Source organism: Molothrus ater, chromosome 8 (assembly GCF_012460135.2).
Source record: "Molothrus ater isolate BHLD 08-10-18 breed brown headed cowbird chromosome 8, BPBGC_Mater_1.1, whole genome shotgun sequence".
Taxonomy (NCBI): Eukaryota; Metazoa; Chordata; class Aves; order Passeriformes; family Icteridae; genus Molothrus; species Molothrus ater.
In genome coordinates this window covers 24,996,373-25,573,088 of record NC_050485.2, presented here as the reverse complement: position 1 = coordinate 25,573,088, position 576,716 = coordinate 24,996,373, and the positions used below count along the sequence as shown (strand labels likewise).

The window sequence follows — 576,716 nt, the reverse complement described above, 5'->3', positions numbered from 1 at the left end:
TCAAGTTTTTTTGGAATGTAAGAATGGAGGAAACTTGGCTAATTCCAGAAAGGTAATGAGTGGAAGTTACAGAAAAAAGCCTTACAGACCATCAGAATCCCAGATATCCTTCTTCCAAACTGCTGTACACAATTTTTGTGCCTTTGGAAGCCATTCTGGCTTAAGGAGAAATCAGTCTTTCAGATGTACGTGACTTTTGAGTGTTCTTTTCTTTAGCTGTCATAAAGAGGCTGTGTAGCTCTTTGAAATGATATTAGAAATCATTTTGCCTAAGTGACAATGACATCACTTTCTGTCTCTTTTATCTTGCAGTTCTCTGAAAGGTCACAGTGCAATTTATGAAAATCATGATTTTGTCCTTTTTTCTGATTGATTTTCCTACTGTAGATTTTTTTCTCTATTAAATTATGTCACTTCTTTTATCTTTTGATTAATTTTCCTCCTTTTCACACCAAGTCTATTGTGGGAATTTAATTACAGCAGACTTGTAATTGCTGGTTTGTTTTTAACTAGAAGTGTGTAATTGCTGTATTATCAAATAATTCAGTCACACTATGTAAAACTCAACATATCAGATGCTAATCTGGCTTTGTTGGAGATGCCATTTTCCTTGTTTTGAAAGTGATTATTCCCTACCTCTTGAATGGTTTCCTTTTAATTCTTTCTTTATACAAGGTGTTGTTTTATCTATTTCTTTCTTTTGACTCAGATGATATAAAGCTCTTTCTCTTTCCATGGCCAGACCAATTGGGAATCATCTTTTTGTTCCATTGCTTGTATCAAATGGAGTTCTTGCCCACCAGATTGTGCTGATATATATTGTTAAAATTTCAGAGGATGCCAAAAATTCTTTAAGGTCTTAACTAAGATTTCCAAAGCAGCAATGATCATTCAGCTTATTTTATTATAAAAATCAAGCAGGCTAAACCAATGTAATGTGTTTAACTTCTTGAAATCAGTTTTATACAGTTTTTCTAGTTTATCATGTAAAAACCTTGTCCTTACAACCACCAGATACTTTAAAGTCTTCAGAAATGTTTTTTAGTTCTCCTGTGATGCTCTAACTATCCTTCCAGTCTACCACTCTTATCAACACTATTCAATATGTTCTGTGCCTGTGGACAGACCATAAATAGAACTGTGGCTAATCTCCAAACCAGAATTATATATTTTGTGCAGTCTTTCAGCAACTGCAATATAGGTTGTACACACCTGTCACTTAAGAGAAGATACATTGGAGCAGAAGTGATGCATGAGCAAAAGCTACTTAAAAAGACAGCACAGAAGCAAATGCCATGTGGTGAGGTTGTGGTTCAATGAAAAACCCTTTTAAATCAATCTCTGCTTCACTTTTGCCAGTTTCTAATCTCAACATTACTGCTGGCTTGCAACTTTATCATGTTAAATGGACATACCTTGATGCTATAAACTATGTGTAAATATGCATTAAGTAGTTACACATTTCCAAGTGCCTGAACCAAATGAGAGTTAATATAGATTTTTGTTTTCCATTCTGAATAGATTTGAACCTTCATTAGTTTCAAATGTAAGATTGGGGTAAAACCTATAACAATTACTAAGTGAAAAGCAGTTGTCGAGACGTGCTCTCGTGTGGAGATGGACACAGCTGGCAGAGCAGAGAGAGAGGAATGTGGGAATAAAGGGAGTGTGGGTGACCCTGGGGAATGGCCCTGCTGTGGCTGCTGGAAGGAGCAGACCTGGGCAGTGCTCAGGGCTGGCAGGGTGATCCATCACAGCTTGAGGTGATAAACCAAAGGGGGGGTGGCACAGGAAGTAGGTGAGGCACTGAGAGAGGGGAGGGCTGGATGCAGGTGCCTGCTGAGCCTCAATTCTTCCTCCTTGACAAATTCTTTACTCTTTCTGGGTGGGATTCATCTCATCTAACTCTAGTGATCAAAAACAACTGCTTAGCTACTCATAGATTTTCTGTTATGTGTATGCTGAAGGGAAATGTGCACCAAAAGAGGACAAGGGTGGCTAGGAGAAAGTTGTTCTGTCAGGCTACACTGCTGGAGATAGAAGCAATAGCTGAATTGAAGATCTCTGGCACCAGCAGGGGTGCTTTTCATTTATTTCCATATATTTTCTGGGCTAAGACTGGAGGTCTTCAGCCCTGGGCACTTTCCTGTGCTTGGGAAATGGATTTTTATCTATGGGGCAAATCTGTCCAGGCAGCCCTTTCTTTTAGTTACCTAAAATAGATTCTTAGGGATAATTCCTGGAATGGCTTGCCTATCCTCTGCACTGCCTTGGAGGCTCAAAAAGAAGAGCTGTACCTGAAGGTTTCTTTTTCTCAGGAAGAGACTGCTTTGGCAGTCAGCAAAGAATTTTCCCAGCCATCCTTTTGGGAAATTGCTTTCATTGCTGCCCAGCCCAGCAGGAGAGGTAGGGTGAACCACTGCCCAAAAGCATGATAGATGTGGGTCGAGCCAGACCTGAGAAGCCTCTCTCTAGACAAAGAGGTCCTTGGCTTGGTGACAGGTAGTGAAGAAAGCTGCCAAATTCAGCCACAGTTTGGAGTGTGATAATTAGTGCTGTGATACATTTGTCAAGTCCTATAGAAACCAATATTGATGTCAGAAATTAATCCCACCTGAAAGCCAGTGGCCAGGTATTGCTTTGTGTTACTGAAGATGTAGATGCATGTTCATATGTGCCTCTGTGGTTATTTTAATGTATATTTATAGACACACATCTGGGAAGTGACCTTTTACTCATGCAGTTTTGGCCCTGAGAATTAGGAGAAAATTTCCAAATAAGAGTATGAATTGCTAAGCCTTTTTTTCCTATTAAATAAATTGTTGTATTTCTAAAGGCATGTGAAACATTCTGTTCAATTTTATGGGAAAAAAGACCCACTGTATTTGTCAAGGCTGAAAAATTGCTTGGAAACCTTTTATCCAGGAGGGGATCTGCGTGTTGAGGGAAGTATGGAAGCAGTAAGAGAGAGCAAAATAAAACAGATGGAATTGCAATCTGAAGAGAAATGTTTTGACAAAGACCTTTGAAAGGTTTTACCTTCACTTCGGTACAGGATTAGAAAAGCTCTTAAACATGAAAAAAGTACTTCAAAATGGACTAGTTATCCTGTAAGGATGATAAAGATTTCAGTGGACTTTCAGGTAAAGCATTTTATTGCAAAATGCTCTGATAATCTTAATTGCTAGTCAGCAGTTCAAGTTGGTGGCAGATTAAATTTGCATGACACGAGATGGTGCTGGAAGATATGCACGTTTTGCACCAAGTGGAAAGATCATTGCCATGCCCAGCAATACTGTAGAAGCAGTTTGAGTTTACATGATTAATCTGGTCTTGGTGTTGGTTCTCACTTTTACAGCTACCTCAGGTTTCAGTTCACTGAATGGCATTTTGAGATCCTGACATACCTTCAGACCTGGAACAAGCATATTGTTAATTGCTCTGTGGTTTGGGTTTGTGCCTTGTTTTTGTTTGGTGGGGCTTTTTTTTTTGATGTTGTTGTTTTGAGGTGGAGTGGGTTTTTTTGTGCTTTTTTTGTTGTTGTTTTATGGTTGTTGTGGCTGTTGATTTTGTGAACCAATATAAATCAGAGTACGTGGAGTGCTGCAGTACGAGGAGCTCCTGTTGTTCTGCATTCATGAGAACACAAGGTGGTTGCCCCACATGGAGGGGTCTGAGGGTTAAAAGCCCATCAGTGGTTATGGGGTCATGTGGAGTGGGGTCACTGGATGTGGGGTGGGACATCTGGGAGACCTGGGATAGCATTAGGAGTGTGGTGAACCATTTGAAAAGCAAACAAAAGGCAATGCTAAACTGGCAACTTGCCTCACAGAATGGATGTGGCCTTATCTTTCTTATCCCTGCAGCGTTTCAGCAAAAGCTAAATTGAAAAAATTTACCTTCCGTGTTTATGACTTTCACCAAGGTTTCCTAAATATTAGTGTGGGAGGTAGAAAAGCTAATTTTTTACCAACATTTTGTAATGATAGTTATTCCCTCCAGTACTTCTAAAGAAAGAAACAATTTTTCATCTCTATGCCCTTCTCCAAATTATCATACCAGGGATGAGTATTAAAAAACCACCTCTCTTATTCATGAAAAACAAATAAGACATTTTTCTAGTTCAATATTTAAAAAAGAAAAAGAAAGTGTTGTAGTGAACTGAAATAACAAATGAGAAATTTATCAGAAAGGCAATAATGTTGGGCAAAAATATTGTATTTATGACCTATGTGGATGGATTTGTCTTACTAATAATGCAGCTGACATACTGAGTAGACCTTTTGGAAAAGGAATAATATTGGTTGCCACTGACAAATGCTTTGAACTTACTTGGAAGGGAAATGGAGAAGTATTCCAATTGCACACTGAAAGTATGTGGCCCCCTTCTGCCTTTGCTTGCAATTCCATCAAAGCTCTGGAAGTCAGGCAGAATGGAGCTGGTTCTCCACTTGGCTGGAGATCCTCTCTAGCGTCAGATACTCACAAAGCTAATATAATGGAGGACTCAAATTAGTGGACTTCTAAATGTGACACATAAATGGGCCAACAGGCTGGACCCCTTCACAGGATTCTTTGGGATGGTGGTTTCAAAAGATGCTTGTTCTTTAACATAAATGAATCATGAGCATTTACCACAGATTCCATGTACCCCCAATTAGACTCTGGTCTGGTTTTGGATTTTTTTCTTGATGTTTTTGGGAACAGGCTGTTGTATCTACATCTTAATTCTTTGGAAATGGTGGGGCGTACGGGATGGCAATACCCACCTAAACTACTAAATGTATTTAAATAGAGTTTCTTTTACCTTGTGACATGGGAAATTTGTTGTACTTAGAAGGTGCCAAAGCCAGAGAGCCTTTGTGAAGAAATGTCCAGCCCCTGGGAACTTCAGGCTGAGTAGGAAGGTCAGCTCTTGGGCACTTAAACTCAGAGAAATGGTCTAGAAAGCCTCCAATTCAGTGTGTGTATGATGTTATGGCCTGGTTTGTCAGAGGCCTTAAGGGAAATATCCTTGTCCCTCATCCCACTTTTTTCATTCCCTTTTCGTGTTCCCACTGAGACACTGCCAAAATACAGTACAGCAGTGAACACAGCTGCAGGTGAAGAATGCAGAGAGCTGCCTGTGCCACTTCCCCCACACTCATATGCTAAAATTAACAGTATTGACTCTGTTATACCTCATTTTAGGAAAAACATCCCACAATTATGGGCCTAATTTTGACTTGATACCAATCACAATAAGGGCAGCCAAGGTCAGGTCTTAATTTAGGCCAAGACTGGATATTCATCTGCAAAGTGTAGCAAAAGAAAGCCTGCTTGTCCTGGGGCAGAGGCTGATGTGGGGGGTAAGATCTGCTCTTGGGGAGAGCCGGCCGTTCCCTGCAGGTTTTGTGCTCTTTTTTTATCCTGCGGTGTCAACAGGTGCATGCAAGCCCAACTCTGAATTTCTCCTTTACACTTTTCATGGGAGCTGTGCCCTTCTCATGGCAGCTACAGCTCATCCATAGAGTGGTAAATTGAATTTTCATATGTTTCTGAGAAGTGTTGAGCCAGCTCTTGGGTGCATTAAGAGAGCTGGCCAAAATCCTATTGACATTACTGGGGATGCTTGATAACTTGTGCTGTGGTAAGTGCTTAAGCCCTGATGCTCTATAGATCTAGGCTTAAACTGATACCATTGCAAGACATTAATAACAAGGTTCTGTCTATTAAATCATTGATCAGCTCTTGGGCTGTCAAAGCCCACAGTATGGGAAAATTGCTGTCTGGCAAATGAAAAAAAGTAGAGAAAGAAGTTGAGCAACTCAACAGCTCTTGAAATCATGAGATACATGGCTCAGTTGATACCTGGTGAAGATACAGCTTTTTTTTTTTTTTTTTTAAGGACAAGAAAAGGTTTTGTTAAAAATCTGTCTTTCAGGTAGAGTTTTATGGAATGACTGGATGGAAAATAAAATCCTCATCCTAACAAAAGGAAGTGTTAGTTGGCAACATGATTATTATCTCCACCACAGATTACAGCTGTGGCTGAATTGCTGGAAGCCCACACCAGCTGTGTTTTCAGGCAGCTCTATCTCAATTGTTTGTCCCACCTCACAGTTCTGTCAATGACTTTTTTTTTCATATTTTGCTTGTGAGGACTCTGCATCTAGAGCCAAGGGCACAGGTGTGGGTTAGAGGGTTCCTGTGGCTAACAAGCCCACTGCTACTCCAACCAGTGTCTGGCGTGGCTTCCATCAAAGGTGACAGGACAATTCTTCCTTGCTGGCAGGCCAGCAGCCCTGGTAGCTGTCAAAGGCCAGCAATCTGTCTGTGAAAGACAGAGCAGGGGTGGCACCTGTTCTCTCTGCCTTTAAATTGCTACCTTCACAACTAGCCTGGACTGTGGAAATACTGGCCTTAAGTTTAACTTCAAAATCAGCAAAACCCAGCCCTTTTCTGTTTGCTGGGAGGCACAGTGAGGGATTTGAATACGTACAGAAATCACTCGTTGTTTTATGATGTGTGGATTAATGAACGTATTAAGCCATTCTAAATGATAGATAAGGAAATTATTTCCACTGTAGCTTGAAAGAAATAAAACTGCCTAGTCTAAAATTTAGGAGGTTTAAAACTTTGCAAGCTCATCAAAAGTACATGGGCAACAAAGAGGGACAAGTTTACAACCACCTACGGCTCACCCTAAAGTTTTAACATTCATCATTTTTCTGCTTCATTACTGTTAGTGTTTCCCATAAGCTTTGAGAAACAAGCTAATTCTTCCAGAAAAGAAGAGTAAATACAGGTCAGGCTAATATGCTTTTATGGGCAGTGCTGGGATTTTCCCATTTTATTGCCATTTTGCACTATTAATTTTATGTCATTGACATTGTTGTCTTCATTGCTCATGTATCACAGCGTTGAAAAGGATTTACTGTGTTGAGAAATTCAAGCGTGAACTGAAATGGGATGAAATTCAAGTGTGGTTCAGTTGGACAGTACAAGTCCTATGATGTGACTATTTCTGGCTTTGTAAAAGGAGCAGAGTGTAGCTTTTTTGGTGTTTTCATGTGCAGCTGTGACTGGTTTTGACCATGGCTTGTGTGTGAAAATGTTTACATCATAATATGTGCAGCCAGGTGTGTACCTGCAGGTGAGTGTGACTCTCTTGTGCAGCTGTCTGTAGTCACAGGCAAATATTGACTTGTGAATGTATGATCCTGACTCTTTCTGTATGCTTGCACCAGTGCTTTCATGGAAGTATGGTTTTATGTATTTGACATAAAGAAGTGTGGATTCAAAAGAGGGAATGATGCTCTGTGCAGAGTGCCTGCAGAACTATTCATGCACACCCTGTGCAATAAAGGGTTTGCTTGAGCATGGTAATTGCCAATAGAGGTTCACACAATATTAAGTAGAACCAGATCATTAATCATTTGATTCAATCTTGAACACCTGGAAAATGAAAGACACGGGTCTGCTTATTGGTACCTGGAGTTTTTCTTGTGGCCTCGAAAATCAGTCATAAATAGGTAATAGGCTGCCCTTAACCTGATGTGCTGGATAATGGCTAGTAGAATATGCTCATTTATGGCATTTATGTAGAAAATAGAGAGCAGCTGGTTTAAAAAGAGGCTGTCAGGTCACATATGAGGAAAGAAGTCATGGCTTCCGTGCACAAGTACAAGAATAGAACTTCAGGGCAAGGGAAGAGGAGCAAGAAGTCAAGGTTCTTTGTGTGAAAGTGATGAATACCTACCTCTGGTTTCCCAAGAAAAAGTTTGTTCCCACCTCAGCTACTTCCTGCCTTTCACAAAACCCTTGTGTAGTTTTCTGATGCTCTAATGAATCACTCCATCCTTTTCAAGCACCAGAAGCCTCTTGACCTCATAAATCCAAACTCAGAATTATAACTTTCTACTCTTCAAAGTACTAGTTATGTAAAGCTGAAGAGTCCTCTTCTGGACTGTGCAACCTCCTCGTGTTGCCTGCTCTTGTGAATTTCTGTAATTCAAGACATGACTAAAATCAAAGCAGAAAAAAAAATAACTTCAGTTTTCAATTTCTATGCCCTTCAGAACACACACCACAGAATTCCACTCAGCAAACCTGCAGTCATGTCAGCATAATTGGCAATTATGAGTGGAGCTGCAGTGGCGTCTTTCATACAACTAGAGCGACAAAAGGATTTCAAGTTGTGGCAAATCAAAGAATGGTCTGGGTTGGGAAGGACCTTACAGATCTTGTTCCAACCCCCCTGCCAAGGGCAGGGGCACCTTCCACTAGACCAGGTTTCTCAGAGCCCTGTTCGACCTGGTCTTGGACACTTCTACATTATCTCTGAGCAACCAGCTCCAGTTGCTCACCACCCTCACAGTAAAGAATTTCTTCCTAATATCCAGTCTAAACATACCCTCTTTCACCTCAAAGCCATCCCCCTGTGTCCTATCCCTACCTGCTCCTGCAAAAAGTCTCTCCCCAGACTTCCTTTAGGCGCCTTTTAGGTATTGGAAGGTGCCATAAAATCATTACAAAACCTCCTCTTCTCCAGGCTGAGCAGCCCCAACTCTCTGCTGTATCTCTGGGTATCAAGGATAGAGAAGATAAAAAAAAGAGGAATTAGACCTTTACAAACTGTGGTCAAGAAGAAAACTCTCCAGCTGTCTACTGCTTCCTGTAATATAAGGATTTATTGCTGTCACAATGGTAGAATCCTCACTACCCAGCAGCAGTAGCATTACCAGGCCTTGACATTCAGGTGCATCAGAACTACATCAGTTTAAATTAATATTATTAATTAATATTAAAATTAATACACTCAGATCATTTTTAGATGGTTGATAATATTCTATTTCTGATCAATAGTTCAGTTACCTTAATAGAATTTAATGTTTCTTGTTCTTTGCTGCATCTGTCTTAGCCCTACCTAGCACAGGGTAAAATCATTAGAATATTACATAATACTGATGTCTGAAAAATGCTGCAGTTATCACAATGGTAGAGTCCCAAATCATGACATGCATGCTCTCCTGCCCCTCATTAACCACAACTCACCAGCTGATCTGACCTCTCCATATGCTGGGTCCTGTCCTTCACCTTCTGCTTCCCATTGTGGAGATTTCAGTTGATTTTTGTTTTAATTAATTTTATCTAAGGCTTTTCAGAGTCTTATCAGTAATTAATTAATAGGGGTGCTCTGCTCAGATTGTCTATCACAAGGCAGGCAGATTCTTAGTCTGGCCTGCTCACCCAGTTATATCAGCCTTCATTATTTTAGTGATCAGAGATCTCTTGAAGAAACCACATAGAGCTCATTAAGCAGATTGTAGCATCCAGTCTGCAGTGCCTGTTGAATGACAGGGAAATAACTGAACGTGGTGTTGTCTTGATTAAATGATTATACATGAGATACTACTTGAATGTTTTAAAAAATATTTATTTTCTTTTTAATAATTTAGATTCTCAAATTACTTATGGCTCTTATCTTTGAAACCTGGTATGTTTAAAACTTTTCACAGGCAAATCTGATGTTAATTTAGAGGGTCCACTACTTATATGAAACATGAACTGAAGTGGGAAATGGGTGTGGTGTGAATTTCTGCAGGGTAATCTGTGTGGATCATGGCATCTCTGAGAGGGGCACAGCCGTGAGGCAGCAGCAAAGCAGAGGTAGAAGCAACAAGTGTCATATTAAACTGTGCAGAACAGTCATTGAGGAGCCATGATGAAGCTGCAGTTGCTTTTGGACTAAGAAAAAATACCTGCACTAAACCTCCTGCAAGAAAGGAAATATCAGTGACTTTATGGTAAAGCCCCTGTTGCAAAAAGATCTGAATACAAAACACCTTCTGTTCCATGCCAAATTCAAAATTAGGTAAAGTTGTTGTTTTTTTGGGTTTTTTTTGTAAAAACAAGTTTCAATGGATGTGGTAAAGTCATGAATATAAATGTCACTTATAACCAAAAATACTTCAGTTCTAACAAAACTGAAGTACTCCAGCTATCTCTTCAGCTTTTAGAAATAAAATGAAAAGAAATTTTAAAAAATGCCGCTCTGAATAAAAAAAAAAAAAGTGGTGTTTAAAAAAGTCAAACCACAGAAAATACCATTCAGAGTAATTCAGCAGGTACCTAGGGTGTTAACTAGATCATCACACACACTGTTTGGTTTTGTCAAACCTGGCATTGTGACCAAAAATAGTTTCAGTGTGATAACAACTTTGTCATCTCCAGTTTTCAGCAAAGCAAATATTTTTAGAAGCATAAGTTCAGCTGGCTTTGAGGCAGAAGACAGCCTGTGTTCCTTCACCTCATCCTAATTTGTAACTAAGGCTGAGAGAGCTGCAGCAATGGACATAAAGTAAATTCTTTTACCATCAAGCTGGGCTCAAATGGGCAGAAGTTTGTTTCCTGCTCACATCACACCAGAGAGTGGTGGGGAACTTTTTAAGTGCTGCAACAATCCCTGGTCTCTCTACTTAATGCAGAAAGCAATTTTATGTCCCTTTACATGATATCATGTGCTCAGAATCAGCCCAACCTAGCTATATTTTATGAAGATGCTCTTTCCTGCACATTGGTCAGTAATTTTTTCTCCTTGGCTTGCCATTTCTGACTGGTCATTTGTTATGGGTCTTGAGCAAAATTCCTTCTCTGCCTGGAACAGAGAGTGAGGTATATATCTGCAATCTGGCTGGGAAATGATGTAGTGTGAAATGAACCTATTATAAGGGGTATGCTGAGCCCAGGCTAAAATTATTTATGTGGCTGTTCTAGGTTCTTCCAAGTCCATTTGTTCTCTGACAGGGGTGTTCATACTTTCCCAGCTGTGGGTACACAGTGAGAGTTTTCCAGGCATCTTCAGTTTACATGGGTTATTGAGAAATAAGATCTGAAAGCAGCCAGCTTGTTTACTGAACCTGTGAGATGCCCCACAGGCAATGTCAGTTCTTGGTGTGTTTAGGAGTCCAGGGAAGGGCATAGGAGAACCTCCAGGTCATACAAACTACACTCACAGTGCCTCAATGGGCCTGATTCCCAAAATAAATGTCTTTGATGGATTTCTGGATACCAGTGGCTCACTATGGAGATCAAGGAAAACTAGAAAGAAACTAATGACATGTCTCAAGTTAACCATGCTCCAAGTCCCCAGGAGTGGTGCTTCCTAAGAGTACAAGACACCCCTAAGACTTATAGTTTGGATCAGGACTAAGCTCTGAAAAACACCAAATCATCTCTCTTAGATCAAGCTTCTAACCTTATCCTCTGTAATGTGGTGCTGTCTGCTCCTCACATTCTTTCTCCTCCATTGTCCATTCAGTAGCAGTACTGACATTTGACAAAGGGAAAGAATTCCATTTGGGATTCACTGGTCACTGCCACAGATCAGTGGCATTTACCCAGGGACATGTCAAGTGGTGTCATGGAGGTGGAAGAAGTGATTCTTAATTCATTGAGGTTAACTTGGGAAATTAGCTTAATTTGCAATTTATGGCCCTTGACCATCATGTATTGGCCTGTGTAAAAAAATTCTTGCTGCCAGCACGATAATTATAACTCTTCAATAATGTAAGAAGATTTTTTTTCTGCTTATTCCAGCATGCTATGGCTTTCTTCCCATGCCAAGTGAAATTTAACCCTTTTTAGAGCATTCTTTATTAAGAACGGCTTTCCTCAAATCCTCCAAGGATATTAACTCAGATTTAATATTGTCATGCTAGGACTTGATCTTACATGCCTATGATAGACACCTTTGCAACTCTGTACTGCAGATGTGGCTTAACAGCAAGCCTAGACAATTTCTGTAAGCTAAAATGAAACTAGGAGAAGTGCAGGTGCTAACTGGGGCTGTTGTTATGAGGGGGGAATTTAATTTCCAAACTAGATTCTTTGACACTTTGACAGGTCACTTAGTCACAGATGCAGATGAATGTAATTATACCCAGGAAGCGATTGCTGAAGTTCTTTTATTGATATGCATGCAGGAGCACCATTAAGATGGGTTCCTTTTTTCTTTTCCCTTAAAAAAATATTCCCTTAGGGATTTATATGCCTTGAGTCAACTTGTCAACGATTATAACAGGGATGCCATGGAATAACTAATGTGGAGGAGGTTTAGTTGAATGCAGGGAGATGTGGAGAATAATTTTGCTTATGAAAATAAGTCAGACAATGTTTCTTCTCTCTCTTTCATTCACGCCCTGAATGCCACCTTTGTGCAGAGTGGAGGTCACACGTGCTGTCCCATTGCTACAAGCAGCAGGCCAAGGTCAGCTGAGGTGCTGATGGGATCTGGCAGTAAATATGTGACAGCTTTTATCCTCAGCTCCTCCTACACCAGACCCACAGGCAGTGTGACTCAGAACAGACACAGCTAGAGATCTGTGTGTGACTAAGTATAGCAGCTCATCCCTTTGGCTCTGGGGCACTTTGCTGTCGTGTCGTGGCCAAAATAACTAAAGGCCACACAAGCCTTACTGGAATGGGGCATGGCTGCCTCTTTAAGAAGCATCACCAGATGTGTAGGAAGAAGAATGCATCAGAAGCATGAGACTGATGACCTGTAGGTCCAGAATGGGTGGGTGGCAGCTCAGAGAAGCCATAAGGAGGCTGGGAAAAGCACAGCTGAAATGGCAGACAGTAAGCTGGGTCTGGGGAAACACATAGGTGTGAAAATGGATTACTACAGCATTGCTGATAGGTGTCCCACAGCTGAATTTAGCCTCCCTTCATTAACCCTAAAGGAGGTTCTGTGGTACGGCACCATCTGCCTGTTCCTTATCCTTCAAAATCACTGCTGAGCCTAAAACACATGGTATTATCAAGGAAGCAAATTATAATAGTGCATTTTGTTTATGGATGTCTGTAATTGAATTCAGCATTACCAAAGATAATAGACTGGAGTAAATGGCCCATCTGCCAAGGACAATGGAATAAAAATCATTCTAATCCAAACTGAAATAGCCTTCATATCTTCATTGGCTGATATGAAGATGGCTGGTACATCTGCAAAGCTATAAGGTGTTAATAATATCTATTTTGTTATCACTGGAAAATGAATTCACATAATTTGGTCTTGAGTCTTATAATGAGGCGATTCCAGGTAAAAATAATAAATAAAAAGAAAATGTCTTCCCTTGTTCTAAGTCAGGGCTCTTTTAGAGTCCTGTAAGAGCAAATCAAGCAAAGTACTTGGTAGCTCTCATTAATGGTGCTAACCACTTCTTACTAAATCAGAAATTCAATTGGGCTTTTCCAGCAGTTGAGGTTGTTCTCTGCTTCTCTGCTTGTAATTGCTTTTATAAAGAAGAATCAGCATATTGAAATGTGTTCAAGCCCACTTGTCAGCCTGTGAAGCAAAATGCCAAGGCAGTAAATCTTGATTGAAACTCTGACTTGATGCTCAGCCCTGACCTCCTTAATGCTGATGAAAAGATTGATTGTTGTGGCAGGACATGATGCTCACTCTGCAGTGTGAGCACTGCAGGGTGACCCAGTTACTCTCAGCACAAGCCCCAGTCTGATGTGACCTGGTCAGATAACCTCAGCTGTGGACAGGTTTAATTCTTTGCAAGTATAGAATTAAAAACAAAACAAAAAAAATCCTCCAAAAATAACCCCAACAAATAAAAATAAATTAATATACTTTGCATGAGGATGAGACCTTGGTCAGTAATAGCTCTCAGAGGATGCTGAAAACAGAAGAGAAGCTTGGTTGCATGGTCTGAAGGAAGATGTAGAAGCTAAATTTGCAGTTTTTCAAAGAAATTATTTTGGAGCTTTGCCTCATCCTCTGTGCACTGAAGCTAAATGTGACTTTCCCTGCTCCCTGTGCTTGAAGGGTGTCCACTGGCACTTTTTTACTCACCTCTGTAGCTTCAATTCATTTATTTCCATTACTTTCTGGCTTCATTCTTTTCCCTTCTGGAAACCAGGGACTGGAAGGGAGGCAGTCACATGCATCCTTCATCCTAAAGCTCAGGCCAAGTAAAGATGTCAGAGGGGAATCAGGGGTAAGCCAAGGCCATGATATAAAATGTGTTGGCCTCCGGCAGTGCTGTCATTTAATTGGGACTGGAAAAACCCAATATAACATCTCAGGTAAATGGCTTTTTCATGTGCCTCCCCTTTGTGTCTACAGCTTATGTACTTGGCCTATAAAAATTATAAGCTTTGTGGAGATTTTAATGTGAATATTCATGGGTGAACACAACGGTTCTGTACAGTCCTTGCCTGATGTATGATGCTATTTGAAATGAGATAGAGCAAAATTTTTAATAGAAATGAAAGACAGTATGTCAAAGACTGTTGTGATTCATAATAATGGTGTGATTAATAGCAAAAGTGACAGCAATATCAATGACAGTAGTAGTGGAAAAAGATGAGGAATAAAGAGAAACCTCTCCCAGGATTCAAGTCCTCTCTGCTGTAATGCATAAATAATAGGAAGAGTCACACTAAGTGAAGCCAGTGCCTGCTTAGACCTTTATGTTGCTTTTGGCAGTAGTTTCTATCATATCTATCTCCACATATATATATATATATAAAATAAGACCTTAAGAGAAGAAAAAATTATGCTGTGCTTTTCTTGTAGATGTTCCCAGACCCAGAGACTTACTTGTGGTTTGGGAATTTCCTGAGATAGAGATGGCATCTGTGTTTAATAATTCTTTAAAGATTTTTTTTTCCCTCCAAATGTGAAGCAGTGTAACATTTTGGTGTGATCCATAGCCTGCAGAAAGGAGTTCCAAAGTTTAACTCAGAGTTATGTGATGAAGTTCTGGCTGCTCTGAACTCATTGCCTGGAAATTTCATGATTCCCTCTAACTCTTGCATTAGGAGAGGCAGAAACCAAGCATTCCTTATTTTGCTCTTTGGGTTTTTTGAAAGAATTTCCTTCACTCTGGCAATTCCAGAGCATCCATTTTTGAGGACTAACTGATGTTGACAAGTAATCACTAGGGGAATTATACGTAGAATAATATATATTTGCCATATCAACCAAGTAAGGCTCCTTCCTTCAAATGTTCAGTCTCAGAATTGGTGAATTATAACTAGGTCATGGTAACAAAAGTAAAAACAAATAAATAGATAAATAGATCAATAGCAATAAATCCTCCTACACCATCACCTTCCCCTCCTGTGCAGCACATCTAATGTTCCACAGCTGCTATTTTCTTTTGCTCTCTGAAATGAAATTGATGCATTCTGCTGTAATGTTGTACGTTTGTTGCTCTGGGTATTTTTGTCTATTAGGTTATTGGTGATTTGGTAAAATTAAAAAATTAAAAAACCAAAAAAGTGCTTTTAAGATCAACTTCTATTAAAGGATAGGTCCATTAAGTAAATCAGCACTGCAGTCTTGGTGATGCATAAGGTACTGATCATTCCATTTTGGAAAGGATAAGGATGACTTAAGAGGGCATTCAGAAAAGCAAAAGATTAAGCATGGGAAAAGACATTCATGAAGAACTGTGAGAAGGATGTGATAGTTTAGAAAAGAAATGAGTAAAGGCAGCCAATATAAAAGATCAAATACTGAAACATTGTGGTGTGTTGACCCTGGCTGGACAGCAGTGCCCACCACAGCTGGTGTGTGACTCCACTGCTCAGCTGGATGGAGAACTAAAGATATAATGAAAGGCTCATGGGCTGGGGCAAAGACGGGAGGGATCACACACCAGTGACTCTCGTGGGCAAAACAGATCCAATTCATGGCTGTCACATGGGAGACATGGAGCAGGAGATCTGATCTGGCCATCCAATCTACCATTTCAGGCTTGTTTCTATTGCAATGCCTGGGTTTCCAGTACAGAAAAGCTCTCAAATATGTTTAATAATGAGCCTGTGAGAAGTCTATGCAAATGAAGAAAATATTAAAGGATTAGCTTCATTTTTAGTGTATCTAAATCTAGTCCACTTCAGAATTGACAAATTTGTATTAAGCAAGCACTGATATAGGTCTCCAGCTTTAAGTACATGTTTATAATCCATTGAAGTGGATTGAGATCAATAGGTTTGAGGAATGTGCTTAAAATGAAGAGTATACTTGAGAGCTTGTAGAGTCAAGGCCCTGGTAAAGAGCTCATCAAAGGTTTTCCTAGATGCAAAGTTGCACTGATATAAATTTGAAAGTGATTTGGAATTGATTGGATTAAACTCGTCTGAAAGTTTGTTGAATGCATTTGAGAAGAGGGAAAGTATGAAGGTTGAGAGTCAAATATTATTAAATCTAGTCAGTTAACGGCACTGCCACTCTCCCACCTCTCTTTGCTCCTATCCTGAAGACCACTGCCCCCAGGACAGTACAGCAAACAGCCAGGGAGTCAGAGCATCTTCCTCTGCTCCCACTGTTTGAATCAGTGTGTTAAGGATGGTAAATAAATGGAAATGAATCACTCAGTCTTGAATGTCTTAATGCAAAAGTGTTGACACTTTTGTATCTAATCAATTTAACAGGATTAGAAGTCTGCAATGACCCAAACCTCCCAAAGTTTCACCTGCAAGGCTGTTCTGGGGATGGGAAGTCACTCCTTTAATATTCTTTATAGAATTAATATTTGTCAGTCAAACTGCAAAAATTGTGTGTGTGCTCACAGCTCATAGCAAGCACAGTGTAAATCGTGTTAGATTCACAGTTCATTGGAGAGCCATGTCTTTGAAGCATGCTCCCAGAGTTTAATAAAAACTCATAAAGCCTTTAACTCTCGGCCTTGCCTGCACACAGAGTATTAGCATACTTTATCATAGTTCTGAATAGGCATTGTAAGACATGGTGGATGTCAAAAGAGACCTCAGAAATTAGGATATGGTTCCAGAAATCCATGCCTGGGATGTTTGTGACTTCAGTGGCTTTCTATTCTTTTTCATGTGTTAGTATTTATCATTCACTGAATTTCAGTCCTTATTCCCATTCTCATGCATTTTGTTCTCTTGAAACTTTTTTGTAAATGAAAATAGTACCTTAGAAATCTCTCTGTGTTCATTTTCCCCCTCTGTAGCTCCTGGCAACACAGTCTAGCTCAAATTGAGTTATTTTTATTAAGCCTTTGATTCTGGGGGAAAATAAGAACTTTTTTTCCCCCAATATTACCGGTATGAGATCCTCACATGTTCGAGTTCAATTCATTTCCCAGGAAACTCTTACACAGATGGTCAATAGTTCATGCAAGGAGGCAGCAGACCATGTAAACGAGCCTCTGGATTCAGACATTTTTATTACCAGAGTAGCTTAGTATAAGGCCCAACCCTCTGAGAAATTGCTCATTGCTATTGCTAGCTTTCAAGCCCAGTCTAATTTAGGATTTTCACAAAATCTAGAATAAACTGGATTGCTGGAAATATTATTTCTGCTGAAATTTATATATGTATGTGTGTTTGTATATATATATTGTTGTAAAAGACAATCAGAATTAGTCTGATCTGAGTATATTTTAGTAATTTTCTAAATATTTTTTATGTCTCAGCTATTTTCAATAAGTTTTGAAGTAGGTGGGTTTTATTACTCCTAAAATATATGCATGCTATAAAGTGCAAGCAATAGGAGATAAATATGTAGTATGTAGACTCTAGGAGGAAAGACCAGACACAAGTAATAGACCCCCAGTTAATCATAAGGCAACTGCCCTTTCAGAAGAGGGATTATTTTATTTTTATTTTTGGCTCTGCCCACTTTTGATCCAGGATTTGAGCACAAGTTTCACTACTGGATTTTAAATCTCTCGGAGTGTTGTGCACTGCTCTTTAGTCCAGCACTGACAGCTTCACAGCTCTGCAGTCTCATTTCTCTAAAAACTTTCCTCTAGTGAGATCTCCCTGGAGTCCTAAGGAACAACAGCACTGCTCTTACCTTATACCAGCATCTGGCAGTCAAAGCTTCCTATTCATCATGATTTAGTTTATTGCCTCTACAGAGAAATGCAGCCACACTGCCTGCACAAGCCATTGAGGTTCAGAGCGGGAAGAAGACCATCAAACTTTGTCAAAAGAGAAGGCAGAAAAAATGCAATGGTGCTGGAAACCAACTTCATTCACTCTAAGTGGGTTTTGGTAATGGTCTTTGACAAGATAAGGAGTCATCTGGGTGAGTGAGTGGAAGTCACCTCAAGGTACATGTTGCTGCTCAGGCCTCTCAGAGAAGGTGCAGGGGTGAAGGGCTAATCCTGGTCCTTGGGGCAGAATCACTCTGTGAGGCAGAAAGTGGGGTGAAAAATGTGGCTCCAGTGCAGAGCATTTCTGCTCCCTTTTCCACTCTCCAGCTTGAGTTATCAAGAAAACAAAATACACCAAACTAATACCACTTTGAGAGAGAAATGTGGTTTTCTGCTCTGCTGTCTACTTAAAATTCTCTGTGTCGCTGATAAACTTGAGATGCCCTGCTGTGTACCTCTTTCTTTTATTGAGTTGTGATGTGAAGTAATGGGAAAAATGCTCAACTGCAAACACTCTTGGGCTCTCTAATGGTTTAGGAGATGTACTAGAAACTGTGGAGTTCCCCAAAAATCACATTGCACACTGTCTGAGGAGAGACCAACCACCAGACTGCACAAATGCATCTCTTAACAGACCTCAGCTTATGCACTGCCCACTGCAAGAGCATTGGAGGCAAGCTGTGAGCAGGTGAAGTTGGCTGACACATTCCCAGCAAACCAGAAATGGTCCTTCTGTGTATGCTGTGATATCAAACCCATTTCAGGAGTTTACAAATAGAATCTCTCTTCCAAGAGATTCAGAAATGCAAGGGGCTATTTATAAAACAAGAATCCATTATAGGAGATTAACCCCAAAGACCTCAATTCTTGCTCTGGGCAGCTCTGATCCACAGATTTCTGGATCTGGAGGACCATTTCTTGGGGATATAAATTCTGCTTGCCCTCTCACTTATGCATCTGCTGTGGGATGGAGCTAGGCACAGAACACCAAACTAAAAAGTCTCTTTTTTGATCCACCATGATTTTCTTAGAAACTAGCACTGATAAAAAGCAGAAGGGCTGTCTGTGTTCCTGGTGATCCACAGCTAGCATTGAGTAAATACTAAGCAGCCCCAGGTGAGAGCAAGTGTTGGTATGGATTAAATGTCCTACAGCTAAGGAATAGGTTGGAAGGTTTGTATTTCTTGTGCAAACAAAGGACAACCTCTGTCCTAAACCACTCTTTGTGTCTGCTGTGACATTTTGGCTCTGTGTTATTTGTGTGTGTCATGGTTCTGAAAGATGATGGGCTATAGGGATTGGGTAGGAAGGGGAGAAGTTGCATCTTTACCTTATCAATGATGATCAAATCAATAGTTATTTCTGTGCCTGAAAACACAGTTGTCTCATTAAAATTTGAGTTATGGCTTGCATGTTCTGCTTCTTCCGTTCCTTCCCTGGTTTTAGGACAATGTTCCCAAACTGTGTGCAGGAGGTTACTCCTTTCATTCAGGCAAAATATGCAAACCCCCCCCCCCCATTTTCCCCCTGCAATGTCTCCTTAAACACATAAGGATTTATATCTGTTAAAAATCTGTGTTTGGCAAGAAAAGAGAGAGCACTAACATTTAGAAAAGTGGGAGGATGAATCTTCACTGGAGATACTGCAAGTCTCTTTATCGACTGTGTGACCTGAACGTAGGTCAAGTTAACCTATGTGAGAATAGAGACACAAGAATGAAAGTAAAATAAGTTAGAGGAAAAGGCAGCAATAAAAATATGAGCTGCAACCATTAGTTGTGGTGCTCTCAGTTCCTAAAAGTCCTGGGCAATCCTTTCCTTGTGTCGTGTGCCAGGGTGTGAAGGCACAGGACAGATTCATCCTGTGCACTTGTCTTGCAGCAAACTGAATAGGTCTGTTTTCCTGAGCAGGGAAACTGAGTTGTGAATCAGGAAAATGTGCTCCACTGGGACATGAGCTAGAACATGTCTGGGGGTAGAAGAAAGATCTCAGGAGCCTGGGGCTCTGTTCGGTTGCTGACCATTATGATGCCATTTCTCTCAGTGACCATAACACTTTGGATGGAGACCCCGATTCATTGTTTTATCTCATTACAGAAGCTCTGCATACACATTTGTAAGGGAAGAGGCAGGGTTATAAAATAATCCAACTATTTATGTCCTTCATTACCCATCAGCCTTTGTAATTCTTGGCTTATGTATTCCAGGCTGGCACACTTCTTACTAGGGACCATACAAGAGAATTTGGATGAACTGGAAAGTAGATGCAAGAATATTATACTTCCTTAGTTTTTACATCTGTCATGTCCAAGATGTCAGGAGGTGGTGGAAGAAATTTCTTTGCATGTGATATGGGGATGCTCATGGGGATTTTTCTTGCTCTGCAGAGGTGGCAAGGTATCAGCGGTTAGGGATACATAGGAATGTCATACTCAATTAATTTTGTGAAATTGCACTCTGAGGTTGTGTTTAGAAAATGAATTAATATTGGTGAAAAGCACTGATATCCTTGGATAAAGGGCAACAGAAAAGAACACATTGTTATTATTAAATTGTTGTAGAAATCCTCTCTTTTGCTTTGACTGAATTATTGCAGTGAGTTTCCTTGGTGATGTGACGTAGAATTTACTGGAGTGTTTGTGTTGTATAATTGAAAATGACACTACCTTTATTAAACTGTCTGTGGGACCCTTAACTCTTCTCTGTGCTGTAAACCAGCTTTGCCAGTGATTTTTATCAAGGGTCTTGAGCCAGTAAAGGGGAGGCTATTCAGACAACCACAACAGAACACCTGAATTATGAGAAGATGAGTGAAAAAACACATGCCTTACTTGAGGCAAGTGAAATAATAGTAGATGGATAATGAATGAGGTGGAAGTCTCAATTAATCACTCTTTAAATTGTTGCTCACTGATAACAAAGAGAAGACTGCAATTGTTTGTCATCTCATTCTTTTCTCCCTCAAACTAAGAACTTTATGTTCAGAATGTAGAGACGTCCTCCTCAGTCACTGGTTTGGAGCCAGGTTTGTTGGCATTACCAACACTGGTGTCACAAATGGCTGCTCATTTACTGAATAAATACAGTCAATGCTTCTAGTTCAGTTTTTCTTACATAGATGTCTGCATAGCAAATTTCATCTCAATCAACCCTAATTGCTGCTTCTAGCAGCAGCCTCCCAAGAGGGTGTTTAGGGAGTGAGCATGCTGTGGAGGTTAGATCTGGTCAGATCACACACCTAGGGATCAGTGACAGGGCTTGCCTTTCAAAAGCTTGCATTAAACATGAGTATTGGAGACTAATACAGTGGTTTGAATTTTCCTCATGCCTGAGATGTTAGTGTGCTCAGAATAAAGGTGTCCAGCTTGTTAACTGTTAGTGCAAATCATTAAGCTCTCTTTTCAGCAGTGCTCTCTGTTCCTGTGCAGCAGGGTGGCAATGTGCTTCACAGCTGAACTCCATCCTGCAGCAGCACTGATTTTATCACCCAGGATGTAGTAGGACCCTTACATTTGAAGTGACTGCAATGCAGCAGTTTTTCTCTTTGGTAGTGGGGTTTACTGGTGTTGCACCACTGGTACACTGTGGGGTTTGTCAAAGGACTGAAAACCTAACTGTGTTTTCCAAGCATGCACTGATCTCAAAAAAAGAGATTACATCTTCATAAGAATATAATCACTCCCTTGTCAAATTAAATTGAGTAAATTTTCTCCTCTTAAATTAAGTTTGATTTTTGTAATGACTGCTTAGTCCTACCGATGTTGGTGTAAAGGCAATATAGATATACTTTGATTGAATATGATCCCCTCCTGAATACACCAACTTGATTATATATCTCAGTGAATCCTAACTAGGAAGCTCTTGTTTCCTTGAATCAAAATGGTTGCTTCATTGCCACATCATTAAAAAAAATCCAGGAGCCTGATTAATAGCTGGGCTTCAGGCTTCTTTCACAAAGACAAGAGAAACTCTGCAGAGGAATCAACAGGAACATTAAATATTGATATCTGTATGGCTCTGATGATTTGTAGGTTCTCATTCTGAGATGGGATAGAATAATAGATAATGGAAAGAATGAAAAATTATTGTACAATAAAAATATATATTTAATTAAAGAAATTTAAATTATTCCCCCATAAGAATCAGGAAATTGTGTTGCTATCAATCAGAGATGATCTCAGGTATTGGAAGTCTTAATTGTTTGATTAAACAAGAAGCAAATTTGTTCTGGATGTTCTTTCTGTGAGGTCTTAAAATGTGGCAGTTTTTTGTTTTATATTTCTCCATAAACTTCCCTTTGACACCCTGAAAATTAACAGCTTACTAGAATGCTTAACTTTACACAGGTACAGAGCAGGCCAAATGAAGCAATTCATTGAACCCCACATCTACAAACCCAACTGCATTTATTGTCAGTCTGTCTACCATGGGTGAGTCCCTCTGCCTTTGAGCTTCAGTTTGTGAAGTTACTGAGGTGTCAGATTCAAACTGGCACAATCCACACCAGCACAGATGAGGGCAGAGTGGGAGCCAAAACATGATATTTTGTTAGTGATTTGTTTATCATTTGCATCTTCCCAGCCTCTCAGGGAATGCAGGCCTTGTAGAATGGAAAGAAGAGCAGCTGGATGAGTTGAGGTCAAGGGAGAAACCAAGACACCTTAGATCAAATTCTACAAATCTTTTGTCACTGGAATGTGATATATCTGCAAAATTAGGCCTTGTATTGGTTTGTTGCTCAATCCAAGGAATTAATTTGTTTTATCTGCATAGCTGGAAGACTCAGGATGGGACAAATCTGAGTTAAATTACTCACCACTGGGCCTATTCCCTTTGTGTCATCCAAGAGAGAAATAATGTGAAAGGACAATAGGGAAAACAACTGAATAATAAAATAACTGGGAGAGGGGGGGAGGGCAGTGGTCCCATTAAACTCTTGCCTTGGATTATTTGGAGTTTTACCCTGCAATCAGTGCTTGGGAAGATTACAAATGCCAAGAACTGCACACACCTTGTGTATCTACTCCATCTAATTGCAAGCCATGTACAGTTTGAGAGTGGAGGTATAGCTGCTAATCCCTTCTGACTTCCAGATGAATTGAAATGTTCAATTGATACATAACAGGTCACAGGTTCCTCTCATTCACTGGGAAAAGTGAGTGCTTTCTGCAAACAGACCTGCTGCACAGTTGAGCCAGGACAGATTTGTTATTCCTTTTCTTCCGTTGAGTTGTGGTGAATTGTTTCAGAGCCCAGTGGACTCCATCCAAAGCCTGCCTTTAGTTTCTGAGGTCCAGGATCATTATGGGAATTATCCGTGGTTGCACCCAGGTGGCAGCTAAATGTCTTCTAGGAGCTGGATGAAAAATGTGTCAAGACTCATTGAAAATCTTTTGGTTTAATTTGGGTTAACCCTCGGTGTTAATTACACTTTCAGGTCAGACTCTGTCTCCTGTTAGCTCATGAAATTGGCTTTGTGACACCAGCATTGAAGGAGACATTACATCAGTTCAATGTGGCTGGACTGCACTGACTTGCTCCTTCACATCTGCATATTTGTGCATAATCCTGGAGTGTCCATTAAACATTTCTTTCCTCCTGGAAATGGCTCCAAAGCAATTCACCCTGTTCTATCACTTACCATCTATGGATGTGCACAGCCTGCTTACCATTGCTTGGAACTAATGATTTCACATCCCAGTGTACAGTGCATTTAAACTGTGAACATGTCTAAGAAGCTCTATTCCTTTTTGATGACTTATGCCCACAGGAAAGAATGAAAGGAAACATATGTGCATTTTTGAGAAGGAGCAAAAAAAAGGATTGCTCTCAGGAGACTTTCTCCTCAGATGCTGCGATGAGTAATGCTCCTGTCAATTATTGGGTTTTTCAGAAACAAGCTAAAAAAAATGCCTAATTTTAGCTTAATTTGCTTTCTTGGATTGATGTCATTCTTACTCCTGCAAAAATAGGTATTCCCTGTGGAAATGAACAGCTCTCAGCTGGACGAGAAATCAATGCCAATCAAGATCACAGACAAAATTAAGGACTTCCCATCCTGTGCCTTCAACTTGAAATTTTATTAAGAATTGTGGAGAGACATATTGAAGCAGTTGTGAAGTTTTCCCCCACAATATTAGCTTTGGAACATTTTGTATAAGTCACAAAGTACTAAAATAATTAATTTTCTTCCTTTTAGCTGTGGTTTCTTAGCATAGTACTAGGGACTATAATGACTTGATGGATTGATATCCATGATTAAGCATTTTTTCTTGGGAAAGGGAGAGTGTAGCATGCTTGTTGAGTGTTTACTGCTTTTAAAATTTATTTTAATTACTTGATAGTAATATGACTCTCTTTTTTTCAGTAAAATCCCTCTCACAGGATGAGAAGTCAGTGCAAGATGTAAAAAAATTGACAGTAATGCAGATTTATGTCTGTAATTTAAACAAACAAAAATATACGTCTCTAGAGCACATTCATTAGCTAGGACCCTTTACTGCCCTATGAAAATTACATGCCTGTTCCATCCACCTATTTTATGTCCCTGTTTTAGAAAGGAATTTTGATGCCAGGTTGGATGCATAATTTTTATATGGTTTTATAGAGCTTCAGTGATACATGAATCCTACCTTTGGCGTATTTAAGAAACCCATGTCTCTTCTCTAAAGAGCTGCAAGGGCTAGGAGTTAGCTACTCTGCTTTGGAGAACTTTGTCTTTTTGTCCTTAATTCCACTGCTTGACCCAATAGTGTTGGGTGGACTTTGCAGTGATTCACCACAGAGGCATCTGCATTATTATTGTGGAGCAACTTGTTTAGGTCAGATGTTTAACAGACAGGTGGTCACAGGACGTGGGGCTGTTCCATGTAAGAGGGTGGAATGCTACAAGTCTGCAGAAATTCATGCATGGCTATTACTTGCTCCTTTATTTGTTTTAAATTGCTGTTTTAATGCAAAGGCTCTGCTCCTGCAGCTGTACCTGGGTACAGCACAATGTCTTTCTTTGGGAGTAGGTGAAGCTTGCAAAAATTACAACAGACAGCTAATTTCCTTCCATGGTTGATGGGACTTATGCCCTTAAATCACCACAGACTTAGAGCAGATTCTCTTCTGTCAGTAAGGAGCTCTAGAGTCAAACAAAAACATTGCATTAAAGGTACTTGCTGTTTCTAGTAGCTAAAAAATATCTTGTGGGCAATGTAATATGGAAAACTAAAAAAAAAGCTGAAAAATAGGAAATTCTTCACAGAAGTACTGTAAGATTTTTTACGAACATGTCTTTACATCTCTGTTTTCTGAACCCTTGATAAAACTCAGTCACAGAGCAAACAGGAAAATGTTGGTGAGATTTAAGAAAAAAAAGAAATTGAAAAAAATAATTTACCTAGAGGGAAGGTTCGAGAAAATGAAACCTAGGAAGGGAAAAAACAACCAAACAACTCACTAAGCTAATTTCACCCTCTGATGTGTTTAGTATTCACATTATCCAGCGCAATCTGGTACGCAAGCTAAGGACATAATTCTACATTGTAAACTTATTTAAAATTAATGAGACTGCCAGTTTACATTCCTCTGACAATACTTTATATGCTTAATTTTATGGGTTGATCCCGTGTACTTTTTGGGTTTTTTAGTCCAAGTATCCTTGTGATCATAAAAGGAGGAAAAGAAACCTAAGTGTCAAGGTTTACAGTTGATCCCTTCTTGCCTTGTGTCCCCTGCACTTTTACTCTCCCATCACATAATTTCCAAAGTCTGTTTTCTTTCAGCTAATGCAGTAGGGCAATGGCTGGCCAAGAGATGTGAGAGCTGAGGCATGGATCTTCCTGTGCAGGCTAAAAGATTTTTTTAACCTGAGCACAGAAAAGTTGTTTCAACAAGTCAAATGTTGAGGAAAATAAAACAGAGAAGGTGGTTTCAGCCCTTGCCTGTATTGCAGATCTCTGAACAGCCACCATTTCTGCACTTATTGCAGAACCCCCAAGAGAACCCTGCCTTGTCAGAGAGAATAAATTACTTCCTCACTTGTAGAAGTGGCCCCTAAAGTGCAGCATTAAGGAGTGAATGGGGAGGCATCACAGGAGAGATTTTGCTGCCTCTGTCTATAATAAGGTTAAAAGGTAACCTCATCACATTCCTTAACTATCTCCAGTGGGGATATCTAGTATAAGTGCAGGGATGGAAAAGTGCTCATTAATTTTAGACAAAATCATAACAAGAAACAGTAGCTGGAAACAGACACTACATGAATTAAAAATGAAAATAAGATTTTTTCCTTAAATTTTGGATCCATTTATTTTCTTAACAGCAGAAGTAATTAACAACATTGGCTGACTGCTCAGAGGAAGAAGGTCTTCCATTGCCTGCAGTGTTTAAATTGCAAGGAGATTTCTTTCTAATTTCTTTCTTTTTAACCACTCCACAATTTACTGAGCTGAGTAGAGGAATTCCTAGGTGAAGTGTTGCCATTAATAATATCAAGACTTTGAGGCTGCAGGATCACCCTGGCTTTTTGACTTCCAGACTTTCCTTGCATTGTCCTCTCCCTGTAAATCTGCTATCTATTTCAATGGCTTTTTCCCCTCTCCACAGGCTCCTATCTCTGGCCTCAGTGCAATGAAGATGTAAGTTATCTCCTTCCACACAAATCAGCTATCTTTACTCCATAGTCTCTGCCAGTGAAGGTTCTGATGTGTAGAGCCTGGAGCTCTCTAGGGCAGGCAAAAGGAGATGAGGTAGAACAAGGGATCTATTTAGCACCCATATCAGGAATAAACACTCATTTTCATCATGAATTTGCCTGTGTTTGTCATCACTGCAGCCTTTCATTAGGAGGATGACAGCTGAGATTCCTGCATCTGCCATTTCCATGGTACCCCCTGCAGTAGGTTGCTCAAGGAACGCTCTCTCACTTTAATCACTGCTGTGAAGGATTGGGCTGTGGGTGGAACTGGGGCTGTTTGTGGCGAGAGAAGGAAAGGGAGAGAATTAAAAGCAGGTTTTCTGTGCTAATGCTTGTCAGCTTAGCACTAATATATGTGTTCCTGAACTCTTGACTCACTTCTATATTGATTTGTTTGTATATGTGGAAGTTTGTGACGAAGGAATATCGTCCACCCTTCCTCCTGAAATATGGCTGCCTGCGTGGAGAGCGTGACTGGTATTTAACACCAACCTGACAACATGCATTCCAGAAACAGAGAAGGGAAAAAGGACAGCTTTACCTGAACTAGAGGGGAAACTAAGGAAGCAAAATAATTCCTACACCATTTGGGAGCCCATCTAAACTGCGTATCAGCGTGGTTCCTTCATGCAGCCCAGCAGGTTGTTTTATACCTCTCTCTAGCTTGCAGAAGTAGCAATCTGGGCTTTTTAGCCACACACTTGAAGATTTTGATTTACAAGGAAGAATTCCTTCAGAAAGGTGATGGGAGAGCCCACTAGGCAAGGCTGCATTGGCAACCAGCTTGCCTGCTAGTGCTGTCCCTTGGCAGCAATGTGAAGGGACACAGAAGTGCAGCTGTATTCCATTTTGAGGAGGAGATTTTTCTGATGAGTCTTCTATCATCTGTTTTGTAGCACAAGGTGTTAAGAGTTGAAAAAAGTGTTGGTTAAATGTAGATAGAAGCCTCTAGCAGTGGCTTGCAGACAGTGTGGCTTGACTCGAGATAAAGAAGCACTGAGGCTCTGCTTTGCACATTTCAATTTTTCCTGCCTTTGCTGGCATAAGTACCAGGGGAGATCTCACATACGTTTGAGTCAGAGAAATGATTATCTGTTTATCTTGCTTTCCTTTCAGAGCAGCACAATGAAACCAGTAGACTCTTGTCCCTTCCCCTCCTCCTCTCTTCCTACCAGATAAAGCCTTGTTTGAGGAAAATTACAATGCATTGTGGATAAAGGAAGGTGACCCTAGGTCTTGGACCCGTTTCCTTCATTAGCAGTGAATCGGCATGTAGTGATTGCTGTTGCTGGTGTCAATGCTGGACCGTTAACCAGGCAGAAGAGTTTACAGATGCCAGAAGAGAAAGCCAGTGATGCACATAATATATCCATGGAATCATAAACAGCTCAGACAAGGGCTGGTTATTGCTTAGTTCAATATTGTTGTTTAATGGCAACTCTAAATATACTGTGCTGGGTTAAATATTGTACCATTAACTCCGGAGAGAATGATCTTCCCAGACTGAATGAGAGAAAATCATATTATTATGTGTTATGTTTCTTTGAGCTCCCCATATGTGAGCAGGGTAATTGAGGGGACTGGCAATTCTGTAAGCCATTTTGAGGGTCGGATCCTCTCATTGTACCTCCCTGCCCTTTCCTAGAGAGGGCAGAAGAACTTACTCTATGAATACAAAACATCAGATGAACCTGCTTTTTGCATATTTGTAAAGCACACATCAAACCATTGTCTCAGCCTGTGGATATTATCAATCTCATAATTATAAGATATCCATTCCACAGCAGTAGCTTCAAAGCTAACAATTCATCCAGGCCTTTCCCTCACCCTTTCTAATAAGTAACTGAAGGAAAAAATGAGTTTACTTCATGTTGATCTTTTTCTGTCCTGGCTCTCTGCACGAGAAGAAAAATGAAAAAGGACTCAGCAAAGAAAGGAACCCTGTTTCTGAAAGAACAGTAATGTCCCTGGAAAATGTCCCACCCTTAAACCCAGCTGAATAGTTCAATGAGAGCATAGATCACATAGACAGTTGGAGTGGAAGTTTTTATGACATTTTAAGAATACATCTTTAGCTGGCCAAACAAAAGCGAGATCTGGAGGATGAAAGAAATGCCTGCAGTTTACCTTAGCTTGCAGTGGCCTATTCACTTTACTTATATTGTGCTCTTGGTATCAGTGTCCCTCCTTTTCTATTTCTCATGTTCTCAGCTGCTATTTTGTCCAGTGCTGTATTTAAATGTTTCATTTAAAGGATTCAAAGTTATTGAGGAGAGGAAACAACACATTTATATGTGTAAATATATACATCTATACATGTGCATGTGTGTATGTATATACACATATGAAGTTTTAGTATCATAGCCAAATTTTAGGTAAACTTTTCTGTTCCCTTCTGAGATTACTCTTTAAATTCAAAACCTTTAGAGAACAGGCTGGCATTGTCTAAATTCACAAAGTCTAGCAAAGGCTGGCATCAGCAAACAGGAGGCACTTGCACATCAGTTCTATTATATCTCTTCAAATGGCCATTTTAATTTGCATGACAGACGCTTCAGCCATACAGAAACTCCACACAGGCATATTACAAGAGCACTGTGCTGATAAGTTACATGAACATTTTACAACATTCTGTTTTAAACCCTATAGCTTTATGAATCTCTCTACATAAGCTGTTTGGTGCTTTCTGGGGAAAAAATGGTACATCAGGAACTATCCAGCAAGGACTATAAACAGTTGTTTAAAGCTTAATTTATACTAATCTATCTGCGGAATTACCTCTGCAAGTCTTGCTTACTGGGGACATTCAGCACTTGCACTTATTCTCAGGTTTGGTTTCTTTTCACCCTTTGAAGGTCATCTTCGAGGCAGGTTATCTTTTAGGCCTCTTCCTTTGTGGAGATGAGGATTTATTTTTATTGCTTTTAGAAACAGGTTAGATGTCTCTGATTTGCTTGCTGGTATCTTTTTAATTTCATCATGGGAGCCTTGCCACTGGATTTGCTGTGGTTTTGAGTCCTAATTTTATTTTCTAGGTAAAACAAAGGACAAATCTGAAATGTTCTCTACTTGAAGTGCCAGGATACTTTCTATTCACAAGCCTGTTGCTACCAGTGAAACTACTTGAAAAATAATTTCTGCAAAGTTCTATTGAGCACGTGCAGATGTAGCTGTTTGGTCTGGAAATCTTCACATGATCATAAGCCATGGAATAATTCATGATACAATAGCAGAGACACACTAAAAGTGTAGGCTTGTTTATCTGATGAGAAGAGATTCCCTGTCCAAAAGAAGTTGCTTCTTTGTTACCTTTGCAATGACTTATGCATTTTTATTGAGCTTCCATTGTTCCTGTAATATAGTTTTTATATATTGTAGTTTTTTGATTTGTCTTAATTCTCAGATTGAAGAATATCCATTGATTTGGGATTTTTGTTTATTCTATTGGATAAATATTCTATTGAATATAAATATGCTTTTTTCCCCTATGGAAGCTCTAATGTAGAATAATAGAACATAAAATAATGGAAATAAAGCATGAAAAAAAACCTGCACTATTTTTTGATTACAATGTTTTTGAGAAAAAAATTAAAATACTCAGATCATTGCAGATTATATTCATTTGCACTAATTCAAGACTTTGTTATCTTTGTGTCTTCTTTGTTTTGATTTTTTTTCATTAGCAAATCTATCCTATTCTCCCAAAAGTAGAAAGAGATGAAAGTTCCACATGGCACTCTATTCCATTGCAGAAATCAGGGAAGTATACTCCAAGCCACTTCAATCCTCTTTCAAAGCAAGCAAGCAAACAAAAACCCCCAAACAACCAAACCCACCTTACTCTTTATTGAATTACCATAATGTAGTGTAAATACAAGATCATAACATGAAGAGGCATCAAACGTCCTCATAATGGATAAAATAGAAATTATCAGAAGTTACTGAAATTGGTGTGGAATAGATATTCCTTTTTATGAATGGCATAGCCATTGGCACTGAAAGAAATGTCTGGCTACCTGAACTGATCCACATTGTGTATAGAAGCTTGGAATATATTTAGAAGAAAAAACAAACAAATAAAGACCTGAATTTAAGTAGCAATTGGGAAAACACAAAACCTAGGTTTGCTAAAATTTGGTTCATACTATGCGAATATATTTTTTTATATAAACATGCCTCTATACAAACAAAAAGTAGATCTAATTTTTCTTCTTCATTAAAGCATTTGGTGTAGGACTACATGAGGACTTGTGTGTTAAAAAGACGATAGTGTTGAAAAATGAAATAACTGGATAAAAGAGAATATTAAATGGAGAAGGTTTGGACTGGAAATAGGCTCCTAGCCAAGTTACCTAAAGACTGGTTTTACACTCAGCTTTGTGTAATATTTACATCAGGTGCTTCGGTGCTGTAGGAATTTGATGATGGTACAAAATTTGGAGACAGCAGTAGAGAGAAGCACTGGTATATTGTTCAAATGAACCCAGTGACCTCCAGGGAGGTAATAGAAATGGAATGGAATTCAAGATGACAAACAGCAAGTTTTTACATTGTGGGACTAATCATAAGATTTTTCTCATTTATGTGGGAACCCTGCAGAGGAGATGAAAGAGGAGGAAAAGCAAACGGGTTAGTTGGGCATAGGATGACTCTGAGCCCTCACCTTGCAGAATCAGACAACACAAATAGGTTCCTTGAGCCTATCAAGATAAGTAATTTCCAATGAAGACAGAAAAAACTGAATTCTATGGCAGAAGGTAGTGACAATAAGCAAACCACTGCAGTGTACAAAGTTATGGTGAGATGTTATTTGGAATCCCATGGTGGAACCTAGTGGCTCCTTGAGGAGAAACACAGGGGCTTAAACAGCTGCAGGTAAGGTGTACCAGGAGGATAAGATAGGGCAAACTGACAGAGACTGGTTTGGCAGCCACAGTGAAGGCTGAGGAAAGAGGTCAGGGAAAGTCATTTATACAGAGAATTTTAGTATTCAGACCAATTAAAAAAATTGGAAGACATGACCAATAAACTGAGACTGGTGTATTCACTAAAAATTACATACAGCCCTGGCAAACTGGAATGATTTCACTGCTTTTCAAATGCAGTGGGATTCCCAAAGCCTGGCAGGGAGTCTGATCATGAGGGATTCTGTATTTTTTCTTCTCCTGAAAAACTTGTGTGTCCTTTCTGTCGTTCTTAGTGAACAGCTTGGTGGTCTAATGCATGAAACAAATATGCGGACAGAGATCAAGCATAAAAATCTATTTCGAAAGCTGGGGTGTATCTCACTGACTATCATGCACCATGTGATAGCTAAATTAGGATGAAATACAGCTGAAAATATTTCAGGAAGGATAATTCTCTGATGAAATGAACAGATGTTCCCACTGTAGGTAACTCTCTTTCCAATAACTTGGTCTTTCAGAGAGCAGTAAATCCTTGGCGAGAGTCAAGGAAATGAAAACGCTGTGCACAAGCAGTGTATGCCTTAGTAGTTCACTGAATCAAGCCTTAAAGCTACCACAAAAGAATCCATAATGTAAGGAAAATGCCACTGTTATGATTGCTTGCTTTATTCTTGGAAAGCTTTGTCTTCCCTAGAAATCTGTTACAATTTCATCATATCTGACTGCATATGGACAAAGATATAAACAAAGCATTTTTCTTCTACCAGGTGAAATTCCTTTTTAGCTTGGGAAAGACAAGTTAGCAGGTATGACAACTAACTGTGGACAAGGAATTCTGATGATGGTGTCTTCCTTATTGCAGAGCTTTTTTCTAATGGGCCTAGAAGATTTCTCATGATTAACTTGAGACAGTGACTAACTCCCGCAGGCTGCTTCCAATACATCCATCTGTTTTTCTAGGTGAGGATGCAAAGAATTTTTCTTCTTCCTGTTGCCTTTCTTCTGTATGGATGTATATTTGATATCTACAATGCTAAATTCACTTGGGAAATTTGTAGAGTTACTCCAATCACATCCCAGCTTACAAATGGGTAGCTTTGCTCTGGCAGAGCCAGATACACACACAGTGTCTGCTCCTCTGTGTACTGCAGCATGCAGTGGCACACAGAGCCAGAGGGTCTGACCACCTACAAATTAGGTTTTTTCCATTTTTCTGCAAGGAATGAGATGAAAGTGCCCACCAGTGTTCACACGAATGTTCAGAGAGGGTTGATATCAGCCTGTCAGGACACGTGGATCAGAGCAGGAGGGCAAAGGTGGTGCCTTGTGGAATGACTCCCAAACAAAACAACTGGGCATCAAGACCAGCTGGCAAATGCTGACAAATCCTGAAGTCAACCTGATGATTTTGGTTCAGAAAAGGGGCTGATGAATGATGGATTTGAATCTGGACCTTCTCTTTGTTTCCCAATTCATCTTTACTGAAGCTAAAGAATGGTAATGAGCAACCAGGCAAAAGCTTCCTCCAGCTGTCTGGGGATTGTGTCACTAAGTCAGATGGCAGTAATTTAACTTTTCCCTCTCATAAGGCCAGTGTATACTGGCACAAATTTATTGTTTCTTCATTACTAAGGGTTTACTAGATGTTTTGTTGTTCTTGGGGGGAAAGGCAGTATTTCTTGCTTCCTAAATGTGACCTTTTATTTCTGGGTATCTTTCAACCATCTATATTTTACTTGAATAAGATAAATGTGTGGAACATTACAGGGCAAAGTCTCAGTGGATGATTAAAAAGGATTGTCCAGCATGGTGAGGAATACTTAGCTGTGTTATTACCTAAATCTTCACATAGAATACATTCACAGAGCTGTGATACAGCACCATATGGCTGTGGAATATCACCAAATTCAACCGGGGGGAGGGATGGTTAGAAAGCAATGAATTTTTAGGAAAACATATACCAAATCCTTAATTATACAATTAGCGATGCTTGCTTAGAGATAATGACACTTATATCCACAGAAGTTCTCACCACAGGCACTGCATTCAGGGAGCCAGGGCTGTGAGAACACAGACCCCAGGATAACATGGAGCATGTACCAAGACCAGTTTGTTTGCAAGTGATGTGAGCACTTCTTGTTTTGCAAAAGGGAAAATCTGCTCTAGATTTGCTCTAATTAGTCTCCTGTCTCTATGGTTGCAACTGAATGATGTGGAGCTTTTTGTGCTGTAAATCTCTTTTTAGTCTGTGAAAAGTCTGTAATTTATTTTCAGAGCAGCTGTGTTTTTCTGATAGATAGAGAAACATCTGTTCTAGTTACTGTATCAGTACAACACATTCCTGATGGCTTTTCCACTACCTCACTATGCTCTGCTATCACATCTTTTCCTTGTGAGAGGAAGCAGGAGGGAAGGCACCTTTGATCTTTGGACCCTGTTAAGGTTAGGGATGCTACATGCATGGTGCCTATCTAATTAGGTGAAAACACAAATCACTCTTTTAAGAAACACTTTGAAATAATAGCTCTGCTCCCTGCAAACAAGCAGGCTCCTGATATATTTAAAAGAAGCAGGCTAGGAAAAATATTCCAAATGAAACTTATGCAAAGTGAATAAGTTACTTATTGGAAAATTGCTCTCATAGAGTACCTGCTAGGGTACTCTGGTACTCTTCAAATTGGAAGAATGTGTTACACTGGGTGCACAGGGAGCTACCTTAGGACTGGTAGTGCTCATTAGTTATCAGTAATTTATTAATAAATTAAAATAAATCATTATTTTATTAGTGTCTCTGTGACTTAGGCAGTATAGCTCACTTATACCAAACACAGAAAGTCTGCAGATGCCACAGACATTGAGAAGAATTCAAAATGAACTTCATGAATCATAGGAATTGTGTGCAAGAAAAAAGCCTGTGATTCAGCAAGAGCGAATGTAGCTGTGACATAGGAGATGAAGATTATGGTCTCTGGTGTTACCAAACAACAGGAAGGAGTAATAAAGCAGTTCAGAAACCACAGAGATCTTTTTCCTAAATGCAGAGAAACTAATGTGTGTATTAAAAACTCTCAGCTCCAATGCTTCCTTTGCTTGTAGGCTTCACATGTTGAGAAATATTAGGGAAAACTGAAAACAGTGTTAAGGGTGACCAAAGAAGTGATTCCAGCATGTAAAGAGACACAGACATATGAATTATTGAAACTTCACTGGAGTTTGCAAGGACAGGGTTAGATTAAGTCCAGTAATTTTCCAATATGATTGGGGAATAGACCAACTGATACCTCAAAGTCATGTCCAGTCACAATGCTTCCCTAATTTTGTTTCTTTTGTAAGCTGAATTCCCACCCCCCTAAGTGAGAATCAGGATAAATTTTTCATGCCTGAATTTAGAGTAACATTGTGACTTCCTGTAAATGAATATTAGGGAACAACCCTGAAAGCTATTTTGATCCAAAAACTGGAGGAGATCCTCAGAGTATTTTTGGAAGTAATAGAATTACACAGGATGAGAGTAATAGAATTACACAGGATGAGAGTGCCTGATATCCAAACTTAAGGAGTTAAAAAGTTAAAGTCAAACCACGTCCAATTTGCCCAATGATATTTGTAGCCCAATAATACCAAGAAAATGAAGAAGATTCATGTCACTAAAACAGAAGGTACTGTATGAAGTTTTGAGTGAAACCTCTTAGTTGGAGGATGAGGGAAGTGCAGAGTGAAGGAAGATGAGCCCTGATCCTTAGACCAGCAAGATCAGCGGTGCAGGATGTTGTTAGGTGGGCTGGCCTCCCATTGCTGGAGCTTTCATTTTTATTTTGTATTTAGAGCAACATCTGCAGGTGAAGCTGCAGTGGCACTGACTGCCAGTCACACCCCAAAGCTGCTGCAAGTGCTCAGCACTGTCTCAGCTTCTGGGCTTTCCTACTGTGCTCTTGGAAAATGATGACAGGAGAAATTAAATTCCAGCCTATTCCTTGAACATCCATATTTTCTTAAATAACCTTTTTTTCTGTCTGCAGCTGCTCTGCCTGCATCTACCTTTGGAAGCTTGTTATGGTTGTGATGCTGAGGCAATTTTGTGCCAGTCATCCCAGGAACTGCTTCACTCCTCTCATTACCAACAAAGCAGCATCTATTTTTCAGACGTGAAGCCAAAAGAGAAATGTATTCCTCTGCTTAGGTATCCTACAGCACCAAGATCAATTATACAAAATCCATGCTCTTGGGCTTTAACGACTGTAGATAGTGGGGATTTTGGAAATTAGATTGAAGTAGTTAAGTGTTGCAAATTTCCCCTCTTGAGCAGCTGTGGCTTGATACGGCTGCTTAAAGGATTCTTTGGCAAATAGATTGCATCTCCTAGTGGGATTTGTGCTGTGAATAAATAAATTTCTATAATCAACTACTGATACCTCTGCAGTCTTCGTAGCCTGCCTTTCAACTAAATAGACACATGTATAAAAATTTCTGTTCATTTGAAATTAAGTAAGGCATCAAACTGGAATGAAAACCCCATATCTAGCAAAAAAAATCATACAGCTTTTACTTTGCTTTGTAAATTCATGAATTTTGTCAGTGCCTTGGCCTATTTAATGCTGGCTAGGTGTCAATCAAATGCAAAGCTTGCTTGCCAGTGGGAGTGCCCTGGAAGTAAGAGGTAGCATCTTGGAACATCTTGCATTTAAAGAGTGATATGCCCTCAGCTTTCCAAAGATGTCTAATTTCCTTCTAAAGTGGTTCTGTCACAAGCCCAACAGCTCTCTTGTTTCAAACAGAAGCAGAATTAGGCAATGTTAGTTGGGAGAAAAGGGAGCCTGAGGGGAGAAATTCCCCAGGCTAGACAATGAGAGATCTTTAGTCATTATATTTATGTTTAAGTTGATAGTTGAGCTTCCAGAATACTGATAGATTTGGCTGCAGTTTTGGCAGGTCTCACAGGGTTGGTTTTCGTTTGGTTTTGTTTCTTTTTGTGTGTGTCTGTTTTACTTTCTCTGACCTTTGGAAGGCCTTGACTCTTTATATGCACCCAAATAAAAAGGTATTAAAATCTGGCCACTTATTTCCTGAAACAGAAAGAAAGCTCTTCTGAAAATATTGTTTTCATAGTAGCAGCTGGTATCAGGCACAGGGCCGGGGAACCTCTGCAGTTACAATTTTGAGTCTTAATAGCTTCTGACATAAATAGGACTGGCTGTGAGAAATACTTCCATGGTTTGCATGTTGAATGCTGTTGATGATGCACAACATTGTGACTGCACCACTGTTTTTCCTTAAATAACTTCCTCACTTCTCTTTGAGTCTTGGTGTAGTGATGCCAGTGCTTCTGTCAACTTGGGGAGCTCAGTGCCAGCCAGTGTGAGATTATCTGTGAACTCATTAGTGCTAGCTCCTGGAACATCCTGCTCTTCATCTGCCAGCTGTTATAGCATCTGATCTATTTTCCTGACATAGCTAGACTAAATAAATAAATACCTCATGCTCACACTTGATATCTACCATTTCCCACAGAAACTTTTGTTCTTTGATTGCTCGTTTTTCTTCTTCTCTATCCTCTCCCCATTCCCTCCAAGTATTAACCTAACCTAGAAATGGAGCTTTCTAGAAATGTTTTCCCAGGCTTGTCTCCACCTTGGAGAAGTGAATGGTATTCTCTTCTCCCTTCAGAAAAGAAAGCATCTCTTTTCAGTTGTGCCGCTGTGATGCTGAAACATCCAAGCTCGAAAGAAAACAAAGTAAGGGACACAGATGGGTCTGCCAGCTCAGAGCCCAGGAATAAGGCTGAAATTCGGTCCTAGTTCTGGCAAATAGACTGTTGCCATTTCTGATGGAAAAGAAAGTGTTTTAGTTTCATAGGAAAGCCATGTAATGGTGCAAAGAATAGAACTAAATTATCCTAAGTCATATCTCCAGTGAATCTGAATTAGTAGAGTAGCTTTGTCTTGCTCTTTGGTCTGTTTTGGCAGCAAGGATCTCATTCTAAGTCCCTCAATATAATCACAATACTTCTGTTTCCCCAAATGATCTATTACATTAGCTGAAGATAACTACTCCTTTTTCATTAACTCCCTTAATATTGTACTTGATTAAACACGAAGGGCCTGGAGCTTACACACCCATAAATGTATATATAATCAGTCTGAGAAATCAGATCTTCACACATTTTCTACTCGTTTGACTTTCATTGACTAGGACTGAGGCATTTTAAAAGGCAGGGAATTGTCAGCTGTCACTACTCTGTCACAGTAATTTGGAAGCCAGGCAGCAGAAATCAGGATTCCAATTGTGGTGATATGAAAGCTGTGTTACCAATTCCCAAGGTAAAATTTCAGTGGGGAAATGGTAGGAGAAGAGCCTCCTCTGCAGACAGGTTGCAACTAAGACAGAAGACTTTGAACAAGCAAAGGAATATCTCAGTTCACTCTCTGAATCTGCTGACAAAGGGAATTACTGCCTTCCTTTTACAACCCTTCTATTAATACAACTCCTTAATATCTCTTCTCTAGGGCTTTCCATGGTAAAGCTCAAAGCTTCTTCCTGCCTTTATTCGAGTTCTTGCTTACATCTTGGGATGGTTGTCATCTTTAATGGATCCAGCTCTCATGATACTATCACAAGCCTGTAAAATTTGGAGCTTGTCTTAAATCCTCAGCTGGAGTCTGAGGCTGTGGAATCAATTTAAATTGTATAAAATGAGTGTTTCTAGCCCTACTCACAGTCTGGAGTTTGTGCAAAGCGTGCTGAGCAAAGAACACATTACTTTCCAGTGTTCCAACAACGTGGCAGTGACATCCTTTGAAAGATGGGTATAAGGTAGCTTGTCAAAGACAAATTCAAAAGTAGATATCTGTCTTGAAAAGATAACTGAGGGGTCTGAGTCCCATGGAGTATGATGGAAGCTTTCTCTGTCCTGCATCTGCTTATGAGAATCTCCCATCAAGTGCCTGTAGCAGATGAATGGTGCTCCCCAGTAAGTAGCAGTGATCTGAAAGGTGAGTTTCACACACCTGAGACACCCTGTGCCCTGGTGTATACCCTGAGGAGTCACCAGATCACCTTTCCTTTGAATAACAAGAGGGTTTGGGGTGGGTGTTCAGCTAATGCTGCCTGCAGATGGATCCCTGAACCCCACTTTGCAAGCAAGGTGTGATTAACTTGAGTCTCTGCTGGCACACCCAGCCAGCACACCTGTTTAAATCCAGTGTGCTTTGGCAGCAGTGCCCCAGCTGCTGGTGCCAGTGAGGTGCTGAAAGAAGCCTTGAGACTCAGAAGGTTAGTGGTGGAAGAGCAGCAGGTGCCAGGAAAAATGAAAAAGAAAAAGAAGAAAGAAACAATAGCATCCATGAATTTTAGATGGCAGTACTTTGTGTTCAGCAACTAATGCAGCAAGTACTGCCCAGCTGGCATGGACAGGAATAAAGTCACAAATAACTCCCTTGACAAATTAAACTCAATTTTCTCTAGATATCTTTCCCCATTTACAGCCTCAGAAATTGTTCCCATGTGTGAGTAACATTTGTTTTTTAACAGTGTGGATTTGATCAGCATGTCTGCTCTTGAAGGATTGTTATTAGGGTTGGCTTTCCCATCCCAGTGAACCTGCAATTTCACAAATAACACCTATTGCAGCTTCATCTTCGGAGAGAAAAGAGAGAGAAAAAGCTGGAAAAGAGCAAGGGAGTAATTTCTATCAAACAAAGTTTGGGGCCAGATTTGTAGCTACTGAAGAACAGAGAAGCAGCCAAGGAATGGCACAATTCCCAGCTGTTTCTGTGTCTTTTTCCTCTATTCAGGCAACAGGTGCTATGATTTATCCAAACTGTAGACAATGACTCCAAAGTGGTGCTCAAGTGTTGGTCAGGAGTGCTTGAATTTGTCAGAAGAGATAATTCTTCATCCTTGGCTCATTTTGAGTTATTTAGCTATTTCTTCAGATAGAAAATTGAACTGCATTGTATATAATGAAGCATGTATTAATGCAAAGCTCTGTCTAGATGGTCATGAGGTGGAAAAATGAATGTCTAACAAATGAATTCTCCCCGGCTTCATCTAACTGGAAGGGGGATCTGCTCAGAAAGGCCTTGGAGTGAAAGATTTTTCCTTTCTTTTGTTCACAATGCTGTCAGAGGATCAGCAGCATCCAGCTGCCACAGACACAGGAGGAGCATCTCTGAACCCAATCTTGTCTGTACAAGCCAAGCTGGGATAAAACAGTACAGGCACTCTCTGCAGTGTTACATTTGCTCTTCACACCTGTTTTTACAGTAGTTTTTGATGAAATTGACTTTACACCCTCAGGTAGTAGGATTAGCTAATGCATAGTTGGGGTGGTTTTCTTTCTTTCCCTCCTCTTTATTGCCTCTGGGGTCTTACATACAGTATACACTCTATTTCTCAGTCATAATTTGAGCCTGTGTGTTGTTGTGACACTTCCCAGATGACTAAAGCTCATTAGAGTTGTAATATATGTTTATAATCACCTTAACTGGGTAAGAGGGATCTCAATATATCAATATATGTAATATATCCAGGCCCATTCCCTTGATATTTCTCTCAGCCTGATGGGCATATCCTGACCTCTTAGACAAATTCTTCTGAATCCCACTAAGTTTATAGAGAACAAAGTATTTCCATAGGAAGGTGTAAAACTAGGACCAGAAGAGACTTTTGGATTTCACGGGGATTCCACTTCCCTGGAATAACAAGCAGGCATATTGTTTAAATTCTTTCATAAACTTCTCAACATTTTTCATCTTGAAAGTAGCTTGGCCTTTCTGGGGAACCCAAAAGGGATTTGAAAGGGCAAAATATATCCAGAGCATTTGATGATGGTGACTGCACAGCTTTAGAATAGAAAGCTACATGCTGTATGATGTTTAGCTGTGCTTCTGCCTTGAATGCAGCTGGAAATCTTATAATTGGAAATTATAAAATAAGGACTTTACGGCGAAAACCCCCAACTTTTCAAAGGTATCATATCACTCCTTCCCTCTCCCAATGAATAGGGTATTTCTTCCCAATGAAAGGTAGGATCTCCAAAGTAGGATTTCTTTTTCTTTTCCATCTCCCACAAAGTTAAAATGTTATTTGTCAAAGAACAATGAGTCCCAGATGTTGCTCCATCTTTTATTCTATTTATGCTTGAAAGAAAGAGAGTGGGAAATGTTTACAAACTGTAATTCTGATTGATTTTAAATATCTTGGAAGCCTGGGCTTTGCCTATGATGGTGGGATGGATGGGGTAGTTGTATGTGGTGTATAAGAGTTTAAGAACACACAATCATCACTTAACAATCAGCATCCACCTCCTGTGCAGTCAGTCTAGCCACGGTATTGTACGGACACGAATTTGTGCTGAAGTCAGGCATGAACATTAAAAGAGGTCCCTCAGCTTGTTCTGTGAATGGGAGAGGTTTAGGTGGGTTAAAGGGATGCTTTTAGCTATTCCCTCTCCACTCTGTGCCTGCAGGAAGCAGCATATGGAAGATGTCTGCTGCGTCAGTGTTCAGCTGTTAGTGCACTTAGGAATTTTTGGTACCTTTTGCCTTTTTAATTCCCCAGATGACTATAGTGCCTAACTCTTTAATTTCTATAAGGAATCAAATCCCAGGAATCCTAAAGAGGGGATGACAGGGAAAAGGGACTCAGTCCTTTCATTTGCTGCCATACAATTTTGAGAGAGTAGCCAGAGAAAACTAAATTCTGGCTTACCTGAGGGGAGCCCTTGAACTAGTCTGCATGAAAATTTCCTGCTATAGTCAAAAATGCTCCTAAATGTTAGAATAGTAAAAAAAAAAAAAAAAAAAAAAAAAAAAAAAAGCAAAAAAAAGCAGGTGTTTATGAGAATAATTGGTTACATTCTGGTCACATCTGCTCCCTTGGCAGACCTCATGAGATACCCTCTGGCTGGGAAACTTTGCAATTCAGATCTCCTTTGGACAATGTGTAGTCGTAGCAGTGAGAAATCTAACTCTGAAGAAGTTGAGGCTATTAAAGATACTACTGTGATTGAAAGTATTTACAAGCAAGCTTTTGATATGGTGGTTCACAACACAATGGGTTATAAATGTCTCTTTTTCCTCTGTCCTCTTCTACCCACGAGCTGGCATCTGCTGCCAAGTCCCAGACAGTATAGTCCCATCAGTATATTTTAGACTTTCTTTCTTTATGAAAGGGAGTTTGCTTTTTTGTTGTTAGTATTTTTTTTTTCCAAGTGGAAAGACAACAAGCACTGGAACCTCTTCTGATAATAAGATCTTGGGAGCCAGTCCATCTGTTTCTGTTAATATGCTACCCCAAAAATGGTCAATTTTAACAACACTAACTACCAGCAAGGTCCAGAAGTCCTTTTCAGTAATTACATACTTTTGGTCTTTAGAAAACACATTTGATAGCCTGCTGACCCTAGAGAAATACCATTTTATAGAGGGGATCTTTACTAGCAGTAATTGGCCAGCTGGAAATTTCCCTTAGGCAAGTTTAAAACACATCTTCTTTATCTACAATGGAAAAGAAGTTTATCCTATTATCCTCCCAGACATAAAGATGTACTTTAGCCTCACAGATAACTTTAAAAACATTCCCATTATCGAGAGCTCTGCTTATGGATGGGAGGGCTCAATATGTTTAATAATTATCACACAGGGTGCATTTGCAGAAAAATGAGAATTTTGTGGCTTGGCAGTTCATGTATTTCTCAGCCAGATCTGCCATTTGCTGTCACATCTCTAGACTCTTTGCAGCATTTTAGTAAATAATTAAAATACCAGGTCTGACTCTCCACTCCATTACCAGCTTTTATAGCAATGGAACTTCTTTGAGCATCTCACTTATGGATATTATCTGTCAGCTCCTGGAGGAAGATGTAAAGCACAGAAAGGCCCTGACTGGCAAATCAAACACTGTTAAAGAAAGTTTCAGATAGGAATAATAATTTGAAGAGAAATACAGAGAAGAAGAAGGAAAAAATAATTTCCTCATCAGCTACAAGTCATCTCAAGGATAAATGATAATATCAGAAGAGAAACCAAGTTACTTGAATTTCAGCATAAGATTTTAATGAAAAGTGTATTCTTTCCCCTGGTATTATCACAATTAGTTTCTGGGAGGGTAATTGGAATCAAGCATGATTGATTTCATGCAGGAAAGCAAGCAGCAGGGATACATGAACTTCTGAGGCACAAAGCTCTTTTTTTTTTCCTTTCTATTGTCATCAAGAATAGTAATTAAAAGGAGGCACACCTCACCTGCCTTCAAGATATGATATTTCAGCAGAAGTGTCACTAAAATTAATGTTGTACAAGTTTTCTACCAAGTCTCAGCATCTATTTAACTTTTGATGTCTCTCTTTTGTGCTGGCAACCAAATGCACATTCCCTCCATTAACAGTAAGACCATTCATAAGAAGGATTGTCCACTGCCTGTGCTGATGAGTGCGGGGAAGTCTGCAAGGACAGAGAGCATCCCTGCTGAGCTGCTGGTTCACTCATGGTGCTCATCCAAACGCAGGTTTGGGGTCTGCCCTGATGCAGGGCTGGGATGGAGACACAGGTTTAACATGGAGAACCTGCCCCATAGGATTTTCTCATGTCCCTTGGCAGACATAACACAATATTTTAGTCAGGAAGCCATTGACCATTTAAACACCCATGGGATGAAGGCTGCTCTTCCACTTTTTCAAGAAGGAGTTTTCATCAGCCAACATAATTCCAGCATTTTCACCCAGACTAACATAACACCTGCAAGAAAGCCAACCCAATGTGTGCTTAGCTGCTGTGTGTTCAGAGCTGTTCTCTAGGCAGCTGAAACAAGGGTGGATCTGTAGAGTGAAATGTTGCTGAGAAGGTATGTAGAATTTGCAGAAATTTCAGGGAGCTTTACTTTGGATCAATTTAATGTTATCCCATAAGCTGAAAGCCTATTAGGAGCTGTAGTGGCTTGGTTTCATGCTAAAGGAATTGAATTCACATGTTCCAAGGCAATGCTGTGATGTAAATTAAAACTCTGGAAATGGGTTTGATCAAGCAATTAACTCTGTTTTAACAAGATGTTTTACAGCAGATGCAGTCTTAGATACTGCCTTCTAGCAGCAGACTTCTAATGTGGACACCTAGTCCTCTCTTCTCCTGTCTTAAAATATTCTACATTGAAAATTCTGACCTTCCAGTTATAAAGATCTTGGCAATAAACGGTGTCCTATCATGCTTTTATCATGGTCTTGCATTTGCCACATGAAAAGAAAAAATCCTTCCCTATTTATTGTTAATAGCAACTGTTGTTAGTGCAATGGCAATTGCTATGTGAATTACTACGAAAGAAGGAATATTCATTATTGTAATTGTTTAGAAAACTGCAACTTTTGTTAAATAAGTATGAAGGCAAGTTTGGAGAGTTTCATCTTGCTATTTTTTTATCTAAATAAGTGTAATTTTAAAATCCAAGAGACCAAAACCCCTATTATTAACTTCCAGAAACATAAATTGTTTTGTCAAGTTATTAGTGGAACTGACAATTTGACAGGTTTTTGTAAACGCTGACATGATGTATCCATACTTAAGTGGTTTTGCTCTGCAGGAAGTCGATTAATTCAGACTCCTTATTGCCCCACAAACTGTCATCTTAGGGAGATGGTTTATTAAATTTACCTGAACGTGAAATTAAAATGTGAGTAATGTCTTCTTATTTGATATGTATAATTTGTGATAATAGTGAGAGGTGTGTGTTTTGAACATTATGTACAATGAGAATTTGGCTGCAATTAAGGTAAATAGAGGAAGAGGAAGCAGTGGGTATGGAAGGCATTTCATGACAAATTAGCCCTTGTAGTCTCAGAAATGGTGAATAACCTGGGAGGATCTGAGATTTCTCTGGCTGTTGAAATTGAACTGTCCTTAGGGAAAGTAAGGAGGGGATTGTCCTTCAAGAGCAGTTTCTGAAGACATTGACTTTCTGCCATTTCTTCAGTGAAATCTCTTCCCATTTACAGTACTGACTTATGCTTTTATTGGCCTAAACGTGTACTAGAAGAAAATTTTGATTGGAGCCCACCAGATCCTTCTAATATTATGGAGGTATTAGCAGTACTAGCCTGGTAATGTCCAGAAGCAGGGCCAATGACAGGTAGTAAAATTCAGCTCTTCTGAACTAAAACTGATGATGCAGATTCATATCAGAATGAATCCTTGTACCAGTGCTTAAACACTTTAAGCACTGATGTCCCTTTCTTCTTGTATATAATGAAGCATGTCATTATGTCCCTTTCTTCTCCTTGATGGCTCAGAAGAGATTGTAAGTTACTACTCTGTTGTGTGGAAGACATTTAAAATCTTCTAGACAGAGCTTTAAGGAAAAGGATTTAAATTTTGATATAAATGATAGAAATGAATTAATGATTTGGAAAACTTCTTAAAAGAGTTAATGCAAAAAAATTCCTGTAATGCAGTGTTCTGGCTAAAAATTAACGTGCAGAAATCCAAGACAATTTAAAATTATAGTTCCCATAGCTACTGTAACTCATCTAGAACCTGGTTAGGCAGTCCTTGATAAAAGTGCATCTGTCTGTGTCTAATTTGGAGTTTTGGAGATGGACATGTTAACTCCTTAGTGGGAAAAAGGCAGATAAGAACTTGGGATTTTAGTTGTCCTCATACTCCTTCAGTAAGCATGACATGACTCAGCTAAATTTTACTTTAAAGGTTAAACTCTGTCATCACCTCGACACATTATTGCAGGAAGAAAAGGCTTCTCAATTCAAATGAAGGAATCAAATTGCCTGCAGGTGTCTTGTGGGGGGACAGCCCAGAGATGCCATGGGGATTTTCATGCTGCAAGTGGATGCATATTGTGAAGGAATTCTTGTCTGTCTGCTGCAAACCACAAACATCCTTTCTCTTGGGCAAGGTGATAACACAAGAATGAGTAAACACCAGTTAACATTTCCCTGCCTATGATCAGAGGGCCATCAATCAAAACCTAACCAGCTGCACCAAAAAAAAATAATTAACTGTTAGATGTGTGTTTTAAGCAAAAGCATCTTCTGTGCCTTTGGAGACAAAATAAATCTTAGTGTCCTGATGATAGTCTCTGAAAGTTGGTGGTCTAGATAGATCAGGGAAAATGGAATCTTCTATATTTGACAGCATAATTATTATGCTCTGTCAGATTTATACAGCTCTTTCATAAGGAACACTTAATACTTCATACGGATATTACTTTTCCCATCAAATATCACTTTAGAAAAAGTTAATAATTTAGGACCCTTTATATTAAAAAATGGCTAATTCAACAGATGCATATGATATCATAATCAGACATTGCATGAAGCCTCTAAAACTTTTCCCTTTTGCCTTGAAGCAAATCTGGTGTTTATACCAGACTCTCTCAAGCTTCCTGATCCTGAATTTAAGAATTTAAAGCTATCATACAGAGGATGGATGGTTTCTTCCTTCAGTATCATTTTGTCCTGAGATGGCCAGCTTACTCTCTTTACACTTTCTTTGCTCTGACGTATCCCTGCCCTCATTAGAAAAAATCCCAAACTATTATTCTCTTTAAGCCTTGATTTTCAGGTTTATCCAAATTTCATTGGCAGAAAAAAATCTCCTGTAATATGTACTATCAATATTACTTGGAATATTACTTTGAATATTACTACTCAATATTACTATACTCTAATATATTTCTTAAAAGCAGTGTTGGCGCCATGTGAACATAAGAACGTTTTTTAACTAGTTCAAGCAGTGAGTGTTTTCCTGTTTCGGAAAACAAATAATTCAGGATATCTAATAGAAGATTGTGGGAGGGGAAAAAATTAAAATCCATTAAGGTATAATTAATTCAATTTTTTAAAAATTCATAAATGCATCCTGAATAGAAGCCTGGATGGGATTCCACTGTTAGAAGCAAATATAAATTGAGATGCTTTTTTTTAAAACTCAGCATACATAAACACACATGTAATTACTTAATATTTATATAGATGTAAAAAGTATGTAAATGAGCTTCTTCTCTCCTAATTTGTCACCCTGAAGAAAACAAAGTGCTGTGAAGCCCTGTTGTTGGTAGAACCGATTTGGAAGGAATAAATATCCAATGAGAAGTGTTTTAGGACATCACTTAGGCTCAAATCTCAGTCTGGGAAGTCGGAGGGACATCTGGATAAGATTGAGTAAATAGAAGATTGTTTCTGAAGTGCCTTCCATGGGAGCTTAAATATTTCATCCTTGACATTACAAATGTTCTTGCTCCATCGGGGACACCATTGCCAAGTATCCTCATTGATTCTCATGTAAGAGAGCTGTAGCATCACTTCATTTTTCACTAATCTGTGGAAGAGTACAGCACATTAAATGGAATTAAGGGATGCATGTCTCATCTCCCCACAGCAGCTCCTGAGACACCCATCAGTCTGTGCCTCCTGCTCTGCACAGCCCATGACAGATGATGCAATCCAGAGGCTGTGCTGTTGTCTAGCTCAAGCTGAATGTCACCAAGAGCCAAATGGACACATCTGATCAGCCTGGGATGAGGGTTGTTGTTAATTGTTGTTGCTTTTGAAAAGCTAATTTGCTTTGTATCTCAGGAGGAGGCGAAGTAAGTCGCACACCACACAAAAGGTGGGTAGGTAAAGCAGTGGAAAGTAGGAGATTTTGGTAGACAAGACTTGCTCCAAGAGACTTTTGAAAGTGTTTCTCTCCATTTACCAGGCTGGGAGCTTAGGCACTTACTTTCACAGCATTACCTTGCTCAGTACTTAAATTATGAATGACTTGAATTTTGCTGTGCTTTTTTAGGATCTATGAGTTGTATCAATAATGGAGTACAATACCTGAAATTTGTAGGGTTATGAATCATCTCTCTGGAGATGGCTCACTTGATTTGATTCAGAACTAAGGAATAACTTAAAATAAGGATCATGACTGCCTGTGGTAAGTGAAGTGACTTTCCCACTTCTGTCCTGTTTGCTGCTAGGCCATAAACCAGCCTGGAAATTTGAATTATGGTAGAAGCTGATAGGCAAGCAGAGATCTACATTCTTGGGAAATCTGGTTCCAGGTGAAGGGAAACTCCAGGAAAGAGGCAGGTAGTCAGTTCATGGGGGCAGCATTTGCCATTACTGTGGGCACATTCTCTGCTCTAACCTCCCATCCCACCCCACAATCACCACTGCCAATTTATGCCCTTCCAGCCACGTGCTGGGTCTTTCAGCATATTTCACTACATTTTTCATTGCATTGCTTCACACCAATCAGAGAAATGACAATAGCTGTGTACAAGCAGAAGCAGCTGCAAACATGAAGTTCAACCCCCTAGAGAAAATTGCTCACTGGAGTTGCAGTTGAGGGAGATGGCACTGACCTTGGTCTCTGTCCCTTCAAAGATGTGGAGTCATCAGATCTATTGGTTCACTTCAGATACCAGCAGCAAAAAAAAAAAAAAAAGGCATTCTTCCAGAGCTATGAAACACATTTACTCAGAGACTAAGCAGCATATCAAGCCTTGAAATATGTGGTCTAGTGAGTTTCTTAAGGATATTTGGCCAGCACAGAAAACATTCAGTCATCCTAATCTTTAAGGATTGAGGAAAATGACTGTCAACATGTGGAGGAAAACTGCAGGGTGAATTGAGCCCATCCTTCTACCTCGTGCCTTAGCTGGACAGAAAACTGCTATTAAGAAGAGTCAGAGAGGCAACTGCTGATGCCAATAAGGGACCTTTGCCACTAAATCCATGCCTGGGATACATCTTTGCTAGGTGGTATTTTGCTTCACCAGGCCAAGGGTTAAACCCAAATCACTGATAATGAAAATGTTTCTGTAAATATGCAGTGGTTATTGCTATGCTGACAACTTTTTTAATATCCTGCTATGATTAATTGACGTGCTTATCTCACACTTGCTATATTCTCATCTAAACATGTCAGGCCTTCACTTTATGTCTTTTTCTTGATCCTGTGATGCATCTGAGACAAATATTAAGAAAATTCGTTTATTCTGGAAATCAAAATCTTTCCCCTCTTCTTTTCCCCCTCTCTACCAAACCACAGCCGCATATGTAAAGGTTCTGAATGTGGGTGAGGAGGACTGGAAACCTTTGTGTGTTACTCCATGGTTGAAGAGTCTGTGTATCTATCTTCTATATGGAAAAAGCATATGTTGTGCCAAAAAAAGAGAGCTCCTTGAGAGCATGGCTGAATCATCAGTGAGTTTCAGAAGAGGAACAGCAGTTTCCACAGCCAGCAGTACCACGTGTGTCACAGAGACAACATGCCATGGGAGTGCTTCTGTGGCCCACTGCTGACTGCCTGGGATTGCACTTCCCAGCAGGAAGAAAGGACAAAAGAAGTTACAGACAACAGTAGAAATGGAAAATTTGGGTTACAGGATTGACATTTTTGGAAATGAAGGGTGTAGTGTACCCTTTTTGCTATGAAGAAAGCAACTTTTTATTGGATGGCAATTCACTAGAATTCAGCTACACCAGTTCAAATACAAAAGAAATATTTATAACTTCTAGGAGAGGAAGAATAAGTGAGCTTTTGAGATATCGCAGTAAAATATTTTTCTCCATCTTGATTGGTATACCATTTGGAATTTATGCTACAACTTTTTATATTTTCATACTTTTATTATGATTTTCTTTATTGGGAGTATACAAGGAGACTCATAAGGGTTTGGATGTCTTTGAACATAGGATTCATACTATTTCTGAAGGGGAGCTGGTATTTTTGTTTGTCTTTTTCTAGCTTCTGAACATACAGAATACACTGTTGTATTTCAATACATTGCAGTGTTATCCTGATATAAGACAGGCTGTGGTTGTGTTGACCTGCTTACACATTGCCTTCAAGCAATGGAGCAAACTCAGTGTGTTATAGTTTTGTCAGGAAAAAAAAAACCATAGTTGCATTTAGAATAATACCATGCTCTTTTCTAATAGACATGCTCTTTTCTGCTGTGTATTGGATCTGTATCCAAAAGCCTTCACTGCTTTTTGAATGTGGAGTACCATGTTGCACAGATAGTCCCAATTAAATGCATGGATCAGATAGTTTTCCCTTGAGATATGGTTCTGGCTCCTGCCATGGGATTGTTTGTTAAGGCTTCTGTGGCACTGTCCATTGAGTGGGTTTGTGCATTTAAGGGTTGTTTCCTTTAGGCTAAAGCAAATATTTTAACAAAAGATGCCAGAGTGGTGGTGTAGTCTGAGCTGGACTGGTTTTCCTATAATTGCAAGTTACCAATTTGCTGCATCTGTGGATGTGAGCAGAGACACAGTAACAGCCCCCAAGGATGCTCTCAGCACAGCCCAACTCAGCAAGTCAGTTCAAGCTCAGCTGCAGCAGACCTGTTTCCTCTCATAGCCAGGGTGAACCAGAACTCAGCATCCCAATTACTGGGTGCCAGTGGGAGGTGGGAACTCAAAGTGCAATAGGTCACTTACAAAAGTGTGAATAGGTTCTGTGGCTCCTTGAATCAGCTCGCTGAGAGCTGATGCCATGGCATAAAGGAAAGCAATGTCAGTCTGATACTGGCTTAACCTTTTCCTGGCTGCAGAACCAGGGGGTGGTATGAAAACATCAAGAAAATAACCATGCATAGCTATTGATTTCCTCTTTTTGATGTTCACTTTTCTTTCCCCCCTCTGTTCAATAGCTTCTTTGAATCTTCTTGGGGGCAGTATGACTTCATGGAGAAAGGGAACATGCCAAAACAAAAGAAAACATGAAATGCTGCAGAGATCAGTGCAGACCTCCCTGGGGTTTTATTGACTGAGTAAATGACTTGAATGTCAGCAGCTAAAAGGTAAATTCTCAAGTCACAGATGATGAAAAAAAGAAAATAACAAACAAAAACCCTACCTCACATAGGAATGAATAATTGAAATCTTGCAACAGGCATATGAAAAACTGAATTCTAGATTAACTCCAATGGCTGCAGTTTGGAAAGCAGCTTAATATAGATAACAGCAGAATAAGAAGATGCAGCAATATGAAGGGAAAAACCAGGTACATTTCAGAAGAAAGGATGTTGAAAGCTGCATACTGAAAAGGGAAAGACTTGGGAGTTTAACTTAAGGGAAAAAGTAAAGTAAAAAAATAAAAATGCACCGTGTATTCAGGTGCATTTCAGGATACCATAAGTATTCTAAGCAATCTTGTAAGAGAAATGTTGTATAAATCAAAGAAGGTAGTGTTATTGCTAGAAGGGTGGGGAACGAGGGCCATGCTCACAGCAGTGTTCAGGTTTGAGGAATAAAATTGAGAAAACATGTAATCACTGTTGAAGGGAAAGCAGTGTTGAGCAATCACAGATTAGTCCTGATTTCCAAGATTCAACTACACTAAAAAGAGTAAGAAAAGTCAGACTTATTTCTCCCTGATAAAGATAAGAGCTCCATGGGGACCTACACATTTCTGATAGAATCACCAAAGAAGGCTGAGAAAATGTGATCCAATTATATTATTTAAATAACCAGCAAGTGGGAATGTTTGGCTGGATGTGTGTCGAAAGGGAATTTCAAGTGAAGCCTTGGATTTCAGAATTAAATTGGCAAAATCAGAATATTACTTTTTGATGGGGAGGGTCAGAGAGAGAAAGAGAACTATGGAGCTGAAGAGTAAGAATGAACGAGTCTTCCTCAATCTAACAAAATTGTCCTTGTTGATCATAACATTAAACAACAGTGACTCACAGGAAGTGTGAGTGTGGTTCATTGCACCTCTCCATTCACATCTTACTTTGAAATGTACTTTTTTTTCTTGGTGTGCCCAAATACACCATCTACCTAAATGCTTCCTAAGAATCACAGTGTCCTTTATGGTGGAAACGTAGAGAAATCAATGTTTTATTTTGCACATAACTTCAAAGATGTGTGCAAAAAAAATAATTGCTCTCTTTTGTTATTCCCTTTTGTTTTCCCCCTTTGTGTGTGTGTGAGAACAACTGCAGCTTGGTACAGGTGCAGAGGGAAAAGAGGATGGAAATGTAGTCTGGAAGAAGCTGTGAGGGCATGAAGGACCTGGTGAGAAGTGCCTGGTATCATCTGTTGTTGTTGTTCCAAGCAGCCATAGCATAAGTGACATGTGTTTCTTTTAAAAAAGTTTCTCCTATCCCATCTGTTGGCCATATGGGTGAAAAACGTGGTTTTCAGCATGCCCACACCTACTCACTGGCCAACAATCTGTCCTGGCCTAAACATGGCTGCTGACTGTGCCATAGCAAATTGTTCTTCTTAGAAACAACCGAGGGAATCTCTGCCTGTGAGATGGGCTTCAGGAAAAATTTGAGAAAAATGAACATATGCAGCAATCTATTTTGAGCCAGTGGGATTCTTTAGCTTGCCTCGCTGCTCTTTCAAGGGATAGAGAGAGAAATTTTTCCGGATTTTCAGTCAACTGGATTAATTGAGATAGTTTTTTGAAAAGGGCCTGTGCAGAGAGTTGGTGTAAAGCCGGTTGGCCCCATTCCTGATTAGAAGAAACGAAAAATGGTTCATATCTTTAAGTCCATCTCAGATTTTATGCTGGATATGCATTGATTTGTTGCACTGGAAAGGCTGCCCCAGTGGGAATTTGCCTTGCATTTTTATGCCTTTAATACACACTGGAGAGCAGTACTGGAGAGAGTGTTCCCAGAGCAGTATTCTTCTTGGTGGAGCCAGAGTGTGTGAAGAACACACTTGAGCACTGCCACAAGTCCCCACATTCCCGATGGATCCATGCCCTCCATCAGGCAGTTCTCTCCATATGCATGAAGTACATCTGGAAAAAGCAGCTGGCAAGAAATGTCCCTGCAATGAGCACAATGCAGACCTAGCTCCACAAATATAATGGGTTTTGTCAAAATAAACACTCCTCCTTCCCTCTTTCTGCTCCACCAGGTCATGGCATTTCTGCTGAGGCTGGGGCTTTCTGGACGGGGGTGCAGCCATTCACATGGCACAGAGACAACCAAAAAAGCCCTAATTGTGTGCCTAGCCAATGAATCTGGAGACCTGATCCAAAGGCTATTAATATACTGGAAAAAAACATTTAAAAACTCTGCTGATATGGTGGGGTTTTTTCTCTTGAGGTTTGAACCTTGACCTAATTTATCAACTAATTTTGATACTCCTAAGTATCAAATAGTGCTTTTCACAGTTAATATTCTTTATGAGTTCCTTTCAGTCTGGAGAAAGTATATTCCCATTTGCAGGGCAAAGGTTTGAGTTCATCTAATAGTGACTTTTTGTAATTGTCATCTGTGGATGTAATGTCTTTAGATAAGTCGTTCTCCCAGTATGAAAATGCTATTGTGGTTTTCAAAAACATTACAATTTCAAATTTGTGGCTCAATAAATTATTTCAGTCTTTACATGCTGCAAGTCACTGGGCAAGAGATCTCTAATGTCTTGTGCATTCAAAAGCAAAGAGAACTGAGAACAGAGTCTAAAATCTACAACTTGATTAGGTTTGGAACATGAACAGCACAGCTTAAGGGCCCAGCAAACCTTGACCATAATGCTCTGAAGCTTATCTTGCTTCAAAAGCTGTAGCAATCAGGAAAGACTTGCACAATGAAAAGCAGTTAACAAGGGAGAAGCTTCTTCAGCTGATGCCCAATTTGAGAGTCTGAATCTACTAATCCTCTGCCTGACTACTTTCAGCTGTTTCACGCTGTATTTCAGAGGGTGGTTTCTGGCTGTATCCATCAGGTGTGCCCCTGATTTTATTCAGGAGAAGGAGAGTATCAGTCAGACTTTGCAGAATGTTATGCTGTGAAGCTGTACATTTCCATATGCAGGATTGTGAAGCCTCTGGATAGTAAGTAGTCTGAATCACTCATTATTCTCTTAATCATAGATGCAAAGTACAGGTGCCTGAATTCAGCAAAAGATGCAATTGTGTGTGCTCTAAATACAGCTCTAAGTGGTTAGGAATTGTCAGTATTCCCTATCAAAGAAGCATGGAATAATATAAGAAATGAAATAACGCTTTGATGTTTCTACTTATTTCTGGTCTTCAAGTGATATTTTTTTTTCCAGGGTTACATGAAAATTATTGTGTGTTAGAAATATATTATTGCTGTTGGAAGCAATAATTGCAGTTGGAAGCAAATTATCTCTGAGCCTGTGCAAATGAAGTTGTTTTCCTCTCTGTTTTAAGGTGTGCAGAAGTCTGTTTTCCCAGAACAAAGGGTATGCTGGTTCTCTGCATTATTCCAAATAAATCCAGAGTCCCTGTTTTCTACCAGTCATCTTTCAGCACTATAGAGGTGTTACGATTCAGTTATTAAAATTATTAGAAATGCCTCTGCCCAATTCAAGGTGCAAATGAGACCATATGCCAAAGTTAATAGTATGGATTTTGTATAAAAGTAAATATGAGATGGAGAAAGAAATAGAAAAAGAGGTGTATGGAGAGAAAGAGAGTGACAGAGACAGATTAAATAGAAAATATCACCACTCTGAATCCCAGTGGTGTCCCATTGATCCTCTCTGTCTGGCCTTGGTGGTGAGGGTCCCCAAAAGCACAGAGTCAAAGGGTTAATATACATTTGGGTCAGATGGAAACACACGGGTACCTGTCCTGGTGGGGGACAAGTTTGGCACCATCTCTTGCAGCAGACTCTGCATCTGTTGCATCCCTTTGCATCATGTGCAATGCTCTGCTGTGAGCCCTCAGCAATGGGTCTGGGAGCACTTTGGGCTCTTTGATGGATTATGGCACCTCCTCAGCTGCCCCTGGTGGGAATGTCCTGTGGACGTGGCCTTCCCAGGGTGGGGGGGTGACAGCTGAGCCAGTTTGTGTGAGGGAGGATGGGTGCTCACTCCTCTGACCAGAGGTTATGCCATGCAACCAAAATTCTCCTCCTCCATTCTTGGCTGGCGAGGGGAAGCCTGTGCAAACCTGACCTCAGCAGAAAAACCTTTGGGCTATGGCCTCCCTGACCTCACACCCAGTCAGGGATGATTTTCAGCACAGCTGCTGGGTCTGGATTTCATTTGGATGCATTCTTCTCCCTGAGACTTATTTGCTTATTTCTAGACCTCAGGTTTGAACATTAGTGTCACCTTTGCCTTCTCTCGAGTTCCCTTAGGCAGCTGAACTCACAGTCCAAGGTTCCACTCTGGCTATTCAGGGTGGGGTGGCTTTTGGTGTCACAACTTCTTTATACAGTTTTGCCATAATGAGCAAAAGTCCTTCATAAAAACGTTTAAGCCAGGAATGGTAACATTGACAAGAGGTAGGTTGGTGCTTTGGATGTGCCTGATCTTCCTTTTAGACAACAAGATATCTTGAAAATCCCAACTATCTAAAGTGGCTGAAAGAGGAGTGTTCTCAGGTAGCAGATGTAATATTCCCCTGCTAATGACTTTTGGGAGCTGTATCTTGGGAGTGTTGCCTTGACCTTTTGTTATCTCCCCATAGAAGAGCAAATAAATTGCCCTTAAAGGTAAGCTTAGGAGGAAGCAAGGGAAGGGGTGAAATGGGCAGCACCACATCCTGTGTTCCTTCTTGGTCTGGATTTTTATATTCAAAATCAGCAGGATACATTTTCTAAGAGAAAAGCTATCAATGTCAGAATCCTAATGACCAAGAGGTCATAGCAAAAACTGGAATACAGATTTCAGTTTTGAAAAGGGATGAAACCAAAGGAAGGTTTGAAACAGATTAAACCTGTCAGGAAGCACAGGAGTTATTGCCAAGGGTCTCTTTCTTTTTTTTTTCCCCCCTGCCTCTGGTTACCTTGCAGACTGGGGCACCTGTCACAACATTTTTCCAGGTTGTTAACTAGCATTATGAACATATTTCCTTCTGGTGGAATGTGAGATTTTATTGCTGTTACTCCCTGATGCACAAACAAGACTGTGAAGGAAAAAGAAATCCCATCATAATAAAACAGATTTATTAAATTGGGGCTATTTGCTTACAGACTGAAGCTGAAATTAGAAAAGGCCTCATTCCCTTGGATAACCTGGTTCTGGGACGTGACTTTTATTAAAAACACTTACACAGTCCCCTCTTGCAGTAGAGTCAGTAAAAAATAAAAACAAACAAAAAAATCACCCAAAACAAAGAACCAAACAAGAAAAAAAAAAAGCCAGCCAAAGAAACTGTTCAGTGTGACAGGAACCATGCCTTGCACCCTAGCTAATCATACTGAGAGAAGGACTTTCATGGTTGAATAATCACTGATTAATGATCATCTTTTCTTACCTGTTCTTGTTGGCTCTTTGCAGTCCTGTTTCCTTGGGTGCTCTAATGTGTTTGTGATGTTCTGTGTGGTCATACTGAGATATATCCACTTAGGAAATATGTAGTCCTCAATTAAGAAAATACTAAAAGTCTGTAAGTTCTGTTCAAACACCTGGAAACCAGAGTTTTGGTATTGTTACCCCTGCCAGTAATGGCTGTTAAATAATAGGAAGACTACTAAATACTGTGAGACCTCCTCAGTTCTCTCCTTAGTCCTGCTACTTCTGCATGATCCTCAGCAAAGGTGTCTGCATTTAAAAAGGTTTTGCAAAGCACTTTTCTTGCTTTATTTAGCTCTTAGCTTATTTCATGCAATTTTTTTTCCTGGTGGTTACTTACCAAATTAGATATTTATTTTGATTTAGAAAGCTTTTGCACAATGAAAGATTGATCCTTGTGTTGTGGGTGCTTCCCCGTGGCAGAGATGCCCTATGGGTGTGTTTGGAGAAAGATTTGGGATTTGTGAGTCCACTTTCATTCTTTATAACTGAACAAGGTGGCATTTAGAATGGGCTGCACAGGTGACAGCTGATGTGGCCTCGGTCCAAAGGAAATTTGTGTCCTTCTTATGCCTTTCTGCCCCTAAAATTCCATCAAAGCTGGAGGCAACTGTTGTAATATACTTTGGAGGCTTTTCAAATCTCTACCCAAACCACCTAATGGAAACACAGGTTACTGTATGCTCTTGTCTTCCCAAATCCTGATGCTTTCTGCTTGGGTTGCATGTGATTAACTATTTGGGTTATTTCTTGAGTGAATGAGATGTTGCAGGGCCCTATAGGATGGCAAAGGTGTCACCCAGGGGTGTTAAAGTGGCGTCTGCAGAGTAAGAGGCTGAGGCTCAAAGCTGTTGTCCTGTTTGGGGAATGTCAGGAATAAAGAGTGCTATGATTTAGGAGGGGATAATGGCCACAGAATTTGGAGAGGTTTGTGGTGCAGGTCAGTGATGAGAGTCAGCCCAAATTTGTCCTCTGTGAGTGTGAAGAATACCCTCTGTATGACACTGAATTGCCATTCAGAGAGGCACAAATTTACCTGTGGTTTCCCTTTGCCCTCCTGTTCCTCAAGAGCTGCATCCTCATCCTCCAATCCTAGCTGCGTTTCATTTCTTCAGTTAGCTAAATGCTTTGGGTAACATATGTCTGAGTCAATGAAGGTTAACAGGATCAGATCCTCAGCTGGTGTCAAGAAGCATTGCTCCATTATCATTGAAGAAATGGCACCAATTTAGGTTTATTCTATTGTATTTCTCCTGAGGATTAGTATCAGTAATGGGTCTGTGCTCATTAAATGGTGTCTTCCTGACTCTGCTTTTCTCTGCTCCTGTGGAAATACATTTGTTTAAAAGTTCAGCTCCTGTAAAATAGAATGTGCAAGGCAGCTCTTTGAATGGAAAATGATCTGGTTTGTTATAGGAATGTATATGTAAATCACTGTTGGGGAACACTATGTTAAAACTTATTGTTACCAAATCCTCCACAGTCTGAATGGGAAACTTTGTTAACTGAGAAACTATTTTCCCTTGGCATTTTGGAAGAGGGTCCTAAAGACGTCAAGAGGAGGGAAGTGGGTGTTGATGAATTTTATAACAATGAGTCATTTTAGCTCTGGGATAGTTTTTGATAGGCATGGATGGTTCTTTGCCATTCCAGGAGGAATTCAGACTTCATCTGAATCGGTTTTACCAGTGGTCAGGACAGACAGTTCCCTGCTTGGAGATCTCAGGCTCTGGGTCCCTGTGGTGGGAGGTGATGGCAGCCAGTGTGGTACAGACTGGATGTGGGAGGTGAGAGCTCAGCAAAGGAAAATGCAGGAAGAGCCAGGATGGTTTGCTGCTGCTGCTGCCATCTCACTCTGAGTAGCCAAGTGGCCTGGGTTTGGCTCAGCTCACACAGTGTTTTCTCTTAAAGCCCCTTACAAAGAGTCCCCTCCTGTCCTGTCTGGCTCAGTGTTGCCCAGGGCATGAGCCACTCAGGAAGAGGTGACCTCTCCTAGGTCTCTCCTGGAGATCACATGGTATTAATCTATGTTGGTGCCATGGGGAAACATAAGTTTCTCTTAAGGGCTCTGTTAAAATTCAAGAATCCTTGATTTAAGAGAAGTTAGTGGGTTAACCACCAGCTCAGCCAATGCTGCTACATGATCAAAGTAGAATTTAAATAGCAGTTTGGTGTACCAAAACTAGGCCAAGATCAATGTATGGCATATATTAAACTCAGGGCAGAAATCACATTTTCTTTTCCTGCCCTTATCTTTGCACTTCTGACCACACTTTTCCAGACCTGGTAAAAGAAAGTTGTCCGCCCAGAAGATGAGAGCTCTCTCCAGGAGTAAATCTGAATTGTGCTGAGTGCCCTGCAGTGCTCTTGCACATATGTATCAACTCTGTGCCTCTCTTGTGCATAACAGGAAAACTCTGGAGTTTAAATTAGCTGAACTATTTTTGCTTTGCCATTTTAAATGTTTGATGGCATAGTGCTGCTTATTACATTTGTATCCTTTGCATTGTTGGGTTCCTGTGGCATTCAGATTTGTTTTTTAGTTTTCTAGGTTAATTTTTGGTTTGTGTTTTTCTCATGTGACTTCATCTCTCTGCCTGTGATGACATTTCAATTATTCACAATCACTGCTATAACACAGGGCATCTAATCAACCTGGATTCTTTTGACATTGTTTACACTATATATGCCTAAGTCTTTCTAGATGTTAATGTGGAACAAGATCTGATATCACAGATTTTTCAGAGGCACAGAGCCTTCCTTGTTCCCATGATCTATTCTAAATTCAGATAATTTTAGGAAATTATCTTTCACCTATTTTCACACTTAGTCACTGTGAACTCCTAAAATCTATTCTGGCTCACTTTCAAATTAAGAACTAAACACAATCATGATCTTCTAGGTGAAATCTCCTACTTGCCTTAAAGCAAAACCATGACAAACTTTGTCTTACTTTTAAGATGGGAACTGTGTCATAGTGCTCTTGACAGGTATTCACTCTCCACCTAAGAAAACAGACAACAAGCTTCTTCATAAATTCATGTGCTTTGCAATTCTAGTAGCACTTATCAGAAAACACTACACAGAAACCAGAAACAGGTGATGACAGCAGAAAAATCTCCCTGCTGACTTCAATACCTCCCCACCATCTGGAAAGGCACAGCAATAGCATGCCAATGATGAGTATGTGTTCCTGTGTGTTGTGCCATGGACACGGACATCAGGTGAGATTCTCTGCAGAAGTTCCCTAAATTTGAGGGAATTGTGCTCAGGTGAAAAAAGTCTGAGTACAGCACTGATGCAGGAATGTGCCAGCAGGCAGGATTTGTACTAAAAGCCTAACCCCAGAGCTGCTCCTCCTACCTGGATGGCCCTTTTTAATGACACTGACTGACTCTGCTGGTTTACACAGTAGGCAGCACCCATTATATTTATTTCTCTCCACTTGCATACTGTTGTACATCTGAGAAATAACAGTGACTTGGTGGATGCACCTCAGGGGAATGAAACATTGCCCCATCCTGCAGGAGCAGCTGAAAGGTGATCCCAGACTTCATGACAGGTTAGGAAGAAGAGACTTCCCCCTTAAGCATCTGCAGAGGCAGGAACACTGCTCAGCAGTGGGGACAGCTGGGCTTGGACACCCAGACAGAAGGGGAAATGTCCCAGGAAACAGGCAGGACTTCTATGAATTTATTGTGCCCCAAAGGGCCTCTGAGCTGACAGCAGCCAAACTGACAATAGGCTTTGTCCTTGTCCTCCACATCTGAAATGCTCCAGGCTGTAAAACTTCCTAACGCTCCTTTCTTATCAAATCACTCTAAGTTTTCCCTTCTTTATAAAATTATTTTATCTAGTAAACCCTGGCTTTTTGCTTTAAAGGCATGCACAAGAACTTGTGAAGGAAACAATGAGGCTGATGGATGGGATGTTCTGTGGCTCTGCTTGGTACTGAGGGGGATTTGGGTAAGGGCAGTGAGCAGGAAGGAGAACTCAACATTTCACTGGGGGCTGCAGCTCTGCGTGGGCAAACCTCGGGATGCTGCTGCAGTCACGCGGAACCACAAGAGTTATTCAAAAACTTTCTCACATGGATGACTCCTGGCTGCTTTTCTTAAAGTGTGACTCATAAAGCCCTTCTTGAGATAGGTACCAGTCATCATAAACATTGTCAAGAGGGAGCAGGGAAATACTGAGATCACTAGAAAGTGGCAAAGCTTGGCTGTGTAAATCATACAGTCCTGCCTGTTCTCAGACCCAGGTGATTTTTATACAGTTAGAGACAGGGGACGTGGGGAGAGAGCGCTAGGAAGATTTTGGCATGAATTTCCATCATCTGTCTCTAGTTTCCAGCAGTGTGTTGTCACAGATGTAACTTTATAGCACCTTTATAAGATGACACAAGGGCAGGTCTCCTTTCCTCCCTCTGTTCCCTTAAATTTCAGCGACAGTTGCTGTACTTAAATCCTGCTCCCATTTTTATAACAGTGAAACCTCCTTCCTCCTTCTGGCTAATTGGTGCTCTAGCAGCAGGAGATTGTGTGCCAAGGCAGCAGAATTCCCTGCCTGCTCAGCATCTGCAGGCTGCTCACACATGTAATGTCAATATGAAGTTTAAACATTATGAAAGTGAGCCTAGATAGTAATTGGTTGAAATACATACAGTGATATCAAAGCTTTTAGAGTTTCATGGTTTTGCTGAAAGTTGTCATCCTCTTAGAAACAATCACAAGATTATATTAAAACAATACATTATATTAAAATTTCAGAATTGGTAATTGTTGGTACATTTCTGAGACAAACACAATGTTCTGAGAGGATAGTTTTCCAAATGAAGCATCCTGTATTCCCACTTAAAAAAATACATGTATGTATTCACATTGTCCAGAAGCTTTCTTTTAGTGTAGGTTCAAGATTTATTTTTTGTCATCTTTTCTGGATGATGTGCTCTCAGAATCCTCTAGACATTTTGGACTAACTAGGCAGGCCATCATAGCAGCCAAGGAATCTATCTGCATTCTTCAGGCAACTGCTTCTCCCTGAGCCCCAGACTGTGAGTTGGATCCATGAGAAATCAGAGAATCCAGGGATTCAGTCTCAAACCATAGCTCACCTCTGATCTGTAACCCCTTAGCTACATCCCCAGTGCACTGAAATCCATCAGGAACATCCTGCAGTCCCCTGTCACCTTTCATCCTGTTTATGGGGAGGGAGCCATGACAGGGGACAAAGTGAATTTGAAAGCTTTGCTTGTGGGAATGGTTTATAGACAAGAAGATGGATGTCATCTAATCAACCCACAATAAGTCCCCGCCTGCTTCACGCTGTGTTGTTCTTTTGCTGTCCTCTCTCGTTCATTCCATTATCACCCAGGGCATCCCTTTCCTCTTCTGCACTCCCAGCTCCTGAAAACCCAATCTGCATTTAGTAAATAAGGGACAAAATGAGTTCTCATTCACATGACTGGCACTTTGGGTTTGAAATGAGAAAGCCTCTGTTGTTGATGCAGTGCCCAATTTAAAGCAATATCACCTGTCAGTTTGATAAAAGGCATGGAGAAAATATCCTGTCTCGGCCAAGGGGGGGAAAAAGTGTCATCTAAAATAAATTCAAGCCTCAGAAAAAAAAATATACACAAATAAATGGCTGGGGATTGTTTTTATGGTTCTATTTGCTGGGGTGAGTCGTCAAAACATAAATTACTGCTTATTTGTGACAAACAGAATGGCCAGGGATGAAGGTTGCAGGACAGAAAAGATACAAACTTGCTCGTGGAGTTTTTTTTTCCCATATCCATTGAAATGTGCTGTGTGAAAAGTCTGCTTTCAGAACTTTGGGCTTGGCTTTCTTGGTGCTCTGATCTTTATTTCTGTTAAAAAATAAGTCAGTGTATTATTCTTTCACCTTTGTCCTCCTGAGCTTTTGCTCATGTTTCAGCTTATAGAAATGCAGTGTCCTGCCTGTTTGTTTTTTAAATAAGCATCTTGCTTAATGCTTTGGCTCTTTGTGTCACTGCATGTCAGTGCTGCAGAGAGCTGCTGCACAGAGAAGGGAGATGACTCTGGAGCTGGTGCTGTTGGCTTATGAATACCCTTTTCACCTTCAGTTGCAGACTATGACACAAAAGGCTTTACTACTTCAAGACCCCATTTGAAATGCATCCAGTCACCACCATCCAGCAGTGATTGCTGCCCTATGCCTAAAGTTTGGAGAGTTTTTCACCCAGATGAAATGCAGCACTTTCTCTGGGCAGCAAGCTGCAAGAAACTTGTCTATAGGTGGCAGAAGGGGGGTAAATGCTGGGGAATTTGATGTTGTGTAGCAGAATGCTCATCACAGAGGTGAATCCCCTCGTCTGGGCCCAACTGATCTGTCCATTTAGCCAGAGTAATTGGCCAAGGCAGAAGAAGCACAAAACCCACAAAAAGCTGGAGTTGACAGATGGATCAGCCAGTTCTCCACTACTTGGCCAGGCTGTAATACAATGGAAGACAAAATCTCACTTAGATATAGAAACAGGTATGTGGTGTTCTGCAGTGTATGAAATCATCATCCAGGAAATCATCTCCCTTCAGCTGGACGGTAAGGAGGGGGGAAAATTTTCCTGTTAAAGAGATGTGGCAGCCTGAACACCTAAGAAACTGTTGCAGGAAAACACTGTAAAGACATCTGTGAGATGCTAGGCAGTATATCAAGCAGCAGTAAAGCCCATATTAAGCTCAGTAACACCTGTGAAGACAGTCTGAAAGCCATGCAGCTCATGGGAATAACTCACATCAGGAGTTGCCAGATGTGGGGAGGAACATGTGGAACCTGTGAATCAAAGGGAGGAGGTGTTAAATATAATCATGGCTCTCTCACCCTCAGGGTTTAAGTTTTGTTTCAAAGCCAGTTTGAATCTGATTTCGGAGGAAGGTTTTTACTCACTCTGTAATGCATTGCAATATCCAGCAGGTAGAACTCAGAACTCATTGAGGAAAATTGCTTCCCACAATGATATATAGGATCATTCAGTCACATCTCTGTGCTATTTTGGGGAAATTATCCATGGGATTGTGTCATTAGTTTAAAAGCTGCCTCGATTGTTTTTCTGTCAGGATAATTTTAAGCTGTTCAAGAGTATTAGTTGGAAAAACAAAAGGAGTCTAACTCCTTCCATATTGCTTAAATCTGGTTTTCAGTTAATATTTTCCTCTTCATTCCTAACAGCTCTGTTGAGGAGTGAAGAGTGAGTTGGCCAGTGCCTTTGTGAATACAGCTACCCTCTGTTGGTCAGGTGCTCAGCTTTCACAGGCTCGTACTTCAGCCACTGGCCTTGTCTGCCCTTGCTACATCAAAAGGAACACGGATTTGGAAACTTCTAACCACAGTTCTAACTAATGGCAAAATCCATGAAATAACAAAGTGTTGGCAAAGCAGAGACACTATTCACATTAATCAGTAATGTGAGCTGTTTCCAGGGGAATTTGTTTAATCTAAAGTCTCTAGAGAGGGTCAGAAAGGAAATGTAGAATAAATGATGGAACTATTCAAAACTAGAGGTACTTAATTACAAATAGAATTATTGGAGCATTGATGAGTTGAGAGCTGGTGGAAATCAACTTTCTCTTAGGGAAAAGTTCTGTACATCAAAGAGAAAAACTGAACTGATAATAATGGTAAATAGCAATGTAAGCTAAAGACTAAAAGAAGGACAATGAAGGCAGATATAAAGGCATGAAGGGAATTCCTGGGTGACCTTTGGCAAGTCACTTTAGCCTCTACTTACAGAATGAGGTATCACAGCCATGATGCTCAAATTTGGTGTGAGGGGAAAAACTGTGATGAGCTTGAAGGGTATGAGTACTCTGACAGTAAGTGCTCTCTGCTGCACCTCAGAATGCAGCCTCTGTCTTCAGCTCAAGCCTGCTTACTGAGCTTTTCATAACTGGTTTCTCCCTTGAAATTTGGATGCATACTAAGATAACACAGCCAAGCATTCTGCCCCAGGATGGGTGACCTGGACTGGCAGCCGCTGTAAGAGCAGGCAGGCTGGGATGACAAAATGTTTGTGCTTTATTAGTCACAGTGATCTTGAGGCACATGGCAGGACCAGCAGCCTTAGCAAAAATGCAATGTACTAAGTGCTGTAAGGGCAGATGTTGAAGAGGGATACCTCTATTTCAACCACAACAAAGTAGAATTGAACTTTACTTGTGATAGACCAGCTGTACTTGTTTGTTCTTTTATGAACAATGGTTCTTGACAAGCCTGAATGTCTCCAGATAAATAGACATAATTTAAACATTTCTAGTCCCAAAATTGCTTTTCCAGTTCAATTGTAAATTAGATTTTTCTGTTTGCAGCCATAAAAATTATCCAAAGCTGGTTGATGCATGTTCAGTTAGCAAAAAGATGTAGCTAGAGGTATCATAGCCCACATGTATCACTAAGAAAGGAGCAGAGCTTCTGAAGTTGCCTTGGGCTCACTTGCTTTCCACCTGACGGAGAATGTGACACTGTCATGCACTACCAGCATATGAATGCTTCTTGAATTAAGTCTGGGATAGAACAGCAGCACCAATGTATGGAGCTTGAAACACACACTAAGAGCAAGGAACTCTGATGGGAGGAGCATTTTCTTGTGTCTTTTTAATTTTTCAGCAAAAGATATTCAGTAGTTAGTAGAAAGGCTCCTCCTTTCTGTCCTCTAATGCTATCCCTCAGCATTCAGGAGGATCAAAAAGGTCCTAAAGGAAATGTCTCTCTGAAATGGATGTCATAAATCAGAGAAATATCCAATGACAAACCATTTAAAAGCATTAAATTTATATGACCGGAACAACACATTTATAGAACCACAGACAGAGTCAAATTTTCAGAGCTAACTCCAAGGTGTGCCTCAAACCACTGTGAGCTGCCAAACAAATATTTGGATGTAAATAATGCTGAAGAATAGTTGGAACCTGAAAAGATTCTGGCATCAGAGACTGTGACATCTATTTCATTAAAGGGCTTCTCCAAACTTTGGATTTTTTTGGATTTGGGTTAAATACAATTTTTGCAATGTAAGATGTTCTATTATTAGTAAAGATGGGATGTAAATTTTGTCTATTCAGAGTTTGGATTTTATGCAGCTGGAAATAAGGCAATCCAGGATTCTGTCTTCCCTAGACTTCACTCTCTAGCTGTTGCCAGTTACCATTACAGTAACCTTAAAAAGGATTAATTGCTCAAACAAGTGTACTGTGCTTTTTGAGATGTCCTAGAAAATTCTCTATCCATAAGAACACGTCTAACAGGTGAGAAACTCATACCTGGCAGCCCTTTGCATGCTCAACTCACCAGCATTTGTGTACCTGACTTGACTTATCTCTCTCTATGCACTGTTGAAATTAAATCCTGTTCCCCCATATTCTAAACCCACAGATCCTGAAAAAAGCATGAATCCCTGTCCCCACAGCTGGTGGTGGCAATCAGTAAATAGCAAGCTCTTACTAGGAAAGAAGTTCTGCCCAAGGACAGAGGCATTACATACACTAAATCCAAATGTCCCCTAAACAGAAGCTCTGAGTGAAAACAGCAAAAATTGTCAAGACATACCCAATTCTGTGTAAGCTGGATGTTACCAATTGCATCAGAGTTCAGTTCAGCTCATCTAGGCTTTTTGGCAGACGTGGGAAATTTCAACAGAATAGGAAAGCCCACAGAGAAGGCATCAAAGCAGAAAGCATATTTAGTGGAGCACACTTAAAAAAGAAATAGATGAACTTTATGCCTAGCTATAAGGGAAAAAAGAAAAGTCTTTGGAACAACAAAATTTTATCACGCTGATCAGAAACCATGTCTTATATTCCAGGATTTCATTGTATTCCCTGCAAATCAATCCTAGCTGTTTGTGTATGTGCTCCATCCTGGTCATGGTTATTGTAAAAAATTTCAATAGCAAATATCTATAGAAAGAACTATCCATGAGATAGCCATTTTTCAAGCCACTTATTGGGAGAGACTGGGAAAGGCTGACTTTAATGAATATACTGTCTGTGAGCTCATCAAAGAATAGATATTGGGACCCTGAATAATGTATATTTTATGCACTGCAGATAGCCATCCACTGTAGATTTTACCACAAAACCTAAAACCCCACCATATATTATTTCTGTGTTAATCTAAAAAAGCTCTTTTTCTGTCTAAGCACCGCTAAGTAGTGGATTGCCTAGTGATCTTGAATATAAGGACATTTGGCATCTGGATTTGATGGAAAACAAACCCCATCATCTGTCCATGCCTTGTAATTATCCTTTTTCAATGATTTTCCTGACTGCGTGACTGAAGAATTATCCACCTGCAGCTCAAAAAGACAATCTCCATTTCATCCTCCAGAGGTAAAACATTCCACAAAAGATCAGGACTGCATCCCAGGCAGGGTGCCTCTGCATTAGCAAAAGGTGTGTGTTTTACACATCTGCCTGCTTTGCTGTATCTCAAAAGACACAAACCTAAACTGTAATTACATGTATTCAGAGAGAAACAATATCCAGCATGAACGTGTTTATGAGAAAAGAAGACTCTCTGATTCAGAATTCACTGTAATATGAGCCTGACTAATTGAAATCCACGTGTTTCTAATGATCATGCATTCCCACTTCATGAAATCAGCATTGGAGTCTTTCATTCTTATTGTAAATCTAATTTGGCTCTTGTAAATAATGAAAGAGTTCATGTGATTCTTTTTAAGTGACACTTGCTCAATGATCAGTCATGGGGGCCCCTTGGAATGAGAGGACAGCTTCTAAAATATGGGGTAGCTCACATGGAAGGCATTACCATAGGAAAAGCACCTCTGAGGAGGGCTTGACAGAGTGCATGTGACTTATCTATTTGGAAGATGCAAGATGTATAGCAGCTGACTCGACGGGACCCAAGGAGAAATGTGATAAGTGAACACCAAATACCCAGAGATGCTACAAGTGCTGAGTGATAGCAACATTTCAGCATAATCCTTCTCGGGAATGGTGTCATATCCCCTGATATATACTGAGCTGGTGTCTGGCTTTGCTCTATAGCACAGAAAATATGCAGACAATAAGAGAAAATATTAGTGTGTGTGCATGCATGTGTGACACAGAATAAGGGAGGGAATACAAACCAGTGACCTTTAATGGAGGAGTCAGAAGCAATCAGCTTCACATCATAACATCAACTGAATGTCAGAAGCTTTTCAGAGTGGCAACACTGTTGGATATTCCCATTTAGCTTAAATTTTTGAGCTTCATAAGTAGGGTGGTTCCACCAATATATTTTGGAAGCTCCTGTGAAACAATGGCAAAGTTCCTAGACAATGGTGTCTTTGTACAGATGCCTGCATCTGGTAAATTTACAAGTATCACCCTCATTTTAACAAAATGCAGATAGATAACTTTTTTTTTTGGGGGGGTGCCTGGGGGGCATCACAATTCAAAGATCTTCCCCTCCCACCTTTGCAGGAACAAGTTGTTCATATGTCACACTTACTTACCCTGTATTACAGCTAGCCTTGAACAAATGTAGGGTGTTTTGTGTTATACACAACAGCAGTCTGTAAAACAAATGAAGATTTGTCTAGTCCTCTTTGTTTCATTTCAGTTTCTCCTGGGTTTTGAGGCTCTTGTGTTCCCAATGCTTCCAAGATATTTGCTCTGCAATGCATTTGCTTTTAAAGTCTCACTTTGTTTTTGTTAGTTTGTTTGGGGTTATTTTTCTCCATAGAAGTTGAACAAACTATTTGAAATTCTGGAGTAGGCAGTACCAAAGCAGAACAAAATGGTATCATCAGCTCTTCTCGCTCCAGGTTTTACAGGACTAAATATGCCTTTTTACCCTTTTCTCATCAAAATCATCTTCAGTTCCAGAAAAACTGCTGCTGTGGGACCAACCAGGTACTACTGAAATATTTTTCTAATGGAAAAGTTTTCTGTGAGGAAATGGGGATCTGACTAAGCTGCTGTATTTCACAGACAAGTCTTGATTACACAGGACTTTTCTGTGCTTCATTTCTGAGAAGATCAGGAGCAGTGCTTCAGTTTCACAATACAGTAATGTGCAATTCAGTTGGCTCAGTCTAATCCAATCCATTGCAAATGCTTTTAAAAAGCATTTTGGCATTATCAAGAAGTTTGTAACCTTTGGTTTCTGGAAAACCTCAAATCTTGAACCTTTTAGTCAACTCAGTTTGAAATTCTGAGTTTTAGTCAGTTGTAACATGGGTGGATAGATACTATGCTGAAGTTAAGTGAAATTGTGGTGCCTTTCCAGAAATTTTGAGTTTATTCGCAATCTGTTACTAATCCAGCACTGAATTTTAGAATCATAGAAATTGCCACTTAGATTGAAGGGAGCTATGCCCAGGTTTATGAGGAAAGTTTAAAAATTCGGAAAGAAAGTAATGAAAAACCACGGTTAAGCTGTAATGCACCACAGTCCATACAAACCTCTCCTATTTTGGTTGTCAGTTTCTTAGGTAATTTGCAGTTGAAGGAACCTGGGAGCTGTATCGATGTCTAGTAAATACTTAAGGAATCCCAGCAGCACTCTAAGCTCTCTTGCTACTTTCTTGCATTTGCCTCAATTGCTGCTAACAATTATTGCTTGCAATTGCTCCATGGAGGGAGGAGGAACCAGTGCAAAAAGAGGTCAGAGAGCTGAGAACAGAACTAATGTGCAAACAGGCTTGCACTGTTGTATGTGATGGTGTTGTGATCCTGTTAATATTTGTCAGCGCTGCAGTTCCTGTGCGTTGGTTTTGGTGATGCTATTGAAGCTGTAGAACAGTTTTGGAGGAAAAAAAAGGGCTTTTCCCTGTGTAAGTGTCTGCTCAGTGAATATCTTCTGGGGAACATAAAACCCCAGATGTCTGGAAGATTTGTTCCTCATTTGAGCTGCAGATTTAAGATAGATGAAGATATTCTGTGAGTTTTCCAAGAGCATGATTCTGATCTTCCAATATACCTTGTTCATCTGTATTTTTGGACTCAAGAAAGGTCTTGATTTCAATTGCTTCTATCCAAGCTGGGGTGTGCCCTGAACATGCACTGTCTCTCCAGACAATGCTTGTGCATGGCATGCCAGTTTCTATGGGAAAGAAGCTGGCACAAGGGACCAGAACTATCTTCCATCACCTCCCCATCCCGAAGCGTCAGGAAGCTACACTCCCAGTTTGTACCCAAGTTTACTTTTTATTTAGACACAGCTAGGATTTCTCAAAATTAATCCTTGAAAGTTTTGTTATAAACCATTAATTTTGAACAGAATCCAGTCACGATCACATGCACCAGTTTAATCATGCAATGGCTACATCTAAAATCTACAAAGACCTCAGCCTTCAAGTCTAAGTCTTCTATAAAGACATCAAAGTTGAGCACTATTTACATTGTACAACTTGCTCTTTCTCCACATTAGAGCTGGACTACTCCCTCCAGAAATGTGCTAAATGCTCTTTGCAATAAAAAGCAGCTTCTGGCCAGAACATGTTCCTTTTTAACACTCAGGTCATAAAGTGCCTATTAAAATGACATTAAAGCCTAAGAAAATCTATCCAAAGCACTGGATAAGGCCCACGCTGGAGAATATGCTATATAAGCATGTTCATAAATCATTAAAATTAAGATTGGATCTATCATTAATAAGTAAAGTTCAAGGACAGCCTTTATCTTGTTAAATTATCCAAATTTTGCTGTCTATTAGCGTACCATTTAGAATATAAGAATGGCTGCAGGGTTTTTTCACCCTTCTTGGTAATGACACATTATGCAGAATAAAAAGCCTTAGCAACTGTTCTAAGATGCAATAATAATGCTGGAATTATTCTTTGGGGGAGGTTGTTGTATTAAGCAGCAAGTAATTAATGGTAAATTGCACTGGAAATTCTTGGAGAAAAGACAAATTACACATGCTTTTGTACTCATACCCAGCAAGTCCCATGTAATTAACAATATTAAGATAAATACGAGCAGAATTATTAATGATGAGATTAACTTCACATTGTAGTGCAAACAGATGTATTTCATCTATGTATGTGGTAGGAATTGAGATTTAGTTGTAATTACTAAAAATATCTGACATTATTTCTTGGTGGAAATTCACCACAGAGCTATCGATTATTATTCAGTCCCTGACATTTGTGCTGTGACTTCCGTCCCCACAGATCAGCTTTGCTGAGTGGATTGAGGGGTATTTTGTTGGAGCTGAAACTGCCTGAGAATATGAAACACTCACTCTAGATGATGGGGGTCAGACCCTCAGTAAGCACCAAGCTGCAGGGACCAGGCAATATATCATAAATTACTGTCAGAGAAGGGGCTGACCCACTTAGCACTCTATTCATTTCAGGTTCATGAGTTAACTCACCATTAAAAAATAAGAACAAGCAGGGAATTGCCAGAAATGAAAAGGCAGCACATAACAACAGAAGGCAACTATTTCAGCCAGGAAGGGAAGGTTGGTGTACCCAGACAAAATTACAATGGCAAGAGGTGTAATTAGCTGAATAATTTCTCCTTTGGAATTACTCTTCAATAGTGGAAATAACTGTTCTGTGCATCCTGGATATTCTAGACATAGGAGGAAATCTAAAGACTACTTTGGGATTCAGAAAAAAGTTTTCCATTTCTTGCTTTAGTTCAGTGTCTTTGCACCTCAGTTTCCCCACCTATACCAACTTGCAATGGGTTCTCAGGCATTCTGAAGTATGTTGACTGTATGAACTAAGCGAGGGCAGTTTTACTCCCATTTCCAGAGAGAATCATGTCTGCTAATATCAGCTGAAGGGTCATTGCCTTGAGAGAAGGTCCACACATCTCAAACCACTAAGATCATTTCTTCTATGACTTCCCCAACCACTGATTTTCCTGCCTCCCTAGGAGCTCCTTGAATTCTGTTTAATTCTGGGATGTGACCAGCTATTACAATGGACTTTGCCAATGTTCATCTTGATGCAGGCCCTTCACATACTTGCTTTGAATTTGGGGATGAACAGAACATCACTTTGGTGCCAACTGTGAGCATTTTGCTTAATGAAACCACAACCAGGAAGAAAGAGAGTTGTGTTTACATGAGCACAAAGGCATAGGGACAACTTATAAACCCTGCCTCATTCAACATCACTGGCACAGAAGAGCAAACACTGGACCTTTGAAGTTAATTAATCAAGGCTCTCAGAAATGCGCATCCTTTTGGCTTCAGGTGCCTTTCACCTTTCTTGTAGGTCCTGGTCTGAACCCACCTCAAACTGGCAGGGTGGAGGGAAGTGAGTGACTTCTACCTGTTTTGTTCAGCAGTGACAAGACCTGGGGACCTCAGCTGAGCCTCTGTTGCATTAGACGCCTACAGGAGTCCTGTCAGAGCAGTAATTGGCCATCCCAGTGGGCAGGCTCAGGCTGAGTGTGTGTGGGAGCACAGATGTGGGCTAGAGTCTGGTCAGGGCATGCTGCCCCATGCTCAGCTGGACACTGCAGCGTCACAATGTGCTTGGTACCTGCTCTCATCCTCACAAATTCCCCTTTTGAGGGAAAGGTGAATTAAAGGATTTTGTTTTCCCTGCCAATCAAGTAGAGTGGTGGCTCTCATGAGTATCACTCAAAGTCATTCAGCTTTTTGCTAGTCATAGGAATAGTAGAAAAAATTTCTGCTCTTGAATTATTTTCCTTTTATTTATTTATTTATTTATTTTTAATATAAAGACACTTCTGTGGCTTTTTCAAGGTAAAATAATTATCTCCTGAATGTAGAGGTGGCAGACTGTGTGTCTCTTCAGGGACTTTTAAAGCTTTTCTGTGGAGTCTGTATTTTCTGATATATCTGTGCAGTGTCTGGCACAAAAGGATTCTACTTTTGGTTAGGGTCTGCAAATTGGTCCTTGAAGGGAACATGAGGGTACTGTATCATTATTAATACAATTTTATGTATTTTCATATGAGTGCACTGCAATTCTGACAAACTACATCCCTTTATTAGGATTTAAAAAATCTTTCTGCAGCCTGAGCCAAGGCAGACATAGAGATAGGGGACTGTTAGAAGAAACAGTGAAGGCCACTGGAGACAGGAGGAAGCAAAACTATTGCAGAAGAGAGGACCTCTGGGATACATTTTCTGTTATTCTTCTTTTACAGTACTGAATTAAGTTGTTTAAACCTATAATTTGAAGGGTGTGTTGAGGAAAGCATGCTTCCTGAGATTGTTTAATGCACTTTTTAACCTGTTTTTTGTGGTAACAAGATGATTTTTTAGCTGTCTCTGGTGGTTACATCTCACATTCTTTCTGCCAAGATGGTGCTTCATTTTTTGTTAAACTGTGGGATTTCCACAGGTCTTTTTAGTTTCTAATGTGCCTGACAACACAAAAATGAAAGTACTTGGGAACCTACACATAAATAATCTACCCTTTGCATTTTTTGAGGAACACAAAAGGTTTACACTTAAAAGCCCTCAGGAAAGGAAACATTACTCATGTATGACCTCCACGGTATGCTGCACTCTTGACTGAGCACATCCTCAAGCCTGGCCTCATGTCCTCAGCAGTAGTAATGACTAAGAAGACACCAAGACTAATGATTTTTTACTGTGTTCACAAAAGTGCTGCTTTAGCAACTGTAACTTCTGTTTTAAATGAGGATGTCATCAATGCAAAGGGCAGCTCTGTATTTTTCTGTGACTACAGCAGTACCATTACAGTTCAGAAAAATGACAGAGGAATGGATTTACTGTTTTAAGGGCTCCTCAATCAGTCACTGGATTCAGTGGAGAAGTGTTTGCCTAATTTATTGAGGAAGCAATCAGTCACCAGAAAATACATCCCATCCATTAAAGTAGGTCTTTGGGCCTCTGCCCAGTTCAACCAACTGACCTGACAGGTCTCTGTGAGGGTAGCCCAGACTGCTAGTCCCTGACATTTGGTGGTTTGGTTTTTTTTTTTTTTTGGCTAGTGGCATTGGAAGCAGTGTGGAAATGATAGCATGGGGAAGACACAAATCTTGAGAGCCATCTGGGAGATGCACAGAGAAAGGGGTCTGATCTTTCTCTGCTGTGGAGAGGATGAGGACTTGTGGGCTTACATTCCTGAGACAGAGATCCAAGTGAGGCTTTTGAAAAGAAATGCCTAACAGGAAGGATCCCTACAGGTTTTAAAGGTATTATCTAAGCATACTAACTACAGTTGAGTCAGTCAGTTTTCAGACCAGGCAGGATGTGATATTCTTCTAGGCCATTATGGTAGCTTGAGATGGATTTCACTGTGCCAAGATTTTTATGCACCTTGAAAGAAACATTCAGAAAGCAGGAGGATGTTGAGGTTTACAAGTCTCATAATCAGCTCATGCTGGAGCCATCCCAGCTTTTGTGGCTTCAGGCTACTTGCCCAGCTGGGGTGATAGAAGAGAAGGCAGCCCACAGCCAGAACCCCACATCCCTGGTCTCTACCAGTTGTCATCCCTCACAATTAAGGCCACACAGGGCATCCTGTGATCCCTGCAGGACTTGTTACTGAGGTTTAATTGCCTCTCACAACCACTTTGCAGATCCCTCTTCTGAGTGTCAGCATCTCTACATCCTTCATTTGCCATTAGGGGTCAGTTCCAGGAACCAGAAATGCTCTGTACCATTTCCAATCTCTTCTGGAGGCCAGGATTTGGCTGTAGGTAATAGACAGTGAATTTAACCACAGGAAATGAAAAAAGCCAATGCACACTGACCTGACCCTCCTCTGCTGTTCTTTCCCAGTGATACATCAGACCATCATAGAAATGTTCTCCTTGCCCATGGCTTGAGGGGAGAAAACCCAACAGCTCTTAGCAGTGTCTGGTGAAAAGCACTGACCTGCAATCCCACAGCATCTTCAGGAATAAATATATTTTACTGCAAAGTGATCTGCTCTACAGTGATCATTTTGTAGGTGACTGCTTTGCTTTGGAGAGTCATTTACTTCTCCTTCAGAAAAGGGCTAACAGCAGCAGAATAAATAATAGGTTAATAGCCATATAAGCTATAATAACAGTCTAATGAAAACAATTTCCAAGGTTGAACACTACTGTTTCATATGTGCCTTTTTGATTGAATGTCCTGAATTTGTACTCTCATGGACAATAGTAAAAGAGGAAAGAATGGAGCAATAGATATTTGGTATTGCAAACCTAACGTATTTCACTTCACTGATTTTGTTATTTTTCTTAAGTCATCCCTGAAATATTGTTATGTCTAACATCAACTTTCATTAGAAAGAGAAGTTGGTTTTGATCCCTCATAGTCATATAAAAAAGTGAACTTGTGAGATGTGAGCAAAAAGCTACAAGGATTATTCTTTTAAAAAAAAAAATAAAGAAACAAAACAAAAACCACCAATACCCAAAATGCGCCTGAAATGCCAAAGTGCAAAACAGATTTCTCTTCAACTTTTCTCCTTTTAAACTCATGTCATGATTTTGAGGCACAAGACTCTTGCTAGCTGAAATCATTAGATTAAAAATACCGTGGATGTCAGCAGGCAAAGAGATAGCACTTCTAACAGGCAGGCCCGTTCTGCAACGCTGTTGTCATACTATTGATTTCTTTTGAAGTCTGCATCTTTACTATTGACTTTCCCAGCAGTGGAGATATTTCCTGTATTTTTTTGTATCAGTCCTGCTGGGATCTAGAGCTGAAGCATAGTCCTTGTCCTTTTTATTTGTATTTCAAGTGTTCTATGGGACCCATATAGCTGATCAAAAGATTCCTGTAAAAACTGAAGAGAAAGGTCATTTTTAAACTAAATCCTCAGTTTTGAGTTAAATTCTACATTCGTGTCAGAAAATGTGTCTGTTGAGAATTTTTTTTTCCAAAACATTTCAAGTTCGAAATCATACATAGTTACACCAGGAAACTTTTGCCCTGAGTGTAGACCCTCCAGCCTTTTTCCTCTGGGGTACATCTCCAACACTTACTGCATCTCCAGAGATTGTTTCTAGTCTCATAAGCGCCAAACATATAATTTTCTTTTCCCAGAAGCACTGGAGGTGCGTCCTATAATGTGTTATTCTCAAGATGCTTCTTTTACAAAGGCATTTGAGGCATTTCAGCTACAGGTCCCATGAGGTACAGTGAAAGAGCTCAATATCCTCCCCAGTACTTTCTGTCATAGTTCCACTGTGTACACTAATCCTTCCAAGTAGGTGACTTCAGTCCTGGGATTTTATTTCTCATTCTATTGATCTGACAAAAGTTATTTTTTAAGCTCCTTGACATATTGTAAACCTTATCTACTCATTCAGGCTTTTGCTGGAGGCCAGGAGTTGGAGAGGGTTGAATTTGATTTTGCAGGTGTGAGGGAATTCATTCGAGCTGGTTCTTAGTCAAATTTGTGTCTTTTTAATTGATGCTTTATCAGTCTTATACATGAATCCAGAAGGAATCTGCACTGGGTCATTTTTTATGGTGTGAAAAATAAATAAAATTACATAGTTTCCCTTCATCCCATGCATACCTTTCACCTATGGAGTCTTTTGTAAAAAATAGTATGGATTATTCTGGGGTCACTAATTGTCCCAGAGGTGGAGATCCCAGAAGAGGGTTCACCTCCTTAGCTACATCAGGTGTTAGCCTGCCCCTGGGCACATCCCCTATGTATAGAGATGAACTTGCCATATTTGACATTTTCTGATGCCCTCTCTGGTGTGCAGATGCAGAACTGTGAGGGAGAGTCCAAAAACATTTTCCTTGAAAATGGAACGATGTCATTTCACATGATGGATTCTGTGGGACCTCTCTAAAGAAACTTATTGTTTTCCTTTAAAAAAACAAACTAGTGAAAGAGAGCATAAAGTTGGTTAAAGAGCATATGCTTAGCCATATTTGAAATTTCTGTTCATGAATGGTGGCAGTAGTGCTGTAAAGCTATAGGTTTGCTATAGCCAGATAGTTTAATTAGCAGGACTTTATTGTGAGCTGAATCTAGCAATCGTAAAAGAGACAGGGCTCCATAAAAAAGGTTTAAAAAACTAACCAACTTCCTGATAGAAGCAAGTATCTGCCAGACACAATCTCCATCCTCCATTCAGCTCATATCATGTAGGTAACTGTTGAGATACCTCTTGAGGATTTTAAGGGCAAAGAGACCATTACAATCAATGATTTATTGTGTCAGCAAGCATATGTATTTCAGTAGGCTCACCACATCCTTTCAGAAACATTTCAGATAATTGCTCCTTATTATGGGTTATTTTTTGCTGTTACTGAACCAGTTATAATGTGGGGGTGAGTAGGAACTTAGTACAGACCTTTTCCTTGAAAGCTTTTCTTAAGGTATCATTCTCAGCGTGTGCATACGGAATCATTTGGTAAAGGATCAGTTAAAGCTGATGTTAAACTCCAGGACTCTTTCTAAGTAGCTGGCTGAGAAAGAAGTTTTACATGAATTTTGCAGGTGTCTGGGATTTTTATTTCTGCTGAATGTTTTCTCCATTTTCAACTTTTTGTCTGGTTTATTTACCAAAACATATTGGTCTAGACAAATCCCAGACTGGGATGGAAGACTCTTGCTGAATTTCCAAAGAGCTGATTGGTGTGAGATGATGTTGTTTGAATAAGCACTATATGTAAAATCAAAAGTACAAAATTTGTACTTTTTCCTTTGTGATTCCAGTTCATATGACCAGCACAGCCTCATATTGTGCACATTGTGAATATTTCTGAGAATTTTTGCAAAAATACCCCAAATGTATCCAGGGCTCATCATTTTTTGATCTATTTCTCATTTTCCTCTAACTTGTTTCTGTCTTCTTATTTCATTCTTCAAGTTCTGTGCTTTCTCTTCCATGTTGATAAAGGCTCTTTATGAATTTCTATTTCTTTTACATTCCTTCCTTTCCCCTGAGTTCCTTTTTTCCTCTTTAGTTCTTTGATTGCTGCTGGGGGCTAAGGTTATAATTTAGTCAGCCTGTTCTGCTCTGCTGCATAAAAAAATCCTCTCTTTTCCTGGACAGTAAACAATCCTTGAGCCTGCCTGCCTGTCTTTTAGCTTACTCTTTATAAAAACTATTATTATTCTGGAGTCTTGTTCAGCTGCTTCAGTGTCCTCTCATCATGCAGTGGAAGTGTCCTCCCTTCTCTGACCTCCCTGCCTTCCCTGCTTCATGCCTTACACTGGTGGGCTGCATCTGACACAATAGAGTGGAAAGTGTATTGTTAGAGATTGTGAAGAGATGATCAACCCCTGGGCCATCTCTTCAACAGCTATACAGACAGGGATACCTTCTCCTCTTTCACTGTGCCTCTAGCTGGAATTTGAAAGTCTGAATTCTCAGTTGAAAACTCCAGCCCTTGCAGAAGGACAGCTGCAGTGGAGCAGATGTTGATTTGTTTCAGTGAAATGTGAATGAGAACCAGCAAACACGGGAGACAGAATGAGCATCAGCAGTGAAGGACCATCTGAGCAGGGGGCCTGGGCCACCTAAAACACTTTTGCAGTTACAGGTTGATTAAGCCTTCAGTCATGCACCTTAATGAACATTTTTATGGTGAATCACCACTCATTAAGTTTGTTTCCAGGATGGCCATTAAAGAGACATTTTGCACTTTTGCAACCAAGGGTAACAGATCAGTGATCAAATCCTGACTTGTTGATGCTCAGGAACTCATTTAAAATCTTTAGAACCTTAGTTCTGTAAAGTGGCAAGGGCAATAACCTTTTAGCAGTCCTTGCTAATTTAAGATTATGAAGTTTAGGACCTGTCTGACTGAACAGCACCCAGACAGGCACTAGACCTCATGATGCAGAACCCACACAAAAACTTGAATTCACAGTCCAATGATTCTCTAGGTTTGTGACATCGTAGGGTAATGTATCAAAGCCTCTAGTTCTACATTAGAGGTCTTCAAACTCTGTCGTTTAGCAGGAACTCAGATTAGGATTTTAGTCTTGAAATTGAGACTCATCTGAAGTCCTTATGGCAAAAGTAACTTCACTGATATATACAAGAAAAAGTTGTGGAACAAGTACAAGCAAATGTGAAAAATTAGTCCAGGATATGAAAACCAGGAAGCAATTTTGTATACTTACAATTCAAAGACACACTTACTATCCCCATTTGTGCCTGTATACCTTTGCTTACTGTCCTAAGCAGAGACACTGCTCCTACATTAATAAAAGTACCTTAGCCTGGAAGAAATAAAAAAACTAAAATGGAAAGAAAATATCAATGCACATCACAGGGAGCACATTAAGATTCAGCAACTCGGAAGTTACACGACTTGCAGAAAGAGCAGATATTAATTAGGAGGGGGCAGTGTTTCCCTCTTAGAAACAAGTTTGGGGGTCTCAGGAGCACTTTTAATATCAAGAGACTCATTTTTGCAGAAGGGTGCCTGGCACTAGATGGATGGCTGGTTGCCACAACTGTAAGAGCAAACTCCAAAAGTGTGAAGCACAAACACAGGCGTAGCCTGGGGAAACAGATTGACTTGAACAATGTAGACAGTCTGGTCCTCTCTCACATTTTACTTTATTTGACCTAATTACAGCTGCATTTCATTTAACAATGTGCAGCAGAAGTGCAAAGGGTTTTTTTCAACCAAGCTTACAGCAAAAAATCTGTACCCTCTCCAACTTCAGGGAATAAAAAACATTGTATAATTCCCAATTTTTAGTGAGGGTAAGTACTACCTCTAGCTATCACTCCTTATTCTTTATGCAGCTAAAAATTACCAATTCACTGTAGTTATCCCAACTTTATTAGGACATCAGCCTGACTCCTTGTCTACTGATATTTAGGAAAAACAATCTTACTCTTGCAAATCTCTGGGACAGAATTCTAGTATTTCCTAACTAACCTTCAAGCCTTTGTATGAGGAAATCTCAACTCATACAGAAATAAAATATCTTTCCCACATTTATGTAACCCACTGACAATGTGTATGAGATTTATCCTGGTATTACCTGTTCTTATAGTACTGAGTCCAGTGTCTGGTTTTTGCTATTGAGTACTGTGCTTCTGGACCTTGAAGGTGTTTGATTTTTTTTTTTCATCTGCATCAGATGGAGCCATCACAGATTTATGCACACACATTTCTATTTGCATGCATGTACATAACTTTTTCTCTTGCATAAGGTACACCAGTGAATAAAGAATATATTAAGGTGTATGCCCTCCTTTTGCATACATACTCAGTCACAGCCTCACACATGTACACTCTCCTATTGTTAATGTGTGTAAGAAAGCATCTTTGTGCTATTCATTATTATTTAGTATCTCTTGATAGTTTTTAGTCTTTAGAAAAATCTCAGATCCTCAAATACAAAAAAGATCTCACATGAAAAAGTGTAGAGATAAAAGTTTTTCTTTTAAGATGATAATAAAAAGCAGAAGGGACTGGAAAAATGTACCATTACTATTTCTCATTTCTTCATCTCATTTTATTTGCAAGATTCATTCAAAATTGAATAGTTGATGGGTAAGTTAACATGGGTAGAAATAGATTTTAAAATGGATTAAATACCAATTTGAAGTTAACAACCTAAGAATAGGCCAAATCCACAGAGAATACTGAAACAAACATCAAAAGACACATTTCAGGACAGACAGTGCTAGGAATTAAAAAGGAAATTTGCTATTGATTCTGGGCTGCCTTCTGTGGCAGTCCCATTATTGCTCAAGTCCAAGCATCTTGAAATTTTCCTCCCACTACTTTTCTTGTGTGTTGTGTCTTCATGGTCTCCTTACTGCTCCTGCCTACCTTTTAAAAAAAAAACTATTGCTGTTTTCCAGTGCTAGACTTGAGTGGAGAATTTCTATGAACCCTTCAGAGAAGGTCTAATCAACATAAACAGCCTAAATTTACCTACAAAAAATATAAATCCAAGTAAACAGTGTTTAGGAATTTTTCCTAGATGAGATAGGAAAGACTTCCACTTGATGGAGTATCGAAACCAAGGTGTTCATGATCTTGTCTTCAATGCAAACAGAATAAATTCAAAATAATTTGTATTTTTACCTCATGCTTTAAAAAGGTCAGATTTTCAGAGACAGAAAAAATTATGAGCTAAATTTGCAAAGATAAAACATTATAAATTGGAAAATGCAAAAGATATTTGGGACTTGTTTATGAACATTTCACTAATTGTGCCAAAATGTCACAATCACATACTTAAAGGAAAACACTATTCTGCTTAAAAAAAATCCAAATCTACTCTGAATGAAAAAGAAAGCAGCCAAATTTGAACTTATATATATATATAAATGCATATGCAAGTTAAATGGAAACAAAGAGACACATGCATAAATTTGTAGTCAGCAGACATAAAGTTAACACCAAAATTATTTTTAAAAATATGTCAAAATCATGAGAAACATAATAGCATATTAAATTACTGGGAATTCTGAAAATTACTGAAATAAAATTTTCTCCATATTACTAAAGCAAAGTTTTCTGTCCCAGATTTCAGAGTCCATGAATATTAACATCAGATGTGTGCTGGTTTTGGTCAGGGCTGAAGCAATTTTCTTCATAGTGGCTGGTATGGGGCTGGGTTTAGGCTGGGGTTAAACCATGATCATGATGAAGAAATCATTGCAAGTACAGCCTGGGATAGTGTCAAAGAGAACCTTTAAAATCAGCAGATTTTAAGAGAGCTTACAGCTAAGAAAAAGAAAAGTGACGATCAACAACAATCAATACTGATTGATTCTAGGAAGGCAGGGAATATCCCAGAGAACTTGAATAAAATCACAACAGTACCAATACTTCAAAAAAGACAACAGGCTGATTTAGGTAATTACAAGTTTGTCAGTCCACCATCAGTTCTGGGAAAGTAACAGCATGTTTGATATACAACTATAGAAATAAGAGTTAATGAGGGGGCAATAACAAATGCCAATCAACACATTTTTATGAAAAGGGTATTGTTTAATTGAATTTATGCTATTATTTAAAATGAAATTTTATATCTGTTTTATCACTGTAATATTGTTGCTGTAATAGACTTTCAGACATTTGGAATGATACATGGTGTATTTGTAAGCCAGAGTGATATAAAATCAATGGGGCACATATTGAATGCATTGAGACCTAGTTCTCAAAATCTAATTACAAAAAGAGAATTTTTTCAAATGTCTGTGTTTCCCACAAGAATCTGCTCAGAGAAACACTATTCAACAAATATATCCACAACTTGGAAATAAAAACCAGAATGTAATTATGGATTAAGTCTATAAATAACATGAGCTTGGGGGAGCATGGAAGGGAACAGATTGCAGAGTGATCTGGCTGTTTGAAGATATCAAGCAAATAGCATGTGCTTCAGCTGAGCCAAATCAAAGTTTATATGTCTGAAAAATAATAATATAGGTTATACACAGAGCATGGATGACTTTTGAAGGCAGTGTCAGGAAAGAAGTCATGGGGACCATAGTCTTCATGCTTACTGAGCATGGTTCAAAAAGCTCGTGTAACCTCTGAGCATTTAAATGTGAGAGAACTCAGCAGGGATAGTGAGGTTAAATTAAGTCTACATTTGGCACTGGTGAGATTGCTACTGGAATACTATTTGGTTCTGGTGTCTACACTTCAGATGGATATTGATGAATTGGAAGGGATTCAGAGAAGGACCGCATGAATGCTTACAGGCTTGGGAAATGTGCCTTGTTGTGAAATACTCAAGCAACTCTATTAGTTATCAAAGAAGGCTTAGAGAATGGCCTGATTGCAGTCTAAATATATCCACAAGGGGAAGGGAAGGGGCAGAAGGAATAAATTTGATAAGGCCCCACAGTGTAACAAACTAAGGTGAAACAATGACTGGTAGTTCAAACAAAATAAATTCCGACTAAAAACAAAGTGTGAATTTGCATAGTGAGCAAACTAACCTCTGGAACAACTTGCTAAAGGCTGCAGTAGATTTCCTACCATTGAAGTTTTAAATTCAACATTGGATTTATCTCTTCTGAAAGGAAAAAAAAAAGACAAGAAAAAACATTATGGTTCTTGGATATGGAATCAAAATGAGTAGTGTGAATGCCTTGTGTTAGACATGTCATGCTAGACAATCACTGGGGTCCTTTCTGCCCTTAAAAAACCCATGAATCTTTTTCTCCACACTGACTTCAGAGAATGAAATTGAGCCAAGAGAAATAGAGCCAGAATATAAAGTAACACCCTCTAGCAGTGACTTCTATTTATTTCTGGGACGATGTCCCAAGATGAGAAGGGGGGAGGACTTACTAGGTTATTTAAAAGAAAGGTAGCAACTATAAAGGGAGAAATATCTCAACACTGGGATGGCAACCAGGGAAAAAAGTCTCAGACACCTTTTGTTATCCTGGTTTTTCATACTGAGGATTTAATGGAGCCACAGTTGGAAGTCAAACAACACATCTTCAAAATATGGTTTATTCCCCAAAGCTGTCAGTCCCAGATATTTGCCTGCAAGGAAAAAGTTAATCCACCTTGCCAGTGGTGACCACTGTTCCCATCACTACTTTATAGATTAAACTGTGAACTGAAAGGTCGAGTTGGCCAAATACCTCCCCAGCAGATACATGGAAGAGACATGAGGGTACTAAGAGTGTTTCTCTGCCCTGTGTTGACTGGAGGTTTGTTTGAAACCTGTCCCTCTCATTATTCTCCCAGCAATTATTCATCTCCCACCCTGCTCCAGCCTGTTTCTTTAGCATCCTTTCACCATGAGCTGATATCTGCTTTCTGAGGGCACTCTGTCTTTTAGTGGGACATGAAAGCAATGTATCAAAAATCAAGGTTTACCCTTGATGAACGTCTGGAATGCATTGCTGTCAGTTTACATCTCAATGTGTAAACGTGGAGGAAGACAGGCTATTTCAGCTGAAAGTAAATATTCCCACAAAAAGAAATGGGTATATATTTTCTACAGCCAGCTTTCTGCAGTGTTCTAGGGAAAAGCCTAAATAGCTTAAAGACAGATTCTGATATTCTTACTGTGATTACCTGCAGCATCAAAGAACTGATGTGGCTGAGGTTCTTTCAGGTTGTGTTTCTGTGAGACAGACTTCCATTTCTAACTTTACATTACATATTCCTCTACTTTGGGAGGTCTCTGGTGGCTGTGTAGTTCTTATGCAGCATAGACCCATATGCCTAATGCAGTCTGTCGTATTTAGAAACTCACTGCTCCTGTATTCATGACATGCAAGCATCTGTCACTTAAACCTGCTCATAAATCTAAATTCACTAATAGGACTTCTACATGTCCCTATTTATCAAAGAGTAGAGTGGTGACCCTGGAATAAATGGCAGCAATGATGTAGTTGCACCTTATAAAGTGGCAAAAATTCTGTTGCACCAGAAAGCTGAAAAACCAAATTAATATAAAACTCCCCAAACTCTGCATGTTAGCAGTGAGAGGAAAATTAATTGAAAAAGGAAAAAAAAAATTAAGCAAATATATCACTTTTTCCAAACCCAGATTGTGACCATCAAGCCTGAAAACCTGTTCAGTTTTTATGATTCGCACAATATAAATTGCCAGACCTTTCAGTTTAAGTCTGCTTGATTTTCTCTTGGAGGAGAAAGAAAAAATAGAACAAAATTATGTGCGAGACTAAAATGTTATTTTTCTCTAAAAAACATAAAGTAAAAAATAGTGTTGTCATAATCCATATTAAGGCTGTGACAAGTCTCTGAATTTTAGGGATTCTGAGTGTTGCTGGCTCCCTTCAAAAGCAATGGGACACTGGTGAGCAGGGACTTGGGATTTTACCTGGGACGGAGATTTCCTAGAGGAGAGTATTTAAGGAAGTGCTGAGCAATATTCACAGATACTGGTATCCTTTAACCCTGCTCTCTTGAGCTCACTAAGCTCTGCTGGCTTGTGCTCCAGGCAAAGTTACAGAGGTTTTGGTTGTGCAGATAATTAACTGAGGCTACAGCATTAACTTGCTGTCGATGAGGTCTAATTGCAAGTGCAGAGTTTGCTGCATTAACATCATTTTCTGAGCGTAAGCTGAGTACTCACCACAGCTGACTGCACCGTGGGCTAATGCCAGCTCCTCTTCCATCCCAAGCTAAAATAACATGAAACTGCAAGAAAACTTTTGTCTTTGTGTGTGTGAATGATTTTTGTTCTTGCTTTCAGAGCATGTTGAAGACACTTCAGTGTGGCAGTTTGGTGGGTCACTTTGTCCAGTAGATCCCAGCATCAGGACTGAGTTTAACTCAGCTGGATTTAACTCCAGCTGAGCATCAGTGTAACTCAATACCCATCTGACACTGGTGGCACTTAGCTGTGGTCTTGAATATTTTCTCATATCTTTTCTGGGCAAGAGTGAGGATTTAGATGCCAACAAGTCTGTAACCATCAGCTCAGGTGCAGTGCTGGTGTCAAGCTCCCTGTGCAGGAATTCTGTTCTGTGGGCATGGCCTATGTTTCCTGCATGGTAGCTCAGGAGCTTTTTCCTATGGACTTAAAATGTATGTGGTTTACATCATTTCACTGAGGGCTGGGGCTCTTCAGGGAGTAGGATGTTGCAATGTGAAGTGCAGCAATTCCAAAATATTTTAGAAGTCTGAGCTTTAGCCAATAATTTTCAAGGACGGGGTATTCTCAACTTGATCCCAGTGTCTCTGCAGCAAGCACATCTCTGACTCATCAAAATCTTCCCAAAGCCAAATTGATTTCTTCTTTCTTGCTTTTTTTTTCCTTTCACTTTGGCTACCAAAGTCAACAGAACAACCATGATTTCCTGTCTCAGTAGAGAGTTTATGATGGCTCTGTGGCAGCACTATTGTTTGGGAGGGGAGCTTTCCTCTAAGGTGGATTTCTCCAAATGCCAGGGAGCAGCTTTGCAGAGCTTCCCCAGGGCACCAGGACAGGTAGAGCAGAACCAGGAAGGATTCCCCTTAATCTCTCACCTCAGGTGAGTGTTGCTAGGGTTGCACCACAAGAGTGTTGCTAAATTTTTTGTGCAATGCAAAATCCTCCTGAGTCTTGGCCCTTGTGTCCTGGCATCCCTGGTGATGTTTTGGGTGTGGATTTAAATGTTGCCCTCTCAGCCTTAATCCTCATGTTTTCTGGAGTGATACAGTGAAAAACTGACAGCTGCTGGTAAGCTGTACTCTATTTTTCCACTCTTCTTTACTGGAAAGAACAGGAAATTAAGGAGTTGTCACATCAGAATTCCCCAAAACTTGGGGAGAAATAGAGAGACATCCTTGAAGATAAGCAATGCTTGCAAAAAGTGTAGAAAACATTTGCTATTAGACTTGATATTTTGGAAGCTATTCTATGGCTCTGACTGAACCTTGAGCATGGTGAGAGCAGGATCCTATCACAAGCCTTAGAGCTGGAGTCTAAAGCTTGTACGTAAGAAAAATATGTCCCTGTATGAGCCCAGTTCCAAGGATGCAGGACACTTTCAAAGCCTGCACTACATTTTGATTCATATTTAAAATACCCCAAAAGGTTAGTTTACTAAATGCTTTCCTTTATACTTAGTCTCTATGCACTAAAAATAGTAAAAAGACTGATTAATATTTTACAATTCTATTTTTAGCTCAGGAAACCTTATGCTTCTATTTTCCTGATTATGCCAGCACTGATCACAAATCTGCTTAAAGTGAAACTGTGCTCCAGTTTCTGGACAGTAAGAAAATGCTTACAGCTTTAATGCTTCAGAGAGCAGAACGTGGGAAGGATTGTGAAGACAAAGATGGGAAAATAAGGACAAGGATAGGTAGAGTATAAAGTAAACATTTTTTATGGTAGTCCTAAAGAGTATGTCCTTCTAAACAAGAGGGAAGGAACCTGGTGGAACCTGTTCTCCCTTCTTCTGTTTGCCAGACAGATGATTGATAGAGATTTGCATTCTCCAGATGCAAATCTGAAGTCATGTCCTAGTGCATGCTCAGACAAAAATCACTTAAAAAGAAAATAATAATCCTATTTGCTGGATAATTAACAGTGAGCAGTATGATTCTGTGCTTTATATTTTCATTGAAATTCTTTACCTCATAGAAATACGGACAAAATATATTTCAATTATACAGCTATGCATGTCTTTATATTAGGTGGAAATGTTTTAATAGATGTTTCAGTTATCCATTTATTGATCTTAATGTATTTTTAATATGCAGGCACCAGTCTCTGCTAACTGAGCTATATCTGCTTCTCCCTAGTTGAGTTTCACAAATTAAAAATAATTCTTTCTGTCTTTCAATAAATAGTATATGGTGGGCTTCTGTCTTGTGGGCAATACGTGCTGTGAGCTGCCTTTCAATTTATGAGATTAATCTGTGCTCACAAGAGGAGATCTGAATGTGAGCAGCAAAAGTTGGCTACAGACTGCAAGAGAAACAATATCAGAGAGATATGTTGACCTAGGACTTTTTTTTCTCTTTCACACAACATTTGAGCCCTTCTTTTGGCAGAAAGAAGTCCAAAGCTGTAAACCATCTGTTTAAATAACTGTTTAAATAACAGTGTTGTTCCTTACTTCTGCCTCAAAAAGAGATTTCTTGGAAAATTTTAAGAATGAACAAACTAAAAAATACTAAATTCAGCTTTGAGAATCTGGGCACAAGAGAATCTCCTCTTATGTGACCTATATAAGAGGTCACTATTCTCTATAGGATCTCTAAGGCTGTACCTGAAGATTGTCACTTGGAATGGTGACATCCTATGCTTAGGCTATTGTGCATAAGATAACATTTTGCAGTGTTTGCAATTACACATATTTAGTTTAGGCAGATGAATGTGGGAGGATTTGTTTTCATCCATTCCAGCTGTGTTTTTGCCAGCCACGGGGCTCACTGGTTCCTGATTACAAGTGTTTTGCATCCCAGTAATTACACAGGGATGACCTCTGTACCAAATTACACTTGCTACAAAGCTGAGCAGGCTACAAGCATTTCTTGCTCCCTGTTTGAGTCAAAAGTTGAGTGAATTTCTAGTCCCTTGATTCAAAATCAGTGAGGAACTTTCTCTTAGCCTTTTGATGTGGGTGAAGGGTGACAAGCACTACATTCCAAACTGTTTTTCAATGCAGTTGTTCTGGTCATTTGAAGACAGGGATAACTGTGAACCTTTTTCCTGTGGTGATCTGGCTTACTCCAGCAGTGCCTTTGCATGTTTTGTCTCATTCTTTGTTGGTCAAAGAGAGTAATAATTCCTATTTTGTAGAAAAGGCTATGGATTGATTGTGGTTATTTCCAATGCTAGGGGTCTCAAAGGAAATATCCCTTGTCTTTGTGAAGCTGGGATCTGGTTGTGTTGAAATATCTTTGAAAATATAATCTCTTATAGTAAGGGTAAGGACATATTGCCAAGAGTCCCAACACAGGACATCAGCAATGAAAACAAAAATGTTATGAGATTTGATGTACAAAGGCAAAACACAACAAAAAAAGCACCCAGAAAAGGTATTAACTTATACATAAGGCAGGAATCCAAGGAAAAGTAGCAGTAGAGAAAAGTGAAAGGAAAACTGCTGTGTGTCTTCCAACTTGGCCGACAGTGAACAATGAGGAGAAAAAAGGAAGAAATTAAACTTGTAAGTGTAAATGACAAAGTCAGTATAGAAAAAATATTGGATATACTAGAAGTGCTGAGCATGAAGATGGGGGTGATAAAACCTGACCCTGAGATTAGCTCAGCTGGTTAAAACATGGTGTTAATAACACCAATACTGTGGGTTCAATGCCTGGATGGGCCATTTACTTAAGAATTGGACTCAATGATCCTTGCAGGTGCCTTCCAACTCAGAATGATGTGTGGCTCTGTGAAAAGACATGAAAAGTTAGTAGCAACCAGCTCAGTAGTAAATGTGACAGATTTTTTAGTGCAGTGAATTTGATTAGGTAGATGAAGATGCCATTTCTTGTTATTACTTTTCGACCCCTTCTCTTCACTTTCCAGAATAATGAGGAGAAAAAATTGGGACGAAAAAAAAACTTTTTGTCATGGAGAAAAGAATGTCCCTCGTGCAACATCTTTTACCTGCTCAGCTGTAGCCTGGAGGTTATGTCAAGTATTTTTGGTTTCTACTCATGCATCTTTAAACAGGTGATTCATCAGGGGAGCAGGGTGGCTGCACACCCTGTATCAGTCCAGTGGATTGCCACCCTGCCCCTGTCCATCATTAGGGGCAGCTGTCTCCCCAGAGGGGCTCTAGGGAAGTGAGGAACGTCTTCCACCTGCAACCCAAAGCAGAACTGCATGTTTTTCTCTCCCACCAACTCCGTTCTGTTGATTTGATACACCTGTCGTCTATCCTAGCAGGAATGTGCTGCAGCCAGCTTTTTCCTAAGCCTGTCCTGGTTTATTGCAGTTGTATGCTGAGAATTATGTAGGGCAAAGTTTATTCTTCCCCATGCTGAGGTAGCTCACAGAGCATTGCTGCCCACAAGACAGAAGCCCACCCTCAGCTATTTATTGTAAGGAGAGTATTTTATCCTATATTACAGAGCATTGATTTCCACCTCAGTGCAAGACTGGCTCATGAGGCAGGGAGCTAATATTTTCATTCATACTTGCATGAAGTTGAGGATACATTTCTCTTCACAGAAATATGCCAGCAGGCTGTAAAAAAGGTAGTTTTCCTACACAATATAAAAATGATCTTTCATTGGTCTGTGAACCCAGGATATTCCATGCAGAATGCATGAGTGTGTTCCTGAAAATTGAAAAAAACCCCAAACCCAGGCTCTCATCTCAAACTAGGAAGAATTAAGATCCTGTGCCCTTTTTATAATTAGTTGACCCATGCATGGAAGACAAAAGGTGGGAGACCAGAACATGCGTCTATAAAATATCCTGTTTTATTAGTGAACTTTCATAGGACGGGTCATAAAGATGCTTAAAGAAGGGAAACAGGATATTTCACTTGGTACTACACTAAATGAAAAACTGTGAAACATGAAATCCATTCCCAGCTTTTTCAATCTGTGTGTCTTTGGCAAATTTGCTTCCTTTTTTTTAACCTGTGTCCTTCTGCCTCGGCAAGTTCCTTTATAATCTCCAGGTTCACTAAACACATCACAAAAAAGATGCAATTCCATGGATGAACTCTACATTATGCTATGCTATATGTAAAAATGCAACTGAAAGGATAATTGTGCCTTTGTGTTAATCCACTTGTAAGAAAAACCTGTAATCTGCCAGAACAGAATGTATAGGTTATTAACTTGTGTCTACACCAGACTTTTGACAGCAGGCCATGAAGCATTAATAAATAGATATATTTCTCATGGGTTTGTAATTCATTTTCCCAAACTTATTAAAAAACATGTATCTGCAGGAGCAGAGGTAAAAGTTTGAAAACAATAAAACTTTCAGATCTATAAAAATGACATACTTATAATAGAATATTTCCCGGGCACTTCTCCTTTATTATGTAGGTATTATAAAGATGACATGACATAATGTCTGTAGATAGTGGGAGAAGCATTTGTGTGTGTGTCTGTGTGAGGGTGGCAACACTGGGCCATTAGCTCTCCAGCAATTAGCAAGGGAAGGAGCCCCTAAGACTATGGCAGTGATTCACACAGAGAAGCAAAATCAGGAGAATTTAGAATTTTTGTCATTTTTTATGAGCTGTTCAGGGAGAAAAGAAATAAATGCAAGTGAGAACACTTCACCTTCTGCAAAGTTATGGACTTGCTTTGTATTTTGACAAAACTATTAAAGTCATTCTCTGTGTTTTGACTATCAGCCATTCACTGTGAGTTCATCTTAACATCATTTCCACTTCTGCCAGCACCTCCTCACCATTGGGAGAGTTCTGGGAACCAAATTACTACTGTTAGCACTTCTTTCAGAAGACTAGACTCTTTCCCTTGAATAGGAAATAAGTGTCTGTATATCCCCTTCAAAGACAGATGTACGTCACACTGCAACCTAAGAAAGAAATCCATCAGATTCTTACCTAAACCCATGCCTTTGCAGCTAATGATGTTTGGGGGAATGTCACCTTGCTAGAATTGGTGCTGTGTTGACTTTTTCCTTTCTTTCAGGAATGGGCTGTATTCTAATATAAATCTCTATAATTTCCTAAGCTGTCTTCTCAAATGGTCTCTTTTAAATGCTACAATCAATGTGACCCTCCTATTTTCAATAAAGGATGCTCTGAGCTCAGGTATGCTGGCTGGAATGGATGAGGAGAAAATCATAAAGCACTGAAAAAAAACCCAAACGAGTACACAAAGCAAAAAGCAAAGGTAAAGCCCATGTTGTTATACAGCTGCAGTAATCCATGGCATGTGTGGTCTCTTCTAATTACTGAGAAGCTGGTTTATGGATGGACTGAAGGCAGCAATTGCTTGCTGTCAATGCCTTAGCAATTGTAAAACTAATTATAGCCCGCCTTAAATGCAAATAATTAACAACAAGTGTCTTTTCAGCCTTTTATTCTTCTGTTTATCATTTTGGAAATGCTTTATCTGGGAATGGGCACATCTGAGCAGGAAAACCAGGCAATAATTACAGAAATCACAGATGTTCCAGACAGTCTGCACCAGTGGAATTTCTCTCCAGAAGTCTGCAGAGGTTTTGCCCCTGTTTTTCACAGCATCTGTTAGAACAGTTGGATTAATGATGCCTATTTACAGGCATAATGCCCATTGTAACATCTCTGGAAGCATTATGCTCCTGGAGCAGGATTCAGTCAAAAATTCACTTATGTGTCTGCATTCAGTGTCACTGGGTGCCTCTGCAGCTGGGAGATGTGGTCACAGCAGTGAGTGGAGTCCAGAGAACCTCTCAGTTCTGTGGACACAGGGAGCTGAGCAGCTTTCCATGCTCACAGGAATTCACAGCTGCATATTCCTAGGGCAGGGGGAGGTTTGGGTGGTTGCACATGAGCAGTTTGCCATAGTGGGCAAAGTCCTTCAGTGATCTCAGCAATGTTTGAGCCACTAACCATTAACACCTCAGTCTCTGAGTACCAATTTCAACACTAGTCTGGAACTGAGCATCTCATCTAGGGTTTTACCACCATGGCCTTGGTGATGGTCCTTAGCTCAAAGCACTTTAAATAGTCATCCTAAATATGTACACTGTAGGTATATAGGCAGCCTTCTAAAGTGGATGCCCTCTGCTCCCTCTAGAGTCCAGGGACACAACACTTTGTGAACATGTGTTATACATCATATGGTGAAGAAATATTTTAAAATTAAATAGATCATAATCTGTAAGTACCTGCTTCACTCTAGGCATTATAAACAGCTTCAGTTTGAAACCCAAGATGGTTTTCATTGCACCAGCTTAACGAAGCATTGATAACTGCACCCAGAGTCTAGGCTGCCATCAAAGCAGAGTCACTCCTCTAAGACCAGTCAGTCATGTGTGATCCATCAATTCATCCACAAATTAAGAGAGGTAAGCACTCAGGATACAGCAAATAATTTCCCATACTCCAGGGGTGATAGGTTTCATTAGTTACAAAAGAAGGAGAAGGTTTCCCCTATTGTACAAATTGTGCTGAGTCTTACGAATTTTGTTATACAACATCCTCTTGAGCAATTAATTTAGTTTCAGGTAATAAGAAGCTTTAATGCTCTGGAGCAGGTGTTAGGGGCCTAAAATACTTCGTACTGTGGAGAGTTGAAGGGTGCTTCTCCAGTCTCTGTCCTTAGTCAACCCTTAATCTCAAGCCTTAAAATGCTAAGGTTTAGAGAATGAACCCCATAACTTAAATAAAACACTGGGGCTTATATTCAGTATGAGGAAAATGTTCAGGTCCCTATCTATTCAGTAAAAAATATATATGTTTTCTTTCCTTCCTTTATGTTTAGATTTTTACTTTTGGGTTTTCTGTTTGTGGGTTTTGCTTGTTTGTTTTCATTGTGGGGGTTTTTTGTGAGTTTGTTTGTTTGGTCTTTGGAGGAGTTTTGAATTTTTCAGATCAAATACTCTTTGGAATCAGAGGTTTCAGACAGGCACCAAATTGAAAAACCACAGTTCTTTAACCTTTTACTCAAGTCACCTAGATTGCAAGAGATTTCCACCATGCATTTTCTTGTGGAGGAACAAACAAACAAACATTTGTGGAAGCATTTTTTGTGCTTCATCAGGCTGAGCACTGTTAGATGATTAGGTTTGCATTTCAAGGAGTAATGCCTGCCTGAGTGGGTCATTACAAGCAGCTCATACAGGAGCATAGGGAGGATTTTTTAAAGAGGGAGGGCTGTCTGTGATTCTTATGAAGAAAAAGGGAAGGGTTGGATGAGAAGGTTCCGCTGGATCTCTCCTGTAGTTTTTGGATTGCATGGATGATTTTCCAGTTTGTTGAGAGGCAGCCCACACCTGACTGGGATCACCAAAGACAGAATCCTGCAGTGAGAAACTGCATAGGATGTCTCTGGAGTGGCTCTAAGGTGCTTGCAGCTGCAGGAGCTCTTGGAGAATCCTCTGAAGTCAGAGACTTTCTCTCCCTTTCTGTCCCCACACTGCTTTTGCCTACTGGAAACAAACAAGCCCAGCAGTATGGGCCAGGGAGCAGCAGGAATGTCACCATCTGCCATGCAGGGCCTCTGGGAAAGGGAGCAAGAATGGCTTGGAAATCTTTTCTAACAGGACACTGGGGACAGAGACAGCACAGTAAAAACCACTGGGTTTTAGGGGGAGTTTTGGGAGGGGAATGGAAAAATAACTGTTTTGGTTTTTTTTTTTTCTCAAGAGCTGACCATTTGTCCCATGAAAAGATCTGATCTTCATCTTCTAAACACATGCTCCAATTGGTGACATGTGCTTGGACAATTTGTTCTGAAAAGCAGGAAGTATCATGTGCAATAGTAAATTGCAATCATGATCCTTGCAAATTAAAGTGACTCAGAATTCATCAGGTGGCCCTCAGTGATAGGTACCAATTCCATCCAGTCCTGGAGACAGTGTTGTGTCATTTTTTTCTTGTGCTGTTAATTTAGATTAATGGCTTTTATTGTTGGTTGTCATATTTGACTGATTGAACAGTAAAGTTACATTTCATTTCCTCTCTTTCATTATGACACTCGATGAGGAAAAATACAAATGAATTCACATTTAATTGTAGCATAGAAATTTTTTTTCCTCTGGTTTCAAGAACAAGCACAAAGAGCTGTGCAAAAGCAATGTCTAGGTTGGTGATTGCATTAGTGTAAATTCTCTAAATGTTTGTTCTTTCTGTCTGTGGTGAGTACTTGAGACAGAAGTTGTTTTTCATTGCCAGTTAATCACTTTCTGTGATTCTGAAAATATCTACAGAAAGAACTGTCATAGCCCTGCAAAGAGATTTTTTTCACTGCTTCACTTCTCTCTGTGGATTAATTTCCTCCTTCTGTATAATCTTAATCTCACTTTCTCTGACCTACCCACAGAGAAGGGAAGGAAACCTTAGAAAGAGGGCAGGTGTTAGAAGTCAGTGCATGTACCAATTTAATTGGATACACAGAAAAATGTCAGTCCTAGAAGCTGATCAATCAATCAGTGCTAGTAAGTACCCTCATGGACTCTTACAAAAGATGAAAAATGGAAGGAACAGAAATGTCCTTACTGGGCTTTTTCTGAGCAGCAAAATGGTTTCATTCTTCTCTCCTGTATCTCAAAATATGTTTGCCAATGTTCCAGTGCTGGAGGACACCAGTGGTGTGGCTTTGAGCTGGTCAGTCACAGGCTCCTGGATGTTATGGGGAGCTGAGTTCTGTGGAAAAGCCACTTAAACTGCTTGAAGCAGAGAAGGAGCTTCCAACCCTGAAACCACCACCCATGGCATTGGGCTGTAGGTAAAGCAGAATAAGTTAATTGAAGTGTATGTTCTGCAGAGAAAGTGGAGGAGATATTTCAGATCTGCAGGCTGTAGGGCTTGGGAAAAGAGGGAAGCTAAGAGGAGGTCTAGTAAGGGGATAATAATAAGAAACTTGTGGGGTGAAATAAAACCATGAAGTGACAGAATTTCTGATTCCTGTCAGTGATTTTTGTCCAAGGACACTACTTATTTTGATTTATTGCTGCACTGCTCAGGAAAAACAGGGCCTTGGTATGTGAGTTTTAAACATAGAGGAGTATACACTGAAGGGATTACCAATCTCATATCACTGGTGATTTTATTTTTCTCACAGAGTACATGAACTTCCAGGACACTAGATAATGGATCGCAGTCCAAAACACAAGGAAAATAGATCTTCTAAGTTAAGTTAATTCTTTAAAAATAAAGCTATTTTTTCAAGATGTCAAACACTTTCAAAAGGAGCCAATTCCCTGATCTTGTGCTACTTAAGGCCAGGTTTTATATCTCTGCTGAACTAACCTAAGCAATCCTAAATCACTAAATCACATTTGTAAAAGTCTTCTTTGTTTAAAGAAAAATATATTTTGTGTATATATAATTTTCAAAAAAACTCACTGGACATTGTGTCCAACAGTAGTGCCTGACCATTTTTGGACACACTTCTGATCACTGTCTACTCTACACTCCTTGAAAGCCCTCAGGTTAGCAGCCACTTCCCCTGCCTGAAATGCTAAGTGATAAGACTCTCTCATTTCACGGTAATCTGCTTTCTCTTAAGTCCTTACATTTGTTTCATTTTTCCCTGGAATAAATTCAGTGCTGGTAAACATGGCTGTAACAGACCAAAAGACAAAATGCAGATGTTTTGTTGTGCCTATCCCAATGAGAGGTTCTGCTGTGCAGTGATTGTAGAAACAGGTGTAAGGGCAGGCTTAGAGGTTGTTGAGTGTGGAAACAAAGGAAGTGATGAGCCTGTGAGTGCTGTCCAACAGGGCAGGTAACAGGACATGTCATGTTGTGGGATATGCTCCTTCCTCTTCCAGGGTCTGAAGAGCTAAGGGTGATTCCAAAGAATTAAAATTTCTTCTTTTCTTGCTCTAAAAGTGCAGAAAAATCTATGGCAGCCCTTAAAGGAAAAGCAACATACTTGCATCTACTTCAACCAATGGATGAGGAGTAAGCAGGACAGAGAGGGATATGTCCAGGAGGAGTTAATAGTCCCAACTACTTTCTCCACTGCATTTTTAGAATGTCTTTAGAAGAAAGTTTCTTAGTTGCTCTGGAATGTTTTTCTGTGCAATCAGGTCATTTTTGTCCCTGGTCAATGAGTTTTGTCACTGGAATGTAAGCCATCAGACCTGTCTGGTCTCTTTTTTTCCATAAAAAGTGAGCCTGTGGTTTTCAAAGTGCAAACCATCAGCCTTAAATCAGTACTTTGCTAAAAAGCCCCTGGCAAGAGCATTCTGGAAAGTTTAGGGGTGAAAATAGCACTTACCTGTAAAGTTATTTTGTGAGCTCAAGTTGATATAAGGCAAATAATTCAGGAAAGGATTAGGCACTTACATGAATATGAATAACACCAGCAGTTGCACAGGGAAAGAGAAAATTTACAAGGGTTATCAATCCTTACACTTCAGAGCATGGGACCATTTCTGGGAAGAAATATTTTTCTGCCTATACAGCCCTTAATCCTCAGAGGCCTCAGTGTTGGACATCAGCCTTCAAAGCATCTCTGAATGACTTGGAATGAGGGTCACAACAAAACTCAGGGCAAGGTGTATGAGTTTCTTTAGGAGGTTAGAAAGGCAGAAGGGCTGGCAAATCCCATGGATCCCTGCTAGTCCTGACATAGGGGCTTAACAATTCAGATGTTTTTCTAGGAAACTATTTTTGTTGCCAACTGGAGGGCAATAATGCTTTAGGTATGTTGAGGGTCACTGACATGTTTCCCTCAGAGTTAAATGCAGTGCGACCTTCCCCACCTTTGGCCTGGCAAGAATTTTACTGAGTTACCACTAAATCATAAAGCATTGGGAGAAAAGATCTTCCTTGACTCCACAGTACACACTGCCACCTAAATTATGAGTTCCACATCCAGATGTGGAAAGCTCATGCTGTCCTCACTTTCCCCCTCAAATTTACACTCCCTGGGGACACAGAGAGTCACTAAGAGTTTGCCCAGCTGTGGTGTTAAATTGCTACAGCAAAATGTATGGAAAGACCAAGAGAAGTAAGTTTGTGCTGTAATGACACTCTAAATAGTCATTTTCTGTTGCCTTTCTCAGAAGGCAGAGAAGAGAGATTTATCATGAGTGTAACTCTGCCAAACTATGTAGAACTGCACGGGGGGCGTTGTCCCTTGTGACGTTGTCTTGACTGAGGGGAGAGGGTCTTACCTTGAATTGCTTCAAGTGCTTGTTCCCCAGCCCAGATGATAAAATGGAGCTTAAGGCTCTGGATGTCCTCCAGGGTTTCCAGTAGGAGTATTTCATTGCCAAAAATACACCACGACCTCATGCTTGCCAGCCCTCATTTGCCTTGATGTCTCGAATGCAATATCCTGGATGTCATCAGGAGATACCGATCCGATATAGGGAGACAGTGAAACCAAGGGAATTATTTTGAATTCAAACCCTCTTAAGCACAGCATCATGTCATGGTGAAACCACCAGCTGAAATGAAGACTGACAGTTTAATTTCTTGAAGTACTGGAAAAGAAAAGATATCTGCCATGATGGCTACTGGCTTCCACAAGTGGATAGTAATAGACTGTGAGGTCCTTTTCAGCTGAAGAAATTAATCCTTTTTTCCCTCTAATATACCTGTCATTTTCTATATGAGTAAGTATGTTTTTTAGAATCTACAGCATGGCTATTTTGTCTCCCTATTTCTTCTCTGTCTGCCTGTAACCTCTGCTCTGCCTGGACTTAACAAATTCACCAGTGTAGACTACCTTGTCATGAGACAGAAGTGAGTTTTGTTCTGGTTTGGTTTGGTTTTGTTTTAAATAACCATGTCTTAGTTGAAAATGAAGAGGAGACTTAAAAATAATAAAGTGTTAGTACTACTAGTAATATTAGTAAAACCCAAACAGTAATAGTCCTTCTCCACGTGGTGTGGCATTGCATTTAGTAAATGTCTATCTTCTTCCTTGAATCAACGAAAATTTCCAGTATCTTGAATCTATGAAAATTACTTCAAAGGAAAAAAATAAAATAAAATTTGAGATCAGGAAAATGAACTGTGAAATTCAAGCAGCAGAGCCAGAGCAGTCAGGCTGTGTGTGCACTTGTAGCTGTTGCCTCTCCCAGCAGAACAGCAGCAGCTCCCTCTACTCACCCCAGTCCTCTGTGTGCCTGTGGCTTCCTTGGATCCCTGCCCGTGCTGGTGTGCAGCAGCTGAGGCTCTGTGCCCCTCACTGATGGATCCAGCCCCTACTGGCTCACTCCTTTATCCTGGCAGTTCAGTGAGACTTGCAAGACGTCACTGTTCCTGGGACTTATCTCCCTTTCAAATGTGTTTGAAATTGGCAAGTGTGTTCAAAAGTAATTAAGGGAGGAATGACAGACAGTTTGACAAAGTATCCTATTTCCTTAGGAAATCAGGCTAAATAAAGGGGATTGTCATGCAAAATCATAAATTTTCCCCAAACAAAAACTTCTTTTGTTCCCTTGGGCATCAAAGATTAGCAAAACCCGGAAGAATTTTAAACTGCAATTTAAACTTCAGAGCTTGCACTAGCAGTTTACTATTGGATTGTCAATTATCTTGGTCTTTTTAATTAACTCTGCTTTTAGGCTCTGGTACAATATTTATTTATTCTGTTTTTAAAGCAAAAAAATGGAACATCAGACTTAATGGAAATAAAACTAGCTTTCCATGGAGGGAAAAAACCCATAAACATAATTTCATCCAACATTTGAAGTTTTTCTTTAAGGTTTTCCATTAGTGTGGTCTGGCAAATGATGAGAAAGTGATTATTTTCTAATATATGCTCTGGTTCCTTCCTGATCAATGCTTTGTTTGTAGGCTTTTCTACTGGGCTCATTTATATGGAGTTTTTACTTTTTGGTGGAGAACTGAAGGTGCTGTGAGACAGCCCATGGTGTGCGTGTGTGTGTGTGTGTGTGTAATTCCTCAGAGAGATGTAGCATTTGAAAGCAAAGTCACAATTGACCTCAAACCAAGGAAAATAAAAAGGACTTTTCTGCCTAAAGTTGTGACCACAGTCCAGAAGACGTCAGGATCACAGTGCATCAAGTGTAACAAACACAGAGGAATTCCCACATACTCTGTCCAAGTAATTGCAGAAGTTGGAGGCTGCAATTTGGTCGTGAAGATCAATTGAGAGCAAGAGAAACGGGATAAAGGAGATCTCTCCTTTGGCTTGAGCCTCAGTTTTCAGGATCATCCTTCCTGCAGCACTTCTGTAACTCAGACTGTGTTGGCACTTGCCTCCCATGCTGGGAATTGGTTGGAGAGCTCCAGGTCCACAGGCTGAGCTGAGGCAGAGCAGCCACATATTGAGGCTGTAACCTCTCGTGTTCTTTATGGTTTGAGAGATGAGAATTTTCATGAAGGCTTTTACTGCAGAATGCTTAAGCAGAGGCAGACTGAGACCAGTACTGCCTGCAATTTGCACAGATAAAACTGGACTTTATGTAGGAGCCTAAGTGTCTGAGATTTTCTTCCCCCATGCTAAAACAGGTGAGGTTTGCCTGAAGAAAGAAGATGTCTCTCAGGAATTCCTTGTGATCTTTCTGACACACTAAGATGGAATTTCCTAAAAACTAGTGCTGATATGAGATCTTTTCAGAATCAGAGCCAACAAAACCAACCTTTTTTTTTTTTTTTTTGGTGTTTGTGGCACAGGACCTTTGAGATGTTTTATTTAATAATTCAGTGAAACTGGATGTCTAAGATATATTTATTTTTCTCTCTCTTTGTATGAGTTTCAAAACTTTTGACCACTTCTTCATTTTAGGACTATTTTTTGAATATTGTTCATTTTAAAGTTCCCAGGGATGAAAAAAGAGCAAACAATAGCTTGAACTATTTTAATAATGTCTGACTGATGACTAGACACATAGATCATTTTGTAGCTCTTTAATAGAATTTTTTTTTAATTAGACCATGTCTTCGAACAAGATCCCAAATTACAGTTTTAATCTTTACCAAGAGACAATTTCCTCTCCTTGCACTGTGTTGGTGCCTCACTGTTACTAGCAATAAAGGAATAAATAGCAGCAACCTGATTTTTTATTATGTTGCAGTGGTACTCTGAAATCAGAACATTCTAGGAGCATGAAGATAACTGAGTTAATCAATGGACATTTGCAGAGGGCTGTCAGGTTCCAGCATTTTCTTCTGTGCTTCTTTCCTTCCATATGGAAATTTACTTATAATCAAGCTGACTCCAACATAGTTTTGTGAGGAAACAAGGTAAATCAAACCCATGTGTGCAGGATAGAAAATATGATGTGCCTGCTGGGACTCCTGTTTCAAAGAAGGAGGAAGGAGAAACTCTTATCTTTTTCTTTCATAATGAATCCTTATTGGATCAGAAGCAAAATTGAATTAAAGATCTTCAACTACAGAATTAGAGGAATCATTATTAAAGTGCCAACAACTGTACATTCACACATATGTCTTGTATAGAGTAATGTTTGGGAAGGTGAAATGCCTTGTATTCAAAAATACCCATTTTCACAACTCCTGAGTGCTGTTACCAGAAAAAATAGAGGTAACATTGAAAAATCAGAGAAGCAGGGGAGCCAATAACATATACTTTATATATCAACATGCACAGTGTGTGCGTACTTCCATCTATACATATCATAAATGTGTGGGGTTTATATGCATATATATATATATATCCATATATATATGCACACACAATACTCAAAAAAGTAATGTAGATGTTCTGCTATGGAAATGTAGGGTGCTGGGAGTGATTTATAACTTCACATGAACTTAAAGTATTTTCCTGTTCATTCTACGTCTGTAGAACTGGGCTGCTGCTGGATTGCATCAAAATGTGTTTTCTTATGAGCCAGTGAAAAATTGTGGCCTCTGTGGAAATGCTAACAGCACACATGTGATGCACAGCACTGGAGATAAAATCAGGGCAGAGAGGACCTTAAAAGCCAGGGTGGAATAGGGTGAGGGAGAGGAAGCACAATAGATTTCAGAGTTGAAATATCTTTGAAAGGTGAAACAGGGAGAGAGAACAGGGTCACCAGAGTGAACCATGAAAGGATCTGTGCTTTTCATTGCATCCACAGATGCTCCTTCAGTTTATACCTGAAATCTTCACCCACTCTGAACTGAGTGGTAAAACAAAGTTAATTGCTCAAGCCTCCTTGTAGAACAGTAAAAAGCCTGAGAGTGTTTCTGTCCTCAGAAAGCAAAGAGTAGAAATGTCTTAGAGTAAGAATTGCTTGCAGTCGTAGAGTTTGATGTTGAGCTGCAATAATTGCAAAAGCTTTCATGGGAACAGCTGGGTGTTAAATATTTGTCTGTGCTGCTCTCAGAGGTTCTTTTGACCATCTTTGGAACTAAATGCCTACATATTGGGTTCAAGTGCTTTGGTAGCTATTTGGGACTGGATCCAGCTACCCTGCTTCAGGATGACCAAACTCATCTTTTAAATAGAAAGAACATTTATTACAGTGATTTTCAACATTTTCCTTGAGAAAACTATTTTCTTGTCCATACTCAGAATTGCTGAGCTTCCAAGTCCCCCCATGTTCACCCCATCAAGCTGAGAGCAATATGAGATTGCTGCAGCTGTTTCTGGCCACTGTCAGTGAACCAAAGACCAAGCAAACTTCATCTTCCTTACAGCTGCTTTTACTGTCTCCATTTTCAGATAAATAGCAGTGATGGAAGGGACTGCAGTGGCAGGAGAAGGATGGTTTTGAGAAGCAGTTGACTAAGGGTTTAAATATTTGCCTGCTCCATGTCCCAGGATATGATCTGTACACTTTCTCCCTGTCCTTACTCAGATTTGCAATGTTCTTGTAGCAGGTGAAGTGCTGCTTTGTGGGCTGCCAGTCCCTGAAACGGCTAAATCAAAGTGCTCTGCTGCATTGAATTCTGGCATTATTATTCAGTAAATTGTGTCTCTTCTCCTCATCTGCTCCCTCTTGATACTTCTTATTATTTACCAGCCACTGCCTCTAACTCCAGAGGAATGCAGCCCCGATATCCAAACGGAGAGAAGCACGCTTGGGGGACAGAGGTGACCCCTGAGGCATCTCTCACCCAGCACATCTCCAGACACATTAACAATGCTGCATCCAGAGCTGTTTATCAAGTGCCACAAGCAGCTCCTCAAGTGCTGTTGGATGTACTTCTAACTCTGCTAGACTGTAAAGTAGAGAAGGAGCCAAATCCCAGCAGCTGTAGGGGGCTGGGAGAGCAAAGGCAGCACAGGCTAGAGATTAAATCCAGTAGCTATAAACCCAGCCAAAATCCCCTTAGCTTTCCAGTGAATAATCCTCTGGTCTGCAATATTAATTCACCAGTTTGGAGATATTTCCCAACCAACAAAGTTCATTCAATCTACTTACATGTTTCTCCAAAGCTTGGATCTGATTTGGGGTTGGGGCATTGCTAGCTTCCTGTAACAAATCGATGGTATTTATAGAATTATTCCATTTCAACTGGGTCAACCTCTGCTATGCCCTGAGAGGTCCTCTTACCTGGCAGAAGAAATACTTCATTCTTTAATATTTTTCAGAAAGGAAGGACCTAGTCTGAACCCAAAGGCTGGTCAGTCAGTTTGGGCCGTTTTACTCTATTTCTTTTGATAGTTAACTCAGTTCTGGAATGTCTTTTTGATCTGCAACCCAAAGGATTATTAGCTTAAGAGCTGTGGCTGTATTACCCTTTCAGGGCAAGCTATGATGCTTGTGAAAGCTTTTCAATCATGCTCCAAAGTCCTCTAGGACAGGTAACATGCGTTTATTTAACACTTTCTTGAGAATTACTTGATTTTTACACATTTGTGACTAGGAACACACTTTGATGAGACTGATACTGGCGTTACTAGGGAAAGGCCCGTACTCAGTGGCTGCATTCAGTGATTATCTGACAACACAGCTCTTTGAGAGCTATTAATTCTCTGTCAATATTTTTGACATTGCAACCTTCTGGCTGCCTTCCCTTTTAGCCTGGTCAGTCACCTCAGCCTAGCTGAGGTGATTTGGAAAACCCTTCCCCAGACAGAATAAAAGACTTAAATAAGGGAGGAGGGGAAAAAAGGGAGGAGGGGGAAAGAATGCAGACAAAAATGGACAAATATTTAACCTGAACTCAGGATTTTAAAATCACCTCCTTACTTTCCATCTTGGGATGCTGAGTACCAAGTGGACACCTACTGGCATATCCCTGTGAAGGGCTGAGGGTTAAGTGTCTGTATGGTCTGTTCCAGAGCTCAGAGAAAAGCCTGTGCAGAAACTCCCATTGACTTTTCTAAGCTAAGAATTATGCCTCTGCTGGGATAACTGTATTACAGCAATTTGCCTGTTGGCACTTGGGGAATGTGGAGCCAGGACAATTTGGCCAATTTTAAAAATAAAAAGTCTGTTTGTTGTTTTGTAATAGCTTCTGGCAAACGTGGACTAGTTGATGGGATTAGTGGGATGGTTTTGGCAAGGTAGCTTGTTTCTTCAGGTTCTCCCACCCCTCATCTGTCCATTTTAGAAAGTTTTGTTAAATTGGCAGCATCTAAAAAATAATTAAAATGAGGGGGGGGGAAATCACATATTTAGAGGCAGAGAAGCCAAAGGCTGAAATGCAGTGGCTTTTACTTTTTTTGTCAAATATAATATCTACTATCAAGAGTAAAAACTGCAAAAATGACTGCAACAAAAAAGGGAAGAAAAATAAATAGAAGAAGTTTTCCTCATCTTAAGTGTATCTGTGTCAGTCGTCTAACCTGCAAAACCAAAGGTTAAACTGTGACTTGGGAATAGAAAAACAGGCCATTGAAAGATAAATTATTTGAAAAACGTTTTGCATTGATTCAGAAGGATAAGGCATTGATTTGGAAAGATACAGGGGTATGGGAGATGCTGCTTTAAGGCATATGGGCAATTTCCTGGTCAGTGTCTCCAGGTGCTGTAAGGCTGAGTGGTCTATGGCCTCCCTTTGCCTCTCTAGTGTCTCTTGGAATAAAAGCAGGAAGCTTTTGCTCAGAAGCCTCGTGCTGTTTAACTGGTGTACAACCCTAAAAGGGATTTTGTGAGGTCTGCAGCCCACCCTCCCCTCCTGCAGGTGCAGCAGGCTGTGTTTGACACAGGTGCTGCTCTGGAGCAGTGAGATCTGATGGAATTGGTGCTGAAATAAGTGGTGGATCCTAGTCCTGTAGTCAAAGACAGTAATGCACAGTATGAGTATAACCCTAGCCCAAAAGTGGCTTTGGGTTCATATTCAGAAGAACCAACTTGCAGATAAACAGATGAGGGACATCATTCAGCCTGATGGTGCAGGTTCACAGGGTTACTGGGCGCCACCAGTATAAAACCTGGGCTTTAGTGTAAAACTCCAGCCTGATTTCACTGCCTCGCTTCTCGTTCCATCCTGATACCTGGCATATATTCAATTTCTTTACAATAATAGACAGTTTCTTCATCTGCTGCCCTTTCAGTGTGTGACGGCTATAAACCACTGGTTACAAAGCTTGAGTGTTTCAGAATCTACTGACATTTAAGGAAAAAGATTACCAAGCCCTTGAAAGGAGCACAGCACTGAAATACACAAAGAAGCAAGTGCAACTTCCTTGCTGTTAAAGCGATAAAGAAATTAATGGCACACCAGGTTCCAAAATCCCACTGCTGTTTGGAGATATCGCCTTTTTCCTCTCTTTTTTTTTTAAAAAAACCCTCTTTTCTCCCTCCACAGTGTATGAAGGCAGCTGCAGTTAAAGGGATGGCAAGGCACAGAAAAGATATTGCTTCCCGTGAGTTTTATGAAGCTGATATCAATCTTTTTTTTTTTTTTTCATAAACTTCAGTCCTGTTATTACCCTAAAAGCGTGTTCCACAGCATTTAATGTGACACTGATGAGAATACAAATAAGGGGAGGTGAGGGAGATGGAGGACAGAGAGAGAAGAATCAAATGATGTTAAATGCAAGGACCTGAACAGCACTTCCACACCCGTTGCCATTGAGGAGAGTTTAAAGGGACCAGGAAAGCGTGGAGCATCTGAATTGTGTTTGGGGCAGTAAATCAATTTGAGCTTCAACAGTGAGGTAAGAAATATCATCTGAGGAAGGTGAGAAAAGAAATTTAGGTTATGGAGGCATGAAGGCTTGCATGTGAGCTAATGAAGCATGCTTTAGCTAAGTGTTGTGTAGAAAGACAGGGTATAGATGTCCTTGAAATTGGGATGATATGGGGTGGAAAACAAATGCTGTGGATTTTCTAAACTTCCACCTGGAAGTGTATGAAATGCTGATTAATTTGATGCCACATTTAGCCAGTGCTTGGCTAGATTCTAGTAGATGTGAATAACTTTTCATAGAGAAATGTTCTTGTTCCTGAATAGTAAGACAAGGTTGGGCCATTTGTTCTGTCCCTTATATGTGAATAGTCAGAAACTGGCATGTCCAAGAGAAGAGGTAATTTTTCATACAGGATGTAGTTATGAAATTCCTTGCTTCATGACATTGGGGATATGTAGTTTGCAGATTCAAGCAGTGGCTGGACAAATTAATGGAGTAAAATCTACTCAGAATTACTGTACATCTATGAATAGTCCAGTAATGTTTTGTTTGGGCAGTCTGTGAGCTACAAAGCACTGGAGATTAGAGAGTGTTCTGAAGAATTACTGTGTGACTGTCCAAGGCTTATCTTCCTTCCTTGGCATCTGCAGTGCCACAGGGTGACTAACAAGGTCAGCATTCATCCAGCTCATCAAGTCCCTTCTTTGCCCAGCCCACATCCTCAAACTTTATTGCTGTGAGGAAGTGGACAGGACAGTAGAAAACAGAAGAAAGTAACAAATTCGATCTTGGAAATGAACCTGGAGGGGAAGTGGTGGAGTGTGAGCTGGACATGAACTTGAGTGCAGTCAGAGCAATGACACCTTTCTGTTCCTCACCTTTCTCCAGTGTGGTCCACTGTCGGCCCTTGAGACAGCAGCTGAGGAATGCAAGAAGGCAGACAGCAGAATTTTTGAGAATTCTGTGTTAGCACTTTCAAGGAGCATTGCTGTGAACAGGATGTAAATGAAATGGTGACAAATTACCTGATATGGTCATAGCAACAGGGCAGGCGTTCTCTTGACAGCTTTTTCAGGCTCTCTAAACTCTCCATAAATATATTAATATTTTGAATGACTTCTACCATATGAGACATATATTGTCAGTTCATAATTTCAGTTCAGGTGCTCTGTGCCTAATTTGCATACATGAGCAAATGAGGGAAATTTATCTCATTTTCAGGTTATTATTCCAACTGAGGATTCAGGTGTGCACATGAAGACTGTATGTAATTTTCTAAAAGCATGAAACTTTTCCTATAACTCAATATGCATTTTGAGTAAAGAAAAAAAACTATTTTAACATCTCAATGTTTGTCAAAACCACTATAATACTGTTAAGAAATAATAAAATAGTGAGACAGTTTGCAGCAGTCAGAGTATCTGTCCTTTGAGTTTTGATGAGATGTAAAATCGGTTGAAGTTATTTCAGATTTCTGCAAAAGAAGTCTGCTTTGAAATGTCACTATTTCATGAGAGTTTTCAATGTCTCTTCAAGTGACACAAAGTACTCGCATGTCACTGTTAGAAACCCTAAGCTATGCAGCTGTTCTTACATAAGAAATTTACTTTGCAAAGGTAATTCATAGCTGAGGACCAAAACAGTTCTTCAGGGCTCATGGAAAGAGAACCAAGCTCCAGGAGAGAGGTGTTGCTTTGAAGATTTGTACTTTCTCAGGTGTTTTACTGTCTAAATGCTCAGTGGAGGAAGAGGGGATATCTGTCGGCATGTTTTGAAGGCAACCAACACTAACAATGTAATCTGTATGCTTAATCTTGCAATTTTTTGGTGTGAAGTTTTGTTCCAGCCATGTAATTTGCACTGATTTAGTGTTGGACAGCTTTCAACTCCTCTGTGTACAAGCTAAATTCTCTTAAAACTTGGATAACTTGGACTGTAACTTTTTACAGGAAGGGACTGTGGTCTTTGTTCAATATTCTCTTTGGGGTTCCTTAATAATTTCAAGAAGCATGATAATAAATTGAAAAAAAATGGTACTTCGTGATGCTCAGGCACACTGTTAGTTTTATGGGGATCTATCCCTGAGAAGTAGAATAGTTGGTGCCAAAGTTCTATGTGGGCAGCAAATGAGTTTCTTACAGATGTGTGATTATTTGTGGCTTTAGTGCATCACACACAGAAGAAAAATCTTCCTATATATCTATGCACTCATATTTAATTCGGTTCTTAAAGTGTCATGATTTTGACAGCAAAAACCATCAATTCCTGAATAAAAAGAACCACCCCAACACCATCAAATTGTTTCCCAAATACCTCAGGTTTTTTGGGGTCTTTTTTTGTTTGGTTTTTTGGTTGTTTGGATTTTTGTTTTGTTTTTGTTTGTTTGTTTGTTTGTTGGTTTTGGTTTTTTTGTGGTTTTTTTTTTTGTTTGTTTGTTTGCTTTGGTTTTTGGTTTTTTTGCCTCCAGAAAAAGCACTCCAACAATGGAAAAGCACCAAAGAATTCCTTCTTTTTTTCCTCTTCAAAGTCAGGAAGAAATCATCCTGAAATCCTCTACAAAAGCAGGGTTTTTGTCCATTTCAAGTGAGGCAGGAGGATCACAGAATTGTCCTGGTTGTATAAAGAGAAGCTCTAATGCTGGTGTCACTAGGTCACTGCCTGTCTTTCTGCAATGGCCCCATGGGACCCTGGTGCCATGAAACCCCCCAGCCTTTGTCACAAGTCTTTTTTCCCAAGCTTCTTATGCCTATTTTCAGCACTTTATGAACAGAGGGAGTCTGTGCTCTGCTTCTCTCTCCTCTTGTGGATGATGTTTCCATTTGCCTGATGAATTTCCCCCTTTCCTTATCTAGACTTTGTCCCCATGTGTGGTAATGAGGACCAGACCTATTTTCCTTAGAGGTGATGATGAACTGCAAGCAGGACAGGAGGAAACAGACCAGGTCATGATGTGATTACACCTGTCCTCATAAGAGCAGGGGTTGATTATGCCTTCAAAGCTAATTAAAAAACCCCTACTTAGTTGTGGGATGATTCTGCTGGCACCCAAGAGGTGGAAAAGCAATTTCCACCCAATTGAAACTTTATGTTTAAAAAAGGTTTTTCAGGAAACAGAAACTACATTTTATTTTATTTTATTTTATTTTATTTTATTTTATTTTATTTTATTTTATTTTATTTTATTTTATTTTTTATCTCTTAAAACTTGATTCTGCTGAATATTAGGAGACCTATCTAATAGCAATGCATTTTTAAAGTAATTAAATATTTACAGCTGGAGCCTTCAACAGAGAAACAGTAGAGTGTGTTTATTTTGCAGCTCAGTAAATTATATATATACACCAAGAATCAAATGGATGCTTTCGGTTGATCATGCTAATCCAAACAAGCTTTCTTTATGGTTTTTAATCTGGAGAATTTGTTTTCCACTCCCATGCAAGTAATTATCAAAGCATCTATTAAACACTATAAATAAATCCAGGCCCTAAAATTTGTCTCCAGACTCTAAACACACAGTATGGCTGCGGGGCAAATCATCCCTCAGCAAAAGCTCGTGGTTTTGTCGCTCTCCCTGGGCACTTCCTACACCCTAAAAGGAAAACTACAGTGATAGCTAAATAAACATTTGCTAAATAAGAACATATATATTGAAATTTATGCAAAACTGTTCAGAAATATCTGGCAAAATTTCTGTCTCACTATAGTAGTAATGCATGCTTGTAGTTTCTCCAAATGCTTTGCCAAGTCCAAGCTGAATTCTGTTTTAGCACTTTTTTCCACAACCAGGTAAAGTCCCAGTATGAACTGTCTGCAGCCAGATTCCCTGGAGCATTTGGGAAAAAAGGAAAAAATTACATGGAAATACAGCATATGCTGTTGGCCAGACGACCTCTGCTGTTGCTTAAACTCAGTAGAATTCACCCCTGCAAAAGTTAATAATTTGAAAAGGGCAACCTGCAAGAGAGCAAGATAAAAATTCAGGAAGCATACAAAACTTGAAAACTCAGATAGAACCTCAGAAACCTGTTTAAAAAGCAAGGATCTCAATTTATGCAGATGTCTGTTGACCTGTGTTTGCACGTGTTTACACAGAAAGTGGTAATTTCCCTGCTTCCAGTCTGCTTCCCTGTTATCAGTGCTCCTTGCTTTGGGTGCATAACTTGAGTTACAGCATCCAGTGGAGAGCCAGTGGTGTGGCCCTGAGCTGCTGTTGGGTTTGTGGTGGAGGCTGCTCCTGGTCACAGCATTCAGCTGCACTCAGTGGCCACTAAAGGGGACTTAAGGGGCTGGATGTGATAATGTCATTTTTACTCATTGTTTACTATTGAATCTGGTGAGCCTTGAGTAGGCCAAGCCATAAGAAGGAAGAGCCATGCACACTATACCAGACAGAATAAAACAGAGAAGTGGAAATAAAGGGTGACTCAGCCAAAATCAGACTAGAACTCATCACCAGTCTCACCAGAAACCCAGATCTGCTCTGAGTTTCATAGAAAAGCTTCCTTATCATGAATACTGCATTCAGATGGTTTGTCTCACACTTTTCTCCAGTACTGGAGCAGGGTCAGCCTTTATTAGATGGACATGCCTTCTGATTCAGCAGGAACAGTTGGATTTGTACCATAGTTATTCCATAGCCATGCCACTGGAGCCCACAAAAAGTTAATCCCCATTAGCCAAAGAAGTGGCCTAAATTGTTATTAGGGTCTTTCTTTTTTAAGAAGTTAAATGAGAAAAATATCACTAGAAAAAGTGCAGAAAGCAAAAAACTTGGAATTGCTTAGCTGGTTCTTTCCAGCTGGATTGTTCTCTAATGCTGAACGTTAATTGGAAAATAACAGCATTCCTGCCTGCTTTTAGAAAATCAATATGCGTGGTTTTTTGTCCCCCCTCCCCCTGTTCAGGTTAATTCATTACCAGGATATTTTTAGATTACTGAATAAATAAAAAACAGCCCTTTTCCAGTCAAAAGCTAATAACCATAACCAGCCAGAAAGATCTCCTGAGTGGAGTCCTCTCCCTGCCTTCAGTGCTGCTCACTGATGTCTGTGCCAACCGCCTGCCCCAAATCACTTGTCAGCCCTTCCACAAAGCTGGATATGCATCCTATGCTCCTTTGAACTGGCACAAGCTGGAGGATCAATGGCTCTGTTTGGCAGGGGCTGAGCTGCTGGACATTTTCTAGCAGCAGCAGCTTGGCAGGGTTGGCTCAGTGTAAGGATGTTAATGCCAGTTCACCACTCCCTGTGAACCAAGGGAAAGAGCAAGGCAGGAGAAGAGAGGGCAGAACTGGAAATGCAAAGAGGCAACATCATATTTTACAGAGGATGCCTCACAACACAAAAAACAATTCTAGCAACGTTGTTTTGCATTTTTTTAATACATAGTCCTGCTTAAATCCCCCTGGATCTAATTAAAACTTTGTTGGCCACCCACCAATCACGATAATTATGTTGTCTGGCAAAAACAACAACAAAGACGCAGTAAGATTGTGCAGAATGATGCACCTACCTGACAAAACAAAACAAAAAAACAATCCAGGGCCCATGTCTTGTTTTTTAATTTTTTACCTCTTTTGGAATGTGAAAAAAGAACCAAACTATAAAAGATGCAGTTTGAACCTCAAAGAGTCAACAGATGCTGAAAACACTAAAACACCCAGTGTGTCAATGAGTATTTGAAATCATGAGAAGGAAATCTTGCAGAAGACAGAGGCTTCATAAAAAATACTAAAATGAGCTGACTACTGGGAGAGCCTGAGTGAGAAAAGAAGCTTTTATTGCAGTTAAAGGGCAGACACTCAAGATGTGTTATTTAGGGCAGTCACCACTAATAAAGCAGGACTTGCTTAGGTTCCTCCCAAGCAAGATCAGAGACTCTGAATTTATTCCTTGTTCTCTCAAGTTCCCTGGATGCTGCTGCCCTGAGATCTGGCTTATTCCATGACAGCAAACATATCTGTTATTCTGCAAATGAACTTGATCCCAATTCTATGGAAATCAATGATGAGACTCCCACTGATTGCAATCAGGCATAAGGGAACCAAAATGCACACGGAGACTTGGTCAGACTGGAAAATTGAAGCCATTTTAAAACAGAATATCCAGGAGTCTGGATAAAAATGTTCAAATCTAGTCTGGATTGAATGAAGACAAAAGAGAAGCACACTTCATATCTTTTGAACAAACATTGTTTCAAGCAGAGGGGAAAATCAGAGTGATTCAGACTTGGACTAATACACGCTGCAAACACTGGCAAGCACGGTTTTGGCATAAGAAAGGCACAAACCCTGAATTATTATTAATTACATGAAAGTAAATGCAAATGGAGATTTTCCCCTAAGCTTTCTCGATGTGAGAATAGATATTAAACACACAGAGCTTTCCAAGCAACAATACTCACAAAAATAAATGTAATCTCAGGGAATGCTTGCAATGAAATCAGCAGAAGCATCGCTTATGAGTTCCTTCCATTACTTGGGCTATTTATTGACCTTTGTGTGCGTATACATGTATTAAAGTGACAGAGTTATTGTTTTTTCATCATCCTTATTTAATAAATCTCATTTTTCTAGATGAAAGGGTTTTTTACTGATGAGGACGGGATTTCTTTCTCTTTTTTGTTCAAGGTTTTGATAAAAATCTGACATAATTTTTAACTATTTTGAAATTATTTTATAGAGTTATTTTATACCTAATATCAAGTTTAACCCTAAAATTACATTATCAGTGTCCTGTTTACCAGAAACAAATATTTGTATATGAGCTTTAATCTTTCAGGTGCTGCACCCACAGATGTCACAGATAAATTGCTAAGAGCTGTGAGCAAAAAAGAATCTAGTACCAAAATATGGAAATAAATTATTTTTACATTGCAAGGTGTTCTGGAACACATCTCAATTAATTTAAATCACACAAATAACTGATTTTTTTTTTTAATTCCATGCCAAATGGAGTTCAAAAAAGGGACCAAAGAGATTCAGAATACTAATATTAATTTCAAGGTGATTGTAACAGATTGTCCAGATACAAAAAAAAAAAAAAATTGTTTCCCTTTTATGTATCTACAGATAAACTTATTTGTTTTAAATATTTTTTAAAAATATACTTTGTGGCTGGCAAAAATAGCTCCAGGGACTATTTTTAAAGGGAAAAAAAAAAGAAAGAGGAACCCTTTTTTAAATGCTCGAGTGGAATATTTTAATTTTACTGCTTTGGCTTGTTTTTTGTGTTGGAACACTTCAGATTAGATTTAGAGCAAATAGAAGCTTTGTCTTCATACTGTTCTCCACAGTTAAGAAGACTAGTTATTTTTCCTTACTTTTAAAAAGAAATGAAAGAAAACAAAGGAAGAATATTTATAATCTACATAAACCCATGACATCAGGAGCCTGAAATTCACTACACGATTCTTGATGAAAAGATTGACAACAAAGAAATACATATTTTCTTTGCATTTTCTCCTGATTTTCCCCTACCCATTCCAACTCCTTCCTTCTGGAAATTCCTCACCAAAGGTAGGACTGACAGGCTGTCTCAGGACTGTTTCCTCTTCCCTCCTTAGAGGGTGTATCTCTCCCTGTCCCACCAAGCTACAAAATCAGAGCTGGATGCCACAGATCTGAGAAGCTGCTGAAGGAGCTGCCAGGCTGGAGGGAGACAAGGTGAGAGGAAGATTCCCTTTCTTCATCTGCCTTGGATTCTGGCCAGACAGATCCTCTTAACACTAACTCTCCAAACAGATGCCCCAGTTGGAGGTGGCTCTGACTGTGCGCTGTGCTGCTCAGATGTGGATGTCTGCCCTGGTTATCACCTAGCAGCAAAATTCATGTGAATATCCTCCACCTTGTTTTAGGCAGAAATGGCTGAATTAATGAGAACAGGTTTAACTGATGACCCGATCCTTCTCTCCTGATTGTGTACCATGTGTATGGAAAGCTCTGCTGGTTGACCTGTGAGTGATGTAACTGTCTCCAGAAAAGGATTTCTGACCATGACTTAAGAAACAATGCATCAGTGAAGCAGGACAGAGTTGCCTCACAGAAATTTTTTTCTGGTCATTTTTTCAGTTCTGAAATAAAGTACTGTCAATGGGCAAGCTCACATCTTCCATCAGCCTCAAGGGTTCTCATTTTTTTCTTATATTTTTTACTTTTCTTGCAGTAAAAAGGTAGTTTAAAGTAAACAGGTTTCTTTCTTCTATTAGGAATTTTATCTTTAGTTGTACTTTGAACTTCTACTTCATCAACACTTCTGGCTAAGAGAAATCAAGCAAGGTGCACAAGCAAGAAAACACCATCTGTAATGATGACAAACTATAAACACCATTCACAGGCCATTAAGTTTGTAATATTTTTCTCTTCATCATTATTCTCTTACCTCCATTAAATTCTTCCACAACCAAGTGCAGAAGCCAAGGGTGATGGCAGTAGAGTGATAGACAAGAATTTTTATTGTCCTGTCAATGCAGATAAACCCAGAGTTGAGAGAATGTCAGGTGAACTTCCCTAGTGACAACTGAAGTTCAGTATTCTCTGAAAAAGAAAGAACATACAAATGATTTTTATACCTTTTAGGCTTTTAAGATTTATGTTACAGAAGTATCCTGACTCTGTGGAAGGCTAGTCAGGCTCTGACTGATATTTATTGTTCACAGGAAACTATTATCTGCACTTGATCAGTCTGCTTCAAATTGCAGATTTGCATGGTTGCAAAGACAATCAGAGGCATCCAGCAGCCATGATTCTCCTGAGGAACTGGAAAGGAATAGAAGATGATGGAATGAAAATGACTCAGTGGACACAGGTAAGCCACTTGCAAATGATTGTGAATAGCTGCAAAGATCCTCTGTTGGTCAGGGAAAGAAAAGTTTGCAGTTTGTATCTCCACACAACAAAAAGAAGAGAAAGGAACTTGCTGAGAGTCAGATATAGAATAGATACACTCCCACAGGAACAACAGAGAGAGTCAGGTAATGGCCAGTTTTTCTAGTATGGCCAAATTTAGGATGGTATAGCACAACAGTCTCCAATTTTTGTTTGGAAGTGTGTGCCACCACTGGTAGCAGCATTACATTAGAATATGCAGTTTGCCTTATTTGCAAAGAGAAACCCCAATGCAAACCCCGATGTTTTCTAGGTCAGTTGATTCTCAGTTGCTGGCACTTGCAATGCAACCAAATTCCACAGCTCTGTCAATTGCTAAAACCTGTCATAAGCCTCAGTTTACCATGAGAATGTGCTGGAGCCAGTATTAAAATAGTCAGTGTTAAAATAGTCAGCTGTTTAGTAGCTGAAGACCTTCAGGTTGGTCAAGCATGACTTTCTAAATTCATTCTCATTTTTCCTGGTTGCATTCTCGCCTTTCATGTGGTTGGAAGTGTTCACACCATACATTTTAGTTATTGATGGCAAAAACCTTCTGGGTATTATGGGGTTGCTTTAAAACAGTCAGGATGAAATGCGACAATTGCTGGGTCATCCCTGTGGTTATCATTCATATTGGCAGTGGTGAATGAGTTGACTACAAGATACACCTCAGGCTTCCTCCTTTTGCCAATGTTTACTAGTTTCAAAGTTGTTATAATACAGCTCATTCTATCTGTGAGCTCCAGCTCAGTTTTCTTCTCAGCTGCAAGCTCAGAGCACCAGCTGAGTATGTGCAGTCCTGATGTAAGTGCAGTTCTTGCAATTCTACTTCACACTCAACCAACTATGAAACCCAGCAGAATCTAAGACCAGCTCTTCAGGGCAGCTTTCCAGGTTTCTTAGGCTGCAAAAGCTGATCAAGAGAGAATGTCAGCTGGGAATTTCAAGCAGCAGATTTTCTCATCCACTGTCTTCTGCGGCCTGTGGGGTTTTTTTCGCTCCTAAATCCATGGTAATTCCTGACAGGGGAGTAAAACTCAGGAGCACAGGGTGGCAATGGATTGATGCTTCCAGCTCACAAGGGGAGAGGATCACTGCAACAGTGAAATTCAAGACCAGCACAGAGGAGCAGATGTCACACAAGAAGAAACAGGATTCAGTCCCAGGATTCTGGCAAAGAGTGCTGGATTCAACACCAGCCCAGATATGGCAGTTGTGCAGCCACATGAGTATTGCTGCAGCACCTGACTGGGAGCAGGAGCTTCTCTGGAGAGGGTAACTCCCTTCCAATGCTCCCTTCCTCCTATGGCAAATCCACCCTTGGTTTATCACCCGGGCACAGCTGGCCCAGGGAATACCTGCAGCTGTAAAAGCAGGAAGGAGGTCTGAACCCAGAGAGTAAAAACAGACCCTGCACCATGAGCGTGGGGTTTGCTGTCCCATTTGTGGTTGGTTGGATGGTGTAAAAACACTCGGGATCCAGAAATGGAAGTGAAACAGAGGAATTACACAACACAACTTCCAGAGGAGAAAATACAGACAAGTCCTACTGTCCTCAGAGGGACCTGCTGGCTAATAAGCATGACTAGATATTTCAACATAAACAGGATTTGAGGAAAACTGCAACCAGGTATTGGTGCTGAGCACCTTCCTGTACTTGGAGGCAATCCCACTGACTGAATCTGCTCAGCCCCCAACCTCATTGCCAGATACATGAAAGTATGAACTCCCCATCTGAGGATTTAGCAAAGCAAAATGGCTTGAAGTTATAAAATATCAAATTCTTGCACTTTTCTTGAGATAACTTTAAACCTCAGTCTTTGCAACAGGCTGCAGCAAGAGGGAGTACAAGAACAAAAAGCCCTCGCTGTTAATATTTATGGCAACTGAAGCAAAATTGCAACACATTTGCAGATGAATAGGAGCCCTTGTTAAAGGCTGCACCAGCCTAATTTTAGGACAGCACTGGTTTGGCATTTGATTGTGTGGAATAAAAAAGGATAGATTTCGTGTTAATTAATTTAGAGGAATTATTAGTGTCAAAAATAAATAGTTCAATCACCTTTCCAAAAATAGTCTGAGGAAGGGAAATGAAACTCAGCGGAAAGAAGATAGAGGTTTTCTTTCAGTTACAGATTTTTTTCAAATATTTTGGTCACTTTTTGTCAAATGCATTGCCCCAATATAAGTAACAGGATTTATTTATAATAACACCTAGGTAACAATTGCTATTGCTATAAACTTATTGCTACAAAATAAGCCATATGGCTAAATAATTTCCATTTGTTCAGTAAAACAAGAAGCACTTGGAAGTAGTTGGTTTGATATATATATATACATATAATTACTCCCTGTTTTATTTAAAGAATGAAGCATCCAAACCCTATTTAGAAAACAAAACAAAACAAACACTCAACTTTTTGTGATCTTTACAGCTGAAAGTATTTTTCCCCCCCCCAAGGGAAACTGCAACAAGACCTGTTGTATCCTGATTTGTTTGTTTGTTTGTTTTTTAACAGAGATTCTGTTTGGGGGAATTATGTGTAATGTCAAACTACAGTATTCATCACTCACCATGGCTTGATAGGAATCAATGGAGCAGTGTTCTTCTTGGTCTCCCTTCATTACACAGTCTTCTCTGAGAAAAGTCATTATTTAAAATGAGTGTAGATTAAAAAAATCCTGATTATACAAATATTTACTAGGGAAAGATTATACTCCTTTGCCTAAAAGACATTCAGATTCACAAAAGGCCAGGCTATATTATCCCCCTGCTTTATACTAAAAACTCAGCTGGTTAAGCCCACCCCATTCTGTTTTCTTCTCTGTACCCTCTTACATTCCTTTTTCCCCTTCCTTCCATCACAGTACAGGCAGTGTTGGCATAGTCCCTGAGGTGTTTCCATCACACAGGGTGCATCGTCTAGCATGTTTCAGGAGACAGGAATGCTGTGGAGCCAGGAAGTCTCTCAGGAGCACATTTTTCACAAAAGTAGTCTGATTGCGAGTATGAAACACTCCAGGGGAAAGGATTCCTGCAGATGGCAGATTATTGCAATCACTGTCATAAGGATTTATGTCCTTGACCAAGCCCATCTTTCCACCTGTCTCAGAACCTGCCCAGTCCCAAGTGAAGATTTGTGTACTCATCCATGTTTCAAGCTGTTCCTGCTTCTCTTCTCAAGGCTATATAAATCCTCAGGAAAATGCTTGCTTCCACTGCAACATATACCTAGAAATGGCATCTGCTCCCTTCCCTAGATACCAGTTTATTCTTCCTGAACCCAGAAGCAAGAAACTCCCCCAGATGTGCAGATATCTGGCTTTGAGGTAGTTCCTCCTGGTGCAGATGAAAACCCACAGCCACTGCTCATCCTGGCAAAGGCAGAGGCTGAAGGGGCCAGCTAAAACCTGCAATTTTAATTTGCTCTCATGGTATCATGTTTTATACCTGCCTCCTGTTCCATGGCTCCCCTGGCTTGCTCATATCCCCTCTCCTCAGGCAATACTGGACACGTGAAACAGAACAGTCTCCTGACCAGGTAGTGTAGCAGCTCTCATGGAAAATATCACCAGATGCTGGAGCTGCACGGGTGGTACTGAAATATCAGATCAGGTGGTGCCTCAGGTCTGGGTACCAATGAAAGCAGCTTTTCCTTTCTCTGGGCACAGCCATGGAGTTCAGCCACATCACACCAGCTTCTTTTTGTCTGAGTAGAGGAACTCGGTGCCTGCTCCCAACTGAGAAAGCTATCCCTTACATCAAAGGACAGCAGATTATTCTTTTGTGCCAAAGACTCCGCTTTCTTATCTCTGACAGCTCAATCATCACATCATCTGTGGCAAAAGATGGCTGGCAGCAAGATTAGATTACAGCGATTTAAAATGTCTCTCTCAGATAAGAGCAGACCATGAGTATTCAAAAGTACACATAATCAGATTGTAAGATTGACTATCACAGCTTGCCTCAGACACCAAGAGTATAAATACAGATTAGACAAATTTTGGGAAGACAGGTCCAGTAAAAGTCCCACTACATTATTACCTATTAAAAGTAAGGGATCAAGTGCAGTTTCTGCTGTTGTTAGAATCTCCCAAACTGATAATTCCTGAAAACAGGGCTCAGGGGAAGGCTCATATTGTATGTGTCTGTCCTGTGTCCACCCACAACAAGGTCTATGCTGGAAAATGTGTCTGTGGTCCTTAGGATGGATCCAGTATTTTCTCTCCATGACTGATGTGTGCATTTGCCGAAGAGCTCTGCGGGTGTAGTGTGTTCACAGTGCAGAAGGTGTGCTCCATCCCTATCACTCGATGGCCACTCATCACAATGCAGAGATAATCACCTGCCTAAATGAGACAGCTATATTGTTTCTCTCCTTAGCCTTAGCCACTCATTGACATGCAAACCTCTATAACAATCCCAAGAGAAATTTCCTCTGACCTCTTAGTAATTTCCTTCTTCCAAGTTCTTTTTCTGTCTCACCTACTCATCCCTGAATTTCATTCCTTTAGATTAAAGCCTCCTTAAGAGACTTGTGCTGGGAAGGTGACACTTTTTAGTTGATCCTCTGGGATAGATCCACCTGCTCAATCTTTTGAACAGAAGATAAAGGATTGGGCTGACAACAATTGTTGTAGCTCCACCTTCAATCATTACTACTGTGCTGATCATGCTTTGACTCAGTTTCCTCCAAAAGTGGCCTTTGTGAGGAGTTTGGGGCTTAGTAAAGGAAAGGAGCTGTTTAAGCGTGAGTGTTAATTATTGTTATTACCCGACAGGCTGTAACTAATAGTAACCATTTAGCTGGGAGATGTGGAAACAGGTATGCAGTTAATTGCAAGATTTAGCTGAGGTCAGGTGGTTACACTGCAGACAATCCATCATTGTTGTAAGCAGCATGAAGTTATGCCCAGCCTGAATTACTGCGAGTCTCCCTTCACCTCTGGTCCTGTGCTAATATCCCAAGACGTGTCACTAGTGAGCATTTGAGTGAAATCTCTAGAAGAATGTGGAACAAATCTGTAAATCGTTTTCTGAAATGCCCTGCCAAAAAAAAAAAAAAAAAAGAAAAGAAAATCAATAAGGTCTTCTGTGTCAGGAAGGAAATGTTAAAAATATTAATTAAAAATAAACTCGCGTGTAAATCAAATGGGAATGAGTGGGAGCAGGCAGACGGGGATGGAATAAAATTCCAGTGGAACAGCTTTCAATTCCCTCCAGTTTTCATGGCTGTGGGCATTGGGAAGTGCCTGTCACAGCTCAGAGCCCTGTCCTGCTCTGTAGGCAGTAGCCAGCAGTGCTGTCTGTGGTCAGGACCAGCAGCTCCCGTGGCCAGCAGGCACCAGGCTCTGCAGGCAGCCCCTGCTGATCTCCTCCGGCCACCACTGTTACTGCTCCCCCTGCGGGCAGGACATCTACTGAGAGAGGAGCACAGCTCCTGCGGGGGAAATTGCTGGTCCTAAAAGCCTGAGAGACAGCTAAAGCCACCAGGGTTGTTTGTTTTTTTTATTTTCTGCTGATAAACCACTGGAGGGGAATCTCCCTCTCCACCAAGTGCTGTCATTTCATTTCCAAAAGCTTGTCCCTGTCTCCATCAGCATTTATGTGGGTACATCTCTGCCGTGCATGAGTGATTTATTTAAGCATCGGCAGCTACTGTGCACGACAGTACAGTGAAGCACAGGCGGGGGAGGGAACAGAGGGCAGAAATGCGACTTTCCCTCTGTAAAAGCAAGCACAGGTGCCTATTCTGAGCAACTCCAGTGCACTTACACCAATCACGGGAGGAGGGAGAAAGAAAGGGTTATTTCAGAGCCTGCTCAGACATTTAAGGCCACTTAATTATTCGAATTAAAACATTTCCTCTGGGAAGACTGTACACACACGCATGTACTGTTCCTTCACTTTGCACATCTGCTTCCAGTCGCTGTGCGGAGGTTTCAGCATGCTGCGGAGCAGGCTTTAGGGGTTTGAGCTGACAGGAAGCACAGGGGAGGAAGGGATCGGATGATACGAGTTTGAAAGTTGGGGTAAGTCCGTCGTCGGAGTGTGTGCGAGAGAGGGGGAGTGAGTAACCAGCCACTCACGGCACACGGGGCGGCCTGGCTGCGGGAGGAGTGTGATGAACAAGCGGCGAAGTGAGAGGGAGCGCAGAGAGAGCGAGCGGGAGAGGAGCGAGCTGAGACTTCCACAGAGGCAGCCGGGAGAAATCACCAGCCAGGATTCGCTCCTCTCACTCTCCCTCTCTCTCTGATTTCAAATCAGCTCCTCCCCCGTGTGGTTGTGGCTTTGCCTTCCATCACAAGCCTCATCAGCAACACCAGTCTTGGGAAAAAAAAAAAGAAAAGAAAAAGAAAAGGAAAGAAGAGAAGAGAAGGAGGGAAAAAGACACGAAAGGAAAAAGTGCAAAAGAAGATAAAGGATACAAGAGGGGGAAAAAGAGGTGGGAAGAAAGTAATCTCCTCTACCCCTCGGCTGCATCTAGCACAGAAGAGTCTGAAACTTTACGTGGAGTTCTCGCCGTGTTTACCCCGCGGCGGCTGAATCGGCAGCGCCCGGCTCCCTCGCTCCTGCGCTCTCCTTCTTGCTCTTTCACCCTCGCACTCATCAGCAGTCGGCAGCGATGGAAAAAGTTGCTGGCTGGTACCCAGCCTGGCACGTTGCTCTCCTGTACTGGACATGGCTTTTCCTCTTCACTTATGGCTTTACCGGTGCAGAAATAACTTGCAGATCCTGCCGTTCCCAGGTGCAGCCGCAGCAGCAGCCGCAGCAGGGATTACTGATGCACTTGAGGACCGACAGAGGAGAAAAGGAGCAAAGGAGGTTCCTCGGGGAGAAGGGAGGTGAGAGAGGGCAAGAGGCCGGCACGGAGGATGCCGGGCTGCAGGCGACCCTCGCCCCTGCTCCCGCGGGGATGCAATCCGGCGGCTGGGAGACACGGCGAGTGCCGAGGGAGCCAGAGAAAGTGGCCGGGGAGCGCCGTCCCCGAGCGGCAGCGGCGGCTCCGGCCGAGCACCGACCGCTCCAGGGCCCCCCCAGGCCGGGCGGCCCCGGGCCGGGCTCGGTGCGGCGGCGCTGGGGCCGCAGCCCGCGGGGCTCGGCGGGGCCGGGGCCGGGGCCGGGCGGCGCCGCGGGGCGGGAGCCGGGGGACGGCGGCGCCGCCCGCTTCGGGCTGGAGGAGCTGCGGCTGGCCAGCACCACCTTCGCCCTGGCCGGAGACTCGGCGCACAACCAGGCCATGGTGCACTGGTCCGGCCACAACAGCAGCGTGAGTACCGCGGGCGGGGGCGGCTCCTCCGTGCTTCCCTTATTTCTCCCCCTCTCCCCTTCTTTTTCTTCCCTCCCCGCTCCCCCGTGTGTGTGTAATCGGGGGTGGGGGGTGCTGGGTTTTTCTTCTTCGAAGGGGATTTTGCGCCTCCGGGCGCCGGGGATTGGCTTCGCTTAGCAGTGTGCAGTGGGGCAGAAGGGCTTCAAAAGGGCCATTCTTGTGGAGTAGAAAAAGTTTCCGCTCCCCGCCCGCCCGCTGAGCGCATCCCCCTCCCGGCCCCCGTGTCCCCCGCCCCGCAGCAGAGCGGCGTCCAGCGCTGCCCCCGCCCGCGGCGGACGGGAAGGGTCTCCTTAGGGGGATGCTCCTGGATGCATCCAGCCTTCTCCCCAGGATAACCCTCACGGGCAGCCTGGCAGGCTCAGCTGGAAGGATGCCCAGGGAAAGCCCCTCTGCTGCTGCTTCTCCTCCTGCCAGCTGTGGGGGCCCACGTCAGCCCAAGGGCTCATCCCCAGGCCCTGCTGATGCAGAGATGCTGGAGGGCTTCCGGACTTTGCCTACGAGGTGTCTCTGTGTAGTGGATAAAGCTGCTTTTTGCCTCTTGCCACCAAGGTGTTAAACAGGAGAGTTTTGTTTCTTCCTCATAACCTGCATGTGTCTCAGGAATAGCATCAGAACAGCTCTGACTTGAGCCAAGCAGAACAAAACTGGCCAGAGAAGTAGGGAACTGATTTCCAGGCTGGAGCCATAGTCATGACATCAAAGTTACCAGGTTAACTTGGGCACTGTATCCCTCCAGCGTCTGCTGCTGTCGTACCTGGAGCTGAGGGCTGAGGCTCAGGGAAGGCAAGGGTAAATTGCTTGGAGGGCTCTGTGCCTGCCCTTAACTCTGCTTGTGGACCAGCAGAAGTGGAGGGATCTGTCTGTCGGGATTCTCCAACTTTGCCTCTTAGAGACACCGAGCAGAATGCTAATGAGAGAGAAAGGGATGCCACCACTCCGTGACTGTTGCCCATGCAAGTTCCCAGGAGAAACAGGGACTCAGGCTCTCCTCTAAGGTGTCTGCAGCTGTAATGCCAGGAGGTTTCTGGCTGCTTGGCAGAAATCTTTGGCCTCCCTCTCAGCTTTCAGTACTAGGAGACTGATAACATTTTGAAATTATAGTCTAGTCATTATGAATTCCTTTTGGTATAGATTGTACTGAGCTACTCAATTTAAATTGCAGCGGATGTCGTAAGGACTTCACTGTGGGGTTCAGCCCTAGTTAATTGGGACATGGTTTTATGGTCTCATCAGGAAGTTTTTAATCAATTAATTGACAAGGGAATAGTTGTCATTCCCATTTTGAAGGACTTTCCCCTTTCTTCACAACTCAGCTAGACTATTCTTAAATAGTTGTGTGAACAGAAGCTGCCTTGTAGGAACTCAGGTCTGTTCATACAAATTGAATTGAGACTGACACTGGTTTCAAGTGACCCATTTGCTAAAGAAAAAAGATTCTGATATAAAAAGCCATCCAGCAGGCAGCAGTTTCTCTGCTCTATCACTGACATTATGTTTCACCTGAACATTTTTCAAGACACATCTACTATTATATATGTGTTTAGGTACACATATATTTGTTTATGTGTTTCTGCCCACTGTGGTAGTAGTGTGGACTGCTGTTGTCAGGGACTGATTTACTTTCTGCGTGTGTTGGTGTACAAATGTTTTCAGGGGGAAACATTTTGTGACTGTCCTTCCCAAAGAGCTGCAGGTTGCATCGTGTACAGGGATATTATGCTCCCCCCTTCACTGTGGGGGCTCTGGCAGTGCTGTTCTGTTTTGTGTTCTGCTTGCAGCTCTCTCTCAACACAGAGTGAAGCTGGGTCCCAGCAGGACTTGGATGCACAACAGGCTTGTCCAGGCTCAGCTGAAGCAATGGTGTGTTCAGAGGGAGCCCAAAGTGGCACCGACCCATTGTCACTGTGTGGAGGTTCTGGGTTCCCATCAGTGCTGGAGCTGGGGGTGGGATGGGCTTGGGGTGAAATGCTTCCTTTAGAGTACAGAATATGTAGTTTTGCCTGCATGCAAGTTGCAGAGGATCCCAGTGTGCTGCTTGTGAGGATGCTGTGTAACCCCAGTGCCCTGCACTCCAACAGCAGCAGCTGCTGGCTTCCTGCTGGAGTTTCCATGCTGTGGCACAGGGATGCAACACACCTCTGCTCGTTTTCATTCTTGTGTGCTCTAGAAGTGCTGCTGTCAAACAACTTTTGCCTTTGCCCAGGCAGAGGTACAGTGTGAAGAAGATCATAGTTTGCAGTATCTGTGTGAGGACGGGAAAAACAAAAATAAAGCTCAAAATATTTGAAATCCTGTTAAGTGGAAAAACTGGAAAATTAAAGCATTGTCATCATCAAGTTTTTTGTATTGCAGTGTACATTATCCTGTCGGCCTCACTGTGGTTTCTTGTATCCTTATTTTGGTAGTGGTGTGGATATAATTGCAATACTGCTGTGGAAGAGAAAGGACTCCTGAATTCTGTATGGGATTCTTCTGGGCATTTGCAGCTTCTCTCAGGCTAGGCTGTGATTTTATATTAAGTGTGTGCACCACTGAACTGATGGCATTTTGCTCTGAATTTGCTGTATGCTAAGCCACAAGTACAGTAAGAATAAGAAATAATAGTACAAGTTGTCCAAGTCTAACTCCATCAACATAAATTTTTTTAGATCAGTGCTTATTTTGGCTCATCAGTGATTTTAGGTACTCCCTGGACAGCTTGCTCTCCAGATCCACATTTACATCCAGCCACTTGGAGCATGCTCTGCTCATCTGTAGTGACACAGTTCACATATTCTCTAATCTCTCCTCTGTACCTTGTTTCACTGATGGAGTCAGCAGGAGTTGCCCAGAGGAGAGCATAGGTGTAGCAAGACTGGCTTCTCAAATGATTGATGTGGATGAAATCAGGAGTGTATCCAGTGTTATGTTAAAATACAGGTGGGCCTCAGGCTTTTTCTGACTCCAGTGCAGGTGAGTGAGGCCACACAAAGCTGTCCTGCATCTCCACAATCCTGAGCTCTCTCAGTCAGCAAGACAGAGAAGAGCGGCTGCAGCAAAAGTGGGTGAAAAGGGTCCCTGGTTGCATTGAGTGCTGGACTGGCTGGGATGATCCAAGGAGGTGTTAACTGGCCCAAGCCAGCACCTTGCCTGAAATCATTCTGACAATATAATAAGAGCCTAGACTATTGAGTCTGTAAATGGGTCCTGGCAGCACTTACCTGCATTGATGCATCCTGAGCATCTTTCCACTGGCCCCTATAAAACTGGAGTAAAAGTTCATATGACCTGAAATCTTTCTCAAATTTCTGCTGCAAGATACACAAGTGACATCTCCTCCTTATTGCACCACTGAGAAATGTCATCAGTGGTGTGGAAGTTGGCAGGTTCTCTAGCTCATGGAGATCCCAAGTGTGTTGCTGATGCAGTGTGTCCTGACACTGTAGGTTTGGAGTCTCTACAGCTCCCTTAATGCCATGCTATAGACTAGGGAAAAAGAGCTAGCAGAGATTTATGTGTGGAGCTAAAGAGAGACCTGGCTTTAATGGAGAGAAGCAAGACTCTAGGTGATGTCCATAATGAGCTTTTGGGATAGAGATGCTTTGCAGGGCTTACAAAAAATGAAGATTGCTTCTGTCCTAAGCTGGCTTGGAGCAAGATCAGTGCCTTATTTGTTAATTTGAAAGTATTCTGGAGAAAGAAAAAAAAATTGCAGGAGGTTGAAAGGTAAAGGAGATTGAGTGAGTGCCTTGGTGCTACAGCTGGTGCTATAATGAGGTGCTGTGAAAGAAAGCAACATGGGTTTCACAGTGTCAGTTATTATCATAGCAGTTTGCTGTTGCCTTGCACTGGACAAAGTGCTTTCCTGGGCTGGATGTTGGTGTAGATCTCAAATTGTGTGGCAGAGAATTTGAGCATGTACTTGGCCTTGTACCTGGGGATTGGCTTTTATGTGAGCACGATACCTTTAAACAGCTGGTCAAGCTTCTGTGATTTACATGGTGGGAAAGACAAAGCTGAGCTTCTCAGAGGTCCTCTACAGCAGCAGATCGTCATCAGACTGATGGAGACACAGAGGTGTCTCAAAACAGCCATGGCCAGACAGGTTTTATATTCCATCCACAGCAGAAATTGATACAGCCGAAGGGTCCAGTGCAGGATGAAGCCTGCAAGGTCATCATTGCTCTTGTCAGGTGATTACAACAGGGGAAGAGTTAGGTCTCATATGGGAGAGCTTTTAGGCAAGATGAAACTCTGCATTAGGTATTGCTTGCAAGATGTTACTTAATGTTACTGACAGGACAAAGTGGGCACAGGTAAGGCAGAATAATAGTGCACCTATGTATTTCCAATGCACTGTATTTCATCCTGGACAAAGCAATTGTGAAGAAACTCTTGTTGGATTTTCAGCTGAAGTGTTCAGACCTACTTTGTAAAAATGAGGAATTTCAAGAATGGCACATAGTACTGCATCCAACAGCTATGACTGATCAAACTAAAACATGTACATGTACATGTACATGTACATCCTTCCATTCTTCACCCTTCTATTTCCTCTTCCTTTTTGGGTAGCTGTTCCAAGCCTTTTTTCTGACTGTTGGAAACTACTCTGATTTCTCTTCTAATGTTGCCTTTGGGCAATTTAGATTAATTTTTTTTTCATTTGTGTGTGTTCCTTTTAATTGAAGTTATTTTCCCTCCCTGGTACTTACATTCCCTGGAATTATTTTACAGGCAGTGATGATACTCCCGTTCAGCCTCTGGTTTGCTAAATCAAGCAAGCACTCTTCTTTCTGTATCAGCTTGTACAACAGGTTTTGGACAGTGAACTCTGAAATTCTAGAGTCAGGTTCCCAAGAACTCAAATTTGAATCTGATTTTTTGCTTTTGATGAATGAAGATGATAACAAATATATTGTTTTTTTACAAGTAAGGCAGTAAAGGCATGGCCCTAAAGTATATTAAATTGCCAGTGTTCTGTTCAGTCTAGAATGGGGGACCATAATCAAAATGTTTTTTTTCACATCTCACTTGGAGACTTTGCCCAAATGTCATATTCATGCAAGAGGACATAGTTGATAGCCTCTGCCTTTTTCTTGTTGGCAGAGCTGTGGCTCCAAAGTAAAACTATCAGGGGGCCAGCATCATCCTATGAGTGACCAGCATTTTATTGTCTGATGCTGTGATACCCTGTGACAACTGAATCATTATAAAGGAGGAATTTTAAGGTAATGAGTGTGGATGTGGAGCCCAGAGCCAGATGCTCCGTGAGACCCACGGTGAGGAATGAAGGAATGACCCCAGTGTTAGTTTCTTCATATTGGGATTGATTCCTAGGGTGCTGAAAACAGCTGCCAGAAAAGATTCATGCAAGGAGGATGTTGGCATTAATATAATTCAGTGAGACGGAGTCTGTATTATGTGCAAATTACAAGAATATATAATAGTATTAAGAGTATAATGCACTGGATGCTGTGACTGTTTCAGGCTAATCTCTTGCTAGAGCTACCAAGAATATATTTTGGAAGGGCTGAATAAAACGTGAGGAAACAAAAATGGGAATTTAAACCAGAGAAAAAAATCAAATCAAATTAAAATATTGCTAAAAGTCCCTTGTTTCAAATTTTTGTCTTGATTATATTGAGTACTGTTGGATAATAAAATACTTCACATCCAATCTAGATATAAAACTTCCTCTAAATTTCCTGTAACTGTGTAGGACTTTATTCCTTTAACCAGAGGTCTTGAGGATTTTTCGTATTTATTTTCTTATGTGTGTGTGTGTTTGAATTTTCAAAAAAATGACTCAACAGGCATAGTATTTCTTTCTTCTGTGTTGCAATCCATCTCTAGATATATTTCTTGACTGGATAAAACACAGGCTTTTCATATACAGAATATGAAATAGGATACATGGGAAATTGTTAATAAGAAGAGCCGTGCTCTGAGAGAAAGCAGTAAGTGAAAGAGAATCTGTGAGGACTGGAAGAAAGGCTTGTCATTGTGTGATGCTGGTCTCTGTGAAAGAGTTTGGGAGATGGTGAGGAGCTTCTGCCACTGACAGGTGGGATATGCAAATCCCATCACAAGGGGAGATTAAGGAGAATAATGGAAGAGCTCTGACAGTTGCAACTGGCATTCATGCAATATAGAGAGGCTATAAACTGTGTAAAGCAATCGGGTTATAGCTTTCAATCTTCTTAATACACTACTTTATAATAGAAAATGGGTTTCTCCCTTTCCTCCTGGCTTCAGATAAGATGTTTGTATTTCCCTAACCTGGCGGCCACGGTGAAGTCAGTCCAGAGGGGGAAGGCAGGAGGTCAGAAGTCCTTAATTCATTCTGGAGGGGTTAGAGACCCAGTCAGCTGTGACACAGCTTTACATGTGAAGGGCTGCAGGGTCAGCACTGGCCTTGGACAATCTCACATCCTCTGGGCCTTTCATGCCACGTCAGAGTGAATACAGCCCTCACGTTGTGCAGAGCTCCAGCCAGGGGAACGAAACTGCCCCATTAAAGACTTCTTTCTCTGGAAAATGCTCTTGTAGCTTGGCCAGAGCATCTTGTAGGTTCACATTGATTTTCCTTTGATTCCAAGGCTCCTGAGAAATAGCCCTCAACAAGCCCAAGTTGTGAAAGTTTAAATGCAACATTTTTACATTTTTTTGTTTTGAATCAGGCAGCATTTTTGGAATGGATTTCCAAAAATGTTCTTTTATTCTACATTTTAAAATGATCCAGTGATACAAAAACCTTGACTCAGTGTGCTGGACACCTGAGATGGCATTACCCCTGACTGCTGCTTCACAGAGTAAGGGCATCCTGTGGGAACTGTGTCCCACCTGATGTCCAGGTATGGGAATGCACAGCATCTCAAACTGTTTTTGCCTATATTTAGGTAACTGCTGTTATCTTAAAAACTGTGTGTACTAGATCCTGTTCATCCAGATGTAAAGCTGCATTCAGGTTTACATTTCCAAGGAGGAAAAAAAATTAAGACTGACACAAGGTGCTTTTTTTCGTCAATTATTTTTTTATACCTGGCCAGCAAACCAAAAAATCAATGACTCCCAGAGCTCTAATTGACATTTCTGTGTTAAATGAAAATGGACCTTGATTCCAATTCAAATAGCAGCACTGGGTGATAAAGTAATTATTTTGGAATTTTAAATGCATATGAAAGTTGATGCAGTAAAATGATTTTTGTGCCACTTGGAGTTTTTTTTGGCTGTATCTTAAATCAAACAACAGTTAATGTAAGAGCCCTTAATCCCTAATTCTCAGTGCTGGTAACACAATAACACTTTTACTTAGTACTGTACTTTCTCTCCTTGGGGAACATAAAAGTACTTTCAGAAGGAACAGGATATTTTAGGATATGCCCTAAAATGTAATTCCTTCCTTTTAGAAGGCCTGTAAGAACTTAATTTAACCTCCCATCGTGTCCCTCAGTGGTGGAGTGTTCTCTTGTGACTGCACGCCGGCTGCTGGAGCTGCCTATGGCAGGCACAAGCCCAGGGCAGCTGTGCTGGGGTGTCCCTGATGTGGGGTGAGTGGGGAGCAGGAGATTGGGGAAACAGGTGGAGATTTAGGTGGAAGAAGGAGGGAAGTTGCAGCTCTTCCAGCAGCTCTGGGGGATGTCAATGCCAAGCATCTCCAACAGGAGCAGCCCAAGCCAGGACAGAGCCTCCCATGTGCTCTCCCTGTGCTGTGCTTGGGGCAGAACTGCTTCGGCAGGGGCAGGAAGGTCAAGAGAGTCAAGGACCTCGTGATTTTTCTTTTCCTGTTGGGAAAATTCTAGAGATAACCCCCTCATCTCATCTGGGCTTTTGGGGTGGAAGCTGTTTACCTACAAATGGGAAGCTTTTGATGACTTACACCACCAGATCCCAGGCCAGTGTCAATATTCACATCCCAATTGTATGAGGCTGAGGTCACCTTTGCTGGTGATTGTGTAAAGACAGCAGTGCCATGAGCTCTTGCAGATAATTTTCATGCACTTCTTCAGGAGGAAGTGAAAAGCTCCTTAGAAAAGTCTCAGGCTATATAGGTAACCCAACAGAGATATCCCATGTCATTTCTCAAATGTTTCTCTTTTTCCCCCCATTCTCACCTCCCCCACTAAATTTAAGGTGGGGGAAAAATAATTCAAGGGAAATATTTTATATAACAAATGTAGGCATGTTTTTATCCCCATAAATTTTCCCTGCTCAATATGTGATTTTCTCAGGTGCACTTTTTTTATAGGAGGGTTGAAGTAATCATAACATTCCTAATTTAGAGAACACTGAGAAATTCCTCAATAATGTGGAAAAGACCACAGTTTAATCATTTGGACTTTGCCTGGAAAACTTTTCTTTTAACTGCAAAGTATAATTTCAGTAGATGAAAGAGGTCATATGGTCCCTTTCTGTGTGTGTCACTGGGTCAGTTTAAATCCCTAGAAACAGCTTAATGTACCCTGTCTTGGTCAAATATGGTGCCAGTATCTTTCACTGAATATTCTCTGAAAACAAATGTAGGAAAAGTGAATTCCATTGACTATTCAAATGAGTATTTGAGGACCTTATTAAGTATTTACTTATAGGTAAGTGTAAATATATTTTTCTGATGTAAAAAGAATACTTGTGCTGAAAATCAAGCTCTGTATGCCAAAGAGCATTATATAGAAAATTAGTTTGCTTTCCATTGCTTTCAATTCAGTTTTCCAGGAAAAAAATACATTCCTGTAGATGAAAGATAAAATCTTTAAATGAATCATTATTGGAATCATATCAAATCAAATTTTGGAAATGGGTATCTGCAAATAAAAGTGAAATCTTACTTTGATTGAAACTTTAGAGTAGTTTGGTTTTGTTTTTTATAGGTCAGGCTAAACAGCTTATTAAGAGACACAGCAGCAAAGCAGGAGATACATTAAACCTAATTTCAAAATGCATACATCCTTGGTGAAATGCCACCATGTTAGAGAATTCTGGGGAGTGGTTATTCCCTGAGATGTTACTCTGGCTGAGGATTGAACCATGGGGAGGGACTGCACTGGACCTTCTCCACTTCATTTGTGTTCATGTTTCCACACATCCCCTCAATATATTGAGAGTGACAGAGCCTGGGCTAGAGATGAGATGAGATGAGAATAGATCTGGCCTACATAGATCTAGGACTTAGCCTGGATCCAGTGACCTCGTGTCACTACAGATGAGCTGATAAGTTCAGTAGTAAATATTTAGGCTATTGTAACTGAAGGATGCTTTGATGCAGATCTGTGTGTTTGTTTCAATAACAAATGACTGTTGTGTATCCTTGAAAACAACAAAAAAAAAATTAAACAAAAAAAAAAAAAAAGAAAAATAAAGAAAATATTCTCCAGCTCATCTTTTGGACAAAAAGCTTCCAGTTTGGTGTTGCCTTCCATTTTATTCTCAACTTTTGTAAGATGACACATGATCTTTCTTTTTTCTCCAGAAACTTGTCATCCACTCCAAAAGAACTCATTTTAAAGTTGTTAAAGGAGTGAATGTGGTTGATTCCAGCTGTCTGATATCCCAGTCTGTGCCCATGGCCATGGCCATGGCCAGGGCATGATGGCAGTGCCCTGCTATCCTGCCTGTGATGGAGGGAGTTGGACCATGGACCCCTACGAGAGCTGAGGACACCCAGCTCTGCACTCCTGTGCCATGCACCAGGCTCCTGGCATCTTTTTTTCCCTCCCAAACACTGGGTTCAGCAAAGGCTGGAATCCCTGTTACTTTCATGATGCTGCAGGCTGGGATCCCATGAGATAGAGACTCAGCAGCTCCCATAGTTCCCTCTCCCATGGGAACGTGAGTTCTTCCTCCCTGCCAATGTGTGCTGCATCCTCCTCCTCCTCCTCATCAGCCACCCACAGCCCTGTCTGTTGATGCTGTTGCCTGGCGACCGCCCTGTGATGGACAGCTTGGAGGGGAGCGATGATTAAACAACCTGAACTGGCTTCTGAAAGCAGAGATCTCATTGTAATGTGACAGGCAGTGACAGCTCAGACAGCAACACATTCTGAGTGTGATTCCTGAAAAAAAAAAAAGGATAAACAGTAAACACACGAGAAGAGAGCCACACACACCGGTGTGTAGGTGTGCGAGCACTGATGCTTTCCCTTGATGCAGAAGGGCTGGGAAGGCAAGTGTTTCTGTATTAATGGAGGGTGAACATAACCCTAATAAGTGTCATGATGAGCAGGTCAGCCCAGGCAGCCAGGGCAGCCTGCACTGATGCTGTCAAACATGAGCTCCTTGGGCAGCAATTAAATGGGATCCTGCAGGTGCTGGAAGCAGGGGCTGCACAGCCAGCAGGAATAATGCTCCTTCCAGAGGGGAGCACCTGGAGGCTTCAGCATGAAGGTGGTGCTCCTGCTATGGCCACCTGCCACATCCCTTCCTGCCTGCCAGCTGGACAGGACAAGTACAGGCACAAGGATAGAGCCTGTCATTACAGTGTAAAAGTTTGTCTGTACACAAGGTATAGATACACACAGAATGCAGTGAAGCAATTAACGTTCATAGTGATGGTTTGTCTGATCTGTGCATGGATTCAGAGAGAGAAAATGAATGTTTCTGTTGCTTCTCACTTGCTTCTCAAGCTCTCCTTTTAGTTTTGTCCCATGTAGAATTGCTTTGTGTTGCTGTTCTATCCTGTTTTGATGTTGGTCCCTTCCAGCCCTCCTCGGGAAGCAGCTCTGTCTTGGCAGTTCTATTGCACCTGTGTTTTCACCACGGCAAACAGGGGAGGTGAAATACTGCTGTAGTGCAAATGAACATCACATTTCTCTTAAAGCAGAGTTAACCAAAGACATTCTGATGTTTCCTAGAACTTCTAAGGTGATGTTAGTGTAACAAATATTTCCAGGAAATGTTTGTGCTCTGGATTATCTGCCTGTGTTTTGATGGCTGTGCATGTCCTTTTTAAATTGCTGTCAGTGTCTGTCCTGGGTACAGCAGGCACCAATTTTCTTCAGTGCTATTCAGTTCTTAAGGCAGGCTTATCAGTGAGGCATCTGAGGGGTGGCTTTGAAGTGAAATAAGAAAACAAACCCCAAACTACTTTCCAAAGGTCCTTCCAAAAAGAGTTAAGAGATCACCAGTGTTCCTGTCAGACTGAAAGAGAAATGCATACACAAAGAGAAGAAAATTTCATTGCCTGCCTTTCTCTATCCTTCCCATATCTCCTATCTCCATTGCATCTGGCACCCTCTCAGGATGAAGTAGTTGAGGAGAAATGTGGAGTCTGTGCCTTTTCCACTCACATAAATCAATATCCATCTAAGCCAAGAACTGCTTTGAGGCAAGCAGAAGAAGAATCCATCTCTATTCCTTTCTGACACTGAGGTATTGAAAGGCCAGGCAGAAAGAGTAATTTCTGAGAAATCTTACATTTGGCAAGGTGAATTTTGGTGTGAACAAACCTTTATGAGCAAGTAGGGGGAAAGAAATACTTTGAGAAATTTTATGAGGAGCAGAGAATATTGTACAAAAGAATCAGCATCTCATTAAAAAATGTTACTCAGGAAACCTGCACTTAATCCTTCATATAGAAATCATTTTGTTTAAATAAGGACATATGTGGAGATGGTTGCTGGAGAGAGTTCAAAGAAGAGAAAAGATGTCTGTAATTTTGGGCTTCTGCTTAAATATATGGCATTGTGTGGTTGATGTCTGAACTGGGATGACACAAGACAAATTAAATTTTAACTCATTAGTAAATTTTCCTCCTAACAAGCTACTCAGATGATCCAGAAATACATTATGCAGTAGCAGCTGCTAGGAGATGAAAATATTTCATTGTAGCAATACATGGTATAATGAAGGATGGGGAAATGAATGCAGTAGTGCAATAAGGACAGAAGAAGAAGGATGACACATAGTCTTAAATATTCACCCTCTGTGTTGAGTTTACATAGGACAGATGACGTCAGTAAATTGACAACACCACTGAGACACATAAGTCATTAAATATTAATATTAGAGCCACTTGGGGAAAGAAAGTTGTCAGGGGGAGGAAAATTGTCAGAAGAATTTTCAGTTAGAAAATACAGTTAGTCAAAATCAGAAAATTTCTTGGAGGTATGTCATTTTCAGTGACATTTTCTACACTAAAATATCAACCAAAATTGTCTGCATTCTGAAAGTGTCAAAGGCTGTGATGAGAGCCTTGCCAATTGACTTGCTTTGGCACCAAGACAATAACAACATGGTGGACACATATTCTACACCAAATATAAAAGAATAAGTGGAAAAGTTCCTTGTTCCTCTGTCCTCTTTGACCCTCACTTCTGGTAATGGGCCCTGTGTATTCTTGGGCCCTGTGTGTTCAAAACTGTATTTTTCTGTCCTGGAGAGATTGAGGTTCCATCTTTCTCCTCTTTGCTAAGTCTCCTCAGATGCATGGAGGGCATCACCATAGGATTTTTGCTGAAGTTCTTTGGGCATTGAAAGTGCTGCAGGGAGGCAAGTCAGAGGGTAGTCTCAAAGGCTCAAATATTTTCCTTTCAGAACCAGTTATGCGGATTTTATCACTGATAATCATTGAAGTGTCCAGAGCCACATTTCTATATGTGTTGGAAATTAATCTTTGATGTTCTGACATTATAGAGAGGAAACACTTTGGGGTTATTGATTAGCAGGTGAAAAATATTTACTGATACTCATGGGAAATTTAATGATCTTGCCTTTCCCTTTTGGGACTGAAACTAAGAATTAGCCTGTCTGAATTCCTGAGAACAGAAATGCTGGCTTCTGACACATTCAGATGGAGAATGTAGCTAGGATGGTGGTTTTAAAATTAATCTTGGCAATATTTTGCCATGAGATGATCTTTATTGGCTGCTATAAAGTTATGGTGTAGGGAACTTGAATATCAGATATTGCTTTTTGTTCCTGAAACCGTCTTACCTTTTACTGAGGACAGCTCTGTGGAAAATCAGAAGTGTGGCAGCTTCACCACTTGTTAACTAGAACGGAAACTCAGGGGGAGAATGAATTGCAAGAGAAACATTTCTGAAAGCCCAAATAGCTGTTTTTTCACCGTTCTGACCCCTTCCCCTGCTGAGCAGATTGACAGCCGAGATCCCAAGGTGCGCGATTTCCACTCAAGCAGGAGCCTCCTGAAGGTGTTAATCGCTGACAGCGTTTGTGTGGAACAAGGAGGTGTCTCCTCCCTGTTAATTGCCATTGATGTACGATGTTTCTCTTTCAAGCACTGAAGACAAATGTTTGATTCTTGGTTTAAAGAGCTGTTCCAGCCATGATCTGGGAGGCAGATGCAGATGCCTCAGTGCAGAAGGTGTCCCAAGGAATGCTCTGGAGTGCTTTAGGTAGGAGTCAGGTAACTCCACTGCAGTGGTCCCGCTCAGGGATAAGGTAGCGTGGATGTTTGCTGCTGCTTTAAGTGTTTGAACAGGCAATAAGGAGCAGCAGAAACCAGGGGGTTTACAGGTCCATTGATTATGCCATCACTCCATTCAGCCAAGTTTTTTGTGATTTAGACAATTAACTTCGGAAAGGGAAAAAAAAAAGAACGATGAAGAAGATACAGATGGGCACAAACACAGGAGATGAGCATTGATTTTAGGGTATGGGGAGAAGCAGAAGAAGGCAATTTGAAGGAAGATGAGGGAAGCTCTCAGGGTGTCAACAGGCCCTTGAAAGGGACCCATCTGTCTGCAATTTCCTGCCTTCTCAGGTGGAAGGAATGATTAATGACCAGGAAGAGATATGAGGGATAAATGTAGAAAGTTGAGGGTCTTTTGTAGAAGTTTGTGAAGCTATAAGTAGCCTGTTGAGGAAGAGTTTCTTCTAGCACAGAAACTGAGCCATGGTTGTTGGTAAGCTTTGAAAAGCTGATGTTGAGTTATCGCAATTGAAAGAAAACCCACTGTGGTCTGAAGTGTTTTCTACCACTGAAGAACCAGTGCTGGGTGAGAAATGTGTTCTGACCAGGTAGGAAACCTTTCTGTTTGTGAAGAATGACAGAAGACCAAGTAAAACTGGGGGAGGGTAAGGCTGGAAAATTGTGTGCTGAGATGTTGCTTGGAAAATACAGGGATGGGGCAGCAAATGGAAGATGCTTTTGGAGCAGAATAATGTGATTGTGTTAGAAAGCTAAGTTTTTGGGACGTGGCCTAGAGAAATGAAAGAGCAGGCAGGGGGAAATTAGGGAGATGGCAAGGTTTGTGCATTGAGATAATGCAATTAGAATAATAAGTTTTAACAGTGGTTTAAGCTCCAGAATTGGCTAAAAAGACACTCTAGAAGAAAAAGAACATTTCACTGTTTTAGATGCAGATTGCTGGATTGATTTCATACAAAGAGAAAAGCATGAGCTTTTTGAGAAAGAATAAGGGTTTTTTTTCTATTGGGGATTTTGGACTTCGGTGATGTAGAAGCACTGGCTGGTAACAAAAGACACAGACAGAGGATAAGAGCCATGATAAAAGTAAAAAAGCCTGATTATGTCTTGGTAAAAGAGCTTGGTGGAGGTGATAAGGGAACACACTGTCAGATATTAACATTGTTAGACAAAATTTTGTACTCCATGGGTAGAGATGCTGCTGGAGGGTGAGGTATAGATGAAAGCATTTACCTTTAGTTTTCCATGCTGTGACTTTCCCTGCATACACTGTACTATTTTTTCTCAGCGTGTCTGAATGAGAGTCACCTTTCTTAGCCACCACCTGTGGAGGTTTGACAGGAACCAGCCAGTCAGTTGTGTCTGATGCATCTGGTTTAATTGTATTTCAAGGCTTAGAGTCAGAGCTGTATGCACACGAGGCCCTCTTCAGAGATGTGGGCAATTACACAAATTGGTGTGGAGACATTTTGCCAGAAGAGATGTATTTTGTTTACCTTCTTGAATTTGGCAGGAAATTGCCTTGCTACTTGGAGAGGTACAAGCTCTTACAGCAAGAGAGATGCTGTCTCTGGGCTCAGAAAGAAGTGAAATACTTGAGGACAACAAAAGTCTGTAGACGTAGCTTTTGTTTTCAGAAGGATGATGTAGGGAAAACCAAAAGCCTTAAGGCCCTCCTGTATCTTTGTGATAGCAGTTAATATGAGTAAGGGATCACCCTGTGCAGAGTGGGGAAATCCAGTGGTGCATTTTTTTCCTTTTGAGCATGGAGACTTGGAAAGAGCTCTCCTGTGGCTGACAATGCAATCAGAGCAGAATGTTTCCAGCCTGGCTTGGGTTTGAGACTCAGAGGTGCACTGGGCTGTCACTGCTGAGCTAAGGAGGAGCAATGTCATAGCTACTCTTGGTTTGCAGAAGGTTACCTGGAGTACTTGTGGTTACCTTACCTTAGCTTATGCATTTGAAGTGTATTTTCTACTTCAGGATGAAGAGCACTCAAGTGGACAGTTACTATAGGTGGGCTAATGTTTGCTACTCTTTAAATTGGGTTAGTGTGAGATGGTTCACTTAAACTCTTCAGTTTTTTTTTTCCAGAAGAAGCTTTTGCATGCCTGCCCTGCAGAATCTTGCACAACGGCATTTGCTTCTTTGGTGGTTTTTGTTTTTTTTTTTTTTTTTTTTTTTTTTCTTTTTAAGCTAGGTGTTGGCAGCTGGTGGCAAAGGGATGATTTTAAATGGGCTGATGTGTTATAAAAGGCATAAAGAGGCAGCCTCTAGCATCTCATATCCTGCACTTATCATCTCAAGGGAGCTGGGAGTCTCTGGGATGACCAAGAATTACAACAGCACTTATCAGTGGCTGACTCTTGGCTTCTTTCAGAGGTGATTTCTCCCATCCCAATTGATTTTTTTTTTAATGTTCCTCCCCCTCCTTTCCCCCATTCATTCCAACTTCTTTAACTTGTGAAAGTGAAACACAGCTTGGCTTGCTTCTTGTGAAGATCTGCCAACACCCACATTAACCCACAAGTACCTTCTTTCTAGCCAGTATTTTGGCAGGAGACCTTCTGTCTTCATAGTGCATGCTTCCCTCTGTAGAGTAGAACTTGCACTGCTGTTCACAGTTCTACTTGAAAGGTTTTCAAATGTGTGCCTTGAGGTCAAAAGGGCTTTTTGGATTTTCTGCATGATTTGCTGTGAGATGTGAAAGGAAACCTGCCCTCAGAGCCACCACTCTTTCTGGCAGTTTCACTGAGGATGTGTTTGACTCACCCTGGTTATGAGTGAGATCCAGTCCTGGTGTGTGAGCAGTGCAGCAGTGAGGGTGGTCCTGCTGTTGGTGAATGATGGAGAGCATCCCAGCTGCCCCTTGCCCTCCTGTAGGTGCCACAGGACAAAGGATAACACCAACCTTTGTGCAAGGAAAGGCCAGACAGAGCCTTCCCAGAAGGTGAAGGTGCTGGAGCTGTCACTCTAGCAAGGTTAAAGCATAGCAGCTGCATGGGATGGCATCTTCTGCTGCATTCCTGCTGAGATACCAGCTTTCCTTGTGATTCTCCCCAGGCTGGTGCTGTCTTGTTCAAGACAGGGCTTGGAACTTGCCCTGCCTTTTAATCCTCTTCAGCATCCCCCTAACTTTCTAAATTAATTTGAAGTGTTCACTTTGGAATAGAAAAACAATATTTTAAGGTATGTGGGAGAACTGCTTATTCTCAGCTCAGCCTTATCAGAAACAAAATGTTCCATCATTCCCATCCATTATGTAAAGGGGAAACATGAGGGGAGCTACGTGGAAATCTTGACAAGAATTTTCCAGTTGATGGTATCCATTGCCCCTGAACAGTGTTTGCCTTGGTGTGTCCTTAAGCAGAATGTGGGTCTGTCCACACAGCCACAGCTACCTGCAACCTGCTTTTGACACCACTCCTGTTCCCTCACACAGAAGGTAAATTGTAGCCTGGATGAAATATTTTTGCTAATTATAAAACATTAAATGATCCTCATCTGCCTTCTCCCCAATGAACAATGCAATTGAATTATCATTAGAGCTTGTACAGAACCTTTGATAACAATGGAGCCATTTGTATTAAATTCAGGCTTAGTTTTCTTATTCCATGAAGTCCCATCATTGTGCTGATTGTACTTTGAAGTCATAGCAGGCTTCCCTCTCCTGCTATTCACCTAATTTATTTCAGCCCCAACACACAGCTCCTCAATTCTTGTTAAATTTGTTTTTGAACAAAAGGACTAAAACTCAGCGTGTCTTAAATGAAAGACATGAGGCAGTTATGGTTCCATTCATTTCTCATATCTGTTTGCTGTATCTAGAGAGCTATTGTCATGTGTGCTCTACTGGGAAATAATAATACTAATAAAAAATAATAATTCTCCTGGGATTTGCTGTCAATAGAAACAGTCCATAGAGAACGTAAACCTAGAGAGTGAGTGATTAAAGTTTAACAGCAGAACTGAGAAATACTTTTTGAATGCAGAAAGAAGCTAAAGAAGACGGGAGCTGGAGTTATCTGCTTGGTGTCTGAAGCCAGTGTGAGTTCAAAAGCTGCTGTGAAGGGGTGGGAGCTTATGTGAGAACTCTGCCTCCTCATGGCTCTCCTGCCTTTCTCCTCCTACCCCAGGAAACCTTTTCTGGCTTGGGGACATGCAACAGTTGAAATTTTGTCTCTTCCTTAAGCAGAGCTGGAGGAGCAATTTAGGAGCTTAGAGAGAAGCTTGGGTGAACTCATGTGTGTGAAAGGATTTATAAAGCTGCTTGCCTGTGACTCTGGGCACTGTGTGTGGATGATACTGAATGTACAGCAGGTTGTTACTGCTGCCTTTATTATTCCCAGATATCACAGATTTAACTGGCTTCTGAGAACTGACCTTCCTCAAAGAAAAAAAAAATTAAAAGTCTTGTAGGCACCCAATTTGAGACAGATCAGGGTAAGCACTGTACTTGGCCTTGTAGGAACTGTGCTTGTCTGGGTGAAGTGAGAAAATATTTTTCAACACAGATGAGTGAAAACCTACAGGTTCACCACTGAAGCCTGGTTATTTAAATAGTTCTGTCTTTGTTGGTCTCCTCTCAGAGTGCAAAAGAGCTGGTAAAGTGGGATTAGTTTCCTTTCTCTGATAAAAGCAGATTAATTTTAACACTGGCTAAAATTGCACCCATTTTCTCTTGGTAAATGAACCATAAGACACACTGTCAAAAGAGAGCCTTCCATAATGACTGTGGTTAATATTTCAGAGCTTAAACTCAAGCATGAGAGAATCAGCAATATATGCTGTACATTAGCTTGATTTCTATTCACTTGCAGCTCAAGAGTATTCTTCTCTTACCTCATGCTTATTTCAGAGTTCTATAGAGCAAGGGATTTGCATCTGATTTTGTACTGAGGTATTTCTTATTGGGAAAGCTGCACTGTAGGCAGAAGTGAGGCAGGATAGTTGATGTGCTTGTGGTTCTAAGTGGGTGCTCAGGAAACCTCAGTTACCTGCTCTCCTGCAGAGTTCCTGTGCTTAGCAGAGAATCCCTGAGCCTTGTGGCAATTCAGTTCCTTGAATCTTAGAGTGAACATGAAAATCCTTTCCTTGCTTCTCATGGAATCCATCAGTTCTTGGGTTCTGCAGAGGTTGTGGTGCACTAAAATACCCTCTTAAGATCCAAAGTTAGATTGGGAATATCTGGGACTCACAGGTTGAGCTGTGCAAATCCAGATTCCTGTGTTACGAGGAGTACCACATGTACCGAGGCACATGCCCTGTCTGGGTCTGCTGGTCTTCCTTTTTTCCCCTTACTGTATTTGTGCTCAGCACATTCATGTGGGGCAGTGAAGATCTGCTGCCTGTCAATCTCAAGACTGCTCCTTCCTGAGGTTTCAGGCAAAGGGGTGACTTTAGTCTCACCCTTTGCTCCCTTGCTGTCTGTTTTCTGCAGAGGCTCTCTGGCCAGGGTTCTTGGGTGCTGTCTGGGAGCGCTGCTTCCTCTGCAGGGAACATGCTGGGCTGGATGCAGCTTTCATTTGCTCTGTGTTCCACAGGGATGTTTTCTGCCTGATTCCTACTCTCACTTTCCTGGAAGAAAACATTAAATTTCAGACCATGGCACCTCTGCTGTTAAAACCACATCCATGCCCAACTGCCTGAGTCTCCCATTAATTTCTAGTCCTAATGCATAAACCAGTGCAGCCAAGTAAACTACATAGTGCTTAAAAATTACTTGACCTTGTCTTTCTTCCTTATCATCTGCTTTCAGCACTGCTTGGGATCTGGAATATCTGAGTGGCCCTTTTGGCTGACAAAGCCAGAAGTGAGAAAATACAGCAGGACTGTTACAGTTTTAGGACAGGCACTTGGGAATGTAGATTGAGGCAAATTATACAGAGAATGTAGGATAGTGGTCTAGCCTAGGATGAGAAGTTGTAGGACAAATGCAACAGCTCTGGTGTGCTAATAACAAAAATAAGATGGTTGTATGCAGCCAAGGTGATAGTTTTCCTAAGAGCTCTTGAAACAACTGAAATTGTTAACATTGCAAGTATTCTCAATAGTTTTATATAATAATAATTTTAATTATTCTCAGTAATTTTATTCTACTTACAAATTCTGTTTTCTTGCTTTTTATATTTTTTTGTGCCAATTACAGAAGTGAATTTCTTTCTCAGTTACCCAGTTCTCAAGCCCTGATGTAGATTTCTAACACTTTGAGGCATATTTAAGCAGATCTTTGTTTATGCATTTGGGGGAAAAACAAACAAGGGAATTTGGAAAGTGGTTTTAACATCAACAGTCCTTTGTGAAAACATGCTGTTGATTGATAACTGTAATTCTGAGCAACTGTTGTTTCTAGAACTTTGGTGTTGTATTCCTTCCAGAGGAGTGACAGAAGATGGAAGCTGCTATTCCCAGTGTTTTGCCTTGATAAGCCAAGTTCACTTTTCCTCAAAAGCCTTTACCAGTTTCACACTTTTCATCCTTACTCACACGAGGCAAAGGGTGCTGCAAAGACTCAGGAAAGGTTTCAGGAACTTAACACTTACAGGAAAGAGATTAGAAAGCAGGAGTAGCACGGCTGGGGTGAGCCAGGATTCTCATTTCACATCTTTATTATGGGAATCCCTAGGGGTCCTTCTGGGACTCTGTGCTTTGCTTTCTCTGCCCCATTTCACAGCTCTTACTGCAGCATTGCCGTGAAAGAAACTCACCTTTTTTATTTATGAATATCTGAGAGAGAAATTATTAGCACCATCTATTGGAGAAATAGAGATACTGGTTTCTTTGCAGGTCTGAATATGCAGTGAGAATGTGCCTAGGCAACCTGCTTGTCTTTTAACTTACAGCAGCCTGGAGTCTCTGCTTGCGAGACTGTGCCTCGTATCAAAATGTACCTTAAAGAAATGCAGTGAACCATTTAAAAGAGGGCAAGCAGACAAAGATTCAAATGTCAAAATGGTACCTTGGCTGTGGCAGGTTCTGTCACATTGATAGGACAAGGGCATTAGCTGAGAAACAATTTGCAGCTGAGGAGGTAGGCCTGTCTAGAGCCTAGAGTCAATCTGGGCTAGCATGTCTGAGAAATTTGGGTGAAAAATGGGATATTTGACCTTCTTGATCTTTATAGGACGAGGAAGACTCATATCACCTGAAGAAAAAGCAGAGAAAGTACTGTTATTAGCAGAAGACTGGCTTCAAGGCACGTCTCCAAGTTGGAGAGTATTCATGATCTGGAGTAGTTTCAGGACAAATGTGGTTTGATGACTGTGACTCCTGACCAGAGTAGTGTCCTCTGTCAAATGTTTCAGGTCATTTGCACATGTAGAGCCTATTGAACTCACTATGGACCTCTCTCTGTTTCTCGAGTGCTCTTCCCTGTTGAATTTTTGTGCTGTTCCTGTAGCTTTGGTCTTCCCTGGCTCCTCTTTCAGTAACAACTGATGTCTTGATGGGAGCACCATGCTGGCAGGCCAAGGCTCAAATCCCATTGTTGACAAGCGATGACACTGCAAGAACAGAACAGGTAATGTTCTCTTAAGTCAGAAAGGTCTGATGTGTGCTGCTGTGGGAAACATGTAGCCCTGCACTGATAGACCAAGACCTGGCATACTGCTGCTTCTAAATTGTTTGCCCTGCCATGTTTGTTGGAGAGTACTTGAAGTCTCTGATGTCTCCAGTTGAAGAATGTTTCCTTAATACTCAGTGTAATTATATTAAGATCTTGTTTATCCATTTGCTGTTCTCACAGCACAATCTTTTAATTTTCACTCTGTGGTATTTGCACAGTAGAAACAAAAGCCCTATTGTTTTGTATCCTCTGTTCTGCTTGGTAAACAAGCAAAGGTCTTTTATGTCATGTTCACATGATAACAGCTAATAATTTTGATGTTTTTAAGAAGCTGTGGTCTAGCAGGTAACTCAGTAAAAGTTTAGCTTTCAAAGACTTGGACAATTATTATTTCTGTCTCTCTGAATAGCTGTTGGAGGAGACCTCAGTACTTTCTATCAAAAATTCCTATTTCACTAGCTCGCTCTATCAGTGCTAGCTGATAAGGTAGCTAGATTTCAGATAATTAAGACCTTAAAATTCAATGACTTAGCGAGATGAATGCTATTCTGAGAGTATGGGAGGATTAAATACAAGAGAAGGTGAGAGAGAGCTCTGAAAGGGTTGTTCCATCTCGGGAGGTGGTGTAAGCTGGGCAGTTTCAGCCTTGATCCCATTGGCTACAGGGAATTGCACTGCTCCTGAAATGCATACTGCAGAATTGCTTATGCAGAGACAACCTCAGAGCTCCTTCACTCCAGTTTTAAGTGATCCTAGTGACAGTTTTCCCTGCATGCTTCCCTTGAGAGCTGTGTGCTTGGTCTAATTGATTGACCCATTAGCAAAGCAAATTTCTCTTGCTATTCAGCCAGAATTTTCCGTCTGCCTAATTTCAGCCCATCACTCCTAGTTATGCCCTTGCAAAACTTGCCTGAACTGCCTTTGCCACACTATAGCTTTATTGATCCTGGTTCTATGTAAGTAATTCTTAACTGACTGAACTTATTATTGGCAGTACCAGGGCAGTGAAGGCACTGATGAGAGCCTGTTTTCTTATCTGTGAGGCTGGAAGAGAGGAATGCAGGGAAGGAGTTTGGTGGTGTTCACTGAACTTTCTGAATGGCTGCCTGGAGTGGTGAGAAGTGGTTTCTGAGTTTTCCCCAAGTTTTCAAATATTTGAGTTTGCACTCTCTGTGTGTGTGATGTGTGTGGATATCCAGGCCACTGGATGTCACAGCAGGCAGTCCTGAAATGAGGAGTTAACTCATGGGTGTTTGGCCTCTGGGAGGTTTTTCAAGGGTAATTTTGGATTACTGGGTTCCTGTCAAGCAATGTGTGAATGTGTGTTGTGGGGACAGGAGACTGATAATGTCTGAGGGAAATTCTTTCCTGAACATGTTTGGCTGAGGAAACCTGTTGTGTGACAGGCATCATGAGAGCTGACTCCCAAACTTCATATCCTGTGATTGATTTCAATGTCTGTTCTAGGTTATATACTCCAGAAGCATTGTGCATGCTAAAATACCCACAAATTGAGGAGGATAATCACCCTGTGACTTACTCAAACGATGTTTAGAACTGCCTAGATAGACCTGCATCTCATAGTGAGGTTTGTGCTGTTGGGTTTATTCTGTCTCTAGGGTGTTGCTTATCTGAGTGGCCAAGCAGGAAAATTCTCCTTGATTCCCAAATTTCCATGCTCTTACCTCTTCTGTGCCCCAGTTTACTCCTGGATGCAGCAAGATCTCTTTCCCAAGTGTACTGAGTGGGAAGGGGAAGAATGGTATCTCGTCTGTTGGGATTTAACATGAAGACCATTTGCAAGACATTTTGGGCAGCCTGCTCGTGCTATTGTGGAAGCTATTGGTATGTGTTTCTCTGAGCTTCCAGATCAACAGGATAGTTAGAAGGGCACTTTAAAATAAGCATTTTAAAGCCACCTGTATAGGGGAAAGTAGAGAGGCATGTGTGGGGCAGCAGGTGGTGGGAACACAGGCTGTGGATAAAACAGCAAGTGCTCAACTGTACTGGTCCTGCTCCCGTAGAGTTCAAAACAAGCACAAAATTGTAGTTATCAAGCTTTAGGCACTACACAGTATTTACAAGCTGAGGTATCAAACTCCTTGTTTTAGGCTACTGGGCCCCTATTAGTGCAAGAAGAGCTAAGCACAGGAAATTGCTGCAGCCTGCTGCTGGGATGCCAGCGGACACTGAGCCTCCCACGTTCTGCTGTGTGTTCCTGGAGGCTGGTTCTGCAAAAGTGATTAATAAATGGGAGCTGTGCACCTTTCTGCTGTGGCTGCAGAAGCAAAGCCAAGCCAATTATTTGCCCATCAGAGCTGGGTTACGGTGTTCCTCCTCCCATCTTCTCTATCCACTCTCTTGTTTTTGTATTGTTTTGCTGAGAGTGTAAATGCAGAGATGATTAATTGCCTTGCTGACCTGATTCTGTTGCTACATGGGATCTGCTTATATCAAAATGTTTCAGCCCAAATGACTAGAGTATGCCAAAGTTAGGTGATTAAAGAATTATAAAATACTTTCTGAATGCCCCATTCTCAAGTCATTGGGACTTTGGACAGAAGCCCAGACAAGAGGGAGAGAGAAGGGTGAAAAGTAAATAATAAAAAAATAGAAAATAAAAATAGTAAATTCAGTGAGAGAGACTTCTGCAATATTTTGCTCTCATTTTATTGAGAAGATTGATAGCAAACATTAGTGAGGCAAAATTACAGTGATTTGTATAGATTCCCAGGTGAACAAGTTTAACATTAATAAAATATTATAGCCTTCTCTATCACAGAACTATTGTACTGATCATAAAATAAAAGGGCTTTATATATATATATATATATATGTATGTATGTAGGCAGGGGAGTGTGTGTGCTCTTACAGCATGGATGGAGGCATCTCATTTTCAACTAATAGACTAAAATCTGTGCTGGGCTGGAATAGTGAAGTGTTTAACTCTGCTAATGCTATGGGTGATTACTGCTCTGGGAGAGGATGCACCTGGCAAACTCCTACTTCAGATGGCAAAGCAAACCCAGTGGATCTTGCTGAAATGCCCCTTAAGCCACCAGTGCCTAAAGCCCAGCTAAAAGCCCAGCTCAGGTGCCCTGTTAGTTTCTGTTGAGGTTGGCAGCAAGCTGAGCACCCTGTGGCTCTCGTAGGTGTGAGTGTGGCACAGCACATCAGGGTTGACAGTTAAAGAGCTTTCTCCCTGCTGCTCTAGAGTTTGTGGCAGGAGCTGAGCAAATCTGAAAGACATCTCAATAGAAATAAACACTTCAGGATGAGAATTTTTTATGTGGTGTTTTTGAGATAAGTGGTTTTGGAGTTTCTCTGTTGCTTGGTTTTATTTTATTACAGAGGATGCTGAGGGATAGGTGGGGTAGCCCTGCCTTGTGCTGGCTTCTCACCAGCAGTCACTGATTTCAGCTGTGGTGGAGGAAGGAGCTGGTGTTCCCTCCCAGTCCTGGGGCATTTTTCTGGTGATTGCTCTGGCTTACAACAAATACCTCCTGGTTTTGTGGCCCTAAAATGGTAGGGAAATAGATGAATCTCACCATGATGCAACACCATCACCTGCCATTCTGAAGTGAATCTACTTCCATGCCCTCCTGTGTGCTCCTTAAATATACTAAATTGAGGAGATTAACTTACTACCAAGGTAAAAGAGGACACAAATTTGTGGTGATAATACTTATACAATAAATTCCTATTTGCTTCATGTTTCACTTTTCAATTTGATAAACTAATGTGGCATAGTGGACATCTGCTTTCCTTTAAACCATGCAGAACTGATGAACTGTTTTAATTATTTCTAGGGTTTTAAAGAAGATGGAATTATTTTTTTCTTCAGTATAAAATATTTCAAATATTTCAATATAATAGTCTTTGGCAGTGAAGATAACATCTACTGCAAAAATGTGTTTGCTTTTTCAGCATTGTTTGTTATAGCCAAATAAAATGAAGGAAATAGTGTTTAACTGTTTTTTTCATTTCACGTGACTAAAACTCCTGGTTCCAATAGGCTTTCCACCTATGCTTTAAATGTTGTTTGAAATGAAATGTAAATAAACCTTATTTTTACAAACAACGTCAAAACAAAACTCAGTCTCAAAAGCAAATCAAAATTCAATCCAGAAATTTCACTGTTTTCAGAGAGGATTCTTTTTCTCTGATGTGTTTTCTTGCAAAAGAAAACCATAGGTTTTCTGAACAACTCTTCTTACTAATAACAAAGGAATTATCAGAAAGATAACTTGTCCCTTAAACTAGACTTTACAGCTGACTGTGTTCTCTTATGCTTTAATATATGGGTGTCTTTTGCCATGTAACAAAGAAGGTCAGCTGAGAAAGGACATTGGAGGATTGTGTGTATGTGTACACTTGCAGCTTTTCCTGAGTGTGAGCTGTGGGTTGCAGTGTTTGCAGAGTGGAAAGGGATGTTCTGTCCTGCCCATGCCCAGGGTTAGACAGGGTCTAAGAAACTACTGAAGAAAACCTCAGTAGCAGGAGAAAATCTGCATGACATTCGGATTGAAAAAAATCTGAATTACACCTTTCAGTTTTTTTATCTACCAGGTAATTTATATTCTAGCAGATGAAGTGATTGTAGATTTCAGATGCCTGTATGCTGGGGAGCTGATCCATCTTGAATGGAAGCCAACCCCATCTTGAATTGGGGTACCTGCTTGGGTTCATGGTTTGCTAACCCTGATGGGCAGCCTTCATCAAATTGCTCCACTGGTGTCTATTTGCAATGCCAGTTCTTTGAGGCAGCAACTGTCCATGGGATGAGGTTTCTGTCAGAGTCTCTGAGTCAGTCTTCTGCATGCCCTGCTGATCAGTAGGTAAAAATGCAGAGCATGTAATACTCTGATTGGGTGAGTCTTTTCCTTCCTCCCAAGGAAGGCATGACAGCTTCATACACCCTTAGTCTAGTGTACCAGTCTCCAGGAACCAGAAGCTGGGTACCATTGCTTTAGATGCTGCTGTTAGACATCTGTCATCCCAATTTAGGACGACTATCCATGTACTTCCTTTAAGAAGAGGGGCTGTGCGGGGAGATGAGCTCTGTAAAATCATTATTTCCCCCTGGAAGTAAAGATGATTTTTTCTGCATAGCCTGTGTTATTATTTAGAAAGTTTTAGAACAGCTGTGCTAAAAGTGAAGCAATGGGTTGTCACTTCTAAACTGCTGGTGCTGTAAAGACAAGGACAGAAAGGAATGGCGGATGTTTATCTCCATGTTTATACCAAGTTTTAGTGCATCAATCACTCAGTGCTATCTAAGACTTGTTGAGGAGAGATAATAAGATTTATTGGTGGCTGTTGGGATAACCCACACAGTGCATAAATATGTTAGTAAAACTCCAGGGAGTCTTGGCCTATCAAAAGGAAATAGGCAGGGAGGAGCACGGGCCTCCCAGCTATGGAGCAGCTGAGCTCTTGGTGGGAGGTCAGTTCTTCACAATCAACATGAATTGCACAAAGCTTCTGATGGCTTTTTGTGCTTTGTTTTGGTTGTTTATTTATTTATTACCCCTCGCAACATTCAGTGGAAGACTGAGAAATGGGAATCAGGAAAGCAGACACTTGCAGTGGAGAAGGAGTAAGAGGCAAGGAAAAGGATAGTTTTCCATCCTCCTGTATGAAGTCATCAGTGTGACCATGATGGTTGGACTTGCCACAGATTGCGTGACACAGAAAAGACTCAAATGAAGAACTGTGTTAATTAATGAGCAGTTAAGTTGCAAGGAAAAAATGTGACTGTGATTATTTATTACTCTAATGCTTACTCCTGCCCTCTAGTATGTGTGGGGTACCTGCCCTAGTGCCAACTACACTGAAATGGGAAAAAGCCATAAATGGAATTACTTCCCCTCCTGCTGTGTGGGTACAAATGCATGCGTGACACATGTTCAGGCAAAGGAAACTGCATCCCAGAAATCCATGAGTTAAGCCACCAGTCTGCATGTACAGTCCTGAGAGAAACCCCTGGGGTTTTGTATTTGTGCTCATACATCTGAACGTGGACACCCTGAATGGGAGAGAACTCAGGGCATCTCTATTACAATCTCCTACTCAAAGCAGGATAGTTTGAGGTCCAGTCAGGTGGATAAGAGCTACTTGAGTTATTCCCTCTTGGATCTCCCAAGCTTGCTCAGGTGGAGGCTGTGTAACCTCTCTTTCCTTGCATCCACGCTGAGGCTCTTGTGTTTCAACTTGCACCTGTTCTCTCATCCCCCACTGTGACAAGCCTGCCTCTTCTTGATGGGCTTGTTGGCAGCTCTGGAGCCCCTCAAAGCCATCTCCTCTTGAGGCTGAGCAGAGCCTGCTGGTGCTGGCTTTCTGCAGAGGTGTTCCCCACTGTCCAGACACTGCTGCCCCGAGCAAGCTCCACTTTATTCAAGGCTCTCTGCACTGGGAGTGCAGGAAACTGTAGATGATGTCTTACAAGTGCTGAGGAGAGGGAATAATCCCTTCCCTTGGTCACTGGTTGGGCTCGTGTTCCTGCTGCCTGCAAGGCTGCCAGCGCCTTTGTTGCCAGGGTGCAGGGCTGGCTTGTGCTCTGCTCGCTGCCTGCCAGGAGCCCTGTGCCCCTCAGAGAGCTGCTCCCAGCCAGGCAGACCCCTGCCCCTGATGAGAATTTTGGCTCTTGTTACAAGGAGCAGAACATAAGCAGGGAATAGCTCCTGCACTTGCGTGTGTTACACTTGTTGGAAGATGAGTTTGCCTTCAGGCATCCTGATGAAGATGATTATTTTCTCTGAGCACTTAGCAGCTTGCCATTGTTTTGAAGTATAAGCATGGTTTAATAAAAAACAAAAAACACCCTTAAAACATTTTACTCAGGGCTGTTATGCTCAGAGTAAGTTCCAGTCTAGGGAGTTTTCTGTTTACCCCTTTTCCTTCCCTTGAACAGGATGCCTTGTAGAACATGTTTGATAATCCAGGAGATGTCTTAGAGTTCTAAACAGCAGCTGCACAATGTGGTTGTCTTTCCTTCAGCATAATAAGAAATTCTCCTTTGCATCCACCAGTTACTGACATTGCTTGGAAGTAACACAGTGTGTGCTTCCTTCCTTTTATCTGTTAGACTTTTACAGTCTTGGAGAAGTTACAAAACAATCTTCCATTTAACTTCTGAATGACTGAGCTAGATAAGGATTAGCTGCAGAGAAATCAGCATTCCTTCAGTTTAATTGAACTGGTGTGTCAGACTGAACAAATTCCACTTCAGTAATGTTAAAGTGTCATAGGTCTGTTAACTAGTGCTTATCCAACTGGGGTTTTATTACTTTGCAATTAAATATTAGTAATGCTTTAATTAAAATAAATTGCCATACAAAGCTGAGAATAGATTTAATGTGTTTTGGATTTTTTTAAACACTGGCACACTGCAGTTGCCCTGCTGCATCATTAGTGATGGGCTTTTCCCATCAGAAGAGTCCTGCAGACTGTCACAGGACCAGATAATGAATCTGTTGTGCTGTATCTTTGGGTGAGTGGGCACATCTCTAGCTCCAGGCCTGTGTGCAGGGTGGGAGCCCAGCAGTTAATTTCTCTGTGGGGTGTAGGGGCTGTATGGCCTCACAGAGCACAAATATGTAAATAGCTCAACAAGAGCCTGTTTTCTGCTGTCAGTCATCCCATAGTTTCCCTGGTCCAACTGTAGATGATTGTTTTTAGTGACAAATTTATGTGGCCTAATAGAATCAAAATATATTTTTCCACTTATCTTTTTTGTTCTGTTTAATCTTTATAATTTGTCATACTCAAATATTTTACTCCATTCACACAGAATCTTTCTTTTCTTTGATTTAATCCCTCTGCTATTTGTATCCCATGCTGTTTTATTTGCTAAAACCATATTTAGCAATAATGATATTACAATGGTAGTGTTTTAATGAATGATAGATTTCATAGCTGGAGTTTGTCATTCCATGGCTCTGATTTCTCACAGGAACTGAAATTATTCTATGCAAGATATCTCTGATGTCTTTAGTCACCAAAATACAGCTCTCCAGCTGCTGGAAGAAGCAGATTGTGATGAACATTTAATATGTTTTATAGCAATAAGAGATGTAAAGTTAGGAATGTGAGGATCTGTTTTATTTTTTCATAGTCTTATATTTTAATATTTGGTCTCAGAGGGGCTATCTGCCTACCTCTGAGCTGGGAAGCAGGGCTCTGGCTTTGGCTAAATCTCAGCTTTGAGTCCTTTGGCCCTCAAGAAAATCCAAGGTTAAAAGCTGGGGAAAAAAAACCAGCCCCCAGATTGGCAATAAATAGACCTCATATGATGGAATTACTTAAAGCAAAAATTAAATCTTAATTATTATGGACAGCTGATGGAAACATGGACAAGCTTTTATTACCACTGTCCTGGGCATCTGCAGGAGGAGCTCCATCTGCTCTGAGTTTTGGGAGTGCATCCAAGGCCAGGCTGGCCGCCCATGGGCACAGGGAGTGGAGAGGGCTGGGCCTGCAGGGAGGTTTCCAGAGCCTGTGCCCAGGATGGCTGGGGGATAGAACATAAGAAAATAAAGGTAGTGTAGAAAGTAATTGGCCCATCTGGAACTCCTTAGGGGTAAGATTATCAAAGATCAGGAACAGGCCTGACTTTACCAGGCTACAGCTGTAAGCAATGAGAAGAAGAGTGCCATAAAAGAGTGGGGTGGCTGGGTGAGAGGGAACTGGAGTCAGTTGGCTGCTTTGGGAAGAAGAAAGAGTCAGTGCTCTGAGGAGCTGCCCATGAGAAAAACCAAGCAGGTATGGAACTCCTGTGATAAGGAGATAACAGCATGGAACCCCTGCAATAAGATGACAACACCAGGCAAAGGTTTCACAGGCTCAGGTAGGAGCTGCTTGTTGCTGAGCATTCACAGCTGCTCTTGCACCAGCTCTGAGGCCTCTCCTAGACATGGCTGTGGTTCTTGGCGCAAATCAGAGCAGAGGTACAGCTGAGCAAATCTGCTGAGAGCCGTGGCAGTGTTTAGGCTGGGCTGAGTGGGAAGAGGCTCAGGAGAAGTCAGGATTTGCAGTTCATGGCAGTGTTCTGGCCTCCTGTGCAGGAGGGGCTGCCTGGGTCTTGTGTTGTGGGGCTGCTGCAAAGACCTGCAAATGTGAATCATGACGAGTGCCTTTATTAGTTAGAGAAAAAGACCAGAAGGGCAGGACTCGTGGGTTCCTGTGTGGTCAGGGGGAACTCAATTAACTGCTCTGTGCTTCAGTGCAAGCCATTGGTAACATAAGCATCATGACACTTACCTGCCTCTGAGGGCCATTTACTTAATTAAATTGCTGAGATCTTCAAATAAGAGGTGCTTTAAATAAGTAGTTCTGTGTGGGGTAGAAGTAATGGAGCTTGGTTTCCAATGGCTTTGTCTTGTGGTTCATTGCCAGCTCTGATTGAAACTTTCCCCTGGGCCAAGGCTTCATCAGGTTGGGTTTTTTCTTTTTTTTTTTTTTTTTCCCTAATTCACTCTCCAGGATTCACAGGTGTTCAGTGAGATGTAATCTTGGCCTTTCCTGTAGAATGAGCATTCCCAGGGGATGTTTCTTGGATGTCTCTTTTCTGCCCAGCTGCCTGGCTTGTTTCTAGGTTTTTCTGTGTCACAGCAGATGTAAACATTGGTCTAGGTCAGCCAGGAGTTTCAGGGAGTGCAGCTGGAGGTGAGACCTGCAGAGACATCCTCCTGCAGCACACAGGGCAGCTTGCAAAAGCCTGGCTTGCTCTGGAAATCGTGTGGAAACCAGAGCATGACAGTGTGAACCTGAGAAATGATGGAGGAACTGAAGGAGGAAGTGGGGTTCAAGTGTTTCACATGGGCACCGTAGGAAGAGGAGTTATGGTCAAGGCTCCTAAATCACTTGGACACTTTGCTTACCTGCTCCAGTGTGATGCTATCCTAAAGATGTCCACATCCCTTTCTTCTTTTTACTTGTTTCTTTTGCATCTGGGCATGTAAGGAAAGTGTGGTTTATGGATTTTCCTCAGTGCTTAAGGCCAAGGAGAGCCTGTCAAAATGAGTTAGCTGATCCCCAATCTCCTGTGTTGATAGCTCTGTGGCAGCTCCCCTTGCTGTAATTCATTCCTGCTGACAGGCTGTCCAGGGAATAGTTTTTTAGGATTTTTAGGAAAATCCTAAAAAAATCCTAAAATCCTAAAAATTTTGGGAAGAGTTTTTTAGGATTTTTCAGCTGTTCCAGTTTTTGTGCACCCTGCCTTCTGTGTCTCCCACAAACAGACCAGAGAAAGGGCAGGTACCCCTTGGCACCCCACTTTGAATTAGACTGGTGACTATATTGCAAGTTTAGGAGAGCAGATGTGGAATTGCTCATGACAAAGAAGGGTGCCAAAGAAATTGTTGATTTTGGGGTTCAGGGAATGGGGCCATGCAGCTGGTGACCTCTGTTGGAATGTGAATGTGTGTGAATAAATGCAATACATCTGCATCTCCTGGGCAGTGCTCCTGCTGGGGTTGTAACCAACTCAGCTCAGGAGTTCACACTTTCTCCCTGTTATTCTGGGTGAAGTACAGAGAGAAACTCTCTCCTCTGAGCTGCTTTTCTGCTTCCTTGTGTTCTGCTTGGCTGGAGCTGGGAATGAAGTGGCTGAATGAAGGGTCTAAATGCAGAGAAACATCACTCACTGGTGGAGGAATCTGTGGGTGCAGGAATTGCACTGCAGACAAAGGCTCTTGGGCCTGCAGCTGCAGAGAACATGAGCAGTGAATAGGCACTTAATTGAAAGCTAAAGTAGCTGTTTACTGACAGTATAGTCTTGCCTTTTCTCCTCTGTTTAATTTGTGTGAGATCACTCAAAATCAGTGTCTTTGACCCAACTTGTTTCCAGTATTTATTTGTTTTCCCTTTTCCAGCTGAATTTATATGCCAAGCTTTTTATGTTTTCTTCCTCTTTTTCTTTCTTTTTTTTTCTGTGTTGCCAGCATGTTGTATTGTTGATCCTCACTGTTAAACTGCTGCTATGCATCAGTTGGAAAACTGATTCTCTCACTGAGCCAGTTAAATTCTGCTGATCTTCACTCAGCAAGTAATTGGAACTTTGGAGAATAGGGATGCAAGAAGGACTCCTTGGATAAAGAAGGGTTTACGGGTCTGGGAAAAAGGAGTTTTAAGATTCTTTTGGGATACATAGAGTAAACGTTGAGTCAGGAAAAGTGGTAAATATTTGTGGGTTCTCATTGATTGAATGAGGCTGTTTAAGTCTGGCTTAAATTCTTTGCAGGGCTGAGGGATTCATTCCTTGAAAGAATAATGTGGTTAATAATAATGCTCCTACTGGGTGAGTTGCTGGCTGGTAGTTTGTACCTGCTCAGCTTTTTCCTGTTTAAATACACTGTCTTATGAATATGTAGTGTCAATACTTTAATTTAGAAAATCACATTGGTCAAAAGTGCAGAACAGTAAAGCATTTTACTGAGAAGATTAGGTTTTCTCATGTGGGAGATTATAGAAAATAGCACAATAACCCTTCTGTATTCTGATGTTATAGCTGCTGATGGTCTCTGACTCTAAGAGCTCCCTACAAGCTAATGTAAAATGTGGTTACCAAGCACAATCCCTGGCAATTGGTTGGTTTGTGGATACAGTAGTGACAATATTCTAAACAAAGACAAGATAGGAACTGCTTGGAATTAGAGCTGGCTGGCATTGTTTCATTAATATTAAAATAATTAGGAGTATGTGAAAACATTTGGGTTTTTGTTTTTTTCCAAAGGGTTTAAAAAACTTGTGGAGAACTGGAACGAAATACAGCTCTCTTGCTGCTTACTTAGATGCTTCATGCCCCATTCCCAATCTGTTCACAGACAGAAATGTGAGGCCAGGAAGAGCTTTCCAGCCCAGTTGCCAGAAATGGAGGCAGTCAGGGCCATCTCCACAGAGATCTATGAGTACACTTAAAAGTAAAGGAGATTGTATAGCTGAGAAGGAGAAATTGGGGCATTCTACTTCCATCAGTCTGCTTGGATGTCACTTGTCAGATTCAGTAGGCAGGTATTGGTTTGATTTTTTTTTTTTTCCCCCTCCCCTCTCCACTGGTTCAAAATCCCTTTTAGATGCAGAAGGGAGAGAAGAAAGAGGATCTGAAAATTATCTATAGAAAATTCATTTTAAGGATCTTTCTACCTGCAAATTATTCTGACAAAAATTTCCCACTTAGTCATTTTCTTCAAATATTTGAAGAGCAGTCAATCACAAAAAAGTGTCTTATGAAAGGATTTGGCTTTATTATATTTAATGAAGCTGAAAGTACACTACTTAATATCTGGGCACCATGCTAATGAACACTTAGAGATACCAAAAGTACAGCACAGACAGGCATTGGTATTTATATTGAAGAAGTGTCCAGGAGTTAGCCCAAAGGACTCAGTGTGGGAGGTGCTGGACAAGGGATTTTACTTGGAAGGTGCACCTGAGTAAAGCCATACAGGATGTGAAGGGAAGTGAGCTGGGGGCTGGTGTGGGCAGGATGATCAAGATGTGCTGGGAGCATGGAACTGGCTGGTGAGCCTCAGGAATCCTGAGTGACGCAGGGTAAAATCCCAAGGTAAGTGGAGAGGTGAGGCAGTGTTAAAATGCTCAAAATCAGTGGAAACCTGACAGCAAACCAAGACATAGATGGGCTATTTAGAGTAGTTCTAAAAGTGGATCCAGAGATTTTTATGGCATCAATTTCCTTGCTTGGAAACACTGGTTTTTAATACCTTAGCTTTGTGTAATATATGCAGTTACGTCTCCAGGGAATTAAAGCAGCAAGAATTATTTGAATTGTCTGCATATATTTGTATTGTTGCTCAGAAGCTGAATCTCCTTTTGTTTGTGTTTCCATTAGTTTCCTGGATTGAAGCTGCACATGGAAAAATGCTTCAAACCATTTAAGGTGCAGGATTTTATTTGGTTATGAGTATTTTGCAAGTGGTTATTAAATCCCTTTGCAGTCTTAGAACTGAGCCTCCCTTTGGCTCTGCAGGCTGAGCAGCTGGATTGGAGAGTGCCAGGTTGCCCATGAGTGTGGCCCATCAGATGTTCACCCACAGAGATGATCCTTGCAAGGAGGGCAGAAGGAAAAGGAGTTTCAGGAAGCATTGTATTGGACCATGAGGGCAGGAGCCAGAGACCTGACCCTGTGCAGAGCTCTGCTGGGAGGTGGCTGTGGGAAACATCACTGAGTGGGAAATGCTGCATCATCTGTGCCTCTCTCTGCGAAGCCATGCAAGGTTAATAGGCGTGCTGACCAGCCCTAGCCTAAAGAACTACAATTTGGGGGTTTGGCTTGAAAATCTGCCCATATCTTCTTCAGTTCCAGTTCTTCCAAATCAAAACCTTGCTTGTTCAAACTAAACCTTCCAATTGTAGATTGTCAGCTGCTACAAATTCCCCCTTTACTAGTGGGGGATCTGCCTCAGCTCTGGCAGGTTTGGCCTTAGTTTTGGATTGTGTTCACACATGTGCAGCATTAACAGCTCCAATCAATGGAGTAGCTGAGAGCAAAGATTACCATTTCATCTGCCTTGCAAATCCCATATCCAAAGCATGAAATGTGGTGTTACAGCAGCTTTTGTGCATGGTTGGATTTTTCACCTGGAAAGCGCAGCCTACTTCACAAAATGTTACCAACAAAACAGCTGCTTAGCAAATTGGCCTTTAAGTACCACCTACTGAGTGTGACAAGGGACATCTGGGTCCTGTCTGCCATATCTGCACTTCTCCTGCAAAGAATGGGACCTCAGCTGGCTGCAGGTGAGCTGCTGTAGTCCTTTAAGAGGGAGTCATGGCTGTGTTCCCACTGTACAGACAATTCCTGCTCTATTAACAATCTCCACTGGTTCAGCTGCTCACAGAGAGCCCCCAGAATAAAGTTTGGAGCTGAAGGGAGGAGACAAAGGATTGCCAAGGGGACATGTCCAGGGGGCAGTCAGAAGAGGGAAGAGGATATCTGGGCCAAGGTCTGGAAAAATGAGAAAAATGGGTGAAAGCTCAAATAAAATCAGGGATCCAAACCATGGAATTTCTATGGATTAATGTAAGATAGTTTGTACTATACTTCAAGGATTTGCTTTGAACTCCTTGGGGGGAGCCAGAGCAGACAACTGGAACAATTCCTTTAGGTGATAAAAATCCACAGACCAGACAATATGTCTCAGAGGGGTTATATCCAGCTGAGATCAAGAGCAGTGCAGTGTGGGGTGAGTGATGCACCCAGCTTACCAGCAGAGCTGAGAACAGTCCCTTCCTCCCTGGCTCTCTCATTCTGCACACAGTCCAGACAATTGCTTGAATTCACCACTTCACTGAATGCTCTTCCTGAACTTTGGCAAAACAAAGCTAAAAAAAAAGTTGTCTATTTTGCCATTTAAAAAGAAAATAACAATCATGCTTCTGAGTGTCTTCACATTTATTTTCCAAAATACCAGGGGCCTGTTTGAAAACAGAATGACACCCCCCCACCTCCCCCATTTTCTTCTTTTTTAAAGGCAAACCAAATAGCAGTGCAATACAAATCCAGGAGCAGTTCACAGTAAGGAAAGGCAGCTCAGCATGAGCTGCTGAATAACACTAAAGCTGCAAATAAGTGAACTGACAACAGTAAACCCAGAGAATGCATTGCATGTTGGACTCTCATACTGGAGAAGGAATGATTATGTGGGAAAATGTGCAAAAAAGATATTTGTGCCTATTTCAGAAGTGCCACTCAGGTCTGCTCAGTATTGGAACTGGAGGGAACTAAGTACAGTGATGAAGGGACCCTGAATGGATGTTTGACAAAGCAATTTTAAATGATGTTTTGTTCTTCTAGTATGTGTGAAAAGCACTAACTTTCCAAAGGAAAAATGTAGTGCTTAATGAAAGAATCCAAGAAAACAAAGGAGGGGGAAAGCCCCAAAACATAACTATGGATAAATGTTCTCAGCATTCTAATTTTTTAAAATTTTCTTTCAATTATATAGACCACCAATGTCTTGTGATATTTGTTCTTGTGCCTTAATGTCTCTTTATTTTGCCGTCCCCTGTGAGCTGGGCTGTGTCCATGTTGAATTCTACATAACTCCGCCACCTTCCATCCACCACTCTAACATGCCACTCCTCTCTATGGCACTTGACTACTCCACCCTATGGAGGGACCAGCATTTTTAAAGTCAGTTATTTCTTTTGCCACAATACTTACATCGAGTATTACATGCAGTTGTTTTTCCACAAGGTATCTGAAGTTGGACTGAGTAACAAACACCCTTTGAAATCCAGTACTCACTGAAGACCATGAGCCTTACTGTTGATGCTAATGGGCTTCAGACTTGCTAGTCTGGAAGTATGGCACAAAAAGAACTTACTGCTTTCTCAACCAGCCTGATACAAAGCTCTCAGACATTTTGGAACCATTCTTGTCTCCTAATGATCCTGTAGATTGGGCCTTCATTAGTTTAAGAGGGTGAAGGAAACATTGCTGAGTCTTCTTTTCAATTGAAACTCTGTTTTGAAATACAACAGAAAGTTCCTCAAATTCTATTTGTTAAAAAGATTAGACCCAATGCAGGCAACTTCCTGAAATTTATCACTGGCATTGCATACTAAGTTCTTGGTGGAATGGCTAAATTACCTTTGGTTACAGTAAGGTTTTTTTCAGATTTAATCAAATGTAAATGGAAGGTCTTTCTTTTGTAATTATTCCTGGGGAAAACTATTTTAGAGTAGATACATTTAATAAAAAATTTTTCTAACGAGTTCAGTCTTGGCAGAGACAGGAGGTATGGGAGCAAAGTGGGACAAAAAGTAATTTTATCACTTGATGATAAAAAATTGTGTGTAATTTTTAGAGTTAAGTTTACATTGTTACTATCTGCTGCTGAACTCAGTGTTGCTGAATGAAATATTCAAACAAAGGTCTTGGGTTTTGGAAGCTTCTTTGTAAATTCTACACAACTTTCTAGTTGGTATCACTGTGCAGTTATGTGCTGAAGTAAAAGTTTACCTTGTAAGAGAAGTTTTGTGCCAAAGTCAGTGGGAATTGGGAATTTTTCTTTAACTTAGCTTCTGTATGTTGACATTTCATTGGCACTATGCTTGCTGCAGTGTTGATATTGCTGACTTGTCCATGAGAAAGGCGAGAATCAAATCTAGCAGAGTTTGTTTTCTTGTCTTGTGCTGGTATCTTGCTCTTTCATGGGCTAAAAAAGTTTTATTGATCTTCAGGTTCTGTACTAGGCCAAGTTGTATATTTTAGCTGCTGTCTTCCTCTGCTGTGCATCTGGTTTTGAGTTTCAGTGAGTGTGGGTGATGCTGGCTGAAATTGTATTTCTACAATACAGAAACCTGTCAAGCGTTAACTATTAGGTTACATATCCAGCAATGGCTCTGCAATGCAAGAGAGCTAATGTTTTTTGGTCAGAAGTATTTCATTCCAGTCTGTGTTTAACTGTGGATGTCAGTTTTGGCTAGCAGCAGGTTGGACCTGCAGCCTGTTCCCAATCCTATGCCAGCAGACATGCAAGGTCCCCCTCTGGAGCTGCTCATCTTAAGCCAGGAATAACGAGGGTCTGTGAGCTCAGTCTGGACAATGAGCATTAGAAAACTAGAATGATCTCAAATTCTGTCTTAAGTAACAAGTAGCATCTACTGTGGACAATGAACAATGATTTCTATGCTCCAAGTGACCCAAGATTTCTTGGAGACTGTATCCACACCGATCTTCCTGAACTGCCAACACAGCCCTTGGTGACAGACCATCATGAGCGACTCTGTTAACCCTGAGTTTTTATATGCTCCTTTTTTAAACTTGTTCCTGAATTTAAAGGGTCAGGAAGGCTTCTTTCTTCAAATCTGCAGGTACAATTTCCCTCATGCAGATAGTATTTTTCTGTGCAGCAGTTTGATCTGGAAGCCGATGATAATGTTTTCATGCTTGCACAAAGAGCTCATGAACACTTAAAAGCCAGTGCAGTCTGCAGACCTTTTCTTGCCACATCTTTCTTGACAGGTGAGATGTACTTCCTTTTGGACTAACTGTTTCAAAGGCTTTTCTTCATGTGGTGGATAGCTGAGGAACATCAACTGCTTAAAAGACAGAGTTTGACTTCCCTCTTTGATCAGGAAGAGAAAGGGCCATTCCATCACCATCTTATCCAGATCTTAGGAGATCTTTCTGTATTACAGTCCAACTTAAATCACTCACTTGTGAGCATATTTGGAGAGAGGGGTCATCAAAGATCTACCACAGTACTGGGGTTTCGTGCTCTGACTCTCATTACTGAGGTTGAGAGCAGTCCAGAAGCAGGCTATACATCTTCAGGGTAAGGATGCTACTTTTCTATCATGTCACAATACTACCACATAAAGGTAAATATTAGGATGTTTAAAGTAGACCTGGTACTTGTTATGACTAAGCAGTTCAGCTATTTTTTTAAAAGCAAATCCATGTTTGACCTGACCTCTGATAGACTTATTTGATATTGCATAAAAAAATTCTCCCCCCTGATAAGCTAAAACTGTCCTGAACCTTGCCACAAGTGTCAAAGACTTAGAAGTCACAAACTTGCTGCAATAACCTTGCTGATTACGCTGATAATTGCTATCTGAAACATGTAAATGTATACTTGTAAAAATGAACTTATCAATGCCATCTTCTCTTTAAATACCTTTTTATTTAAATCAACCCTGCAGTTGCTGCCTGAAATAAAAATACCGTATCTGCTAATTAAGACTTACATGGTAAATTAAAACTGGCATTGAGTAAGAAACACCATCCTGGACTGGTAAATATTTCAAATTAATTTTCTTTATTTCTAAATAGAATAATAAGAAGGCATCTGTTCTAGTGTAGCATAGAGTAGAATGAGTTATACAAGTAAAAGATATCATTATGCTGAGTTGTAATGACATCCATGGGGAGTTTTGCTTTTGGGTTTATTGATAGACAAGCAGAATTATAATGAAATAAGTTGTGTAGAGGAGACTATGGAGTTGTTTCTGTAGCTCTGGACACATACCACAGGACACACCTGTCCAGTCAAAACAACTCTGGCTGATTATTTTATATAAATCACATGGCTGCAGTTTTCAGATGAAGGACACGTGCCCACTTGGTGAATGCATTGCAGACTCTCTGAAAAGCTAGTCAGCTGAAATCGTGGGTGGAGGTCACCTTGGGGAAGGCACATGGCAAGTGTTTTGCCTGGAAATACTTGATCTGCCAACTGGGTGCTCTTGTCTCCAGCATTGCTCTTTCTCCTCAGCTCCAAAGCAGAGAGATAAGTACCCTGGAAGAGCTTTCAGCACTGGCAGGGGAACTGTTTTAAGCAAAGCAGTATCTTTTTCCCTGCATGTCAGCCTCAATTCAGTTTGAGTACTTTGAAGAACGAATTAAATTCCCCCTCGCTAAATTCTCCTGTAGTAAGGGTCAGTAAGAGTTTGGGGGCTTCATGTGTTTGTGTTCATTGCCACAATGTATTTTGTGCAAGTCTGGCTGTGGGAGGTAGGGAAAAAGCGGAACAGGTGGTAATGTCTGTGTCAATTGAAGCCCACAGTGTCACTTGTACTGTCACAGCCAAAAGTTAAATGAAAAACTCATCATCACCTATGTGCTATTTCAACTTATTTTCTGAACCTTCAGATTTTCTCTGATACGTGGAACACTACCTCCCTTTCCCTGCTCCAGTGAAAACTTAATTGTGGCAAAACTAGACGTCTTTGCATTGTGCTCACAAATGTGTTTCTTTTCATATGACTGTTGAGAACTGATAGTTTTCCTGCTCTCCTTGGAGCCAGGACTAGCACAACTTTTCCTCCTCTATTGACCTCAGAGTAATTGCTTTGATTAAGAAATTCTCTTGAATGTGCAGAAGAGGGCTTGGAAAAAGGGGGCATTGTTTTGAGAAATTGTAGCTCTTCTTTTTCAAGGTATCACCAAAATAGGGAAGTTGATGTTTGTAATTCCTACTGAAAATTTTGCCTTCAGTTGCTAAGGTTTTTTTTTTTTCATATATGTTTTTAACAGACCTCTCTGAACCCTCTGCTGGTGGTTTAACCCCTGCTCCAAAGCCTTGTTTGCTGAGGTGGCAGGCCAATAGGAAATCACATGGATTATGTGAGGAGCGTTTCAGGGCATTCTCAGTTGGAGATAAGGAGGAAATATATCTGGAGTATGCTTCACATTTTCATTGATTCGTTTTGTTGGTCTCAGAGGCAGGTAGGAACAGGAAAGAATTGCTGTATATTAAAATGCCTGTGGCACTGTTGGACTTTTTGTCAGTAGTGAGGCACAACCTTTGTTTTGTAGGCTGGATTAGAATGTCTCTTTTGCAAAATGCCTTGTGCCAACAAAATGTTTACCAGCCACAGAAATGCTGGGGGAAAATACTTTTCCATTGTGATTTAAACTGTTTTAGCTGTAATTTAAATTTTTAAAGGCCAAGACTGGAAGCAGAGTAGCAATATCTTGAAGCCATGTGACTTTGAGCGAGTAAGAGCACCTGCCCTATGCAAGCCTAGCTCTTTTCAGGACTTAATGAGGTGGGTAACCAGAATCACTGACGAATCCTAAATCTGTGAGTCTTGAATTATGCTAATGTGGATCCTGTGGTACTGAGGAGCTTCGGTGACCACTCCAGCACCTGAGTTGGTGTTTTTTTGTTTTTAGTAAAAGTTAAAAGGTTCTGTTCATCTGAAATGAGGCAATGGTGCTAAAGACAGTTAAGAGAGTGCTCTCTTCTTGGAGTACAGGGTCTGAATTCCAGATAGCAGCAGTATCTTTTTGATTACATGAAGCTAGAACCTGGAGCTCTTGAGATTCCAAAGGTTTGACCAGAAGAGTTGAAGGGAGGAGGGATAATGTGTCTGATATACAAGGATTTGAATCAAAGTTCTTTATAATTAGAATTTCCAGCGTGAAACATAAAAAGGCTTTCATAAAAGTAATAGATCCCAATGTATTTGTTATGAGAGGCAAGCTACAATATATCACTCTTTTTGTGAGATCCTGTTAGTCTGATCTTAGTGTGTCTGTGTCTTTTTTTCCAATCATCTTTGTCTCTCCCTATTTTTTTTCTCAGCTGACAGTTCTGTCCACCAATTCAGTAATTACTGTCTATCATTTTAAGTGATGTGCTAAGGGCCAGTATTTAAGGTCAGGGCCATGAACATCTGACTTCCCTTGAGAGTAGAACTGGTTGAGTAGGAAGAATATTGATTCACTGAATAGATCAACTGAAAAGAAGGAAATTTTTCAAATGCTTTTGACCTAATAGCATTCAACCTTCTCTACTTGAGGCAAGTTAATGAAGGGGTAAATCAAATATTGTATGAATCATGCATCAAAATACAAAATGAGAAACAGTGGAAAAAAGCAGCCCAGAGGCTTGCTGCTGATAGCTGGGAATGTGTAATAGGCAGGGTTTGGAACAGAGTCCTAAATTTCTAGGTTTATAGAAAATGCAGAAATGGGTGAATCTGACCCCTAACTGAGGGTGCAAACTAATTTACCTCTGTGGCTACTTCAGTGGATTTGCATCTTAAATAGGAACATGGAAGCAAGAGCAGATTTCACTGTTTTACCTAAAAATGTATGAGGTAATTCACAGAGGGGGTGAACCCATAACTTACTGTTCCCTCAAATGGTGTCTTTTAATTTAGGAAGAAAGTTGTCCTAGTTCAATTCCATTTCTTTCTTTCCCCCATATGTGTAACCCTGAGCGATTATACTTTTTAATATTGGGTAATGGCATCAATTACAGAGCATTAAGAACTTCCCAGGCTACTCAATGAGCACTGCAGATGATGAAAGAACACCCCTAAAACACAAACCCAAAGACAGTTCCATCATGGCTTGTATGACTGGCATTGAAAGAAGGTTCTGAGTTCAGGTGCCCATTTCCCATTTGGCGCAAGTCATAGTTTGGAATCTATGGTGGTTGATAATCTGAAACCCCTGAATTCTGTATTTTGTGCTTCTGGTCTGAATTAATGATGTGGAAATATCAAAGAAGCTTTTTGTATGATGCACAGGAATAGGGAGAGAAGCAAAATAGTGATCCAAAAAGACCTTTAGATGCCTTGGCTGAGTTTAACTTTCTTGGCAAAATTGAGCTACAAATAACAGAAACAGCTTGTCCTGCAGAAGGAGAAAAGTGCCATGCAAGAAATGTCCTAATCTTCTGGGTTATCCACTCCAATACTTTTATCCTTGAACATGAATAATTTATGCTCAGGAAGTTGGTTTCACTGTGACAGACAAGCATTTGTTGAGAAATCTCAGTGTTGGTCTTTCAGAGCTATCCGTGTGCTTCCTGTTGCCCTTTTAGAGAAGGCATAGATGGAAAATGGAGAAAAGATCAGGCTTTTCTTGGAAGGGAGTCTAACACAAGTGCTCCTACTTTCTTTGTTTTTATTTTAAACTCTGTTAGGAAGCTCATGAAATGCTGCTGAGTAGCAGAATGTTATTGCTGTCCATGATTAACCATTGCAAGACCAGTGAGCAAAAAAGTGTTACTCCTGGAAGGGTTAGAAATAAACATTGGTCTTGTTAATTGCATAAACTGAGTGTTTTTATCACTTTCAGTTTTACCTCTTAGCAGCTCTTTATCTGTTTCTTACATTCACAGAACACCAACTTTTTAATGAGCTCATGTGGAGCAGGCAGAGGGGCCCAAGGCCAAACCTTAGACTTCATCTTGGTTGGAAGAGGGAATAATTAAATCCTGAAAGGGTGAAGCAGTCAGGTACACTGTAAATAAGGGCAAACGGCTAATGAATCAGAGTGAGGGCACTTTTGACAAACCTCCTCAGAAACTTGTGACAGTCAAAACCACTTTTCAATGTGGCACAGCCTGGCTGTGCTTTTACCCACCACAAACTGAGGGGAATGCTCAAAAAAATCTTCAGTGAGGCTACATCTAATTTTCTTTGTCAGCTCAGGTTGGATGGTGCATGGAGAGAAAGGGACCCTTAAAGGCAATGTATAAAATGCTGTTTTTCTGCCTCATGAAGGCAGAAGTGTTAATGAATTTTGTAGTTTATTTCACTCATGATCCTGGAGGATGTGAGTGACATATAATATTTGAACAGTGAATGGCTTCTTTTATATGGCCATACAGTGCAGGAAACCATGAGCAGGTGGAGTTTTCAGCAGCTGTGTGTAGGGGAAAACAGAAGTAGGATGTGACAAAAAAACTGTTGGAGATAACACTTCCCAAATGATACCAGATTTGGGGTCCTAGTCAGTAAATAGCACAAGGGCAGGGCTGCCATTCAGAAGGACCTAAACAGTTCTGGGCCTGGGGTGAAATAAGCCCCAGGGAACAGCCTGAGGGGGGAGCAGGTCTGCAGAGGGAGCACCTTGGTGGGCTGCAGGTAAGCTAAGCATGTGCATGAGGATGTGAGGATGGCTCACAGTATCCTGGGCTGTATTAACAGGAGCAGATCCAGGGAACTGGGTACCCTCCTCTATTCAGAAATCAGATACTGAAGTCAGATGGGCTCCTTGGAGGGAAGGACCCAGAGGAAGAGCTCACAAGTGATACATTTTTAAATATTCAGCCTTGATCTGCACGAAGAGCTATCTCAAAGTACTTTGCTAGTGGAAATGGAGATAAAGAATAGGTGTAAGATTGGATGCAGCTGGCAAAGAGCATCCTAGATCCTCAGGATGAAGGATAAACTGCTGGCTGTGATGTGAGCCATCAAGGGGAAGAGGAGCTGTAATAGGAGGGATCAGGCACTTGAATTAAGAGAATCAATCAGTGGTTGGTAACTGGCCATGGTAGACACCTGGCAGTGTGACTGTACAGCTGTGACCTTTGCATCTGGATATGCAGAGATGGACCCCTGCAGTATCCACACTGGAGACACTAACATGGGTTTGTGTCCAAAGCAGGAGTTCCAGCAGAAATCTGAATTCAAGTGCAAAGTCATTCCTCTCTGATTATGTGTGCACAGGGAGTCCAGGGTGCACTAGAGCAGAGCTACCCCCTTGCTGTCTGTTCTGGCAGTTTTGGGACCACACTGGCCAAGGGAGCAAGCCTGGGGATGCATCTGGCATGCTGGAGGTGGATTCGACTGTAGACCTGACACCTGTCCCCACTCCTTGGTGATGAGCAGTGACAAAGCCATGGCTTTGCCTGTGGACATTAGATTTGTGGCTTTCCAACCTTCCTTTTCCTGCCTTTAGAAGAAAGACATGAGATGATTCTTGTTCTAAAATTAAATAGCTTTGTTCCATTGCCAGTGAAGAAAAAAGCAAGACTTCATTTTTTTTTCATCTCCCTTAAAGGATGCCAAACATGGACTGAATTCCTCAGGGCATCTCTAGCATTGCCACTCTGTCTTCTTGTTACTTTGACCATCTTCACCACCACATTTGATGTGCAAATGTGGAGAGCAAGGCTTGGTTTGTAATGACTATTTGCTGACTCTTTTTAACTGCTCTGCTCTATTGGAAAGGGGAAAACATGTTGGTGAGTTGATTTTTTTTCCTTCCTGAGCTTCTCACAAAGTGGAGTCAGACAGACATCTCCTGGTCATACACCTCACAGAGATGATTGAGCAAATGTAAAAAGAGCTGTACATACTGACTAGGGCAAAGAAAATCAGCTTGAGCTGCTTCTTGGGCCTGTCCTTATTTGTTTGAGGGCTGTCTGGACTCCAGTATTAATGATGCACAATGTTTTGGGCAGCAGAGGGGATGCTGAGAAGAAAGGACACAATCATACACATGCTTGAAGGAGCTTGTATCTCTAGGGGAATTCAGGAGAGATGTTGAAGAGAGATGCCCAACTTCTGAAAAAATGGAAGAGTTTAGACCAGCTGGATTAAGACACGTCAGTGTTCCCAACCAAGCAAAGGACCCCAGTCTTGCAGGCACTTGCTAATCAGCTATTTCTGATTAAGTGAGACGAAAAAAAATCAGGTTATAGGGAAATCTATTGGTTAGCTTTTGTCATAACTAGTATTAAGTAAAATTAACCTCCTTTGATCAAAATAAAGATGCTATAACAACCCATTTTGTATCATAGTATACCCATTAACAACCATTTTGTGTCATCCATGTGAATGTAAGTGCTAGAAGAGAAACTAGCCAAAGCCCCAGTCACATAGGTCTTAAAAAAAATTAATCTTTAACAACAAAATGGAGAAGGAGCAGCAATAAGCATGGAAAATAATTTTTTGAGGAGGATTTGCAATTTGCCAGCATCAGTGTGTTCTAGACATGACTCTGGTAGAAGCACAGCTGTCCAGCTTCTGAGGTCTGCCCACTGCAGCACCAGGCAGAGGGACCTGCAGGTAATGTGCCCTTTGTAGCAAGGGACTCAAATTACACTAATTATTCCTGTTTCTTGAAAGGGCTAATTAGCTCAAGAGCAGAGTCCTGCAGAAGGGCCACCTGCCTTCCAGGGGCCTCCTCAGTCACCTTGGCTTCACCTGAGGCCATTTGGACATAATGGCTAATTCAAGCAGAGTGGATTCAGTATCATCATGCTTTGCCCTTAGCAATTGTCAACTTTCAGAAAAAGAACAAACAACAAGTAATTGGCTTTACTTTTTTACAGATTTATTTTACTGGCTGTTGTTCTAAGGGACATAAGCAAAATGATTTCTTTAAATTCAGGATGGGCAGCTGCATCTGCTGTTTAATTCTCACCTAGAAGTGTCCAGCAAGCACCTGTCTTTGCTCATATTGCATATTTCTTAGTAATTAATTTTGCATTAATTTTTTTGGTGGTTGTATTCTGCATACTGGTATATGTTTTCTTGGGAAAAGCAAAAACCATATTGCCCATTTAGGTGGTTAAATCAGAAAGTTTAACAGTATGGCTGAGGAAGAATTGCTGTGGTGGACTCCTCCTCGGGCGTAACTCTTCTTGAGTCTACTGCTGTTGCTGTCTACATCATTGTCATGATATTGCAGTTTGATAATGTGTGTGATTGTGGAAGTGGAAAAGTGTGACCTTGAGAAGGATGCAGTAAGATAGGGAAAGAAATATGGAGTTGAGGGGACGATAAAGAATTGTGAGTAAATCTGAATCTTCAAAATGATACATTCTCTGCCTTCAGATTCTATATGTACTTGCACTGTACATCTAGCTGGTCTGTTTTTGGGTTTTTTTTTGCTTGTTTGGTTTTTTTGGTTTTTTTTGCTGTCTTATGGGCCTCAGATAGTGATTCTCAAGAGAAATAACTAGTTGGAGCCAAATTGCTGGTCTTTGAGCTTCAGGACTGATAAATAGTGAATAGTTATTTCATTCCGTATTTTTGTTACATGGTTTTTAATCTCTTAAAACCTTACTTTGTGCTTTAAATGACAGGGGGAAAAATCCGTTATTTGGGCTGATGTTTTCCTGTAGCTTCTGATTTGGTGTATTAACCAGAGGCAAAAATGTTATGTTGTGCAAAACACTAAAAAACCAAAAAAGACGAACCTATTTGTTATGTATAGTTGAACTAGGACAAGTACAAATATTTTCATGAATGGAAACAGTGAAGAGCTCAGTCCTTTGAAAAAGATATGCTAATTTGAAACTTTTAAATTTCTGATATTAAAATTATTATTAAAATTTTTTAAAAGTGCAGTTGTAGAAAAGTAGAGCTGGAAGACATGAGAGCTCATATAGCTCATTCCTTCCCTGTGGCAAGAGCAACTCAACCTGAACTATTTTGGACAGAAATGTATCCAGCCTGTGCTTCAGAAGGTCTGGGCTACTGAGAATAGAAAATTTCACTAACCTGTTCTCATACACATCATTGCTGTCAGGAAATTTTCTCTTAATACCCAGTTTGCATTTTCTTTGTAGGTATTGCAAGGTTTTGATGCCTCTCCTGCCCACAACAAACCTGAAAAGAAATTTGTTCCCTTTATGAAACAGCCCTGCTCAAGCCTGTCCCAAATTAGTATAATATATTAGGATGATTTTAAGCATTTGAAACAATTTTAAATTCCTTTTTTTTTTTTGGTAATCTTTTTTTGAGGGCTGAATTCTCTTTACGAAGCCTTAAGAAGAATCAGTGTGGGAAAGGAAAGAGAAACACCAAGAACTGAGCAGGCTTATATAGCTCAGCAAAGCCAAAAGCAGAGAAGAGCCTTCTTAACTCCAGATTTGATTCCTGGTTTGTTACACAGACCATCTTCCTTACCTAAAAAGTACTGAGATTCACACAAGGGACGTCTGTCATTTAAAGCAGCATATTTTAGGGACATTGGTCAGTCTTGAATCCAGCTGCTATTGTGTGAGCTGGGTTCCGTGAGATTGGATCAAGGCTCTTTGCAGTGTCTCTGGTAGATGGGATATGCAAAAGGGGCACATGGTTTATATATGGTGAAGAGAAGCACTGAAAAGAGATGCTGCTAAAACCCTAAAAGCTGTCTCTGAAATTCCATCTTTTTTTACTGCATAATTAAGCACTATTGCTGACACATCCTCCCTTATCATTCCCTTTAAGTTGGAGCATCTGGCCGGGTGTTGCACAAGAGCCCTGTTTTCTTCTCCCTATACAACGGAGTTTTGATTAATTAATCATTGCTTCTGTTTGAATAATACATTAAAGATGCACTTGAATGTTCTAGGAAAAAAGTAAAATAAAAAAAATGCACACAAAGGGAAATACTGCTCTGGCTTGTGAAATGACATGTTGTCTTCAAATGGCAGGACTGTTCTAAATGTGTTACTGGTCTGTCTGTATTTCTTTTCCTGCTTGTTTATTTTCATGTCCATTTCACATGGTGATAGTCACTTGGCTTAGCAGGCTTTTAAGTCACAAAAATGTTGAATTTTAACATGATATGGAAGAATGATACAGTTACGATGAATATGCTTTTTTGAGCCAATGTTTTGCTATATTAAAAAACTAGGAATTATGAAGCTTTCATATTGTTGGCTGCTGTCCATTTTTATTTGTGACTTCACAGTAGCAGCTTCGTGCTCATATGACCAGAGCAAGTTGAGTAGCTGTATTTCTACACATTTTGCTATGGTTCCAAAAGTGCAGGGTATGTGTTTGCTCAGCACTGAACCTGCCACTTCACAGGAGCTATTGCTGCTCCTGGGTTTGTGTAAGAACCTTAATTCTACTTTGTGCATGTCCTCCACAGTCTGGAAGCAGTGAGACAAGATCCAAAACCACAGAGAACAATCTGTTTTGTATCCAAAGGCCAGGCTGTCCTGGTGCTGTGCTTTTCCTCAGTATCTCACTGTTGTCAGGATTTCCAAAGGAGGACATCACCCTGCACTTGCTCTCATTCTGAGTGCAGTCTTGAACATTGTGAATACTTATTTCCTGAAAACTGGATGCCAGCTTTTGGTCTGAGATTAGCCCAACCCTCAGTATTTTTTTTTAAGCTTGCCTTCATATAATTTGAGCTTTTTGGAGTTGCTCAGTGTTTCCTGTGCATGCTGATGAATTGACATGCTGATGTTGGATCATGCATGTTCAGTGTGTCTGGTAAATAGAACTCTTTGCAATCCTGTTCTATTGAAACTTTTAAAAAAGGTCTTATTAGCACTGACAGAAGAGATAACATGGTGCTGTGTGCTGAAATGAGAGTGCCTGGGTAATTTTTACTGCTGAAGAGCTGGGGTGTGAGAGGAGCTCACTGCTGAAATCTTGGCTATGCAAAGCTAAGGCAGCTTCTGTCCCTGGCCTGAAGATACAAAGTGCTGCCTTTTCCCTAAATAAACTATGGGCAAATCAAGATTTGATGCAAACTATTAATGCAATTGTTTCTGTGTCTCTCCATGGTGACAGCAGTAAGGTACAGGGTGCACCTGCAGCCTCCTTTGGGTCTGCCTTCCTAGGTGACTGAGCAGGAGAACTTGCTGCTCTTTGTAGGGACCCACTCCTGCTGTCACATGTGACACTTAGCCAAAAGCACCTACTCTGAAAACTTAAAAGTGAAGCCCAAATGACTGCTGAGATCTCACTAGATGGAGCAGGGAGGCACTGCTGAATTTTACCCATGGAGCCTCTTGTAAGAGAGCTTTTCTCCCCCTCTGCCCCCTTTAATCCATTTTCAAGCCTAGCAATGCCTCATGTTTACCCAGCAGGCCCACATGAAAAGGTCAGTTCTATTTCTTTGACCTTTTTCAGCTCAGTAAACATTGGCAGCTGGAAATCCTTTCTGTAGACATGTCAGCTGCAGTGAAATGGTGTTGCAGGTAATGACATGCATACAGAGCATCTCTGACCTCTGATGTTGTTTTTCCATCAACACAGAAGTCACAGAAGTCTAAAATTCCCAAAATCTTAGTCCTTGTGACACCATTTGCTCTCAGGGAACTTGGGGATGGATTTTCTTTCCCATTTCCCTTGGCATTGTTTGGGTGCTCCCCCTTATTTTGAATTGAGATAATAAATATTTGCAATCCTAAATTTGTAGATGTGCTGGTTATCACTAACGTGCGGTCTAGGGGTTTTATATCCCTCAGGTGTTAGTACCAGTTTGTTGGGATAGGAGGAAAATTTTTTCTGACAGTTTCTTTCCTAATTTTTTCTCTGAACTGGGAGACCATGTCCAAGACCTGGATGAACTAGTTTTGGTAAGGATGAGGGGATGATGGGCTGAATCTTGGATTGTGACCTTATACCAGATATCCACCACAACCAACTACTGAAATTAATGCTCCTGCTGTGGAAATACAGACACAGTGTGAGCAGCATCAGTATGTAGAGCTTTTTCCTGTTTTGGTTTAAGAAGTTAGGTTCTAGCATCTCTAGTCCAGCTTTGGACATTCTTTCTAAGACAGGAGTTAAACTACGACGTGGCTCTCCAATACCAACCTTAAGCCATGGCCAGGTGTTACCATCAGCCTCTGCTGCAAATCCTGTAGTTTCATCAGCCAGAAGGCTCATGGGAAGTGATGAAAAGCAAGTTGTCGTGTTGTGTTCAAATTATAAGTGCTTTTAGGGGAGTGATAGCTACACAATTCCCATTAGACAGGTGATGTTTTTCTGCACATCCTGTGCAAAGCTGAACCTCATTTCATACCTTTTATTTCTGATGAACATGACTGTCTTTACTGACTGAATTATACCCAGCATTCCATCTGCAGAGTGTTTTTCATCTTCTGGAATATAGTAAAGAATTTGTCTTCATAAATTTTGATAAAATTTTGACAAATTGTATAGCTAGATTAGTGCCACTCAAAAACTAGGACTGTTTTTGGGTGGAAGTTTCTGCTCTGTGTCAAATTAATGATCTGTTAAAAAACTTTCAAAAAGCACAATAACCGTAAAAATAATTTCTGGGTAATGATAGGAACACCACTGGGGACTCTGTTAGTCCTTTTGTCCCTTGCTAATACCTCATTTTGATTGTTGCATTTTTAATACTCGGATTAAGACAGTGACATGTTCTGATCATTTCTGTTGAATGCATGAACATCTGGTTTTTGTTGTGTTTTAGTGTTGTTTGCTGTTGGCTAGGGATGAAAGGAGAGATCAGACGGTTTGAAGTTGACTTTTTTGTTTTTCAAAGTTGCCTTTGTTCATAAGCAGCAATCCAGGAGCTGAGCAATGATTCTAATTGTGACTGACAAGCAATGATGGGAAGGAGCAAAATGGGAGTGATGATATATTGGCTGTGCTAGCTCAGCAGTGAGAGAAAAAAATCTGAGAATTGCTCCTTAAAATTGTCCATGCTTTGCCTGAAGGAGAGATGAGGTTGCAAAATGAAGGTACTTTATTATGCATTGAGGAGTCTTGAGTATGCCATGTGCAGATTCAAGACCTGCTGCTTGCCCAGAAAATAAAAAGTATTTGGCACCTGCAGCCTTGTGACCCAAGAAGGGAGGGCATGGGCTCTCTGACCTGTGCCAGCTTAAAGGGGGAAAGAGTGAACCCCTGGTGCCTATGGATTATTGGAACCTGAACAGAAGCCAACACCTCATTAATAGGTCACAGTTTATAGGTTTACCCCCTTGTCCCTTCCCTCTATTTTGAATATTTTGGGATTTCATACAGTAACTTGATGGCTATTACCTTGTGCCATTAAACAATAATGTCAAAGAAAGGATGTTCCATGATGTGTATTTAATGATGTATAATTCATGATAGGAATGAAGTATAATGATGGTAGGAATATTGTTTCATGCAGTGTGCTGCATGCAGCTGGCTACGGGTTTCTTTAAATAGTTCCCACATCTCTCATGTTTGTTGGAGGGACTGTGCTGTCAGCTCTGAAGAATGGAGAGATTAATTTCTGCTATGCTTGCTCTGGACAAATACCTTTTTAAATTAAAACACCTCTTCTGTGTTTAAAGTTGGGCAAGAAAAGAACTGCTCTACTGTAAAAACTAGTGCCTGAGCTCCTGCTAGGAGATGATGCAACTTGCAAAGGATGAGCCAGAAAATGTCTTTAATGTTTCTTTAAAGACTTTTCCCTCTAGGAGTGCCTCACCATTGTCCTGGTCATGTCAACATGACCAGGTTTAATCCCTGAAGTTTAACTTAATTTCCAAGAGGTGAAATCTACCTTTGTGAATAACAATCTTCCTGAACATGAAATAATTTCAATTAAAAATGAGGCTGAAGGAGGGGAGGTGTAAGTGCACCATCTCCTGAATCTTGAAGCTGGGGTTTGGTGCCAGAGTCCTGGATGCTGCAGTGTGGTGTCTGTGCACTCCAGTGCCACTCACTCCTCAGCAAGGATTTGTCTTCTGTGCTCTCTCTGGTAAAAGTCACATTGGTCTCAGGGTTGGGTTTTTTTCCTTCTTGTGCTTGGGGAGATTCTGACTTAACGTTGCATAATGTGTGTTTGCTTCGGCTTACTTAGGAGATTCTTAGCACTTGGAGGATATTCAGTCTAGTGTTGACAAAACCCCTCTTTCCACTCTGCATGTGGCATTACACCATCCCCTGCTGAAATGACACAGGATAGTGCTGCTGCTAAAAGAGACATGAGCACACCACGTTCCCAATAGAGCAAGCACAGAACCTGGGGGAAGAACAGGATAAACATGCTGCTGGTGTTACATAGGGGTGATTTTTGTCTGCTTAGGCCCTATTGAAACAAAGAGAGGAATTTGAAGAGGCAAATAGCAATTATCTCTGTGGGAATATGGTCAGGGCATCAGGATTAACATTAATGAAAAAATGCAGTAGGAGTGATCTTTAATGATTCTTGGGATTAGGGCATTGGCTTGACTTTACAGCTGATCTGAAAGGGAACAATTCCCAAAGCACAGCACAAGATGGCTTGGTTCAGTATTGGATGAAAAAAATGATGTCCTGTTATTTTGTAAATAAAAATTAAAAAAATTCTGCTGACTGTCCTTACACTGCAGAGTACTGGAAAAAAACACCAAGTGAACACACCAACACTGGTGTGCCTTTTTTGATGTGTTCCATCCAAGCTGGCAGCTGGACATGCACAGTGCCTTTGCTCTGTCCTGCTCTTGCAGTTGCACTGTGTTCTTATGGACATGTTTCTAAATACCACAACATGTCTGAAGCTGGTCACACTTGCCCAGTGGCTAGTGGTGACTTTCCTGTCATCTTTGTAAATACAAATTTGCTCCTCCCATCTGTGGGTTAGAGATGTACCTGTTATGTGACACTGGAGTATACTGGAATCACGCTACTCAAAGTTTGCAGCCCTCTCTGGGGAAAACCAAACTTGCTGAGCAGCTTATTTTCACACAGGGAAGTTCCCAGTTAACATCCTTAAGGTAATGTTTAGAAGAGCCTCAGCATCTCTAAGTATTGGGCTGCAAAACCTCAAACCTCATCCATTGAGAGCTTCCTTGGACTCGATCAATTCATTTGTAACCACTCTAAGCATGAATATAAATGTTGCTCACCTGATTAGCCTGTTTTATAGCACTTCAAAAGCCTTGATAAAACTGGTCAATATAATAAATACCTAATGAGTGCTGAGCCTCCTTCCTTGCAAATAAATAAATAAAGTATAGCACAAACTCTAGGTAATGCTTTCAATCAATCAGCATAAATCCGTCTTTGGCTGCAAAGATGAAGCCTAGGATGATAAAATGTAGTTGCTTTGGATGTGCTACACTGATTATATTATTTTTTTCTCCCTCACAGTAATAAGGACAAACACAAGTCTCTTTTCTCTTCCACCTTAAATGCAGTTTGCTGGTAGTTTCACATCCTCTTCTAGTCTTGTAGTACTTGCTATTTTAATATCTTAAAGGAGTGTGGCCTGCTGGTACTGAGTTTACTGGTGTATATTGCTTTTACAAGGTACAGTCAGTAGTGGGTATGTTGAGACTCCAGAATGGAAAGCTTTTGTTTCCAGGTGATCCTGTTGCCATTCTTTAACCCTCACACCCCCACAGCCTCTCACTCACAGGAATATCCTGTTGGTACTAGCAGGTTTGTTTCTGGAATGCATATTTAGAGCTATGATAAAACATGACAGCAGAGGATGCTGTCTTGATAATTGCTGTAGGAAAATACTTGGGAGAGTGCTGGAGTCATAAAGGACACTTTAATGTTCATCCCTCTGATCTCTTCTTATTATGGCTAAGAAAGACCATCAGGGTGCAGGTACTCTAAAAGCCAAAAAAGTGTTCTCAGCAGGGTTCGTGATGGCTGATGGTCCACACTGCCTTTGGCTCCTCGTTTTGACCTTTCTTGGGCGCTACACTGTGCATTGACACATTTTGTTCTTTCTTGGCAGCTCAGGTTTACAGATTATCTACTGAAATCCTGTGCATGTTCCAATTAAACCACACAAAAAGTGTCTGTGACCATTCCTGCTGGGGGTCTGAAAGATTTGCTGAATTGATCTAGGACTCTAACAGTGAGAATAAAATAAAAGCACTTGTTTTTAAGCAGAGTGATTTATATCCATGCTTGATTTGATTCTGTTTCTCTAAACTTTTATTTTAGGAGCACCGTAACAGGCTGGCTCGCTCCAGTTGTATCAATAACAAAATGGGGAAGATTTTGAACAAATCTCAGGTCAGAGTGCAGCCTCAGCCCGTTCCTCTATAGCCACCTGTACACCCAGAGTGGCACAAGCAGCACTAAAATCACTGCACTTGTACTGAATGTGATTGAATCAGATCTTTGTGAAATACCTGGATTTTTTGATGCCTAATAATGACTGTGAACTGCTAGTTTTTCATAAGCACAGAGTTTGGCCCTTTTCTCTCATCTTCAGATCTTACTGAAAATTTGCTTTCAACATCCTTCTTCCTTGGCTAGATTTAGCATAAATTAACAATATTTTTTCTCCTTTTTCAGGTATAGGAGCCTCTTAAAGATAGCAGGTATTGTCTTGAGTTTTACTCAGCTTCATAATATACGGGATATGAATGTCAGATTCTTCAAATCTTAGTACCTATGTGTAATTTCAGTAGTAAAATTGCAAGTCTTTTTATGACAGCTTTTAGGTGATTCCATGAGTAATCCAACCTTCTGCAATATGAGTAATTAAAAAATGAAGCAGCAGACTTCCAAGCTGGAAGAAAGTATTCATTTTTTCCTGGCTTTTTCTACCAAGAATAGTTTTTGTCTGGCAACTCCCATGGTTTCTCAAGTTAATTAAGGTTTCAACAAATTGTTATAAATCTCTCCACACCAGCAAAACAAAAAAGTTTTATCTTTAAAACTCCAAAAAAGAATTATCACTGCAATGCTGGCAGGGAAGTGAATTGTTTCAGATGGGCAAATTATTTTTTTTTTTCCGTGAACATTCTGCCTCAGTAAAATAGATTAAAAACATAGGAGGAATGTTAGCAGGGTTTGCATTGATTTAACAAGTCTTTTTTCACACACAACTATAGATTTATATAAATGTTTTTGCATGCATGCACACATGTGCACAAGTGTCTAGAAAAGTTAGCAATTTTGCAGGTCAAGAGTCAAGCATATTTGTCTCTAAGAAAATGATTTTTGCATGGGTTGGCTTGGGTTATTCATTGCACTGAAACTAGTAGTAGGAAATGTGTTCTTTTTTAAAGAAAAAAGTGTTTGTTTGTGTGTGTGCTTTGCCCTTTTCCTGGGAAACCATCCTGGTTAATAGCCTGCCTTTAGGTGGGATGAAACCTAAGCACAGAAATGTTCTTTGGCTAAGGGAGAATGTAAAGGGAAAATAAAACCCTGTCACATTGGTTGTGATCTAATGCTGAAGTTGATTCTATTTACAGTGCAACAGCTGCTCTCTCTTCTGGCAGAAGCTGTACCTTTAGGCAACCTTTCCTGTAACTGGGACAATCTGCTTGTCTGGGTGCAAAGACTGTCACTGTTTGTCCTGACTGTTCTCATGCTATCCTTAAAATGCTTTGAAATTACCATCCTGATCTTTAAGACAGCAGTAGAGACAGAAAACTTAGTTTTTAAAGAATTTCTTTTTATGCATTGGTGTCTTTTTGTTTAGTTTTTGTCCTGAAATGTTTTTTCTGAATCCTCTGGCATGGGTTCAGGGATGTTTACAGATATTTATTTCTAGTAAACAAGCAGGTCACCAGAAGATGTTGTGGTCTGCCCTTGCCAGCTGATACCCAGCAGCCCAGCATCAGCAAAGCAGGGCTGCTCCTACAGTAGTTAGGAACTAAAATGTTAGTTAACACATAGGGATAATTTGCATCAAAGGTTTGAAGAACTGAACTTCTTGGGGGCAGAATAAATAAGGAAAAAGCCAACCTGATGGAAGCCTCCCTGCTGGGGCTCAGTCTGATGTCTGACAGAAGGCAGTGAGGGTGTCTGCACTGTGACACCCACTGAAAGGGTTAATGAACTGCAGGAACTCTTGCTGGAGGGTGAGTTGATAACTTAAGGACTGGTGTACCTGTGATGTCCACACTAATAAATCAGGTTTGAGCTGCCATTGCAGTAGTCTGTGCTGTCCTTGGAAGAGGCTGTCATACAGATGCTTAGGAGGGAGTGTGATGTTTTGTGACTTCCACACCTGCAGTTCTCTCATGGAAGGAGTCCCCAGGAGATCCTAATCATACAAAGCTAATATTGCTTAGCCACTGATAATAGCAAGCTGCCAAGCTGAGTTACGTGGATGGCTGTGGCGAGTGCCTGGCTGAATAATTTTAATTTAATGTAAATAGAAATGGTGTCAAGGATATATTGTGTAAACAAGAGATGTCTTGACACACGAAGGCATTAGTGGTGGCCTGATGAGCTGAGATGGCGTGACCACCACATCCCTTGGTCACATCTGACACAATTGCTGAGGTAAGGAAATGGAAAGCAGTGATAAAAGGGTGTGAGGTGGGGTTCCTGAGGCTGATGGAAAAAGCTTGGTGGCAGAGTCAGCACTGCAGGCTCTGATTTCTAGTGAATCTGGAAAGCACTGTGGGCAGTTTTTATGCCATCCAACCCTATAAAAGAAAATTTTATGCCATCCAACCCTACTTTAACCCATGAGGGAGTTGAGACAAGCTGAAGGGAAGATGAGACTGTGAAGGGAGAAGGGTGGGAAGCATGGTATGGAAGAACTTTAAGGTCCCTTCCAAACCAACAATTCTTTGTGTTTATGGGAGTTAATTCTCCTACTGAATTAACCCATCAGCTAACTTACTTCCTTTAAGCCCAGGGTGCAGAGAGAAACAATTAGGTGCAGGTTAATATTGCTGATAAACTCAGCTAACAAAGCACTCCTATTGCTTTGGCAAGGAAACTGGGCTTATTTATGATGTACCCTGTCCCTCCCCCTGCCTCTCTGAAAAGCAAAAAATCCAAATATATATGTAAATTAGGTGAATCTCCTAAGCTCCTGTCAGGTTGCCAGTTCAAACCTACTTACTGCAGGCAGATCTCTCTTTATCATCAGAACCTGGTTGCTCTCTTTGGACCCAGTCCACAAACTTTGCTTTTTGCCTTTTAGGCTATGCATACACAGTTAATCACCTTACAGCCCATAAATGACTCCAAGTTGCAGTAGGTCATTAGATATATTTTTTTAAGTAGGTCGTTACTCTTTTCTTCTTTCTCCAGAGCATTCTGAGGGAAACTCTGGTGTGAATATTCATGAGAATACTAAAAGTAGGCAAGTGAGGAGATGGACATGTTATTTATGTTTGAGGGCTTTGCTTTCATCATATTGACTTCTGATAATTTGCATACTGAACTGAAAGAATTTAATTAGGTGGGTTATAGGAAGCAAAGGATGGCTTGCTGGCTAGAGTTATGAGTGCTCTGTTCTGTGCCATACACCTTGTTTGACCTGGGCAAATCAGTCTCCTTTAGTTTTCCCACTTGTGCTAAATGGGGGTGGTAATTACCCACTTCACTGAGGAGGGCATGTGGCTGAAATTAATTAATGTTTATAATGTACTTGGTTTTCCTGATGAGGTTTGTAGCTGTGTTGCTGAGTACAGTCATTTCTGGGTTTTGGCTTGTGTGTGTGCATGTGTGGCTCCAGCAGAAAGGGTAGTAAAATACAGTCTTGAGAATAAAATTTCTTGGCACTTATATAAATGCAATTAATTCCTAAAGATTTTAAAGCATGAATGCAGCTGGTACTGGCTTTCCTACTGAAGTGTGGAAAGCAAGAAGGTAAATAACAAGGCAGAAAGCTTATGGTGTTTTTTAATGGGAGCCATAAAAATACAGGACCTCAAGGATAGCCCTTGGAGAAAAGAATTCTTCAGGACACTGAACATAGCTCACCTGAGTTCTTGTGGGCTTGTGAAAAATCCAATCACTGCAACTTCCTGGGAAGAAACTGAAATCCTGATTGAGCCTGAAATGCTTATTTTACAGTATGGTAGTAAGTGGAAGATGCTATAAATCATATCAATAGATAGACAACACATATGTACTTAACACAATACTTAACACATATGTAATGGTCCCAGGATTTTTTTTTGTTTGATGGATTTCTGTATGATCTGTAATCTCTACCATGCTAGTTTCTATTGATTATATAAATCCAGTGGTACCAAATAAAATCTCCAGCCTTCCAAATGTTTGCTAGAAAGCAAATTTATGCAAATCTGTTCAAGTGAGAGATCTTGGTGAAGAACATATTGCAGTGAATGAGCTGCTCCACGATGTTAACAAAAATTCTCAGTTTGAGGTGCCCAATGACAAGCTGCAGATGCAGTTGGGCATTGAAGCCAGCAATACTGAGATTTAGCAGCAGGTCAGGTTAAGCAGAGGCATAATGCAAGGGAAATCATCCTTGGAATTAAGAATATTTTTATGCAGTTCTTTGGATTGGGATGATATCAAGGAGATGTTCATTGTAAAGGATGTGCTTAAGTGCTTTTCTGAATCCAGGCCATAATGGCCAAGCTCTTCACCTTTCTTTGATATGATGGGTAGCATCTAATGGGTGAATCACTCCTCTGCTTGAAACACAGCTTTTGAGCCAGCCTTAACTGTAGCAGAGATTTTCAGATGGATGCTACAGCCCTTTCCAGAGTCCCTTTGATGCTGTCAGTGAATCCTGAGTAATTCATCAACCCAAGGAGGGCTCCACAGAACCCTTGTTTTGTCATCCTGGAGTGGATCTTTATTTTGTAATAACTTCTATCTGCATTTTGACTCTGATTAGCAGTGTGCCTGCATTTTAATAAATTATCTCCGAGAGCTCCCTTCCGTCTTCCCCCAGCACTTAATTAGGATGTGTAAATATGCACACAGCCCCATTACTGGTGTTAATCCCAGCGCTGATAAAGCGAGTAGGAGCCAATAGAAATGAATTGGAATAGGGATAAGCACAGGTCTTTCATTAGCCCAACTAAAAGTAATCACAGATCTCTTGCTGGTAATATACATCTTCCAGATAGAGTACTAATTACTTCTGGCAGTGCTGTGCTCTATCTCAGAGATAGCTTTATTGTAATCCTGCAGTGATCTATGCTTTCACATACCAGTTACTGCTTTTCCCCTCTTTCTCTCCTTGATAAAGTGACCTTAGAGATTTTGAACATTCAAACTACACCTTGTAGTGTCAAGGCTGAATAAATCTGATTATTTTTTTTTGTTTTTTTGGGGAGGGGGAGTGTTTGATTTGTCTCTTTTTTTCTTTTTCCTTTCAAAGTTTTCCTCTAGTGCTTGCCATAAAGTACAGTTGTACAGAATTCAGGGAAATAAACTTGTACATTACATGTGCCCAGGGTAATGTTTTATGCAGCCTCCAGTGTGGTTGCAAATGTGTCACTGATAGATAAATCAACTGCTTCTTTCTGCTCCAGCAACCTGAAGTGCTTCCACATACGTTTTGTGTTATCTGTATATTATGGGCAGTCTTTCCAAACCTAAAACTAAGTTGTTCATTGTTAGGGTCAGACTTGCATCCTCTGAGTTCTTTTTAACAGATACTAAATTCCATAAATAAAACTTATTTATGTACTTCTAATTAGTACATTAAATTTCTGCTTGAAATGATTGAGAAGGTTTCTGGGACATGGGCCATACGAACATATGGAAGTTGTCTGGATTTTTTGGTGCATTGGTGTTGTTTTGGTGTTTTTTTGTTTGTTTGTTTTGTATGTGTGTTTGTTTTTGTATGTTGTTTTTTTTAAATCAGTGGGAGCTCTACTTAGAAGTGGAGCTGCATGGAAAACTGATGTTTTTGTTCAGTCACTTTAAAGGCAAACAGCAGGGAGAAGAGGTTTGTATGGGTTGACTGAAAAAGACTTTTAGGGACATTAAAAGTCTGTAATGTCCTTCCCTCAAAATGATTGCTATCCTGTCCAATTCTTTTGCTTGAATTGGACCACCAGATTCAGCATGAAGTCATCATTATTAACATGTTGATTAGCAAAACTAAAAGAGCTTTCAAGCTGAAGCAGTAATTTTTATTGCAAAACACCATTTAATTTATACCATTTACATGGAATCCCACCTGTGTTTTTGGTCCTTTATTGAATCCAAAATGAGCAAACAGTTCCACTGACAATGGATAAATTATATAACTTCTTGCCACTCCATATTTAGTCAAAAAACATTGCCAATGACAAGTTTACCAGCTTGTACTCATCCAGCTCAGAGTTCTTTAAAATGCATCTCTTGGGCAGCACTAGTTTAGAGATGCCAGAGGTGACCAGGTGAACAAGTGGAGCTGTGTGATGCTCTCATCCTGGCACTGTGTTGTGGTTGTCTCCATCCCCTTTCCCCCAGCTGCTCACCTTCACACCACACTAGTTTCTGACTAAGTGAGGAAGTATTTTGGAGAGTCTGAATGGTCCTTTTGGCTTTGAGCATGTTGTACTGTGTGATGTGCCAAATCCCGTCAGCTCAGTTTTGCCGCTTTCCTCCTGGGGAATACTTGAGATCATATCACTTATCCCTCTCAAGATGTTCGTTCCCACCTCTGCTGCTGCTGTGCTGTTGCTGAGGAATGCTGTCATTTAGAGGAACATATTTTTGCCTGCAGACTCAAGTCCTTTCTGTGATTTTGTGTGAATGATTTCTGTAAGTACTTGTGCGTGTGCAGATGAAGAAGGTTGCCAGAACAGGAGGCTGAAGAATCTGTGCTGAGATGTTGTGTATGAAAAATCTCCCAGAGATTGACATGTCTGGAGATATGGCCCCTCCATATTGACATACTTAGATGTTAATAAAAGACATTGAAATAAATGCTGATTGTGATTTGATGCCCCAGCTTGATGCTGTATTGGGAGAAAAACAATTTTATTTATAAACCAATTCATTTGTTTTTAAACATTTTTTTTTAAATGTCCATGACCTGTTTTGTATTTCTTCCTGGATGTTGTCTCATGTGCTTGCCTTTAGGCTCCTACTGTTTTGTAGACCTGTCTTCCTTTCCTGGCTGCAGCAAAAAAATCTTTCTTGGGATTTCCTGAAAGCACAGCAGGGCTTGGTTGTATGGCTGCTCCTTCAGCACAGCATCACACTGAGACTTGGCTGTTTGCTTTAAATAAAATAGCGCCAGATATTTCATTCTTGCTCCAAATAAATATTTTGAAGGAATTTGTGTTTAGTTTGTAAACAGTTTACTTCAATTACAGTTTATAACATGATTTACAAAACACGCACACTGGAATGCAATTTGCTGAATTATTAAAGACATCAGTCTTAATCTTTGATAAATTGAACCTGTAAGTATCAAGAATTGTAAATAAAATAAAAGAGGATGATTTGTGTTTTAAATAATACCAGAAATTTTGTCCATGCACTTGGGTTTGGTAGAGTGGTTGTAGACTCAGTCCAGAGGAAACATTTCTGAAATTGTATGAGATTTTGAACTAGCTTATTTACACAGCACTATATTAAAATTTCTGGAAATTGTCCATTTCAATTCTTATGCAATACTTCTGGACTTTTTGGATATACCACTTGAAAACTGTTGCTTCTTTTTGGCAAGGGCAGCAATAATAACATCAGTAGGGAAGGTGTGAGGTTGTGAAGAAACAGATGCGCAGAGAATAAAAACCTGGTTACTAAGATACACCTGTTCAACAGAGCTGTGCAATTACAGAAGTGTTTCTGCTGTGAGACCTGTGGATGATTTGTCTGTGATGCAGTGGGGGTTGGAACATCTGGTCTGAGATTTGCAGTTCACAGTGAAGCTTCTGATCTCCTTGTTATGGGCACGTCAGTTGTGCCCAGTGACTCAGGGTAGTTTGATGCTGGGCTGCCTTGCGCTGTGGGGTTTGAAATAAACCCAGGAGCAGATGGCAGATGCACATCTGTCTGGCAAGCACTGGGCTGGTTATGCAGCTCTGTGACATCCCATCCTGCATTTTTTCATGGTAGGCAGCACCCCAAACCAGCACAGCTTCCACACCCGTTTTACGTGAAATAGCTCAAGGTTGTAGGTTTCCTGCTGCTTAGTGGGGGTAAAACCACAGCTCAGGAAGCAGAGCCCAAGCTAAAGCATGTGAAAATGTCTGTATCAATGGTACAGACATGTCTGTCTGTCTTCAAGGCTGTTTAAGTACAAGGCCTCTTCTGAGAGCCATAGGCTTGGTTCTTAACCACTGCTGCATTTCAAACTAAGGATTCAGCAGAATCTCCCCCACGAGACTTGTAATGCTTTCCTGGCTAATGGAAATAATTCATCTTATCCAACTTAATGTGCAAATGATGGGGCTCAGGTAATGACAACATCCTATTAAGGGAGGATGATAGAAACTGGGGATTTGAAATGCAAGCTTATGGTGCTGGCAATTGATTTTGTATTGCTGATTTTTATTTCCATTGCTTGGATTTTCAGACTATATGGCTGGCTAAATTTGGCATTCTTGTGTTAATCTAACGATGAATGATTCTGCAAATCTGGAGATAACTTGCTTCCTACTGCATTCAGCTCCATTCTCAAAACTTGCCTTTGGGAAAAGAGGGGTTCTGGCACTGCTATATAGATTCTGAGGTGATTTGAGTCTAAACCACGGAGAAAAATTACTTTTGATATCTGATTTTAGAGCAGTGGTAAGTCTTGTGTTCGTTTTACAAGCCAAGAGCTAATAAATGTCAGTGTTCTAGCCAGTGAAAATATCATGGCATGAAACACAAAGAAACAGTCCACAAATACAGTTTAATTTTCTATTTGATCTTGCTGCCCCCTGTTTTCCTTGAACACCAGCATTCAGAAGCTCCTCGTCTTGCCTTATCTTTTGTATGAAGCTTGAAGAATTTGAAGTTACCTAGGGATTGTGATATGCTGAGTTCTTTATATTTTTACATGGGCATCTCCATCCTTTTCTTTACAGGTACCTAAACTATATTCCTTCAAAAAAGGGAGAGAGGAAAGACTGCTTGGCTAGATTATTTTTTTTCAAAAGAGATTTCTGGGATATCATTCTTTCATTCCCTGGGAAAGACAGAGAACAGCTGCCAATAGAAGGTGACTCATAAGTACAAATGGCAAGCTTGCAGAAGCTAGATTTGGACAGAAAAAAAATTACATGATCTTATACTCAGAATGAAAGGTGAATCTATTTTTTTTTTTCATGTAGCTCCCTTTATTTCTTTAGCACCCTGAGTAAAATGAGATGATTTGTTCCCTAAGTGGAAAGCAAAGGAGAATTGTGTCATTTCTGATTTAAAGTGTTAGGGAGAGGTGGAAAGCCTCAGTTCTTCAGTCACGAACGTTTTTAGTTGCCTAATTCACTCGTGAGAATGAGGGACTGAAATCCTGCCGAGGGACTGGATCTGTGTTGCTCTGGTGTCTGGAATAACTGGCACCACCTTGGAACAGATGACTGTTTGAAATGCTAAGAATTAGACATCTCACAGTAGAACTGATTGTGAGCCCCTTGCTGCAGGGGATTTTGCTGTGTGTTTTCATGTTTTGTTGGTTTGGGGTTTTATCTGGAGGCAGGGGAGGGAAGGATATAATAGTTCTAAAGAAAACAGATAAGTGGAGAAAACAGCTGTTTGGAGATTTTTTTTAAATCTATTGAATAATTCAATTTGATTTTCTTTGGGAATAGTGAACGAGACTGTGCTTTTAAAATATAAATATAGACAAGTTCAGTTGAGAATGAACAGTGCACTTGTAGGGTGTTTAGATTGCTTTTTTCTATTCTAGCTAAATCACCAGCATTTAAAAGCAATTTAAGAACCTGAAGTCATAATAGTCTATTTACATAAGAAGAAGAAAAATAAAAAAAGAAACAAAATATGACATTTTGTTTGGTAAGTAGAAAGTATTTTATTTAACTGCAGAGCAGTTGCCCTCAATCTAGAGACTACTGATAATGCACTCACATAACTGAGGCTGTAAGTCTGTGCTAAAAGTGCTTTGCATATGTAGTGATGTTTATGTATTGTGCTGGTAAGGTGCTCTCTAAACACATTTGGCTGTGTTGAGGTAACAGGGATTTGTACTGCTGTGCTGGAAGCAGCCTTGCTGTCCTTTGACCAGGTTTGACCACCACAAGCAGTGTAGCTGTTCAGTGCTTCCCTGGGGACATCTGTCCATGCAGGGTCACATCCCAGGTTAGTATGGGCAGCCAAGCAGAAAGATAAACATACCCGACACCCTGGGTTGGATCTTAAAATAAATGGAGAAAAATAATGTGGGTTTTTATACTACTGTTTTTTCTATCAAAATTCAAAAGATATAAGGCTTGATTTTTGAAAGCTTTTCTCCTGTCTTTTGTAGGCACTGGGCGGTAAGTGTTTTTTTATTCCATTTTATTCTGTCTTCTTTTCTACCAAGTAAGACAGGAAAGGGTTTTAGAATTACAAAGCATTGTGCATAGCATTTTTCTGTTACCTGTAAATGGTGAGATTCGTTTGATACCAAATAGAGATTTTGTTTCATTTCATCTTGACCTTCCCAACCCATCCCTTCCAAGAGAAAAAAAAAAAACCCTAAGACCCAAACAATCTTTACTGTGAATAGTTGGTTGTATATTATGGAAGGAGGGACTGAATTAGTCAGCTTTGCTACTCATCTAGAATTGAAGCAGTAATTTGCTCCTGTACTAATGCAAAGTGCTTGTCACCATAATGCTGTATCCCCTTTATCCCCTTGCTATATATACACTACTTTTTTTTTTTTTTTCCCAGATACTTAAAGGCATAAAGCATTATTTTGTTCCTCAGGAAGTGAAAAAGAAGAAAGTGAATTTGTTATTCAGCAAAACAGAAGTGTCTCTATGAAATGAATATACATCTCTAGAAAAAAAAATGTTGTCTACTACTCTTCCTGCTTACTAGTGTCTCAATATCAGCCACTAAAAGCTTTAGGGTCAATTTAGAAAAACAGTAATAATTGGAAATGCAGATTACTGCATAAACAATGTGTTCATGCAGTGCTGTGTCTAATTTGTGCAGGGAATTAGTGTAATTGCCAGTGCAAGCTGGGTAATTGGGTGTGGAAATGATGACCATGATTTCCGCATCCGCACAAGCTGCAGTTGTGCTTTATTTACCGAGTGGCCTTTTCCAAATTAGCTCATCTTTTGGTGAGGATGAACTTGGTGGAATGGATCACTCTTCCCTGTGGTAGTGTGCAATTTCAGAAATTTAAGGATAGGGAGCACAGTGGGTCTGGAAAAGACAACTGAGTAGAGGAGAGTTTTGTCCTAAACAGTCAGTGCTGTTTGACCAGGAGCTGCTCTATTCCCTCCTGAGTTTTGGCACACATCCTCACAATTGAGAGAAAGTAGCCCCAGCTTGTGTAACTTCTCACTTGTGAATGATGTTGGAATTTAAATCACAGAATCTGCTGAGTTGGAAGGGACCCACAGGGATCATTGAGTCCAACTCCTGGCCCTGCACTGGAGTTGGACTCACACCCTGTGCCTGAGAGCATTGTCCAAACACTTCCTGAACTCTGTCAGCCTTGGTGATGTGACCACTGCCCTGGGGAGCTGTTCCAGTGCCCAGCCACCCTCTGGGGGACAAACCTTTTTCTAATGTCCAACCTGAACCTCCCCTGACACAAATTCCTTCTTATTCCTTCAGGTCCTGTCACTGCCACCACAGAGCAGAGATCAGTGTCTGTCCCTTGCTCTTCCCCTCACAAGGAGGTTGTAACTGCAGTGAGGTCTCCCCTCTATCTCATCTTCAGGCTGAACAGACCAGGTGACCTCAGATGCTCCTCATAGGACTTCCCCTCAGGGCCCTTCATCATTTTTTTTGCCCTCCTTTGGACACTCAAGTGTTTCCCACTGAACAAAGATGAGGACAGGCATTGGTGTGGTGCAGCTCTTACCTCAGTTCTCACAGGAGCTGATCCTCTGGGCAGCACAGCAGTGGTTTGGATGGGCTCTGGGGGTGGTAGTGGGGGTTTCTGGGTGCAGCTCTACAGATGTACTTGAGACAACCTAAAATAAAAGTCAGCATCAGGCTTCTGCTCATGCCATCCTGTGTTTCAGTGCTGCTGCATCCAGCTGGGCTGAGCTGTGCTTTGTGCAGCTGATGGCAAGGATTGCATTCACTTTGTGCCTTTCTCTCTGCCAGGCACAGAGTTTCTTGTCACTGTACTGGTGTGACACGAGCAATCACTTTGCTTTCTGCATACAGAGGGAGGAAGGAATAGGAGAAGCTGGGAGGAAACAACAAAAAAACTCTTTAGCTCTGTCTCTGACTCCAAGTTGTCTGCCTTTCCCTAGCAAGATTGGTGTTGGTGAATCAGAATTACTGCCTCTTCATCTGTTTCTTTTCCAGCAAAATGTTCTGGTTCATTTTGTGCTGATATTTGCAGCACCTTTTAAATTTAACATGGAGATAACACTAAATAACATATTTTCTCTGTGTAGGAAATTAAAGCCAGAGGACCTGAGTTCTTTCTTTGGGAAACAACGTGACGTTTTTATTTTTCAGCCTGGTTTTGCTTTAATCATCTTCTAAAATGCTTAACATTCTTTTTCCTATTGAAGAAGAAACTGGCTTAAAAAGGAAAAGACAGTTTTTATGGAAAGATTTTACTGGTTTAATGACATGTCAGTGAGTTTCAGCTGAGTAGTGTTTAATCTTTAGATGCATTCGTACAGTGATAAACCTTTTAAAGTGATGGGAAGCTCATTACTCAGAACTGAATTTTGGTTTTGGTTGTCACAACTAAATCTGAAGAGCTGATACCTTTTCACACTGGTTGTAACTTACCCCATTAAAAAGAGAAACCACTGTCTGATAATGCTGTGTCTTGGTATTACATCTTCACTGTTGAAGAAAATCATAATGACAGGTTATGATGAAACTTTTTCCAGATGGAAGATGTACATGCTTTTCTTTTAATAGTTTCTGATTTTTTTTTTACAAAAATGGGAAAGCAAATTTTTTGTTATTTCATAAAATTGTACATAACCCCTCCCGTAGCGTCAGGTACCTCTCTAGTACAGCAGATGTTGCAAGGCCAGTGATAAAACTGAGGGAGCTTTTTCACAGTGAAGGGTAACGTGCAGCATTGCTGATCCAGTCACCCTCTGCTCTCAGGTGTGTGGTTTTTTTGTGAGCATGGTGCAAATAGCATCAGGTCCTTTTCAATTTGGGAAGTGGCTTTCATTAGTTTTCCTGAAAGGTTTAATTTTACTAAGTTCAGTACTAACAGAATGTGTTTCAGTTTAGGGGGTAGCCTTCAAATGTATGCATGAAAGTGTCTCTCTGCAGTAAAAAAAGAATAAGGCAAAGCCCTTGGAGAGCTGAGCTTCCTGCAGCTTATAAAGTTCTTTTTCAGGGCTCCTTAGCTTAGTGCAAATGGGAGAGAGTTGCAGCCCTTGCTTACTTACATCATTTTTGGTTTGGGTTTTCCCAGCTGTGTTTATTTCCTAGTGAAGCAAATCTTTCATTAGAGGAAGCTGGAGGCAATAATTCCTCATATTCTTCTGCTTTCCTCTGGCTGAAGAGCTGGTCCTTGGAGTGCACTATTCCCATTGTAAGAATTCCTGAGAATGTCTTGTCTTCCCTGAATGGTATCCCCCAACTGATTGAAATTACTTGGTGCTCCACTGGAAACATATTGAGTGATACCAGGTTATTTCTTCCCTCTTTAATCTTTTTGGGGACTATAAAGTGCTAGTGGTGCTCATGGTGCAACACTGAGCTGCTTGATTAATGGCAAGCCAAGGGTAAAGGCTAATAATCTACTTTCTTTACTGATCTGCATGGAACAAGCAGCTGAAGATAAAGGTGGTAGGTGAAATTATGAGAATATTTTTCTTATATAAGGCCTATTCATTCAGTTGCTTGTGTGGCTTAAAGGCAGAAATACAGAAATATCATTCTCCTTGAGGACAGGTGTTGAACAAGCAGAAGAGATGGTGGGGAAAAAATGGTATGTGCTCCCCTGGAGGCACATGTGTCAAATGTAAAATATAAGTCAAAAGGAATGGTATATAAAGCTTCATTTCATACCTGTCTTGATAAATGGCTGACTGTAAGTGTAAGACAAATTTGGATGGGTCAGTGAACTGGTGACAGGGCTGAAAGTTTCCTTTAGAAATAATTTAGGGGAAGTCTCTGCTATAACAAATGAATCCATGCTATTTCTCTAGTGTGTTGTGGGGGTAATGGCATGCAGGTGAGAGAGATATGGAAGCAACGTCCAGCTTTGGGGCAAAATTCAGGTCTTTAAAACCCTTCTTCATCAAGTGCAAGAGCAGATTAGTTTGCTGTTGGAGGAAGCTGAGTAGGGCTGAGTGAAAAGATCAGTGGACTAAAATTTGGGAATGCAATGCTGAAAGAGCAGAAATGTCTAAGTGGGAGAGGTGCTTATTTTGCTGCAGGTTTGCACTCAGAAATGAAGTGGATTTTTTTGAAGAAAAGGAGTACCTGAGAGTAGATATATAATATTCAAGCTGTTGAGCAGTTTTGAAATTAAGTTTCTAAGCCAATGCTCTCTAGTGCTCCCAGATTATCTGGGGCTTGCCAGAGCTTCAGGTGTTTGAATCCCTTGTTAGACTTTCAGGGATGACTCTTGCCTATGGAGTCTGGGAATCACTACTTCTGTATCTGTAGGATATTATTTGTGTAATGTTAACAAACTGTGGAAAAATACCCAGAAATCCTGAAACTCTAACGTTTTCAGTCTGAAAGGTTTTTTATTAGAGTTTAAAATTCTGAGAAGAGCTCAAAATATGTTTCCTCCAGCTCTCATTTTGCATTGATACAGCTGATAAAAGAATACATTTCTCTGCAGTGTGTTGAGAGGAATGGGCCATTTTTCAGTGCTACACACTTCAGGCAGGGTGGTTAGTTTTGTTGGTAGGCACTAATGGAAATTTTTCTCAAGTTATAGGAATTTTGAAAATGACAGTCAATGCATTGCTTTTCATTCTTAACAAGCTTAAATGAGGGGTATATGGCAAAACCATCAGGGAGATTGGGGCGTGTGTGGGTAAGTTCTGGGGTTGAGATGATACCTGATAAAGAAATCCCCTGCTCCCATGTGTTGGTATGCTTTTGTTTAATGTAAGAGAATTTGGAGTTTTTTAGATATCAAAGATACTCTCACTAGAGGAGATGACCAAACCATTGCTGTTTTCTTCCAGTGTCTGAAGTCTAAAGGACATCTGCTTCCACATTTTAATCATCACTGTTGAACGTGGATGATAACACTGGTCAAATATTATAAAAAATGGTCAGTGGTTTGGGTGTTGCAGTTTTGCTAATGGGCTTCTACCCAGTAGCCTTTTGTCCTTTGTTTTTTGCCCTGTGCTGAGAGAGGAAGTCAAAAATGACTTGGCTTTTTCATTCCCAAAACACCACATGAAAATCCCAAACTTAGGTAGTTTATATATAGAAAAATAAGAATATCTCCTCCTACATCTCATTTGACATTGAGTGAGGAGGAGGAAAAACGAAGTTCACCAGTCACTTGGGATGTGCCTTTCCTGTGTGTTCTGCCAAAGCCTTGAGGATATAGGCAGAAGGTAGCTTAATTTTTTTATCCTTCAGATAATAGGATCTTAGTCACACATCTTAGTGGGTTAATAAGACTTTTGTGTGTTGGCTTGTAATATCCTTTGACTTTCCCCTCCTTTTGAGGCAGTTTCTTGATAAAATATCTTTTTTCCAGGGGAAAAAAAGAGATGTGAGGTGCAAGTTACTGTCCTACCCCCTAACTTTTAAGAGATGAACCCTCTGCAGCAGACAGACATGTGCCTTTCTTTTTATTTTATAAGTAAAAGGCAGTGAACATGCTTAAAAACTATAGCAAAGGAAATATAAGACTCAAGTTTGAAGAGGAGGAGAAGATGTAGACAGCAATAAAGGACTGTGTATTATCTTATATATATTAATTATAAATAGTATGGCAGATTACAAGATGGAATAATTAACTTCTGTTGTACATTGTCATGATAGCCACAATTTCAGTTTTTCTGTGGGAGTGTGAACATGCAGCTTGAAGGTCTGTGTGATCTCCTTCTTGAAGAAGTTTGCATCAGTGCTGCAGGTCAGTAGATGTTCCCAGTTTCTCAAAGTGTTGTTTTGCCACAACAAATTCCATGGGATCCTAGGTGGGAATGCAGCAACAGATGGGTGCAGCTTTTCCAGGTGAAAACCTCTTGCATTGTTATATTGGTGGTGCTTGTGCTTGTTGGTAGCCCTGCCCTGGCTTGCTGTCAGAGTTGATGACATCTGTGGGAGTCATAAATAAATAACCTGTAATTCATGTTTTGATGACAGGATTTTGTGTGTCTGGTTGTTTTGTTTGTTTTTATCCCCCCAAAGAACTGGGGAATCTTACTTTGTATATATCTTCATTTAACAACTTGTTTTGACTAAATCCTCTTCTCTTCGCTAAAATGCAACAGTTTTCATTCTGACAGCATCAGCCTGTTTTACAGAATATAGAGTCCCAGTGAGAATAGACCTTTAACAGCAATTTATATCCCAAGTCTGAAATGTGCACTTTATGTCTGTTATGATCCCTGGGTGCCTGTTATGGGATTACTCACATCTTACCATTCTAAGTTTCTTTCCATAAACTAATGGAAACCCTTGAGTCTGAGGTTCAAGGAATACACTCAGATGAAGCATGGTTTAACAGCTCCTTGGGGAGAAAGAAATAAGGAGGGAAAGTGAAGAATTGATGATCTATTAACTGTTTAAATTTCCCACCTTGATTTATTGACAACATGTGACGTTACAGCTTTACAAATTACTGTCTATAAACAGCTTGGAAAATATGACCTTTGCCTTATAATTGGTCTCAAGATGCCTTCAAGCTTCGTATAAACAGCTGCTGATGGCATATTTTGTTGCAGCTGGAGTGGGTGGAAGAATGCAGGAAGAATTTTCTTGTCTAATCAGGCATATATTATAATTTGTCAAATGACAAAATGTACTCTGTGATGGTTGAAATGTCTCTGTTTGAGACTGGGCTCATTCCTCTGGAGTTTTGGAGTGATCTAATTTTCAGTAACAAACACATCTAATTAGTTAAGGTTAGCTGTCTTCTACCTTCTGCTCTGTCTCTTTCTAGAGCAAGGAGACGCTAGAAAGGCCTGTGTTACTCTAATTCCTCCTGTTTCCTGGCCTGTGGAGACCAGTGAGTCCAAGCTGAATGGATGGTTTGTCCTGTTTGTTCATGGCAAACCAAGTGCACTAAATTCTTGCTTTGTGGTGTTGTTCATGTGATTAACACACAAAGTAAGTATTGTGCTGAATTTGGCCCTGAGATTTCTGCTGATCTGGGAGAAGCTGAGAACACAAGGACTTGATTTTTCATCTTCTCTTATCACTATTTAGGAGTAACAAATCACCAGGTTAGTATTGGCAGACAGTTCATAGGACACTTTCTGAACCTCAGGCCTCAGCCAAATTAATTTCTATTTTAACTCCATTAATATGGGGTTGCCCTAAGATGAGACCTACCAAGTTTGTCAATGGACTGATGCATTTTATTTTAATTTGTTAGTGTAAGATGCATAGGGAATCACAGAGAGTGTTTTTGGATGAAAAGGTGATTGGAAGAATAGATGTCCCCAACACAGTGCAGCAAAAGACTGTGCAAAATAAAAATCATCTCTACACCAGACATGCTTGTTCTCCCAGTTTCTGGGAAACATACCTTGTGTCTTTTAAGGTAGTGTTGTTCATCACTGACTGAAGATCAGTCCAAAAAGTCTATGTTCCCATCTATGGGATGCAAAATTCTGTAGGATTGCAAAAAGGGGAGTAGAAAGCTTTGGCTCAGATCTTTTTAGAGCTAGACAAGGGTGGAAATTATGACTCAACAGAGCAGGTCAGGACCTTTTGAAGCCACCTCTTCCTCTGTTAGAGGACAGGGAAGAATGATTTCAAGAGTGAAGACCAAGGGGCTCATCAGGATAAATGTTCCCATCTTGCCTCCTGCAACAAATTCCCCTGAACTCTGCATGCTTGATGTTCGTAATAAAACCAACTTACATCACAGAGCTCTTGTAAGGAGTGATCAATTAATGTTTTCAGGGCACTTTTGGGACCTAAAGGCAAAAGGCACCTTATGGTCTTAAATTTCACTACCCCTGCTGCCCCAGGATGAGAGTTTTACCTTCAAGATCCAATTTCTTCCCTGGAGTGGGAGGGAGGCAGTCTATTATTCAAGGATATCATCCTTATCTTTGTTGTAGTTGCCTTGTGGCCATGCAACATCACTCAATAATACTGTCAAGTATTATCTTTTGCTTGTGCCAGAGTGCTAAGCAGTGATTTATTGCTTGAATACACATTGCTTTCATGAAAGTGATTTGTTGAAACAATAGCAAAGTGCTAAATAAATTATTCATTGCATGCTAATTTTTCACTTTTATATTCTGTAGTGAGCTCCAGAATAAACAATCTGGGTGTTGTTTATAAAGGTTTTTGATTGTGTGCATCCCCCACCCCCAGTCTTTCCCCCAGGACATGGTTGTTTTCCCAAGGATGAGGATCATCAGCCTTTCTCACCTTGGTTGCCCTTTGGGCTGCTTTTCCTCTACCTGCTTTCTTCAGGTAGAGTTGGGTGAATTATGTACAAGTAGAAGCTTGGATTACTGGTTTGGGAAAAGCTGTGTGACTGGAGTTCATGGGTATTTCTAAATCCTTTAGGAGCTTCTGGGTCTTAACCAGAAAGGCACCACCATAAACAGAGCTCACAAAGCAGGATCCTAGTGGCTGACTGGCACGTTTTCATAAGTCTTTTCTGGCATATTCCCTCTTTCTCTGAGTGTTGTGTGCTGAAGTATTTAGCTGCCACTGGCTATGCTGTAAGTCCTAGTTTGCACATGAGATCAGGTGTCTGAGAAACCCCTCAGAAGCAAATTTTTACTTGTAGATCTGATGGCTTCTCTACTTTCCTTCAGAAATGGTTTCTCAGCACTTGAAATCGTTGTCCCTTGGCAAAGCTGGGAGCCTCTGGAATGTGTCTGAGTGTTTCAGCAGCAAGCCAGGAGCAGGCCAGGCACAGAACAGCTAAGTGCTTTTCTCCACTTGACCCTTCCACCCTTTCTGGGTGTCCCCTCCAAATCACTGCCAGTGACTGCATGTTTAAGCACAAGCTGCTGACTGCCAGTGGATATAATGGGGTGTAAGAGACGAATTTTCTTTCCAAGTAGTTTAGGGCTTTTCCCTCATCTGGTCTTAATTCTGAAATAATCCCGAAAGTCCTATGTGGTGAAATGAATAAACAGAAGACTACATTTCCCTCTTGAAACATGCACAGAGCTCTCATGCTAATGGCTTTTAAGCATCAATGCAATTATAGTGTGTAATCGATTCTCTCTATACCAGCTTTTGTCTTCTGAAATGAAACCCTGTCTCTTTCATAATTATTTGCCTTTGTATTAAAACTTTTCAAGATGACAGGATGTCTATTCCATTGTTTTCGTCCTCCTTCCCATCTTTCCTGCCTGATTCTGCCACTGGAAGAAATTTGGTTATTATATTTTCTTAGAAACCTGAGTATCTCTGTTTTTTTTTTACTACAATAATTTACTTGCTAGATTTTCCTTTTACTCCCTTTAATTTATTGGGTTTGTGTTTGGTTCTTTGGTTTAGTTAAATCATGTTTGGAGCTGCTAAGAAATATTTCCATGAAGCAGATTCTTATTGAATAAAGAGGAATTAGTGAAAAGGGATTTCAGTGTGGGAAAAAAAGGACTCAGAGCAGGGAATTAATTCCACTTTAGAAGTTAATCAGCATGTCAGTGGCCAAGGTGTTTTTCTGGAATGTGATAGGCCTAGGTTTGGGTCCTTTTCAAAGCCAGGAAAAGCAGTAACTCAGTGTCTTGACCTTTGGGCTTTAGCTATTACAGTGTCCTTCTCTCTGCTTTGGTGGTAATATTTTAAATTCTTTTCAGACTATAACAAATTTCTTTTTCATCCTGATGACAAGCATGAAGACTGGGGCTATCTTTAAAAGGTTTGAGGGAGAAAGATGCTGCATTTAGCCTCTCTTTATAATAATTTGTGTTGCTGTCTATACTAAAAGCTGTCACCATGCCAGGGACCCCTGCAAGCTGAGTGTAATAGAAACTGCCAAACATCTTGCTCTACTGATTGAATTACACAAGATTAAGAAAGGAAATACTGGTATCTGTATTTGGCAAACATTGAATTTCTGGCCCACAGGTGGTTTTTGTAGGTGCCAAAAATAGGAATAGCTATGACAAATTTATATAAGTTCATGAGTCCTAAAGCTACCTATGATAGCTATAAGAACAAAAGAATTTGCCATGTTCTCTCTTTAAATGTGGCTAAAATTGTATACCTGGGAAAACTTGCACAAATATTGCTACATATAGTTTTATTTAATTGACCTCAATGCACATTTTTTTCCCTCAACTTCTGTCTCCCCTTGAGCTTATAGTAAATTTTTGGTATGCACAAAATACAGTGGGAAGGAACATCTGTACTTATATATATGTAATATTTTTAACCTTCTCAGTTTGCTTGGTCCTCTATGCTGAAAAGTATTGAATAATAAATTCAGTACACTTGTGACTTTACAGATGTCTTTCATATCTCCTTTGTCTCTTTCTTGGATTGATAGTTGGAGTAATTTCTCACTAAAAAAAGGTCATTCCACATCTTTGATCATCCTTGATTGCTCTCTCTGATCCTTTTATTATTAGGCACAATAGTCACAATAGTTTTTGAATTAGGAAGAGTTTAATCTGCTGACTTATGGAAGTTATTAAAGGGAAGAGCCACCCTCTACATGGACAATTTTTAATGCTTTCCCTCCAAACTTCAATCTCTTGTGCCACAGGTGGGATAGTGGGCAATATCAGGCCTTTTTTCTGTTCATTGATGGCTGCAGAAAAATGAAGGAATTTTACCTTATGGTTTCTTTGTAACAGAGGTTGGTGAAATGGAGATTTGGTAGTTTAGCTGTATAACTCTGTGGTTGTCCTCCTCTGTCATTGTACCCCTGTTGATCTGCAGTCCATGTGGAAAGCAAATCACAAAAGTCTTCATGACTCCATAGTTCTTGCTACTTGAGTGCTTGGTAGAGTCCCTGATACTGCTGGCTGGTATAAAATTGCTAAAAATAATATGAAGAACAAGATCGGTATAAGTAATTTGCCCCAAATAATGAGTTCTCTCAAATTTGATTTTTTTTTTTTTTTCATGAGCAGCCAGTAAAATTCTCAGTGAATTATTCAGGTTTATTTGTGAATTTATTTGGAAACATTTCCTCACATAGCTGTCTCACCAAACAGCTCATTGAGAATATTCTTGTGTTCTGGTTGTGTTATTTACAGTCCCAGGGTTCTGGGTGATATTGGGAAAGCAGAGATGAAGGGAACAGATAGGTGCCCAATTATTTCCAATTTTTGCATGTGCAAACTCTCAAACATGACAGCCTGAGAATGATGGTTTATTGACTCATAATGCATAGAAAAGCTTCAGGTCCTTTAGTTTCCCACTCAATTATAGCAGACCAGCAAGCTCGTGAAAACTTCATTTAGCTCTTCTTTGTTATTGACTTACGTTCCTGTTAAGCAGGCGATGGAAGGGATCTCTGGAGTTTAATAAGGGATTCATGGATCACTGCACATTGAGGTGTACTTAAACTGTCTTGATTGTGCCTGGATATTTGTTTCTCTCTTCCCCAATTAGAAGGCAGCGTGACTCTTTCATCAGGAGAGTCACGCAAATATAGTTACACCATTAAATCCAGCTGCCATTTTTTACACAGCTGTGTGTGAAATGTTACAATGCTTTATTAACCATTAGTCACACTGCAGGCTGCCTGTCTCTGTGTGAGGCAGTGCCTGTGACTGAATCTTTTCAGCTGGTACCAGCAGAGCAGCCAAGCTGCAGGTGGGCTGTGTTGGGGTCCAGCGGCTCTGCGTGTGTTGCCTGCTCCTGGGTGGAAAGCACCACAGGAGAAGAAAACTGGGGCAGCTGCTCTTTCCTCAAGCTGTGGCACATCCTGAGGATCAGCTCATAGTGCAGAGTGTGGAGCTGGCACATGACTGAGAGTAGGTGCTTTCTGCTGTGTTACAAGTTCTGGTACAGAACCAAAGCTGGAGTTCATGGAGACCCAGCTCAATTCTTTTATGCTGGAAACTAGTATGCTCTCAAGATAACAAAATATGGGTTTTCTGAAAATGTTCTTTTGGTCTGAAGAAAACCATGATGGTATCCAAGGTGTGAATGTCTTGTCTTTCCCAGAATAGCCACTGAGAACTGATTTCCTTCTAGAGATGGTGAGCCAGGTTTAAGCACCTCTTTTGTCACTCTGTCTTCCCAGGTGTCTGTTTCTTGCACTTTGTCTGAGTAACTAAACCCATTTTTAGTGCTCTATCTCTTGGTAGGTGCACTCACTTTGGGATGTAGTAAACCCAGGATCAGATATCTTTTGCTCTGAGCTGTCAGTGCAGAAGTGATAAAGTTTTGTTTCTCCTTCTCTTTCCCACCTGCTATGGCAGAATAATCCACTCCAAGTGCTGGTCCTAATGAATAACAGACTTTCTGAAGCCTTGTATTTCTATGCAAGAGGAAGGGTTATCTGTATTCACAGCAGAGCTGGAATAAAACTGGATTTTTAGTTCCTTTTCACTCTATTTCTAGTTTGCTTGCTTTTTTTTTTTCTTCTTGCTCTTGTTAGCTTGCATTGATTGGTAAGTGGTAAAAAAAGAAGAAAAACACACAGCCCCAGAAAGCAAAAACAAAGCAAAAAAACGAAGAAAAGGTGAGAGACCATTTTCATTTCATTACTGTGCTTCTTCACAGCCCCTATTCTGACATTTAGAACAACATAATACGCATGTCTCTGTTCATTAGGTTCCTCAGTACTACACAGTGACAGCCACAGAGGGTGGGGAAAAAAAGAAACAATCTTAAACATGAACTAACCTTTGCAGGCTAAATAACAAAGAAATGAGAACAGCAAAGAAGAAAAATGGTTTCTGAAAAAGTAAATATATCTGAAATCATGGCCTTGCATAGGTTACTCAACTATCATTACAAAGGGGGAAAAAGAATAGTGACCTCTAGGGCAGAAATAACTAATTTTCTGCCCAGTGATTTGTTTGCTTTGCACATATATGTTTCAACAGATCTATTACTGGTATTTGAACCACAGTAAATGACACAAGGAGACTGCTGAAACTGTGGATAAGCTTAAAGACATTTGGGAGCTGGTACAGATTCTCAAAAATTAAAAAGCTTCTAATAGAAAAAGCTCTTTTGTATTTTTGAAGTATTGTACCTATTCAAAGGATAATAGTTCCTGCACCAAGTGGAGATATCAAAGCTGTTAATCCAGAACCTGGTGCATGTGTCTGCCACAGCATGGTGTCAAATACAAATCTTGGGAATGTTAAATGCTAACATTTTCTCCTAAATATACTAGGAAGTCAGGATATAGCAATATTGCTTAGGGTTCTTGATGTAGCTAGTCAGGAGCTGCCATGCAGGTTTGGATGGGTCCAGGGATGCCTCTGCAGAAGGATTTTTAGAGCTCTATCAAAAAGAATTCTGATGGAATGCAGCTGGCTTTCTTCCTCCATCAGTTCCAACTGCAGAACTTTAAGATTGTGTGGGTTTTACTGAAATTTATTGAGGAAGAAAAAAGAACAAAAGAGACATTCCAGCCCTCTGGAGAGGAAATATTTTGATTTCTTCTAGTGGCACTTTTAATTTTTTTTTCATTTCATATTCTTTTTGGGTTGTCAATTACAATGTTTCTCCCCTCAAATGATGAGATTAAAATTCTCAATGGAGTTTTCTTTCATGGCTGTTTTAAGATTTGTAAATTTTCCTCACTTGGGAAAAAGGAAAAATCGGAGTATTTTATGAAAAATAATTCTCAGTCTATTTAGCACCAGTAATTACACACTCCTGATCTTAGTATTCCATAAAATTAGCCTGATTCTAATTCTGGGATTTTACAGTTTCTTGATTCTTGTATGATCTTCCCCAAGAGTACATCAGCCAGTGGCAAGGAACAGGGATAAAAAAAAAAAAATCACACTGCTTTTCCTGTTTCTTCTTCCAAATTTCTATGCCTGCTTTCTTCTGGTCTGCTTCTAAACTACCAGATGTCAAAATACTAATTGGGGGAAACATTCATTAGTCATTTATGTCTCTGGTTCCTCTGGCAAGCAGAGCAGGAGAGGGACAAGAGAAGAAAGCAGGACTTGGAAGGAGATATGAGGAGCTGTGCAGCTGCTTTGCAGGTCCCAGGGAGGCTCAAAGCTGAGGGTGTGTGCAGCTCCCACATGATGTCCCCAAACAGGAGCGGAGTTCACAGCTACCTTTCATTGGGTTGGGATTCAGAACGGCTTTAGGTGCACATCCCATCCCCTACTGTGGTCCTCTCCCCTTGGTTTTTATTCACTTGCTAAGGAGGGGATTTGCAGAGCCTGTCCAGAGGGTGCTGTGAGGGGTGGCAGTGACACAGCTCTGGATCTGGAGCTGACAGCTGCCCTGCTGTCATTGATAAGCATTCCTGGCAGGGTGGAGATGGAAATTCAGGATTTACAAAGCCCTGACTAGAGTTAGCCTTGGTGAAGAATTTGTGCCCACCCCAGCTCTGGCTTCTGCCTTGGCTGGGGCTTCCCACCTTGGCTCCCTTTGCAAAGAGGGACCTGCCAGGAGAGAGGGAAGCTCCTCCCTGCCAGCACTGGGGTCTTGGGGAGCACAGGGGATGTCCAAGTCAGGGTGCCCTGGGGAGCACAAGGGGATTGTGGCTGCTGTGTGAGTTTCCCCATGAGCTGCACTGTAGCCATGATATTTTCTGAAAAATCCTTTCCTTAGGATTTTTTCTCCTGAGAAGCTGAGAGGCCTCAGGAACAAAATATAAACAATGATTATCTGCTGCTGTGGAATGCAACAGGTGGATCTGTGATTGGCCTCATGCGGTTGTTTCTAATTAATGGCCAATCACAGTCTGGGCTGTCCGGACTGTCTCAGTCAGTCACAAGCCTTTGTTATCATTCTTTGCTATTCTATTCTTAGCTAGCCTTCTGATGAAATACTTTCTTCTATTCTTTTAGTATATTTTTAAAGTAATATATATCATAAAATAAATAATCAGCCTTCTGAAACATGGAGTCAGATCCTCATCTCTTCCCTCATCCTAAGATCCCTGTGAGCACTGTCACACTGCACATGACTTGTGTTCATACAGACAGGAAATGCTTTGGCCAGCCTTTCTCATGCTGGGAGTGATTGAGGAGTTGTGCTGTAGAAAGAGATGTCAGAGGTGTGTTCTCTGCCCCCTGTGCTGCTCTTTCTGCTATCTCCTGTGCTGCTGTGTGTATTGGAAGGAGATAATTACTATTGTGCAGTTTCAGGATGTGTGAGAGGTAGATGGGCTTTGCCTTTGGAAAAGGCAGTGGTGAGGTCTGTTCCTCCCCATGTGCAATTCTGTGCCATGCTGGTGCCAGCTGGCATTGGGCTGATGGGCTCTGAACTTCCTACAGTCCTTTGCTGCTCAGCCAAATGGGTTGAAGTTAACAATCTTATCAAGGGACCAGGGGGACTGTGTGTCTGTGAGCCTCATTTCTTAGGAACCCAGGCTGAAAATAAGAGGTATATAGATCAGAGGTTTTGTCAGATAAGAGTTGGGGCTCTAATTTACTGTGGTTTTAATGGGCTAAGGAGGAGGATAAGATATACGGTGAGCTGGCAGGGAGACATGCAAAATAAATTAGTAGCAATAATAATGGTCTGGTAGTTTGTCCCAAATGTAGATCTTGTTAAAGAAGCCCATCATCTTAAAAGTCAGAAATAAGTTCTTAAAGACACTAACAAAAGAGCAGGCTGAAATCTTTTGCTGCAAATTCTTTTTGCTAAAATTGCTTTCCTCTCCCTGGTAAGATAATTTTATTCTAGAAGTGCCTGCTTTGGCAGGAGGGAAAAACTCTTTATCAAAAGAGGTAATAAAAGTCATAAACTTGGAAACCCTTTGATTCTGGCTAAACCTAAAACTTTTCAGTGAAGTTATAGAAACATTGATTGTTAGAGATATTTGAAGGTCCTCAGTTCAACCTCTTACTCAAAGCAGTGTTATCACCAGCTATAGATCAGGTCAGCCGTGACTTTGTCTAGCCAGGTGTTCAAAAACTCCAAGGATGGACGTTTACAGATGTTCTGGGTAGTCTGCCCAGGTGTTGAACTAATACCCTTATTGAGATTTTTCCTGATGTCCAGCCAGTCCAGTGGTGATCATTTGCTTGTGTCAAATCATCTGGTGCAACCAGAAAGTGTTTGACTGCAGACAGGCCAGTGGGTTATCTGTGCACCACAGCTATGAAAAGGATCAGCAGGCTCAGTGTCTGTGAAACAGAGCAAAAAATAGTCACTATTTCTACTGCATGTAAGATCTCATCTTGTATCCTGAAACTCTGTCCAGAACTGAACTCATTCCTGCTGCATTCTGCCTCCTGGGGTTAAGGGAAAAACCTGTTGGTGATGTCATGCAGAGGAACTGAACAAACAAAAGGGCCAAAAAAAGGCTCAACAGATATCTCCGCAAATTCTTTCCGTGTCAGTTTAGGCAATTGCTTTTAACAATTCATTCCATTAGGTTAAGCACCCATTAAAGGAATCCTAAGCCCTCCCTGGGGTCATTTCAGTTCTGTGAGATTGTAATTGTTTGAGACTAACCATCATTTCTTCTTTTGCCTTTAGGTGATACTAATTCTGACAAAGCTGTATGACTACAACCTGGGAAGCATCACAGAGAGCTCTCTTTGGAGGTATGGAGATAAATTGAGTTAATAATTACCACCTTATATAAATAGGAAAAGCCTGATACAGTTCTTTTATTGAATTTAATTGGATTTCTTTAAAAGTACTGGAAGGTTTCTAGCTAAACTTTCTCTCACTCCTGTCCTTTCATACTCAAGGACAAAAAGGCTGAAGTCTCATTGTCTTGTTTCAGCCAGATAAGGTACTTCTCAGATATTCTGTCTTTTGATTTCACCTTTCCCATCTTATTCAGATTGAAATCAACCAATTGGTTTACTTTTGGGTCAACTGGAGAGCCAAACGTCTTTGTTTACAATGAAGGACCTCGAGGCTGGTCTGCCCAAATAATCCCTCTGAAAAGCCAGAGTTGCTGAGGCTGGGGGAACACCTATGAGCGAGTGTTCACATCTGTTGATTAGAACTGATGGGATTACTACTAGATAATTGATTTCCACTCGTGTGAGCTTGACTGCTGGACCAATTTATAGGGAGTCTTTTGAGATTTTCATGATTTAAAAGCATATCATGCACAGTGTGAACCAAAGGGAAGAGCTGGGCCGTGAACAATTTCTTATGGCAGTTATTCGGATTCAATGTGAGCACATGGTGCCTGGATTTCTTTCTCTGAAAAATTAACCCAGGAGCTGTTTCCTCTTTCCTGTGTCCCTGGTACTACTTCCATGAGCTGAAAGGGTGGTTTTCTCATAGTTTAATCTGTGAAACTCTGGTGGGAAGCTTAGGAGTCTGGTATGCAGGTCACTAATGAAGGTGGATAGGCTGCTGGCAGCATAGAAGAAAACTTTGGGTATTTAAAAGTAAAACCTCTTGTTAGAATGAACTTGTTTTAATAAACTTATATAGGTTTTCTTTTGTAAGGGAGAATTTTAGGACAGAAGTAGAACAAATAAACTTTTTGCTTGGAAGCTGAGTGGGTTTTAATAAAATGATAGAGGAGGGAATTGGCATGGAGTACATTCTGAACTTGGGCTATTGCTTCACCCACTGGCCTGAAAATCTAAAACTAAAACCAAGCAGACTAAAACCTAAAGAAACACGGAACTTGTAGGATTTATTCTGAGCAGTAATAGGAATGCTCAAAAGTGTGAGTAATTGGTGGGGTTTAAGAGATGGTTTTTCATACCATTATGGGGGGTTAATCAGTCTTTTCATACACCTTGCTGCCATGACTTTCTATTCCTTTGTCTTTAATATGGTATATGCACACCTAAAGGGTCTTTCAGGACTGTGGCTTTGGCAATGTTTTTCTACATGGAGTTTGTGCTAGATTGTTTAATTTTTCAATGGTTTTGAAAAAGAATATTCAAAAATACAAAAAACATTTTCATTTTCTCTGATTACCCTAAGTGATTTCACCATGAGAAGTACTCATGTCTCCTTTGTCAGTCACTGCAGAAGTTATGGCATTTCAGCATGCACAGGCACCTCCTTCCCCATTGCTGACAGTGCTGAAGATCTGCTTCTGTCACGCAGGATTGTGTTGAGGTACTATTTTCTGACTGAAACTAGGACAGCCACATCAGAGTGGAAGGCACAGTTCCTGATGAGATGTATGAATGCAGCACAAAACTGTGCTGATGGCCTTATGCTCTTTCCTGTTTCTGGTTTCTGTGGAGCATTCCACAATGGCACAAAATTTTGCCCTGATTAAGAAGGGAGGGGCTGTGTGGCTGTCACTGGAGGATGTAACAGATAGCTGGGACCCCAGCAGTGCTGCAGTCCTAGAGTGAGTGCAGGGCACTTTTCCTGACCTCAGTCCTAACCTCAGAATGTAATTAACAACATAAAAATAGCATGCTTGTTTCTCCTACTCTGGAATTCTGTTACTAAAAACTGTCTGATGAAAAGTAAAAAACTGAGTATTTTATAAAAAATAATTCTCAGTCTATTTAGCACCAGTAATTACACACTCCTGATCTTAGTATTCCATAAAATTTTTTTAGCCTGATTCTAATTCTGGGATTTTACAGTTTCTTGATTCTTGTATGATCTTCCCCAAGAGTACATCAGCCAGTGGCAGGGAACAGGGATAAAAAAAAAAATCACACTGCTTTTCCTGTTTCTTCTTCCAAATTTCTATGCCTGCTTTCTTCTATCTGCTTCTAAGACTACCAGATGTCAAATTATTAATTGGGGGGAACATTCATTAGTCATTTATGTCTCTGGTTCCTCTGGCAAGCAGAGCAGGAGAGGGACAAGAGAAGAAAGCAGGACTTGGAAGGAGATATGAGGAGCTGTGCAGCTGCTTTGCAGGTCCCAGGGAGGCTCAAAGCTGAGGGTGTGTGCAGCTCCCACATGATGTCCAAAGCTCGCACATGTGCCAAACAGGCTGGCACCAAGACCATATGAAATTGATTATCATGTCTGACCTTCCTTCTAGTATTGTACTAGCATTCTTTTTTAAGGTTTAGGTCACCCTCAGCCTTCAGGGTAAGGTGTATGAGGAGCTGAATAATTTTCTTTTTGTTTTAGTATATACCAGAAGATTAATATTCCATGAGCTGACCTTCTCAGTATCTTTTGGAGTGTGTTAAAATTTTTAGTACCTGTGACATCTTAGAACAAGGAATTCCATAAATTATTTGAGGAACCTCTTGTCTTACTTTGAACCCCTCAGCTTCACTTGGCACATGTCGCTTATCAGTACTTGATTGCATTTGTATGGCCAACCATCCAGAATCCCTGGGAAATGCTTTGAACTGGGAAGTGCTGGAGAACCACAATCAATCCACTGGTCTTTGCAATGCTCCATTATTTGTGATTGGCCCTTAAGTGCTCATGGCTGCTCTGGAAGCTGCCGGTTCATTTCCTTGGATTTTCCTCTCTCCTGTTACCTTAAGCAAGCCTGTGCTGGTTCATTGTGCTCTGTCCTGAGTCTGGCTCTGCTGTTAAAACCCCCCTCACCATGCAGCCATGCCTTCAGATCACTGGTAAATATGCCTGTGAAGATCCCAGGACAGCTTCTCTGTTCCTAATGTGATGGAAAGAAATGGCAAGGTGGGCAATTTATTTCATGCCCCTTAGTTTCATTCTGGGGAATGGAAGAGAGCATCATCTCATGTCTGTTTTGCTTTCTGATATCAGGAGTTCTGTTTCTGAAGGATAGAGGGGAAAGGTAGTTCTGCAGGTACCTACAACTGAAGAGGAATCTGTCTTGAATACATGGCAAAGAAATCCCACTTCTGCCTCCTGTGCTGAGTGCACTTTTCAAAGGTTGATGAGTGATGAGGGGCTGTAGAAGCATGTTACTGACACGAGTAATTTGTGCAATAGCTGGTTATAAGCACATCTGTCATTCCAAAGTGTATTTGGGTGATTTAAGCATTTTTACTGATGGGACTGTAACCACCTATAACCCAGCTATGCCATTGCCTATAGGATATGAATCCATCCTCTTTATAAACACATTGCTTCCTGCTAGGATTACGTTTCTTTATTTCTCAGCCAGCTTGCTATAGCTGGCTGCAGCACTAATGGATGGAGATCATCCTTCTAAAACTACTGACGAGTTAAAAGGCCACTGGTGACAGACATGAAGGGATGAAATACAGTAGGAGAAAAGAGACAGGAAGACTCTGTATAATCTTCTAGATTGTTAAGGCTCTGTGTGCACTGAGCTTTGGATGGCAGGTGAGCTTCTGCTACTGTACATGATAAATGAAATTTTGCATCAGGCTGGGCCTGATTTTAATTATACCGTTATCCTCTCAGCAGACTTTTTCCACAATTTTAGTTGAGAACTTTTTATTTACTTTTTGTTATTCTTTTTACAGAAGAGAAAGAAAATGGAGAAGGAAAGATTATCTGTCACTGAGCAATTAACTGAGTGTATTGGATTTATTTCTCTTCCTCCCATAGATATCTCTCAGATCAAAAACAGGATTAAGCTGTGAGAGTTAGGAGAAGATGTTTTTACCACTGGAGTGAGATAAGCTTGCATTTCAAATAAATAAAAATGTCGGAATTGTGTGCATGGTATCCATGAGCTGTAGACAGCTGTGGGAGGACTCATCTTTTCCTGTTTGTGTAAATATGATGCTCTGGAAAGATGTGCATGAGTGACACTTTCCCTCAGGATCTTGAGAGGCTCTCAAGCCACAAGTGCTGCCATTCACCTCTTTGCCTTCTTATTGCTCTGTATTTGGTCAGAAATGAGGCATTTCCTGGAACTTTGTATAAAAATAACAGTAATTAAACTTTCATTTTCAGCCAGGAATTAGGAAGATGTAGAGTTTGCTTAGTGTGAGAATATTTTAAATCATAATCTGTTGCTGTGTTAGTTCTGGAAGCTTCTGATGATAATCTTGGCACTTCAACATTTTGCCTGAGCTCTGAACTCCCCAGTTCAGGAGTGATTATCACTTCCAACCTGCCCTCCACTGCTTCTAGTTTCTGCATTAAGGAAGCTTCAGCACAAATGCCATAAAGAAATCTCAAGCATGCTGATAAATACTTATGTCTCATGTAGATCTAGATTTAATTTTCCATATGTAAAGTGGGGGTTGTTTATAGTTGCTATTTTTTTTTTATTCTTGGAAAGCTAAAAATTGATCTGTTTCTAGCTCAGTTTCTAGCTTTTACATGGCCTTTTTATTTAACCTTTAGCTGCTATTTTAACTCCTCCATCAATTTACTTATCCATTCCTTCCACTACCACCACTGCACATCATGCTGCGACTCTGTCCTTTCAAGAGGGGAATTTGGGTTGTAATCCAGAGAAGAGTCAGATTTGACCCCAGCCCTGTGACTAGAAATACTACAGGTGTTTTGAAGCCTCCCATGTTGCTGCTTCTGCATTCAGGCTCCTTTCCCTCTCTGCAGATGAAAACCATAGCCACCCAGAACTGTCGATGTGTTTGTGGAGATTTTTCTTTGACTGTTTGTGGAGATTTTTCTTCTGGTCTAGAGAGTTTTTGGAACAGGAGACTTGAAAGTTTGTCTGTGTTTGCTTTATGGGAATTTCTAGGTTATGTCTGTTATTGTATTCATCTCCTGGACCTTTTATGCAGGTTCTTTACTTCTGTTTTGCAGATTGACTGTTTTCAACTCACATTTATCTTCTACCTGCTAAGCCACACTAATAAGGTCACAATGTGTGGCTTAGTGACACAGTGTGCTCTGCAACAGCAGATTAGGGTCTTTTAGCTGAAGTAGGAGGTAGGAGAAGAAAATACATATGAGAGGAACTGAAAAAGTGAGGGGAAGGAAAGTCTCATTAAGCACATTTTAGCCAGCAGTTTTGTGGGAAAGAGGAACTTGAAAAGGACTATTTAAAAGGCTTTTATCTATAAATACGGTGTCCCAGCTGCCCAGTGTAAGTCACTTTTCTTAAATGAATATCAGAGCTTGATAAATGCTGCTACATTATCTCCCATGGGCCTTTAGTGACATTGTAACAATGACATTTCCTTGTGTCTTTGGTTTAATCCTTTTTTTCATTTTCTCCTCTGCAAATGTAGGAGCCTCTGGCTGGTCTATGTATAGATGCTGGAGGGTTTCTGGGAGAGGGAGGAATGGGTTTGCACACTCATCTATTCATGTAGGAAGCAGCAGCTTTTTATGGATTGATCACAGTGGGAGATCTGCCTGCGCTGCAAGTGGGCTGGGAACGTGGATCTTTGTGCCCTGAGTGTGGAGCTCAGTGCAGCCTTTCTCCTGTGTGTGGGGACACTGTTCAGCCATCAGGCCCCCACAGGACCCAACACTTTATAGAGCGACCAATTTTTGTACCTAAGAGGGCTCATTTAACCCTGGTGACTAACAGTAATAAAAACTTCTAGCACAGTCAACTCTTCTACTTGGCTGCCAAAGTTTCCTTGGGTGTTCTTTTTGTTATCAAAACCAGCTCCAATAAAGGTGAAGGGTGGGGAGGGGCAACTACCAACCAAACAAAGAAAAGTGCATCCTAAACTCCCCCAAATGACCAACCTAGGAAACAACCCACAGCAGAAGCTTAGTTTGGCGGGAAACTTAAGGTTTTTTTAAATTTTGCCAATTTTGTATTCCCTAAAGAATAAGGACCAGTAAAACCATTGCATTTTGTGGTGGCATATCATATGTTTGCCTAATCTATCTCATGTAAATTCTGCCTTGACTTATCTTGAAGAGTCATATCCTGATATTATGAAAGATCAGATTTGGTTGAGGATTTAGTGATGTGCTTCTCACTCCCTGGTTTGTGAGGATAAAATATTCAGCACTAATGATGATGTAAATTTATTAAGCCTATTAAAAATTTGTTCTCTGTTGCAGCCAGTCATGAAATGTAGGAGTGTTATCAAGTAAATCAGAGAGAATCCAAATCCATTTTATGCATGAAAGAAACATGTAAATCAAGATAATGAATATTAATGCTGACATATATTAGCAATTTACTGTAAATAACAAATGCACCACATTCATGCCTCTTAAAAGGCATACAGTATTTCCACATACTTTGTCATTCTTACTCTGCAAATTAGATGATGAACTTCCATATCTGTTTCTGAGGCTGTACCTGTTTGCTCAAATGATGTTGGTAAAACATAACAGAAATATCTCTGGTTCTGGTCCACAGGGTTCATCCGTCTGCTGTGGCTGTGTAATAACTGCAGACAAGCTAGACTGGAGCTGATGTCTAGGGGGAAAGACAAACCACACAGTGCTCACCAGTTCATAAACAGAAAGTAAAACACCCTTTGTGTTCTGGTATTTCCATTCCTGTCATAGCTCATGCATTCATTTTGCAGAGCTGAGTGGGTAAAATTGTACTCATCTTTTGAGAGGGGTATATCCACTTCTAATCCCCAAAAGGAAGGAGTACATTTGGGGCTGAGCTTGGGTTAACAGGGAGATACTTCAGTTGAAAGCATTATATAAGCTTGAGATCTGAACTCTAAGGTTTTCGGATCCAGGTCCAAATATTTTTGCATCTGAACCTCAGGAATTATCCAAACAAACAGTCAAAGCTTATTGTTACTGCAGAAAGAGCCAGGCATATGTCATTAGGTCTTTCTTGGAGGACTTAGTGAAGTATCTGGGAAAGATGTGCTGTAAAATTGTATATTTAAATATATATCAATGGTATGTTTGTTGTGCAGCATAAACTGACTGTCATTTACCCTGAAACATAGTGGCTTGCTTGGAACTATCCTTTTTTTTTCTGATTTCTCTAACCTACCAAATAAATAATTGGTCAAAATGGAAAAGGACAAATAAAGCTCACAATTAATCAATTAGTGCCTTCAATAATGGTAGCAAAGCTGGCTTTTGAGTGTGATCCTGCCAGTGGCTGCTGTGCTTACGGAGTGGGGTTTGTGTCAAAGGACATCAAGGCATGAGCTGTTTGGCAGGAAGGCACAGAGCCCTTGAGGAAGGCTGAAGCTGCTGCTTGGGACTCAGTTCTGTGTGTGCACAGAATTGTTGGTGGATATTGTGCAGGTCACTGGGCCAGCTAGGGCAAGGAAGGGTCACTTTGCCCTTGTCATTAGGATGTACCATTTGAGGGCCTGTGTGTACTCAGCACTGGGAAAGTTTGTCCTTGTGTGACAGGAACAACCTGGGGGAGACTCAGTTCCTGGTGAGCAAGGAATTAATTTGCAGCTCGAGTTCCCCTTATGTAGGAGGAGGCATGGGGGAATTCTGGAACTTTTCTCTCGTGGCTGGCAGCTCCCTGCTGCTGTTATGCCAAGTCATTTCACTGGTGAGATGCATTAATAGGCAGAGGAAGATGTATCCTCCTGATTATGAACATCACTTGAAATGTGCTCTGAACTGATACTGTTCTTTGCCAGTAGGAGGTAAAAAGCCATTTCTTTTCACCCATTTCCCCCTATCCCCCAAATGAGTTTGTTCTGCTAGGAAGTTGTGTGAATTTCCCTAGAATCCACTGTAGTGTGTGCTGTGTAGTTGGGTGTGAAGATAAAATCTTTTTTCAATGATTCTGCAATCTAGATAGGTGGGAGTATCTATGAGAGTTGTGAGTTGAAAAGGAATCGAAATTCAGAAACACCACATGTATTGTGCATTAAATGACTTCATGAGGAGATAGATCAGATATCAGTCTCTTTCTCCAAGGCAGATTTTTTGCAGAAAGAGTGTTGTTCATTCTACTAATGTACTTTTACTGCTGCATTTTATGGCTATGTATGTATCTATGTAGGTGTTCCATTAATTTTCTTCTGGTTTTCCTTCAAGCCTGAGCTGCTGGAGCTGGGTCGTTGCTCAGAATCTCAGCTTTTCTGTGGTAGGAGAAAGCCTCACTCCCTGCTCTTCACACAGTGAAGAGAGAATTGAATAGCTTCAATTGCTGTACAGATGGGAAAGCCCAAACACAGACTCTTCACACTTAGTTCCTTAGAGCTTTTTTCTTAATTGCTTGAAGTATCTTAGCTGTGAAGACAAATCAGGATAGGATGGAAGTGGAGTAAAAATGCAGTGGGTTCCTCAATGAACTGAGCATGTTGGTACCTCTGTCATACCAAAGGCTCTGGTCAGACCAAGCAGAACCTTGGACCTGCTTTCCTGAAAACCAGCTGAATGCTGGCCATTGGCTTTTATGATTACACTGTCCAGCATTAAAAAGAAACTCCAAACAGTTATTTTGGACTTCTGTTAGGCTTACTTTTGATAAAATTAGAGGGTTTTTCGTCTTTCATAGTTACAATGCTGCAAAGGTGCTCTCTCTTCTATGGTAGAAGAGGAACAAATGAGACACCACCTCAGAGTTAATGGGGAACTGTGTATTTCCTATATATTTAGGGGAAACAAAGCTGGGTGGAAGGGACACCGAGACTGAAGAGATGGCAGATTCCTTGTCACTTATTAATAGTCAGGCCCAGCAGGCCCTGACTGCCTGTCTTGAGCTGCTGAGAGATTTTTGTTAAGCTGCTGGCTTTATAATCTGCACAGCACTCAGCTGCCAGTCTGATGGGCCCTGTAACCTCAGGGGAAAAAGGGATGCAGTCAAAATCAGGCCAACATTGGCTTTTTGTATTTGAATAGGAAACCTTTTTCAAACAACCTGAAAGGGAAATAGGAGGCCAGAACAACTGTCTGTTTAATTACCCTTCTGTAATACAGCAAGATAAAAGGAATTTTTAGGCAGCTCTAAGCTCCCATTCTGCTTTACCAACAAGTCACTGTTTTCTTACTGATAGTTCAAGTGTTTACATTGTCAGCTCCAAAAGATCAATGTAGGAGGCTGAAAATGCCACATTTTTAGTCTCCTTTATTTCTCCAGTGTTTAGAGCTGTGAAATGAGAAGGACAGCTCTGGGTCCTGGCCTTCCTACATCCAGCTATAGGCAAGCTCCTTCACTGCTGCATGTGTGGGTAATAAGGTTACCTGCCCATCTACATGAGCTGAGGGTTTTGGATTAAACTGGTTAATAAAATCCAGTCTTGGAAGAGTGAGAGTGGAGAAACCTACATAAACCTACAGTCTCTATCCATGGCTGAAGCCTAACAGAGATTTGATCAATGCTTTACCAAGATGTCTGATATATTATCTTCCCCTGCCTAACAGAACCATGAGAAACTCTTGTATGTCTTTGCAGGCAGACTGGATTGTCATCTTTGGGTCAATGTGTGATATTGTTAGTTTGGATTTTGCCTGAACAGAGGCTAATGCCTGCAAAAGAATAAGAAATGAGAACCAAACCCATTCCTTTTAAACTCCTTCCAAGGGGTTTAAACACCACAGATGTTTTATGACCACAGACTGTATGCCAATGCTGGGAAAAACACTAGAGGTAGCAGCAACGTGAAATTTTATTTTCTTTATGAAGAGATGAAAACAGCTTTTTTTTTTTCCCTAATTGCGTTTGTAGCTTTTCAGTTCCTCTGTTCTTCTGTTTTCTGTGCGGTGAGGGAGGCAGAACTAGAGCCTTTCTTTTCCCCCTTGGTGGGGCTGCCTAAGTGAAAGCAATGGCATTCTGTGGAGCAGGTAAGAATGTGAAGGTTTTGCACAGTTCTTTCTCTAAATGAGCTTTCCTTGCTGGAGTTTTCAAGAGGGACTCTGATTTTTTTCCCTAGCCTGCCTCCAGCAGTGCCCAATAAATGACAGCTACTAGCAGTGTTAAACTTTCAATAAGAAACCTACTACCTTTGAGGTAACTTTTCTTTCTTGCCCTGCTGCAGCAATCAGCTTATGCCCCAAAACATGAGCTTTGATGACTAGCCATATGACATTATTATCTAGTTAAAAATGTAAGTTATCTCAATTATAGACTGTTGGCCCTTTCCAGTGAGCACATCTGTGGCTTGCAGGGACTCTGGCCTCCTTTGGCTGTGAGCAGTGTGCACTGACTACAGGCATTGTGGAAATATAATTTCTCTTCACTTCCCTGCCAATGCTCGATGTGCTCCCTTGTTATGAGGCAGCATAAAATTTAGAGGCTAGTCACGGGGAAGGTAGTAAGAAAGAAACCCAGAGACCTCAGTAAATTTTCCTTCTAAGTGTTCCCTTTTCAAAGGTAAATGGTCTTATTCTTTGTAATCTCTCCCTGTATGTTAACAGCTTTCACAATGCTAACTCTTTTGTAAGAAAAGCACATTACAATCCCAGACTTTATCTCTGGTAAGGGAGCCAAAGAAGGAAGAAGCCAATACTCTTTTTAAAAATTTTTTCTTTACACTCCACCAGCTACTCAGCACACATGTATTGTAAATTTAAGATGTGGATGTTACTCAAAGAAGCAACTGTGATGTCACGAGTGTTTTAATAGCCTATGATTTATTTCCCTAAGTGCTTTATTAAGATGATGCACAACAGCATTTGGAAGCCAAATGCTGCCTTAAGAGAGACTTGGAGGAGTTATTTTCAATCTCCTGACTTTTCTTCCTCGACACAGTAATTTGTTTGATTGGAGCAAAAGGGCCCTGGATTCAGAACAGGGATTCTACTTCTTATTTAGCGTTTCTTTGTGCGTTAATCAGCCCAGTTTGTGATCTGAGAGAGCAGGAGTATGAATGAACTTACTGTGATATGAGAGAGCTGCATGATTCAGGGAACAGGATACTGTCTGGGCTTTGGAGATTGGAGTTCTGTTGCTGTATGAGTTTGTGGCTGTTTGATAGTGAAATATTTGGCTAGGCATAATCAAGAATCAGCAAATTCATGAGAACCAGAAGTCATGTGCAAGGAATCCTCTCCTGGCAAGGTATTTCTAATGACATTCAGGAAGGTTAGCTGTAGGTGCAGTGATATAGGGCCTCTTTGCCATTAGTCTGGTGATAAATCTGGTATAATTTCCAAGTTTTGAGACAGGAAAGGTAGTGAATCAAAATGAGACCCAAGGTAGTCACAGTGGGCAAATGGATGGCTTAGTGAGCTGAGATCACTTGAAAAAATGTATTTCAGTTCAACAAAGAATAATAGTAGGACAGGGGCTGAAGGCTGAACTTTCAGGACTATGAAATATTTACTTAGATCATGGAGAAACACACTGTCCAGTCTAATAGGGAACAAACTGGACTTCATGTCTCACTGTGAAAAGACTGAAATGCATTGATCTGATCAATGGCTCTATAAGCTAAGGAGCCAGGAGCTGAATTTTTGAAGAAATTAGAACTTTGGAATGTTTAAGATACTGACTTGACATGTAAAGATTTTTAAGACAGCATACAAATTGCAATAAAACTCTTGCCAAAACGGGATTTCTGGGCAAAAATTAAAGTGACTAACTGAAATGTTGATTTGAATTAAAGAATAGGCATAAAATTAAAGAGACCAGAAACATTCTCCTAAGGTCATGGATACAGCAAAGGCATAAAATTGCAACTGAACCAAGTTTGTTGTCTGTTTATTAGAATAGTGACTTTGGAGGTATAACAAAGGGAAGAAGACATGAATGGTGGAATAAGGTGGCCAGGTGATTATGCAGGATAGGTAAAGGATGACAAATACCGATGAGAGATGGGGTGTAAAGCTGATTTTTGGAGCAAAGAGGATTAGACATGGTTAAGATGAGAAGGGTTGTGTGAGAACTCAGCCCTTCTGCTTGTAGAAGCTGGTGTTAATTCACTGAGCTGAGTCAAACAGCACCACTTCCCACAAGCTGCAGAAATTACTTCTGTCCTGTGATGTAAAAGCAGCATCAGCCTCCCTGTTAGGCTTTTCCCCTTACTATTGATGCTACTTTGATGGCTACTGTTACCACTTAGCTTTTTAACATCATTAAGATACAAAATAAACAGAAAAGGTGGGTAGAAATAGAGTTAATGTAGCTGTAAAATCTATTCAATCTATATCCCATTAGAAAATAATGGTCAGTATTGTAATAAGTATAAATTCATTCTTCAGGCCCTCTATTAGTATAATTATGAAAACACTGGGCTTGGCAGCTGGCTTCTCCTACATTCAGTTGCTATTTTTTGTTTCAAAAGAAACATGCTGAGTGAATTGGTTTAGAAAGAAGATGTAATAAAGCTCTGAGTAAACAGGGCTTGTTAATTTGCAGAATTTCTATTGAAATTGCATGAACAGAACATGTATAGAGATATAATAGCTTCATTTATATTTGTGGATTATCTCTAAGGCACAGTAACTCCTGAAATGCTGATCAGTGCTCTACAAAAAAGGGAAAAAAAGTGGTTTTCAGTTTAGTTTTGAAAAAAATGAAAGATCTAGAGTTTTTATGCAGAGAAGCTGTATATTGCAGTTTACCCCCAAACCAAATCCATAATCCAAGTGTGTCTCATTTAACTGAGGGAATGTGTGAGGCTATTCACTCCTGTTATAATAACTATCAGTCTAGCCTTTTTTATTATAAATAAATCCATCAAGTCATTAAGAATTGATCTCTGAACAAGGGAGATCCACTGCAGTTGTACTGAGGGCTGTTTTGGATTGAATCAAAGATCCACTTGATCCAGGATCTTCCCTGTGAACCTGCAGCAGGTAAAGATGACAAGGGTGTAAGAACAAGGCCCACCCATGTGTGTTACTTTTTTGATGTAGCCTTTCAGCTTATACTGACTCCTGCCTCCACCACTTTTTAAAACCCCAGAAGTGTTTAGTGGAGGTATTTAGTAGCCCTTGGTGGGTGCATCTGTGAGGTTTATTTGTTTTTCTCAGAATGTATCCACCATTTGAACTGATACAATCTTTTAGTGTCCAGGAGGATGGGCAGCTGAAAAGCACCCGGTGGTTGTTGGCCTCTGTCAGCTGCAGAGACCTGAATTAGTGCTTGAGAAGGTAGAGTTTTTTCTGTGCCTTTAGCCATCCAGTTTCTTTTTCCTACATCTCTTTATATTTTTGAAACCTTACTGTGTGAGGAAGGCAAACTCACCCAGCTCTTTTTAGTCTTCTAAATGAACTGGCCATTCAGCATGTTGGAGAGTGAAAGTGGCAAAGTAGTAAATGACATAAAATTTCACTTGTGTGTAGCCTTTAGGGCAAGGAGCTTCATATAGCAGCTGGAGAACAGAGTGTTCTTGAGTTCTATTGATTGCTCTTTAAACATTGCTTTATCCTTTCAATGAATAAAGAAAGTAAAAAGGGAAACTTCACAAAGCTCCAATCTGTAGTTAAGAAAAATTCTGGCCCCTCCATAAACTCGTCCTGTTGTATGTTTGTATCACGCTGCTTACTAGAGAATGGAAAAATGGAAGACTAAAGGAGTGATGGTTTTGGATGATCTTCACCTCTGTATTGCTTGCAGGCTGGACAGATTGTCTCTACCACCTCTGAAATATTTTTCTTTTCAGAGAAGTGGCAACAACCTTGACTCTTAAGACCCAGTTGCTTGGAACATGATGAAAAACATTAGTTACTTGTATTTAATTTGTGGGCCTGAACCTACAGTGGGGCATTATTAGCTTAGTTGAATTTTCTGAAAGAATTTGGTGGCTTCTCTACCTTCTTCTGGTTGAACATGATGTAGAGAATTGAATTTAGCTTCAAGATAGGATGAGCCACTCCAAAAGTACCTGTAGAAATCTTGGTCAGAAAGGAAAAATCAGAGGAGACTAAAATTCTAGTAAGCTGTGTCTCTCTTGTTGTGAGAATGAAATCTGAAAGGCAGCATCATCTTCTGTAAGGTCTGGAAGTTCACTATCTGATGGGATGAGTCAGCCTCTACTGGCTGCCAAATAGCTTTTCACTGCTGGAAAGCTGGGGGAAGGAAAATCGTGTGGTTATTGCCAGCATTGTTCTCAGTGGCTGCAGGTAATGCCTTGCATGGGATGGTACCAACACCCACCCTGTCCATCTGCCCTTCTGCAGAAATTCCCCTTCTCCCTTAAACACTAACCACTGACACCTGTGTTAGCAACTTTGGGGCTCTGAGTTTGGTGGTGGGCTTTTTCTTAATTTGGAAAACTTTACAAAGAGGCCATACCTCAGTTTGGCACATAGAGAAGGTACACATGGTCTAAATCTGCCTGCATAATTCCATTCATTTTGGCACCCAATTTATTTCTCATAGGAGCTGATCCCTTCCAGCTGCACCTAATGAGCTCAAATTCATCCAGGAAGGGGTAGAGGATGCTGAGTGAATCAGCAACATCTCAGATTGCTCAGACCCTTAATTTACATGTGTATTTGGCCTACACTTGACAGTGATCATGTGCATGCCTTAATATCCCACTGGGCATTGTCATCCTGTTCTCCCACATCCTGTCCCTTCCTTTCCTTTCTAAAATGTTACTTCTCTGGCCTCTCTGCTTCTGTTTTCTTTGTTAGTTTTAAGAAGCTTTAAAATGCTCTGAAAGCTAAGTAATATATTTATATTTTTTCTGGAACATCACATGACAGTCCAGAACTTTCCTGAATGCAGATGTTGTAAACATTTGTCTTCTCAATCACTAAAGCTCTAGCAGGCTTTTATGTAATTATATAGGGTAATTATACAGACTGTCCTGCAAACTATCATTAAGTCTGTGGAAAGGCTTGTGCAGATTTCAGTAAGCTTTAGGTCAGGCTCATTACATAGCCAAAAAGACAGAATTTTTGTTGTCTGGTTTGTTTTGTCTTTACTGTCCATAAGAACACAAAGTTCTTTTGAATCAGGATTTGTAAAATGGCTCCTTTCTGTTTCTTTGTGCACCAGCCAGTAAGGTACCACCCTTGAGCACAGCCCTTGCACTGTGGCTGCTCCAGCTGAGTATCCTGGATTTGGGTGGATACAGCACATGGGTGAGCCCAGGGCAGCAGGGAAGGAATTGTTGCTGGCACATTAGGCAGTGGCTCTCAGGTTGCTGCCCAAATTCTTGGAGGAATTTACACTTTCTGGTGTTGGCATCCTATTTCTAGGAGAGATTTGCAGTGTGAGTTGGTGCTAAAGTTAATAACAGAGATTACTGAACTTAGAGGGCTCTATGAAGAATCCAACTCAGTTGCCTCAACAGTATGAACAGGGTTATCATCCATGGAATCAGAGATGCTAAGGCAGAGATAAATTTTAAGGAAGAATTTGTCTGAGGATCAAATAGGTGGGGGTGGATAAGTTTGATCAATGACCAGCTAAGGCTGTTGTCCTTGTTATCTGTTATTGGGGTCACTGTGCTCTCTCTGGGAGACAAAACAGGAAAAAAAATTGTTAGGCACCCCACAGGAGCTGTTAGAGGTTCCTGGCCAAGCTCAGCTCCTGTTTCTCTGCAGCAGGGTGCCACAGCCTCTCCTGCTCTGTGGCTCTGTGGAGTGGGTGCAGGTGGTTGCCCTGTTTTGCAGGCACCAGCTGTGCCCAGTGTGTGCCTCTGACAGTGCTGTACAGCTGTGGCAGAGACCTGTGGCAGACAAATCTCATCTGCTCAGATCATGAGCTGGCAGTAGCCCTGCCAGAAGGCCCAAGCTTGCTGCTCCCGATTTACAGAGCTCACAGGACAGTCTGTTCAGAACCTCAGCTATATCTGAAAATATCACTCTCTAATCTCTAAATGCCAAAGGGGGAAAAAAAAAAAAAGATAAACTGCCAAGAGGCCTAGATTCTTTGAAGGAGCAGGGCTGGCAGCATAACTCTTCTACAGACAGAGTCCTGCAAAAATGAGGTGGTTGCACTCAAGGAGCTGAACTTACCAGCCTGTAAATAGGACAGGACTTGTCAGCACTATCAGCTGAGTTAATGCCCAGTGGTACAGTGAGGAAGATCCACTGTTACTGTTGCCTTTCTGTCAGAGCCATAGAGTAGACAAGTAATAATGTCTTCATTCAGTATAAAAAGACTGTTCCATTAATTGAAATAATAGACTAGGACTGGGTTTGTCTGGAGGTAGAGAACAGAGATCTAGACCCAGTCCTCAGGCAGGGGTAGATGTGATTTACTTACTGTTTGTGTTCCAGTGCTGTCATTTGCTGCACTCTGGGCTGACTGGCTGGGATTAATTTATGATGCTTTCTTACTAGTGCTTCCCCTAAAGTAGACTACTGCTCCCTTGCCCACCAGCACTGCAGATCAGATGATCTATCAATTGCCACAAGAATCACTTCTTGTGTGTTTTACCTGATTTCACTCCTGATTCTCTAAAGCAAACTTTACTTTTAGCTGCTGCTTCATCTCCTGCATCTTTTTTGCTCTGTCAGCCAAAGACTTCTCTTCCAGCACGTCCCAAAGGTGTGCTTTCTTAATTCCCTGGTAAATTTTGAAATGATTCCCAGCTGGTACCAATCACTGGGCTGAATGTAGGTGTGCTGATTAGCTGCTGTGACAACTCTGTCTAATTAGCTGAGTTGGTTTCTCCTTCTCAGAGTACCCAAAGGAGATATTTGGTTCAAGGTTTTATTAAGGTGAGCTAGGAGTTAATAATTATGCACAAGGGGTTGAAGACTGATCAGCCTCTGATCTAGCTCAACAGCCTTAATTAATGGAGGCAGTAGAGGCCTCATGTTTCAGGAGTGACAGTACAATCACTAGAGTTGTCCACTTGTCCCTCTCTATTTCCCTGTAGAATAAGATTCCTTTACCTGCTCACCTTTGCACAGCCCTCAGAAAATACATTTGAGCTTGATCAGTTCATGCTCAGAAAAAAAAGTGACAACAGGCATTTTATTTACCTTGGCTGTCCATTTTTTTCTTGTATAGTTGAGCAACATCATATTTGGGAATGAAGGCTTCAGTTAAATATCTCCTTCCTTGGGAAGAGAAACTTACTAAAGAACTGGGTTTTAATCCTCAGAAAATTCCCAAAGAACTGTAAATACCTGGAATATGAAAGTGGGACTACAAGTGTTTCACAGTGCTAAGATTAGCCTTATCTCCCCTTCCTGGCCAGTAAGAACTCCCAGCACTGGTGGTGGTTCCATCTGTTCTGCAGGATTTGGTTATGTTCCTGAGCCAGGGCCTGAATGCAGTTGCTGTTCTTCCATGCTTTTCAACAGGGCTGGAGAAATTTGGTAACATGTGCTCTTTTCTTTTGGTGTCTGTACACCACTAGGAAGAAAAGTGTCTCTGGCACATGCAAAGGCAGAAGAGTTCAGGGTGATTTTCTTCTTTTGGTAGCAAGGGGTTCAGTATCTGGTGTTGCCACAAGGAATTTTGGACTGTGCAGTTTCTCTCCCACCCTCAGCTTCCCTCTTCTGTCCTTGCATTCAAGCCAGTCTTGGAACACCAGTACCTTCTTTTCTGGCTACCTGTTTACAGGGTTTGGGATTGTTTGTCCCACTTGGATGCCTTACTGATGGATTTTCTGGGTGGTTTGAACTAGTTTGGGTTGTAACACATTTCTTCTGCAGACACAATTGCTTCCCCTCCTGCAGGTTAAAGCCCTTCCTCTGCCTCATTCTGTCAATGTCCCTTAATGGTCCCTAAGGGCCATTTAAGAGGCAACTTTTCCTGAGCCAAGTTTTCTTGTTTCCTCCATTCTCTTCAGGAGCAGCTTCTCCCATCTATCTCATCTTTTACACCATTTTGAAATGTCCTGTATCAAAACTGTCAGCAGCTCAGGAATCCAATAAAACATAGTTTTTTAACAGTTAATAACTTCAGGATTTTTCCCATTAAGTTTTAACATGAAGTAAGATGCTAAATAAAATCAAAGGAGTTTTATTTCATTCTCTTCAACAGTTCTGCTCTACTCTCATAAATAAAACATTCTCAAAAAAAAGACACTTATTTTAATATATTCACACACTGCCACCCAGGCTGAGTTCCTTGACTCTCAGCAACCTCACACAGTGTTGATAACTTCGTGGGACCACTGCTGTGCTGTGTGTGGATGAGTCAGCTTTCCATTTTCACTGTAGCTTTAGTTTTTCTTGCAAACAGACATTTCTCCTAAAAAACTCTGGCTTACTTTCTGAGGTTTGTCATGGTCCTCCCTCACAGTTGTCTCCATTGCTGTGAGGATCCCTGTCACATTCAAACACTGCTTACAATCACCTGAAATAAATGGTTCTAGGTGCAAGGGCTTTCCTTGCAGAACCTCCTTCTTTGCACATTTTCTTTGCTTATTGTCTATAATGAAATTAAAAGAGCCAATCCAGTCTCAGCTGCACCCTATACCTGATTATTCTTGCTGATAGTTGAGATTATCCAGGTTATTCCTTTTTCTTCCCTCTTTTGAACCAGTAAATTTTGCTACACTGGAAATGTGCAGAATTTCATTTTTGTTTTAATGAACTGCTGCTGGAAGAGTCTTTCCTTTTTTGAACCCAATCACTTTGTCAGCTTGATTAGTCAAATTGCTGGTGAATCTATTACTCTTCTCCATAATCATGAGTGTGGTTGTATTATTAAATATCTTTCTCTGTCCTACACACAAGCAGAGTTCAAAGGGGTGAAGGAGAGCACTACCCCATAATAATTAGTAGTACAGTGGCTGAGTGAGCTCTCTTCACATGGAGGATGCTCCTAAATTGAAATTTTGTATTATTTGAGAAAGGCTGCATCTCAGTGTTTGCCTTGCTGTAAAGGAGGATTTGCTTGGAAGTAATTTCAGTGTATTGGTGGTTGCTGCAGTAACAGCCCCAGCTGTTGTTCTAATGCTTAGACAGCTACAGATGCATCAGTGCTTTTGCTGACTGTTCTGCTGAGTGCTGTCCTCTCTTCTCAACAAAACCTGGACCTCTCACATCTCAGAACTAAAAAAAAATCTGCTCCTTCTGATGTTATGCAAGGAAATTCTATTCAGGAAAAGGTTTGCTTTGGCAGGTTGGCATTTTCTAAAGTGAAAACATGTCTGAAACATTTCCAGGTGAACCTGAAAATGACTGGCTTAAATTTCAGTTTTATCCCTGAATTTTCAAACACTGTGCTTGTGTGTATGTGGCTTTGTATTTTTGTTTTATTGTGGTTTTATTGGTTTTTGTTTGGTTTGTTGTTTGGTTTTTTTTTTCCCCAACCACTCTTTCTAGGCAGAAGCACAAATCTGTGAAGTAATGAAGATTGTTCAGGAAGTGTGACAGCACAAATGTCAAAAATACTCTTGGAGGCTTCTTCAGGATTCCTGAAGAACTTGAGAGTTGTCAGGGGAAATTTACACCAAGATGAACTTACTTAGCTGTCTGGACAAACTTACTTGGCTGTCTAGACAAACAGAATTTCTGTTTTATGAGGAATTTTGCATTTTTGAAACTAGTAAAACCTGATAGTAAAATAGACAGTGAAACCTGTCACTAAATGGATGATGTCATTCAGCCAGGTACTAGAAAGGCTGGACAGGTCCCTGGAGGATATTTTGATTTTATTCAGAAACTGTCACCTGATTGAGAACATCCTTAGGGAAAATTTATTTTCAATGGAAAAGATCTACTAGGACATGTTACATTCTTGTATGGGTGCCACAGGAACAGGAGGTCACAGGCTCTGCTTTGCTGTTGACAGTGAAAGGCTCATCAGCAATGTGGGGGTGCCACAAGATCTGATGTCCCTGTGCTCTCTAGAGGTTCTGGTTCAGGGATTCACATGCCACTAGCACAAGCTTATCTCTTGGCTTTTGTTTGTGATGGTTCCAGCTGTCACCAGCTGCAGTGTGCAGGGGATTTGGCTACTGCTGAGAGTGCCCCTGAGACAGCATGACAGGTATTGCCTCTCTGCTCATTGTGCTGCTCCCCTGGAAAGCCCAAATGTCCCTGGCAGGCACAGCACCAATAAGAGATCCTCGTGGGGTGCACACCCAATAACCCCTCTCTCACACTGAAAGCTGCTCCCACTGCATTCCTGTTGCTGCAGCAATTAGAAATAAGAAATCTGACTTGTCAGGGGCTCGGCCAAACTGTCCCAGCTCTGCTTTCCCTACTTTCTGTGGGATAGTCTGCCCCAGATCTTGAACAGTGGGGCAGGAATATTTCAGTTTTGCCCACGTGTCTGAGCAGTCCTTGGGCTGGCTGAACCTTCTCTCTTGGGTGCCTGACACTTTCCTCTTTTGCTTGACATGCCTCTCTTGAAGCCAGCCTGGAAAGTGTTTGCAGTTGAAGCAAGTGGAGCAAATTCTAATTTGTCTGGAATGGGCCCTCCTGTTAAATGTTAAACTGACCTTTTCAAGAGAAATTTACTTGATAGTTCTAAGTGAAGCCCTGCTTTAAGCTAAACCTGTCACTACAACGTGATTAAAATCACTTAAATGTACATCAGTTGCACATATTATTAATGGAAATTGAAATCAGCCTAAATGGTAGCCATAAATTTTAAAACAGGGGGAAGAGGATGGAGACAGAAAAACCCATACATGAAGTGAAGGTTAAGGTGCCTTATTCACCCAAAAATTAGATGAGCTGAACAGGAAACTTTATTCTGTAGCAGTGAAAAAATCACAGATGCTTTTTTCATGTATTTACAGTCCTCCAATTCTCATCTACTGAAAAGGGAAATTCAGTGCATTTTTGGCAGGAATTTGACCTGTGAAGACATAGAAGGATTGGTCACAGTTGTCTGGTCTTGTTTCACCTGCCACAGGACCTTTACCCAACAAATGATGAGATTTCTGGGGCTGTGACAGGTGATGAAAGGTGTGTGTAGATGGTGCTGGAAGGGGGCTTGGGGCACACCTGAGATCCATGAATGTCTGCTCCCACTTGAACTGCACATTTAAAATCTTGCACCTGTTCTTGCCTCCTTCCCTTCCCCTCCACCCAGGGGCACAGCTCCAGTGTTTGGCTACCACAGCAACTGTTCCATAAAGTGTCTGTTCTAATTGGACACAAATAAATCAAAAATGAATTGAAGACCTTCCACTTACAGTCATTTTTCAGTGACTTTCTATCACACAGCAGGATTGGACTTGGCAACCATCTCCCAGAGAAATGTCCAGGGCCTTATGAAGGTCCTTTTTGAGGGTATAATTGTTATGTAGCTGTGTGACCTTTGCCATTCCAAGTGCAAATTGAACCTTTTGTAATTAATAACTCTTTTCTACCAGCCTTGGCTTTCACACAGGTGAAATTAGCATGGCTTTTTCCAGCTGTTTTGGGACATTGGGGGTTTCTAGGGCTTTTGTGGTCAAGTGTGGAATTTGGTTAGCAAAGCTGTAATTTTTTGAGCATGTTAGAAGACACACCTTTATTAAGGGTGTTGGTGGTGGCTGAGGATGACAGCTCTGTTATAAGAAGGTGGAAAGAATTTTCAGGTACTTGGCTGAGCTCTGTTGCTAGCATGATTTTAATGACTAGATTGTATAATTAATGTCGTTATACACCCACATCTTTGGAAAAACCTTCCTTATAATTTTAATTCCAAATAAATTAGAAACAGATGGCTTTGGGATAAATAAGTCTTCTGGTCAATTTTTTTTTAGGATGTTTAGGAATGTGGGTTGTGAGTAGTGGATGAATATGGCCCATCAGGAAGGATTTTAGTGTCAGGGACTTTTTAAAGATGTTTCAATCTGCAGTCCTTATATTCTCACAAACAGAAAACTTTAAAATAAGATGTTTTTGCAATGCAGGGCAAAATAGTAACCTGATTTTGTGCTAAATGTTTCTTATGTGGAATTTACAGCCAAGCTTTAACTTACTTTTATCTTTTACCACTAACATAAAAGCAAATCCCATTTTATCTGTAGCTGGTGCTGACTTAAAGATGACTTTGAAAATCAAAGAACCCAAAGACCTGAGCTCATTTCTGGACTGTCAGCCTGCAATTCCTCTCTGCCCAGATGCCAGTGTATCAGTTTGCTAATAGACTGTTTGAACACCTCACCTTGACCACAGCTTGCTCTGTTCTTAACACACAGCACAAGCTCCTGACCATTTTTCCTGCAGAGTGATAGGGAGCATGCATTCTCTGCAGGCCTGGAAAACAGTATTAATCTTCTGCTGTGTACTTTCATTTCATTTCCTGTAAAAATCCATCTTCTGCTTCTGGAGTTGACCTAAGGTTAGATGTCAGAGGAACAAATTGCTGTCACCTGCTCCATACCCCAAGAGTGGCTATAAATAGCAAGCTTTATAACCCCACTGATCCTTGAGATACAGAGTGATAAATATTCTTCTACCAACCAAGAGGAAAAAAGTAAAGCTGCGTGGCTCTGGGTGTTGTCTATTATTTGCAGCTGACACAAGTGGTAGAGCTGCATCACTCAAATTGTTTTAAAATGAAAACCAGCAACATTCATTGTATTTGTCTGCTTAAAAGCATTAATTAGTGATTCTTGAGTAGAGTAGTCCAGGAGCACAGCTTTTACATGCAGCAACAACAAATTCTTTCTTAGGTGCTGTGGTGTGCTAAGAGTCGAGCTAGCAGCTCAGTGTGTTCACTGCTTGGACTCAGAGAATGAATTGAAAACCTTTCCAGTAGAACAATTTTCTTCAGGGAAATGCAGCATTATTCAGATAAATCTTCTGCAATATTTTAAAAATGAAATCTTGACAGAAAATGTGGGAATAATCTGAAACTGAAAGTGTGTTTCATTTGGATTTTTCTCCTTGTTTCATTGGAGCTTTTTTTCCTGTAGGGTGACAGCTGGACTGTGTTATAAAATATTCAATTGAATGGATAATGATAACGCTGGTACAAGTGAAATGAAACACTCTGAATTACTATTTTTTAAATTTAATCTCTTTCCCTCCTGTATTCTTACTCCATCCAGTTTTTTGGGAATAATGATATTTTAAAGCAAGGCAAAAAAAAAAAAATAGTGTTGGCTAAGGGATTGCATCTTCCCACTAACTTTAGTATGAATTAATGCATGAAGCACATTTTTAGCTGGTTTTAAAATGCTACTGGTCCTTGGGAGTTATTCCATTATAACAACTAAGGGGCTTGGACAGTGATTTTGACAATAATGTCTTGGGCTGTCTGGATCTTTTAAGCTTTCTAGCTGTTGATTTGCACTGGCAGGATAGAATGAAGATTGCATATTGTGTTGCAAATGCCTGGATGGTGCTAGCCAGAAAATCTTTTCTCTGGCTTTTAGTACATACCCTGCAGAAGACCTGCAATGCATTTATGGCACAGTAAAACTGCTCCTTACTCTTAATTGGAGGTGGGATAAAGTGGCTTTCTGGATGTATAATGTGGCTGTGGATGCTAAGGCAGCTCTGCTGAACAAGTGTATCAAACTTTCTAACTGAGCTCAGCCTGCTGAGAGGGTGTTTTAGGGAAGCTGCAATGACCTCAGTGTTATGATGGGGTGGGAAGTGTAGGACATGTATGGTTGTCTCATCTCCCTGATTAATGGAAAAGCTTCCTGTTGTTCTGCCCTCAAGCTACAAAATCCATTAACCACCCCTTGGGGTGCCTGAAATTTATTCTGGCCATTACCATCAATTAGAAAGTTAATAGCGTGATGATTGCTGGGCTCCAGTCCCTGCTATTTGTGTGATTTACACCAGACTGGGGTGAGAATGGGAAGAATCAACACTCAAGGAACCACTTTATGAGCAAGAATTTGGCATTAAGGGTGTGCTGATGTCAGTATGCCCCTGTAAACATATGGCAAGAAGAATCATAAGTCATTCTCAATCCTAATTTAAAAGGCAGCTTTTGATTTAAACATATGGAAGAATGACTTTAATATCCAGCACAGCTAGGCTGAGATTTGTTTTGTTGATGACCATAGGCCTTGAGAGAGACTGGGCCTGTGGGAATGGCTGCATTCTGAGTTGCAGTGTTGCAGAGTGTTCACGCCTCTGATGAAGGAAGGAAGGGCAGCAATTTGCATCCTACCCTGCTTGCTTGTTTTGGCAAATGAGTCAGGTGGACAAGGTTTTGCAGACTGGTGCTCTTCCACTTATATTCCACTGATCCCCCAAAATTCCCTTGAGGTGACAAGGAAAAAGCCTGGTGTCAGTAAACTTTCATTCCTTTCTTCAGGGGTCGCTCACTGAAAATAATGCTGTAATGGCAAATGGAAAAGTGTTGAAAACCACTACTATGGACTTAGGGACAGAGAAAATGCTTGGTTCATACACACCATCAGATGAGTGAGCATCAATAACCTGTCAGCTTTTGGTATGTTTGGTATTATATTTGTGGTATATATTAATTCGCTGCCAAAAATTAGTGGAGTTACTGGTCCTTCCCACGTGCACCCAGATGCTGTGGCACAAAATGACTCCTAAGAAGAGCAGGAGAGATGGCTCTGGTGTTTCAGCCAGAGCACCACTTGAGCCTTTCACTGAGAGGGTCAAGTGGAGGTCTTGCTTTGATGGCTGCTCCTTTGTTTCTCACTGCTGGGTGAAAGCCAGCGCCGGATTAGAGCAGCTAAAGGGGCTGTGGCTGCCAGCCTCCCTACCCTGCTCTTGACTTCTGCTGCTTCACTCACTGAGGGACTGGAGATGAGTCTCTGAGGCCACATGGAGGTGAGAAGCTGAAAGGGAATTTGAGGGGGAAAGTTCTGGAAAGTCACCCTCTTTTCTGCTCAGGCAATGGAGAGGGAACACCCAGCTCCTTCCCCTTACTCAGTGGCAAACACCAGCCTTGCTGGGAGTCTGGTAACCAGGCAAAATAGGTGGTAACTCCACAAAAATTTTATTTTCCACAAAAAAGTTATTTTTCCGAAGTCCTCTGCTCTTGACATCCCATCCCCTTTTCCAGAGCTAATCATGCAAGTAGTCACTTAGCACAGAGGGGTTCCAGAATGTAGCTGACCCCCAAAATGGGGTTGCCCATAGCAAATAGTGAATTTACAGTCCACTCCTGTGAAACAGTGCCTTGGAAACACTTCCAGAACAGAGTCCAGTCCAATCTCAGTGCATTATTTTTCCCACAAAAGCTCGGTAATTGTACACTTGAAATAAAAATCTCTGTGTCTTGCATTCTGACAGCAAAATCCTTCTGATTCCCTGGAAGCAACTGCTTCCAAGCAAGGGCAAATTGATCATTGAAGCTATCCAGTTCCATGTTTGTGATGGTGCACCTACACAGTAATTAGTTTGGATTTACATGAGAGTGTGATCAGGATCTGAACTCTGATCAGCAGGCAGAGGAGTGGGGAATCTGAATATGGATTTTATCAACTGCCAGAATCTTCTGTTCTTAGCCTGCTGACATGGGAAACCATTACACTGTGCAGTTAAAGGCTGGGGGGTTCACTGATCTAACAAGATGAGACGGACGTCTAAAATTAGAGAAGCTGTAAAAGGGAGGAGGGGAAAAGTGCATCATTCCCATCTAATCCAAATTTGATCTTTTTTTCAGGCTAAAATATTTGATGTTGCTCTTTTCTTTGGGTATCCAACCTTTATGCAGCAATGTCTCTGAAGCCTGAAGATAAAAAGCCCTTCTCCACAATAGAGTGGAATGTTACTTCTGCTATAAAAGGCAGTGGCATCAGAAACTGATGTTTAAAAAGTCGTTTAATGACATCTTACAAGCTTGGAACTCTCTGTATTATTTCACATGGAAGTTTGTTCTGAGTTATGCTGTTTGTTCTGAGTTATGCTATGGCTAGTTTGGTAAGATAGGAGGATTTGAAGAGGAATTAGGCAATGGAATACACATGTCACCAGAGTTAAAACAGATACAGCTACATTGGTGTTTTAGCCTTACCTCATTATATTTTTGATTCTGTACTATTGATTTTGTGTGCCATCGACTATTTCCTCTCTAGGTTTTATTTTCCAGTGAATTTACCAGGTGTCTCTGAGAAGAAGCTGAGTGAACAACATGGATTAGTTTGTTCTAAGGGTTGTTCACTATGGCTTGTACGGCTGTGATTGATCTCTGCAAAGAATGCTATGCTTTAGCAGAATAGATATCAGCCAGTCTTTAGCAGTTCAGAGAGACAAGGTTTGCATCACAGCAAGAGCAGTGCAGATCAATTCAGGTGGATAATTCTGATCTCAGGACAAGAGTACTTAAGCCTATTCAGCACCATTGTCCAAGCTTTCAGGTGATAAAAAAGCACTTACAAGACTTAGAGCCTCATGCTTGGGCAATTGCAGAGACTTTATGTCAACTTTCAGTCCTGCCAGCTAGGTGGTGTGGTTTAACCCCAGCTGCTCTCTCACTCTCCCCCACTCCAGTAGGATATGGAGGAGAATCAGAAATAAAACTCCCAAACTCATCCCTTGAGACAAGAAAAGTTATTGAAACAAGGTAAAATATAGCAATTAAAGGGGGGGAGAGAGAGAGAGGTAACCCCGAAGAAAAACAAATGATGCACAATACCATTGATCACCACCTGCTAACACACACCAAATTGTTCTCAAACTGAGATTGGCCTTTCTTCCAAGTAACTCCTCCAGTTTATATAAACCTGGCATGATGGTTAAAATATCCCTTCGGCCACTTTGGGTCAGCTGTCCTGGCTGTGCTTCCTCTTAGCTTTTTGTGCGCTTTCTCACTGACACTAACCAGTCCTTGACTTAGCATAGGCCCCACTCAGCAACAGCCAAAACATTTGTGTGTTCCTAACATTATTCTCATGCTGAATCCAAGGCAGAGCACTGGACCAGCTGCTAAGGAGAAATGAGCTCTGTCCCAGCCAACCCAGGATAATGGTTCTCATTGTGTGCTGCCCTGATTATTAGGAGAATTCTTCTTTTCCCTGTCCTTGCATTTAACAGTCATAAGTCTTGCTGCTGTCTAATGCTGTGCATTATGGGATGAGTGGATTTGCTCTTCTGTCTTGTCCAACTGGGAACTCTTACATGTACATCACTACTGACCATTTCTTTCACTTTTCATCTGACACAGATAAGAGTAAGAAATAACCTCACCCTGATTGCACAATTTCCTTTCATCCCATAGAAGCTGTCTTGTCTCCTGTTGGAATATTCCCACTGTCATCATCCCATGACTTCTGAAGCAATTGACCAAATTCTTGTTGACCTTGACAGAGGAACAAATATTCTCTGCTTCCCTGAGTTGGTAACCTGAGTTACTGACTCTCCACTGGAACAGCATGGAAGGCAAATTTGGCAAATTTATTTTTCTTGAACCGTTACTTGAAGGAGACAGGAAGCTCATCTGTGTCACCTCCAAATGACAGCTCAGGGTGCTCCAACTCCCCTATATTCTTTCTTTCTGAATTTGGTCGCATTTTGAAAAAATATCCAATGCAACAGTTAGAATGGGGATTGGATGATAAAATATGAGCTGCTTCTCCTGCTTGTCACATCTTTAAATTATTTATAGCAATAATCAGCTGAACTATATTAAGCCAAAAATTACAAGAAATTTGAGTGTGTAGGTTTCTGTTCATTTACATTACTCCAAATAAAAGTTGATTGAAAATGAAAAGAAGAAAATTGAATTACTTTAACTGATTATGCAGAGAAATGTCAATTTAATAGTTTGCTATTGTTTCTATGTAGTTTTTTTTGCTCCCTCTCCAAGTCCTTTTGGTGGCTTCTGCAGGTGGGAAATTTTATGATGAGAAAATTCTTCCTGTGAGTGGAAAAAAATACACATTTCATTAAACTCATACAAATTTATGACTTAATTTTGAGTAAAACCTACATCACAGCTCAGACTGGAAGAAAATATTTTCAAAATGGAGGCTTGAATCTGTTCTAAAATGCCTATTTATACTGTTCTTAATTTTGTACTTCTTCAGTTTGCCGTTGATAGCAAGGCTTCTTCCAGTCCTTATTTGCACTCACAAAACCCCAGAAAATTTTAAACTGTCAGGATGGAATGGGAAGATGGTGGAGCCTGAGGGGACTTGAATTTGGCTCTGTCACAGACTTCCTTCAAATGTAGGATTAGTTATCTAGTCTTTCCCTCTGTTTGCCCACCTAGGCAGGGGGAACAGTATTATTTGCCAGCCTGCTGAGAGCCTCATGAGAAAAAAGTAATCAGAAATGTGTTCACTTAGGGAGTGAGGCATGTGGGTCCCTTGAGTTTTGAAATACCTTATTTTTCTTTATGCTGGAGATGTCAAAAAATTTAATTTCAACCTGCCTGGATAAATTTGAAGTGTTTTAATGTTGTGACATGTGAAGTGCTGTTACAGATGTTTAAAGAAATGCTGACCAATTGTTTGGCTTGGCATTGCTGTCAGACCACTGCCCTCTTGAACCAGTCTTACAATACTCTTATGAAGCTCTTTTCTACATGGAAATTTTGTCCAAGGACAGAGGACTTACTGTGTTTATATCTTGCAATTGCTCTTCCAGGTGGAATTGTATAACTCAATTCAAAATGTGTCAGTCTCCATGAGCTAAGCAAACAGATCCCATTAGAAATGTGAAAAGCCTTGGGGAATTATTTATACAATGAATTAACATGACAGACAGTGGTGAGAAGTGTCTGGGTGAAGCAAGGTAATTTGCAAAGTACAAGTAACTTTCTATGAAAATAAATAATTTTACTGGTTAAAAAAAAAGTTTCACCCTGAGAAACTGAGATCAGGCATTATTACTTTCTGGAAAAAAATAGCAGGGTTGCACATGAAGGAGTTAAATCAAAAGAGGCATTAGACCAGAAATGGTATCTATCAATGCCTTGTGAAGGGCTTAACAGGAGGAACATGTGAACATAAATGGCCAGCTGTTGAAGAAGACTTTGACATTACTAGCTTTTGTGAAACATGGTGGTGTGGCAAAAATCAATGGGAAGCTTTACTACCTGGCTATGAAACCAAAGTAAAGAGTTTCAATTTAAGGGATGAAGGAATAGCACCTCAACCTCAAAGTCTCCCCAGAATAAAAGAGTGCAAAAGTCAACAACTCTACAGCAGAGAGTACAAACAGGCAAGCCTAAACCACTGCATACAGGAATATAGGAATTTGCTCCAGAATTACCAGTTCCAGTATTTTTTGCATTCAGACATGAAAGATAATTTTTAATGTCTTAATTATTCCTTTATTAAAAATGTGTTAATTTGAAAGCCTTTTATTAGTGCAGCCTGTGGCTCTGCAGTTCTGCCTTCTGCAATCTGAAAGGCTTCTTTCCAAAAATCTGCTCTTGCAGAGATTAATACGATAGCAACTGGCAAATCTTGAGCTCACCTGGCCATTCCCTTTGGAGGCAAACCAGGTGGCAAACTCAGTTATGTGTCAGGTTGGAACACAAGATCTAATAGGCATTGCTTAACTTAAAAATGCCTGGCCTGTGCCAGGGGTGAATTCATGTGCAGAAGGTGCAAAAGGCCAGAGCCCATCTCTGTCACTGCCCCTGGTCAGGACAGGCTGCCCTGCCCTGCCCTGCTGCTCACAGACCACACCACAGGTGCTGCTGGTCCTGGCTGCCACTTGGACCTCGGTTAGAACAGCAAATTAAACTGTGGAGGAAGGAGAGGGATAAGGACATGAAATGCAGGGTTCTCTTGGTGGAGCTGGGGAAGCTGTCAAGTTAATATGTGTAAACCAGGTGTAACTGGTGGGAAAAGAAAAAAAAAAGCAAATGGTGCCAATTAAAGTGATTGCTTCTTAATGATGTGTGTTATAACAAGTAACTTAATCTGTTAACATGGGAAGAAAGCTGTACTCAATAAGAAGGAGACATGAGACAGCTTAAAGTCTCCAAGTAATGGTTTTATTTTTTTCTCACAGAGTGTTCTGGGAAGATCTTGATGCAAAAAAAAAAAAAAAAAAAAGGCCTCCTGACCAAATAATCAACTGTTCAGTTCTTCAAGTCTTCAGCATCTAATGTGAAATAACTATGGGCAACCTTAAATTTCTAACAAAGGAGAAAACAACAACTTGCTAGGGAATTTATTTAATCTATACATTCAAACTGACAGTACTCTGAAGTCAGTCTGTGCTCCTTGACAAAGAAGGAAATTTCCATAGGGTTCATGTTGCTGGTTGATTCAGAATGCCTATTATAATTGTGAAATATTGGTAGGAATGGATTGAGATATATTCATGACAGTAGGTGGACTAATGGAATTCAGTGACTTTATTTAAAATGTGCAGGAGTTTATTATAATACTATAATAGAAATGTCATTTACCCTGACGGGAGGAGAGGGAAAAGCCCTGTCAATGAATAATAATGAAGTTATTAAATGTCAGCTTTCTTGCAAATAGTTTGCAAAACAGAAATTATTCTATATGTTTCTAGTTTTGTTTTAATTTATTACTGGGAAGGCCAGAGCTTCAATCCCACAATTCTGGTACATTTTTATACTGTGAAATGAGCTAGTAATCTTGAAAATGTTTATCTTCTTGCATTGTCTTCCGCTTTACTGGAAAAATAGGGAGTTGGATTTTAAACAGCTACTGGTAAAATTTGGGATTTAATGATAGCAATTACAACTAATATGGTGGGACAGGTGTGAAGTTCAGAATTGAATATAAATACTTTAATTTTCTGAATGTTATTCTTCTACTGTCATCTGCCTTTCAATGACATCCACAATGTACCACTCACATCCCCCTTCTCCCCCCAAACAATTTGAGACACCGTTGCAACACACATCTGCTCAAGACACAATAAAGTAAGGTTTACTGTTCACTCATTTACATATAGTTATTCCATTAGCTGTAGCTATTTAGAGGGCATAGTTTATTTTTGTGTTTTCAGCTCTGCAAGTCCTGGGTTTAGTGCTTTACAATGATTTCTCCAGGCATTTGCTTGTTCATGTTATACAGATGGACTAAAACTGATTTCTCTCTGTAGAACTTCAGAGGAGCAGCCTTCCACACAAAATGTGGAGATGTTGATTGCTGCATATCCTTTCCCCTTCAGATAACTGGGATTGAATTTGTTGATCCTACCCTGTCATTAATGCCTGCACCCTGCTGAGGTGCATCTGTTTTTTGCAGCTCTTCCAGGTTAGGCTGGCTTCCTGGGCCATCCAATGGCTGATGTGTTTTTATGGGTTAGGAGTCTCATGCTGCTTTATATACCCATTTAATAAGATAAAGAAAGCTCGTTATCTAGGCTGCTAATCAGTTCCTGCTTGTGTACATATATACATATATATATAATTTATATATATATATAAGAAATAAGACAAATGCAGGTTGGTGATATGCCTGGGTTAGATCCCAACAGAGACTTCCCATGTAGGCAGGGACTATTCCCATGTATGGTTCCTTTGATATAATTCTTTTTTCCCATTGCTCTGCAAATGTTTATATTACCATTTCTTTGTGTTAAAACACTTATGGATGCCTATCTGCTCTTGTATATATAACATTTTCTACCCCCCCTCCCCCCTTGCCCCTGTTAAAATTAAGGGTAATTGTAAAGTGGGACAAAAGAAAAAACTGGTAAATGGGAAGGTAGAAGGACTAGCTATTGTCAGTTTAGAACACAATAATGAGAGTAAGATCTAATAGTAGATCCTTTGATTGCTTGTGAATTCGTTCGTCTGGAAAAAAATTATGTTGTTCTAAGCTTTTAAATCTTTCGGTTTCTTTTATGGATGTTGACAGAAGCACACACTTCCATCTGTATAGAGTGTTACCTGTAAATAAAGCTGTGAATGCAAAACAATTGCCTAGAGACTTGAAGTAAGAAGTGGCTGGCAATTCTGAGATTACTATTTGCAATAGGCTGTTGACATAATTTTGCTGTGTTGTGGCAGGGGTACTGGCTGCCTTTCTTGAACAATTTCAAAACAAGCTTTATGTCTCAGATTGTCTTTGCTCCTATCCCCTTTTGAAGGATCCCATTTTGAAATCATTGTCACTGGTATAAGAAAAAGCAGCATTATTTCATTAATATATTTTTCCTAACTCAGCAGGTCAGATTTAGTCCTTACTCTCTTTGCATGTCTTTGTCAGCTGAAACCTCACCAAGGGTAGCTTTTGGGGTTTAGGCAGAGCAGCAGAAATATTCATTTCTGATAGGAGTGGGTGGTGAGGTGGGGTGAGGTAACAAAGGGAAGCTGCAGTCTTGGCCAGGCTGTGTTCAGCACCCTGCTGTGGATCCCCTCACCTGGGTTCTGGAGCATCTCTGAAATATTCAGTAAAAGAAACAACCAGCCCAGAATCCTGCTCCTCAATCCTCTGAGGAAATAGCTCAGTTAGTTTATATGTGCTCCTGAGAGAGATGACCTTATAAAGGGAAAGATCAGTCAGCAGCTGAGAATTTGACGTTAATGCTCTAAACACCAAAGGTCATACATGCACACAGGAGGGTGTGTGTTTATTGGAGGGAAGGAGAAATCTATAGACATAAATCATAGGGCAGTTGTTATATGAGCAGGCAGATATCTGCAAAGGCTTCTATAAAGTTCCTAAATAGAAAGACTCAACTTTAATGCAGATTCACGTTTTAGTGCAATTCATCTTTCATGGATAAAACCCTAAGCTGATGCTTTCTTGTTTTATTCATGTACTGATTACAAAATCTGAAATCCCAGAAGCTATAATATGAATGTAGGTATGGTACTTGATTCAGAAATGTTCCACCCTCCATATTCCACCAAAAAAAAGAAAAAGTAAGCATTAAAGGTCTTAAATGCCTTTGTGAATTTAGCCACTCTTGCCCTGATAGGAGAGAACCTGCAAATAATGAGTGCCAAGATTTTACTTCAGAATGTCTGGTTTTGGAGTGCTTAGCAAAAGGGAAAATTTGTGTTACTGCTTGCATGTGAAGTTCTACATAGGCTCACTCGTACATGTTACAGATGAGATACAGGAGTTTGTTATGCTTTTGAATGTCTGTTACCCAGATACATGTCCCTTTCTGCAATTTATGGATGCCAACTCTACTGGGCTGGGCTGATTATCTAAATCCCTGGGATACTGGGACAGAATTCAGGCAAGCATGAGCTGCATAATGAATAAAAGCTCTGCTGATGATTGATCTTGGTTCCAGTCACATGTTAAGAGTAACTCCTACAGGGATACTGGAGAGTCTTATTTGTTCACTGTCTTTGTTCTTCTCCAAGATATGTAGTCAGTGTTTTTCTGAGCAACTCTAATTTCAGAAATATTTTCTCTACTGAATGGTGGCTTTTAAAGCAAGAATAAAGCATATGTGTCCATCCTTTCTGCTAGTCAGTGTTAGAGAAGCTACTTTGGAATATGCTGAGATGAACCATCTTAACAAAATCAGTCCAAGCTTGGAGTATATGATGAATTGATAACCTGCTGTCTGCTATTTGGCATTTCTGACAATCATTATCTTCTGTATGCAGAATGTAGTGTTTCTTATTGGGCATGTTTAAGATGCTTTGGGAAGATGCTGGTTGAATTTTTCCTAATCTAATTTAAATGCAAATGATAAACATGCACATGATGCTGTGTGTATATAATTAAGTATCATTATATACTACATGAATCATTGAAAAAGCTCTGGAGAGCCATTCTGCTATTTAAAGCATGACTTATATTGAAAAGCTGCCAAGTGACTTGTGGTTTTGTGATTAAGTGTTTGTACTTACAAGAATCTCTCTTGAATTGTAGGTCAACAGATTATGGGACAACATATGAGAAACTGAATGATAAAGTTGGTCTCAAGACTATTTTGAGCTACTTGTATGTTTGCCCAACGAACAAGCGTAAGGTAGGTGACAATGTGTTGGCTCATTTTACCTTTATGATGCCATTTCTGCCCTGGAGGTCTCTCCTAATTTCCTCAATATCTGTTACTGTTTAAGTAGCAGGAATCTCTCTGTAGCTCTTCCCTTGGAAAAAATGTGTTACTTTATCAAAATATAACCCAAATTGTACCACCTATACCACTTACCAGTAATACTTGAGGGAAGCATGGCTGGCTATTAAATGGAGGTATCATGCATGTGATTGTTTGCTTACCTTCTGGATGGTGTTGATTTTGTTCTCTGGAAGAGAGAGAGACTTGTTAAAATGGCAGAAATGCATCTAACAGTGACCAGATTGTATGTAACATTATTTGTCTTCTAAGTGCTCCCAAAGGTGAACTGAACAGGATGTGACAAATTCCTGCAGAGGAAATGCCTTTGAAGCCCAGAAGGTTTTAATCATTCAGACACCCTAGTGACTAACACTTTACTATGAATTTATAATGCTGACATATTCATGAAAGGAATCTGGATGCCTTCTTTGAGATGTTTTTGACAAAATTTTTCATTTTCTACTCCTTGTTTCTTAGTCCTTGAGTCACTACAGGCAAAGCTGAATTGCACTGGCAGAAAATGTTAGTAGACTCACCTAGGTGTAGAGTCTGGGTGTATTTGGGCAGCTGAGGTCACTATAATGCTGTTCTCACTACACTGAAACAATTATGTGTTCTTTAAGACAAACTGTGAAAGGAAGAGGGAGCTGTCCTAACCAGAAAGGACAATGCTTAGCAGTTTAAATTGCAATTAATAGCTCCAAATTAGTGGAGAGATGTCATCTCATTGATACTGACCCTCAAGAAGATATGAAGCTCTTCTCTAGGAGCTGAAGAATGAAATGATCAGATCACTTAAATGTCCTTCAGCCAACGTGCAGGCTGGCATTGGAAAACCTTCATCACCTCTGGCTGCATCCTGCACCCTCCCACTCCCTGCCCTTCTCTGGCACCCTTGTTTGTGTGGCCATCTGGTGAGCTGGATCCAGGACTGACCTGCCTGAAAACTATTCCCTTTCCAGCTCAAAAACTAAGTAGATGGAAGAAAAAAGCTTCCAGGCAGAAGTGTGGAACTATCTTTTCTGGCAGAAGTCTGCTGTAAAGTTGGCCTGTAGTCAATATGATCCAGTGCCAGAGGAAAGCTGCAACACCTGGGATGAGAGGACCTAGGTAATGGTCTGGTGGAAAGATTGAATTTTTCAACGTTTATTTTAGCAGGAGCAGAGTTAGGCTTGCAGAGAGAATTTCTGAAGGCCCTCCTTATGCTGTTTCTGTAGAACATCAGGCCATTCTGTCAATAAACATTTAATTTTAGACACCCAAATAGTCCCCCGAGGCTAAGAGGGCATGGCATGTGTCCGCACTAAGAATACTTCTACAGGGAAAGCAAAAATACTGAAGCTTAAGGTCTTTATTACACCTGCTGTGGAATGAAAAGCTGAAGGAAACATTTAAAAAATTTGCCACCAAGGAAGAATCTGTGGCTTCTAAGACCTGATCCCCTCTCCTCCCCGAAACTCTGATAACACTTTCAGAAACTCTGATCACTTTGAAAGTTGCATCTTGTTTCACTGATGTTGGCTGGGTGGATAGCTGCAGAAATACTTTTAAAATTTAGGACTCAACTACTCTAAAGTCCATGAATTTTATAGAACTTGTACCCTTAAGGGTACCCTTGTACCCTTATACACTGCTGCAGTTAGCGTTGGGAAAATGCTAACAGCGTGTTTTCCCTAAATATTAGTTGTATGTGCTGATTTCTACCACTACAGCTGCAGCCTTCAATGTCCTTTGTTCCACAAGGCCTTCCTTGGCAGAGAGAAAAGGCTTCTTCAGTAGTGGAAAAGAAAATTTTTCATCTTGAAGTTATTAGATGAGAGACCTTGCTACAGCAGTGATCCGTAAGGGGGGTCAGCATGTACCTCACTTACTGAAGTTGCCTTGTTTTGGAAAGAAAAAATAATTCTTTTAGCACACATTTAACTTTTAGGAGTAGTTCCATTGAAACAGAAGGTAAATTTTGAACTTAGCTGACTCAGGACTGATTGCTTGTGATGAAAGAAAGCAAGTGTACCATTTATGTGTCTTGTCTCTTTGCAAAGCAGAGCACTTAGAACAGTGAACGGTAGAATGCATGTAATTGGATTTATTAAAATAATTGATAGATTTGTTCATGAATTTCTGATTATTTTCACATTCTGGAAATGAACAAACAACATCATGTTGAATAAATTGTTTGTTGTAATTTATTTGCTCTTCTCCATCTAGAAAAAAAATGGGTCTATAAATACCCAGTATTTGCAGAGCTTCCCACAGCCCATGCATGCCAATTTATTTCTAAAAGCTTTTGACTTCCAATTCATGTCTCTTTATTGAACAAAATTAAATCCTTTAACCAGACATCACAGGCAATGTCATATTCTAAAAGGATGCTTGGGAAAAAAAAATTAGAACAAAGTCAATCATTATTTACAATTTAAACTGACGACCTACTGCTGTTGCTTGGCATTTTTCTGAATTGCAATATTTTCCAAAGGAAATGACAGAAAGTGGTTACTAACATAGTGATGTATAAGTCCTGGCAAAGAGAAGTAGAAACATTTTTTAGTTTTCTTTTCTTTTACTGAATTACTGTGCTACCTGGTCATATGACAGATGACACAGATCAGGGGGTAAAAAATGTACCACATGGATCTTGCCAAAGACACAGAGCCTGTTTGAGTATTTGTCAACAAGTCTCCAGAAGAGACATGTGCAATGTGCAATAAATCCCTAGGCTTAGGTATGTCAACATTGGTTTATTTGTTAGGTTCATAGAGCCTTCTGTGATGAGAAAGAAAATTATTTGAATGCTTCTACATGAAGAAATAGTGTTTGGGAATAATGCTGATGGGTTACAAATTAAAATAAAATATAAATCCAAGTGGATACCTTGAAATTCTGTTTTCACAGAAGTGTGTCGTTCATTTTCCTAGAAAGTCACATGCACTAAGCTTTGCAGTCTTTCTTTATAAAAGCCTTTCAGACAGGTTGTTTTTACTCATTGCATGGAAAATCATAGACATACACACATAAAAAGTGAATGGGTCTTGGTGGGAACCCCAGAATTTACCTGGAGGTTTTCTCTGACTCAGGCAGTGCTGATTTAGATGCTGTATCCTTGTAGGAAGCACAGTGCTCTCTGCAAAGAGCCAGTTTGTGCAGCCCATTTGTTCTTTCCACTTTCAAGCCCCCTGTATCTGTGAATCTTCAGTTAATTAACAAATGCTGGGTGATAGTATCTGCCAGTGACTCTTATGCTATTAATAGGACTAGTGCATCAGATATTTCCTGTGGGTTTGCATTTTTGATTTTTGTTGTAGTGTTTGTTTGTTTGTTTCATTTTATTCTCTCCCTTTCCACCGGCCTGCCTTGATTTTTTTTTTTTTTTGCTTTATTCCTCCAACTGTTCAGATTTTAATTGCCGTGTGGAATAGTGTTACCTTTTTCTTTCTCTTTAAAGATGAATGGACTATAGATGCCTTCTTCTTCCTTGATATTCACTGCTTGTGTTTATCACCTTTATCACAGTGTGTTAAGCATTGTCCTGGTGAGTGTGTAGCACCAAGATAGCAGATATTTATTGTAAATAGAATTGCTTGGGTTTCAATGCTGGCTAGGTCCCCACTACTTCAAATTTATTTATAATAATGAGTTTTAAATGAAAGGAAATTAAAGGAATGGCAGCCTAGTCTTCTGTTCTTTCTAGCATTGGCTGGTGGTTCACACAGAATAATTGGCAGAAGTTTCTATTTGTCAAGACAGTAGAAAATTTACCCTTATTAGCTGAAATGGGAATGATTGATTGCCACTTTCTATCCTGTGGTATTGGGCCAGTTGATTTGCTTTAGGGAAGTTCTGTTTGTGAAATGTAAACTGCCCTTTTGTATAAAGGTTAAGACCTGGAGCTGTGTGCTTTACACTTGCCTGTGTACCCACTCTTCTAAGGGTTGTGGAAAATGTCCACAGAGGTGAACAGCTCCACCTGGCATTGTGGAACCTCTCAGGCGTCTGCTTATCTTCAGTTGCTAAAATCAGTTTGGGAACACTTCTAAAAATTCTATTTCTGACCTGCCTCGCTATGAAACTTTCAGAACTCTGATGTGAGGGCAGGTGTTGATTTTTTCAGTCAAGGAAAAACAGTTATTTCCAGCCGTGTCCTCCTTGTAGCCTCTGTAAATCTTGGTGTGAAGGCTTTCAGTTTGTGTTGGAGAGGTTAGAGCTCAGCAGAGCTCTGAGCACACCTCACTGTGGACTAAGTCAATCCTGTGGTGGTCAAGGGATGGCATCCTTAGCAAATTAGGCACAGTGGGAAACCAGCCTCTGTCAGTCATGCACATTGTGTGATTGCAGTCCACTCTTGCTGAGATAAAAGCAATTATTTTCTTGTTCTTCTCTTTTTATTTGGAAGGAAAGGTCCTTGTTAGCTGCAGGCTGTGAGTCAAGCTTTCAAAGAGACAGTCATAAGAGACCAAAAAGGCATATGTGAATGGTTGGAATTGTTTGGGGGTTTGGGTTGGTGTTTTTTTTGCATTTGGGTTTTTTGGGTTGTATTTTTGGGGGGGAAGGGGGTTGTCTTTTGCTCTTTTTTTTTTTTTTTTTTTTTGAAATGTTGCAGTGAACAGAAGATTTCAAGGAGATGTTCTCTGAGAATGTTTTTATACCTTTTTAAAGGGAGGAGCCACCTTGTCCTGTACTGTTTTGGAGATCAAAACATAAATTTATTCAAATGGAAACTTCTGTTTGGATTAAATGCTCTATAACAGAGGATGGTGAATGAAATGTCTCCTATGCTATGACCACAATTAATGATTCTTTATAGCCTCATAATTTGCTTCAGAGAATTTTTTCTCTAAATACAGTGGCCTAAATCTGTTTCATTCAGCAGTTTGAGCTAAAGATTCCACCCCATCTGAAAAGGGTTGAAAACCTACAAGGGATTATCTTGGGCTGCAGGGTGGTTCAATGGATAGCACAGTACACATGCAAACAGTTCCCTACCCATGGGAAGAGGGATGTGTCACACTGAGAATTAAGAGGTCTTTAATTTTCTGCAGTTCAGCAATAATGATGGATTAAGTCAACTGCTTTACAAGCCTCTGGTGGTAGTAACTGGAAAATCTGATAATCTTGAGATGTCCTTGGGTTAATGCAATTACAGTTTTCACTTTTGCTTGTAATACCTTTAGATTCAAGAGTAGTGCTAACTGTGAACCAGATAAACAAGTATAGACTGTCTTTTCTGCCTCCCATCTCACACACAAACAAGGATAGCTTTTTACTAGTTTAGAAAGGTGGATTGTTGCTCACATCTGTTGGATGTGATCTGGCAGTTGGGTAGTTTCTCTGGAGACAGTGAAGATGTGTCACTGTAAAGCTGGTGCTGTCTTTAATACCGAGTTTGTGGGAAAACAAATAATTAACAATAATTTGGTCCATATTAACAAACTGAAGGCAGAGCCTCATCTTTCAAAGTGAATATTTTTACTTTTGAAGTGTCGGCAGCATCTGCTACCAAACTTTCTGATTCATGGCTGCAGTACATGACAGCTCTCACAACAGCATTACACACAAAGCCCTTGCCATTACTCTACATCCATATCTCTTCTTGGATATGAAGTGAAATCAAAGCCCATTTATTCCACTTCTGCTCTTGTAAGCCTATCAAATATAGTGGCAGTTTTGACATTTCCTCACTCAGAGTAGCACCACAGTCTGCCTTTGTATCTCATGGAAGTCTCCAAGGGCACACTGGGTGTTGAAACCAATGATAGGGAGGTACAAGCCACGAAATCCAACTTTAGAGTTTCAAAAGTGTTCTTTCCCTTCTGAGTCTGTTCCCTGTTTTCTGCAAACTGGACAATTAAAATTTATGCAAGATAATCTCTTGTTGAATGTCCTTCAATTCTTTTATCCCTTTTTAATTCCTCTGTGATGTACCAAGTACTCTGGAACAGATGATACCCCTTTTGGCAAGGAAGGATACATGCCAGCAGCTTAGAGAGCACTGGAGCAATGTTAGTTGCAGGCCATAAACAGGCAGCTAGGATTGATGGCAGAGCAAGAACAGACCTGTCATAGCCTCAAACTTGTAGCTCCATCCATTTCCATAAGTAAGACAGGCTGTTCAAACCAGGAAGAAAGCCAGTTGCCATAATATTGATTTTTTTTTTCCCTATGAAAAACTGGTCCCAAGCAGTTGAAAATCAGTTTGTTCAGTGTCCCATAAAGTTGGGCTAAAAATATGTACAGTGGGGTTTTTTCAGTTACCTTCTGGGTTTAGAGGTATTAAAGATACATAACTAAATCTCTTTTATCTTCTTTCCCCGTTGTGCCATGGTAGGAACATACTTTTTGGTCGTGAAATTTGGAAGCTGTCTTCATACTATATATCTTTGGAAGTTCACCTTCAAGGGAAAAAGAACATGGTACTGTGACATAACCCAATAATGGCTGTTTTGTGGCACTTTGGAAATGATAATGTAAAAAACCCCGAAATGTTGTTTGAATATTGACCACTCAACCCTCTCTTGCTAGGCCTGCAGCAAATTCTATCTGTTCATTAGCAGATTGTGTAATCTGTAGGGCATGTTTGCCAGCCGATTGCAACTGCTCACTCCTTCTGCAGTCTAGATATGTTGCTATGCAGAAATGAATGATGAAATTAAAGGATACTCGAGGGTTTTGCCTTCTATCTAGCTGTGCTTGGAGTACAGGGAGAAGCAAGTGAGGAAAATAAAGAAGAAAAATATTCTTGATTATTAAACTTCTGATTGATAAGAGCTAGTAAATGCAGAGAGAGGGGAGTGATGGCAAAGATTAATGGATGCAATTAGAAAGCCATCTACTGCTAAGAAAATTTGGAATTTCACTTGTATGCAAATAGCATGAGAACTAGAGACCAACAAGTGATGACTCATATTTCAAATTGAGAATAAGAGGTCCTTGAGGAGGCAGCCAAGCTTTGTGGAGAAAATGGGAATAATTAAGTGTCTGGTCTGAAAAAGATATTGCAAAAACCATAAATGGCCTTTTCCTTTTGGTGCTACTAAGTGAAAGGCTTTGGCACTACTAAGTGAAAGGCTTAGGTTTCTTGTTGGAAGGACAAAGAGAGGTTTTCCAGAGCCAGAATAATAATGATAATAATAAAAAAAGAGTCAAATTTAACACCAAACAGAGAATTCAAGGATCAGAACTGACTGAAAATAAGGCACTGTAATCTGTATCTTTTCTATTGTGTTTTTTTGATTCCCATCTCTCCACCTCTTTCTCAATAGCAGTCAAAAAAGGAATTAAAACATCTAGGAAACGCATGTAGCTTGGGAAGCAAGGAAAATACAATGCTTATCACACAGCTGTGAGAGTAATGGCATAGGCAGGCTGTGGGTGGGAATAAACAGAATTAATTCTATTTCTGTCTGCCACGACGTGGCTTTCAGATGGGCATGGGTCTCCCACAAATTTGCACAAACTCAGTTTTTCTGTGGAGGAATCTCTTCCACCACATTCAGAAGGACTGAAACGTAGTCAGTGTTTCTGTAAAGGTAACTATTTTAGGGATAAGTGAGAGCAAAGGAGAGAAAGCTGTTGAGGAAGCAGAGCAATGGCAATAGCAATTGTTGGAGGCAGTGCTGAGGGTGGTGTTGAGGTTGACATTACCCAAAACACATTCACAAAGAACTATCAGAGGAGTTCTTGCCATGTATTCTATCTAAATCAATGGGTCAAACCCTAGACCACTGTTTCATAAACATTTTTTCATGGATAGGGGAGTGAAATCATACCATGGTGAATGCTTCAGGTCACACTTGTACCTTCACAGTGTTTCTGTGCACATTTGCTAAGAACATGTGAGGATTTGAGAGAAATACTTGGTAGTAAATTTTGAGTGTGGCCAACTGTTACCATAAATCTGTCAGCCAACACACTTTTGTTGCTTTTTCTTAAACTGACACTGCAGTTAAAAAGCTGGTGAAATATTTTCAAAAGATAATGTTTTACAGAAACATTTAAATTAACACAGTATTTGACGAGCAAAAATCAAATTTGCAGTTTTGTATTGCATATAGATGTTATGAATAATGGATTTTGTTATTTAGAGAAAGAAAAAAGATCACATTAATTGAAAGCACTTATTCCTAGTCAAAACAGTATTTTTTTTCTGCTGAGGTCATCTAAGACTTTTCTGTCTTGAAGAGATTGATGTTAGAATAACAATGTTTTGGGTGCAAAAAGCTAAAGCCATTTTGTTTTGAAATATTTCCTTTTAAAAATCTTTAGAGATTTACCAAGATAAATTCTACTGAAAACAGTAGAACATAATAATAATAATACCTAAATTACATTTTTAATCACTTTGCTGATTCTATTGTTGTTAAAAGTCTGCTCTGAACAGCTTCAATTCAAAATACTGAATTCTCCACTGCACATAAGCATTTGGGTATCTCTGCCTCTGTGTAAATATAAAATCTCTTCAGTCTCCAGTCCTATGTACCTAATTCCTTCATTAGAGGTAATAAGGAGAATTAGAAGGGAACTGGGATCTGGTCCTTGCATTACAAATTCTTTGTGTGCAGGCATTTCTCAGGGTTTTGTCTCTCTTGTGGAGTGATGAGACACTTATGTGTTTGCTCAGTATCTTCTTCCACACAGACCAAAGACAGACAGAAAGCTGTGGAATAAGTTCTCCATGCAACTGCACAGTTACCAACAAAACCTTAATTTATGATGCCTAATCACAATGCAGAATTAGAAGATCTATCTTCATCAGATATGGTTGAAAAAAAAATCACCTTTCCCTGGTTTAGGGCTCCTTTGCACACTACATTGCACAGAGTTTGAATATTATTTTTCTGTGGGTTTGGGGTTTTTTTTCAGACAGAAAATGTTTTAGAGGATTTAGCCTTGTGTTGCTGATCTCTCTTTGTTTCCTCATAGGCAATTTCTGTGAACTCTGCTCTTGAGCATGTTGTGTGCTCTGGATGTAGCTTTCTGGTGAGGACAATCCATTAGAAGTAATTCCTTGATAATAAGCATGGCAATGGCCTCACAGCTGTTCCTGGACATTATGCAGCCCTGAAAACACAAAATCATATTACTGTGACTCACCCTTCTGCATCAAGACCAAGATTCTTCTGTCCTATTTATAAGTTAAGAATTTATGGGAAGAGATTTTTTTTTTTCTCTGTGTTTGAACAGAATCTGTTCCTTTGGGTTCTGGTGTACAACTTGTCTTCCATTTATTACTAATGGTAAACAATCAGTGTAATAGCTTAGCAAATCTGAATGACAGCAGTTTGTGCTTAGCTTTTGGCATGAAGAGAGAAACACAAACACATCCATATGTCCTCCCGAATGCTCAGCTCCCAGAAAGTAAAGAACAATTGCAGATGAACCCAGTTAGTATCAACTGGGGAAGAAAGTGTGGCAGTTTCTCTGTTTCTCTGCTTCTACTTGAGTCCTTTGCTCATTCATGTTTTTTTTTTTTTTTTTTTTTTGTTAATAGGTAGTTCAGGAGAATTATTGTCAGTCCTATTTTATGAATGAGATAAAATCTATGTTTTTCTAAGGTCAAAAAATAATCAGCTGCTGAGAGAAACTGAACACAGGATTTTGGTTGAAATCCTAGCCACAAAATCATCTTTTCTCCTAATTCTTGTGATCTTGGAAGATCACAATCTTCCAGATCTCCTTTTATACCATTTCTTTCTGAGAGGGAATCACAAACTGCACAATTCACCTGTGCAAGTTTGTGCCCTTCATTTGTATTGCTTAAAAATATAAACAAACCCCTTCACAAAAAAAAAAAAAGGTGCAGAAAGAAAGACACCAATAGTTTGACCCTGTTTGGCAGAGTGGCACTAGGTTATAGAGGAATAGAGGAAGCTTAAGTCAGCATTCAATGGTTCAGTGTAGCAGTGGACAAATCATTGCTGCTCCAAACTGCTGGCATGGCAATATTCGTTTTTAAACTTAAATAAATTTCTCTAATGAAAATATGTCTTGCCATATCAAACCTTAGAGCTGAGAGCTGTCTCCCAGGTCACATTCCTTGTTCAAGTGTTTCACTGTTGTCTTTCTGTACTACCTCCACCAGCAAAACTTTTCCATGTGCTCCAGGATGCCAAACCTTTTCTGATGCTGCTGTTTCAAGTGTGTTGCTGCCATTTGCAAGCTCTCACAGGAGCATTCAGTCAATTACCACCAAAGGCTCCAATTGTTGCAGAGAGACTGACTTTCCCCCCTTGGGCACCAATTAAAATCTATTACTCTTCCCATCCTACTTGCTGTAATTGGAGCTCTGGCTCTTTGCCTGGTTGAACTTGTTGGGTTTTCCTCTCCTTTTCATTATTACTGAAACTTTTCTAAAGATGGCAGGAGTGAAAATTCCAAACCACATCTGTATATACCTTGGGGACAACAACATTTTAATGAGACTTTTAGTTTAATCTCTCTCTCAATTGTCATCAGGAATATAAGAAAAATCCAAGTGAAGAATAGATATGTTTTGTATGGTCATATGGCTTATTTCCTTCCTCTTTTTGTCCTCTTCCTTCAGCTAATGTGCCCCAATTATTTTACAGAAAAGGTTTTCCAGCAACTGTAGGAGAAACATGCTGTGGACCTTGCTAGTAAAAATCCTGTGCTCTGAAAGTTGAGGGGAGCAAGGGCTGTGTAGCTGACAACTCTCTTCAGCCTCAGATCCTGTCCTTTCTTGTATGCCAATACACTGGATAGGTATTCCTTTCTTCCTTGAGTATGCCTGCAGCTCGTCTCTAAATAAACAGTAGAATAATATTGATAAAAGAAATTTTTCTCTCCTGGTGGTTGATAATGATCAAGCAGTCTATCTTAACGGGCAAGCAGCAAGTGCTGTGCTTGTCACAGCATTCCTGTGACGTTGCAGCCACTGAAATCATGCTGTGTACAGCTGCTCTTATGTAAGTGTGGCTGCCACCTCAGTGTCTTTCAAGAGTGAATTTAAGCCTACCCTGAAGGTGAGATTTGCAAACATGCCAAGCCTGTGCTAAAAGGAAATTCAGGGAGGGAAAAAAACCCAAACCCTTGCTTCTTGGTGCTTTGGGATTCCCTTGCTTTCAGTGAGGATAATCTAAGCTAAAAGTATGTGATTGATACTCACCAAATGGTTGATGTGGATCAGAAAAGTCAGCCATGAAGTGGCTCTTTGAGGGTGTTTCTGGTGTTTGCAGCCAGGCAGGACCTGCAGGCAGTCTGAGTTTAGTTGGTTTTTCCACCATTTGGACAACAGATGTACCGTAACAAGTTTGCATGTTTAGCAATGTAGCCTTGTGGGGCTAAGTCAGGAGAAATTGAAGTTTAAATTCTTTCTTTAGCTAGGTCCCTGAAGGCACTGTAGACACAGCCAAATCTGTAACTAGTTTTATTTTGTTTGGGCACCTCCATGACAAAACCACCCCTGGGTTGATGAGGAGGATCCCAGAGTGACTAAACCTAGGCTGGCACAGCCCAGGGTATCCTTCAGCTAATTCAGCCACCACCAAAAGGGGCACAGACCTCAATGCAGGTCACAACACCTGTCAGGAACTTGGAGTGCTCCTTGTGTGACTACAACCTGTGTCACTGTGTCTCCACAGATGTCAGTACTCAAGTTAACTGAGTTATTTTCATATCTATGGGAGTGGAGAGGTGACTTTAACAAATGTAAAAAAACCAAAATCTATAACTTTTTATTTTTTTACCTGCTTTCTCATTTAACACATAACTTTGAAAAAGCTGCATTGAAGCTTTGCACTTGGAGGTGGTAGCTTCTGACTTCAGCAAAACAGAAATGTATTTCACTGAGAAAATCTCACTGAGTTTTTTGGGGTGAGGTGCTGTATAAGTGCAAACAGTTTTTATTAATAGTCAATTCATGTGCATAATAAAAAGTATGTTCCCACTATAAAGAAGGTTAATATTGTTCAATATATCTACATTACAGCCATACTAAAGCTGTGTGTATATGTTCTGTTTGGAATTACATGAATAGGCGCTACATTATACTATACGCATCTTTGTATTACTGCTGTGTGAGAGATATATGGTCTCTACCTCTTGAGATAGAAAAAACATGTCTTTCAGTAAAAAGATATTTCCTATGCTTGCTGCACCAATATTTAATCAAACTGTAAATAAGTGAAGCAGATTCATCAAAAGAAAACAACATTATTTTTGTTGGGGAGGGAGGAGAGAGTTTAAAAATAAAAACCCTCTCTCTCTCTCTCTCTCTCTCAGTTTGTCTGCTTTCAAAATCCGAGCAATGGAAATGCTGTTCTCTCCTTAAAATGCAAAACCTCAGAAGAAATAAATGCCTCATCCTTCTGAAAAATCCATCCCTAAATGTCATAAAATATTACTCGGTAATCTGTCGAATCATTCACACTGCAGGCTGCTGTGGTCCAGCTTGAGTTTAATCTAAAGTGAAATTAGTCCATGTTTCTCCCTCCTGGGTCAGGCTTTGATGGCAGGTGGGTTCTTTGCTGGGGCTCTCCAGGGGCAGGCTGGCTGTGACCACGGGCAGAGTTAATGGTGGTGGAAGGAGTGATTCTCACAGAGGGTCAGGCAGGTACCCAGCTCTCAGCCAGCACCTTCAGTGAATATTCTTCACATGAAAGTCTCCTCCTTAATGTGTTTCAATCCAGAAAAAAAATATTCCACCTCACTGATTTGTGGAGAGTAGGAAAAATAAGTTTTTCCCTTCTTTGAGTATGTGAAAGGGCTCTGCAAACAAGCACACACAAATGCAAAAACACCTGGTAGCCTGTCTCAGCTGGCATAAGCTAACATTTCTAAGAAGCAGTGAAATAAACAAAAATATCTCCATTTCCTTTCTCTATTGTACCTGAAATATCTCTTCTTCTGGGTCAGAATGTATTTGAACCTCTCTAACAGCAGGTATGGAAGCTGCAGAAAGTATTTGTGTGGAAAGGAAGAAGGAAACCATCTCTTTCCTAAGCTGCAGGGGAAATTTAGGCAGAGAGAATGTAATTAGCCAACCTAAAAAATGCCTGAGAGAACAGAAATTGGCAGCATTGTTCCTGCACAGAGTTTTGAGAACTTTAATAAATTCAAGTGATCAGCAAAGTAATTTTAAGTGTAGTCTGGAGGTCTGCAGTAAAAAAACACAACAAGCAGACCCAATAACTACAGCAAAATTAGAGGTATTTTTTTCAAGAGGATACTTAACTTAGTTATGTTAATATTTGTCATAAATGTGTAATCCCCAGCAAGGATATTTGGAAAGGGTAGTATATTTTATGGTCATTAAAAGGCAAATTCGCTTACACTTCAGTGTTCAGTTAGTAAAAGCATTTATTGACTCTTAAAAGCTGCATTTAGACAGGACTTTACATTTGAGAGAGAAACTACTTTCATGTGGCCACCAATGTTCTAATTCAAGGACATAAAGGAAGTGGAGGCTTCATCTCTGCTACCCCAGCACCCTGAGGTGACATTGCTTCTTGCAGTGTTGAGAATATGCCCATTTAAAACCTGTTGCATGTCTCTGAAATGTGCCTGTTCTGTGTAGTAGTATAAGTTAAAATAGCTACAATAAATGATAGTAAAGCAGAAACCCAGAAGTTTTCTATGCAATGAAATCTAATTATTAGTCTGTAGCCATGTTAAGCTGAGTAATAATCAGAATAATTAATATGTTTTGCTCTGATTTTAGTTGTGATTATAGCTGGAGTAATTTGAAAAATAAATGTTTAATTTTTATGTTAAACAAGATTTTTTTACCCTTCTTAAATCAGAGTTACTAATGTAGTGCATTATTGTAGTCTTTGGTGAAAATAAGAACAAGGTCCATTATAAATTGAAAATATGGATGCACAGAGAAGATTACTAAGTGAATTAGAAGGAAAACTTGGGAAAAAAGAATCCAAGCCTGTCTTGGGAATGGTTTACAAGCTTTTAAATGCAAATTTATCAAAGCTTTTTGTAAGTCATGGATCTCATTTTTAATCGGTATTCCACGGTTTGAAAATCAGCCACACAGGCTCTCACTTGGTTAACATTCATTTTACTAGTCTCAGATCTTGATCCCAAATCCACTGAAGTCAATAAAAAGACTCATTTTGAATGCAAAATTAAATTATTCTTCTTAGCATGTCAGAAAAGGTTCCTCTTGCAGTCTCCTGCCATTGCAGCACAGAAAACCAGAGTAAAATATTTCACAAGAAGGTAAAAGTTTCTTTCTGAGCTTGTGGATTGAGCCTGAGCTTATAGGCAACATACTGGACTTCAGATTCTAATGCATCATTTCAGTAAGTGTTAGGACCTCTATACCTTTGAGGTGTTACAGAGGTTACCCTGATAAATATAATTTTTTGTATTTCATACAGATTTTTACTCAAGCTCCATGTATAACCCCACATAATTAACATTTATTGGTTTCATATGCTACTCAGATGTCATTAGGTGTATGATGTCTTGTGTATGTTCTACTGTATTCAAGACAATTAAAAGAAATAGATACAAAATCTTGTAGTTTTGTACACAGCTATGTACACACATTGGCAAACTAATACTTCAAGACCAGACAACTGATGGGAAGACAAAAAAGGTCTAAAACCATTAAATAATTTGTCTAGATCTCTACAACCACTGGTAAAATGGGAATCCGAGTCCCAGTGTAAATCCTAACATTTTGTCCTGTGAATTTGACAATGCTTTTTCCTCAGAAGGTTCCAAACTTGGTTAAAATACTGCTGAGAACATGTGCACTTGCTAAATCAGTGGAAAGTCAGCAGAATATACAAGATTTATAGGGCCAAACAAAACAGAGAATCTCTTGTGATAAGGTTGAATCACATGTGACTCTGATTCCTGGTGCTTGATTTTTCAATCATTAAAAATGATAAATTATCCTTTATCAAACTCAGCTGGAGGGAGTATTTGTGAATGGTGTCTTTGAACAGTTATTGGCATGACTTGCAACAGTGGTAGCATGAGTTTTTAGCATAAATAATTTAGCCAGTGCATTCTAGAGATGTAAGTGCAGTGTGATACTGGTGGAATACACACACACGTGTGTAATCATACATATTACAGATAGAGCAAAGAGGGAAGGGTGGACTTGTAGAGACCAACTGTCCCACCCCCTGGAGTGTTCATCCCACACACATTGCACAGTAGGGGGACAGGGAAGCTGGGAGATGCTTTATCAGCTGGGAGTTTGGAGATGGCTCCCCGGCATTGCAAGATAGACCTGACAGGCTCTATAACAGCACAGATCTGTTTTTAGAGAAGTCTCTTCTTGCTTATTTCAGGGTTTGGGCTGCCCACTGGACCGTGAAGCAGTGTAACATCATTTTTGGATGCGTGCTGCAGGATTTCTTGCAGTTGAATTTTGTGTCACAGTTTGGGTATCATAGGTCTACTGGTGATATTCTGACCTGCAGATGAAGAGATCCAGCTGTTTGATCCTGCCCAATACTGCTTTACTTTATCATTGACTTCAGCTGGGCTTTTTCTGAAGTCCCTGATGACAGGATCTGTGAAGGTTTATATGTGTCTAGCTTCCCTGGCTTCTCAAGAGTTAAACAGAAGATGTGTTCCTTCTCTACTAAGTGAACCAAAGTCTGCTGGCCTAAGTTTCTGACAAGTGGGGAGACACAGATGGTGGATGCTCTGATGGTCTCCTCATTTCTTTTCCCTTGTCAGGGTCTGGGAACTGTAACTTTTCTCATCAGAGCTGTGTTGCTAAGTATAGCTACACACTACAGCTACAGCAGTTACTCAGGTACTGCTGTAATGAATAGATCCATTTATAGATCCTGTATTCTTTACTATAAATTTAGTAGGGGTTTGCCTGAACTCACCCACACTTGGGTATGCACTGGATCCTGCTCCCTTCGAGCTTTCCCTTCATTGCTGTGGAGTGAAACACATCCCTGATGGTCTGAACCAGCAAAACTCAGTGTCTGCCTTGCTCACTTCCAAATAACTCACTGCATGAGCCTGTCTGTGGGGACATTGAGTCCTTTTCTGTGAATCAGGATTTATTTGCTTTTGAAATGTTAATGCTAGAGAGAGGAGCAGGAGATGTCTTCCTGAGCTGCCTTAAAGATGCTATTTTAGTGTGTTGCTGTGGATTAAGAGGACTACTGAAGGGCAGCATGGCAACTCCTCTTTGATCCAGATGACTGGCTCTGTAGGTGGTGGCCATTAGGAAGGAGGAGCAGCTCCATCCATCCTATGGCTCCAGCTGTAGGGAGCCATAAAGCTGGTTTGTATCAGGCCAGGTTTTCTGTTCAAGTTGTGTCAAAGCCCAGTGACTTTTTTTTTTTTTTTTGCACTTCTGTTTCTAACATGCCACCTTTCCCAGCTGGCTGCAGGGCTAATGCTCCTGTCCAGGCCTTCAGCACCTCCTGTCTCAGCTGTTAAAGTGCCCTGACCCCACAAATGTGGCCATCTCTGATTCACACAGAATGCAGCTGCAGAAATCAGACACCTTGATCTCTGCTGCACCCACAGGACACAACTCTTTGGAATGCTCCACAGCTTTTACACTAAAAGTAAAGCTGCAGATCCTCACTTCCCAGACTTTGCTGTCTTTTTCATACCTCCCTGCTTGTTAGGAGGTCAGTTGCTGCCTGTGGCTCTAGTACCCACTTCTGCTTTCAGCCTTTTCAATTAAGTGTCTGTGTATGTTTCTCAGTGTGCCCATCGTGCATAGGAGGAGATGGTTTCTAAGGAACATCCACTGCTCCACTGCCACATGCCAATACTTAAATAATTCAAGGTTTTTTCCTCTTTTTTTCTTTCCCTGTCATTCATGACAGAAAAAACCTTGGGCATAGTTGGGTTTCAGCTTACTTTTGGCTGCCTTTAGTTTATGCCTTTGCAGATACTGTACTTTGTAGTTCTCTGCAGCAACTGCTTTATCAATATTTGTATGAATGGGAGCACCAGACTCCTGGACTATGATTGGACTTTTGTGATGCTGAGTTAACACAAGTAATAATTAAGTAGTTGGAAAGAGGTGTGAAAAATAATGAACCAGAGGAGGAGCAAGCAGTCATCTGCCTCTGGAATAGAAAGAAAGGAGAGAAAAAACAAAAGAGGGGGAATCAGAGATAAAAGAAAAGAAAGGATGGAGTCAAGGTGGGGAGGAATTGAGAGGATTAAGAGGAGGGACTTTACAGAATCACAGGTAGGGGGTTCAGTAATCAAGTTGGTTATTTTCTTTGTTTGATGGGTGCACAATGCATTAAAACATTTGCATGGGATTCCCAGGCCCTCCAGCTTAGATTTACAGTTCTGAATCATCCTTTGTTTGAGGGGGATTAAACTCTCTGAAGAATTCAGGGCCAAATCTACAAGGAGGTTAGTACCCATTCTTTTCCTCTTTTCACTATGCTTGGAGGTGCACACCTAATTAGGACTTAAATATTTAGCCTTCTGTATAATTAGGACTTTGTTATTTTTTATTTTATTTATGAAAAGTTGATATTTCATTTTCCTGAAATAAAAGAGACAGAGGAATGTTTCCTCCTGTTAACTTAGGGTCAAAAATTTGTTTGATTCCCTCCTATGTGTTACTTCTGTGGAGACTTAAATATTTGATCATCAATTTTTATTAAATTTCCAAAATTTGCAAAACAAAGCAATGTTTTGTGACACATCTTTAAACATGTTATTTTGAAGTAGATAAAACATTTAGGCTTTCCTCATGTTTTTCTTTTCTTTTTCCCTGAAGATATTTCAGATTAAACTGGTTTTTATGAGATTTCAAAGATATGTGACTTTACAGTGGTTCTCTGAAACACACAAAATAATTGCAACAAAAATACATATTTCTGCTTGTTAGAAACTGGAACTGTTTATCAGCCAGCAGAGTCATAAAATGTGGGCTTTTCCTTGGTTGTTCTGAACAAACTGTGCCCTGCATGTGACTTTTTAAGAATCTGTCACTTCACTTGTTTTCTTCCTGTTTTTGATTTAGATATGTGGCATTATCCCCGTTCTCTGAGCAATTTTTACAGTAAGAAAACAGGGAATTTACTATAAAACTAGTAAGTCAGGAGGCCAGTATGAATAAAATCTCTCTTACCACTGTAGTATTTAAATTTTTTTGTTTGTTTTCTAGCTGTCCTTGCTTGTATACCTGTTATTATCTGTAGGAGCAGTCAGGGCCTTGCTGTAGTTGAAGGCCCATGTCTGGTTCATCGTGTCAAGTGACACAGGAATTTTCTTGTCTCAGGAGGTTTGTGCACTCTCAGCTTCTCATCCCCTTTATATCCATGTTGGTTTCATCCACATCCAGCTGGTTTTTGTGTGAAAAGATAAGAAAAGCAAACACAAACAAAACTTGCAACTCCCTCAACTGTTCTTAAAAGGAACTCCAGGGAAAACCCAATGAAACATTATCTGCTAAGCCAAAGCAGCTCTAAATTCTGTCCGAGAGCTGATTATTGCTGGGTCTTTCAAATCCTGTCTGTGTAATCCTTCCTCTGCTCTGGATTCTCTGCTAATCCTGCACCTGCTCTTCCTAATTCCAGCCTATTTAGGGATATAGGCAATAAATTCTGTTTACTGGTTCATTAATATGTCTGGACATGGGCTTCCAAACCTGGACAGGGAGTGTAGGATTTCTCTGAGGATACAGATGAAATCTGCTGAAGTTGTATTGGAGGAAAAACAAATTAAAATCAACTTCTAAAATGCAGCTTCATCATTCAAAGGTCTGTATAGTGCTGGCCTTGCTCATTTTTAGGCAGTGTTGGAGGAATTTGTCAGAGGAATTTTATTTCATGTCTTTGAATATTACTTATAACGATTAACTGTTTCTTCAGTGGCTGAGTTCTCAGGGCAATGCCTTGGTGCTGCAAATAGTGCCTGCTTTTGGAGGGTTTCTTTTCATTAACACTGAAAATCATGTACTTTTCCCCTTAAAAAAAAAAAAAAGAAAAGAAAAAAGGATAGAGTGAACATGCCCTGAAGCCATTTATACTGATTGGAAATTTACTCAGGTGAATCAAGTAAGACCATCTGACATATTAAAATGTTGACCAATTTGTAAAACAAACCTTTCCTTCTTAAAATGCTGTGTTTGCACACAAATATCTATATGCGGATTTGCACACACACATAGTTCTAAATATGGGAATATCTATTATGTGAGACTTTTCCTAGTGTAACCAAGATCAAAACTTGGTGATTATTCTTAAAAATACCATGAAAATGTGACTAGATTTTGTGAGGTATTGATTTTTTTGTAACTAGTTATCCTTGAGAATGAACCACTAAAATGAGGTAGAGTATAAAATTTTACCGTTTCAGGATAGCAGAATTTGAGGATCTCGTATCTCATGATTTGTAGAGGATGGGGTGGAAACTGAAGCTGGATGAGAAATAGGAAGCAAGAGGCCTGAATATAATATTAAGAGTATGAAACAGAATATCTGACAGTTTCTCACTTCTGGAGTCTTGACTCTTGCATAGCGTCGTTGGTCTCTTTGTTGTCATCTCTTGTTGTAGAAATAATTTAAGATCTCTGGGACAAGTACTTCCCATTTTATTTGTAACTGCAGTGCCTCTGAGGCTCTATAAATAGTGCTCTGATTGGAAAGTAAGAGAATTCCATGCTTTCAAAGATACAAAATGTACTTGTGGGCTGGATGCCCTTTGAGGTATCAAGTCCCATATCTGCCACTAGCCCTTTGATCAGCTCTTCTTTTTTGGCACTGTTCAAGAGCTTAATTTCTGGGGCTTTCTGATATTAAAGACTCTCATCTTTGGTATCAAAAAAAGAGTTTGAGTGGAAAAAAAAAAGGTTAGATTGTAAAGCCCCTAATTCTGATCTGCAGAAGAGCTAATTCTTCTGGGTCTGAAAAAGAATTTGGGGAGATTAGGCAGTATTGATGCAACCTGGCATGATGATTTGCTTCCAAATAAAACCTTATTCTGACACAAATCCAGCCAGCCATTAACCTTCCAAGTAAGGGACAAAACAGTCTTACAAAGAGGGTTCACCTTGTCTTGTGTAGGCTTGTTATTAAGAGTGCAAAGCCATGAGCTTATCATTCTTGACCTGTTCTTGTCATCAACATCATGGACTTGTCAGGAGGAGAGCCCAGCAGTCAAACAAGAAACAAGTCAAACTTGTTCCACTGCAGCAGTCTGTGTCAGGATTGAGTCTCCCTTCACGCCCTACTCAGTGGTTGTGTTCCCCAGTTGATTTAAGGCTGTGTTCCCTGCAATGGTCAGGTCACTGAACCAGTTGGCAGATGGACTTGAATGAGTGCCAATGATAACACAAGAAGAAGGGCAAGAAAATCTGCAGCTAGAAGGGAAGGAGACAGGAGGATCTCAACACTTGTGACCTGGGATCCTAATTTCTGCTGTGGAACTTGATTTTCTGAAGCAGTATCTTTAAAAACCTGTTTTTCTCTGCTGGCCCAGAGGGTCCAGAGCCATGTGTATGACATGCCTGATGAGAGGCAATGTTCTCTTCTCTCATCATCTCCCATCTGAGAAACAGGTGATGAAGCTATAATAAACTCAGAACTCAAGATTCTTTATTCTTCCATACCTGTTTTGTCCTGTTAGTTGATGTCAGTGCTGTGAGGGGAAGCAGTGTGTCAATATGGACAGGATACACTGAGCTGTAGTTCCTTAATTAGCCTTCTGCCAGCTCCATGAAAGACCCTGGAGGGAAGAACATGTCTAGTGACTATGTTCACAGAGTCCAGTGCTGTTTTTCAGTGCCTCTTAGAAAATTCACAACTAATTGTGAAAACCGGCACCGTTCTCATGCTTGGATTTTGATCTGGCTTTTCTCAAAGTATGGAAGTATATACTACTCACAGTACAAGAAGGTTGTTTGCAGAGTATAAGAAGGTTGAAATCAGTGAATTTTCTGGAGCTCTGCCATTTTACTTGCTATGTAAATTGTTCCAGTGACTTTATTATGCAGGAGAACATGGACAAGGCAGATCTGAGCATAATAAAAAGGAGAAAGCTGTGCCAAATCAGCACCCGAATCAATGAATTTAGTCATCTGACATCTGTTTCGCTTGTCAGGTAAAGAAAATTTATGCAATTAGCTGAGATACATGCTTGCAAAAAAATGCAAATGTTTTAGTAGGATTGCAAAGCTGGAAATCTATAAGCTTTGTGTTTTTCTGTGCAAGTGCTCTGCAGCTAGGGGGGAATGTACATGCTCACAACTGCTGAACAAATGTTTATAACTTAAATATTTGTTTGAGAGAGGGTATGTAATCACATAGCAAACTTCCTAGAGAGCTGGTTAGCACACAAATTGGACTTTTTTTATAAAGGTTTTTAAAATTCATTTTAATGGGTGAGAAAAGCTGGCTGACGTTTCAGAACTGAGTGCTGATATAAAAACTCTCTCATTCACGGCCCATGGGAATGTGAACATTCACTGGAGTTTAAATCTCTGGTGAATTTTCTGCTATAGCTATCTAGCAGCCTAATATTCCTGTCAGAACAGATTTGCAAATGACCCATAAACCAAAGAAGAAACTAAAGCTGAAAGGATGCTCTGGGCAATATAATTTTCTTTACTAACTTTTTGTCTCAGTCTGAGTCATTGATAACAATTTCTGAATGCAACTTCTATTCAAGGTTAATAAAGAAATTGGGATATGTGGAGAAGAAAATGTTGGCTTATTAAAAAAAGCAGTTAATTGTTATCACATAGTAATGGGATTTCATTGGTTTCCATGACATTTGGTCTAGGATGTGGAGGGAATCTCACTAAAGAGGGATGTTCAGTGTACCAAGAATAGGACATACTCTGTGTTGCATCCTGGCTATGCAGAGTAAGCAGCCAGCTCTAGAGGGACAAATGTCATTATTCAAAAAAATTTACATGCATTGGTCAGTGGTCTTAGCTGAAAATTATAGAATCATCTTGGCTGGAAAAGACTTTAAGGTCCTTGAGTTCAACTGTTGACTAGTCCAAGTCAACAGAAGCCTTGTCCCTAAGGGCCACATCTGTGTTGTTTAGATATCTCCAGGGATGGTAGTTCAGCCACTTCCTCAGCCTCCTGTTCCAATGCTTGACAACCCTGCTGGTGGTGAAATTTTTCTGAATATTAGTCCTCTCTCCTGGGGAGGTGTGGCAGTCACAAAGGAGATTCATGTGCTGTGTGGAGTAGGAACTTGTCCCAGTTGCCCCTGTACCTTAACTGTCCCTCTGCACTCCCTTCAGGTTCCCCCAGTTTGGGAAACCTCCCTGTGCCTGATTGTGCCAGCACTGGAGCTGCTCGCTTCGGTGTCCAGGGGTTTCACTGGCTAAAAACTGCATGCATGGCTGAAATCCAGTCTGTCTGCATCCATACTTCAGGCACTTGAACTGAGGCAAGGGGATACCCATTTACTGCTTTGTGTTCTGTGAGTTAACAAAAAACTTCAGGCTTCCACTAGCTTGAATCCTCAGGAGAGGCTCCTCTTGACTCCAGGGAGCTTTGGAACAAACATCAGAGAAGGTGCAGCATTGTTTGGCAGTTTTTCATAAAGCAGTTGAGAAAGACTTTGTGCCAGTCAGTTTAGGAAGCTATTTCTCAGTGACAGTGTATGAAAAGTTGCAATAAACATCCCTCTTATTCAGGAACTTTGGAAGTTAACGAAAAAAGTATACAAAATATATTAAATATTCTTTAAAAACATAGCAGCGCAGCTGGTGACCTGGAAGGAACCCTTCCACCTCCAACTTCAGTAATGTAATCTCTGCCTCAGATATTTTCTCAGCCTGAGTCATTCAGCTGGATGGATTCTAACTTTATTTCTAAAAGGAGAGAATCACTGTATTCAAAGCTATTCAGAAACTGGGACTGAAATGTCACAAAGTTCGTGTTTGACAACAACACTTTTCTTTGTTGACAGTGTGTCTATAGCCTGATTGTCTCCCAGAGAGGAAGCTTGGCCCAGAAATATGTGATAGGAAGAAGGAAAGTCTTCTGTTTGAGATATTGCACTTGAGCATTTGAGCCTTGGCACAGGCTTTCTTAAGTCTTTTAATGAATGTGCTGTTTAATTGCTTTATGCCTCATCTTTCCATGATTAAAAGTGAAGGTGAGACTTTCTGCTATACTTTTGATATTCAAAGGATAACTCAATGAATACATGAGGGAATCAAATTTTCTGAGGATCATTTGCCCCACAGAGATCAATGTTAGATAAATGTAATTATCATTATGAGATTGATGTAAATTTGATACCAATTATTTCTAAAGTAAAAAACCCCTAAAATTCACAAATCGTTTATACAAATGTTAATAATTTCTCTGCTTTTGAATGTTAACAATTGAGTACATCATTATCCATTCGAATTTGGGAAAGTGAGGAAAAAGACATCTCTGACATTTTTTTGATGGAACAGGTACAATAGAATAATATAATGAGAACTTATTAAGGAAATACTTTCCAAATAATTTTTCAATAAAAAGTCCTAGCAAAGTCTGCTATTTGTCATGTTCCTAGCTCTAATTCAATGAATTCTGTTTTATAAAGTGACAGTTCAGCTGATGAGAATGGCAAATACCTTGAAAGACTCAAGAAGATTAAGTAATTATGTGAAAAAGGATGTCTTCACCACATGCAATAATTATTACAAAATCACACCACTTGTAATCCTGAGCACCATTTGATGACCCACTGTAGTCAGTAAGAACATATCTAAGTTTATTGACATGACAATATCAATCCATCCTCTCTTCCTTGGACCTGGGTGTTAAGCGTACACTACTGATCCTCAAGGATTTTATTCCCCTAGAACATATGTGGTCTCCAGAGGAGGATTCTCCTTTTGCTAGACTGAGGGAAGCAGAAAATCCAGCATGAACTCTGTCTCTCTGTGTGATTTGGTCTTATTCGCAGCCAAAGTATTCTTTTAGCAGGGTTAGTTCCTCATCTAGAGAAGGATACATTTTTGTTTTGAATGCTCCGTTTATCTGTAATGACTGGGCCTTAATGACATATTCATAAGGAGGGGTTGTGGTTAGAATTCATTGCCAAGACCATGAACACTCTTGATTTTTTTGCCTCTGTTTTTTCTGATTGCCAGTCCCTGATTGTTTTCTGCTTCTGGTTATGTCTCCGTAACAAATGACTGTCAAGCACCTTGGGCTGTCAATTTCCAACATGTTAACTACTGCCTACTAACTGTCCACATGCTCCCTCCAACAGTGTGATAAATTTGGTGGTGCTTAAGCCTTAGTGAGAGTGAGGGGCACCTAATGTACAATAAATAAGACAGTTATATTGCCTGTGGGAATTGACTTGTATAGCCATAGTTTTTTCTTTTCTAGCCTTCTCATTGCAGACAGTTTTTTAATTCACCCACACACATGCAGTGAAATTAAACCTGGTGTCTTTCACTGGTGTGATCCCTGTGTTTTGGGGTTGTTAATACTTACAGTACACAAACAAAATATAATTGACTCTTTTATGACTCCAGCTGACTATGACAGCAAAGATCCAGAAAAGTAGGGACTTCACAGTGTTCTTTGGCTTCACCTCTGTTCTCTCTGTTTTTCATACCAATCATATTTGTTGTGAAAGTTTTTTCACTTATCTAAACCCTTTCTGTAGTCACATTGTTAGAATCTATTTCCTCAGCTTTCCACTTTTTGTCATGCTAGTGTGATTTCTCTGCAATGTGTCTAGAGCGTGTTCTTTCAATCACTAGCTTACCAAATCATGCTTTCTTTATGAAATGAACTGCCACCTGAAATTATATGTTGGGGACACTGTTTAAACTTATGCACAAAAGAGCTTAGAGAAATCAGTTGCACTGTATTATACTGTTTCCCCCTACGGCAGTGGGGATAGTTTTTCCAGGGGTCAAAATGGTCTGTTATTTGGTTTTTGCTTGTGAGGTGAATGTGGCTGGAGAGAAAGCTTAAACCAGAGATGTTGAGTGTAGATGTAGAAATACTGCTGGGAGCATCCAATCAAACACCCTCATCTGTATCACTGAGCAGCTGACAGACCTGGACCTTAATATCTGTCTGTATATGGAGTCCACCCTCCAGGAGGTTGTGTGAGAAAATGCTGGTAATGGATGATCCTGTTTGACACTGCCTGAATGGTAAAAAATAGTAGCTTTGTTCTCACCTTGTATCCACTAGGCATTAATTGAAAAAACAAACCGTTAGTAGGTAACTCAGGAGTTCTACAGCATAGTAGCTATAAACACCTAGGCATTGTGATCTTTGGAGTCTTTTATGAGGAGTTGGATAATGCAGAAACAATTGGAATTTCATATTAAGCAGCATGTGGAATAGCAAGAAATAGGCAGCACTGGAATTTGCCGTGGCTGACAGTCTGATCATTCCTAACTTATTTTCCTTTTCATCAGAAGCAGCCCCATTACAGTCAGAATTGCATCATTAGAAATACTATTGATCAAGTTCTCATTAGCAGTCATTGACACTCAACGGCCATTGTGGTATGTGTTATCAGTGCTGATAACACTGAAGCTGATACTGATCACTGGCTCCTGATAAAGAAATACAACTCGGTCTTTGAAGCCAGCCAGTTGATTGAGTTAAATTGCTTCCATACTCTCCGTAATTAGGAGTGAGCTATCAAACGGTTTAACATCCAGCTCTGAGAAGCCATTAAAGCATTACAGGCTTAGTCCAAGTTTCCTTTGTCATCGCATGAGTAATAGCTCTGCTGGAAGTCGTTAGTGCCTCGGCCTCTCAAACATTCCTTGATGTTTGGTGAGCAGACACCCAAATACCTGACATGAAGTATGACACAGAAGGACAGTTCATGCTCTCACAGAACATTGCTAAGGGTAGAAGCAGATCTTTGACTCCATGGCATCAAGTCACTAAAAATACCATAGATTCTATAGTCTTAAAACTGCTGCTAAGTATGATTCCTCTCTTTCTTTGCTAGAGGATTGCTTCTATGCAGGTTTGGCAATTAGTCTAATAATGAGCAGGATTCTGATTTGGCAAGATCAGCTACACAGCTAGGAAGGTCACTTTAAAGTACCCAACATCTTTCATTCCTTTAAAAAATAAAACCTAAAATGAGTAGGTTTTAATGCTCCTTCTTTTATGCTCCATTTTAAGCAGAAAGATAAGTTATGTTATAGCAATATTCATTAAAAAATCCAGCAATGCTTTGTCCTGGTTTGGTTTTAATAACTAAAATGTCTATTGTGCAAGAAAGCCTTCTTGCAAGTTCTACCACTGTCTGACTGCTAAAAGCTTTAGTCACCTTATTAAAAAGCCAAAGAGGGTTATGGATTGAACTTTCCATCAGCATGTCACAGAGAGGTGGCATTCAGCCTTAAAGATGGCTCTGTTTGGAGATGATAACATGAAAACATACACCTTGCTGTAGTATTTTTGTAAAACCTGTGTTCTTGAAAAAAGTGGATTTCTCTTGGTGATTTAGGTGGTGAAATTATGCACTGGGTGATGGAGACAGAAAGGTGTAGCTTCAGTTGGCTCAACCGTTAATAATGCCATTAACTCCTAATTATGCTCTGTTAACTTCAATAGGCTTTTGTACCAACTGAAGTTCTAAAATTGTTTTAAAAATTGGTTTTCTGTGTGTATCGAACTAATTGATCATGCCTGCTGTGGTGGTATATGAAGACAAACCAAGAATGCTGATCCTTTGCTTTAGACATTGTAAAGGTAGATTAGATCATGAACTGAAGGTGGGGTAGTAACAAAATCTCAGCAGATTGATGTATCATTTTCTTTTTGTTACCCTTATTTTAAAATTTGGGGGAAATGACTGATTTTAGAAGGAGGAAAGTTGCGTGGAAAGAAAGGGAAGAATGGGAGGTCAAGGAGAAGAAGCATTGACAACTCTGAAATGGAGTAGTAAAAGGGGAAGAGCACTGAATTTTCTGCATTGTCATTCTCTTTGGATGTCTCGTGGTATGTGCAAGGAGGGAAATGAGGCATGGGGCATCAGTTCTTCATGAATATTTTAGCCCTCATGCTCTTGTAACATCTCAGTGTGGCCCAGAACAGCTTCCATATCCCTGTGTCTGAGTAGGCTCAGGAGGTCACCTCTGTGAAAATCAGCTGTGCTGGGTCTGAACAGCTCTGCCCTTGCTTCATGTGAGCTCAGTGCTCGCTTTGAGCTTGTCTGGATGCCAGGGGTGGTCTTTGACACTGTGGTTCCATTTGAGAGCCTGAATTGTGGCAACCACAGAATGGCAATAGAATTGAAAAATTCAGCACAGTAGCATCTAGGAGCAAAGACTGCAAAGACTGTCAGTGACTGTGACAGTGACTCTACATAGCAATCAACTGTTACACCAAAACTGATAAGGAAAAACACTGTTTTATTCTGTTGCATAACTGCACTGAATTCCCCTAACAAAAACCAATACAGAAAGTAAAGAGAATTATTTATTGTTGGAGGTGGAATTCTTTTCAGGCACGTTCAGTATGGATAATTTGAGTTCATCAACTGCAACAACAAAAATGAAAAGCCAAGCTAACAATTTGCAAGCAGATGCTAATTCCCCAATTGTTCATGCAACATGGAACATAATTTGAAGTGATTATGAAATTAATGCATTAATACAAAAAATGCTTTGGAGAGAAGCAAATCAGATAAATGTACATAAAAAGAATTAGCTGTAGACATAATTAGTGAAGCTCTGCTTTATTCACAATCAGAAGGAAAAATTAAAACTAAACTAAGTGGAAATTTTAGAGAACATTTGAGAATTAGCATGTAAGAAGCCAAAATGAAATAAAACATGGAGCTTCAGCAAAGCTAACACATAGACACATACTTTGGAATTAAAAGGTACAAAAAGTGTCATGTCATCTATTTGGGAAAGGCACAGTTACTTGTGTAAGGGAGAATTTCCAGCTGTATGAGCACGTATCCTGGTTACAGATGACTCAAAGCCTGGAAGCAGGTCAATGGTAGAACAGAGCTGTGTGCCATGAATCTAGAGACCTTATACTGTATGGTGAGAAGTGCAAAATTAACAGACCAGGCCAGAAGATTCTGTGCTGTGTTTGCTGCTTTCTCCTCTGAGTCCATGCTTGTTTTCATGACTATCATAGGGTAGGAAAATTGACCTGATTCACACCTGCAAGAAAGAGACTTCTGTCATGTTCTGTTCTGGTCCCTGAACTCATTTTTTTCCCATCTTCATGTCTAAAAAGCAAGAAGTAGCAGAACCAGGTGTACCATGACAAAGTTGATGTTAATCCAGTGATGTATGCTCAGCTGTTACCATCATCTGTTGTGTAGATGTGTGGTGGTAGATAATTACTTGAGAGTGATTCCATTTAAATCTAATAAGAAAATATCACTAAGAACTATTAGATTGCATAGACATCTCCCAAGAGAAAAGAATTGTAACTCAGTGCAGAAATTGTGGTGCCAACTCTGATGATTATGTTGGGTGTCTTATAATATGTAACTTTTCTAAAGTTGTCAGCTGGTAGAATCAGTTTTAATTGGATAGAATTTAAATCTTTGTTGAAATATTAAAATAAAGCTTCTAGACTTGAGATGTCCACAGAAAAGCTTTTAAAGGAGTAAACAGTAACTAATAATCTCCTTTCCTCATTCTAAAACCAGCAAAAAGGTAAACAAAAATCCTACATGAAATGTGGATCCTGCATTAATGACTCTTTGAAACCGGATCCTTATTTTTCAGGTAGTTAAATTTTAAAATACCAAGTCTTTAAAAAAATGTGAGCAAAGTAAATGGAAAAAATTCTTCCACTATGTGAAAAATAGCCTGTATTATTGCAGACAATTCAGTAAACTTCCTGCCCTTTTTTTTTTGCTGTGTGTAGGTGTTCATTGCTTTGTATAGGTGTTCATTTTCTTTTGCATAGATTCTATATAATTTCAAGAAAAAAAAGAAAAGTCTGGAATGTGAATTACTCTTTTTCCAAAACTTTGATAATTATCCTGAAAAACTGTACTTTTACTTTTTTCTCCCATTTCTACCTCCCAGAACATTTATTTTGGATAGCAACTGAATACTCTGATTTCTGTCTTGTTGTACTTTCAGTTAAGATTCTCACTTTCACAACACAAAGCAGCAGATGCCAAAGGATCTGATATTTGCCTCAGACAGGTACAGGGCCACCAGCTGCAATGAAGTCAGTCCCAGGCATTTTGCCAGTAAAGGGAAAACAGATGAAGGAAATTAGCAGCTTCTTACTAACCCTATCTGGTTTAAGCAGCTTCTATTCAAAGTTATTACTGGGTTCCAGGGGGTTGATGAGGACTCTTCTTGCTGGAAGCACCAGTCCCCCTCCTGAGAAGTGATGGACTAGTTTAAGCACTTTGGATAATGTCAGCCATGTTCATGGAACAGTTTCAGCTGCTGGGTTTTAGGTGAAGTAAGTTGAGAACATCTGTAAGACATGGAGGGATAAGATCATGGTGCAGAGAGATGGAAGTGAGCCGGTATGGATATTAATGTCCTTGGTACCAGCAGGACACCTCTGCCCAGTCTGAGGTGCATTTACTTTGTGATGTTCCCTCCCCTTTGTTTCTTCCCTTTGGGTGTGCTGTAAAACATAGGCAAGAGTAAGAACCCTGAAATATTAAACAGCACAGTGTCACACAGGTGCCAGGGCTGGCCAGAGGCAAGTGGCATGGCTTGAAACAGTTGGCTATGAAACCAAGTGTTCAGTGAATTGACCATCTGCCCAGGCATAGCTGTTGTACAGAATCACAGAACGGTTTGGGTTGGAAAGGACCTTAATGATCTTCTCATTCCAGCTCCCCTGCCATGACCAGGGACACCTTCCACCAGACCAGGTAGCTCAGCACCCATGCAGCCTGGACTGGAGCCCTGCCAGGGCTCAGCATGTGAATTGTGCATTTATCACTTACCCTCCAGGGAAAAATTGCTCCCTTGGTACCCCTGTTTTCCCTATCCCTTTTGTCACTCTGCTTGGGTTACCACACTTTTAGGCCACAAGTTTCCTCTTGCTTTCATCAGGATTAACAACCCTTAGGGCCCAGTATTTGGGGCTGGGAAATGCTATTGTTTATAATACGCTTACAGTGCAAGTGGCTTCTTTCTTTTTGTGCCATTGATTGATTAGTGGAGTTTGTCCAAGTAATTTTCCCTCTTGATATGTGCGCTTTACTTCTCTAGCACAAAGTTGGTGTGAAGATTAACTAATTAATCTCATGAGATTCTTTACTGAAAGGAATGCCTTACTGAGCAACAGAACAAAGTAGGGACAATATGGATGAACGCAGCTCATTCCAGATGTCTACAAAGCTGAGGATCTTTTTCTCCCCTAAGCAAGTAAGACTGTAAGAGTGTCTCGGCTTAATTTTTTTTTTCTTTGTTCAGTACAATGCAGAGCATCTGTTGCAAAAGAACGGATAATTAATAATTGAAACTAGATTGCACTGTCCAAAATAAAGTGCCTATAGTACTTGTAGATTTCCTGAGTTTTTTTGCCTTTGTCTTTATTTCTTCTCGAAGTATAATAATCAGTCATTGTTATGAATTAGATTTTATTTCAGAATGGAGGTTTCTGCTGTGTTTTACTTATGTTTTGAGTAATATATTTTCAAGTTGGTTGTGGTGATAAAGCTTTTTATGTCAAATGTAAAGGAAAAGAAGGCAGAGTGTGGTAATAAGGAAACAGAAAAAAGAAATTTTCATTTCATGTCAGCTTACTAAATTAGACCCATTCTGTGAAATGAAGAGATAAAAATCTAGAATTTGATTTGAGGGAGATTTGGAAAACCAAGAAGCTTAATCTTTTCATGTTCCTTCCCCCAGAACTGATTGCTCCAGAGCTCATGTTTATGCCTGTGATTAGGAGCTGAGCCTGACGAGTTCTATTTTCAGCACTGCTATGGGATCCCAGCGGTGAAACTAACCTTGGTGCTTTGGGCTCAAACAGGACTTCCAGCTTCCACAGCTCTTGATAAGTTAAGATAGACATCCAAGATAAAAAGAATGTAAAATTGAAGGTGTTTTCGCTTATTCTAGAACTGACAGAATATAATCCTAGGTATTTAAAATTAACACTGAATGAAAACTAAACAGCACCAGACTGGATAGGCCCAAAGAGTTTGTGGAATCTCCATCCTTGAAGGTATTTAAATATTGACAGGACAAGGTCCTGAGAACTTAACTGTACCTTTGAAGCTGGCTCAGTGTGAAGAAGGAGTTTGATATAAATGACCTCTAGAGGTGTCTTTATGTACCTGAATTAAATAATTTAAATTGTAAATCACTGTATAGTTCTAGATAAGGCAAAAGTAACTCAGAAACATCCTGCAGTAATCTATTGAGTTACATTAATGAGTAGATTTCTTTATTGTTTTTAGCATTACATTTCTATTTTTCGGTAAGGATGATGCAAAGATGATATTGTGCCCTTTTTTACAGTCCTCATTAAAACACTAGGTGCACTAAGGTAAGGACAAAATGTAGAATCTTTATTTTCATTTAATTCTGGCTTAACGGAAATGGAATCTGGACTTTAAAAACCTGAGATTTAAAAAGTGACACTAATCGTCAGTGACTCTTTTCTCCCCATCTCATCTTTTTTCATCCTCTGATTAATTATTACCTCAAAGCAGAAGTATATATTTTGGCAATTCGCCCTGGCTTCTGGGATTGCAGGTTACTCTTGAGCAGGTGAAGGTCGGTGCTTCTCTCTGTGCACAGCCCAGCCCACAAGCAGTGACTCAGCAGCTCTCAAAAACCCTGAGATGCTGCAACTTCTTCAGCTTTAATGGAAAAAAAAGAAGTATCTGAATCTATTCGTGTCCGGTCCAAGGTGAGGCACTTTTAAAAACGGGGCTCCTGCCAGAGCTCAGCTACCAAGAGAAGAGGCTGTGGGTGGGAACTTGTCCCCCGGATGGATGTCCCGATCTGAGTCAAGGAAGGGCTGGTGGGGGTGCACTGCCCTCTCTTGGATTTTGGTGGGAACAGGAGCAGTCCCATCCCGAGTGGTGCTTTCCGAGGTGTGCTCAGGTGACGTTCAGAGTAAGGAGGGATTGTTTTTGGATGCTGTTTTCTCTTAGGAAAACTCTTCTCCCTACACCTCTGGACTTTCTGTGTACCCCCATTCATATCAAGTAGGATTAACGGAGAGAAGAACTGAATCAAATCTGCACAGGTGTCTCAGCCTCATGTTTGCTTTTCTTGAGTCTTTATTGCACTGACCCAGCCTATACCTGGGACTTCAGTGATATACAGTGCACACCACCACATAAAATATTTGCAAGTTATTGTTCATACATACACTCACTCTTTCCATCTAGTAAAGCAACCACAGATGATTCCCACAGATAATAAAAAATACAGCTTTTATGGCTGCTTTATTCTGCAGTCACTTTTGTCCTGTTATGAACATCTTGAATTATACAGAACAGATAAATGGATTTTTTTTTCCATCCACTAGCCAGCTTTTTATATCAAACAACATTCATCAAGATGCCAAATGCAATTCTCAACAATTCTTTTATTAGGAATACTGTGCAATCTCAGCTTTCAAAAATATTGGCAGATGATAATTTTTCTCTCTTAAAAGATAGTCCTTTGTCATCTAGTATTCTGGTGACAAGAGATTGTCTTATCACTCAATGAGCACTGAATCTTTCATGGGTGCAAACAGAATGAATTCACTGTCTGAACCTTTTGCCACATCATTTCTCTTACATTTAAACATCCAAAAATTGAGGAAGATGATTGTATCCTACCAGCTATGGACCTCCTGTGGGTTCTTGGGGGAAGTGAGGATAGTTTCCACTCTCTGGATCTGGATTCAGTCTGAATCTGACTTACACTGTCTAGTCATCACGACTATGGTTTTCTTTCGGGGCAGTTTGAAGTGTGTTACCCTCCATGTCAGCAAAGTGCCAGCTGATTTAATCAGTTTGGGTTATGAGTCTTTGTATGAATAAGAACTTCTTTCTTCTTAAGTCACTGAATAACACTTGCAAAGCAACTCGTTCCAGGCCTTTTCCTTGCATTAAAGAGGTCATTTCCACTTACTTCTGATCCAGGTCATCATTCAAAGGCAATCTTCTTCTTTTTTTCTTCAATGTTAGAAGAGTAATTCTGTCACTGGAGTCTTTTCTTTCCTTACAAAATTGCTGCACTTTCTGAGTTAACAAGAACTTTTGGCAATGAAATACTCCACAGTGCCTCAATTGAATTATTGGTGTATTATTTTAATGGTGTCCTAATGAAATTGCTTAGCAACTAACCTTGTCTTTTAGCTGGCATTAGAGACAGCTTCAAAACTGTCAGCTCTAGCTCATTTCATGTTTTCATCTAGGTGCTCATACTGTTACCCAATTTATTTGAAGCAGAAATTTGGGCCAAATTTTTAGTGGCGTTACCCATGTGCACAGTTCTACAGCAGCTGATGTTACCTGATGTTCCCATGAGGAAAGATTTTTAAAATTTCATGGAGGCTTCAGTCTCCTCTTTTCCTATTAATATCCAACTAAATGCTTAATTTATTTCTTCTGTAGCTTTGTCTTTAATTTGTTTGCTCTTGCAAACATGTACTGCTTCCAGCACCTCAGTCCCGTAAAAGGAATAGATCTAATTTCCTTTACAGTAGCGTTGAATTTATTTCAAAATTTCACAACCAAAGCAGTTCCTTCCTTTAGATTGTTTCACTTTATATCTTATTCTAGGTCTTAAGAAAGTTTAAGCAATGAATGAGTTCAATTAATTAAAAGCAGAGCACATTTCTTTGAATGCATGTGTGGAGTGCTGAATCTGGAGGACCAGATTCTCTCTTTACTCACTCACACACACAGTTGTACAGACAAACTTTCACACTCACACTCTTACACACTCTTGCACGCATTTACACTGTGTAAACATCTCACAGTTAGCAATCTGACTTTCACTCATGCACACTCACTCTCACTTGAAAAAGGCAATCCAAATTCAGAAGTGATCTGTAAAGTGGCAGAAATGACATTTCACTATCTGGGGATTCCACAGCACTGATTCTCTTGCTATCAGTCACCATGTGAAAAAAAAAAAACAAACCCCACAACCCTCTAAAGTCATGCAAGTGACAAGCAGAGAAGCGAGAAAAAAATGAAGCTCTTTAGAGAATTTAAGTAGGGAATGCCCTGCTTTTGTTAGGAGTAGGACATTCCTGGTTTCTGTTGCTGATTCCTATTTTGCTGTGTCTTGTGAGAAATATTACTTGTTCTGTGTGGGTCACCAGGGTTGAGTCTATGCATGAAGATTGTGATAGGTAAGGAAAGTGAAGGATTTGACCTGGTTTGCATTTTATCTCTATTTCTGGTCAGTTGATACATCAGAAGTGAATGAAAAATGTGTGACTCCATGAAATAGATTTGTTGGTGTTTGTTTTCATGCTGCTCTATTTCACTTGTACTATGCTCTTTCCTAAGAAGTATTAGCAAAAAGCTGGTCCAAGGGGAGATATGAGTGGCCAAAATAAAAGCCTGAGAGCAATTCTGGACTTTCTTTACTAAGCCACTAAATCTAGCATTCACAGCAGGTTTATAGGGCTTGCAATTCCATCTCTAGAAGCATAACTAGAGTGCCCTTGCTAAGAATTCCTGGGTTTCTTTGTGATGACAGCAATAATACATGTAATTGTCAAAGGCAATGTCATCAGCAGAGTTGCCACTGAAAGAGGGGTGAAAAAAGTGTGGACTGTCTTAATGTCTATAAATTATGTTTGGTTTCCATTTGTCATTTCTATGGAAAGCAAATCACGTTTCTCCCTTTTTAGAGAGGGATGATTAATGAATGCCTTGCATTTGGTTGCAAAAGCTTGTGTCAACTGTATTGGCTTTTTTTTTTAACAGAGGAAAAAACCCCATCCATCTGGAGCAGTAGGAAGTGCAGTGTGTGCTTGCTCTGCCTGGTGTGAATAAGCAGATTCTAATCATTGCTAAACACTGATCTGAGCAGAGAGTAATTACTCTTGCTGGAGAGAAGTAGTCTTTGCTCCTACTCACTCTTCACTTTTGTTTAAGACAACAATAAACCAGACCAGAGGCACTCTGAGGTTGGTCTCCCACCTCAAAGGGCTTTTAGTGGAAGTGAGAGGCAGATGAAAATAGCTCTTCTTACTCCTGTGTTAATAACTTAATTTTGTAGTGGTGGAATCAGAGGTAGTTTAAAAACTGTCAACATGAAAATCATGGGCCCTAGTCTTCACATACAGCCCAAGCAAGCTGATAATGTTATTGTGCATGTAGGCTGGGGTTGGTAATTTCTGTCAGGTAACAAGCAATAGGATGAGGGAAAATGGCCTCAAGTTGCTCCACAGGAGGTTTAGATTATAAACTAGGAAAAATTTTTTCACTGAAAGGGTGGTCAAGCATTGGAACAGGTTGCCCAGGGAAGTGGTGGAGTTACCATCTCTGGAAGTGCTTGAAAAGTGTGTAGACTTAGGAGTGGACTTGGTAGTGTTAGACTAATGCTTGGACTTGATGATCTTAGAAGTATTTTCCAGCCTTTTATCCCACGGCAATTTCACATCCTTTGGCAAGGAAATGCTTCGAAAATCTTATTTGACTTCATGAGCTAGGCTCCCTTTCCCTACAGGCTCTAAGGACCTGGATAAATTTAAAGTGAGATTTTCATATGCAAAAGTCATGTTGATTTCTCTGTGATGTTTGGAATAAACTCATCCAAAAAACAGTGTTAGCTGGGAAAGCAGCAATCTGCTGTATTAGGCACTGTAAAAGCAGAGCAAGATGTTTGATGGAGTAGCTCACATTTCAGGAAATCCAGCATGCTTTCTACCGTGAAGCCCAAAATGATAAAAATAGTTTCTTTCTAATCTCTTTATTTTAGGTATTCTTAGCTATTAAAGTTTATGGCAGCTAAACTTATATTAATGTTTGTTATTGTTTCTGGTTTTAGTTTTCATGCTTTTCTTGTTCAACACATTTGTGTCCGGTTGTATTTTCTGTATAATCAGCTGCATAAAGTCAATGGGTAATAGACTACTTCAAAGCAGAAATTGGGTTAATTTATTTAAAAGGAAGTTCTAAAAAGTATTTACTCTGTATTTCATGTGCTGCAACAAAAAAAAAAAGCATTAAAATGAATTGTACTTTCCCTCCTTTTTCATTTATATTCCAGGCAACTTAGGCAATAAAACTAAACTAATGTGACTGAAACTATATTAACATGTAGTGCAGCTCGGTGAAAGTGTGTTTGTAGAATGAAATGGTTGATGTTGAGATGACATCTGCACTATGGGCATTTTGGAGGTAGAGAGTCTGACTTCAGAGTAGTGCTAAGGTGATAGTGTGATCTGAATGCCCAGAACAGTGGTTGGAAAACATTAGATGCACTCCTGAGGTGTATCACAGAATCATTGAATGGTTTGTGTTGGAAGGAACCCTAAAAATTATTTAGTTCCAGCCCCCTGCCATGGACAGGGGTTGTTCTGGTTTAGTTTCCTTGAAAAGGAATGCATTTCTTGTGCTCTGAGATCACTGTGGCCTGAGTCAGAACACAGGAACTTGTTACAGAGGTTTCCCCAAAATTTTGTAGGGCTAATTTCAGAAACACACTCCTGGTGTGCTCTGAAAGGTTTATATAAATTTGCACAGCCTTTTCCTCTTGTTTTGATTTACTTTTCATACAGGTATCAATTTATTCTACTTATCCAATAAGTGCTATCTTTTGGGCTTGTAACTCTGATTATTTACACACAGATATGTTGTAATGAAATTTGCTTTTCTAATCTTATAAAAAACCTGGTGCTGCAGCTGTGATGCAAGTAGTGACTGATAGTCGGCTCTAACTTGCTTTGCTTTATGACACCTGTGCAGAGTGATTAACAATACAAGGTACAACAGTGCAGCAGATAATGCTGAAAGCTGGTCTCATAGTTAGCAATCTGACTGGTGGATAGAGTCATCCATCAGCTCCCTGCTCTGTCTCCCACTCTCTGTGCCCTTGCATAAATTCACAGCAGTGGCACAGCTCTGCCACATCTGAGGTGCTGTTGGCATACAAACAAAACTGGTGTGTCCTGGGGCACTTTTACCTGCAGAATGGCTGGTTATCACAATGCAAAACCAAGGCTTTTGGAGAGCAGAGAAAACAAAGTGCTCATAGCCCAGGGTGGTAGTTAGCAGATTAAAACCAAAGTCAGCAGTGTCTGAAAATCTGTTTAGGCACTTAACTTTTATTGATTGGGTGAAGTATTAGGTGCTTCAGTGCCTCAACAGTTTTTCCCTTTTTAAGAAATGCAGATAAGAGCACTTTCACACTTCAGAGGAGTGGCCTAACACAAAATGTGTTAAGGCAGTGATATGCTTGGATGTGACAGTGATGAGGTCAGATGAGTTCCTTGCCCAGGTAGGAGGAAGTATGTAAGACTAGAGTGGGTCTTGATTAACAGCTTGCCTTAGAGGCACAATCCAAAGCCAGTGACAAGACTCTTATTAACTTCAGGGAGCTTGGATCAAGCCCATTGATTTGTGCTTATTTCTGCTCTAGTTGCTCTAGTCCAAATTAATGCTGTGCTGTGATATTTCCAAATAGCAACATAAACAAAATCCACTCAAGAAGGTAGTCATAAAAATAGGAAAATCATAATGCTTGAATCACAGTACTGAATCAATAAACATTAAACATAGGAACCTGGCCCCAGAAATTAGTGTGATAAGAAAAAGGAACCAACTGATAAACATCATGATTTTTGGCTTCGGAAGCTGGATAGACTCCTTAGTGAAAGTATCTTATATTTTTATATATTGATATTTTGATTATTAATCCTTTCTGTGTAACTTCTATCATCTCTCAATCTTTATTTTGGAAATCACATCAATTATATGCTTGGAATATTTGAAAGTGTTAAATGAAAACAAAAATGTTTAAAAATTCTCATTTTCATTACTAATTTCTAAAATAAACAGATATAATAGGAGATTCTACCTTTATGCTACAATGGAAACATTACCCTATTTTATGTTAGGGATACAGTGGGGCTGGGTAACTGGTCTGAGATTATTCAGGATCTGAAAGTTCAGGGGTTTTGCAGAACCCCAAACTTTTAAGTCAAAGTCCAAATAGTTATGCTACCAAGGAGCTTTCTAGAGACAGAAAAAAAGATTTTGCAGCTGCTTAATTATGAAAGACATATTCTGTGTAGATTATATGTGTATTTACACCTTCACATACAATAGCTCTTTAGCATCTGGTGTCTCACAGACACCAGATGCTATGCTTCCTTATAATTCCTAGGTAGCAAGTTAAGTTGTGTCTAACTCTCCCTGCCTAAATTAAAGAAGAGAAGGAAATGAAGTGTGCAGTGCTCAAATCCAGACAGGAATTTTTTCTGAGAAATGCCAGGTGTGGATATTTTCATTTCAGGCTTGTCTAAAAACAGATCAGTGTTTGCCATTTGCAAAGCAACTTAGGAAAAAATAAAATAAAAATGCTAATGATTCAAGCCTTTAATACCTTTCAAAGGCAAATATTCTTTAAAATTGTTCATGTTTTTCAGTCATTATGCTTTATTCCCATTCCTTAGGGTTATTACTCTGTTGCTTGCTGAAATACTGGAACAATGTCTATTTACTGCTCAGACCTGTATATTCCCTCATGCAGAGACACATGAAAGGAGTACCTCATTATTGCCACTGGTTCATCAGCAATGCAGACCAATTAATACCACAGCTAATGGGGTGAAGTAGCTACTACAACTCTCAGTCGTGTATCTTTTGTCACTCCTAAACTAGCACTCCTGGACAAAGCTAGAAAGCAAATTTACTATGCAGAGATTATTTTTGATACACTACCAAATCTATAATTCAAAGCACCGTAGAAACTGGAGGTGGAAAGAACCCAGCACGTTATCAAATGTGTTCTCATGCCAAAGCAAGACTGCTTGTTGCAGACAGCCAGGTAATATTTTAGGCAGTCAAGCTGCCTTCTCTGAAATTTCTGCCAGAATCTAACAAAACCCACCATTAGAGATCAGCCTCTCTCCTCTCTCTGTGTTTTGGGTTTCTTTTCTTAACACCTGACTTTTTGTTTGCCATTCCAATAGATCATTCTTGAAAACCCTAGCAGTCCACTGTGCCTGCCTGGTAATTTTTGTGCTCTAGTGTTAAAAATTTCAGGTTTAATTTTTCAAATAAGCTACAGCTTCATTTAGGTCTGGTTTAACTAGTGGTAAAGTCATTCTGCCTATTTGATCATATGTTATGTGTTTATATACATAGCTGAAACATGCTGTTTTCATTACTGAAAAATTTGCTATAGTAGTTTTGACATTACATTGAAGCATTTTGTAATGGTCAATATATATAATAAGCTTCTCTGAAGTTCCTAGCTGCTTGCTTCATTTTCCATCTGACTTCTCTTAACCACTGTATTTTCACTCTCCCTTCCATATAGATTATGCTGCTGACTGATCCAGAAGTTGAAAGCAGCTTATTAATCAGTTCTGATGAAGGAGCCACCTATCAAAAATACCGTCTGAACTTCTACATCCACAGTCTGCTCTTCCATCCCAAACAGGAGGATTGGATCTTAGCCTACAGCCAAGATCAGAAGGTAAGAGTCGTGGCTTGGTTTGCTTGGGGAGAACCCAGAGCTCCCCCATCTCTCTGTGCAACTGCTGCAGAGCATTCAGGACAGTCTTCGGGGTGACCCCAGGACAGTCTCTGGAAATTCCAGTTCGGTATTTCCAAGCAGGAAACATTGACCAAGCCTCAATGTAAAGGTCAAAGTAAAGGACGTGGGCATCTGCTGTGTTCCTGGGGCCTAGCCCTCTATTACTGATCTGGCAGTCTGTGTTTATTCATCCATCCTTTTGGCAATATTGTGTGACAGGCAATGGGCAGAGAAGACAGCTAGGATCCTTCACGAACCTCTAATGAGGTTTTTGGCCTCTTACTCGACAATTCTTTTGCTCCAGTTTAGTATCAGCTCCAAGAACAGTATAAGACACTCCTTGTTCCTCTCTGGTTGGCGTATTTTCAAGTCGTTTTTGATTTTCTAAGAGGAAAAGTAGCACTGAATCAATTTCCTTTGAAGTCCAGTTCCCTCAGTATGGGTAATCCATCAGCCAAATAAATATGCTGTGAGATTTGCCTTCATTTTTTGCTGCCCAACCTAACACAACAACACAGGACTTTTTTGTGGAGAACTCATTGTTGGAAGTTTTTGAGAATCAGACACATCAATACAAGTCAGTTTTCTTACGGCAAAGGATTTGATAGACCTCAATCTGTTTAGTTCAACAAAAAAGCAGATTGAAGGAAAACTATATTGTTGCACATAAATGTTTCTATGGGGGAAGACAAATCATAGGAGAAACCATTTTCAATTTAGTGATAAAAACTTCTAACAAAAATTGATGGTTAGGAGTCAGTGGCAGATAAACTCAGCTGTAAAGTAACTAGCCTTTGGAGCAAACTGCTCAGAGAAATTGCTGATTTCACATCCTGACGTTTTAAAGTTTTATGAATAAACCTGGAAAAAGACCAAAAGAGTTTGTTGAGCTCCCAGCAAGGGTAAAAGAGTGAAATACCTTGACATTTAGCATATAGGCCTTTACACAAAGTAATTTAGTGGTCTCCTTTTTGTTTTGTGTATGATATAAGAATAGAATCTGTGAATATAATTGATAAGCTAACTATTGGCTGAATTGTTCAGGTTACACATTAATGTAAGGATCAACATAAAAGTTTGAAATCTGTGATATTTTCTATCTGTGTAGTTAAATTAATTGTAAAATAATTAAACTACTAATTTTCATTTTGCATAAATTAGGCTTGGTATTACAGTAAGCCTGAGAAAACAAAGGCATAAGGAAACTGAGCAAGTAGGTAAGGTTGCAAAATGATCGTATTGAAATTTTTGGAATATTTTCTTCCTTCACTTTACACTCAAACCCAGAATCCTTCCAGGACTGTAGCTTAATACCCTTTGCAACTGAGAAATGCATCTTGCCTACTAATTCTTTCTGTACAGTCAGTTGCATGCATTACTTTTCACTCACCTCTCTCACAGCATTTTGTAGAGTGTGCTATAGTTATACTCATTTCAGAGGAATGTGCAGATTAAATTATTTCTCTGTGTTCAGTGTGTAATTAGACAAGGCCAAAATGTTTCTTTCCCTTGTAGCTGCTGAGTTCTCTGGACTGATATGAAACAGACAGAAGCTGGTCTCTGATGTCTTTTTAGGACCATTGGAATGAAACTTACAGTGTTTAATAACAGGAAATTTATTACATGAAAATCAATGAAACTTTCAGAGGGAGCTTTGTCAAATAAAAGTAGCATATAGTAGAAAATTCATTTCAATTGCTAGGGTATTCAGTCTGGTCAGGAAATAGTTCTGAATTAGAGACCATACAGCTAAGGCTTATTTAATTTATGATTGCTGGCTACCAAGCAGTATATCATCACTACTTCATAGGAAATGCCCACTCTTCCACAGAATCCTTAAAGACAATCTGGATATAAGAACACAGGGTCTGTTTGTGTGTTAACATGAATTTATGGGGGTGGTGTTGGAGTTGTGTGTATGGGATGTGTGTGAGGTGTTTGGGGAGAAAGGATGTAGGCTGTATTATAAAATTTTTTTGTTATGGAATTGATTAGCAAATTGAATAACTGTTGGTAATTCAATACTGTAGTTACAAGACAAAAATCAGGTAGCACAAAGTCTGTAGATCTGTACCAATTAAGTTCAAAATAGAATTTTAAAAGTACACTGAATGGGTATGAGTCACAGACCTGGTTTCTACTTTAAAGCCTAATGAACACATTTTCTGACTTCGACAAGCTTTGCCCAAGAACTGTAGAGGGTAACCAGCAGGCAGAGAGCATTAATCAGCTTGGACTAAATTAAATGTAACTCGAACTAAGGGTCAAGTTCAGCCTATGGCTAAGTGTAAATGACTCCCATTGGTTTCATGTTTGTGTATCCAAAGGCAGAATTTTCTCAGAGTAATTAAGAAGTCCTGCAGGTATTTAGATAATTGCAATGGGAGCTGAGGGGTGCTTTGCAACAAATGACACTGCTGTTAGCTGTTTCCTGATCCTGTGCTAAGGCTGTATTTAAGGGAAGAGAGTCCATTACTCCTTGGATTCCAGGCACTGTGTACATACTGACTTGAGAGTCACTCAAGGAGGCAAGGGAAACATATCTGCATGGTCAGGAATTTACATTTTGGTGCCACTAACTTGGATGCTGCTGACTGAAGAGGTTGTGAGGGTTTTCTTGATGACGACTTGGAAGAGTAAATTGTATTTTGACCAGTTAGGATTGGTGCAGTCATTTAATTTTGCTGTTGACAAGAGGGAGGTGATAATCAACTAGAAAACACTTTTACATCCTTCTAGGGAGCCATTTGATTGTTGTCATCCATTTGCATTGTGTCCTTGCAGCAAATCGGATGGGGAAAATGAGGTGGTGAATAGAGCAAGAGCTGGAGAGGCAGGAATCACATTGGATCTGGACTGTTTTGGTTCTCAGGAGTTGTCCATCCAATTAAGGATTGATGAGGGCAAAGCCAGCAGTGGAGGAGGCTTCTCATTACTAAGTTGTAATAAACAGTAAGTGGGTCACACAGAATCATCCCTCAATCTCTTCACAGCCCACTGAATCTATCACTATGATCAGACCTTTTCTTGTTTATTTGAATAGGGGTTTACTCAATGGCAGGGAAATCTGTTTTAGCTGAAGTAATTTTATGTCCCAGTTTCTTGGGTTTTGATTGTGAGTGAATGTGGTTAATTACTGGGGTTCAGCTGATGAACAATAACTCATTAAGCTTCAGTGGCCTAGCTGCTTTTGTTCACATATCTTTCTCCTGTCTCTGCCTTGGGCAGTGGACTTGAATTACCACTGCTGATAGACCAGTCCCTAATTCAGTCATGGCTTTTTCCTGCCAGTATTGAGAAAAAAAAAGAGCAGCAAACCATCTGCTGCCTGCACTAATTGCTTCATGATTGCATTAATTGTTCTGGCTGAAAGTACAGTTGTTACTTGGCTGATTCTTACCACATAATTGCAGAACTACTGCATGCTTTTCCATTTTCTGCATAAAGGAGTTACAAATCAGAAGGAAACTCCAGACACAGTAAAGCAGTGCTTGTGAGGCAAAGGCTTTTTGGAGGTCTTGTATATGTAAGCTCTCATGAGTTTAATCAGCTTGCTTGTAGAATGAAGGGCTGTATTTTATGGGAGTATTACTTATGTATTACTGTGTAATCTTCAAAAGTGGTTTGCTGTGTAATCAGACCGTGGAATATAAGAGCCTCTAGTTCTTGTGGAGACATCTTCTGCTATTCAGATGGGTCAGGCACACAGAGGAGTGGTTAGTAATCAGCCAGGAATAACATAGCTATTTGGAGAGATGAAATAAAGATGAAATTGGGAAACACAAGTCAGACAGGCAAAATGCAGAGTTGTAATTGCCCAGCTCGGGAATAAATGCACAAAGGCACTCAAGTACTGAAAGGCAGCAACAGAGGCTGAAAAGCAGGTTTAAAACTGAGTTATTGTTGTTGCTTCTTCACTCCCATTTTAAAGTAACTCTTGAAAAGCAAAGGCACCCCAAATTAAAGGAGCCCTGTTAGCATAGCACTAGTAAATGAAGAGGTTTATATTTTGGGGTTTTTTTCTTTCTTTATTCATTTTGGTCTTTTCCAAATGACTGGTTCCATCTGCCTACCTTTATTTACTGTGTGTATCATGCTGAAGATGAATATTAGGGACTGATACTTGTCTGTATTTCTAAAGTGTTGAAATTTGGCAAATCAGAATACTGATACTTTTGGGACAGCATGTCTTCTGACATCAAACCATATCATCTTCTTCATTTTTCTACATTAAAGGATGTCCACTCCTCATGCATGTAAGTGGAAAAGAAAGGTATTCTTATATCTGGGATGACAGGGAAACCACTTAGAGAAGAGATACAGATTCATATGGCCACAGGATGTCTGTGAGAGAGCAGGCCAACACTTAAAAGTACCTTCAGCCCCATCTATCCCTGTGTTTTGGTCTAATACTTGTGTCTGACAGTAGAGTATCTGCAATAGGTGCAGCCAGAATTCACTCTTCAAGATGTGATGGGCTACTCTGATTGCACTCTGTAATTTTAAAACCTTTCATTCCACTGCATTAGGATCTTTTTAGGGGGTATCTGCTTGGAAAAGGATCACACACAGAACCTCTAGGAGTTCCTTTCAACATAAATTATTCTTTTTCTATTTACACACTCTCCGTTTCAATGGTAACAGTAATTTCTTACTTAGAATCAAGAAGGGACAATGAAATCTAGATTAATTTTCTCAGAAATTGCATCATAGGTAAAAAAACAAAAGAAAAAAAAAAAACCAAACCAAACAAACCAAGTGAACCAACAAAACAACAACAAACAAAAACTACTGAAACAAACAAACAACCCCCCCCCCAAAAAAAAACCCAAAAAAACCAAAAAATCCCATCCCAAAACCCAACAAAAAACCCCAAAAACCTGTTACCATCGAGTGACCTCCTTTTGGTATGGTGTTTTGTTTTTTTCTTTTGCTACACTGCTGACAGCAGTAGTGACAACAATTCAGAGGACTATTCACTTGGGCTAATGTTAGCTGAGGGAGGCTAATCCCATCTAAAATTAATGGAGAGGAAAAAAAGCTTCTCTAGAGTGGTAAGCATTAGCCACTTTGAATCATCCTCTGGAAAAGTCTATCTCTTTTGACAGACTGTGGACACAACCAGGGAGCTAGTTTGCATAAAGCTAACATTAGCCTGTGTGAATAACTCCCCCTTTCCCTGTGGCACCACTCCTGCAACAGTCTGCACTTTTTGTGTTAATATTTGGGGCACCACCAATAATCCAAGCCAGTTTTTCAGCAGACCTGGTACTCTTTGATGCACATGGTTGAAGATGGAAAGAGTTACAAGTAATTTCCATATTAAAAGTTGTTTGCCCCAGCTTTTGCAGCGTTGCACTTCCTGCTTGATCTTAGATATCTCTTCTGGGTTATCAGCACTTGTGTCAGGGATGCATAGAGCTTTCCTCAGGAAAGAAAGCCTTGTGACTGCTGCTCCCTGTTTTTAAAGCATTCCATGTGGTTGTGTTTTTAAGCACGTGATGCACACAAATCCCCTCATGTGTAGCTAGGGCTGTGTGTGAGGACTGGAAGCACAGATACCTGTTAGGCATCATGGGTGACAACACATCTTGCACACAACCCTTTGCAAATATCCCTTGCTGTCTCTAAGCAAATTGAAAAGCCAGCATTCTGAAAATAAGCAAGAAAGGGACATCAAAAGAAGAATAATGATGCCAGGTGGTATCTTCTTTTTTTCCCCCTTTCCTTTTTAAATTGGCCATAAGCCAGTGTAGAAAGTGTACTGAAAAATATAGTTTCCTAGAGTACCCATCTGTCTTCTACAGACCTCACTAAGCATAACGTGCTGGGGTAACAATTTAAAATAAAGAATGGAATTAAAAGTGATAGGAATCTCTAATGTTGTTTCCTACACTAATAATAAAGACAAAAAAAAAAATAATATAATCAACTAGCAGAGCCCAGTGGAAGTTAGATTTCTGGGCCAGGAGTGTGATCAGTGAATCAGAAGGAAAGACTTTCAAGCAGTAATCACTGTGCTCTTCACCACTGACTCACTCATCTTTAGGCAAATCAATATATCCTTGCTTATCCATCTGTATAAACATCAGCCCTCTGTACCCTTAGAGGACTTGTTCTTTTTCTGGTTTTGGATCCTGGATACATACATACTTTAGTTAAGGGTAGATCTGTTACTTCTCTGCAAGATTTTCTGTGTTCTATATAACTCCACTTTTCCTACTTCTATGAAAAAAAAAGACTTTTTCCATTCCATCAGAGTTGGATGGTTCACTGGATTAGGAATAAAGACAAGTACTCCATTTTGCTGGGTGTGCTGCTGAACTCTGTGGTGTTAAGCAGCTTCTGTACATGAGTCACCTCTGTCTTCTCTTTCTCTGTCTCTGTCATTTGGTTGAGTGTAATCTCCAAAATGTCTCCAGTTTCTTATTATACAAAGTGCCTGTCAACACTACATTCACTCGAAGCCGTAGGTTTTAATCTAATGCAAATGATGAACAATAATTTATTTTTAAATTTAAAGCTGTGCATGTGTGCATGAAAATTCTGACACTTTGCCCTAAATTCTCCTGTAGTAAGCCTTTTCTCTTCTGTTCTCATTCAAATACGGTGCACTTTTTAAACAAAAATGTGCTTATTTATTGCAGTTATCTAAGCAATTATGAATCTACTTAGTAAATTTACAACACAGCAGAAAGCAACTGCTGGGTACCCTGTTGCCTGTAACAGAGATAGTATTTCTTAGTAGAGAAGGGATTTAACCTTGAGGACAACATATTAAGTGGAGCGGTAAATTCATCATCCCTTGGACTTGAGATTGGGTGTCTTTCCAAATGATACAATCTAGTTCAGCCATCAGTTGTTGGCCTGAATAATTCTCTCTACTGCTTGAGTTACTGGTAAAGATGGTGCAGCATCTGTTGGGAGGAGAACACACTGATGATGTTAGAGGCTCCTTCTGTCTTTAAAATATATATGCCAGTCGAGTCCTTTAAATACCTCCTGGTAAAAAATGTGTTTCCTGTTGCTTTTTTAGCATGTGAGCTGAATGAAATGGGGACATCATCCTAATGCAGTTGCTTGCAAACTGCCACAAAATCAGAATACTGGCTGATGTGGCTCATAGCTGACAGTCTGTGAGGAGTTATTGAGGGACAGGTGGGAAGAAAGCTGAGGGTCATCTTCAGGATGCTTTGATGTGCTGAAGATTCACAAAAGCAATTGTTGTGTTAGGACCAAACCAAACATCTCTGCATGGCAGTAGCATGTGGTTCATCAGCAAAAGCAGCTGCAGAGCTATAGCCATCACTGGTGTTTGAATGGGCTGTGAAGCAGGTATCTGACAGCTTTATCACTCTGATGTGTTTCCATCAGCATTCAATAAGCACCAATTATTGGGTAACCTTATTGATGGTTCTGCGTGTGTGATTAATGCATTGCCTGCAACTTAAAATGTTCAAAGTCTATGCAGCATCCTGTGAACTTTATTGCTTCAAGGATATTTAAGCTTCTTAACAGTGGAACTTAGAAATAGATCAGAGATCAGGGAAGTAAATGAGTATCAGCCCTGTAGCACATTTCTGTATGTTTTATTTTAGGAAAGAAATATCATGCATGATTTCAGGTTCTTTTTTATACAAAACATACTGTTCTTTTAAATGCAGTTTAGAAGAGAAGAACCCAGTCCATTGTCTGATTCAGGGAATAGCAGCATGCCTCCCAACCTTTGGCTGCTCTGAAGAAGAAATATCCTGTGCAGCAATTTCTTTAAATGCAGTGTACTTTGTTTGATACCCAAGTAAGCTTCACTGGATGCATGTGGGGAGCATGTGTCCATCCAAATCCCTGTTCATTCAATTTCATTCCTATTTTGAGATGTCTCTTTTGCCACTCCAGAAACTTCTCTCCCACTGTGATAATTTTTCACCCAACAGATAGAGTCAGGGGCAGAGGGGTGTAAAAGACCATGCCTATATAAACATGTTCAATCTGAAGTCCTTCTCTGATGCACTAACCCCTTTTCTTCTGCAGACTGTATAAAAAGCAAAAGAAATGCAAGAGAGATTTAAATTGGAGAAGTGCATCACCAAATTGCAGCAATCCACATGATGCCTTCCCTACTGCTCTTTGCTTTCCTGAAATTTTAGATCAGTTCAAAATATGGTGTTTCACAGTTTAATAATACTTGAAAAATGCTCTTATGAACAATGAGAATGATGACTGAAACCTTTTAGAAAACTAGAATTTCTTCAAATGCACCTGCATTTTTAGTAATAGTAAAAGTAGTAGTGGTACAGTACAATTTATCAGCAATATAAAATTTAATCTGCATAAATGAATGAGAAGAAGGACTTGCTGGCATGTATTTCAAATAGTGTTGTTGCATCTTCAGAAAAAAAATTATCTTTATCCAGTTGGACACTGTTATGTTTATAGTTAAAGCTAAACTGCTTTTGGGATGTTGCATTCCCTGGGGAATTTGAAATTTGAGGAAAAGAAAGATCTCTCAAAATATTTATATGGTTCACCAATGTGTGGCTAAGGTGCACTGGTGTTTGGAGGATTTTTGTATGTGAATAAATGGTGTGTGAAGGGGTAAGGGGGAAACAGCATGAATAACATTAATCATCTCATAGAAACACAAGGAAGTGTAAGAGTCAGGAAGTCAGCATAGGTGAAGAAAGTACCAGGAGCTGTGACTAGTAGAAACCTTCTCATGGAATTAGAGGTGAATTTGAATCAAACCCAGTGCTTTCAAAGCTGTTCTGAGCTAGTTTTCCATTTGCATCTGGGTTTTTTTCGGTCAATAATGTAGTGTAGATTGATATTTTTTGCTCTGATTTGTGTCCAGGGAGAATGAGTTGAGAGTGCACAGAAACTGGAGATGAGAGAAAGAGCCTTTTTGTTTTTGAACCTTAGACCAAAATTGGTAAACCCAGTCAACTCAGACTCCATGCTGTATTCCATTATAAAATGTTTAGGGGAAATCTCTAAAGTAAAAGAGAAATAATAGGAACTACTGATTTTCTCAAAGTATTTCCCTAATGTCACTTCCAACACACAATTTAAATCACCCTTTATTTAGCCAGGTTTTGAATTTCTATGTGCATATTTTTTCTTACATGAGATTAAATCATTGTCTAAAATTTAATATCCTCGTCAGCATAGGAAGCACATGGAACTGCCACATGATTCAAAATCTGTATGTGGAGGAGCATCAGAATCAAATATTTATTCCAATTATTTTAAATGCTGAATGATGAAACATCATGGACACTCAGGGTCAGTTGTATCTGCATCAATCTGTAAAGGCACTAAAGTGAAGATGGAGGCACAAGACATTTCTCACATAACAGCTTTGGCTAGGAAAAGTAATCTGTTGAAAACATTAAGGGTGGATGGTAGGTCTTGACTGGCATAATGACCCTTTAGATGGTGTTATATCAGAATGGGTGGGTCAAATAAAACTCAGTTATTCTTAATGGAAAATTTTGGAAACAAAACACGTTTTCTCCTTATATTTTATAGAATTTACTTGGGTTTTTTATACTGTGAAATGCAAAATAAAAAATTAGTCAAGTCTGAAGTTGGTGCTGGAAAGATTGGGAAATGAGAAGGGGAAAAGAATAATACATGGCAACTGTATGCTGCTGTTACCTGGATATCCCAGAGCATTTCAAGGTGAAGCTTACACTATCCCTATAAAATACATACCCAAGAGCAGCTCTTGGGCTTCTCATACAGGCTGGGAAACAAAAAAGAGGGAGGGGGAGTATCATATCATGCCTGGTGTAGATAAGGAAAGAAGTTCAGTTGTCAGATGTCAGCTTTCCCTACTCCCAGAGACAGTGGGGTCATGTTGTGAGAGGGCTGGGGAATTGTCTCACCATTCAAAGGGTTTATTTGAATCCCTGCTCAGCCTCAGAAGGTGTTTGTAACCTCAGAACAGCCTTTTCTTTTCTTTTCCTTTGCATTTCTTTTCTCTTATATAAATGAGGTGGTAGGTGGTAGGTTTCTACTTCACGGAATATTAAGATTTAAAAAAGCAAAACAAAGCAAACCCAGACTATTTAATGGTTGTTACACAATCTGCATATTACACAGAAAAATAAATGTAGAGGAGAAGAAGCAAGAAGAGAATTATTCCCTGATGAACAAGAGTCAAATCTGAGAGATCAATACAAGATTTGTACTTCATAACAGTTTTGTCTCCATGAAAACAGAAATGTCAGCTTGGCCCTCAGATGAAAACATACAATAAAATTGTAATAGGTTCGTTTTCTATCTGTGCTTGAAAAATAAGTGCAGCAAAAAACATTCTCTGACTTCATTCTAATAATGCAAATTGTCATCAGACAGCAGTGCTTGCCAAAGAAAACAAAATGTCATCTTTGAAGGGACTGCATGCACAAGGCTATCACAAGAAGTCCCAGGAGAGAGAGGGATTTTGTAACAAGAGCAAAATGCCATGCTGGGTTTAAAAAATATCCATTCAAACACTACAGTTGCTAAAAGGGGAAAAATAATCCCAGCTGGATCATAACCGATACTTGACAGAAACATAGCCTTCAAAGACTTCTTTTTTTCCAGTACAACTGAATTAACTAGGTTTAAAAATTAATGATACTTAGAATAAAATATCTAAAAAAATCCTTACTGTAATTTTTTTGGGGGGGAGGTGGGGTGGTCATCCATAAGGTGGGGAATTCCCTCTTTGCTAAAGATATATTAGTGCTTCTTGTGCTGCTGTGAGTCAGTAAAGGCCAAAGCTGGTGCTGAGATAATGGCAGAGGATGAAAACCCTTCTTATGTCTGGTTATAAAAGTGTCTTATCAAAGACAATGAGAGCTTTGGATATGGGCTCCCAGGGAGCTGATGTTTCCCTTTGAGAGCTGTTGCCTTTTCTCACATGCTGACTCCAGCTCACTGGGCACTGGCTTCTAATTTAAACAGTCCAGCCCTGACAGTAGAATTGCTGGATCCATTTCCTACCTTTGAAACAGACTTAGCAACTGTTGCATTTCTCCAAATTTTTGCCTGAATCATGTGCCCTGAATCTCAGGGCACAGATCAGGAGAAAGCAGGGCTGTCTGGGTGCTCTGCAGCATCACAGCCTCTGTTCTCGTGGGGGAGTTGAAGGATGCTCCAGGCAAAGACCCCTCTGGAGGAAGAGCTGTGCTAGAGGAGCCAGAGGCAAGCTGTGGCACCAGGGCTGTCAAGCAGTGGGACTGCAGGAGGGGAGGAAGGTTCTACACCAGCACAGAGAAAGAGGGAGGGGGAGTATCACATCAGGCTGTGATTAATTCATTCTGAGCACCGTTACTGTCACCAGCAAATTCAGAGAGGGAATAACCTGCTTATTAGGGAATAACAACTTACTAGTTGTGTTCAGGGAAACCAAAGAGGAGTAAGAGTGAGAGATAAAAAGTGGGAAAGCAAGATTCAATAAAATGACTTCAGCTGTGGGAACATCAGTGTCCCTGGAAAGCTTGCATCCTGTTTATCCCTGGTCTGGAAATACAGAGGTATTTGCTGAGTTTGGATTGTTCCCTGTTCTTAATTAAAGGATCAGATGAGCTTTATTGAAACTTAAATTACTGTATGTCAAAGACAGTACTTGGCACAGAAGAAACTACCATGAAAAGAAAAACTTTGACATCAGCGAGATAATAGATAATAGCAATTGTTGTCATGTTTATATTTGCTGCAATTATAAAAAAAGGTCTAGAAATGGATTTTGAGTATGAGGGAGGGAAAATGCTTCCTGTAGTGGTAAAGTTCTTGAATAGAGGACCTTAAATCACTCAAAAAGTGGTTGTTCAATGTTCTAAAAGATTTTATATAATTTCCAAAAAGAAAGGTGTTCCTTTGTTATAGTTAGTGTTTCCTAAAGTTTCAAATAAAAATGGATCTATAATCTTCTACTTAAGGAAAAATAAGACTCACTGAAATTTTAAAATTGGATGCTCTTCTAGCCACAGAACTAAACTGTTGTTCCTTCTTCTTACTCTTGTTATCTTCTGTCCCCTCCACCTTCTTCCCTCTCTCTTCTTTGACAGTGTTCAAGAGAAGGGGAGAGGAAAGAGGTGAATTTTTAGCTTTAATATTTCAAATAAATTTTAATATATGCCAGTCTACTCTTTACTTAAAAGCTATTTCAATTAGTTTCTCCATGTTCTTAAAAGTTTTTAACATAGGAAAGGTATGGATATTGGAATCAATATCCAAATAAGTAGATCTCAATTTTTTTTTATATCCCAGTCTCATAATTCTTAAAATACATTCAAATCATCTTTTTGATGAACACAAAGCTTTTAATTCATCATTTTTTCTTCGAGTAATCTCAAAGACATCTGTCTTTCCTACCAATCCACAGCCACTTCATGTTCCAAAAAAATTTGGCATAAAGATTCAGATCATCTGCATTTTATGCAAAATCCTTTAAGAGATGTCATGAAAAGAGAGATAATAGTTCAAAAAACAATGTCCAACATCTGCCTTGCCAGAAAAGGGGACTGACCAAGTCTACCAAGCAAAGAAAGGAAGGGAAACAGGATGAATCTGCAAGAAAAGTGTGGGGCTGACTGCCTCTCAGTCGTTCCACATGATAAACTTGAAGCTAAATTAAGTAAAAGAAATAACAGAACCCAAGTGATCCTTCCCTCTACTGGCCTTCTGAGAATTACTTAATGGCAGCACTTAGGGAGAGCAGCTGTTGGTAAGTGCTCTGTAATAGTAATATTTGTATATCATTCCACAAAGATATGACAGAGGATTTATAATACCTGTAACGTGCCTTTTTTGCTGACCTTTCTCAGGCTGGTTTGGTATTTCTCATTGGAAGATTTCCTGAAATGATTGATGTATTTGGATATTGTTTGCGTAACCACACAAGGAGAAGGTGTCACGTTGTTGGCAGGAGAAGGACAAGAGCAGAGGGAGGATCACACACTATTTCTTTGGAACAAATAACTTGTTCTGTTTCAACTCATCCAGTCCTGCAAGGGAGGTCCAGACATGTTAGAACATTTTTTGGTGCCAGATTGACAAAACTTCCTAAGGATGGCACTGAAAATGGAAAAACAATGTTCTTTGGAACGTAATATTGAGGAAGGCAACTGGATGATGAATTTTCATTCAGGGCAGGTTGCTGGGTTTACCTATAAAGTGATCCCTCAGGTAATACCAGTTGTGTCCCATATCACACATCCCAGTATTCTCTATGCCAATAAAAGGTACCACAGATATGTTTCAGCTCTCCCAGGTGTGTCTCTTCAACACTGAGACGAATAGAAGTCCAAGTCACTGTCTCAAAAGTGGTAAAGGGTTTTTCAGGTTAATTTCTCTGGCATCTTTGTGTTTCACTGTGATTCATGACTGTTTGTTTTGTCCACAGTTATTCAGTTCTGTGGAGTTTGGCAGAAGATGGCTGCTTCTTCATGAGGGAGTTACACCCAACAGGTTCTACTGGTAAGAGCAAAATCCTCTTCCTGATTCCCTTGACACAACTTCCCCACACACGCAGAGGTGCTGGAATGAAGTCTTGAAGGCAACGTGACTGAATACAGTCTGCACTGCTGATTTGTTGACATTAATTTAGAACTGGTATGAAAGGGGCATTATGTGTTTATACAACATTGGAATAGTGGGTCTTTGATCTAAGAGTCATGCAGAACTGAAATATGCTGAATAATAGTCTGAACAAAGCATTGATTTGGGTGGGAGAATGAGTTCAGTTCTCCCATCCCAAATCAGTTCAGTCTGGTCCTGCTACATTTAAGGGACAAAGCCTGAAGTCTTGGAGGACACCAGCATTTCTGCCACAGACAGACATGCTCTAGTGGCTGGTGTTGTGTTTTTAATTACTGTTAGACCTGCTTAGCCCTTGAAAGTGAGCATATATCCTCTAGACTGAAATCAGAGTAACTTTGACTCTCATGGAAAAGAAAGCTGAGAGATGAACTTTTTTTCCCCCTGCAAACATGTTTATATAGTCCAAATCAAATCTAAGGTTTTCTTGTGTTTTGGTGTAAATCTGTGGGACTTTTCATCAATTCCTTATGGAGGCATTAGTCTGCCTGTGAGCAGAAATGGCCTTGTGTCCTGTGAATATGCCTTTAGAAGAGAAGCTTTTGGTAAAATAGAGATCTTGAAATTGGGAGGAGCTGAACCAATGATTAAAATGAGATGGTCATGGTAGTTTCTAAACTATAAATTTATGTCAAACCCACAGGTTTTGAACATAGCAAGAGTCATGAGTGGTTCAGTCAAATATTTTCTTTTAATTTATAAAAGAAGGAAGAGCTCTAGGTCAAATTTACTTCTAAAGTTGAATTTATATTTGGACTGCAAAGGATAGACCAGAGATTTTGTTTGCTGCTTCTGCTTTTTAATCCTTTCTCAGAACCTGTATTAGCTGAAACTAATGCAAGCTAAATTCCATTTTTAACTTAAATTCATTGCTGTAGGAGTGTCTGTATAGATAGTCACAAGTGTGTTTATATCAATATTTCTTTCCTGCAGGACTCCTAACAGGGTCTCAAAATGTCAGATGCAAACACAGAGCTCTATAAATCTTCTGTTTTTTTCTGGGCTAATAAAAGCAGAAAGTCATAGAAATCTGGTTGCCTTGTCATTGAGACATCCAACAAAATTGTAATTGCTCAAGTGGCTCAGAGGAATGGACTGAAAGGACTGTCCCTGTTCCTGGACCCCCATGTCCTGTATAGTACTCCAAGCCTTTTGAGGTTTCCTGTCATTGCTTACAGTTCTGTTTTTTTGTGAAATGAGCTGATGGGTGCCTGCAATAAGAAAAATGAAGAAGTTATAATTTTCCCTTTCTGTGGAGCTCAAATTTGAGGGCCTCTTAGAACCTAACAAATAAGAGAACCTAGGCTTGGAGCTTCAAAGACAAACAGCAAGTTAAAAGATGAAAAAATGTTCCAACCACCTATCCAATTTCCCTACAGCCATTCACAAAGCATGAAAATGCAAGCCTGTATTTTCACCTTGAACAGAATGCCCCTTGCATAACACACCTCAGTGTAAGCTAGACTGTACTTTTGCTGTCAAAAGTGAGAATAATACAACTTGTGGAGACGCTGTTGCATCTCATTCTGGCGTAATAATGACAATCATAATGACCCTAGGACAAAAGAATAATTTCAGCTGCAATTCTATGGACAATGTCAGTCTTCAGACACATCCACAGCAGAAAGCAGCTGTGCCTGTGTGATTGAGAGCACCACAGAGAGCAGCACTGAGCTTTAATATGCGTTTCCATTCTGTGCAGCCAGGTATTGAGGATCCAGCAGCACTGAAATGCTGAATCAGAAGGGAAGCCCTTTGCACTCCAGGCTTGGTCACAGTTGGCAAAAGGGAACTGGGGCCTAAGAGAATGCCTGAAGCTCAGTTGAAATCCAGATTTCTGCAGCACCATCTCTGTAGCCAGTGCTGGTATACAAGTTGGGTAAAGCCTTGCTCAGTGCCCTGCGATTTGTTGTTGGCTGGGCTGTTTTAATTTATTATTGTGTATTTTGGCTTGTATGTAGAGTGTAATCAACCTGAAAAGTGAGAAGACTGACTTCACTTATTCTTACGAGCAGAAATAAATAGTGAAGTAAAATGTCCTGAAGTCACAACTTAAAGCAGAGTGTGGGGATACTCTCTCCTGTTCCTGGTGCTTTATTGAAATCAAATGGCTTTGAAGGGATCAACCAGGACACAGCTGTACTGGGCAGAGAATGAGGGAAATATTCTGATATCTGAGGAAGGCTGAGGAGTAACTTTTGTACAGATTATTTCCAGTACTCTCTAAACTAGGACTTCTCTAAAATTGGAAGACACAAAGCAAGGCCTCTGGCATCAGGCCTTCCTGAGGCTGCGTTTAGTTACGCTGCTTGTTTTCACAGGGAAGGTGCACCTGGAAGACTTTAAAGACTTTTATATGGGTTTGAATGGTTGATGAAAGGAAAAAAAATGCATTTTCCTCATTGCTCACTGATATTTTCATTGCCATTTTAGCTTGTCATGTTGTCTTGTAAATAGCTTTTGGGTCACTCAAAAGTCCTGTGAATAAACTCCACTGAGACTGCTAGTTTTAGTCTTGAGAAGGCTCTACCTGCAAACACTGCCAGAGAAGCTATAGTGTCTTTTACAGCTGCATTTCTTGTATCTGTTGCCAAGAGAATTTTCTTCTTTATTTGCTTATTTTTGGCTGCTTTGTGAAATACCTCTTCCTCCTACCACTCCAGAGAAATTTAAACCCCTGAAGAAAAACAGTCTGATGATGCTTACTACATAACTCTGAGCAAACACTCTGTAGACACAACTCAGTTCCTTATAGGCCACATGTACTTTTTATTCTTTCATCCTCTGTTTCATAAAGAGGAGACATTAATATGAAAATAGAATGTGTTTTATTCAAAGCTCTTCTGTTCCCCCTTTTCATTCTTCCACCTGGAGCTCCAAGTGATGCCCTGACATCCACATGTGTGATGAAAGAGGTGTAGTGCCACTCTGTGAAAGGAAATGTCAGGTGGGAGATGAGCAAATGAAGTCAAACCTTTAAAATGAGAGGTGACTGGAGACTTCTTGGCTTAAAAACGTCCATCAAAAACCAAAATAAAACAAATGTTGGAAAAAGAGATCTGTAATTTTCTACCTCATTAAAATGTTGTTAGGACACACTTGTGGCTGGGCAGGCTTTAGTGATGGGCTGCTCTGACTGACATCTCTAATAATTTCTGTAATTTGGGTATCTCACATATCTGTTTGCATAATCTAGGGATGTGGAAGTGGTGTACTGAAGAAAATGTACTCCCCTCAGAGAGTCAACCACATATGGTGTGTCAGGTGGAGACTTGGAAGAATCCACACTGCATACAGGCAGTGCATGCAGTGACACAGCAGTTCTGTACTCTATCAACAATTTTCATGTTTGTTATTATTTTTCCAATAGCTTCTTGAGATTTTGCTGTTCAATGTACTGTGACAGAAAAATGCATGGAAGTTATCAAAGTACTTTGTAATTCTGGAACTGTGTGCTCTGTGAAAATACCCTAATTACTAGGAAGGAGTATTCTAAGCAATATTAATTCAGCAGTGTAATACAGAAACAAGTTGATATACATGGATTATTGCTGATAGCACAGTGTTTACTAATGTAGTTGGCATTAGGGAAAGAGAATGCAGTAGATCCTGGTTAAAAGAGTTGGCTAAAAATGCTTTATTTAAATACTTCTGGGTTTATTTTTGTGATACTTGGTGATTTTTGGAAAATTTTGCTGGTGTAGATGCTGGTTTGTAGTGAATATAAATGTGAACACAAGTGGTGAACCAGTTGCACTGGGTTGCTTTTTTCTTCATTTTTTAGAGTGGTTCAGTCATCTAGTCAAAGTTCAGTAGTGATACTTTGTGACTTGCAAATCCAAACGTCCATGGCCAGTAGTTGCAGTAAAACTGCTCAAAGTGCATATAGTCCTGTATGGCCAAAATATAAATTTGTTGGTCATTAAAAGCCAGGTTTTTATTCTGGTCCTCAGATCAAGTCATGCCTTCCACCAGAAATTATTTCCCTAAAGTCAGTAAGTCATTAGAGCTGGGCCAAAAAAAAAAAAAAAAAAGTAAAAAAAAAAGTAAAAAAATCATTAAAATTTGTCAAAATGTAATAGTTTTTAACAAAATGAGATGTTTTTCTGAAAAGATTCTCATCTAATTATAATCAAAACTTAACCTTGAGAAACTTGGAGGGGGAGGAAAGAAATAAAATCAAATAATAAAAGTGTCCTAAAAACTAACATAAAATGAACAATAGAAAAGCCCAACCAGTAAATTAGGTCATCAGATTACAATCATTATCTCTACCAGTGGTATTGATTTTATTTTCTACTTGAGTGTTGCACCCAGACAAGCAAGTAGGAGAAATACAAAAATAATAGCACTCCTTACTTCAAGAAGATTGGAAGGCTGTAATAACAGGAGGGCTGGAGCACCTCTCCTGTGAGGCTGAGAGGCCTGGAGATGTTCAGTCTGGAGATGAGAAGGCTCTGGGGAGACCTTAGAGCACCTTCCAGTGCATGAAAAGGGCTACAAGAGAGCTGGAGAGGGTCTTTTGCCAAGGGCATGGAGTGATAAAACGGGGTAATGGCTTCAAGCTGAAAAAGAGCAGGTCTAGATTAAATATTGGGAGGAAATTCTTTATTTTTGGGGTGGTGGGGCATTGGCGCAGGTTGCCCAGAGACGCTGTGGAAGTTGGAAGTGTTGAGGGCCAAGTTGGATGGGGCTTTGAGCAGCCTGATTTGTGGAGGGTGTCCCTGCCTGCGGCAGGAGAACTGGAACTAGAGATGATCTTTAGGATCCACTCCAACCCACATGATTTATGATTTCCAGTAGCATCGCATGTCCACAATGTTAATGATTCCTTGAAGAAATGAAAGGAGATATGTCAGTTTGGTAAGAGGCGTTGCTAGGTCTCCTCTTATGTTTTTCTGAGTATGAGCAGAAGAAAATGGAGGCAAACACTGTAAAATAGTAAGCCAACCAAACCTTTCCATCAAATAATACAAAATATGCACACACACTGAAAGGGAGAAAAGCCTGTAAGCAGCTGGGAGGACAGATAAGTAGATAAGGCTATATTTGTGTTTCTTTTATGAGTACTAGCAAAGAAAGTTCATCTTCACAGTATAATTATAGAGTATATATATTTTCTTTTTCAGAGGAGGCTGGAGACTGTATTTTAAAGGCTCTGACTGTGTTCACTGGAGCAGCTGAAAGAGCTGAAAATCAAGGGGATGAGGTGTCAAAGCCCTGTTAAAAACTTCATTATATTCAAGCACTTGGAGCAAGCTGGGTGCACTGTCCCAGTGTTTCTGTCAGTGCTTGGCTTGGTGAGATTTGCACGCCCACCCAGGTGGGCTGAGGCAATTTAAATGCCTCAGTGCCTGGGCTGTTTACAAATGATGCTGTGTATGGCTGAACAAGACCTTTTAATCACTGCAGGGCAACTGCTGGAAGTGGATGGGAAAGATGCCAATCAAAGTGCATTGTGACAGCCTGTCCAGAAAATCATCCACTTGATCTAACACACAAGCCTTATTCAGTAGTTGAAGGGAAGAAATTTAATTTAAAATGTTTTTTCATAGCTTAAATATGGTGGTTATGGGAACATGCCAGAGAAACCCACGACAAGTTTTCAGCAGGTGTGAATGAAGTAAATGCTCATCTGATTAAGCCTTTTGGGACCCAGTCTGGTTGATGCATCTGGTTGGTGTGTTTTAGTTTTCCCAATTCAGCAGCTATTTCTTAAAAAATCATCTAGAGATACTTTATAAAGGAGTACAGACTCCCATGAGCTTCAGCTTTTCTACATCATCACTTTCCCTTATTAATGTTCTGCAGAAGCAGGCAGGCATCCATTCACCATGTTCAAAATCTCGATTTGGGGGCTGACCAGTGACAGGAGCCTGCAGTGCTGTGCAGGACCCTGGAACCTGCCAGTCTCCAGCAGGCATTGGAATAAGCAGCTGCTTTCTCTGTAAAGGACAGACCTTGAGAAGGTGAAGCAGTGCACAGGTAAATCAGGTGTGGATTTGTCTAGCTCTGTGTCAGGAAGGTTGCACTGCTGTGTTCTCTTGTATGTTTAATGAGCAGCACATTGTGTTACTTTCCCCTCCCGCTCTACATGACTTGCTGGCCTCCTCCAGAGCTGCCTGACTGGGCCACAGCACTATAAGGTGGGAGAGATATGGTCTTAACACAGTAGGAAATTGTGATCCTATTAGCTGTACCTGCAGAGAAGCTGTAAATCAGGTAGGTTCATGATATCAAGGAGGGGAGCTCAGAGGCTGTAACTAGAGGGTAGTTTCCTCCTCCTTTCATTTCAAACCAGCTTGAAGTCTTAAGTTTCCTGCAATATATGAAAAAGAGATAGAGGATTGAAGGGCTATGTTAAAATCAGGATCTAGTCCTGGTTAACTGAATTTTATCCACTTAGTTTAGATCCTCGTTTTAAGACATTCCTCCCACCCTATGTTACCAGCAATAGGCAGCTGCCTCCTGAGAATTTGCATCCATCTATCTCAGAGTTTTAGCTAAGTTTCCTCTCTGGAGCATCCCACAGAGAGCTGGCACAGCAGCAGGGGAGAAGGCTTCCTTTGGTGCTCCCCTCAAAGCTGTGGGGTATGTAGACAGCAGAGTGTGGAAGGGTGTGGGTCATTATGCACTAGGGCTCTAAAAAGTGGTGGATGGTGAGAGTAAAAGTGACTCCCCACAGCCTGAAAGTCTCACCACTACTCCCAGTTACCTACTCACCTATTTCAGTGCTAGCAGCAACAGCCACCTGCTTTTCTGGGTCAGGGCTGTGAGGTGGCACAATTAGGAGAAGTTGGGCTTTTCTCACTGCGCTGCTGTTTTCTATCGCTTCTGAAGAAAGGGTGACAAACTGACTAAAGCAAACCATAGCATGGATTCGGCCCAGTGGCTGCCAGTTGAATTGCACCAAATTGTATCATTTCATGTGATTGTACTATGTGGGAAAGAATAGAGATGTAGCAGGGAAAAACTAATTAAATTATGGTCAGGGGAGATTTATTAGCCAGATGTAAAGAAATGAATTGCTGATTTATGCCTATCTGGAATCTGTCCATGTTTCTAAAACATGTCAGGAGGATGTGGTTAGGAGATGTTAGAGCTGAAAAGCAGTCTTTAAAGTATGTTCCAGGAATAGTAAAATCTGTGAAATTTCACATAATAGGGACTGAACTAAAGAAACCACAAGAATTGCCTCCCACACTAAGCTCCCTGGGGCAGATTCACTGACCTCTGCAAGCAAAAAAAGGAACAGAGAGTATCTGCAAAGTCCTCGTGGAGTCAATATAGTAGTAAAAGAAAAAGGAGCCTGGAGGACTCTCAGGCTCTATTTTTGTCTCTGCCACATAGCAACTCTGTGATCTTGGTCAAATCAATGAGGCCCCTGTGCTCTTGACTAATCAGTGAAGTTTATCTATAAAGCTGAGAACAAAAATTTTCCTCAGCCCCTATTCCTAACTTGGTCTTCTTGTCTTGTACTTTTCCATAGGTCTTGAACAAATCAGTACCATGCAGGGAAGGTTACTTAAAGGTTGATTGTCAAGTGCTTTTGTATCTTTGGACAAAAAACTCCCTGTTCAGTGCTACATGTTACTATTTTTATGAATGACAATTAGAATTTAGTGTTATAGAAACATCAGTGGGACCAAAAAATTGATGCTGCCGTGGACAACATGAGAATCATCCACTGTTGTTGTTGTTTTCATTCTGTCCTTTAAAACAAAACCAAAAACCTGCCATTCACTGAGCTGGAGGAAGGTGTCAATTTTTTAACATGAAGTGACAGGATATGTCCAGAGGCAGTGGAGGAGCTGGTTTTGCATTGGCAAGATTTACGATAAGGGATTCGCATGAGTGCTGAGGCTAAAGGAAGATAAATCCCTAAAGGCAAATTCTACCAATAATTGAATTACAAAGCCATTATCATGTGCTGAACAAAGCAACTTTATGGCTTTATTGTGACAGGATAAAGCTTGTTAGAATATTTATGCTCATAGGACAACTTTGGCATAAGGATCTCTAGGAGTACATTCCCTCTTCCACATGACTGTTGCAGCTAGTTAGTCTTTCTGTGTAATGCAGTGTATGTGGAGATGGGGATTTGTTGAAATTGGGACTAGGAAGAGGAATTGCTGAGGGTCAGGAGGCATCTTAGATATACAGCCTGTTAAGAACAAAGCCATCTGTGGAATGCAGCTGAGGCACATGAGCATTTTTCATGCTGAGTAGTCAAACTGGATTTTCCAAGCAGTGCCACTTTTCTGTTTGGCATTGCACTGCAGCCACATCTGAGCTACTCCCACTCAGCACTGATAATCTCAAAATGGCCAGAACTGTTTGGATCTCATTCCATCCACCTCAGTGGAAACAGGCTGTTATGTCATTTGTCTGCCAGCCTTTCCTGCATGAACAAGTCATACCTGCTTACCCCCAAAGCAGGTGAGGTATGCTCACAGGAGTCCCAATTCTGCATTTGGTCACTTCCTCTGAGACATGGAAAAGCTGCATAAAGCCTCTGTGTCCATATAAAGAATGAGGGACATTCTCACTGGTTCTGTCTGTGAAAAGGACATGGTAGCATTTGGCATTCTGGGCCATTTGCATCAAAGATTCTGTAAAATAACAATGTCTGCTACTGCCTGTCTTAAAAGATGTTTGATCTTGGCTGCTGTGAGCATGTATGATACAAGAAATACATATGAAAAGATTGCCATTGAGTTTCTTGTGTATATAGTCCCAGATACAGTGTGTCTGTGTCTGAAGTCAAGCATCCAAAACCAAAGGCACCCAAAGCTGCTTTCCAGAATGCACAAATCCTTGAGATGCAGCCCTTATTGTCTGGTATTTTGAGTTCATTGTTTATGAAAAAATGGTAGTTTGAAATTAGGTGCAGCAAGTAGAAGCTTTTGCTTTCTTTACAATGATGCCTTTTTGCAGTTCTGAGTGGTCTGACTGCATTGCAAGCCTCATGAGTTCCCAGCATCCATAAACAATTGCTTTTGTCCCTAGAAGTGAAAAAAGATACAAGAGGTGGAAACCCCAGGATAACAGGGTCTCTATTGAATTTTCTTGGCTCAGAGGAGCTGACGGGCCAAGGAAGCCAAGGTTTTAGAAATGTTTCAGACAGAGAAGATGGCAAGGGGTTGGTCACTACAGAAATATGCCAACTAGCATTTACTGTGCAATGGGCAGTGCCAGGCTGCTTTGTTTAGTTCAGCCTAGTTCCAAACCAGGGGATGATTTGGGGTCTTTTCTCTATGCCGCTTCTCACGGTGGATGTAGAATCTGCATTCAGAGCAATTACTGTGCTGCAGCCAGTGGTATCGATTTGTGAGGCTCTCAAGTGCAGATAACTACTTAGCAGGCTTGATAGTGATTAAAATTTTAGGAAGCAACTTTGTAATAGGACCGTGGGGGTCCTAAATTTTTCAAAATGTAAGCATCTTCAGTGTAAAGGCAGTGGGGTTACTGCCTTGCACTCTCTTTGGCTTTTCTAAATCCTCCTTTTCCCAAAAGATTTTTTTTTTCTTTTCCTTTTTCTTTTTTCAAAACATCCAGACAATTATACCCACAAAACACTTAAAGTTAATCACAAAAATACAATAGACACCATTCAACAGAAAGCGTTGCAAGGATATCCCTGGTGTCCTTAGGTTTCTGGGAGTATTACAGAAAGCCTGAGATTAAAGGGACGGACAAAGGACATGCTGGCATTTTACCACAAAGTGAAAACATAGACTGAGGCAAGAAGAAAAGTTTGTGGGTATATGAGTGTTTGGTCTTTGAGAGTAGATGCTGAAAGGGAAGAATGGATTTGAGAAATATGAGAAGAAAGCACTGCCAGCATAGAGAACAGAAGTTGCTCAGAATAGGGAATGGTAAATTTGGGACTATTGTTTATTCTTAGAGAGATTTCTGAGAGAAGTCAGTAGCAGAGGGGGTGGGTCCCAGAATGTTGTTGATCTGTTCTTTGTAGGGTGCTTGGTTTATCAGCTGTTGAGCACACAGCACTGTTCCAAGTCTACCTTGGGAAGCAATGCATTGCCCATGTTGCTTTGACTATGTGCACACAAGATAATGAGTACAGTGGGCACTTGCATTAAGTTACAAACACTGAGTTGGAGGCTTTGGTGCTCTCTTGGGCCCATCCAGCATGTAGTTTCCTTCTTCCACATGTGAAGCTTGTTTTTTTTTTGATCATTCTAGCTTTGGTTTAAGAACCTTCCAGTCTGGTCAGAAGTGGAATTTCTTTGTAATCAGTTATTCATTCTTTTTCATATTGACACCATGGGTTTAAAACTGTTACTTAATTCTCAGTCTTGCAGAAGTACATTGACTTTCTCAGCTTCTAAGGATAATGCTTTTGGCTTTTTCCCCGGCCATGAAGGAGACAAGAAAACCCAGTGATAGAATAGCTGGATGTTTGTGTAGTGTTGTGATTGATTTGGTTGGCATACTAAACATTCAAGAATTCTGATATACATCCTACAGTTCCTAGCACCTTTTTTCCAGTAGATGCTTTAGGAACAGATTGTCCTACGGATGTGAAAGGATATGTCTGTCTTCCTAGAGAGAGCGTGTTCTCAGGGGCTGTACAACCAAAAGCACAATATTTATCTCCTGTACATGCTCACTGTGGTCAGTATTACATTTCTGAATGTCTCCTAGGCTTTTATATGTCCTAGAGTAAATAATAAGGCTGATGTAAGCTATATAAAACATTTCTCAGAAAGAGGACTGCTCAGGGCATTCAATTACCCCTTTAATTGCAATCCATATTTCATCTGTAATTTTTGTTTTTAAAATTAGATATTAAACATATTTCAGGTCTGTTGTGTTTCCTACTTTGGGACCTTTATGTGATCACATGTGGGTGTCTGTAGTGTGGGTGTCCAGACATGTTAAATTCAATGGAGAGAAACAGGCCTTTCTGGGATAAATTCTCACAAAGTCATATCTAACACTGTTCAGCTGATCCAGAGTGAAAACTGCCTGTTTCATCTCTCTGCCTGCAAAGAGAGCTGCGTGTGATTAGTTCAGAGTTAAGTATCTGTGAGGTACAGCTGGGTAAGATGAATATTACTTTATGTGGCTTTTCAGGTGGTATGGAGAGATGTATAAAGAAATATCCTAGGGCTACCATGGAACAAGATAGCTTGATCCAAAAAAATGTGGCATTACAAAAATGCTGGTCAGCAAGCTCTCAGCAGAATCCAGATGGAAGTGATATGTATCTGGCTGTCAGCTCTGTTCAGTTAATAATGATTTGAGCAGATGTGTATTTGTATTTTTCTTGTTCTTTACAACTGATTTTTCATGTTGGCATTTAATATTATGGGCCTGACCATGGCCTTGTGCTGTCACAAATAAAGTCAGTTGTATATCAAAGCAATGAAATGTGTGTTTACTAATGGAGGGAGAAAGATCTGACAGATAGGAAGTCATGGATATGGCTCTTGACTATACCTCAGATGTCCTATTTGATTTTAGGAATTTCCTCCTCTGGACCCTACTTTTCATTTTTGTCATCACATTTCTAAGTTGCAGGGGTTAGGAGACATCAGAAGAAGGAAGTCCTGGAGGTTTGTCACCAGCTGTGTTTCAGCTGGCCTTGTTCTGTACCCCCTTGGGACAATTGATGGCTTAATTCTACCTTGAATTGAAGCTCCTTCAGTCCCAATACTGGCTGAGACTAAGTAATATGCAGGTGAATACTTTCAGGGCTTGAGGGGTCCAGATCTTTATATGCTGCTCTTAAGGCACCTAAAAGTTTGATGTAAATTGTGGCTCATAAAATTGGCTGTCTTTGCCTGAGAAGATGCAAAAGGTGTTTCTCTCGGGGTTAGAATAACACTGTGAGGAGGAAATTCACAAAACACCTGAGTGTAGACTCAAGTGCTTTGCTGGATGAGCACCATTGTTGCACTCTTAAGAGACAAAATATTCAAATTTGTGGAATCTATTCCTTGTTTCTTTGGAGTGTTCACATCCCCATGGAGGTGTGTGAGATCAGGAGGAGGAATGGACTGACAGAGCTGTGCTATGTCTTCTGCAATAGCCCAGTTCCAGGTGGGCTATTCCAATATTCCAGTTCCAGTATTTAAATCCCACTTAAATAAACAAAAATAAAAAGGAGTTATGCTAGCTTTGTCCTTCTGCAGATTTTTTAGAGCTGTTTGTCACTGGCATCTGTCTCTCTTGAACTGAATTGTAATGAGCAGGCCCCACATTTTGGCCCTAAATTTGCTGATCATAGCAGGCCTAATAAAAATGCCCTAAGAGAGTGCTTCCTTCCCCCCTCACTTGGTGTCAATTATCAGGAAGCAGAGATTTTAAGTGGAAGTTGAATGTTTAAGGAAATAACACCTTGCCATAAACTTTATTAAAAATGGAGAAGAGGTAAAAGCAATGCTGGTTCAGAGTATTTTCTGAACTTCCGTCCCCAACAAAGGAGAACAAAACCTTTTCTAGCTAGTGAATTGCTATATATTTTGTCAAGCAAAGGTAAGGATTAATCAGGACACAGTCTTGTTAACATTTTTATAATAGTTATTAGTTAAATCACATGATGATTAAGTACTGGAGGTGCCTCTGATTGCAGTCAGTGGGAACTGAATTAAGGTCTAAATCACTGTTTGAATCTCTCTTCTGATTTCCTGAAAAATAATGAGGGTTTGAAGAGAACATCTAATTTTTCTATCACTGGAAATGAATGTGTGTCTTCCCTCATGCTTCTATTAACCAGGAGGTCAGGCAGCTGACAAGAAACTGGTTGTTTAACCCTCAGCTTAAATCCAGGATTGTGCCTTGGGTGATAGGATCAAGACCAGAAACAAGGCAGATTGTCAGAGATGCTGCTGAGGCAGCTCTGCAGTGGGATTGGCACATAGAGCAGTGGTGCATCATTCAGGCTGTCCATCAAACCTCTGCCCATTTGGAATCTTCCAGGGAATTGATGAGGCCACCAGTGCCAGTCCAGGGGAACCTCAACAATGGAAGTGAAGTTTAATTCCATAAACTCCTTATCTGCAGTGCTCAATGTCTTTACTTTGTTACTTGTTAATTCAGAGGGAACAAACAGTGATTTTCAATGTGACACTTTTATTAATGGAATACTGTTTTTATTAGATCAGAAGTGATAAAATGTCTCAGGATAAAATGAGGTTTTAAAACTTCTTAATTAATGAGGGAGCATTGATCATTAAGAGTGTCAATTAAGCAAATGTGCATAAAATGTCCAATATAAAGGAACAGCTATAATTAGTATGCTGGCAAATACTATTATCCCATCAATTAAAGTCTTCTGTATTCCACCCTGAACTGAAATGCATCCTTCTGACCAAACAAGGAGGAACATCAAAATTTCAAGTGCCAACGAGAACAGGAATGGGTCTCCAGGTGGAAAGAAGTGAAGGGGTTAGAAATAAAGGACTCATAAGTACATTGGCATTTATTAGATAAAATAGTAGAATTTCTTTAAAATATTCAGTTCTTTGGGGAAAACTCCAAAATTCTTTCAAAATTATCAGTTCTTATTTGTGAGTATGATTTTTACTCCTTTGAAAGCAATATCTCAGCCTTTCATTGTATATGTTGTTTTCAATGCCCTTGTCTCAATCTGCCTTTTACAGGTCTATGATGGGGAATGGAAGAGAGCCTGACCTCGTGCACCTGGAGGCAAGGACAGTGGATGGTCGTAAGTACATCAGCTTCTAAATATTGTGGTATTCTGGGCTCTCCTCATATTCTTGTAACCACACAATACAACAGTAGAAATCTCACTTCTTTTAGTGATTCACTTATGTAGTACAAGGAGTTTGGCTGTTCCAATTTAGGTCTGTCAGAAGAGAAGCCTTTCCAGCAAGGCAAAGATTTGGGTTAACCAGGCTGTGAAAGGAACTGAGGCCATGGTAAGGAGGAATAGGTGATAAGCAGTAGCTCGAGTTACTACACACAACACTTTTATTTCTTCTTACATGGTTTTTATTGATGGGAACATGACACTGAAGAGAAGTTCCTGGGTCATGAAGTCTAGCTGCTGTTTGTTCACACAGTACATAGCCTTACCTTGTTCATAGCTTCATAGTTTTAGCAGACCTGGGATACTCTGCCTTAGGTACTACCTTTGAAATGACCCAATTAGAAACCTTTCAATGACCAGTCTGAGTCTGCTCTTCACTGTTACTGCCTCTCCTGTCATTGTCCTTCACTTTCATCAGCTCCTTTCCCTCCCTGCTTTGCCTCTTGTGGTGTTTTTTGTTGTATTTTTTCTTTTTTTCGTATTCCAGGAGCCTCCTTTACCTGCAACTCCAAAATATTTTCCTAATTGCCTGTAAATTCTCTCAGGCACACTCAGCCCCCTGGTGGCCTTTTCTCCTCCCATCCAGGCTTTCTCAGGTTTATCTTTGAGCTCCACTGCCTTTGCAGATCTTTCTCCATGGATTTCTTTTCCACAACATTGAATTGCCTCAGGCAGGCATCACAGTGAATGCCCAGCTGCCAGAGATCCAGTCATTTTAATTCCATTTTGTTTCCTCAGTAAATAGCAGTTTTCCTGCAACATAACAGGAAGGTTTATACTATTTGCAGTACAGAAGTATTTATAATGCCTTCAATTACTTACTTTTTAAATTGATAAAGTTCCCCCTTGAATTGTACCCTCAAATGCAGTGGTGCTACTTAAAATGTGCATTTTGTCATTGGAAAATTAATTAAAAAATATCTGAAAATTTGATTGTAAGGTATTCTGGTTTTTAACTTAGGAAATTTAACTTGAAAGAGAACTTTTTGGAATATGAATTTTGATGGTTGCGATAGAAACCATAAAGTTTTAAAGGTCTTTTCATTTCAAGATATGTAGGATTAGTGACAGTGAAAGAATGTATTATCTCTATTTCTTATAATTTGTGATCTATGATTATTATTTCTCCTCTCAATTTCTCTTACTTGATGTGGCAGCAAGGCTGGGAACATGAGGCTTTCTATTTCTTGGGGCATGCTAAGAGGAAATATTCCAACAGGGCAGTGTCTATTTCAGCACAAAACACTGCTGTTAGAAGTCATTAAAAACTTGAGGTCATTGAGATGAAGCACTACACATGATGTTTAGGGAGTTGTATTCTGGTGATGTATTTGAGGGATATTCATCTCCAGTGGGCAGAGAACAACCTTAGTACAGGGCTCTCCTTGCTAGAGCACCAGGAACTCTCTGTCTGCTCTCTGATTATGATCTGTCCGTGCACTTAATTTATTGTGCTTATGTACATAATGTAAAATGTTTGCAAGGACCAAAACAAGAGTTCCTCAGCAGGCATAAACCAGTACAACTTCAGTGGCATTGATTTACAGCTGCTGAGGATCTGGCTAGCAATCTTGTTCTTGAGTGCGCCTTCTCCCTACTTTTTTCTTTTTTTGTTTTTCCTCTTGGGATCCAGAAAAAATGTGGACTCCTGAACACACTGTGTCTCATCAAAGTAGGGTGCAGGTAATGATGAGCAAGCTGAGTACAGCCTGCTCAATTTATTTCTATTTGTGGAGACAGATCTGCAGGGCTAATTGCTGCCTTTTATGGTTTTCATCCTGTTGTGTAAGTTTTGGAGAGCGCCATGCAAATTTTCATCTTGTGGAATGTGATGCTATTGTTTGTTTTTCAAAGGCTTCAGGCCCAATCCATATCAATCTGGGGCTGAAAGCATGGTGGTAAAACTGATTTTCTGGTTGGAAGAAGTTCATGTGAATGTTATCTCACATTTCCATTTGTACGCTTGGGTGTCCCTGGTGTTTTGCTTTGATTTTGGAACATGATCAAAGACAAGCCAGCAAAGTCAGCAGGAACTGTGATTTTTTTTTTCTTTCTTTTTTTTTGGTCTGGCTTCAGGGCAACACCCCAGTAAGACAATTAATCCCCTCTGGTTCTTAATCACACAATAAGCTTCTCTTTGTTACATTCACCACCACAACCAGCGGGCAGGGTGATGGTGGAAGTTAAATCTAGGTTTGCTCAAATGCAACCTAAAGTGCTTTCAGAAGGTATAAACTTAATGACACATAGGGGTTCAGGTTTGTGAAGAATACACAAGATCCTAAAATTAACAGGCTTATTTGAGCTTGGTAGGGTTATCCCAGTAAGGCCTGATTCAAGCTAATTAAATGGGAGGTAATTTTTATTCAGGTAGTGCCTACTGAGAAATCCAGACTGTTGGTGCAAATTAGAAAGATGGATTCCTACAAGGCATTTGGAGACTAACTGGGTACCCACTGGCCCTCCAGAGAATGGCAAAACTGACTCAGGGGATGTCTGAATGACAGTTTCTATAGACAGTAAAACAGTAAAACAACTATTACATTTATGAGGCATGCCTTTGCTTTTGTAGATAAGAGACCAATTTATTTAAAGTTTTTAATTTTTTTTTAATGTGTGGATGAAAGAAGCTAAGGGGTTTTCTAATGTGCTGGCAAAGATTTAGAGAGCTCCTGATATTTAAAAAGTAGTTTTGTTTCCTTTGCTTTTCTTCTGCTGTCCTGATTTACATAGCAGCTTTTCCTACTGAAAGATAATTTAGGTGCTGCTGTGATGCAGGTTAAGACCAAAGTCTCACCTGGGGCCAGCAGACGTGTTCTGCTTGCTGATCCACAGGAACTGAGCATCTGGCCAAAAGTGCCTGAATCACAAACTTGCACTAGTACTTTAATTTCTGTTTTCACAGGAAATTGCTGGGAAGAATAAAACAATCACTGTTGTGGAAAAAATGAGTAGGCAGCCTAGCCTGGCAGTCTTTTCCTAATGTAGCTACAGTGGTGAATTAATTCCTGTAGTGCCCTAAACCTGTACTGTGATTTTTTTTTTCCTTTCCTGGTTGTGATTAGTTTTTTTCCTGATCATGATTAGTATTTGTCCTGGAGAATGACATCTGTTAGTTTCTTTCATTATAGTTTTATGCCAGAAATGGTGGAGGATATACTTTCCTGTGTAAAGAAAGATTTCTGATGCTGACGTGCAATGAAGAAAGAGTAGCAGCAGGATAAAACCAGATTTGTGAGTAGTTAGTAAATGGGATGGTTTCGTTTCACTGATCTTCATTACTGGTTAATTGCTTTGCAGTTGCTGAGTCCTGGAGAGTTGTGAGCATATTCCCATACCATGCATGTTTCACAAATCAACATTCAGACCAGATGGAAATGGATAAAGAACAGTCATTTCTTGTGTTTCTCAAAAAAAAAAAAAAGATTAAAGTACAGGAGAACATATATTTAAACTGTGGAATTCATTGCCATGGAGGTGGTGAGTGCTGAAGATGTACCTGCACTGCTAAGGCAACCTAGGCTTGTTTTATTAGTCACTGAGGGAGAGGGGTTCCAGGCCTGGGTCTTTCAGTGACATATGTCACTACCATGTTCTTATGGGTCATTAGTTACTGGATGCCAGTCATGCTTCAAAAGCAGAAACTGTCCCTAATGTCTGAGTTGCTCAGTAATGAGCTGGGATGCTCCACAGAAAATCTGTGAGAAAAACACATCATTTACTACATTGTATAAAACTCCTGATTTGTCCCCAGTGGGTTAATTGATAGAGGAAAAGACACATTCCTCAGTGAACTAAAACCAAGAAAAATATAAATTATGCATTTGCAGAGTAGAGTGACCATTTTCTCTGACTCTCCCTGTGATCTGATAAGGTTTTGAGAAGACATAACTGCAAGCTTACACTAGGAAGCAGTGGATGTCAGGGTTTGATATTTAATCCAAAAAAAGCACTTGTCAACAAAATATCCTGAAGAAAGTCACACTGCTTTAGGAAGGGATCTAAAACTCTCCTGTTTACTTTTTCAGAGGCCAACCAGCCTCCAGTAACCACCAATAACCTTCCTTCTCCACCAGCTGAGTCGAGAAATGTCTCTGGGACTGGTTGGATCCGTTTACGTTGAGAACATACGCGCAGGGTGCTCAAGATAAATGGAAAAAACGAAAATATTTCATGACACAGGGTCCCCCTGGCTCTTAACATTTTCTGTGTTAGCTTTTGCAATTCTCTTTCACCACCGAAACAGATCAATTTTGTCAGAGATTTCCCTTACAAGATGTCTCTTCCGTTGTGTTCTGTGACTTTTCTTGCTTCCTCTTTAGAAATAGCTGCTGTTCCCTGAGAAGATTCCTACTCTGGGTGTCTAAACCTGTCAAAAACAAATGCATCTGGGGGTGTAAGAGCTGGGAGTTGCTATGTTCTTCTCTCCAGGCACAGTGTGACTTTGTTGTTGTATATTAAAAACAGCAGCTGTTGTTGGAGGTGAGGGTTCTGGAAATGAAAAGCATAATGTCCTAATTACCTATGGCAGGGAAAACATCTGTGCGAGAAAACTAATGAAATTAATTCCAGAGCTTAGCAACTGAATACATTAATTGACATTAATTAATGCTAAATTACAAACCTCTGCCAATGAAGTCACATGAAATGTCCGCGAGAATGAAATGGAAAAAATCCTTGAGTTAATGTGAACACAGAAAATCTTCCCCTAGGAAAAAAAGTGAGAACCAGGCACTGCAAAAAGCCTGCTTTTCCTTCTTTCTGTTTCCTGTAGCAAAAGGAGCTTTTCCTGTTGTGCACATCTCAGTGTTTGGCTGTTTGGGAGATTAGCTTAAGCAATTTCAGTGCTCTGCCCTTTAGTAGTTATTACTGGCATTTTAGAATTGAAGCCATGGAGAATTGCACTGTAAAAGTTCACAGGAATTGCCTTGGTAAATCTTCATCAATGATACAATCACTGCTGCACAGACTCCTGTGATCACAGCAGAAATAGGGATAGTCCCCATTCCTCCATTAAAGCACAATCCAAAAAACCTCAGTCTCCTCTAATGGATGTCAACCTGGCCTGCTCTTTAAAATCTCTTGTGGAGGAGATTCCTTAATCCCCCAGACTTTTTACAGCTCAGGTGGCAGTATAGGACCATTTCAACTGAGGCTGCTTTGCTGAAGCCCAGGATTGGCACATATTTCACCCAGGAACTTTGTTGTGGCAGAGTGGGAGACCCCTCCTGGAGTTCTGTGTGCAGCTCTGGAGCCCTCAGCACAGTAGAGCCATGGAACTGTTGGAGCAAGTCCAGAGGAGGCCACAAAGATGATCAAGGGCTGAAACATGTCTGCATGTGAAGGCTGACACAGCTGGGCTTGCTCAGCCTGGAGAAGAGAAGGGTCCAAGGAGACCTTATTGTGACCTTTCAGCACTGTTGGGACAAGGAGGGGACGTGCTGACCACTCAGCACTGTTGGGTGGTGGAGAGAGTGTGTCCCCCTATCCCCCTTTTCCTGGCTGCAGAGGAGCAGAGAGCTGAAAGGCTCTGAAAGGGAACTTTTCTGAGCTCACAAGAATGAGCAGGCTGAGAATTATGTCGTTCCCTGCCCTCTCGTGGCTAATGTGGAAAAAATCATGTCCCTCTGAAGGGAAATACATTTCGATCATGCTGCCCAGGCTGTGCTCATTAATGCTTTGCAGTGAGCTGCAACAGCATAAAATGTTATAAACAGCAGCAACTAATAATACATAGCACTTAGTATATTCCAAGAACCCTGCAAATGCCGGAGAAAAGAATCATCCTTCACTGAACTTTCCTGAAGGTTCGTTACCCTACGTGTCTGTTTCCAACAGAAGTCAACAGCCCTTAGAAGCAAGGAAAGAAATGTCAACTGATAGATTTTAATTAAAACCAAGATTAAATACAAGATGGTAAAATTCCAGCCATTTCTATTTCAGTGTAAAATGCTATTTCTCTGATCTCAAGGTGGTAATTATATCAAAGAAGGGGCTGTGTCTCTCCAAGGAAAATGATTAGAAGTACTTCTAACATTAAATGCAATGTAGTGTTTCTATCATGTAAGTACTAATGTTAAAAAGCCAAAATTGTTCCTTGTGTGGATCAGGTTTGTCATAAAACAAAGTGCAAATTCTTAATGAATCTGGAAGAGTCCAAACAGAGTACTGAGAATCTGGTTCTGTATTCTAGGGTAAATTGTCCCCATGAAGAAATTCAAATTGTTTTTCCTCAGGTGACAGATTATGAGATTGGCACCTTGCAGTGCTTCAGAAGAGGAGGTGGGGACATCCCACATAGTGACAGTGGATGAGATGGCTGGCATGGCTGTGAGATGGATGGCTGCATTTAGCCATGTAATTTGAAACTGCTAAGACTTCTAGTTACAAGAGAGTGTGGAATGATTGCCCAGGTCTGCCAGAGTGCATCTACCTATGCTGTCACCAGCAAAGTAGGTAAAAGCCCTGAACGGGAGTTGGTCTGAGGTATTTTTCAAGTTGATCTGAATTACTCTACAGAGTGTTAGTGCTGTAGGAAATACAGAGATGCATCATAGAAGGTTCTCCCTTGGTAAAAATGCATGGCTCTGACATCTGATCTAGGGCAGAATGAAAGAAATAATGGGAGGTTGAGGCAGGTAAAGAAGGAAGGCTATTAAAGGAAGAAAGTAATCAAGGATTTATGAAGGATGTAGGGGAAAGAAGGGTTGTGTGGTGTTGAATGGATGGTGTCAATTCACTTCACATGGATCTGGGAAGCAAAAGTGCCACCTCAGCAAACAGGTTTATGACAGTAGGAAGAATCTGCAATCAGGGTCTCAAGTGTATCATTTCTGTTCTTTTCCTTTCAGATGCTCAATACATCACCTGCAAGATGCAGAACTGCAGTGAAGCCACTCGCAGCAAACCCTTTCCAGGCTACATTGACCATAACTCCCTGATCGTCCAGGGTGATTATGTCTTTGTTCAGGTGCAGAACACCCTCCTCTCTTATGTATTCTACTACTTTATATTATATTATTCTGTCTTCTATTAGTTTTTCTTGCATTCCTTTGCATGTGTGTGCATGTGTGTTAGTTTGCAACTGCTCAGACAACACTGGATCCATAAAGGCCCTGAGTGGGTTGGAGTAGTTTGTTACAATGCTAACTGTGTTCCTTTAAGCTCTAGTTTCCTGTTGCTGTAGGGCTGCAGAGTTCCTGCCTGAAGTATGTTCTCTGTGTGCTGGAGTGCTCTGTGCCACTCCTTGCAATCTCATCAGCACTCTGGAATTACAGCTTTTACCCCCCAGCTGGAAGTGTGTGTCACTCACCTGCTATTACAGGGGAGTAGACCAAAGCTTTTTGAGTGTAAGAGGGAAATAAGAAAGAAGGGAGGGAGTCAGGGAAAGCACCAAAGGAGTAATCAGGCTTTATTGTTATGCCTCAGTTGTGACTATAGTGAAATGGCAGAAGATGGGATGTGCTCAGCCAGGCTGTGTTCCAGGTGAGAGATGGTGAATAGATTTGAACCACCGTGGGTTTCATTAGGCTGCTGCCAGTGTCCATTTAATATCAGCTGAAGAGGAGAAAAATAACAACAGAATTGTAGGGAATGTGGAGGTGAGCTGGAGATCACTAGCACTAAACTGGGCTTCCAGGCAGTTTGTATTTTAGCATGCTTGTGAGTGGAGGGAAGAGAGAGAATTTATATTTTACATTGGGTTAGTTGATTGCTAATTGGCTTCAGTTAATGAACTCAGTCTTAAACAACAGTCTAAATAATCCACAAATAAATCTGGCATGTATGCTTCAGAACAGCTTTTGTGCCTAGTGTGTCTGAGGCAAAAGGGAAATGTTTATGAGGCAGGGAAAACAGGGGTGTGTGTCACAGTTCAGCCACACTCTCTCACTACAGAGTGGCTCTGTGTTTGTGCCTCGACTGACACAGGAGCTGGAGTGTTTCTCTTTAGCCCTCCTGGCTGATGCTGGAGCTGGTGTTACCCTTCTGTTCTTCAAAGGAGGAATGACCCTATGCCAGGCTGTGTATGCTTGGAGGAATGGATGAACACCCTCCTTCTAGCCTTCCCTTCTTTCCTTGATCTCCATCTGGCTTTTCTGCAACTAAGCCATTTGGAATTAATTAGTAGGCTTAAAAGCAGTAGGATAAAGGAATGGGAGTTTATTTTCCCACTAAACTTGTTTTATTTACAAACTCACACTCTCGCATTAAAAAATATTTCTGGCCTTCCTTCCCCTAACTTTTGCCCAGTTCCCTTAAAAAGAATGTTGAGAGCTTTAAAATGAGAAATAGTGCTTATTTTACTTAATCTGGTATGAACCTGGCCTCTGTGTATCTTGCATTTTAAACTACTGCAGTGCATTTTAAAACACTTACTACTAAAGAAAAGTCTTGATAAGCTCAGGTATCAAGCAATTAAAGCAAAGTTCTGCACGGAGAATCCCTTGGAATATTTGTTCTTCAGTATCTTTCATCCAAGGATTTCAAAGTACTTTACAAACATTGATTATACTTCAGCAGCACTGGAAGCCAGAAAAAATTGACAGCTTTTTTCTTTCTTTTTTCCCTCATTTAATAGGTGGTAGAAAATGATATCTCACATTGCTCTAACCCAGCATTTTCAAGATCTGCCATCAGTATTTATGCACTTAAATATATGACCAGATTCACAAAAATACCAAATCGACCGAGCTTCTCCTGCCCTCCCTACCTGTGAATATTTAGCTGGTCTCGTAGCAGATACCTATGATGGCTTGTCCAGGGCCACACAGGAACCAAAGCTGGAAGCAGAAATAAAAATCAAGCCTCATGTCTGCCAATCTGCTGGTGTAATCAACAGCCTACAGATAGCAAAGAACAGACAGTGTTCTGTAAGGCACAGGAGAGCTGTGCTATCAGGAGGTGACACAATGGCCCAGCTGAAGTCAAGACTTCACTATTTACAAGTTTTCACACGAGATTCTAGCCTTGTTTCTCTTTGCTGAAAATGGGATTCCTCTTGCTTTCTTTTTCAGCCCCTGTCAGTTGGATCAATGTTTATTCCTCAGCTGTAACAGCGCTGCAGTTTAAGCTATTGCCACACACACTGTGGTATTTCTCTTAACAGCTTTTGTTTGATATTCTTTCTGGTAAAAAACAAAACAAAACAAACACAACAAACAAACAAAACCAAAAAAAAAAAAAAAACCAAAAACAAAAAAAACCCCAACCTGATGATAACTTTCCTGCTTCTCTCATAGCTGACATCAGGAGGAAGACCACATTATTACGTTTCTTATAGGAGAAGCCCATTTGCACAGATGAAGCTGCCAAAGTACTCCCTGCCCAAGGTAAGTTGCTGCTGCTAGAGTCCCCATATGAGCCTACAGATACTTGGGTTGCACAGAAGATCCTGAGTCCAACACAAGTAACTGCAAGATGGCATGCAGTGAGTGAAAACAGTATTCTTCCTTAAAAGAACTTTTGCAAGCAAGAAAGGATTAAAACCAAAAGTCATCACTTTGGCTAGTCAAGGACATGAGCATGAAATGTAGACAGATCCCACAGCCCACATCAATTACCATTTCTATATGTCTTTATGCTTAATTAATTAAGTTTTGGAGGGGATTCTCTCTCTCTCTTTTTGGTTTTTTTTTGGTCTTAAAATTCCCCTCTCCTGTCACTGTCTTGTATGGGTTGCTTTTTGTGCTTTGCCTCATTAGTAGATTTTAATGGGAACCAAGCAGAAAGATGTCTCTGTGTGCCTGCTCTGTCTCCGGCCTAATTAACAATGGTGAATTAGCATTGGAGATTGAAAGGATATTTCTGCCTTCTAAAGCTGAATTTTTTGAAAGACCTGTATAAAATGTTAGCTTCAATTTAAAGAAACCACCAATTTGCAGCTGGTATCCTAATGGGTTCTTAACAAAAACAGAGGACTTTTCTTTTTGGCCTTTTCATTCTTGATATAGTCTGTCTTAAATGAGATTTAAGCTGAAAGGTAGCAAATGATCTTGTGGATTCTATATGAGGTCTAACATCAGAAGACAAATGCATTCCCAGAAACTAAGCAGGGATTGTCAAAAGAAAAAAGAAAAGAAAAAGCAAGGTCAGATTTTGTGGTAGAAATGTTCAAAGGGATAACTTGGCTAATTTCATGACTGGCTGTCTTTGATTCCTCAACCCAACAGACTTGTTTATAGTGGATTGACTGGGTGGTCTTCATTTAAACAGACTGCAGTTCAAACCCAGCTCTTTGGTGCCTCAGCTTCCTTAGGCTGCTGTTGGAGCCTTTACTCCTGTTCAGAGCACTGGAAACCAGCTTGCAGGACAGTGAGGACCTCACCAGAAGCCATGAGCTCTTAGCTCTTGCACAGGAGATCTGTGGTCTGTCTCAAAATTTTCAGCCACATTTTAAGATACTTTGAAACTTCCTGCCCAAGCAAGTGAAAATACTCTGTAAATTCACATCAGATTTAAATAGGTGTCATTTGAAAGAGCTCTTAGCAACAGAGTTGCATTTTAGCATGATTATTGTAAAAGCCAAATAAAAATTTTTATTTACAGCCAATTCAGACCATCTGTAGAGACACTCTTTTCTTTAAACTTATTTTTTCCTTTAGCCCACACTTAATTTTTGTTCACCTTCTCAAAGACTTTACTGGAAACCCAGGGAAAATGTGCTAGAGTTAAATTACAATGTGTTCCAGAGAACAGGAATTGGAGCAATATATTCATGTTATTTGACCCAAAGAAAGATGCTTTGTCACAATCTCAGAATATCTTCAAAGTCTGGAGAGCTGTATTTGGCTTGGAAGGAGCTGCAGTGGAACTGTGGCTGTCTAGGAGGCTGCCATCAAAGCAAAATAGTCACTTCTATGAAAAATGCACAGAGAGTTATATTATTCAAGGAATTGGAACATAAAGCTTCTTTTATGCCCAAATTCTCTTTCATCTCCTTCAGCCTAAGAAAGAGGGGCCAAGTATGGTAAACAGTACTAAGTGACTTCTGGAATTGAAGATGGAAATATCAAGCTTTTTGCGTCTGTGTGTCACTCCTCCTGAGCTGGAGGCAGGCAGCCTTGGCAGGTGATGCTGCTGCTCAGGCAGGATGGCCTACAGCAAGTCAAACTAAAATATTATTCTTGTTGACATTAGCAGCCTTGTAGCTACTTTGATTAAAAGCCTAAATAAATAAAATTGAAAATCTGTTCCATTCAAGCAGATGCCTGCATATGTGCATACAGGTTGTGTTAATCCTGTAAATAGCCTTTATTGAGACTTCTTAATTCTTGCAGTGATGTTGATCTGTGATGCTGCCTCTTCTGTACCACAGCACTACAATATGGGCTGTGTCACACACTGTAGTGCACACAGGGTGCATTTACACCAGTTTAGACCAATGCACTGGGCAGACATTTGAGAATATTGAAGCAAGTCAAGCAGTTTCTCTTTTAAAACACCTGTCTTAACTGGTATTGGGTTGCATAGTGATGGAATGGGTGCATCTGGTACCTCTGTTTTAAATTCATCCCCTGCTTTCAACCTCAGGATGTATATCCTGATGGAAGAAGAAATAACAAAAATGAATAAATAAGAATACAGACCTTAAATACAGACCTTAAAAGAGCTGACAGCCCCAGTAATTTTACAGAAGGCAGAGGCAAGAGCCAGCATCTTCACAGACATTTCACAGAATATTCTGAGTTGGAGGGGACCCACAAGGATTATCAAGTCCAACTCTTAAGTAAAGGACCCATTGGGGAGTGATCCCACAACCTTGTTGTTATTATCATCCCTATGCTCTGACCAGCTGAGCTGGCAGAATAAAACTGGCATTACACATCCCTACTTACCATGCCAGGAAAAAAAGTTCCCTGACCAAGTGCAAAAGGGGCAATTGTTCAGTAATTCAAAAAGCCTTGGCTTTCAGTCATTTGAGGAGACACCTGATCAAACCCATGCACAGCATCATGTGTTACTTTTGTCTTTGAAAAGGCAAAAGGGACAGATGGTAGAACTGCATATTAATGTACTTCCAGTATGTTCTGGAACATAGAGAAAAAAGCTCAGGCTCCCAGTAGACAAATGCAAGGGGAGCCCCTAAAGGTGATGATGACTGTTTGAGACAGGTGTCTTGCTTCACATTCCTGTCCTCTTCCATCTCTGTAAGGAGCTTGTGCTATATCAAGATGAAGGCTGTCTTTTTGTATTATTCCTCGCCCCCAAGAAATTAATCCTCATCCTGAAAAAAAGACATACATAATACGATATGCTGATTAATTTTAATTTTCCCAGTGTGGAAATGAAGAAATTCCAGATGCTGGTCCAAGATCTGTTTGATGCCCATTTACTAATCCTTTTCTATCAAAGCTGTGCATCATTGCTGCATCTATTGGACAAGGCCATGTTAAGAGGAATAGTTAATTTATCCCCAAAGGCACACAGTTGGAATGCTATCTTTTTTGACTTTCTGCATTACGTATATTATGCCAATTCTATCTCAGTCTCTGCTTCCCTAGGCTTAAATTACTTAAGCCTTGCTGGAATCTTCTTTAGACTTCCATCTTACAGCATGCTCTGATCAAATGCAGGAAGCATCTATTGAATAAATTAACTCATTTGCTTCTTCAGCACTTGTAAAATTGTCTTTAGTTTTCTCTGGTGTTGATTAAAGTATCTTTTAACCCATCTCCCCCAGTTTTTACAAAACTATTGAATGAAGTGGTAAGGTAATGAAAAAGTACATTCACCAGGCAAAGCAAGTTTTAGTTTCTGTCTATGTTTAAATGCAGAAACCTGCCCATGTGTACCCATATGCAGAAATTAACACTTGTGATTAGAGCTGTGCTAGCCAATGTTGCCTGGAGCACACTGGGAACACCTGCTGGTGTAGATCTACCAGCAGATTGAACCAGGCTGACAGTCTGAAAAGAGGAGCCACAGACAAACAGCTGTGGCTGTAACTCCTCCTGGCACAGCTGGAGCTGAGAGGATGTCTGTTCACCACCAAAATTAGTAGGACTCAGTGGGACTTACATTACTTTTCCTATTGCCTCGGGAATTAAGCCAATCTGTTCCTTCACAAATCGAGCCCATCTTCTGGGACATGATTTTCTCCAGTGCAAAGAAGAAAGTAAATCAAGTGCATATTCATCCACTCTGTATTCAGATCTGGATCTGGATGAACAAGCAACTGTTCTGAATCATTACTCCATGGTGAATCCACTTTCAAATTTATAGATCAAATTTCTTCATTATATTACTTTTATATTTTTAAATTACAAGACTTCATCTGGAAGTATTAATCCTCCCTAAAAAGCCACCAGACACTCAATTTTCAAAGACTATTATTAGCAGAAGGGAGAAGTAGCATCTGCTTCCAAAGAGTATATTTTCTGATAAAGTTCTCAGTTTTGCATATAGAAAGTCCTGGCTGAGATTCATGGAAGCAGAATAACTTTGGGATATCTGCCCAAAACAGACTGAACAGCTGAGTCTTCTGGGAATCACCTGGTGCTCAGAAATCTTCATTTCTTTTCCTACCTCTACAGATTTTAATGGCACCAAAGAACTCAGGGTGCCTGTGCTGGGCAGATAGAGCCTGGGAATTTCATTATAACGATCTCTCTCTTGGTGGCCTTTACCGTTGTAATGGAAAATAAAATAAAATGGGTAATAATTTCTCCAGGCATTGAAAGATGAGATCAGGTTCAATAGTTCCTGTTTTTTCTTCACTTATGCAACCTTATCATTGCTTCCTGCCTGCTGTAACACAGAGAAGCAGAGTAGAACAAAACCTCACTCATAGTGCTAGTGATCTAACTACATATCTGTTCTTTATATCTAGTGAGGATTAAGGTTGTTTTTTTGTTTTATTTCTTGGGGTGTGCTGTTTAGTATAGTGGTCCAGGGCCTTGGCTCCAGCCCACATTGTCATTAGAAACAGTAGATAGCAGCAGATGTTCCCTCATTAGCTCCTACTTGTATCAGGTCCTGAGCATATTTGCCTTCTGAATGCTGGGCAAGAAACAGATGTTTCAGATGGTCTTTTTTTTTTCTTCTTCTTCTTTTTTTAAACTCCTACATTATTAATATCTGTGATTCCATAGTCATGAGTGGAATCACTCAGATGCTAAGCAGAAAAAAAACCCAACAAATAAACAACCCCTCCTATTCCCTAGACAAAATATTCATTAAAATGAAGGTGTTGGTAAGGGGAGTGAAAGTGCTGCTGTTTAATGCTGTAGTGCCAATGTAAATGTTCAATTAACACCTCGACTACTTTGAAAATTGGCAGAAGAGAGCTGGTGTAAAATATTCATGGATGGAATTACTTGCTTACAGTGGCTGTGGACAAGAAAACAGTAAAATGCCACAGTATTGTCTACTGAGTTCCCCATTAAACTCCAGCCTAAATATATCCCTTGCTCCTCCCCAATTTCTTTGGTGCCATTGGAAATGGCAGCACAGAGCTCCCCCAAGTAACCTGCCTCTCTTTCTTTCCCCAGGACATGCATGTTATCAGCACAGATGAGAATCAGGTGTTTGCAGCTGTTCAAGAGTGGAACCAGAATGACACGTACAATCTGTACATCTCCGACACCCGAGGGGTCTACTTCACCCTGGCCTTGGAAAATGTCAAGAGTAGTCAAGGGCTGGAGGGGAATGTGATGATTGACCTCTATGAGGTATGTCATAACTCCAAATATCTCACTGCTATCTCAGGAGCTCACAAGATGCCAATTCCCTCCTTGCACATCAGTATCATAAAATGCATATGAACAGCAAAGTCAACAAATTACTAAATATAGAGTTTTACCCCTCCTAGATTTACTGCTGTATTCACCAGTGGGTTCTCAGGTGAGGAACAGCTCATGGCTCTTTGATGCATAGGAAAAAGTTGTGGAATAGTTCATTCAGTTGCTAAGAGGAACTCTTTTTGTCAGCCAAAATCCTGCTTGGACCCATGTTGGCACTATGGCTCTGAAAGCTCCCAACAGTCTCAATAGTATCATTCTCCAATATTTGCTGCATTTCTGGCAACCTAATCTCTTGTTTTAGAAGAGACTGCTGTTTTCAGCTGTCCTGGTCACCCTTCTCAGCTTGGACTATCTGGGAACTTAAGTGGTTATAGATATGCCCTCTTGGGCTATCCCATGTGCATGGAAACTCTCATACCTCATTTGATCCCCTCTTTACCCTGAGCCTTTTTCTGAACAAGTGTGCTTTGCTTAAGCTCACAGTAAAAAGGCCAATTTGCATTGGCGTCTATGACTTCTAATGTGCCCTTGTCCATCTCTTGCTCTCCTGCCTGTTTTCCCTCTGGAACAAGCACTCAGCTGAGGAGAAATTCAATTCTCAGCTGCCTTTCTGAGGGTCAGGTTCTGTTTTCAGGTTTCCTCCAGGGTATTTTCTGACCATGTAGAATAAAGGTCATAAAGTGGATCTGAGTGCCTTTGAAGATGAAGATGCTTCTTGCACTTCCCCATCAGTGCCTCAGTATTACCTCAGCTCTGTAGCTTTCCTTCAGCTGCCCTCTACTTGGAAACCACCTTGAATTGTCCAGAGATCTCAAGAGTTAGTGCAGTGGACTGGAGGAGGATGGGCACTGCCATTTCAGTCATTTGGACATTTTTTACCATTAATCTCTCTGCAGTGCTGGCAGCCCATGGAAAAGCTGTTGCCTGTTATTACTGTCAGCTGGGGAAGCAGCTTTACTGCATTATGTAAAGGTGTCCTACATCCCAGGGGTAAAGAAAATATTTTGTTTTGTTTTATTCATCTGACACCACACAGCAACCTGGATTGAAATTGATGGAATCAGACTTACAGCATCATATCTGCTGAGTATCTAGATCGAGGGAATATTGGCTGACATGGAACCTGGCACAAACCTTCCTTTCAGTTTGATGTTCTTGCTGGAAGAGAACAGAGAGCCAGCCAGCATGGTTCTCTGAGTCAGATTGTTATAGTGATCTAGGGGAAAATGGAGAGGAAGGCAAGAGAAGGAGAAAAATCCATAGATAAATTAAAAGTGGAGAGATTGCCAAATGAATCCTTCTCTAGTGGCAGCAGTATATTTAAAAAAGCATCATCATTAGAGAAGATGACAGAGAAAGGCCTGTTTAATGTGCAGGTGTCTGTGTGCATGTTTGAAGTAAGTTCTGGTTGCAGTGTACATGTTTGTGTGTGTAATTCCCAAGTTGATTCTAAATCAAGAATAAATCTGCTCAATGCTGCGAAGCAGGGAATTGGACTGGGTACAAAGAAATAAAAATTCTTTCATAGTGTCTCCTTGAGTTTACAAAAAGGCTGTCCTAGTGACCACGTCCTAAAGTGAGGAAAGAGCTAAATCACTGACCACTGTGTCTGGGTGCCCTTTCTAGTTCCTGTGTCTGCCCAGGCTGTGTTGGAATGGTCCACAGACAGTCCTGCCTGTGACAATCCATGACTGAGGTGATAACAGACTGTGAGGAGGTGTGTCTATAGCTATGGTATATGTGCCTGTCACTCTGGAACTTACTTTTTCTAGCAGCGTGAATGTTGGCTGAGATGTTCAATGTATGAAGGTGGTAATGGGGAGTGAAAAATGTCTTAAGAGTTGTGTGCCCAAGTGTCTTGTATGGATCTTTCTGAAGCTGTAGAGCAGCATTAGAATCACAATGCATTCAGGGTGGTGAGGATTCTACAATTCCTGTGGGGGAGCTGATGGGGGAGTGCTTTTCTCTCTGTCCGCTGGTAGTCATGCACTTGCTTGCCTGGGTCTTTCTCTGCAATGACTGTGTGAGCAGCAGGGCTGAACAGCTCCCTGTGTGTGTCAGGGTTGTGTATGGGCAATTGATCTGTCTCTTCCTTCTGAGAGTACACAAGCATGTGTGTGCAGTCTTTTTTTTTAAGATAAAGCTGTCCAAGACTGACAGAATAACTTTGCTTTCTCAAGAAAGGATTTTGAGTCCCAGCCCATGACTAGAATCATAAAAAGATTAAAAAAAAAAATCAGGATTTCAGAGCACTTTTATTGCTCAATATATAAAGTGTTCTTTAATCATTTATGGCCAGCATTTCACAGGGACTATATAATAGAACAATTTTGGGACAGCAGCGAAGCAAAGTACAACTGCAACTATAGGCTTAGCCTCTGGTAGTAAAGGCAGAAATATGTTATTTTTCCATCCCTGTCTATTCATACAATGTCACAGTGAGACAGGAGTACCCTTGTCTTTTCAGGGTGCCTTTCTACTAAAACAAAGAAATCCTGAATACTTAGTTGGATGGGATCAAACAATCCAGCTGAGAAATTGAAAAGGTTATCTTTTTTCTGCTTATATCAACAATGAATTAGTTAACTATTTAATTTAAAGACTATTGCCCTTTATAGCCAGCCATATCAAAGTCTTTATGAACTTCAAATGAAATTCAGGAAGGTGCTATTTAAATGACTGAGTACATCACTGTGCTGTACCAAAGCACTGTACATAAGTAGTTTCACAGCATGTGATTTAAAGTGCAATAAGGTCCTGTTCACTGGTAGCTGTAGTATCCAAATCCAGCCACATAATTAAATGGGTTGAGCTGTAAAAAGCTCTGAATCTGCTGTGTAACTGTTTGCCATGCCATGTCATTTAATCTCTGTGAATAAAAACTCTCAATGAATGATTCTGTCTGCTAATTCTACATCATGAGCAGAGGTGAGGTGGATGACTGAACAGACTTGCTGGAAACCAAAAAGTTTCTCATTTATCCCCTCCTTCTCCTGATTTCACTTCCCTTTTTATTGCAGCACTCAGATTGCAGAATGACAGCCTAACAAATTCATTCTCAAGCTGCAGCAGCTATTGGGCTATTGATTTTCAGTGTGCTGAGAAGATGGGAACATTCTGCAGTGTGAGTTGTGGTTTGAGGTTGACTCTTTTTTCTCCTCACTAAGATACTTTTAGGCTTGGTTCCAATGTGAATCTGTTAGCATCATGTCTTTGCAAAATCCTCCTGCAGGTCTGTGGATTTAAACTGTTGGGTAAAACACCAGGAAAAAGTGAAAGGATGAAGACCTCATTGCCAGCTCTGTAACTGGCATTCTGTACGGCCTTGATTGAGTCCCCAGTGCTTTTGTTTCCTCAAAACACAAAATTGTAACAAAAATACCTCTGTGCCCCAAGTTATCCCATTGAAACACTGATAATTATTGTTTTGAAACACATTGAGATCCTTAGATGAAATGTCTGAAGAAGGCTGGATGAGAATAGAAACATTGAAATGCAAGTTTATGTGTGTGTGTTGCTGTTTTCTTCACAAGGCCAAAGTTGCTGCTGTTTCCTGCTGCTGCTGCTGTGCAAGAGAAAAATAATTGCCTGTGCACATTTCATCTTTCAGGGGGAAGGATGTCTACACAGTTGAGAGGTTGTGACTTTACAGATAATACTACTGACATCTTGCCATGTTCCCATGATGATTCTGAAATAGTATTTCTTTCCCATTTGTCATCTTTGCACCTATGAGGGCTCTGTCTCTTCCCCAGCACTCCAGCTTGCCTTTGATGTACACTGGCAATTCTGGCCCTGACACTGACCACACTGACAGAGCCATCAGAGCCCTGGTGGGTTTGACAGAGAAAAAAGGACATGCACAGAACCTGCATGGACTTGATCTATTTTTCAGCCATGTCAATTTTTCCTAGGTAGCAGGGATAAAGGGAATGTTCTTGGCTAACAAGAAGATTGACAACCAAGTGAAAACTTTCATCACCTACAATAAAGGGAGAGACTGGAGTTTGTTGCAGGCTCCGCACACGGATCTGAGGGGAAATCCCATTCACTGTCTCCTAGTAAGTACCTGATGGGGGAATTTGGGGGTTGGTAATACCCCAGAACAATCCTTTTTCTACCAGGTAACACAACACAGGGCAGCTCCCCTCTCTATGCAGTGTATCTCATGGAGTGCAGTGCTTCAGGCTTGGGCTGCCAGGGGTTGTAGCATTGTAATTTAGGTTAATTTAATTTAATTTCTGGAAGAAATTGTGGATCAGCTGCCTTCTGCAGAAGTGCTGTGTCCCTGGAAGAGCAGGGGAAGCTGGATGCTGTGTCTGGCAGTCAGTTCTCTGGACACTAGATGGGAGGCGAGAGCTGCTGTAGCTCAGAACTCTGAGGCACAGTAACTGGAAACAGGCTGAAAGGAAAAGAGAGCTGGGATTGCTTTCAGGCTGCTCGCTTGGCATTAATATTTATTAACATTCATCATTTTCTCTTTGAGCTCATAAGTGAGAATCGACACATTCATCCAAATATATGTACAGCTTTGTGTTGGTGTAAATTGTATCCATCTCTGTACTTACTGATATAGATCCACATATAGCTATGTCTTTAATCATCATTATATGCAAACAGTTTCCAAGAGGGAGAGTGAAATATGAATAATGTGAATAGAATTGGAGACCTCTATGAAGTTAGAGAGCCTAAACTGATCTTGACATATTTTTCAGCTGATGCAATCTATTCACAGTAGTGGGATAATACTCAGAACCCCTGTATTTGGGATTCTCAATAACTTTCATATTATACTAATTCTAATATGGTTCCAGGCAGAATCACGGACACTATTTAGATTGCTCTTACTGCTCCTGTCCTGTACTTGCATGTTGTTTTGCATCTAAAAAAAAAAATGTTTTCTCATTTTGAGGCATTAGAATCTGAATCAGCATTGTATTTTGTAGCTGAATGCTACACTAATCTCTTAACTGAATGTCATGCACTATTGAAAGAGCAAAGAATAAATATTTGAAGCTGCTCAAATAATTGATTTTTTTGATTCAGCCAAAATGAAAGTCCTTCATTTTCTGTCCAATTTGGAAAAAATGAATAGGAAAGACTGGGGGTAAGACAGAAGAGTTATTTCAGAGCATTGCTAAATTCTTTTGGGTTTGTTTTCTTCTTTCAAATTTTTAAATATTGTAACTAAGTGAATTTTTTATTAGATATTTCTATGTGGTGAAAACCAGAAAAGATGGCATCCAAAAAACTTTGCAGACATAAAGTAATTCAGTTCTTTGGAAGGGACTATGTAAAGAAGCCTTTGTGTTTCAAATAGATTGTATAATCTAGTTTTAACTGAAGTGAACATATTCTGTTAAAAAAGGTCAACATTTTGACCTCAAATTATAACCAATTTAATCAGAAACTAAGATTTTTATTATATGATGTGATAGTATAATATCCTCGGGGACTAGCACAGCAGAAGAACAAAAAAAACCAACACATAGGCAAGTAAAATAATAAAAGTAGACTTTATTTTTTTTTCCCATAAATTTGAAGTTAGAGTTCTGAAACTGCTTTTCTGGTATTTTTGTGCAGGGATCATGCAAAGTCTGACTTGCCACTCTGGTTATAAGCGAGCCTCTAAGTGCAGGAATTGGATATTTTATATACAAGGCTATACCTGCCATTGTAGTTGCCCATTTTATAATGGAAGGGGTCATATATCTGTGTGTGAAGTAGAAATGGATGGTTCTTATGGGGGGAGAGAGAGTTTTGGTCCATTTAAGCCTCCCCTTCCATACTGGATCTGCTACTATATCCATAGGCAGAAAATAAAATAAACTTCATTTAAAATTAGACCAGATATGCCTGAACAAGCTCGGTTCCTTTGAGGGAGATAAATTTGAACAAGCCAGGCAAAGGGTCAAGAGGAGGAGCAGAAGGTGTGGGCACTTGTAGGGACACAAATCAGTGAGAACTGACCTAGAGAAGCTCATGGTTCTCTGGGGATTGCATTTCCATCCTGGGAGCTCCACTGTGCACAAACCACTATTTAAACATTCGTTTGTTTTTATTTTGTACTCTATGCAACCATGTACTTGCTCTGAGAATTACTTCCACCTGGGTAAGCTCAGTAGATGTTTGTCATGCTGTTTACATTTCTTAAGTGCTCTGTGACTTGAGCTGGAGTGTAGGAATTGTTCTGTGATTTCAGGGTGCTGAGGGACAAATCCTCAATGCACTTTAACCTCGTATCTCAGTCGTTGTCCTTTCAGGAGAATGGAAAGTATTTTATCAGCACTGCCCTGTGATAAGGCCAGAATAATATTTAGCCATGTTGATTTTTCTTCTTCCCCTAACATTGGGTAAAACAGGCAAGAGGCCTCTTTCATTGTGTGAGCACTCCTCCATGGTTAGGTTTCACCAGCTTTTGGAATGGCAGAGGGGCAGGAAACTTTAGCTGAGCATGCAGAGTCTCTGGTGGTCAACTTGCAAATTTGAAAGAAAGCAAATAGCTGCAATCTGAATTAAACTTACTCCTTAGGTTTTACAGGAACAGACAGTCTGCCTGCCATAGAAAGGGATTGATAGAAGTACAGAAAATATACCAAACCACAAAGTGAAATAGCAATTCTGCAAGAGAGACGAGCTATTTAAAAATCCCATCAGAGGTTCATGCCTAATGGTGGGGAGGATGAAGGCAGAATATGGAATGAAAGAATTCTAGATATTTTAGAGAATAAACCACAGAAGTTTGGAGTGGTAGGAAAGTTTTTGAAGCACAAGCACTCTAAGTTTACATTCCTGGAAATGTCAGGGATCCATAAGGGTTTTCTGCTGAGGAAAAATGAGGAGAAAAGGAATTTTCCCCTGCTCTGAGGCAATTCTGTTCCTTGTCAGTGTGACACAGCTTAGCATTTAAAACACTTCACAAACTCCACTCACCTCTTCAGCCACTCCTGCATCACTAGTTTTACCTCCTTATGTCAATTGCTCCTTTTCCTTCTAGACATAACTGTTCCTGACACGATCCTGCATTTCCTTATGGCACAGATAAGTGAATTCTTCATAGTCCATTGTACATGTAGTGTAGCTCCCATCCTTGCTGCACAGCAGATACTAATGCTTTCCCACTGCTGCTTCTCAGCATAATTGTCTCCAGCAGTAGCTCAGGACTCAGCAATGATGTATGTTCCAGCTCATTGGCAAAATGGGATCTGCCATTTCCCAGAGTGACAGCACAGTCCCCAGCCTGTGAGTGCAGTGCTGTGTGCTCTGTGCATTGGGTCTTTAAACCTAAACTAAGTGAGAATTAATACAGAAGTACATAGCAGCTAAGTTGTTGGCTAAGGAGGTTAGGAAGGAATCTGGTTGAAGCACAGGGTGAGCCAGACAAAACCATCCCTCCACTGACAGTACACTCCAGGTGGTTTTTCAAAAGGACTCCAAATTTCTTTGCATTTTTTGTGAGGCAGCTGTAAATAATGAGGAGGGAGGAAAGCAATGAAATTCCATCTAATCCCAGGGTTTTGTTTTTCTTGTTTATACCACTTGCATTCTAAGATGAATATACTTAATCTTCGTGAAATAGCTGCCAAGGTATTTTATTCCAAAGTTGCTGGTTTAGTTCAGTACTTACCATATATTGTAGTTAACTGAGGAGTAGTTCTGTCTGGCAAGAGATGAGCCTGGGAGAGTTAATCAATTAGCTTTCAGGGATGGACTTGTGGTTCAAACACAGGGCTCAATCTCAGGAGAATCTTGATTCAATTTTTGGGTCTATCTCCAATTTCCTATGTGACTTGGGCAAGCCATGTATTTCCTCTGTGCCTTGCTTCCCCAGACATCTGTTTATTCCCTCCCACATTTTGGTTGCCTTTTCCATAGGAATTTATTAGGATTTCAGGACAAAGACCTTCTTCTCATAAAGGGGGACTCTATGCCACCTGCTACAGAGTATTTTAAGCATCTAAGTGAGGTGTTTTGAATATCTCTCTTGGAAGTGTTTATCTCTTTTTATTGTTCCTTGCTATTGCAGATGAGCAAATACTGCAACTACCCTTAGGTTTGTGAATGGTGGCCAGCATCATCTTTGTGTTATATTTTATACTTTCTCCCACTTCTGATGAGGGACAGCCACTAATAGCTGGTTTGTATTGTGTGCTGCCATTGGAGACAGTTCAGGTGGGCTTTGCAGAACAGCCAAAAGTGGATTTGTGGATGTTCATGAAAAATTTTACTAAGGACTGATGAGTTTCCTGAGGGGGGGCCATAAGAGTGTTGGCTTGAAAATATTAGGAAGCAAGTAATGAACTCCAGCATAACTGTAAAAACTGTGGCAGTGGGCAGAGAAAGGGGCTTTATCACCTGTGCTTTATCTTCTGTCTAGAGTTTAAATGCTCCATTATATTGTTGCCTGTCCCTTGGTGGCCGTGCAACAGTTAGCACAGATGGGAACAAGGCAATGACAAGGAAACCCAAACCTGTGATTCTGGTGATAATAATGATTTTAGTATCCTGTTGATAATAACAAAAAGGACAGAGAAAATTGATTAAAATTCTGAAAACCAGTGAGATGTCTGTATGTGCATTAAGCTCTGGGAGCTGGAGGAGGAACACAGAGGACCAGCAGAACACAAAACAGCTGGAAAAATATCTGTTGATGAACTGCATAAGGACAGAGATGGAGAAGGTGTACAGGGGAATGAGGAAAAGAATGCTAACGCAGTCAGGATGTGGGGTGGCCATGGGCAATAACTTCACGTGTTTGGCTAAGAGTGGAAAGGTTGGCTTTCACACCATAGCCAGATGTCAGTAGAGACTCTAAGCATTACTGCACTCCAACCAGGAAGAAGTCATGCCACTAAAAAGACCATCTGTCTGCTTAGACAGATGGCCTGGCTTTTAATATTGGAGAGATACATTCCATTTCTATATGCTATATCTGTGAAATGAGATAAATTTGAAAGGAAACCTCTGGTACCACAAAGATTGAATCTTAACAAGGTCTCATCTGAATTGGGAATTGGCTGAGTTGCCATTAAGTTCTGTCTTCAGAATGCTGAAGTGGGCTTGGAGTATGTTAGTTTTAAAAATATGTTTTCTATTTAGCCTTCTCGCAACCTACCAAAATGTAAAAGGAAAGAGTTCATGCTCTTGCAGTGCTTTTCCACTTCCTGCATTCATGTCAGCTCAATTTGTTTTCCACTCTCTCCCGGCGCCCCGGGCTGCTCCCGCGGCTGCCCTCGCAAGGCTGTCACTTGGAGTTAGGCTGCTCAGTACATTCCACTTGGCAGCTTGTGCTCCCTGCTGCACACCCACATACCCCGTTCCTGTCTCACATAAGTGAGAGCTCCCATCTCTCCTCAGCACCCTCATTTGCCTTTGCCAGAAGAACCCTGCCTTTCTCCACAGGGGAGTTGTCATTTCAGTCATATTCACCTGCTTTGAGATAAGATGGATAAGTGGCCCTCCTCCAGTGACCTATGGGACTAGGTCTTCTACAGAGGAGGCTTGCCAGGCTCTTGGGGCCACAGATCTAGCCTTTAGGCAGCTGGGGTATTCAGGAAAACCTGCCTCCTTTGAGCCTGAAGGTCCCTCTGCATAGCCCCTCTTTCTCTGACAGAGCTGGGCAAGCTGAAGCATGGGCTTTGCTCCACTTCTGTTCCTGTGTCATGTCCACCTTGATTGGGTCAGTTTGCTAGTTTGCTTCAGGTTTTCTTGCCAGTATTTTTCCCCTGCTCCTCCTCCCTTAGCCTGTTTCATGAAAGGCTCTTCATGAGGTCTGAAAGAAAAAAAATTCTGGAAAAAAAACCCGAGTGAAGGAAATAGCATTCAGAAATTTTCAGAAAATATCACATTACAGATTTGGAAGGAATTGTAATGGCAGCCTTGAAAATCTTCTCATCTGTCTTACTTTCTAGCTCAGCTGATTTATTCTGTACCACTTGTGTCTTACCTGAGTACCCAGCGTACGAAATCAATAGCAAGTAGGTAAGGTTTCCGTGGATGTATTTGTATTGAAAACTTAAAGGTCACATCCAGATGGGCAATGAAGCTTTGCTTTAAACTTGAAACTAACACTTTCTAGTTGTGGTACTTCTTTGTATTTATTGCAGTGCACTTCAGAACAGTCATATGTCAAAAAGAGTTAAGAAATGGTATGAAATAAGTTTTTTTTCTTGGCTAATTAGCGGTGATGCAGCACCACACCAGTAGGGTTAAATTGCTTCTTGTTTCAGAGATAGTTTGGGTAGTGCTGCTCAGAGTCATTTCATATCTACATCAATCTGCATGATTTCTTCTCACAGAGTAGGAGCCAGGAGCCTCAGGTAATCCTTACCATCATCTGCCTGTGCAAGCCTGGTCCTCTCCTTTCAGGTGCAGCCTCAAAGATGTGCTCCTTTGAAGAGGGTTTCAGCCTGCTTTCAGCCTGGTGCATCAGATTCCCACTGGGAATGGGTTGTGTCAGAAAATGATGGCAAAGTGGCTGTGCCTACCTAAGGGATTAGGAGGAAATACAGAAAGACACTGTATGTTTCTAGGCCTGTAGAAACAGGAGCATACATTGTTGTGTCTGCTTTTTACTTTTATTTCCCCTTTCTCCATAGCCCTATTGCTCCCTTCATCTTCACCTGAAGGTCTCAGATAACCCCTATACCTCAGGAAACATCGCCAGCCGAGACACTGCCCCCAGTATTATTGTAGCTTCAGGTATGAAACATTTAAAAATTCCCTGTGTTGGATGTGCAAACATGGATAAATTCTGGAGTTTGTGTTGGGTGGCTCTGGGGTGTCACACCACCACTGTTGGGAAAGGAGGCAGGCTGTCAAATGAAAATCCTTATGGGCCTTCAGCTTGTCATATGCTTTTATGGAAACTGGCTTCCCAGATAGAGGCGATCATGTCTAGCCCTCTACTCCTGTGAGCATAAGATCAAATCAGGGCATTTCCTTTGCATGTAGAGGTGTGTAGAGTTGTATATATTGGGTCTTTTATATATTTTTTTCAAACTGAAACGCCTTCCCTTTTTCCCCTTCCCTCTCATTTTCCTCCCAAACCCAGAAGTAATAAATAAATACGTTTACTCCCCTGATTTGCTTATTGTGCTGTTTCTGAGCGGGTTCCTTCACTAACCAGTGCTCATCTTACAGGTAATATAGGCACTGAGCTATCAGACAATGACATCAGCATGTTTGTGACTTCTGATGCTGGGAACACTTGGAGGCAGGTAAATGACACAGAATCACTGGTTTAAACACGAATCAGGAAATGTCATAAAAGTAGATTCAATCTGTCACTTACTTTTTGTTTCATTTGGTTCAGGGTAGCTTTTTGCAAACCTTTTATGAAAGAGTAAACTTCCTTCTCAAAGGTACAGAGATGTTCAAAGAGAAAGACTGAATATGCTGTTAGACTTCATATTACAGAAAATTATTTTTATTATTCTACTCAGTTTGACTTCAGTTTAACCCCATAGAAAATAGAACAGAATAAATTATGAACAATAAGGGGAGAGAAAGGGTTACCTTTTACTGTTGTAAATCCCTCATGCTAACCAAACTATCTTTCTTTTTGTCCATGACTATACTGACCCAAAAATCAGCAGTTTCACTGGTCTATTTTTTCTCACTTCAGCTGAGACTCGCTTCACCTAAGCTTGAGTTGTCCAGGGTTTGTTGTCCATATAAATGGATTATTTTGCAGAAAAAGTCAAAATTCAGAAAAAGGCAAAATTCAGTTTGCCTTGTTCCAAAGTTACCTACCTGTGGAAAGAGACTGGATGATTGTATCTGAATTTGATACTGAAATTGTATCTAGTTCCTAATATTTATTGGAGTCTCACCTGTTAAGAAATACCCTCTAATGTGTTTATCTTCAGATCAGAAAATTCTGTTATTCCTATTTTCTGAATGGGATATCAAGTCATGGAGAGAAAGAGTAACTTTCTCTTTCTCAGACTAACAAATGCTGCTGTATAGACTGTAGAGCAGATGTTTGCAGAAAGTTAATATAAAAAAGACACAGGCAGAGAAAATATTTTCCAATATTTGATAATCCAAGAATCTAATTATTTTGCAGTGTTTGACCAGCCTCATTTTTCTGCCTAAATCAATTATTTGAGATGGGGCCAGACATGTGCAAACACATGAAATTCTTCTTTAAACAAAAATTTGTCATTGAAAGGAGGGAAATTGTTGATCCTTGCAAAGAAATCATATTTCTAACTTTCTGTCCAGCAAGGGAAGAATGAATTTTCCATGGACCTGGAAAAACTGTGGGGAAAAAATGCCCAAACAATAAAAACCCGAGTCCAGGAAATATATCTATAATTTCCTCTACTTTATAATTTTCCTAGCATATAACTGTCCTGTGTCATGATCCTACTTAAAGAACTGTGACATTTTCTTGATACTTATGGTAATAAGTTTGAATAAACACCTTTCTTTTTTCTTTTTTTTTTTTTTTTCAGATCTTTGAGGAAGAGCACAGTGTTCTGTACCTGGATCAAGGTGGAGTACTTGTTGCCATGAAACACACATCTCTGCCTATCAGACACCTCTGGTAATGACTCCATTTGTGCTAAATGGCTGCTGTCCCTCTTTCCAGATGCCAGGAAGTAGGCGCTTAGTATGCATCCAGTCTTCTGCAGCTCTAATCTAGAAAGTATTAGTTAAGATACTGGCAAACATTAGGTCAGATAAAGCTAAGAAATCTGGAAATTGCAGTTTACATAATTTTGGCTTGGCCAGATCTGAGATATTATCAGTGTAATTCCACAACACTCCTGATTTACCACAGCTTGGCTTTTTACATTTGTTTGTTTAGAATACCTATATATATGTGTGTGTGTGTATTGTTTATGCTTTTGTCTCTCATTAAGTTACCAAAATAGTCCTAATTTTCAAAATTATTGATGAACTTGCCTTCTGTGTGGCAGGCAGCACTTATGAACCAGAATTTTGTTGAATAGTATCAGAGTTGTGTAACTGATAATGTAAAAGTGCAGTTAGCACTCCTGAGTGAGGAGGCAGAGTATAGCTTTGTGCTGTTCTGTATTATTTACTTCCACCACAGTTAGTGTCATATCAGAATCTCAAATACTCAGACCCAAGTCTTAAGAAATTATGAGTGGTTCCAGGCTTTCACTTACACTCCCCACAGGGGGGACTGCTGGTCTGAAGAAATTCATCCTCCAGAAAACTAACCTCAAAATGTTTTATACTGGGGACTCAAAAACCAGATGTTCAAAATCACTTGTTTATTTTTTTAAAAATCTTATGCTTAGACTGCATTTTGCCCTTTGAGCATCAATCTTTAACATAAATTCTAGTTTCTACCACTTAAATATTGGCCATGGGTTAGTGGTATGATGCCAGACAAGCTTGATCAATGCTCTGATTTATGATGCTTGCCCAAAAAATAGTTATTAAAAGGACCAAAAAATCAGAATCCAATAAGAGAAGCTGTTTTTTCCACTTCTCCATAGCAGCTGCAGTGGACTAGAGAATCCCTTTGAGTAAAAGAGGAGAGTAAGGAAAGAAGACACTAATTCTGCTTTCTCCTCTAGGTTAAGTTTTGATGAAGGGAGATCTTGGAGCAAGTACAGTTTCACATCCCTCCCACTGTTTGTAGATGGAGTTTTAGGGGAGCCTGGAGAGGAAACCCTCATCATGACGTAAGTGAGCATGCCACAATGATGCTGTGCAGGTGAACCACACATTGTATTTTGGAACAGGGGCATTTCTGGTTGGGGACCAAACCAAGTACAATCTGCAGCCAGGAGTGTGCAGTCTTCTATTGCTAAATCATCAGTTTATTTGTGATATGGCTGAGGGATTAGCAACATGGTTCCTTGCAAGCTGCAAACACATTATCACTTAGTTTATCAGCATGAAATCTGACTTCTCAAATTGAATGTGATATAAAGCAGAATTACTGTTAACAGATTAATATTTGAAAGAAAAATTGAGGTATTTTTTATAACTGGTTTTGCTGCTGCAGTCTTTTTTTAAAATGAGACATAGAAAAGTGAAGACATTCTTTTGTAAAAATGAATGACAAAATGTTGCCTTGAGGCTGAGTCAGGAAAAATTATGTTTAGTTTCAATGTGCTATACTGAGTTCTGCATGATGCATAACTCTGGACTCAGTGTGGCAGAAACTGTGATATTTTATCTGAAATCAGATTGTAAAAACAAGAAGTATTTCTGACTGACCTGTAATAAGCAGAATTGGCTTGGAAACTAACCTGAGCTAATAAAGATGCATGAAAAATGTTCCTTCAGGTTCTGATTTTAATTTGCATGGAAGGGATTCCCAAAGCTTAAAATTCAGATAAAACTCTTGAAGGTATTACTGTCTCCAGCCCCACATCAAATCTTCTCTTGACTCTTCATGTTGAGTAATTTTGGATATTGTCATAAATGGGAGGGTCTTAGTGAACAGAATGAAAGCTCCATGCAATTTTTCAGTTTCTAATTGGGTTACAGATATTTATCAGGCCAAGTTTCACTTTGTCAGTCCAGTGAAAATGAGTAGGACTCTCATTCTTGAAGCAATTGATGTCTGTTGGAAATTGTGATGACTGTCCCTCTGTAACTACCAGACTCCTTTTACTGCGTGTTCCTGCTGCTGCATTTGCAGGGTGTTTGGACACTTCAGCCACCGCTCAGAGTGGCAGCTGGTGAAAGTAGACTACAAATCCATCTTTGATCGGAGATGTGAGGAAGAGGACTACAGGCCTTGGCAACTCCATAGCCAGGTGAGAAGTGAGGATGCTGGGATGTGACCTGAAGTAGCTAATGATCCTACAGTTCAAGATCAGCACCATCTAGTATCTTTTCCTAACAATTTGGTGTCAGCTCATCCCTTACTGGGTGGGTCTGTTCTGTTGCACTGGTGTGTTGGCCTCAGATTGAGACTCTGATCCCTGAAGGATGAACAGCTGCATTTTGGGTGTCATCCTGCACACAGACAATTACCTCAGACTTATGCAGACTTGAACAATACAACAGCAGGAGAACTGCCACTGAGGCCTGAACTCCTTCACTCTTACACATCCCATCCAATTTCCCCATCCTTAACCTCCTTTCTCTCCTTCATCATTCTGTGTCCTCAGAGCCAGTGTCTTAAGACCATTCTAGTTGTTTTGCATTTGTTTCTCCCATTTCTGGCCCTCTCCCATTTCTTGCTCACTTGGTTTCATTCCTGTTCTGTGTCTCTCTGCTGTGGGAGTTGGGCGCTTTAATCCCCAGTTCATTGGCCCCCATGCCCTGCCCTGTGCATGCAGGATGCAGCTGCTGCATCTCTCTCTGAACCATGGAATTCATGCCCAGCAAGGTGAGCTGCTCTGCACCTGCCTTGAGGCATCTTCCCAGCTCTGCCAAGACACAACAGCCTATGTTTCATCAGGTTAGAATGAAATATGGCCCAAATTCTGTGGTTATATAAACACTACAGGCTCCACTGAAGTCTAGAGCAAAGCACACATTTATATCATCAAAGGTTGTCTTTCTGTATATATCTTGCTGGGCAAGAATTTATTAATGAATATGAAATGAAAGTATCTTGACTCAGACTAGCTGCTCACACAAGGCACAACTCTACACTAAAAATACCAGTTATTGCTTAGATCTTTAGATGCTGAAAATCAGTACAGCATTGAATTCCAAGGAAGCACAGTATTTTAGACCAGTTGCTATTCAGGCCCTTCTGTTTCATGCCATCAAATCATCAAATCAAAGCCGTGAAAAAATTTTCCACAACAATTTTAACAGCATAAAAGGTAATAAGTGAGACTCCACTGTATTTTTTTCTTTGCTTTCTTGTGCTTGCATAAGCAAAAATAACAAGAATTTTGCAGTATTTCTTTGAGAATATTGGCTTTGGAGCTTGCAGAACTATTTTTAGGAAGGCTTCTGTGTACTCTGGCCTTTTTAATTCCTTTCCACTGAGATTGCAAGGCTGAGCCTTGTTCCCTAGATAGAAATATTAAGCAGTGTGCTGAAGATGGGAAGTTTTAGCATCTACATAACAAGTCAAAGCCCCTAAAAGCAAACTCAGCCATGGGAAGTATTTACATAAACACACATTACAAGTTTCTACTGAATGAAAATATTCCCAGAGAGGTCAGACCCAAGAAGTAAACCTGCTGTGTGCCTCAGATTGCAGAGGAATCAGACCATGTTTTCAGTTGCTGTGAAATGGGTCTGTATCAAATGTTTATGGGCCCTGGAACAAATGCAGAGCTGAGTAAGATATATAAGTAATCTCAGATAATTTCTTAGTGTGTATTGGGAAAGTTGATTTAGTTTCAGTTAGAGCTTCAGTAGCTTTAATTAACTGCAGTGTTCTGAGATGGCATTTGGCTCCCCATCCCTTTCCCTCGAGTAACACCTCCCGTTCCACAGGCTTGGAAACACCAGGTGACACAAATAGCCTGGTGGGCGTCACAGAAATGTTTCTGGCTTTGTTTCCAGGGAGAAGCCTGCATCATGGGAGCAAAGAGGATCTACAGGAAGCGCAAGTCAGAGAAGAAATGCATGCAAGGGAAATATGCTGGGGCCATGACCTCGGAGCCCTGCGTGTGCACAGAGGCAGACTTTGACTGGTGAGCACTGGGCAGGACTGGGTGCTCTCACACAGCACCATGGGCATCCCTAGAGAGTCTGTAGACTCACAGAGAGCAGAAATTAATAAATGTGTAGGTATTGAAATGGGCTGCTCCATGATCATGCAGGTGTGGTAAAGGAAGGAAAGGTGGAATAGGGATCTGTAATCTCCTAAAGCTCCCACAAAATCAGTGCTGAGCATTTTCCAGGTCACAACTCTGTGCAGTAAGGTAACAGGTCAATTTAGCACATCTAACCTTAGCAATGAACAAGGGTGGCTGAGAGTAGTCTGAAGACATATAACAGCATTGTGTAAAAAGTAAAATAAATTCTTAACACATACACCCATATGTGTATATAAGTAAAAGTAAATATATGTATATGCAAAGTATGCCTTCAGCTTCTAGAATCAGGTATCTAGGAAATAAATTCCTGGGCCATTTGTTGCATCTGGACCATCACGTTTGACAGTATCCAGCAGATATTACCTTCATGATTTGAGTTAATCTCTTCTGAAGCCTTTTCTTCTCTGATGTTTGCTATAGGAAATAGAGTCCATTGGTGAGTTATGCATGGCGTGATAAAATCTTCAGCTGCTGGTTTCATTCCAGTATTACTGCTGACTCACAGCAATTTGCACAAAAAAGGCAGGGAACCACATTATTGAAATCTCTTTCTTACCTTTTTTCTCCAAGTCTGCAAGTTCCTTAGTATCTTGGATGAGAGAAATGTTGGCTGCTTGGCAGTGCTGATAAACTCCCTTTGTGCCTCACCCACCCAGATCTATGTCATGTTACTAATTAAACCCAGAATCTGCTGTGTGAATCCTGAAAAGGTTCATCCCATCAATATTTCATATGGAAGTTTATAGTGTTTCCCTTCTCACTCCTACATAAACATAGAATATTTTTTCTGTATAAAATCACAGAATCACAGGAGGCTTTTATATTTTGTCAAAAAAACTCAATTCTCTTGCTCCAAACAATACAATTATGAGCATATTTTGGCACAGATTCTGTCAATATGGTTCCTTTTTTCCTCATATTCCATTTAGTTCTTTTCTAGGGAGGTCTGTGCGTAGTTCATCATTTAGATGTCCAAAGCTCCTGGTTTTCAATCATTTAATATTTCTCTAGTAATGTAAAAAAGATAAGAGCCAAACCAAAAACCCCAAACCATCATTAAAATCAAGGAAATTCCCTAAAGATTTTGACCCTCTTATAGGGCATGCAGTGCAATGCTGAGCCAACCTCATGGCCTTATAAAATATTTGATGCAATTGATTCACAGTCAGTCCATTAGTGTTTAAATCCCTGGCACTTGTAAGGGACACACATACCTGAAACTTCTGATAAAAATATGCTTTCCTTCCAGCACTTCTCTCTGAGAATGAATATATTTATTTTATTAAAATTGACTTTGTGCCTTGCCACCATAAAAATTTGCTGCTAGGTACAGAACAAAAGTACCACAGTGACATTTGCTGGTGGAAATTTTTATTTCTTTAATGTTCACCTCAAGGAAACTTTCTCCAAAGGCTCTGCTGGGCTGTGGGAGAATCTCTAAGAGAAAGCTTGGATGATTGGGCATGTACAACAGGCACTCACAGTTCACATGCATGAGCAAGACTCCTCAAATATGTTTCAAGAGGCAGAATTAGGATCTTTCTGATCCAGAAGGACATTTCTCCTTCTCATGGAATCACTTTTGGTTTAGACCAGACTGCCGTGATCCCCTTCAGTTCTCCCTGAGCTCAAGTTATTCCTACAGTCTCGAGACTTGGATTTCTACTTTATCCATTTCAGCTTCCTTCCCTACTGCCTCTGATGAAAAAAGATTGAAATACTACTTTAAGCATCCAGTTCAGAAACATTTAACAACAATACTCATCAGGAGCATAATTTTGCATAGATATGCCAGAGCAGGACAGAAAAGGAGACAAGAAAATGGTGAGAAAAAAAGCAATTCTGTCTGCTAAGAAAGGCAAAGCTGCTGCTGCACCACTGTAACTTCCAGTGCCTGCCTTGTTGAACTCTGCACGAGGCTTCACTGCTAATTCACCCTGCCGAAGTTGGAGGGTTGGAGGGAGGTTTGGAGGAAGTCAGGGAATGAATTCTCGCTGTGGAAGAGTGCCCTCTGTGGAGTTCTTTCCTTTTCAGGAAGGAAAAAAGCACTTTCATCATCCTCACTCATGACATTTCAGTAGTTTCAATTTTTTTTTTTTTTTTTTTTTTTTTTTTTTTTTTTGGCGCTGGGCAGGGCTCTTAATTGAAGGAGATTGAACGGACATGTATCCCCTAGATAGGGAGAAGCTCTTCAGCTGCCCACATTTGGTTTTTGAATCTTGAAATAAGTTGGACAGCTTTTTATATTGTCAGTGTTTACAGAACACGTTTGTATACAGAGTTGAAGAAAACAACACTCCCTGTCATTATGCTGTCATTGCTGTTTAAACACTTAATTTATATGGAGAAAAATTTATTATCTCAGCTTGTCAGAGACTGGAGTAAAAATGTATCTCTCTGGTCAGGTAAAGTGAAAAAAAGGTGTTATTGCTGTTAATACTGCAAGTGCTTTTTTATCAGTTCAAGGGAAAAAATACCAGGTATAAAAGACAAAGATTTTCTAATGTTTTTTCTCTCTTGTAATATCACAGAGGTCCAGATTAATTTCAAATCTGTATGCAGCCCATTGGTGCTCCTTTCTCAGGGAAAAGGGCACATTTGTTTATTGTTTTGTTCAGCGAGAAAACCGAGTGCCATTAGAAGTGACTGTAGTTCCTCCAGCCTTGGAAGCAGGATTCCTCTGCCAGCAGAGAGCTTTTATTTATCTTTTATTTATCCTAGGCTGGGAGCTGGAGGGGCTGGGCCAGGCTAGGCCATCCCTGGCTCTCCGTGCAGGGAATGGGGCTCAGCTGGGCCAGGCTAGGCCATCCCTGGCTCTCCATGCAGGGAATGAATGAGGCTCAGCCGGGGCCATCCCTGGCTCTCCCTGCAGGGAATGGGGCTCAGCCAGGGCCATTCCCGGCTCTCCGTGCAGGGAATGAGGCTCGCAGCCAGAGGGCAACAGCGCCTCAGGAATGGGGACCTGGATGCGCTGGAGCCCTCGGCAAGTCTGTCCTAGCAACAGCCTAGAAACGAGAATCTCCCTCTTCCTTTAATTGATTTGGGTAAATGGATGGCACAGTTACTTGGGCGTTATTAAAGCATTAATTTACCCGGTTTCCTCACATTGTGTTCCTTCCTGCCTTCTGAGCATTATTGCAGCGATATCTCTTCAGCAGGAACACCTCCTAGACACGGATGGAAACCTTTGGTGGAGTTCATCCTTCAGCCACCTGTCTCCCAGGTCCTTTATTAGGAACTTTGAGTGAAGTGTCCCACTGTTAGTCCTCCCTCTGAACTTGCTGTCATTAATACTGACAGCTTCTTCTGTCAGCATTCCCATCTCTCACACCTTCATGGGAAGTATGAGCCTGTTGATAGTGGTGCTAGTGGTTTTGGATAGCCAGAGAGGCACAAAGGTACCTTGGTACAACTGGGAATCAGGTCTGCTTATTTTTTTCACATATGATATCAGCAAGGATCTGGCTGGCTCTTTTTGTATTCTCTGGCACTTAAATTACAGCCCTGCCTGCTGGGGTGAGTTCCTATGCTAAAACATCAGAGTCCTGCATCAGGAGGAAGTGTTCTGACAAACCCCAGGGAGGCAGGGGACAGACACTGTGTGTGGTTAGATTCTGCTGGCTTTGTGTGTCACCAGCCATCACTTCAGTTCACGCAGGTGCCAGCTTTGAAATACATCTACATTTGCCCCCTTTGTTTATGGGCTTGGTTAACTAACAAATAGTAATTTAGAATGGATTTTTAGTTCATTTTGAGTGCATGTGGAAAATGCAGATTCACTAATGCAAAATCTACAGTGCATCTCTGCGTCTTTAAGGGCCTGGATACCTACTGGGCATGGATTTACTGGAAAGGTTCTGGGGATTTTAGGTTCCATATTAACATAAGCTGGTATAGCTCAACTCCAAATACTGCAGTGCAATTATAATTGTACACCTTTGTAGATCCACAGTTCAGACTGTAGCTGAATCCATCCTTGTCTGAATAAAATCCCATGTCAGGTCCTGTAGAACTGGGGAACAAGCACAGCTCCCCTTTAATACACATCTACACTTGAACCATGGTTAAATATTAGAAAATGGTATTAAGTGAATAAAAAGGTAGTGAGACTTTTCCACTGCTGTGGCCACAGTTATTTCTTCTCACCAGGGCTTTTGGAAACTACAGAAAAAGGTGACTCTTTTCAGAGATAGCTCAATTCCATCCCATTTAATGTCCAAAAATGTTTGGAAAGCTCAGTATGCAAAAGCACAAGGAGCATTGTCAGCTTCTGGCATAGCTGACCTTAAGGTGAAGCTGTTAATCTTAAGGAATTTCTGTGATTACATGCTAAGTGATATATTGATTTTTAGAAGCTATAAACATGGAAATCACTCATCTGAATTAACTGGTTATTTCTGTATCTTAGAGCAGTAGGATTTTAATAATTCCATGTGAATTAACTGTTCTACTAAACTATGTTTGTCAGGTCTCTTTTCAAATTACAAACTTCCTTGGGGGATTTCTTTTCTTTGATTATTACCTATGGTGAAAATAACATTAGATAAAGGAATTTATCATGAGCATTGAGCAGAGATACAAAATGTCTGGAATGAATTTGTATCTAATTACAGAAAAGAACTTGCAGTTCTACTTGACTAAGACAAATAGGATTCCAGTTTAAACCAGTAAAAGGGTAAAACCATAATCAATGAGAGCCACAAGACAGGCTGCTTCCTACTGATAAAGCAATCCCTGATGGCAAACGCTCCCCTCCTTTTTAGGAGATACATTATCTGTGTCACCCGAGTTCCTTTCAGGCAGGCACAAAATATCATCAATATATGCAAATTCCAATTCCCAGCTCCCAGGCAATGACTCAGGGAGCTGATTGCAGGCTGAGGCTGATGCCTTCCCCATCTCCAGACTTTGCTGTACTGGCTCATGCTATGGACATCCAATTGATGGTAATGCTTCTTGATTGCTACAAAGCCTGTTGTGCCAAATTGTAGGCAGCAATTTGTTGTCAGCATCAGTGTTCTGCGTGCACCAGCCTGTAGCCAAGGAATTCATTAGATTCCAAGACTGCAGAGGTGAATGGGTGGCTGCTGCATCTGTGGAGGGATATGGAGCAGCAATTCATGTCATTTGCTGGGATGATATTTCTGTAGGGCCTTAATGAGCCAGATGATTTGCAAGCCTGAAAACAACACTGTGCAACTTCTGTGCTTATAGCTATTTCTGCTGTGGAAAATCCTGGGATTTCTTTCTCTTGACTTTGAAAAATATGATCCACGTACAGTCTAAACTAGTTAAGTCCAGCTTGGCTTGACCAGATTTACAGGTAGGAATAGGAACCAAAATAGTAGCTTCAATGTAGACATGTGCATAGTAAGAAAGCCCAGACTGCTGCATCAAATTGGATTGTGAGTACTGATCCCCTCTGAGGCAGATTTCACTGTATTAGTTTGTTTTGTTTTCACCTGATTACAGAACACTGTCTGAGTGTACAGTGTTACAGCTTTTTAATTAGAGTCACAAACGATAACTTAGGAATACAGTGCTGCAGAGTATTTACAAATGAATTACAAAAATACAGGAGTCCCATTTGTATGTAAATATTTGTTTTCTCCAAGCAAATCAGAATGGTGTTATTCTTCATTACAAAGTGTATTCTGCAGCTATAGTGTTCTTATTCCAACAAGGATGATTATAGAAGCACATGGCAGTGGAGAATTGGCTGGCTGATGCTTCCAAAGCAATTAAGCAGCACTGAGTTGGAACCATCTGAGTAAATAGATTGATGAAAATTCAGTCAAAAAAATGAGGAAAAGACCATTTAGGTCATCTACTTTATTGCTGTTTCCTAAAGTATGTTCCCAATTACTTGTTGTAGATACCCAAAGCACCACAGCTGCCAAAATGTTCCTTTGGAATAGTCATGCAGTCCAATATATGTTTAGTAGTTTTCTTAAGTGATAAACAGTATTAATTTCCTTTTGCTAATGCCATCTTTTTAATTTTGTCATTTTAAGATTGCCTCAAAACAATTCTTTCTTTATACAGAAGAAAAAAGTTGAAGCAGAATTAAAATGTGGTGACTGAATTATTTTCTATGTCTTTTCTTGATAACCACTACAAAGTACTTAACAAAGATAAGTCAAAACATTGTCTCCTTTTTTCCTTCTTTGTCTTGTATCTTAGACTGGTAGCAAGCTTCTTAACATTGTTTACTAGTCACTTACTGCATTTTATTTTTAAGTCATTATACTTTTTCAAGACACATGAACAAAGTCTTCATTAAGTTAAACACTCTTCTTGTTGTTAATATTTTTCTATAAATATCTCTCTTGTTGATGATCTTGTAGGTCTCACCCTGGCCATGGACTGATGGCTCTTTGTGGCAGCTCTGGGAGGAGCTGGAGCAGGGGCTTCACTAACTCTGATCAGGTTGATGGGGATTCTTCCATCTCCTGTTTTTTCTCTGTGCTTCTTTACATACATGTACAAATATGAACCCTTAATCACATAATCTAACACTGCCCTACTCCTCTTCTCTTGGAAAATCAGGCTACTTGGTACCAAGGCATTAAAGATAATAAGTAAAAAATACTTTGCAGAAAAGTGCCATTTTAAGATCAAGGATTGTGTTGCAACTGGAATATTGGAATGGATTTTGTGGACTCTGTATAGCAGTTCTCAGAAACAACATCCCATTACTGCTCCATTATAAACTATGGAGAAGGCTTAGTGAAAGGAATAAGAATGATTATCCAACCAAGCATTCCTCATTACTCAACAGCTGGAAAGTAAACCCACATGTGAATGGAATACTGATAAAAGATTTTCTGTTAGTTGGATTTTTTTTTTCCCTGCAATAACATTTTTTTATAGAGTCTTTGTTTATTTGGAATCAGGAACAATTTGAAATGTTTTTAGTGAAACCAAAGCAAATTTAATCATAGCTAAGCTCAAGTTGTGACAAAAGATTAAAATTTGACTCGTTGTTTCTAACATGTGATTTTTTTAGTAGCATTTCCTCGTCCAAACAAAAAGAAAATTGAAGATCACAAAATTCCTTCCCATTACCAAATATGCTGTTAATGTCTTCAGGCAAGAGCTCTCTCAGAGCTTTAAATTTTCCTCTGCATCCTGTGTGGTATTGTTTCCAAATGCAATTAGCTTTTTAGCCCTTTACTTTTCTAAGACATGACTGAGACAGTGGTGATTTAACTTAGCTTAGATTTCTGGGGTTTTGGGGGGGGGGAGTTGTTTGTTTGTTGGGGGTTTGTTTGTTTGGTTTGGTTTTGGTTTTTTTATATTTGAGCCTAGATTTGATCCTGAGAGGTACTGTTAGTCTGTGAAGAGAGAACTGTTGATGCAATACTCTTAAATTACCTGCTCTGGTTCTTCTTTTTTATACTGGGATTTATGCAAGATAATCACCCCAATTAAAAACTGAAGTGGAAGGAAGAGTCTGTTCTGTCAGTGAAAATAAAATCAGAAGTCCTAGAAAACAGACAGAGGAAAATCAAAACTTATATTAACAGTAGAGAGCATGAGCTAATACCGTGTTTGTTCTTTTGGGGCTTTATATGATGGTTTCTTTTAATGTCACAACAGTGATTATGGATATGAACGCCACAGCAATGGCCAGTGTTTACCAGCATTCTGGTATAACCCATCTTCCTTGTCAAAAGACTGCAGCCTTGGACAGAGTTACCTCAACAGCACTGGGTAAGTGGCTCACCAGGCTTTACTTAGCTAGAGCACCTATATGGATTTAATCCAATGACAACTACAGATTATACCCGTAGATGTGCCAAAGCTGGCTGAGCCCTTAGGACACTTTCATCACCACCTTTGTTGGGTTGCACATCTGTCACTCCAGATCTCCATCATGTATGGCCCAGGTTTTTCTCTGGAAGATGATGCCTTAAAATAAAAAACTAGGTGGAGACTGTAAGGTCAAATCATTAATGTTTCTGGAAAGATTTCCCTTAAAATCCTGTGAGATCAGGTAAGGCAGAAACACTGGAAGATAAATTAGTGGAGAGAGATGAAAGTGATGTCCATGTGAAGTGAAGTAATAGATGGGCAGCTAGCCTGAATGCTGACTGTTCTTTGGCCCTCTTGGAAGGCAATGGAAGATGTAGTTTAAGTTAAGATCCTGGCAGACTTCATTTATGATACAAGTGATTAAAGCAAACAAAGCAATCCAAGCTGTGATGGAGGGTTTGTACACTGTACATTGTACCCAAAACCTAAATTTCCCACCTAAGTGATACACCTACACTACTCTCTACAATCTACTTCACACTCTAGTGGATTCTAGTCTGTCTTGAAGCTTAGGAAACTTTCTCCATGAGTGAGGGTCAAAGTCAGTGTTCCCCTGGGGGTCAGGGCACGGCAGAGCAGACAGGGAAATATTCCCTGGGTTCCCACACTCTGTCTCCCTTGGCAGGTACCGGAAGGTTGTTTCCAACAACTGCACGGACGGGGTGCGGGAGCGCTACACGGCCAAGCCCCAGCAGTGCCCGGGCAAACCTCCGCAGGGGCTGCGCATCCTCACGGCCGACGGCCGCCTCACGGCCCAGCAGGGCCACAACGTCACCTTCCTGGTGCAGCTGGAGGAGGTGGGATCCGTGGGACATTCACCCTGGGTGTATCTGAGTGGGAATCATGCCAGGAGAAGTTTGCAAAGAGGGTGGTATAAAAACGTTTGCAAGACAGGATGGTATGAAGTCAGTCACGGCCAGGATGTAGCTGGGTGGAGTTTGCTCCAAAATGTATGGAGATGAAAGGGGTGTCATTGTGGTGCCCAGGGTGATGTCTGGGAGAAGTTGATAAAACCTGGGAATGGGTTTAGTTTGGGAATTTCACAGGAGAGCTGAAGACTGCAGGTTTGAATTCTGATCCCCCATCCTTAATTGTGTTTTTTGCTTCCTGCTGGTTTTTGAAACTGAATTTACATATTTGTTTTCCACTGGCTTTAAACCAAAGATGACAAATAGTACATGTGCAGCTGGGTTCCCATCACACAAATCGGTACATATTGTTTAGGCATTTATGGGTGAAATCTCAAGATGTCCTCAGCAGGCTTAAGTCTGAAATTCATTGCTATTGTGAAGCTGATTTGGGCTCTGATCTGTGTTTTTATTATATCTGTAACTTAACTTGGTATTTCATTGTTCCGCTCCCTCCATTCCTGAATCCACAGAAAAAGGTATTTAAATCTTTTCAACTCTTTCTTCTTTTCAGCACTTCTCTACCTGTGTTTAATTGCAGGTGCACAAGCAGGAACATTCACAAAGAAGTTTTCTCTTTTTCCATAATCTAATTTGATTTCTTTAAACTTCTACCCCTTTTCCTCTCTTACTGGCCAATATCCTAAAACAAGTATGCTTTAATACCAAGGGACAATGTACATCCCTTTATAGTTTAGAGTATTCAAGGGACAATGTGCATCCCTTTTTTGTTTAGTGTATACTTTGGAGTATTCAAGGAAATTACTTCTCACCCTCTCCATAGTAAATGTCATCTCTGAGGAAAGAATTTTTTTTACATCTCTATTATTGATGCTTTCCCCAGCAAACTGATGTCCTGATTTGTAAAGGCAACACCATATGATACATCATATCTAACCCAAAGCAGTTTTTGACCTGAATGTTTATTTTCTCCAAAATATGGTCACTTTGTTTCAGTACTGGCAGTCATACAGCATTGCTACTGTGGTGCTGTTACAGTGTGAACATATAATTTCATCTGGTTAAGCTATTGATTTCTGCATTTAAAGATGAAAAGGAAAGGGTCTAAAACAAGAGTCAGTCTCCAGGCTTAAAAAAAAAAAAAAAAAAAAAAGAGGAAAAAAGTGCACTTTCCATCACCCTTCTCTTCTGAGCAAAGTTTTAAAACAGACTGGGAGAAGGAGATGGATAATCTGAATAGTCAGTCACAAAACTATCAAAGAGTTATGCCAATAGTCAGAGGGAGAGACAATTACCCACAGTGTGGGAGACTCAGGACAAATGTCCTGCTCTTTCTTCTGTGAGTGCTTCAGCTCACATATCATGTAAGAGAACTTTGACCACTCTGTCATGCAGGGAGCTGCTGTGCATTGTTCTCTCTCTTTTATTCATTCTGATCTTTTCTGGCAGCTCTGCTTCAGTGTGCACCAGAGTCTGGAAGGAACACCTTCTCCAGTATGAGATGGTGCCTCTCTCATGCTGGGTGTCAAGGAGTACAGAACAGATGTTTTGATGAGTGAGTGAGTCAGTTCTGAGGAGATCTAAAGGGAGCTCTTCTTCCAGTGCATCTGATAAGGAAGAGGTTAGGAATTGCTCTGAGGGCTGCAACAGTATTGATCAGCCTCCAGCCTTTCCAATTACTCTTCCTGTTAGATGAATCTTGACCTCCTGCTCCTAGATTTGTCAACTTAAAGAGCAACCAACAAAACCTTTGGGCAAATTTTACCCTGTCTAGCAATGACTTTATGTGGGTGTTGCAACAAAAGAAGTATTCAACAAACAGGAATATTTGCCCACTTATGTGCAAGCTGTAGGGGAATAAAATGTAGTTGAAGCAACAGAACTGTGTGTAGACTAAACCATTTACCAATTTAACTGTTTCAGTGACAAAAAATCCACCACTCACTAGGAAAGTTAAACAGCCTATCAAAAGAACAAGTATCCTTTTATAAAATGGATATTGATTTCACAGAATAATTGAGATTGAAAGGGATCTCTAGAGGTTGTTTAATCCAACCCTGCTTCTCAAAGGGAAGTTCCTTTCCCTTGCATACAAGGCAGAAGTATCACAAGATAAGAATTTGCAAATTCTATTCAGTTCTGCCCTGCACAGGTGTATAGCACAGTACAATCCAGGATGATCAGTATCCAAAAAATCTGTGCCACTCCATTTTTACTGAGGGGAAGAGATCAGGAAATTTAAAAAGGGCTGGATATGTCACCTTGACTATATTTTCCTGCAACAGCATGTGAAAAAAGTGTGTCCTATTCAACCCTTGCCCCCTGGAGTGGTGGGCAGTATTTTAGAGTGCAACACCCTGGTGAGGACTCCTCCTTTAGTGTGAGTGACAGCTGATATCTTTCAAGGTGTAAAAAAGCAATGGCCTTTCCTTTTGCATCTTAACATCTCCTGTATCCCTCTGAGACAGTTTGTTTGAAGCCTTCAAATCTGCAGAGCTGTTTCATACACTGCAGCCTCCTGGCTCTCTTTTTTCATGTCCATGTTCCACTTGATCTGCAGGAAAAGGGGAAAAAATAAAGAAAAGAGAAGCTGGTGAGCCAAGGTACAAGAGTCTGTTTGAGATTTGTACTCTTGTTATCTTTCTAGGGCTTTCTGCTCCATCTAGGAATCCACATGGGTTTCAAAAGAGACAAACTACAGAAGCAGGTTCACTGGAGGCCCTGAAAATTCACTGTGTCTCTGTAGTGGAGCAGATTGCTAAGAGGGCAGGGAGAGACAAATGGCAGCAGTAAAAAGCTGATGTTTTCACTCAGGTGTGGGATTCAGGGGCAGGAACCACAGCACAGTGGTTCCTTGTAGAGCCTGGTTGTGCTTGTGGTGATGCTGAGAGCCACGACTGTGGCTTTGCATTCTGACAAAAGCACAGTGTGAGTAAAAGATGCCTCAAGAGAAGCAAGGACAAGGCGTTCAGAAGTGTTCTGCTATTGAAGAAGACAAAAAATCATCACTGAAGTCTGTGCAAGTGGAGGGAGGGCAGGAACCAAACCCAGGAGCACACTGAACATTGCTGATTTCTGAGAGCTGGGATTCTGGCCCATTTTCTCTAACCCTGACTCACATGACATTTTCCTGTGAAGCATTTATATCTGGCAGCATATAAATAACATTAAAAGCAAACCCAACCAACAGGTCATATTTAAATCATCTGAAGATGATTTAAAGAATTCTTTCAAAAGTGATCTAAGTCACCTGTCACCTTTTAGAATTACTAAATTGCTTGCAAGGTCACCTTGCACTTAATATTTATGGTCCCATTATTGGAAAGGTTTGGCCAAGTTATTTGTCCAGTTAATCTGGGTATAATCATCATGGTATTTTTAGTGGGTGACAATAGCCAGGAATCATCAATATTGCCTTTACTAACTATCATGTATTGCATTTTATGAAGTATTTTGGAAGTGTTTAATAAGCAAGGCATCATACTTAAGCTGGGAATTTTGTTCTTAAATTTCCATGAGATAAGCAGAATACCAACAGCATTTTTGTCATTGTGTGACAGCACATGAGATAATTAGCTATGCTTAAAAGCAAATTTTTCATTGCCTAAACATGCTGCCAGTTTAAAGGTAAATCCTTTTCCCTGGCCTGGGCTACATGCAGAGGCTCAGGGCTGGTACCTCTCACACTGCAGCATTCAACAAGAGTTGTTTATCTGCCTAAAAGCCTGAATCCTTGCTTTGTTTTTGGACAGCAACCAAAGAAATCCAAACTGCGAAGTTACGAAGGCACTTTTCCTACTTAAGTTGTTCAACCCAATATCCTTGACATGTTTTGCTTCTCTGTTGTAGAAAACAGAGGGATTTTATTAAGTGTGTGTTGTTTCTGTGTGCCTTCCTGATCACATGGTGATGTAGGTCTCTTGCCTGTCACAACCACAATTATTTGTGTGCTGGAGTTATGTGTGTGAACATCAGACACTTGTGCAGCTGTGCTGCTTCAGCAGAGACCCTGAAAGCTGCAGCCTCAGAGCAATGCTGCTCAGCACAATGCCTTTCAAACTTGTTTCATCCCATTGCTCACACATCTTTGCTGAGGAAATGGATGGTAAAGACATTCAGGACAGGAAGGTTCAGGGCTTTGACTGTTTCATTACAGATAATTCACAGAGAAACTGCCTCCTCTAATTTATTTTTTATCTTGATAAAATGACAGCAAAAAATCTTTGACATTCCAGTCTGCCTCAGTTCTCACTTGGCAAAGTCACTCCACTGGGAGTAGATTTTGGCTTGCTTTTAACTGCTTGCTGCTGCTGTGTGATGTTTGGATTAGACTAATGTGTGGGGAAAGCTAATTTGTTCCTACACTTGAGGCCACAGGCTACAATTCAGGCAATCTGAACTCATTCCTGAACCGCACTCTGAGCTCCTTCTGCATGACCTTGAGCAAGAAACTTAAACTTTCTGATGTTTTATTCCCTTCTGCCTCATACCCCCCATGCCTTGCATTTGTGTAGTGATTGCTCATGAATCCAGAGGACTCTCTCCTACCACGTGAACATACAAATGAAGCCCTGAATTTCCTAAAGAGTGCTGTGGCTCTCTGTAATGACAATGTTGATACATGGCTGTACAAGGTACACTGTGCCTTGGGTACATTTAATGAGCTTGGGGATCCTGCTGGGGGCACAGTGCCATTAACATTTCCCACCTCAGCACTATTGTTTGGTGCAATTCAGTATTCAACTCAGCTGAAGTTTCTGGAGATGAGCTTAGCATTAGGATTGTTTCGATTGTTGATGTACTCAAATTAAAGATGCAAAACTTGTAGTAATTAAAAGCATAGTCTGTATTTTTTTTTGATGGTATCTCACTGTGTTCCCTCTTTTGATATCACAAGTTTGTTAGCAATGATTACAGAAATATGAAACCTTCATCCTAACTTTCAATGCACATGCTGAGTCACGGCTGTTTATCGTAAGATAACAATACGTTTATTGTATCGTTATTACTCCTGTAATAACACACAAATAATACAGAATGTACCCTCCCCTGTAGCACTGTCATCTGAATTATAATTGCATTTTCTGATGAGGACAAGCTGGTTGGGAGAAATCAGAGCCTTTCATGCATTTTTAAATTCATTGTTGAAATTCCATGAAAATGTATGAAAGTGGACCTTGCCTTCCTAATGACACACAGCACTACAGTCTTGTAATGCCCTTCCAGTCCCACAAGTTGAATTATTCTGCATAATCCTGAGAAGCTGTTATTGATTCCTGTGGGGCACAGAAGATCTAGTACTGTAAAAAGAGCTCATAGCTGAGTTGAGCTGCCACAACTGGCAGTCAGGATGAATTATGTGATCAGTACAATTCACTATTTGGTATTGAAAAAGAAGTACATGTGAAAAGTATCAAGCTATTTGGCCTACTAAAAGGCACCTTTCTGTTCTGTTTCTGATTTGAAAAATTAAAGCCATCTCTCTGAAAGCAGAGATTTGCACAGGAAAGCATGTTTTTAAGTTCTTGATCAAATTGGATCTGAGTATCTGGTAAAAATTAAGAATATACTTTAAACAGATCTAGATTAAATGTATGCCATGTGTAGATATTCAGTTCCAGTAAAAATATCCTTGATAAATGATTTCTTTTGGTAACAGGAAAATGCCAAAGAGGGAAAGGGGTTAATCTAAAGAAAGCACAATGAATTAATCCATGAAAACCTCCAACAGCAGCCGTATCTGTTTCTTGCAAAGGATAATTAAATCTATTGTCAACATCTCTAAGGAAGACACAGAAGTCGGTGCATAATTAAAGACTTAAAAATGAAATCTGAAACATGGAACCAAAATTATACATCTTGAGCTTTGTTCAATTTTTTAATATTTAGATACAAATACTCAAAGTCAATAAGGAAAATGCATTATTACAACTTTCAGGGCAAGATTACAGTGTTGTGTTTGAGAGAATCCTGCTAGGTGGGTCTCACATTTCACATCCACCAAAATATTGAGAGATGCATAAAAGTAATCAAAATATAAAAATATTATTGTAAACTGTATGGGATGTTTCTTGATATACCCTGAGGCAGGAAGCTTCCCAGAGTTTTTTGGTAATGTCCAGGTCTTGTGTACACTCAAAATGCAGGAAAAAGGTGCACTTGGCTTAGTAGGCAGGACCAGGAAGGAGGGAGAGAGGAATATTTTGTATATGCTTGAAAAAAAACCCTGGACATTTAATGAGAAAATACCTTAGAAAATAGTCAATTTCTGATTTACATTTTAGTAACTAATGTTGTCTAGGTAGGTAAAGGGTTTAATATGGGGCTTTGGCAAACTTGTTTTTAGTTATGAAGGCTTCTTTTCAGGCTAAAATTTCTTAAAGCTCAGCATATGTTTAAACCTTTAGCTGCACAAAAGCCTTTATCAAGATTGCAGAGAAAGGGGTTAATCTAAAGAAGACACAATTAATTAATCCATGAAAACACTCCAGCAGCAGCAGTGTCTGTCTCCTGCAAGTAATGCAGGGAGTTTTGCATCTGCCTAATTTGGGCTAAAAGCTTCAGAAAAATCCTATTGTGGAGTACTGAGCTTGACAAAATAAAAAGGAGAAGCTGAAAAAAGCAACAGGAGGAGTTTTTGCAAGATGTATGGATAGGCATCAAATTGTTGCAGAACAAAACTTCTCTTGTTAAAGCAAGCTCTTGCCAGTGGCTCTGGAGAGATGCTGGAGACAAGAGACAGTGACAGTTGAGTTGGTTTAAATCAGGTGTGGGCTATGTGGGAAATGTTTGGATTTTGGCTCATCTGCTTTCTCTTCCTGTCTTACTCTGCCTGTGCTCTTACCTGGCACAGATAAAATATTAGAACAAGTCAAAACACAGTCTCTTTGTTTTCCTGACTTTTCTCTCCCATTTCCTAAGCTAGAATTTTTAATGTCAGGTTTCCAAAATGTGGCATTTTCAGAGGAGTGTTGCAGCCTGGATCTTACTGAGTGGAAAATGTGTTTCCAGTTCAAAGGGTTTTAAAACAGGAAAGGCCAAAACAAATAAAAAAGACTGGGGGAACAGCAGCTGAAGTTTTTCTCCAATTAGATTTTCAGTTGTTTCTGTCAGCATCTTCTCTACCTAGGAATTGAAGTCTAAATCTTGCACACCTTAGAAATGGCTCCTTTCCTGGATACACCTGTAGGCAGCATGAGTTTCATGGCTATGGACAAAATGAAGACAAGAGGAGAAAAAGGTTCATTAGAACACAGATTTTGACAGTTGCAGATATGAGGCTATTCTGTCACCCTTTTCATCTTCTGCTGCTACCTCAGATATGTGGAGGAATATTCCACAACCTGAAACAACATTCAACTGCATGGCCTTGAATATCTCAGAGCTGGTAAATCCAGCAGGGTCACTATGGTGGCACAGTTTTAACCATGTGAAAAGCTTTTCAAAGACATATTCATAGACATCATCTCCTTTTGAGTAAGAAAAGACAACTAAAACCCTAATAATGATGGACCTGGAGGCATTGGAGAGCATTGAAGGGTACTTCAGAGATCTCTGTATTTGGTCTGAGTCCTGCACTGGACTTGAGATAATAGTCCTCCTCTGAAAGATGTTCAGAGGTCATGTGTGTTCACTTCTGGCTGTGGAAGCAAATCCCATTTGGTAGCTTCTGTTGGCTCAGTCAAACAGACACGAGTGCCCAGAGCACTGCATCATGTTTGAATCTGCACACCTTTCTAATAGCTCAGCTCAACAAAGGACAGAACTCTGTTCTTCACACCATTTCCCCTGCCACAACTTCAGTTTGGGATTCTCCACAACAGAGCAACAGAGTTATTTTTGTCTCATCTATTTGGAAGCAACAGAGCTTCCAGCAGGGTGCCAGGGCAGTGTAAAAACAACTTTAGTCTATTAAAAGAAAGCATCTGGGAAAATTTGTTGCTCTTGCCACCATCAGGTATAGCTCTGCTCTTTTTGCTTTCCATTCAGGCAAGCCTCCACTATTTCTGCCTTCACAACAAGTTATAAAAAGACTGAGGGAACATGAGGAATAGAAAAGTTCTGTTACAATTTCCTCTTATAGTCACATACATTCACTTCTCTTTCTGGTGTGGATACCTGCCTGATGCCATCCATTCACACAGGTACCTTTCATTCCAGAAGGGAAATTGGGCATCCAGAGGACTGTCTCTCTGTCAAAAGAAAAAAGGGAGAAAAAGGAAGAAAGAAAAGGAAGAGGAAACAAACCCAAAGTAAATGAAACATCCTTTCAGCCAATTTTTTGAAAGGTTATTAATGATCAGCTATTAATTTTCCATCATTCCAGGTAGTGCCCATTGCTTCAGTGCACCCGGCTGGAGAGGTGCTCCACAGCAGTAGCCAGCAAGGGTGAGCACAGGCAGCATGAGCACCATGCAGAGCCAGAGGGGGATTTCCTGGGGGGTGAGGATGTTCAAAGGTAAGGCAAGATGCTGCATCTCACATGAAAGGGAGGGATCTTTAGCAGCCATGGCTGTTTGACAGGTCAGTGCAGGCTGTTCCTCTGGTGCATCAGACCTCGTTACTGTTTTCTGGTTGCTCTCACTCACCCCACTGATCCCGTCTCTCAAAAGCAACACAGAGTCTGTTTTGATCCTTTCTCTTCCACCACAGGGAGACCTCCAGAGATCCCTCATCCAGGTGGATTTTGGAGATGGAATCGCTGTGTCATATGCCAACCTCAGCTCTACAGAGGATGGGATCAAGCACATCTACCAGAACGTGGGCATATTCCGGGTGACCGTGCTGGTGGAAAACAGCCTGGGCTCTGACAGCGCTGTTCTCTACCTGCATGTAACATGTATGTATCTTCATACCCCTTGTTAGCTGCTGGTTTTCTTTTAGAATTATTTTTTGGAGCTAGAGGTGACGTTTGGAATTTGGCAGCTGGGTCCAGAGTGGTGGGAAATGATGAGCGTTCACGTGTCCTCCAGACAGACTGTTGATTCCAGACTGAGAGGAAACATTGATTCATTAAGGTTGGAAAAGACCGCTAAGATTATTGAATCTAATCAATAACTTTTGCTTTTTTAATCATGTTTTACCTCTAGTTTTGGATAGTCTAATTTGGGACACCTCAAAGGACTGTCCAGCCCTTTCTGAAATGCACTTTCATTATCAAGCTTACACTTCCAGAACAACAAAGACACCCAGGGATCTTTAATGACTTTTAAAAGCTTTGAATTTTACTTTGAGCATGTTTTGCTCTCTAATGAAACACACCCACCTCTGGGATGGAAACCAGTGCTTTTCAGTGTTTCTGTTGTCATAGGAACCAAAACCTTTGTATTAAATAGTACTGCCAAAAAAAAAAAAAATATCCTCACGTTGCTTTTCTGCTATCCTTTTTAACCTTTTCATACTTCATATGTGTCTGATTTACAACTGAAATGTATCCCAAGTTCTTGGATAAAAGGAACATTGTATCCTTTCATATTTATTCTAGCACATGGTTATGAACCTATGAACCCAAAGAGTCAATCTATTTATCAAAATTTTGTAACATTCTTAACGGATTTTGTTTGGGGCCATAATTTTCTTTATACAGTGGGGTTTTTTGTTTGTTATTTATGTTTTCACTGTGTGCCTCTATGCCAGATTTACTAAGAAAAAAAGAAATTCCAAAACCTGAAGTTACATTTACAGAAATATTATTTACCAACTACCAAACTTACTCCAAATATTGTGTAGATGATTTGGCACATTCCCTACACTTACCTCTAGTTTTGGGGTTCACACAGCATGAAAGCAGCTACCTTTTCAGGGTAGGAGAGCATCTCTTTAATGGAGAACCATTGTGTCTACAGATGGGAACAGTGGGAGGCAGGAGTGTAGGAGATGGGATTTTTATGAAGGAAGACTAGAGCAGGAACAAATATCCCCCTGAATGTCCCCCTTCAAAAACACCTTTGGTTGGCAGGTGTCCAGCCTTCACTCACTCATAGTGTCCTTCTGGTCTACAGCTGCTCTAAATCATTCTCTTGAGACACTGAAGGCATATGAGCCATTTTGATTGTTAAAGCTGTACAAGAAATAAACAATATTTAGATTTGTTTGTGTGACTTAGCAGCTGATAGTGTACATTTCTGTATTTTACATAGATAATGCCAGCACAGGATTTAAACACTGAGTGATCATTGCAGCCAGACCCAGATTATGTGTGTCAGAGTCCCTGGAGAAGTGACAGCTTTAAGGGATATGTCTCACCTTTCTCTACATGACAAGAATTTGAGGCTGCAAAACAGGTTAAAAATGAGCATGCTGCCATTCAGGCTAGCAAGAGACTTGCTGAGGACAGGGATGTACAGTTGATCCAGCCCCCTCCAGAGTCTAACAGCCTGATCCACAAAAGCTTCTAAATCCTATTCGAAAGCTTGCATTGTCACTCAGCCCTCTGCTGAATATTCTCCTTGGGGTGTTTGAACTTGGCCTTTGGGGAGTTTTGCAAAAATACCTGTCCTTAAAATAGACATACATGCTGTATTGTAAGATCCACAGATAAGCAATGTGCAGCCTGAACATCCGGAGTTTTAGGAACAGCTACAAACTGGGTGACCCCTGGGTACAGGGTTAATACATGAGTGTCTGCAGCTAGGGCTGGGCCTTCCAGCACCTTCCTTATCTGTGGGCAGCACTCCTCCTGCTGGAAAAAACTGCAGGCACTGAACCTTGGTGCTTGTGGTGTCAAAGATAAAAGTAAAGCCTTCATCCCATGCTCTCCTCATCCTCCTGCAGTGCCTTTCCTGCAGTTGCTCCAGGGATCCAGAAATGCAGGTTACTGTGAGGCAGGAGCATTTTGAGTTGGATGGACAATAGAAACTGTTGTATGTAAACTGCTCAAGCCAACAGCCTGTCTCTTAGCTGTCATGTCAAAATTTTCTCTTGGAAAGTTAGTTGTGGATTTGCCTGGATGCTTCAGAATAACATCACCTGTGCAAGTGAGCCTTTTGAGAAGTTTCTCCCTTACAGTTTTCTGGAGCTTGTACAGTACTTTTTCCTGGGACAGATGAAGGCCATAGCCTCCATAGCCCTGCATGAAGCTCAGAAATTAATGTTCTTGAATCCTCTTCAAGCTTACCTGGGAGAAACAGTCTCCTACCAGGAGGGCCTATCCAGAGTGAGCTATCCCCATCTGCTGGCCAGATACTAGCTCAGCTTTTCAGCCTCCTTGACCCAGCTGTGCTGGAAAATGCTCAGGCAGAATTGGGTTGCTTGAGCCATTCTTTCATATCCCTTCCTAGCCACTCTGTGGGGAAGGTCCAAGGAGGTGCTGGGCACTCTCTGCCATGCAGGATCATCTGACATCTGTTCAGAGCAGAGATGCAGTAATGTTGGAGAGTATCAGACTTTTCACGGGCTCCATCATTCCAGTTGTCACTGCATTTAGCTGGGGAAATTGCCGTTTTTCAGGCCTTAGGGTCTTGCTGAAAACAGGAACAGTGTGGTGATGGAAATGGATCTGAGAAGGAGGATGCCATTAAAATCACAAGAGTGAAATTGTGGCATCTCGTGAATTTCCAAAAGTGTTGACTGCTGCTTATAAAAGGCAAAACAAGCCAGTGTCTCATGCATAGCAGGCTTTGGTTAATATGATAATGGAAAACTCTTAATTGGGCTGCTTCAGCTTAAGCAGTAGCTGTGTCTACAATCCAGGGAACGATGCATTTCGGTAATAAATCAGGAACACTGGTCCTTATTCTGGCATTTTTTATACAGTCTGATTTGGGAGAGGTTTTTTCCTCACTCTGCCTATTGTGTTGTACAGGATGCTTTCTTCTGTATGATGTTCATTTAGGCTGAAAAGCAAGGTCTAAGTGGTGATTCATGCATGGGGTGTATCCTGAAAGAGCCTCCCTGGAAATACATCTAGCAGTGCATCTCCACTCCATATGAACAATGCAAGGCTGTGGTTCTCATCACTGGGAGCTCACTGATAGAGGATGTGGAGATGTGGCCTTATTTGTTTAAGGAACCCATGTCCTCGTGTGACCTGAGGTTTCTTTATTTTTCTTTCCCTGTCACTCAGGACAGTGGCTTTGTTCTCTTAGTGAACAGTCAGAACACATTTTAAAAATAATCTATAGAACAAGATTTAACAACAAAGGCCCATCTGTTTCCAGAAGATGGGAAATGTGTAACCCTGGGCATAATGTCACTTGTCGTATGAATTATGTTCTGTTTATACTGAAGAAATAAAAGAGTTTATTGATGAAAAGGAGGGAGTATAAGGTAACAATAAAATGCAGGCACTCAGTGAATAGCTGCCTTCAGAAAGAGTTTCTGCTGAAGTTCACCAAATCATAGCAGTTTTCCAGCAAAGATGCTTCACATCTGCTGAAGCCCTTTGTCCTGCACATTCTTATGTCTTCCCAGTGAAGGCCGCACTCACACAACAGGGCTCTGTCCCTATTGTAAAAGTCATATAAGCTCCTGATTTTATGACATTCATGCAGTAGAGAGTCCAAGTTTTTCAGCTCCAGGTACAGGGGTGGCTCCTGATCTCTGAGGAGCAGATTTAAGCCTTCCTCTCTAGAGGAAAACAAAGCCCAAACATTCTGCCATGTCCCGTAGTGATTTAGGGAAGACTTTTCTTCCCTAAACCAATGGATATCCCACCCAGGTTGACTTTTCAGATGGAGAGAGGGCTCACTTGCTGCTTCTGTTTCTGCAGGCCCCTTGGAACACGTTCACTTATCTCTGCCCTTTGTCACCACGAAGAACAAGGAGATCAACGCCACAGCAGTGCTGTGGCCAAGCCAAGTGGGAACACTCACTTATGTCTGGTGGTTTGGGAACAACACAGAGGTTTGTATTCCTGATGGACTGAGGTCAAAATAACCCTGGAGGAACGCTCTGGCAGAAGAGGGAGGGAGAGAGGGATCTGGAATGCTTCTATGTAGTCACATATGCAAGAAAATTATAAACCAAGTACTGAGATACTAATGGGCCTTGGAGGTAATGACATGGAAATGTGAGTAGGGCTTTGTGTTTGTGGCTGTGACTTAGCTGCAGGGTTTATGTCTATTTCATGCAAGGTGCCAATAGCTTTCTTCCTTAATTCCATCCAAGGTGAACAAGTTAACCAAAATCTGGAAGACTTTCTATTGTTTCTCTTCACCCTCCTTTCTTCAGTAACAAGAAGAAAAAAAGTAGGGGCTTTTGGAAGTCTTTTTTAGGAAAACAACCATTCAAGCTGAAGCTGTTTTTATATCTGGACTGACCTATGCTGAGCCCAAGCACCCTATGCTAAACCACATGTGCAAAAGGACCTTATTATCATGTGCTACGGGTATGAAATGGTTCCCAACACACCTCCCTGCCCCAGGGCTCTGCTCAGATATGAGAGTATCATCCATCACATTCTGCTGCCTCTGTGCTTGCAGTCCTGGTAAATCTGCATAGACATTAGAACTGTTACTTCACATATAATTGTGGCTAAAGTACCCAGAAACCCTAATTAGTTTCTGAGGGGAGAGGTTGTCATGGATTTTGTAGAGCCAAGAGGGACCTTCATAATCACACATTGTTCTCTTCTGTATAATTCAGATTGGAAAGTTTGATCAGTACCTTCTCCATTATTTAACTTTTTGTGACCGGGGCAGGACCTGACTTTTTGTTGTTGTTGTTGTTGTTGTTTTGCATTAATAATTTTCCTCAGATGATAGAAAATGCACTGCTTGTCCTTCTGACCATCTCCTTCAACTATTTCCCCACAGCTAATTATTCTGAGCTTTGAACTCATGCACCGTGTTTGTAGTCTGAATTTATCTAGTCTGGGATTCAAGCGGTTGGATCTTGTTATGCCTTTTTGTGTAGATTAAAGAACTCTCTGTTCTATCAGGAATCATCTCCCCCTAGAGGTACTTAGAGGCTGTGATTGTCATCTTTTAACCTTCCCTCTGATCTCCTAAGCTCCTAAGTGATCAGGGTTGGTCTAATTCTGTTCTCATTGAAGCGTGAGTTTCACTATAGACTACAATGGCAACAGTTTGACTTAATACTGGGTGCTTTGAAGATCTCATCCAGAAGTCATTAACAAGTGAAAAGAGAAGTTAAGGCAGAGTCTGCTGGAGGACACAACTCATTGGTGAACTTGTTCACAGCTGAAGGGATCTCTGTCCTCTCAAGCATTAGCAATTAACAAAAACGATGTGTCTCTATCTAAGGATAACATGGGACAGGAAATGTGAAATCTTAATTTGGCTGGTTTTGTGACAACCCCCTTGAGTCACCTTAAATAAAGCACTTACAGTAGATTTAGGAAAGGAGGCTGCTACCTGAGCAGTGAGTGTTGCAGGACTTTATATCAGGATCTGGGCCCCTCTGGGGAGTGAGAAAAGGTGGGCATTTTAACACGGGATCCAGAGCAACCAACATGCCAAGTGGAAAGGAAGCACTGGAATCTTACATAGCTCCTATGGAAATTATAGGTACCTTACTCTGAGCTTCAGGAGAACATCCCTGTCTGGGATTTGTGTGCCCTCCCTAGGAAATTAGCTGCCATGTCACAGGGCCCCTCCTGAGTCTGAAATTTCCAATCTGGAACTAACTCCTCAAACCATCCCAATAGGTTAGAGAGCCAAACTCATTTTTGCTTTTCCTTTCCAGCCAAATTAACTGAATTTTTCCTTTTATGATGTATTTGCAGCCACTGATCACATTGGAAGGCAGCATCACATTCACATTTTCTGTGGAAGGGATGAACACCATCACTGTTCAGGTCTCAGCAGGAAACACCATTCTTCAGGACACAAAGACTATTGCAGTGTATGGTGAGTTCTTCCGCTTTTATTTCACACAGGATTCTCCATAGTCAAAATTTAGAGAGCCAGGATAGTTGGCAGCAACAAGAGGTCTTTATTCCAGAATGCTTTGAGTGAGATTATAAATTGAATTCCAGTGTTACCAGTCCAGTGTAGTATCTCTGAAGGCCACTGATTGACATTAGTGCAGACTGACATGATTGCAGAACATTGATCTCCTTCCCAGAGCCCTCTGCATGTGCTCCATCACTCTTTGATCATCCTACATGATTGTCAAAATGTTAGTTTATTTTGTAAGCTGGTTTTCCCCCTTCTTGGCCAGCAGAGGCCTCTTAACTCATACAAAAGCTGCTCAGCTTGAAAGATAAATCAATGCTGTGTGCTGCAGTTCTGCACAGAAATCTGCACTAATTTGACATTGTTCTCATGTGTCAGAAGCAGTTAGGGCACACAAATACCATAGAGTGTAGATGGAGCCTAAAACCCACTGGGAATCCCAGTTTTAGCTGATAGTGATCAACGTGGGCAGCTTTGTTAACAGCAACAGAGATTAGGTACATTTTCCAAGGCTAGTCCTCTCCCCATATTTATCCCTGTTCCCTTCCAATTAAGATCTCTAAGGTTTGGGGCACATCTGTGAGAGCCCAATCACAGCTTCCTACACAGGGTGTGCCTGCTCCAGAAGTCAAATTGAAGGTAACAATTTACATTCCCAACACAGCTCCCTTTGCAGTGCTATTCATCCCCTCAAGTAAGGACTGATCACTTTTTCCCTTCCAAGGCACTCAAGTGACGAATCTCTGAGATTCTCCACATCTCTCACTGAGTCTCTCAGGTGCACTGCTGGATTTCCTCACAGTCTGTGCACCATCTGCAAATTGATTAAGCAAAACATGAGCTGCACCAGGTTTCACAAGGTTCTGCCCTCTCATTTGGCATTAAGGCATTTCAGTCTGTACTCACCACACTGCCATTGTATCTGCAGAGAAATTTCAGTCCCTGAGGTTATCGTTCTCTCCAAACCTGGATGACTACAACCCAGATATCCCAGAGTGGAGAAGGGACATCAGCAGAGTAGTCAAGAGAGCTCTAGTGGAGGTAAGCTCTGTGCATAGCCTGTTTTACAAGGTTCTGGCTCCTGATTTGTCCCTTCATTAGGTCTGGATCAGCTGTTATCTCAAGATGTCTCTTTGTTTCCATCACCCAGAAATGGAGAATTGACAGTGTTTGAGGCCAGCATCCTAAATTCTAGACAGGTGAAATGATCTCATCCTAAGACAATCTGGTGCCCAGAGTCAGCCTTCAGTGTAAAGCAGCACTCTTCTAATGGAATTGCAAATATGCTGTAGAAAACTTGTGAAACTAAAAATTAAACAATTATTGCTACACAGAAGAACACCACAGCAAGTACTTTAAGTCCTTCATATAGCATGAATCTCACAGGGCAGGATTGGATGCTGGTTTTCTCTGAAGTTCCTTCTTTATCCATGGAACACAATGTCACAAAAATATTCCAGTGTAGCTGAAGATTTGCATTTGAAATTGAGGATGTAATAAGAGTTAGAAGAGATAGCTGGGGTTTCTCAGCTCAGTAGAAAAATAGTGCGAGGAATTGTTTGAAATAGTATTTCTGGTTTTTTTTTTAAATAAAGATTCTCAGATTTTGAAAGGACAAAAGTCTTGTTGATGTTATTAGCCAGCTTAAGTGTTATTTGTGGCATCATCTGTGCAAAAACTCTACAAAAACTGTACTAATCAGGTGCACAAAACTGTCTGGATTGTTTCTGAGATTTTTTTTCTGAAATTTTGTTAAAAGACATGAGGAAAGGGAAAAAAAGAGCATTTTTCTGGAGCTTTATCTTCTGACGTATTTATGTCTGTATCAAGTATTCAAGGATCAATTTATCTTCAGGATGAATTTTCAGAATATAAACATCTCAATAAAGCAAAACCAAACCATAAAAAAAGAAGAATTGTAAAACCACAGTACCAAGGCTACATTCCAAAAGCAGAGCAGTGAAAACACAGAGTCTTTTTGTTATTTGATTGAAAAAATAAAAATTGATAGCTAATTATCCATCTTTATATAGCTAAATGATTCACCTTAAACAAGCCTTTGTGAGAAGTTCCTGTAAAAATTAAAGATAAACCCAGCAGATTTCTACAGCAATTAAGTAAAAGGTATAAAAATGAGTCAAATAACGAAATAATTCAATAGGAAATTATAGCTGTGCTATAGAATTTTTATGAACTTTTATTAAAGTATTGTATTCTTATTACAGAATATCATCAGACCAGGATGAAATTCTGCCTACAAAATTATAGTTCTGTACTAAAATCTGATCTTCACTCTGAGTAGGGATAATTTCACATTATCATGAAATATCCTATTTCTTGTTTTGATCATAATTATTTGCTTGCATCATTGATTTTCTGATTACTGTCTCCCACTTCTGAAAAAAAAAATATTGTTCCCAGCCTCTGAAAATGAAGGCAATACTGTGTCTTTCTTGACACCTTAAAGCAACATGATAGGCAAGCACAAATAATGTAAGCCCTGGCTTCACCGAATACTTGTAAAGAATGTAAGAAACCTTTCTATATTTATAAGGGTTTTTCCTAAATCCACTTTACAAAACAAAGCAAAATAAAAAAAGGGAACAAAGCCAGATGCTTTTCCTTGGTGTATGGTGGAGGGGACTCCACAGGGTTTTCCCCAGACTGTCAGCAGTCACACTCGGGTTATCCATAGGACAGGATCAGAAAATGGTGATTTATGATCAGTTTTGCTGACCCTTTGTCCTGCATCCACCATTTCCTCCAATGAGCTACTCCTCCATGTCTTTGCTCCTGGAGTACCATGGAGAAGAATTCCTGAGATTTAGGTCCAGTTAATGTCTGAGAGGCTTCCAAGTCCTTACTGCAAGGGAATCTCTGTGGTGCATCTGTGATCTGTCCTTGTACCTGAAGGCAATTTTTTCCCACCTCTTTAAAAGTGACCAACTAATTTCAGCACTTGAAAACTTCAGGTTAAATCAAAACTTTGAGATTTAAGTGCCTTTGGTGGATAACTCACAACAGAAAGGCAATGGAGGAAGATTCATCAAATTATGTTTCTCCTTCCTTTGGCTAACAAAACTTCCCTGAGGGCCAAAGTAGGTCCTTTTCTGGATAATAACTCAGCAATCTGATTGTGTAGCATCAGCTGAAACATGAGATTGGAGATGACCCTAGTATTAATGCCTTTAGGGTACTTTTTTTCTGAATTTTGTCTAATGTGTCAAAATCAGGGATAATAAAGTCCTAACTTAAACATTTCAGCCAACAAGATGTACGAGATACACCCTACATAGTAAAAGTACTGTGATGCCTTAATGAAGAGGTTCTCAGCATTCAGTGCCATCCACACTGTTTCTGTCTCCATTATTTCTCTGTATCAGGCTACAGGTATTTCCAGCAAGCACGTTCTGGTTGCAGTGCTCCCTGGCCTGCCCACGTCTGCTGAACTCTTCATTTTACCATATCAAGATGCCACAGGAGAAAAAAAAAGAACAGCAGCAAGCCTAGAGCAGGTATCGTGTCCATTACTTGGAGAACTGTATGTGCATGCATTTCTGTGTCTGTGTATGTATATGAGATATATATATCTGTATCTATATGGGATTTGTGTATGGTTAAAACTGACAATTATGGTAGGAATGCATCTGATTCACTGGGGTACATGTTACCTGTTACATCCTCTTTGGGTTTTTTTTTTTTTTATGTTTCTATTTTTGGGGGGGGGGGGGTTGGTTGGTTGGTTTTGGGCAGGTTTTTTTGGTTTTCTTTCCCCAGCATTGGAAACAGTCTTTGGAGCTGTCTTTAGGAGTTTAGATGCCCATTTGTGTTCCCTTAGAAGTCTTGTTTACTACATGGAAGCAGGAAGAAAGAAGTAAGGATTTAGGGGATGACTCCTGCCAACAGGAACTGTGGAGCAAAGTTTCTGACACTGTCAAGAGTCTAGAAAGCACTGGAGGACAGAGCTGCCTGGTGAACCAGGGGCAGTTCATTGGTTTAAGGCACGGGCGTGGGATTGGACAATCTGCCTGCCTTCTTCACGGTGCTGGCAGTGGGGCTGAGCCACTGTGCATTGTTTTCTCTGTGAACAGCTGAAATAGGTTATGATGACCGAAGGATTCTGTCTCTCTGCAGACTCAAAAGGTCCTGCCAACTAGATGGGCCTAGCAGGATTGTAATTAAAAGATAAAACATTATGCTGGGCAAAAATCCTGAAATGACATAGAGTTATAGAGTTGTTAAGGTTGGAAAACACCTCTAATGCCATCGAGTTCAATTGATAACCTAACACTCCCATGTGCATCCTCTTGTCCCATAGCTCCTTTGCTGCCTCTCAGCTTATTAGCTCAGATTCCAGGGACAAAGATAACTTTGGCCCTGAGGGAAGCACCACTGTAGCTCTGCCTTGCACATTCCATGTCCATGGCTCAAGCCATGTTAACTTAGCCTCACACCTCCAGGTCACCCATATTCTGAAGCTTTCCCTTGCTCAGCATTTCTAGCTGTCATCTTTTCTTTTGACAAATGACCTTCTTAAATTTTCACCTCCCAAGTAATAAACAAAAAATATGGAGATTTACTGCTCTGAAAAATCTTTCCTTCCTTTTCTCCTTCATTTCCCCTTCTCCTAACTTCCTTCATAAATTGGCAAGGAAGCCAGTCCATAAACTTTCAAATTTACATCTGACCCAGCTCCCTTTGGGCACTCAGCAGCTTCTTTTTCTCCCTCTTTTTATGCCTCTCTTCCTCTCTCCTGGAAAAACAGAGTCTTTGTGACTGTGGGGAAAGGAAGCCCTGGCAGTGCTCTCATGGCCCTTTTTATGGACAAGAAGAAATGTCATTTTCAGTGTAACTCCATCAGCATCTCTGGCATCCTGCGGGGTCCAAATGGTAACCTTTGGAGGAGAGATAAACTGTTTGCCATTTGCAGCCAGCTCTCTTCTTTGAAAAAACCCAGGATGGTCAGAATGTTTTTCTTTCTGGTCTGTGGGTGCTGCATTCCTCTTCCTAGTAACTCTAGTAGAAAATGGTGGGGTTTTCTGTGAGAACTGCCCAAGGGCCACAAAGGGAGTCTCTGCCCTCTGCTCTGAAGCATATTCTGATACTTCTCCTGTTTTGTCATCTGTTTTGCCTGTGATCCTTCACTATGCCTTGCCCAAAGTGTCTCAGAGCTCATTCCACAGCCTCTCCCCGTGCTTGAGGTTGCTGGGATGAGTATTGGGAGCAGATGTTTTTGATGGCTACAGCTTAAGAAGCTTAAGTTGCTTCTGAGGTACTTCTAATGCATTTGCTCTTTTCTGGTAGGAAGAGAAGTCTGTTTTGTAGTTGTGGGCTAAGGAATAAGCTATTCAAAGGCACGTATGTGAGCTTGCCAGCTTGCAGGTGCAGACCCAAAGGAGTTACAGTTCTGAATTATGTTTTCTAATTTAGAAGAGAAACTTCCAAGTGTGCAGGGAATAAAATGGGAATAGTTTACACAAGTAGTGCAATGGAAAAAGGTTCCTTAAGGAAGCACTTCACTACAGAGGTTCCTTTCTTCATCACCTGAGCTAGACCAGTGCTCTGCCATGGATAACCATGAGGGGTGTATGTGGTTTCATGGACTTTCACATTTAACAGTAAATCTCATTCATATTTAATAACCATGGGAGGCTTACATTTTGCTGTTTCCTCTTGAGGTGGATTAAGCTGTTCTTTTTTTATCTAATACATACTTATTTGGCTTTGTAAACATACTTTTAGGTCCCTTTGTCCAGCCACTTGTCTCTAGACACATAATTCCCATTGATTTCAGAGGCACTTAGATGTCCACAATGCCTTGACAGTCTAGGTCTTGGTTTCCCATTTATCAAAGTCAATAACACTCCTTTGTGCCACTCATGTTTTATGAGCCTGAACACAGTAGGCCAGTAGTAGTGGGACTGCAGTAGTGCCTCACTTGACAAATGTACATTTCCATGCAGTTTTCCATGAGGGTAGTGCATTTATGTCTCATCTGTCTTTTAGACTGTGGTTAGATGGTAAATATCATTTTCTTCCTCACTTGATGCATCGCTTTCATACAATTGTCCCATATTATTTTTTTATGTATACATAGAATCAATTATTGTCATATCTGTTTGCATTTAGAAATGTGAACTCTGCATTCCTAATATTTTCCATTGGAGACTAAAGTACCTTTAAAAGGTTTGGCTGCTGTTGACAGCCAAAAAAAACTGCTACATCTGAGTCTGGGGAAGTTTCTCAATGTGCAACATAGGACAACTTCACCTAATACATAAATACAAAAAAAGTGCTTGATCCACTCCACTTTCTGTAGTCAGTGCAAAGTTATTCTTCACAGTTTCGTAAAAAAGTCAAAAGGCCTTTTCATCCTGCAGAATCCCAAAACACATTTGCAAAATCTTGTATTTATGACAGGAATATTGCGTCCTTTTTTTCCCCCTTCTTTTTCTTTTTTAATTGGGTCATTTGATTGCTCTGCTTCATTGGTAGTCTGTCAGTAGCTGAGGACAGACTACCACCCTGCTTAAAAATATAGAAATAATTGGCAGTTGTCAAACAGTGGTCTTTGATTTGCATGCTATGACTGCAACAACACTGAAATATCCCAAATCTTGCAAAAACAGCCACCCAGAATTGCCACTGGCCGCTTGGGCTGGAATGCAGTTGTCACACCATCTTCATGGATGGGCTGGGTGAATTTGATGATTACAAAATTCAGATCTGCTAAATCTGAAATAAACACACATTTCTTCAGTGAAGGACAAATCTCTAATAGTAACATTTCAATGAATTGAGTTATTTTTAGCACAAATACAGTTCAAAATGAATGTTCAGTAGGAAAATATCGTAATCAAAATTCAGTGGAGGGCAGTTGCGATTACTCTTTATTTCAGTGTATGGTTTTACTCAGTAGGAGGATTCTGAGGGGTTACCTTTTATTTATGCATTTCACAAATTATCTTCTTTCCATGTTGTTTCCTAGTGGGGGATTTTTCTCAAACATAAAAAATGCATTTTATTTTAGTAAATAAATGTAAGCAGAAGGTACATGATAATTCTGAAGTGATGTTTTCATATCAAGAAAAGGTTTCAGTGTTATCCTGAATTTCTCTTTACTTCTCCATTTGGGTGCTTTTCACTGGCCTATTCAAAATTACTGTAAAAGTATGCAAAACAGGGGTAGGAGCAAATAGTTAATGACATTTGAGGCCATTAATATTTTCTCTGCGAAAAGCTCTCAGCAAAATAGCACGATGGAGACTTTGGCAAATGGTAACATCAGCTGGTTGGTAGCCAACTGTACTCAATATGTTGCAGCTGAGGCCAGTGTCTGTATCCAGCCAAAGAGATGGGAAATGACATGGATGACTGATTATCAAATGGACAGTGATGAACTGCAGAGATTAAATACCTCTTGTGAATTTGAAACATTGACAGTGGCATTCAGGAAGGCTGTAAGGGTTTACCTCTTGAGATTCTTTCCTTAAAGCAGATTTAGTTTTGCATCTGCTTCTTTGCAGCTGATGGAGCTTCTGTCTTATTTTAGAGTTTGGGGTTTTCTTTTGTCGACCCTCCTCAGCTTTAGTGTTTCAGTGTACTTGCTTTCAGTACTTTTCTTTCCTCTAATGTATTTCAGATGTGCCCATCACCAAAATACTTTTAGCAACAAGATCATGACAGTGAATGCCTTCAAATCTTACAGAAAATTGTGCCAATCAGTCCTGGAAATTAAATTCCAGGTAGAGGTTGATATATAGGGTAAATCATCTAATGTTTACGAGGAGAGATTTTTTTCAACATCTGTGCCTTTAAATGAAGATCAAGTCTTCCACTGGTACTTAGGGGAGGTTGGACAAGTATTAAGAAGTAGAGGCAGATGAGGAGAGGATGGAATAATGTGAACCAAAAGACCTTGTACCAGGGGCTTTTTTCTTTAGCCAGCTTTTCTTAGTAGCTGCTTGTGTGCTACAGGAGAGGCTGTGTAAATCTCTTGTCTTAATACCTTTGAGTTAACTCCTGCCACGTGACTATCAGCCCTCTCCCTCATCTTTTGCTCAGTGTACAGAGCAGCCCTTGATTCTCAAGGCTGTTTTTGGTTGCCTTTGTTCATCAAAAGTAGATCCTAGCTTTTATGTCCAGGTCTCTGGGTTCATATCTGCTGTTCCATTCTTGTCCCAGAGTAACCACAGGAATATCCTCTGCCTCGTGCTCTCACAGTGTCCCTGGATACTCCCAGCAGCTTGAATTTAGCATCTTCCATTAAAGATGTGCAGAAATTCCTGCTGGAGCCAGGAAGTCAGTGCCTGTGCTCATTTCAGTGCTAAGGCAAGCAAGCTTTAGAGGCCCCATGTGAAGTGTCCAAGGTTATCCAGGGCAAGTGGCACAGTTTAAAGTAATCCACATTGGCCCCACTTCACTTTCCCAATGTTGGTTCAAGTTTCTTCCTACTAAATCAATGTGCCTAATTCTTTCCTTAGTTGTTTATTGATTTGCTCAATGAATTGAAGTGTAGCACTCATTAGTTGAGATCTTTACACAGTATCTATAAAATTATCAAGATTCTTAGCTAGTGCATACTGGCACAGTTGAATCACATTCAATTAGCCTAAAATAATTTACACCAGGGGTTTCAAAAGTCAATAAAGGTATGGGAAAATGCCCTTCTCAGTGATAATTCTACTTCTTGGTTCGCATAGTTGTTTTAGAGTCCTAAATCTGACAAAATGCTAAGAGCAGCCAAATTAATTTTTGTTTTGTTCCATTTTTAAATTGGAATCTCTTTTTTTTTCATTCACAAATTGTCTGTTATTATTATTCATTATGTGTCCTTTGATGAAAAATGATACATGAAGAATAGTTCCTATTACTGAATTATTTTTGCACATCATGCTTAATTCTGCAAATGAAGCAGATAAAGTCAATGAGGCTCAGTTAAGGACCAAAACTAATTTTGAAAGCTAATTATTTTCACAAGAGAGACTCTTGAAGACTATAAATTAAGAGGTTGCTATTCTAAGAAGTTTTGTCTTCAGCTAAGTTAGTTGCATCTCCAGGAGGGAGAGATGAAGAGGGGGAGGCCTGAGGCCAACCTGTTCTTCAGATGAAGGTCTGGCTGTTCAACTGGAGTTGTGTTGCTATTTTTGAAATGGGTCAAAGTACTTTGATGTTTCCTTTTCTGCTTTTTAAACCAAAATGCATCCATGGTATCACTTTGAGTGCAGAAATAAAGGGAAGCACAAACCCCAAAATGTTCACCATTGAAACCTTTTTATTACCTCAACAACTGAGATCAGCCTTTTCGTGGAAATTTAATTCAGAGGCACTATATTAATACTGCAAACAAGTCAAGTCAGAACCACTCCTAGAATAAAGTCTGATAACTGAGATAGAAACAAGCTTGAAGGCAGAGGAATCTCCAATCTCAAAGCAAATGTCCTGATTGACCTCTCAGTGCATCCTTGGGACCATGTGAGGACCACAAACTTTGCCAGGTCCAGCTTTGGAGGGCAGTGTCCAATCCCAATGTAAAATTTGATCCTTGAGGTTTATGCAAGCTGCTCACTGACCTTAAATACTGCCCTTTTTAGGCCATTATGTATGGTTTCTATTTCAGATAATTTTTAGGAGTACAGAAATGCATTTTCTCTCTGTGTATCTGTTTTGAAGAGAATCTTGTTTCCTACATAAAGAAAAACGAAAATATTATACCAAACAAGCAAACATTTTAAAAACACATCTGAATGCATCTGTTCTTCTCTCAGACGTGTGTGTCAGGAATCTCCAGAGCTGCCTGAGGAAGGCAGATGTCTGATTCTTACTAGAATTCCTGGCACTTTTGAAGATCTTAGGCTGTTACTCACTTTTTTAACTTGTTCAGATTCCATAAAGACCAAGGCAAAAAAAAAAAAAAAAAAAGCTGTACACAAAAAGCCACTGGGAGAACATGTAATTAATCAAGCTGAGGAAATATGCTTTATACTCTGCACAGAATGAACAGTGTTGCTGCCAGTTTTGACACTTTGTGTATAGTCCTGGAACAGTTACTGCTGTTTCAAGCCTCTGCTGAGACACTGATGGTCTCAGGCAAAAATTATTTTAGTCTGAGATGAATTTGTACAGGATGTTATACAATGAAGTCCTCATTCATAATCAAGTAAGAAAGCAATACAGTAATAATAAATTTGAGTTGTGGCTCTTTCTTTTCCTTACTACTTTACCCTTACTTCCTGTCTCCTTCCTGTTTTTTCTTTCCCTTGGCCATCCAGACAGGAATACCTGTTGATTTTTCTTTCACACATCAGCCACAGCACCTCTCAGCTGCAGTTTTGCCTCTTCACTCAGTGCCCGACGAGCCTGCAGGCAGGCCAGGGGAGATCTCACTGCCCTCACCAGTGCCCAGCCAAATCTCTTGTACCTTCTCATGCTGACTTTCTCCAGATTCTCCCATTCTTCCCTTTTTTGCCCAAATCCTTGAGGAAGCCATTCTCCAGTGCCACATACAACGTTTGCTAGCTGCAGACTCAGTTACATACCACTGTAAGCCTCTGCTGTATAGAAGGCATCATGTGTGTTTTCTACCTCTGCTCTTTCCCTGCCATGTTGTGCAGGTATCACAATGTGTTGAAGAGGAATGACACACACTGTGGTTGTCTCCTTTCTTTAGTTTACTGTCTCATATTTGCCTTTTTTTTTTTCCTCCCAGAGGCTCAGCTGCCCCAGCAGCATCAGGATCTCAGAGCAGAAAGGAAAATTCCTGCAGGGTTATGGGAGAGAGCTGTTAGGTTTTATGTAGGACTGGATACAGCCAGGATGATACTTTCCCCATTAGTTCCATGAGCCATTAAGGTACCTGGCTTACACCATATCAATCTGCATCTGTTGCTCTAGTTTTAGAGATTAAAAACTTTTTATAGTTGCCAATCTTGGTTATTAATATGCTCAAATCCTTAAAGAGGGCTATAATTTGCTTCCCAGGCATTCTTCATGTACTGCACATCTTTGTGTCACCATCCCTGCTGCTCTGAGCTCAACAGATGGCTCTTTGAATGCAGGTGGTATTTTTTTCTTGCTATTGGAAGAAATATATTTATTGCTCATTCTGGCACCCATGAAATAAATTGTAACTTTAAAGAGATATATTTAAAAATATAAATAAAATGCCAGTAAGAGTTATTGCCAAATTGATATTGGACCAAAGGCACATATTCAAGTGATCAGCAGCCAGAAATGAAGTGTATGAGCCAAGAGTATTGAAAGAACCATTAAGAATGTTAAAAAAATAAAAGAAGCAGATAAATCTCATACTGTGATGAATGATAGCCAAGGAACATCTAATCATATCTGGGTAGAATTTACTGAAATAGCTCAACCAGGCAAAAATGAAGAACATGAAAAAGATGGTGTAAAAATTATTGGAATGTTCTTTTTTCTGACAATTTTTCATTAATCTTCAAGAAGGAATAAGGATTTATTTAAAACAAATTGAATTAAGTGGTGAGCACTAGAATACGATTCCACTTGATCCTGGTATGATTATAAAAACACATTCTCATCAACTGCATAGTATAGGTTATGGCAGATGTTGTGTTTCCAGTTTTCCAACCACCTCTCCCTAAATAAGCCAACCTGGAGAACTGTGACTGTTCAATTGGAAAATTGATCTCTGCTGTAAGAAAATGTGAGATACATGAAATGTCAGGCAAATGAACGTACAAAAGACACACAGCAAACGGTCAACACCATGTCTGTAGGCTTCCATTCCTTGATTAATCTATCTAGATTTTTTGGTTTTAATGGCAACAAGCCTGAAACCTCTTGCATGTAATAAAGTGTGATGTGGAAAAAAGTGGATCTGTGCTCATTGCAACAAACTGACTTTAAAAAAAGGCATGTTTGCCAACAGATTGGACCACGGTTTGGCTCCTTTACTGTACAAATACAGATTTCACGGGGTCTTATCTCAGCAAATGCTCATCTTTTCTGTTGTGTCCTTAAAGGAGGAATAATCTGCTTCATTTCTGCTCTGTTGATGTCACCAGTTATGGAAAGATAATCTGGTGATCTGAATGCTCTGTGGAATATCTCCCCCATGAAAGAGAGTGGGTTATGAATGTAACCCAGAAGAAGAGATGGAATATGCATTTTGTTTAAGCCACGTTCTGTAGTCAGTTAACACTTCCAGATTCAAGCTGGTTCTGGTACATATTTAAGGATTAGGGAGCAGCTGTCTTAAATCTCAGAGCTGGATGAAATGAAATTTGCTTTTAGAACTTGAAAATTAACTGCAAGCTGTGGCAAGGGTCCAAACCATTCATTGTTATTCAGGTGTGTCACATGTTATGAACATCCTCTAAGAGCATGGAACTGGCCACTCAACAAACAAGCAGTTATTTATTAGGAGCAAGTGTTCATTTACAACTGAAAAGTTCCTTTCCCTTGAAGAGTGAATGAGTTCACTGATGTGATGCTGCTGGCTGGTCCTGTGGCCACTTTAACATGAGGGTGGAACGTTCCCTTGGTGCCCAATTCCCTTTTGCTGCTGGGCTGCTCTCACAGAGGTGTGACTGGGCACCTTGTTGCTCAGTCAGTGCTGACCATACACAAACCACTCTGTCCAAAATCCTTCATTGTGAGGTGATAGGAATCTGTGCTCGGAAAGTCTGCAAAATCTTTCCTTTGCCAGCAGAAACAAATTAACAAATACCTTTTTTGGGTTTTTTTTTTTTTTTTGTTTTTGTTTTTGGTGTTTTTTTGGGTTTTTGTTTGTTTCGTTTGGTTTCGGTTCGTTTTTTTGGTTTTTTTTTTGTTGGTTGGTTTTTTCCCTTCCCAGATTTCAGAAACACTGATCCAGAAACTGAACCAAAACCTGGTCCATTTTGAGTTGAAGCCAGGAGTTCGAATCCTTGTCCATGCTGCCCATTTAACAGCAGGTGAGTATCCTCTCTCTGTGTGTGCCTTCTGTGTTCCTCTATATCACAGCAAGCAATATATCAATGGTAGTAGTGTGCTATCAGCTGTATTCTAAACATTTCTTATTTTTATATCACAATAACAACACAGTATATGAGCAGACATTAAAATGTCTGCTCTACCTCACCTTTCTATATCATGCCAGAAAGATATAATGGCTTTTTGCATTTACAGCTAATCCTTTTGTTTTCCTAGGTGCAAGAATTTACTGTTTTTTTTGGAAAAGTGGTATAAGTAGCAGCAGAAGTGTGCGTTTCTTGGTTATCTCTGAAATATTCAAAAGCTAAGCAGCACCACGGCATTTTCAGCCTGGGTCTCACAGTGCTAAAGTTACCTGCTAGCCTTGGATATGTTCAGATATTCTAGAGTCAGCAAAACAAACATTCAAAGCAACTAAACACTGCTCAAGGGTTGTTCAGCAGTATGAAAGACTAGAATCAATATAGATATGCACAAAAATAAGATCAGGCAGTTTGGGCCTTAACTAATCCTATTTCAAAATAAGTCATCTCCAAAGTCCTGATATTTAATTGCATATGTCACTGTCTATTCTGCATGCTAAAAACTCATTTCACAGCACAGGTCCTACTGAACAAGAGATGGACACCCCAATCCACACTCTTAGGAGTTCATTTTCCCCAGGCACTGCTGATAATTCTGATCAGTTGGTACCAGATTCTTTTGATAACTTGCAAACTTAAACCCTCAGTTCATTTGTACCAGCAAACTGCTCTCCAAAAACTTTTTGTGGTATGAATGGATTTTCCCAACCAGATGTCAGTCCATGTGCTGCAGCCTTGTAAGCAGTAAGAAAAGAGAGACCATTAAGAAAGGGTGTAATGTGACTGCATTTAAATTCCCCCAAAGGCCTGGGGTTTCCAATATTTAATTTTTCCTAAGCAGAGCTTTATAGTATCTGTCCTGAGAATATTGCTGTATGTTTCTGCTTTCCATTAGCTGTGGAGCAGATGGGCAGATGCTTATTTTTAGACAAGTTAGAACCAAAAGCATATAATGTCAGCTTCAAAAATAGAGTTATGTGCAATTGTTCATAATTTTCACCAAAAATGCATGTTTTTATTTGTATTTACACACAGACACCAAGAAGGAGTACTTTTTGTCTCTAACAGATGCAAGCACTATTTTTTTCTGTAAGGCAGGCTTTGTTGTACTTTCTCAAAGCCACTGGTGAGTGATTGCTGTAACTGGACTCACAATGTCCTATAGGAACCCTATAGGATTTTTTCTCTTGCAGAAACAGGATTCAATGAGAATGCAAAATGAGCTTGGATGGCCAAACTATGTATTAAAAACCCAGAGAACATCCACTGTGAGGTCTTTGAGGGATTATGTCTCCTTAACAAGCTGCAGAGGTCATGTTCTCCATCTAAGCAAAAGGCCCAATATCATGACACCAAAACTTGTGAATAGTTCAAAATTTGACAAAGAGCCAGGAGAGACTTACTTCTCTGCTGAAAGCTATTGTTTTGGTTGTTAGAAAATAAGAACTGGCCTTTGGAAATCCAAGCTTTTATAAAAAATTAAATAAAATTAACCAGGGAAACTTGGAACACAGCACAATGCCAGAAGCAACCCTTGGAAGACACACTCCCAGGGGATGCACGTGCCCAAAGGTGCTGCTCTGGGCTATGTTATCCCTTCTTTCCCAGCCTTTTCACTGATTTTGTTCTGGACTCTGGTAGCTATGGGCTGTAGTTGGCTGAACCACAAAGCTCAATGTGTTTTTGGAAGTGTACACACAGATACCTGTGTACAGCTACATTTATGATGCATGCCTAGGTGCACATTTATGTTCCCCTCTGTGTGTGCCTGCCCGTGCACAGCAATATTTTCTGCAGCAGAGGACCTGCAGGGAGCAAAAGTGCAGGTATCTAAAGTAGCTTGGAGTGGACATTCAAGCAGAGCCTGTAGAAATGACTCTGTCTGTGTGTGTGTGTGTGAGTGTGTGCATTCCCTGGAGCACAGAGAATGACAAGCGTTGGCCTCAGCACATTCCAGACTTCTTTCTTCTTTGTTCAGACCACACTGGAGGAAGGATTAATTTATGGCAATTATAGACAACAGATTGTGATTCATTCATCATGTTCATTCCTTCTTCTCATGAGATAAGAAAACAAACCAATGTCCCCAACCCAACAGACAACAACTTCAACTCTAAGGCAGAGGAAAACATGCCAATATTCCTCACAAAGCAGTTAAATAGCTGTTTATTACTAGGCTCTCAGTGCAGCATTAGAGAGGAACATTGAGTGATGCTGAATCTGAATAGGCTGGAGAGCCACTTTGTCATCCCACAGAGCTGCAGAGACCCACAAAACACAGGTGGAGAGGGGACAGAGTAGAGATGTGTGAGGAATTCATAATAATGGATCCTTTCATTCTGGATCCTGCTAGATGTGGGAAGGGGAAGATTTTTCACTTCTCTTTGCAAGTTTTGGGTTTATCAGTCTGGATGTGAAGCTGGAAATACATGTGCATGTGTTGTGTGTGCCTTTGCTTGTGTGAGCCTGTTGCCTTGTGTCTTCTGGCTCTGGTTTAGGAGGGGTCTGTTCAGTGCATGTGAAGAGGTGCAAGAGGGGGAGGATGTGTTTGGCAGCAGTTCAAGTTGAGTTTGACTGCCTTGCAGAGGAGGGCACTACCTGGGCCATGTTCTGTGTGTGAGGATGTGTTTGCTCCTTGTTGGGGCACAGCTGGAGCTCTGTCTGTCTGCAGTACAGAGTCTGCAGGAACAACTGACTCCTCTGCTCCTAGATGTGAAACTGCTTGGAGGCTCACTGCCTTCCTGTGTATGTGTGTGACAGTGATGGAAACTCTGTTTAATGCCATTCACTTTGTATTTTTGGAAAATCCATGCTTCTGGATGGGTTGGGTGGCCTTGTTTTGGGAGGGGTTATGGCAAGATGGTGAGCAAAACTCTGAGGAGAAATACAGAGAGGCTCTTTAATTAAGATTGGTTTTGATGTGTTCAGGGTTTTTTCTTGAATCTGAAAGTCCTCTAAAGGGAAAGCTGTGGAACTTCACATCAAGAGGTATGTTGAGCACAGGTGATCTGAACTTGGGTTTCTTCCCAGGTGCATTAAAAAGGGAGAGAAGCCCAGGAGATATGCAGACCTGCTACAAGTGCAGTAAGAGGGGAGAATGAACTGTATTTCTGGAGGGAGCAGCTTTCACTTCAGGCTGGAGGTGGCTCTAACCTTCTCCTCTCTTGCAGCTCCCCTGGTGGACCTCACTCCCAGTCACAGTGGTTCAGCCATGCTGATGCTCCTCTCTGTTGTTTTTGTGGGACTAGCTGTGTTCATCATCTACAAGTTCAAAAGGTATGACCTTCCCTGAGCCACTTCCTTCTCTCCCTTGCTGCCTTTTGCTGAGGTGTTTGGGGTTTGTTTGCTGGGTTTTCTTTTTCTGAGAGAGTTGTTTTTTGGTTTGTAAAAGCTGATACTACATCATCTGCCAGAGTACCACACAATGATGGTTTCTGTTAATGTTTTAGGAAGATTCCTGGCCTTAATATATATGCACAGATGCAGAATGAAAAAGATCAAGAGATGGTCAGTCCAGTCAGTCAGAGGGAAAGCATACCTAATGTCCCTCAAAGTGAGCTGATGAGCCCTGAGCAACTAGTAGATGAGAAGTTGGAAGTCCACCCCATAGGTAAATAACTTGCAGCATCCTGCAGCTGGTCAGACTCCGACTTATAATTGGCTAACCTTTTTCTCAGCCTCCCCTCTTCCCATATTCCTGCACAATCCTTCTCCCATTCTCTTCTGCTGCAACGTTAGTTTTGCTACAGGAAACCTTCTAACTCTTCCCTCTCCCTCACTGCTATGTGATGAAAGGGAGGGGAACAACTTTAGGCTTTTTCTCTCTCCTAGTTGCTCTACGTAGATCCCCTCCCCTTCTCAAAAAAATCCTGCTGGCAATGTAATTTATTTTGCTGGGGCTGATATACTTGTGGGGCTAAGCCCCATAGCCAGAAGAACTGATGAAGCTCACCTGGAACATGGAGGTGAGCAGGTGATTCGGTAAGTAATATCTAAAAGCTAAATATCTGCTGATGTTTTTACTGCTGGGATCTCTGTGCTGTGCCAGACCCTGCTGCCAGCAGCAGTGTTAGTCTGGCTGATTCCCAAATAAACTGAGTAAAACCTGGGATCTCAGTATTGGACAGCTGGGTTTATCCTCAGGCTGACTTCTCTCACAGGCCTATGTGTTTGATTATTTCCAAAAGCAGGCTTTTTTAGGACCTAAAGTGAATAGATTTGGGCAGAGCATTCTGGGATCAGTCTGTTTTCTGTTACCCTGGCTACAGTAGAAGTACTGGGACAGAGCAGGGAGGTTTCAGTCTGGAGACATGTTCTGCTAAAGCCAGGACTGCTTAGGCAATGCTCAGCTTCATTCATGAGGTGACAGTTCTGCAGGTCCAGACTGGAGGTACCCCTGCAAATAAGGACATGCACCTATTTTAGAGGAATTAAAGAGAAAAGACTGCCCAGGGATGTTGTGGACTGTCCTTCTCTGGAGATACTCAGAACTCTCCTGGACATGATCCTGTGCAACCTGCTCTAGGTGAAATTGTTTTAGCAGGGGGGTTGGACTAGATGTTCTCCAGAGGTCCCTTCCAACCCCAACTATTTTGTGATCTGTGACTTAGGCAGGAGTGAAGCACAGTTGCAACTGAGATTCCTTATTTGCACAGTTTCATCAGCCTAAACAAACCTTAGATCTCACATGAGGATGTTCGTAAAATCTATTGGAGTGTTTGCTAAAGCAGGCTTGCAGTCATGGCTGCTGCAAGAGAGGGAACAAGGAAAAGGACAATTAAAAGGGGGAGTGTGATGTGCTAAGATTGCAGCCTGTGAAATAACCTGGGAGGAAAAAGGAGAAAGGCTCTTGATGAAACTGATGTCTAAGCTGGAAGCACCACTGCAGTCAATGCTGATCTCTCCTAACCTGTTCACTAGGGAGGTTTTTTAGCTATTAAAAGCTTTTAAGCAGCTATTCATCAGCAGACCTGGACACTCCTGCATAGCAGGACACAGGATGGAGTGAGGGGACCAACCTTCCAATGTGGTATTCCCCATACAGAGCAACCTCAGGCCACAGTCCAGAGCCCAAGGAAAGGAAATGCAACCAAGGTAGTCTGGACAGAGGACTTCCAAAAAGCTTGTGGATCACCAAGAGATTTCAAGCCAAGACCCAGAGCGGTGGGTCCTAAACTTTAACAATTTTTTTTTTATGTTTGGTTTTCTTGTTCTTGTTGGTTTTTTTCCCTCCCCTAAAAACCTCCAAGGCAAAATTGCTGTAAGATGCTAAGAGAGAAACACCCAGTTTCAAGTCTTTTTCTGGAATTGGGTGAGCTTTAGGCTTTGAGCTTCCCCTTTCTAAAAGAATGCAGTGGTGGTAGTTCATGTTTTCACAGGTGCAAACTGCAGTTTCAGACTGCAGTGGCAAGGGTCAGTCACTGCTGGCTCTATGCAAGGTGCCTTCAAAACTGCTCTTGCTGGTGATGGAAACTTAAACCCTAGAAGGCTCCAGGATAAGAGAAATCAAAAGCAAATTTTGGGGGTAGGTTTTCATTTGGTGCATCTATAGCATTTTTGTCTTTCTATAACAGCCAGAATTTTATATATTTTTCAGCTGTGCTACTGAACACTGCATTACACCAGAAATTGGCTCTTTACAACTCCTTGGTTTGCACCTGTGACTGCATGATCGAGTGCTAAAGTTAAATGTGTGAGATACACAGACTCAATTATGTATCAAAAGGAATCAGTCCAACAAATTTCCAAAGAGTGTTTTTCCATCCTGTCAGTGAGATGAATGAGAAAACTGAATCAGAGCTCATTGACAAAATGAGAAGGTCTGGACCTAGATGTGAACAGAATAGAAAGTGCAAAGGTACTCTCCTATACAACCACCTCATCTGTTTCTGGAAATCAGCAATTTCTTTTTTAATGAGTTTTCTTTCTTTTGGGAAAACAAAGCAAGACTGTAATTGGGTGTTTCTCTTTCGTATGCTTGTTCAGAAACCTTTTTTTTTTCATCACCTTTGACTAACATTCAGGGATCCTGCCTTGGAAGAATCAGAATTAATGTCCCTGCATCATTTAATTTTCTCTTCAAACTCTGGCAACAAAACCTCACTTTCCTATTTTGTGGATGAGTGTGTTTTAGGCACTTCTTTTGCAAATGCAAAGGTTAAGGTTATTTATGAAATCTCTAACACCTTATCATTGCAAATGAGTTACACATTTCCTCTGAGGACCTCAACCCCTCCTTTCCTCCACCCCTCTGCTCCTGCCTTTCCCTCTACCATGGGTGAATCATCTTCATTAGCAAAAGAACAGGACATCATCTTCAGTGTTTGAATGACAAGAAAATATTTCTGGAAAGAATGTGTCAGTCTGGAACAGCTGAATCCCAAAGGCAATCAAGGTGATACCTGCAAGCGTCTTCCTTGACTAAATATGCATGTTACTTACTGACTTTTATTTTGTTTTTGCCACAGGAAGTATTTCCACAGCTGCTGAGCCCCAGAGCACAAAAGAAATCCCTACCTATGTAAATGGTTGAATTGAGGACACCAACATCTGTATCTAAAAAAAGGAGGAGATCTCACTGCATTTGGACTTTTTAATTCTTCAGATGACAAAGGGTTTTTAGCTTTAAGCCTGTGCATGTGGACATTATACTGAGACCATAGTGGAACTGCATTGTACAGGTGTTCAATTTTAGTGGGGGTGGGGGGAGAGGAATTGGTACCACTATTCACCCCTGAGGCCCTTTCCCCTCACCCTTTCACTCTCTTTTTTCTGATCTGTCTCTAATTTGTAGAAAATTCATAATGATATAGGCCAAGAATATGCATGGGGGGGGGGTCTCTTCTTTAGGGAGAGGGGTGGGCTGGGATGTGGGGGGAGAAGGGCTGGGGCAGTGGGAGGTGGGAGGGAGTGTTTAGGGTTCTTGGCTTTAGGTTTAACTGCTCTTTTAGCACTTTGGGCTGCGGGAGGGGTAACTGCTCCAGCAGACTTCTGTAGGACACACACACACACAAAAAAATATCACACTGGAGTTTTAAGGCACTGAAAATATTCTTGGTCAGTCTGGTTTATCTCTCTGTTTGGACTCTGCCCTTCGTTCCTCTAGCTGCAGCTGCTGCCCGTGCCCCACTCTGCGAGGAGGCTGAGTGTGAGTGTGGGTGATGCCAACTGCGAGGCCAGGCTCCTTCCTGAAGAGCTTTCTTAGCTGCTCACACCAAGGCAGTGCCATGGGAGGGTAATGTTCCCTCCTAACCCTGAACAGAACAGATCAAGCATGCATTACAGGCAGGAGGTTATTGCCAGCAAGAACTTACTGAACTTTGTGCCAGCCTTACACCTTCAGTTTTGGCTGAGAGAAAGCAACACCGTCAGCTCTGTGTAGTGCTGATGGCTGAATTTGTCTGGGGAAGCCCCAGGAAATCTCTGCCTTTTCAAAGTCACCCAAAGGCCTGTCAGTTTTTGAAATGCACCTTGTCCACAGAATAGGGGGCAGGGAAAGGTCTGTGCACAGTTTTCCAATGGCTTTCTTTGGCACTCCATTGGTTGCAGATCTGTAAGCTCCTGCCACTGTGGGCAGAGAAGGGAGAATTTTGCTTGAGGTTGTTGCCATGCATTTTGAGCCTCAGTACCACAGGACCACTCTTACACAAGATTTGAATTCTTATAAATAACTTAAGCTTGTATCTTACCCTGCAAGAGGAAATGAGGCCTGTAGGACACGTTCACACAGGCTGTGCAAGGGAACAGCAGGAAAGTAGGATTAGCACATCTCAAACAAGTCCTCCAAAAACACTGGTTAGCTGTGTGAAGCCTAGCCCATGGTCATTACAGCTGTTGATTTCCAACCCAACTCAGGTAATTAAACCTAGCACCAGGATTTTGGTTTGGAGTGTAAAGACACAAATACTGTAACCAGTGTACACTTGACTAACTATATTAGGTGGAGAAAAGTAGAGGCCAGCTCATAATCAGTGAGGCATTTTGTAGGAGGCACCCTGATTGCTGACATAGGTGGGTTTTGTTCAGTAGACATTGCCCATGGCAGCCTGAGTCAAGACCAGGAGAAATCAGCATGGTAAGTGTGGCCCAGAGTCCCAGGGCAGGGATTTGGTGGTGGTGGCTTTGAATTTCTCAGTCACAAACTGGGCACAGACCTAAATCAACCCACTTGCTGGCAAAACAAAAATGATACCAAGGACATTGGGCCCGTAGTAGTTAAAGGATAATCACAGTACAGAGTCCTCTGCCTCCTTCTGCAGTTTCTCTGAGGACTGGTAGAAACACAGCAGTTTGTATGGCTTTGCTATTATGTTTGCAACTACAGCTTTAAGAAAGATGGGAAAGTTTTGGCTGCAACTGTATAATAGTCCCCACTGAAGTCCAACATTAGCCAACTTATTTTTATAGTAAGCCAATCAAAAAGTTTTCTTATAGTGTTGGAACTATTTCTAATTTTAAAATTACTTTTTTTGATGTACTTTTTCATCTTCTTTTTTCCCTTTAGTTAAATACAATGTAGCGTAATGTATAATTGCTATTGTTTATTGCTTTTACAGTCATATTTATTAAACAGATTATGTCTCTAAATGAAGGTCTATGGTTTTTTTGCTCATTCTAGCCTCTATCCCTTATAGATATCAATAACAGTATTAAAACAGGAGGTAGTTGATAACCTAAGGAAGATATATATATATTCACAAATGGGGCAAAATACAGTTCCTAGAAGCAAGATGCCAATATAAAGGTAACTTTCTCACTCCCCAATTTTTATGCTTTCCAAACAAGCAATGGCTCTGAGCAGTTCCCTGGAACTCCAGCTTCATTTCCTCTCCATGCTTATCCTTCCCCATACAATCTCTGTTAAATGTTCCTTTAAAATATATTTTTTTGGCTCTGCTTCTGCCAGCACTGATGAAGGAAAGTCTGAATTATTAGCATTACTGATTAATTTACATGTGAATAAAATGAAGCCTAGGAAGTTTCTGTCAGCTTGCCATATGGTACTGGATGCTTGTTCCTGAGAAAAAAAGGAAGAACACAGAACTCAGGATGCAGCCACCTCTTTTAACAGCTTCAGTGCTCTTTTTTGTACCTCAGGATCTGAATTTATGTGTGCACATAAGTGGGGTTTGGGTATCCTCAAGAACCAGGGCTATGGTATGGCACAATACCAGTCCAGGAGTCCTGGGTTTTCTCATTGGAGGAGGGAGTAGTTTTCAGTCCTGGGCAGACCCCAGTGTAATTAACAATTATTAGCCTAGAATATTCAAGTGGACACTGCAGCCTTCTCCATTCAGGCTGGAATGGCCACAGTGCAGGTGACTCACTGAGGTGTGTGAAGCCTTAATCTGCTTTAATAGTTTAAGTACCCACCTGAATTAGCAGGCATCTGTTCTGGCCATAAACAGTAAGTCTGGTTTGGCAAGCATTTCTCTACAGCATTTTCAGATCATTCTCTTCAGCTTGTTGTGTGTCCTGAGGCAGAGACTGATTGTTATTTGTAGTTGTTTTCTGGTTTGTGTAACAACACAGTAATTCACTGCTAATGGATGAACACTGTGAGAGTAAACAAAGAATACAAAATACTTACAAAATCCAATATGAATTTTCTCTGAGGATGTTGTCTTCACTTGAGGGAACAAAAAAGTTCATCATTCTTTGTCAGAAGGACTAGAGAGTTAAAATATGATTAAAAAGTCAAATAAAGTATTTTCCTGATTTGATGTTGATTCTCTACTGCCATCTTAACATACAGATGAGACAGACATTGTGGCTTCAGAGAAATTTATACTTCTCCACCTAGAAGGACATTTGAGCAAGATGCTGGATTGCTTTTCCTGAAAATCAGTAGTTATTGGTGTTCAAATACTTTTGGGGATTTGGGCCTCAAACAATTGCTTGCTCTTAATATGTGACTATTTGATTGCTTAAACTCTTTCTGAAAACAGGACTCTTGAAGTACTTGCTAAAGTGCTTATGCAAATGAAGCAGGAATTTCCAGTGACCCTGAATGAACCCTGTCTTGGTCCTGTCAACTTCTGCTAAGACTTTCTGACAATTGCATTTAGTGAGGTACCCAGAGCTGATAACAAGGGATTAGTATTTTATCTGTGTGCTGTCACCTCTCATTGAATGCATGACAAATTTCCTTGTCACATTATATCTCTAGGTACATTCAGTGTTTTAAACATTACCCCTGATTGCAGAGCTACCATGTTCATGGTGTTGAAAAAGAAAACTTTATTTTCCTTCAGTGAATGAGATGCTGTCCCTGCATTTCTCCATGAAACAGAATCATAAAGCATGGGAATAAATAATACTTGAGCTAAAACAGATCCTTTTATTTTGAGTGTTGCTATGATCTTGGCCATAATACCCAGAAGAAAAGACTGAAGTCAGATTGTTTTCTAATTGATAAGATCAAAGTGCTATCATGTACCAAGTCATTAGCCTAAGAGATATATTTCATCTGCAGTTTTAACTTTAGCTTTTTCCTTTCCCTTTTTTCCTACTGGAGAATATGGCTTTCTCTTGCTGTGCTGAAAGAGGGATGGAAATGAGATCTGTGTTGTATTTTTCTCAGTGTGAGGATTTCAAGATATATTCCTTCTTGTTTGCATCCACCCTGTGCTAGGTGCTGTGTGCACCTTGGCAGCAATTGCAGGTTGGGTCTCACATTGTCATCTTGGGGCATTTTGGTGAGTGGACCTCAACCAGACCTTCTCTACACTAGAGAAAATAAACCAGAATCTCAAAGTTTTGACTTTTTTGATGGAAAAGCCCTGAGAGACAAAGGTTCAAGAGAAGGACTGTAGCAAAACCCTTGAGAAGAGAGGCACGATTGCCTGCCTTTGATACAGCACAGATGCAAGAAAAAACCTTCCCTTTATGAAACAAATTCCTCCTCCAGCCTTTCCTAACCAAAGCTCAGTGTGGTGACATTTCTGGGGCTGCAGCTACCCCTGCAAATAACTGCTCCCCAGCCCAAGAGCGTGGGCCACTGGTCCCATGGACCTCGTCATTCCTTTTTGTGCCCCCCATGAGGCAGCTGTAGGGCAGAGCTCTGAAACAAGAATTGGACTGACAGCTGCCTCTGCTCTGACTGCTTGCTGCTAAGAGATGAATAATGCATGCAGCACATTTAAATGTAATGTCACTGAGTGTTTGCGGGGAGAAAACCTTCACTGTTAACCCTGCCTGCATGAGAGGAACATCCTTGTTGGATTCCCTGCAGTGAGGGGCTGAACCTTTGTCTCCACCCCAGAATGGTCTGCAGCACGTCCCCATGGCCTGTCCTTGTGGGCTGCACTCCAGGCTGAGGGTCCCTCCTGGGACTGAGGCAGTTTCAGTGCAGAGTCCTGCTCTTGAACACTTTGGCTGGAGCTGGAAACTTCCTTAACCTGTGAAGCAGACTGCTCCCTTGGAGTGATCCCTGCCTGATGTCACATGAGGTGAGTGGATGGGATTCAGCACTGTTGAGAATTGGATGGTGTATGCCATGTGGAATATTTACTCCAGATATTTCACAGCAAGTAACTTTTTCCCACATTCCACACTTGCCTAGTCCCACACAGAGTGTGAGAGTCAAACTGTAATCATCCTTCATGCTACCCTGAAGCTATAACATGTCTAGACCAAAAACCTGAGGTTTCTTCCATTCCTTCTGTGGCCTTATGAGTGAGGTGAAGCTGTTTGGTCAAAGCTGCAATGCCCTGAACAGCTGTACTTAATGTCTGTCTTTGGAACGTGCTTTCTCCAGAGGTCCAGAAGAAGCCATAATAAACCTAGAGCCAAAATCTTCCCTCAGCCCCTGCTGCAGAGTCATAGGACTGGACAGACTGGCCTCTGAGACACTGAGACACTGATTTCTCACATGAAACCTTGCAGTGGGCTGTTCATGGAGTAGGTTCTCCCCTGTAGCTACACTGGCTTGTGCAGATAAATTTTTTTTTCCACTATTGATGAACTTGAAGGACTACCATCTGGTCAATTATTGGTGTTCCATTAGTGACTAGAGGCCCTGGCACTCCTGACTGTCCCTGGATGAAAGACAGTTTGATTCCAAAATAATCTACAGCTCAGGAAGGAAATTTTCAAAGCCACAGAAAGCAATTAGGATGTTTACCCTCTGAAAAACATTTCTTTAATGGACAAGAGAGAGTCCCTGTGTGAGCCCAGAGGCTTTTCTTCCCAAAATCAGCAGTTGGGTGATGATTCTCGCTTGTCATCACATTTATCTAGGTCTGGAGCAGGGCCAGAGCCAGCAGGCGTGTCTGAGCCTGGATGTGGCTGCAGAGAAAAGCTCCATGGTCAGTGTGCCAGCACTGCTCCATCAGAGGGGCTGACCTGCCCATCCACATGGACTCATTTGTCATTTCTGGGTTATTTTTTCCCTGTGTTTTCAGACCACATTGACCTGAAAGCTCAGCACACTGCCTGCTGCTTCCTCTCATTCCGTGAGGGTGCCCAAAGAGCCCCCAGCTCTCACATGGCTGCGGTGTTTATCTGTAAAACACAAGCACTTCCTTCATTTACAGCAGTTTTTAAAGTTCCTTGGCCCTTTGATGCAGTTGCAAGAAGAGTTGTTTCTTCTCAGGCACTGTCAGGGTTATTGGACTTAACTTCAGGGGAAAATAAACGCTGGGTTATTTTCAGCAACACTTTGCTGCTTGAAGTCCCCAAGCACTCAGTGTATGCTATGATATAGGAGGATTACATTTAGCAGCTCTTATCAAAAAAGAAATTATGATCCATCCATAAGAATCTATTTTGTCTCTAAACTTTTTTATTAATTAAAAGCAATGATTCCTTTCCCATTAATTATTGCACCATTTTTTTTTTCCTAATTTCAAAGTTCTGGTTTCAGGGAGAGGAAACTTACCTTTCCATCCTTTGTTTTACTTGAACTTTTCCTTCATCTCTATAATATGTCTTCTAATTATCCTTTTTAAATATGATGATAGTGAAGAATGTGGACAACATTACTTTTTGACTTGTTTGAACTAGATGCAAAAGATAGAATATATTGGCCCCCTTTTGATATTCTGATTTCTACATTGTGTGTATCAACATACTAACATGCAATTTTCCAAAACTTGTAGAAAAAGACAACCTTTACTCCTCAGGAAAAAAAAATAGATAGCAAGGAGAAATTATGAATATTTTTAACTCTGAGGTTGGATGCCATTTTCAGATCTTGGTCTTTTCACTCATATTAAGAAAAAAACATACAAAAATTATGGGGAAGCTAGGACTTGAACACCTGGGGAAATAATAATATAATTCTTAATATATTATTATTAATAATAATAAACCAAATGGAATAATAATAATTTTTAAAGCTTCCCTTTTTATCCTTTTTTTTATTTTCTTACTAGATGATGTCTGAGAAAGCGTTAACATCATGTCTGCAGAGAATCTCCCCCAGCTATCTATAGACACCTGCTGGTTGGATTAACTGGACACTAGGCTGCCTTTGATTTTGGCATCTTTGAATATCTGAGTGCTTTTTTTGAAGAATACTGCAAAGTGCACAGTTGAAACAGACTTTTATACACATACAAAGCACTCCGTCTGTGAATTCTGGTGATAATTTCCTAAAAGCTAAAAAGGCTTTATTTTCCTTGAAGAACAGGAGTTTAAAAGATTTGTTACAGGCCCAGCTTTGAGAGTCCATCAGAGTTGTCAAGGCCCATTCTCATACAGAATTTGGCATCAGATCTGAAAGATGAAATTCTTTACTTCTTGGGCATTTCCCCTTGCATGAAGTGAAGGTAGTGGTTTATGTACCCATTGCCACGAATCAAACCCTGAAAGTGCAGCCTGGACTCCAACACCTCTCTCACCTGCCAGCAACTCCTATCAGCCAATAAATGATTTCCATACTGCCACAAAGTCTCCTCCACAGGACTGTTCCCAAAGGCTCCTGCCAAGAAGCTCCTCCCCTGTCTTTGACCCTCATTTAGGGACCCCTTTGCTGGTTAATTGCTGGACAGCAATGCTGAGGAGGGTTATGCAACACTGTCTCCTCACACGTTGGAAACTCCTCACTGCTGTGTTTGTAACACCAGATTTTTTTTTTTTTTTCCAATTATGAAGAGACATTGGAGAAATGTCACAAACCCCAAACAAACCCCCCAAAATTCTCTTACATTATTTTACTAAAAATAATGCCATTTTATTAAGAAAACAAAACTGTTGTTCTTTTTAATCAAACAGTTCCAATTGTATTTTTTTTCTATGATAGCCTTTTAGAAGACATTTACAAGAAGAGGAAAAATAAAAGCACATTTCCCTTTATCAGAAGATTCTACTCATAAAGTTTGCCAGACTTCCCCCCCTTCTGAGTCTTGTTCAATGCTAAAACACCAGCATATTAAGAGTTTGTAAATTTGAGACAAGTAATACCGTCACTATAAATAATATTTATAATTGTAGCCAGAAGGTTCCCTCAAGAAAAAAAAGCCTGTGAAGCATGTTGATGATTATTACCTTTTTATTGTTGTTGTTTGATTACAGTTCTCAGTGGCTGCAAATATGGTCCCGATTATCATATTAACCAGAAGACATAGTAAAGAATCCCACTCTTAATTAACTTCACTGGAATATTTCCTTAGCCTGAAGACTCATAAGTAGATCTTGTTTGTAAAATCCGTTTCAGCCAAATAACCACTTAACTAATTTAAAATTAAGTATCTTGGTGAGGATATTTCTCAGGGAATCACATTTGAATATTACTATGATATCATCTAGGGAAATGTTTTCTTCCCAGCTATTAAAAAAATAAATAAAAATAAATAAAACATTTTTCTCAATTGGAGGATTTTTTTTAAGATAATTCAGTTGTTGGCCACCTCAAAAACCAGAATCCTTCATTTGCCCACTGGCTGTAAGGACTAAACCCTGTTCCCATCACTACATCAGTCTATCCTGGACAGTCAGAACGTGAGGCAGGAGCTGTCCAAGCTGTGCCCTTTCCCAGCCTGCTCCTAATTTCAGCAGAGAGAGTGGAGTGATTGGATTGAGCACTAAAAAACATAAACACAAAAATTTCAGTACAGCAGCTATTGCTTTGAGCTTGGTGGTGTTCACGTGAGCTGGGATATTTCCTTTGAAAAGGCATCTATTCTAAATTAAAGCACTTATGGCTTTTTTGGGGGTAAAGATTCATTTTCAGAAGAAAGCAAATCATGTCAGAAAATAAAAAGTATCATACAGGGTGCTTTGGAGGTTTCTCATGACTATAGCCCCATTTAGCAACCTGATAAAGCAGCTGTGCCCAAAAGATAAGTCCCTGGAGGAGGTTTGGAAACCACCAGGATGTGTCTGAGTTTGAACAGAAATGTCCTACCATTTTTTTCCAATTAATCTCATGATAGGGTAGAAAAAAAAAATCAGTGGAAGAGCAAATTGGAAGCTAAGTATTCACTTCCTGAAGGAGTCTGTCAGTCTGAATCCATTTGTTTCTAGGGTTGGGCACTGTTTAAAGATCCTGTTTTTGTAAAAAAAAAAAAAAAAATCTAAGATATAAGCCAGGAAAAATAAATTGTTGCTTATGAAGCCATTTCCCTGCTTTTTGAGCAATACCATGTAATCTCTTGTGAGCTGGGCATTGGGAAGGAAAAGGCTAAAATAATCACTACAAATTCTGCATCCTCAGGCAGACAACCTACTGATAGGTTCCACAAATTAGCTGTAGAAATCCTTTCTTCTGGGGGTTGGTTGGTCAGTAAGTGGTGTGAGAAAAGCACTGCTCAGGTAACAGGGTGTGAGCACTGAAGGTCCAGCTCATACTTCCACAGTGGCTTTTCACCCCATTTTCATGCCTCCGTGTCATACTCACTCTGGCAATTACCTGCTCATCAGAACAGGCAGTTCAGCTCCCAGCCCAAAGCACCTTATTTATCTATCTCTGAGTGACTCTGAGGGTGAAGCACTGCTTCACTGCACTTTTCCTGGTATTATTGTGCTCTTCCAGATCAGAATTACCATGCTGCTATTTTCTTTTTTTTTTAATCCTTTAATCAAGTCATCAGGAAGAAATTTTAGCAAGACAAAGGGAGAGCAGACAAAATGGCTCCATTATGAAATGAGAACAGACCTCACCCTGCCAAATTTCCAGCACAGTGGGGCTCTGCCCTTGCTTTGGAGGAAGCTGAGAGGGCTGCAGTGATATGTTCAGGCAAACAGGAACTCTCTGGGGTGATATTGCTTTAATCACGTCAGTGAGTAAGAAAATCAGCTTCACTAAATTGTCATGTAAGGAACTCATGAATAAAAACCAGTGAAGCAAAACCTGCTATATGGGGCGACTTTGTTACTTTCTGTAAGTCCTTTCAAACTTAGTGCTGGGGGTGTTAGCTGAGTTTGGATATAATTACATAACTTAGTCATGACCAAAAAAAAAAAAAAAGAAGAAGAAAGAAAGATAAGAAAGTCACTTGTTCCAGAATTTCAGGGTTGTGTCCATCCCATGGGAGAGAGATTTTCAGCTGTGACCAGATGTCTCTTGCCAGCTGGGAAAAGATTAAGCAATTTCTGGTCTTTCAGATTAAGAAACTTTTTTTTGTAAATTCTCAGTTCCACGAGGTGTTTTTAGTGGGACATGACAAGCAACTGCTTATGAGAGTGATGGGATTTCCTAATTGCTTCTGCTCCAACAGACAGGTTGTGGATGAGCCTTCTCTCCAGCTCAGTGAGAGGAGCTGCTAATTCTAGCCTGGGTGTTAAAGTAACCTTTGGCATAGCGCAGGAGTGCTTTAATGAGGGTGCTCTCAGACCTTCTGTTTGTGCTCTCAGTACAAATTGCTGCTTGGTCTGTGCTGCTGCCTGGAGTGAGTGGCCGTGGTGCAGCCACAGGGCCTGGCCAGGCACAGCTCCAGCAAAGAGTTCATGAGCCAGGGAGACACCAACTGCAGTGGCAGAGAGCGAGGAACAGGTGAAAATCCTGCCTCTGCGGCTGCCACGGGGAGATTGATTGGGTTTTGCTCCAATTCATCATCCGTATTATCGTTTAGAGAGCATCTAATGGCTGCTCAGACAGGATATTTTAGCTGTCCACACATTGCAATTGACCTAGAAAAGGTCAATTGATGTCTTAGTGAAATCAGCAGGAGCTGATTAAACATGCAGAAATTGTGGTGAATGGTATTGGGTGGGAGAATCCAATGTCATTCCACTGACAACTTCACTAGAAACCTGCCAATTTCCAGCTGAAATCATCCAAATGCTCTTGAAATGCACTGGAATTATACCACTACCTTCTGTGGGTCCTAATCAGAGAACACAACTGTGTAAGGCATAAAAATTAGTATGTTAGTCTTCAAATATGGAAAAAATTATATCAGAAATGTATTTTGTTTCCCTTAGGCAGATGTGATTCCTCAGTTCTACCACCCTTCCCTCCATTTGTCCTCATGTCTTTCACTATCAGAATGGTAATGTAATAAAGTTAAGCTGCTTTGTTGTAGTAGAAAAATTACACCTGAATGCTTCCAAAAATAATCCCTACTTTGGCAAAGGTAGAGATTAAAATAAAACAAAAACTAAACCCCAGAAAAATAAGAAAAAATTACTTAGTTTAAGCATACAAAAAAAATATTGAGAGAAGAATTTTATATATTTTCTTGATAGTTGCAACTGTCAGTTTCAGGAACAGTGTCAGAAAAAACAAATTATGTTTTGCTTTGTGCTTGCAAGGCTAGATGTGAAAGGAAAGGGGAAATAACACTATGAAATGCTTTAATTTTCTTGATTTAGATGAATACGCCCAAAGTACTTGGAGTGATGAATATTACCAAGAGATGGCAGCAGTTCATGCACTATTCATTTACTTAGTTTGCAGCATTATTTTCTTCCTATAAGGTTCAAAGAAATTAAGTTGTATTTAGTTTATCACGCAAATTGTTTCCATTGTAATTAAAGGGAAAGGAGGGGCAGAGACAAAGGAGAGAGGGTGGAATAGTCTGATGAAGGGATGTGGAAATTTGTTTTAGGCATACATCTAAGGTTTCTTTTTGGAAAGAAATTGCATCAGTTTGCTGTGTAAAAGAGCTAAAATCCAGCTCCAGTCAGAAATCTCTTAAGGGTGTACATCCTGTACAGCTACACTGCTAGAGGGTGAAAAACATTTCCTGTGATCCGCTGTGGTTTTAGGACCAAAAATCTCCATCCCATTTTCACAGGCAAGGATAACTGCTGCCATCTGGAGAACTTACATTTGCTTTGAAGTTGGGATGCTCCAAATGATGCCGCAATGAGCACCTTCAACTTGGCTTCTCCAAGGAGGTGAACTGGTTCAAGCTCAGAAATGATGTGCTAAAGAGAGGACCACAAAGTTCATGTTTGCCTACAAAAATACACTAAAATAGAAACCTCCCTGTACACTGAAACACTGATTTTGTCTCAATTAGCATACTCAAAGGCACCACTTTCTTCAGCTCTAGAAATTGTAGGGTCTAAATGTCTTCCAGTGGCTTCCACCTTTTTTATCTATGAAAATGTGACACCTGTAAGAACTTACAGCATTTTTGGACAGGCAATAGACTTTAAAAAACCAAAATGACCTCATTTGGGAGGGTAGATTACATCAAAGAGAATGTGGAGTGGATGAGGCATTGCTGCAACAGTCAAAGGAAAGAGCTGCAATTAATCACATAAAGGACTAAGCAGAGCAACAAAGGACACACTCCAACCCCCTGATTAATTCAAGGAGGAAAATTTTGCATTAAGATACTGATTTAAAACATCTTGAGGGATTCAGTACGTGTTTGGTGACTTGGGAAAAGATTATTACATCAATAAATACTTAGATCATAGCTCAGTATTTCAAATAAATACAGATAATAATAGACTAGTTTGTGTCAGGTACATACCTAGATAAATATTCAGAAAACCCTGAGTTATCATTGGACTAAATGCCTTGCCATTGTGATCAGGCAGTTCTACCATCAGTCTTTCACAATGTTAACAAGTTGTTTTGTTCCCTTCCCCCGAGACAGAGGGACAGACATGACAAAATTCAGAATGCAGATATTCCATCTAAAGTGGCTTTAGGTGTGTTTAACCCCAATCTGTGGTCTGGATGGATGAATGACAAGTATTATCCAGGTACCACAGTTAAACTGACACTAATAATGGTTTCAGGGACTTCATTCACATGCTCTCATAGAGTGACATAGCATGACATGAGACACTCATCTCTTCATGTGCAACTAAAGAAAGAAGTAAGGCATGGGAATTGGAATTATACTATATTTATATAAAATTTATTTCTCAAACAAATTCCAATGCCATTTAAACATTAAAAAAAAATCTGAGTATGTAAAGATTTATATTGTGAATTAATGTGCATTAAAAAATGGTGCCAAATTAGCACTTCAAAATTAATTTAATGAGCAAGGCTCTGCAAGATTGTTTGAAAAATATTTGTGTCATGATAATGAATTTACTTCCTAAGTAATGTAGTAGCCTTAGATGCTGGCTTACAGGCAATAGCTATTGTCAAGTTGCAATTATTTTCAAAATTATCATGGCCCATAAATCTTTAACTTATTATAAGAGATTCTATTCACTTTTTTTCAGTCTTCCACATCTTTGGTTTTATGCTAATCTGATGCCATTGATTCTGTTAGGGGCAAAAGGGTGTGAAACTTCTTGTTGAAGGGAGTTTGAAAAGGAATTTCTTTAACAAGCACTACTGCCCTAAATGGCAGCTTCACTTTTTGTAGTCCAAAGCCCCTCTAGGGATCCGGGCCTGGAGCCACCAGCTTGTCCAGCCAAGGATGGAGACCCACTGTGCCAGGAGCAGCGTGGGCCACTGGTCCTGCCTGTACCTTTTGCTGATGTCTCTAATGCCATGAAATACCTGAAGAGATTTGGGCCCCTGGAACTGAAACACTTTCCAGCTGCATAGATGGATTCAGCTCAGGGAGAGCCTGGCAATAACATTTTCATGCCTGCATGATGTCCTTACAATGCTCTGAGTAGAAGAATTGTCCCATGGACCTTTATTGCAGCAATGAGCCCTCTCATTAGAGCTCCTCAGCTTTCTGAGATATCTCTTGTAGGACTGAGCATTATCACCTTAAAGTTGCCTCAGTCCATCCAGGCAGTGAAAAGATGCTTAGAAATACTGGACATGAGCAAAGCATTCATGGGAAGACCTCAAATAAAATTTATGTGAAAAAGGCATTGGGACTGTAACGGTTGGTGGAAAATGCAGATAGCATAGAAAAAAGAATAAAAGGTAGGCTGGGAGAGCTGCAATTTATGAGGAGGTCTTTTCATGTAGTCAAATCTGTCTTAGTGCCAGCAATGTAGGAAGTCAGTGGGTGTCTGATTATCATCTCTTGAAGACAGAAAAATTGCCATTGTAACATTTTTTTTTCAAATCAGATGAATTTTAAAATTATAATTGAGTGTATATATAGCAGCATTCTTTGCCTTTTTTTTTATTATTTCCTTCCACCTTGCTTTCTCATTCAAAAGTTTCCCCTTCTCATATCATTGGCAGTTTGGAATAGGAATAATGTATTTTGTCTTCAGCTTAAGTTCAGTATGTGTTTCTGAACTACTTGGCAGGGAGTGAGGGGAATCCCTTTGTAATAGCTTCTAAATAAATTCAGTATCAATTTAAACTATTAGAGGAAGTTAAATAAAAATAATTAGGATATTAAAACACTTTGAGCATTTCCAATCACTCTTTTATTACAGATCTGGATCTTTTCCAAGAAACAATAATAGAGTGAATACATTGGAATGTTTCCTTCCACTTAATATGAGACCATTTGCTCATGGAAAGATGATTGATAACTTGCATTAAACACAAAACCAGACTGATTTGCAGACAAGTATGAGGAGAGGCTGGAATAAATGTCACATTAACAAAACATAACACAGATGCACATTCACAGACACTAAGTGTATTAAGCAAATAAAAAAGAAAACAACATAAAAGCTTTCATAGCACCTCTTCTCATTAGAAAAATATTCTAACCCTGTGCAATGTAACTGCTAAATACACCCTGGCATGGGGAAAGAGAGAGAGATTTGGAGATTCTGATTGCTCTAAACAAGCTCAGAAAAAAGCAAGGGTAGGGTACTGGGGAGATAAATGTAAGCTGATTGCAGTGTCGAGTCATTGGCTCTGTCTTTTTTTCTGATTCCTCTACCATCCTTCTTCACAACATCAAGAATAATGTCTTCAAAACTCTGTGGCCTGCTGGCACTAGGGAGCATAAATGAGCTGGCACTGTGCAAGTGTCAGTCTGGGGGAGTTTCCACGCTCTTCTCTCTGCCACAGAAAGGCTCTGTCCTCTGTCTCTGGCAGCTGCCACACTCACTCCTGGGGCAGACTCAGGTGTGCTGCCTTACAGGGCTTTGTTTCAAGCCCTGCTGCAGGGCCAGCATGGCAAGGTTACACACAGGGCTGTGCCTGGCCAGGGCCCTGCCAGCTGCAATCAAAGCCTAGCCTAGTCTTGAGCAAAACACCTTGCTTGGTAGTAATTTTTTTTTGCTCTTCTGGGACAGAAGAGCAATTTACTGTACCTTCCTATCAGCTTTCCCCTTCTTCCTTTTTCTCCCCCTTGAATAACATGAGAATTGCTCAGAATTGCTCATCTCAGAATATCTCAGACAGTATCCATTTACAGATTCTCAGGGAAGAATATAAGGAACAACATAAACATTCAGCTTCCTGTGGTACAATCCTTCACCTTTCTGAAGCAAGAAAAAATAGAAAACCCCTCTTCTCTTCAGTGGAGTCACTGCTTGCGTGATCAGATGTTCACAAACTTGCAGTATCACCCAATGTGCCCAAAGTAGACACCACGTAGGATTCTAGTTCCTGCTGTAAAGATCCCTGCACCTTAACCTCCTAAGGAAATAAATCTGGGTGCAAACAATGTATGCCAGCAGAGACAGAAGGGGAATGAGAAGTGCTAGACATAGCTACAGCCTACATGAATGGGGAAGAGAAGTATTCTTCTGTAGTGAATTTGAAACAACGATAAGCATTTTTGAATCAAGTGAACATGATGCTGCCAACAAAAGACTCCAGGGAAAAATGTGTGTTACAAAATAAACAAGAGAATTCTGAGTAGAGATCAAGATGCTGGATTTACTTGGTGTTTCATAGTGCTGTAATTGTAGCAGGAATATTATGTCCAAGTCTGGCATTTGCAATTCAGGACGGATATTGCACATCACTCTAGAAAGAGGAATGACTGAATCACTAAAAAACATGTCCCAAAGACAAATATTTAAAGAATTAAGTCTAATAGTTTTTAAAAGAGATGGAGTAGCTTCATTCCATTTCATATGGATTTCAGTGGGGAGAATGAGTTTATTACTCAACCACAAGCTGATGAAGCTGCAGTAAACCCAGGGATTAGAATCCAAAGCTGAACAAACAGTGTGTGATAAGATATACATTTTTAATAGGGAAGATATTAATCATTACAATAGCAAAACAAGAACTTCCAGTGTATTACTGAGCAATTTTAGATTAGCATCAAATGCTTATAGATTTTGCTTGTCTTTGTTTTCTTTCTAAAAATATTCTTTAACAAGAAACTTAAACAGCATGTAGTTCAAACTAGTCGCAATATCCCCATTACACAAGTAATCCCTTAGAAGTGCACTTTGGATCCCTTTTGGGTTGTATAATGTATAAGCTGATGACTCCTGAAATACTTAAGGATGTTCAGCTGCAGCTGGTGGAGCACAACTCTATCTCTGCAAACATATTTCCCTGCCATGGCAAACAAAACCATACCTGATGCAGTGGGCCATTGATATTTGAAAGTAATTCCCTTGGTTTTTAATTTATATGTCCTAAGATCTCTGTTTAAAAATGTGTTTCCTTTCTGGAAAGTCACCGCATAACTCCCTACTAATCCCCCTCATTTACATTGAGCATTAGCTTTATAGAGAATGGTACTAATTAATCCTGCATAACTGTAATTTAGTGGCTGGGCTGCACAACAGCATGAGAATTAGCATGGTACTGGGTGCTGGGTTATCAGATCCATTTTCTGGGTAAGTCCTATTATGTTCTGTAGGACAGGCAGGCACACAACGAATTTAATTACACAGCCTTTCACTCAGCTTGCTTGTAAGCCTGGGAACTATCTTCTAGCTCTTGCACTTCACAGAAAGCAGTGCTTTTTCTGAAGCTACTCTTGTGCTGTACTTGCCTGCAAGGTCATATTCCTAGATGACACCAGAGTTTATAAACATTGTCTCAAATTGGTAATGATCAGGAGTAAAGATTATGATTTACAGCAAGCAGCCCACTTTCTGAATGAAATATAAATAAACATGTTGCAATAAAAATAATTTATACTAATTAACAGTATAGATAAAAAAAAGTAAAGAAGCAAAAATAAATAGAAAAATAAGCAAATAGAAAAAGAAGCAAAAATAAATAGAAAAAATCTCACTGACTGATGGAGTGTGATGTTGTCATACATAATTTTCCCCAAAAGGACATTAACCATTAAGCATTGTCCATTAAAAGACCTGGCTTATACTCCTGGGTCTGGCAGCGACCTACCTTAATGGATCCCTCATTTCTCTGCCTGTTCCTCTACTGCTCTTCTTTCCTGGTTTTGTTCAGTTTCCTGACACCAACAGAAACCCATCCCATGGAGCTGACTCAGATTAGCTCAGTACTGTCAGTGGATATAAAGGGCAATTTGAAGCAGTACCTCAAATCTACAGCAGACTGAAGCAGCCTCTGGAAGTTCTTCTCTAGGATATCCAGTAATGAGGCTCCTAGTTTTGATGGCTGGGTTAAGTACTTCAAGTTCATTAAATGATCCATACTCAGGCCTGCTTATTTCTCTTCTCTGTCACATAAGAAAAAAGGGATGGCATAAGAAAGTGGCTTTTAGGGTAAAATGTTTGGATTATAAAGATATATCACTGTATTTCACCAAGAAAGGAAAAAGCCAGCCCAAGCGAATGAAAACAGTCAGCTGTGAGAAAAGCAGCACAGGACTACAAAGGGAATGTAGAAGATTCTCCTTGTTTCATTATTTATATTTCCCCACAGTGGCAAAAAAACACATTCCTATATTCCATATAAAATATAATGCACTTAATTGATCTAAGTAATTTCAAGGCTGCTGAATAGCAGAAGCCTTCTGAGTGGAATATTCTGACTTAATGATCACATAAAATTGCTCGAAGTGTTTTTAATGTCATTGTAATTTCTGAGTTTATTTAATAGTTGAGGGGGAGAGAGGGTAACATTAAGAGTCATCTGCATGGCTGGCATGGCTGCATATAACAAATGAGACGTGCCCATGCCACAAGAACCATTATTTGAAAAAGGCTGCAGTAAAATGCAGTTATACTGAGCATTTGCTTTAGGCCGTGACACGGTTTAATGAGAATGATATCGCATTAGGATTCAGGACACCTCAGATTTGTTTCTAAGTGTTTGACCTTTTAACTGTCAGATCTCTTTTTGATTCCACTGATTTCTTGCTGTTTCTTTCCCAACCTCAGCCATCCAGTTCATAAAAACTTCATCTAAGGGTTGTACAGTTGTAATCCACTTTACACCTGCAGAGTATATGGTAAAGAAACTTCTGTGTATATATATGTATATTTAATACAGAATCAAAGAATGGTCTGAGTTGGAAGTGACCTTAAAGATTACCTAGTTCAGCCCCTCTGCCATGGACAGAGACACCTTCCACCAGACCTTGTTGCTCAGAGCCCCATCCAGCCTGGTGCTGAACACTTCCAGGGCTGGAGCATCCACAGCTGCTCTGGGAGACCTGTGCCAGTGCCTCACCACCCTCACAGTAAAGAATTTCTTCCTAATATCTAATCTAAATTTCAGCTTAAGGCCACTTCACTTTGTCCTAGCATTACATGCTCTGGTAAAGGGTCCCTCTCCAGCTCTCTTGTAGCTCCTTTAGGTACTGTAAGGTGCTCTGAGGTCTCCCCAAAGCCTTTTCTCCTTCAGGCTGAAAATGCCCAGCTCTCTCAGCCTGCCTTTATAGGAGAGGTGTTCCAGAATCATCTCCCTCACATGTTGCAAACAGCTGCCTTTCATCCAGAATTGTCAAAACCATGGTAAGGTTCCAACACTTTTTTTCTAACTGGCCTGAGGCCAGACTCCCTTGCAGAAGAGGATCAAGACATTGACAAGCCAAAAGTGCACAGCCACTCCGGGTGTGTTTTGAAGCCCAGGTGGGTGTGAGGTAGGCAGCCTGCCTGGGCACTTCTTTCAAAACAATGATAACTGCAGCAGCAGCAGCAGATCTTGCTGGGTACCTTTATTTTCCCCAGACTTGTGTTTGCCTGCAGTTGAAGTCTTTTCCCCAATTTCTACCAACACTGCTCAGAATTATTTTGCAATATTAAAAACAAGAATTAAGATTTTAAATCTAATTCCACATTCTTCTCTAGTCCTACCCCTCTTGTCTGTTTGAAGTTATTTTAATCTCCTCGCAACCTCCCGTTTTCTTTTCCTATTGGACTTGTCTAATTTGCCTCATTTCTAAGTCATGATGATATCCTCAAGACACCAATTCATAACTTCCTCCTGTTGAAATTGTTCATTAAAATCTGATTTTTACCACCTAATTCTGACTTTTGAGCTAATGAAATCAGAGTAATTATAAACATCCATCTTGCAACATTGCACATTGACATTTGAATAGAAAGACTCAGAATGGAAGAAAAACATCACTGGAGAACTTCTTTCCTCTATCTGCAAAAGAAATCATCTCAATCATAAATATATAGATTGAAACTCTCTCTTCTAAGTTCATCTCAATATTAACTTTATACTGCCATTAAAGTCTGTCTGAACATCAACCATAAGGGACCATATCTAATTTCACATGAGATGTGTTTGGTTTGCTCAGATCCATTATTTAACAAAGAGAACTGAAATATGTAGAAAGAAAGGTACATCTCTTGCTGTATTTGATCCAGAATTCACCAGGAGTTTTAACATCTTCCAAAAATATTAGAATATATTGAAGGAAGCAATCACTCAGGAGAACTTTTAGTAGTTTTTTTTCTAGTCTCATTATAGTTGATGATTCCAGATTAGATTAATGGGTGAATTTTACAGGCTCACACTATACTAAGACTCCCTGTGACACAAAATAGCTATTCACAATCTTATAAGGTTATAAGAAGAATCTATATATATTTTTAATATTTTTCAACCTTCACTAAAAATTAGAGACTGATGAATGTTAATATATTGCTGCAACGGTCTGACAAATGTAAGGATGGGGAAGGACAGTCAGACTTGTTATAGGCTAAGGAGTTATCACCACGAGGTGGGGTTCTGGTCCTGGTTGCAATTCTGCAGTTACAAGTCATTTCAAAAAAGTGTAGTTTGGAAAGAAGAATGGCAATTCTGCAGATACACCATTTAAAATAAGCTTTGCAAAATCAGACGTATATTGCTATCAGAAAAAAAAGAAAAGATTATTGAAAATTGTTTATGTAATGTGATCTGTTTGTGTAAAATTTCTGTTGTTCCCTGCCTGGTTTCTTGCCAAACTGCTTTGTGAAGTGTGGGGATGCTCTCTTCTCATCTGGGCTCCAGTGAGGCAGCCAAAGCTCAGATTGCCTTGCAAATGGGCCCTGCTGGGCTTCCAGGTCCTGCCCACAGAGCCAAGAGTCTGGATGAGCTGAAAGCCACAGCCCAAAACAAAGTTCATGTCCTGACTATAATCTGCAATTTGAGAAGCAAGGTTTGAACTCCACTGCAACTGGGAGTTGACTAAAGATGACAGTAAGAGGAGAAATTTAACTGTTTGTGGTTTTGGAGTTTTTTTGGTTTTTTTTTCCTTTGTTTTTGTTGTTTTTTGTTTTTTTTTTTTTTTTTTAGTTTTTTTTAATCTAAGAGTTTAGATTTAGATTAGGCTTTACATTAGACTTTATTCTAATTTTTCAGCATTATACAAAGTGATACTTTGATGTTCTGTAGCCTTCTTTTTATTATTTATTCTATTTTTTCAAAAGAAGCAGTAGATATAGTCATAAGGAGAGAATTCCTGGGAAGAGCAAAGATGCCAGAGAGATATTCTTCACTCGAGAGTGTCTCAGTCACAACAGGCATTGCTCTCTCACTCCATATCTTACACAACAGCTGAGAAGTTTGTGTAGTGAGGGCAGCTAAACTCATTATTGCCAGTCCCCACAATATACAATTACTTTGATTCATGCAATCTGCCTCTGTGATGAGATGTCTCACAGTAAATACACCATAACTACCAAGACAACTATTTACTTATTATGGCTAGATGATTCTAAATTCATTTGAATCAAAAGCTTCAGGATCGGCTGGTTTGATATCTATTGGCAAAAATACTCCTGGCAATGAACCAGTGGATTCACAGAACAAACACACAGAGTGCTTCTTTCAGACCCAACATCAGACAAAGGAAAATATTCTTCATGGACATTCAGTGCACAGGGAACGGATGGATCATGTAAGACTGCTGTGTTTGAGACCTTTTCTGTACATGTTAATACTCAATTTTGGCAACTTCCGGAGCCTCCAGCGGGAATGGAGGATGGTGTGGTTCTGCAGCAGAGATGAGAGAGTCCTGCAGGTAAGAGCAGGTTCAGGAAAGTGTCCCCTGAGGATAAGCACAGGCTGATCCTCCAGAAATTTGCAGCTGTAATTTTTCAAGCCAGAATTGTGAGCCTGGGTCTGCAGCTTTTGCATAGTAGCTCTTGATGAGCTAGATGGTGGGATGCTGACATTGGCTGGCACCCAGGGTTGCAGTGACTCTGGATTTACCATTCATTAGCTCTTGTGAAAACAACACAAGAATTTCATCTTGTGGCAGTCAAAAGAGAATGAACCTGACACTTCCTTCTACCCAAATGTTTGTCCTGTTTCAAAGCAGGGAATGTCAAGCCTCTATGGCAGCCTGCTGGCTCTGATTTTACTCGGAATAATGCGTAATAAGGGTTACTCTGAAGCCAACTTTTTTTTTATGAAATGAAAAGTCTCTGGAAATTGCCGAAATTGAGTGTTAACATGTAGAGAAAAAGTCTCAAACACAGCAGTCTTACAAGATCTATCATTTACTTCTGTGCAGTTTAATGCACAGTGCTTCAGAGGTGCTGGCACATAGCTTTTCAAAAGATGTAAACAACAGAATGAATATTTTCAAAGCACTGAACTGGGAGAATAGCACTTACAATGTTTTCAGCAAAGCTAATGGAGAGAGAATATGGAAAAATTATCCAGACCTTGGAATGTCTTTGCCTTCAATTCAGTGCTTAGTCAAGAAGATTTTGTACCAGAAAGGACCAAGTCAGGGATTGCCAGGGCAGTTAAGCCAAATCAGGTCCCCACTGCAGCCTAGAGCCAAGCAAAGAGCTGGTATAATTGTCTAATGTCCTCCTCTGGGCACTGAGATCCCCAACAAAAATGCTCAGATGCCCGTGGTGGCTTGTCTGTCCCACTGCAAAACCCTAAAGATGGGTTAATACTATTCTTACAGGATCAAACAGGCAGCAGAGCTAAATGGAATTGATCCTCAAGTGCACTCAAGCCTGTTTTATAATTTTCTTTTGCATGATTATCTGAGCCACTGTCTTTTGGTCCCACATACCCATGCCAGCAGCCTGAGTGCTATTGCCAGCAATTTGTGAAATTCATCAAGAAACCATGACAGGGTTTATGGCATTTATCCTTCCATTCCATGACCTATGATGCAATTCTCCATATAATACTATAAAAAAACATCCCTGCTCACCAGGCTTTTCCCCAAGCTCAGACACCACAAGCATGAAGAGGCCATGAAGCAAAAGAACATAGCTGCACTTTTTAAAAGGTCTTGGCTGGCATCATGTCACCTAAGCAGAAAGTCTGATTAGGGAGTCTGGTCACCTTTGTCACCTCCTGTCTTCAGAGAAGAAACAGGCATTGATCTGAAGAGATATTTTGATCTCAGGTGCAGCTTCTCCTGTCAAGGCTCTTTTCTCCATCTCTTGCAGTGCAAGTGCAAGACATCTGGGCACCTGACTTGAAAACCTCTTTTTTTTTTTTCTCCACTGGGTGTGAACTGACAGTCCATGGTTTTACATTATTCCCATTCTCTAGTGTATTATCCTTATTTCTCTCCCTGTGAATCCTCAAATTCTTCCTCTACTTTTAGCTTATTTCCATCTCCCACTTTTTCTGTTTGCAGAATTTCTTCCTTTTGATTCCTCCCTTCTTGCCCATTATACACTCAGCAGTTCAGTTTTTTTCTCTCTGATCAAGCATTTTACATTGAAGTGGATGATCATTTACCAGTCAGTTTCCCAAAACTGGTTTTGAAGAAAGTAAAAACTGGGCTGGAACTTAGCTACTAATATTAATTTGATTAATACTGTTAACTAAAAAGAAAACATTTTGAAAAAAATATATTAAATATAATTATAAATTTTATATTTGAACTGGGTTTTTTTGTCAAAGGATGTAAACAAACAGGTTAAAAGCTAAAAATATTTTCCCTTGAAAAGAGATTTTTAAATTGTTATGTGACAGTAAAAGAACACAAGTCAAGAAAAAAGGAAAAATCTCAGAACTATTAATTTCAAGTTAAAAAAAATACCTCAGTGAGGTTTAAAATGAGCATTTTACTGTTTTTTAGAATTTTTTTTGTGCTTTTAAAAGTTTTTTTGCCATTAAACTGTGAGCAATTTTTAAAATCTTTGGTCTCCCACAGAAATGAAAGATCTATTAGTCACTAAATTTTGTCTTTAGTTCCTCCTTTCCCTTCTATTTTTGAATTGTCAACTCTCTCTCTGTCTGGCTGCCATTGATATTATATTGTCTCTAGATGATCTAGTCCAACCTCTCCCACAACAGCACTCCCTGGTCTATAAACACTAACAAATTAATGCTGCATTCCATGGAATGAAGCACTGCTGCTGACAGAGATTGAGGGCTAGCAATAGAGAAATCATAGATGAATTTGCAGTGTGAGAGCAGGAAAAGGAAGGGGATGCAATCTTAGGCTGCAGTCAGAGAGACATTACATTACGGAGAAAAAAAAAAAAGCCAATAATTTTCCTCTGTACAGCCTGGCTGTGGCTGCACCTGGACTATTCTATTCCTTCCAGGGCACTGGAAGAGATATTGACAAAGGGCTTTTCAGAGAGAAGGGCTGCAGCAATTGCAGAAAGTTTAAATGAGACAAATAAGACAGCTGTGCTCCTCTGGGCAGCATGGGACAAACAGGAGCATAGCTGGGAGCTAAGTGCCTGCTGCCAGGGGGATTGGGATGTGGAACAGGCTTCCAGGGAAGGGCAGAGCATCCCTGATCTGCATCTGGTCTGCAGCTACACCTATAGCTACAGCCACAACAACATCCTTCCTATTCCTGCAGGATAAAACCTTCTGGAACTGTTTTCTCACAACCAAGCTGCATTAGCAACTTCCTCCTTGTCTGTGGGCAGAATTTTGCCCCTCAGAGGAGTAAAACTCCAGGTCAGCTGCCAGAGCTTGGTGGTCTCTGCCCAGCTGCAGGGGCTGGACCTTTGGGAACAGCTCAGCCCTCTCTTCTCCTGGGAGAGACAAACACCACAAATGGGTGAGCTCAAATATCTGCCCCATTTTCACTTCCCACTTTCACATCAAAACTTGGCACAAGATACTTAAAGAATGGGCTACAACAAACAGGATTAATAATGGAATAGTACAAGATCCAGCCAAGATGAAGGTCCTGATATTCTTTGGTTGTTTAAATATGTACTGTGGAAAGCTTTGAAATATCAAGCATTTAAGCAAACATCCTGTGACAGCATTTAATATGTTTGTACCAGATTATGCAGAACATTTGCTTTTCCTGATACTTTGAGATCTGCACTGCTCATGACCAAGCTGTAAATTGTATTTCTGCAAGCAATTTGCCCCCACCAAAGATACACAGCAGGCTACTGCCCTAGCCCCAGAGAGTTCTTCTCCTGGCTTTTGTGGCACATCTGAGGAAGAAAAGGTTTCATGCAGCAGCTGCAAGGATCTGTGAGTTTTGGGTAGGTGTAGGAGCTAAATTTCCATGTTGATCATAGGAAGAACTTGGTTTTCCAGAGCTGGGTACTTCTGGTGCAATGCAGGGAGAGCTGCCATAAAGACAGGAAACACATCCCCCTAAGTAGGTGGGAAAAGGACCTGTTCAAGCACTTACCAGCACTTGGCTGCTTTCTGGAAGATTCCACCCTCCAGTGTCCTCAGTACTGCATTTCTTAGCTCTGTTAAGGCCTTATTCTCTGCCTTAATTTCCTTTGTTGTGCACTGTGTGTCTGAAGACACACACTTGAGAAGGCAGGTGAAGCTGGAGAGGTGTGGGGCAGTGAAAGGCTGGCTCTGGAGGCCACATCTGCAGGGAGAGCCCATCTGGGAGGTCAGAGCATGGTCCTGTGATCTGCAAGAGCACAGAAGAGATGTGAAGGCATGGAGGATTTAATTGGAGGATTTAATTGGATGTAACTGACCTGAAAAAAGCCCCCACTCAGCTGAACATTCTCAGTGGAGGTGTGTGGTGACAGGAGAAATACTGACTTAAATGCTACAGAAAGAAAATAAATCTGTTGTCCTTTTATAGGTAGGAGATGCATGTAGGAGATTTTATTAGGATAAACAGGAAAAAATCAAAGTCTAGTGTATACACCCAGGAGGCATTTGAAGCTAAGAATTAGTTCTGCAGTAAGAAGTAGAACTTGCTAACTGGCTCAAGTATCATTTAGGAATCCATGGTGAAATGGCTAATTTATTATACAAATTAGACCAAGGCAGAATAAGGCATTCTGTTTAATCATAAAGATTTGGGGGTGGAAGTCTTTTATTTTTGAGCAACACTGAATATTCTATAAAGTCGAATCTTCTCACTTAAATGAAGGTACTAAAATAGAGGGCAGAAAGTGAAAGAAGCCATGCTGTTTCATCAGGATTACTTTCAAATAGTTAGTCTTTAAGTCATTGGGTTTTTCATGAGGAAAAGTGTCTCAGGTTTCTCAAGCTAACTTAGATGCTATATGGTGTGAGAAGTGGCTAGTTAAATGACTTAAATAAATGAAGAAAGATCAGGAGTTCCTGCCAATATTTCTGCCTGGGGAATAAGTATGTTTTCTTTTTCTCTGCCCTCAGAATGCAATATGCCTCCTACTAACTTTAGCAATAAGTTGAATATATGCTTGATTTGCCAATTGGTTCAGAAGTGCAGATAATTCTTATCTTCACAGTCAGGAACAGTGCCTGCCAGGAGGGAAACCTGCAGCACGTTTCAAGCGTTTCTCACAAAAAGTTGAAGTGTGTAGCAGTACTATTTCCTTCAAGGAGTTCTGTGTGTTAATCTGGTTAGTGGCCAAATTTGTGAGGATTATGTTAAAACTGTAGTCCTCTAGTCAGTAAGGTACCTAAATCTCTCCACCATCCTAACCCCTTCCATGTTTTACCTGGCCTGTGATTGCTTTCTCAGCTGGGGGGGGGATGCAAAGATAATGTGCTTCCTTGAACTCCTCAGGTCATCCTGACCTCCAGTGCTTCTAGAAATAGGAATAGATGGAGTGCAAGAAATATCAGCCAGCTGAGTCTGCTTCTCTCCTTATTCCAAGCAGCTTGAGAGGGGAAGTTATGGAGCAGGTGAGACAGGTGAGATGAATGCTGCTTTGTCACTGGGAAGGCAGCAGTGAGGTTGGCTTCAGACCTGTTTTCTCCTTTTGTTGTCAGGAAAGTTCAGCATGTGACATAATGCTGGGCATGCTTTGACTTTAAATGCCTGATCCAAACATTTATGAAGTGACGACAAACTATCCATTGAGTCCATAGGCTTAGGATTTGGCTTTAAAAGATCCATACTCTCATCCAAAAGTTCCTGAATTTTAGAGATACTTCTGTAAAGAGTTCCTTGGGGAAGTGTAATTTTTTTTAATCAATTTTTGGGATTCACAAAGTAAGCTGCTGATGATTACATGATTTATACATGCTCTCCACAGACTTGGTGGGGCTTCATGCATCATTTTACAGTGATTTTTGCTTATTATGGGAACTGCATGGTAATAGTTGTTTCAATTACAAGCCTATTAGGCAGGTAATTGACAACACAAGTATACTATAAAGTTAGACTCTGCTTGCTCCAATACAAGTGCTGCATTGTGGTTTTAGGCAGGCAGTGCTGATAATCAGTGAATAAATTACTACCTAATTAACTACTTCTGTCAGAATCCCAGCTTCACTCGATAAGTAAGTTGGCCAAGGGTTTGTTTGTCTCTTTGCTTTCCCCCTCCTCTTTATCATCTCCCATGATGAGAAACTGTTCATCTGGATAAGAGTCTTGCCCAGACCCTGGCAGCAAATGCATACTGTCAGCTGTAATGTCAACAATCCGACCTCCAAATCAGACCTAATCAGATCTCTCACAGCTGCAGAAGGTCCCTGAGAACAAAGAGTGACAATGCCTGAAAGTGGATTCCAATTAATTGGATCCCTGAGAGAGGTTTCTAAAGGAGTCAAGGGTATTCAGTTCAGCCTAAACACTCCCAGAGATTTCTTGGAAGAGTTGCAAATGAGATCTCAAGTGCCTTATGAGTTTTAACTCATTTTCCTAATGTATCAAAAAAGTCAATAGTGATTAAATCCTGTGTGAAAGGATACACACCAATCCAATTTTTTTTTTTTAAGTGAGGAAAATATCAGGGTCAGAATCCAGGTGTTCCTTATGTTTTCCTTGTTTCAGTCAGGAGAATGTACAAGTTTTAAAAAGCTTTCCCCTATGAAAGACTGAACATGAAAGAAAAGCAAGAACCTGTCCTCTCTGAAAACTTTTAACCAGCCTTTTGAGAAACTACTCTATTGAGAAACTGATCTATTTATGTTATCTCTGAAACTTTCATTATTTGTCAGCTGTGATAGAGTTATGGTGGAGATAATAAATAAGATTCTCAGATCTCTTAATTATTCTTAAACATTCAAGCTTTCCTAGACAGCTACATAAGATAGAAGCTGAACTTGTGTCTCTCAAAGAAATTATTACATGTACTTTTCATCAAATCTTTCCTTAGTACACTCATGACCAACTCAGAGTGCCCTTATGAGCTCCTGCTTGGAGATGAATTTCCCATCTCCCAAGGTGAGATATCATAGATTCATTCTCCATTCAAATGTCTGAACTGTGTGCTGTGGAGTTGTAAATAGTGTCCTACCAGTTCAGAGAATTAGCAAATCATAAGTTTTGTCTGGTTTCTGCTGCTCTTGTTGCTTTCATCAGCAAAGATCACTGTGAATGTCCAACATGTCGTGTGTTCTATATCATTTCACTCCATTTTACTCCTTTAGTGTGCCCTCCAGCTTTTCCAGGACAGGAGGTACATGAAAAGTCTCCTCTTACAGTAACGATTTCTCTTTAATCTCTGAATCTCTGAGTGTAAACTGACTTCTAACTAGCAGCTTGATCCATTCTGTTCAGAGAGATTCTAGTAAGACATATAAGGAAATGAAATTTGTTTCATCTTCTCCTTCAAAATATTGCTTCTCTTGTAGCACTCAGAAGCAGAAGAAAAAAAGAAACAAGTACTACTTTGATACTGCCAAGGTCCAGGGAATATGGGAATGTTGTTGGGTAACAGGCACAGTAAAGAAGACAAAAGACAAAAAACTGCAATCCTTGTTCCTGACTGTGTGCAAGTGAATTTCATTGCCTGCTTCCCTTCCCTCCAACACCACCCTGTTTGAGCTGCAGAACTGGTGGGACCTTCTCACCCAGCCTCTGCTCCTCTCTAAGGGCCAAAGGACAGCCATTTAAGAGTTCTGCTTGTAGAAAACAGGCCTAACTCACAGGAGTCAGTGTGATGGACAGGTGATTATCTGCATTAGCCATAATTTACAGCTGTCTGTTTTCACTGCTCAAGCTTTCTAGGTGCAGTCATCATTCCTGACAAAGCAAGCACTGTGGCACTATAAAATGCAAGTTCAGCTGCAGTCCCAGTTATCCTGCTGATCCTAATCCCACCAATCTTGTAATGGCATGTGATTGACAACCAAAAATCAGCAGAATATTGGATTTCCTACAGTTCAGTAGGCTGCCAAGAAACTTGTTTCAACTTTTCATGATAAAAAACCAATTTCATTTATGAAGCTCTCCTCAAGATCTCAGTCTTTCAGGGGGTATGTATGCAGCATTCTGTCTATAAGCATTTCTGACTGAAAAAGTCCTTGAATGAGAGGTTCCTTTTCTCAGTTATTTTGAACATTCCTAGCACACTGGAGACCTGACTGCAAACAATTTTATTTTTTTTATTATTTAAAATATTTATTTATTTATTATAAATGATATTGTTATATTATTTAAATTTATTATTTATTTGCTTTACCTGAGTTGTTTATTTAATCTTAAATTTCAAGGTGCAAGCTCCAAGTTTATCTTTCAGTTTAATATTTAATTCTTAGATGCTGAAATAATGCAGGGGGGGTTTTTTGTTTGTTTGTTTTTTGTTGCTTTTTTTGCCTGTTTGTTTTGGTTTTTTTAACTTTAGTTCATAAGATTAGACCCACAACCCATTTCAGATATTTCTGTCTGGGACAAAAAAACCCAGTGAATGAGGGAAGATGACACTCAATATTAAAATTATAAATATTTATCAAAAAATAGGAGGTTCAGGCAGAAACATTTAGGAAAAGAATCCTGGTTATTTCATGTCATCTGCTTAGAATGACAATGTTTCAGTTTATGTGAGAACTGAAATTAAGATTTCAATTGCTTCTAAATTAGCACACATATGCACAGAAATTAATAAAACCCAGAAACAGAAAGGACAACAACAATGGGATGCAGAGGGGTTTTGATTATTTCAGCATGTGGCCTAAAACGTGGCAGATTCAGCAAGATGCAGATTTGCATAATGTAATGAGACTGGAACCAAAGTATCAGGAAGACAGACCGAGTGCTAATTAACTAGACACTGCAGTAAAAACACCAGCATGGCAGGAGAGTGCAGTGCAGGAAAGCATTCCAGGGACAAATGGATAGCAGTGTTAATTGCATTAGAAAAAACCCCAAGCCCTACTGGCTAAAATCCTCTGGAGCTACTGCTGCAAACTTCAGCACAGCGTTTGAGAAGTTTGGTGTTAGCTGGAAGTTGTTTGGAGCTGCAGATCCCTGACAATTGCGGGACTGGCAAAGACTCTGATCAGTCATTGTCTGAATGGAGCCAGCCCAAAATTACAGAGAGAATAACAGCACTGAGATGGACAGCAAGAAGTAAATCCTCCATCCCCTCTGGAAATGCCTGCTGTTTGTAGCTTGCTTTGGTTTTAATCTGTGTGTGCAGAACACTGGGGATACTCTGCAAAGGACTCCATGCCCTCTTTGCTTGGCTGTCTGGCAGCCTGCCATGGCTGCCAAGGAATAGTTTGTCCCTCCTTCCTTATTCTGAGGACTGAAATTTGAGACTGGGATTACTCTCTTGTGCATAAGGCATCCCTAATCACCCAGAAAATCCTAATGGTTTCATATGCCTTCTTCTTGCCTCCAGGATTCTATAACCAGAGCTAAATTGATAAAAAGCTTTTTTAATAAAAGAATCATTAATATTTAACCGCTGGCATTAAACTTAGAAATGTATGTGTGTCTATTTTACATAAATGCCTGCAATCACCTATCAATAATTTAGGCATGTGAGTTTCTATAGACACCTCCAGCAGCTGTATTAACCCAGTCCTCTCTTTCTTTCTTTTTTTCTGAGGGCTGAGCAGCTGTGGATGTGTGGATAACTGTAAGAGGGAAGAGAATTCTGCAGGAGCACTATGCCCCCATGTACCACGGTCATGGAAATGAAGAGGAGCAGAAGAAAATGCTTCCCAAGCCTGAGGCCAGCTGCAGAAGCATCTCATCAACTCAAGCAGCAGTAGTTTGTGATTTTAACTCTGACTTGCTCCTCTACAGCCTGACAGCTAAAGCACGACCTTCATGGTGGTGCAATCTTCTTTTCTCCAGGGAAAGCCTGGTTCTCCCTTAGCCTGCTCAGAGGGAGCAAAGCTCACTCAGAAGCCTCAAGGTGAGGCCATTTTCTGGGAAGAGGTCCAGTAAAACTTCAAGAAACTTGCTTTTTGCTTTCATTAGATACATACTTCTTCAAAGAGTGTGTTAGTTAAGCAGGAAAGACTTGCAAATCCTGCTTAGCAGCTAGAAACACTGACATGTTCATTAGATATGTTAAATTATTGCTCCAGGTACTGCCACCTGACTGCAGAACTGTTCCAGCAGTGAAAAGCCTTATTTACAAATGAAATTCTGAAAACTGAAAATAAGTAATCATAGGCAATAGATGGGACAAAAACATTTTGACAATCTTCTTTGATAAAAGGAAAAAAATTAGTCACAATTAATTTATGCAGTAGGTGAGACATTAGTTGAGCAGGCTAGCCAAAATCTTTTGCTGGCTTGCTGTGAATGACCACACTCCACATACTTAACTCCATGTGAAGATGTTCCTCTTTCATAATTTTCAGTGGAATACCTTGACTTACTGCATCTGGCTCTTACACATGGAATTTAGACACCTTTGAAGATCAATTAGAGGAGGACTAGAACAGGTGTTCCTCAATCAGATAAGGAAAGACATTAATCCCAGTCTTGAATGTTTTAGTCAAAAGGTAGAGTGAAAAATTATTGTTCTGTTTGATTATTAAAAAGCGCCCAAAACTCAGCCCAGATGCTTACATTTCACGTTCCTGAGATGTGAACACTGAAGCAGCCTTTTCTGTTCATTAGCTGTGGACTGGTGAGGCAATCAGCACCATGGGAAACAAAAAATATTGCCATCAACTGCATTCTGGAATATTGTTTAGTAGAGAGCCAGGTTCATCTGCAGATAGACAAATAAGGATGCTGAGATGAAAAGGCCATAAAAGGAAATCATGTTGAGATGGGAAGAGGTAGGGCAAGGGCACCTCTTTTTCTCTCCTCTTCTTTCCCTTCTTTTCAAGCTCATTAATGTTAATATACATTGAGCCTTCCCAGCAGAATTAAAGCTGCTTGTTCTGTATAATGTGATCCACTGCATCCATAGTCACTGCCCCCCAGGAAAAGAGGGAAGGTCAGAGGTTTCTGTATACCTGATAAAAAAATCTATCAGCTCCATTTGCATTTGATACCAGTGAGAGGTTGGACCTGACATTTCTTCTAGTTTCACATCAGTATTTTCAGTCAGAAGATACATGTCCTGCCCTGTTCCCATTTCTCCCTAGTGCTGCCACATTCCAGGTACATCTTCCTTCTCGGGGGTGCCAATGACTTTTTCAGAGGTGAAAGCTCTGAAGGTGTGAAGGGAGTTTGTACTCGTGAGCAGTGCCCACCTCCTTGGAGATGGGTTCACCTAGTTAGCCAGAACTAACTGTGTCCCTGAACTATTACAGCAGGCACGAGGGAAAAATAAATGTTTTCTGACAACATGGATGAATGCACATCATGCTCTTAAATTATTTTGACAGTTTCCTCTGGGCTTCTACTTCAACTTACAAGGCCCTTCACTGGTAGAGATCCTTCAGACAGTAAAGTATTGCCCATGGCCACACATTACCTGCAGTATTTATCATATATACTTGAATCCATCCCCACAAATCTCAGGACTAACACAGCCCTCAATCATGCAGGTGACACATGCAGAAAATAGAAAACAGCATGGGGCTGCCTCCTTGGGAAAAATCTCAATATATCAGTGCATAGATATTAACTTCAGGTATATTAACTTAAGGTATATGTCATGATCACAGCCACACTGTGGGGCTTGCAGTGTTCACTGATCTCCCAAGGAAACTCAGCAAATTATTGATTTTAAATATCAGATGCTGAAATCTTACAAAAACGATATCTTTGGATTCCATCCCCAATTATTTTTATTTTAATGTAATGCAGTGAGAAAAAAAGAACATGAAAAAGATGTCAGTCAAATGACAGCTATAATTATGTCTAGAGAAATAGATTTTTGTCCTTCTTTTTGTGGGGGTGTATCTTTAACTCACTTCTTGCTTCTCTTTGAATTACATTCCTGGTAATTTTCAGAGGATATATTTTAAACATTTTTTAAAAATGTATTTATTTGTTTGATAATGTTTGACTAAATTGGTTTGATTTTTCAGGCTTTGGGGTGTTTTAGTTTTTTGTTGGTTTTTTTACTTCTATTATCTGAAAGGTTTTGCTCATTATCCCTTGGTATCACCAATTCAACCAGCCTAAACCTGAAACTTAAAAAGAAATATTTTCTGGAAAAACAATAACAAAAATTTCCACATCAGCACCACATGTTCTCTTTCAGTCAAGTCTGATCTCATATTTGTACAAAAGATGTTACAAATCTTCCTCTCCCACTGTCCAAGTAAATTCTACATTCACATGGAAAAATAATCATTACATTATACAGCAAATTACATTAACACCCTAAAAAGTCCAAATCCCAGCAGACAATTAGCTCTTTCTGATACAAGATCATTCCAGTTTGCTCCCAGGCATTTCTCACCCAGCAGGAAATTCAAGGAAAATGCCAGTAACATTTGATATTTTGAGATGGTTGTGGGCCAGAATATTTTTTGTATTGCAATTCACTGTTAAAAAAAAAAAAAAAAAAAAAATGGCTGAGTGCCATCAGTCAAAGTTTTAATACAATAAGAATAATTATGTTCCCAGTCCATTAAACTTGTGACACATACTCTAGAAATGCTCTAGGGATAAGATGCAATATTGTGATGGTAAAACCTGTGTCTGCTGAAGGGTAGAGTGCCACTAAAATAAAGAGAAACATTGTAAAGAAATGGGGATTTTATGAGGTCAGGTATGGCAGGTAAGCACGATGAAATGCTAATTTATATCCTTCACAGGGCAGAAGGATATAAAGGAGCAGTTCTGCTGTCAGTGGAGAAGAGCCAGTGTTGGAGACAGACAGCACAACAGAGAGGGACAGAGCTCTCTTAGAGGTGTTCTGAGCAGCCCAGTGCCTCTGCCTCACAAAGTTCTTAGCTCCTCTCTCCCTGGGTTCTTATCCTGGCATGGTGCAATGATTACCACAGACATGAAAATTCTTCCCAGCTCCCTGCAAGATCAGATTCACAGTGAGAGAGAAAGTGAGATAGCACAGAGCAGCAGATTCCTGGTTTGGAGCTGCTGGAAGTGGAGCTTTGAGGAGTCCTAGGACACGCTGAGGCAGGCCAGGTAAGCTGGGCAGGACAAGGGCAGATTCCCTGACAGGTGATGGATGCTGCACTGCCCCTCCTCCAGCTCTCCTCTCCATCAGCATTGTGTCTGCACCCAGCCCTGCTGCCGCTGGAGGATGGCTTTGCTTTTAATTTTCAGGCATGATTTTGTGTTGAGAACCAGTCCATATACTTTATCTCTTTTCACACCAGGGCATTTAGATTGGGTAAAGCCAGACCACCTCACACCAGTGCTCTCTAAATGAAGCATTTAGACTCTTTTTTTTCAAAATGGCATGCTCAATTCCAGAAAATGTCTCTTTTTGAGAACAGAGTCTTTTCATTAATAGCAGCAGTTTTTCAGTGTGGCAATGAACCAACTCCCTTCATTCTTCACTCGACTTCAGCCTTTTGCAAACACACTGGAATAACACACAATAGGATCTAGGACATATCCTTCTACCTGTCCGGTGTGGCTGTCTGTCTCTGCCCAGACACGCGTAGGGTGGTTCTGGGGCGGCCCGCGCTTCAAAGGACGAGTCTGGACTCTTCAGTTTCTCAGTCTTCAGATTGTTTATTATTTCTTATCTACAGAATTTTCTTTCTGCCCAACAGAGGTCTGACCTGCAAGGCAGCCAAGGGCACTCTGACCACCCATGGGGCGGTCATGTCTTTTTATACTAAAAACTATGTACACCATATTTACCTTTATGTCCCAATACCTTTCACCCATATTAGCAAGTGCACCTTCACCATGAACCAGTCCCCAAGTGCCAACATCACCACAGAGAATGGATGACAAGAAGAAGAAAGAAGAAGGACGAGACACGCCCTGATCCCTCCATCTTGTCTCCATAACCCCCCTGTACCAAAAACCCTAAAATCTATATTTCACCCTGTACTTATATCTTTCTTGCACCCTTCACTCCCAAGTGACTCTCATGTCCTCAAACAGGTGTCACCTCCTTAGAAGGATCAAAATCAAGCCACCAGACGCTCCTGGCAACATTCCAGGATTTCCAAGCCCCCCAAAGGTTCTCTCGGTAACTCTGGACATCCGGAGTGATGTGCTGAGTTCCCACACTACCCACACAGGATATGGTTTCTGGACATTTTCTATCACTTAGATTGCTTCTTCAGTCTAGAGAGAACTTTTCTACTATTATACCCTTCACACCAGAGCAAAGTGAGAGGGCAGTTGCTTCCAGTGTGCAGTTAACAAGAAGAAAATAATGGAAGCTTGACTGTATTATGGAATAACAAGATTCTATCTTTCCTCCCTTCCTTCTTTTTATTAATTCTGTTGTCAACTTAATATCCATGAGACAGAAAACTTGGGCAGTTTGGAACAAGATAAGAAGGGCAAGATTAAAAATAGAGCCTTAAATGCTGTTCAGTAGTTTGGGAGCAGTCTTCATTATAACCTATGGAGGAATTCAAATAGAAAAGCACAGCTGCTTTAGATTCCTGTCCAGAGAAACTGCACAAACACAGCTTGCATAAAAATAAATGCTTTGCATACTAAGGAAATGGCCTGTTATTTGCCATTGAAACATTCTAATCTTATTCCTCCTTTTTTTAAAACCATCTATTATAGAGCCTCAGAGTAGTTAATTCATATTTTTGTTGGGATAATTTTCATGCCTTTGACCAGTGAATGATTGTGTCCTAGCCAGGACACAGATAGAAGAACATCAGCCCTACAGGTTAATGCTTTTGGTCATCTACTAATAACTAACAACTAATACCAGAAGTTAAAAGATCAAATAGTGTTTAAAAACCTCTTGAACAAACAATTCCCTTAATAACAATTAGGTGCTCCCCTACCAATTTCACGCTCTGCTATATCACCCTCAAACTTTACTGGATTGTATGAAGAATATCTAATGTCAATCTGATATGTTTAATATTCATCTTACTACACAGTGCTTAACAGAACATGTTGTATTGCTAAGCAGGTTGCATGAACCATAACATTTTCAAAGTTGAATGAGGCATCTAGGACATTCAGTATTATTACTTTGATCAAAAACTGATTACTGGGGAAAATACTATGATTCCTCAGCAATTCAGATCTTTATATCACAGTGAAACATTCTTGACATGTGTTCTTCTAGGCCAAGTGTAAATTTTTAAGCAAGAATTATCAGGTGACGTTCTATGGGTTGTGCCACTTAGGAGACCAGCAAGAACAAACTCAAAATCTGTGTTTCTATAGATCACAGAGTTAACTAGCATTTATAGAGGGCGAACAATTCTTGTGCTTTGATGAAAGAAAATTGCTGGAAACTTGAGAAACACTTGACAAGGTTAAAGAAAATGGGCAGTATAATATCAGTGCAAACAAACACTAATGACTGTGAAACCCAGTAGTGACATATAACGTCTATATATATATATATATATATATGTATATATATGTATATATATGTATATATATATGTCTCTATAACACTGAACCCCAGAGGATCTTAGCTGTTCTTTACTGTGAACACCACGTTCCTCAGCACAACCTTAGAATCTCTACTTCAATCCTCTGTGTCAGCCAAAAAGGCAAATGTCATAACTGAAGAGTGCAAGGAATTGCTTCTACACTTTGCTGAGTTTTAATTTCACTGCAAATAAAAGCAAAACAAAATACGGAGTTAGCACCACAGAATACTAAATGTGTTCCTAAAATTCTGGGATCCAGATGTAGGCTGAATTAATTTATGTAGATGAAAGCATGGAAATGAGCAAGATGTCTCTGCAGACTGTGGGATATGACACAAGCTCTCTTCAAAAAAAAAAAATTCCCAAGATTTTCTTCCCTCTGCCTTTTTCCTCCTTCCCAGGAGTGTTTGTGTACTACTCTTATTGAATCACATCTCACCAGTTGGGAAAATGCTGCTGGAGATCTTTAGGAGTAGAGAACATTGGTGGATGCAGTTGGGAAGGGGTGGCCAGCACAGGGTAGAATCACAAGCTGAATCAAAACCCAATCTTTTCAGGGTTTCTCTGTGCTCAGACACCATGTGCTCCACTCTCAGTGGCTTTGAATCCTGTAATGTTGCACATGATACACCCTCAAGTTGAATAACTACCAATATCTCCATTTTGGTGCTAATGAAGCAGGTGATGATCTCTTCTCTGTGGTGACAGTGACAGGACCCAAGGGAAAGGCCTGAAGCTGTGTCAGGACAGGTTTAGGTTGGATATTAGAAAAAAATTCCTCCACCCACAGGCTGGTTGGACTCTGGGACATGATGTGACTCTTGGGAATATCATGTGCAGAGTAAGGAGTTGACCCATCAATGATCCTTATGGGTCCCTTCCAATTCAGCATATTCTGTGATTCTGTCATTCTGTGAATTAAAGGCTGATCTTGTGATTGACACCAGCAATTTATTTACAGATGCAAACAGGACGGGGCTGCTATGGAGAGTGTCTCGAGCTGTTTATTTTTCAGCATGAATCTCATTACATGATTATGATAATGGAAAGATGCTAACAGCTCACAGTCCAGGCAGCAGGCCAGAAAACTTAATGTTACAGCATACTTTATAGCCTTCTAGACCAATCACATGAAGCAAAAGCATATTGAGCAGTAGTTCTATCCAATCACCATAAGCACACGTAGCTTTGGTTAAAAACATGTTTGCTTATTTCAAATACAATACCCGTTCATAAGAGACAACGCACAGAGCTCCACTCATAAGCTTAACCTTCCTAATATCTTGCTAGATAAACTTTCTGCAACTTAGAAAGCTAGACAGGCACTAGTACACACTTTTATTGTTCTATTTGCACATATCTTTTCCACAGCTTAAATAATTTTTCTGCTGACTTATCTCATGACTGTTGCTTTTAGCTCTACTGACAATTCTGCTGCATCTAAGGCCTACCTTCTGCAGTTTTCCTAAAACCCTCTGATTTTATAGATTCCCACAGTGATGAAGGAAAGAGAGAGTCATTTAATTCTTATCCTCTTGGAAAACTATCTATTCACCTTTCAAATCTGGGTAATTTAGGCAGACACAGGATGTATGATACAATGCTCTGTAACAAGTAAATGGCAGAGGAGATTTAAAACATTTAATTCTAAGTCATTCATTCAGCTCTTCTGAAGGAACAGACTGCAGATTAATCTTTAAGAAGTCATTGATTTGAGCAACATTTTCTTACCTTCACAACACTGAAATTGAGGGTAACTGAAATTGAAGGTGTAAATATTTTTCTCTGTATCTACCCACTCCACAAGATCTCCTAGTAACACACATCTTTCTCTCACAATAGTAAGTGTAGTATTGGGGCCTCAAAAAACCCCCATCTCTAGTAATGGAGCATGACAGAGTATGGCTGTTGTAGCAGGAGGACTGAAACTGCTCCAAAAATAAACTTTAGCTTTGGTGATCAGAGATAACCTGAACCATACCTGTGTGCTGGGTACCCTTTCTAATCTCTCTGCTGAAATGATAATGTTAACTGAGACAAATAAAAATATAATGACTATTTATCCAAGACAACTTTTACCATTTCCTAACATCTTCCAAACAGTTCTATTTTAGAAACAGGACCTACTTTCTGTACTTTACAGGCCTTTCTTTTGGTAGCAGGGCCACTGAAGACCTCATGGACATGTGCAATGGTGTGTGATATGCAAGTGTTAAAGCTAGAAATAACCCACACCATACCACTGCCTAATATTACTCAGGGGTACAGACCTCATCCCAGAGAAGCACAGGGTTCCTTGCATGATGCTGTCTCTGAAATATTCTGTTCTGTTTCTGCAGAAGACTAATTAGTCCCACTTTCCTAACCAGACTGTGTGATCTCCTGTGCCACTGTTACCCTTAGATCATCTCTCATTGCCTGGAGCATACATGGCCTAATTCAGGTAAGATAAAGTTATCTCAAGGGAGAAAGGGCTAATGCAAAGCCTTTTAATGTCTGTTCACTTCAATGAACCTTGTGCCCTAATAAGAGGAACAGATATCCATCTGAGGGAGATCTGGAAAAGAAGTGGAGTGATCCAAACAGAAAAAGATACCCTTTTTATAAGAATAATTTGGAATATGGATGTGAATATAAATGTGAATATTACTGTGAGCCTTTAGGATAAAGATATGTATGTGAAAGAAGAATATCTCTGAAAACATCTCCAGGAGACTGGCAGAGGAGGGGATTTCTCTGGAATTAAATGGAATTTCATTGCAGTAAAATGGTGAAAAACCTGAAAACAGTTCAACAGCAGCTTGGTGGTGTACCTGTAAATTCTTCTCACCCAGCCATAATCTGGGCATAGAACATTTTAATTTACAGGAGAGATTTTTCGAAGGAGAAATTACTACCACACAATTTGGGGCAGCAAGATAGAACAGTGCGTCAGACACTTATCATTGTGTAAATCTGATAGTGTAGTCTTGTCTCAGCTTAAATGCAGCCTTCATCAGCTTTTTAAGAATATTATAGCATTTTAAAATGTACTATATCTACTTAGCAAAATGTATGAAAACCCCACAATTGTTTATTTAAACACTGTTGTATCATTAAGGCCTGTGAACTACCATAACCACCCTGCATTGCAGATGAAGTCTGAGGGCAGCAATTGATCAAGAGCATTAAAAATATGTTGATGCCTGTAGTTATCAATTTATCATATCTACCCCCCGCTCTTTTTTGCAGTGAAATGAATGATGAATCTATTCCGAATCATCAATTCCCATAAAATGTAGAACTCCAAACAGGAACATGCTAAAGAATTTATAAAGAGCACAGCAGGCTTGTATACATTATCTTGTTTGACATTGCTTATACAAGAAACCTGAAATACACAAACTGATTGATTTGTGTATTTCATCAAAGCTTGATTTAATTTATCAAGGGGACAATGCCAATTTGCATTCATCAACAGATAAAGTCAGGTTAGACTCAAGCTGCTGGCTCAAACCCTCTTTTCATATTGCCTTTATTATACTCCCTACTCTGTTTAGTTTTAAAGCCACTGTAGTGAGACCCCTCTTTTTTATTTTTTAATGTTTTCTGAAATGTTTAGGAGAATGAGACAGTAATAACACCAAATCTGTGTTCAGAACTTGTTCAACTGCTGCACATGAAGGTTGGAAAGGGTTTTGACCTCCCTGCTGCAGTACTGACCTTTTCACAACCCTAGAGAAGTCTGCCTAACATGTCTGCAAGCTGAATTAAGGTGGAATTTGTGGGGTTTTATAGCAGATAGGAGAGATAATTCCTGTGCCATCTCTCAGTTGTGCACACAGCCTGAGATATTCAGCCCACAACAAAAATACTTCTGCATCTAAATTCTATACTAAGCTTTAAAAGTTTATGTTACTTTTATTCCTGTCCCTTCTTTCTACTCGTATTTGTCCCCTTCATTTGTCCTCCAAATCCCTCTGTTCTTTAGGGCAGGAACTCTTTCTACCAGCATCCCATGAAATCCTTCCTAATTCCAAAGGATTCACGAAATCCTCTGCATTGAGCCTGAGCCTTTGTCAGCTCAGGAGCAGCTCAGGAAATCCTTGCTGTAGGAAGGGACCAGTCCTTACTCATCTCTCTGACTATCAGATAAGGGTGATGTTTTTTTCTGACATCTCTCAGATGAAAGCCTCATGCAGCTCATGGGGGTTATTCTCTGATCTGGTTCCCACTCACAAAGACAGGTCAGTGCTCATGCTCACCTGCAGAATAAAATGTCCAAATTCAAGACAGGCCTCCAAGTCAGCTAAGTTTTACCACCTGAGTTTTCCACTGATTTTAATGAAACTTCAAAAGTTACTATGATCTTACAAATTTCATTCCACTTTCCATTAAGTGTCTCCATAAGTGAGAAGTTGCATAATTCTGAGCCTAATTTCAGGTTGATTTAAAAATGCAATTCTGCTCTTATTGGCAAAATACCTTTTTGAGCTGTGTTCTCTTGCTTTTTCATATATAATTAATTGCAACAGAGGCTTATTACTTAGAGGATAAGATACTCTAGTGTAAAGATGTCACATCTGTTAGATAAGGGGACAGTGAAATCAGAAGCATTACCTAGGGTCGAGCTGAATGCCAATATTCAGTGGCTCTGATGTAATTAAACAGTACATTGCTCAATCTAGTCAGGAACACAGGAACAGAGAAACACTATTTAGAAGAGACTGTAATGTTATTATGGAGCCTGATTCAACAAAGCACTTGAAGATGAGCTTCAGATTAAGCACACATTTAATTCTTCTTCCACTGCAAAACAAGTTAAATGAGCATATGCACAGCTGCCCTGCAGAATATATTAAGAGAAGAAACTTGCAGGGGCCACTTCACTGAGACCATCTCATAATCTCTAATGCATCTATCTATACTGAGAATCCTTCTGTGACTATCAAACCTGCTATTATCCAAAAAAAAAAAATACAAATACAAACAAGAAGCTGAAGGACTGGAGAAAAAAGACTAAGCCCATGAAATTATTTAGCCCCCAAATGCCAAAATTATTTTGGTAATATGAAGGCACCCTCGTACACTTGTACAATTTTGTAAGTACACTAAATTATTTTAGCAAATACGGGCCAAAAAGTCATAATCCTGAAAAGTGCCTTGTGATCTTTTGGGATCCCAGTCATCCCAATAGCAGATTCATGGCAAAGCAGCTGAGTTTCCCTCTTCAAACAGATATGAAGTGAAAATTAAATTCACATTTCCTGATGCAGAGGGGGACACTATAACCATGCACCTGATATAGCCATGTTTACCAAGGTTATGATAAACAAAACACTCTTTAACATCTGAATTTTGGGGTTTGAGTATCACCAAGGTTCACAGACCGTCAGGTGCTTAAATGTCAGTCTGAATATTTGGTCCAGAAAAATACACCAAGTGAAATTATAACAGATTCACTCATCACATTGCCAAAGTATCTCAAAGTCCACTTAAACATGTACAGTTGGCTTGTTTCATTAAAAGGAAAAGAGAATTAAAACATCTAGAAGCTTTGTTTAAAAATGCAGTACTATGACTGAAGAGCCAGTATTTTTCTCTAGAGCTGAAGAAATTTAACAAGATGAAAAATTAGTCAGGGAGAGTTTCAAAAGTACACTGATACCACAGTGGAAATGGATAGGAAAAAAAATGGAGGTAAAACATTGAGTAGATTAATATGCTAAACTCCTAAATGAGATGAGTCTTGTTAATGAATTAATTCCAAAATTCCACTTGCTTAAATCTTGTTAAAATTCCCTTATATGAATCATTTTTCTGCAGTAGTTGAAATCAATCAAAGTTTCAGAGATGAAATGGCTGAAAATTCTTAGGGATTTACTTTAAATGCATCATTACAACAGGGTACTTTCCAATTTCATTCTTAGTTCCAAGAAACCTGCCAGAGGGCAGGAAAATGCCTGTGACTTCCATTAGCCTTTTCAACAGGACTGTCATAAATTTCTTCCCTATCCAAGGATACATCAACAGGAAGACAGACCACTGTATGCACAAAGTAAAACTATCAGTTACACAGAAGAAAGGTGATTTGGTACCAGTTCATCATCTGTGTTCATAATTCATTATATTATATGATGTGTTTGGCATGAAGAAAGAGGGAAAGAGTTGAATAAAAATAATATCAAACTTGTTCTAAAAGCTAAAAGTTTTCATTTCCTAATGAGATCATCTATTCCAGGTAGATGACTCTGCTCTTTGATAAAACAATTGAAAAATAAATTGCATTTGCAAAGCCAGCTTGTGCAAATCCACATAGAAGGGGATTATATTCCAATGAAAATATGTGAAGCATATAACTGCAATGACAAGAACACAATAAAGGCAAAATAATATTGGGAGTAAATACAAAAAGCTTTGTGATGAAACACTGAAGAATGACCTCAATGGCTATCTCCAGGGTTACTTTGACTACATGAAGCTGATTTTAGGACTGAGAAATACTTAGTTGCAGATTATACCTTCTAGCATTGTTAAAAACTGAGACAGCAGCAAAAGGATTAAAACATAACACACAAGTTGTATGGCTAAACAAGCAGAGACACTTGATGCAGTCCTTTTAGTTATTATTATTATTACTACTATGACAATACTTGTAGAGCCTGTCATCTAAGTGTTGTGGTTAGATTGGTTCTGCTCAAGAAACCATGGATGAAATAAAGTAGGAATTGCAAAATGTAGTTTTGTAGAAATAGAATTTATATCTGCTCAGAATTACCTCATGCCCTGTTCAGCTGAGATTTCACTGGGGAAGGTTTGGTAATATGTAATGGAAACGTGTGACAAAGCTTCTTTGATTTTTCATTTGAGACTGAATTCTAGGCATATATTCTGCAAATTTTAAATGTAACATTGAATGCTGAAATAACTTGTGGTTTTTTCTTTGCATTTTTAAATCCATCCAAGCATAACACAATTTTCCTCCTTTGTCCCCAGGGTTTTCCGGTTTTAGCCTTGATTAGAAGAAAAGTAAATGTTGTTCCCTTAAAACCCTACTTCCTGACATGTTTGTGACAGGGCTGCTCAGTCCTTCCCTTGGGAGGATTAGGCAGAGGTATGGTCTGGGTGAGGATGGGTTACATGTGCACCCTGTGGGTCAACAGCAGAAGCAGGACCAGAACTCAAAAAGCCAGTGGTATTTACTTATTTTTGTGTTCAAACACACAGGGACAGACTCCTAATCTAAATACACATTGAAAACAATACCTTGCACTGCATCTAAACAAAAGAAAGCATCCATCTTTTATGGAACTATGTTGATATGCGTGATGAAAAGTAGAGCAATACCTGTTTTTTAGTGTTAAACCAAGTGTAACTCTTGGCTATTAAAAGCACCTGAACCCCCATTAAAAATACTAAAAATATTATGTGTATTCCCTGATTAAAAAAAAATTGAAAAGCATCCAAAAATTCAGTATTCAACAACAGCCTCATATGTCAATTTTTAATAGTCTTGCAATTAAAATAAACAAACAAAAAATAACATCACCCCCCCCCCCCCCCCCCAAAAAAAAACCACCTAAAAATAACACCAAATTTCTTAGAATGGCTAAGAAAAAGAAAAACAGATGTAAACTTCAGTGAGCTAAGGGATGGTCAATGGGGTGGAATGGAATACCATTTCAAGGACAAGCTGAAAATTGCTGCCAGTCCTCCTGGACACCTTAGCATCAAGAGTCACTGTGCTCCCACCTGAATCCATGCCAAAAAGACCATCAGTAAGACTGTCAGTAAGGCAGAATGCAGCTGGGAATAGCTAATAGGGCAAGAAGCTCTTTACCCAAGACAGAAGCTCTCCCTGTGTGCGCTTGAGCTCGGCTGCTGAGGAGTTGCTATGTGCTCAGGGAAATAAGGCTTCCTGAAATAAGGCTTCAGGGTGCCTTATTCAGGCTCACCTGTGTGCTATTTCCCTAAAGCTGGTGCTGATTTGCACTGCTTTTCTAGGTATTTAGAGCATAGACAGAGAAGAAGGCATCTGTCTGGGATAAAAACCCAAACAAAACAGGCAGGGGATCCTTAAAAGCAACCATAACCCCAGTTGCTTGAGTAGGAACTACTGGAATGGCAGAAAATCCTGTCCTTGCACTGTACCAAGGATCAGTAAACGACTGGGGTTTTGTGTTCCCTGCAGTTTAAAGTGAAAGAATCTCACTGGAAATTAAAGCAGAGTCAGATGAAAACCTAACTGATATCAGCAGGGGAACCCAAACAAAGGCAAGGCAATAGTTCTGTTTGTTTAAAGGCTGTAGGGATGCACGAGGAAATCCATTTGTCCCAAGGCAGGTCAAGAACTTTAAAAGAGTATTTACACTTTCCCTTTGTGTGTAACTTGGTACAATTACTGCAGTAAGAAGAAAGAAAAATTCAAAGAATTCTTTGTTGCCAAATTTTTGAACTGGTTCAAAGCACTAAAACTGGTACTTATTATACAGATGCACACAGATACATTTCCCAAAGCTTAGTGGGCTGGGCAGCAGACACAGTTGCTGCCTTTCTGTGATGGTTTTGTACTGTGGAGTTATTCAGCCTCCTGCTGGGCTGCAAGTTCCATGTTGAGCACAGCATCTTGGCTGTCACCCTGTGCATCCCAGGGCGGGGCAGGAGGCTCAGGTTTTCAGGAGTGTTGCTGGGACCTGTGCACATGGAAGCTGCTTGGTAGTGTTTTGTGAGCTAAACAATTTCAAATAAATGTGACTGTACTGATGTTACCTGTCTATACAGGGATGCCCCACCCCTGGAAATGCTCAAGGCCAGGTTGGATGGGGTTTTGAGCAACCTGGTCCAGTGGAAGCTGTCCCTGTCCATGGCTGGGAGTTGGAACCAGATGATTTTTGCAGTTGCTTCCAACCCAAAACATTCTATGATTCTATACTTAAGGCACTATAACCAGTGCTGTTGGCTCTAATAAATTATGAAGTTATGAAGGGTATCTTCTTGCTTTCCATGCCTTTCATGGAAAAAAAAAGTGGTGTAGGGCTAATTAGCATAAGAGAATTTTGAGAGCAGCCTGGATCTTGGAAGGACCACCACAAGTGAAGATTTAACAGTGAGACCAAGGGCTGAACTGCCTGTTAAACCCTCACTGACTGCAAATATATGCTCTTAGCAAGAAGGTGAGCACATCCATGGCCAGATGGACCATCACCACCATCTGAAACCTTACATAATTGTCTCCCTCAAACAACATGTATGCAGTGCAACCCAGACCTGATCACTGCCTTCTCTGTTTCAGGCTTTACTTTCTTCCCTGAGGTATCCAAAGAGGAATTTGAAGAAGACAAGGCAAATAAGGAACCCTCTTGATCAATCAATAGGAGTTTTTCTATCAAATTATGCTGAACACTTATTATTTTCCTCCAGGAGCCCTAAAGAACTTTGATGTGACATGGCAAAACTGTTAGTTATGAACTAACAAATACCAGTTATGTCAGGCAATTTGATGAGAGAAACAGCACCTATGGATTAAATGCAGAATTAAATGCAGAGAGTAGAGGCCATTTCTCTCTGTCCAAGTCACAAGCAATTCCCCTTTCCTCATTCTGAGAATAAGCAGCTTCAGTTTGCCACATGGTCAGAAAAGAATTAACTAGGTAAAATCAACTGTTGACCTGGTCACCATAGTTACAAGGACAAAAAATTGCTGAATGTCTCCAAGGTGAGACAGATGATTGGGATATCAGATCATGAGAAAAATCTGTCGTGTGAAAAGGACCCTTCAAGTTACATTTCCAAAGTTGGAAACAACAAAAATCTAGAAAGTCCTTAAATGCAGAAGTTGGTACAAAAATGAGCTACTTACGTACACTTAATTCTGTTCTTTCAGAAAGATTTTGTTAAAATATTCAGTGGCTTCCACTCCAGAGATGGCTGCATTTCACAGGTGAGTGAAACCATCACTGCAGGCAATATCTGTAGAGCACTTGCTGAATTTTTGTCAGCTTTATTATTACTGATTCAATCTGTGTAAGAGGAAAAAGGGCATCCAAATGGCACTTAAGATGGAATAAGGAGCCCTTCATAAAGCTATTAAGAAATTAATAATTACAGGAAGACAGATGTAATTACATCCAGAAGATCAATGCAACTTTTAATGAAGAAGAATTTCAGGACCCTAAATACAAATTGAGATAAGAAACTTCTGAGGCTCTCCCACACACCCCTGCTAGATAAATGGGACCGAGGAACAAAGGAATCACAACACTGTTATGCAAAACCAAAGCATTCTGGAATCCTACTGAAAACCTTGAGGAAGCTGGTTTGAGCAGTGAAACCATGTCTTCTTTGATATATGATTTCTGGTAGATGTTTACAAATGGTCCCAGTACAGAAATATTCAGTGTGTTCACTAGAAATGGGGCAGATGACACGAAGAGCTGACTCCTGTTAGAACACTTGCCTTCTCAATGGATATGGAAAACCTTAAGACTCCCACAGACTTAAGTAGCTATAAATACCCTTCTCTCCCCCCCTGCAGAAATCTCTAAGCACTGGAATGGTGGACAAGTCTTCATCCTCCCTTGCTTGTGGTTGAGGCCAGGAGGCTTGGCAGGACACCTGGCACGCGGAGGGTCTGTGTTAGGGCTGTAGTTTGCCCAAGGAAGAGCAGGGAGAATGCCATGGATCCTTTACCTCCTTCATCTGAATTCTTTAGGTTCAGAATGGACTAACAAAACACGATGGAAAGAGCAATTCCATTGAACTTTGCCTCCTGTCTGCTGTGATGAAAATAGACAAAGGGGAGCAGTGATACCTGACTCCTGTAGTGACGAATTATATGGGAAATAAGCACAGGGGAAAACAAACCAAATTAGCAAATCCACGGATCATTTAAAATAAGCCTACAAACCCCAGCCTCTCCATGTACATTCAGCTATAAAGCAGATGCCTTTCACACAAGCAAATATACACTGCACCAAATGGAGTGCTTTTCTGAAAACACCATAGAAATAAAAAAAGTCCCCAGACATACCCAAAGCATCCTAAAAACAGAGCAAGGGGGACTGCTACTGCTAAAATCCAGGTGCCCTAAGAGCTGAAAATGGCATTACATGGAAAGAACATAAGCATCAGCTTTCACAAAAAGGTAAACACAAAAATAAAATGGTTTTGCCAATAAATTCTGGTAAGGAATTTCTGCCTGGATCTTCTCTGTTTTTTCTGAAGCATGTCAATATATCTCTGTGCTGTGCTTTCCTTATGACTGCCTCCAAACTCCACACATTTGGACCTCATCAGGAGAAATAAACAATTCTCCTCTTGCTACATATCTTGAGTAGATACCGAACTTAATTAGAAGCAACTTTGTCTGATCAGTGGGGGAGTTGGAGGAAAACAATATCCAACAAACTAGTCTTAGCACAAAATGGAGGTTGAAGAATAAAACATTGCAGAACACACTGTGGAGAACAATTCTTCATTCACTAGGAGCTCGTTCTGCTCCAGATTTGCAGCTGTTACACCTCTGCAAGCTTTGCAGGAATCCTTTCCATTTGTACCAGCCAAAGATGCAGCTCAGAGTGAAGCATATTTGAAAGAATTTCCTGGTCGATACCTGTCTGGAGTTTGTTTCCAGCACTTATCAGAAAAGTTCATTATGATGGCAAAAATAAAATACTCTTATGAAGAGAAAGAAAATCCTCAATTATCAAACTACTGGCTTCAGCACTATTTTTTGAGAGAGAAGGTAAAAAGGACAAAGTCACATGAGATTTTGAGGATTAGTGGGGATTTAATAGGAAATGCACTGCAGACAGCAACTTTTGTCAGTAATTTTGAAGACCTGGATGGTCTGATTCAACAGGATGGAAAAGTTGAAAATTTGACACTGAAAAGTTTACCAACTACTGAATAGCAACATTATGAAACAAGCCCCAACTCCTTTCATAGTCAGTACACAGTATCTTTCTCAATCAGCTTCAAATCACAGCTACAATATTAATTCTGAGTGTGCATTTTTCAATGGATAAATATTACAGATATAACATGTTGAATTAGTTATGATAAGCTGAGTACCTAGCTATGGGGTTGAGCTTTGAAAAACTCACTGTTCTTAAAGTGGAATAGACTTGAAAATCAAAAACGTCCACTGGAAATGAAGAGAAGGATTGCTAAACACCCGACCACATGTAGCCACAAGGAAAGGGGAAAGATGTACCAGTGCCTACTGACAAAAAGGATGTCTGGGATCTTGTCTAGTCCCACAAAAGGTCTTGAAAAGTAAAGGTCTAGCCCTCAAAAGCTAAGTTGCACAAGATGGTCATTGGTAACAATTTGAAATGTACAGTTGCAAAGATACAAGGGACATAGAAGACATAGCAATTTAGTGACATCATTTTCAATCCACCTAAATGAGTTTCCTCTCATCAGTGAGCTCTTCCCCTTTTATTTTGCCTGGCCATGGGTGTTCAAATAGGGCACAGAAACAGCTTGTCTGATAAATAAAATGTTATCAGATTTGATAGCTCCTGTCTGTAATATTCCCAGGTAGTGATGGGGAAGGATTAAGCCTGGGAATAGATCTTACAATGTGACTGTAGTAACCACTGGGTTATCAGGTCAGAGAATTCCAATGGATTATTAATACACAAAAAATTTAGCTTTTTTTACAAGCATAGGATAAGAAAGTGATATGACTTACAAAATGTTTTCTTCAATCTGAAACTGAAATGGTTTTCTGTTTGTTTCAGTAATAAGCCTCCCCATTTTAATGTTATCAGAGCTGATTTTCCTTTTGATTTGTTGTTGTGTGTATAGGATAAAAAATCAATTAGTCATTTCAGCATACAAACATCTTCAGCACTTTTTGTAGGATAATGAATGTACTTAGAAAGATATGAACTTCAGTGGCAAGATATTTGTGGTGGTTTTGTTTTTTTTTAAGTTTGGGGTTTTTTTCCATAATTTATTTAAATACCTATGATGTATGAGGCTTAGGAGAAACATAAGCATCTCAGCCTGCTGCACACCTTGCTATCAGAAATATGCCTGATGTGTTCCTGAGAAGCAGTTGGAAAAATCCCCTCTAAATTGCTTTGATTTCCATTCTAATTTTCCTCTTTTTGAGAAGGGCCTAAAATAGAAGGAAAATAAAAAAGAGACCAGTGCTGTTTGAGTAGCACTCATGCAAAACTTGGACCAAGGTTTTTCACCAACAGTGAAGTGTTCTGCACTCGAGCAGCCTCACCCACACAAAATTTGGAGAAAGGGGTAGGAAAAAACTGGCCACGTATCTCCAGTGCTCTGAGTTATGGGGCAAACAGAACAAAGGAATCAGGCAAATCCAGTTCAACTTTGGAACTGCCATGTGTTGATCTCTGTTATGATGGAGGCCAAAGAAGCCTATCTGTTCTGTGGGCAGAGCTGGACAGGTATTTCATGCAGGTCCACTTTGTTCTATTTGCAGCTTAAAAAAGCAATGCCCTGAAGTGGCTGAAACCATTTTGAGAAGCACTGGAGCTTGTTAGAGAGAGGGTCCTGGGAGCTCAGTTTATGCTACTGGAACGGGATTTAAACACATGAATCATGGCTGGCAGTGAAGAGGGAATTGTGCTCTTCACTTTTAGTGTTAAAAAGATTACTCTTCACTGCTCAGAAAACCTTCATATATAGGAGAAGACATCTTATTGGCATGTATTATTAGCCATGCACATGCCTAAAGTATTAAACCGGTTAAGCAGCTGGGGTTGACCAATGAAAATTATTTTTTTACCACTCATATCATCTCTTTGCTTTTTCCCTCCACCAGACTCTTCAGGAGCTCTTAAAATTTCTCTTACCTCATTTCCAAAGCAGTAATATGTTAGTTCCCACAAGGTAGCTTAAATGTGTACATCTCATGGAACATAAACCCATTCTGATTCCTCATTTGCTTGCATTTCCTTTCTCCCTCTTCCTCCAATGTCCCCCTCTCACTCCCTGCTCCCTTCAACATTGGGAGCACTTTAAAAACAGAATTAATTAATCAAGGCAGCTACTCCAGCTTCATAACTCATTCCCCTTGTTATTCACTATTGAGTCATGAGGTAGGTGTCTTGATCTTGAAGGTAGGACAAAGATAAAAAATATTTCCATCAGGTGCTGGAAGAAAGGTTACAACCTGCTTCATACAGAATTCAATTAGGAATCACAGACAGGGGAAGCAAGTTTGTATTAATTCTTACAGATGCCAGAATGCTTTCAATCTGTTTATGTTTCAATTCTTTCTTCTAAAAGATTTTTAACTAATCACAGCATTAGATTAGTTCTTTTAAAACAGTAGGTGATCAACTGAATTTCAATGCCCTAGGAAAGAAATTTAAAGATTCCCAGATGTTTCATGGAAATCATCAAAAAAGATTTAATTGAGAAGCAATTCTGACACTAACTGAATTATCTACCCAAGTATTTCTATTGCACTGCTATCAGGGTATTTTTGTGTCATGAGGCTTTTTTAAAATGTTCACTAGGAAATGTGGATAGACTCAAACAGGCAGGGTTTCACCTGTCTGTGTAAATGAAGGGCTAAAACAAATTAGTTTGGCATATTCCATGTGGCTTTTATTTCTAAATGTCGGAAGGAAAGACCTTACCAAAAAAAGAGTTTGATACCTTTTGTCTTTATGTCAGTGAATTCTAGGAGGAAAATGAGGTGATCTTCTGTTGGAAATTATCAATTTCTTCCATAGAGGAGGGCCAGATGCTGATCTAATGCTATGTTAAAGCAGAAACTGATTTTTTTCTTCCTGGAAACATTCTGACCTGTCACCATTTTATTTCCTCTAATCTTTGAAACATGTAGAATAAGATTTTCCTTCTCTGTGTGCATGTATATGTGTGTGAGTATAAAAACTAAAGAATCTGTACAAAGCTGATAAATACATATTATAAAAGATATGTTTGGAAATGACAAACCAGTTCTACCAAAGAAATTCAAGCTTTCTGATATTCCCGAATCTAGATGTGTCATTTAAATTTGCCATTCTAACAAATTAACCTTTGAGGCAGTTTGATATTTAACTGACAGCCTATTTTGAAAAACTGTATCATCTTGGAGTGGTAGCCTGATTTTCTGCTACCACCATTTTTCCTGAGGATCCATCTGGGAGAAAATCCATGTTTTGATGCTTGAAAATAATTTCTTGAGATTGGATTTGTACTGTGTATTTATGTTAATGTAACCAGATCCTCCAGCTGTTTTCCATAAGGTTCAGGTTCCAGAAGTTCATAAGGGGCATGGCTGAATAATTGAACCCATGGCCTCCTTGTGTCAGTCAACAATGTTTTTGCTCTAGCTTCATATTCATTCCTGCTGTAAGGAGAGTTAATGAGAAAACAAAGTTGAGGCCTCATCCTCTGTGCAGATGGCGTGTATTTGATGGGACAGGTTCTCTTGCATGAGATGTTATTGCTTTACTCATTTCATCTACTGTCTGAGTCACATCATTATTCTAAAGTGCAAGATCTTAGGAGCTATTTGAACTGCTTGGAAAAGGATGGGCTCATGATAAATACTCTCAATAAAGTAGATATTTGTTTCCCTCCTACTATTTCTCAGATTATTGAGAGAACAGCAATGAATTCAAATGCCCTGTTTGGTGGGTGTGTGAATAGACACAAGCAGGTGACCAGAACAACCACAAAACTATGGCTGAAATGCAAAGAGTAAATTTATTTACTCTTGCAAAGAGAATGATCCTGAAACAACACCCAGGCAGCAGAGACACACAAGTGGGAACATTTGCACTGTCAGAAATTCTACTTCTCAAAATGGACAGGGGATAAACAGCAATCAGCAGGCATAATACAGGGTTTCCCACACTGATATTCTCCAGTAGGAGAGAAAATATGCAAAGCCACATGGTGAGGGAATATGCAAAGCCATATGGTGAGGGAATCTACCCTTCTCACCAATCTTCAGCTTTTAACCCTCTCCTCCCAACAGTGGGTGTCTTTGAGAACTGTGTTGTAGATTGTAATCTCAGAGGAGCCTTCTCAGCCAGCAGTTGTCACGCTGCCTCCCAAGGACCACTTCATAAACCTGAGGTCAAGCTCCAGAGAGGAGGATGCAGATGGTTTAAGAAAGCAGTGAGAGAAATTCCCTGCATTGACTTGACCAAAAACCTTTTGTAGAGTATCTGATGCAGATTTGAAGTCAGACTTGCAACTTCTGGCAGCTGGTGCAGAAACAATGCACGAGAGAAGTGCAGCTAACTGCTGCCCACTCAATTCCATCCAATTTACACCCAATTTCATCACCCTCTTTGCAGAGGCAGCAGAACGAATGATGTGTCCAGCTCTGAGCCAGTGCAATTCAAAGCTTGATGTTCTTTGGGGCCACCTGGAGAGGTGCCCAAATTTGCCATCCATCCCTCCAATGGACAGTGCAGGGTTCACAAAGCCAGCTCATGTTTTCTCAGCAGTGGAAGCAAAAGCAAATGTCACCCTTCTAAGCTAAAAATTGATGCCCCTGCTGTGGTGAGAAGCCAGGCTCAGCACACATATGGGTCTGTGTGCCCCAGTCCTGCCCAGCTCCCAGGAGCACCTCATAATTGCTGTATGCTCTTATGTATAGATATCAGATGGTTGGAAAGATTCATAGTACACATTCCATCAAAGTCTTTACACCCATGTCCATGCACTAACACGAGAAAATCAATTGCTGCTCTGTTTTGCATGTCTCACATGTTGAACATCAGCTAACAAATTGCTCAGTGCAAGAGAAATAGCATGAGATTGCTTACTTAGCCAACAACCTAGTTGATTCAATTGCTTCAAGGCTGCCCCTGAAGCAGCTTGAGGCAGAAGGAAGGCTGCTGTGAAACTCCTTCCAAAATCCCAATTCTTAAAGTTACCATCACAGTCAGGTCTATATTGTTCAAGGGGTCTCTTTTCTCTACATTTATGTTCTGCAGAACTGCATGCACAGCCTCCCCAACAACCCACCCTGCCTGTACCTCTGGAGCCCCTGCCTGCTGCCACCACCTGGTCCCCCATGCTGTGTTTTTAGGGATTGCCACACTAGAGCCAGCCCTGAAGTGATGCTGCTAGAGTGATAACCGAGGCAGCAGGAGCCCAGCAGAAAGCAGCTACCAAAATCCTCATCTTTCTCCTCTAAGCTGTGTGGGGCTGCATTTGGCCTGGGTGCATCAGAACTCCCTGCTGAGACTGCAGGCAGAGGAAGAGAGGGGAATTTAGCCCCTTTGGTTACAAGATGTAAATTAATATAATGCTTAGCTTGTTCAAGGTGGAGGCATATATGTTCCTAGGCAACCATGTCTTTTGGGGGAATTTTGAAATTCTCTTGATTATCTCTCCTAAGGCATAGACTCACACCTGACCATTTCAGTTTTCTACTGAATATTTATTACTATTTTCTATACGGTGAGGTCTAGAGCTCAGTACAACTGGTTCTGAGTTCAACAAAGAGCTTTATGTAGAACCACTAATGCAATCTATGCCTTAGCAATACTAATGATGGATTCACACTGATAGAAAATGGCTATTTCCAGCTAAATCATAAGAAATTCATTAAACCTAAACCTGGATAATCTACCATGCATTCAATTAGAATGCTTGCCTGCCATGAAAAGCAGAAATATGAAAACCTGCTTATTAAAAACACCCACCCACCCCCCAAAAAAAAAGAACCCAAGCTGTCCTAAGGAGGTTGCTCCTTCTTTCTTGCCTCCCCCACTGTCAGTATTAGCCCAAGAGCAGAGAGCATGCATAAGAATTCCTTGGAGGGACGCAAAGGACAATCCAATGAATAATGCTGTGGGAGTGATTTGTAGCTTTCCCCAAAGCATGAGCTGATTTGTTATGAATAGAACACAGCCTGCTGCTCTGTTGAAAGCCAAATCTATGTGACTGATTTTCTTTTAATGCATTTATGGTAAAGAATGATCCTGCATTTGATTGCGTGACCGATCACCCCGACACACGCGGCTGATATTCTACCTGTGCAATCATAATTCTACACGTACCCACAAAAGAAAAAGCAGAAAAAGAGATGTGTTTTAGCTGACTGCCTCACTTTCTCATTCCACTAGTGCAAAGGCCACCTGATTTAAATTCTTCAAAGACACATCAGTTGGAAAGAAGCATTTCAGGTTATCACTTTATGATTGTATTTGCAGCGAGGTTTAAAAGGACAACATATGTGGATTTTGACTGGGGAGACCATTCATTGGAAAAGTAAAACCTGACAAAAATGTGTGGGATTACATAATTGATTTTTGGATATTCTTGCTAATTAATGAAGTTTGAAAAAGCTTGTAATTTACCTTGAGTAAGCGGATATAAACAAGATCTACCTTTGAGGGCAGAAAGTTATTGCCCCTGTAGGACTAGGGGAATTAAATCTTTATTCGGAGTGCTTAAACACAGCCATATACCAGGAACTGAATGGAAATTATTTGATATAATATACTGAATATAAACCTTCTATTGTCCTTGCCTGTGCTGTCCTGCACAGTAGAAGACTGTTTTATAATAGAAAGAGGCCACAAACAAGGAATGTTGGCAAGTCTCCATTTTGCAGGGGGATATCAAAGTTATTTCATAATAACTTTTCTGCATCCTCTGGAGAATGGGAGAAAACCCACTGGAAATTGCTTGTGCCTTTAGACACTTGAGAGGAATGAGACTGGATAACTCCCCCAGAGGCTGACCCAGGGCTGGAAGAGGGAGGTCTTTAAACAGATGAAAATGACAATGGCTAGAGAGTAAAGCATAATATCTTTGCCTCCTACTTTCTATTCATTAAACTGAGATATTGTTTTGCTTTTCTTTTCTGAAGAATATCATTACCCCTGTTCCATGCCATCACTTTCCCAAACCAGAGATAAAACTGCGCAAAACGTAACCTCCAAAACTGGCCAGAAGAGACCAGTGACAAATCTGAGCAATGTTGGGTCCATATACTCATGCTCAGAGAAAAATCAAAGTCTGCCAGCACATGAAGTACTTTGTACATTTTTGTTCTATTTTCTGCATCACTACTATCTGAATACACTATCCATCACACTCAAAAGATACTACTCCTCACTCATCATCTTTTGTACAAACTACTTTGCTATCAGTCATTTCAGACACAGAGTCTCATCTGACAATGTTATTTTAATGATGTTGTTTCTGATTTTTAACAAGGGATGATAACATCATTATCATGAGCAAAATGTAAGCATTACATTAAAACAGACAGTGATGGCTTCAACTGTGGTTCTGCAGCAAATCTAGAAAGAAGAGCAGCATGAAGAGAAGCATGAAGTTATAGTGACCTGTCAACAAAGGCTCTGATTCTAATTTTCCAAGGATTTGTTTACAATGGCACAAAGGTGTGAGCAAAGCACTTAAGTAAAACCCAAGGTACCTGACAGCAAATTACCACTGCTACAACTACTGCCAGCAACATCGTGGGGAGTGGATTTTACATGACATCACACTGCTTTTGGCTGTGAACTCAGACTGTTCACCCACACCCAAATCTGCTATCAAATTCATACTTTAGACAAATATTACCTATTAATTTCAAAGGCATAATAAGACATTCAAAAAATTCTGTAGGTTCTGACCTATAAATGATTTTGTAGGATATGAAGCTAAATTGAATGTGACTCTTTCTCTCAGGTAGCCATTTCCCTGCCGAGCACAGAAATGGTTAATTGGTGATAAATGGGTCAGGTGTAATAAGAAAGATGCAATTGACACTTGCAAATGTTTTTTTTTTAAGGGGAAAAATCCTTTGGCATTAATTCTCATGATTCCTAAGAAATGGGGACAGGTTGGCAAAGTTTAAATGACTTTAAATGATGCCCATGGCCTTCTGCAAAATCTGATTTCAACTCCAATGATTGATGGGTTGCCATTAGTAGAAGAAAAAAAAGTTCAGAAATTGAGCCAAGTAAATCAAGAAAGACCTTTTGAGTTTACAATGAACACTTCAACATGATTCAAAAAGTGTTTTAACCAAGATTTCATTTTCTGTAAATATATGTTGCCTTCAGAATATGAACTATTCATTTCCATGAGTCTCTTTTGAGCCAGACTTTCATTTGGCCTGAAAAGATGCCCAGCTTTCCCTGCCAGCTTTTCAAGGCTTTATTTGATTTACTTCAATGACATTGGGGGACTTCAGCCCCTGCATGAGCTCTGGCAGAAACTCTCCTCTTTTTAGATATAGGTGACTCACATATTTGAAACTTTGAAGTTCTCACTACACATTTGTTGAATTCCTTTTCTTCATAGCAGAAATAAATTTATTTTTAGTTAAAAAAAAAAAAGGAACTACTTTCAGTTTAATGAAAATGCACCACAAATACAAATTCCTGTCAGGACTGGCTAACTCACTCCACTGCAAGATACAAAACAAACTGAAAAATAACTGAAAATGAAAATGCTCCAACTTTATAAATAATGAAGTAAAAGGTGTGACTGGTTTACTGTCTCAATGGAACGAAAAAAACTGCTTTAATATTAGGACAATATTTTATTTTTTTAAATCAGAAATTTAAAAACAGGGGGTTTTATTTTATCCCAAGTAAATATTTGCTTTTGATTTTAACCTTTCAAATATGGAACAGTTATTTTTATTTTTTCTTTAGAATGGAGCACGTTTCAAAAAAAATTTAGTCTTCTGATTCAAAAATGTACTCATTTTATTTGACAAGAAAAATACTTTTGTTTACAGAGAGAAGAGGGACATACTAGCAATTGCACTACCCAAGAGAGAAATGGTCTCAGGCAAAATTACAGCTCATCTGTGAATTTTTCTCCTAGCCTCAAACCAAGACACAGCTGTCCCATTTTGGATTTTCTTGTAACACCAGCCTCTCATAACTTCTCTCAAGAGCTCCAAACTGAACCCTCTGCTCTGACACAGAGTCCCTGTGCAAACCAGGGCCAATTCTGGTGGTTTTTGGTTTGGCTTTTTTTTTTCTCCCCACTTCAGAAGAAATTCTCCGCAATTTGCAAACCTTATCCTCAGAGTTACACTGAATGCTACTTCCTTGGAGTTTTTCACCTGAGATCAGAAAACTTTCTACCATGAGTGCTTTGCTGATGACCAGAACTGCTGTGAGGTAGCAGAGAGAAGATCAAAACAGCTCTCAACTTGACTCTACTTGAATCTACTCAACTCTACTGCCAAAGCCTAGACAATATCGTTGCCATTTTTACCGTGGAATATGTGTCCATACATGAAAAAAGTCTTGAAAGCACACGTATCATAACTAAGGTAGCATTTGAAAAATTTTAAATGAAACCAAATCATGTAAAACAAACAGAAGAGCAACAGACAACCTCTTCATTTACTAGGCCTCCCAGAGAGCTCTGTGACATAAATAAATGAGTTGTGGTTAAGCTGATTTCAGTTTGGCTTTGCTCATACAGGGTAATGTAGTTTTTTGTTAATTAAGAAACAGAGCATAACCTGACTCTATTTGAGGAATAGGATTATAAAGATGTAACTTTATGTTAGACTGCTGTGTAAATAGGCTCATTCCCAAAATTGTTAGAGCAGTGAGCATTTTGATAAGATACCTGGAAAGCCTGACTATATTAACCTTCATAATTATGTTATTGTTGAGCGATAGCAACATAAGTGAATACACAATGGATCAAAAGAAATGGCAGATACAGAAGAGCACATAAGCATAAAGATTGAGCATCTAAGTAGTATCCCTTGCAACTCTGTACACAAGGCCTTGTGATATTCTTGCCCAGCAAAATGAACATGGGTTTATGGTCAAAAAAGGAATGGCCCATTCCAGAGATATTTAAAGGCTGTTGTCAGCCTCCTTCACTTTGCATGTTCACAGCACACTGTAAATCCCTTTCTTGCCCAAAGTGTATCATCCCCAGTTGATGCTTTTAAACAGTTCTTCATCAGGATGATGGCCCAGGCCTGACATGGCACCAAAACGAAATTCCATGTGGCACCCCTTCCCTGTCTTCCTCCCAGTGCTTCACACCTAGGCCATCCTTTGCTGCATTTCTGGCAAGGATTCAAAGTGGTGTTTACAGGCTCACAGCAATTTGGTCACTCACTCCTGCAGAAGGGCCCCTGGGCATGGGGACTCCCTTCTCCATGAGTTGTCTCCTCCTGCAAGGAAGCCACCAGAGGGTGCAACGCCATCAGCGCTGCCCTTCCAACAAAACTATTTAGGATTGCTGGAGCAGCTCCGTGTCAGCTCACTGGAAGATAAGTGCTGCTTGTTGAGTGCTATTTTTAATTAAGCAAAGATAGCACTCCAGCAATCATGGGACTGATGATGCAGCTTCATCATAACTGAAAACACATTCCTAGGTCTGTCCTGGATTGCTCTTCCAGCACCTGTGTACCAGCATCAGCCCCTCTCATTTCCAAGGAGACTGGGATTCAATTCTCTTTTGACCCACACAAGTGCTTGTGCAAGAAGCTGCAGCACGGTCAGGCCTGGTGTTTTCTAGACTGTCACCACAGACTTTTGCAACAATTTACAGGGCATTTCAGAGCGCCCCACTGTGGCACTCACTCCTCAGCTGAGGCTTGCTTGCTCCTGCCGTGCTGCTGCAGTGCAATTGTCCCTGCACCCCTGGCACGCAGCAGTGTCGCAGAGCAGAGCGTGCCACAGGCAGTGGAGCTGGCAGTTCACAGCAGCAGGAGCCAAGCGCTGGTTCTGATGCTGCTGCTAATCTCCAACACAAACCTGGCAGAGCCCTGCATCTCCCCTTCTCCTTCAGGGAAGTGGCTGCAGCAACTGCACTTGCCTCCTTTATGGGCTGTTTTGGAAGATTCTGAAGGAATTGTGGAGCGGTGGCCGGTGGAAAGTAAAACGCCCAGGCTAGATAAGTGTCCAGCCAACCTCCAGCCAGCAAGGCACTTCCCCAACACGAAGTCAGGGCCCGGTGCCTAGCGATGACAGGCTTACGGACGAGTGGCCGCAGTAGAGAGCTCCGAAGTCGCAGGATGAAATGAAGAGGCGACCCTCAGTCTCTTCAGGGAGGGTGGTTTTATTGGTAGGGAAAAACGTGGAGAAGGAGCTGAGAGCCCCGAAGCAAGAAAACCCCGAGTTTTGCAGAGGGTGGGGGGGGGGTCAAAGATAGCAAATCAGAGAAGGATACACTAAGGATTGGCATGATCGGAGAACCAATCAAACACAGTTGTGGGAGGGACCCTGGCCCCTAACCCAATCACCCGACACCCTGGCCCGAACTTTCTAGAAAAAGAGGCAGGGGTGTCGAGTGACAGGCAGGCAGCCAGGGGTGGGGAACAAGAAAGATACATTTAGTAACCAAGACAACTGGGGAGGGGTTTGGGGATTGACACAAACTGGTAACAGGGCAGGACCTTCTGAGAGAACAATGGGGAGAAAACTGAACAGACATAAAACACACCACAACAGAATTGTACTACAGCCAAATATGATATTTTCCACACAATTTCTGCTCAAAATTGCCCTCCCTACACTACATGTAAATACAACTCCAATTTGTATTTAATGCAAGTGCTTTCTCCTCTCCTAGCATAAGGGATTCCATCAATTGAAGAAAAATTAGGGCATTTGGGATTAGGACTTTAAAGAAGCTCCACTATTTAGATAACCCATCCCCCATCTCCTTTAATTTAAAACCTGCTTAAAACCCATTTTCAAGTTTCCAAAGCAGCTACAAGGTGCTTTAACACACATGAAGCAAATGAAATTATTTTGTAATGAAAGTCTTGTCATACATCATTAGGATCTTCCTCCTACCTATAGGGCCATTTAGGAAGCTGAATAAATCTACCCAGCTTTATAGCTGTAAGAGATGGTACATTAAGTTTGCTGGCCCCAGAGTGCCTGAAGAAATCCAAACACCAGTATTCTTCAAGTCCAGGAGATTTTATATTCCTGCTTCCAAATGCTGTTTGGCAGAGGTCTCCAACAGCAAATCCTCACTTGGCAGCTCTGAACAGAGGTCTACAAGCTTTAAAGAGACATATTTATCACAAAGCACACCAAGAGGTGTGAGCACCGTATTTCTGGCAAACAATAACCTACTGCCTCCTCACATCTGTGTTGTTGGTCTTTTCCAGGCACAGGAACCTCGTATTCTGGACCCTTATTCAGTCACCCTCTCCTGCAAACTGCAGCAGCTCCACTCAGCTCTCACAGCCTGGGACTGTGGACCTCTGTCACTCTGGCCAGGGGAGTGACACCCCAGCATTTACTGTCCCACCACCCCTCCCAGGCCTGCAGCAGCAGCAGCTGGGCCACTGAATTGCTCCTAATTAAGAGGCTGGCAATGGCATCCAGGCAAGCACATATAAATAAATATTAGAGCTTTTGGGCACACAGATTTTAGGTGAAAAATCATAGAAAACAGACATTTAATAAAAAATGTGCATTATAAAAGTCCTTTTTTTCCCCACCCATTTGAGTTACTTTCTAGCATTCTCAGCTGTATCTTAATTTGAACCAGAACTAAATTATTTTCATTCCTGCTATGCTAGTATAATTTTCTATTATCCCAGTGGAAAATATGTAATCAAACTAATGCATTTATCCATTTTGATATGGGTTCTGTGACATTTTGCTTTTTGGTCTGCTGGAAAACCGACAGTTGCTTGGTTTCCATTTGTGTTTCTACTACAGCTGGATGAATAATACTTTTTTTTTTTCAGAACAATCTGACTCTTTTTGTAAGGATAGTGGGGGGAAAGGAGGATTTCAGGTGGAGCAAGTTTTGTTTCCTTTTTGTAGCTGATAAAAAAACCCTAACAAATAAGTGATCCACTCTTTGCAGTCAATTGAAATGGATGGGTTGCCTGCCCTGGTATGTGGTGTCTGTGTGGGGGCCAAAACCAGAAGCTGGCTCAGTTTTAAAGTACAGGGGGACACTGATCAAAGACCACCACTTTTAGGGAGATTGGAAGCAGAAATAATATTAATTAGGTTTCCATTTATGATTTCCATCTAGCATTTATTACACCTTTTCCTCATACCTAACTTTAGTGTCTGGTGACTTGTACGAATGCAGGCTGTCTAATAAACACTAGAGCAAAATCAGAAAAAGGCTCATTTCAACAGTGGATTCCACCATAAGCTTTTTTTGCTGTTCTAAACTAGTCCATCCTTTTCTTTGTGTGTGTTGTATAAGGCTTACTCCAATATGTTTGCTAAGTCACTAACACGCAAAAAAAAAAAAATTAAAAAATAGAGGTTTTAAGCTTTTTTTCCCCTCCTGACCATGGTAATCAATCTAGCTGTCTTTTTATCTCAGCTCTGGAGATGAAATCAGATTTAAACACCATTGATAAACAGCTACAAACACATGGTCATTAAACTCTGAGGGATCTCTGTTGCTAAGCCCTGCCGGATGAAGGTCTGGATGCTACAAAAACAAGATATTCCCTTTTTCCAAACTCAGCTGCAGGGGAACCTGATCAGAAGCTACTTGACAAAAGAGGAAGTAGAAACTTCCCAAATTCATTTGTTACTATGTCACCTCTCTCTGCTGCATTTTATGTTTGTTTTCCATTAACAAACACGGCGTAAAGCAAACCTCCCCAACGATCACACTACAGAAATAATTGCAAAGCTCTCACATGAGAGACCACTAATAAAGGCTAAATTTGCCTTTAAAATATGAAACTGGTACTATTCTCCCATTCCCTGCCTGTTAAATATCTATTAAATTGGCCAGCAGCTACTTCAGAAGTGGCTGCTAGACATTTATTGCATGTTACACACTGTTGCTCAATTTTATGTGCCCTGGTAGGGGGAACACACGCACTTGAAATGCACTTAATGTGCAGAGGGGGCAGAGTGAAAGCCCCAGGGCTGCAGTTACCTAATGGAGCGTTGTATGTTCTAGTGGAATGGAGAAATGCAAATGCTCCCTCTGACCACCTTGTGAATTTCTCTGGACAACCCTGGCAGCTTGACTTTGGGTTTAAAAGCCTCCTTCAATTCTGAAAATATCAGGTAACACTCCCCCCTAAATAAACTATAGAAACCCCTGCAAATTAAAGCAATCTGCATTACAACCACTAATGGATGAAAGCCCAGGGAAAGCATAAGCTTTGAAAATACATAAAGTGGAGCACAAAGTCCAAGCTCCTGCTGTTACATCCCCTGCCTTTCCACAATTGACACCACTGTGCTGAGCAGTCTCTGAGAGGGAGCAGCAGCAGAAAGCACCTGCCCCACAGGCAAACCAGCAGAAACAACCAGTGCTGGGAATACAGGACAAGAATTTAGAAACACTTCATCATAATCAATACCTGAATTTCTACAAAGCCTAAAGAACTGCAAAAGTTGGTCTCTTTTTCTCAAATATACCAGCTAGTTTTCTAGCTACTTCTTTTTACCAACAGACTTTTATTGCCTGTACCATCACATGATCTTGGCTACAATAACACCACTATTTAGGCTCCTAGAATATTTATATTTACCTCAAATTATTCTAAGTTAAGCAAATCTTGAGAAGGAAAATACTCTTGAGAAGAAAAAAGATTGCCTCATCACAAAAGAGAAAGTCTCAGATACAAGTACAGTATAGCTGAAAAAATGGTCAAAGCAAGGACAAAGAAGAGGTAAAGCTCATTTAAAGGTTACATTGAAAATTTTCATAGGTTTTTCTGAGTCTTGGTATTGTATTAGTTGAATAAAAGGCAACCATCATCACCTTGCCCTCCAGAGAGGTAATAGATTTACTTTGCCCGAGTGCTGCCTTTGAAATCTTATCATTTATTGTTTTAATAAAAACACAGTATTTAAAGCATTAAGCCTTAGAATAATCCAGTTCAAAGAGTTATAATAGTGACACAAATAAAGAGGACTCTTTTCCAGCAAGGCAGCCTTAAAGAAATACAAGAAATGGAAAAAGAGAACATACCTTTCTTGTCACACCCAAATGTCATGTGGGGGTAAAGTAATTGAAGTCCTTAACTGAAAAAAAAACCCCAACCAACAAACAAACCAAGTCCACCAAACTCCCAAAATTAAATGTAGCAGAATACCTAGAGGAAGGCTCAGCCTCACAGGGAGCAAGAGTATGAGAGGAGCTCAGAGAGCCCCAAAACAAAACAGGAAAACCAGTGCCCTTTTCCTAGTTTTTATAGAAACCTTCCACAACAGGTGCTTGTAGCCAAACTAATAAAATGAGAGACAGGTGCAGGTAGAGTGGAATAAATGGCGCTCAAGTGTTTAGAGCAGCTCTGGTACAAAAACACTATCTGTAAATCAAGAGCCACTGTGATATACTAAAACAGGCTTCTTATGAAATACTGAGAACTAAATCTTTTTTATTCTTGTTGTTTAAAAACCAAGAAGAAAGGATTAGGAAAGAGCCTGGGGAAGGTTAACAACACAGTTTTGCAAATGTTTATTAGGAGCTCCTCACGAGCAAAATGAAAGAAGGACCATATCTGTTTGATTATCAAACAAGTCTGCAGCTGCAGCACATTAGGCTTTTATCCAGGCTGGTCCATGGTAACAGATGAGAAACCTTCATCCAGAATGAGGACTGCATAACAGCTTATTGCTTACCTGGTAGTCAAAAATATCTTTTTCTCAAACACTTGGTCTGTTTAATTTTTAGTGTCTATCCTTATCAAGCCCTGTGCTAGGGGCTGAAGCTCCCTGTTATCATTCTGGCACACAAATCCATTGCCTTAGTGATGCTTTTTCCCAACACACACCTGTGGAACTGTTTAATGTAGCTGCAAAATGCTTAATGTCTGGATAGGATTGTACCCACCCCTTACAATGTTGGTTTACCATGGTCAGCATTCCAAGAGAAGAGCTGGTGTGTTAAATTTACTGAAACAGGCCATAATTAAAGTTTATTTCCCATGGTACCAGAGAAATCGCTCAGAAAAGCAGGCCACAGGGTTATGGGGAATTCTGAGCATTAAATATTGGCTGGCAGCTCCAGCAGCAATGAAAAGTTGGAAATGAATCAACATTTACTCAACTCCTTCCACTTTTATTGGGACCTGTGCGAAGTTTCCTTACTCTGAGCTGTGCAAAGGACACAAGATGATATGAAAAGGTTCTGCTGCTGGGCAGGGCTCCCTTGGGTGGGGAGGAAAAAGAGGAATAAAGACAAGCCAGCTGCTCCCATGTTCTCTTGGGAAAAGTTAACAATGTCACATTATGATATCGGTCAACATAGCTAAGGTGAAAGTCTGAGCCTTTACAAGGTCACTGGTACCCTCTGATTGTCCTTTCTGCAGGGCTGCAGAGGTAACGTGGTTCCCAAGCCCAGATGTAACCTTGCCAAGGAATTGCAGGAAGCCTAGAGCCACTGACAGGTGCATGAAAGACAAATGAGTCTGATAAAATACTAAGAGAATTAGTGCTAGGCTATTAAACCCAGGTCCCTGCTGGTATCCAGGTATTTAAAAATCAGAGGGAATTAGGAGTCTAAATATATGTGCAGCTTTGCTCCTACAGATTAGATTGTTATATGGCAAGTTTCAAAGCCATCAGATGGGCTCTGGATTTCCCATGGAAAATCAAATGAGAAAATAAAAACTGAAAATCTTTAGAGCTTTTCTTTCTGCAGAAGCCTCCCTTTGCCTTGGTAATAAAACTTTCACAACAACTGTCTTTCTACTCTGAGATTCCAGTCATCCCAAATACCAGAAATTCCAGGCTTCATCCTTTTCTAGAATGGTACCAAATTTTCTGAGCTGGTACTTTACTTTCTATCCAGATTTTGGCTATTCAGAGGAACAGTAAGAAAAACCTATTAGTACCTCATGAAGAATTTGGAATTTCACCTATGCAGATCAACAAAATTTCAGAAAATGTGTCTAGACATTTCTGTGGTCCTACCAGAGGAATGGTTGGAGAAAAGATTATGTAAATAACAAAAAAAATAATAATAAAGAAAACCAGCTAGGTGACCCAGGTCAAGTCTATTTCCTTATTTATTTCCCTGTATTGTGCTAGTGTTTATTCCAGGAGAGAGAAAAATAAAGGGAGAGGGGGAGAGATAGAATAAACAGGAGTAGTTTATAAAAATGTTGTAAGAATAATGCTGTTCCCATTATATCACAGAGCACATCTGTCAACTCTATCCATTTCTTCTAGATGAGGTGGAGAGACCTCTGACATTTCAAATGCATCACCCTAATCAAATCCCTCTCCTCTGAAATGTTTTCTGAGACTGCATTATAGGTCTGTAGAAAGCAATGAATGAATAATACTTCGGAGAACAATAAGTTAAGTAGCAGAAACAGAGCTGAAATAACTGGGTTCACCAGCATTAAAAAGTAAGGGAACCATTAATCCCTGAAGAAAAAGTATTTTCAGCTCTACACCACTGAGACCTGCAGGGCTCTGGGGAGAAGCTGCTCAGTGAGTTCCATTTACCAGGGGGAGCGGGGATATTATCAGCACTTCTCACTCTGCTGCGCTGCCTGGCTGCAGAGCCAGGCTCTGAGCTCCACCAAGGGATGAGGGGCCTTTAAACGCAGTTGTCAGTCTCAGGATTTTAGCCAGAGGATTTATCTCTTTTCTCAAAGCCCTCAGTGGCCACTTTTCAACCTCAATCATAAAGTGTCTCCTGTCCTCAGGCAGCATTGCTGAAAAAAGGTGTAAGATGATGTAAGTCATGGTCTGGTGGCTAAAACTATTTAAGAGTTACATTTTTTTGGTTCAGTTACAAGCAATGTAACTGGCTTGTGTGATTTTGTATTTCTCTTCAGCCATCAAAACTGGGAATACCTAGTCTGAACCAGACACCTGGGCTTCTACAGGCAATGAGAAGAGGGAAGCAGAAGGCAGAAGGCAATTTTTCCTCTTCTAGGACTCAAAACAAAGTCATTTGACATTTATTCCCTTCGTTTGTCCCCACCATTAACTACAGAGAGTGCAGAGGATCAGTCTAGGATCAGTGGGGATTAGTTTCATCTAAACATTTGTGTCTAGAAGTTAAACACCAGTACTCCCCAGACAGTCAGAGTTGTAGATATCCCTACAGGGTATTTTTTCCTTTCTTAAACAAGGGCCTTATGGAGGAACAAGGCACATGAGGACACCCTTGTTTCTGTCTGTTAACCTTTGAGGGAGTTCAGAAATGGGTTTCATGACAATAATTTTTGTGTGTTTACCACACAGGGACCTTATATTTCTGTTAATATCAGTTATATATGGAATAATATCAAGAAATGAAAGAAGCAAGGTAGGAAAGAAAAAAAAAAAAAAAGAAATATGATGTTAAAAGGAAACCAAAAGTAGTAAAACTACCAAAAAAAAAATCTCAACTCACAGAGCTCTGAGAGGACATTCAGTCCATCCTCAAGATCAAACCTTGATGCATTAGAAGCAGTCCTGTAGCCATGAGGAATGTGGCTTTGCTCAGCACAAGCATTGCAATGCTATTATCCAGCTGCTTAGATCCTTGGCATCTGGGACAAGAGTACTCCCGACTTCAAATACAAGCAGAAAGAGATAAGAGGGAGGATCCCAGCAAATGCTTTCATGCTCTGTGGACACATTGCTTTCATCTGCAGCACTATCAGGGGACCAAGGATTTAGGACAAATACACTGAATTATTCTGGTCAATGTGCTTACTTAATGCTATTGTTTCTGGAAAAGAACAACAAGTGAAAACAAATTTCTGCAAAGAATTTAAAGCAAGAAGTATTATGTATGACAGCAGGACCAAGCTCATGTGGTACACTTGGATTCATTAGCAGAATCCCAGCTGGAGTTACACAGATTTATTCAGGATTGGTTCAAAATAAGTTTCCTAAATAAGTAGTGTCAGAGCAAAACTAGAATGCAACCTTCCCACAGAAGAACCTGCAGCTGATTTGCAACCTTACAGCTGCTGAGCAAGGCTTAGGTAAAAGTTTAAATCATGAGCTTGAGCAATGGAACCTGCTGGAAAATTTGAGACACAATAAATTTTGATGGAAGAAGTTGTATGAGTAAGCAATTTCTACAGAAAATTGTTTACTTATTTTTTTAAACTTAATCTGCTAAACAAAATTAATGTATTTTCAGACTTCTCAGAGGGTAATATTTTGATTAGCTGAAAGGTACTGACACATTAAGTACAGTTTCCAATCAAGAAAAGGCAATCTAGAAATCCCCAAGGCCCCATAAGAGTCATAGTCCTGTATCAAATCAAATTCTTTCCCAGAGGGAGATTTTACCACCTGAACTATATCTACCACAAAATGCAGCTTCTCTCCTGACTTTTTTGCAGTGTGGTATTCACATGATTGCAACTCTCCCCACCACCAAAACCTTGTCATACAAACCCAATAAAACACTGAATTCCTCATTATAACTAGGGAACACCAAAGGGCTAAAACTCTCTATTTCTCAAATACTAATAAAATAGAAGTTTATAGATCAAGAAATGTTTCACTAGGAAAAGGAAATTTCGTTTTCTTACCTCTAGACACCTAATCTGTTCTCAGACATTCTTTGTTCTTTATGGCAAATGTACTTTCCTGAGACCAGAGTGGTGAAAGGAGCCTAATCGAACTCTCAATGTGACTCCTCAGCTGTGACATTTCTTTTGCTAATTCTCTGGGAGAACAACCCTGCAGCTCCTGACAATAATTAAACAGAACCCTGAAAAAATTCCTGCTGTGAAAACAGGATCAGACTCTACTCTTCACACTGCTAAGAAGAGTATTACAATCTCTTGTCTTTGTTTTTTTGATGCATTTATTTAAAGGTTGTCAGTTAGCTGTGATGTGAATATTGCCTCCCTTGAATTCTCACTGCATGCTGAGAAAAATGGTGGCTGTCCTAATTATAAAGTATTACTTTGCACATGGAGAACTGATAGTTTTAGAAGTGGCTCAATCCTCCTACTTTCTCCTTTTTCCTGGTAAAAATTGCTCTTGTCTTTTCTGCTCTCTCTGGACCTTAGGTGAGGCAGAGGAAGGCTGGCAGACAGGTCACGGGGGCTTAGGCAGTGTCTGCTGTACTCTGCAAAAACTCCTGGTCTTGGTTTCCCTGCATTGAGCTCCAGTGGCCCAGGACACGGAAAGTTTGTGTTAGAAAGAAGTGTTGATTAGAGGGAACCCTGAGCCATGAACACCATGAACTCCTGAGCTCCTCTCTGTGACTCTCCCACCCTCAGTTCTGTGAGAAAGAACAAGAGGAGGGAGCTCCATCCCCTGGAGGACCCGTTTTGTTCCAGATCTGGCTGTTGAATATTTCTTCATGCACAGCCTGCTGGTTCTCCTTCCATGAAATATTCTCATTTGAAAACTCTTCACAGGCATGACTAGTTTTCCTTCCTTTCTGCTTATAGTCACAGATACTAAAAGAGGAGGAAAATGCTGTCAGAATGTAAATTTTTCATGTCTCAAATGTTTTTGACTCAAAGAGGAAAATGCAAACCAAAATTCCACCAATCATGAAACTTCAAAAGTCAAAGAAAGAGCAAGAAACATAAATAGAAATGTCCCAGCAACATGGTTGAGCTGGAAGACTCCAGTGCTCTTGGGTTACCTGTCTCTGTCACAGTATGTCAGATTTCCTCACAATCAAAATTCAGGTTTTTGAGGTGGTGCTGGTTTGCTGCTATGAGAAAGAGCCTTCAAGCCAAGCACTGTGACCTGGTGAGGTGTAATGAGAGAGGAATATTTTCCTTGCCACCCCCTTCTGCATATCTGAAAGGAGAGTTCAGCATTAACATCAGCTCTTGTGGCGCTACTTTTGCTTCAGGACCTTGGAGTTCATTTGACATCACATGCTGCACTGCTTCCGTCCTCTGTTGAGCAAGAGGAAAACAAAAGATTTTGCACAGAATTTCAAAGATTTCCAGTGAAACAGTGAGGTGATCCCTTGTCACAGGATAAGTCGGGTCACTCTCATAATAACTAGCCCAACTCCTCTAGTCCAGGGTCAGACCAAAGCTGAACCTCTTTTAGATATTGTGGAAAGCCAGTTTATTTTACCATGGAACACAGAAGCAGCAGAGCTCCAGCTCTGGTCCAGAGTCCTGTGACTGTAGCAGTTTGTGCTGTGTGTGAGGACAGAATTACACATCATACCCCTCTTTACAGCCCTCACTGCCCCCTCACATACACCTACCCATGCCATTGCTTCCAAGCTCAGAACTGGCTCTGGTTTGCATTCCTTGCTTTAAGAGTATGTAGAAAATCCTCTGATGATCTGTTCATCCTTTGTATGGTCTGTACTGGAGATATCAGTCACCTGTGCTCCAGGACAGAAGGATTCAGGGCAAAAAGCATTGTAGGAAACCCAGGTCACCAAGACAAAAGTACTCTGGCATTGCTGAGGTGGAGAGAAAGCATCACTGAAAGGAATGCATGGGACTAAAAGCATCTAGCCTATGGTCTTATGAAAGGTTTTGGCATTTCACAAGATCCCAACAAAAACCCCAGCTGGACAGAGAGGAATTACTTCAAGCGTCCTTGGCATCTGAGCTATTTCTTTAAGTATTGTTCCTTGGTTTCCTCCTTAAAGGGGGTGTATAGTTGTATTGCAAGGCTTTATCAGGCCATAAACAGGCCAGAGAAACCTGAACAAAAAGGAGATTGTAGGAATGTAGGCACCTCCAATTTTAGGCTGAAGTTGTGATTTCCTTTTCTGCCTTTCTTCTTAGAACTTTTTATTATAAATTTAAGGAGGGATTATATTGTAATAAAGAGGTTATTCAGTGGAATTAATGGCTAGGAAATTTAGAAAAGACTAACAGGAGAGCCTTGCTGTGCCATGTGTCATTGGATTGTGTTCACTGTTGTCTCACAGGAGGTCAGCTAGTCAAACACAGCAGCTAAAAGCTGGGAGGGGACTAATAATCTATCACCCTAACCACAGTTTACAGCCATGCAGGCTTTGAGCATGAGCAATCAATTTTCATACTTTGGAGAAAAACCTGCCATGGTAAAGAGGAAGCAATTGGGACTGCCTCCTCTGTGCTTGGAGCAGGGTGGAGTCACCCTTCCACCCTTCCACTTGTTGAGCAGTACCCCAGCCATGACCCAACCCTTCACAAAGCCTCCAAAAGGGTGTGTTTCATTTTCCTCAGCAGAAAGTCCTCCCACACATGCAGATATTTCCTTCAGGTGCTCAAAGGGTGAGGGTGATGCCAAGGAGGAGGACAGAGTGAGAGAGAAGAAAAGGCCAATCTTTACTGTTTTGCCACCTTAGGCAAAGGCACCTGTAAATGGCAAGAAATCAGACTTGATAAGCAGCTACTGCTGGTCCAATTTCCATAATTTCCATGGAAACCTGTCAGACTGTACATGCCAGGGTGCATGGAAGCAGTGTATGAGAAAGGAATAATGCAGCAATCTCTTCTCCTAAGCTCTGCAGGGGCTTGCTAGGCCCCTTACCAGCCACTCAAACCTGCATCCCAACTACACTGCCAGCCAGCCAGCAAACTCTAATGGCAATGAGAGGTGAAGCAAGGCAAAGACTTCACAAAAACCATGGGAGATAGAAGTATATATTAGACCAGTTCATTATCTGAGAGCTGCACACACAAAATGCATCTAGGGCGGAGCCAGCACTGTGTGCCATACACGTACATTTAGGTGAGCTGAGGTACCTCCTTTCCCTCAAGTGACAGAGCCCTGGAAGGAAGGTCAAATTTATGAATTTCCAAGCTGGGAGGCTGCTTGCTGATGGTTTAGTTGTCATTTCTAGAATTAAAAACCTCTGTGTGAAAGTTTTGGACATTGAAACAGGTAGAGAAAGTACAATTCTAATCTGTATGGGGTATAATTATTATATTTTGACCCAGATTTTGAGTCATTGCTGGAACAACAAAAAAAAGGCAATGAGGTAAGGAACAGCAGTTGTTGGAACAGAGCAGCTCAAACCAGGTAGGGGAAATCAGGCAGTTTGCAAGGCTGGCAGATACTCTGCCAGTGAATTGGCTCTTATGGCAATGAATCCCAAGCAGTGACTGAATTCAGCACAGGATTTCTTTCTTACTTTTGAGTCCTAGTTTATAGACCTCAGGACAAGGTTTGTTAAATTAGGCTATAATTCCTCCATTATAAAATGACATCTTAATGGTTCTGATCTTTTGGAAGACTTTTAGCAGATTAGGAGTTGATGGGATAGGGGAAAAGATTTATTGCAAGCTCAAAGCCATGTGGTAATCCAAAGGGATTTATAGACAGTACTCTTCACTACTTGTGCTGAACAAGGATGTGAATTATTTGATTCTGATAACATGAGAATCCTCTTACAATACAGTATGAGCTTGACAAAATGTGAATGCTAAAAAAACATTCAGAAGTAGATTTTTCTCCTTCCCCCTTTAGTTATCTTTAAAGGAGTAAAACCCTGCATTTGTATAATTTTTAAGTCCCCTTAGATAGAAGCCCTGAAGAAAAAGTGAGTTCAGTGTCTATGGATACAGCTAGTTGAAAACTCCATCAGAAATATTTTTTTTGCACTGGAGTGTGCAAAGTCACAGAAGTCAAAACTTTGTGCAAGGTTATTACCAGTTTAAACATGCAGGTTTGTTGGATTTGGGAGAGAATTTTGGGTCAGAATAGGGGAAATCCAAATTCCTGGCCTAGTTCAGGCTAGGTCAGTCAGGGCATTGGGCTGGGGGGTGCCCTCAGACATCCTGTCCAACTGCATCTGAGCTACTTTATTTGGAAGCTCTCCAGTTGCTTTCCACAGATAATCCATTGCAAAGGGAAAAGTATCCTTTCCAAGACTTGTCAGTCAAACTGCATGTGTAGCCAATAGTTACACCAATTTCATCAGACTTATCAAGACTGTGAACAGACTGCGGTTTAAAGAGCTTGTACATAATGTTGTGTATACAATAATAGCTACTTGTTCATTTGAATCTGAAATATTCATGCATCTCTGATTAGATTCCCTTATGAGCCTCATTAATATATAGCTCTGGATTAATTACAGAAATGTTTTCACTTCAACTTTAGGATGTAGTGGAAAATTATGGTCTCCACACAGCAGAGGAGACAAAGGATACAAAGGATATTTACAGGCATGATCAATCCAAGGTTATAGATTATATCTGTAGGAGATCCAGTAAGAGAAGAGCTAAACCCCAATGCTTCATGCTTGCTTCAGTCTCCACACTTTGAAAATTTTTCTTTCAAGAATTTGAAAAGAATTAAGAGAAGAATTGATGTTCTTTGCTGGTACAATTGATATTCTTAGCTGTAACAATTGATATTCTCAGCTGGAACAGTAGAGAAATCCCATAGCAGAGATGGGAGCACAAGAACAAGTTCAATTGGGAAACAAACAGTTGTTAGTTCAAGAATAATGTAATAGGAATATTTTTTCCCTTGATTAAATCCCAAGTTTAGTTCCAAAGGGGTCTGCTCTTCAGACTGATCTGAACTGCGAGTCCTCCCTTAAACCTCCTTAAATGTTTGTCTGGTTTTGGTGCATCTGGGTGCTAGATCACACAGTAAGTACTGAAGAAGCTGGGCCACATAGAGAGATTATATTTCTCATACCTGAGAGAATTCTAAGATACCCTGGAAGAAGCAGAACAAAAGTTGGAAACTGGCAGTGAAAGCCTGACTAATTCACTCTCATAACAGACCTTGATTTTTTTAACAGACATGATAACTAATCATTTGCACAATTTACCATGGAACAAAGCAGATACTCCATCACTTGAAAATTTTAAATTAAATGGAGTGTTTTTTCAATGAGATATATTTATTAAGTTGGCAGCACTATGCTTCAGCTGGGTGGGAGAGCAGAGAAAATGCCAGATGAAATTTGTTACTTTGCATCATGAAGGGAGGTCATATAGGAGATTCTGCTACCTATCAGACCAAACATCTTTCTTTATTGGTATGCAGTGACAGAATTTCATTGTTAAAATCTAAATTAACCCATTTTGTGTTTTTGCAGAAAGGTAGGAAAGCAACCCAAAGAAGTAAATATGGAAAATTTGATGAAATTGCTCAGGTGAACATTTTTGTGAACCACAGGCAGAAGAGTGCTTATGCTGCTTTCTGCTTTTTCTCAGAGCTACATCTTTGCAAATAGTTATATGTGTCCATCACAACTGACAGCTGCTGCATCTTTTGTGATTTAACACAATTCTATACCAAAGGACTTCATTTGATGTCTTTATTCTTTTTTTGCCCCTCTGTGTTCTCCCAGTTGGAATCCAATTTGTGATGATAATTGAAAGCCAGTGCCATTTCAACAGGGCAAGATTCCTGCCCTTCTAAAATATGTGTGTTTATTTCCTTCAAATGTACAATTAGTTTTCTAACACAATAGTTGCCACAGAGCATAAAATTACTTCAATGCCAAGTTTAGCATTTAGAGTTACATCCTTGTTGTAATGCTTTAATTAGCCATTACTCATTGGAATGGAAACTTGTTTAATAGTTCTTTCACTTGATGAGGCTGATTTTCACTGGAAGAAAAAGCAGCTGTCTCTAACCCTGCTAAAATTGAGACTATGATGAGCGATGGGGTTGTGTCCAGGACACCCAGAATGCTTTACCTCACTGTGCTGGGCAAGAGCCAGTGCTCCAGACTGAGCTGTATGAGTGCTCTGTAATCTGTCTGGGGAGTCTCTCACAACCTGCAGTGACTCAAAACGAGAGCCTCCTTAGCATGGCAGCTTTAAGATCAAGTTTAGGAAATTCAACAGGCTCAAAAAATAAGAGACACTCGCCTCCATGCAATAATAGTGTCAAGTCTCTTTAGACTTCCACCTTATGGGCTGAATTGAATTTTTAGGAAGGGGTGCAGTGTAACATTGTCACTCTCCAGTGAGGATCTGAGCTCTGCACACCAACTGAGCAAGTTGCTGGCTGTTATTTGACTGGCTTGGGCCAAATGTGTGCCAGACAGCACATCTGGGAATGGCAGGTGCTCTCCTGTGCCTACAGTCCTTGGTTTTGGGCTCATATCAATGAGTTTCACAGATCCCAAGCAGGGGTGATGGAGCAGTGACATCAGTGTCCAGAGTGAAGGGACTGCTGTGCAGCTGCTGCCATGCCCAGCAATGCCCTGGTCACAGCTCTGCCTGTGGCAATGGCCACACACTCCCTGTCCCCTGTCAGGCACCATGCTTGGCTGGGTGCTCCTGGCTTGGTTTCTGGTCTCTGAATCCCCTGCTCACACATCCCCTTCCTGCTGAGGCAAACCCCCCTTCCTGCCCTGCTGCCGTGGGTGTTCTCCAGTCTGGGCAGGGCAGGGAGCTCAGGTGGACAGGCTGGGGCTGTTGGCATTAGGTCACCACCATCTCTGCCCCCTCTCACCCCAAAACCTAACAGCACCACTCCACCACTGGCAGAGTGACTTACTCTTCATTTATTTCTGCTTTTCTGTTTTTGCAGATATGCAGAAGACACCTTAGACTTATTCAAGTCCACCATAGGTCATGAAGGAAATAGGACACTGGAAGATTTGTTCATGTCAAGGTGACTGTCCACAGTCAAATATACAAGACTGAGCTGTAAAAGCAAAATGCTCTTCCATCACTTTTTTCTTCCCTCACACAAATGTTCCCACAGCACTGGGCTACTGTTGGTTCCCTGAAATATGATGTTTGCACCTGTACACAATAAACAACTGCAACCCTATAAAACAAGAGAGATCCCTGTCTCACCCTATTCCAAGCACCTTAGGATGCAATGCATTAGGCAGTGGTGGCTCAACAGCTGTCTAGTTACACAAAATGTCCATCAGTCTCTCTGCAATTGGAGCTCATGCAGTTTCCAGCCTGTTTTGCTGAGGAAGGAACCCTGTCTCAATGACATTTGTTTCAGCCTTATTTTGATTTACAGTTCTGCTCTTCACTTTGGTATTTCATGGTGAGTAATGTGTACATTCTGCACGACTGTGGATAATCCTGTCTTGTTGGATTAGAAATTTTTCACCCAAAATCTGTTTCTATTTCACTTGCCCAAACCTGATAAGGGTTATGAAATTAATAAGATTATGTGACAGAGCACCTGTTTCTGCTGCTCCTACCTAAGTTTTGTTCAACTGGCCAATTTCACCTTAATTTGATGAGACATAGGAGTCCTACACTCAGCCCTCCTGCAGGGTGCAGGTCAGGAATGCCCTCAAGGGAAAGTTTTGTGGGCCCTGAACTTCCCCTACAAATCTGTTTGGTACAGGTAGGTATTTTCATATCAAGTAGGGAAAGCAAGGGCATTCAAGTAGTCTTAGAGGAGATAAACTCACTGGCTTGGGGAGGATGTGGGGCTGTAGAGGAGGTAGGAGGGGATCCAGTGTAATACAGTCAAATATAAAAAAAACCAGACCTTTTTAGATATTTTTTAAATATGAAAAAACCAGACCTTTTTAGGCCTACAGCTTATAGGAGCAACTTGTTCACTACAAATGTTGGATTCTGCAAAATTGCTGTTTAATTTCAGGCAATCTTATTATAGATACAACTATTCTTAATTTTCCCCTTGGACAGGAGAGCTAAATGGAAGCAAAACATTTTTTTGTTTGGGGTAAATATGCCCAAACTAATGGAACCTGTATTACACATAAATGCTCCTCACGTTCTCCTTCATGCAGCTGATTTTATGGCCATGTTACCTACCTCATGAACAATCCCTGCTGCTGAGATTTCCCCACACACTGCAGTTTTATAAATAAGAAAATTTAATTTTCAACCCACTTCAACTAAAAATTACACATTTTTAAATGGAATTATGCTCCAAAAATTTTTGTTGCAGGAAAGAAATTCTGTGCTTTGTCATTTCTACCCAATTAAGATCAAGCATGAATCAAAATATTAGAATTTTATATGGAAGAAGAAATCCAATTTATGAATTAGACTAACTGTAATTCTGTAGTTACTTAAAAATCCCATCTTTGTATCTGCCTATCAATAATTTCACAATCTACATCACCCTCTTCAAATAAATCTACTGATAACAATTAGTGAGTGATGCTATCTTACAAGTACGGAAAGATTAAGAAATATGGTTCTCATGCAAACTCATTGAAATATTTGGAAATTCTCTTTGACTTCAATGGCCTTTGGATCAGATCCCTGGTGTGTTTATCTTTCTTGAAATGTTCCCAAGGTTGTGCTGCTGTGAATGAGAAATAAAGTTATTCAATTCTAGATATTAGCTTAGCAGAAGAGGAAAAAAAAATTGAGGTCATAGTGGGGTTATGAATTTTTTGTTCTTTCTTTGCTGCTTTTTCTCAGTGTGGAAGTAGGTGAAGCTTTCATCTCTTCTGGGCAGCAGTTATGAGGATTAGGTAACAGGAAGAATTTAATTTAATCAGTTCAATGAATTTTGCCTCATTAGGAATTCAAGCAAATTCTCAAGTTCTAAGCCCTCCCAAGATTGCCCTGGTTTGTTTATTTATTTATTTATTTATTTTGAGAAGTGCATAGAAAGGTTTTATCCATGGACTGTTGGGTTCAACTAATTACATTAAGAGCTAATACGATTTCCTTGTTTATGCTGTTTGTACAGGAAGATGATTGTCTAATCCTTTAAGCAGTACATTTAATTTTGGTTTCTATTTCAAGTCTTTAAATAGTGTTAACCACTTCTGGTTCTCAAGGTAAGCATAGCCTAAATCTTAAATGCTTACTTCTGAGTAGCTTCAAGGATGAAGCTGCTCTGGTTTCATTTCAGACAGGAGCATCATTTCATGCCCATTGGTTCTAAGCTGCAGGGCAATGGTGGAAGAGGGGAGAGGGAGCAAGAAAACTCCTTTTCTAAAGCAAGTTCAGGACTTAATCTGCACCATTGTCACACAGTGGGTGGCTAAAGTGTTCATTGCTACACTGCAGTCATTATTACTAATTATTACTCTAATGTATGTCTAATCTGATCATCCATCTCTATCTAAGTATTCTAAATCTACACATGGATGCAGAATGAAGGTATACTTGGACTAGAAAATCTGTGTACATTAATTACATTTCCTCTCTTTCGAAGTTATATTTCTGTTGTGTTTCTGAAATAATATAGAAAGGAAAAAAGAGTCAAAAAAAGTCTGGAGAAAAAGATAAATAAATGTCTAAAAATTGTATGCAGACCAGACATTATGGTTAGTCTTCTCTCTGTATTTCCAGTGTTTACTAAAAAATCAAAATTAATTAAAATTTGGGATTCTGACAATTGTCAGTATTGAAGATCTGGAGCTTTGATGGGAGCTTTCCACCTCTTGCTGTATTTCACCATTGACTCTTATTCAGATTCTATGCACAGATTATAAAATTTTGTGCTGCCATATAGCCAAGTTAGATGTCCCAAGATATCAGCACCCAAGGAGCAGTAATGCTCCATTCTCTTTGACATTTGCTATAGGTCTTCTCTAGAAAAATTTTCAGCCCGTGATCTATTACTTCTAGGCAATTCTTGAAAGGTGATCTTAAAAAAAAGTCCTAATAATTTCTCCAGAAGTCAGCCTAGAAGAAGGTGCTCAGAAATCTGAATCTCCCCTGGAAAATTTGCAGGAGAGTCTGTAAAACTCCCCACCCTGAGGTGCAGTAATTTTTACGGCTGCCTAAGCATGAGTCTCAAGTGCAGGTGTACCCACCACACACTAGAAAATGAACCAAATCCAAGTATGGGTAATGGAAACATCTACACCTGAACTAGCTGAGAATATACTTTTAGGACATGCTGTAAGGATAGAGACATGTAAACAGAGAAATTAGTCTTGAGCTATTTGTTGTGTCTTAGATGAATTAGTTGAAATCCATCCCTTTATTTCCATTTCTACAAAAGAGAAATGGTGATGCCTCTTGCATCCATCTTGAACTCCTATTTAGATGACAGACTGTTAATAACAAAGACATTCTTGTTTGGACATGAATTCTTTATCTGAGTTACAATTGGAATTATAGAATAACTCGAGTTAGAAAGGATCCATAAAGATTATCAAGTCCACAATGCATTGAGCCTATCCAGTGCATATTCCTTCTTCATTATGACTACAGGAAACACCCTGAAGGTCATATCCCTGGTGGCTTAAATTAAGATCTTCAGTCCTCTACAAATTATTAAATTCTCTTGTACTAATTAAGAGAAGATTTGAGTGAATAAATATTATGCTAATTTTTGAAGGAGAGTGCAGAAGTTACCATGGAATTCTCATCAAAATCTATACTGGGACTTTTATTGTGTAACAAGTGATCTGGGAAACTGAGTGACTAATGTAGGGGAAAAGTTTGCTGACAATGCAAAATTAGGACTGACAAAATTAAGGCAGGTAAAACTGGAGCAGAGCACAAGGAAATATTGAGTATCTCCTGATACCAAGTAAGACAATGATAAAACATCCAGTGAAAGCCAACAGAAAGTAATGCAGCTGGGCACACTAATTCTAGCTGTATTATTTGGAGATTGGCCCAGCAGGAGGCTTCTAACAAATTATCTTGGCTATTGCAAATCTGAGTGCCTTAAGCTTGTCTCAGCTCAACACATCCACCTCCTCATTTCTGTCAGTCTAAAAAATCCTCTCTTTTCTTGTGTGATGATAGATGGTTTGTGACATTTTTTTACCTTCCCAGTATTCCACAGACCTGGGTCAGAGTACAGAAAGAATAATTAAGGTGGCAAAACCAGCAGGAGGTAATTTCTAATAGGGAGGAATCAAAGAGCTTACAAGGGGGTCGTGACAGGAGGAACAAGACGGATTTGCCAAAGTGAAAATTGTTCATAATTCAGCAAAAAAAATTGTGGAGTCTGTGTGGACATTTCCCTAAACTAAACAGAAACCCCCATTAAGCCAGGGTGTGCAGCTATGGTGCATCATCACCCTGACTCCCGAGAGGAGCTTTTCTCATTCTGTGCCAAAAAGGGCCCATTGAGAAGGGCATGGAACAGAGTGACAGCCTAATCAGGAGAGCTGGAATGACAGCTGTGCAAGGAGGCAGGAAAGAGACTGAACATTCTTGGCTTCCAGATGACAGGGACTGTGAGCATACAGACAGTTCTCAAAAATCACATATTATGTAGAGAGAGTGAAAAAGAGATGATGAGTTGCTGCTTTGCACAGTCTAGGAGCAGAGGACACAGAGTATTATTATTGGGTGTCAGAACGTATAAAACTCAGAAGAGAAAAACAATTCTCAGGAAGACATAACTAAATTGTGGACCTTGTTGACATAGTATTTTATAGATGATTAAAAGTATTGATGGATTAAAATAGAAGTTAAATATGATATAGACTTCCTGCTATCTGTTAAACTCTTTAATGGGGATGTAACCTCCATTTCAGTGTTTTCAGAAAACAGAGGCATAGAACACAAATATTTTCAAAAACATCCATCATCGCCTGGATCAATAAATATCCTCATTTCTGTCAGTCTAAAAATCACCCATAATTTTTTGGTTTTGATTTTTTTTTAACTTCTATGTTAACCTGATCACTTCCATTACAGTGATGGACAGAAGAAAACTGAGTCAACAGAAATATGCTCATCTTCACAGAGCATCAGCCTGCCTGAGGTCAGGCCCAGGATTTCCTGATAGACTGCAGGGCAGATAAAGGAGGCCTCTGGCTCATTCTTGCTTGTGATAGCTCACCAGAAGGGGAGAGGTGACTTTCAACCTCCTGCCTCTTCCTCTGCTAATCAAGTTATAAAATCAGAATTTTGATGAGCCACAGTTTGCTGCAAAAGGCAACATAGGCAATTCACATCTTTGTAAACTCCTAAGGACACAGTGTAACACAGCTGAAATGCTGCAACCAACATTAAAAGGCAGAATAAGTGATGCAAGAGGCCGCCTGGGGGTTTTACAGGTACAATATGTTTTATCAAGGACACTACCTTTAACCCAATATTCACCTTTATTTCCAAACTGGTTTGGACATGCAAATTAAAAATATTATCTTAATCTGTTCTTGAAGCTCAGACCAAACAGTTCATTTGGACTTTATCAACACATTTATATTTCATATTCTTTTTAAATGGGAAAAAATATCCCATCATTTACAGTGAAGTACTGTCTTGTAAACTATTGATAAGATTTTTCACTTTGGTGTTTATATTACCAATTATTGCATTGCATTTGTATGTGAATCATAAATTTGTAGCTGAAAAGTATGGTGCCTAGTTTGCAAATTCAGGTCAATAACTGTTTAAATTCAATTAAATAAAGCTGTACTTTAAGCTGGTGCTTTCTCTTTACTACCTACATCTCTACTCTGGGTATGCAGAAAGGAAATTCCTTAGAACTGCTTGTGTAATTGTTGTGACTTTTTCATTATTAAAATTATCTCCAAAGAATTTTTTATTATCAACAATCTCTGAAGACATTTTGTTTCACATAAAGATTGAGTCTGGGATGAAGGGAAGGACAGGACTTGTTGTGAGGGTTTTGATTGAAACTAGAAAAGTTCTAGCTAAGATTTGATTTATTGGAAAAGCAATAATCTGTTTTGTTTAAAAGACATTTTCTTCAAAATCATTATGCCTTTATTGATTTGCCTCCATGGTTACATACCATATTTCAATCCAGGGAAATGGACTCTATAACACACCATTACTTCAGGCATATGATATCTCTTTTGAACACAGGAATAGATTGATAAGGTTAGCCCCTCACATTTCAGTGATTAACAAAGCTTTTGGCAACCTTCCCCAATATCTTCAGGACAAAATAAATAAATAAAATAAAAATTAAGGGCCAGGCAGAATTCATGTCTGGATTGAAGATTGCTGATGAAAAAAGACTTGTGCTGCATTTGAACACATTTTCCTTGCAAACCTGTCCCTTAGTAGCAGTGCTGTCTTAGTGTAAATTTAGAAGGTTATAATTTTCAAGGCAAATTAGACTGCATATCTACTCTAAATGTTAGGATTTTGCACATGTGCTTAAATAAAATATATGATACTTGTCACCTTGAAAAAGCTGTAGAACTGCAGCAGTCAGGGAGTTATCTATCCAGCTGAATTCCTTAAATAATAAATAAATTATCTGACCATAAAGAAATTGTTGGTTTCTCAACTGGATGCACCAAAATTATAAATAATTTTAGCTTTATTTGCAGGAGCATTCCTGTCATTTCCAAAGGACTCATTCCCTCAGCTGGTAAGTACTACATGTATGTTCTGATTGTGGCCTCCTGTTCAGGGTGAGATGTTTCCCAGAGCTGGGCACACCAATGCCCTTAGATTGAAAGGGGTTCTCTGATAGGGTTAGCCCCTCAGAAATGAAATCACAGCCCCCACAGCAGAACCAAGCCAACTGTGATTTAGCTGCCCACAGACAGACGCTTTTTCAACATCAGGAGGAATTTCTCTTGTGCAGAAGTGTAAAGGATAAATTCTGTCTTGTCAGACTGGGTGTCTCTCTGAAAGCCCAATTATTTTCAAATGCCTGTGAATGCTGGTCAGGCAGAGATGTCCATGGGGATGTGCATTCCTCAGCTGTGGCAAGCATCAGATCTCTGGCCTTGGTCCTCAGGAGCCAGAAAAGCTTTGTGGTCCCACTGAGTAAGGACACAGAAAAGCACTCTTATCCTGGGAAGTGGCAAGGGCTAAAGTTTTCTCTCAAAGAAGTGAGTGACCTGATGAAAGCAGTGTTAAGATTAAAAGAAGTCCAGCCTGCCCTGCCAGGGCTCTGCTCTCTGTGAGCTGCTCATTGCTGGGAAGCCCCAGGACTGAACTCGGCAGATTTGTGCTTCCCCCACATCAGAGAACATGGCAGTGCCACGACCCTTCCTGGGGAGGAGCAGCTGCATAAAATGGGGATCAGGCAGCACAAATCCCAGCCCAGACCTGGGGTGGGTAGGAAGGAGAGATGTACTTTTTCCATAGAGCTATTCAGGCAGCCTCCAGCCTTGGTCTCAGGGCAGAGTGGCTGCCTAGTTCATCCTCGTAAACTGTGGATGAAGGCAGTCCTGGAAAAAGCTAAGATTCAGACAATCAGGAGTTCCAAATTCCCTGGATCCTCTCACAATTGCAATTAAAGTTACCAACTAAACAGTGCTGAAGCCTCAAATCCTCTTTCTACCCACTGAGCCATGTCCAACACCACTGCTACTAGCTTCTACCTGACACAGTGTATTCAAGAACCAGTTTAACTGAAACCTTCTCAAAACATTCATTTGTTTTCTGGAAGAGGATTAAAAGCCCACAGGCTTTCAAAGAACCTTGTGGAAAACACTGCATAAAAAACACTATATTAAAAATACTACTGTTCATAGTAGGCAACAGTCTCTATCCTACAAGTGTAAATAAAGATGGGAGCATATATATATATATATATATATATATATATATATATATATATATATCCATAAACACACACACATATGGATCTACCTACACACAAATGGATACACAGCCACCATGCACAGATGTACACCCAGGACATTTGCTTGATAATTGAGAAATTGGTGAGCTGGGGAACCATGACTAACCCAAATCTGCAGAGATAGGCAGGAACTACACCTTTCTCCAAGGCCCTGAGCTGTTGAGCCATGAAATGATTCAGAGAGGTCACTCCCCAGGGAGCTGATGTAAGATGGGCTGCAGTTTCCAGTGAGACCTCACCATACATTTGTCCATCCTGCCTCCCTACTCCTTTGGGAACAGCCGTCCCACACAGCAGCTGAACTATCTCCCCTGGCTGTCAGTTTTGTGCATCCTGGCATTTATTTTCTTTTTTTTTCTGATCACCACAGAAAATACAACATCAAATCAGCATCAGCTGTAGAGTTTCACATTCTGGCACACCCTGGTGTGCCAAGAGTTGCAGTCTGAGCCCCATGCATCAGCATGTCTTTCAGAATAGCTAAATCATTCCTGACAAATAGATGCCTGCAGTAGCTGATGAAAAATGGATGGGCTTGCTTGAGAGGCTTTTGGAGAAGTATCTTGCTGTCTGGCTTGCAGAATTCTCTCTTGGTTGAGGAGGCTCTGGTTCAGTATATTAGTGTTGAGTTCTCCACTCATCACCCTACTGGTTTCCTTACACAACTTTATTCATTTTCCCCACTCTCTCCTTTCTCCTTCACCTTCCTGCCATCTTCATTTTCTGGATTCAGAATGGCTGAGATTAAAATTCAGTTTTTCCTTCTGTCTATCAAGTCTTCAGGACACTGGGACCTGTTCATCAAGAATATTTTCAAAATACATCAGTGCCAACAAATCTTAACGAAATGCATTCCTCCCTGACTGTGCTGCAAGTAACTTCCTCTCTCCCCTGTTTTGTGTGATTTTCATGAAAATCATCAGCAAGAGCTATTTGAAAAGGTCATTTTTCCACTTGGAATGAAGCAAAAATTAGGTGACTGGAGAGAGGCAAAGTAGTGCTCATGAATGCAAACTTCCCCTTCTGTCTGAAAATAACACCACCAGCCACAACCACAGGTACCAGAAACTCCACGATTTCCCTCCTCTTGTGAAGGCATCACATAATGTTTGTTGATTTGATTGAATGACTGTCAAATAAAACATTCTCTATTCTGCTGAGCTCAAGTGGACAAAAAAAAACCAACAAAACAAAACAAATTCACCAGCAAAGTCTGACATGAAGTGAGCTTAAATTCTTTGTTCTGTAGCTGCTTTGACTTTAGATTTTCCATAGGAAATGTCATTATCATACACTGTCCTTTGACAAACATCATCACAGCTGAATCCATAGGGAAAAATGTCCCTTTTAGGAAGGGTAGTGCCCAGTTTCATTATTTCCACACCTGCAGAGAATAGTTACAATTTTCTCTGTAGTGCCTTTTTTATGATATAGATGACAAGAAAGACCACTGATTTTGAGTGGTGCTTGCAGGCAGTCAAAACTAGTGATGAAGCCTTTGAAAATCAGGTCCCCTGCTTGTACCACTGAGCTACAGTCTTTAGGAAATTAATGGCCTTTTTACACTCAAGTCTGAGAAAACAGGGGTCCACTTCTGCCCACTGCAAAGTAAAAAGAGAGAAAAATAAAACCCAGTCCACAAATCATGATTTTTTATAAAAGCAGACTTATAAGAGGAAGCACTGTCCCATGGTTTGAGCAGAAGCCTGGTTTCTTGAGACAAGCACTAGCTTTCCTAACTGATCCATGATCTTAAGAGATTAGGAATGTCCTGGTCATGATATTTCGGGGATGTTCACATTGTCAAATTATGGCATCCTTGATTTAGCCCCATGTGCTCTTCCCTGAAATGCTCACCCTGCACAGGGGTTTGATCATCTCTTTCAAAGACAGCCCCCAAAGCACCCTGTGGTTCTCGGTCTACTTGCTGCTGGGAAAGGAAAGGCAGCAAATGTGTTTTGGTCAGGCAGGAGAAATGAAATGCTCTCAGGACATATGAGAGGGAAGAGCTGGTGGTGGCCATGGGAAGAGCGTGGTGCTCTGGATTCCACTGAGGTAGTTTTCATCAGGAAATGCCAGCTTGGATGTGCAGAGTGATAAAGAAAGTGAGAAGAAAAGGCAGGAAGATGTCAGACTGTCAAAACGGGGCAGGTCTTGGAGCTCAGTAGCCCCATGACTTAGCAAGGTCTCAGAAGCAACGTCTTGGATGTGTTACTTCTGTCTGACTGAAAAGGGTTCTATGAAAACAGATGCATCTTAAGGGTGCCAATGTACACTCCCAGAAGACATATATATATTTATATACACACACATTTGTTTCCTTGTTTGAAAGGAGAGTGTAATAATTCTCCAGAGAGATGCATTTTTTCAAAAACTCTCTCTAAGCAGTAAGGGAGAGGAGACTAATACTGCATGATAAGGAAGTTTCTGAGTGATAATTTAAAGATAATCTTTTAAGATTTGGAGCAACCTCATTATGCACACTTCTAAGTGACTTAAATACAAGTTTTAATTATTCCTATCTCTATCTTGCAGTTTCCTGAGAAGCCTTTAAAAAAAAGCATATAGCTCGTAGCTGAACTGGGGCCCTGCAATTCATAAACTGTACTTTAACTTTAGTTGACTGGAAATGGGTCTAATCCAATTGCATTCAAACCTTCAATGGAATAATAATACTGAACAAATAACCCCACAGGCAGTAGGACATTGCTTTTCCTGCCAATCTCAATTTTAACTTGATTGTTTCTTAAAGCCATAGGCGATGTCAGGGTGACTCAGGACAATATGTTGTTGAAGAAGAATAGTCTGAAATATTACTCTTAATCCCATTTTATAGGTACCTGTAAATGTTAGTGGTAAACCATAGCCAGATACCTGTGGGGAGATTTAATAACAGGGCATTATAGCCAGAGGAAAAAAAATGGCAGCCAGGACCTTCTATTTTCTGCTCCTCTGAGGATTTCTCACTTGTAGGAGTGAATTATATCATACAAGGTGATAAAGTTGAACTTAACACCAAAAACTTTAAACAATCCTTTTCCCTCACAGGGCCAGCAGTTGTGAATTCAGCTGTGAGGGAGGCAGCCCCATTTCACTTGTTGAGTCACAGAAGGAGAGAAGGAAAAAAAGCCCCACTTTATTTTTTAGTCTACCTTTATATTGCACAGGCAAAAAAAGGAAAACTTTGTCAACTGCTCTTATTGCCTGGACTAGAGAGCAGTCTCTGGATAACAGCACTGAAACTTAGCTTGATACTTCCTAGGATTGTGTTTGACTTTTTAATGTGTGCCACCACTTTGGTGAACAGCCATACTCGATTTTTGAGTGCATCCTTATTCTTCTTGTGCTGTTTCCAGCTGACAAACTCAATTATTTTTGTCACTCTTAGTCTCTAAACACACATACATGCACACACACACACACACACACATATATATACACACATATTTAATGAATTTTGTATTCTCGATTTCCATCCCAACATCAAGATGCTAGCCAATAAATCTTTCTGTATGGTAACCTGACCCTCTGTGTTAACAATGATTTCCATCTTCATTTCATCAGCTAATTGGCCTAAGAAGCAGGAGTGTGTTAATACAAGTTTATTATTGAAAATACCTGGGTACAATCAATTCCAAAATGTGGCCTTTATGAACTGCATTAGTTATGTTTTTCAAGCTTCATATGCCTCCTTTCAACACTGCTTGCTATCATCTTCTTTTTTTATTCCTTATTTTATAAGTTATCATTCTTCCATTGTACTAATTTTCTGATCCTCCAATTTTCTTTTCCTTCTCTATTTTTTCCCCAGTTTGTAACTTACAAAATGCTTTTTTAAAGGCAAGAAAACCTACCTTTGTTGTAAGGGAAATTCCCTTATCAAATGCAGTTATTATGTGATCTATTTTATAAAGGCCATATTTTACTTGATCCCATTTTTCTGTTACTTTGACATGAATTTCTCTTTCTATCAAGCTGTTTTAAACATTTGAAGGCTACAAAGAACAAAAAATGGGCCTGCATCATCATTTTCCACTTCTTAAATAACTATGTGCTATTTGTTCTTCTTCAGTCTTGCACTACCATTTCCTAACAAAATAGTCTAAGGAAAATAATTTTCTATAAATTCAATTTTTTTGGAAAAATTATTCTCATTCATGGCCACTTCCATGAGAAATTATACAGTGATTTTCCCCCATTTTGAAGCCAATTATAGGGCACTTATCCCAAAAAGAATGATCAAATATACTAACACAAGAAATTTTGCATCAAAATAACCAAATTTTCATATTTTGTTTTTAACTGATGGATTAGACAGTCAAAATAAATCTTCTTAAAAGTACTAGAGAGCTTGAGGTATTATTAAATTAATCTGAGAAAAGGAACAAGTATGATGTGCACTATGCAATGTCTTTCAACCTCATTGCCTGCCTATTAGGCTGCAAGAAAAGAATATTTAAGTGTCTGTTTATTAACTGATTGTCAAAGAAACCTGATTATTTCCAGGATATAATTCAGCACAAGAAAGAGTAAGATGAACTGAAGAGGAACAAAATGATTGATTCATTTCCTTTGGGGGAGGGGAGGGTATGAAGTAAAATAATGAAACATAAATGTGTCAGATCCATTTATACAGGATTGATATTTAATTTAGTTCCCTTTGAAGTTGAAATTAAATTTCTTAAGAGGTATTATTAAAAGGGAGATGGAATGTAACCTTCCATCAAGCTACCATTATTTTAATACATCTTTAAAAAATGAAAAAAAAAATCTTTTTTCCTGAAGTGTGCTGGTAAATTGATTTATGCAGTTCTGAGCAGTAATTATGAAATGTGCTTATCTAGACACCTTCTGTTGCTATTGATCCTACACGTTGTTCTGATGAAAAGCTCATAATTCATAGCATTCTCCACGTTTAGACTTGTTGGAATTATTTATAACTTGCAGTCCAAAGGTGCAGCTAGTGAAATGGGGTTTGAGGCTGATTTGCAATGCACCAAATTGTCTGTTTTCAGGCCCTGAGCACAGATAGTTACAGCCCTCTGCTTTGCAACCCACAATGGAGAGTGCAGCACCACTGGGGATGGAGAGAGATCACTGGAGGGTAGGGAAGTGAGTGTCTTTCCAAGAGTTTCAGAAATGGAAAATGGCTAAAGCAGGAAATCAAGAAACTTGCAGAACTGCTGCAAAAGACAAAACAAGTGCTTTGGTGGGTGCTGGGAAAAGAAATGATTAAATCTACCCTAATGTTCATTTGGTAGTTGCAGTTACCTCCTTCAACAACCTGTGATGTTTGTTTTCTTCTGAGATTCCCAATGAGCCAAACCATCTGTTGAAGTCGTAACAGATAGTTGAAGTTACAACTAGAAATTGTTGGGAGGAAAAAAATAATAGCCTGTCCTTCTCAGAGCAGCAAGGACTAAACCAAGGGCCTCCAGTCCTTATCACAAGATTTGCTTCAAAATTACCCCCTCGTGCAGTCAGTGTAGGAGAAATGTCATGTGTCAGAGCTGAGAGTTTTTCCTACTGCTCTGCTGTGACCTGAAACCTACAGAGGAGCTTTTGCAGAGGAAGCAGCTGCCCTCTGTGAGTTTGCTGTGAGGACAGGGGAAAGAGGACAAAAACTGAGAGGACAGGTAATTTAGTGAGCAGCTGATACAGCTCCAGCCACAGCCTGCTCTGGGGAGTGTGAAACAGGGGTGGAATTCACAGCATTTTGCTGTTCTTGGTGGTGCTGCTGGGATTTTATTGTACCTGCCTGTGCTTTTCATGGGGATAAACACCAATATTTGTGGCCCTGCTCTGCCAGCATTGACTTCAGGAGCTGCCTGGGTTTTCTTCATCCTTTAACCCCATCAGGGACAAATCTTACCAGAGACTTTTTGGACACTCTCTCTATCTGCAGGAAGTTCATGTCCCATGTGAGTGGGAAGTCAGGGTGGCATTTATGCTAAACCAGGTAGCAGTGACAGCAGGTTTAGTCCGTGGGAGGAACATTCTGAGACACAGCAACACAACCTGACAGCCAGCAGAGTCATTATCTTTCATCATTATGGCACAAGCCAGTAGCTTCAAGGACATCTCAAAAGCCCCTTTAATGGCAGATTTCTAGCGCCATAGCACAAAGAAAGTGGATCTAAATTACCATGGAGACAATACTTGGATATTTCTGTTCCACGTCTAAACACAGCAATGCACAAAACAAGATTTTTATTTTCCTGTCATTATTATCCCTTTGAACACTACTTTGGATTAAGATGAGGACATCTTTCCTCATCCAGACTGGCCTCTCAAATGTCTTTGATAGGCCTTCTATTAATATGCAACATTATCCAGAATGAAATTACAATCTGCCACAGGCTCTGTGAGACAACATTGCAGGCCACAGATGACCCAGAGGCTGTAAATTACCCATCTCTCAATTAAGTAGAACAAAACAGGGCATATCCATGGAGCTTTCAGAAACACATGATGTCACAATGAGCTACAGAGCTCTGAAACCAAACACAGCAGGAGGATATTCTAAAACAATTCCATAATGAATGGAAATGCACAAACAGGAGCACAATTAATTAATACTAAACAGACACATAACAGTTCTTTTAAAATCCAGTAGAACTTCTTAAACTGAAGCCAGTTGACATCCCTGTTGGCACTGATCTTCACATTTGAATATTACTCTAGATGTTAATAAAACTAGGTGGAAATTGCGACTGCTGAGCAAAAAGATAAAGAAGTTAAGCCCAAGAGGCAAAAATTCCATCCAAACAGCTATTGAGCATGGCATTTACTACATGAATTTAAATTTTAAGGTAGTCAAAATTGCCTTTGTTTAAATTCAATGTGGTCTTTGTTTGGTTTTTTGTTTACTTGTATTTTAAAGAACTAACCATCCACACCAGAAGTTTCCTTAGATCTGACTGTGCAGCTGAAATTCTATTTAGGAAAAAGTTTGGAACAAAAGGGATTGTATTTTTTTGTCTTGTAATGACTTATTTCAAACTCTATTGTCAGAAAACAGGCATTCAAATAAAGACAACAAAAGAAACTAAATATATTCAAACAATTCTAAAGGCTTAAGCTGAGACTGCCTTTCACTATCAATCTCCGGTGGCTTTCAGATTAATTTTACAGAATTGTTTAAGAATACACTGAAAATTGTTTTGTGAAGCTCCTTTTTCTTACAGTGACCAGTTATTTCTAATCCTGTATTTGATCTGCCTGTTTTGCAAGTCTTAAACAAACCTACTCTTACCTGATGCTAATCCCAAAATAATACACTCACCCACTCTCAGGGCATTGGATGGTCAAGAAACAGTGTCAATCTTTATGAAGTCAGTTATGTTAGTAACTGACTGCATTAGGATTAATTTACTTTTCCAAAATCACTATTTTTCTGCCCATCCTTCTTTCTTTTCCAAAGACACCATAATAGGAATCTTTGGACATTGCTGGTCAAATTAAAGGAAGCTTGGTTCCCTCAACAATTTAACCAGAAACATTCTCTCTACTTCAAGTAAAACTTTTTTTCATTTTCTTTTGGAGCTTCTGACTCATTTCATCTCCAGAGACAAGCTTTCCCTACTGCTTCCATTCCTGGTCCAATGTTTGCAAATTCTTGGGAAATGAAATGAACAGTGTGCGCTTCTCTGACATCAATCCAGCTGTGCTGCCAGCTGCCCTTGCTCTCTTGAGTGGCATTTTTGGGGGGAATCAGAAGAGGGAGGGACATTTTTAAGCAACATGAAGCTCACAGAGGAGCTCACCCAGGAGCATGGCAATGGGAAGATTCACTCTGATAGCAATGAAGCAAATTAAAGGGTGAGCACTGTGGGCTGAGCCAAAGTCTGGGAAAGTTGATGAGAACTGCTCTTCCATTGCCTGCTGCCTCCTGCAATTTGTATAAGCTCATTAATGATCTTCAGTTGATGTTGGTTGAATGGTAAAATAAAATAAAATATCCACTGAGCTTAAGAGCCCAGCTGCAAGGAACTAATTATTTTAATGTATTCTGTACTTGGTGTGTCATGGGAAATCAGCAAAGAAAGAAAGGAAATCCCTAATTTAGTGAAGTGAAGGACAGCCATAACCAGGCTAGAAGTTGAGGATCTCTGGTCACTGTGGCCCTACAAGCTTTGCCATAACGCTTCAAGAAGTGTTTTCGAAGACATCATCTGAGAGGGAAACTTCTCATGTAGCTCAGAAAGTTTTCTTTAGAGCTCAGCCCTTAGGACAATTACATTTCAGAGCACCTCAGGGGGCTGCTGCCAATAGAGGCTTGATTTGCTGTCCATCATCAGCTTGCTGCATTTTCTTGGAAACTTTCCTTTAGGCTGGCTCATTATTTTACCATGCGCCCTGAGGTGACACATGTCTATTTGGGTAGCAACGAGGAAAGGATATTGTGACTGAAGAGATTCCATACAGAGTTTTGGTAAAGCATCAGAAATTGAGTTTTAGGATAAATTGCTTGCATTTCAGGTGCAGAATCAGATTGGGTTTAGAACATTCTTTTTATTTAATTTTTTCAGCCAGAGGAGAATCGCTACCTTTGAGAGATGTATTTCAATTTGGCTGGCCACTGGGTAACCACCAACACAATCGTCCACCTTCATCTTTCCTTGTTTCCAAGGACAGTCTGCCTGGCAAAAAGAAATGGACTTAAACAACAGTACAAGCAATATGATGTGTTTGGAGGCTGCTTTCCAAAACCAGTTTTTTCTGCTCTTTCCAAATCTCTATAATCTCTATACATGGCAGAAATACAGAAAATCCATCTTGTAGAGTATATACATGACTTGTTAAACCTATTTGATTCACACTTCATTAAAATATCTATGTGCAACATTGAAGGAATCCTATGTTCTATAGGCCAAATTTACATGATTTACATTGATTTTTCACAACCATATTTTATTGTTATTAAAAGGTCGTGGCTTTTTCTGTTGGCTGGCTGAATATATTTGTTGTTTTGTAAAGGATTTCAGCAAAAGCAGTATTTGCTGAAGTTGCAGTAATATCTCATGGAAAAAAGATTAGTCTGAAAAACACAAGTATTCATATGGACTTTGAAAATACCCCTAGTCTAGCCAGAGAGAAAAAATAGGGCCATTTTACCAGGAGAGGTGTTAGATTCAGAACAAAAGTTATTGGATGATGTTTTTGGCTGAATAGAAGATTAAATTAATAGTACCTGATTGAGATATTTGTCAGACCATGAGATTGTCCAGTAAACCAAAAAGAAGGGGGGTGGGGTGTTACAAATTATTCATTAAAAATTTTTATTCATCTCTACAGTAACCAGAGACTTGGTATTATCTTGACACACAGTGCCCTTTGTGACGAGGAAGTTTGGTACTAAATCCAGCCCCACAGTAAGTTTGTCCAGCACACAAAAAAATATTTTACTCTATTCCCTTATTTATTAAGAGAAGGGCCTTTGTCTTTCTCAGCATGCTGAGTGTACCATGAGTACTTTATTCCTCCTGCATGTTAATGTTAAACATTAGCATTTAGCCAGGAGAAGGACAATGCAAAGAGATCATTCCAGAAACTCTGAGACTCTCCTCCCCTGACCTGAAAGCAGTGCACCTTCCTGCAGATGTCATCACCAAATGTCACCTGGTGCAAGCTAAGGCAGCACACTGATTTCCTTATTAGCCACTTGCTGAAACATTTCATTATTAAGCCACTTAAAAAACTGCCCCTTATCACACTCCTGATGGTGTGAATGCACTGTGAATGAGCAGAATTCAGTAATTTAGGCACAGAGACTTATTAAAGCCTTCTAGCTGTCTTTTAGCAAATTTGCCTGTATGCACCCTGCTGCAGAACTTCTCCTAAATAATTCTTTTCCCTTTATTTAATTTACTTTAAAAGCTTGGCATTGATAACTGAAGTATAACTATTCTAAATGAGACAGATGACTTAAAATATATTCATTCTGAGACATGAATCCAAGTCTGGAGGGAAGCAAGGAAACACTGGAATTGGAAAAACCACCCTTGTAAATGTACACATGGGAAATTTCCAGGAAACTGGTCTATCTCCATAGATCCTACTCCCTTTAAACAGCAAGGCCAATTTGCATCATGTGAACACCTCCTCTTTCTGTTCTATTCAGGATTCTCTTTCCACAAACAGCCTGTGCCAGCATATGCTGTATTGTAAACAAACCACTAGTTCCAGCTTATCCCTGTCTTACAGATATTGAAATTACCTCAGCCTTCTCTATGATGCAGGTTCAGCTATGCCTGGCCTTGGATATTTTATATATGATTTCTCCAGATTCACAGCATGTTCTGCATACCTTTCCCTGAAACTCAAGTATGTTTTTTTCTGCCTGTCTCTTCTCTCAGGAATGTTTCTTTTCCTGTTGCCTCCAGTTCTCTGCCTCTCTCTGAGGCACAGGGCTCCCCAGACTGTTCTCTCTCTCTTTATCTCTCTCCCATTTTGGTTGCCTCCTATGAGAAGACTGGTAGCTTTACTAATTCAGCTAAGATGCCCCTTCAGTAAAATCTGACATAGTCCATGTGTAAGTTTGATATGAGCAGAAGGGAGGGACATCACCAGATCCCCACTGACTGTTCACCAGGCAGTTCAGTTTTCTCTTCTTACATGCCATGAAGGAAAAAAATCAATTGTCTTTTCTAATGTTAAATAAGACTGTTTGAAAGCACCATCATGAAAGAAAGGGAGAAATAAAGCAAAGAGTAATGAGAGAAGTAATAAACAGCTTTCCATAAAAAGAAAAGAAAAAAGGAAGAAAAAGAGGAAGAGCTGGAGCAGAGTTGGAAGAAAAGCATGCTACAAGAGAAGAGAGCTTCAGTAACATGCAGACTACTTGAAAGGGCAAAAAGTTTTTTCTTAAGCTAAAGTACTCTTCAGCTAGAGGAAAAGAGAAGAAGGATCTTTATTAACTAACAGTAACTTAGGATATCTCCATTTTCAAACCAGAATTTAGAAATTATTTATAGTAAGGTGCACAAACACATGAAATGCTACCATATTTAAATCAAACTGAAGTGATCAGAGTGAAGTAGAACAATTTTTGAGTTTAAAACCTGAAGAGCTATTTTAATCCAGTATTATCTTTCTGTATTCTCAATGAAAAGACTACATACTAAATATTTTCCTTATTGTTTAGTATGTCCATATACAGCTTCACTGAAAGAAAGATTATATAAAATACACCATGGGAATATGGTGTGCTAAATATCACAGTTTGATAGCATAGTACACAAAGAGAAGAACATTTATTTTTTTAATTATCAAAATTATCCATGTGCCTGCCATGTTCCTTAGATTCCAATTAGATCTGCTGTGCTAACAAGAAACTTGTGCAAAGAGCATTTCTCCTGTTTAGCATGCACAAGGTGACTTCACATCAGAACAGCAGGATCTGGCAGGAATCAGCTCATTCCTATGGGGAAATGTCCCACACAGTTGTTTTCTAAGGTGAAACGGGCTGGAGGGACTCAATTGTCACACCAGTTGTTACCACCTTTAATTGCTCTCAAAGATTCATGTCCTGTAATGATCCAAGACAGTTCTGTTATCTCTTTGCAGTGATTGATCTGAAACATCTGTCACCTACATCCTCCTGGCTAAGAGAGCTATTTTGCTCAGGAATGATGGGGAGAGCCAACATTGTCATTGAGTTACAGTATGTTATGCATGCAAAATCAAAATTGTCACACAGCAGTCTCCCACTGAAGATTTAATGGCATCTGAACTGAAGCCAGAAGCATTTTGTTTTGCATGGTGTCAGTGTAAACAAGTTTGTTTACAAGCCTGCTGCTCACCAGGTCTGACGTGGCAAAGCATCAGCAGAGGATGACAAAGTGGAGCCATTTTTTGATGACTCCAACCTCTGCCAAATCATTCCTGCTCTGATAGAGAAGGACAGATTCAGAACCTGCCTCTTTTTGCTAGTTTAAATAATCTCTTAATTACTCTTCCTGTTTATTACTTCACAGAGTCCAAGCTCAAGAAATTTGATTGCCTGGAGAAACTTCCCATTGACCTCAAAGGATTTGTTAGACAGACTTCTGCACAGACCCACAGTCATTAACCCATATGTATTGAATTTCTTACTTTGCAATAATGAACAAAGCATGGCAAGGTATTTATAATGTGCAATTAGTAAAGACAAGCTGGCTCCTCCAGATTAAATAATAACTGAAGGCCAGATTGTAAACAGAAGTCATTAAAGCTATTTGGATTTGCATTATCTCAGAAGCTAGCTCTGGTACAAATTTTGTCTTCAGTTTCAAATCAGGCTGACACAGCTTAAGGGAAATTGGCATTTGATTTGTTATTTCCCTGTTCACTTTTTCACATTATGGAGGGAACAGGAGAGGAAAATCTGGAGCTGGTTTTTTTTGGCCTAACCAAAAGGCTGGAGCAGGAAAGCTTTGCCTCACAGGCAGTTCTGTCCATTTTCCAATGGACAGACATGAAATCGATGAATTTTTGGTTATACAGAACTAGTCAGAAATTTCCAGCTATTTGCTGAAGAGAATCAAGATTATCTTTAAATACTGATTGATAAAAACCCAACTAATTAAAGACTAAACTCCAGAAATATGCATTTTTGTACATATGTTTCTTAGTGTATGTGTTTGCTCATGTGCATGCCTTTGAAATTTTCCTTCAGAAAAATAATGTATATTTTAACATATCAAACAACTTTAGAATTCTACACATCTGAAGATATAGGGAAATATTAGCTTTGATCTTTGTATCTTCTCTTAGGAGCCACAGGGAAAACTGCACTTGCTTTATCCATCACTTCCCCATGATTATTGGAAGCAAAGAAACCCAGTTCATATAAAACTTCTGCAAATGAGCACCATAACACATTTTCCATCAAAGGTGAGAAAATGTTGGACTTTAGGGTAAGAAGCTCTCACGCAATTGGTACACTGAGAAAAGTGTGCATTTCATGGATAGGAATCACAACATGTGCATCACAAAGACAGCAAATACCAACAAAACAGGTTCCCAAAACACACACACGCTTTTGTGAAAACTCCAGAGTGCTGCTACAGTGTGTTTCCATTTCAGATGAGCCTTGCCCAAAGGCCCAGCAGGAATGCTGGGGTCCCTGGCAGTGCCCAGCTGGAGTTCAGTTCTCACAATGCTGGCAAACACTTGTGGTGGTGTTTGCAGGGCAGGGGTCCCAGGACAAGGGAAGAGATGAGAATGTTGACTCCATGTTTCAGAAGGCTGATTTATTATTTTATTATATATATTATATATATTAAAACTATACTAAAAGAATAGAAGAAAGGATTTCATCTGAAGGCTAGAAAGGAATAGAAAGGAATGGAATGATAATAAAATCTTGTGACTGATGAGAGAGTCCAAGACAGCCAGACTGTGATTGGCCATTAATTACAAACAACCACATGAGGCCAATCCCAGATGCACCTGTTGCATTCCACAGCAGCAGATAATCATTGTTTACATTTTGTTTCTGAGGCCTCTCAGCTTCTCAGGAGAAAAAAATCCTAACAAAAGGATTTTTCATAAAATATGTCCATGACAAACACTCAAGGTTTTGTTTTGCTGCTGGACCCCCAAGAGGCACATCCACATATCCACATTCCAGTATTAACTCATGATGGAGCAGCAATGGGCTGTGTTTTACTTTGCAGGCTGACAGTGGCTGCAGAAAAGCGCCTGATGATTTCAGGGGAGCTTAGGGGAGAGTCTGTAAATGGGTCTGACAGTGTGTAACAGGGAGAGTGAAAATTCTTTTCTGCTGTATTCTGGCTTTGATGTTTTAATGTCTGATATTATTGTAAGGGAGTCTGAATGCAAGGGGAGCCTTTTGTGAATATTTTTAGGCCAGAGAATCAACTCAGTTCGCTATTGCTGGATCAAATGGTGTGGGAGCTCTGCAGTAGAACAGCAAACAAGTTGGAAGCACGTTAAACAAAAGCAATATTAGCCCATCCCTCTTTCTCCTCCACTCTCTCTCTTTTTGCTTTTTTGTAATTTAAATTTCAGCTAAGAACAAACCCACTGATCAACAGCCGGTGGTTAAACCCCTAATGTGTTGCCATCTTATTGCAAAGCTGCAAACCTTCTCGGTGATTTCTCAGGGGCAGCTCCTCACAGCACTGACTCCTTCCTCTTCTCAGCACAGCCAACAAACTCCATCTCTCTCCTCACCCAGCTACCCCACTCTTTTGTAGCACTCGTCCTCTTACTGGACACAGCCGTGGCCTGTTGAGGGCAGGCCTGTTCCTAATCTTTGGTGATCAGTACAGCTGCAGCTCCTCAGGTGTGAGACTGCCTCCTGCACTACCTTTATTTTCTTACACTATATCCCTCCACACTAATGAAGGAACACAGAAAGAGCAAATGAATTATTAAGGGACATATGCACAGAGGGCTGGCCTCTCTGAAACCCAAGGCTCAGTTTTCAGTTTTCATGTTATGAAATCCCACTGTTGAGGCCAGATATTCAAAACACATGTAGCTTCATTGCAGCAACTCATTACACAGTAAATTTTCAAGAGTGATCATCACCCAAAAGAGACAGAAAAAGAATAGATGCAAATTCACCTTACAGTGCATTTTACCCCACAGGCAAGAAAAATGGACTAGGATAGACATCAAAACACACCACAGTTTTGTTTCACTTCCCTTCAGTGAAAGATTGATAATTTTGGGCACTTGGGGGATACTTTAGTCCTGTCCATGTATCTGAGACTTTCTTTCCTCAGCTTCACCACTTTTTCCCCATTTCTAGCAAGAACCAGACCAGAAGTATCACCATCCCTTCCCTTCTGCTCCATTTGGGTCATTTCTGACAGGCTGAAAGGATGTCAGGAGAGCTGAAGGCAGCTCTGCAATGCCAAGAGTGAGCTGCAGAACAGAGTCTGCATGGGACCTGACCAAATTAACACTCTGGACCATCAGCACACGTGGGAAGGCAATAAATCACCTTCCTTTACCATCCTTCCCACACTTGCTGTAAATGTGAGGGAGCAATCCTTCCTCCACAGCAGTGATCTTGAACAAATTATTTCAGAAAGGGGAACCTCACCTTGTGTTCCCCACTGCCACATTCTCCTGCAGCTGGGAAGAACCAATAATTCTGAGAATTTAAATGATCACAAATCTCTATTCTTTGGAAACAAAACAAGCCCAGAGAAAATGGATGCATCCTTATGAAAATAGTGCAGGTAACTCTTTCCCCTTCACTGCTGCTGAGACATGAGACACACATGAGAAGACAGAACTTCAGAGAAATCAGATTGCTCATGGGTAGTGTAGAGTGCTTTTATTATACAAGATTAGTGAAGTACTTATCAGCTGCTGAAAGCAACTCAGGAAACAAAGGTAGTTAAAGGAGTTTATTCTCCAAGGAGGCAGAAGCAAAATCAAAAGCAGTTTCCAGAGAAGATCAGCATGTAGATGTGTCCTGTCCTTCCTGACTGAGCTAAACACAGGAAGAAAAAAAACATTTTATTTGTGTCAGACATATCTATTTTCTCAGATGTTGCTGAAATACACGTCTGCCATCTTCAATAGGAACAATAGCAGTAATTTCCTGGTTTTTTGCAATTTTCCTGTTTCTCATGGCATAATCACCAGGGATCCTAATAGTTTTCAGGATGCAAACACAGAGAAAAACATGCTTTTAGTGGTAAACCTTGGACAGACACAAAGATAATGTTTTTTTTCCTTTCTCCTTCAAACAGCACTGCCACACTGACTGTTCAACAGGCATAGCAGAGATCCCACAGTTTATGGCTGCATCCACAGTGACCAAAACTAACAAACTAGAGAAACTGCTCTCCAGTGGAGAAATTATCATATTTAGCTTGGTGAGAAAGCTTTGTTTCTAAAGCATATGGTGCTAGCAGGGAGCAGGGCTGGTCTTTGCCAATAAATGCTTTGCCTGTTAAACAAAATACAGTGGGGAGCTTCTGGTGTGCTGCTAACAGTCATCTTAGGGCTGCTTTACTTTTTTATGCTCTTCAGGTTGCTTAATCTGCCGAAGGAAGCTGAAGCCAGTGGCTACTCTCCACATGAACATTCAAGTCTCTTTAAAATCAGATATTCACGAGATTTCTCAACTGAAGATATAAGACTGGAAAGCAAAAGGACAAGGAAAAAAGCCCTGATAGGACAAAGACAGTTTGCCATGTCTTTCTGCCTTTGGGGTCCAACTGCATCATCATTGTCCTTAAGGGCAAATGTCTGCCCTTTATTTGTATTGGAGCCTTATTTAGAGTTTCTCTCAGCTCAGTTTTTGAACAGCCATCAGCCTGTCAGACATTAGGATGATTGCATGCTTAATTCATCATGTCACAGGAACCATGTGCCCATGCACAGAGAGCATGCAGATATCAAGAGAAGAAAGAGAAGAAAGAATTAGAGGTTGAAAACTTAAACTAACACTCATTTAATAGGAAGGGAAAGGTTTTAGGGATGTGCTTCACAAAATGGTCCATATGTGATGATTATTGCATATGACAAAAAAAACCCCAAAGCAAACAAAAAACCTAACAAACAAACAAACAAACAAACCAACCCTGCAAATTTTTCCAAGAGGCAGATGAAGCTGTGCAAGTTTCCAGAGGAGCCATTATCTAATTTCATTGCCTACCAGTGGGTCTGAGGAGACTAGTTCAGATGGAGATATCTGTACTGTGATCACACATACAATTAACTGAGACAGCTCATCCAAGGCTTATTCCCAAATTATGCATTTTTTAAGAACAGGTCCTGGGGTCATATCTTGGACTTTTGATTTTTAGATTTTTCAACCACTTGAACTTAAAAAGCAAACTATAAAGCAGCTCCTTCCACAAAATCAGCTGTGGATGGCTCAGGAACGTGGTGCTTTGACTTATTCCTCTGGTACAGTCACAGAAAATGAGCCAAGAGAGACTTCTGTGCTTTTATATGTTGTGGCCCTCCAACAGCTGTGTGCTAATGTGGAAATAAACAGCTATGGATTTTTTTTAGAGCTTTCCCTCTCATAACCCACTAACATTTGGTCATATTTCTCACACACAATCATGTGCCATTTGTATCATTCACACACCAAAGACACACACACAAAATATTTTCCACAAAGGAAGGAAATTGAAATTCTAGTCTATTTAGGATTAAACTGAGTGTGGCTTCAAGTTCTACAAATCAAAACTGTGGCAGCTTGCAACTATTGTCACATTTAATGAATTAATGCCTGTACAGAGTTTTGAGCATCTCGGATATTGTAGAAATTTTGTGTATTATAATGAATTAATTTCATTTCATGAAAAGCTGTACATTCCACAGTATCTAGTTTTGATGCATCTCTAAGTATTTATCTGAATTTTAAAGTTTTCCAAAGAAAGTGATCCTAACAAACTCTCTTATCATGGATGACATTTCTCCTAGAAAAGAAAGCAAGAAGAGAAAGCCAACACAAGTCAGCAGTTCTGTTTCTTTACAGAAACAGCTCACAGTACCTCTCTAAGCTGTACTGAAAAAATATTTTCTTGCCATTACTTGTGAAATTTATACGCAATTTTCTTGCATATACACTTGCAAGAAATTTATTTTAATTACCAATGTGCATATAGCCAAATATTCCAAATATATTCATTTCCAGTATGTGGGGGAGTGCCCAAGCAAACTTCCATAACCTGTAGCAAGCCAGGAGCTGTAACATCAGGTTACAGGGGGATGGCTGGACTGATCATTTCTTTCTTGCAAATATGGAAAAATATTTTGATAAAGAGTAAACAATCTTTGTGTTGGACATTTCCCATATCTTGGGATTCCTGCATTAGCATTTCATAATGAGGTACCCAAACTCTAAATACCAACCAAAAAAGTATACTCAAATTACTTTTACAGCCATTTTTAAAGCAACCTTTCAGTTTCTCTTGATCTCTGTAAATAAATAAATAAATGAATAAAAAGTTAATGGTCCTTGCTAATCTGATAGTATATTCCAGCCTTTGATCTCCATGAAGTAAGGATGATCAGAAAAGCACATGATGTATGTCAGAGTCTGACACTGATCGTGTTTGCATTGGTTCCTTCATTTACAAGATTATGTTCATGTGGCAACCTTGATGGAGCAGCATTAAATAAGATAAGCTACTAGAGTAGCTTAGAATGACATGACAGAACTTTTTTTTGTGAAGATGTAACTCAGAATGCAAAAAAGCAAAAAAGACATTGAAACTCATTCTAAAAATATGGGCTGGGGTTCTTTATTTCCAAGTTAAGGCTAAGGATGGAGGAAAAGATACGTAAAGATCTTTTTAATTTTCCAGTCTTTGAATATAGTTTGCTAAATATTTTTCAGGGACTGTGCATTCACTTTGCATCTCCTCAGTGAGCTATGGGAATCTGTTTCATAAAGAGGAGCTCAAGAATGTTCTTGGCTATGAGAATCTGTTTCTAAAGAGGAGCTCAAGAATTTTCTTGGCCCCAGCTGTCTCTGATATTGGGGAGCCAAAACAGTCCCAAGGTTCAAGAATTCCATCTCAGTCCACTCTGTCCCAAGAGCAGGGCAGCACAAGCAAGGAACAAATATCCCAGGTTTTCTTTTCCATTCTTTCTTACTCCATCGAAGAAATAACAGAACACGTCTGTTGAACAGAAGGGCCAGGACCTCCACTGTGTCCAAGAGCTCCACAATTTTAAGATCCAGAAACAGAACAAGATGCTTTTTCTCAAAGGTGAAATGAGGCTGTGGCTCTATTTCACCTTTGTGAAATAGAAGGAAGGTGCCACAGAACCTTCTATCTCATCTATATCCCTGTCTATGTCTGACAGGACCTACAGCTCCAGTCTTCTCCAGCCCACAGAAGGCAAATATTCCTTCCTCCTCTTCCTTTCCCAGAGCAAGATCAATGGAATACACCTGTATCATTAAAACCTTCTGTTTCCAGAGAAGAAATCTGCAAAGGCAATTTTTTTTTTATTTACTGAAGCTTTGCTGCTATGTCCTAATTTTTTCTGCGATGCTCCAGGTTTAACTCATACTAGGGACACAGTAACCACAACTCCAAATAAAACTCTCTCCTACTTGGTTTTTTATCAACATCTGGAAAATCACATGGCCATTCCTGTATTTTGACCCTTTGCAGTCACAATTCAGTCCATTGCTTTAACTCCAAGAGAGAGACACAGCTAACAGTTGTCTCACATTCACAGTTACAGCGACATTTCTCTACAGCACTGATTCTTTTAAAAGCCCAAAAGTTGTTATTGCACAGAACTTATTTATTTTAGGTCCTGCACCAAGACTGCATTAATGAACTATACCTGAAACTGAGGGCTGCTGGAAAAAAATCCCATCTTCTCCAGCTTCAAAGTCTCTGTCTCACATTATCGTTCTCTAACACAAATTAAGAGTCACACAGATATTTTTCACTCAAAAAAAGAAATTTCCCATTTCCTTCAAATCACTATAAAAATAAGACAATAACACATAAACCAAGTAGGAGGCTGAAATAAAACCAACACAGAAGCAATGAGTCACATTGTTCACCGGGATTCTGATAGGTACACAGCTGTTACTGAGGAAAGCATAATGCAAAGAAAGCCCTAATCAAAGCATAAATGCAGCTATTGCTGGGGTGGAACTGAGCAGCAAAGTACATGTGAAGAGCAGCAGGAATGAAGACATATCACTGAAACTCAAGGTGAAAGAGAAATTAGGTTCTGCCATTACACTAAATGGTAAAGTCTAGTTTGGGAAGGGACAGGGGAGGGACATTATCATAGTTGGAGGTAGCAGGGGTGCAGTAACATCCTTCTGTCACACAAACACCATTTCCTGCAGAGGCCTCCAGGTCTGCAGGCTAATAGCTTAGTTTAGCAATCAGCTTGTGGGAAGAGAAACAACCTCTGAATCACTGGATTTTCCTTCAGTTCCTCCATTACCAGGAACAGACTCTCTGTGACTCAACTTAAACATGTAAGAAGGGGTGAGAACACAGCATGAGCAATTAGAGCTGCAGAACCTAAACTTTTATGGCCTGCATCTTTGCTATAGCAAAGAAAGGATTTAAAGGCACTGAAGGTAACTTAGCCTTTTTGTTGAAGAAGAAAACGATTTTCTCATTTGACAAGATTCTTCACACAAGGCCAATCTAAATATATAGTTTATTACCATACCATTTATGGTTCTGAAGGAAACAGAAAGCTTAGCTATCTGAACATGATCAGAATCTCCCAGTTACAAGAAACAACACAAAAAAACCAACAAAACAAGGAACTCTGAGAAGAATCTCATGCACTTTCCACCAGGTGCTGTATTTATTTACACTATACTCTCTACAGTGCACAGGCTCCTAATGCAGGCATAGGAGACACAAATTGGAGATTACTCTTTGACCCCTTCAATTGATAGAATCACATGAAAATCAAATCCCTGAGGTTTTTGTGCATGGGAATAAGTGCAAATTGCAGGTCTATTGACAAGGCCATAATCCTCCTGCACAGCTGCATCACTTCAGCTGAAACCATGTTAACATTGACAATTGACAATGGATGCATCGCTGGGAGGGGGAGTGGGACACGAGTTAAAATGAAGAAAATCTAATAATCAAACCACTAATTCTGCAGCACTAGGATTCATTCTGTTGTAAGGTCTGTACATTCTGCTTTGTTTTTCATGCTACCAAAATATTTTAGAGTGTTTTTGTCACAACACTGATGGGTAAAGGAATTTTAAATATCATCACCAACATAATCAAACAAAGTCGATGCTGTAAATCCATCCAATCATTCTCCTTGGATAACATTAAGCAACAATCACAGCTACATTATTTGTTCATGGCTTGCTGGATCCAGTTCTTGAAGGAATGTTCTTTCTTCCAAAGAGGTTCTTTCCATGTGAAATGAAGAAAGAGGTTCTTTCTTCATTTCACATGGAAAGAACTGCTTGTGGCATCAGCCAGGGTAGGTTCACCTAAGGACAGACTCCCCTGTTCCTGAGGCTCTCACTGGTCTATATGGGACTCTCAGCTTCACTGGAGTGTGAAGACAACAAAAGTTTATTGGTTGTTCTATAGGTATCATTTCTAAAGCCCAGAAAAAAAGAAAAAAGAAAAAATAGCTGAAGTAACCAATCTTGGAAGTGGAGCTAGATGATGTTAAGAAAATGCAAAGAATCCTCTGCTGTTACTAAAATCATTATCACAATCACAGAGAAAGCTCAGAGGGAAGAGATCCACGCTGCAGGCTGAAGCATTCAAGCAAGGGATGTTTGCATCAATCTTCATCTTTCTCTGGCTGTTACTGACACCTCTGACAAAATCTGGGTTGATTTTTTCACTTCTTCCTCATCAAACCCAACTTAGTGGCACCTGGGTGAGAACAAACCCCAGGTGAGAAACCCATGTAACCTGGCCTGCAATATTCAGGGCTGGAGTCTGGGAATAACGACCTTGGCATGACGAGGGAAATGCACCTGCAACTTCTCTCACTTAGATTAAACCCTGTGAAAAGTGTCTGGGAACATGAAAGGTGAAATGACATGATGACCAAGCAGATCCAGCCAACTCATTAGGCAATGCTCCATAGACCCTTTTTTTTTCTAAATAAACCCCCTCCCTCCTTAATTTTCCACATTAAAATTGAATTAACACATCACATGAGCACATTCTCCAAAGCTCTGACATTAGTATGCATTTTAATAGCTAATTAAAAAACTTTCACCTCTTATAATTGCCAATAAATTCCATACAGGACCTTTTTTTTGAGCTCCAAGTCAAGAGATAGAAGAGATAAGATGGAAATGAAATTATGCAACTATTGCAACTCTAGACAAGAGACAGGAGCACACATTTTCATGTTACCTTTTACTGAGGACCTACAGTGGGAATCTGATATTAATTTCAACCTAGCAGTCTTTCAGAGGAAGTATTTATATTTCTATTTTTGATTTGTGAATGTCACAGTCATTCCCACTAACTTTTTATTTGATTATTATTTTCAGAAGCATAAAGGCCAAAATTCAGGTTTGCTCATCTTTCTCAACTCCCATTGTATTGAACTGCACTGCAACCACACAGGGCATTCAGAATAAGATTAGGGAGAAAAAAAAAGAGCTATTTCTGCTTTTTCTCACAGCATTCTGACAGGCTTTATGGCATCACTGTGTGATGGTGACAGTTACTCATATTCCAAGAACACCTGAATATCTATACAGGTATCCATCTGCATCAGCTTTCTGACATTTCCTCTGGAAACTCTGTATGCACACATTTCAAGAGAGAGGAGCAAAGAATATGATGTTTACAGAGTTTACAATGAGAGTTTATTTGGACTTTCATCTTTAAGGCTCTGTAGTTATGGTAAAGTCTATTTTCCTCATGCAAAGGAACAGAGAGCAAATAAAACAGCGAAGGTGTTACAGATGAGTTCCTATGATTTGATAGAACTGTTGCGGTTGGATTGTTGGTGTACTCACATCTTGAGAGGAATTTTCTGTATCCTTTGTGGCTGCTTGTACTATTTAACAGGTAAAAAAAATCAATATATTCAAGATATTATCATCTTTTCTCATCATCTGATCAAAATTGGTCTGAGCAGGAAGGTAAGCAGGAGCACAAACATGCTGGGCTAACAAGCCTAGTTTCTTTAGCTGGGAAGGAGCTGATGCTATAAAGGCTGTAAAAAGGGTGCTGATAATGCTCTGGAGTTCCCACATGTGAACCTTGGCCCTGCATGCATCAGACTTGGAACTGCTGCACTGAACTGGTGGGTTTTTTTGTTTTGTTTGTTTGGGTTTTTTGTTGCTTTTTGTTTGGTTTGTTTTGTTTTTTGTAAGGCAATGGATTCAACAGCTACAGCAAAGGCAGATTTCATAAAAATCAGGGTTCTACACACTCATGCAAAGAGGGCATAGGAAAAAACTGATAGTGAAGAAAAAGCACACAAAGAGCACTGGTCCATAGCTGGCAATGTGTGGGTTTACATCAGGCTCAGACCCCATGATTCAGGTGGGAAAGAGAGGGCTTCCCTTAGATTCAGATAAATATTCCTTTCAAGAGTGATTAAAGAGAAAAAGAAGACAATATTAGAATCTGCTCAGACCTTATGCTGCAGAGAAAATTTAGCAGGAATGGATATTATTGAGGGAGAACTTCAGATACTTTGGGCAAGAGTTTGGAAAGAGATCCTAAAGTCCTGCTTTGGATGCTTTATTACTCTATGGAGTCAGTGCTGAGCTTTCTTCAGCTCCTTCATTGCAGACAGGTAAAAGATCAAAGAAGGCATCAAACCTTCCATGAGTTGCAGAACTCTGCTCTTTGTGTCCTACTTCCAAACCAGCAAGATTAAAGCTCCCATACTGAGGAAGGTGCAGTGATGGGAAATGCTGGAAATGATGCATGTATTAAAGAATGCAGAACCACGTGCCTTGTCATGCTCCCCTTGGGGCTTCATTGTCACCAGAGACAAACAAAACAAAACAAAAAAACAACAACAGAGAAAACCCACTCAAAAAGCCCCCCAGAACAACAAAAAAAAAAAAATTAATTGTGAGAGAGAGCAGAATCTAAATTCCCTTCATAACACATTTCTGCATGGGTGTTTTTTATGATGCATCTAGAAAATTCAGCAATGCCTCACCTACAGGGTCCCGTTGCATAATTCCTGGGGGAATGCTCTTTCTCTCGGGATAAAGGTCGTGAAGGAAACATGAACACTTGAAATAAAGGAACAAAAAAGGCAGCTCCCTCTCCTGGTATCTGCTGCATCTCCACGAGGGGTCTCTGCAGACGCAGCTACGGCAGCAGATGCTGCACCAGGACAGGCAGGAGAGGAGAGGGATGGGTGATGCTGAGGGTGGGTGGTGAGGTGGGGGTGATGTGATGGGGATGGAGTGATGGGGAGTTGGTATGATGGGGGTGATGACAAGGGGAGTGATGAGATGGGGATGATGAGATGGGGATGATGAGATGGGGGTGATGAGATGGGGAATGATGAGATGGGGAATGATGAGATGGGGGTGATGAGATGGGGATGATGAGATGGGGGTGATGAGATGGGGAATGATGAGATGGGGGATGATGAGATGGGGGATGATGAGATGGGGGTGATGAGATGGGGGATGATGAGATGGGGGTGATGAGATGGGGGATGATGAGATGGGGATGATGAGATGGGGGATGATGAGATGGGGGTGATGAGATGGGGGATGATGAGATGGGGGATGATGAGATGGGGGATGATGAGATGGGGGTGATGAGATGGGGGATGATGAGATGGGGATGATGAGATGGGGGATGATGAGATGGGGGTGATGAGATGGGGGTGATGAGATGGGGGTGATGAGATGGGGGTGAAGTGATGGGGGTGATGAGATGGGTGGCTTCACTGCTACACCAGATTTGATGGAGAAAAACTAAGGAAGAGCCCAGGAGCATACAGATGTGCTGTGTCCTCTGATACACCACCCCAGACCCAGCCACAATTGCAGCTCTGGGCATTCACTCAAAAAGAAATACATGCAGATGTGACAGATAAAGTTTTTTCTACCCTTTCCTTCAGTGGGTTAATTTTCAATATAGAGAGGGTGAAAGTAGGACTGACCATGGTTTTTAGGTCCTTTGAATAGCCCCAGGATTTCTGTTCCTTTATTAGTACTTCCTCCCATCAATAGCTTTTTAGTGCAGGACACTAAGCTGCTTTTTGGAAGAGACAGGCTAACTTGATCATTATCTTGAAGGATGCCTTATTTTTTCTTCCATTCTAAACTTCTAGAAATTAGCAGGCATTGTGTTCACACTCTTCATGTCTGTTTGCCTGTGAATGTGGACTCACATTTAGCTGTGAGAAAATTAGTCGTTTTCTGTATCATAATTTTTAAAAATATAGAAAATAGAGTCAAAAGAGACCTGAGGATTATTATCTCACCCAACCAGCTTCAGGAAGCAAGAGTCAACTCTACATAATGTGTTTTTTATAATTATCAACACAAGCATCACCATGTAATGATGGTGATTTACAGCCCTCCAGGGAACTGATTTCCATCTTTCTCAATAAAAGAAGGTCTCCTGGTTTCTCACCCATGTCTATTCAAATATATTTTAAAACCATGTGTCCTTGCAGACTTGACCATTTACATAGAAAAAATCTCAATCTCTTCCTTCTTCCCCACTTGGCTAAGGCCATGCCTTGCTCTTCTCTGCCAAGCACTGAACTGCTCTCACACCAAAAGGACTCCAGTTGAATTAAAGCCCAGCCCCATGCCTGTTGACTCCCTGGGATGGGCAGCTTCTCAATTTGAAATATGAGATATTCTATCTATATGTGTAATATTTATACTTTGAATTTAATCACTTTAATAAAAGACTCAATGCTTCAGGATGAAGCTGGCATATAAGCAGTATAGGCACTTTAGTCTTGCCTGATTTAATTTTCCAATTAATTTCAGTTTATCACATACCTTGAAAAACTACACTGAAACATGTAAATCAGAGAAGCTTTCTCTACTGCTTTTCTTTAAACATTACTGTGTTTGAAGAACAACTGGAGTCTTTCTCCTCAGCTGAATCAGAAAATCAGATCTCTATACACTGAGAGAAGCAAAAAATATCTGTCCTGGATTCAAATATTCCCAAATGTTGTTTAATCCCAGGCCTCAAAAACAGCTGCTTTCTGTGATACAGAATGTTCTTTAGTGTATATAAGCTTTCCTGAGCATGGAGGGAAAGGCTCAGAGTTTAATGCTCTTATTTTCATGTTCATATTTTGATACAGAAAGCTGATCAGATAGAGGTGAAAGGTTATTTGATGCTTTCTTAAACCAAATCAATATTACAGGGCTTCTTATCTCTTCAGGTAGAGTCATTGGTCTGGAAAAAGATCTGAAGGTGCAATACTCATCCTACCTGCAGAAATAAAGAAAAAAGGCATCCCAAATGCTGGCAGCACTGAATGTAAATGTTTAAGGTCTGAAACAAGTTCTGGTTCAGCAAACTTCAGTTTCCTTAGTCCCCAGCAAGAGTGGGCACCCAGAGCCTCACAGGCAGAGAGAAAGAAGAAAAAAACAGCAGAAAAGAATCCCAAACAAAAAACCTACAAAAAGTAATTGAACAAGCACTTTCCTGCTTCACTGAATTTCTATCCCATGAAGCATTAGCCATTTATAATGTATACAGCCTTCTCCCTGAAGGCTACTGGAGCCTTTTGCAAGCTTTTTATGCAAGACTCGGATGTAACAGTGCTGAATTCCATGTTTACAAAGTCTGACAACAATTTCCTTCAGATTTTACAATAAAATCTGTGTGTGTGAGTATGAGGAGCTTTAGGTACATATTTCCCCATGCTGCCTGCTAATGGCTTTTTCTTACAGAGCAGGTGAGGCACTGTATTCATATCTACTTTGAAAAGGTCTCATCTCAAACCCTGGACTTTCCCACCAGGCAAGGCACTGCTCTCCAGGCTCCTTATTTGAATATGTCATTCTAGGTGTTATCTCTTGGCTTTTAGAAGCCAAAAAAAAAAAAAAAAGAGACAAAAAGCAACTGGTGGAGCCAGGATATTGAGCTGTAAAAATATCCCAGAGAAGGAACAAAAGCAGACATGCAGATATATCCCTATTATCTTTTTCCATCAAATTTTGTGTGTTTCTTATGCACAGCATAACGGTGTGCATTCTGGTTTGGATTTGACTGATGTGGTTCATATCAACACTGCTCCAGCAAAATGCATGGGTGAGTAGGGACCACCCTTCTCAGGAGCCTTCAGGCAGCTGCATGGATGCATTAAACTGCAATTCCCAAATGCAAGGACTGGAATCTTGCTGGGAAAGCTGGCATGTGATGGGTACCTCAGCCCCTCTGAAGATCTGGAGTGAAGAATGGTCAAACTGACCTAGAGTAGCAAACAACTACCCAAGGTAACTTGTATTATTCATGTTCTTTACTTCCAAGGATAACAGCATGCTTAACAACTCAATTTTAAAGCACATTTTTGGAAACTTATTCAGCCACTTCTGAGTAATGGATCTATATTAGAGCCCTTTGGGGCCTTATGGGAAGAGCTGTTTTCTGGTTAATTTCCTGCCTTTAAAGAAGGTCAAAGGAAGATTTGTAGAAAATAACATCTGAAAGAAAATACATTAACCCATTCAAAACACACAGTTCCAGAGATTCAGTGAGACAGGCATTGAAACATTTTCCTGGCCCCAAGTATGCCTCACTAGACAATGTGGAACTCATTCTCTTCCAGTTTGCAGGTGAACAAATTGCCTCTGAACTGGGCCATATGGATTTTAGTTCTATCTATAATCCAAGGGAGTGAGAATTAGTAGCTAGAGGGGCTAATTATGGTACTTGAACACAAGAATCCTAATTCAAATAAATCAATGTCAGCAATGATGGTAGGAAGAAAGAGCTGATTGAAGAGATTTAAAATGGAAAAGAGGAGACTGAATTACCCTTTTACAGATTCTAGAAAGTCTGTGATTGGTTCAGAGCAGAATGTTTTTTCACAGGGGAAAAAAACAATACAAAGCAAAGCAAAACAAAACAAAAGCAAAAAACTCCTCCCAAAGCTGCCACCACCACATGCACATGCTTTGCTTTATGTCACTCAGAATTATTGCCATGAGCATTTTGCAGATTTGAAACTGGGATGTGATGCAGTTTTTATCACTATTTGTCTCAAAAATTCAAGGAGATATCTAAAACCCGAGAGAACTGGAATATAGAAGACAAAGACTAATTAAAGAATTGGGCTGTGTTGCAGCTCTAATCTCTCTAAATCTTGTGATCTCTGGACAGATGGCCATTTGATGTTTCCTGGGTCTCTAATGTTCCAGGAATTAGAAATATCTCAGAAAAAAAGCTCTCTTCAATGGTTTGTTTTTGTTTTTGTATTTTTTTTAATCTGTAATGAAGCTAGTAGATATGATAAAAAATATGTATTAGTCAGCTATCTCTCATCAAAAATGAAAAGCAGTCACAAGAACTGCATAATCTTAATTTCTTCCCAACCTCTGAAAAATTTTGGTGAAAAGGTTCTGGTACAGATTATAGGATGAAAGAATATTTTCTCAGGTTTCTCAAGTTTTTCTGGAGTTTGTTTCTGCTGGACCAAATGAGGTACAGTCTAGTTTCCAGTACTTTTGTTTGCCAGCTTTGTCCCTCACCACACAGGTACAGCTTCTTGGATGTGTAAATCTCTAGGGATTTGCAATGGATTCATGTGGACAGCAGTGGCACAAATTAAATAGTCACCATCATCTTTTATTGCCATGGAAGGGCCAGAGCTGGAGACCAGAGCAAATCAGGCACCAGAAGCCAATCATCAGCTATTGGTCTCCCACCCAGGTAACTCATTGATCCTTCAGAAGTGGAAATGACCAAATCAAATCAGGAAAGATCAGCTGGCAACTTAGAATCTGTCTTTCCTGCTTAGACTCCACTTAATCCCAGTCCATGGTTTGCCTTGTTTTATTTCTTGTTCTACTTGTCTTCCCTCCCTTCCTGTCTGTCTCCCTCTGAAGCAACACTGCATGTTACTGACTCTGACAGATGTTTTTATTGTCATGTATCCTCCTTGCTTATTGACACATGGCTAGACAGCTATTAGAAATTAATTAGAGGATTAATTACACCAGAGTCTGTTCCTGCACGCAGCATGAAAAGCTATTGCCAGAGCTGGGGTTCAGGTTTCATCACATTTCTGGGATGAGCCATGTGAAGCACAACGTTCCTCTGCTCAGCAGGGAGGGTTGATCTCTGCTGAGGGTCAGACTTGAAGGCTGCCCTCAGGGCAGGCATGGATCAACCTCACCACCAGACTCCTCAGGCTGAGTTTCACCTCCAGTTACCCTCACTGGGGCTGAGGAGCAGCCTGTGACCAGGTCAGCTGCCCATGGAGGACAGGAACCTCTCCCAGCCTTGCCTCCATGCTCATTTCGTGCTTGCATTTTGCATTGTTTTTACTTTATCAATGGTTCAAACCCTGAAGTAGGAGCTAGAATCACCTGACATTCAGGAGGTCCATTTAGGAAGCAAACCCAGAACTCATCACTACTGGTTTGGAAAGTTAAAGAAACCTGTTCTGGGAAAATCCAAAACTGAGTTTTATTCCACTTTTTCTCACCTTCCTCTGCAACACTGAATGCTCATTTAGTGCAAGAAGAATGTTTATCCCTAAACTCTCATCAGCTGGCATATATTTTTTTAGAAAAACATGAGTTATCAATATGCTAGCAGATAGATTAAGGTTTTATTTTTCTTGACCCAAATTTGGCCATGAATGCTTTTCCCATACATATTTGCATAATATTTCTGCACAAAAATATCTCAGTTATCTTTCAGTTTTAATACCACTTCTTGGAAATACAGAGGTCAACAATTAATAAGCTCATTAAAACTTACAAGCTGCTTTGATTAATATTCCTTGTCTAGTTCCTTGAGAAATGTTCTGTATCTCCCAGGCTAATGAAGACAAGGCAGAGTTATTTAGGTGTTTGTTAACAAAGCTGATTTGCATATAATTAACTGAAAAGAACTCTGTCTTTACAAGGAAACTCTGCCAATCTCTTTTTCTGGGCTGTTTTATGTAAACAGACTAAGTCCATGCCAAATTAACAAAGCAAGTTATGGTCTTAAAAAACTATATTAACTCAAAGGGATACAATTTTGGGGGCTATAACTGATAAAAAGTAAAGCACATATTAGAAAACAAACTGCTTTCTTTCAAATGCTGTTTATTCTGTCCTGTGGGATTTTTCTTGTATGCTCTCATTCTTTTAATTAGTCAGATTGGTTTTTAGACATTTAAATGAACAAAGACTCTCATATTGGATTGCTCTTTCCTATGACCTACTTATGAAAAAAATTACTACCATTTCAGCAAAGCCATGCTTTTGCACAGATGTCCTCTATAAGATTGCTTATTCTACACCTGTCATATACCCTGAAGCTCTGAATATGAAATATTATACAAAATAACTTGCTCGTACAGCCTGCAGGGTGACCAGGCCTTCATTTAAAATGCATTTCAAATCAGACAAAAAGAAAAGCGTGGGCTTTTGGTCATTCTCTTCCCATTTTGTCATCATGATTTCTTCACTAAAAGGACTGTCAGGTGTTGGGAGAGGCTGCCTAGGACAAGGTGGGGTCACCACATCCAGAAGTCCTTGGAGGTCATGCAGATGTGCACCTCAGGGCCACGGCTTGTAGGTAAATTTAGCACTGCTGGGTTGGTGTTTGGGCTTGATGATCTTGGAGATCTTTTCCAACCTAAACAATTCTGTGATTCAGAGGAGCATTTGAGGGAGCAACATTCCCCTAAATTAACAGCTAGCTATCCAGTGAGATCTTAAGAATCAGGATCACAAGAGGCTGTACAAAAGCAAAATACAGTTGAAGGTTCATAAATCTGTAGATCAAATAATAGAGGGGGACCCAAAAGCTCCTATTTCATGGCCTGACCATGCTAAAGAATCCTGAATTAACATTTTTGTGTCAGTTTGTTAAGGCTAATAGGAAACAAATGTTTTAAAAATTAAAAACTATAACCCTATTGAAACTTTATTTACATCAGGTTATATAAATACTGTCTGATCTTACTGATTACATTCAACTTCCAAACTGCCTCTTCTACAATTTCTCCAATTAATACAATTACTCTACTATTTCTTCACTGTCCAGCTTTATACCCATTTCTCCTATTTATTTATGTAAAAAAAAAATTTAGAAAACAAAAGACATCACATCACAAGCCAATTCCTGGAGGAGACAATATGATTCAGTAAACTTTCCTGAAGAATTTTGTCTACACCAAGGAAAACTCATGGAACAGAACAAGGCAGGGTTCCTTGTTCTGTTCCATGAGTTTTCCTTGGTGTAGACAAAATTCTTCAGGAATTTTAGGTTCCTTTAGGTCCTTAAATAAATAAAACTCTCTTAAAGCAGAGACAGAAACTGGTGAGCAACAGAGCTTCAGATTCCCAAACCTTTCTCTGCTTTTGTTGCTACTGTAGCAGCAAGCAGAAGAAAAACAAAATATTAAAGAAAATCTTGTGGACACACTGGCACTTCCAGCTAGGGGCTTGTTATGTGAGATGGACAGAATCTTCCCTCTGTGGGGAAAAAATAAATAGCAAACAAACAAGCAAAGAGCACCCCCAAATAATCACTAATAAAAAAAAAAAAAAAAACAAAACAAAACAATCCATCCAAGATTAGATCTGAAGTGAAAAAAACAATCCATAAAGAGACCATAAAGGAGCTGGATGGGACCAAAGGGGGGAATGGGAGCAAGGTGGAAACAGTTGGATGAGTCTGAGGGTCTTCCACTTTGCTGCTCTCATTCATTTCAGAGAGTTTTTCTCAGCTGCCTCCATAGTTGAGAAGCTCAACAGAGTCCTTTGCTCCTGCTGACAGCCTGCTGGTGCATGACTGAGAACTGACCTATTTGCAAAGCAAGAAGGAACCAGTAAACTGCAAAAAAAAGCAGCAGTTGGGGAAGTTGTCATGGTCTCTCTGTCACTGGTCTAAATCACAGCCAATTGCCCAATGCAGATAACAGGAAGAGGCAAACTCTCCAACAAAATGTCCAGTTATATCCATGTGAAAAGGCTCCACACCAAATTAAATCATTACAAGCAAAAAAAAAAAAAAAAAAAAAAAAGTAGTAGCATTAGTTTTGATTTTTGAATGTCACATGGAAGTCAAAAGCTTCCTTTTGAAATAGGTCTGAACAGGCTAGTAGATCTGCTTTGAAACAGGGTATCCTATAGAAGATTTATTATTGCTTTATTAAATGTATTACAGCTGAAACCCCGTACTCAGGATCATTTTAAGCTGTTGTAAGTACCCTGCTGATTTGTCCTACTGAGTTGAGTACAAAAGCTAGTGGTGTAAAATGGACAGATCTCTATAAGAATCAATTTTTAATTGCAAGAATAATTGTCAGACAGACCATGGAATAATTCAAGTCACACTCAGACAAATGGACGTACATGAGTTTTCTGCCAACCCTTATTTTTCTGCTTCATTATTAATAGTAGGATACTTACTCTAATCACAGTTGCTACTCTCTAGACAGAGTCTACAAAATACAATAAATATGAATCAAGCCATTTGCAAAAATTTACTGCTGGAGAAGGATGAATATTCTGGGAGAAAAACTGTCTGTAATGCACAGACCACCTGAGACTGATCCCAGCCTTAGCATCTCAAATCTGAGAGAGCAAGACTGCTATCACCAAGGTTTTTCTAGGCAGAACTGTGATAAATACCTGTTCTCTAGGATTTTCCAGATGCATAGTTTATTTAGAAGTTAACTTTAATATGGCAAAGTTTGTGCCACCTTAGAAAACTGCAGCAGTTAATTCAATGCTGTAAGGACAGAGCTGTGGAAAGGGGCTCAGATGGAAAAGGATGAGGTCCCAAGAACCTCTCTAACAACCTGCTTTGCATGGACCTGAAACATGGATGCAGTATTTACTGGTGTGGGTAGGCAGTCCACAGTAAATCTAATTAGATTGAGGAACAAAAGGACCCAGGAGAGTGCAGAACCATGAATGGAGCCTGCCTTTCAGGCCATTCACTCTAAATGATTGTGTGTTCCCAAGGCTTTCAGAGACTTTCTCTTTGGAAACAATGAAAGAGTGAAAAAGGGACTTTTCTTCCTACTGCAAGGTGAGGGAGTTAGATAATGCACCTCATTAATTACAGGAAAATCATCACCACCACACATGAAGCCAAAGAAGAGGCCAGACTGACTTTTTTATAAAAATTATTGTTCAGTCACAGTGACAGAAAAATAAGTAATAAATCAGAATCGGAGTGCACTTGATGGTTTTATTTTGCAACTCATCTTGCTATTGTGACAGCCTGACACTAATTAGCACCCAATGCACAGGGGATGGATTGCTGTGGCCAATGGATCTCATTAACTGCTGTGAAATTTTCATGCCAAGACCAAGCACACCAAAGAACAGAGACCCCAGCAAATGGGCTGTCAGCAGCTGTGAGCATCACCACAGAGCCTTGGGTGCACAGATCAAAGGGCACAAAGGAGCTCCACAGAGCCAGCTGCCTCCTAGATTTTCATGGGTTTATTAACTTATCTCACCAAGGCAGGGAACTTGCCAAAGAGAAAATCCCAGTGTCCACAGTCTCTCACCACTGTTTGAGTTGAGCCAGCCCACTGAGAGGGAAACTGAGGGCACCCAAAGCCTGTGGCACTGCTCTTTCATGTGCCTGTGTATAGGCAGATGTGCCATCCAGGGGTGACCCAGTTTGTGATCACCTTGGGGACAGGGATGGAAAGACACATTGTGGGCTCGGCTCCCTGCTTTGACAAGCTGCCTATTTGCATTAAGCTAATAAGAAATTGATTCTTTGAGACCTGTCAAGCATGTTTGTAAGTGCCCAGCAGCTCCATTAATAAAAGAGGAAGGGCAGGAGGGAAGAAGAGTCAAGAGAGAGATCAAAACAACCATAGCCACGAGCACTGAGTGACTGCCTGATCCTCCTTCAGGGGATGGGGCTCCAGCCTGCTCTCTGTTCAGCTGTGCCCATCACCTGTCCCCAGGGTGATCACAAACTGGATGTTGTGTCCCCGTGTGCCTTCCTCCCACAGGCACTGCCAGACCCAGCCTGGCACACCACTGAGGGCTCACAACTCCACTGCATGAGCAAAACCCTAAAAGTCAAAGGAATCACTGCAATAGCAGAGACTCCTGTGACCTTTTTTTGCTCAATGAGACACAGCAGTCTCAAAGCTTCCCCCAGCAGCCTGTGCTTTACCTAAACCAAAGCAGCAGAAGAACCAACAGTTCAGGCTTCCAGGTGGTCTCAGTGGTGGGGTGTGACAGGCTCCATGTCTGAGTTAGCTGGGAACACACAGGGATGGGCTTTTCTCACCTCAAATCCCAGTCTCTTGGAGGCAGGCACAGTGAGAGCTGTCTCACAGTCATTTAGGTGACAAATAAATGTCACCTAAATGACAGTGACAGAGGCAGAGGCATTGGCAGAGGTTCCCTAGCCCAGGAATTACATCCTTGACACAACAGCATCTCCCTTATCCTATAGCTCTTCTAACAAGTGAGACCAGCTCTGCTTAAGAACATGTTTTAGTGAGAAGCTCATGTAGAGGCTGGCAGGTCCTTTGGATTATGGCAGCTTGCAGGAGGTAAAACAATTAAACAATAAACCACCAGGACTATGAGTGGATCCATTTTCTGAACACCCCTTCAAGGAATAAAGCACTTACTGGTCTAAATGTTTGTGCTGAGTGTATAATTAATCCTTGCTTTTTTTTTAAAAGGTGACTTCTGAACTGAAAATTGAAATAAATTTTCTTCTTAAAAGAGGATCATTTCGTGTAAAAAGTCTGCATGCAAAAAGGTTGCTTTTAACTAAGTTTTTTGTTTTTTCTTTTTGTTTGTAATTTCAAAAAGTAATAACAGCTCAGAATTGGACATCCAAGTATCTGCAGCGATCTAATGGCTCTTTGATTTCCTTTTTGCCAAAGATGTGAGTCAAAATACAGCATTTAGACCTAAGGCAGTAAGAAAAGGTCACTAGTACTTTTTTTTTTTGCAATAAAACCCAGGCATGGTTATTCATATTCCCTTTCAGAGACCACTTGGGTTATTTTAACCAAGAAACAAGAGAAATGTCATCTTATGTTTATGGTACAGCAGTCAAGAAGGTAGAGGTCTGCAATCTACCCACACCCTTCCAGGCTCAGCTGAATACATCATCAAACAGAAGACAGTTTCTGGCGCACAGAACTGGAATATCTTGACCATACCATCTCTGGTCAAGCCTGTGTACGTAGCTTATTTATTTATGGCATTTTTAATAGATGGAACATCAATATTTGATGTCGCCCTATGAATTATTAAAACTCAAGAAAATCAAGAACATGAAATACAAACATCTACTTTTAAGTGACGATGGGGTTGTGATATCCATAAATAAATAATCTGGTGGCCAGTTCCAGCTTTCTGAGATTGAGTTAAATGAGCAGGCACTTCAGTGGATTTACAGCATGTTTACAGCCATGTGTGTGGGAGCAGAATCTGACCAAGGGATTTCAAAGTTGAGTCTAATGAAGTTATCCCAGAGCAGTGTGTGAATTTTTAGCTCCTTAGAAAATGTATTATTTAAATAAATATATATAAAATCTTTGGTTAGAAAGGGACAAGCAAATTAAATTTAGAATAGATGTAGCTCTACTTTTGCTTTTTGGCTTCTTTATGATAAACAACAAAGGCCTAGTTTCACCTCAAAGAAATTTGCTCTAAAAATAACCAAACAAAAAAAGCTTTTAAAATGTGTGAAACAATATACCTGAAAATAATTTTCTGCAGCGGAATGGTTTTTCACACCCTGTGCTCTCATAATTTAATTGAGAGGTAATATTCATTAGACTTGCTGTTGTTGCTTTGTTTGTTAAACAAAAAGTGTTAGTTAACCATAGGAAACACTTTTTCTTTTTGCAGCACTGAACTGAAATAAAGGCCACAACAATAAGTGTCTTTCTTGTATATAAGAAGACTTTATTTCCTAAAATGGCAAAAGAAAAAACAGGGGGGTAACTCTAATAGCAGAGTTTCACAGATGTGTCCTGATTCACAGAGAAATAAAGTAATTAAGTAAGTGTGATGGAGCAACAACTGAATATACTTCTCATGCATCATCTGGCAACAAGAAAATTCCTTTGTTCCATCACAGTTTGAAGAATATGAAACTCTGTAAAATCCCACCTTCTTTTCTTTGTGGATAATGGGACACCAAGGATGTAAAAGTATGAGAACACAGAGACAGGTGACAGAGAACTAAGTTTTAGGGTCATTGAAGTTAAAACTTCTAGATATTTATATAAAAACCTACCAAACTACTAGTGACAACTCAACATGGACTCCTGCCACCTCTAATGGAAGATACCATGAGCCAAAATTCAGATTTTGCCTGATGTGTTTTGAATTAGGACAATCATATCAACAAATTGAGGATGTATTTTCTGGATCCCAAATTAACTTTTTCCAAATATGTTTGTGTGTGCTTGCGTATGTTTGTAATTTAGAAAACAAAACCAGTGTATTAGCACAAGTAGGTACATGCACAAGTGCAGACAGTGAATTTAATGAGTGTCATTTCTCTGCTGCTCAGCACTAAGCAGAAGCCATCTCATTCTTGCCTTGTTGTTCTTTATTAGTGCTTTGTGAATAAATTTCTGAACAGCACCTTTGACATCTCTGATTTTTCCAGACACTGTAAATTCTTCATGAACTGCAGTGAATTTACCTGATTCCCTCACAATATGTGTGCATATATGCCAGCAGGACATTGCAGCTGTGCTGCTCTTACCACAATACTTTTATGTGCAGATCTCAAACACCATTACAAGGCTGTATGGATTGTTATTTCCCAGCACATGATAAAGGGATGTGGATAAGTAAAGAGAAATGACCAAGAACTGACAGTGAATTAATGGCTCAACCTATCACTGCCAAAATTTTTCCAACAGATCTATGAGCATCAGTATCACAACAAAGTGCAAACTGTCTTTTGCCTTCATAATTGAAATATCAGTCCTTAAGTGAAAGGACACGGAACCTGCTTGTCTAGCAGCATCTCTTTCATCCAGTCTAGAGCTTGTACGTTCCCAAGAGATAGACAGCTACAGCACCATTATTCACATGCAGCTTCACACTCAGAGAGGGATGGGGACCTCACATGACAGATCCAGCATGTAACCTGACATGAAGATGTCCCTTGACACTCAGATTTCTATTAAAGACATGAAGACCCTGAAGAATCCTGCTGGCAATATTTCAGGTGCGACAGCAATTAACCAGGATCCATCTGACAAAGGGCTATCTTAAAGAACTGCAGTTTTAATTAAGAGCTGCAGCCCGTCACAGGTTTGCACAGTAGTCTCCGATCTGGTTCCTCTCTGTTGCAAATTGAGGCTACCCCTTCCCTCCATTTTAATTAAATGTTGTTAACTTGACATAATTAACTGCCCTTAATTTTTGGTTTTTGTTTTCTTTTTTAAAACAGTCATTAAAGAAACAGAACTCAAGTGCTATTTAGTGTTTGCCAGATTTGCTGGTGGTTAAGTACAATAATGCTTGTCATTAGACGTCTCAGGGTTAACCTAATTAATTAATTTATCTCCTCTGGAAAATTTTCCTCCATGCTGACAAAAGATCAAATCACAGCAGAAAGGTTCTCTGCTTGCCAGGCACGAGTGTGTTGTCAGTGTGTCAAATGCAGCTGGTGGTGGATCCATCTCAGCCATGGCAGGGCCTGGATCAGTGGCCTGTTCTGGGATATTGGCTCCCTGGCATTGCTGAGCTGCTGTGAATTTCACAGCTTCACTGACAACGATGTTGGGGATCTAAAGGTCTTCAGAAGATCTTTCCTTTCTTTGTTCCCTCTCTCTCTTTCCCAGGGCATGTCCAGATGGGTAGGTTTAGCTCACACTTCTGCTGAACCTCTTATCTCTACTAAAAGACCTTTTACTTTGGAGGGGAACATTTCCTCATGCTGATGTTTAGAACAGATACAGCCTATTATTTACAAAACAAAACAAATTTTGTCTGATCATTTCAGTGCAGTATTTTGGGACAAACCCTAAGGCAAGAAGGAGGAAAGGATCCATGCAGACTCCTCTCAAGACTCTGACCCTGGCCAGAAACCTCAAGAAGAGCAAAAGAGCAAGTGTACAGAGTACTTTCCCAAAATAATCTCCTGTCCCCAAACAATTTGAAGGCTGCAGCCTTTTTGAGTCAGACGCAATCTCTATGTATTTAATACCAATCAGTGTATATATTTTTCACTAGTTTGCCCAGCACAGCATGGAGCTGTGCAGTTCTTTGTTTTCTATAGTGTCCTTCAACCAGGACTGCAGGAACACTTCCCCAAGCCTTATTACCCTTAAAGATGCTGTGCAGACAGAAAGGGCTGTCAGCAATATTTTCACTCTTTTTTGCTACACTGTAAAACTCAGATTTTAATGCCTCAAACTCATATATTGCCCCATTTTGGTACTGCTGAACTTCAAACATCTATCTTGGAGGGTGGATTAGGAAATGAAATTCGAGTGAAAGGGAAGGGAGGGGCCAGAACTGCTCTAGAATGTCATACAAGGAACTTAAACTTTAAACATTTAACCATCAGGGAGTGTGGCAAGTTTGACACTGGCTCAAGGAGGAGCCTCTCCTTCTAGCAGGAGCTGTATGGATTGGTCCCTCTGTTTCAGGCTTTCACCAAAACTTGAGTGGTCTGCCCCAATACCCTACCTGCAGCCATGGCCAGCAGCAGCTGTTGTGAGCTGGCTCATTTAATTTCCATGAGGAGAGTCAGTCACAGCATCCAGCTAGACTGAGAAGCTGTTTATGAACCTCCCAGGGCTTGGCTCCCTGAAACCACTCCCAGGCTCCTCTTTAGGATGCTCTTCAAATTGGGCCTGTGAATGAGGTACTTTTCTAATGCAAACTTCTCCTTTAATTTCAATCTCATTTTCCTAAAGCTTCTCTGATGCTGCCTGGCATCCTGCCAAACCCTCATTCCTTTGCCTGTTTTTCACACATCAGTGGGATTGATGTTGGTTTTGTTTTGCTTAATTCATTTTTTTAAAGAGGTTAAAGACAAGCTGATTCTAAGGTTAGGTGCATACAGTCACTTGTCCAGCAGGAAGCAAATTTATGTATCTATATCCTTAAATATCTCTGTTGTTTTTTATTCTCCCTCCTTTATTTCCAGATTTTTTTCCTCAGTGGATTTGTGCAAATCAGTCTCCAGGGCCAGGAATACCATCTTTGGCTGGCTTGATTTGATCGATCTATTTTGGAGCTCAGAACACCATCACAGTAAAGCAATATTTTCTGCAGTAAGTTAATAGGAAAATGGAAATCACTAATAATAAGAGAGAGGAGGTCTTTATTTTTGAAACAACCCTTACCTACATAAAATACCCTGGGCTGAATCATTCTTCCTGCCTAGTTAGTAAATCCAGCTTGATTGCATTTACCGAGGTTGTAACTGGAGATGGGATTTAACCAGGCAAACCTACCCTGCATTTTCATATCTCCTGCTGCCGCTGATGCTCTGTACTTACAGCTCCTACATCCTTTTGAGAGTACAGAAGGCTATGTAAATGTTCATTATTGTTATTACCCACTTTACATCCCTGTACCACATGCCTTTTATAGCATCTGGTCCCCCATTCAGCAAGTTACATAAGCATACCCTTAACATTAGGTTTCTTAAGTGCTTTATCTAAGCACAGATAGCTGTTGGAGCAGGCTGATACTTTTACCTAAAACGTTTGCTTTAGTGTAGACAGGGACACCGTCTCTGTTCAGCTGCTTTAACATTTCAGGTTGACATTTGAAGCTGGTAATCTACCTCAAACTGATTTTTTGAGGGAATATTTGATAAAAAAAATTATGAAAGAATGCCTCTGCCTTCACAGACTCATGCACTTACACACAATTGCTCACTCTTGCAATTTAAAAAATAAAATACAGTAATTCTGGTGACCATTTAAGTAGGAAATTGTGGTGACCCTTATTTCTGAAACAGCCACTTGGATTTTTTGCACATTTACCCTATTTCCTGACAGAGGATCTGGGGATTGCCTTGCTATAGATGGAGGATGAGGGGTTTTTTATGGCTAAGCCAGTCATTCTCTTGGAATGCTTTCCTCCCAAATAGAAAGCCTCCAAGATCAGTCCAGGGCCTCAGATGCAAATTCCAGGTAGGCAGGCTGCACTCAAAATCGGTAGCCTCATTTATTTTAAAAATGAAATTGTGAGCCATTTCCCCATGCCTTAATTTCTTTCAATAAACTCGAGGTTACAATGTCTCTTACTCCAGAAACGTGACACAGAAAGAAGCACTTTATAATTTTAACTGGCTCCAAGACTAAATAAGAAGAAAACCCCTACCTTCAGGTTGGTCTGAAAGGAGAGAAATAATACATCTTTGTGCAACCTTCACCCAATGATTCCTGATTTACAGCCAGGCATTCCAGCTTTTCATGTACAGCTTATAAACTCACACACACACACAGACACACACTCACTCAAGAAACACACAGAGCAAAATCTGCCTGAGAAAATAAACAACCTCCCTCATCAGGAAGAAAGAAAAACCACAATGTCCAATTAAGGGGAAGAGCCATTTTTCTCTTTATCTCCCTCCGTGATCTGCTTAAATTTTAATCATTTCAGATGCTCTCTGTAACAAAGGTCTGCTTTCACCAAAGGTGTATGATTTTTGTTTTGACACATATCACTGTCCCAGGGAGACAGTAGATGATGAATTTCTTGGCAGCAAGTTCATTAACTGGAGGCTGTGTATTATCAGCCTTCCGCCAGCTCCTCTCTGCTCTGCTTCTCCAGGCTCCAGGTACCAAAATTGTTCCCTTTCACTGTGCTGTTTAAAAACCTCTCAAATTCAAATCCATTCAGTGATCACATGCAGTTTGCATGTGATTGAGTGGGTCAAACTTTCAGCAGACTAAAAATATCATGGGTCACATCATCTGGGAACTTCACAAACAAGAATAACAAGGAAAGTCTGTGGCAAACAATTTTAATAATTCACCTGTCCGTCACTGCTGCTCACAACTGGAGGAAGATCCTCTCTCTCTTGATAGATAGGCAGGAGGAAAAGCCCTGTCTCAAATGATTAAAGGAGGCAGTATATAACAAGCTTTCCCCATGCTGAGAGTGCCAAGAAAGAGGCTGGTCAATGATATTTAAACACACATTATCCTTCCATCTTCCTGTCATTTTGTTCTGCAAGCTGTTCAGATTTGTCTGTGCCAGTAAGGCGGCTGTGAAAAGCAGCTGAGCAAACAAAGAGAAAAATCAGTCTGAGAATAGGATTTGGATTTCAAAATCTGTCCCTGGATTTTTTTTCCCCTCTTTTCCCTTCTTCCCTCTTCTCTCTTTCCAACCCAATATCCCATTAACTTTTAAATACACCAACACCCAAGCAGAGGAGAAGCAATGCAGCCAAGTGGAGAAAATGCTGCTGTGTGAAAGGATGCAGAGACTTTTAACATGAGGGGGAAAACATAGCCTCAAACTTTTTTAATTTCCTCTCAAGACAGTGTCTGAAACAGTGGTGGGATTTTTTTATGTCTGTCTGTATCTCCTCTGTTTTACTCCTTCCCCAGCAGGACCAGCCTGTTGAGCCCTTCTGGGCTTTGGCACAGAAAACACTTGGTCACTGCTCTGGTTTGCTCTCTAGTGATACAACACCTCTCAGCTGCAAAGCTGAGGTTCCCTTATTTTCTCATTAGATGTTGCTTCCTTCTCTGCAGAAGGGACACTCAGGCTGGTGGCTGCTGCAGTGGTGCAGGATCCCTGTCCCCAGTGGGACCTGTCCCAGCCCTGCTCCCTCCAGTCTTGCAGAAGGATTAGCAGAGGAGTTTCCTCTCTGAAGAGACGTGGCAGGGATGAATCTGGGACAGAAGCCTTGGCTAAACGGGACACACTTCAGGATTTATACCAGCCTGGAACAATGCCTGGATTTTATTTGCAATGTGAGTAATCACAAAGGCACTTAAAAGCAACATGTAATGTATTAGAAATGGCTAAACTTATTCTTGTTCCACTTGGACATAAACTTAGATCCACAAAATGCAAAGGGGGTATTTATTGAGCCTTTCTCTAGAACAGATTTTCTTTTAAGCTTTAACATCAGGGTGGCTATGGAAGAGGGTGGAGCTGACCCACAGACAGACCCAGATGGAAAAGCAGTCCTGGTTGTTAATGTAAGAGATCTGCATGACTCAGCGCAGTGCTAATGAAGATTGGCTCATCTCCTCATTTCTGACCTTTATTATTCTTGACCAGACGAGGTCTTTAAAAGGCCAAGACTCTGCCTGTCCTCAGGATTAATTGGTTCAGGCAGGAGAAATCAAAATTTGCAAAGAATTTACTAATCCTGGTAGATTTCTTATATTCTGACCCTTTGTAGATTTCAAAAGTGTTAACCCATAATATGTAGGGGCTCACAGTATCTTTTAATTTGCTTGAAATTTCAGGCGTATGTAAATTAAGTCATATTTATTGCATTACTAGGAGGGACAGAGATGTACTTTCTTTTGCAGATGAAAATGCCTTTGTAAGAACAGAAATGATAATGCAATTTTTGAACCCCAAAAATGTTATGCTGTTAGAAAGTAACTGTGTGTATATAAATCCATCCTTAATCAAAAAAGTGCTTACGACTCCCTTGATTTTCAGAGAAGTATGTACTTAGAAACTGCTCTAAGGTGAAATGAAAGTGAATGAGGAAGAGTCAGAGCTTTCTTCTAAGATTTCTTTCAGGACCCCTTATTCTGTATGTTTGTATGGAGGCTCTTGACATTTGTAACAGCTGCTAACCATATCAGCTGCAGTTTAGAAAAGATTAGTGATAAGATACCTTCGTAATAGCAACCAGCAGCCCAAATTAGATCTGTGAGAATAAAATGATCTTTCGATTTCACAGTCACACTGAATGCATTGGTTTGGAAAAAATCAATTCTTTTGGAAGCAGATTCAAAATTCTGGACTTCAGGAAGTTGCTTTGTTTAATGTGACTGCTCTGATCAGAAGAAAAGAAAATTCATTTGGCTGCCCTCAAAATAAATCAAAGAAAAGAAGAAAAAATTACCTGTATGTATTGGATTATCAGCAAAATGAGATTTCTACCACATCAAGTCAGGTTAAAGTCTATTTTGGTTTATTAATAGCCAGGTTTAATTCTCTTTAAAATCAGTGATTAGGGGGTGTCTTATTAGTTGAGCTTTGTGTTCAAAGTACATTGTACCCATTAAGCTGTCTCTTTATTTTGCATTTCAAAGATTTAAATAAGATACACAAACACAATCTATGTTATTTACTTTAATGGAGTAGCTTAATTGCTCCCCAAGCTTTTCTGTACACATTATAAATAATTGCAAGACACAAAGAGAGAGCAAAAGGAGCAGGCACAGAGATGACACCATAACCTTCCAATGACTCACACTGCCACTCCCCCACACTGAGCACTTAGCAGCATAAATTAAGTGCACAGTTCCTCAGACATTAAAATGTTTAAGTCCAGGGCAAGCTACAGATTTATTTTCAAGAGGAAGAAAAAGATAGTCACCCCAATTATGCAATTGAGACCAAAAAGCTGTAAAATGGAACACCTATTAGTCACGGTTTTATTGTTGTTACTCCCTAGCCATGGATCTGGCAAGAAAGCTGTGGCACAAAATCATTCCTGGATGCATCAGAAAAGATGATGCAGACCCCAGCGAGATCCATGTGTGTGGTGGAGGGAAATGCTGCTCATGGCTCCTGCTGGGTGGAAATCAGTCTCTCCCTCTGGAGCTGAGGAGAGCAAGCACATTGGAGGATTTCAAGGAAGATTTGTAGGGACTGAACCTTCACTGCAGTGCTGGGCAGAAGGTGGAGGAGTTCAAGTGTTACTGCTTATTTTGGAGCCCTCGTGCCCCATAGGCCAAACAGGAATGTCACTGGGTTGCAAGGAGATGCCCCCTGAGGTCAAGCTTTTCAAGCATTTGATGTCAATGCCTTTGGCCCCTTCTCAGGAGTTCCCTCAGCCTCCCTTTGCTTTGTTTCTCTAAGGAAATGACACACACAGATCCGTGCAGAGTCTAAAACTGATGATAAATGTTAGCTTTTCATAAATGTTGGCCTTGATCTCATGGAACAAGCTCAATTACTCAAGGGGAAATGAAGACTTTTTTTTTTTCCTGCACAGTCTGAGTAGAGCTACTTAGAAGAGGAGAAGAAATATCCACAATCCAAGAAACTTTCCTTAAAGGAACTATTTCCTGTTGCAAAATCAGCTAGGTTTTTCTGGAACTGTATTTGGATAAGTATGTGTGTGTTTGAGTGTTTCTATCATTGTGTGTTGGGGAGGAAAGCCTAATAATCTCAAGGCATCCTGCTTCAGCAGTTTTGACATTAAATAATTTGATTGCTCTATCAAAAAAGCATTCTGCTGAATTTAATTGTCATCTTAACATTTTATTCTGTATGATTAAAAAGGAGAAGGGAGGGCAGAGGCAGGTCAGTGAATCTTGTTTGGATGTACAGTGTGGCATTTCTGATGGAGTTTTTTTCAATTTTGTTTCATAAAAGTTTTTTTTTTTTTAATCCTTTTTTATCCACTAAGGATGCTAAAGCAGAAAAGACAGAAACCTCAACATTTTCACACAACAGTGAGCTCACCTGAGAGATGTAGAGCTTCATGATTTTTAACAATTTTTCCTGAGCTGGAATTTGACAGCCTGATTGACACTGAGCTTTGGTGGGACTCTGGGTAGATCTAGTTCCCTGGCTCTGCTGTGTTTACAGGAATTTGGTCTTTTCAGTCCCTGCAGCTGCCTGAAGGACCTGTTCAGGAAGCCTCCGAGCTAAGAGAAAGATGTCTTTTAAATCAGGGAGTTTTAAGTCAGATCCTAATATCAAATATTACTGTGATGAGAGTCAGAAAATGTAGATAGGCAGATGAAAAGACAGACCACTAGAACTACTTCAATATCTTTTTGAAATAACTGAAGCAAAGGAATACAGAACACATATATTACAAAAGGAAAAAATCAAATTTGCATCTGTTCTGAGAGATAATGTGTTCAATCATGTGGCTGCTCTTCAGCCATGTTATTTTCACATTGAGAAGATAATGTGAAATTCTTCTGTACCTAATCAAAGCTTTGTCACTTAAAATAGCAAAGACTTGTTAATGAGAGCTGTGCTAGAAGACTGAGTATCTGCAAGGCCTGGTGGAAAACTATGACCTACTAAACCTTCATTAATTTACTTTACTACCTCTGTTATCATTTACTCGTGCACATAAACACACACACACACAATTCTTAAAAAGAAATAAAAGTCACAGTGACATTAAATTTGCCTGATTCTAATATGCAGCACTCTAGGAGCTCCTCCACTCCTCTGATTTGCCACCAGCTCATCCTCCACAGGACATGAAAATGCAGGGCAGGGATTTCTGAGCAGCTGGGGCTGCCTCTGAGCAATGGAGTTTGTGTCACTTGACCATATAGAAAAAGCCAGCAATTCACAGACCTTCCCTTCCACAGCTGCAAATTGTCCCTCTCTCTGTTGAATTGAGTAAAAGTGCCATCTGCCTGCCTAAACCCACAGCATGTTTTTAAGTTTTTGTGTTCTCCACACACCTGATAAAAGCAGATTAACATTCTCCCAAATGGAAAATGGAACTGGTTGATCTCAGAATCTCTACAGATTTAGGATAATACCACCGCTAAGTTGCAGTTGGCTTTCCAAAAAGAGTCTCACAGGAAGTGTCAGAGAAAAAGTCTTCACAAAGGTTTCTATGAAATACATGCAGACTATTTATAACACACTGTGACAACACACCTTGTAGGATTAATTTTTCATGTTGCAAAGACACTCTGTGGTCAATCTCAAAGCACAGGGAAGTGATACCCATACTTCAGAGGAGAAAGACACTTCTCATTCACACATGGGATAAGATGAAGAATCTTGTTGGGACAGAATTTAGATGATGTGCCTCAATGTGCCTCAATTAAATAAAATAAAATTTAAAGAAATGAAAAAATAAAATAGTCCTAAAATTTGAGAACAACACCTCCCTGACCTCCATCTTTCAAAACCCCAAAGCCAGAAACTTTACAAATCCTTCATTTGATGTTGATATGGGGTGATTCACACATGAGTTTGTTTAAAAAAGCAGGTACATGTTGCAATTTTCTTCTATCAATAGAGGTGGAATAACTTCCCACCAAGCAAAACCATCATACTTCACTAATGTCTATGCAAATACTCCAGATCAGCATTCCCAAGACAGATTCATATTTCTTCTAAAGCTGGGACCTTGATTACTATTGAAATCGTGACTTCCTAATCATTCACTGCCATTGCATTGAATGTCATATAAATATATGACAATAAAATAAAACTATCAGTTATCCCTCTCTCTCTCTTTTTACTGATTTTGTCCCTAAAATTTAAAAGTAAGTCTTTTCTTAATGACACTAAGATTGACACCTGGCACCCCTTCTCCAGTGCATAACCTGTATCATACTGAAAATGTACAAAGCCATCACCTCACAGAGAGGAAAGGAATATGCTAAAATGGAAGAGAATATTTTTTTTCTTTGGCTCACTCCTTGCACCTTTTCCCTTGAGTCATGAAGAGCTGCACTTTATGAGCCTACGAGGTCAGCAATTGGGAAGTTCTTGAACATTTCCCAGTAATAGAGATATAAAGAAGGAATAATCTTTAACTTACAGTAATGGGGTACTTTTTTTAAAGCCAGGATGTTATAACCATTTAATTTAGATAATAATGGGGCACTTACATAAGAATAGAGCTTGCTTGGTATACATCATCTTGGAAAATTCCCTCTCTCACCCTCAAACTAACAGGTCATATTGGATGTCATTAATTCAGCAATTCAGCTAAGCAGCTCTAGGGCACTCTTGAACTTCAACCCAGAGCACAAGGGAGCAGAGGCAGGCTGCCAGCTAGTAATTCACCAAAAGGAAGAAAGAAGAAAAAAAGAAAATAGAAAAAAAGAAAGGAGGACAAGAAAAAATGGCCTCTGTTAGACAATGATTTTCATCTAACTGCAGATGAGCTGCCCACATATGTTAAGAGTTATGGACATTAGGGAGAGAAAAGTGCTTTTAAAAATAAATTGTGCCATGTGCTAGGAGAATTGCCTGTGGATTCCTCACCAACCAAATTTGTTTTGCAAGGCTGCAAGCTTGGAAACAAATCTGAGGCAGAGGATTGTGCTTTCTGGAGTGCAAGCCCATCCTCTTGTGAACACGGGATTTAACATCAACAAGCAAAATGTCAACACTCATCCTCAAGCTTGACATCTTCAAGCAAGAGTCTGTAGAGACCCAGTCTGTCCTCAATCACCCCAGCAGGAATCCCAGAAACCCTTGAAATGTTCGATTCAGTGAGCTCTAGAAACTGATGGCTGCCAAGTCATTCTCAAAGAGCCTACTCAGGAGGACAGCTTGGCTTTCAAAAGTCCTAACAATCACATATTTTTGTGGCTTTGAAAAAGATGGGTGGAAAAGAGCTATCCATGTGATGATTTGAGGGAATCATTAGCACTCCTTTCCCAAGACAACTGTTTTTCACTCATGGTTGTGCTGAATTCAACAGAATGGTGAATGCAGGTGGATGTGCAAAGTAGGAAAGGGAGGAAATAGAGAATGTATGTCAGTCACTAAGCTTTCTTAGTGAAGGATAATTGTGGTAAGGGAATCATAATTGGAAAAAAAAAGCGATGATAAGTGGTAGCAAAATCCAACATAGGAGGTAACAGAACATTTTCACACTTCTACAACTGCTCTGTAAGGAGAATTTTTAAAGGGGGCCAGAGGTTCATTTCTGACCTGGTGTTAAGCTTCACTGTAATTCTTCCACCTCATTATTCTGTGAACAGGTTTAATCTTTTCTGACAGCAGCTTTACAGGGGGAAAGATTTAAACTAGTAGAACAACAGATCACCTCAAACAAGGCTTGTCCAAGTTCCTAAAGCCATAGCAGTCTCAAAACTAATATATGCCAGCTATGCTAATAGTTTTCCCAGTGTTTTATTTAACCAGCATGGATTGTTCAAACAGGTTTTATAGTGAGGCCACTAAAATACAATTTACTGACAAAATAAACAAATAGAGGAATCAAACTCTAGATGAAGAAGTAAAACTGTTTATTAGAATCCCTGCTAGTAAAGAGTAGCCACCTGTACACTTAACAGAAGGTGATATCTAGCTGCAGCAAGTCTGTCTGCTAAGAGCTTCCTGGGTTTACAGAATAATATTGATTGCAAAAAACAAAACCAAATACAGTCAATGGAAGCACTAATTACACCTAAAATCTGTCATTACTTGATTTATTCCCCTCCCCAATACAACAGTTTTACCCCATATTTATTTTAAATGCATTTTCTTGTGTCCCAACTGCATGTTACCTGTAGCAAATACATCTTGTGGATTGCAATATTTGAACCATAGAAAGGCAAATTCTACATCCATGATCATTCCCTAGATATTTACAGAATCAGACTCCAAGACAAATGTGTGTTAAAGTGTACAGAAGAGGTAAAACAAAACACAAACACAATGTGAGCCTTTTGTAAATTAAATGGGAATGAGACTGACAAAACCAGTAACACTAGCCTGCCCACCCACCCACGTTATTTATTTTTATCATCACTAAATCTACCTTTTCCTCCTTTTGAAATTATAGTCACTGTACTTCCTATGATGAAGAATACCAGATCAAGCATCTCTCCCTGGAATAATGTAGACCAAAAATTATGCCAGATTTCATTGAGGGTCTTTAAAAATTCTCACAGCAGAGAAAGATGAAGCATCTCTGAATTATCCTTGCCCTTTGAATCCATCACACTGACAAAATGCAACTGCTGCTTTCTTCAGAGAATGTAACAATGCCATGCTCCCCCCACAGTCCTACTGATGACAAATGTCACTAAATTTCCCCCACCTGTCAATTCCTATACTAGCACAGTCCTTCTTTCTGCTGCAGTCACCACTGTGGTCCACAGATAAGATTAGACTTGGGATGGGCACATCAAAATTATGTGTGTGCTTTTGCTTATTGCCATTGTAATGTAACCTCCAAATTTTTTCCCACAAGTCAACCTCAGAGCTGGATATGTTCCTATGTGAACGAAAAAAAAAAAAAATGGAGAGGCTCTCAGAAAGATAGAAAAGATAGAAAAACTAAGAGAGGTGATCTTGTGGACCAACAAATCCATCTCCAGACTCTTACAGTGCTTTCTTATTGCATAAATTCAGCGTGGATTTCATAAACACCAAGGTTGCATTTCTCATTATGTAAAACCTCTTTCAAGGCCATCAAGCTGGTGCATTCACTCTTTTGTTCTTCAGCCTCATGTGTACTGTCATCATTTTGGTCAAAGCATGAATAAAGCTCCAGTACTAAATGCTACAGGTTACCCTGTGGGCTCCCCACAAAGAACAGAGAGACCTGAAAGCAGCCCACAACCTGCACCATACATCCATTCTCTTCTGGGAAACGTTTTAATGCAGCTCAGGCTGTATTTTGATTTAAAAAAGCAAGACCAAAACCAGCCACAAGCCTCTCAAAGAATTCACAGAAGGTTAGAAAATGAAAGTTCTCACTGCTGCCCCAGAGCACAGGTGTGCTCTGCATGTAAGGTATCCATCTCATCCACCTGGAGTACTCAATTTACAGATAAATTGCCAGTAGATTCCACTTAAGATTGTGTATTCCCATAATAGGAGCTTGTAGGACCAGTACAAAGGGTACAAATGGGATGTGGTTTCCCCTATTCAGTGTTTTATCTCAAACCTCTCAAGGCAATCCATAAACATGAACACCTACACGCTGCCTTTGAAGCAAGGCTGACCACCAACCTCTCTGGGAGAGCTCTGGGGCCATGCAGGGATCACAGCTATTTTCTGTCATCCTCATGCTCTGTTTCACAAAATGTGGACAGACCAAAATAAGTAAAAGAGCCATCATCCAGAATCATCCAGAATCAGGAGTCCCAAACCCAGTTCTTCCTAAGCAGAACTAATGAATGACAGGCTGAGAGACAGTAATAAGAATAGCAAATTCATGGATAAAATGGGATTATGCTAATTCAAATCAATTTTGGTGCAGGAGACTTCAGTGGTATCCTGAAAAATTGTCAGGTTAAACACAGACATACCACTGCAATCTCTTCTGTTGAATTTTTTTTTCCTTCTCTGTGTTAGTGAAATCTTTGCAATGTAGTTTCCTACTTTGTTATTTACAAAAAAAGTTTTTGCATTATATGACTGAGACAAATTGTCCTGAACTGGCCACAATGTAATCAGCTCCTTTTACTACGTGTGTGAAGCAGAGTTTTTTTTGTTTTCAATTGTGCTTTTTTTTTCCCCCAAAGCAATAGTTCTCTGAGTTATGTGGTTAAATACATTAACCTTGTCCTCTTAAAAAAAAAAAAAAATCCACTGTAGGAGAACTTAAAAAGAAACAGTGTCAGCAGAAGGCTGATCCACTTTGTACCAGGCAGAGACAAATTAAAAGAGGCTTTGAATCCATTGTTACATTTTAAAACGTGATCTTTAAGCCACTTTATGGTAGGAGCTCCTCCATCATCTGGAGGCTGTGTGATTTGCAATACCAGAGTGTTGCAGCTGCAGTCCCAGACCTAATCCATATCCCTGCCCCTTTTTGGAGGCTCCTGACCTGCAGGTTGCCAGTAAAAAATGCAATGTGCATTGGGGAGCAGGTAATGGATGAAACAGTGCCTGTGGAAGGAACTCCTCGATGTCCTGCTGTCAGCCTCTGCACACCAACCTGTCTTTTTGCAGCCTACTCGTGTGTGTAAGGTTAAATACACACTGTGAAAGGTGGAAAATTTCCTGGGATCATCCTAGTGCTACCCAACATCAAATAGAGACCCAATCCAATCAATTAATTGCACCTGCTCTTACAACTTTGCAAGCTGATTGTTTCCAAGCCATATTCTCTCTGTCTTTGGTCACAGCTGTTGTATACAAACCATTCTACCAGATCTGCTGGTTTAGTTTTTTTTCAAATTTTCAAATTACTTATTGATTCATATACAAGGAAGGGGATATGAGGGACAGATAATTTAAATCGAAAAATATCCTTTCCACACATAAAAAGATTATTTTTACTGAATAACAGAGAAGAAAAAGTGGTGTGCTGTGATGTTCCTTTGACTGAGATTCGAGGAAAGTATTGCACTGAACCTGTACTTCAGAATGTCAGAACTCAAGGTATTTCAGCTAAATTGGGACTTAGTTGTTAGAAAAGGCCTCTTATCTTGCTTCCAAGGCTCTTAAGAACACTGAGAACATGCAGGTCAAAGAAAGCTCTTCTTGGGTTTTACATTTTTGTGTTTGCTATAAGAGCTGCTGTGCTATCTTTTTTTCCCCACCAGGAAATGCATTGCTTTCTGTGAGAACTGTAAATTTGCAGCTTTGCTCCAAAACTACTATATATAAAATCAGCAAATTTAGAGATGCAGCAACTGCAATATACAAGACAAAAAAACTACAAAGATTTTTAAGGAGAAATCAGTCAGACATTCTTTAGCCACAGGAAACCAGCCCTACATCCAGCACAGGCATATCCCTTAATGTTTACCATTAGTCTTTGGTCAAAGAGGTTCAAATCCCAGACAAACATTACAAAAAGGACTGTTGTTTCATTTATTCATTCAGTTGTATTTGTCAGCACAAATATTTAAAAATCCCAAAACTGTCCCATAAACATTTGTCATACCCTGGAACCCTTCAAGACAACTTTATAATATTTTCAGATCTATAATCCTGCCTTACCTAACAGGTAGCATAGCCTATAAAAAAAAAAAAAAAAAAAAAGCTTATTGTGGTGGAAGTTGTTGATTACAACAACTGTTTTTAACCAGTAATAAGAGCCCTTTACCTCAATGCATACCTCTATGCAAATAAATAGCATTTTTAGAGTCAAAGCTCCTATTACCTTCCTAAACAATTCATTAAGCTCTGCTTTAAAGGCTCAAAGTCTGTAGAAAAATCTCCAGACCAAGAAATCTTTGCTCAAGGCACCAATGGTTACTTATGTAGGGGGACAAACATATGTAGTTCAGGTAACTTCTTGGAGGTAGCAACAGGTTGGGAGATGAAGAAAGAGCTGTGAGGAAGAACCTTCCAGGAAGAAGGGAGGATGCTTCATCTGGCACAGAGCTCATTAGTCACACAGGTGGGGATCTCTCAAAGAAATTGCCTAACACTGTTTTTTTTCCACATATACTGCACTCATGTCAATTAAAAAAAGAAATATCTCAGGGCTGTTTGATTCAAACCACTTAAGAGAAATAGCCTTTCAAGCCCTAAATATTGGAAAACTTGTAACAAAGGGAAATAATCTAATTTTTTTAGAAAAATAATTATATAGAAATAAAAAGAAAGATCATTCATCATTCCTGCTATAACCTTATAAAACCTCTGTGGGTCAGTTCATACAGTAAAAGAGAACATGGATTTTTAATAGGTTTAAATATTTTTGCTATTCCCCAGCATGGAAAATGCAATCTTGAAACCAGAACACTCAAAGGGAACACTGTGTCTTTCCATTTCTGCCCCCCACAGCCCTCAGTAAAGGCACTTGAAATTTATTTCTAGGTAAATTTTACTAAATAAAATAGTTATTAAATAATTATGTGCAAAATACATTTTTGGGCTGCTAATTTTAAGCTAAATCTATATAATGAATGCATTGTTAATTAATTAACAATTAACGTGCCCTGTATTTTTATAAGAAAGTACAAGTAAAATGTGAATAAGGCAAGTCATGAATATTCATTATAAAATACTTCATTCCATAGGAGATGAACTGGAAGATTAAAGCTGGGACAGGCAATCCTCTGATTTCTTGCCACCCACTTTGAAAACCAGTGTGAGAGCTGAACTTTGAAAATGGTCTTGAAAACCAGTGAGGGACAGATCTACCCTAGTGGAGCTGCTGTCCTAAGCTTAGTGACGTGAAGCAGGTCTTTGAGCTCTCATGTCCCTCTGCAACAAAAGAAACTGTATGATAAAAAACAAAAACAAAACCCCAGCCAACCAAGCTAAGAAGAAGAAAACCCCCAGAACCAGACCTGGAGGATCTTATACATTAAAGAAGAGGCTTCCAGCTGATTTCTCACATGGCTACCAGAATTTCTGCTTGTTTCTATTTCCTTTCCTGGGGTCTGTGGCTTCACTTTCCAGAGGACCAACAAATCCACCAAACATCAAAGAGCTGGAGCAGGACAGGGCAGGGCTGCAGCGTGGGCTTGTGCAGGGGGGCTCACATGGAGCCCTTGGGTCCCTTCCTGCTCACACAGCTCCAGCAAACACACAGCCACCAGGGCAGCACCCTGCAGACACTGCAGAGGGACTTGATTTTACCCTTCCTGATGCCTTTGGTTTTCAGTTCTCTGATTCCACAGATTACTTTTGCCTTATTCCTGAAGAAGAGAAGGAAGGATCATCCTTTCAGGCTGGTTTGGTTGTGGAAAAGTGTGGCTCCATAAGGTATAAATTTCATCTGGAGTTACTCCAGGAGCTCAGTGGTTTTTTATAAAACCAGTAGGAGGGTTTCTAGATTTCTCACAATACTGTGAGCAGAGCACTAGGGAATGATCACCATTTTTCACTGCTCTCCTAGTTTGCCTCATATGAAAGAGGACAAAATGTGACTGTTATTCTCTTGTACTAGAAGGAGGTAAAAGCTCAGAGAGCAGCCTAAATTCTGCTAAACTACCTCGTCTCTGAAAAATAATCTGCTTCATACTCTAACATCACATGAAAGGGATTTTCCAATTCAGTTATTAGATATTCCTGGCTCTTTGAAACACTGGAGATTGCTCAGCATAGCAAGAAATCTCAAGTAGCATGGCAAAGGACATTACTGCATGGCCCTTTGGGCAAGCAAAACTCAAATCTTGGGAGCCTGTTTAAAGAAATTAATTTGAAGGTGAAGTTTATTATGAGAAAGATAAAATTAAATCTTATCATCCAAACAGATTTACAGCTTAAAATTTTGGACTGAGTGGACGATCAGCAAAGCCTACTCTTGAGGGAAACAAGTGGCAGCACTGAACTTCAATTTATACTCCCCTTTCTATAGGAAGTGTCACATTAACAAGCACAGGAAATGGCTGTACTGTTGAGAAGTCACTAATCTCTGTGTTTCATTTGGAGGATTTCCATTGTAATGCCTGTTAAGCTCAGATTATCATTGCTGTTAGACTGTCAGAGAGCAAACAACAGGGAAATGAACTTCTGATCAGCATATATTACTGTTTTATCTCTGATTAATATTAATGAACAAGCAATGCAGAGCTACTGCCATGCAAAATCCTGTGACAGGATTATTCTGAAGGCTAGGTGAACCCAGGAAACAACAGTTTCTCTATGTAGAGTTTCTCTATAGTGTTGGACTGCCCTGATATTGGTGTGCAAGTGTTGAGGGAGCTAAACACAGAAACGTTTGTAAAAAAAAAAAAAAAAAACACCAAAAAAAAAACCCCGAAAGAGTTACTGAATGTGAAATTTGGGTTGTCTACCTGCTGATCAACATCTGCCAGATATCACATGGGATTCAATTAATTTTATCCAATTAATTAAATTACATTACTCCATCACTGACTTCCCCTGGCACTCTGAGCACCAGCACTCAGAGGTGTGGAAGGAACTGGGTTACCTCAGAAAACAACCCTCAGGATGAGCATGCTTGGAAAAGAAGAATCTATTGTACTGAATAGCATATCCTGACCTCTTTGGAAGATTCAGGCATGCAGCTTTTGAAAGCTCCATCTAAGTTCTGAATGTATAATTCCTGCAGAACAAGTACTCCTAAAAACATCTTTGATTAGCTGAAAATGCAATTATTTTTATAATAATGCTTTGCAGACAGCTTGTAAGACTATCAACGGCTCTTATTTTTTCCCTTTCCTTCCCTATTTTAAAATCAGTTTCTGTTAGAAAAGCAGAAGATTTACAAGGGAAATAAGTGCTTCACTTGCATTTAAATGGTGTAAAAGACAGATTGGCTGTGGTTTTAGACACTTGCATCAAAGTAATTACAGCACTATATAAAGTATTGGATTCATTAAGAGGCTCTAAAACAATTTTTATATACTATTAAGTGAAAGGGAAAAGAACAAAGAATGGAAAACTATAAACATTATGACTTGCTTTCTCCATCAAGTAAAGTCATCCCAGATTTTGTCCAGGAACAAAGACCCCTGAAGGGCACCATGCACAATGGAAAAGTAAATAAAGTACTGGACAGGGACTCAGGAGGTTTACATGCAGTGTTGATCTAGACAGAGGTTCCCATGTGCAGTAGGGCACTTAGTCTATGTATCCATGCAATTTATCCTGTATTTAGCTCAACAAAGGTAGAATTTTCCTTCTGCCTGGTCCCTTCAAACTGCAGTCTGTTTAGGGAGGTCAGGGTCTCATTCTGAGCATCTATTCAGTGCTTACAGCAGTAGGACACTGGGTTTGCTTAGCTACCAAGATGACATGATTCTGCTGTTTGAAGACACAAATAGCAACATGAGAAAAGACACTTCAGAAGGTTCAAAATAGCCACAGCACAAAGAGGACAAAGTTGGTGAAAAAGATGATTATCAAAGAAAACATTCAAGTAATGAAATCTCTAACCAAGAACACTGTGTTTGTGCAGAGTGTCTCAGGTGTTCAGTATATTCTAAACTAGATTGGGTAACACAGCTGGAAAGATCACAGAAACAGCTTCAGCTGTGGGGCTGATGTTTGCTAATGCCTGAATGCATACAGCTCTCTGAGATGGTTACAAGAACTACAGACTCACTCTGGAAATTCAGGCCCCATTTATTCCTAAAACTAAAGTTTCCTGCAAACAAAGTTGATGCAAAAGTAGTGGGCTATCTCTTCCCTTACTTGTAACCTTCATCCTATGTCTTGACAACTGGGAAAGAAAAAAAAAAACAATAAAACACTCAGGGACCAGCATGCCTTCAATGCTTTATTTTGTCTACTTTACACATTAATTTCCCAAGAGTTTCCTGATTCTTATTTGGTTAACACATTAGGGGATCTAATTCTTATTTGCTACGTAAATCGCTCATTTGCAATCAAATTTCCATCAGTATTTGCTACCTTATTATCTCAGTTAACATCACTTTTGTACTTTACTATTAACTAGAGAGACATTCTGAGGAGCAACACAGTGTTATAAGTTGAGAATACCATGGCTGTGTTTTTCTAACAAAGAAAATTGCTGTCATGTCACTGGGTCACTCCACTTATCAAATCCCAGCACCCCAAAGGTTTATCAAGCAACCATCTCAGGCTTACAATTTCACTGCTTGCATTTCTTTGGGCTAATTAAATCTCAGTAGGACAAAACTGGAACTGCAGCAATTGGACTAAAAGTCATATTCCCCTCAAACTCAAAGCCACATTGACCCCACAGGGAGTGGTGTGGCTCTGTCTGGTGTCAGCTGCTCCACAACTCAGGTGTGTGTGTGTGTGTGAGTTCTGCAGCACCATGACAACATCACTGCAGCCCTTTCCAGAGATACCTTTTTGTGAGTAGGACTCGGTGTAATTCTCTTCAGGGCACTCTTTCTGCAAGGCTTAAAGATTCAACATCACATGATGGAATCTCAGCTGATACCACTAAGACTTTTTGGTCTCATCTCCAGAACAAGCCAGTGAGAAGTAGAAATTCTGCTCCTGACTTAAGAAAGAAGCCTACAAGCGTAGAGCTGTCTGCTTAATTAACGGTACTACATGAAATAATTCCTAAAGCAATATTAAAGCTGCACTCTTCACTCATTACTGTCTTTTTCCCCACTGCAAGACAGCTTCACTTTTCTTCACATCCACAGAACTTCAGCCTGTCATTTTCAATGCATTTTCCTGTATGTTCCCAGGTAATTGTACTATCCTTTTGGTTAGACTTAATACTGCTTTGACATCTGAGCAACTTATTCCTTCTTATGCTACTTCTGTGATGCATGAAGCTTTCACCTTCCCTCCCATTCATTGCCAATGCCTGACTGCAAACTAAGGAGAATATATTGTAATAGGAGGAATGCAATGGAGAATGATCTGGGTAAAAATGAAAAGCTGAGTTATAGGAGGAGACAGAAAGCTATTGAACCACAGATGAGTTTGTGTAACCTACATTTTCAAAAGTCTCTGACAAAAATTAGTTTGAGATCTCTGTGAACACAAAGTCACTAATTTTGAATTTACTAGGAATATGGGCTGTCAGACATAAAGCCATCTAAAGAATCAATGTCCCAGATAGCCAAATGACAAGGAAGTTAAGAACCAACCTCATCAAACTTGGCTTTTAATTTTATCCTCCAGGCTTATCTTGGATAATTCAAAATTATACAGATGGGGTATCTAACCAATGAAATGTGCTTTTGAGTCCTGAAAGAATGGCTGTTATAAAGAAGAAAAGATTTGAGAAGGGTGTGATGCTACATACATTGAACCAAATTTTTCCTGCAGCTATTAAATTTATAGCCTGAAAATATGGCAGTCAGTGGCAAGATTGACAGTAGATTATGCATATTTTGAATTAGGGACTTCTAGATACTTAATAGTAATTGTGAAAGTGTTATCTCTTGGTAAAACGCACATTAATCTTGCTCTTTTCCACTTTAAGAAGGATCATTCCCTGGTTATTATTCAACTCAGTGTTCCAGCAATTTTCAGTCCTATCTTCTCTCCTACAGTCAATTTCTGCTGACACCAGAAGAGAGGCTGCTTGTCAGCTGGGTGTTGCTCTCTGCTGGTTTTCTCTGGCATTAGGATGATTTCCATAACCCAGGGCTGTGCAGTCTTTTTGCCACATTACCAGGCTTTCACAGTGTCTGAAGTGGTTGGAGGGGGCAAAGCAGTGCAGAGGCTGACTCTGACCCTCTCCAGGGGTAACCTGGCTTGCTCCCCATGCCAACCAGCCCTGCAAGGCTCCCTGGTGCTCCCAGCTGCGCCTGCAGGAGCTTGCTGTAGCACTTGCCCTGGAAGCTTGTGGGAATATGGAATGAGAGCTGCAGGCAGCTGGAGAAGGGCCCTCCTTCTCTTGACTATTAATTCATTTTCCTACTTGCTCAAAAAGTGGGTGTTACGTGCTGCTATCCCTATATACTTACTAATTAGTGTCCCATTAACCTTGAACTGCAGAGCTCCCAGCTGCCAGCTGCAGCTTGTGATATCTTGAGTATGTGTTTGATGAACTCTGGAGACATTTTCATCTGTTAAATATAGAAAAGCTGAACAGCTTCCCAGGACAGGCAATGCAGCACGGAATCATATGCTTGTCAAGGCCATGTCTGCTCTCCTGACTTCAAACTAATAGAGCTGCAAAGTTAGTGAAACTGGGCAATTCCATCTGGCTCAGACCCAGGCTAATTTCCCAGACAAATATCCATGTGACAGAAATTTGCTGCTACATTGGGCATTAACCACTGCTTTCACCAGTTTGATGACCAAGACATACCATAAACACTATGCCAGAAGTGTGCCAGTAAAACTTTGGTGCAGTTAATGTCTTTGTTTCCTTATTTATTATGCTGCCACTGTAAATAGCTCCAAGACTTCTTCAGCACTAAGAGGAATTAAAGAACAGGCTCATACTTCCATGGAAATTAAATGCAAAGAAAGTACCACTGCCATTTACACCAGATTTTAGAAGATCAAGCTGAATATATATTTTCCAGGCATTTACTCAGTATTTAACATGTATTTAACCATTCTATGTTAACATGCAACTACACAGTTGGCACTGAGGATCTGGTAGAGCCACCCTGTATTTTGACTTCCTAGAGGAAAAGAAATAGGAAACTATGAGCAGATTCTTTGCTAATGTACTACTGAAAATATTAGGAGAATCAACACATACTTTACAATTACAAATAGTGGTAAGTGGTCAGCATATTTAGTCAAAGCACTGCTTCGACTTCAACTGCTCAAAAGAAAACTATAATCATCTATTATTGGAAGGATTTGTATAAGCATAATTAGGTGACCTGACTATTAACCTTCATGCCTCTGCATGAGTGCAAGGTAAACAGGCAAAGCAGCAAGACTTGATATTTTACTTCTTCTGTTTCCTCCTTTGTATCTAGCTATTACTTTGGCTTTTTTTTCAAGCTCTAGCTTCTCCAAAATAGGCCAGACTCTCTGAAATAAGAATGCTTTCTTCTTGCCCATGGAAAGGGATTTGGATTCTTTTCTATACCATTCAAAAATATTGTCCTGTGCTGATGTTATGAAAAGTTATTTTAGAGTCTTAGGACTGTGAGGGTAATGTTTTCTTTAAGAAAATATCAACTGTTTAGCTTATATTAATATATAAGATATAAAATAAAACCAGACACTATGACATGATGTGTAATTAATTGAATTAGGCGAGATGGCACAGGGGAAAAAAATAATTATATTTGCACAGTAATTTTGTTTCCCATCCTGGGGTAGTTAGATGAAAAAGTGTCCAGTAAAAAGATTTTGCTAAATTATTAAAAGTGAAAAAAGTCCAGAACTAAAGTAATATGGATTAATGGAGACACTGAAATCAATATTTTATTACAGTTGCTAATGAAATATTTACCAGACTAATTAAAAAGATACAGTCCTTACACTAACACCTAGGCTGACATGCTTTTTCTTATATTTGTGTTTATATGGAAGCCAACTAAGCAAATTCATCTGTGACAACAAGATCCTCATCTATGGATTACACAAGAGCCTTTTGTTTCCATGGTACCTAACTTCCACTTCTGGCTAATCTTCCAGAGCATTCTGAGGGGATTGATCCAACATCCATTGAAATGAATATGTAGCACAAACACTGGAGAGTATGAAAATCAATGCAAAGACTTTCATTAACGTCACGGTATTTTGGCTTGAACTCATCACTCTTTAATGACAGCTACAAAGAATTGCCATCAGGAGCTGACTCCTAAATGCAATGCTGACCATCTCAGTATAAAAAAGAAAAAAACTGTTAAAGGCTGGTGAGAATAGAATGCTAGAAAATACAACAAGCAACCTGTTGAGAGATGCAAGTAAACTTCCAGTCTCAACACTCATTGCACTGACAGTGACCAACAAGTTGAAGGCAGACAGAAATGATACCTGATGCAGTAAAAAGTGCCTTCTGTCTTCCTCAGTTGCTTTAAGATTGTGGCACAAAAGTGGCACAAAATATCTTTTTTCATGCTGTATTCACACATGTATTTGGTGCAAGTCACATATTTCAAACAGTTGCACAAGTATTTTAGAGATACTAGCTAAACAAAAATAATTCATGAGCATGCATGCTCTTCTGCTTGCATAAAGGTTCCCATGAGTGAAATACAACTAGGCTCAGAGGGAGTAAAAATACCCACAACTAATCAGCTGGAGACATCTCCAAGCATGAATTAGGATATTTTCTTTCCATAGGAAAAACATCAAATACTTTGAGTCAAACAGCAGAGAAACTTCAAGAGTTTGAGTTTATCCCTAAGCTAAAACTACAGATTTCTCTTTTTTCTTCAGGGGCACAAAGTTTTAGTTCCTAATTCTACAAGACCGCCGACTGTCAGCCTTCACAACTCCTTCAGGAACACACCAAGATCCAAGTAGGAGTGATTTGGCAATAAGGATGAAAACTGGAAACATTTCTCTAACAAGCTTTCAAAACTCAACCTAAAAGGATCTAATGCATCTGTTTGAAGCTGCAGAAGAATGAATCAACCTCAGTGGGGAAAGCAGAAGTGAAATAGAAATGCAGGAAAAGCGCAACTTTGCCGCTATCGCTGCCTCCAGGAGCTGTTCCTGTGACATGGGAGTTATTTATGGTGCCCATCTGCAGTTGCCTGCTTGCAGGCACATCCATCACAGGCGAAGGATCCAACCTGGGGTTCCCAGGAGAGTGTGATCCTTACTGCCTCTTATTTGCCCTTTGCTGTATCTCATGGATACAGGTCTGCACCGTTCATGGCTGCCGTTCCAACCCCTTTTTTGTTCCACATTTCAGTCATGCACACATCTCAAATCCCTCTACACAGCACCATAAAAATACAGAGTAATTATACTGTCGTAGACATCTTTTGTGAAAATCCTTTCTCAGGATTTTTTTCCCTTCTGAGAAGCTGAGGCCTCAGAAACAAAAGGTAAACAGTGGTTATCTGCTGCTGTGGAATGCAACAGGTGGATCCGTGATTGGTCTCGTGTGGATGTTTGGATTTAGTGACCACTCACGGCAGAGCTGGCTCTCTCTCTCTCTGTCCAAGCCACAGACCTTTGCTTTTCATTCCTTGCTATTCTTAGCTAGCCTTCTGAGAGGAAACCTTTCCTTCTATTCTTTGTTAGTGTAGTTATAATGTAATATATATATATATATATATCATAAAATAATAAATCAAGCCTTCTGAACATGGAGTCAACACTCTCGTCTCTTCCCTCATCCAAGAACCCCTGTGAACGCTGTCACATTATACTAGAGCAGAGAAGAATGCCACCAGAGGTCTCCTACATGGCACCTCCAAAGGGAGAAATACTGTGTTCTTCCAGAAGAATTTGAGAGTCCTTAGATATAGGGAGATATCGACCTGTAAAGCTGATAAATTACTCTACAGCAAACACTCAATCTACCTTCTGACCTCATTAGAAAACACACCTTCCCTACTACCAAAGTACCTCCTCCCTTCCCTTCCCACCCCTGTTTCTTTCCCACTATTGCTGTCAGGAGCTTAAGCAGCAAATCTGGAAACAGGACTCTCCATGCTGCCATGAAAGTTTGTCTTTGACAAATTCTTCTCCTTATGGCTTTTCAAACAGGCTGCAAGGGTGATCTCTACATAATTTTTCTTTTTTTTCTCTGAAGAAAGGCAAAAGCAGAGCTTAGGTTAAACTCAGCAGGAAGCGCCACTTTGCACACCACATCCTCCCTACTCCTTTTCCCTGCTAATTGCTTCACTCATACTGTTCTCAGTCCCCTCCTTTGCAGCTTATGTAATATTCAGAAGGAATAAAAAAATCTTCCTTCCTCAATTCCACATTTCTTTTCTCATCAGTTTTCTTGTCATTCCCCTCTTTCATCTCATCTTGAGATCAATAAACTTACCAGTGTCCTATACCAAATGGACATAACAATACACTGTATTCAGCCTCCATAATGCAAATATTTCTTTCACCATAGATAAAATCTCTGCCTTTTAAAGGCCCACAGCCCAGACAGATGATATGCCTGCTGAAAGCATTCTAAATCCCAAAGCCAGCCATTGTGAATATAACCAAGGCTCTTCTCTGATATAAATAGCTCCCTGCAATAGGTCATATGTTGAAGATAAATTTAAATAGCATTAATTAAGACACAGGTATAAAGAAAGTGAGACTTAATTTTCTTGTTCTTGATTGAAAAGACAAACACATCTACCACAGAGCTGCCTGGCTGGTACACTTCTCAGAGCTGATATTGCTGTAAGTCTTTACCAAACTTATGAACCAAGGGGACATTGCCAACATAGCACCAGCATTTTTGGACAGGTATTGCACATAAAGAAAACTGTAAGAGCATAAATTGCTATTTTAAAATTACCAAAGTCCCCTTCCAGGAGGCAGCTGTAAGAGAACACCTGGCCAGTTGGGATCCCTCCTCAGAAAGGCATCTGGGTTGCAAAATGCCACATTCAATCTATCCCCAGTGGACAGGTAGAAAAATGCAAAAGGACTCACCTGCATAGACTGGTCTGCCCTCTGGCCCTGCCAGACTGCCCATAAAAAGCCCTGCAAACAAGAAAAACTTGGTGAGTACCTGGTATTTTCCTCATTAAATCTTGAGGCCACACTTGCAAAATTGATGTTTGCAAAGACAGAGAAATTGGGTTTTTTAGACACCCTGCAAATTACTTATGTAATTTGAAATAAATGGTTATAGAAACCTGCTTCTGTAATAAGTCTGCTTTAACCACAGGACCACAGGAGGTGTGCCTTTGCTAAGGAGGATCAAGCACCACCTCTGTTAAAACCACACCTGGAAGCAATGAGGCAATAACACTTTTTTTAAAAATATCTCTTTTGTTTTAAAGCTTGTTTCATAACAGTGGTCTTCAATTTCTATATATCACCATTTCATATGCAAAGGTCTGTAACTTAATTAAAAGAGTGAAAATGAACTCAAGCTTTAATAACAAAGCCTTTGAAGTATGAGAACATGAGGTGATTAAACCAAATCTTAAGTCTGGGCTTAGGCCAGACATTTGTTAAAAAAAACTAAAAGCAGAGATGGCATTAATTTTAATAATTTCTACCATATACATATGTATATTGTATGTATAAATACACACACATGTATACTTAATTAAAACTGAACAAATAAAGTTTCCCAGTTCTTATTAAATTACATAAAATCCATTAGTGGCTGCCTGTGTTTATCAGTAGAGGAAAGTGAAGAGCTGGATCTGTGTATTAAGACATGCCTTCCAAAGCTGTGTTTTGAGTTCCATTTTCTTGTGGTTTTATTTCTTTTCACACTAGATGGCACTCTAGAAGTATTCCTGAATTCTGGATTCCTTTCCATTGCCTTTTAGAAAGCCAACAAATTAGTGATTTCCCTCAAACCTTCTATTGTTTACAGCCTACTGAAAAAGGCAAGTGAATTATACAGAGCAGTAGAGAAAATTAGCATTGTTAAATGTGTCACATATATCACTAATAAAGTTTCATTATTTATACTGTCAACTTGAAAAGCACTTATTTCCTAATCAATCAATTCACAACTAAATAAACAGTCATATAGGCGTACAACATGAATTCACAGCACTCCTCAATCAGATTTCCCTGAGATTAAGTGTATGCTGGTTGTTATCAGGAGAGAGAAGAATAACAAAGAAGGATCCTCCTCAGTTTGCTCACTTCTCCCCACCTCCCCAGTTACCTACTTTGATTGGAGAAAAAGGTACATACATGTGTTTTAGGACAGCTATTATTTTCTCATCCTATGTTGTTTTTTTAATCAATAAATGCTACACTTCACCCCGAAGGTGATCCTGAAGCACAAGTTAGGACAGACACATTAAATAAAATAGAAAAAGCAGGAGATGCATTTAAAATTAGCCCATTTCTATTTGGAGACTGGGAATGCAGAAAAGAAAAAGAGATTTAAACAGTCACTTGAAGGGCTTTGTACCATCTAAATCCAGCTGCAGTCGCACAGACGTCCCTTTTGATGTTCACTAACGCTGGAGATGAGTTCTAGTAAACAGATGTCCTTGTCAGGGAAAATAAACAAACTAAAAACCATCAAATTTGGTACTGTCTGGTAGCTGGAAGTAAACTGCAAACTGTTCTTCTTTGCTGGGTTGCTACAGAAATGGGCTGATGTGGCACTGAATACAGGAGTGGAGACATAGCCATAAATACAGGGACACTAACAGGGACTCAGTGATCCTTCCTTGTAGGTCCCTTCCAACTCAGCAAATTCTGTGTTCCTGTGGGATTCTGTGATGTCTCCTTGGCTGTGAAGGGCCTGAGCATCAAGGCATTTGGTATGTCCAAAGTGCCATGGCCTCTTCCCACATTTCTCTCCTGATCCCATGACATTTGCAAGTATTTCTTAAACATTTATGCTCCATGTTTGCCCCGGAAGAGAAAATCTCCAGCCATGGCTGCCAGCTAGCAGCTGTTCTGCTCTTACTTCTTGCTGCTCATTTGTGATAATTTTAGGTGACTATCACAGAGTTTACCTGTAAACCACAGGCTTAGCACAGAAATCTGTATAGAAGAGCAGAGGTTGGCTGGGTGACACAGGCAGGGGTTTGGGCTCACAAAAAGGAAGATGCCAGAATATCTGTTACTGAGATTTGGGCATCATTTTTGAATTTACCTGCTGAGACAGAGTCACAGAAATGCTCCATGGAGGTGGAGGAAGCCTGGATAACTGACCTGGCTTCTTACCTAGAAGGCAGGGTCAAAATTTCCCAATTGTTTAGGTCAAACTTAGCTCAAAACTCAACAGTTTCTTGCAGACAGAAAGTGTAGGTTAAGCCTTGTTGATCCAAGTACATCCAAAAGTGCATGAAAATACAGATCTCAGAATCTCCTGCAGACCAGAAGTTAAGGGTAATGAAACATATGAGCCTTGAAGAAAGCAGATGAGCTGGCTGGCAGTGTCACTGGCAGCATAAGGGCTCCCACACATCACCCCACATTCCTATAGGATAAAATCTTCATCCTCATGTAGACAGCTGGAACTCCACACCATGCTGATGGATTGCAGGGAGAGGGGGATTTCTCTATTTATAAGAGAAACACAGGACCCAACCCAAATGGAAGCATTCCAGTTCCTGGGGTGGTTTTCATTACCCAAATTGCTGACTTTCAGCCAAGACACTTTTGTTCACTTCTTCAGCTGCTTAGAGTGACAAGAGTTGGGATAGATGTGCTGGTGAAGAGCCAGTTGGGATGTGCTGGTTCTACTTGCCTCCTTGTTCTTAGTGATGAACTTCTTGGGTCTACAGCTAAAGATTGGCATTTCCTACTTCACACAGAGTCCAGAGATCAGGCTGAGCCTGTGTCAGAGCACAGTCCTTATTGTGAGTGAGCAGGATGGTGGGCAAGTGGCTCTCAACCCAGGGTCCATGCTTGGCCATGTGCACACACAGTCCCCAGCACTCTCTCATGAGTAGATTTCATCAAGAAAGAGAAGTTTTGGTCACTTTAACCACAGAAAGAGAATATGACTGTTTGTCTTTACAGCAGCATGACTAAATCAATAGTCTGTGGAATGAGAGGCTTAGGGTGGATGAAAAGTGCATTATCTTACGTACATATGTTGGAAAGTGCTGGCAACACAATGCAGTTTTGGAAAATGAACAAATTTACTGGGGAAACAGAGAGATTGCTGATAAAACAGAAAAAATACTATACTCAGGTGGTGATTTCAGTCCCAGTGCTAATATTTTATACAACAAAATATTGAATTTGGTAAGAGGCTTTTTAATTCATTTGGCTTTTTAACTTTCCAAAGTGCTTTATTGACTGATTTTTGTTTGTGGCAGCTAATATTACTGTCACTGTAACAATATTTTTCCTTATTTAGATCTCCTAATGCAGTTTGCCATCTGAAGTCATTTACCTTTCATTTTTAAAAATAAAGCTACTTTTTTAAAACCCTGAGATGATTCACGTGGTTTGAGCCTCCATTTGCTATAAAACTGAAGTGCCAAAACTTCAAGAACTGTTGCATTTTCTGAGACCCAAGGTCCATCTGCTGTGAATTTAATTGCAGCAATATTAATTGACAAGACATCTGGACTATGAAAGTAAGAGACGTACCCACTTCCTTCCACATCAAACTTCCCTCCAAACTTCATACTATTTGTCTAGAAAGTTCATACTATTTGTCCTGGAAACAACATTCAGCTGTTAGAAGAAAATATATGCATGCACAGAATTTCTTCAATTTCAGATCTGGGTTTATATAACCTCAGCATGGCATGTCCAGATGCTCCTAATCACCAAGTCATGGTGATGCCAATCTCATAGTGAGTGTACAATGGGAGATACTCCTCCAACACCGCCTTTCTCCCATTTAAAACTAATTTCATTCAGCATTATACTTTCTCTAAAGCTGCAGGCAACTTTCTGGGTTGGAGTACTGCCATTCCAGCAGACTAGAGAGGAGCAAATACGTTTTGAACTTGAACTATATTTGCTGAAGGCAAAGCTGCAAGTTGCAGCTAAAGCAGCCATCAGCTCTGAGCTCCAGCCTTTGGATGGGAGGCAAGCAGGAATTGCTTCTGCAGAACTCAGCTGGATTCAATGTGAAAGTAAAACAAAAATTGCTTCCAGGCCTATGAAAAAATCATCTTTTCTGTCTCTGGAGGAGCAGAGTTCATGCCTTTCATCCTTTCATGCAAAAGCCAAGCAAACCACTCACTACCAGGCCTGAGGAACCTCAGGTGATATTCAGCTCGTGGATGTGAATGTTTATTTGACTGAGTCTGCAATGGTTTTACACCTTGCAGTGGGGTGAAGTGTTGAACTTTGGCTTCCAGTGAAAATAGAGGAGCGATCAACTTAATGCCTTATTTTGCCAGTTTGATCCCAAAGCCTCAGCAGGTTGCAGAAGTCCTTGTGGCTGCAAAGGTGGCAGCTGCAGCCCAGCTGTGCAGTGTGACAGTTCTTGGAGAGAGATTGCATCCCAAATGGTCAGACAGAAGACAAAGGGGAGCAAAACCCAACAAGATAGAAGGACAACTGTGATGCTTTGTCACCCTCAGCTGTGAATCAGTTTGATGGTGCAGACATGTCAAAACAGAGGGTCCAAAGGCACTGCCTCTATGGGGTAAGCTCTGTGAGCACTGGTGTGACAATCACAGAGTCCAAGCCCCAGTTGATATAAATGTACTTTCATACCATGTAAACATGCACTGGCACCTTGATGCTGCACAAGGCTGTTGTTCTAATTATTTTCTTCCTCCCATCAACACCAGTCCATACAGGCTGAGGATGCAGGACTTTGGACAGCCTCTCTCCTTGTTAATCAAATGGATATGCCATCCATCAAATCCTCTCTTCTGTCTCTCCCTGTCTTGGTGGCTACCCACAGGTATCTCAGCATTTTTTATCATCCTTGAATTTTGTTAAGAGACTGATCAACTCTCACTATTTTTGAAGCTTAGAAAATGCATTCATTCTTTTTGGTTTTTCATTTAGTGAGAAAATATCTTGTTCCTTCCATATTGCTCCCCTAATGTTATCAGAAACAGCCTTTCCCTGGCTAGAAGGTGTATCAGCTTTAGCTGTAGCATCAATAAGATGTATGGATATTCATGGGGAGGCCTCAGTGGTATTCATCAGTCCCTATCACCCAATCCCATCTGTCATCTACATGGAAAATGTTTTAGTTTATTGCCTATTCCCGACATGGCCAGCTGTGATATGGCCACAATCTCATAAATGTTTTGAGAATGGGAATGGTTAGGACAGTGTCAGATTCAGTTGCACTCTGCCCATGATGGCTGCAGCAGTGCTGATTGCCCAGGAGGAAGACAGGCTCCCTCTTTTTCCAAGCCCATTTGCACGTGGGGAAACGAGTGTGTACTGATTGCCTGGGCAACTGCAAAGCAGCCCAGGTGCTGGTGGTGTCCCCCTGTGCTCTGTGCAGATTGTTCCAGAGATTTTGGTGTGCTAAACATTTGGGCAGTAGCATGAAGATCAGGGAAGGGTTGGTGATATTTTTTGCAGGATTTAACAATATAGAGTGGTTGCTGAAGGAAGGTACCATGGGAACTTGCTAACAGTGTGATTATCTGCCTGAGGGAGGGGAGGTTGCTAATTATTGAATGTAGTAGAACTAATGATACGTGCTGATGCAGTCTGATTTTGTCCCAGTGATTTATTCCCTTTCAGGAAAGGGAATGAAATCCTCAATTTCTATGAGGATCAATTGGGCAAGATTCAGGCCACATTCCTGCACTTCAGGTCATCCCATTGCCTTTTCTTGTGTCCATGTTTTATCAGGTTTTTGGTTTTGTTTTTTTTTTTTTTTAAGTTTCAGTTCTTCTGTTTCTCTCCTGTCTCATTATTTCCCTTTCTTTTCTGATTTTAAAGATTTCAAAAGCAATTATTTAAGCAAGTTTTGGTTGTTTCCCTTCACCACATTTCATCTCAGTCCAACTGGTTGTACTCACTCCATTTCAAATTTCCTGGATTTTTCAATTTCATTTTTGATTGACCATATCTCCTTTCTGGAGTGTTTGTTCAACTCGGTCCTCTGATTTCAAGATTTCATTCCCTTTCCTGAAAGGAAGAATTTGATTTCAGGAAAGCCAAAGAAACCCTGCTATTTCAATGAGGATCAATGGCAAGCTTCAGGCCATATTCCTCCACTTCAGGTGAAAGGAAATTCTTGGGTGAAAGTTTTATTTCACAGTATATGTTTTTCCTAAAATCTCTATTTACTCAAGATCAAAATATTATTTTAAAAGTACTAGTCTTCTCTTGTGTTACAAAATCCATTCCTCACCTAGCATTAGCAACAGATGTATTTGGTAGGGAAACCCTCTTTTTCTCCACTGAGTTGCTCATTGCTGGCAAATGTAAGAAAGTTGGAGTCTCCACACTTTCCTTTCTTCTTGTAAATAATGAGTGGCCTGGTCCACTTCAGAATTCAGTATTTCTGGAGAGAAAGCTTACCTAACTTGATAACTGACATCACCATCCCTGAAAAACAAGAACACCAAGCATTCAAATTAATTATTTCACTAAACGAGGACTGTCAGCACAGCTTCAGGGCCTTCAACACACCTACATTTAAATTAATGTAGGAGGGGGAGCAATGCCTGGGCTAACATTGCCAAACATATTTTCCCTGTTTGTGCATCAGCAGTGGGTAGTTGCAGGTGCACTGGCAGCAGACAGACATGCACCAGACTCTGTGAGGCAGCAAGAGTCCTGCTGACTTGTGGATTCCCAAACTGTCATTAGCCAAGGAAAAGAGCCATGAAGAGGACCAGACTAAACACAATCAGAATGCTGATACAGATGATGGTTAGCAGACTACAGCAGCACCTAACAGCTACCTGGCAGACAAAATGGGCAGCCTAAATGAGGAAAAGAAATAATGCAGAACATGTATCTCCACAATTAATTCATATTCATGTGATAAAGACAGTTCATAGATTAATAAAAATCTAAGGGGATTGTAACTTGCTTTGGTGTTAGTGCTACCCAGCAAATTTGAAGATGCAGCAGTATCTGTGAGCCCTGCTCCCACTGACATCAATGTGTTTGTCTCTTTAGAACAGAATGTTAGTATAGAATTCTGTCTGTAGTTCTGAGCGTGGTGCTCCGCCAGAGTAGGTGCTGTGGAAAAAGAAGATGGAATCCATACAACCTTAGGAACTTAAATGAGCAGGTTAATCAAAGCTGCCTTTAGTGCCTGGGCATAGAGGCACCACAGCAGCCAGGGGATTCAGCAAACTCAGGCTCCTACTCTGAATATGGTTCTGGAGGTACCTCTCAATCTGCAGGAAAAATGCATTTTCATCACATGACCAAAGCTGGGGTTTCTGAATGCCTCTTCCTTCAAAGAGATGTTATTATTGTTGGTTTTGCCTTTCCTATGAAGACATAGAGGGCATGCCCAGTCACTGCAGCTTTTTTCTCTCCTCTATTGAATACCTGTCTCTTCATTGAGTGAGAACATCTGCAGCAGAATCGGCCTGGAATGGCAAACAGTGTGAGAAATGTGACATGGTGGCATAGCAGGAAGTAAAACCTGGTGCTCCTAAAGCTGTGAGAAGAATCACTGGTGTGTTTCTATTGAGCTGTATCCCTTTTCAAAATACTCTTCCCATCCTGGACCTGAGAGAAACATTTCCAGACAAAAGTTGTCAAAACATACCCAGATTTGCTGATAGATTTAATTAATAAACATTTTCTTACTGCATTTTCATCTGAAAACTTCCTGCCCAGCTCTAAGCCCCACCAAGGGAGTATATATACAGCACTTCATTTACTGAAGATAGTTATCCATTTATAGTCCACTTAACTACAGCATCAGTCCTCAGGCTTTCATTTGCATTCAGTAAAGGCTTTTCTTTACTATCTGTCAACACACGGGGGACAGCAGTAGCATCTACAAACTGGTAACCATTATCCTGTTAGGGAAATCAGAAAATTGGTATTTTTAATCCACAAAATCATCATCTCTATTATGCATATCCCTGACCAGAGAAGGGGAACTTTGATTTGAATGGAATCTCAGAAAAAAAATAGGTATATATGGAAAATAGGTTTGTTTCCATATCAAGAGCCTGTTCTTTGGAGACAGTGCAGAGAAAAACAGACAGTGCAGACAGGAAAACAGTGATATGAATATTCTGTTAACTTTTTGAATGGCTGAACCACATAGTGAATGAACCTTTTGGAGCTAAATTACTATTTAGGTACTTAAAAAACATTTGTCTCTTATTTTGCACAACTAAATTTAGTAACTGTTTAAATAGTCATTACATTAAGATTAAATGACTTGTCTTTTTTATTTTTAATTTTTTTTCCTTAAATTGCCTGGTGCTAAAAATCATTTACAGATGTCACATTGCTACACCTTACTCCATCAAAGGAGGAATAAGTAAAAATGAAGCTCTCCAAACCAGGATCAAATATCCAGACAGACAGTCATACTCTCAGGACACTCACTGTCCTGACAGAGGACAGACACTTTGGTCATCTGAGAGGAAAGGCAGATCTCAGAAGAAAAATACTAAGCAGGTTACCTTGGCATGCAGTGAGCTAGAAGGAGAATGCCTTAAATATAGGCTTAAATCTATAGTTGGGAGAGTTTTTAAATAAAGAATTTTTAAATGTTTGGGAAAAACCTTGAAGGACTCTGGCTATGGCCACCTCCGTGCATGACACTGATTTTCAAAAAATACAGAAGCCTCTGCAAATGTTTCTTCTGTTCTGGCTGTAGAACCACACTGCCATACAGACTTCCACTTAGTGTGGTTTTACTGGAAATTGGGAATGTCCACTTTCATTCTCAGCCGCTAACTCTGCTAGAAGCAACCAAGGGGCCCGAGCTTTCCCCTGGTCCATACTGATTTTTAAGGATTCTTCTGGGGCTGTCTGCCTCCAGTTGTCTGAAAGTGTGCTTTCACATCCTGAGATGTTTTAAGGTGTATGTAAAAAAAAAAAAATAAATCTAAAAATGGAGATGATTAGTCATTCAAACACAGAATGCTAAGCATGGTGGGACAGAATTGTATTTCTGCATCTAAAGAATGTGATGAATTCACCACAGCTCCAGAGACAATCTCCAGAGAAAGATGCCTTGGCACACTTTGTTTGTGATTGCCATTTTCCAGGCTGGATTGTGTTAATAAGTTCCCATACTTGCACACCTTATTGTCCAGTCACCCACACCTGGACACATCCATTTCCATGTCATGCAGATCCCCAAATTACCAAGCTATAGAGAGTCTGATGTGATTACCCCTCTCTTCAGGGCCAGAGGTGAGACAAAACTAATAAAAAATCCAACAAATTTAGTAAACCTTCTCCTGCATTCACTAGGAATCAGGTGAGGAGTTAAGAGAAAACAAGAACTGCTAACAGCTCAAAATGGCACATTTATCTCATTGCTGCCATTGGGTGTAATCATAAAAAAAACCAAAGCAACAAACCCAAGCAACCAAGCAAACAGAAAAGTAAATTTGCAATTAAAAGCAATGGTTAAAACGTAATGCAATTAATAATCTGAGTTTGCTTTGATTGCAGGGAACAGGTTCATTCAGCACTGCCTCAAGCTTTCATCTGCTAAAGGTCACTGACTGCCCATAATGACCAGGGTAGGGAAATGAGTCAGTCTGTTGGAAAACACTAATAATAGCAGTAGTGCTTGGAAACAGCTCTCATGGCAGCACACAGGTGGGACAGGGAGGAGGGGAAGAGCAGCTGCTAAAGCTGACATGTCCCTGCTGCCTGCCTATTCTTAAAACTGGCCATTCCTTTGGCCATTCCCCAAAGCTCGCAGCCCACATATCCTAGAAAAGGCAGCCTCAAGAGCACACAGAGATATCAGTACTCCAAATTAATTTTGAAAGGATCCATGACTGGAAAAAAGCTTGCATTGGAAACAAATTAACCCTGAACTTTTACCTCCAGGAAAATCAGTCACTGGTTTGATAGCTCAAGACTCCAGGTTAGACAAGGTCCTGCAGTGTGGAATAAGGGACAAATGTTTTTATTATGGCCCTTCCATTTTGCCTTGTGAATATTTTACTTATGCACTGAGACAATGAATTTTACACAAGATAATTATGAATTGATACAAATTACTCCTCATAAATATGAATGATGATCTGTTTTCTGAACCGGAGGCACTGAAAGATAGAAAAGCATTCAAAAGACATGGGGTTTAAATTTATTTTTTCAATTTAAGAAGTCCCACATTTTGTGTTGACAAATGTGCCTCAACTGAGTGCTGCTTGTTTTTGGTGAAATTTATATGGCATGTCAGATATTTGGTTCTGAGAGTGGTTTTCCCAGTGGAAGAGCTTTGTGGTGAGTTTGTATTTCTTGTTTCAGCTGAGTAACAAGAAGCACTCTTTCCCAGATGGTGAATTTGCCTAACCATAGCTATGCAACCTCTGAAACAAATACAATAACACAGACAAACCTTTAACTCCCTCACAGGCAAATCATCCATGAACAAGGGGTTGCTATGTTTTGCTTTCAGCAGAATGGCCTCTGGTCCTACCCACCATAGGGAAGTAGAAACTGACAGATCCTCTGGGAACTTGGCACTGATATGATGTAGCTCTCAAGAATTAACAGTTTCTGGGGTTTGCTTCTTCTCATATCTTTTGCCAAAAAAGGAAAGAAGATAAACTCCGGGCTAAGTGTGCTGAAAACCTCATCAGAACTCTACAGAGAGGGCCTTCAAAGACCTTCAACTCCACTGAAGTACCATGGGAGTTGCAGAGGACCAAACAAGTAGAAAATTGATAAAGCTGAGCTATCTAACTTGGAAATACACTGGGAGATTTGCTGAAAGCAAGAAAACAGCACAGAACAGCAAAGAGAGAGAAGGAGAAGAAGTGCAAAGAGAGAGAAACAGGATTATTTTTCCTTAGCTAGAAAAAATTACTTTGAGTTCAAATATACCTTAAACTCTAAGATATCTGCTTACAGGGTTTCGTAATTTTGCATTTTTCCACTTACCATGTCAGATGCAAAGTCTGCCTTTGATAGTAATTGATTGTTTCATTTTCACTGGCACACTTTTCAAACAGAAGGTTGCCCCAACCTTTTATTCCTGAGCACCCTCTTGAAGATTTGAAATAACCAGTGATAGAAATTAATTGAATAATTGAACACAACCTGGTTCTGCCTGTCCCCTCTCTCCTCTCTCAAAGCTGACTTCTAACAGAGGTCCAAAAAGTTCATGTCCACTCTGGCCTTCAGTACACAACCTCCTTCTACAGACAAGTTTCACATCTCACCATTTCTTTCTCCACATTTTGAGCAGGTGGTATTTTCCATGCATAGCTGTCTACTGATAGGAAGTTGTGGTTTTTGAGGAAAGAATATTTAGAGGACTGCCCAGTTTTCATTATTTAAGCTTCATTATTTAAAAAGGAGGCATGCAAAATCACCTCCCTATACTTGAAAAGTGAGACTATTCCACCCTTCTCTGAAAATGGGAAACATACTTCCCCTTGGGTATAGTACTGCCATGAATCATGGGGCTTATGGTTCAATTCTACAGATCTCTGCTTTATAGGCCAACTTCTAAAGCCAGGCCATGCTCCAGAAATCTATCTTTTTATTAAACCAGACAAAAACATGTTAAAAAATATACATCTACAGAAAGAAAATAAAGGAAATTTAAGCTTTAAAGAGGCTTAATATTAAAAAAAAATAAATCATTTTAGCATGAGGCTTTATCTTAAATAAACAGGAACATAAAATGTATGGATCAGTAGCTAATCCTTCTCAGCTGCTTCCATCCAGTGTCTTAATTATGGCATAACATTGCATTATACAGAGGCATGCAAAATGACCCCAATTCCCCTCCGTGCAGCATCTGCCACATTACATTATCCTGCTTTCCTGCCACATTGCCTGCAATGGGCCTTTGTGCAGCCACCCCTGTCCTGAGCTTTAGCTGATGGAGCACCTGAGTGGCTTTGTTGGTTTGCTCCTCTCTTGAGAGCGCTGCGGTTCAGGGCCCCTGGCAGTGCCACCACAGCTGGGACAGCCCTGTCACACACTGAGCCACCCAAGCCACTGCAGATCTCCCATGGCATGACCCACCAAGCTGCAATGGGACTGCTGCAGGGGGCTTCAGGGCATGTAGAATATGATCCATGGCCGTGGAGGAGGAGTTCTGGGAAGCAGATCTGCAAAGCTCTGAACATTGTGCTTCCCTCTAAAACTGCCTGCTTGGAAATTAGACATTCAGCAAAGACAGCTGACAGCCAGTCCTTGTCATTTATTTATTCTGGGTGACACCTTGTGAAGGCTGACCTAGAACAGAGACTAGATGGAGCTAAAGAATAAAGTAGGGATTTATTGAAAGGCCTCAATGGATGCACCTTGGGCAGCACAAGAGCCCAGCCAGGGCTACACCCAAGATGAACCAAAATTGTCACAAAATGGATGAGTGGTCATGGGGTCTCTCACTTTTATCAGTTCTGGTCCATTAGCATATTGGAGTTAATTGTCCAATTATAGCTTTAGGTTATGAAATCACATCCTTCTTGTTTTTCTCTCTTCAGTCCACATTGTTCATGCTCTTGGGCCTGAAATTTGGATCATTTGTCCTTGGTCCCCAGCTAGAGAAGGAATTGTTTTGTCTCCCTACTCCATGAAGAGAGCTTATTATCTCCTAACATGTAGCTCAGAAGTACACACTAAAGCAGTACAGAATCTGAAAAATATAAAAGCTAAACCCTGAGGCATCACGGGAAGAGCTAATCATGCCAATTAATTACTCCTAAGTCCGTTACTTAGTTTACCAGACTAAGGCTCCTCTGCTTACATCTGTGTGTTTTCAGAGATATTGCATGATTCACCTTTAAACAGAACAAAAATACAGGCTGAATTCTGGAAATGCTGTGTCACTGCTACAGCATGGCATAATAACCCAAAAAAAGGTAAAACAATGATGTGACTGGAAGATATGGTTCACTAAGTTCCAATGCTCCATATATCTATTGGCCATAGTAGTAGTAATAGTAGTAGTAGTAGCAGTATTTTAAAATCTCTCAGAATACATTTAGGAATTATATTTTGTAACAGATCTGCCTGATTAGAACACACAGATAATGTAGGCATATCTTTGAAAATGTGCTAAAAGACAAAAAGGAGATTTGCAAGCTATACAAAAAGACTAAGAAAAAGAATTCAAAAATTAACACTGGCAGTGAAAAATTATAAACTTGTTAGAATGAACATGTTTGTGCAGAGATCTGGAGTTTCAAGGCACAAACAAATCAAAGAAGCTTCATATAAGATCATACTTTCCTTTTAAATTGTTTGATGTTACACAAGCACACACACTTTTGGATCATGCATGCACAAATCCTTTGACTTCAACAGCTATAATTTAGCTGTTGATTCTATGGGATTTACCTTTCAGAATTCTAATTTACACATCTGAAAACCCTGGTTAAGTGTAGTATTTCAGGACTTCATGACTATTGGGGAAAAAAAAGAAAAAGAAAATCTATTAAAACTCTGCATGCCAGTGAATTCTGAGGACTGATCAAGTTGTTAAAGGAACCAGGGTGCAAAGGTGTTCCTGAGCCCTGTATGAAAGCAGAGGTAGTTATTGATAATCCATAAACCTGATCTAAAGTCCTTGGATATGCCAAATATCCTTCTTCCAAATCAGACCACATTTTCTTTTTACTACTGTTAACCAGCCTAACATCCATTTCCCTCAGTAATTATTTATTTACTTTTACTAATTGCATCTTCCCTCCTTATACATTCAACATCTATTTAGGGCTGCAGTAATAAGGGGTTTGGAGAAGGAGAGAATCACAGAGTAAAGTTGGGAAATACCATCATTCTTTTCCAGCCCTTGGCATTCAAACTTCATCACATCTCCAAAAGTTCATTATAATAGAAATTGGACTTGATTGGCTGAGTGGGCATTAAGACAGAATCAACATTTATGAGAGAAAGAATAGAATTTTCAAAACTGATCATCAAGCAACCCAACAAACGAATTTATAAACCAGACACTTACTTCATAAGACAGAGAAAAGACTGATGCTATTGAAGAAGTGCTGCAATTAACTAAATTAATGAAATCAGGAAGCCACACCTACTCCACATGACTGACTCACTCCTCTGGCTCTGTCTCCAGCTTGGAAAGGTGGATTTAGCAACTGAAGGGTTTAACATGGAGCAAGCACTGTAAGTTATGTGCATCTAACAAGCTCCTTCAGAGTGTTGTGAGAAGCACAGCATGGTTGAGAGACCGTGGCAGTTAATTATTTCCCTGCCTTGGAAGAAGAGAGCCACACATCCCTGGAGGGAGTCCTTGCATTTCAACAAAAGCCTTTTCTCTGGGGAGGGAAGTTGTACAAGCAGAAGTTGGTTTGTGTACCAGGATGATCAAAGCTGCTGCTGCTTCTGCATTTGAAGGTACAGTCAGTTCTTGCAAGGCATTATGGCATAAATCCTCATCCTACCACCTGATAAAAGTTGTTTTTTTTTTTTTTTTTGAAATATCCAACCCCAAAGCTATAATAGATGTAAAATCTAGTCTTTGATAAAGGATAGGTCACATGCAGGGCCACCTCAAGCCGTAGGAAGACCCTGAGGCTGATAGAAGCAGCCTTTGCTTTACTGCCTCCTGCTCACCTCTGGAAAGGCAGAAAAGCTGCCCCTCTAGCAAGAAGATTTAGGGAATGTAGGAGACTGTGCTGTAACAAACATGGGTCCTTTAGGATGTTTACTCTCTCAAAAGTAGATACCACACTTCTCTGGGCCCTGTGCACTGCCCTGGTAGGAAGAAGTCCTTGGGGCATCTCCTCACCTCAGGAGGCAGCAAGAGGTTTGGTGGCAAGACATACAAGCATGAAGCCATATAAGATGGCAGGGAAACAGCTTCTCCAGGGATGCTATACAGTTCCATTCCCTGGAGATACCTTAATACCTGGAGATACCAGTGCCACAGATGGCAAATAAGAATGATATTCTCATAATTTCTTAGAAGAATGCAGGTAACAGGAAGGCCAATCCACAAAGAAAGTAATTGAGACCAGAATACCCATCCTGACACAGTGAGCTGACTTCAGAAGCAGCTTTTTGATTTCTCTGAGACATATACTGTGTTTACAAATTTTGAGTCTGATTGCAATTAGTGTGCAATAACCTCAAAACCACTGAAACTCATGGAGGGATGTGATTCCATGTAAACTGAATATAATTTTCTTTTTTTAGCCCTCTGTTATCTTATTTGGCAGGGCCAAATAGGATAATTCTGCCAGCAACAGAGGCCAGAGCAGAATTACACTAAGAAAGAAAGACTGATTTAAAAGAAAAAATATTTCTTTCTATCATAAGTGCTTCAGAAAGTTACCAATCTTCTGAAGATCAAGTTGACTTGAGAATAAGAGTTTTTTAATACAGACAGGGTCAAATACAAGTATACAGAAACATACTAAGAGATGCTTATTAACATAAGAAGGGTGTTTATTAACATTACAGTAACCCCCCACCAAGCATAGGCCCTGCACCAATACATAAAAATAGATTGTTTTCGGCCAGTAAAAGCTAGAAATAACTATTACAGAGAAAGAGAGAGAAAAAAAAGGCTCAAAGCAATGTGACATCCTAAAAGAGAAAAACAATTGATATCAAATTTTCAGAGTGAAATCTCTAATACTTTCTTTCCTCCATCAGCTTGAGATGATGTAGACAGGTGAAATAGATCCTAAGTAGTCCAGAATTTCTTGGTGAACTGATATTTCCTTTGTCAGAGAATAAAAAAAGAAAAAAAATAAAAAAGATAAAAACATCTGTGTTTAGACTATAAAGAAAAGGTCTGTTTCTGTTTCTTGGTTGTTTTAGATGTTGAACATTACTATGCTACCTGTGTTTATCAGGTTAGTGCATATTCTCCATTTACCATCTCATTCACATAATCAGCATCTTGGAGGAGTGGGTGGAAATTATTCCTTTAAAGGTTAATCATCATTCAATTGCTGGATTAAGTTTGCTAATGTACAGTGCCTAACCCTTTCTTTTCCCTACCATCATTGTCCTTCAGTTTACAAAGTTCTTCCTCCCTCATGCTTAATCCTCTCCAATGCATTTATTTAGAATAATCCTATCTTCTCTCAGCCTTCAATTTGCAGCCTTCAACTGCTAAGCCAGCTAAGCTTTTTTCATCTTCTCCCGCAAACACATGCTCTGTTCTTTGGCAGTCTCTTCTTGCCCTTCTCCCCATTTCATTTTCATGAACTGAAGTGACAAAATCCGAGTACATTCACATGGCCTTGGGCAGCAGCTGAATACTGGGGCTGCAAGCTCTCCCCAGTACACTGCTGGGGCTGCATCTCTTGTTTCACATCAGCTGCACAGCAGTGGGTTCAGGTGCATCCAGAGACCCCCTCCCTTCAAAACCAAGGTCCTTCTCTGCTTCCAGAGGAGGCATCCTCCAATTATAGAAACAACTCCTGCATTAATCTGTAATGAATGACTTCACATTATTGCGATTAAACTGTGAGTGGGCCATGTTCTCATCTGAAATGCAGAGTGAATCTTGCCTCATTTCATTAGCTAAAAAGAAGTGACCTCAGATTTCCAGCCACATAACAGATCCATCTTTAGGCAGCCTCCTGGATGAGCTATCTACAGCTACTCTGGAGGCCATTAAAAAGTTGTGTTTATAACGTATTGTTTTGTGCATAATGTTCTACAAAGAGAGGGTGCTTTTGCTATGACATATGGTGTACAATGTAAATGAACTCTGGTGTAACAAATTAAAAAGCTTTTACAGCAACCTCTAAATACTATTTATGGCTCCCAAGAGCTACCTAGGCTGGCCACCAGTCAAATAATTGCAGTCACTACACCAAGTGCCAGAGTGCATTTTGTTGACTAACTGCTTCTTCAGCGAGCTGTGCAATCTATTTCTATGAGATGTACCAGCCATAAAACACCATCCATTTTGACAGCAAAATGGCAAAAGCACAATGTGTTACCAGTGTCATTCAAAGAATGGAGGCTGTAATGAGGGGGCCATTTGTAAAATCTCCCTGATCCTTAACACTTGCAGCTTTTGTTACAGCAAAGGAAACTCATAATGATGCAAGGTCTCTCCAAAGCTGAAGCCTCTCAAGGGCACAAGAGCCCTCTCCTGTCTGTGCATGCTGGGAGAACTGGTGAGTAGGGCTGACTGAAATATAGCAACAGAAAAGGTTTCCAGTGAGTGAAAGGGTCCAGTTCTGTGGGGACAGAGAATCTGCCAGAAAACAGCCATTTTCCTGGAACCTGATTTTGTGTTTAAGACAAAATTCTATTTATTTGCACTAAAAAAAACCATTCTGGAAACAAAAGGAAACCAAGAAACCAGCCCAAATGATCAGTTTTTCGCATGTGTTTTATAGAGTCATAGAACAGTTTGGGTTGGAAGGGACCTTAAAGTTTATCTAGTTTCAAATGCCTGCCATAGGCAGGGACACTTCCCACTAAACCAGGTACTCAGAGACCCATCCAACCTGGCCTTGAACACTTCCAGGGATGGAGCATCCACAGCTTCCCTGGGCGACTTTTTTCAGTTCCTCACTACCCCCACAGTAAAGAATTTCTCCCTTGCATCCAATCTTAGCCCACTCTCCTTCAGTTTAAAGCCATTACCCCTTGTGCTATCAATTACACACCCTTGCCGAAAGTCCCTCTCCAGCTTTATCATAAGCTTCCTTCAGGTACTGAAAGGCCACAATGAGATTTCCCTTGAGCCTTCTCTTCTCCAGGCTGAACAACCCCAGCCTTTCCTCACAGGAGAGGTGTTTCATTCCTCTAATCATCTTTGTGGCTTTCCCCTGAACTCACTCTACCAGGTCTATGTCCATCCTGTGGTGGGGACCCCAGAGCTGTTTCTAGGAATCAAAAGCCAATCAACCAAAAAAAAAAACCCTGAAGATTAGTTCCTTTGACTATTTAAAGAAATGCATGTGTTGAATTATCTAAAGGTTGGGTTGTTTCTATGTATGTTTCAGGGTTTTTTGGTTGGTTTCAAATCAATGCAGTAGGGTACCTGGCAAAATCTTCTTTGTCCCACCTGAATACAGCAAAGGTAAGGCAAGCAATGGATATTCCACAGCTCTGAAGAAGTCCCATTTATCACATGAAAAATCACCTCTTGTTTTTCTGCTCTAGGTCTATTTAAATGCAGTAATGCCAGTGTTGCTACATATCTCCATGTGGATCCCAAAGGGGACAGCAACAGGCACAGCCCCATCATTTGAGGCTGTGACTTGTTTTGAGGCACACATCCCAGAATGATGGCTGCATTGCTTCATAACTGAGCCATCCCCCTTGAGCTGTCTGCAAGCCAGGCTTAAACCTACACTGCAGTTTTCCACAGCCAAAGGTTTACTGTCAAATGAGCCAAAAGGTTCCTGACAAAATTGCTGTGACATTATGGCTTTAATAGGCACTGGCAATACAATCATCAATCATGGATACTATATTTAAGTTGGAAAGCACTTGTGTGGCTTAGAAAAGAGGAAAAATATTAAATACCTACATAGCGAGTGAGAGTATATGTTTGTAGTCTTTTGGTGTAGAGAAGTTTTGAAAGCAGCAATTTGCTAGTAAAGACTATCAAGAGGATGCCTGCAGAATTTAAAGAAAGTAAGAAGGTGAATGGCAAAGAACCAGGGGCTTTGGCCTTTTTCTACATTCTCTACTTATTAACCACTTTATGACATTGTAGAAAAGAAATAACTGTGCCCAGGACACAAAGTTACTCAGTAATTTAGGAAATGCTCTTCCTTCAGGTATTATGTCCCCTTCTTCCAGACACTGCAATCCCAGAAATCCTTTGTAAAAAAAGAAAAATAAATTTAAAGGCTCTAAAATGATACTATCAGAAAAGTAATGTTTCAGGGTTTCTTTCCTGCAGATTTCTGAAACCCAACTCCAGATCCCCAGCTCAAAGAGAATGAAAAAAAGGCAATGGTTTTACACCATTATTTGTGACTAGCAGGTTTCAATCAAAGACAATTGAAGCTCCAGGCCAATATTGCACTGAACTCAGGGCCATGTCTATCACTGAGAACAAAATACGGTTTACAAAGGGGAAAGGTTCCCACAAATCACAGTCCAGACACACTAGATTTTCTAACTGTCTAGACAAACAGGACCATCCCCGTGCCAATATTAATAAACCTTCACACATTCCAGTAAACACTTGGTAGCTCCATCTCTCTGTCAATCATTTTTAGCCCCTAATGGGAATGCTTTTAACTGTTGATATTTGACTGTTAACACCAATTCCCTTAACTCAGTGTTCCTTTGCCAAGCAAGCAGCTTCAGTCTGGCCATTATGCATGGTAGAAATCTACATTTCCCATTATCAGTGACTGCATTTATATTTGAGGACTAAAGGATTAAAAAAGCTTAGGGAGAAAATATTCTTGGTAGCTGATTTGAATAAGGAAAAGTGTTAACTGTGGCAAGCAGATATTGAGTTGAAAATAAGGCAATTAGAGAGAAACTAATTTTTTTTTATAACACAAATTTAACAGAATTAAGTCTATACCACTTCACACATTAACAACATTCTTGCATTTGCCAAGAAACAATAAAAAACCCCACCAGACTTTAATTGCTCTAATATGTTCCTAATGGCAGTGAATGTGTCCCTAAATATCAGTGGTCTTGTACCAGAGAAATTACACTTGTGCAGTCAGATAGTTTCATAAACAAGTATTTGTACAATGAATCTATTATATACCTTCTTTCTCTAAAAAACGAGGAGGCTATGCTTCTTGATATAATTAGATAATAATATAACATTTAAATAACTTCTCAATTGCTTATTTGGGTTCAAACATGCTGACTTAAATCTGATTAAGCAATTATGAACAAATTTTCTGTTATTTTGACCAGTCTATTAGCCATCTAATTTGGTTCCTGAGGGTAGTAGATAAAAAAATAACAACTAAAGCTATTTTAACTCCATTGCTGGGATACAGTAGCAGATTACCAATTACACTCAGAAGATGAATTACCAGTAGGTTCCATCTTCCTTAAATAAATACCAATTTAAGTCAAGTAGGTCTGAAAATCACTTCATGCTGAGGAGTAGCTGTATTGCTACCTTTAATGGAAAATTAGCAGTGGGCTAGAAGATCTGTGAAAGAGCTGAGGACATTTTCTGTTTTCACTAGATGAGGGCTCAGCTGATTCAAGCATAGCATAGGTAAGCTGAAAGGAGCAGAGAAAATCTGGAGCAGGAGTCCAAAAGCAGCTGCACTGTCAATGAGAACAGGACTTTATTTAATATTCACATCCATTTCTGCCAGACTTGACTTTTCAAATTTCACAAAAATTAAGGGCATAGCAATAAAATGATAATGTATTTAAAATTACATTTTCTCAGTACCTAAAAAAAATCTGTTCATTCAGAGAATTAATTGTTTCCCATTTATTACAGGACTATTTATATTGTTAATTGCATCTTGTTATAGGTTAAATACAGTTGCTTTGGATTTAACTTTATGATTTAAATGTAATCATGTAATAGACTTAGTTGTAAGAAACATATAATTACTACATAGGCTGGGAAGCTGGATTAGCATTGCAACATAAATAAAAGAGACTTTACTGTTCCTGATATTAACACTGAGCAAACACTTAAATTGCTGACAAATTTTTACTTGTTCCTTTGGTCATTATCTGAATGGTTTGTGGACATTTTCTTCAGTATGGAAAATGAAGATTTCATGTCACAGTAGCTGTAAATGGCCAGGTAATGGGAAGCCATTAGCAGCATGCTCACCACATAAATCCAGCCTGTGGAGTAAAACCAGCCTGCACTGAGATCACAGCCTCTCTCCACCTTGCAGATCACTATTCTAAACTTTGTCTTCACAGGACCCATGGATCCTTGGGTAGCTCCCCTTCTCCCTAGGGATTCAAGTTTGGTACTTGAATAATAGCAACGTCTAGCAACTTCTAGTCCAGCTCTACTGGCCTAGAGGTGGACTAGAAGTTGCTGTTGCTCCCTGCTGGCTTCCTGGTTCAATATTGCCTCCAAGGTGGAACAGTCACTTCCCCAAAACACCTTTCTGCTCTAAACCAAAATGCTCATAAACACACTTGACACTGGGCTCTCTGTCCACACTCCTGTTCCTCCTCTGGAATACCAGTTCCTACCCTAGTGTGCATTGTTCTTGAGGGCTACAGACCTTTTAACCTGAATTTCTGGTTATTTAATACCACTGGGCTGTGAATAGCAGTAGCCAAAATAACAAAGATAATCAATTACCTGTCCCCAGTAAGTTATTAATTAAATTAATATCTCCTACTTGTTTCAGTACTGCCCGTTGACTTTGACAAAATAAAACTGGATGTATCAAGCTCACTTCAGCTCCCATGTCACGTAGCTAATTTAATCAAGGCAACCAGACAATCTTATTCATTTATCACAAAAATAAAGATGTGATCCCTTGAATATAACATGACTGAAATTGCTGGAATCAGATAGAAGTAAAATCAGACATCTCTAGCCCACTGGCAAAAAGAAAGAATAAAATCCAGCAGCAGAACAGTGGCCTGTCAAGTTTTATTTGTAGATAAATGGAACAGGTATAATAAATGTAAATCGTGACAAAAGGGGATTATGTGAGAATAAATAAAGTACCGTTAGTTCTGCAAAATGTTTTACAGATGCCTTTTCTCCCTGGCTATCATGAGATAATTTCTAATAGTCTGAGTTTTGGCAACCACACCCCTTGGGGGTTCTAATCTCAACGGTTTAGGACAGTCAAATATACAGGTTTTGTAAAAAAACACATTTTGCATGGTTTAGACTTAGTAGGGAGAGGGGGTAGGCTGATCTGTCATAAGTGGAAATAAATAGGAACAGTCAAAATTTGAAACCACCTTAACACATATTTTGGGAAAACAGTGGTTGCCGCAAATATTTGCAATTCAAATCTCAGCAATTTTCATCTCTTTTTATGAAAAGTCCTTCCAGCTTGTTTCGAATGATTAGTTATATATTAAAAGGGAGACTTTTTCTACTGGGGTAAACTGTCTTTTAGGTATTTCTGACTCAAGCATAAATCCATTTACCTTTCACAGGCTGTTTGGTAGTTCTTTTTGTGGTACTCATTAATTAATAAACAAAACCTACTGCATTAAAGACAGCCTGTTTTTCACTCAGCTTTATTGCCTTTGATTACTGCTTTGAGACTTCATCAACTTATCAAGGGTAGGTCTGTGAAAAATACTATGAAACTATAATCAGAAAAGCCAAAGTGTTTAGGAGAAGTTAATAAAAAGCTCCAGCCGAAATGATGGCAGTTTAGAGATGTCAGCTTGCTCTTATCCCACACTGGAACATTTGTCTTTCAAACACTCCTTCAGATATTTTCATGAGAGTTATTTATGTTGGAAGATTTAAAACATTACAGGAAAAGTAATGCATGCAGCTCTCCTTTTACCCAATAAGGAATTCCTAGAGATGCAGAGGGAAAAGCAGGACAGCAAAATGCTCAATCACTTGAACAAGATGCTTGGCTGCTCTCTTGCTCTCTGAGGCAGGGACACTGGCTGGCCAATGGATAATGCACCTTCCAAACATGCAGAAGTTATTTTGTATGGCAAAGTGGTTAAACAAGGACTGAAGGACATATCTAAGTCTTACCTCACCTGAGCAGCTATTCAGCCTAGGTGGGAGATGGAAGAAAAGGCTAGGCTTTGCTTTTGCTTAGTCAGAAGCAAAGCTGCAGTATGATTTTAGTTTTACAGGCAGAATCCTGGGTGGAGGTGGACACTGAATTTTTAGAAAGCAGTATTTTCACACAGTTGACTCTTTTTATATTAATTGATAAACTGGAACCTGCTAAGCTTGAATACTAACCTCCTGAAAACACTTCATTCCAAAAGATTAGGCTGGAAACAAAATGAGAAGCCACTTGAACAGGAACCAGGTATTGGGATAAGGAGGATCATTGACATACTTTGAGAAAAGCTGATACAGGCATTTCCAGGGGAGCTGGAAAGTGTTCACTGGTGGTGTGCCCTGCTCATCACCTTCTGAGCACTTTCAGTTCGTGGAGGGCTGTTTGCACATCTGAGCAAAACAGGAGGTGAAGAAGGATGCTGAGAGCCATGGTGCACTGCCTCTCTATATTTGCCTTAAAAAAGAGGGATGCAGAGCCAGACACTGGCACAGACACTATAGAGAGGAGACAGGATCTGTCCTGTGCCTGCAATTCTCTTCTTCCTTGTCACAGGGGTAATGAGTGGGGCAGAGGAGGAATAACCACCTCTTTTCCTGCTACACTAGAAGATAGCTGCAGGCAGTTCTACTAACTGTCCCAGAGCATGTTCCTCCAGTATCATGCCTGTCTTCTCCCACTACAAAAAACATACTTATCAACATTTGCAAGTATGGGAAAAAAAGTCTTTTCTGTTCTAGAGGACTAAAACAGGAGTGACATTCACAAGGACCTATCGAATATGTCATGCAGATCATCTCATTTTATGAGTTCTTCCCTCAAAATACACAAAGATATGAATACTAATACAGCATGCTTTTTTTTTTATTTGAATATCATTTAAAAAAAAGTGACACAGCTAAATGATACCCAAAATTCATATTTCAGATCTAAAAAGACTTTCCAAAATCCTATTGATTTAAGGCTCATTGATATCACAATATTAATATTTTCCAGCTGTAAGTGGCATGGATCTGTAAGTGAAGCAGAGAAAGGCTGATCCAGATTCTCACTAACTCTTTATCCTACATTTGATCAGTCAAGTCAGAATTAGGTATGGCTTTATAAACTATCCATGTATTCAGGTCTTCATTACACCAGCATGGAAAGTTTTACTGGTAAAAGCAAAACAAAGCTGTTGAAAAAGACCAAAGATTGATCTGTACTTCTCCACTGGGTTGTCTCTAAGTGATTTTTTACTTCAGGCACATAAAGAGTATAGGTACAGTGAGTGCCTAGGGCCCTCCAGGTACCCCAGGCAGTGGGGGGAAAGTGTATAGCACAAACAATGGTTCCTCTTATGGAATGTGTTCTTTCACTATTTGCCGAATATGAAAAGGTTGCTTTTAATACCTGCTGCCCTTTTCTGAGCAGAGCTGGGGACCTCATCTGGGCCGATAATGACTTCAGTACTCTCACAGCTTATTCCTTCTCAGACATTCAAGAAACAAAGTCCTATTTTCAGCAATTTCAGAAATAGTGATCTCAGACTAGAGCAGTGAGAAATGACTCAGTTACTCAGACCTCTTAGGGAACACATGCTAAGCAAATGTATCCATATTATTAAAAAAAACACCATGAAGTTCAATGAAAACAAGAGAAATTATATAACTTTCCTTGGGAATCTCCTCTTTTTTGAATATCAGCATATATCAATTGATAATAATGTGAATATAAACAAGAACTGCCCGCTGCCTCTTCACGTGCCTGAGCTCCTGCCTGCGCTCAGGGCAGCAAACCCAGGCTGTTCCCAGCCAGGGAGCGGAGCCCTGCTCCCGCAGGAGGCTCTCCTGAGCCCCTTCCCCACTGTGCACAGCCCTTCTCCTGCCCGCTCTTGGCACGGCAGAGCGCAAGCTGGCCGGCTCTGGGCTCAGCACAGCCCAAACACAGGCGCAGGAAGACGCAGCGGCTGTTTTTGCAGGCATGCCCCAGAGAACTGGGAAGGGTCCCCTGCCTCTGGTCTCACTTGGTTGGGTTTCTGACCGGCTCTGAGGCTGGGGCTGCCATTCCTCGCTCGTGGGGAGAGCAGAGCTGCCGGAACCGCACCCAGTGTGCAGGCACTGCCTGACAGCGCTGCGGCCGCTGGGACGGTCGCTCCTCCGAGTCTCAGCCACTCCCTGCTGCTGCTGCTCCATTTGCTTTTAGGCACAGCCAAAGCTCACTGCTAGACCACGATGGTCTCTGGTTCTGCCCTCTTCCTGTCCCTTTGTAGGGATGGAGTATGGCTGTGCTTTCAGGAAGCTCTTCGTGAAACCTTGCGGCATTGCAAGCTCCATTGCCCTCGCTGGATGCTTGCCATGGAATCCATCACGCTTGGGTTCAGAGCAAACTCAAATTGGCTCTTCTAAAACCCAGGGTCCTTGTCCCCTTCAGGGTGCTCAGCACGCCCTTTAACTCCATGGTGCTCTGCAGCTGGAGCAGCATGAAAGGGACTTTTGCAGCCAGAGCTGCCCTTGTTCCTCTCTATCCCTGCAAAGAACGCAGCAGGGAGGAAAACGGCAATAGGGCCTGCGCGTCCCCGGGCTCAGGTTTTGCATACCTTCAGCTCCACAGAAACGCAGGTAAAGTGAAAAACCCAAACTGTTTATTAAAGGAAAGCGAAGCAAAGGGGTGAGCTGGGAGACAAAAAAAGCGGATGGGCAGGGTCTGAGAGCAGGAGGGAGGGAGCTGCCAACAGGGAGAGAGATGGCAGGAGCTCCTGGAGCTTCCCACAGGCTCAGCTCTGAGCAGCTAGAGCTGTGCCTGGAGCTCCAGCTGGTGCATCCTGCTCTGCAGCTGCTCCCATCTGCAATGGGAGCTGGAGATCGCCGATGGATGCCGGTACATCTGATCCAGCAGACGCAAGAAGTCCTGCAGATCTTCTCTGGAAGGTCAGCTGAATGAGTACACTGATGCAGGATGGGCTGTCATCTTCTCTCAGGGCTTGAAGAGCTGGAAGAGAGAGGAACAGAGCCACGGTCAGAGGCCAGATTGAGGGAATCCAAGGAAAGCCTCCTGCCAGGGCCATCCCAGCCGGCTCTCGCCATGGGATGTTGGTGTTGGTCACGGATCCCCCACGTTTCGCTGGCAGCTCTCCGGGCCCTGCCCCCGCCGCCCCTCGTCCGCAGAGCCCTCGGCAGCCCGGGCACGGATTGTAGCTCCGGGGCCGGGATGTGCAGCTGCTCCCGGCGATGCTCGCTGCCCCGCGGCTGCCCTGACTCACCCTCGCTGATGACCTGGAGCTCCTCCTTCTGCCCCGTCACGAGCACTCCGGCCAGCCCTGGCAAGACAGAGCCCGTGTCGGTGCCAGGCGGCACAGCTGGCCGGCACGGGCGCTGGCAGCCCTGCGGCCGCACGCCCTCCTGCCCGGGCAGGGCTCCTGCCGGCCCCTGCCGCACGCTGCCGCCCGAGGGCACGGCTGGCTGCGGGAGGGCGGCGGCAGCGCCGAGGGCGGGCGGGGCTGCAGCGGCCCGGGCGCGGCTCCCGCTGTAGCTGGGGCAGCAGCCGGGCCGGGGACAGGGAGGGGTGCCGGGCTCGTGGCTCACCGATGATCCCGACGGCCGCCTGGCGCACGGGTCTCTGTGGGCTCCGCAGGCGCGGCAGCGCCCAGCGCAGGTGCTCAGCCGCTCGGCTCTCGTCCTGCAGCAGCTGCGGGGAGCACCGACAGGGAAGGCTCGGTGCGGCCTCTGCCCCTCGGCCGGGCGCTCCCTGCGCCCAGCACCGGCCGAGCCGGCCCGCACGGCCCGGGGCAGGGAGCGGCATGGGGGGCGCAGGCCGGCGGGCCTGGCTGCGGCGCTGGGCAGGGGCACAGCTGCCAGCCTCCCGCACAGAGCACCGGGGGCAGGGGGGCTTCTCCAGCCTGCGGCTGGGGCTCCCGGGCTGTCCTTACCAGGCGCTCGGCGAATTGCATCCGCTGCCCCTTCATCAGCAGCTCCTCGAGGTCACTCCTCAGGAAGCGTGCCGCACAAAGCAGGGCTTGGCGAGAGGCCTGGAGAGCAGCAGAGAGCCACAGGTGGCACCAGAGCCCAGGGCACGGGACCCGTGTCCCTGTGCCAAGGCCAGGTGAGGCGAGCCCCCTGCCAGAGACACGGCCGCATCACACAAAACCTCACCTTGGCCACATGCAGGTTCTCATCGTGCCAGTGCAAGAAGAGAGGGAGCAGGCTCTGGCTCACGATTGTCATGGCAGGATTTTCCCCCTCTTCCACTGCCAGCTCCATCACCTTCCAGAAGAGCTGAATGGAGAGCAGCCGCACGTGGCTTTTGTCCTGGAAGGATAGGAAAAGTCCTAAGCACCAACTACTCCAGGCCCATTGGGCCAAAAGCCCAAATCTCTACACACAGAGCACGGAGGTTCCAGGCAGCGTCCAGTGCCCTTGGCTGGGGGCACAGAGCCTTACGTTCTCAACGTGTTGCAGGAGGGGCTCAGCCAGCTTCAGGGCGGTGACGCTGGGTGGCTTGAGGTCTTTGTCCTGGAGCATATCCCTGAGCGCACACAGGGTCATCCAGACCATCTCTGCATCTGGATCGGCCAGCTGCTCCACCAGGTCTTGATACAGGCCGCGTATTCCTCCAGCCTGTGTGCAAGACGGGGCTGTGCTGTGAAGCCGTGACTGGCCGCAGCACCAACAGCTGCTTGGGGCACTGGTGCAGCTGAAGCGGGAGGCAGGAGAGCTGGGAGCAGCTGCCTCTGCTGCCAAAGGCCAGCCAAGCCCAGAGGTCTGCATTGCCCAGCCCCACGATGCTGCCAGCGCGGCTCCAGCCACTGCCCCCTTCTCACCAGCGAGGGCTCCTCGCTGAGCACCACGAGGCCTCGGAGCGCCAGGCGCAGCCCGTCCCTGCACTGGCTGGGCAGGTGCCTGGATACCACTGACAGGGCACTGAGACCGTGTTTGCTCAGGTCCAGACACTCCAGGAGCTGAAAGGCACAGGAGGGCAGTGCCAGGGGAGCCGGCCGGCAGGAGCCTGGAGCCGCACAGGGCCGGGCCCAGGCAGCAGCAGCGGGGGCGGGCGGCGTCCCAGGCGGCTGCAGCTACGAGAGGCCCGAGAGCTGGGAGGCAGCTCAGCCAGGCAGCGCTGGCCATCAGGCTCACCTCCACAAAGAAGGCCAGGGCAGGCAGAGGCCAGCGTGGCTGCTTCCCGATGAGCAGACTGAGCAGGTGCGAGGCCATGAAGGGACACAAGGGCGTCAAGCCATGGCGCATCTCCCTGGCAGAGGAAAAAGGCACCAAAGCCCTGAGTTGGTGGGTAAACCTCTCCCAGGAGTGACTCACAGAGGTCTGATCTTTCCCCAGCACTCTGCAAGGGCACATGGGCCCCTTGGGAGGCGGCTGCTCCTGGGCATCCTCCTCTCCCAACCTCTGCCAGTGTGCTCAGCCCTCCCTCGGTGACAAGGCCCTCTCGCTTACAAGCCCAGGGACTGTGTGGGGCACTCCGGGCACGGGACACAAATGCTGGCGATGGTGGTGGGGAGTAGGGGATCTCACCTTGCCAGCAGAGCTGCTGCATAGTGCTGCGTGTCGGCACAGAGCAGCTTCTCCCAGACCTGCTTGTGCTCCAGAGACACCAGCTTGTTGTCAAAGCCCAGTCTGGAGAGCAGAGCCGTCATGGTCTGTGCTGCAAACCTGTGTGCCGAGCAAAAGCCAGGTCACGCTGGGAGCGCTGGCCCTGGCCACGAGGGCGTGGGAAGGACAGGGCAACTGGCACCTGTTGGGCTGGCTGGGAAGGCCGTGTTCCTCCCGGCACTCTCCCCAGAAGCTCCGCGCCTCATCGTCCTCTGGCATCCGCTCTGTGGTGGTGACGATTTGCAGGAGCAGAGCCACGAACAGTTGGGGCGAATGGAGGAGAAGGGCATAGTGCCACTCAGACATGGGGGCAATCCTCCACAGCACCAGAGTTGCCTGCAAGAGACAAGGCACACTGAGGCAGCACTCCGTGTCAGGGTGTCCTAGGGTGTCCTTGAGGCAGGGCCCCAGGGGAGATGCAGGGGGATCACCCAGCCTGCTGCCCCTAGGCCAGCTTTCAGCCCAGGCAGGGAGCTGCAGGGTGGGGGAGAGCATGGAGAACTGCTGGAGAGGCAAACTGGAGGGCGAGCAAAGGCTAGCTCCAGAAACTCACAGCCAGGGCAAAGATGGCCTCGTTGTCCCCGCTGCAGAAGAAGCTGCTGTAAGGGGGCTGCTCCTCCACGGCAGAGAGCAGCGCTGGAAACACCCCCTCGGCGGCCACTTCCGAGGTGCCGATGGCTCTCCACATCAGTGCGGCAGCTCTGTGGGAGCAGAGCTGTGCGTCAGCACCGTGCCCCGTGCGGCTGCGTGGCGCCGGGTGACAGAGCCCCGGTGCCCTGAGGGGCAGGGAGGGAGCGTGGCAGAGGCTCAGGAAACAGAGGGGCCCGAGGCTCCCGCAGCTCTCCGCCTGTCTGGCAGAGCCCACTGGACAGGCTGTACAGGGCCAGGGGCCCCACGGGCCGCTGAGCACTGGACTCTCGAGGCAGTTGTGCCCCGTACCTGTCACACGTTGGGGCACAGTACAGCAGGCTCATCACCACAAGATCAGGGTGTTCTTCAGTCAGGGCCAGAATTTCCATTTGCAGCCTGGCGTCCACGGTGACACAGGATGCCAGGCTCTGAAGAATGCCCCTCACCATGGCTAGCACCTGGAGGAGGCGGCACGGGGAAGACTTGGAGTGCTGTCCGAGGGAGCAACTTCCCCAGCTTCCCCAAAGAAGTGCTTGCCTTCCCACCCTACAGTGATGGCCTCAAAGGCTGAGGGGACCCAGGGGACGTAGCTTGAGGGGCCATGTGATCCTAGGAGGACTTCAGCCCTGGTCCCAGGCTGCTTACCTGCTGCAGAGAAGAAGCACCCTGCTGGAAAAACTCTGGAGCGGGTGCAGGAGTCATGGTGAGTGTGGGCATGGCCTCGGTCTCTGGGATGCCCTGAGCCTGGGTGTCTGTGGTGGCCCTGCCCTCAGTCAGAGCCATGTCAGCCTCTGCCCAGCCTTCCTCGTCTGTTTCCAGGTCGGAGCTTGCTGCGAGATCAGAGGAGGCTGAGCTGGGAGCAGGCTCTGCCTGCAGCTCGCAGGGCCTGGAGTCAGGCTGGGCCGTGCCCTCGGTGCTGGTGCCGCCGGTGTTTCTGCGCCGAAGGCGCAGGAGCCTCCGCAGTGTCTGCAGCAGAAGGAAGGGCGGGAAGAGAGGGACGTTCCATGGCCTGCTCCAGGCGCGGGGCAGGGCCGGGCAGTGCCAGCAGGCCCGGCGCAGGTGGGGACGGCCGCAGGTACCTGTGCTGTTCTGCGGAAGCGGCCACGGGTGGGCTCCTGCACTTGAGTCCTGTCCTTGGCTGCATCTGGCAAAGAGCGAGCACAGCCAGAGCTGAGGAGCCGCAGGAGAGGCCGGAGAACACAGCCCAGCCCTGCTCTCCCCTGGCAGGGACAGCTCCCCGGGTGCCCAGGGGACAGAGCACGGCCATCGGCGGGGGCAGCCCCGGCCCCTGTCCCATCCTGTCTGTGGGCACGTCCACAGGGATGGGATGGGATGGGATGGGATGGGATGGGATGGGATGGGATGGGATGGGATGGGATGGAGCCAGACTGGCTGCAGGCCCCAGCCCTGCGGCCCAGCTCCGCCACTCACCGTCCTGCAGCGGCTGCAACTGCTCCGGCTCTGCAGGCTGCTGCGCTGGGGCAGCCGCAGGGCCTTTGCTTTTCTTGCCCCGAAGCCCCTTGAACAGGCCGAGCAGTCTGCCTGCCATCTCGCTGTCTGACCTCGAGGGCACCTTCGACACAGATGCCCTGTCAAGGGTCCGAGTCAGCGAGTGCCGCAGTCCTGCCTTGCAGGTACCTGCGACAGAGGAGCCTCAGGAAGATTACAGGACAGCAAGTCCTGCACTCTGTTCTCGAGGGCTCCTGCCACAATGACAGGAGACTCCTCAGGAACAATGGAGGTCACCAAGTCCCACGGCCTGGCCACGAGGGCACTGGCCGCAGGGATGGGAGATGCCTCAGAAAAGCACCAAGTCCCGAGGTCTGGCCGCGAGGCCAGCCGCAGGAGGAACGCCTCGGAAAAGCTCCGGGTCAGCAAGGAATGAGCCGGCTGTGCGGGGGCTCCTCACAGCACCGCTCTGTCCCGTCCTGTCCCGTCGCATGCACCGAGCACTGTGGCGTGGCCACGGCGCCGCCAGCACCTATGTCAGCGCGTGTCACAAAGGGCTGCTCTGACACCCCGTCCCACTCGGTGACCCTGCTGCACCGTGTCACAAAGGGCCCTTGGACACGCTGCCATGTGCCCCGGGGCCACCCCCTCCCCACCCAAGGTGGCCCCAGTTGGACGGAATCCCTTGCCCCGAGTGTCTGACGCCACCCCGGACACACCAAGCCCGGCCAAGTGCTCAGGGAAGGACTCTCCACGCTGCCCGGCCCGCACAGCCCAGCTCGGTGCCGGCCCTGGAGCAGAGCAGCTTCCAGCAAGCAAGAGGCAAACACATCTTGCCAAGAGTTAAAACACACCAGAGAAGGAAGATGGCATTAATGTGTGCATAAAGGCCTTTGAATTCACAGCTCTCTGAGAGATATTTGGGGCTCTCGGCTGGACAGAGATGAGCCTGCTCTGTCCTGTGCTCAAAGGCAGGGAACACACCCTGCCGCTGCTGCTTGGCGGGGTCTCCGCAGGCCCAGGCAGATGCCAAAGCTGCTCCTCACAGTCTTCTCCCTTTCCACGCCCCTCTGCCAAGTGCAAGGGGCCTCAAAGATGGAAAGGAGCGCAGGGAGCCAAAGGGAGACGGCTCACTACCTCACTGGGGGCTCCTGGGGAAGCACTTTGCTTGAGAAGCAAGCCCCTCTCTTCCAAAGGCATTTCTCCAAATGCCTGCATTTCCCAGGGAACACCAACACACTCCTAAGGTTTTGGAAAAGGTTTTGGAAAAATCCAAACTCTTCATTAAGGGAAAGCGAAGCAAAGGGGTGAGCTGGGAGACAAAAAAAGCGGATGGGCAGGGTCTGAGAGCAGGAGGGAGGGAGCTGTCAACAGGGAGAGAGATGGCAGGAGCTCCTGGAGCTTCCCACAGGCTCAGCTCTGAGCAGCTAGAGCTGTGCCTGGAGCTCCAGCTGGTGCATCCTGCTCTGCAGCTGCTCCCATCTGCAATGGGAGCTGGAGATCGCCGATGGATGCCGGTACATCTGATCCAGCAGACGCAAGAAGTCCTGCAGATCTTCTTTGGAAGGTCAGCTGAATGAGTACACTGATGCAGGATGGGCTGTCATCTTCTCTCAGGGCTTGAAGACCTGGAAGAGAGAGTAACGGCTGCACGCCCTCCTGCCCGGGCAGGGCTCCCGATTGTAATTAATAATAATGTGAATTATATGTATGTACACAAATTTGAAGATCAGAATAATAAATATTTACTGTCAATCTATGTATTTTCAGAGCAAAAATAATACTATTTATACACATATGTACACTTAGAAATAGTTTTTACTTTTAAATGCCTGGATAACATCTTCCTGCTACATTTGAAGGCCAAATAAGAGCTTTGATCGCAACAGTACGTTTGGTAAAAATATGCGAGCTTCTGTAGCCGCATGAATCCAAAAAACACCAAAAAGGATATACAAAATTCTTTCACCTGAAAATAAGTGATATCTCAATTATACTAGTTGGACGTTTCCTGCTCACTGTGAAATGACGGCAACAGTTCTGAGGGAGGAAAAACAGTGTTTGGCACAACACACAAGTTTTCTAATAGCCCCAATCTAACTCAGAAATCTTTGGAGAATTGGTTGGAAGATCAAACAGTATTTCGCAAAAATTTCCCAGGACATTTAATCTGCTTCAAATCTTTTTTTCTTGAGGAGACATCAACAGGATTTATTCTCAAAAAAGTGATTTGGATGCTAAAGACTTTTGCAAGCTGTCACATTTTTAATATTTGACTTGGAGATGAACTGAGCTGAAATCCACCATGACTAAGGAGAATACAAGTCTGTGCATCACCCCAGGAAAAGAGCAAGGAATGAATTGTTAAAGTGATCCCCTAATGCATCCAGTCTTGTAATACTGAATTTATTACCTGGTCTTGAACAGACCTTCTCACTCTTGCATACCTCACCAGCTCCTGGGGCAGCAGGAAGACGTTACAGCTCTTGCTCTTTCTCTACTTTGTCTCAAGGGGAAGCCAATTCAAAGTGAATCATCTCCTTTATATCCAAAACAGTCAAAGTAGAAAGAATAACCCCTCTTAATCCATCTCTCAGCCATCGATAGAATGACACAGCCCCTACCTTCATCTCTGCAACCCAAATAAGGAAGAAGCAGAGGGTGAATTCTGCTATGAACAGGTGAGGGAGGAACTGTCAAATAAAATGTATCTGCATGGGAGGATGTATTGTATTTGAAAGTGCCCTTTTTAGAGAAGGAAAACAAAGACCTTTAGCCAAAACAAAAAATATATTCACCCTGCTCATACAGCATTTTTCCATAATCAACATTGAATCCTGTACAATGGTTTCAATTTATATGAATACCTTAAAAATAAGGGAAATAGTGACAGGAGAGAATCCCTACTCACAGTTCCATAGAAGATCAGTAAGGTCATACTCAACAGGATGGAAATGCAGAGAAATAATCTAGAAACCTTTGCTAACAACAGAAGTGGGGCTAGCCCACTTCAACCCTCTGTTCAGAAGATAAAGAAGGAAAAAAAGAAGAAAAAAACCATCAAACCCCTACATATTTTGGAAAAGAGAAGCAAGTGATTCCTGGCTTGGTTCCTCACACTGCTCTTTGCATCAGAGCACTTTGAGGAAGACATTTTTAGTTCATCTGCCAAACAAGGCAACGAAAACATATTGTCAGTGTTGGTCAAAAATTCTGGGAAGTGTAATATGTTTCTAAAACATGTAATTCTCAGGCTCTGGAAGGAATATACTGCTTTGAAATAAGAAGACAGTATTTTTCTTGAAAATCTCCTTTTTTTCTCAGCTTCCTTAATGTTTTTCTTTTTAAGCAGGAAATAAGGAAAAGTGAGAGAAAAAATATTTTGAAAATTTATTTTCACCCCAGCCAATATCGCCCCACTTTGAAAAACACATCAGAGTATTTTACAAGGGGATAGCATCATTAGTTTTCTTTAGTCAGTATTCTCCCACTTCATATGCCATTTTATGCCTACACTGGCCAACTGTTATAGAAGCTGGAATTGATTTTGATTTGTGCAGTGAGTTTTCCAAGCTAGAATTAAAATGTTTTTTCAATGGAGGAGATAAATCCCTGACATCTCTGTGAAATAAAAAATACACAGTGGATTTTGATAAACATAGGAATGTCCTTTGGTAAAGGTTTCCAGATGTACACAAATTTGAGAATATTACACACACACCCCCAAAATATACAAGTAACAACAGAAACTCAACTGAGCCAGTGACCGAACAAAAAGTTCTTTTCCCATTTAAATGTGACTGGAAATAATTGATATAGGAAAATCCAGCATAGCTTAATTTGACAATTAAATGCTAGGAAAAAAAATTTCATTGCAAAGGCTCAGTTCAAGGAGACAATGTTCTCCTTTAGAGACACCCACTAGGAGAATAGATTCAAATACCTTCTCTTTACCTGTAGAAAATGTCCAGTCTGTCTATAACAATTAACTGCACCATTGCAGAAGACATAAACTTGTAGATGGTGGCAACTCCCATGATTATGTATCTGTTGGGGATCTAAACAGAAAATTTTGTATTAAGTTTTTTTGTGGGCAGAGGGGAGCACAACTGAGATTTAAGAGACTATCATATAAGGAAAGAAAGAAAAGGCCATTTGTTATAAAGATAGTCCTCATAAAATGAGAATACTTAGTTGCTGTGAACTGGCAAAAAAGAAACCCCAACCCAAAACACAACATTAATTTGCAAAAAGTTGTAATTGTAATCTTGAGTGTAAACTACCACCTGCTCAAATCTGAGAGCTTGAGGTGGCAAGAGAAGTCCCCACTAATGCACAAGGGCAGGAATGCACCATTGCTCTAGAGTGTCTTTAAGCATCAGAAAATAATGAGAGTATCGGGGAAATTAGTTAAGTGCTGCAGCTTGCTCCATACAGAAAAATTTCAGAGACCTCCATGGCATGAAGTGTGAAGCCCTGGCAAAATCCAGGGAGCTCCTGACCACTTTGGGCCAGCCCCTTCAGCAGGTAACACAAGCACTGGCTTTCCTTCCCACACCTCCTCAACCTGCAGAGCCCATGAGTGCCCCAGGTGTCTGACACAGGGAACCGAATCACAGCCACAGCCTTGTCACTTCACCTCACACACAGACACACCACCAAAGGCAGCTGAACTGACATTTCAAGCATGATCTGAAACATGCACTGTTAAGTAGGATAAAAATACTGCTGCAAAATAATGGACTCCTGCTGTTCCTTAAAGAGCGGAAGCCTTTATGTTCAAAGCAAAAAGCACTGATCCCATAAAAGAGCTTTTGTTCCTAGAACTTGATGGGGGTTCATGCTTAACAAACAGTGTAGCAAGTTGCACATTTATACAGACTTTTCCAAACCACAGAATCATGGAATATCCTGAGTTGCAAGGATTGTCCAGTCCAGCTCAGGGCCCTGCTCAGCACCATCCCCAAGAACCATAACATGAGAGTTTTGTCCAAATGGCTTCTTGAATTCTGCCAGGCTTGGTGCTGCACCCACTTCTCTGTGCCTGTTCCAGTGCCCAGCCACCCTCTGGTCAAGAACCTTTTTCTAAGATCCAAGCCAAACCTCCCCTGACACAACTTCAGGCCATTCCCTTGGTCCTATCACTGATCACCTAACCTGGCTGAGGGAGTTCTTCTTTCGGATTTTAGGTACATGCAACCTTAGTGATTTTTAAAGAACTTCTTCATGTCTAGACTCTAAAATTTGTATGAAGAGTGACCTGGCATTTGTATGAAGTGTGATCATCTGGAAACCTTTCAGACTGAGGCAGAGCTTAATTTTTACTTATTTTTTCTAAGAGGAGTGTCACTCATTTTCATTCCACATCCAATGGGAATATCCAAAATCTCTGTATTTTCCATGAAGCCAGTCTGTATTTTCAGTCCACTTCTAATCCAATTTTGAATTTCATTCACATCCATTATAACATAATAATTTCTTTTTTTCACCCTTATCAAACCAAACAAGTAAAAGTTATTTACATCAGTAGACAACATACTCATCTCTGTTCAGCTAAAATATGTAGCACTGTTGTCTTTCCACTAAATAGACATGGTCCATTTTGCTTTAACATTAAAGGAATATTCTTTCCACTGGAAGGAAACTGCTGAAAATTGGCCCAGTGTATTTCTTTGAGGTATCTGTTAAGCTAATTACTGCTTAAACTTACAGTCCTGTATTTTTTCCCCTACTTTGAGGGATGCTGGGGAAAAAAGTGCTAAAGAAAAGTTCTTGTTTATTTGTTTTAACATAATGATGGTTGTGACAAACTCTTTATTGTTTGATTATTTTCTGGCTGAACTAGCCACAGAATTAGGATTGCTAAATTTTAATTTCTCAACAGCTTATAGCTGAATGCAAATTTTAATTGGCTGCTTGGTGTTTTGGAGCAATAGATTAATCTTTGTGAATCATCTTAACTGACATGTTTTAGTGATCCAAGTAATTTACTTACATAATTTATTTCTTTGTATTTGAAGGAAAAGTCCATATAAATGTCTTTGTGTGAAAATTCCATGTAGCACAATAATTGCAGGCAAACTTCTGCCTTCAGAAATTGATCTTCTAGAAGATTTGGGATCACAAGAGAATACTTTAAAAAAGTCTGTATTTCTTCCCTCTTCAGTCAAATTGACTTTTACTTAAAGCACAGTGTTTAAAAGATTACAAGCTAACTGTCAAACACAAGAAGAATCTAAAGACACATAAAGGCTGAGGCTGGGGTTCAGTCCTGCTCTCCCTTGTTTCTGTGCCCATTTTCCCAGGGACACTGTCTGTACAGGAGTCACCTCAGAGTGCACAGCACAGGCCCAGAGCCCTGGGCTGAGCCTGGCCCAAACACTGAGCTCAGACCAGCAAAGCTCTGCCAAGCCCTTAACCTGGGCTCCCGGGCGCACAATCAGTGCTGCAAGGAGGAGCAGCCCCAGGGAGTATCATCCTCTGCCTCTGATCCTCTCACCACCCCTCCCCATCTCAGAGGCCAGGAAAAGCTCGTGGTCTCAAATGTCAGGAATACTTAGCTGGGTATTTTATTGGCAATCTACTGCAATGACCTCTGCTCTCTCTCCATAGCTCTTTGGTGTAAGAGCTTTCAGAGCACATTGCTGAACCCTTGGATAAAAAGGAATCACCATGGATGGCTTTTCTCCTGATGCAGGCAACTGAGAAGAAAACTGCATGTGACAAATGCTGATCTGGCTAAGCATGAATCCTTTGTTGCATAAATCAACTTCATCTTGTTTATCCAGCCAGTATAAAAATTCACTTACAAATTTTATTTATTTAACTGCACATTTTATTCTGCTTAGTGAAGAGCAATCTGCCTGACCTTATGTGTACTCTGCAAATGTGGGCAAGGAAATGGTCTTAGTAACAGGATAAGAGAGAACATCTTTCTCCCTCCACTCCTGGAAAACATGGTCACTAAGAGCGTCCCCACTGCTGGCAGATTCATTATTGCCAAAGAGGATATATTAACTTCCTTTACATTTCTGCATTCCACCTGAGGAACCAGTTTTCCAGATGTCCTAATCACAGAATATTAAAAGCTGAGAGAATCCAAACAAAGATTTCCAAAGCTGAAGAATTTAGTCAGAATCCCCATTAATTTAAATCGCTAATCTATTTCAAATACTAAAATCTAAACCTTTTTAGCTGGCTTCCAGTCCTTGAGTCAATTTGTACAGTAAGCAACTAGTTTCCATTTTTTTCTCAGTAATGTTTATTACTAAGTTTTCTGCACTACTTTTAAGACTCAACTATCATAGAAGTAAGTGAAAAACAGAGCCTGTGAAAAGCAAAACAACCCACAATCCTTGGCAGGTAGAGGTGAGTAAAGAAAAGTTCTCAGATTGTATCAGAGCATTTTCAATCAGAGATTTTCAAGTGCCCAGCAAACATCAGCTTGCAGCATTTGCAAATGCCACATCTGGTCACCTATTTCTAGGCCTAATTGGGAGTCACTTGGGATACTGAAATGTGGCTATTAAAATGTTTTTGAAGTTTGTTCTGTATTTCTGCTTAAAAACAGCTGCGTCTGCTTGCAAAGTCAGCATTTGCATATTGTTAAGTGTGTGGAAAGCCACTCTTTCCAGTTCATCTTGAAGGGTTCTAGAGACAAATCCTATGTGAATGTTGTGACTGCACATTCTGCCAGTGTTTAGGAGGCACGAGGCTGTCACTTCACTTTATACCACATCTAAGCAATGCTCAGACAGGAATTAAAATGGTTATAATTTGCTATTAAAAAGACATGGGTAGATAGATAATTTTGATCTTAGAGTCTTAGTCCTGGCAAGGAATGCCATTAAAACCATCCTGCTTTGGAATTCCAAACTATATATATATTTTTTTTTAAATGACAACAATCTCCCTCTTTTACTCCCTGCCCAATCAGACAAGAACCAGCCCTGTCACACTCCAGAGATAAAGACTGGTTTCTTAAAAAAACCTTGCAGCTATGGAAGCAAAATTTGTGGGGTAGTTTCATTTAAACAAGTTTCAAACCACTCGTGAAATGCAAATGCACAGCACTACAGTGGGCAATGCTAAAATATAGACTGAACCTTCTTCCCTAAAAATACCAGAAAGTAACTGCTGCATCCTTTGCTACAGGCAGATACGAGGGAACTGCTGGAGTGCAGACAGCCCATCAGAGCCCCTCTGGCTTCTTTAGTGCAATGGCTTCAGTCCACAGCAGCAGGGTCACTGCACTCAGTCCAGCTGGGGGATTTTGCAGCAGCCAAGCCAAGGTGAAGCACAGATAGCCCAAAGCAATTGTTTTCAGTTTCAGCTTCGTAGCACTCTTGAATGTTTTCAAGCCCATTCAACAAGAACTTCCTCTGATCATCTCCCTGTTCTTCAGTGAAATCTGCCTTTTGATCCAGCTGAGCTCAGTGGAGCATTGGAGATATGGGGTAGAGGGAGAGAAGGAAGGACCAGAGAGGGAACTAGTGAATAAATCTATGAGAGAATTCCTTGTGAAATGCTCTATATTTGACTCTTCTCATCCCTCCTACTTCCTTCAGCTTCTACAACCAGAATTCAGTTAAGCCTTGTGGAAAAATTATTAACTTTTTAGATTTAAGGTTTTCCAATGTCAAGCACAGGATATGAAAGTAATTGGTGCTCATAAAAGAACACCTAGACAAAAACTTGTATTGCTAGAATAAAACACACTTTCAAATTCTATCAGTTCTTTTTATGGAAATGTTACGCATGGAATTGTTGTACAAGACAATCTATTCTTTTTAATCTCCAACCTCTAAACTTGCAATTTCATTTTCATATTTAGAGACTCAAGGGACATTCTGTTTTACATGTAATCCATAAATTGTTTGAGGCATGGGCAATTTCTTTTGGTCTTCTTGTACTGCAGTCAGCTGTATGAGGTTCAGAGCTACAGCTTTTACAAACACCATGACAAAATAACAGAGCAGTGAACGTCTTCCTTGAGAGTTAACAAGTCCAGTCAGAAGTCAGACCAAGCAGACAATTAGGAAAAGTTTCTAAGGGCACCCATGTCCCTGCCCTGGCAGTAACAGGCAACCCTGCATAAAAAGCAGCTTGCAAATCTACAGAGTATAAAGTAGTTGTGAATGTTTCCTTTGACAAATCCTGTGATATGATGGCAGCATTTGCTCATTTGAGTATAACATGGCACTTCAGATCTGCACCCCTAAGCGGAGCAGGAGGTTGGCATGTCAGTCTCACCCAGCAAACATCTGAATAACTAAAGAGACACAGCTCATCACTGCACAGATCACTGCTTGGAAACAAAAATCTGACTTTTCTGCTCAGTCCATGCTATTTTCTAAACAACACTGATGAGTGAATTAAACATCAAAGTAATGAAATATCCACTGATAATGCTAAATAATGTCAAAATTCAACAACATGCTATAGCCAACTGCATCACTAATGAGTGTGCAGTTCCTGAAAGAAGTTTTAATAAATATTGTGGGCTTTCTCCAAAGAAGTTTTTTCCATCATAGTGGTATGACCATGTTTCCAAAGCAATTTATGACCACAGTCTTTAGGTTATCACTTCCACTCATCCTGTAATTGCACCTCAGCCTCCAGTGCAGAATTGTACCTGTAAGCCTTCACAGGCTGTTCAATCCATGTGACAAGGGCTGGGAGGCTGTCAAGAGCTGCCAAGGGTTTTACCCTTTCACACACATGGCAGCAAGGGACAGGTTTTTCCTGAAACTGAGGAAAGCCTGAGCGGAAGAACCCGCAGCAGCATAAAAGAAGCTGAGACAGCTCCAGAGGCTCAGTCAAAGCAGGCAGCATACTGCATGCAGCAACATTTAAAAGGCTTTTGAGAAATAGCTGCAGTTTCAGCTACCACATCAACTGAATAGCCCCCTACACAGCCCTAAAACACATGAAATAAAATACTTTTCTTACAGTGTGCCAGGAAAAGAACTAAAACAACTATCAGAATGAGGGTTCACCTTCCATAGCAATTTATTTTGTAGCATCAATACTTTTCTGACACAAACCTCCTCCCTGTCTACTTTTGAAGTGCTTTAGTTTGTGCTTTGCCTGACCCCAGCTGGATCTTCCTCAGGGAAACCCCCATGGAAGCTGCACACCAGCAAACCCAACAGTCAGGCAAAGACTGTGACTGCAGTATCCCCTGTCCTAGTTTGCACAATCAGACTTTGAAATAAGATTACCAGCCCAGCCCTAGGTGGCACAAATGATCACTAAGGATGACAGGTCCTTGAACTGTACTGCTTTGCTCTACCACAGCTCTTGTGCTCATGGATTGATATTGCAGACAGACCCTTGGGATGCTACAGGAAAACACAACAATGATTTGATGCTGCAGAAATTTACTCCTGAGGGCTACTCTCAGACCTGTGTCTGCAGCACATCCTTCCAGTATTGTCCTGCTATTCTGATCTCCTGCACTGACATTTCTGTTAAGCCTTTAATGTTGAACTTATGTTTCTGGGTCAAAGCTTTTGACTTTTTCTGTCAAGCTAGAGAATAAAGATAAGCATACTAAGATTTTAAAAATACATCTTAACTGAAGATGTGAAAATCTACATTACAAACCCATCTTGTTCTTCCACCAAGTGGCCCCAGGACGTTCTGCATTCTGGAACTGATATCCAGAGAAAAGGATCTTAGAGACAAATGTCTAAATGCAAGAGTTTCTGGAGGAAGTAATGATTTTGCTTCAGATTAGGGCAGATGGAGTCATAAAATGCATCTCTTTAGTCAGTCTCTTTGATAACCTTGTTTTTTATCCTCAGAATAAAGTCTGATTCTTAAATTTTTTAAAATTTATTTTTAAATTTTTAATTTACTTTAACTTTTATTTTAAATTTTTAATTATTTTTATTTTATTTTTATTTTTAATTTTTTATTTTATTATTTTTCTTTATTTATTTTAATTTTATTTGTATTTATTTTCATTTTATTTTTATTTATTTTTATTTTTTATTATTTTTATATTTTTATTTTTATTTTATAATTTTTATTTTATTTTTATTCCTTTATAAAAAAAAAAATTTTAGGGTTTTTTTTTTAGGTATTTATGTACCTATGTTTCTGCAGCACCTGTGACTGATAATCAAAGACTAGACCCCTCCCTTGCACTATCTGATGCAAACACCCAAAACCAGAGTGTGTTCTTGTCCCCAGGGGTCTGCAAACTAAATGTCAGACAGCAGGTGGGAAATACAGTGGAAAATACATGTGCACCACAGAAAGGCTTCCTTAAGGCACAGAAAACATGTCTGCTAATCATTTTCTGAGCAGCATGCAGCTTCTTGGGACAAAATTAGATTGCTCCTTCTTAAGACACAAGGAGGTGGCTCTTTCCTGCAAAACCATTGTTCACCTTTCCTGAGGATAACCCCCTGGGACAGTGATAATGGAAAGGTTGTGTACATACAGGTAGTAATAAACTGCTGCAGAAAGGCAGAAATGCCCACACTTCAGGGCTAGAAATGCCCACCTCCACTTACAAATTGGCAGGTTCTTGCCATCATGTCAGGCTCCCCTTCCAATCTCAGCCCCCACCATCCTGCTGTTCCCTCCAAGCCCAGTTCTTGTCACAAGGCTAAGCAGGGAGTGGGCAAGAGATGTTTAGGTTCAGGATGGCTCATTAAGTCAGGGCAGAAATTACAGGAACTTGCATGACAGCATAAAGGAGGATTTTATGGTGTGTTGATGCTTGCATTGGAAAAAGTATGGATCTAGGGCTGTGGAACAGGAAATTTTGCTTTAAGTGCAATGGCTGTAATATCAAGTACAATTTTCTTGGAGAAAATATGGAGGATTTTATATTAAAGCTATTTTCTTGAAACCTTTTCTTTCTATCTTTTAACTCACCTGCAGCATCCATTGCTATGCCAGGAATACAGTGAACTTTGTTTCTCTGACCCCTCAAGCCTAGAATTTGCCTTTTTCCTTTTAACTCATCTTCCCAAATATTTTTGTATGCTTACCTGATGAAAAAGTTGTCAAAGGTGAATTTACAGAGCCTGATCAAATCAGCTTTCCAGGTACACCTCACATGAAAAACCTCTCATTACAATAGCAGTGACTATTTCCACACAGGAAAGAAAGGCTCCTGTTTCAAACTGAGCTGTGGAAAACACATCCATGTCTTAAGCAGCTGTGCACAACCACTAATCCACAGAAAGCAAACAGTCCAGGCAACACACTGATCCTTCTTTTCTTCCTGCTTAAAGTACAACATGCCAAAACACATGTTTTGGGTGCAGCAATCACCAGGCACATGTGAGCTGATCCTTAAAGAGAAATGTATCATTTCCTACATTGTATATTCAGGGAGGTTAAGATAAAAAATGTACCGATGAAAAAGTGAAGGACCAAACCCAATCTCTACCTATAGTACAGAGTAAGGCAAGTAGAAATAATACTCCTGAAGATTGCGTCCTCATCATTCAGTGTAATAAAATCTCTTTGGAGGGGGAAGTTATTCTAGCTTCTTTGAGCTATGACTGAGAATGTATAAGTGGCATGTCTTTGCATTTCTTTCACAACCCTAATTCTCAAGATAATCTATCTTTTTTTTAAAGATTTGGTGGTACTCAATAGTATTGGTAAGACTGTTTATGAATCTCAGAATAAATTGAAACACAAGCTTACAAACAACAATAAGTGATCAGACAGTCCCTTGACACTGCAAAAAACCACAAATAATCCTTTTCAGGAATGATTCTTACATATCAAACCCACTTACTTGCCCTTACCTATCTTCTTTAGAACCTCAGCTTTCTAAAAGACATAAATCTTTCTCACAACAGGCAATTATCTTGGTACCTATCGTGCTTACTTACTCACTTGCTCCTTTCTTCCTTTCCTCCCACAGCTGTAATCAAGCACAAAAAACCTTAACTAACTGAAACTTATAGCCTCCCAATTCCCATAATACACTGGAAATACACTTAAGTGCTTTTTCATTTTTAGTGACAAAGTTGTTTTGTAAGGGAAGGGTATATGCTGGTTTGGAGTTAAGATTACAGTTAGTCTTGTAGGTTCTTTTAAAATGCAACACTTCAGACTAGTGAGAAGGGAGTGAGCTAAGGGGTGGTGGAAAGCAAAAGGACAAATAGTTCTTTAGCTCAGCTGTAAGGTGTTAAGAGATGAAAAGCTCAATCTTGATTTTAGGGTAACAAGTGGTTTTATAAATAGGTATCAATTTATTTTGAGAATCTTGTGGTTCTAGCCTACCAGTATATAGGTAGGCTAGAACCTACCTATATACTGGTTGCTATTGGGAGGTCTTTCCTAGCAGCAGAGAAATCTAGAGTCTTATCTTCAGAGGTTCCCTATGCTGCCTACTCTCCTCTAAGGTCCTAAGATATTGCTACAAGAAAGAGGGTGGGCTGGGCTTCTCACAGTTTCCTATAAGGAGAGTGTCAATATTTGTAGTGAGGGTGCACCTGTGATTGTTTAAGAACTGATATTTATAGTTTAGGAAAGAGTCTCTATGTTTAGGGAATTGAAATGTTCATCACAGCTTATTTCCACTGGTACTCCTTGTTAGGCTTGTTCTCTTCTTGCAGTTTCTGTTTGCAAAAGGAGTCCCAGGGGTCTTTGTCAGGAATATTGCTCCCTGTGGAGGGGTTGAGGACTGGTTTGCAAGCCTAGCAGGCACATTTCTTGTACATAAGACAAAATGCCTTGCCTTTTACTCTTGCTAGTGTCTGGCTGCACCTGACAGAACCCTGGGAGTTTTCACGGTATTTCCTGTGTTATTTAGCTTCAAGGATGTGAGGGCATATGCTGGAAGAGAGAGATTGGATAATGCCCATTTTCTCTGGGTTTAAACCCAAGAGTTTCTGTAGCTCATCTTGTATGTTTAGATTTGGTAGATGTCCACATAATTCTCCGTTCTCATTTTCATGACTTCTTCACAGCAAAAAACTTAAAGTGGGAGAGAAATAATGAGCCAAGCAACCATAATTTTTGTCACATATGTGCTACTCAGTAGGGATGGATCACTTATGACCAGGTTATTTGGATGAATAGGAGGGTAGACCAACAAACAGAAATCCTCAGCCTAATGTAACTGTAGTGACTGCAGAGACAGAAAGATAAACTATACTTATATCTTGCTAAGCAATAACTCTAAACATCCTTAACAAACACTCTTTGGGGAACAGGAATTTTCTTTGGAGAATTGGCCTGAAGGAATATAAAATATACTGTACCTGCCTCCCACATGTGGTATAAAGCTTAATAAATAGTTGCAAGATGATTGAAGACTCTATCAGGAAAGGGGCTATTACAAATGTAGAGTGCTATTATAAATCTAACATGCTAAAAGTATTAATTTCATTGCCTCTGATAAAGTGTCTTGTTAATGAGCTATTTCAAAAAAGTCTCATGGAAAATGATTTATGGTCATGTTTCCAAAGAAACAAACTCTCCCTCAAGGAGCAAGGTTCTAAAGCTCTGCTGTTATTTTAAGAATTCTTTTTTCCTTCTCACAAAACAACTTAAAAACAGCAGTTCCACTGATGTTAATAGAAATATAATGAGTAAAACTTGCTAAGGACTAAGTTTCTTAATGCTACATCCCAGTGCACTCCTGTAGTTTGCTGTGTCCTGTACTTTGCCATGTTTAATGTCCTGCTCAAGCCTATTGCAATAACCGTAAATATTGTCCAGTTTCAAAATACTGCAAATGTATTATTTATGTAATCAAATGTCTTTAATAAAGCACAAGGCAAAGCCTACAGACAACCTCCATTATTTTCTTGTGTCTGCAAGGTGAATGTCTCACTTTAAAAAAATGGGCATTGTATTATATTTTAAAAATAGTTTTTTAGATTATTCCTTGTGTGGTTTTTGAATTCACTGTCCAAGAGAGACCAGAGAAACAGTTTGTTTTGGTAATTGCTGTTCATCTTTTATGTTTCAGTCCCCCTGTTATGTTGTTTGTCTGCCTATGTACCACAGTAGCAGTGGTCCTGTAGCTGAACAGGAGGCTGAGACAAACAGTCCTTTCTCTCATGTGGTAAAACACCTCTTTTCAGAGTCTCTGGAAACCCATAAACCCCCTGACCAAAACACTTCTATGTTTTTAAAGAGATTTCTGTGCCCTGGCTGAGTGTTCATTATGTATTTTGGATGCTCTGCATGCTTTGGCTGCTACAATGATTCTTCAAAAGAGACCTGCTCAAAGTCATTGTCTGTCTAACACAAACAAAGCTATTATTGGAGCAGTGTGGATACATTGACATTTGAACTGAAACACTACTTGGAAAATATGAAGAACATATTCTGAGATCTGGTATAAGAATGCAAGGCATAAAAGTGTATATTTTCATGCTGGAATAACTTTGCCACAAATAGGTAGTTGTTACTAATCCTTTGAATGGTTTGTTAGTACATGGTCCACTGAAATTAAAGAATAGCTTGTAAACATGCATAATTCTCCATATTTTGTTCAAAAGTTAAACCACTGTCAGTTGTGAAAAGAAGCTTTTTGTTTATTGTGTGGCAGATAAATACTTATGTTTCACACTGGGGAAGAATTAGGTGCTAATGAATTCCTGGGGTTAGAGCTATTTTAGAGAAAATGGGGGGAGTAATGCAAGAGGAGTAATACGTAAAAATTGAAAATCTACTGCTCTGTCTTATGGTATGGTCATGAAATATGATGTGAGCAGTTTCACTCCTTTATGTGGGTTAATGCATTTGCTTGCATTTCTCAGCTGTAACAACATCAGCCAAAGACTTTCACCTTCAGAACTGGAAAAGAATGACAATAAAACTCATAGTTAACCACCCACAAACAGAAGATAATTGATTCCTTAATACAGCATATTTGTTTTCAGTGTTTCTGCTTTCAGTGGGAGAGTGTAATTTCTGTAAAGCTTCATTTTAGATATTTTGCAGCAGGAGGGTTGTGAGTCTGTGCTGCCTTGCCTGGACTTCAACATTATTATCTCGGTTTGGCAAGTGAAAAAGTAAAGAAATCTGTTAAAAAAGTTTCTTTTGTTTTGGGAAGAGATGTTTCTTCTCTTTTGCCCAGAAACATCTTCATGACCTCTAAAAAGAATTTGGATAAAGTAGCCACTTCCATCTTGCAAGTGAAAGATGCCATGTTCCTGTAGCCATCACTTGGTAAGAGAACAAGCTGTCAGGGCTGTTCTTTTCTTTTTTTGTGTTGGATTACTGAGGACCTTGCAGACAAATGGAATGTAGTCCAGAGGGCAATAGCAGTAAAATGATAAAGGACTTAGAAAATGGAAATTGCAAGGGTGATAAAGAGGATGGAACATGTAGCACTTAGGAGATATAACTGTCTATATATACATAAAGGGATATTACAGAGAAGAGAGACTAATTATTCTCTTGAGTCATCAAGGACAGAACAAGGCTAATAGATTTAGGATGTTGCTGGGAAAATGTCAGTTATACATTAGGAAATACTTTGAGTAGAAGAACAATCAGGACAATGTACGATGCTCTCAGGTGGAGTTGGGTTGGATTTCCATCACTGAACCTGTTCAAGTGTAAGGCTAGACATCAGGCTGGTGTAATGGATCTTGCTGTGCCTTACAGTCTACCAAAAGCAAAAGACCTTGGTCCTGCAAGCCTTCATGTAGGAGGGCAATCCTCATAAAGCCTGACTTATGATTGCTTGATTAAGAGTTGCCATATGCCTTAATGTAATTTAATGGTTTGTGTGATGTACCAAACCTTTTTCAAAGAAGCAAATTCACAGATAGTAATTGTTTAGACAAATTGTGAAGAATGAAAATTGTGGATTTTCCCCTATCAAAATCCAAATTTGTCTATTGTCCATGAAAAACCTGACTCAATATAATATCTTCCATTTTCTATATGAATGTTAAGTATTGGTTTACATGTTTAAATCCCACAGAAGTCTGACTTTCTTAAATTTATATTCAAATGGAACATCTTCTTGGGTTGTCTGAATTTGATTCTTTACTGTGAGCTTTTTTAATCTGGATCTGTGGTTTTTAACCAACCTCCAACAATATGTAATATATGAGACTATTTCCACAATGATCATTATGGGAAGAATTTCAATATGTGGACAGAAAAGATTATTGCCATTGTAGAATCCATGCAATTGATTTGTTGGCTGCACCGGTACTTCAGCAGAATTTTTGTCAAGGACAGTCTTTCTGTTTTTATTAGCAATTGCTCAAGCTCAACAAAAACTCAAAAAAATGCTAATGAGTTTAATGAATCAAAACTTTCATTGCCTGCTTACTGCTACTTGTGTCATACTCCAGGGAAATTAAGGTGCTGGCAGTGTTTGATGAACAGGGTAAAATCACAACCCTTTCAAGAAACCAGACTTACAGCTGGAAATGGATTGAATGCCACAGCTTTCCTTGCTTAAGGGAGAGAGTAGTGGAGAGCCACCATGATGAAAAGGCACCATACAAATTGCCAAAAAAGAATCATCCTCTGTGTATTACATAGTTCTATGACATTCGGGGGGATATTGGTCATAACTCTAGCACAATTTCAGCAAATCTGGGAATTTTCCATTGTCCTAATTGTCACTGTGGGATCTACCCTCTGAACTGGTTATGGTTTTTTGTAGCAGATAGGAAAGTTCTGTGTGTTTTTGAGCATCCTTGAGCTTGACGATTAACCTTCTCATTTTGATTTGAAATGTTTCTTTTCAGAAATCATAGAACTTCATACAGTGAGACAATTAGTTGGCCTTCAGGCTTTATTTACATTGTAATTTTCATCTCATTCTTTTTGATACTTGGATCCAGGGTGGAGCACATGGATAATGTTTACTACAACAGCAATGAAAATATGTTTGTGTGTTCTCTATGTTGTAGCAGAGGGAAACTTTAAGCACCAGTTTTACAAAATCTTTTTTCTTTAAGTTCTAAGTAGCTTATTTGGTCTTCTGATCTAAAGAGAGTAGCAGAGAATGTATGCTGGGATAATGATGAAAGAACGGGTGAGATACCAGGGAAATCTTTTGGCAATGTTATAAATAGATGAAAATGTGCAAGTGTTAAGATCCAGAGTCAGATCTTTTTTCATATAAAGGCAGGCTGCCACTTCTAGGATTTTTGTCTGGGTTTCTAACTGTGATATTAGAATTGGTATTGTGAGTTTCTTAAGGAAGTGTGCTATGTGTGGAATTTCAATTTCTAAAGTTATTCTCTGGAGCTTCAAATAACACTGTCTATATTTTGACAAGGTATGTAAACATGAGTTTGTCTTTTCTCAGCAAGTGCCCTCTTTGTCACTTAAAGAAGTTAAAGAATTTACTTCTCTGTTTCACTGTTTCATTTGCCATTCCTTGACCTTTGTAACCCAGTTGGAGCACAAATTTTCTCTCTTGTCAACAGGAATGAAACAATGCTTAAAAATAAGAGGCTGAAACGTGCTCACCTTCCTACCATGTGACAGTATGTTAAACTGTTAAACTCTGATTTTTTCAGTTAATTTAACATTCAGATGCAGTACTTTCTTGCATTCAGCTGAGACTTCTCAGCTTTATGCAGAGTACAGGAACAAAAAACAACCCACAAAATCTAGCACCCAAGTATTGCAGAGGACTGGGACTATATTTGCATTTAGGAGACAAATCAGGCACATTATTCTAGAATGGCCATAAAGCTGCCACAGCAATACCAACAATAAATGCAAAAAATTACTTCTCCTGTAAATCACCTCACTGCTGCTCCTTAGGAATCCTCTAGCCAAACTTCCATCCCACATGTAGGAACACAGCACAGCCTGGGGACTGATGGATGTCACCACCTCTAGGTATATTTTTAGCATAAACATTTTCACTTCCTAGGACTAAACAGAAATGAAATTTTCTCACAGGTGACTCAGAAGTGTCCTGCTTTCAGTATGGATAAAATATTACAAGTCCCTATAAAAAGTTATTATTTTATCCTTTATTCTTCAAAATAATAGTAGAATAAAGGCAGAGCTTGTGGTCATCCCTGTGTCATAGGAAGTGACTGGGATTTGGAATAATGTTATGAGGAGATGTTGGAAGAGGGAACTGGTATGACATTCAAGAGTTCCACTAAGATGTAGCACTCAAGAAAAATTACTTCCTTCTGACATAGCATATACTGGCCTTATTAAGATTTTTAGAAAATATAAATAAAACTTAGATGTCAAAAATAGTGCTAAGGTAGAGGCGAAGCTGTTCCAAGAAGGAGAAGATAAATTTAAAAAACTTTAAACCCCAAAATGAACAAAAAACCCCATGTAGATTTGTGGGCATCAGTCACCAGGTAGCAAAGAATGCTTTCAATGGTACTCCTGATGAAAACTGAAGAAAAAGCTTTTCCCAAAATCTTTTTACTCAGTCACCTTGGCTGAAAGTTTAAGCTTTGGGGCACTGATGAAAACCAGAACATAATTCCAAAGACTTCTTACTGGTAAGGGAAACTCCAAAGAGGCAAAATAGTAATTTGCTGATTCCATAAAATGCTTTTAATTAACTTTCAAGGACTAGACCTTTGCCTGTGGGTTAAGCATTTATTTCTGATTTGTTTGCCCATGACATGTAGGATTTAAAGACAAGAACTGGTTGACTTTTCTTGCCTGTCAGTTCGGGTCTTGGACAGGGCAATTACCAAGAGCAACTTCCGAGCCTCTGTTGGAGATGCATCCAAAAATATATACAGAGGTAAAACTTTTTCTGGATTTACCAAAACTTCTCCCCTGTGATTGGAATACTCCTTGAAAATCTAGCCCACTAAAGTGTTTGAAATGTGAATGCTTTGGAATCCCAGCTTCTTGCCCTGATTTTTAAAGGGAGGTGTGCATGTTTTAATCAGAAAAACAGTAGTATTTTGAGAGGAATTTGATTTTACAAATAACACCTGTGATATGAAAAGAGGGAATAAAAAGAAAAAGAGGGGCAAAAAGCTTCTCCCTTCACCAGGCATTCTCACATAGGAAGAAAGCTGTCAACATTTCTGAAAGTTCAATGTTCCTTCAGCCACTGAATTTGTTCTACATGGAGAGGAGTAGAAAATGCTTGACTGATCCTTGAAACAAACCTGAAAAATTCCAGGAATATTCTCTCTGCACAAAGAGAAAATGTAAACTTATTATTTTCTGGCAGTCATTAATGAGTATGTAGATATACATGGATAAAGTATTGATGAGATGCTAATCTCAAAAGAGATAAGAAAGAATTTGCAGGGTAGATTCATTTATAAGTCTGTGAGAAGTACACATTTCTCATTGAGACATATCTAATAAACTGTGTATGGATGACTTATCAATAAGCCACTCCCAGTAAGGTTTTTGCAATGGTGCTTTAACTCATTCCCATTGTACCTTTCAGAATTTACAGCTCAGTGGATCTAACATGGGAAGCTCTCAGTATTCAGCCTAAGTAATAAATAGAAGCTGGCTTTCTCTTTGGTATAAATACAACGGTGCAGACTTTGTAGCTATATTCTGTGCAGACAACATGTTCACAAATCAGCGTGTGCCAAGTATATCCAATTCTTATTCTGCATCATCTCCTGCTGTACAGTGTAAATAAAGCACTTAGCAAACATGCCTCTCATAGAAGACAAAACACAAACACAGTTAAAGATCTGATCAAAGTCTGAGCTACTCATGTACAATCAGATGGCAGCTCTTCAAACTGCAGGATGCAGAGGAGACACTTCCCACCCCTTTAGAAATACCTCCCTGACTTCTACAGAGAACTGCAACATGTGTTACATAATGTGTTATATCATCTACTGACTCTATAGGTGCCTTTTATGGTTAAAATCTCATCATGGGGTCCACTTACCGAGAATTAATTCTGTCTGATTGTGTACTTCTGCATAGTCTGTCTGAAAGCACCTGGTTCATGACTCACTTGTGGATTTACTTTTATCAAAAACTCTATTTTTTAATGCTGAATTCTAGTTCAGAAAATTCAGACCGTGTTTAGAAGACACAGGGAAAACCAAATTTTTTTTTCACCTTAGAAATTTCCTATTTTGTTTGTGCAGTCTGAGTTTTGTGGTTCATTGAAGGCCCATTTCAGAATTGGCTACCTGTGACCACAATAGAAACACCAATTTTCCTGCTCACACGGTTGGGAGTAAAGATTGTTCCAAGTGTAAAAGAATCTGTCACCCCTCATTTAATGGAAAAAAATCCCAAAACATTAACTCTGAATGAACCTATATATGCTCTCATAAACTTTAATAGGCAGCCTGTCATGCCTTGAAGATGGGCTTAGGACAACTTCTAAACGTCAGTGGAAGACAATAGAAGATTCATCTTGGTACTATGGAGCTTTGATCAGGTTCCTGGTTTTCAGATATGACAAATATGAATTTGTTCTTGCAAAGAGCCCTCAAAATGATTCCTGGAGCACCACTAGTTGCTTTGAAAAGGTTACATATAGTCCTTATTAGAAAATATCTTTGGGAAAAACAACAAAGAAAAGCATTTTCACAGCACAGCACACAGGAGTTTTGTTAATCTTACGAACTAACAGAAAGACAACAACTTCCTTTTCTCATACTACCTGTCTTGTAGGAGGGAGAAAAGAGAGAAAGTTGAGTGTTTGGATGATCTTATTCTACTTCTCAAAGGGTTTTAGTGTATCACTTCCATCTCTGATCAAGGGGGATTATTAGGATTTCTTATCAATGAATGCAGAGTTCTAAACCAACACTCACAAGCATGTGAACACAGAATAAAATTCACCTTTAAAACCCTAAAGGAGATGCAAGAGAAGTTGCATTTACATTTTAAATTTTCATTCCAAATCCAGTGCAGGGTCCCTGAAGGAGTGAGGGCTATTTAAAAATTCATGTGAAGTTTTGGATCTGGAATCCTAGCATATTTCCTGTTGAGGAACTGCATACATCACAAAATGCCATCACCACTTACCACTTTTATTATGCAGATCATTCTCTTGAAATATGGCAGTAGATGATTTCTGCCTCATGGGATGCACAGGACTTAGACCATGTTGAATGATAATGGTTTGTGCAGAACCTTGCACTGCTACTCTCTTTACAGCATTGATTTAGGAGATGAAGGCAGGGCTCTTTTTTTTTTTTCTATTAAAGATGACAATCAACACTTTCAGAAAACTTAAATTAATACAGAAAAAAAAAAGTTCAGATGAGTTTGTAGCACAGTTATACATCAAAGTTCTACCAATGCATTATGCATCTCTCTAGTCTTTTGAATCTCCCTTACATGCCTTCCCTCATAATCCTAAACAGAAATAGCTCCTTTCATCATGCTATTGGCATACATAGAAGCAGGACTAATATTGGTGAAACTGTTGTATTAATTTCTGTATAAAGGAAAAGGTCACCACACATAGACTGCTCTGAATCCTGGATTCTATACTGCAAGCCGTAAATTTGTAGATCATATCCAAAATAAGCATGAGCCTACAATAGCAGTAGCACTATATGTGTCAGCCAATGTATTTTTGAAGCAATTGATTTGATACTAAATTTGTGCTGAGATAACAAAACATTTTCAGCGATTAAGTTACAGACAGACTTAATTATTAAATGTTAGCCTGACTGTAATGATTTTGAGCTTAAAAAAATTATTGGCTTAAGCAGATGGTGGTTCTACAAAGAAAGCTTTCCAGCTAGAGCCTTTAAACCCTGGATCTAGAACATGAAGTGATAATGAGCACTTTGAACTCTGCTCACAGATTGCTGTTCTTTTTACTTGAAAGACTCACCAGTTGATCCATTGCTGTACCCTGTCCATATCTCCATTCCCAGAGCAGGAATAATTGGGTATATTTGCAGAGATATTTGTCCACCTGTGTGAGAAATCTTCCAGAGAGAGACTCCACAGTCCCTCTGTGTGGCCTGTCCCTGAATTGCAGAAGTACTTCAGCTAAGGTTTTTGTAATGTTTAAGCTGAACATCTCTAGTTGCATCAGCTGATAGTAAAAATTCCTGTAACTCCTCATCTTCTGTTTCATACAGAAAACTGATGTAAATTACCTTGTCTCAACCCAGGTGCAGAGTATGTTTAAAGATATTTAAGAAGTTATGTGATTGTTGATTATGGTGTAAGAAAAACTTTTAGAAGGAACATCCAGCACTAAAGCCCTGTATTTTGATTCCTCAGATGTACTGTTGATTTCCTGTGTAGCCTTGGGCAAGGCTCTTCACCTTTAAAGTGTCTGATTTCTTATCAAAAAGGCACAAAGCTTTTACTGTAGCAGCCTCTCTGTTTAGTGAGGGAAGATCACAAAATATTCAGACAGAAAGTAGTTCATCCTTCTTTTAATCTCAGCACATCAGTTCTGGGAGCTCACCATTGCTCAAGACTCAGCTGTCCTGGGATCTTTTCCCCTTTCCCTTCCTACACCTTTTTACTAATATTTACATTATAACACAACAAAGGTGCTAAAACTTACAGCCAGTTCAAGATGAAATCCCTGTCTGCTTGATCAGCAATTACCTTGTTTTCAGAAGTTCTACATTAGTTTGAAATGTTACCTGAGGTTCAGTGTCCTTCAGATTAAATTGACATTTAAAAAAAGGAGAAATACTCATTCCCTCCTAACCTTTGGAAATAACACTGGGTTCAGACAGTGCTATCTGCTGTCCTGCTACTTGTTTCTTATCATTCTCTACAGTGCCCAGGCTATTATTTTCTTTATCCCCTGATATGTATTGTGGAGCTAGTCTGGGTGTCAAGTACCAGAAACACTTTGGTAAAAGAGCAGTACTGACCCCCAATACATTTGATCTCATTTCTTGACATTTCTATCATCATAATTTGACTGCATGAAAATGGTAAAAAACCCCACTAAACCCTCAGCCCCTGTGAACCTGAAGCCCTTCAAAGAGAAATAGCCTGTACACTACTGGCAGAGAGCCTGCAAAGGACATTTATCCCAGGATCCTGCATAAATGCCAACCAGTTAATTGAATGTTCCCTGCCTGGCTTCCCTGCAGTTTGATTTTTTTTTTCCCCCTCAAGTTTTGGTGGGTGAAGTTTTACTTCTCTTTCAATTGCTCTTTATTTTCAGTCTGACTTGATTCATTCAGTTTATGACCAGAAAAAAAATCTTTTGCCAGTTCAGACAATCCACTAATCAGATTTTTGGTTGCCCCACAAGTTTTGTTCTTCAGAGGAGAGCAGCTTGACCCTCACTCCAGACAAAATGAATGTTTGAGGGGAAATGTTTCTCTTTGCACTGAGGGTGTACACTCTGTGTGAAGAGGGATAAAAGCCTTCAAAACATGCCAGTTCCCCTAATTACAAGTCCCCTAAACACCATTTTTTTCCCCCACTACCTGAAAATGTCTTCCCACCCTTATCATTAGACATAAAGATCTGAATTAGATTTCGTTCATAGTGTTTATCTTCCACTGAAGGGAATAATAAAGTGAACCTCTCTATCTGAAAATGCCTGTGAAGACAAAAAACAGTGAAGTAGAGAAGTAGGTTCCTGATGTTATCATCACAACCCGTTTTTACAGGACCAGAATCACAGCAAGTTACCAAGTGCCATCTGCAGTCTCTTCTTCCCATTTTTGATGTCTAATACTGAGGGATCAATCTTCAGTGGGTTTTTCCTTTGTTGTCTTATTGAACCACTCTAACACTGCTGTTCTGAGGGACAAGACAGTTCCAAAGTCCAAGGATTAAGCTCCCTAGGAATGTAGGTAAACCTTTCATGCAATTCAAAGACCTCTTACCTCCAGCCCTCTACTTACTAAATTTAATTTCTTTTGCTAAAAGTAACTTGCCTCAGTTCAAGTATTTACTCTGTAAATGGAGAGGGGCTGAATTATCTTTAAAATCCATTCGGATTCTACAATTGTCCTATGATCTCATTATAGGTCTTCACAATAATGTAAGGGACAGGTTTCATTTAAAACTCCTGATGTGGGCCTGTAAGTACCTTGGAACAGAGAGTCCAAAGGCATCTAAAGTAAGAACTGGGATGTGTCAGATGCCATTTTATGTTGGGGTACAGTGTCAGCAATGCTGTTGGCCAAATGCTTGAGCTCATGATACATTTTCCATCAAGCTGCTGCTGTAAATTGTGAATTTGATGTGCTCTGGGAGCTTCTTTTTGGAAGGATCTAATTTTTCTAACAACTGCATTTTGACCAGGTATTAATGAGTTTAATTTCCTGCTGGTGTTAAACTACCACAGTAGCTTAACAATTCCCTTATATCTCCATAATCTTGTCACCTAGAAGGCTTTTTAAAATGCAGATATTGACCTGTTGGTACATTCTCTTTGGCTCAGTTCATTGAAATCAAGAAATAAGCCCAGGTTACTCTGTGGCTGAGGATGAAAAACTCAGGTTTTCTGTCTCCTTGGGGTACAATTTTTATCTTGTTACCGTGCAGCAAGTGACAACTTGATAAAGGAAGGTTAGTTGTTTGTGGTTTTTTTGATTTTTTATCATCATTAATTTGCGTAATTTTTCACTCCCCTTGGAATAAAACATACAAATATGAAGGAGAATTCCACACAAAGATAAGTATATGTCTTAGAGTGGTTGCCTTGTAGTCACAGCTGACTGCTGGAAGTGTTGAACCTGAGTTCATGGTTCCCATGAGCAGCATAAAATATAAGAAATGTGTCAGTATAGAGAGTGGTTTTCATTGTTTGGCTGTGTCTGAAAATATTTGAAAGCTGGGATCTAAACCTGGGTTTGTTCCTAATGTTTTACAAGTTTACAATTATTAAATAAGTAACACTTTCTAGCTGTATCTTTTCCTTTAGGAGCTTATTTTGACGACACAGCTTTGTAGGAGTAAAAGCAACAACAACAAAAACAGTGTTGCAATTGGAGGTAAGTCTATCTTATGACTTTTTTAGTCTTTAAGATCTTGAGTTATCCAGGAAACTTTACCAGGCTAAGTGTTTACTTTCACACACTCTTTTCTAATGAGCTATTTTCATTCTTCCTGACATTTTCTATGGAAATGATTAAATTCATTAATCAGAGTTTGAAGACTTTTTTTCAACACACTCATGTTACTAATAGAGGCATAGATACATTTAGTTAATGTCCTGTTATTTTTCTTAAATGATTGATTTTTAAGCAGAGAATAGCTCAATTCACCAAGAAGTTTTTCCTGAGGAAGGTTGGGT

General features: G+C 40.5%; 1 protein-coding gene and 1 long non-coding RNA gene across 4 annotated transcripts; one reads left to right on the top strand and one right to left on the bottom strand.

Moving 5' to 3' along the window:
- Positions 1-106,962: 106,962 nt before the first annotated feature.
- Positions 106,963-117,414, bottom strand: LOC118688019 (uncharacterized). The gene is made up of 3 exons (XR_004980430.1): positions 115,121-117,414; positions 112,059-112,213; positions 106,963-107,503 (listed from the first exon to the last, which is right to left on the bottom strand). It is a non-coding gene; the product is annotated as an uncharacterized LOC118688019 (long non-coding RNA).
- Positions 117,415-118,449: 1,035 nt separating this feature from the next.
- Positions 118,450-375,936, top strand: SORCS1 (sortilin related VPS10 domain containing receptor 1). Of its 3 annotated transcripts, XM_036385254.2 has the most exons (28): positions 118,451-119,817; positions 200,202-200,269; positions 233,885-233,984; positions 273,427-273,585; positions 287,042-287,115; positions 300,867-300,931; positions 307,888-308,006; positions 310,276-310,365; positions 315,526-315,705; positions 319,692-319,838; positions 326,376-326,478; positions 326,920-326,996; positions 328,239-328,330; positions 329,337-329,444; positions 330,413-330,530; positions 332,248-332,378; positions 340,107-340,220; positions 340,948-341,119; positions 349,844-350,030; positions 353,901-354,034; positions 355,878-356,001; positions 356,978-357,090; positions 359,433-359,564; positions 368,885-368,984; positions 372,257-372,362; positions 372,536-372,696; positions 374,131-374,249; positions 375,554-375,936. In XM_036385254.2, the coding sequence occupies exons 1-28, from the start codon at positions 119,173-119,175 to the stop codon at positions 375,608-375,610; spliced, it is 3,795 nt and encodes a 1,264-aa protein (XP_036241147.1). In that variant the 5' UTR covers positions 118,451-119,172; the 3' UTR covers positions 375,611-375,936. The 3 variants fall into 3 exon arrangements, with proteins under 3 accessions (XP_054371504.1, XP_036241147.1, XP_036241148.2); XM_054515529.1 differs by lacking the exon at positions 374,131-374,249 and having other exon boundaries at positions 118,450-119,817; XM_036385255.2 differs by lacking the exon at positions 372,536-372,696 and having other exon boundaries at positions 118,453-119,817.
- Positions 375,937-576,716: the final 200,780 nt, after the last annotated feature.

What these genes read in the sequence shown, in the direction of transcription:
- SORCS1 (XM_036385254.2), top strand. Translation starts at nt 119,173, where the DNA reads ATGGAAAAAGTTGCTGGCTGGTACCCAGCCTGGCACGTTGCTCTCCTG. An exon ending in GCCCAACGAACAAGCGTAAG is followed by an intron (nt 233,985 to 273,426) that starts GTAGGTGACAAT and finishes CCTTCCATATAG; the next exon opens with ATTATGCTGCTGACTGATCC. An exon ending in CTTGGCAACTCCATAGCCAG is followed by an intron (nt 330,531 to 332,247) that starts GTGAGAAGTGAG and finishes CTTTGTTTCCAG; the next exon opens with GGAGAAGCCTGCATCATGGG.